At 44.7% G+C, this 487,587-nt stretch overlaps 1 protein-coding gene and 1 pseudogene across 1 annotated transcript; one reads left to right on the forward strand and one right to left on the reverse strand.

Moving 5' to 3' along the window:
* Nucleotides 1-154,728: 154,728 nt before the first annotated feature.
* On the forward strand, nucleotides 154,729-487,095 carry SLC71A1 (solute carrier family 71 member 1). Its single transcript, XM_085601886.1, has 12 exons — nucleotides 154,729-154,962; nucleotides 272,074-272,169; nucleotides 297,902-297,964; nucleotides 302,539-302,666; nucleotides 315,644-315,758; nucleotides 316,087-316,305; nucleotides 341,203-341,316; nucleotides 344,655-344,726; nucleotides 357,904-358,016; nucleotides 372,798-372,895; nucleotides 469,867-470,030; nucleotides 485,384-487,095. Exons 1-12 carry the CDS (start codon nucleotides 154,882-154,884, stop codon nucleotides 485,588-485,590), a joined length of 1,470 nt encoding a protein of 489 aa, XP_085458012.1. The 5' UTR covers nucleotides 154,729-154,881; the 3' UTR covers nucleotides 485,591-487,095.
* On the reverse strand, nucleotides 283,059-283,500 carry LOC146834495 (S-phase kinase-associated protein 1 pseudogene; annotated as a pseudogene).
* Nucleotides 487,096-487,587: the final 492 nt, after the last annotated feature.

Here is a 487,587-nt window from a genome sequence, read left to right on the forward strand (position 1 = left end):
AAGCAGCAGGGGTGAAAACTTGTGCCTGGAGTGGGGTCCATAAACCCACCCTTGATACTTGTCCCTACTGATGGATCCCAGCCTATAGCCCTGTGTGGGAAGAAGACAGAAGAAACTTATCCTAAGGACCTGGACAGCAGGAACAGGCCTTAGAACCAAGAAAACAGCAAGATTCTGACCTGAGAACTGGTTTCCCTGGAGTCCGGCGTCGAGTAGCCTGAAGACCTGGAGCCCGAGGTGGAGAAGCGGCGCTGACCGAAGTAGCAGACGTCGTACCCGGAGCCGCCTGAGGTCGTGAGAGGGCGCCGACGGAGGTCGTGAGGAATACCAGAGGTCGAGGAGGAAGTGAACCGAGGTCGAGCGAGCGGCGTCATCGGAGGAGTGAAGTCCGCCCTCCGGAGTCGTCGGAGACCGAGGTAGAGGAGCACCGGAGGTCGGGAGTGAGGATCGCACTCCGGAGTCGCCCGGAGCCTGTGAGGAGGAGCACCGGAGGTCGGGGGTGAGGATCGCACCCCGGAGTCGCCGGAAGTCGGCATCGAGGCCAGGCCGGCCGACGTCATCGGAGCCGAGAGCGCCATCGGACCGGAGCCGCCCGAAGTCGACATCGTGAAGAGACTGCCCGACGCCGTCGAATCGGAGGTCGAGATCGAACCGAGGCCACCGACATCGGACCGGAACCGCCTGCCGTCGTCGTCAAAGAACTGACATTGTGCCGAGGCCGCCGAGACCGAACCGGAACCGCCTCACGGCGTCGACACGACTCCAGCGGCGTCGGAACATCAGAAAAAGGGCAGTAAGTGGAGTAGAGGGCGCCTAAGGCCCTGTGGAGACCTGAGAGACTGCTCTAAGGGGCTAGGGAGGTGCTGAAACCCACCTGACTGTGCCTGGGGTGAACTGGGACTAACCTAGAGAGGTTGTGTGGAGAGAGAAAGCCAGGGCACTGGTATACCCCCCTTGGATCTACCTCAGATTAGGCCTCAGCCTTGTCCCAGCCAGGGAGTAGCCCCCCTCAAGCCTTCCACAACCCTACAAGCTGTGCCTGGGCCATATCAGCCCTTAAGAATTGAAGTGTCATCTGATTACATGAGTGTTGCTGTATACTTTTAATTATTTATTGGGGGTACTGTATTTATTGAATTTTTACCTATTTATTGCTGCACTATATTTATAGGTCCACAGGACTTGATGGTGTACAATATTTATTGGTACAGTATTTATTGCCTCAAAGTATTTAATTGTCTGTATATATTGCACTTGTATTTATGCCCTGTTATTTATGATCACCCCTATTTATTTCATCAAACAGCCAATATTTATTTGACCTGCACTAATTGAAACTTGTATATTGTGATTGACCTATTTATTTTTCCAATCAGCAACTAAGAGAAAAAGATAAAGAAAGAATATTTTCATAATTTTTACGGTGTAGAGTCGTTTTTGGAACGGATGCACGCATGGTTCTTGTATGGGTATATTGTATGCTTAGCACTGCGCCTGTTTCCTGACCACTCGAGCCAAGCTACCACAGTGTGTTCGGGGAGTCCACCACCACCCTGCGGAGTGGGAGTGGGCGTTTCCAACACAGGGCACAAATGCAAATAGACTATTGAGATGGGATATTAAGGGTCCTGTTAGACCTGGCACCTTCGCGTGTGTCTCCCTTCCATTTTTTGCTGTTGCCTCATGTGTTTTTGCTGGTTATAGATGCTTTGGGCACTGTGCCACTACTGTCCAGTGCCACAGTGCTCCCTATGGTAAATTGATGCATGGATTAGTGATTCCATGATTGTCTGGTTTGGCTTACTTGTCAGACCCTAGTACAGTGCACTGAGTGTACCCAGGGCTTGTAAACCAAATGCTGCTGGTGGGCTTGCAGCACTGGTTGTGCCACCCACAGAAGCAGCCTGTAAAAGTGTGTCTCAGGTCTGCCATTGCAGAGCCTGTGTGCAGTCTGGTACTGCCATGTTGACTGGGCAAGTGCACCCACTTGCCAGTCCCTAAACCTTCCCTTTTCTTCATATCAGACACCCCTATGCTAGGCCCAAGGGCAGGGTGCATTGTAGGTAAAAGGTAGGACAAGCCCGATGTGTGTGGTACGTCCTAATAGTGAATTACAGCCATTTTCGTTTTTCACTATTACAAGGCTAACTGTTGCCCATAGGCCAGAATGGGCAGTTTGATTATTACATCTTATAATCCTAACTGACACGGGGAACTAGGTAGAAATTCGAGTTTAGTATGCCTGAACCCAGATGATAAAATGCATATTTTAGTGAAGTTGGTTTCAACATTCTGTGTTTGAAAATACCACTTTTAGAAAGTAGGTATTGTCTTGTCTAACCATCCAAGAGTGCCTCTTCTAGGTTGTGTATTTCTTGTCTGGAGTTTGAGTGACAGGGGCAGGGGGATTCCAGGAGACAGGGTGAGTCAGCACAGGGCTGAATAGAGAGATCTGCATGTAGATGGGTGGGAGGAGTTGCACCTGGCACCTGAATAGGGCTGTGCCTTCCCTCCACCATGCTGGCTCCACCTCCTGTGGTGCGTCTGATGTTCCTGGCCTGCACTGTGAAAGGAAAGAAGGAGTCTTGTCAACAAAGTGCTCCAGGACTGACCAGAACTGGTTTGGACTAGGCAAAGACCTCTCTGCCTTCAGAGAACAAAGAGAAACTGTGTATAAAAAGGGGGACCCAGACCCCATACCCCAGAACTTTAGATCACTTTTGGGAAACAAGAAGAAACCTTTGCTCAGGAGAGGAACCAGAGTGACTGAGGAGAGACTATCCCTAAGCGTGAGGGATTGGCCTGCAGTGGTTGCCTGACTGCCAAAGAGAGGAGAAAGGACTTTGTGCTACTTTCATTCAACTTGTGAAGTATCTCCAAGAGCTTGAGCTAGAGCTTGCCTCCTGCTGAAGTCTCAGGGACAACAGACTTCGCCCACCAGCTCCCCAAGAGTTCTTTGGAAGTGCCTGCAGTTGTGTTGGGCTTTCTGAGGGACTGCGTGTCGCAAGGAGCTGGAAGCGTGACGCACGAAGAAGAAGCGTGTCGCCGAACTGCCGCTGTCGCTTCACAACTCGAAAGCGTCTCGCATCGCCGGAGAAGAGGATCGACGTCGCACCAGATGCCACCGCATCATCGGAGAAGCGTGTCACTGAGGCAGCCGCTGTCGTCACATCTCTGGGAAAGCGTGTCGCCGCTGCAGTTGTCGCATCGTTGCTGAAGCGCCTCACATCGCTTCAGAAGAGGGCCGACGCCGCATCAGATGCCGCCGCATCACCGGGAAGTGTGTTGCAGGGCCTGTCGCGGCTCAGAAGAATCGTTGAGTCGCTGCACGGCCGTTGGGCATGCACGCATTGTGTTGCATCAAGGAGAAGACGCCATTTTGTTTCATTGCACCGGATCTTCATCGCATCACGGCGTTGCGGGCCGCATTGCCACGGAAGCGCAGTAAGAAACCGATGCATCACCTCCCCACGCCGAGAAGAACTGACACATCCCCTACGCATCAGTAGGGACCCAACACATCACCGTTCTTGCATGTAAGGAACCGACGCATCACCTTCCCTGCAACACTTTTGTTGTGTAGCGTTACGCATCCAAAGGTACATTGAACTCAAAGTGTCACATTTTAACATCTAAAGAGAACTAAGCTAATTCTACCATTTTTAAAGTACAGTATTGTGGATTTTTGTCATATGTGGTCTTGTGTTAAGTCTATATAAAAATACTTATTTTTTATACTACAACTTGTGTGGTGTACATCTGTGTTGTCACTGGGTTACTGTATGTGTTCACAAATGCTTTACACACTGCCTCTGAGATAAGCCTGTCTGCTCGTACCAAGCTACCAAGGGGGTGAGCAGGGTTTATTTTAGGAGTGCACCCCCTTACCCTGACTAGAAGCAAGGGTCCCTATTTGGTCAAAGGTACCTACCTCTGCCAACTAGACACCCCCAGTTTAAACAGGTCCCTAAACAACTGTACCAGCAATATGGCCTAGGTTACTTTGTAAATTTAATTCCTTTGTGGTGCCTTCTAAAGCATGGGCTCTGTGAGCTTGGAACAACGCCATGCTACTGTTTACAGATGGGCAACAACATACCGCATGAATGCTTGTAATATGATGTCTGTATATTAATCATCCCATGCATACTACCAATAAAAAAATTGGGAAAAGAAAAAAGATATTTTCTGAACAGTTTTCCAAATGTTCAATTTAGGAACCCTTGCAATTTTCCCTAGAATAGAAGCGCCTCACCCAGCCCGTCACTGAACCCACCTAATCTGGACCCACCAATGCCGTATGACACCTCCTGGACCTAATTCTTTATTAATATCAGAGTCAACAAAGCATCATTTGTCACCTGGATAGACCACGCTCTTGTCAGCTTCAACATCAACATCCCATACCTAAAAAGACCTACCCCCTTGGTACCTGCCTGACATTTCTGAAAAAACATCTCAGAGAAGGACTGGGCATCTGTTCTCTTTATGCACTGCCCTAGCAAATCAGCAATCTCACAGAAGACATCAAGAACTTCAATGACTGGATCACCACCTGTGCTAACACTCTGGCCCCCATCAACTGCAGCAAAATAGCAAGAGCACAAACAGAGGCCAGCTGGTACACACTATAACTCAGAATGGCAAAACGGCACTGCAAGCACCTGGAGCGCAATTGGAGACTGAGGGGAAGACATCACCAACAAAGACACCATCAAATCTGCCTTTAGACGCTACTACCAGAAAACCCAGAACACCAAGTGACCAGCTCTCGCAAATTGCATTGACACTGGCACCAACAGCATCATAGAAATCTACTCTACCATCTGAGATTTCACCTTGCCTGAAGCCACCGCCACCAGCATCTGCCCCTCTCCAGACCTATACAATTATCTACCTGGCTTTTTCTGCAGCAGATCACATCCATATATGGCAATTTTGACCCTCAACTTCGCCCCATCAACCTTGCACCAAGTCTCCCAGTTACGGCTAAAGAACGGACCTTGACCACATGGACCTCCATCACCATGAACGGGACTGTTGCAACCATGAAATCCATCCACTCTGGAGTCCCTTTCTAATAGTGCCCCCACCATGCCGTCAATAAAGAACTCACCCTTATCAGCAATGTCTTCACTCCCATCCGCAATGTCTCCATCAACACAGCCAGGAAGCTTGGAAACATGCAGCTGTCACAGCTGTGCTGAAGCCCTTGACCCTGTTAAGCTCACTAACTACTGACCGATCACCTTTTTACTGCACACGGCCAAGGTCCAAAAGAAAGCCATCAACAGACATCTCACAAACCACCTAATCAACTGCCAGCTCCTCGATACCACGCAGTCCAGATTTAGACCCAACCACAGCACGGAAACAGCACTCATTACAGCCACAGACAACATCTGCATCTTGGACAGAAGACAGACAGAGCCTTCATCCTACTGGACGTCTCAGCAGCATATGACATGGTACCATACCCCCATCCTCATCAGTTGCCTACACAAAACTGGTATTCAAATACATGCCCTCCGATGGATCTGCAGGCTCATCCCTTAGCCGGACCCACTTCAATGCATATATGACCCCACTGTCCATTATTATCTATGTCCAAGACATCAACCTCCTCACCTACGCTGATGGCACACAACTTATACATCTCTATCCGAAGAAAAAAACCAACACGAGGAACAAGATCACTGCCTGAATGACTGAAGTAGTCATCCGGGTGAAGCCCAGCTGCATCAATCTTAACACCGACAAGACAGATGTAGTGATCTTCAAAAACAACACCTTTCTGTGGGACTCCACTTGGTAGCCACCCGACCTCGGACCAACTCCCAGACCCTCGGAATCATCACTGAAATATAAGCTTGATATGTCTGCCTCGGTCAACCCTTTCACTACAGCCTGATTTCACAATTTGAGAATGCTGAGGAAGATCTTCAAATGGCTCCCAAACAGCAACAGAAAGATTGTCGCCCATGCCCTCATCCCCAGCAGGTTGGGCTATGGGAATTCTCTGTAGACTAGAATCACCAAATATCTCACCAGAAGACTGCAAACCATCCAGAACTTGGCAGCTAGACTCCTCCTCAAAGCAGCACACATATCACATGGCACTTGAGGGAGCCCCACTGGTTGCCAATACAAAGGCACACACAGTTCAGACTCCCCACCCACACATTCAAAGCAATAAACAACACAGCCCTGGCCTATCTGAAGAGCTGGATTTCCCTCCATCAATCATCCAGGCACCTCTGCATAGCCGGATGTCTAGTCATACGCATACCATGCTAACACAGAAACAAAACTGGAGGTCGAGCCTTCTCATACATCTCTCCAAAAGTGTAAAACATTCTCTCACTACACATCAGCACCTCCTTTTCTCTTCTTCGTTCCGCAAGAATCTGAAGACCTGTCTCTTCAATTACTCCCCCTACTCTGCCATAGAGGCTAAGCTAGCCACCAGGGTGAATGTGCGCTCTACAAATAGTATAGCACAGCATGGCTTTAGGCGATTTGTTTGATTCAGTGATCAATAGCCTGATTACTATTGATTTTCAGGGTATCATCATACCAGCTATGTCCTTTTTTTGCTAAAAGTTTATTCGGGTTAACAAAGACAATTATTTTAATAAATATCTCATGCCTTGACTAGAGATATATGAATTAACTAAGGCACCCTGCTGTCTGTTTTTTACTGATTTCTCCAGATAAATACAAAAAGAAAAACATTTATTTTCCTGTCTGTATGTAGTGATTCTACATGCTGTCAGTCATGACTGCTAGGCCTATAGCTGCGCAGATCGACAGATAAGGGGCTTAATAAAGAAACACATTTTAGTAATGAGGCCGTAAAAGCAATAGATATGCAGAAGGTTAAAACTACATTTTGCATGCTACATATAAGTGTATTAATGTATCATCTGCGCGTGTTCATATCTTTGAAACCTTTCAGGAATTCAGGTAAAAGTTTTCATTTATGGGTTAAATAAATGTGGTAATATACTAGTTGCAGCTTCACTTCTTTTTACAAAATCCAACACAAATATGGGTAAATACATATACAATTAGCAAAATACAAATATGGATAAATACAAACAGAAATGCCCAAAAAAATAAAAAGCACAGGTTGTCATTTAATTCAGACATCAAGGGCACAACGCTGGATTTTCATTTAGCAAACCCTGGCATTCTTGGAGCTCTGGTCCTGGTTCATTTACATCAAGACACGGGAGGACTATAAACTGTAAAACAAAAGTATAGAACTGGTGCACCTGCGTCCATCCTGTAACTTTAACAAGCATGCACACCCACTTCTGGGCCTTGAGAATGCTGGCATCATTTTAAAAACTGAGAAAATGCCAAGAGGCAGGCGGTACAAGGAAAGTACATGTGCAGAACATTGAGTGAAGCCCAGAGAAATGTCGAACTCTATACAGTTGCCTGAGGTTGCAGCCAGTGTTGGTAAATGTTACATAAATATTTACTTTTAAACAAGTTTTTCTGAGACCTGTCTTCTAAAATAGCTGCTTGGTGTTTTGCATGAATTAGGCACCTGTTGTTCCCCATTATAGATTTATTGTTAAAAGTTACTGTTGCCATTTATTTCTTGTATACCTTTCTTTATCTTCCTCGATTTCCTTTGTATTTGTACCTTTCTACTGTACCCATTTAGTTTTTTTAAATTAAATAGGATTGCAAATTTTGATTAGATTATTGGTTCATAAATTGAGTAAATGTGCAGATGTCAGAGACCTTCCAGAAAGTACTGTTGCAACACTGAATGTAATTGTTTAATTTTAATCTGTGCCACGTGGGATAAATTTCAATTGCAAATGTAGGGTAATCAAAAAAAATGTTGTATTGCGGCACCCGCCAACCTTTGGGTTGTAGGCACTGCCGCTGTTGTTTGACACTTTAAAATGGCAGCAAAGAAAATGGATCCATACATTGATCCAATGTGTCATCTGAGAAACAAAGGTTCCGTGAGACAATGCATGCCTTAGGGTCATGTACAAAGGGTAACTTGGAAACTGGATATGGCTGCCATCTTTGTGGTTGATTATGTTTCCTAGGCAGACAGACCGTAATGCCCCTTACTGGTTGCTGGACCAGTATCACTGCTGTTTCCTCTCAAAGTGTGTTCTTACCTAGACAGTCTGTCTCGGTGTTGCATCAATCCTTACTGGCTGCCAATAATGTCCATTGAACGTCGGGCTCTGGGACCTACTGTTTCTTGGTGGCAGTGGGATGTGCTGCAGACCTATATTGGCCCGGCTCCTCCGGGCACAAAGAGCGTACAGGTACCATAAGGTAACATTATTTTTCTAAACATTTTATGCCAAATGTACTTTACACTCTGCTTGCCCAGATAGCCCATTGAATTAGTAAATGCAGTACTTTATCTTGTCTTTTTAAATTAACTGCTGTATATTCAATAATTTTATGATGTTTCTAAAGATACTTTTATGCTTATGATTAACCAAAGTAAAGTTTTCAAACAGCGTTACTTTTCAACTCCCTTAATACCCTCGTTCTTGGTGACTTCTTACACCAATTTTACCATTGCATTTAATGGCAAAAAAAGTTGACCTAAAATATCCATTTATAATTTAATAACACTGCCAATAAAAAATATTTTGTAAGTATTTTAGATCGACTTTTTAAACATATTACAACTTCTTTACAATTTAAAAAGTAAATAGAAAATTAAAAAGCAATTCAAAAGAATAAAACCTAACTACTGTGTTAAAAATGTTGAAAGCGGGAGCTTGGAAATTACATGTATTTGAATGTATGTTTGATTGCATGGGGTATGTGTTTGAAAAATATTTCATTAAAAGATATTTGGAAGCACGATCCTAATGCATAAAACTGAGGGCCTCATTTACAAGAACTGACGAATCACCATAGTAATGCAGTGATGGATCAAAATGTATTGCGCCTGCGGCAGAATCCCTTGCATCACCATGGATGCACCGTATTTACAATACAGAGCTCCATGGCACAAGGTTTCAAGGATGCATCAAAAATTCTGGCGTATCCGTGTAAAGGATGCCACAAGGCATTCAGCGCAAAAGTGGCGCACTGCTGTAGTTGGTCGGAAAACTGATTCAAAAGAGGATTTCTGTTGCTTTATACTGATGAAAGTAGCCTACTGTATGGAGACCAATGTAATAGAGTTTCAAAGGGCGAAAAACTCACCTTGCACTCTATGACATTTGTCTTGTATGTCACGAATACAAGTGGGTAAAGTGTACTTATCTGTACCACTATACCCAAGTATGTGTGACATAAGTCATTGATGTAGTGTAGTGTGAAATGTACTGTGTTACCAACCTTCCGTGTGCACTTACCTGTTAGGGAGATGTGATGTCCTTGCAGATTAAGTCGTTGGAAGTGACTTCAGCTGGTCAGATTCCTCTTCAACAGCCGATGCGTCATTCCTACGCCTGGGTTTTACAGGCGTAGGGATTTTAATGCATTTCAAGCACAGCTGCCTGCTTCCCAAAAATGTGTCACTTTAAAAAAATGGCATGACTCCCACTGCATCACTTTTACAGGGCAGTTTCCAACGGAACACCTACCTTGCATATATTATAAACTACCGCAATTAAGCAAAATACGATGCTAGAAAAACCGACGCATTCAGAGGAAAAGTCAGGGATCGCCAATATTGTAAAAATGGAGCAAATGAAGAACTGACCGTTCACTGATTTAGCAAACAAAAAACACTCTGAAATCACTTGATCCATATAGCACCTTTAAGACCTTTACCAGTTGACCAAACAGCATCACTAATCACACTTTTGCCTCTACCATGAGTTCAGGAACATCATCCTAGAAGGAACTGCTATTTATATAAATTTACCACATCGCTAGCATTGAGGTAGATATAGGTTTGAGATACCCCTGGAGACAATGCACACATGTCAATTGTAATATCGAATCAGCTGTATATGTAATCCTTTACCCTGGCCACTTGCTGTACATTGGTGGGACCATTCCAAAAGTCAAAACTTGCATTATGTAACAAACAAGCATAAAATTAGGAAAACTGACTTCTAAATTTGTGACACTTTATAAAGTCATAGAATCCATCTGAAATGGACAGTGATAGACAGCGTAGATGATGTGACAGAAATGGTAATATAAATGCAAATAATATTATATTAGTTAAAAACGTTTAGGATGGAGAAAGGAATAATATATCATAAATGGAAAGTCTCTCTTATGCCATCCAAAAATAATGAGCACAAACCACACAAGACGAAGGGCCTCATTTACGAGGCCCTTGTGGCACTTTTGCGCCACCGGACCATCACTTTTTTGACACTCCAGTGTCTTAAAAGTGCTGCAGCAGACGTGGTTTTTCATGGCCTTGTAAATATGTGCCCCTGTCACACAGAACACTGCGTGAAAGAAGCGCTCGATGGGTGTTGCTGTGGGTGTTCTGACGCAACACGCATGGAATCTGAAGCATTCCCAGATTCACGAGGAACTGTAAACCTGGGAATGCATCAGATTCTGATGCACCCCAGGGATGGCATTAGGACAGCACAAGGAAGAGAAATATTCTTATTTGTCCTAGGTTTTTCCTCTTTCTATGTGTGATGCATTCTGCACCACACATGGAAGGAGGAAATTACCTCCATTGATACAGCAATGTACAATCAACATTGTTATTTTCTTCTCTCTAAACATCCTAGACTCACACACCATTGTTTTACCCTGAGAGCAAGATATGAGATAAGTTGTAGTGGGGTCTAGTGCTGATGAACGCCCCGGACCAGCATAGGCCACAAAACAAGGGGCAGGAACATGCTGACACCTCATTAAGGCTCTGCATTCTGCAGGGATGTGCCTTTGCTTTTTTTGATGTGATATGAAGTAGTGAATTTACATTTCAAAATCCATTCATCCTTTAAACATTTTTATTGTTCCTTAGGATCCGAGGTACCCTACCAAAAGGGATGTATACCTTCCAACCCTCTTAGAATAACCCCCCATGTTGACCTTCAGACCGTAACAGTGAGGAGGGGCCCGATGATGAAGCATGCCACCTTGTTGGGTGAGGAACTTATTTTTTTTTAAGGGAAATTCTCAAGAAAATCTCCATTTCTCAAGCACCCTTAAGGATATACTTGGGTGGCCCAATTGATCTCTTGTGTCAGGCACTTCTCTACCTTTACTTGTATGCTAACCAGGGAGTATGCTGACACTAAAAACGTTGTTTTGTTTCTCTCCCCTTTTTCTGTGAATAAAAATGTAAAAGTCTTCCATGGATATTATGGAAATAACTTGTTTCTCTTCACTGATAACAGTGTGGTGTGTTCTCGTCTTCCAATTTGTTATATGTTATTCTGTTAACTTCACATATCTGTATTTTAAAAAATATATATTTTTATAGTTCTTCCTATTTTAGCCTGTTTAATGTGATGTTAGTCAATCCTTTCAATTAGAGTGCAAATTTGCATATCTGTGACTTAAAGTTGAAACAAGGTTAAACATGTTTTATTTAATGCAATATTTTATGTATTGTTGCTCTGTTAATGTTATGCAAATCCCAATAAAAAGTGGCTGTAAAAAATGTGACTAATGTAAAGTCTTTCAAAGCTTCTGGCGCAAAGTACCTGCCAAAAATCAGAAAGTTGTGCATTTTCATAGGGGTCTTGCATACTAAAGATAGAGAATACAAAATGCCAGAGGATATTAAGTACACGATGTAACAGAAATGGTAATGGCAAGTAACATCATATTAGTTCAAAACGTTTAGGATTGAGAAAAGAATGATATTTCATAAATAGAAAGTCTCTCTTATGCCATGTCACACGATGAAACAATAATGAGCACTAGCCACACAAGACTAAGCGAAAATACTTCACATACCCATACAACAGACTAAATCTCCCTCAAAGACTGGGAGTGCTTATTCTCACGTCTGGTCAGACTTCTGCTGGTATTCACAGTGATGAAGGATTTCGAATTCACTCAGATTGTGATGTATTTTTCGGATGTCGTTTTTTCAATTGTCCAGTAGATGGCAGCATAGCAACATTTACAAAGGTGGTTTTCCTAAATTATTTTTAGCTGTTGAGTATGTATATATTTTTATGTCTCACTTGACAGCTCAGTTGCATTATACCTAATGCAATTAACACATCAAGAGCTCTAAGAAGCACTGCCAAAAGAGGGGTTTGGACTCCACTCCACATGTTCATCTGTCTCCCTATTGGACTTGACCGGGCAGAAGTTGTGCGCTTCAGATGAAAACGAGTATTTGCATTGGACAGAAAATGCTCAATGCGTGGGTTTGGGTTGGTTATGGTGACAAGCCAATGATCAAGGCTGTAAGCCTCACTGGGTCACTGCGGACTGTTATGTCAGATGCCACAGGTAAGGCCTACTTATTATGAAAAAGGTATGACAGATACAGTCGGCCTATATTATTTATTGTGAAAAGCATATGTTGCCAAAAAATATACAAAGTGGCTCTGCAATGTGAATTGTGTAACCAATGCAATAGAAAGATAATGTATATTATGAACTCTAACAAATGTAATACAAAAGTGTTTTCCACTGTGAACTCCATGACAAACACTACAAGAAGAGAACTTGTACTTTGAACTATTTCACAAATACAATAGGAATGGATTTTACATTGTCAATGCTCTAACAAATGCAATAGGAAAGGATTTAAACATATATCCCTTTTTACGTCCGGCAAAGCTAAAATGCTTGGTGCCTCCAGAAGTAGACTTAATGTTCATGTAATGTATTCTTTGGGCCTGTCTAAATTGTTTGATGGGTCTTTCTTGGCAAATGACACACTGTCATGCTTATATTCAACTTATAGCCAAAAGGTTTACTCTATTAATTTTTAAATGTGGTCAAAGTCAGCATTGTGAATGAAGTGACAACGTCTGTAGACTTCCCCTTTTTGTATGTGAAGAGTCTCATGTTTTCCAATAGCCCCATATAGAACCATTGCTGGTTTTATGATTAGAGCCTGCTTCTGCTCAAATGATCACATAGCACCTCACAGACAATGGGAGCAGACTACATTAACAGGATTAGTGCCCCGTGAAAGTTCTTGAGGGTACGTGGTTTGCACACTGGTTAATCTTCAAAGTCAATAAAGGAGTTCAAATTAGTAATTCCACCTCAAATCTTGTAAATACGTTTCAGTTGTGTGTGCATTAAATAACTTTCCTGTTTTTAAAAAAAGGCACTAAATGGAGACCAATTTATTGTGTTATTATTTGTGTGCTGCTTTCCTCCATTGTTTCGGCATCGATTCCTTGTTATTTTTGTGTGTTGCTCAGATCTCTGTTTCTAGCCCTAAACACCTCCTGGGGTCAGCCTTGGGCTGCTCTGCCTCAATACCATGAGACACAGGTTTTACATTGTACCGTCTCTGCCAAATGCAAAATCAAAGGGTTTTACATTGAGAACTCTGACAACTACAATAGGAAAAACATCCCTTATGAACTCCTTAACATATAAAATAGGGAAAGGCTATTCATTGTTTAACACTAAGATCATTTTATAAACAGATCTCTGGTTCAGTTTGTGCTAGAGAGGTCTCGATTTTGTTGGGTACATTTGTACTGTTGTGTTTAATATATGGTTGTCCTTGAATTACAGGACTTTTTCTTTCACATGTAGAAATACTGGACACTGGCATACCCATTCACAGACCAATACCAGTATTTACACTTCCACTCACTACTCCATAGAGCCACCACCACACCCACTAACTCACTCGTACAGCCACTCACACAACCATTCACTCAGCCATACAGCCACTCATACAACCAGTTACTCACCCATACAGCCAGTCACATAGCCACACACTCACCCATACAGCTACTCACATACTCATTTATTTACCTACACAGTCACTCACACACACACTCACCAGCCCATGCAGCCTCTCATACAAAGCACTCATACTCTCACTTACACCCACACAATCACTTACATACCCATTCACACATCTATAAAAATGCTCACAACTCTGCTCACTCACCCATGCAGCCATTCACACAGGCACTTACTCTCCAATACAGCCACTCACTCACCAACTCATTTAACCAAAGACCCAAACAGCCACTCACTCACCCATACAGCCACTTACACACCAAATCAGTCAGTCAGTCAGTCAAACCACTTTATTCGGCTAACAAAAGCCATAAAAGTACACCACAAACAGCAATTATCATACAAAGCATACATACAGTCATTTAAATACATTTTGGGTTCAGTAGAATATGCCAAATACAAACAATAAAAAATACTGATAAAAAGTGTCTTATAAATCATTGATCAAGGAATAAAAACAGTTATATCAATATATAAAATCAAACAACATTTTAAGGTTTTAAGCACCCTTTCTTCCTATGTCTAACTGCCGCAACCAAGAAATTCGTCACATTAAAAATCTCCCATGGGTTATTTAACAACTGCAAATATAATAATGCAGGTCTAACTTGCACAAAACCCCTCGCCTTTAAAATAGGACTTAAAAATGTTCTCCTCATGGAGCTAAAATGCTCGCAAAACATAATAAAATGAATGGTGTTCTGTGTTGAAAAATTGTCACATGTACAGGGGCTTAAGTCATTTACCCTACTCCACCCTTGTACATCTGTTAGAAGACAGTGAATAAGATTAAAACGAAACCTGGTTAAAAGAAATTGGTGAAAAGGCTTTGTAACAATTGTCAAGTACAATTCTATACATGGGACTGTTTTTAATATGAAATGAGCTTTCACTGTAGGTTTCACAATCTCCAGTGCCTCTCTCTCCGCAGATCTCATGTTAAACAATTGTACTTTATCCCATTCCAGGTCCTCCTTCACTATCTTTTCTGGGGTGGAAAAAAGTTCAGGTCGTCCCAATTTACCTAACACTGACTTGACATATTGTATCCATTGTATTTTACTTACATTGTCCAGCGCTACACAGTCCCTGACAATTTCTCTGTTCAGCGTCAGTTCTGCATTAATCCATGTCTTGAGCCAACAACCCATAGGACCCAAACCAATTAGGTCCTTGACAAAACCACTACCCAACTCTTGATGAATAGCATAGGTAGCGGTAGATTGGGGAACTGCCGGTAATATCTCATAAATTTATTTTCAACTTGCTGAAGTTCTACTATTGATTTATATCCCCAAATCGCAGATCCATACCTTGCTATAGCAATACTTTTAGATCTATAGATTTTGAGCAGAGCTTCAAGGGGGCTTCGCACCTAGTCGAGATACAAAACCTTGTATAGCAGTTATGGACCTAGACATTGTTTTTTCGCCCTTAATTAGGGATTCCAGGAGCCTGTCTCATCGAAAAAAACTCCCAAATAAAGTAAGAGGAAACCCTTGACAACTCAGCCCCTTCACAAAAAAAGGATTTGAATCTTTTCGGCTTTTTCCCCATTATCATTGTGTGTGATTTGGTTTTATTAACAATTAGGTCCAAAGATTGCATAAAAGACCCAAATGAATCCAAAAGTCTCTGCAAACCAACTGTAGTGCGGGCCAAAAGAACCACATCATCAGCATATAGGAGAGCATGAATATCCCTGTCTCCTATCTGTGTAATATCTAAAGTGGCAGTGCTAAGGGAGGTATTTAAATTATTCATATATAATGTAAAAAGCTGAGGGGCTAAAATACACCTGCTGTACACCTTTATTAAGTTTAAAGTGCTTAGTGCATTTACCATCTTGGGTAACTCTAACCCTTGCATAAAGATCCTTATGAAGATCTGCTAAGAAATAGACTAAGCAATGGTCCATCCCCATACCTATCAATATTGTCCATAACTTTGATCTATTTACCAGATCAAAGACAGAGGATAGATTCATGAAGGCCAGCTGTAACGTACCTTGTTTTTCCACTGTGTATTTCTCAGCCAAAGGGGGGAAGTTTAGACTCTGATCAATAGTGCTTCTACCTTTTCTAAAACCATATTGACAATCCGATAAAATTCCAGTATCATCCAACCAATCAGAAAGTTTATTTAAAATGACTCTACCTAAAACCTTAACCACAGAATCAATCATGGAGATAGGTCTATAACACCCTGGATCACCTCTCTGCCCCTTTTTAAAAACTGAAATAATGATAGAGAGAGAACAAGATCACGGAAATCCCTGTGTACTGGCTGTATTTAAGAGTTTGGTAATCATTTTTGCCCAGAGATGCGGTGTTTGTTTATATAAATCGACCGGAACACAATCAGGACCAGGGGCCTTATTACTAGTCGTTTGAGAGATAGCCTTCTCCACTTCAGTTTCTGTCAAATTCAATGAAGTGTTGCCCCAATTTCGACCCGGGAGAACAGGAGGGCTCCTCCTGACCTCAGATATTCCATAAATAGTATTAAAATGAGAGTACCACTGATCCTCCATAATATTACATTCTAAGGGCGTATAATTTAGTCCTGTAAAAAAGGTTTATTAACTATAGCCCAAAATCTAGCACTATCCGTATGAACCTCAACCGAAAGCAGGTCGTTCCAGGCCTTATCTTTGATTTCCTGTTTCCGGTGATTGATCGTACATTTATAGGACTGCCTCGGTTGGGTTATAAGAACTCGATATCTTGGGACCTGCTTCAGGGCAGAAATAAACTTTTGGTGAGCTTTTGAGCAATCCTTATCAAACCATTTCTCATCCACTTTAGTATAGCTTCTACTAGGAGTTATTAAACCAGACGCCACCTGCGCACAAATCTCTTCAAATGCCAATAAAACCTCTACTCTCTCATTTGCACAACTAAGACATATGTTAAAACTCTTTTCAGCTTTATGCATTAAATCTTGAAGGAAAACTTCTGGAATTACACTAGTCCATTTTAACATTCGTCCCTGATCTGTGGTCTTTACACATATGCAGGTGGGATGTTGTCCCTGGCTCTCTTTAAGGCCGATTGCCTGGCTTAACTCAAGAGTAACAGGATTATGATCACTATATACAGACCATAGGGCACCATAATTGATCACTTGAGAAAGTAATACCGAGGAGATAAAAATATAATCAATTGTAGATTCCTGCCCTCTTGCCTTAAAAGTAGGGATCCTCCTCCCCACAATATTAGTATTGGGCTGGCATAGATCAGCTACAATACAGAAAATGAGTAGCGAGATGCACTGCTTATTTATATCCTTGAAAATTGCTCTGAAACTTGACAATATTATTCATTGTAGGCATGCATGCCAGGTAAGCGCTCCGCCCAATTGCGCCGCAATATGAACAAAAACTCTGGACCTTATTTCAGTTCCAATACCGGCAGCACAACCACTTCATTCAATGAGTCCAATCAATTAAATCTTTGATTCCTTATTCTTCTTATACTCTATATTTTAATCCTTTGCTTTGTTCTGCCATTTTTACATTATCTTCAATTCATTTTACTCCTTGTGAATTCAATAAACACTCGATCACCCAGACACAGGAGGCGAGATGATTTCGGAATGCCACGTATTTTATTAAATTACCCAATGCATTTTGGGACGAATCCCTTCGTCAGGGCTATCTAGAATACAAAAATTAATAAATATTTACATCATTGCTGAATGTCAACCTCAAACATACACTTCATGTATTTCTGTGTAATCGTGGTATCAATAGGGCATGCTAAGTTCATCACCAAGCTTACTAAAACCAGTCGTTTTCTAAACAAGCAACAAAACATCTGCAACATACCCTCCAAAAAACCTCCCAATTCCTGCTGTCCTTCGCCTGTCCTCACACTGAACCACCTCCGCTCAACTAACAACTTTTTCCCTATTTAAGCAAGGATTACTTAAAAATGCCTCGCATGATACTGCCTTACTACGCTTACCGTGACACAGATAATGAATCCTTCCCGATGAGAAAGCTACATGACTTCACTCGCTGCCGGCTGAAGTTTACGCGAGCATGTTCATTATCATTCACATTCTAGAAGTGCTAGAGCGCATATCTTTCTCCTTGTGATGATGAAATCCCCTCTTCTCAAATGGCCCTTGTACTAATCACGGCACTGAAATTACCTCCAGGTGCTCAAACTATTGCAACTCACGCGAGTTTTACGAGATGCTGAATAGGCTACCGATTTTAAAAAAAAAAGAATTTTCAACAGTCCTTCCCTCTACCATTGAGAACTACATTGCCCAGAGTCCTTTGCAATAAATCTTTAGTGTACTTCTCCTCCAGACCCCCGTTGCTCGTGCTTTGTGCCAATAATTCAAACCATAGAATGTAAACCAACAAAACACAACAATATCAGAAGTACAAATGCTAAAACTGAATGAATGTTCGTGTAAACTCAAGTATTTTAAAAAAAGGTTGAAATCCATAATGACAGTCTTGACTACTTAGCAGCAGTTCAATCAAACGTGACAAAAACACTCCTGTGTGTATCATCTCTGTTTCTGTCCATCTTCTTGAATCAATGAATCGCTCTCTTTTGCTTGATTATCCGAGTTTATTCCAGGGTGTAAACTCGCAGTGAGGACGGTGAGTAATACAATACAGAAAATGAGTAGCGAGATGCACACCTTATTTATATCCTTGAAAATTGCTCTGAAACTTGATGATATTATTCATTGTAGGCGTGCATGCCAGGTAAGCGCTCCGCCCATTTGCGCCGCAATATGAACAAAAAATACGTGGCATTCCGAAATCATCTCACCTCCTGTGTCTGGGTGATCGAGTGTTTATTGAATTCACAATGAGTAAAATGAATTGAAGATAATGTAAAAATGGCAGAACAAAGCAATGGATTAAAATAAAGAGTATAAGAAGAATAAGGAATCAAAGATTTAATTGATTGGTCTCATTGAATCAAGTGGTTGTGCTGCCGGTATTGGAGCTGAAATAGGGTCCAGAGTTTTTATAGATCAGCTACAGCCAGAAGGTCCTCCAGGCGTTCTCCTTGAAGGCTGTGCTCAAAGTGGCAATTAAGGGAATCCTCTGGGCCTAGATAATCTACAACATGGCAATCCTTCATACACAAATGAGCATTAAAATCTCCCAAAATGATAATGGAATAAGAGGTGGTTTGCTTAAGTCTATAATCATTTAAAAAACCTTTCATAGAATTGACGTTGTTAATTTCTACAGCTAAACAATTGGTAGAGCCTGTATTCACAGTGCAGTGTTTTCCCAACAATTTTAAAGATATTAAAATTAAAAGTCCCCCCTTTGCTCTCCCTGAGGCCGAGGGCCACGCCGGCTCAAAATATGATTTACAGCCATCCAACTAGTAATTTTCTTCTCTATCCCACGTCTCTTGTAATCCCACTATATCATGGGTTTTAAGGAAATTAATCCATCTGGGTTCCACACTTTTTGCTCTAAGCCCTGTTATATTCCAGCTTAAGATCTTACAATTCAAGTTATTCTCCACCTTTTCCATAAGGACCCCTTCTCCCCCCTCCCCTCCCACTTAAACAGGGGACTTCAGTCAGTCATTTTCATCCAAACAGCTTAATGGTAAAAACCTGTTAGAACACACTAAACCGCTCCCCATTGCCTCCTCCCCAGGGGGATTAAAGAACGATTTCATGGGAAATGGGCCTGAATTTTGAGTCGAACTACCAAACTGGGCCTTCCTAGGGCCTAGCCTCAGCGATTGATCTGCCTTCCTTTTTATAAGTGAGGACTGTCCACCCTCTGGGGGCGGATAAAAGAAACCTAATAGTAGGGCCCTTATGCCCCCTGGGCCTGCAGTAGAACCTCCCTGGAAGAGCATTCCCGCTATCCCTATTTGATCAAAATTTATGACAATACAGTCGCCTTCTCCTTCTTTGGCCCTCTGTCCTACCCAACCAACTCGTCTGGCCATTATGATATTGACTGAGGCCCGCGTCCCATTTGCTGAGTGTTGTTTACACCAAAACTTTGCTTTACCTAGGAGATCCTCAGTGGATTCCACTCCATTCGTTTTAAGTGGGGATACTCCTGTAAGGACTGCAACAAGGGGGGTGGCCTCAGGTGGAAGATTGAGTCTACAACTATTATAAATATGACGATCCCCTCTGGTCTCATGACACTCACCTAAGTCCTTAGGATGTTTATTCACAGGCGGGCAATAATCATGTTGCCTACCCTCATCACCCTCCCTTGAATTCTGGGTGAAAGTTCCCCGGATTGTATACCCACCCGAAATGGCATCAGAGTGTGAGATTACATTACTGCCACTTGAATTGTCCACAACAACATCCGCACATTTTAGCTTTTCCCGAAGCAAAGAAAAATTCCTCTCTATTAGTTTTTTAATGTGGGCTAATACAGTTCCCAGGACAGATTCCACAACAATGGCAAGAACAGCGTCCCCAGTGGTATCATGACTAGGTGGAGGAGAAGAAAAGATAGCGTCAGTGTGTGTACTAACAGAGTTGGTAGTCAAAACTACATTATCAATTATGTTCTTGGCGGGTTGAGATCCCTTTGTGGTTTTAGCTTTTTGAGCACCGTCACCCCGCTTCCGTTTTACTGGAGGTTCTTGCACCTTAATCTCATCCAGTGGCGGCTCCTCCATAGGGGCGTTTGGGCGTCGCCCTACTGCTTTCTCGCAGGCGAGAAGCAGAATCATAAAATGGTAAAAACTACCATTTTATGTTTCTGCTTCTCGCACTGCGAGAAAGCAGAAGTGCCTGGTTGGGGGCAGGAGGGTGGGCGGTCGTGCTCGAGGACAGGGGGGAGTGGCTTACCCACTGTTGTGGGTACTGACTGTTTGGTCGGCCCCTGGAGCCGACCAAACAGTCAGTACCCACAACAGTGGGTAAGCCACTCCCCCCCTGCCCTCGAGCACGACCGCCTACTCTCCCTTTTAATCTATGTAGGAGAAAATGGCGCGGCTGGGGCGCTCTCCCCTGCACCTCAGCAGTCACAACGCTGCCATTGCAGCGTTGTGATTGGCAGAGGGGAGGGAGGGAGGCTGTCTTTCCAGATAACGAGGAGACTGGAGAGCCGCAGGAATTGGCGCAGGACGGCGGGAGTCGACTCTGGAGTCAGAACCATCCAGAAGGCAAGCTGAGTAAGTTACTTTTAATTTTATATATTATTTTTAATTAAACCCCTCCAGCCTCCCCCATCCCTCCCGCGATTACCCCATTTTCCAACCCCCCATCCCCCCCTCCGTAATGCCGTCCGCGACTGCCCCGTAATCGCACACAGTACTGCTGCTGCACACAACGGGCCTCTGCAGGTAGTCTATGTGTGGCTGGCCCATGTGTGTATTTGGAATTGGAGGCACATGATCACACACAGCTTCTGGCCAATCACCCCCGTAATCGCACTCAGTACTGCAGGTGCACACAACGGGCCTCTGCAGGTAGTCGATGTGTGGCTGGTCCATGTGTGTATTTGGAATTGGACCACAAGTTTAGTCTGCCCAGACGTTGGCTATCTATAAAATCACAGACATTTTGCATAACCTCGTTAGCAGCTGGGTCTCTGTTATATTTTTGTATTTTATTTTAGCCTCGATAACTTCAATAATGGTGCAGAAAAAGGAGTCTGCACTGTTTGCCTTTTTGGGTCATCCTCAGGCATTTGACCACGCATGGTCACTGAATAGCTTTTTGCTCAAAATCAGTTCATAGGGAAGACGGCAAGGCTGTGAGTAATATCATATAAATATTGCGAATAAAACAAACACAGCTGAGCGTATGCAGAAAGTGTGGGCCAGTGTGTGGACGGGAAACAAGTTAATTTTGAAGAGGTCCCTTGCTTTAAATGTGCCTCCGCTGCTGCGTGAAGGGGGCTCGGGACAATATAGTTTTAGTAATGGTGGTGCTGCATGCGGCTGAACAGACAACAGATCGCCTGCTACCAGAGAGATAAAGTGAAGCTCGTCATAATGAGGTTATTAGCCAGCCACGTGGGTGACACCAAACTCCCTCTTGCCTACTTTGGTTCAAGACCATTTAAAATAACTGTGGTTAAAACTTCACCTCTTGCACTGGTGTGATGCCTACTGCATTTCATATCGTCACAAGCCCATTACATCCATGTTGGTCCTGGCAGTTTATTCTGATAGTTCAACTGTCCTAAGAGATTTATGGAGATGTTGGGGCATTTTTGTGCGTCTCCTCTAACAAATACTCTTACGTGTGGTAAAACTATGTTTTGCTGTGTAAGCAGCTGAAGGGGAAAGTGGAGTTATGAGTTGACTATTTCACATTGTTGCATAAATTCGTTTTACACCACGTTTAGGTAGACCTCAGTTCCATTTTAGTGGATGGGAAACGTGAAGAGGTGTTACCGGCCTAGGGGTATAATCAGACCATGAAGTTGACAGACACCTCGCACACCTCATCTACAGTCTTAACACCCCTGCGGTGACTTCCAGGATTCAAGGGCGGTTTTAGGAAATGCTATTGGGCCCTCAAGTCACACAAACAATAGGGGTGAGGCCATTTCCTTAACTTTTGCACCCTATCACTTCATTAACCTTCTTGCTTGCTCAAATATGCTTGAAAATGCGCCATTTGCCCACTCTTTTTTCTAAATTTTCTCGGTGGAGAACCCCCTAAACCCCCCTTAGGCTTGCCACGGTGCTCTCCAATGCACATTTTACGCCCCACTACTTTCAAATGTCACCAGCTGCCACTGATCTCATCCCATGGTTTGGGGGCCCGTGTTCTGGTAGCTATACTTGACCCTTCAGGGGCAACTGTAGGAGGTACATCCAATAATGATAGGGGGGAGTTGATGGCACATTGTGAAGCATGATGGGCGGACACAGTTGTGAAAAGTCCCCCGCATCGGAGAAACTAATGACAATCGTCTCTGTAGTGATGAAGAATCTAAAGAGAGTCGGCATTCTGTCATTGTGATCTCATGGGACAATAAAGATTCCACCCTGACGATAAAAGCATCTATGGTGCCTGCTACACCACTGCGCTTGCTCATATTGAGACCGCAAGTCTTAAACAATCAGTGGCTCACAGGAGGTAATGTTATTCAGCACAGGTACTAATGTCAAGGATGGAAATACGTGCAGCAATACCTAGGAACTGGAAGGTGCGGTTGAATGCTGGTACCCAAATATCAGAGGGGAAGCCCAGCTCAGCCTCTTCCTGGCTCTGACGGGCGCAGACAGGCCCGCCCTTGGCTGGGCACGGCCCGGGTACGCCCACGCACGTCCTTCGCTGCGGGAGTCCGGCAGGGCTCTTATCTCGCCTCCAGGCTTGTGAAACAGTGTCACTCACTCATACAGCCATTCAGACCCCAACTGACTCACTGAGGCAGTCACTACACACCCTCTTACCCACCCATAGAACCACTCTCACTGCCACTCACTCACCCAAACAGCCACAAACACACCCATTCACACACCAATACAGCTACTCACACAGCATCACATTCACCCGCCCAGCCACTCAAACACCCATACAGACAAGGATACATACAGTCACATAGCAACTCACATAATATATGTTAGAAGTAGTATCTCACAGTAGTAGTATGCCTAGTTTACTAATTTAACTTTTGTAGCAGGTTAGTTTATATGTTAACACCCATAAACTCTTAAAAACACACTCACTTGATGATATCATCAGTGATGTCATCAGTGATGTCACTGACCAGGTCATGAGGGATGTAATATGTGAGGTCATAAGCAGTGCATTGCAGGGGTGTAAGTCATTGTTAACTCAGGTAACTATAACTGCTGAATTTCTATGGTTTTGTATGAGCAAAATCTGAGCCTAACTAGAACGTCCCTGTAACCATTGTTATTTTCTGTAAATTTATAAGGTTTTTCAAATTGTATTTTCTAACCATAACATCCCTGTAACCTTTGGTGTTTTTAAGTGAATTTTGATGTTTTTTTAACTAGTAGTCAAGTTTGCAGAGTTGTGGAGTAAGGGGGCGGGGCCTCCAACCAGCTCTCAGGAATCCTGCTGTGTTGAACGTACTGGAGGTAACAGGAGGGTTTCTTGGCCTCCAAGAATCACCAGCATCCAAGAGGACTTCATCCTCCAACCAGTATTGCTCCAGGAGGCGCATTTGCAGAGTGGCAGAGAAATGTGGCGGGGTCTCTGACCATCTCTCAGCAATCGCATTGTGCGGGACTTACTAGAGGTAACAGGTGGGGCTTTTGGCCCCCAAAGACCGTCAGCATCCACAGGGACTTCATACCCAACCAGTAGTGCACCAGGAGGTGCCTTTGTAGAGTGGTGGAGAAAGGGAGTGGGCCTCTGAGCACCTCTCAGCAATCCCACTGATTGGGACTTACGGGAGATAACAGGAGGGCTTGTTGGCCCCCAAGGACCCTCAGTATCCAAGGGGAATTCATCCTCCAACCAGTAGTGCACCAGGAGGCACATTTACATGGTAACGGAGAAAGGGGGTGGGTCTCTGATTACCTCTCAGTAATCCTGCTGTGTGGAACTTACTGGAGGTAACAGGAGGAGTAGTTAGCCCCCAAGGACCCTCCGGAGGCAAGAGGACTTCATCCCCCAACCAGTAGTATACCAGAAGGCATAATTGCAGAGTGGTGGTGAAAAAGAACGGGCCTTCCGCACCTTGCTTGTCCGGCTTTTAAAAAACAATTCTAGGGGAGGGGGCCACGTGGTTCCCCTTCTCTGGGCTGATTTCAGCGGGGCCAGGCCTTTTTGGAATGGGGAGAAGGGTTGTGTGCCCGCTCCCAGGCCGATTTCGGCCCCGGGAACCTCATCCCCATTTATTTAGAGGAGGGTGTGAAAGTGTCTGAATGGGTATGCGAGTGGGTGTGTGAATGTATTGGTGGAAGTGTGGGTATGAGAGGCACAGTATGGGCTTGTAAATGGGTGTGACAATGTCTGTAGAGGGTCTGAATGGGTGTGACAGTGTTTATATGAGTTTGTGAATGGGTGTAGCAGTGCTGTATGTGGGTCTAAATGGGTGTGACAGTGTCCATATGGGCTTGTGAATGGGTGTGACAGGGTCTGTTTGGATGTATGAGTGAGTGTATGGGTATGTGAGTGGGTGTGAGATTATCTGTACGGGTGGAAGTGTAGGTGTGACAATCTCTGTATGAGTATACCTGTGATCAAGATCTCTGCGAGACCAAAACGCAGAGGGGCCATTGTGACCTACTTTTTCACCAGAAAATGAAATACAGAATTTCCAAATACCCATGGTAAATTGGGTTCCACACTGCCTAGAGAGTGCTGTGTGTGTGTGTGTGTGTGTGTGTGTGTGTGTGTGTGTGTGTATATATATATATATATATATATATATATATATATATATATATATATATATATATATATATATATATATTCACTGAAAAAACCATAGGTTTCAGGGATGTTATAGTTAGTTGGACATTTCACTCATAGAAAACCATAGAAATTCCCCTGTTATAGTTAGTTGAGCTAACTATAACTCGCGCCCCCGCAATGCACTGCTGATGACGTCACATATTACATCATCCATGACATGGTCAGTGACATCACTGATGACATCACTGATGACATCTCAAATGACATCACTGATGACATCACTGATGACATCATCCAGTGAATGTGTATTTCTATAAAATTTAAATATGTTTTATATATATATGCCAAGGTGTATTGAAGAATGAATGGGTGTAAAAGAGTCAGTAGGTGTGTGACTGACTGTATAATTGAGCGATTAATTGTGTCTTGCTTAATTCATGTGTTAGCGACTGATACAGACATTCACACAGTTTAGGTTGTCAGTTGGTGTGTAAGCAGTTCCATGGTTTGGTTAGCAACTAAATGAGGATCTATATGAGCTATTGATTGCTTGTCCGAGTACCTGTATGGGTGCCCGAGTGTCTGTGTAGGTGGGTGGGGTGTGTGACTGTGTGCATAGATGTGTGAGTGGATTATTCACTGGGTATATGTGTTCAAGTCTGTATCTGTGAAGGGCTGTATGGCTTGGTGAGTGTGTGTGTGAGTGTCTTGGTGAGTAAATGGATGCCTCAGTGGTACATGTGTGAGTAACTCCGTATGTGAAAGGCAGTATATATGAGTGTTGGACTGTATAAATGACTATATGTGAGAGTGAGTGATTGTGAGAGTGCCTTTATGGATCAGTGTGTGCTTGTATTAGTTATTGTATTAGAGTGCATGTATGTTTTAGTATATGTTTAAATAAGTGATGTGGTATGTGTATAACTGTACAGGTGAGTAAATGAAAGTGTGATTGATTATTTCCATTACTGACTAGGTGTGTGAATAACTCTATGAATGAGAGGCGGTGTGTGAGTGTCTGTATAGATATGTGACTGGATATGATAATGCTGTATTGATGGCTGAATGTATGTATGAGTGACTGCATGGGTGAATGAATGGATGTGTGTGTAGACCTAGGAATTAGTTAATGGATATGTACTAACTGGTATTGGTGTGTTCATGGTTTTGAATATTATAGTCTGTATTTTAAAGTGGGTGTATCAAGTGTTATATTAGGGTCTGATAAGGTGCATCAGATTTTGACTTGGATGATGCCATCAGTGATGTCATCAGTGATGTCATTTGAGATGTCACCAGTGATGTCACTGACCATGTCATGAATGATGTAATATGTGACATCATCAGCAGTGCATTGTGGGAGCGCGAGTTATAGTTAGCTCAACATCCCTGAAACCTATGGTTTTTTCAGTGAATTTCAAAGGTTTTTTAAATGCTAATTTCTAACTATAACGTGCCTGAAACCTATGGTTTTTTCAGTGAATTTCTAAGGTTTTTTAAATGCTAGTTTCTAACTATAACGTGCCTGAAACCTATGTTTTTTTCTGTGAATTTCAAAGGTTTTTTAAATGCTAATTTCTAATTATAATGTTCATTAAACCAATCTTTTTCTGTGTTTTTTAATTATCAACCCATTCTCAACTTGGTGAAAACTGCAAATCTCACCACTCTTCCATCGATACCTTACACCAACAAAATCGCCACAAACGAGAGCCACAACTAACGCTAATGAAATGCAAAGTAGGCGTTCCAGTGCAAAAAAAACACAAAAACACCACTTCCCCATATTTTCAATGACCAGCCAAATCTACAATGCCATCCAAAAAGCAGGCGATAAGCCGAGTTAGCAGTAACAAATTAACATCAACCTTTAACTGGTGTAAGGAGGTCGACTATCTACTCCGTGAATTGGACCCAACTCACAGCCACATCTAAAGACCAACACGTGATAGAGCTACTGAGCATGCAGGTCCGACACGCAACAAGACCACAACACCCAGCGTCATCACCACCAGAAGACCGACGACACGTGGTGCCAACTAACCCTGTTCAACACAAGCCGATCCCACATGTGTAAGTGTGTCCTGAGTCCTGAATTGCAGCGACCACAGCACCAGACTCCCTTTGATCAGTGAGGGGTATTTCCATATGGAAGACCGGCGACACGTGGTGCCACTGAACCTGCACTAAGCAGGCCGGTGGGGCCACCAATGTACGCACGTGGCTGTGGGCCCTTGCTCACTGCTACCTCTGGCCTACACTGTGGAAGACCGGCGACAAATGGTGCCACTAACCGTCTTCAACACAAGCCAATCCCACATGTGGAACTGTGTCCTAAGTCCTGAATGGTAGTGACCCTAACTCTGTGAGGCAACCACAGCAACAGACTCCCTTCGATCAGTGAGGCATATTTCCATATGCAACGGCGGCGACACGTGGTGCCAATAACTCTGTTCAACACAAGCCGATCCCACATGTGTAACTGTGTCCTGAGTCCTGAATGGCAGTCACCCCAAGTCCGTGGCAGCGACCACAGCACCACACTCCCTTCGATCAGTGAGGCATTGTTAGATCTGGGGTCACCAATTCCGACGTGGTAGCTTGGCGCGAGGTAGGAAGGCACCCGAAGGCAATGTGTAAGGCAGTTGTGCAGCACTCACTCACCCGGACTCAGTCATGCGCACACAATGAAGGACACCACACCAGGTTGTTTGGTAAAAACAAGATTCTTTATCTATTCCAAATCGGGGTGAAACAGTTCATTTCAAGAATAATGCAGGTAACTTCAAAGCAACAATACATTCATTCAGGTCAATAGATCAGTGCTTCTCAAGGTAACAATAGATTCATTCAGGGATAATGAAGGTCCTTCAAAATAACGGTCAATTCATTCAAGTAGCTAAACAGATATTCGCAGGGCAACCATTAATTCATTCAGTCAAATGCGGTAGCGCATTTCAGTATAACAATCAATGCATTCCAGTAAATAAAACAGTGAATTTCAGGGTAACAATCAATTCCTTCCCATCAATGGATTCTCAAGGCTCAGACTAGCAATTAATTCCCCTAGGTGCCCAAATTCCTTGCGGCCCAAAACAGGCATCACCTCTTTACTACGCCTTCAGGCCCCGGGCAACAAGGTTCCTTGAAGTGGGGCGTTATGGGGACAACATTGGCGAATCAGGGCCAACTCATGGGACTAGTCATCCACACTGGGTATAGTCACCGGCCCAGCCCAGCCGTTCTACCCTCCGGGTTCAGAGGGGCCGTCCGGGCCCGGTTGCAATTCCCAGAGGGGAGGGGCGGATGCGGGCTGCCTCGCCAGACGATGGAAACTCCTGGACAGCCCCTGCGATTCCGCAGTCACTCCGCCCTCCCCCCAGGGGCTTTTACCTCTCAGTGGGGGGCTCCAGTCCAGGTGGGAGCCCGCATAGACAAAGTGGGCACCCCGCGACTCTTGCTCGTGGCGGGGGCGAGGCCAGGGGTTTCGGAGCCGGACTCGGCCCGCAGCGTCTTCTTCGTCCCAGGATCACCCCGAGCGCAGGCCTCAAAGGCCGCACCTGCAGCAGCCAATCCCTGCGCGGCTCGCTGGGGGGTGCGGCGGCCTCGTCCAATGGCTACGCGGCACTGGCGGGGGCATGGCTGGTGACGTGGCCGGCGTCACCGTCACGTGATACGAGCCGCGCTGGCTTCGCCGATCGGCTGCAGGCTTCCTCAATACCATGGCGGCCCGTTCGACCTGTAGCCTTGTCTAAATTTTCCAATGGAAATTAACATTGAAAAAACACATTTTGGGAGCCCCCTTTTTTCTCGGCCCCCCCTTGACGAATCAACCCCAAACTTTCAACATAGGAGCTGATCTCAACATAAAATTAGTTTTGAAAATTTCACGAAGATTCATCAATCGGCGCCAACCTTATTGCGAATAGAATGTTGCCATTTTCCTATAGTAACTAGGTCCAGTAGGTAGTTATAGTTAGGACCAAGTTTCCATAGGAATAGCATTTTTTGTTTTGTCTATAACTTTGGCATCGTTTGATGAATCTTCATGAACTTTTCCAAACTAATTCTGTGTTCATATCAGCTCCTATGTAGGAAGTTTGGGGGTGATTTGTCAAGTGGGGGCCAAAAAAAAGGGGGTGTCCCAAAACGTTTTCTCCATGTTAATTTCCATAGGAAACTTTAGACAAGGCTCCAGGTCGAACGGGTAAACGGAATTACCCCAAATTTGTCAGGGAGAAGGGTCTTGGTCTAGTAAGCACACTTTCGTTTATTTGGTTTAAATCCGTTCAGTAGTATTTGAGAAATATCGAAATTTACAGATATCGATATTTGGGAATTCTGCCATCTGATTGGCTGAGGCGTTACGAGCACGAGCTTGCTGCTTATTGGTTGTGAGCGCTGCGAGCAGTTGCAACTAGGAAGTGTTGGCCACCATTTTGTGATTCCGTTGAAGCGAGTAAGGGGAAAAAAGGGCAAAAAGAGTAGGAAAGAGGTGGGTAGGAGCGCTGTGAGGTCAGTAGGGTGGTTAGGGTGTGCTTTACAGGGAGTGTGAAGCAATGTATTCACCCCTAAAGTGCTGTTTTGCCCAGAGTGAGATGGTGCTGAGGTGAGGTGCCGGTACACTCGGGATGAAACCGTGAGCTGATTGCTGTAAACTGATGTGCTCTGGATGCTGTAGGATACTGGCTGCTGTAGCACTGCTGTGCAAGTGGTGTTAGTATGGGTTTAGAGTATAGCGGTGTGAGCTCTGTGGGGTGGTTAGGGTGTGCTATACAGGGAGTGTGAAGTGAAGTATTCACCCCTAACGGTGTGAAAGTGCTGTTTTGACCAGAGTGAGATGTTGCTGAGGTGAGGTGCCAGTACACTCGGAAATGAAACCATGAGGTGATTGCTATAAACTGATGTGCTCCTGGCGCTGTAGCATACTGGCCGCTGTAGCATAGCTGTGCAAGTGGTGTTAGTATGGGTTTAGACTATAGCGGGAGTGGGAAGCAAACTACTCACCCCTACCGGTCTGAAGACTCAAATGGAGTGTTTTAGCAAGCAGGAATAAGGAAATAATCGTGAAGAATATAATGCTGAATATTGCAATGCCACAGAAGACAAATGGTGAAATCAGGTGTGTTTAGAAAAGTGGCTGTGTGGGATAAGGCGATGGAGTCTGCAAGTTATATAAAAAGTTTCTTTATGTAAGTGCCATAAATGGAACCACTGGTGCAAGAGCTAAGTCATCCAGCTGAGGCAAACTCCAACCGCTTCTGCTGTATTCAAACCTAAGCTCCTGCATCAGTCAATTCCACATTAAGTGTTAGTTCCATGTGACATAAACAATACCTATTAGACATGAATGACTGTAAATTGTAGAATGAAAATAAAGGTAGTATACGATTACCACACTGTGCCAACCAGTTCCTAAACAATGCCGTGTTTTTTGCTCTTGATCGCCAGTTCGTGAGCAGAGGCTGAGGATGAGCTAATTTGTGTGAAAGGGCTTCGTGGATAAGAGGCAGGCAGAGAGAGGTGTGTACAAAGGATAGATATGGTTTCAAAATGGATGTCGGGTTTAGGCTAATTTAGTTACTGGTTAGTGTGGAGAGGTAAGGGCCAATATGAAAACAGAGTTCAAATGCCTAAGCATACTTAGAAAGTTATTATATGAAAATAGTTCAATTGAAGTGTATTAAAAAATGTAATAGGAAAAAGTCAAAAAAGTTGGAAAAAATCAATCCAAGCCTAAAGTGAATTTCTTACAAGTCTTGGAGATGCAGTCCGGAAGTTCTTCAGTGGCTTGAGATGCGTAATGTTCCAAGAGGCGATTGTTGCCATCGTGTGAGAAAAGCGAAGCGATTCAATTCATATCCTCGAATGGACAGTAATGTTCCTCGAATGTTGGAGTGGCAATTTGAATTGGCAGGCAATCTGCGATGTTGTCAAAGGTCGCACGTTTCAGGAGACCTTTCGCGGCTGCGCAGAAATCCCATTCCGCTAGGATACCTTTTTGCATTGCATCCGCCATTGCTCCACTGCCCAAACAATCAAGTTCATGGTTTTCAAGATACTCCATTACCTGCTGGATATTGGGAGCGTTTGCTGGGATGTTGGCAAGGCATAGATCCATTCGCCAGTCAATTTGGCAAGTTTTGCAATAAAAAGATGGTTGCACGCAGATTGTATTTTTGTAAATAAATGTCTTGTTGTAGCTGGCTCCGATAATAAATAGAGGCAGGCAGACGAAAAGTTGTTCCATTTTTTTCCCGGTATTGATGTAGCTTCGCATAGAGGCGTATTCTGTCAGACATGCTTGTTACCACAGGGAGCGTAGCCATTTTTAACAAGCTAAAATAGTAGCAGGATGGCCACAGAGCGAGAATTATGGGCACTATTGCTGGTTATTCCAGAGATGATTAACATTTCTGAAGTCTGGTATTAGACTAAAAACAGTTTGAAAGCCTGTGAGAAGGCCGGAGGAGACAATGTTAAAAAACGTGTGCCAGACCTTACATGTCAGATGTGTTGAAAATTGTGTAACAATTCACAAAGTGTAATGGGAGGTTCGTATTTAAAAGGGAGTGTATTTTACTTGAAGTTCATGCTATCTGCAGTTGATAAATTACTTTTGGAGAAGTGAGGGACACTTCTGTTTGAAACAAAAGCGCTTTCAGTTTGCTCCGTTTAATAAAATTTGTTTTCAAAGTAGGTATTGAAGGCCAAGTTGAACTTTGGGAGTTACTTTGTGTGAGTGGGAATAGAGATTGCCAGAGAAAGTTATCCGGTTTGAAACAGTAAGGACATACGGTATGCCAGCTCACATTGCGTAGCAGTCCATGTTATTAAGAAGCAGATAACTGCCGTTAGAAAGCTGTGTGAATGTTGATCTGATTGTGGGAGTTGGTGTGCTTTTAAGAAAGCACGCAAGATTGGGGGCTGTAAGCTTAGAAGCGTCGTGCAGTTGGACATTCTAGCATAGTAATGAATAACTGCCATTGTGGTCGCACTTTTCACCTGTGAGAAAAACTTCTGTATCCTCTTTAAGACAGCGATATGTAAATGGGAGAAACCACTGCTCGTAAATAAACGCGCTACCTTATATAATCACAAACAACATGACAAACAACATGTAAACCTAGCAGACACAACGACACTACGTAATGTGGGAACCGTGGCTAGCCATGTACACAAACCAAACATGGCATGGCACCTCTGCTACACAATGCAGAATGCGTGGAGAGATGGGATCAAAGTATGTGCGAAGGTGGCAAGTGATTCTCGATTATAAAAGTATACAATGCAAAGTGTTGAGGGGAAGTGCCGGAGAGACTTGAGTATGCAGAGCACAGACATTTACATTTCAACATTCACTGATGATCTATTGAGTGAACTCGACAGTGGACGCAACCATGATAGTACAGTCACTAGGGAAGATTATGAAAACAGAGCGCGTACGTGCCCCCTCCGCCCCCAAATCTTTAGCGTAGTGGGCTGGCTCAGTGTACACAAGGCTAGCGTAGGGGTGTGAATAAAAGGCACGTTTCTCTGGGTCTGGTTCTCTTCCGGAATGGCGAACATGTCTGTCAGGTCTGCGCAGCTTACACTGCCACGAGGCTGACGCCGTGAGCGAGGGTAGCTGCGGGAATAATGCTCTCAGCCTGCTGCTACCCAGAAACCGTCATGGCCGCTGCGACGAACATATGCCCCACAGTTCACCTTTCGACACCGCCATATGTGAAAGAGGGCCCACCACGTGCTGGGGGAAGCTCCTGGGCCGAGGTCTGCGAGCTGGGAAGGTTTCTGAGATCAACGCTGGCTACCGCGACACAGGCACACAGCGCCCAGCCTGAGGCCTAGCACCGTGAAGTGCTCTGTATACTACTAACACAGTAGTCAAAGAGGTACCAACAGTGGAACGGTGTCTTGATCCCACAATGGACGATGTTAGAACTGCATCTGAGAGTGCAGATGAAGGTACTCGCTTCGACCAGGTGCAAGCAACTCTAGGTCCCAACAGTGGAACGGTGTCTTGATCCCACAATGGAGGATGTCCAATATTAGCTGCTGCTTGTGAATTTTCACAGAAGTCCCTGCGTTGACGTGCATCAAACTCTGTTCTTCCTTAGCTATTGATGCACATGATTATTGGGGTTGGGTGACTGCAGTCGGTGGAGTACACCGCGGTACAGCAGGTCCGAACAGTGGAACGGTGTCTTGATCCCACAATAGACGATGTTAGAACTGTATCTGAGAGTGGAGATGAAGGTACTCCCTTCGACCAGGTGCAAGCAACTCTAGGTTCCAACAGTGGAACGGTGTCGTGATCCCAAAATGGACGATGTCCGATATTACTTGCTGCTTGCTTTTGACAGAACTCCCTCCGTTGAGGTTCATCAGACTCTGTGCTTCCGTAGCTAACTGCTGCACATGATTATTGGGCTTGGTTGACTGCAGTCTGTGGAGTGCACTGTCGTACAGCAGGTAGGAACAGTGAAACGGGGTCTTGATTCAGTGATTGAGGTTGTCAGAAGTTAAAGTTTGTGATAATTTCTGTGAACCCACTCCGATCAGGTGCAGCCAACTGCGTGCTTCCGAATCCAACGGCACTTGGCTGTGAGGCGTTAATGACAACTGCCACTGGCCTACAGTGCGGTCAGCAGGGCTCACAATTCAGATGGAGTGGTGATTGTTTAACCCCTTGTGTGCCCCGCCCTTTCCCCGCCCTGTGCCGGGCGTTGAATTAGCGGGCGGGGTTTATGACGAGATAGTCTCGTCATGGGCACAGCGCAACCGTGCTCCATGACAAAACTATCTCATCATGGGCACTGAAGGGGTTAATTACAGAATCCAGTAGGCAACTAACTACAACGTCTATTGAAATATACACAATAGCCTTTTAGTATACTTGCTTGAAGAAGTTTTTCAAGATGACTTATAGGTCTAATACAATGACCAAATTCTTCTTGGTTGTGGTAAAGAACACTGAACAACAGTGTACACAGTGGACAGCAGAGATCGCAATTCGAATTGTTTTGATTTATTTATTGCAGAGTTTTGTGTAATTTATGTTGTTGTATTTTGTGAAGAGGACGTGAGAAAAAGTATTCATGGAAGACTGTGCTCACTACTGCCTTCAATTTACACTACAGACACCAGTTTTTTCACAACTCAGATCGAGTCGCTATTGTAGATTACACAGTCCTGTAGGCAAAAGACATTGCTCCTGTGCGCTCTGTCCGCACCACGCATACGCATCATCACAGGGTCCGCACACGGTTTTTGTTGCTTCGCGTACGGCAAACTGGGCAGCTCAAGTCAATGCCACGTGGCTGTGGGCCCTTGTTAACCGCTCTCTGGCCTACACTGCAGACAGCAGTGTTTACAATTCAGATCGAGTCGCTATTGCAGATGATGTAGTGTTGTAGGCAACAGACATTGCTCCTAGTTCGGCCCGCCCGCAGCACGCATCATCGCTGGCTGTGCACATGCTGAATGCTTTTGATGTGGCTATCTAAGTGCACTAGACCTGATGGACCCTTTATGATACAATCTTTTTGTGTATTATTTCAGATCTACTGCCTGTATCTTAGTATACCACAAGTTATGGTTGTTTTACAATACTGTATTATTTTGCTGTATTATTTCACATCTAGTGTCCCTACCTTACTGCAGCACAAACTATTGACCCTTTTATTATTGAATCTCTGTGTGTGATCCAATGATTACTGTTGTAGTTGATAGTAGCAGCAACGATTCCCTGAGGGCTGCTTTACACTCACCCCACACGCATCCAGCACATACGTCACTGGATATGTGACCCTGGTAATAAAAAGGAGTCGAGCGCACATGCCCTTACCCACTCCCACTATCTGTGTCCGTGTGTTCATTATGTATGCATGATACTGCCCCTGGGCCGTACCACATTACATTGTGCTGTGGACAGCGTATGCAACCATGTTACCTCTGGCAGTGAGGAAAAGTTCTGTTATGTCGCTTTTAGATGCATGGCTATCACAGGTGGAGGGCTAATCTACAGAGCATGAATACTGATGAAGATGATGGTTGCATGTTGTGTGTAGTGTCAAATATGTGTACATAGCAAAAAGATTTCAATAAAGCTCTGTAAGCAGAAGAGGAGTCTCTCATCAAACGCTGTAGAGAGAATGGCAAAAATGGGTGGGGTCCTCCAACTGTTACAATGGGAAATGTTATGAACCAATCAAATGCTTCTCTTTAACGTCACATGGCAATCGCGCAGTGAGGGCGCAAGGAGGTCGCACCCGGCGCAATTTTGAGAAAATATTACCATAATATAAGTTTATTACAGTTAGAAATATATAAATGTTTAAAATATTTTAGATTATTGCTCGTTCTCATATACACTTTAAACTTATTTAGATATAGTTTTGAGACCCAAAAAAATGAGGGAATTGCGTTCCCGGTGAGACACCATACGTCTATGATGTAACACAGTGCCTGGCAGCGTGCACTGGTAGCACACGCAACACGCAGTGGGCGTGACCCAATACGTACATGACGTAAGGCGCGGCTTGGTACTGCGTACCCGTCGCATACCAAAGTAGCAGCTGGCGTGACCACATACATATATGATGTTACGCGGGACGCAGTGCCACGAACCCGTCGGATACGAAATGCGCATCCTTTACGAGTTTAGCAATATAACGGATAGGATTGGCATGCTGATGGAGCTTGGTACACTACTGGTACGGGACTTCAGTTTTCTCAACAACAAAAAACCACGATATACATGCTTTTTTTGAAGATATAAAACATTACATATTTTTCAAATTAAAAACATAAAAAGATAATAGAGTTCCAAAATATTTTTTTTTTAAATAGAAAAAATATAGGTTTTATAAATATTAAAATATAAAATTAACATTTAAAAAACCTTCGAAATTCACAGAAAAAACATAGGTTTTACAGATGTTATAGTTAGGCATTAGCATTTAAAAAACCTTCGAAATTCACTGAAAAAAACATAGGTTTTACACACGTTATAGTTAGGAATTAGCATTTAAAAAACCTTAGAAATTGACTGAAAAAACAGAGGTTTCAGGGATGTTATAGTTAGTTGGACATTTGACTCATATAAAACCAGAGAAATTCGCCTGTTATAGTTAGTTGAGCTAACTATAACTCTCGCGCCCGCAATGCACTGGTGATGACGTCACATATTACATCACTCATGACATGGTCAGTGACATCACTGATGACATCACTGATGACATCTCAAATGACATCACTGATGACATCATCCACCTGATAATGTGATGCACATACTGATGGCCTAATATAAACTTTGATAGACGCACTCTAAAATACAGACTACTATTTTTGAAACCATATACACAACCATACTACATACCACCCACTATGTCCTAGGTCTACACTCACATCCACTTACTTATACATGCAGTTACTCATCAATACAGTACTATACTATGCACTCATACACCTATACATACAGTCACAGTCTGCCACTCATTATAGAGTTACTCACACACCTAGTCCGTCATGCAAAGAATCAATCACATACCCATTTACTCATGTATACAGTTATACCCACCAACTGTGTTATTTATACACACACCACATCACTTATTTATGCAGATACTAACACATACTTACTGTCTTATACAATCACTGATAAAAGCAGACACTTTTATACACCCATTCCCTCAAATAACTTACTCTCACGTATAGTCATTTATATACTCCAACACTCACATATATTGCCTTAAAACATATGTAGTTACTCACACATATACCAGTGAGACATTCATTCACTCACCAACACACCCACACACACACTAACTCACCCATAGAGCCCTTCCCAGATGTACTTTTGAATCCATACAACCAGTGAATCACCCACTCAGACATGTATGCACAAAGTCACACCCCCCCACCCAGACACTCACGCACTCATACAGATACTCAGACAACAAATCAATAACCCATATAGACACTCATGTAGCAGCTTATACACCAACTGAGACACTAATACAGACTTTCACACAGTTTAGTCACTAACCCATACATTCAATAACACATGTTCAATCACTCAGTTATACGGTCAGTCACACACCTGCTAAATAATCCATTCAGGGACTTGTAAATTCACTCTATCTTCAATACACCTTGGCATAGATATATATGAAAAATATTTAAATTTTACAGAAACACACATTCACTGGATGATGTCATCAGTGATGTCATCAGTGATGTCATTTGAGATGTCATGAGTGATGTCACTGACCATGTCATGAGTGATGTAATATGTGACGTTATCACCAGTGCATTGCGGGCACGTGAGTTATAGTTAGCTCAACTAACTATAACGGGCGAATTTCTCTGGTTTTATATGAGTCAAATGTCCAACTAACTATAGCGTCCCTGAAACCTATGGTTTTTTCAGTGGATTTCTAAGGTTTTTTAAATGCTAATTCTTAACTATAACATCTGTAAAACCTATGGTTTTTTCAGTGAATATATACATATATATAATTTTTCTTTTTTTTTCTTTCGCAGTCGTGCCGGCTCCGCCTATCCACCGCAGACTTACATGGAGGGTTACACTGAGCCCGGCAAAAAGATATGCAGAGTTCAAAAGCAGTTTTTAAAAAACGTTTTTCAGCATTTTGCTGCCCAATATTCATTGTTCACCTGACTCTATATCACCAACATAAGGTCAGACAGTTGATTTTAGTAACTACTTTTAACCCCTGGGGACCATTTCCCGGCAAACAAAATGGGGGTCGCAACTTTTCTGTGAAGCTGCAGCCAGTCAATCAGAACCCTCCGCAAATCTCGCGCGGGTGAATCTGCGGCGGATACGCATCCCTATATATACAAACTTTAAAAAAAATAATATCTCTAAAACTACTGGATAGATTTACACCAAATAAGTGAAAGCACAATCTGCAAAACAAAATCTACCTTTCTGCCAAATTTGGTGCACTTCCGTCCAGCGGTTAGGGCTGTAGTCGTATTCAAAGAGTCTATGGAAATTAACATGGGAAAACGTGCTTTGGGACCCCCTTTTTTCTCAGCTCCACTTGACGAATCACCCCAAAACTTTCCAGACACCAGCTGAAGTGAGCGTTGTATTAGTTTTGAAAATTTCATGAAGATTCATCAACTATGCCAAAGATATGGGCAAGTCAAAAAACGCTTTTCCTATGGAAACTAGGTCCTAACTATAACTACCTATTGGAGACACATATATATATATATATATATATATATATATATATATATATATATATATATATATATATATATATATATATATATATATATATATATATATATATATACTCATACATACATATATATGCTTTTCATTTGCCTTCTAAATACTTACATTTTTGTTGTAAAGGCATAAGTGGTAAAGGCATATGCGTGGTAAAGGCATTTTCTTGGTAATGGATGTTTTGTAAGGATATGTGCGGTAACTTCATGCGCGTTTCCGTCATACAACCGTCCACAAGGTCTCGGATACCATGTTACTCCCTCTTGAAGAGATTAAAAAAAAGTCTACATTGCTCTTATTTCAATACTGAAATTCAGAGATCCTGTCAGCTATCCATTTGGATTATAGCAATGCAGTCTTGCTTGGCTTACCTAACTATGTTATCTGTCGCCTTCACTTTGTGCAAAATGCAGCAGTCACCTCTTTTAATTAATCTACCCCAGAGCACCTCTGTTAAATCCCAGTTGGACTCCCTCCACTGATTACCAGTAAATAAAACTCTTTTTTAAGACACCATGCATGGTTCACAAGGAACTTGCTCGCCCTTATCCTGAGTAGATCAGCTCACAACGTCAGCTTTATTTCTCTTCTCATGCACTTTTGGTTGTTAGCCATGTTACACTGTACCAGAGCAGGCAGCCTTCATGGTTCCTGCTTCTAATCACAGGACACCAGAGGTAAAAGACCCTGCCCTATGACAGCATGGTTTGCCAGTGAGAGTGCACAGTGCAGCACATCAAAGATAGACCTAGTGGCATTTTCCAATTATTTTTTACATGTAACAAATATTTTAATTAACAGAGAGAGAGAGAGAGAGACTCTTATTACCTCCCCTCTCAAAGTATTTCCTACTGTTAATTATATTTACTTTCTATATGCCTAACTCCTCTCCCTTATAGATGATTGTGTTTCATGTTTTTGTATACTTTGTGGATTCTCAGAGCAAATGCTCCAAGGGTTTTTTGCATGTCATGATAAGTAAGCCAAGATACACATATCACTTGTCAGAGAACATATTGAGCTTAACCTCCTCCCAATTGAACCAAATCCCAGATTCTCCCTGGTGTGGCGGCTGGTGGAATTTGAAAGTGGAGAGGCATTCAAAGAATGATCAATGAATGCTAGCCAGCTAGTGAAATGAGTTTGGGGTGGTTCTCCCCTGAGAGTTAAAAAAGCTGGTATATTTTGGTGCATTGCAGCACTATTTCTGTGATAAATTAACTAAAAATACAGTTCTTATAGCAATCATGAAGGAAAACTCGTAAAATATTTCTGGGTTACCAAGCAAGTCTGACCTTCGAAGACGGCTAGGGAACCAGGCAAGACTGCTTGGCTGTACTGAGAGGCCTCACAGCTAGATGCAAATACAAGGGAGTGGAAAGAAAGGCTTACAGCTCACAGGTACTTAAGAGATGCATGCTTTTGACTTTGTGCAGTCCCTGTATATAAGACATATGCATGCACTATAATAATGTCAGATGTGCTGGTTTGTCACATTATTTACATAAATAAAAATGTAAATACCACAATTTTTGTATTTCTTTTATAGTGCTACTCATCCATATGGAGGGTGCCAGAGTGCTTTAGATTACATGTACACATTAGATATTGACAATAAATCATGTGTATGTAAATCAATGTATATGGGATGTGTTACATAAGTCAGTGAGGGTTACAAGGTGTAAAAGTCACATGTCCCTCATAGCTCACTGTGTGCTTTATTAGAAGAATTACAGGTTATAAACTGCAAACAACAAAAGGATCTCTGTGTTAAAAGCAGTAACCCACTTACCTAGCTACATAAAATAAAAATATGTCATCTGCTTATTACATGATGTTCATTATAGGAGACATATTAAACTTCTATGTTACTTTGATTCAAAACTGGGACTAGATAAAACAGAGATCTCTCAAGAAAATGTGTTAACCCCCAGAGCTATCTTTCCATTATTATTATTCACTGATGTATTCTTGGCACAAAAAGATCTCTACAACAGGTACCTTAACCCCATAAGATATCTTAAAATGCAGATTTTGCAAACAATTGAGCAGAGCAGATTTGATGCCACGTTTCTCCTTGCTGCCAATTTCCTTATGGCAGAGCGCTAAAAAATAAATGTATAAGTTGAGGTCCAGATTTTGCATCAGGGTTGAATTACTTTTCGGGGCACAACCCCAACGCAAAATGGCACTTGTTAAATCTCGTAAAGCGGTCAAATTTAATCATGACAGACTTGCTAAACATATGTGTGGCAACGCAATATGCTTAAATACTAAAGTAACATTTTTAATTTAAACTTATCTGGCAGCTTCTGTCCCAATTAGTCCTGCAGGTTGATGAGTCGAGGCCAGTGTTGGTGACGTGCTGCCTGTTGCTGTTGTGGCAGTCTCAAGCCACAGTTCACAGAGGAGTTAAAAAAAACTGAAAGCTCTACTTTGATTCCAGCTGAAATGCTGTCAACAGAAATACACTTAGCAGAAGCATACACAGTGTATTCTGTTTACAGCATGCAGCATGTGACTCGACCTCACAGGGTCATGAGTTGAGTCTCATGACTCTGTGACGTGAGGTCAAATAAGAATGAAAGCAGTTTTCTTTAAATAAAAAGCAGCGTAACTACATTAATCACAACACAACAAAAGTACAGTGATTATTGTAGTAACGTTTCAGATATTATAAAAAAAAATAAACCCTTCCTTCTCCATCTCCTCACAGAGATGGGTGGGGTCAGTTATGCTTGATGACTCCAGCCCATCCAGTGACGACTTGGGAAAGGGTAGGGTCGTCATGCTGCAGTTTTAGAAATTATCAGCCTCTGGAGATACAGGGCATATACTGTACCCGCCCGGGGCTGCCTGGGAATATGACACTGTCTGGCGTCATTTGTGGGTGTTTTCAACGGGCCCCAAACAGTGAATACAGGGCTGGCACTATGTCAGCCCTGTTTGCAGAGCTTTTAGCTGACACATGCGCAATAACGCATGTGTCACAAGAAACCTGCCTGTCTGCCTGCTCTGTCTGATGCCTGTGTCTGACTCGGAGCGCCATCCATCAGGCAAGCATGTGGCAACAGGAGTGGTGCAAGGCTTCCACATTTGTTTTAAAATGCTAAGTAACATTGCCACTGGTATTACTTAGCATTTTACAAAAAATGTGGATGCTGGAAATAGGGTGAGTGCAGCCCCAGCGCCAAGGAAAAGAAACCGCCGCTGCGGAAGTTCCTGATCTTTACCACCAGTGATTTGATTCCCATGGCAAACAACAGAGGCATCTAGTGGCATGCCTGCGTTGTTCATCATTTCAGAGTTCAAAGCATTCAAATTAATTATTGCTGATAGTGAGCGATAGTTTGACTTCACCAGATGTCTGAATTTCTTCTCCCCTGCTCCTATAGATGCCAACACTTATCAATGTGAAACGTGGCTGATGCCATTGGTGTGCGTGTTGACTGTTGTTACTGCTATGATCGCGTGATTTGCACAAATATCCATTCCTACGAGCTGCCTTGTTATAGCGTTTTTGCACATTTTTTTAAAGTAATGAATTATGAGCTGTGAACTACAAGGAAACTCTGTTTAGTAATTTTAAAATCTGAAGCCTGATTTTAATTGTCAAGTGTATTTTAAAAACGGGACTGATTTGTATTGAATTTTACCGGTTCTAATAAAACGCACTGACTTGAACTGAATCAAAGTATAGACATTGAATCGCGACCTACGGTGCCGCCCATCAGAACGAGCCCGTACTTTTGAGGCCAGCGGTCTAGTCTCTCACGTTCCCAGCACGTTAAATTGCCCGCTGGAGAGTCCGCGCAGCCTGTGAAACGTGGCTGATGCCATTGGTGTGCGTGTTGACTGTTGTTGCTGCTATGATCGCGTGATTTGCACAAATATCCATTCCTACGAGCTGCCTTGTTATAGCGTTTTTGCACATTTTTTTAAGTAATGAATTATGAGCTGTGAACTACAAGGAAACTCTGTTTAGTAATTTTAAAATCTGAAGCCTGATTTTAATTGTCAAGTGTATTTTAAAAACGGGACTGATTTGTATTGAATTTTACCGGTTCTAATAACACGCACTGACTTGAACTGAATCAAAGTATAGACATTGAATCGCGACCTACGGTGCCGCCCGTCAGAACGAGCCCGTACTTTTGAGGTCAGCGGTCTAGTCTCTCACGTTCCCAGCACGTTAAATTGCGCGCTGGAGCGTCCACGCAGCCTGTGAAACGTGGCTGATGCCATTGGTGTGCGTGCTGACTGTTGTTGCTGCTATGATCGCGTGATTTGCACAAATATCCATTCCTACGAGCTGCCTTGTTATAGCGTTTTTGCACATTTTTTTAAGTAATGAATTATGAGCTGTGAACTACAAGGAAACTCTGTTTAGTAATTTTAAAATCTGAAGCCTGATTTTAATTGTCAAGTGTATTTTAAAAACGGGACTGATTTGTATTGAATTTTACCGGTTCCAATAACACGCACTGACTTGAACTGAATGAAAGTATAGACATTGAATCGCGACCTATGGTGGAGCCCGTACTTTTGAGGTCAGCGGTCTAGTCTCTCACGTTCCCAGCACGTTAAATTGTGCGCTGCAGCGTCCGCACAGCGGGCGCGCGCAGCGTGCGCGCCGGAGGTGCGCCGAAGGCGCGCCAAAGGCAAGCCCGTCTGTGCCCGTCGGCGCCCGGAGCGCGCCCAGCGCCAGGACCCCTGGTTCAGTCCCCATCCATAAATATAACTATAAACAACTGATGGACCTACAGCCTGGTGAGTGCATGATTTGTAGTGCCTGGGAGGAGGGCATGAACATAAATACATATCTATGTATGGGTTGTGGGTACCATTTTAACCAATCCATAGGGAACAAAAGGAAAGTCCTTGCCAAACTAGCATCAGGTCATAAATACCGACACGGAGTCAAAAGATGCCAAGATGTGCAACAACATCACCCTCAGAGGCTAGAAGGTAAAGACAATCGGAGGCAAGACAAAATAAGCAGGAAGGCAACACTAACGGTGTCCTGCATGCTATTAAACACTCGATCGCTTGTAAAACACAAATACCAAGTAGAGTGTTTACTTCAAACAGAAAACCCTGACATCACTTTTCTAACCGAGACATGGACCGACGCTAGCTCGGATCCAGACTGGAATATAGCCCTCCCCCCGGTTACTTAATGGTACAACACGATAGAACAGAAGGCAGAGGTGGTGGGGTAGCAATAATATACAAAAATAATCTAAAGTTGCGATATGAAATCATAACTACACTTCCATCTGAGACACTAATGTTTTCTTTTAAATTTAGTGACTCCTTCTCATTTAAAGGTCTACTGCTATATAGGCCACCAGGACCAAGAAAGGTGTTCTCACAGGCTATCCTACATTTTTTGGAATCAAGCCTGGACGATGAGTACCTTAACATTATAGGAGACTTCAACTATCATCTTGAGTCGGACACTAACCCAGACACAGTAAGTCTGGTAGATAATCTGACAGCATATGGATTCTCCCAAATCGTGCTGGAACCCACACATCGGGCTGGCCATACCCTAGATGGGATTTTTACAAATCAAGCAGGTGTAAAACTAATGAAAACACTACCACTGCCTTGGACGGATCACAGAGCTGTATTTTTCCAGACAACAAATAAAGATTACATACTGCCTCAGCCCCTTCCTATTTGGAACTCGCAGGTTCGGCCATGGAACAAGATAGAAAAGGCCGACCTGGAACAGGCATTAAGTTCAGACCCACTTATCCTAAGTAAGGATAATAATATAGCAGCCAGCCAATTTGATAATTGGATCAGAACAGCTGTAGATAAAACGGCCCCAATAATCAACAAAATTAATAGAAGAGAAACGCCAACGGCACCATGTATAGTCCAGAGGTAAAAATAATAAAAATGAAATGCAGACGAACAGAAAGAGCCTGGCGCAAAGAATATAGCCAAGAGCACAAATTACTATATAATCAGTGCCTGGAGGAATACAAACTGGCTATTATTAAAGCCAAAAGGACCTATTTCACGGCTAAAATAAAAGATGCAACACACTCATCAAAAGAGCTGTTTAAAACGGTACAGACATTGGCTACTCCCCAACATTCAGGAAAATTTATGCCTGACCAAGCCCTCTGTAACACAATGGCTGTCTTCTTTCAAAATAAGGTACAAATAATATATGACGACTTATTAAAGTCAGTGAACAGCAGGCTAGATGATAATCTTTCAAACATAAAGGCCTGGCCAACTAACAGCAGATTGGGCTGCTTTACGACACTCAACAATGAGGAAGTTAACGATCTCCTAACATCCATTAAATCTGGCTCTCCAAACGATCCCTGCCCCCCAGCAGTTTTCCATCTGGCCGCTAAGGCTATTAGCAAATATCTTACTCCCCTCCTGAATCAAGTGATAACAACAGGAAAGTATCCTGAGGTTTGGAAAAAAGCCTGTATAAGACCGATCTTAAAAAAACCGACCGCAGATCCACTTGAACCAAAAAACTATCGACCAATCTCCCGATTGCCACTACCAGCAAAGATCCTGGAAAAGGCCATAAATAAGGAGCTAATCCAGTACTTAGAAGACAACTCTCTACTGGATTGTACTCAGCATGGATTTAGGCCTTGTCACTCAACAGAGACAGCATTGGTACTGGCAACCGAAGAGATCCGGAAGACAGTAGATGGGGGCAGCAGAGCAATCTTGGTTCTGCTAGACCTCTCGGCGGCGTTTGACACCGTGAACCATCTGGTACTGGTGCAACGGCTGAAACAAATTGGGGTAGAGGACATTGCATTAAATTTACTTGCCTCCTTTTTAGAGGCTAGACAGCAGAACATACACTGGGAGAATATGCAATCAAGAGCGTTTCTTCTCCCATGTGGGGTTCCACAGGGGTCTGCTCTGTCTCCAACTCTTTTTAATATATATGTTGCACCGTTAGCCAACCTGGTCAAGAAACATGGACTTTCCATAATCATGTATGCTGATGATTCACAGCTCATTGTCTCAGTCACTGAACCGTCTGAAATGGCAGCCAGCGGCTTTCATGCATGCTTGATGAACATTATGGAGTGGATGAGCGTAAATTTCTTGAAAATAAATACTGAAAAAACCGAGGTCCTTGAATTCGGTAAAGGGCCATCGGTCTGGAGTACTAGCTGGTGGCCCAAGGAGGCGGGGGCATGTCCCACCCCCGTGGCTAAGGCCAAAAGTCTAGGGATAACACTAGACAATCAATTAAAACTATCCGCCCATATTAATCAACTAACGTCCTCCTGCTTTTTCCTCTTAAAAACTCTGAGGAAAATATTCCCATTTCTAGCAATTGAACTCCAAAAAACAATAGTAGTCGCACTATTTTTATCAAAATTAGATTATTGCAATGCTCTTTTTGTAGGGATTGATAAAGCACAGGAAAGGAAGCTTCAATCACTGCAGAATATGGCAGCTAGACTGCTTATGAATATTCCTAAGGGTCATCCTACCTCAGAGGCTGTCAAAACCCTTCACTGGCTTCCAGTCCGTCAAAGGGCCAATTTCAAGGCTCTATGCTTGGTACATAAAGCCCTCTATGGGGGTATATCCAGGGATTTTAGGAAACTCTTCACAAGATATCTCCCCGCGAGACTGCTTAGATCGTCCTCGGAAGGATTTGTCAGTGTTCCAAAAACACGGAAGGCTAGATGGGGAGGACGTACTCTATCCTTCTGTGCAGCAAAACTATGGAACCAGATGCCAAACCCTCTGCGCTGTCAACCAAACCGGATGCGATTTAGGAAGGATCTAAAAACATGGCTTTTTGGGCAAAACTAAGACACACTTCACATGGCATTTACCCAGATTTCACAATTCTAGCGCCAAGACGCCACGGCATTCGCGCGCTTTACAAATAACAATTCAAATGTGACTGGCTCCTTCTTCCTCATGCTATCTTGAAAAGGTGGTGTGTCACGTGGGTGCTGTCCAGTGTAGGGTGACATTCAACAAATCCTGACTGACAAATGGTTGTGGCACGTGCTCCATCTTCAGTGTTTTCATTGATTGTAATTATCTTCTCTACATACGTGACTGTCCAAGCCTGCTCTCTCCTTAACAACGTTTGTCAGGTTTATGTTTCAGAGCTAGCACGCCTATCGCTTTGCATTGTCATCTCTTACAATATATAGATTGGGAAAAATTCAGGAAATCTTGTGGGTTTTTAACTCCTTTGGAATAGGCTTCTGAACAGATCTTTGATTTTTCTCCCATACATGCTCCTGGGAAAAACGTTACCCGTAGTCATTTTAAGACAGTTTTATTTGTGGTTTTTTGTGGTTTTTTGAAGTTTTTTATAGCGCAAACTCGACCCGAAGCTATCAGAGTGCTTTACATGAGCACCAGTTGCATTACAGACAGATACATACATTTTGTTAGGCATGGGGAGATTAAGTGATTTGCCCAAAATCACAGGATGTTGAGCATCGCTACCAAGACTCGAACCGGTTTCCCGGCTTTGAGGTCGACCTCTCTAACCGTTAGCTGCCCAGGGACCCCATCTTCCAAGGGGATACCTGGTAAAGTGTTCAAGACAGACCTGAACAAACCTGTGCATAAAAACAGATTATTTTTTAATTTAACAGAAGGGCATTCAATTTTACAGAAGCTCCATGTGCATGCCTTGCTTGCCCAATCGAAGCATTCGAGCTCTTAGGCAACTGATGACAATTCAATTAATATTTTTTTTCTAATGTCGCTCTCCGAATTTCACCTCACCTCTTCCAGCTCCCCCACTCTTTACGTCTCTCTCTCAAACTATATCTACCACTCTTAGCACCTACCCTCGCTGTATCAATCCATCGACCTCACCTATGTCTACCTCACCTTTCTCTCAAACACTTTTCTCTACCCCTCCATTCTCTCTGCCTAACCCTCTAGAAATGTAGTAGAAAAGCACATGATGGAAGTTAGCAGTCATGTCTAAGCTTCCACAGGCCCCTTATCCAGCACCTCCATGCCAGTTGCTTGACGAGATTCCTGACAGCAGGTATACCACCACAATGTCAGATCCATAATTTCACCCTACATTATTTCCAAAGCTATACATTAAATTTACAACAATTTGAGTTTATCATTATTTCGGATGTCAAAAACTCAGAAGTTTAAGTATACCATTGGATTGGTGTGATATTTATATATCGTTTACATATAATTTCCAAAAAATGTTACTTCAGCCCACAAGAATGAACAGCACTCTTACAGATTCAAATAAAAGCACTCTCTAGTTTTTTTTAATTACTTGGCTATTTGGTCCAGCCGTTCCAAGCTAAAGAGAATTGGTCTTTCTCAAAATTATAAAGTAAATGGTCCAGGGGCGGCTGCTCTGCTATGGCTGAGGAGTGTCGCTCTGCACCCCCCCCACCCCCCCCCCGCCGCCCTCCAAAATATAAAAAAGTAAACAATGATAAAACGGGTTTAAAAGCCGTTTTATTATCGTTTTATTTTCCTTGTTCCGAGACTTGGGGGCGGGGCCACATTGACGACAAGCAGTAAGGGGAGTGATGTGCACTCCCTTCACTGCACATGATGGCTTGGCCAGTCGTCTCAAGCCGGCCAAACCGCCATGCGCAGTGAAAGCTCTCTTCAACTCAGCAACGCAGTTGGGTAGGAGACAGCAGGCACAGACTCCCAGTCTGTCCTGGAGTGCAGATCGAGGTGCTTCGGCCACTCCTGAAGCTCCTCTCATGCTTGGTAGCAGCTTCAGGGTTGGCAGCAGGGTAGGCTGGGAGCCTGTGTTTTCGATAGAGGAGAGAAGCAGATGAGTGTAACACGATGATGGAGGGCAGCAGGTAAGTTCTTTTTTTTTTTTTACATTTGTCTCCCTCATCCCCCTTTCCAGTCCATCCCCCTGACCCCGCCACACCTCTTTTCCCTGACAGGAGGCGCCCCTGAAAAGGTCTGCATTCACTACCTGATATAGTGTGTCATCGACAGCAGAAGATATCCGATAAACACATAAAATATAGCATCAAGAAAGAAACAAATATCATTAAAGGGTAAAAGAAATCTCACAAACATATACAGTGGAGACCTTCCCACATTTGATATATGATGTGCTAGTTTTCTATAATAGCCGGTAACAGGAATTGAACAGGATTCTCTGAGTCAATATTCATATGAGCACTTCTATGCCAAGTATTGTGATAGGTTGCTTGTGAATGAGGATGCCCGGGGGAGCAAAAGGTGAAACCCGTGACCCCAAAGTATCTTTGTGCAGATGGCGCAGGCCACAGGGACAAGGGGCATGGGATTTGGTTAAGGATGAGGAGGGCGATATTTAGGTGATAGGGCTATTTAGGGTGTCCCGTGGTCAGATACGGCAAGTTTAAAGATGAGAAGGTCAGTCTAGGCAATAGAGTTAGGAACCAAACAAGGATACAATAAGCAGGACAGTAGGCAAGGAAAAGGTTGGAGACATCAAGAACAGTGATGTAAGTGCTGCACGGTCTGTGCGTTGCAAGCAGGGCCTGGGGTTTTTGGACAGGCATTGGTAAGGATGGGAAGAACACAGAGGTAAGCATTGGAGGTGGGGTAGTGGTGGCAACTGCTGCATTCTCACCCCACAGGGAAGAAGTAGGGATATTGGTGGAAGTAGGTATTACAAACAAAAAAATACACCACCTGTAGTGACCCCAAATGTGGTATGTTCTTACCTAGGGTAACGAGCAGCATAGCTGGTTGGGGAATGGCTCGAGGTAGGAGGCGGGACACCAGTGTTGATTGGGAGGATGGCATGTCTTCCAGCTTTGATGGTCCAAGTGTTGCAATACAGGAGCAGAGGCAGGCATGACGCAGATGGTGGAGGCTGGAGGTTGGAGGCATGACACAGGAGAGCACTTCAGCGCCACCTAGTAGGCCTGTAAGCGCTGTGACAGGAGCAGGTCACCAAGGAGCGCAGGATTTGAAACGCCAGGTGGCCCAAGAGAAAATTGACAACGGATTGAGGGGCACAATGGGAAATGTAGTTCTATCGCCTCCGAATACACAAATGCAGCACGGTATCAGAGGGATGGGGATAGTACAGAAACAACATAAACGAGGGAAAAACAAGGCAGAGTCAAAGGAAGACAACCTGAACTGGGAAAGAGACTAAATGATGAAGGCAAAAGGTAACAGGCATGGGATAAGTTGCTAGAAGGCAAGAATACAAAGGAATCAGAATAGGACATGAAACAGCACCTAAGCTAAGTAGAGAAGGGAAGGGACTATGGAAGGAGGGAAAAGAACAGCAAACACTGGAAGAAGCAAATATATATATGTGGAGAAGGGGTCAGGTAGATGGGTGTGGGTGCAAGATAAAGAAGAGATGATGACGGAATAGAGGAGCTAGAGCAATTCATGGTGCCTACATGGGACACCAGAGAATCCTGACAGACGAGGTCAGGTAAGTAGAGGAGATACCGGCTAAGTTTACAGTGGTTCAAGGACACAGGTCTGTAGGGAAAAGGGGTTTACAATGGCCTATTTGACAAGGAGGGACTGAGATGTGTCATCAGAAAAGCTAACGTTATCAGAATCAGAATGGAAAAAGTATGATGGGTGCTAGAGATGGTGAGCAACTGGGTATGAGTGGTTAGACTGGTGTATGTGATGAGGAAGGATTAGTGCCAGATTATGTTAAAATAAGGAGAGTGGTGAATGGGAGGAAGGTAAAGTACGTGAAGGTATTGGGGTAAGTCTTGAAACACAACCGGTCAAGGCTGAATGTGGTGAAACAAGGGGAGTGCTAATTAAAGAGAGAGGCATTGGTGCTTTTCAGGTGTCACGTGCGGACACGGCAAAGAACACCAAGGATCAAAGTGCTTACAGTGCTGCATTGCTGAAGGGCAAAGTCTGCGGCAAAGTGGGAACAAGTGGTAGTCGGTTTGGGATATGGATTTAGAGGGCAGCACACATAGAAGTTACAATTCACGATTAGTGATTATTTATGTGCAGAATGGGACACTTTCCTCCACATAAACAATCATTCCCTCAATGCAGGCACCCTTGCACTTTGCTGCAAGAGTGCCGGCATTGGTGCTAGAGAGCTGAGTTTAGCACCAATGCTAGGGAAAGCGCAGGGATATGCCTTGCCAGTGTAAATACGGCACATCCTTGCGTTTTCAGAAAGGCAGAGCATGGCATTAGTAATTTTTGCTTAAAGCCATGCTTCACCATTCACTTATAAAAGTGCCCCCCAGTATTTTCCATATAGGAGGGGTAGGGCTTGCATGAGTGAAAAATAAATTTAGGAGTTTTTCACTCCCAGGACATTTAAAACTTAGACATACATGTCCAACTTTTTAAATACACTGCACTGTGTCCTCTGCGCTGTGTAGGGCCTACCCTAGGGGTGACTTATGTGTACTTAAAAGGAAGGTCTGGGCCTGGCAAAAGGTTTTTTTACCAGGTCATAATGGAAGTTTAAAACTGCACAAACAGGCTGCAATGGCAGGCCTGAGATGTTTCAAGGGCTACTTAAGTGGGTGACACAAACAGTGATGCAGGTCCACCAGTAGCATGTATTTTACAGGCCCTGGGCACATGGATTACCACATTACTAGAGACTTACAAGTACATTAAGGAGGACTATTGGGTGTCAACCAATGCTGGCATGTTTTAAAGAGAGTGCAGGCATGTTTTAAATGGAGCACTGGTTAGCAGTAGTAAAGGCTGCAGTGTCCTAAAATTTAACAAAAGCTGTTACTGAAAACCAGTGGGTGAAGGCAAAAAGGTTTGTGGATGACCCTGCAGAAAGAGCCAAGTCCAACAGTATGATTGACAGAGGTCTTTCACAAATGACTAGTGCAGGCAAACTGACTGGAGTATACTTTTATGGAACATTGTGGTGGGCATATAATCCAGCAGAGGGTGAATTGGTAAAGTGGGTGTTGGGAGGTTGGAGTGGGTAGAAAGGTGCAAAAAGGATCCGGTTATGTTAGACTTGTACAAAAAGTAACAAGGGTATTACCTAATTATAATTTTGATGTGAGTATTTTCAGATTATGTATGTTATGGATGTTTTATTGGGCATTTCGCGTGCCAGAGAAGTTGAATTGAAAAATGAATGCAGGATTCAGAAACGAAAACACGCAAATGGAAGGAGATAGGCTGCGGATTTGGCTGAGGCAATCAAAAACAGATCAAGTAGGTAGAGGAAAGTGAGTGCAATTGAACAGTAAATGGACTAACATATTTTGGTATGGTTAGGAACACGATTTGAGGAGATTTTCTGTTCTGCAGAGGGTGGTGTATAGCTTTTAATTTACTGGGAATTTTCAGGAAAGCACTAAATATGCTGGGGTTACAAATGCAAAAGTATGTGACAAATTCCTTCAGAACTGGGGGAGCAAGAGAAGCAGCTAGGTTGGGCGTCTGTTCAAGAGAAATTAGGCAATTAGGAGATGGAAGATTTTTTTTAATGAAAAAACTGCAGAAAATAATATGGTTTGACTGTTACTGCAAGATTATTTAAAAAAAAATGTTTTAACTGTAGGCTGCGTTAAGGACCCACTGGCAAGTGAAATTGTTACATGGAGTGTTGGACACTGGTGCACTGCGCAGCAAAATATGCGGTGGGCTGGATATTTGGTCGATCTTTGGGACTGCATAGCAGCTGGCACGAGGTGATATGGTTGGGGGAAAGCAGAATGCAATGGGGCAAATTGTTGCCTTTTTTATCAGAGCTTTTTGTAGGCAGGGGGTTCTGAACATGGTGGTCATGCTCCTAGGAGAAATGGACCTAATACAACTTTCATAGTTGACATTGATTTAGCAGATGAAAGAGGATTTAATGTTGCTTAAAAAAAATGAGCAGGGACATGTTTGGTGTGGACGAAATTTGTTCAGGGTAGAACATGGAGAGGGGCACATACGCATTAAGCTATGAGCAATGCAAGGAGGAGGCTGAACAAGGCAATGAGAGAGCACTCTGCAAGACGGCTGGTATCAAAGTGTCAGTCCATGGGAACATCAAGGAAGAGGATGCTTTTTTATATTGGTCACAAAAGGTACATCTATCCAGATTTGGCACTGCTTATTATATGTTTGAGTTGAGGTGATTGTTGGCCAGGGTATATGGAATGAGATGTTGCAGTGTTTTGGTGATTACAAGCATTGAAGAGTAGTTTCAATAGGTTGGAACAGGAAAACACCTCCAAGATATTTCTGGATGGCAGGCGTTTGTTGGGCTGATGGGTCAGGTGCATATCCACCTCTTGCAGGGGATACAGGAATGGAGACTAGACAAGTTTGGGACTTTGGAGCAGGCGAAGGAGAATTGACTTAGAGATGTTTGGTGCGGCATGAGCTAAAGAATTGTTTTTGGAAAGTGTATTTGCACAGATTAATGTGCTAACACCAATATTAGCACTTTGCATAGCTCACAATAAAGTGTCACTCAAAGTGTCACAAATGATATAGGATGTCACACATATGTGCACTGTACACCTGGAAATGTCACCAAAAATTAAGCTGAACCCTTGGCAGTCAAGTAAGTTATTATATGTGTAATTGTAAAGCGCACGATCACAAGGGTATTGTGGTGTTGAATATGTATGTGTGCCTAGCCCTTTATTGAAAAGCCAAATCTTCCGCTTCTTGCGAAATTCAAGGAGAGGAGAAGGCTGTCATGTGGAGTAAGAGACTGTTCCCCGCTTTAGGAGCAATGTAAGAGATCGTCTGTCCTCCTGATCTGGTTCTGTGTCTGGGTGGGATGCGTGTGAGCAGGAGTCCTGCGGAGGTGTCTAGGTGGTTGGTGGAAGGAGATGAAATGGTTCAGGTAGATGGGTCCTAAGTTGAGTAGACCTTTGAATGTTTATGTGAGGAGTTTGAAATGAGCAAGTTTTTGTATTGGGAGCCAATGGAGCTCCCTGAGCTGTGATATGATGTCCTTTCTGTGAGGAAGTTCAGGGTGAGTTTGGCTGCCATGTTCTGGATAGTTTATGGTCTTCTAGTGAGTTGCTTGGTGATTCCGGCATAGAGGGTGATCTCGTAGTACAACTTACTTGTGAAGCAGTAATGTGTCACGAAGATGTACTATTATCATACATACAAACTCTCTACTCAGCCGCCGCCTTACCTGCTAGGCGAAGTACATATGGACGAAATATGCCGGCCATGATATTCATGTACTGTCTGTAGAAAGGAAAACAAAACGGCATACAATTGCAGGTAAATTTATTTTACGTAAACTTCAATACGAAAAGTCCCGCAAGCCCCCATTGCACCTGAATCTTCAACACCACAACAAAATGTGTTTTTGTTTCAAAAATCAACATTTTCTCCTCCACATATTCCACTAGCACATTCCAGCATAACACTCTGTGCTATGCACACGGTGCAGCATAGGCAGCCAGCAATACCCATCTTCTCCCTTAATAATAAAATTACAAAACAATATAACAAAACAAAAGGAATAACAATAAACAATATGAAAAATTGAGACATATGAGAAGATTAAAAAAATCAAGCTGTAGACAAATACGTTTTTTATAAGATAAAAAATAACACTAATGAAATGAGGAACAACTAGTTGCACAAGAAAAAATTTCACAGAAACCACCAGGAGGAAAAGAATGAGTCATGACATTACAAAATCATTGAATCTTTTAGCTCTCGTACTCCGTTCACCCAAATAGAGAGGCATGTACAGCGCTCTGATACCCTGACGGGCAGTGCTTTAAATGGGCCGGTACTCACCGGTACTGAGTACCGGCACTTCTTACTTTTTTCACCCTGAGTACCGGCTCTTCTCTACGGCCGTGGAGAGTACCGGTACTCATGGAAGGTAAGCGCATTGGCCTCTAGTGGTAGTGGCCTGTCTATTTAACTGCCAAATCAATTTTATAGCCCTGAGCTGAGCCCCCCGCTGAACTATTCAGCGTGGGCTCATTTGCATGATATCGGGCGTTCGCCCTCATGCTGTGTTGCAAGGAATCGAGGCAGCCCAGTGGGAGCACAATGAAGAAAACCATGGGAGGTTAAAAGGGCATTAATCCCACCGGATTCTTTTGTGTGAATGTCTGTTTATGTGTGTCTGCCTGCCTGCTTGTGTGTGCGTGTTTTTGTGAGAGAAATATTACAAAATAAGGATGTGTTAATATATCACTGTTTGACTTTCAATTTGTATAACTAATTAACCTGATTGGTTTATAGAAAGACATTTCTCGTATGTGCTACAACTAGTATATAAGCCAATAAACTTCACGTCTTGCCTTTAACCCCGCCCCTAGCCCCGCCCACTCGCCACATTTAAATGAATACCTGCACTATTTTTTCCCATTTAAAGCACTGCTGACGGGTCAGGTTCGCGCTACATAGAACCTTTCACATTAATTAATTAATTAAAGAGGCTGCTTCCTGAAGTCATGCTCACGTCTCCCCTTTCATTGACCAACGCAGTTTCTTTCATCGACTACTGACTGGTGGCGTACCACCTTCCAATATACACCAGCACTGTTTGAACACACTCCTCCTTTCGCGGGGGTGGCCTGACTGTGGACAGCTGCCTGCCCTGTGCCTTAAATCGGGGATACTTGATAATGTCATTTCCGTCCCGTCATCAGCGGCCACTTTGGCATTCAGAGAACAGCGCAGGTTCGTCCGTGACGCTCACAGACAGACATTCCGTCACCCGCACGCCAACAACAACGTGCAGTCATGCTACAACACGCTCTGGGTAACAAACAGAAAGGCCGATTTCTCTCCAGTGGGACCAGTAGCAATATATATCATAACGTTGCGAAATATTTTTTAATAAAGCAGTCCTGTCTGTTGTGGCCTTTTGCGGAGGAAACCAAAAAAGTGAACTTGAGACTAAAACTGTTTCCCTATTTGTCATTATTTCTTGCATACAATCTTTCCCGAAGCAGGCAAAACCATCGAAAATCATTGCTGAAGTTCTGTTCAACATCCTTTTCAATATAAAATTTCTGGGTTCGAGTATTATTGTGAACCAATTTTGTGCCCTACGGTCAAAAACTATCTTTAAGTGTAACTGATCTAATTTTTCGTAAGAATGAAAGGATTCGGTAATCGCTTCCTTCCGTGTGTACTAACAGGCAGGAAGTTCCAGACACCCCGGATGTGGTTGCATAACACTGCAGGTATTTTGGACTCATGCAGCTCATGTTTTAGAGGCAGAGCTGACGAAAGTTAACGAAGTGGGAGTATGTGTCCGAAAAGCGCTTGGGTGACTTGAACCTGGAAAACACATGAATTTCCATGACAGCTTATGTTCTGCCAGTACAAATGCATTATGTTTTTTAAAAACTGTCTCCGTGCAAACAGACATGGAAAAACAGTTGTTCTACCTTACTTCTTTGATCATATTCAGTGTACATTGTAAGGTAATTTCTGCGGGACCCCATCAAGTCTTAAGCCATATATTATTGGTAAAGTAACTCAGGGGGTTAAGGCACTTTCTGTTGGTTTCTGTATAACCTGCCTAAAAACTTAGTGGGTTAATATGGCAGTTGCAGAGCATTGCTGGTTAGGTAGCTCAGACGGTAAGTGTGTTTGTTGTAGAATTCATTGTGTATTCTGCAAGTCATAAACCACTGCTCCAGCGGAAAAGGGCAAATTTACATATCCTCCCTATGTCACTGACTCATCACCACATTAACTCATTCATACATTCATTCATTGGTGGGGCCCATAACACCAACACCCATACGTCTCACTCTAGTCTGCACACAGGAGGAAAAGAAGCGCTGGACATGTGGGGGTACTAGGGTGACCAACCGTCCGTAAATTTCACGGACAGTCCGTAATTTCGGCTGTCTGTCCGTTGTCCGTGAAGGATTCTTTAACGGACGCCATTTGTCCGTAATTTTAACCGGGCACCGGTCGCACCACCCTAAAGCCGGCACAGCTTCCACCTACCTCCCTGCTTGACTCGAATGCTGTCGAGGTCGGGTGTAACAGACTCGGATGCAGTACCAAAGCTCAGATATCACACCTTCAGCCCTTGATGAGCTGTTAAGAGGTGCTTGAAGGTGACTGAGAGGGAGGGGCTGCAGCTTCAGGTGCAGGGGCATCTATTCAGATGCAAACAGCCCTGAATGCGTTATGTCTCTGCAATTTAGAGGGGCCTCACACATTCCCTTTCTGCCCAGGGCCCCAAAAATCGTAGAACCGGCCATGATTACACCGAGGCAGCACGTGGTTCTCTTCACAGAGCTTAATTACTGTTACTAAATTGTAAGCAAACCTCGATTCTTCAAACATGCAGTCCCGAATTTGTCTTATTCCGCCGTGTGGCATGTGAGCGCCATGTTGGAATGGTCAATCCGGCAGGTAAATGAGCAGCAAGCGCTAGTTTACGATAAAAAGACACCACCGTGTCTAGCTTCGAGTCGGACGACTATGGGAAAAGACCGCGCTGCTTTGCAATTTTAAGGTAACCATCCTTTTGTGCGCGCGTTCCACTTTGGATCTAGTAGCTCTATCTCATTGTGACCCTCATTGGGCGTTGCGGATTTTAAAGGATTAGATGCATCTTTTGCAGTTACTATACTCTTCACACACCTCTAGGCTACGTATATCCTTCTGTGGGTGAGCCTTTTTCGTACCCCGTACATTACCAATCACGAGTAGATCACTGGTTTTCGGTCCAGTATATTCGCGAACTGAGGCAGTTACCGATCAAATGACATTAACACTCACTAACTGAAGACGCTTTTCCGGTAGTACTTCATTACATTAACAGTAGATCGTTTTTCTGGTATGGGTCGTGGTGTTAAATCCGTCTATTTGCAAAATAGATACACTCAGCGGCTCATACATACGGCTGGCAATTTATATATTCTTAGCCTTTAATATCGATAATACTTTAGACATCCCTAGCAGCCCACACAGATATTAACGATATTAGACATTCTTAACCTCAATAGTGACAAAAATCAGACTGAGAATTAAACATCTAATTGGGCGCAAATCAGATTGGACGGTCAATACCAAACATAAAAACACACTTAAATTACTAGTTCAATTTAGATTGTGCAGTCGACATACGTTATATTACGTGTTATTGATTGTGATTTTGATCTATACTACTTTTGATTAAACTCTTAAAAAGAATCAAGTCCGCCTAATTATACGATATATAATGTGAACGCCTTTTGATCTACCCTCAGAATCACTTAAAACTTAAAAGACTTTGGATTGGACTGTGGTACATGCCATTACTCCCCAAGCAACCTGGAGATTAGGACTATAAAATATTTTCCTCTCTCCTCATTTTATTCGAAGGTAAGATTCATTCAGCTCATAATCACAACACAGTCAGCAATGCATGTTCCCCTCTTCTTTGAATAAATACATAGGATATCTCTTTCATCGCAGGTATACCTCCATTACGGAGTAACCCGATTTGGAGATACTCCATAAAGGCTAGTCAACGCTTTTTGACCTTGACAATTCAAAAATTTGTTTAGGGTAAGAGTTTAGGATTTATTTTCAGAAATGACCTAGAGGTCATCACTAGTCTAATAACTTTTTTATACTTTTTTGTGAACTGTCCAATTGATTTTGTAATTTTTCTCTGTTAATTAACAGATATGTCCAACAGAAGATCCACTTCCATTACAATACTACATTTGAGGAAACTGATAGTAGCCTAACAACTTGATAACACGATTCATTTTATCTTTAGTAGGTACCTTTCAGTTATACCTGTCTTTTTGAGCTCAGATCTATCTAGTCTTCCTAAAACCGGGCTTTTGAATATATAGAAAGACTTTGTCACACATTATGAATTGATATGAAAAGTTCTTTCTCACATTATGGTGTGATTTTAAGTTTTCAAGCCTTCAGTCTCCTTCTCTTAGGAGGTTACTCTTTTCTTTCTTTGGTTTTCTTGTTTTCCTTTCTTTTCTTCCTCTTCTTTTTCTTTTTCATTCTCTGAGACGGGCATGTTTAGGCCAAATTTAAAGTAACTTTTAACAAAAGCTCTAAGAAGTAGTAAAGATACACATCATTGAGACCTATACCTTATATACAATGTATTTACAATTTCAGAATACAGTCCCCTCGTTCGTGCACAGAAAAATTTTGTTTCTTCAGTGGTCCTGATGAAGGTGACTTTAATTTGTCTCTCACCGAAACGTACGTAGACCAGCTTCTCCACAACTGGACAACAAATTGTACCTGGACCAACTTAGATCAAATAATAAGAAGAAATCAAGTCTGTTACCATAACCTCTACAGTTAAACTCTGAGAGAATATCTGAACATTCAAAGATAACTGACTCTTCCAGTTGTGTACTTTTATTGATTTCTTTCACTATATTGATTTGTGCGTGGTATGACTGTCAGTATGCAAGATTAGTATGCAAGATGTGAATGTAGAGATTTAATTGGCCTACCGAGGGGCTAAATTATTTGTCTTAGCACTGTGATTTGTATTAATGTTTTTGATATGTTTTATATTTTTGTCTGATTGTAAATATTTGTCTTTATCATATTTGTGAATCATAACAAATGACAATACTGAAATGAAATACTTATAATCACTTTTGATACAAAAATTCTTTGCCTATTAAATAAAAAAAACGAAGATGGAAAAAAAGAAATAACTGTGTGTAGACATTGTATTCATGGGTTATCACTGTTTGTTTGCGTGTTTATCATAATTTTTTGAGAGTGTTCACCATAGAATAAAAGAAATATAGGTCGGTAAAGAGGTAGCATCCCTTTAGATTTGTTTTTCTTCCCCCCTCTTGGGCCTAAAAGTTATTTGGGGAAAACCTTTTCTTATACGCACATTCCTAAAAGGCCTTCATAATATTTCTTGACAACAAAGTATCATTTATTTTACAACCATTTCAACAGCCGCATTAATAATAAGTAAAAAAACAACACAGCACTAGCTTTTCAGTGCATCTTTGCAGACCCGGTAAATGGGCTGATCTGATTAAAGTACAACCCTGACACAACAGTAACAAAAAAAACAAGTGGCACTGAAAGCGATCGCGAAAGCGATCGCTATTGCAAAAAAAAAAAACAGGCTCGCGAGTGGTACGCGCACGCGCACCACTGCGAAACATGTGTTTTTAATTATCGCGCCTGTGTCTGGGCACGATAATTGAAACCACATGGCCTTTGATGCGCGAAATAGACACCAATAGGCCATGGGCGGAGCAATGCACCCGCCTTTGGCCTAGGCCAACGGCCAATCGCCGAAGCCAAAAGGAAAAGCACACGCACAAGCGTGTGCGATTCCAGGCTTCGTTTTGAAACCCCATACAAAAGGGCACTTGCTGCGCGGGCCCTAAAAAGATTATTTTTATTTTCCCACCTCTTACAAATGTTTATTGTGCCACACTGACCATGCCATGCCCATGTTGGTAAGCGCTGCATGGCAGGGGTCAAAGGTCCACCATATATTCTGGACGCCTTTCCTTCTCCCCCTGACCTCCCACCCACACCCGCCCAACCCGTGCACATATAGGTCCGAACCCAGTCCTGCCAAGTGTATGCCTGGGTGACGTGCTGTACGCCTCAAGCAACTGCCCGGCAGGCCTATTCGAGGAGATCACAACAGGCCAGATGGGCCGGGACAGAGCCAGTGATGTGGCCTGAGGTTCTCTCAAGTAGTCTATCACCTCCTTCGATAAAAGATCAGACTCTAGTTATCACTCCTTGGGTCTAGCGCCTTAGTTGACTAATGGGTCCACTCTAGGGCCTGTGTTTGACCTCATGGTCACAGGTTCAAATCCTGGTGGTTCTACTCAGCCTCTCAGCCATCTGAGGTCGATAAAATGAGTACCATTTAGTTGTGAAGAATAATCATCTGTTATTCAGGCAAAGATACACTTCGTGGCGAATGTGCGCTTTAGAAATGCACGTTATGACATCCCAACTATTTGTGTACAAATTAACCTACCACCCCCCCCCCCCCCACCCCCAACCCTGCTCGGGCAGAATCAGAGCTGGGTAGTACCTCACTTTGGCCACTGGAATATCTCTGTAGCCAGCTGCTCCGAGATCCCAATGTTAGTCACACAGCTCCCCCAGAAAGTAATCTCCTGCAGGGATCTTTTTTAAACCTGCAGGTTTCCACGTCATTCCCAGGAATGACGTGGTATGATATTGTTTTATAAAGCACACTAAAACCCCCAGGTACCAAAGCGCTATTGCGAGACAGACTATTCTACAGAGTCAAACCAACCAAGAAGTAAGGGAACTATAGTGAGAAAACCAAGTTTACAAATGCTTTTAAGGGAGTCTGCTTCAGAACTGTAAGTGGGCTCTGCCTTTCATCCTTCTGAAGTAGATAAAGCAAGCAGCATGCATTAGAGTCACACCTCCATCATTTACAGATCTGATTGGTCCCAAACCAGGTTTCTTTCGGTTTGCCAACACGCGCCACAATGTTTGGAGCAGGGCTTCGAATCGCACAAACAGAAGACCCCTCTCCCATCTAGCGGTTACCAACCCCAGCTTTATTCTAGGCACACGCTTCCATAAGGGCGTCCAGGAACCGATAAAATGTATAGTGCTTCATTGCTCTCCTGGAGTATGAAGCGCTGTGCACGTGCACCAGTACAATGATTAACTATTGTCTCCACTGGCACAATGCAAAGAAAGGGGGTCACATAGAACATGTGGAGGGGCTCAGGGTCCTTCCAACACTCAAGGCAAGAATGTAAGCAGGGCATGAGATCCCCCACGCCCCGGGAATACTCCCAGAAGGGATTTGATGTGATGCCATTGCCTGGAGTCTGGCTGAGGGAGGGGGTACAGGATGCCTCCTGCACAGGTGGCAGCAGGGTGTGTAAGATTTAAAGCAGGGTCATGAAAGAGCAGAGGGTGTGAGACAGCTCCGAGGAGCTGTGACCAGAGAGAGACGCGACTACATGAAACACTGCGCCTCTGTCCTCGTCTGGTGGGGAGGGGGCAGAGTCCCTCTTTGTCAGCAGAGATCTGTGTACGTAGGTGAATCATGTATCCAATCAGATGGCAGGACGCGCAGTACGTAAGGCACAGGCGTGTAGTAAAGGGGAAACACTTAATAAGGGTATTGAAAGACACACTGAAGAGAGTTGGATAGCTCTCTGGGTTCACTACTTGCTGCTGAGATCTTTGTGACTCCAGTCAAATTTCATTTTATCACGTTTATAACACGTCTATAGGTTGTTATTTGCAGTACTGTGAAACTACGCGTCTATGGTAGAAAAGAAAGCGCTGCATATGCCACAAGTATTACAGAAAGGCCTCAAGGTGCACGGAGGAGGACACCTACCTCCGCCGTTCTTGTAGCACAGGTACGGGAAGCGCCACACGTTACCCAGGTCCACGTCGAAGCCCACGCAGGACATGGTGAAGTCTATCTGTCGGGTCCAGGTGGCGTGCTCGGTCGTGGGCTCCGGCAGCCCCGGCGGGGGGTACCCTCCGGGCAGCTTGGCAGACCCATTGGCACACATGTCGGCATCATGCCCCCTTCCGTTGGGAATAAGTTGCCCTTTTTTCTCCTCCAGCGAGCTGTGACATGTCCCGTTGGATAGCGACCCCCGACACTTCTCCATTCGGAAGTCAGCTTTCAAGTTTTTGTAGCTTTTTTTTCCTCTGGGAGGCGTTTCAGACGGGTCGTCCTGCCCTCCACAGGGGGCACCCCTTTAGTTTGTTGCTGACTCGAGAAGGCAGGTAGGCAAACAGGGGTCCCAAAACAATGTAAAAACAATGATGAAATATCTCATGTCTATGCATTCCTAATAGGTGTATGTGCTGTGAGTAACCATTAACTCCGTTGGGTCCCAGCAGCTCATGGTGCGCGCGCACCACAGAGGAGCGGGGGAGGGAGCGCGGAAGTGGCAGCGAGGCGGACGCGCGCTGCTGCGCGTGCTAGACACGGATGGGAATGGGCGCTGTAAAGGCAGGACACGCGCCCGCCTTTGCCCAATCGCGTGCGTTTTTTTTAAAAACAACACGCAAAAGCTAATGCCTGACGGCGAAAGCATGATCACACGCACGAGCGTGTGGTCAGCTTTCAAAACCCCATACAAAAGGGCTCACTGCAATGCAGGCGCGAGCCCTAAAAACCCTTCAGATGGAATTGTCCTCTTGTAATCAAAGAAAACCCAGGTAAATCCAGGAAATCTCCTTTAGCTCGACGCAGTCCCCACGAATCAGCCAAATGACCGGGCGATCGAACCAACAACCCAGCAAATCAACCCCTTAACCCCCCTCTTCCAAATCCCCGACCTTTTATACTCTTTTTCTCCTTACTTTTAGGTCAATCTGCATCAATTTAGGGGTAGAAAGTGTTCTGATTGGCTAAACGCTCTGCAATTTGTAAGTCTCCTGAATGTTCCCAGGTTTGCCTGTTTTCCCATGAGACCGGGCATGACATTTCTCAATTGTGTTCTTTTTGGTAATTTCACAGGCAAAAGTTCCAAAGTAACAACATGCAAGCCTTCTTGTACAGGTCCTTCATTGTCCCCTCGGCCATTCACACCAGTCTTCATCTTGGCATTCCTCCATGTTCCTATCCTTGACAAGGAACACTTCGGTTCTTGTGGGAGGTCGCTTGGAGAGCTCCAGAGCCATCCGAGTCTGCGCAGTAGACATCGCGCTCACGTGACAGTGGCCACTTCAGAACTCCATCTTAAGTACTTCGGCCTAGTAGGCCCGAATGCCAACTTTAGCAAAAACAAACATAACAATAATTAATATATAGAAATGAAGATTCTAATGTTTAAACCCACTCTAATCCTAATATATATTAGTATTTTCCTAGCTGGTAGCAACATTTAAAGCAATAATACTCACCATTCTGCAGCACTGGAAGCACAAACCATCACAAAAGCAACATGAATCATGCAATTCTCTATTTCACCACATTCTAAAGTTTAATTTGCGTACCACAGTTAATCATTTAATTATTTGCCATGCAATTAGCATTTTAGTCCCACGTGTATCTCGTGTTTATTAAGGTGCAAATGTTGATTAGTCATGCCACTTTACACAAATTAGTACAATTTAATATTTAGAATGATTACGTAATTAAATTTCATGCAAAAATAGAGAAGGTACACAAAATTTTGTTTTACCTGCTCCATCACTACAATCCAGATAAAATAGCTTAGTGGTGTGTGTGCCTGCCGCAAATGGCAACATCTATCCTGCTTAACATACGTTAGAATCCTTACATGTTCTAACTCTGTCGTTTGTTCTGCTCAACCTGGTAAAATTGGCATTTCTCAGTTGAGCAATAATTCATATTAATTATTATATGATAAAGGTGTAATTGCTATATAAATGGCTATGTAAATTCAAGACTGCAATTCATAACTTTTAAAAACTCTTAAGCGTGAGTAGTAGCTACCAGAGTGAGTGATAACATCCTAGGAAGTCTAGACACGCAGCCGTTGTAATCAATAACATTACAGAAAATAAAATCTATTATATAATCAAAATACTGAAAGTAAATTTGATACAATAACATCAAACCTTGTTAAAATAGACATGTGATCGTCGACTGTAGGTATTATATATGTAAGTTCTAGGTTAGATGTAGAAATATATTGTCCCAGAGAAAAATGGTTCTGTTACGTCCAGAGGAGCTGCGCTTGTCATCTATTGGGATTGCAGGAGGACGGTCTACTTCAATTACAAAGACTTAGGGCCTCATGTAGGTGGCATACACTTTACCGATTCTAAAATACCGAATCATACCGATTCGGTATTTAAGAATCGGTAAAGTGTATGTAGGTAAAAATTCGGAAAATGTTACCGAATCGGAGTGAGTCGGTAATTACCGAATCGGTATTTACCGATTCGGTAATGAGGCATACCTTCCCATTGATGGGAAGGTATGCCTCATTACCGAATCGGTAAATACCGATTTGGTAATGGGGGAGCACATGCAAGGGTGGCAGGGTGTCACATTGACACCCTGTTGCACCCCTGATTCGGCCATGTGTGCACATGTGGCACACATACATGCCCTAAGGGCATGTATGTCTGCCACATTGCACACTTCTAAGTGCTATATCATGCGTTTACACATCCATACTTTATTTACCACCAACTATTAGTTGGTGGTAAATACCGACTCCAAACAACACCCACACACTCCCCCTACATCTCATTTCTGTATTCGGAATTTACCGAATCGGTAAAATTACCGATTCGGTAATTTTACCGATTCGGTAAATTACCGAATACAGAAATGAGCCCCCTACATGTCACAAGCCTAAATACCAGTCGGTAACGGTATAATTACCGAAAATCGGCCGTTACCGACCGGTATTCGGCTACGTACATGAGGCCCTAACTCTACAAACTAAACTTTGATCAAAGTCACATATGGAAGTTATATTGAAGATCTTTTCATTATCCATGAGTTTCAGTCTGTTGTGGAGCTTACCTCACATCAGACTGATGAGTGTGGTGGTCGAAGACATTTTAAAATGTTGACTATGCTACTCAACAGTCTCAAGACAAAGAGCAGCCCCTGTCCTGCCATGTGAACAAAGTTGAACATCATGGACATCTATTAAAAGATAAAATGCTCAATATACTATATTTTAATGCTCCTCCATACATTTATTTTCTTTGCAGCAGTGACTAGAGAGGAAACCCAAGGTGATGCTCCCTTCAACCTTTCTATCACATTTACCACCAGTTTTTTCTTGACACTGTGATGCAATATACAGTCTGTATTGTTGTTTACTTGTTCATTGAGGAAGCACCTTACTTCTTTGATCAACGATTTAATGTCATCCATTATGTTGTTTATCAGAGATGTGTGTACAAAATCACAAATGGCACAGTGGAAGAATAAGGTGACAGTTGGCTGCTAGTGATCTAGTTAAAGGCCAGACAGAAATTATAACTGTGTTGGACTCCAGCCTAATAAAATTGGAGAAGTTAGTCAAAAGAAATGGAGACAAAAGAGGTAGGGAACAAAAAGGAGGGTAAGCTGTTGGATGGAAATATTCCATGACTTGAGAGTAAATGAACTAAGTTGATGCGAGAAACAGAAGCATAAGGAGTTGCACAGCTCATTATCAAATGGAATTCTCACCCTCAAAAATAATTGTGAGGTGTTGGAGAACAAAGATAGGGTGTCAAACATCCGCACCCTGGGCCTAACTCCAATGGTTCTGACGCTTCCATTATGTGGCAGTGCAATCTTTTCTCAAGGTCCAACTGTCAGCTCCTCCCCTTGGTGGAAGGGTCAACCTGGCAAAGAGGGATTAAGACTTCTCTTTAGAGCCTTTGGCTCCTCTCCTGCATCAGACAATAAGATCTTCATCACATTGCCCAATATTTCTGATATTCGGGTCCACATCCAACACCGGACTGCTTCACTTCGCAAACTGCTGTGCAAAGAGTTACTCTGAGATGCTGGATCTTCAACTGAAGCCTATTTGACAAATCCAAAATTCCCACGTAATCAGTATTTATAAAAATCCGCAGCACTTCTGACAACAAATAGAAGACAGTTAGTACCACAAACCTGGTAATTTTTGCTTCTATTGAAATGAACGTCTACAGTGTGAACTGGAGCTTTGTCACTCAGGTGTTCTCCAAGTTTGGCTTTCATCCTCTCTTTCATGCTAAATAATTAACAGGATCAAAGAACTCAATCAATCAATGAGGTCACTTGTAAAGCACGACTACTCACCAGTAAGGGTTTCAAGATGCTGGGGGGGGGGGGGGAGGGGGACTGCTGATCCGTAGAAAGGCATTGTGGTTCAGTCGAAGAGCCAGGTCTTGAGGTCCTTCCTGAATTGAGGCAGTGACTGTGATTGCCTAAGGTGGAGAGGCCGGGTGTTTCAGGTCCTTGCTGCGAGGTAGGAGAAGGATCTTTTTTTTGCCGTGGACTTGAGGATATGTGGGACGGTGGCCAGGGCTAGTTGGGCGGAGCAGAGGTCTCTGGAAGGTGTGTGGAATGCGAGGCGGTGGTTGAGGTGCACAGGTTCTGCGTTGTGTAGGGCTTTGTAGGCGTATGTGAGGAGCTGAAGTTGATTCTATTGTTCACTGGGAGCCAGATGAGGTCTCTTGGGTGGCCAGCGATGTGGCTGCGGAGGGGGATATTAAGGATGAGTATAGGGGAGGAAATCTGAATGTTCTGCAGTTTCTGGGTGATGCCGGTGTAGAGTGTGTTGCCATAGTCGAGCCTGCTGTTGATGAACGCTTGGGTGACCGTCTTTCTGGACCCGGTGGGCTTCAACTTGAAGATCTTTCGGAGCAGGTGTAGAACTGGCCTAGCATATCAGGATTAATAAGGGTCTCATGATTTGAAGCTGTCACAGGGTACCAGGCAAGGTTGCCTGATTTCTTCCTTTTTATTTATAATCTTGATTGAACTCTACAAACAAAGAGCCTATAGATTAGACACAATGGGCAATCTTAACTGGCAAGAAATGTTATCCAGCCCGGGCTATTCACCACACCGTCGGTTCCTGGAAACATCCTTAGACACCTTCCAGGCGGGTGATTTACAGAACCAGGAGGTGTTGCAGGCAACGTTTAAAAAAATGTGTCTCCAACAGCGCTTACAAGGTTAGCAAATTAGAGGATAAGAACGCACCAGCACAACAAACGCACGCCTGGATGGTGCTAAATATATACAATTTGAAAAACCACCAGCCATTTTTAAGCACAAACTGCTTGAAGTACATAAAACCGAAGTTTATGCATTATCGATTTGGGGCGTTTCCAAAATCGGACTTGACGGACTTCTTACCCAATTGGCTTCCACAACCCACAGACTCCGCCTGTCAGCTGTGCACGACCGCAAAAGAAACGCTTACGCATATAATTTGTTTGTGCCCAGCTGTTCTCCGAAAGTGCAGAGACATCCTGTGCAGAGCCTTCAACTCCCTTAATGTGCGGGCTTGCAGACAGGATGTTATGGCGGTGAGGAACCAAGTGAACACCCAATTGAACATCAGGCTGGTAAAGTTTTTATCTAAGTTCAGTGAAATGCTCATACATGATGGACATTTGTCTTAAATCACTTTTATGGTCCAAATTGAATTATACATTGAATTTTTAATGAGACCCAGTTATATAACTCGTTACAACACGCACTTTATGGGGAACTGTGACTTTAGATTTTCAAAGTCATAGAGATTTTTTAAGTAATGCATGATAATTATATTCTGCCAGGATCAAGCACCTTATCAATTTTAACAGCTCCCAGTTTTATAGCCGCTATAACAACCACTTTCCGGTGCAGCGAACTGCCATTTTACACTCTCAATAAGAGAACTTTTTACATTGTCTGATAAACATGTTCTGCAAGGATTCGCATTCCTGGACGCATTGTGATTTTAAGTGTGTAGTAGCCCTAGAGAAGTTTTTATGTATTATGTTTTTGCAAAAATGTTAATTAATCATGCAAATAAAGATTATGAATTCATTCATTATTCAACAAAAAATGGTGGCCTTAATATCGACCATGGTTAGGGGCCATCCAATCATCTCCTATCTTCAGGTGAGAGGAGGGGCAGCTGCGCCTCAGCTGGGAAGTCTGCAACATCTTACGGAGACTGAGTGGGTTTCAGTGTCATAAAACAGCGTAAAGTAGTCCCTCCCTGAAGATGTTGTTAATTGCACTTTGCATGCATCTAGTCTTCCTATCTCGTTCTCTCATAAATGCCATTGGAGATCTCTCATTCTTGTTCTTATTTGTTTGCATTAATAGTTTGCCTGTCTTGTCCCCTTCAGCGTGTACCTCTTCTGTGTATGCTCTATGCTTCAAGCACTGCCGTCTCTCTAGCGCAGAAATGTATTTTTTTATTTACTGGCAAAAACAGGTCATTTTGTGACTTATCCAAGAGCATCTGTTTCTCCTGTTCCTTCGTTATGTGTTATAATGCCTGCCGTTCATTATTCAGAACTGGCCTGATCCATCATATCATATTTATACACATGCCCCTCACTTCCCATAACGCTCGTCAATTGTCCACTCGCCATTCAAATAATCTATTATAACATACCTCATCATTTAAATGATGTGGGGAGGGTTCGATGAGAGCATGGGACTCTAACTTCTAAGTCGATATACCCAATAAGGCTTTGCCCCTGGCCTATGTTTACAGTAAAGGGAAATGGTTGGATAATGTTTCACATAAATAGTCAATAGTAGCTGTTACCCTATCAAATACGGTGGTATTAAACATGTTCAACCTAGTGTGGTTTGTGTAAGGGTGAGCAATATGAATATTCTCTTTTGGTCTGGTGTGTGTCTCTGCAGGGATCTCTTAGGTGCCTTTAATCTTTCCAGGCCTTGAACTCCTTTGCCGCTCTAATTCTTGGTGCCCCTGGGGAAGGAGGAAATGACTCGTCCAATATAATGGCATCAAAACAAGTAATGCCTCCACCACACATTAGTGAACATTGTGCTTCCAAGGGAAGCCTGGGCTAGGTTCTGTGTAAGAAGGGTGCGGGTGCAACACTGGGGGCATAGAGACTCATAAGGTTCACAGGTTCCCCATCTAACCTACCCTTAAGCCACATCTACCTGCCCTCTGTGTCTGTCATATGATTGATGCATAAGAAAGAGACCTTTAGCCGAATCCAGATAAAGATTCGGCTTGCAAGAGCGGAGTAGCTTGTGCTGGCAACATGGGGTTCCTGCCAAATAGCTATGTGGATCCCTGTGTTTCAAGTATACATGAATTTTGTGTCTCTTGGGCGGGGCGACCAAGCCTCTAACATTCCAAGTCCGGAACATACACCTGGTGCCCCAGGGCATGAACAATATATACAGAGGCCTCCATCACAATAGAGGCGCCTAGTGTGCAGGTCACTATCCCTTGAGCTTCTGACATCTGCCCATAAAGCTATGTGCATCTCTCAAAAGGTGTGAGACATCATTGTCGCCCTGGGATGGGTGAAACAGGTCCCTTGGGCATCTTATCCCAACCTGTCATTATTCTTGGAACTTAAACTCAGCATAACACAATAACAAGCAGATCAAATATACCCAAACTTAAGTAGAATAAAAAGATGAAAATAGCCAAATCCTACAACCTCTTGTCCCCAGCTGACTAGCTCTGGCCTAATGAGGAAACAATGTCAGAGTTACCTTCATCACACTCATCTAGGGCCACATGGCACCTCGTACTGCTTTGGAACTGCAAAAAGGTGCAGACTCGGCGTTCTTCCGAGCGACTAGCTCCCAAACACCAGAGCATGTCATCTACAATCTACTGGGTCACCCCTGTCCCCCTGAGATGCAGACAACTGACAAGTCTGGCACAGATTCATTGTTCTAAGTGGGGCTCTTCGTCTTACTCCCCTTGTCTTCGCCTTGTTTTGTTTCCTTTATACATTCCAAAACCGCTGCTCTCTCCACTGCCATCGGAGTCAGGGTTGGTCTGTTGGGTCTCGCAGGGTGGTTGCTCTTTTGGTGTACCTTCCAATGGTCTCTGCGGTGATTTAGTCTGTCATGAGCTTTGGTGTTCTCAGTCACCCACTCATTTGTCACTGAAGCGTAGGTAAAGAAATGTGAACAACCACCAGCCAGTATCCTCAGTTTAGTGGGAAACAGAAGCTTGTACCTCAGACCAATTATCTACAGTCTCGTTTTCATTTCCAAAAGGTCACTGCGAGCATGTTGGCCTGCAGGAGTGTTATCCATGCATATATGGATGGTGGTATTCTCATGAGTGACAGTTCACATCTGCCTAGCTCTCTGCAGCTTGATGTTGTTGGTCCCAACAGGTTAGTAGTCTTACAAATACTGGGCATGGTCTGGCTCTTGGATGAATCGAAGGAACCCGGGCTTGATGTGTCTATTCAAACGCAGAAAGTTTGAATGCCATCTGCCTCGAGTACTCGCACAACAAAGTCTTCCATGAATTGCTCCATCGAATAACCCTCGGTATTCTCTGACATCTCCACAATCCAGATGTTGTTCCTCCTGGAGTACCTTTCAGTGGAGCTACATTTTAAAAATCATGCTCTGTCCTGCAAATCTTGGACTTGCTACGTAATTCATCCACCACAGGGGTGACCTGGGACATGTTGGCCCCAGTTTCCATGCCTCTGTTTACCAGCTTGTGCTGGTCTCTGTGCAGCAGATGGGCTGTAACTACAACTGCATCGCTGTTCAGTTCCACTGATGTTCTGGCTTCCTAGAATATAATTGTGTATGGTCGGGACTCAGCTTGCACTTCCAGAAATAGGGCTGAACATCCATCAGGGACTTTGAGTGGCCTGCTAACTGTGTATTAGTTTCAATTTTGATCGATCTAGATTTTCCCATTGTGATGAGAGGCTAGAGTCGGCTGCCAAGTCCCCTTGTGTTATAATGTGATGTACTCATTGGGCAGCCAAGGCAACCCCAGGATTCCGTCACCCTGGTCTGTTATACCATATGGAGCATAAATCATGCAGAGTACTGGAGTCTTTTTGTGCTGTTAGTGAAGATTTGTGTATCCTGTTTTGATGCTGGAAGCATATTTTATTAGTTTGGGTTTTTGATTTTCTCCATTTTCCCTGTAAGACACCTAGGGCCACATGTACGACCATTTCAGTTTGCGACTCGCAAATCGCCTAAGAAAATGTACTAATGTGTCTCAGACACATTTAGTGATTCCCAATGGAGTCCCAAATTACCTGCCTCATCAATATTCACGAGGCAGGTCGCAATTTGCGACCCGTTGGGAATGGGAAATAGCACAGAGATGGTGGCCTGCTGGGGACAGCAGACCCCCATGGCTGTGTTTGCTTTTTAAATAAAGCAACTTAAATGCCGCCCGTTTTCCTTGAAGGAAAACGGGATCCGTTTCAAAAAGTAAAGTGAAATGTTTCAGTTTCATTTTTTAAAAGTAGGCAGAGGTCCATGGGACCACTGCCTACTCTTAAAAAACGTTATCGCTGCCAATCACAAAGCGGATGGGGTCCCTGGGGACCTTCCAGTTTGCGACTGGCTTACCACCTACTTGAAGTAGAAGGTAAATTGCGAATGTTTTGCGGCCTCTTTCCCATTGCAAAACAATCATACATGGCCTTGCGACTCGCTGTTAGGAAGGGGCAGCGTTGGCACGCCCCTTCCTAATAGTGACTCGCAAACCCTTTTTTGCAAGCTGGTAACAGGATATCGAGTCGCAAAATAGGGTTGATACATACTACAACCCTTTTTAGCAGTCACAAACGGCACAAATCTCCGTTTGCAAATGCTAAAAACGGTCGTACATGTAGCCCCTATGGCCTGATTACTAATGCGTCAGTTAATTCTGACCCGTGCGTAAACTCCTGTTTACACGCACGTCGGAATTACGAGCTGTTTTATTCTGAGCATCCCATAATTACTGGATGAGTTAAATAGCTCAAGGCTCGTTACATTTCAGGTCAAGCCTTCTGAACGTTAACAGGGGAATAGTACACCGTATTTACCATATCATGCAGATTTTGGTGCGTTAAACACACTCTTTATCCCACCTGATAAAAAAGGTACTGCGTGGTATTGTTATTTATCAGGTGCACTAAATAGCTCCTACACTCGAAATCAGGGCCCTAGACCAACTTTTTCTATTTTTAGTTTTTTTATTCATCTTACGGGTTCTCCTTCTGTGCTTAGTACACTTTGATTACTTTTCGGGTATTAATATATTGAAGCCTTTGGAGAGATATTTGTAGAGTTGCTTAACTTTTGCTAATTGATTACTGGGAAAGGTATTCATAAGGTAGGTGTCCAACAGTCAGAGGTCAAACGACTTTCACAGTCTGAAGGTAGTTTTGGTTAATTCCATTCTTGTGGTAACTTTTCTAGTTAGGAGACTGGCATTAAAGGGTTGTTGAGGTTATATAATATGTGAGACAGAATCAATTCATTCGTCGGTGAAAGCTACATTGCTGATTGAGGGTCTATATATCGGTAAGAACCAGAACGGCCATTCAGGCAGTCATGATAGTCTTTAAAGTTGATACTATTTAATGTGTTTATGAGAAGTAATGCAATGTCAGCAATAGTCTTCTTTGGGTTGTTGTGTATCAGGATTCTGTATCAAGGTGGTATAACGTCATGGCAGGTCAGTAGGGAATCATCATCTAGCCAGGGTTCCATAATAAATAGGAAGGTTGGAAAGGAGGCCGAGATCAGGTCATAAATGTTTAATCAGTTTTAATTCATACCTGGAAAAGGGTAGGGGAGTATGAGTAGAAGAGAAAAGGAATGAGATAGAGGTGGAAGGTGGAAGGTACATATTCTTGCTTAAAGAAGGACAGGCGAGCAAGTGGGAAGATGATGCTCACTGATGTCACATAATGGAGAAATATCCAGAATTAGGCAGGATGAGTATTGCGCATGGGGTGTGAGAAAAGTTGAAGGCAGAGGATAATGAGAAGGAGAGAGAGGTAAATTATTTTTTTATAGGTTGGGAAATAAGGAGGTATAGGAGATTTAGATAAAATGAAGGGCCCGAAACAATACATTACAGTTAATCCATAAAGCATGATGGGAAACATGAAAGGTGGAAAAGGTAGGAAGGCTTTTAGGTTAGGTAGGAGAGGAGAAGTTTGGTGAGGGAAGGAGGTAGAGTGGAGGGGGGGTTAGGCAGGGTAAGCGAGGGTGGGTGGGTTTCAGCTATTTTAGAGTGGGGGCAGGGCTGGGATGAGGAAGGAAGGTTTGGGGGAGTCAGTTGGAGGTGGATGTTGGTAGTAAGCAGGCAGGACAAAGAAAGAATATTTAAGGTGGTGAGGAGGCCCATTAGAGTGAGATAGGCAGTGTGTTAGGAGTGGAGGAAAGTGCTGCAAGGATAGTGGTTGCAATGATGAGATGAGAGCTAAGAAAGGGAATTATTGTTCTAAATTTGCTTTTTCTTTATAGTCACTCCAGATTTTTGGCCCTTTTCTGGATCCTCCTTTACTAACTTTAGGACACTGTACACTTTACCACTGCTAGACAGTAGTAAGGTGCCTATGCTACCTTTTTAAATTATGCTGTAAATGGTAACTTCCCTTCTGATCTATTTAAATTCCCTATAGGTCTATAGAAAATGGTGCCTTGTGTGCACCTATCACCAAGAAAGGGTTTGGCCCCTAGCATGGAAAGTTAACATTGCTTGTGGGCAGCAGTGTATATTTAGAAGGGGGGTTGGGAGCACACTGTCTCACATTCCAGCACAATTGACCCATTTGCATCCTGGTAAATGCAGTACACAAGAAGCGCTTACTTCTAGTGTAGAAATTGCGGAGGTGTTTGCTTCATATTATGAGGATATTTATTCACCAGTGGGCAAGAGATCTGAAAGTGACTGTAATGAGTTACTGAGAGATTTCTCATTGCCAGTAGTGTCGGCTGAGACCTGTGAGGCCTTAGAGGCTGAGATAACAGAGGAAGAGTTGTCAACGGCATTGGGATCCTTAAAAGTAGGAAAGGTCTCCCAGTTGAGCTGTTTAAGGGTCTAGCTTCCAGAATAGTGCCACCGCTACGTAATATTTACCACCGCTATTTAATATTACGGGATACTCAGGGAGAGGCACAATTGCCAGCCGATCAGCGGGTTGCCACTATTGTGGTGATACACAAGTCAGGAAGGCCCCCAGATCAATGGAACTCATACAGGCCAATTCCCCTCCTCAATGTCGAGGTAAAGGTGTTAGCTAAAACCTTGGCAAAAAAGTTGATATCGGTTATCACCAAACTAATTCATAGGGATCAATCTTGCTTCATGCCTAGCAGAAGCACCCGACATAAGCTGCGTAGATTGTATTGCGTGCTGTACGTGACAAGAGACTCCTTATGTCAGCAAACAGCTCTGATGGCGATGGACGCCGCCATGGCCTTTGATAGTATTGAATGGCCCTATCTGTTTGCAGTGCTGACTAGGCTGGGCTTGGGCCCAAATTTTTGTAAATGAGTAAGATAGCTCTATCAAAACCCGCTGGCTCAAGTGAGAGTTAACAGTGTGCTGTCACGGCAATTCCCCTTGCGGAGGGGCACGAGGCAGGGCTGCCCTCTGTCTCCCTTATTTGCTTTGGCTTTGGAACCGCTGGCGCACTGGATTAAGAAGGACCCTATGATATGGGGCATTAAGTCACGGGGGATGAGAAGACCACTGTATCACTGTATGCGGATTATATTTTGCTGTACCTCGCGAGGCCTTATTATTCTATTGCCAGAGTACTCCATATTTGTGATGTATTTGGGAGTTATTCGGGGTACACTATAAATTGGGAAAAGTCAGTGGTGTTCCGGCTGTCGGTCCCCTCCCCCCGAGATTGCCAGCGAAGTGTGCAGCACCCATAGCCATGGAGGGTTTTAAATACTTGGGTATCCAGATTGTTCGGAACCAACAGTTGTTTCTTGAAAGGAATGTTGCCCTCCAGTTGAAGAGACTCCATATGGATGTGCAAAACTGGCATGCCCTGCCATTGTCCCTGGTGGGCAGAGTGGCTCTTTTCAAGATGATGGCCCTACCACGCCTGCTGTACATTCTGCAAAACACCCCCTGTCCAGTCCCACCGACTGTTTTAAACAGATTTCCCAAGATACCCGGGAATTGCTATGGCAGGCAGGTACACCAAGAATAGCACTCCATAAGCTGTAAAGAGGGGTATATGATGGTGGCCTGGCTGTACCAGATGTGTGGCTCTACTTTTGGGCATCACAATTATTAGTGGTAAACGATTGGGTCTACGCAGGATAGAGATGAGCCAGCATTCATGGTAGATAGGGACGCTATGCCAGCAGGCAATTGTGAGCCGCTGCTGCATGCACAAAAACATGACCCAAACTGGCCCCCACACACAGCGGTGGCTGTAGCATGCTGGAGGGAGGCAAATCGGGCACTGGGGTGGAAGAACAAACAGACAAGCAGGACCCCACTGTGGTCAGGCGATGTGTTAAAAGAGGTGGTCGCACTACACAGTTTTACAGGCTGGAAGAATATAGGAATAGAGCAGCTAGGAGATGTGTGGAGGGTAAGGGCTCCACCCAGAGGTTTCATTACTTGAGGCTTACGCATGTACTACTGACACACTTGCATCGCAGCACATCCCTTCCGGACCATTCCCCCCTAGAGGACAGATTACATATTGATCCCATCCCTGAAAAAGCAATCTCAACAATTTACCGGAAGCTTATGAATAACCTGCCAGATCCGTTGACAACTCTACGCGCCGCTTGGACTGACAACCTGGGTAATATTGAGGATGAGGAGTGGCTGGAGGCGCTCCAGGGCCCAAGGGAGATAGCAATACGGGTACTTGTTCCAACTGGTCCAGCTTAGGATATTACATCACTCCTACTACTCTTCGACACTCTTACATAAGATTGGAAGGGCACCATCACCACAGGGCATTAGGGGTTACCAGGGAGAGGGCACCTTCCTTCACATTCTGAGAATGGCCAAGGATTGCACAGTTTTGGTGCAGTGTCACAGCAATAATGGCCAGAGTAGTGGGAACTGACGTGCCACTAGACGCAAAATGGCTTCTGCTTATTATTAAGGGTGAGGTAGACTGGCCCAGATATGCCAACATCTGGCTCACGCTAGCAGCGGGAGCCGCGAAGTGCATAATTGCCAAGGGATGGGGGGCACCACTCCCTCCTTCAGTCACGGAGTGGGAGAGGGACTTAGACTGGTGTCAGAGGGCAGAGGAAACCATCTATAAAAGCAGAGGGTGTGCCAAGAAATGGGAGAAGGTGTGGGCACAGTGGCGTGCCTATATGGGGACATTGGGGGGGCCATGAAGAGGCTGAAGGGGCTCTGGATGACCATAGTGAAGTGATCGCCTAATCGTAATTCTTTTCCACAGGTGCAGGCCATTAACAGGAATGGGGCTGTGTACCCCTTTGTATACAATGTCTGACACCCTACCAGAGCCCCTGTTCTTCTAAACTACAATGTGTGAATGTCATCATGACTCAGATGTGCATGCCTTTGTACAGATCATTGTATTGTCTATGGAGCTTGTTTAATAAAAATAATTAAAAAACAAAATTACCTGTAGTTTTTCATCAAGGTTAGAGCAGACATTGCTGTATATCTCTAGACACATGTTTCAGGGTTTAGCCCTTTATTAGTAGAGAGCAGAAGAAGTAGAGAGCAAACAAAAGTCATCTGGGGTTGCTGGAAATACAGATTCCTCTCAGGTCACAGTACCACTCACAGGCACAGGCGCATCTCCAAAGCTCATCAGTTTGCTGGCTCAATGGAGCAGTTTAAACAGCGACCCCAGCACGCACCCGCCAAGCACTCACAGAGGCTGAGGACATGCCACGGAAGAACACCCGGGGCTTCGTCACCCTGGGCCAGGCGCTCGAGTGGCTCCGGCAAGAACTGGTGAGTTCTCTGCACCCCCAGATATCATAGGGTCTGGAGCAAATATTACGTGTGCTGCATATTAGAGTTTTGTCTGTTTTGTGTATCTAGATGCATGCATTTGCGGAACATATATAGATGTCACACAGTGCTAATTTGCATTAATGGTCTCTCTCTGGCGGCACCTTCTAGCAACATGAATAGGCTGTGCTGAGTGCGCGTTGTGCTGAGCGTGCGCGCCGTAAGCGTGCACATTGCCTGTCCTGTCTAATGCGTTGTGCTAAACGCGCGAGCCGTACACGTGCACATGTCCTGTCCCTCGTCGGCCAAGAAACCGACAACAATAGATATCGCCAAGGCGAGCAACACATGCACTGCATCGCTAGGCGAGACCTAACAAAAATCTATGTCAGTGACACATGGCAGGGAAAATGTCCTTTGCTGTGTAGGAAAAGCTTATTTCTATATACTAAGTCATCCCTGAAAGTGTGCCTTGTAAGACCACGGGGCAGGGTGCTAATATATAAAAATATGGCACACTACATATTGGGGTTAGTGTGCTCTCACACTAAGCCAAAAGCTATTTCACATTCTCAGTTTGGTCTGACCGTTTTCTAATTGGACTAGGTGGAATTAAAATCGTTATTCTTCACCTCTGCGTACAAATGTGCTAGAAAAATGCTTCAAAGCTATTCCCACTTAGTTTGTAAAATCTGACTTAACAATGAAATTCAGATTTTTTTATAACGTAAGCAGAAAATAACTTTATAAAAATTTACTTTAGGTTGCCTGAGCCAGACCTGGCTTAAAACCAGTTCTGCCACTCATCACACCACCAGCTCTGGAGTACACATTCTTGGCTGGGGGAGTTTACATCTCTGACTCAGAGGATAATGGCTTGTCTCTGCGCCTAAGAAAGGGCCTATGGGTATTAACAGCTGACCACTTACCGGGGATTCGCTATCTGAGAGTGGACAAGAACAGTTGGCAGAACAACAGGTGCCTTTCGCTTTAGAAATACATCTTTCCACTTGCAGATGCCAAGGAGGACTTCCCCTATTTATTTCCAGGATGCTCCTAGACAACCTGCTCCCCAGTAACAGTGGGAGGGAAAATCAGTTCTGCTACCTACCACATTACCTGAGCCAGAAATCATATCTTTGAATGGGAGAGGTAACAGCTCTGGTGAAGAGGACAACTCCTTGACTTTGAGCAAAATGAAAGACTATAACTGCTGACCACTTAGAAGAGGGGAGCTTCATAGGCCAGCCATCTTTGTAATGCGACCTCCAGGCTCTGCTGCTAGCAGCAGATGGCAGCCCCTAGTTTACACCCCCACTTTGGACTGGAAAACCGGTGGGAAAAATGTAAAAGAATAGGAGGTGTGCCCACCTCTGCCAACCCAACCCCTAGGTGGGAGAGGCAAGGTGAAGCCCAACTTTCAGTCCCCGATATGATGCCACAGGAGGGTGGCATAATAGAGGGTGTAGTCACCCTCAATGGGGTGTCCATTAGCCCTACCTGCTACTCCCCTTAAAAGACTCCTAAATTTAGTATTTAGGTGGCTCCCCAGACCTATATCTCCGATCTGCGACGACCTAAGAAGAAAGAAGACGACCCTGCGGAGAAGACTGAAGATGAAAACTGCCTTGGCCCCAGCTCTATCGGCCTGTCTCTAGCTTCTGCAAACCTACAACCTGTCTTTCAGCCAGCAAACTTTGAAATCCTTGGGAGGACTGCTGCCTTCGAAAAAGACTTCAGTCTCCCATGAACAGCAGACCTGTCCCACAGCAACTGACTCCGGATCCAAGTGGATCCAAGTCTTCTGCCAACTCTGCACCCGACGCCTATGGACCGAATCCGAGTGGCTCACCTGTTCAGTGAAGTCTCCCTGGTGATCCTGACCTAGTGTCCAGCATTGGTTGCCCTCTCCTGACCTCCACGACAACACCTGCAGTGTGAATCCAGAGGTCACCCCGACCGCAACCAGCTCCTGTAAGAAGACTCTGACGTTGAAAGCCATTCCTGCACCCGAAGCGCCTGGGCCTTGTTGAGCTGAACTGACGGTGCCCCTAAGACCTCCGACATCACAACTTACCTCTACTGTCATTGGTCTTCCTCCTGCAACCTCCGGTGCCATGCCTGCAGCTTCTTTGCCGCAAGAAGAATCCTCATTGAAAAGCATTAGGTGCCCAACATCAAAATTGCACCCTGCACACGGCCTCCCCTGTGCCGCTGGTGGTGTATGTTTGGTGCTGCTTTGTGACCCCCCCTGCGCTTAACCTAACTCACAAAGTCTAGCCCCTGCAACTGATCTACTTACCTGCATACAGTGTGACTCCAAGCACCCTGTCTTAATTGGAAAGTATTGGGTCAACCTCTGATTTTGACCTCTGCACCCGGCCGCCCCTGAGACGCTGGTGGTGCAGTTTGGGTTCCTTACCTAATCCCTGGCCCTTGCTGACTTTTTGCTCTGAAGGTTGTGATTGTAAGTTTAATACTTACCCGTTAAAACGCAATATTGTTTTCCCCATAGGATAACATTGGACTGTGTTGAAAAGTTTCTAAGTGTCGATTTTTTCAAAGTGAAAAGAATTTTGAATTAAAAACGTACTTACCTTATTACTAAGATCTTGGTCTTAAAATAAGATACAAACAAAGTATGTTTTTCTAAAATTGGTCTGGATCTCCTTCTTGAGTAGTGTGTCCATTATTGATCACTGTTGTGCAATAAATGTCATACACTCCTCTGTGTTTTGCCTAAGGCTGCTCGCCCACACTACCACTAATAGAGAACTTTGGGTTTTACATTGAGCCTTGTACACTTTTGGTGAACCCCTGGACTCTGTGCATAGTATTACCACCTAGTGGTAATATCATATACAGAGCCAGCTTCCTACAAGTGACATCTACAAAAGTACTTGTGTCTATCATCATTATGGGGCATTTGGTTCCATTTCTAAATCTTCTCAATATCGGAAGATCCCTCCACCGCAAAAGCTAATTTCCACAGATGCAGGATGAAAGTCACAGACTGGATGAACGACAATTGTCTCAAACACAACACGGACAAGACAGATGTCCTCATCTTTGGGAACATTACCTCGTCATGAAACGACATATGGTAGCCCGTGGGACTCGGCACCCCCCCCACCTGCCCCAACAGATCACGCCTGCAACCTAAGCATCATCCTGGATAGCACGCTATCCATGAAGAATCAAGTCAACACAGTCTCATCTGCCTGCTTCCACACCCTTTGCATGTTCCGCAAAATCTTCAGGTCGCTCCCAGTGAACACCAGAAGGACCGTCATGCAGTCCCTCAACACCAACAGACTGGATTATGGAAACACTCTCTACATAGGAATCACCGCATGCTTATTGGAGAGACACCAAACAATACAAAACTCGTTGGCAAGGCTCATACTCGACCTCCCCAGAAGGACCTGCATCACACCCCATCTCAAGAAACTACACTAGCTCCCAATGCAGAAGAGATGCCAGTTCAAAATGCTGACCCATGTTTACAAGGCCCTTGTTAGAAATGGGGGACTCTAGTTGGCAGAGGCTTGCACCTTGTCCAAGTAGGGACCTTTGCTTCTAGCCAGGATAAGGGAGTTACACACTTTAGATAACTCCTGCTCACCCCATTGGTAGCTTGGCACAAGCAGACAGGCTTATCCAAAACGCAATTTGTGAAGTATTTGTACCCAGACACACAGTAACACAGTGAAAACACTACAAATGGACACCACACCAGTTTACATGAATGAAGTATCTTTATCTAAACCATACAAGACCAAAACGACAAAAATGCAACATACACCATTCAAAATATAATTTTTAAAAGGTTTCAAGCAACTCTGTCCATAGAAATCGATGGATGCGTGATTTTACACAATGTACCTTTAGGTACGTCAAGATTCACAAGGCCAAACAGCCGCAGAGAAGGGAAGCGTTGAAAAACACAGTGATGCGTCAGTTCCGGAGTCCTTGGGGAGGGTATGCAACAGTTCTGTTGCACGCAGGAGAAGTGTTGCGTCAAATCCAGACCTTTGGGTGGAAGTGATGCATCGATTCCAAGATGATTCAGGCCTGCCGGCGATGCTCGGAAAACTTGATGCAGAGGTGCGATAAGTGGAAATCCGGGATAAGCTAGAGGTCGATGCAGCAGCAGCATTCAGACGCTGCGTCGATTTCTTCAGCTGCGGTCCCACAATACATCGATTCTTTCAGCCGCACAGCAGGGCCTGCGCCGAATTCTGTGCAGTGATCTCGTACATCAGAGATCGTGCACTGGACTCGGCGTGTGGCAGATTTTTAAGCCGCTGACAGACACTGCATTGATTCTTTGGCCGCACAGCGGCGGTGCGTGGAAATTCTTCCTGCTAGGTGGTGCCGCTTCAGAAAAACAGGCACTGGAAGGGCAATAGGTTGATTTTCTTGGTTTGCTCAAGCTTGGAGATCCTTCACAAGCAGGTTCACAGCAAAGTTCCAGTCTTTGTCCTCTCGGCAGAAGCAGCAACTGCAGGTCAACCCAGCAAAGCAACATACAGCAAAGGGGCAATACTCCTCCTCACAGCTCATCTCCTTGGCAGAGGTTCCTCTTGATTCCAGAAGTAATCTAAAGTTCAAGGGTTTTAGGTCTACTATTTATACCCCATTTTCTCTTTGTAGTCTTTGTTTCAAAAGTCCCTGAGCTCAGTAAAACCAGTTCTGTCATCCCTGGTCCAGCTTCAGGAGACACAGCTATTCAGCAGCGGTGCTGCTCCATTAGAGCGGAGGAGAGCCCCCACCACTCCCCCCCACAAACACCAGCAAATAAACGGGTTTTAAACTTGTTTTATTATTGTTTTATTTTGATCCCCTGGACCCGCCCCCAGGACTCTGACGAGTCTTGGGGGTGGGTCCAGGGGATGAGACTGCTCGTGGCAGAGTGGTGGTCACTCCCTTCACTGGGCATTAGGGTTTGACCGGCCGTCTCAGGCTGGCCAAACCCTCATGCGCAGTGAAGCTCCTTCCAGCCCCAGATGCGTTGCTGCTAGTTTGTAATGCTATGTGATTTAAAAATGTTATTTAATTGCTAATAGTAATGTATAGTGTTGTAGCAGGTTGTTGGGTTTGTAGGGGATAGAGTGGGAAGGTAATTAAGTAATAATTAAATAACTATTATTTTTAATTGAAAAATGATTATTACATTGTTTATGAATTATGTAAACTGGTGAACTGCTTTTTATTTTTTTAACACACCCATATATATATTTATATATAGTGAAGTAATGAGGTTTATTATATATTACAAGTGTTAGATTTTTTTCAAAATGAATAGGGTTATTCAAATATGTAATATGTTTAAAGTGAAGTTGTTTATCTATTGTTGCTTAGACTGGAGTGGGAATAGTACATTTAACCTGTCTGACGTATAATGTTTTCCCTAGTGTTGCACAAACTGGAGTATGAATAGTAAATGTTACCCTTCCGAAGTCCAACACTTTCCATACACTGAGCTGTTTGGGGTGGGAATAGTAAATTGAACCCCTCCGAAGTCCAACACTTCTCCTACTGTTGCACTGTTTGGAGTGGGAATAGTAAATGCAACCTCCTTCGAAGTCCAAAGCTTTCCCTGCTGTTGCACAGACTGGAGTGGGGATAGTAAATTTGGACCCTCTGAAGTCCAATGTTTTCTCTACTGTTGCACAGACTGGAGTGGGAATAGTAAATATTATTTTCGAAGTCCAACACTTTCCCTACTATTGCACTGTTTGCAGTGGGAATAGTAAATCTAACCCCTCCAAAGTTCAACCCTTACCCTACTGTTGTGCTGTTTTGAGTGGGAATAATAAATTGAACCCCTCCAAAGTCCTATACTTTCCCTACTGTTACCCTGTTTGCAGTGGGAATAAATCTAATCCCTCTGAAATCAAACACTTTCCCAACTGTTAAATTGTTTGGAGTGAGAATAATATATTTAATCCCGCCGAAGTCCTACACTTTCTTTACTGTTCCATAAACTGGAGTGGGAATAGTATATCTTTTATTCCCAGACTTCAATACTTTTCCTAATATTGGTAAAATATATGTATTATTTATTTGTGTAGTATTTTAATGTTGTATTATGTTTATATTTGTATTTGTTTTTAAATTTGTATAATGCATTTTTTTATAAATGTCTTCTATTTTTTTAATTTTTCATATTTTGTTTGGCAATTTATACAATGTTTTGGAATTAAATTGTTACTATTGTGTATATATCATATAAATTTATATATATGTATATATATATATATATATATATATGTTCACTGAAAAAAACATAGGTTTCACACATGTTATAGTTAGCAGGACATTTCACTCGTGAAAAACCAATGAAATTCCCCCGTTATAGTTAGTGCAGGCAACTATAACTCACGCGACCGCAATCCTCTGCTGATGATGTCAGATATTACATCACTGTATTTAGACACTTATTTACCCATGTCTTCTTCCATTAATTTTTAGCTATACATATATTACAAATATTTTTTTTTCAGAAAAACACATATGTCATCAGTGATGTAATATCTGACATCAATATTAATTGAGCATTAACATCCATGTTTCAACTCTAATGAACAACACTATTTGGTGTTAAGGACTTCTGATTTTAGAATTCTCAAATTTCGAGGCAATAGATTTCTGTTGTTAATATTATTACCCATAATGTTCAACTAAAAACTTTATTTGTTAACAAAAACTTTATTTGTTAGGGAATACTGCTCCAAGATGGCCGCCAATTCTTTGAGCCTAATCCTTAAGATGACAGTCCGTTATTTATGTTGGTATTGTTATACGTAACGTTGTGTTTAAAAATAACCACTTGGTCAATGTCTTGTTTACCCGTGACCAAGGCGAGTGTATCGCTGAAACGCGTAGGGTATTTTCTGGCTTGAAGCTGAGGAAAGAATAAACGATTAATTTAACTGAATGACGTATGGACCCTGTGCGGTGATTATTTCCTGACGGGAGTGCAACGGTACTTGTGAGTACTTGGTGAAAACATATATATATATATATATATATATATATATATATATATATATATATATATAAACAAACCCAAAAAGTGCTCAGATACGAAGCCGCACTCCACTGCCAGGTAGGTTCACAACCTCTTTATTCACAAAACATGCAGCTTTCCATCTCGTTACGTAATCTCCCGGCCTTACGCGTTTCAAAGCCTTTATGCTTTTCATCAGAGGCCAGCATCAGGAAAGAGTTCGTTACCACCACATCCTCACTGCATGGCTTTAATTACTTCTAATTGGCCTCCGGTGTGCCCTTGTGACCAAGTTCGTATTTCTCAATGCATGCTGGGGTATGTAGTAAAATTAGCATTTCTTTCTACCCTCCAGTGGGTTTCTTTCTCCCATGCTCAATTCGAGATAAGTTTCACAGCCCTCCGGTGGGCCCCAGATGGAACTCCGCATGCTTTTAAATTTGGTACCTGCAGCGCTGTTACCAAGGGGATTTTGCCCCTCTGCCAGACCTTCGATTGCTGTCCAGGCGGTGCGTCGCTTCCACGGCCGGAGCCACCGTGATAATATGCAAACCCAAAAAGTGCTCAGATACGAAGCCGCACTCCACTGCCAGGTAGGTTCACAACCTCTTTATTCACAAAACATGCAGCTTTCCATCTCGTTACGTAATCTCCCGGCCTTACGCGTTTCAAAGCCTTTATGCTTTTCATCCGAGGCCAGCATCAGGAAAGAGTTCGTTACCACCACATCCTCACTGCATGGCTTTAATTACTTCTAATTGGCCTCCGGTGTGCCCTTGTGACCAAGTTCGTTTTTCTCAATGCATGCTGGGGTATGTAGTAAAATTAGCATTTCTTTCTACCCTCCAGTGGGTTTCTTTCTCCCATGCTCAATTCGAGATAAGTTTCACAGCCCTCCGGTGGGCCCCAGATGGAACTCCGCATGCTTTTAAATTTGGTACCTGCAGCGCTGTTACCAAGGGGATTTTGCCCCTCTGCCAGACCTTCGATTGCTGTCCAGGCGGTGCGTCGCTTCCACGGCCGGAGCCACCGTGATAATATGCAAACCCAAAAAGTGCTCAGATACGAAGCCGCACTCCACTGCCAGGTAGGTTCACAACCTCTTTATTCACAAAACATGCAGCTTTCCATCTCGTTACGTAATCTCCCGGCCTTACGCGTTTCAAAGCCTTTATGCTTTTCATCAGAGGCCAGCATCAGGAAAGAGTTCGTTACCACCACATCCTCACTGCATGGCTTTAATTACTTCTAATTGGCCTCCGGTGTGCCCTTGTGACCAAGTTCGTTTTTCTCAATGCATGCTGGGGTATGTAGTAAAATTAGCATTTCTTTCTACCCTCCAGTGGGTTTCTTTCTCCCATGCTCAATTCGAGATAAGTTTCACAGCCCTCCGGTGGGCCCCAGATGGAACTCCGCATGCTTTTAAATTTGGTACCTGCAGCGCTGTTACCAAGGGGATTTTGCCCCTCTGCCAGACCTTCGATTGCTGTCCAGGCGGTGCGTCGCTTCCACGGCCGGAGCCACCGTGATAATATGCAAACCCAAAAAGTGCTCAGATACGAAGCCGCACTCCACTGCCAGGTAGGTTCACAACCTCTTTATTCACAAAACATGCAGCTTTCCATCTCGTTACGTAATCTCCCGGCCTTACGCGTTTCAAAGCCTTTATGCTTTTCATCAGAGGCCAGCATCAGGAAAGAGTTCGTTACCACCACATCCTCACTGCATGGCTTTAATTACTTCTAATTGGCCTCCGGTGTGCCCTTGTGACCAAGTTCGTTTTTCTCAATGCATGCTGGGGTATGTAGTAAAATTAGCATTTCTTTCTACCCTCCAGTGGGTTTCTTTCTCCCATGCTCAATTCGAGATAAGTTTCACAGCCCTCCGGTGGGCCCCAGATGGAACTCCGCATGCTTTTAAATTTGGTACCTGCAGCGCTGTTACCAAGGGGATTTTGCCCCTCTGCCAGACCTTCGATTGCTGTCCAGGCGGTGCGTCGATTCCACGGCCGGAGCCACCGTGATAATATGCAAACCCAAAAAGTGCTCAGATACGAAGCCGCACTCCACTGCCAGGTAGGTTCACAACCTCTTTATTCACAAAACATGCAGCTTTCCATCTCGTTACGTAATCTCCCGGCCTTACGCGTTTCAAAGCCTTTATGCTTTTCATCAGAGGCCAGCATCAGGAAAGAGTTCCTTACCACCACATCCTCACTGCATGGCTTTAATTACTTCTAATTGGCCTCCGGTGTGCCCTTGTGACCAAGTTCGTTTTTCTCAATGCATGCTGGGGTATGTAGTAAAATTAGCATTTCTTTCTACCCTCCAGTGGGTTTCTTTCTCCCATGCTCAATTCGAGATAAGTTTCACAGCCCTCCGGTGGGCCCCAGATGGAACTCCGCATGCTTTTAAATTTGGTACCTGCAGCGCTGTTACCAAGGGGATTTTGCCCCTCTGCCAGACCTTCGATTGCTGTCCAGGCGGTGCGTCGCTTCCACGGCCGGAGCCACCGTGATAATATGCAAACCCAAAAAGTGCTCAGATACGAAGCCGCACTCCACTGCCAGGTAGGTTCACAACCTCTTTATTCACAAAACATGCAGCTTTCCATCTCGTTACGTAATCTCCCGGCCTTACGCGTTTCAAAGCCTTTATGCTTTTCATCAGAGGCCAGCATCAGGAAAGAGTTTGTTACCACCACATCCTCACTGCATGGCTTTAATTACTTCTAATTGGCCTCCGGTGTGCCCTTGTGACCAAGTTCGTTTTTCTCAATGCATGCTGGAGTATGTAGTAAAATTAGCATTTCTTTCTACCCTCCAGTGGGTTTCTTTCTCCCATGCTCAATTCGAGATAAGTTTCACAGCCCTCCGGTGGGCCCCAGATGGAACTCCGCATGCTTTTAAATTTGGTACCTGCAGCGCTGTTACCAAGGGGATTTTGCCCCTCTGCCAGACCTTCGATTGCTGTCCAGGCGGTGCGTCGCTTCCACGGCCGGAGCCACCGTGATAATATGCAAACCCAAAAAGTGCTCAGATACGAAGCCGCACTCCACTGCCAGGTAGGTTCACAACCTCTTTATTCACAAAACATGCAGCTTTCCATCTCGTTACGTAATCTCCCGGCCTTACGCGTTTCAAAGCCTTTATGCTTTTCATCAGAGGCCAGCATCAGGAAAGAGTTTGTTACCACCACATCCTCACTGCATGGCTTTAATTACTTCTAATTGGCCTCTGGTGTGCCCTTGTGACCAAGTTCGTTTTTCTCAATGCATGCTGGGGTATGTAGTAAAATTAGCATTTCTTTCTACCCTCCAGTGGGTTTCTTTCTCCCATGCTCAATTCGAGATAAGTTTCACAGCCCTCCGGTGGGCCCCAGATGGAACTCCGCATGCTTTTAAATTTGGTACCTGCAGCGCTGTTACCAAGGGGATTTTGCCCCTCTGCCAGACCTTCGATTGCTGTCCAGGCGGTGCGTCGCTTCCACGGCCGGAGCCACCGTGATAATATGCAAACCCAAAAAGTGCTCAGATACGAAGCCGCACTCCACTGCCAGGTAGGTTCACAACCTCTTTATTCACAAAACATGCAGCTTTCCATCTCGTTACGTAATCTCCCGGCCTTACGCGTTTCAAAGCCTTTATGCTTTTCATCAGAGGCCAGCATCAGGAAAGAGTTCGTTACCACCACATCCTCACTGCATGGCTTTAATTACTTCTAATTGGCCTCCGGTGTGCCCTTGTGACCAAGTTCGTTTTTCTCAATGCATGCTGGGGTATGTAGTAAAATTAGCATTTCTTTCTACCCTCCAGTGGGTTTCTTTCTCCCATGCTCAATTCGAGATAAGTTTCACAGCCCTCCGGTGGGCCCCAGCTGGAACTCCGCATGCTTTTAAAATTGGTACCTGCAGCGCTGTTACCAAGGGGATTTTGCCCCTCTGCCAGACCTTCGATTGCTGTCCAGGCGGTGCGTCGCTTCCACGGCCGGAGCCACCGTGATAATATGCAAACCCAAAAAGTGCTCAGATACGAAGCCGCACTCCACTGCCAGGTAGGTTCACAACCTCTTTATTCACAAAACATGCAGCTTTCCATCTCGTTACGTAATCTCCCGGCCTTACGCGTTTCAAAGCCTTTATGCTTTTCATCAGAGGCCAGCATCAGGAAAGAGTTCGTTACCACCACATCCTCACTGCATGGCTTTAATTACTTCTAATTGGCCTCCGGTGTGCCCTTGTGACCAAGTTCGTTTTTCTCAATGCATGCTGGGGTATGTAGTAAAATTAGCATTTCTTTCTACCCTCCAGTGGGTTTCTTTCTCCCATGCTCAATTCGAGATAAGTTTCACAGCCCTCCGGTGGGCCCCAGCTGGAACTCCGCATGCTTTTAAAATTGGTACCTGCAGCGCTGTTACCAAGGGGATTTTGCCCCTCTGCCAGACCTTCGATTGCTGTCCAGGCGGTGCGTCGCTTCCACGGCCGGAGCCACCGTGATAATATGCAAACCCAAAAAGTGCTCAGATACGAAGCCGCACTCCACTGCCAGGTAGGTTCACAACCTCTTTATTCACAAAACATGCAGCTTTCCATCTCGTTACGTAATCTCCCGGCCTTACGCGTTTCAAAGCCTTTATGCTTTTCATCAGAGGCCAGCATCAGGAAAGAGTTTGTTACCACCACATCCTCACTGCATGGCTTTAATTACTTCTAATTGGCCTCCGGTGTGCCCTTGTGACCAAGTTCGTTTTTCTCAATGCATGCTGGGGTATGTAGTAAAATTAGCATTTCTTTCTACCCTCCAGTGGGTTTCTTTCTCCCATGCTCAATTCGAGATAAGTTTCACAGCCCTCCGGTGGGCCCCAGATGGAACTCCGCATGCTTTTAAATTTGGTACCTGCAGCGCTGTTACCAAGGGGATTTTGCCCCTCTGCCAGACCTTCGATTGCTGTCCAGGCGGTGCGTCGCTTCCACGGCCGGAGCCACCGTGATAATATGCAAACCCAAAAAGTGCTCAGATACGAAGCCGCACTCCACTGCCAGGTAGGTTCACAACCTCTTTATTCACAAAACATGCAGCATTCCATCTCGTTACGTAATCTCCCACTGGAGGGTAGAAAGAAATGCTAATTTTACTACATACCCCAGCATGCATTGAGAAAAACGAACTTGGTCACAAGGGCACACCGGAGGCCAATTAGAAGTAATTAAAGCCATGCAGTGAGGATGTGGTGGTAACGAACTCTTTCCTGATGCTGGCCTCTGATGAAAAGCATAAAGGCTTTGAAACGCGTAAGGCCGGGAGATTACGTAACGAGATGGAAAGCTGCAGTTTTTGTGAATAAAGAGGTTGTGAACCTACCTGGCAGTGGAGTGCGGCTTCATATCTGAGCACTTTTTGGGTTTGCATATTATCACGGTGGCTCCGGCCGTGGAAGCGACGCACCGCCTGTACAGCAATCGAAGGTCTGGCAGAGGGGCAAAATCCCCTTGGTAACAGCGCTGCAGGTACCAAATTTAAAAGCATGCAGAGTTCCATCTGGGGCCCACCGGAGGGCTGTGAAACTTATCTTGAATTGAGCATGGGAGAAAGAAACCCACTGGAGGGTAGAAAGAAATGCTAATTTTACTACATACCCCAGCATGCATTGAGAAAAACGAACTTGGTCACAAGGGCACACCGGAGGCCAATTAGAAGTAATTAAAGCCATGCAGTGAGGATGTGGTGGTAACGAACTCTTTCCTGATGCTGGCCTCTGATGAAAAGCATAAAGGCTTTGAAACGCGTAAGGCAGGGAGATTACGTAACGAGATGGAAAGCTGCAGTTTTTGTGAATAAAGAGGTTGTGAACCTACCTGGCAGTGGAGTGCGGCTTCGTATCTGAGCACTTTTTGGGTTTGCATATTATCACGGTGGCTCCGGCCGTGGAAGCGACGCACCGCCTGTACAGCAATCGAAGGTCTGGCAGAGGGGCAAAATCCCCTTGGTAACAGCGCTACAGGTACCAAATTTAAAAGCATGCAGAGTTCCATCTGGGGCCCACCGGAGGGCTGTGAAACTTATCTTGAATTGAGCATGGGAGAAAGAAACCCACTGGAGGGTAGAAAGAAATGCTAATTTTACTACATACCCCAGCATGCATTGAGAAAAACGAACTTGGTCACAAGGGCACACCGGAGGCTAATTAGAAGTAATTAAAGCCATGCAGTGAGGATGTGGTGGTAACAAACTCTTTCCTGATGCTGGCCTCTGATGAAAAGCATAAAGGCTTTGAAACGCGTAAGGCCGGGAGATTACGTAACGAGATGGAAAGCTGCAGTTTTTGTGAATAAAGAGGTTGTGAACCTACCTGGCAGTGGAGTGCGGCTTCGTATCTGAGCACTTTTTGGGTTTGCATATTATCACGGTGGCTCCGGCCGTGGAAGCGACGCACCGCCTGTACAGCAATCGAAGGTCTGGCAGAGGGGCAAAATCCCCTTGGTAACAGCGCTGCAGGTACCAAATTTAAAAGCATGCGGAGTTCCATCTAGGGCCCACCGGAGGGCTGTGAAACTTATCTCGAATTGAGCATGGGAGAAAGAAACCCACTGGAGGGTAGAAAGAAATGCAAATTTTACTACATACCCCAGCATGCATTGAGAAAAACGAACTTGGTCACAAGGGCACACCGGAGGCCAATTAGAAGTAATTAAAGCCATGCAGTGAGGATGTGGTGGTAACAAACTCTTTCCTGATGCTGGCCTCTGATGAAAAGCATAAAGGCTTTGAAACGCGTAAGGCCGGGAGATTACGTAACGAGATGGAAAGCTGCAGTTTTTGTGAATAAAGAGGTTGTGAACCTACCTGGCAGTGAAGTGCGGCTTCGTATCTGAGCACTTTTTGGGTTTGCATATTATCACGGTGGCTCCGGCCGTGGAAGCGACGCACCGCCTGTACAGCAATCGAAGGTCTGGCAGAGGGGCAAAACCCCCTTGGTAACAGCGCTGCAGGTACCAAATTTAAAAGCATGCAGAGTTCCATCTGGGGCCCACCGGAGGGCTGTGAAACTTATCTTGAATTGAGCATGGGAGAAAGAAACCCACTGGAGGGTAGAAAGAAATGCTAATTTTACTACATACCCCAGCATGCATTGAGAAAAACGAACTTGGTCACAAGGGCACACCGGAGGCCAATTAGAAGTAATTAAAGCCATGCAGTGAGGATGTGGTGGTAACGAACTCTTTCCTGATGCTGGCCTCTGATGAAAAGCATAAAGGCTTTGAAACGCGTAAGGCCGGGAGATTACGTAACGAGATGGAAAGCTGCAGTTTTTGTGAATAAAGAGGTTGTGAACCTACCTGGCAGTGGAGTGCGGCATCGTATCTGAGCACTTTTTGGGTTTATATCTATATATATTCACTGAAAAAACCATAGGTTTCACACACGTTATAGTTAGCTGGACATTTTACTGATAAAAAACCAATGAAATTCCCCCGTTATAGTTACTGTAGGCAACTATAACTCACGCGACCGCAATCCTCTGCTGATGCTAATACTGTATTTAGACACTTATTTGCCCATGTCTTCTTCCATTAAATTTTAGCTATACATATATTACAAATATTTTTTTTTCATAAAGACACATATGTCATCAGCAGAGGATTACGGTCGCGTGAGTTATAGTTGCCTACAGTAACTATAACGGGGGAATTTCATTGGTTTTTTATCAGTAAAATGTCCAGCTAACTATAACATGTGTGAAACCTATGGTTTTTTCTGTGAATTTACAAGGTTTTTTAAATGCTAATTCCTAACTATAACGTGTGTGAAACCTATGGTTGTTTCAGTGAATTTGTACGGTTTTTTAAATGCTAAGTTACTTTACGCCATTTGTGGCGTGCGCGCCCACTTAACGCAGTTCGTTCCGTGCGCGCACGGTGCGCTTCGTGCACCGTGCGCGCACAGTGAGCACGCGGTGCGCTTCGCGCACCGCGTGCCCACGTTACGCTAGATGGGCCATGAACGCACGATGCGCTTCGCGCACCGTGCGCACATGGAGGACATATGATGAGCATCGTTGTGACAGGTAAAATATATGTTTTGTTTAGCTCTAATAAGCCATGCACAAAAGGTGCCCTTCAGGCACCTTTTGCACACGGGGTGGGGAGAATGTGGATATTTTTTTTTTATTATTATTATTTCTTACCGTACGCGTACGGTAAGCGTAATCGGCGAAATTTTCGAAAAAATTAAAATTGCCTTTTTTCACTTGGGGGATCGTTGGGGACTCCCTCGACATGGCTAGGTGCTTGGGAGCTGTGTAAACAGCCCCTTTACATGTGTTTGCACTTGGTTTTTCAACCCCCTGTCAGAGTGCGAGAGAGAAAATGGCGGCCGCCGCTTCCTGGTTTCGACCGATTCGAATGTTTACTAAGATCTAAGGGCCAATCAGAATCGCGCTCGCGCACGCCACCGTACGCGTACGGTAAGCGCACCGTAAGCGCACCGTACGCTGGCTCAGATATATATATTGATTTAAAGGCTATTTTCTCAGAATCTACTGAACAGATTTACACCAAACCTACAAAAGGCACTTCCTTGACCTGAGGACTACCTCTCTGCTAAATTTCAAGTAATTCTGTTCAGCCGTTCGGGCTGTAGCTGTGTCTAAAGGTCCTATGGAAAAATGCATGGGAAAAACGCGTTTTGGGACCCCCCTTTTATCTCAGCCCCCGCTTGACGAATCCCCCCGAGACTTTCAGGGTAGGAGCGGAGCGTAGCACCCCACCTATTTTGAAAAATTCGCGAGGATTCGTCAACCGGCGCCAAAGTTATTCAAAATAGAATGTTGCGGATTTCCTATGGAAACGTGGTCCTAACTATAACTACCTACTGGCGACCGCCAGTAGGTAATATATATATATATATATATATAATATTGCTTTTATAGTAGTAAATTTAAAGAATTAAAGATAAAAGCAAAATGTAAATATATATTTTCAATAATTGTGTATGTGTGCTGAGATAAGTATATGTTTATATACAGTACTAAATATTAGTTAGATTCAATAAATTTACATTAAATTTATAGCATATGTTGAAATATGTAGGATTTACTAATTTAAACTATATATATATATATTCACTGAAAAAACCATAGGTTTCACACACGTTATAGTTAGGAATTAGCATTTAAAAAACCTTGCAAATTCACTGAAAAAAGCATAGGTTTCACACATGTTATAGTTAGCTGGTCATTTTACTCATAAAAAAACAATGAACTTCCCCCGTTATAGTTAGTTCAGCTAACTATAACTCGCGCGCCCGCAATCCACTGCTGATGACGTCACATATTACATCACTCATGACATGGTCAGTGACATCACTCATAACATCACTGATGACATCTCAAATGACATCACTGATGACATCACTGATGACGTCATCCAGTGAGTATGTGTTTCTCAAGAATTTCAATATGTTTTATATATATAGGGAAAGGCCTGTTGAAGAATGAGTGGGTGTACAAGTGTGTAAATGGATGATTTTCTGTGGTGCCTAACATGATTCTTTAAGTAAGTCATTAAATGTATCTTACTGCAGACTAGTGACTAAACTGTGTAAATGTGTGTATGTGTCTGTATGTTGGTGTATAAGTGGCTGCATGGTTTTGAGAACAGCTATATGAGTCTCTATATGGGTAATTGATTGGTTGTCTGAGTATCTGTATGGGTTCGTGAGTGTCTGTGTGGGTAGGGTGTGTGTCACTCTATGCATAGATGTGTGAGTGGGAGATTCTATGGGTGAATGGTTTTAGGAGTGCATCTGTGATGGACTGTATGGTTGAGTGAGTGTATGTATGGGTGTGTTAGGGATTGAATGTATATCTCACTAGTACATTTGTGACTAACTACATATGTGAAAGGCAGTATATGTGCGTGTAAGAGTATATAAGTGAGTAGATATGAGAGTGTGTGATTGTGAAAGTGACTGTATGGATAAGTGTGTGCTTGTATCAATGATTCTATAAGAGTGTAAGAATGTGATACTATTCTTATGAGTAAGTGAACTTGAGTGTGGTTTACTGCATAGGTGAGAAAATGGGAGTGTGATTATTTGCATGACTGAGTTGGTGTAACAGCAGCTGTATGGATACTTGTTAGTGTGTGAGTGTCTATATAAGTGTTTAAATGTATATTATAGTTTGTACCATTAAAATTACATACTGTCCATATTTCTTTAAAAATAACGTTGACAACATTTCAGAATTACATTTAGAACATTCCATGTTGTGATTAGCATCTTTAACTAATTTACTAAAAGTCACTGTTTTACTTTCTGGTAATGGTAAATATATGAACCTTTCAGAATCTACATTACTACTGCTTGTGTTCATACAGTTATCACAACAATGTTCCCATGTATAAGAGACACCAAACAAATTTTCTACTTCTACACCTTCATCTTCCAGTACCATCAGGATATACATCAAGAATTCCTGTGCATCTTGCTGGACATTTTGTGTAAACTGTGTACATCCAGAACATACATCTAAAAGATTTCTAACATCACAAGCACTTTCTATTTTATTTTTATCATTACTCAGCTTCTCATAAAGGAGACTCAGCAAAGAACAGAATCTTTGCTCATGATTTAGTATTATCTGCTCTTGCAAAGTTTCAAAATAAAATACAACATTCAGCACTACATTTGCGTAGCAGTTGACACCAGAGCTATTTTCAAAATGACAACCAACAACCTCTTCCACACTGTCCTTTTTCTTTTTGCTTGCAGTCCCATCACTGTCTTTTTGTTTTCTTTTCTGTACATCCTCATTACAGATATTCTCAAATCTCCTTTTCCGACAAACAACACGTTTTTCAAACACAGGATACTGACCTAAATGAGGAGCATAGCTTTTTCTTAATCTATTATACTCCTTTACACAGTTTGCATCAGCACTTACTTTTGAGTCATCAAAGTCTATCATGAATAAACCAGAACATTTTTTCACTCGTGACAAAGCAACATATGCTATACCTTCTTTGAACACAGTAGACCCAATGTTTACAAAAGCACTATCAACAGTTAATCCTTGAGACTTGTGAATAGTTACAGCATATGCTAGAGAAATCGGAAACTGCTTCCTACGTACATACAAGTCTTTCACTAGCAAAAAACGAACTGAACAACGACTAATCACTTTAACCTCTTCAATCTGATCAAATTTTATTTTTAAGAATTCAATTCCATCTTTTTTCTGGTACTTTACAAAACCCACAACTTTACCCATAGCTCCATTCACTAAACCTTTTTCTACATCCAAATTGCGTCTTAAAATAACTCTACAGTTCATACACACATAAAGATTCTTTTCCAAACCAGCTGTTTTTGAAATGTTTTTCTCCAGAGAATCCAATTTAGTAGCCAATTTGCCTGTCAATATAATAGTTATTCGTTCATGTTGAATTTTATCCACAGCTTCCAGTTTTATGATCTCTTCATTTTCCAATTTCAAAAGTTCTTGATTGAATACAGAGCATTCATGTAGTGTTGGCATTAAGCAGATTACAGTATTTTTTTCAGCAATTTTCTTGTATATTTTCTCAGGAACTATTTCTTCTGTTGTAAACAAATTACTCAGCAATCGACTTGCTTTTCTGCCATGTTCTGTGAGTAGTCCAATTCTTATATCTTTCAGAATACTTGCATAGTCCTCATCATTGGCTTGCCTCATATTGGTAATGAGTTCCTTATACTCAAAATATGTCCAAATATTTACATTGCCTATACTTCCTAACGACTTTTTCGTGTCTTCATGTGTAAGAGTATGGAATACCGGTTGTCCTTTAACTGGAGTAAGTTGCAAAAGATCCCCAAAAACTATGACGTGTTTTCCTCCAAATAACACGTCATACTCTGTCTTCAGAATTTGCTGCATTCTTAAATGCACAAAGGCAAGCATTAAGTTTGATACCATGCTTACCTCATCAATAATGAGTACTTTCAATTTCTTCAATACTCTTGAAACTTCCAAGCATGCTTCTCCTGCTAGTTTGTGGTACTGTATTTTGTTCTCATGCTCTACTGGTAACATTAGCAAACGATGTAAGGTAACTCCTTTTATGTTATACGCTGCTAACCCAGTTGGAGCAGTAACAACACAAGACAAAATGGAATCCATTTTCTTCTGTAGGTAGCTTCTAATTACATTAATTAAGAAACTTTTTCCAGTTCCAGCTTGTCCACTCACATACATCCTGATTGGTTCAAATGATGTGCATGAGCACTCTTTTTTTTCATGTAGTAATCCGTGATCAATTTTTTTCCTGACTTCTTCATGAATTTGTTTTTGTTCTTCATTCAGTTGCTGCTCCAAATATGTTAAGTCTACTAATTCTTCCTGAGCTTGATGCATAGCTGTTTCCACTTCATTCATGGCTATGGCTGCTTCATTTTCTATGATTGGTTGTCCTAGAGGATCTTGACTGAATGTCCCAGAACTTTGACTGTCTTGAGAACTGTCTCTAGCTACTTCAGCTGCAATTGTTTCTTCTTGTTCAATTTCTTCATTTAACATTTGAACATAAGTTGTGAAAGTACTGCACTCTATGCTGTCTTTGCTAGCACTGAAGGAATCTTCATAACTCTGGAATTCTCCAAGTAGTTCGTCCTCTGAACGCCATGGTTTAAACAGCTGCAAAAGTGCCAAGTAGTAAAATTCCTTTTTGTCAGGAGTGTCGCAACTCAGCTTCCGGTGATTTATCAAACTTCCTTTTGTTTGCTTCACCAAACATCCCTCCTCACCACTGACTTTATATTTTCCATTGTTGATATCTTCTGTGGCATTCCGTTTAAAAATGAAGTTCTGCAGCACTTCATAAAGACACATGTTCTCAAGGTGATGACTTCTTTGTGGGTAATATGTGTCCAACATGTTTGTTCTTAAAATGTCTGTACTTTCTGGTTCGAACTCTGCTAAATACTCAATTTCTCAAATAGATTTCAGTACCCGATTTCGCATTCCTGCAAGGCCTAAACTTACCCAAATTATTCTTCTGGATTTCGAGTACAGGCTTGCAGATGATAACCTATCTGAGCAGTCGTAGGATCCAATTTCTCGATGCGATAACATCTTTAAACTGAAACTGTATAGCTTCTTACTGACAGTCTTCTCGTGAGAAATCTCTTCCCACATTTCCTTCAATTCCGTTTTCTCAGATTTAGTGATGTAAGACGTGACATACCGAGCAACAGCAATAGAATTGTCAGCCACTTACTATATATCCATGTTAGCATTCCACATGGATAAAATGACTGGGTTGTAGTCATTTATATATTTTGACTCTTCTTTTCTTCTTAGGTTGTAGGTATTCTTAGGCGATTTTCTTGTAATAGTATGTCGCACAGCTGACATAAAACTGTTTACTCTTCCTTTTGAAAGAACAGGTCGTGGAAATCCAAATCGACATTTTGTGTAGAATTTATCTTTACTCTTGTACTTTCGTCGACAGTATTTTCCACACCGATGACTTTGGAAACGTAAAACTTTCTCTTTTAAGTTTTTCTCTTCTGTGCTTTTAGGTATAGCACATGTTGCATATCCTTCAATGAAAGACAAAACTGCTTCATCAGCATCTGTGCCAAATTTTGGGGCATCCTTGATCCACAACAGCATATGAATATGTGGAGCACCTCTTGCTTGGTACTCTTTTCTCCAAAAGAAATCCACAACTTCTCCAAGAGGTGGATTTTTTTTTATTGCAGATGAAGGACATCATAGCCTCAAATCTGTGATTGAAATATCTGCAAACATTAACCGGATCTAATGAGCACAATTCTCCTGCTGTCTTGTATTGGATGTTTTCAATGTTTGAATTTGCCTCTCGCAGAAAATCCAGTAAATCATCCCAAGCGTACTCAGCACAGCTCAGGGTAAGGAACCATGTAGGAGTTCCTAAATTCCGTAACATACACTTCAATTCTCCATGGCGTCGGTACCAATATTCATTAGTTCCACGCTGACAAGCCATCAGATCGATCAATTGAGATTCCAAATGATCATCTCGCTGTTGCACTTTGTTCATAAAATCCTTTGCAGACACATTGTGTAGATGTACTCCAGCTTTTAAAATGTAATTTAATGCATAAGATAGTGCAGACAAGTCACTTTCAAATAAAAGATGGAACAAATAAGGAATACTTTGACGAAATCTTGGATCTTCTGCATATAATCTTGTAGTCCGATACTCCGAAGCAGGAATCTGTACTGGACGTTCATCATATCGTCCACCTTCTCCTGTAGGAAACAGTTGGGGAAAACAACGAGCTTCCAAGCTCTCCTCCCATACACTCACAGGAGTTCCTTTTGCTTTCTTCATCTGAAACAGATCAATAGCGTTTCCCATAAGTTCTTTAGAATGAGGAGGATGTATGCTGAAATGTTCATGAATTTCTTCTTCTTTTGACTTATCCACTTTTTCTATTTGCCCAGTTGGTATTCCTGTGTCTTCTAGTATTTCTTCTTCATCTTTATCCATATAAATGGCTTCATACCATTTATTATTTTTTTTCAAATACAAATTTGCTCTTTGTACTTTTCGTACATCCACCAGCTCCTGCCAAATTTTCTTATTCTTCGTAGGTACACCATTAACCAGAATAACTAATGGTTCAGTTTCCAAAGTATCTGCATCGATTGTTTCCATATTTTTTTTCAAATCCAATGGCAAATAGACAACTCTTCCTTTTAAACCTCTTTGTAAATCCGAAGGTGGTAATTTACCAGTTTTTGGCTCCATACGCACTATGGTCTGAAACGGATGGACACATTGAATAAGTATAGACTCATACGTATTTAAATCCGAAAGCTCTGGAGGAATTTCAACCAATTCTAATTTATTATGTACAGCTCTTGCTGGCATTCTATTTTCTTCTAACTTGTTATAACAGTATTTACAAATACGCTGATCTTCACCCAATTCAAAACAATTTTCAAGAAATATATATGTTGCAAAATCTTTCCACTTATAATTATCTTCATTTTCACTTTTTTTATACAGATCAACATTCCTTGTTTGAATTTTGTAATGGCTTCTCCGGCAGCATATACAAGTAATATTTGGTCTTTCATTAGAGATGATAGCAAATTTTGTCCTTTCATCATCAAAATTTTTACTAACAGTAAGTTCTACATTCTCTTCTACATTTTCATCAATAACTGTGTCATTTTCTGCACTTTCTTGTTCTGGACCAAAGTAACAAAACTGAATCTCATCAATAACCTTCACTACATCTTATACAGATCCACGGAACAGAGCATTATTCAACTCATTCAACTTTAGTGCTGGACTTTTAGCAAAATACAATGTTCTCACAAACTTTCTCATTTCAGTATGATGAACAGCGAGCATCCTAAAATGGTGAAAAACACTTTGACACACTTTCCTAGATAGACAAGCCAGAGAATGTCCTTGCAAACCAGTATTCTCTCTCACTCTGCATGGATCTAGTCTTTGAAGCACCTTAATTTTCTGTTTAATACTCTTTTTACTATATTCTCTTAGAAAGTCACGTAATTTATCAATAGATTCCTGACGCAGAGTACAAATACTACTACAATTCCAAGTGTACACTGGGGCTTTAGGACGTCTCCCCATAACCTCATCAGCCATCACTTCTTCCTCATTTCTTGGAACCATTTTCTCCTTTTCCATTACACAACCATCCTTAACTTCATATGCTCTTCCATTGGTGTCAACTGCATGCAACAAACTATTACTTTGAAGATAACTCTCTTCATTAAAAAATGGTTCAGTACTTGAACTATGCTTCCATTCTCCTAAGAACACTTTACAAAAGTTATTTTTTTTTTACTTCTCTTTTCCTTTTGCTTTGTGACTTCATTGCATTGACTAATTTATCTAATCTACGCATCCTGTTCAAAATTAAAATGAATAGTTTTTTTTTTATTTCTAATGCCTTGGTAACAATATTTTCTATTAATTTCTTTTTCTTATAAAATTTGGTTTTTTTCTTATACTTTTTCACATCCTTTAGCAAATTTAACATCACTCTTCTCTGAAACATTTTTCGACTAATGTTTTTAAAATCTATTTTCCGTGTTAAGTTACTCTTTCTTACTTCTGAGTGTACATTAGCATTTTCTTTTTGCTGTCGACTCTGTTGTTGTTTTGTACTTGAAACACTGTTTGAATTTATGTTTCGATCATTTTTTTTTTTTTGGAAGATATTTTTTAAAAATTCTTTAGTTTGCTTACCAGAAGACTTTTTCTGTTTTCCAACACACGCTTCGCCTCCTATTTTTTTTTACCAGTCGTCTTCAAATATAATTGTTGTTTCTTTTCTTTTCTCTTTCTTGACTTTATAGGCATCTTTATATTTTTTCAGTGTTGCTCAGCAATACCTGGAAAAAACTAAAAAAAAAATACCTTAATGTAATTTTAATTCATTACAAATTTTTTTTTCAACTTTTCAAATCCTGTCACATGAGCTGATCCTTTCCTACGAGTCCAAGTCTTACAAAACAAGAGAAACATGAATTAAATCTCTGACAACAATTCCTGTGTGCACACAGACTCATGGTGTGATTCTAGGCAGAAATCGATATTTGCTTGGCAATTTGAAAGCACATTTACTTCTGTTGAGGAGCAAATGATAATTACTGTGACAGCCTGACACATTTCCCTTATATTTTAGAGAGGCAAAAAAGAGCACATGTCCTAATAGCTACTTGAGACCATCAGCATGTGTTACAGGGTGAGTGATTAGAGTAGAGCAAAGGAAATGAGCCTTGGTGACGTTGAATGTGTTTGCGTTACACACTGCTATCTGAAATACAACACAGAGCTGAGTATTATGCATGGGAGTGTAGGAGAAGCTGCTGCATGTGTGCAAACAATGTGTTTCTGGAGACTGTGTATTGTCAGTTGCAAGAGAGATCTGCATGGAGACTTTTACAAGTGCATGAAGACTGCAGATATGTGTGTAAGAGTACATGTTTGGTAAAGGTTAATTGGAGTTTTGTACATGTAGGAACTACCTCACCCATTGCAGGAGTGGAAGGACAATCTACCCTGTTAATTTGAAATGTGTTACCATTTGCCTCTCATTTTTCTGATAGTGATTTCTGCTGAGTACTAACCAACACATTTGAACAAAACAAGCTCGCCCTTTCCTGAAAGTGCAAGTTTTACAGAACAACAGCATCACAAATAAAATTTCTGACAACAATTCCTCTGTCCACTCAGACTCATGCTGTGATTCTAGGCAGAAAACGATATTTCCTTTGGCAATTTGAAAGCACATTTAGTACTGTGGATGGAGCAAGTGATAATTACTGAGACAGCCTGACACATTTCCCTTATATTTTAGAGAGGAAAAAAAGAGCACATGTCCTAATAGCTACTTGAGACCATCAGCATGTGTTACAGGGTGAGTGATTAGAGTAGAGCAAAGGAAATGAGCCTTGGTGACGTTCATTCTGTTTGCGTTACACACTGCTATTTGAAACACAACACAGAGCTGAGTATTATGCATGGGACTGTAGGAGAAGCTGCTGCATGTGTGCAAAGAGTGTGTTTCTGGAGACTGTGCATTGTCAGTTGCAAGAGAGATCTGCATGGAGACTTTTACAAGTGCATGAAGACTGCAGATATGTGTGTAAGAGTACATCTTTGCTAAAGGTTAATTCGAGTTTTGTACATGTAGGAACTACCTCACCCATTGCAGGAGTGTAAGGACAATCTACCCTGTTGATTTGAAATGTGTTACCATTAGCCTCTCATTTTTCTCATAGTGATTTCTGCTGACTGCTAACCGTCACATTTGAACAAAAAAAACTGGCCCTTTCCTGAAAGTGCAAGTTTTACAGAACAACAGCAACACAAATAAAATCCCTGACAACAATTCCTCTGTCCACTCAGACTCATGCTGTGATTCTAGGCAGAAAACGATATTTCCTTTGGCAATTTGAAAGCACATTTAGTACTGCGGATGGAGCAAGTGATAGTTACTGACACAGCCTGACACATTTCCCTTATATTTTAGAGAGGCAAAAAAAAGCACATGTCCTAACAGCTACTTGAGACCATCAGCATGTGTTACAGGGTGAGTGATTAGAGTAGAGCAAAGGAAATGAGCCTTGGTGACGTTCATTCTGTTTGTGTTACACACTGCTATCTGAAACACAACACAGAGCTGAGTATTATGCATGAGAGTGTAGGAGAAGCTGCTGCATTTGTGCAAACAGTGTGTTTCTGGAGACTGTGTATTGTCAGTTGCATGAGAGATCTGCATGGAGACTTTTACAAGTGCATGAACACTGCAGATATGTGTGTAAGAGTACATCTTTGGTAAAGGTTAATTGGAGTTGTGTACATGTAGGAACTACCTCACCCATTGCAGGAGTGGATGGACAATCTACCCTGTTGATTTGAAATGTGTTACCATTTGCCTCTCATTTTTCTGATAGTGATTTCTGCTGAGTGCTAACCATCACATTTGAACAAAAGAAGCTGGCCCTTTCCTGAAAGTACAAGTTTTACAGAACAACAGCAACACAAATAAAATCTCTGACAACAATTCCTCTGTCCACACAGACTCATGCTGTGATTCTAGGCAGAAAACGATAGCTGAGTACTAACCAACACATTTGAACAAAACAAGCTGGCCCTTTCCTGAAAGTGCAAGTTTTACAGAACAACAGCAACACAAATAAAATCTCTGACAACAATTCCTCTGTCCACACAGACTCATGCTGTGATTCTAGGCAGACAACGATATTTCATTTTGCAATTTGAAAGCACATTTAGTACTGTGGATGGAGCAAGTGATAATTACTGAGACAGCCTGACACATTTCCCTTATATTTTAGAGAGGGAAAAAAGAGCACATGTCCTAATAGCTACTTGAGACCATCAGCATGTGTTACAGGGTGAGTGATTAGAGTAGAGCAAAGGAAATGAGCCTTGATGACGTTGAATGTGTTTGCGTTACACACTGCTATCTGAAATACAACACAGAGCTGAGTATTATGCATGGGAGCATAGGAGAAGCTGCTGCATGTGTGCAAACAGTGTGTTTCTGGTGACTGTGTATTGTCAGTTGCAAGAGAAATCTGCATGGAGACTTTTTACAAGTGCATGAAGACTGCAGATATGTGTGTAAGAGTACATCTTTGGCGAAGGTCAATTAGAGTTTTTTACATGTAGGAACTACCTCACAGATTACAAGATTGAAAGGAAAATCTACCCTGTTGATTTCTAATGTGTTAACATTTGCCTCTCATTTGTGAGATAGTGATTTTTGCTGAGTGCTAACCATCACATTTGAACAAAACAAGCTGGCCCTTTCCTGAAAGTGCAAGTTTTACAGAACAACAGCAACACAAATAAAATCTCTGACAACAATTCCTGTGTCCACACAGACTCATGCTGTGATTCTAGGCAGAAAACGATATTTCCTTTGGCAATTTGAAAGCACATTTAGTACTGTGGATGGAGCAAGTGATAGTTACTGAGACAGCCTGACACATTTCCCTTATATTTTAGAGAGGAAAAAAAGAGCACATGTCCTAACAGCTACTTGAGACCATCAGCATGTATTACAGGGTGAGTGATTAGAGTAGAGCAAAGGAAATGAGCCTTGGTGACGTACATTCTGTTTGTGTTACACACTGCTATCTGAAACACAACACAGAGCTGAGTATTATGCATGGGAGTGTAGGAGAAGCTGCTGCATGTGTGCAAACAGTGTGTTTCTGGTGACTGTGTATTGTCAGTTGCAAGAGAGATCTGCATGGAGACTTTTACAAGTGCATGAAGACTGCAGATATGTGTGTAAGAGTACATCTTTGGTAAAGGTTAATTAGAGTTTTGTACATGTAGGAACTACCTCACCCATTGCAGGAGTGGAAGGACAATCTACCCTGTTGATTTGAAATGTGTTACCATTTGCCTCTCATTTTTCTGATAGTGATTTCTGCTGAGTGCTAACCATCACATTTGAACAAAATTAATAGAATTAATTCATGGGCTGAGGATAACAAGGTCCTGCATCCGTCCCATTTGGGTTTTAGGAGTAAGGTCGGCACTGTCGAACAATGCCTGAATCTTCATCTGATTGTCAGTAAATGCACCGTAGCCAAGAAAACACCAATGTATCTGGCATTCATGGACCTTACCTCAGCCTTTGATTTTGTTAACAGATCCCAGCTGTGGCATACCCTTTTAACTCTCGGCCTTGATGACTCATTAGTCTCCTTTTTAGCATATATACACAGAGACCTGAAAGCCAGGGTTCGCATTGGAAGGAACGGTGAGGTCTCTAAGCCAATTGAAATTGGCAGGGGGGTCAGACAGGGTTGTGTCTTGGCCCCCCTCCTATTCATTTTATACATCAACGACTTATCTAAATCTCTACTGCCCCTAACTGAGGACGTCCCTAGCATCGACGGGAATAAAATCCCTGCGCTGCTTTATGCAGACGATGCTGTGCTAATGGGGCGTACCCCTAATGCCCTGAGAGCTTTGGTCAATGGTTTTGTGGAATTTATGGCAACATTAGATCTGTGTACTAATTTTAAGAAATCATTTTTAATGTCATGTGGGACTAAGAAGTATTTTAACCTTTCCATCGTATCTAACTCTACCAGATTGTCTAGCACCAGCACTTTTCCGTATCTGTGCCAGGTTTTTGCATCTAACGGTTTATGGAATGATCACAATGCCCACTGTAATAGGAAATTTATTAATTCCATTAATACAATTCTCAGGCTACCCAAACCCAAAAACACAGAGGTAGTGCCTGCCATTGTCAAAATTTACAGACAACAATGTATTCCAACCGTTACGTACGGTGCAGAGGTATGGGGGAACACTGCCAGCTCACCTATCCAACGAGAAGAGAACAGGTTTTGTCGCAAAATATTGGGTGCCCCATTTTCCTCATCTACATATGCTTGCCATAGCGAGCTCCATTTATCTTATATAGAGGACTTTATTAAGGCACGCCCGACATTATTCTGGCTTAGGATCTGGAAGAACCCGGCTGCACAACTGACTAGGGAAATTATCTTGGATTGTTTAAAATGTGACAGAGGGCTGGTCATATCATGGTTGGCCGGAGTCCACAAAAGCCTAATTAGCCTGAACTTGGAACACCTTTTTATAAACCCTTTAGCCCACAACCCTCTAAGCATTAAAACTGTGGAAAAACTACTCTATGCATCCTATCAAGAAACTAGGCTAGCAGCTGAATGTAATAAAACCTCCGTTGCTAGATATATGCGAATAGAGCATGTATCCACAGTTATGCCTAAATATCTTTTAAAACCTGTTGGCTGTTGGGAACTGGGTTTATTCTTCAGGCTAAGGACCGACACCATGAAATATTTACTGTCTTTTCCAACTGGCTATTCTTTGAACCTTGATCATACCCCCTGTCCATGTACCCACAATCTGAAACAATCAATGTTACATTTCTCATTCTTTTGTTCCTTTTATTTACCGCTCACGAAAACATTTCTGATTCCGTATTTTAAATCCCGATGCGTAACTGAAAGTGCAAGTTTTACAGAACAACAGCAACACAAATAAAATCTCTGACAACAATTCCTCTGTCCACACAGACTCATGCTGTGATTCTAGGCAGAAAACTATATTTCATATGGCAATTTGAAAGCACATTTAGTACTGTGGATGGAGCAAGTGATAATTACTGAGACAGCCTGACACATTTCCCTTATATTTTAGAGAGACAAAAAAGAGCACATCTCCTAATAGCTACTTGAGACCATCAGCATGTGTTACAGGGTTAGTGATTAGAGTAAAGCAAAGGAAATGAGCCTTGATGACGTTGAATGTGTTTACGTTACACACTGCTATCTGAAATACAACACAGAGCTGAGTATTATGCATGAGAGTATAGGAGAAGCTGCTGCATGTGTGCAAACAGTGTGTTTCTGGTGACTTTGTATTGTCAGTTGCAAGAGAAATCTGCATGGAGACTTTTACAAGTGCATGAAGACTGCAGATATGTGTGTAAGAGTACATCTTTGGTAAAGGTCAATTAGAGTTTTTTACATGTAGGAACTACCTCACAGATTACAAGATTGAAAGGAAAATCTACCCTGTTGATTTCTAATGTGTTAACATTTGCCTCTCATTTGTGAGATAGTGATTTTTGCTGAGTACTAACCAACACATTTGAACAAAACAAGCTGGCCCTTTCCTGAAAGTGCAAGTTTTACAGAACAACAGCATCACAAATAAAATCTCTGACAACAATTCCTCTGTCCACTCAGACTCATGCTGTGATTCTAGGCAGAAAACGATATTTCCTTTGGCAATTTGAAAGCACATTTAGTACTGTGGATGGAGCAAGTGATAGTTACTGAGACAGCCTGACACATTTCCCTTATATTTTAGAGAGGCAAAAAAGAGCACATGTCCTAACAGCTACTTGAGACCATCAGCATGTGTTACAAAAAACAAGCTGCCCCTTTCCTACAAGTGCAAGGGTAATAGAGCAAGACCAACACAAATTAAATCTCTGATAACAATTCCTGTGTGCACACTGTGTCATGGTGTGATTCTAGGCAGAAAACAGTATTCCTGGGTGATAGCAGTACACCTTAACTTATAGTGAAGACATACTCCATAATATCTAACATGTTCAAGGCACTTAAATATCTTCCTTAACATAAAATGTAAAACACCACTTTTAAAGTGGTAGGAAAATGTACCATGCAATTTTCAAATGTGTTTGCATTTGCCTCTTTTTTGTGAGTAACTAATTTCTGCTGAATGCTAACCATCACACTTTAAGCAAACAAACTGCCACTTTTCTACAAGTGCAAGGCTAACAGAACAACAGCAACGCAAATTAAATCTCTGACAACAAATCCTGTGTGCAGACACACTCATGATGTGATTCTAGGCACAAAACAGTATTCCTCAGTGATACCACTACACCTTAACTTACAGTGAAAACATACTCCATAATATCTTACTAGTTCAAGACAGTTTAATTTCTCCTAAATCACAAAATGTAAAACACAACTTTAAAACAAGAATGACAATTCTATTATTTATATCAAAATACACCACATACTTCCCCTCTCAAACTCATAACTCACCATTAAAATTAATTAGTTGAGAAAGAAATGTGGCACTCAAACAGCAGATTATCAGAGCCAGAATCTCAGAGCTGTACACCTCTCTCCTCTCTCCACAACCAGTAAATGGCAATTGTTCCCTCTCTTTTTTCCCACATATACATGTTAATGTAAAATCACAGTCCTTTCCACATTTTTTCAAATGGAATCACACATTTCTATTGGTTGCAACTTTCAACCCCTTTCCAAATCATCCCTTCCCCCAACATGACTTCTGCCTGCTACCATAGCAACAGCTCATTGAACACAGGTGTGAGCAGAGAGGTCAGAAGTTCAGCACACAATGTTTCAAATCCAAAGAGCAAGAATGCTTGACTTTTCAAACCTAACAGCAAATCCAAAGTAATGTTCAGTGAGAACACATTTTTCTGTACCAATCCAAAACATGCTTTTAAAAATTTAAACATACAGCCTAGTTTTAACTGTAAAATGGTTTGAATCAGCCAATGAGTTCTTTTTATTAAAAAAAAGTATGTATGCCTCCATTTTTCAACTGTCTTTCTTTTAATATTGCCATTCTACTGAAAGACACCTCCTGAGTGCATCCTGTTCTCCTTGGAAGATGTTTACAGTGTGGATTGTAGGTCATAGCTATGTCTTCTGGAGTGAAAAGTATGCAGAAAAAAGAGGTATTTTCAAAGACCTTGCTTTGCCAAATGTAGACATTAAATGGATTGGTCAGAGAGGGTTAAAGTGGCACCAATTAATGCCTTTGGTGAAAACCTTTCTACATCTCCCACAGCCTAACCTTATTATTGTGCACTGTGGTGGAAATGACCTAGGCACTTTAACTGGGGTAGGTCTGGAAATGCTTATTAAGGACACCTTTCTGCAATTGATGTCACTTTTTCCACAAACTGCCTTTGTATATTCTAATATATGCCAAAGGCAAAAGTGGAACTGGTCCAACCATTATTGTCCACAGATTGACAAAGCAAGAAAGCATGTCAATAAGTCTGTTTCTGCTTTCCTCAGAGACTATGGTATGGGTTCTATATACCACAACAACTTGCGTTACAACATGCAAGACATTTATAGAGGAGACGGTGTACATTTCAATGATGAAGGGAACAGAGTCTTCCTCTTGAACTTTAGACTCTGCATCGGTACTTACTTGTAGGTACCGAAAAACACTCAATAAACACAAGGGCTCTTTTTAGAGCCACCTAATATCTAAACACTTAAACGTGATTTTTAATTCTATTTTTTTTAATGTTTTTTTTCGGGTGCGCGCACCTCGCGATGTTTTTGAAAAAAATTAAAATATTTTTTTTTTGCCCTTCGTGGTCCTACTGTGACCCCCTTACAATGGCTAGGAGGTCAAGAACTCCCTACCCTGCCCCCTATTCATGGTCTCCACCTTTCCTTTTCAGTGCGACAGACAAAATGGCAGCCGACACTTCCTGATTTCGACCGATTCGAATGTTTACTGACATCTAACAACCAATCAGAATTACGCTCGCGCACGGCAGGGTGCGCGCACAGGGCTTGCTCAGTGTGTGCACGGTGCGAGCGTATAGATATTGATATGCTTTTAAATGCTATTTTCTCAGGAAATACTGAACAGATTTACACCAGACCTGCGAAAGGCACTTACTTGACCTTATGGCTACCTCTCTGCCAAATTTCAAGTAATTCTGTTCAGCCGTTCGGGCTGTAGCGGTGTCTAAAGGTCCTATGGGAAAATGCATGGGGAAAACGCGTTTTGGGACCCCCCCTTTTTCTCGGCCCCCGCTTGACAAATCACCCCGAGACTTTCAGGGTAGGAGCTGAACGGAGCGCCCCATTAGTTTCGAAAATTTCGCGAGGATTCGTCAACCGGCGCCAAAGTTCTTCAAAATAGAATTTTGAGATTTCCTATGGAAACACGGTCCTAACTATAACTATCTACTGGCGACCGCCAGTAGATAATATATATATACATATATATATACATATATATATATATATATATACATATATATATATATATATATATATATATATATATATATATATATATATATATATATATATATATATATATATATATTAAGAAAATATTTTTGCATGTTTTTATAACAATATTAGTGTGAAACGATATATATATATATTTATTTTTTAAATTATTTTTGTACTTGTACTTACCATTATAAGTATAGGGACAAGATTTTTGGTTTACATGATATTATTGATTTCGATATTGTGTCAGTGAACCGTTCACTTCCTGGACTTGCGGAAGGACTCTCAGAGGACTGCCTGCTGCTGTAGCCTGCTGTGTACTCCACAAGGCTGCTTTGCTGCACCTGGAAGGACTACTATGCTGCCTGGAGAATGCCTGCTGCTTGAGCCCTGTTCATCACCTGCACCCAGGACTACCAGTGAGATAAGTTTGCTGGGCTCCTCTTTGAAGCCTTGGGGACCCAAAAGGCACCCTCCATCTTTAACCCACACCTGGACCCAGCCTGAGTGAGTCCTTAACCGCAAGTGGAGCCCCTCCAGTCCAGGATCCTTGGTGGTGGTGCTAAATGTGTCAAGATAGCTAAAATCCAAAACTTGAAACGTGGATTTTTTTTGCTAAAAACTGCTCTGAGAATCCAGGGAAGACTGATTCTTGTGGGAAGGAAGATAGCGGAATAACGCCACCGCGTCCTGCAGCCCCGCAGAGCTCCCGGCTGGTTAACCTGACATGGCGTGTGAGGCAATGTGAGGGACAAGACAAATAGAAGAAAAGAAGATTTACTTACACGTATTACCGGCGAGGATATAACTTCGTGTACGCGTCCCAGTCGCTGCTATAGACGCCGCTGATTCTCGGATTTGGTTGCGGTCTTTGGTGGCACTGGCAGACACCGAGGAGAGTCTCCTGGCGGGTCTGCTCATTGTCTAACTCCCGCGGATCGGGGATCTACTGCCTGCGCCTTCGCCTTCCTGAGCAGGAGATAGCACTAAGGGGAGATATGGCGCCACCGAAAAACACGGCGCAAACTGCCCGTGCTGCTCGGCTACAAGCCCCCATGCAAGGAGAAGACAACTTGAAGAATGGGACTAAAGCTGCTTTAGCAAGGTGGGACGCCGATTTGCAGTCATTACCGAGGCTGCGAGGAGGGCTTGGTGCTCTGTGCCAAGATGAAGAAGGAAGGTCCGTTAGTCCGTGCCGGTCCCCGTTAGTGTGAAGATTTATGTCTCCCTAATGAAGTTGGCACCACATAGTTTATTTGAGGTCCTGGAGGTGTGCCTGTGATTGGGATAAAAGAGTTGCTCCTCCCCTCTGCCGCAGTTGGATTTATTTCTTCTGGATTAGTGCTGACAGATGGAATTCTGGTCACTTTTCTTCACCCCTGTCCTGAGGAGGCCGTGATGTTTCATTTGGCCGAAACGCGCCCATGTGTCAACAGACTTTGTTTCCAGGAGTCTGATGAGAAAATTATATGATTTATTCTAAGAAGAATTCATGCACAATTTTTTTATTGAGGCTCTGTAGTGATCCTAGAGCCAATTGTGTTTATAAGACTTCCTCCTAGTGTATTACCTATAGGTTATAGGTGAACACTTCCTTTCCAATAATTTGGGTGCTAGGAACTTGATTTTGTTGCTATTATTTCGTACTACTATTCTAAACATTCTGTGTTTTCCCTTTTGCCATTTTGTACATAAGTGTTATATATGTGTGTAAAACATGTCTTTTGTATATGTATGTAAATATGTCCGTTGCATAGGGAAAACAAACCTGTAATCTGGATGAAGTAATCCCTAGATTACACTAATTAAATTATGTGATCTTTGGTATGTGATTGTTTCTTTTGTTGAATTGCTTGCGTATGAAGACCAGGACTATGTACTACCAATAGAGGAATATATCGCCCTCTATTGAGAATTTATTTTCCCTATATATTTTTTCCTCCTGGCCACTTGCTTAATTTTGCCATTGCTTTAGCAAGAGCCGGCAGACCTGCTTTGAGGCTCCTAGAAGCAGGCAAGGCGGCCAAGCTGATCTCGGAGGGGGAGCTCCGCATCCAAACAGCGGATGCTATTGAAATAGCATCCTTACTTTCTAGACTGTTTGCTAAAGATATTCTGGAGATTGATCAGGAGAGCAAGCTATCGCTGGAGGACTCTGGGGAGGATCTAGAAGAGCTTGAAGTGGGAGGCGAGGTATCTGCAAGGCCGGATCAAGGGCTCAGAGTGGACTGGGGAGACCTGGGAGAATCTCTGATTACTCAAGAGGATGACATTATAGAAATGCCTGTTACTAGGAGCAATTGTGCTGAGGGGGACGAACAGCAGATTAGTGGTGAGACTAATGGAGAGAGCCCCGGTAGTATCTCCCAGAACTGTGATGTGTTTAGTCCGGAGGTGAAGGTGCCTAAGGGTACTCAAATGAGTCACATGAGTCAAGGCAATCTTTCTGGGCAATCTGAGTCAAGGGCCAAACTTAAAACAAAGAATAAATGCTCAAACACACCTGGCGCAGTGGCGGAGATGGTGGCTGCAATCTCAGGGAGGAATCAAGAGGGTTTACATAAATCCCCGAATACTTCAGGGGGGAATCAAAAAAAGAATAATAGCAGAAAAAACATTAAAGTTACTAAACCCCGAAAGAAATCTATGGACCCGCAAGGGGCTTGCTGCCAAAATAGCTCTGGCATTCGCCGCGGAAGAGGCTTAGAGAACAGTCCACTCAGGAAATGGGTTCGGGCAAAGGGAGAGGTCGAGGCACTGATTTCTCGTTTGTCTGGCTCCAGCTCTGGCCTGGTAAGAGGTCAAGGTATGGGGAGTACCGCCAGTAATGAAAATAATGTGGTTACTGGCGAGCAAATGATATCCCCGACCTATCCCCTAGTTAATTCTGCAGGATTCTTTACTCAGGGCAGCCTGGACAGTCTTCCTGGGACCAGTGAAGAACTAGCCAATAAAATCTTTACAGTCTCACCGGGGCCTGAATGCGAGACAGAAGGAGAACAGCTGATCGCGAAAGAGCCATCATTAGCAGTAATATTGCAGGCCCTGCAAGAACAACGACGCGAAGCCCAGGATCACCATGCGCAGATTAGGGCGGACTACCTCAGTATTAAGCTTTCATTGGATGAAGTGATGGGCACGATGGTTAGCATCACGAAGGATGTGACCGAGCTACAAAGTAGAGTAGCAGAGACAGAGGAATTGGTCACCTCTATTGCACAAACCATCCAGTCACATGAAGTACAGCGTCAGGCTTGCCAAGCTAAAATTGATGACCTGGAAAACCGGCAAAGGCGGAATAATCTAAGACTATTTGGGGTGCCGGAGGGTAAGGAGGGTGCTGACCCTCTAGCATTTGTGGTCCAACTACTTCAAAGGGCATTTCCGGACTTATCGGACTGGGACTGGGATTGTCAAGTCCAAAGAGCACACAGGCCCCCCTTAACTGTACAGAGGCCTAATGCCTGGTACCCTCGCCCCATTTTGATTTTTTGGGGGAACTTTCTGCTGAGACAAGCATTGTCCTTTAAGGCTCGCCCCAACTCACCAGTAGCAGTAGACTCTTTATCAATTTTTTTTTAGATCTGATTTAAGTCATGCCACCATGGAAAAAAGATGGAAAATGAGACAACTCATTGATCCACTCAAAGCGACAGGGGCTCAAGTGTTCCTGCAGGAACCTGCCAGACTGGAAGTTATTAAAGATGGACAGCCACTATTTTTTGTTTCGGATGTGGAGGCTAAGCTGGCATTAACTAAATGGCAGACGGCTTGAACATTTGCTATGAACAGTTGGCGGGACTGCTTGGGATAGGTTGAAACCCTAAATATTGTATTTTTTTCTTCTCTCATTTTTTTTGATACCTTGTTTTTTGGTCCGGCATAAGCAAGAGTAGATTAGAACTATATAGTGACTGGGCGTGGGCGGGTTTGTCGGTAGTAGGGGCTTAACTCTGCTCATTTCCTTTTTTCTTTTTATTGTTATTGCCGTGAGGCGCCAGCTGGGGATGGGCTCTGTGAGGCTTGCGGATGCAAGCTGCCATATCCAGCGGCAGCAGTTGGGGGAGGGTGATTCCTTCTTTAAGAAACGGGGTGGGGATGGATAGGTCGGCTTTGAGGGGGGGTGGGAAGGGTATCTTAGGGCGGGAGTGGGGTGTAAAAAAAGGAAAAAGTCAAAAAGAAGATTTGCACTTTTATTCTCGGTGGTGGGAAGTCAGCGGGTATCTATATTTTGGTTTTGAGGTTGGTAATTTAATTAAACGGGTAAGGCATTGATTAAGTGCCTATCTTGGAAGGTATCTGGACTGAATAGGGGGCCTAAAAGACAATTAGTCCGAGAGGAGCTTAGGGCATATAAACCTCATTTAGTACTTCTAATGGAAACTTATTTAGCATTTAAAGATAGGGGTCTCCTCGAACAGCTGGGATTTCAGAATATAATATGTACCTCACAAAGTGTGTCAATCAGAGGGACTGCCATCTTAGTGTCTAAAACATTAGACTGTCAGGTCCATAAGGTGTTAGCAGATCAAAGAGGGAGGTGGGCTATTGCTCAAATTGAGATTAATACTGTGGGATATGTTTTTTGTGTTTTAAATGGACACAACGTTGACGATCTGACAATATTTGATTATATCAGCTTAGAATTAGTGGGATGGCAGGGGTCATGGCTTTGATGGGTGATTTTAACTGTGTTATTAACTATGACACGGATTCTACGAGCCGGCCACTTGCCCTAAGAATGACGAAGGTGAGAGCTTCCATCTTAGAACTTGGGCGATTACACTCACTGCAGGATGTATGGCGTTTTTTGTATCCAACTACACCAGGATATACGTACTACTCTGCGCCACACTGGCAGTACTCTAGGATTGATATGGCCTGGGCTTCAGAGGGTACTTTGGTAGGGGCAGACATGGAGATCTGTCTCAGGATTACATCTGACCACAACTCCATAATTTTTTCTTTTCGGGCTAACCATACTCCTAAAGCTGTTTGTCTATTTACCTTTTCACGGTATTTGGTTACAGATTCTGAGTTTTTGGTTTTATTTCTAAAAAAATCTCGGAATATCTTACTGATAATGTAGGGTCTGCCCCGCTATGGGTGATATGGGATGCTATGAATGCATTTATAAGGGGAGTCACGATGCTTATCAAAAGGTAATTAGCTGTTAGCATCAGCATGCTGAGGTCGTTCGTCTACAAAAGATAGACCAAGATTCTCTATATGTTTCCCCTCTAGAGCAGAGGTCAATGATAAACAGGGTTTTGAAGGTAAAGGTAGCGGCTTGCTTTACGAAGCATAAGACACTACAATATGAATATGGGGATAGGATAGGGTAAGTTTTAGCTCATCAACTTATGGACAATCGCCTTAAAACCAAGATTAAGGCTATTAAGGTAGAGGATAGCACTATTTAGAGATGCCCCCAGGAGATAGCTAACCAGTTTTCTATTTTTTATCAGCAATTGTATTCCCCAGATCCATCGCAAGATTTAACTGATATGCAGAGCTACTTACAAGATAGCAATCTGCCAATCCTGACAGAGGAAGATTCTTTTTTTACTAGAACAGGAGATTACGGTCGAGGAGGTAGCCGAAGCGATTGCGGGGCTATCATCAGGGAAGGCGACTGGGGAGGATGCCCTCCCGGCAGAGCTCTATAAGAGCTGAAAAGCCTCCTGGCTCCGGTGCTTCGAGTTGTAATCTCTCAAGTTGGGATCACTGGACGGGTTCCAGATTCATGGAATATGGCCAATATAATCTTCTTCTTAAAGAAAGATAAAGCTCCAGAGGAACGGGTTTCGTACCGCCCAATTTCTTTAATAAATGCAGACGCAAAGGTGTTTGCTAAGATATTGGCCACCCGGTTAGCTCCAATGATGGCCAGCCTGGTTTCTTCCCAGCAACATGGGTTTATTCATGGGAGAGATACTACTGCCCATGTTAACACGGCAATAGCAGCTTTTGATGCTGCGGGGAAGTCAAAAACTGAGCTGGGCATGGTATTATTGGATGCAGAAAAGGCATTCGACCGGGTGGCCTGGGAATATCTTTGGGCAACACTCACTGCATGGAATTCAGGAAAATTTTCGGAAACTGGTCAGGGCTATGTATCATAATCCCAGTGGTGGCTGGTGAAATTTTAAACTGGTAGGGCGTAAATGTCTGTCTTGAATGCCACGTGGCGAGTGAGCCCAATCCTTAAAATTCTAGAGACCAAACAATGATTCTTGCAGCAGGGACTGTAACCCACTGAACTACCTTAACAAAAATAATAAGGTTCCAATCCAAACATTTCTTAAAGTAACAAGCTGCAGGTATTTTAACATGGATGACAAAAAAAAAATGAGAAGACTTGCTGTCATCCATCAACTAATAAGAGTGGTGGGCAGCGCAAAAAAACGATTCAAACTTTAAAAGTAGCTTTTTTTATTAAATCTAACACAAAAAAAATCTCAGAAAATTCCAGACATCTGAAAGAGAGCTGAATGTCATTGAGCTTAATGAAGTTATGAAGAAATAAAAAAATGGGTGCAGCGTGTTTTCTCGTTTATGAGGTAGTGATGCAAAAACCTGATTGGTTTCAAAATTAACCGAGGCCTTCTGGAAACAGACATGCACGCAGATGTATACATATGCACGTCAGGACTTATGCTTCAAAACTAAACGGAAACACAGTACAATATTTCAAAGTTGATTACATTTTTGTTTCTAGCAGAGCGGCTCCGCAGCGCAGCCTGTTGCTAACTGTTACCATTCATCTAGTTCAGAATCGTAACTGGCTCTTTGCATTTTCAGCCATCCTATGCTCTACTACTCACCCAGGTCCTCCTGCAATGCCCACTCAGAGGAGCTTACACTCTGGCATGCTCGGGAGCAGCCCCTTCTCAGAGTCGCATGTTATTCCAGCGGCCTCGAGCTGCATGTCATTCAGTGCAGTGGAGTTTGCTTTCAGTCGTGAACTTAACATCATGGGAGCCAATCACAACGCTGCAATAGCAGCGTTGTGATTGGTGAGGCGCAGGGGAGAGCGCCCCAGTCCCGCCATTTTCTCCTTCATAGAGAAAAAGGGAGAGTGGGTGGTCCTGCTCGAGGGCGGGGGGGAGTGGCTTACCAACTGTTGTGGGTAATGACTGTTTGGTCGGCTCCAGGGGCCGACCAAACAGTCAGTACCCACAACAGTGGGAAAAGCCACTCCACCCCGCCCTCGAACAGGACTGCCCACCCTTCTACCCCCAACCAGGCACTTCTGCGTTCTCGCAGTGCGAGAAGCAGAAACATAAAATGGTAGTTTTTACCATTTTATGTTTCTGCTTCTCGCACTGCGAGAAAGCAGTGGGGTGACGCCCAAATGCCCCTATGGAGGAGCCGCCACTGCATAATCCGATGGCTAGGCTACAGTATTTAATGTTAAAACTATTCCTTTTTCTATTCGGCGCGGTACGAGGCAGGGCTGTCCCCTTTCTCCTCTTTTATTTGCTCTTTATATAGAGCCATTCATTCGGGCACTGCTAGGTAACAATCTGATTTGCCCGCTGAATATTGGACAGCGTCCGCTTAAACTTACGGCATATGCCGATGATATAGCCATTTTTACGGAAAAGCCAAAGAGGCTATAGAAAATATTAATAGAGAGGCTAAGCAGTTTGGATGTTTTTCCGGCTATAAGCTGAATAGCAATAAAACTCAACTCCTTCTTAACTTCCAGCCGGAAGCCCCGATCGAAGGGGTGTGCCCAGGGCTACATATGTCGGGGTACAAATTTTGTCTAAAATTGAGCTTATTTTCTCATTAAATTATGATTTTTTATTAGCCACAGTTACTAACCAACTGAAGCTGTTGCACAAGCTTCCCTTAAATATCCTAGGCAGATGTAATGTGGTAAAAATGAAGATACCTCCCAAGTTTCTTTATCTTTTTAGGTCCATCCCACTAGGAATTCCTAATGGGTTTTTTAAGAAGCTAGATGGAGTTTTGAGTAGCTTCATTTGGGGCTATAAGAAGTCAAGGCGTGCTATGGGAGAGATGAAGCTCCCTTATAATCAGGGTGGCTTAGACCTCCCTGATTTTAAACTTTATTTCTGGGCCGCTTTTGTTGGCCGTTCACGTAGTCTCTTGTACCCCTAGCAAACAGATTTTTGGCATTGGTTGCTTCTTGGGGGTGAGAGTCAGATGTTCTTATATCGAAGTAACAACCCTAACTATTTTCAACGTGTACGGTTCAAGACTATTAGAGATTGTGAACATATTTGGCAGGGCATTAAAAACAGTCTTTCCCCATCTCTTATACACAGCAGACTTCCTCTTTGGGGCAATCCAATGCTGCCCGGAATATTACAGGATGGTACTGCTAGTCAGTGGGCTAGATATGGGGTGCATTCTTTGGGACAATTATAGGACTGTAATAGTTTTAAGACATTTGAGAATCTTCAGCTGATGTTCGAAATCCCTCAACGCCGGTTTTTCAAATACTTACAGATTAGGGATTACTTTGCTAGAAACTTGGCAATTCGGAGTGTCTCTGGATCAGATATGTGGGAATGTATGTATGCTCAGACCCGGCAGACCATCATCAGCAAGGCGTATCAAATTCTTTGCCAGAGCAGAGCAGGGGGTTGCGAGAAATTGGCTTCCAAGTGGAGTGAGATTCTGGGGGAAAATATTGGTATTGAAAATATGAAGATAGCTTTGGATACTATTGCTCATTCCGTACACTCTGTGAACTTACGGCTGCAGCAATTTCGGACGCTCTGCTTACTTTATTATACCCCGGAAAGGATTGCCAGATGGTCTCAAGGGGGGGCGGGATGGGGAGGGATCCATGGAGGGTCAAGGCTGAACTGCCCTAAATGCGGGCTTTATGCGGCTGGTATTGTTCACATGTTTGTTTTGTGTCCTGCCTTAAAGTTGTTTTGGGATAAGATAACAGTAACAATCAAAGGTAGACTTGGCGGAGATTTCATCCTTTCGATAACTGAAAAAATGTTAGGGTATAAGGAAGATAGCAGTCAGAATAGGCCTATTTTGACAATTATGCTAGTAGCGGCCCGGCTGGCGATAGCTAGAGCCTGGATCTCTCCTAACCCCCCTACCGAGATGGAATGGTGGTTAATTCTTAAAGAAACAGGGAAAAGGGGAAAAGCCCTGGCTAAAGTAAGGGGTATTCAGGCTCTAAGAAAGTATAGGACCATATGGGGCTACTTAGAAGCGCCATAAAGCATATGCTAAAAGATTATTGATTGCCATAGGAATACAGGGATGTGTAATACTGCAAGAGAGCTACCAACGCTGGGTTTTCCTATTCCTTTGTTTTTGCTTTATATATTATATACTATGTATTTTTCTTATTTTCTGTCAAGTGTATGACTATACTTCTTTTTGACAATAAAATAAATGGAAAAAAAAAAGAGAATCCAGGGAAGACCAGGACCAACCAGCTAGTCTATACGCCCAAGGTGAATCGCCGGTCGACTTGACTGAGCGGCAGCTCCCGCTGCGTTCTTCTCCGTAGCCGCAAACCCTGTTTAGCAGTCCTTTGCCACAGGGGTATCCGGCTACAGTCTTCTGCCTCGTTCTACTGGAGATTTTTGAGCTCCGAAAAAGTGACCAAGCGCGAACATAGTAATCTTCACTGTGACTTTGTCCAGCAGCTCACGGCGACTAAAGACCACCTGCACCCTTGGCCCACTAATCTTTACCTCCTCAGAATTTTTTTAATGAAAATTCTTCTATGTCTAAAGGTTTTCGATGACTGGGCCAAAACCACTCTTTGTATTAGACCCACACTCCTTTGCAGTCAGCCATATGTTTCGACTCTGACACAGTCTCGAGTGACTGGATATCCGCAGTTGGTACTTTAATATTTAAGGCACTAGTTTTTATTAAAAACTTTACAAATTCATAACTCCTGTTCTACAGATTGGATATTTTTGCTGTTTGGTGTCAAACAATTTTTTCAAATTTACTCTATTTTTCTAAATTGGAGTGTGATTCTTTTGTGGTGTGTTTTCACTTTATTACTTTATTACTGTTTGTGTGCTGCAAAAATACTTTACACATTGCCTCTAAGTTTGAGCTTTGAGCTACCAAACAGTTAAGCACAGGTTCATTTTGTGACTTTTCGTGGTTCACCGTGACAGGGATTTTGGCTGTTGCTTGACCAGGGCTAACACCCCTATCAACTGACAACTATCATTTAGGAAAAAGAGACTTTCAGTTAGACAATTGTCTCTAACACTGGCTCCCAGTCTACCTGGGAGCGCAAGTTCCCAGTGCTCAGGCCAATCCCAACGCTGCTTTCGAGCTGCATCAGGATTAGCCGCAGTGCAGTCTGAGAGCCTATGCCCAGAAGCAGTAAGAGCGCAATGCGGCGGGAGACGGCGGCGGCATTAAGGAGTTATTATTTATTTTATTTTTTATTATTTGGTCCCCCAAACCATCCCTCTTCCCTCCTCCGACCCGGCCTGACACGCCACTTTGGCAAGGGACAGGTGCTACTGCTATTTAGGTGCTAGTATAAACTCCTCCCACCACTCTAAATGCAGAAAGATATATTCAGCCTGGCTATGAGTCACCCAGGAAGGGCAGGACACACCTAAACCCCCCCCTTGTGACTGTCTAGTGTGAATACACATCCCCAGCTCCTGTCACTGCAAAACCAGACAGTGAACACACAAACAGGCAGAGGCACACAGGATGGTCAGACAAGAAAATGCCCACTTTCTAAAAGTCACCTACAACAGAGGCTGAGCCCTTCCTGTCAGCAAGGTTGGGTCCCTGAAAATTCAAACCAACACTCCAATGCCAATACTGACTTTTCTTCTACATCCACGTAGTTTCTTTCATGATCACGACTTTCAATAGCAGTGATCGCCATTTATTTTTTATTTAATTAGTCATGTAACTTCTTTTAGAAATTCGTCATACACAGAAGCACAAAAGAACATTTCACAAATTAACAACACATAAAAGCCCCCCGTAATACATGATATACAAATATATCCAATGCAAACGCCATTTCGTGAACATAAAACAAACAAAAACACAAAAAAATCAAAACAAATATATCATTTCTGAATTTTGATTTCCCAAACAGGAGCTGTGAATACACAACAATACAATTAGTTTATTTGCTCCTTTATCAATGGGCAATGCAACCAAACACTGCTGGGCTACTGTGACCAGGAAAAGCATAACATCATTGTTCGATCCTTCTGCCCTGATTTCCCTTGCCACCATATAACGCTTGTTGGTTGCACAGATGTCAACGCTTTTCAAACCTGTAACTTTATTTCTGGGTTCTACTCAGGACTCAGAACGGTTAACCACTCATATTCACTTGGTTTGTATGTACAAGTACTGGAAAAGCACAATGTCCTCACTCTTCTGGTGATGAATATGTACACAGGTCGATAGGAGCCACTCCTTATTTAGCAGTCCTTGCCACAGCGTAATTATATTACTTGCTTCGACCAACATTCAATTTAAATTTGCCACGTTTAGTTCTTCAATGAAGACGGGCTTCCCTCTTCCGGCTTCTTGTCCACAGTGTGTGGCTCCACACCATGTATAAACTGTATGTCTGGGACTTTTATGTATTGTTAATTTGTGATATGTTCTTTTTGTGCTTCTGTGCACGACAAATTTGTAAAAGAAGTTATATGACTAATGAAATACAAAATAAATGGTGATAACTGCGGTTTAATATATTGATCATGAAAGAATCTAAGTGTGTGTAGAAGAAAAGTCAGTATTGGCATTGGTGTGCTGGTTTGAACTTTCTAAAAGGGGCATTTTCAAACCCATAATTTAAAAACCACCTTTACTAAAACGTGTGTCATTAAGTTTAGAGAGCCTAAACTCAATTTCTCTATCTTGTTCCAATGGAAAGTTACACTTGTAAGATGTCACAAGGCAGCCCCCATGTTAACCTATTGGACAGACAGCCTTTCAAAAGTGAAAAACGAAATATACAGTTTTTCACTATCAGATACACTGCACCCTGCCCAGGGAGTACCTTGGGCCTACCTTAGGGTTACCTTACATGTAGGAAAATGGAGGTTTATGGCCTGACAAGTAGGTGCACTTGCCAGGTTGCCAATGCAGTTTACAACTGCACATGTAGACACTGCAATGGGTGGCACAACCAGTGCTGCAAGCCCATTAGTAGCATTTGATTTACAGGCCCTAGCACATTCAGTCCACTTTACTAGGGACTTACCAGTAAATCAAATATGACAATCATGGATAACCAATCATAATCACAATTTACACAGAGAGCATATTCAATTTAGCACTGATCAGTAGTGGTAAAGTGCCCAGAGTCCTAACGTTAACAAAAACAGGGTCAGAAAAATAGGAGGCAAGAGGCAAAAAGTTTGGGGATAAACCTGCAAAAAGGAACATTTCTATCAGCCCTGCACACTGAAAGACGTGCACACATCAACAAACTCCTGACCCTACACCAACCAACCAGACATCTCCAATCTGCTCCCCTCACCCTCACAGACACCCCATGGATCCCCTGAGCCAACAGCGGAGGACACTCCTTCTCCCACCTGGCAGCCAAGGTTTGAAAAACCTCCCTCTGCACCTCAGGACCGCACTGAGCTCTAGCACTTTATTTTACCCATAATCATCAGTTTTCAGCCTTAAATCAAGGGAAACTGTTTTAGCAAAGTATTCCACTTTGAAATAGACATGTTTAAACTGTCTGACGGTGTTTGTTTGCTATATTCTCCTTTGTGGTAACATTCTGGAGCATAGGTTAAGCCAAGTAGTTAGGCAAAATCATCAGCTGCCATTTATGTTTCAAATCACAAGTCTGCATGCAACATAAAAGAAGTATATAAAGACATGTAAGTCACGTTATCCACATTTCAATGTAAAGTAGAAAATATGTGGTGCTGCTGATAAGAAAGACCATGTTTACAACACACCCTCTTTCGAAACTAAGCTGTATAGAGACACTGGAATGTACATACCTAGTTAATTGCTTAGTGTACGTATGCAAGCTGCTCAGAGACAGAGGGACAGTTCCATTGAGGCATACTGAGGCCGTACAGAGACACTGCAACACACATGTTTTCAGATTGAAGCTGAACAGAGACAGCAGAGCATACTTAGCTAGACAAACACTGTACATGGTAAAATGGACAGTAATACATGAACACTGTGTCGAGACAAAGGAATATGAAGGAGGCATTGTACAGAGACACAGAAAAGCCATACTGCACAGTGATATCCAAAATGTACAGAAACATTCAGATGGACCAGAACTATTCAGAGACACCAGGACAGACCCTATTAGATCGACGAAAACTGTTCAGAGGCACAAGAAAAAAACAAGTTAGAAATACCCCAGCAGCACAGACACACAAACAGACCTAGACAGATAGAAAACATTTAAAGACACTAGAACAGGCCCAACCAAACATATCACAGTAAAAGAAACATGAATAATCAAACAGAAACTCCAAAGAGACACAGGAATATCAATGGATACATGAAGACGCTGCAAAGCATGCTGAACTGAGAGGCCTATGCCAAAGGACACGTCATGAGACAGAAATATGATCAGCAACAAATGCACCCAAGAGAAACAAGCATTGGCATAGCCAATAGGTCTCGCCTTTGGGACCTTATAAGTGTTTAGCCATGCAGCACATTATCACCCACCGGGCAGATTTCTGTAATGGAACTAGTACTTATGTAAAGTGCTTTAATACCTTCATTTGCGCTACATAATGTAAAAAATAAGAAGGAATGCAAGGAGAAGTGCTTGCAGATGTCTGAGGTGGGGGGAGCGAAAAGATGCACTCTGTAGAGTTATGCTGTGCCTACCTGCAAGACCACCCTTCAGCGAAAGGTCCACTGAGACCATGAGGGGTGGCCTTCGTTTATGTGCGTCACCAGGGTATGCTTTTCACCCAGCAAAGCAAGGGGTCACAAGAGGGCAGTAAACATTGCTTACATCTCCCCAGAACCAGGTCACATTAGTCAGACTACGTGCCAGGGCATTCTACAAACAGTTGCAGGCGGGAGTGAGCAAAGAAACATGGCAGCTGACTCAATATTAACAGAGGGGTGTTTTTTTCCCAACCTATAACTCCCCAACATGTGTGTGCGGGACAGACACCCATTTGCCCGCATAATCTCGAATGTGGGCTAACTGGCAGAGAATGACTCATGTTCTACTTTGCTTCAGCACCAATCTGAGGCAATTAATGAACCATCACAATACATGGCGTGAGCTAGTGTACCTCAATATAACGAGCAACTCTACAGACGAAGCCACGCATTTGTGTCCGAGGCCATCAGTGAAACAAAAGGTTCCATTTAATGAGAAATTACTTTCCTATAATTACATTACAATCACTGTAAGTACACCAGGCCAAATGTGTTTAAATTCCATTTATATAGCGCGTACTACCCCTGGCGTTGTACTGTACGTAAACCATCAGATTTCTGATTGTATTAAGGAACAGCACATTCTAAGTAAACGAAGTTAGCCTTCTAACTAAGGCGCCTTTAAAACAGCTTTGTAAACAAATGCACTCTTTTGGAAGGAGTACACAATTTAGATTGTGGTGTTTGAGACACCGCCACGCTTGCAAAAGTAATCGAGTACTATTCAATTCCAGATGAACCCTACTGGAAGACCCTCGCAGCACCCTGCAATACCCTCTCACAAGCATGTCCCCTTCTGATGGTGCAGGGGCTCAGCACACAGCGCTCCGATTCCTAGACTATGTTTAATGAACAGGCCCACTGGCATGAGTGTTACCGTTCACTCTAGACAACTTATCACCTGATCAGTGTCTGATAACAGAGGTACAATGCCGTGCGTTAGGCGAACCAGTAAAACTGCAATCTTAGTGGTCATTCGTTTGTCTTCCTTTCCAAAACACGGGCCAAAAATAAACCTCACAATCTCCTACCCTCAGGCTGTGTACTTTAAGTGCATTTACACAGCGAGATCACGCGAATCCCGGCGCACTGCTTAAGCACCTTTACTCAAGTATCAGCGACGCTACCGGGGCGGGCTAAAGGCAGAAGGCCACTCACTCGCCTCAGAGTCACGCAGAACACGCACATATCCCCATTACAACATGCACTGCCCCGACTGTACTCATCTGGAACGTGGCACAAAATGTGTGACAGAAGCCAACACCTGCATTTTGTGTGGACTCAACTTTCCATTGTCCAACGTAAATGCAGATGCCCCAAAATGAACAGCCCAATGCAATCACTTAGCAACTATAACACAGAAACCAGCTACTCTGATGTACGTACAAACTGATACATTAGCACGATGTGTCCTAGTAAACCATACCCACGTATTTACTGCAGCAGTAATGGGGCTGAGGGGTGTTTTGCAAGTAGTATCATGGGTAAGAGTGAAACAACACTGAACCTGTTCAGACCGCTCACAACAGTCATTCAAAAATGTAAATCTTCGGCCCCAAAACTTCAGAGATTCGCAAGTGTGAATAAATTCCTTTCAGTGGTTAACAGGTCTTCGAACCGAACTTCGCATAAGTGAAGTGTTAAGTGAGAGGCAGCGATCTCACTGACAGATGCTAGATTTAATTTAGGGTGCTACTGAGAATGGACTGTTCTCATTTGACGAGGAAAAACCACGTGACTGCACAATCAGCTGAAACAAGCCTCTGAAAATGTTAGATCATCCGTGCAGCAGCATTCCATCAGGGGAATAGTTGATCATGTTATACGTATATTAATACAATTCTGTAACATGAAAACAAACACCTACCGGCTTCATAAAAATAACAAGAAGAGGGCCGCCATGAGGGACGAAGCACAGAGATGAGGTTTCAAACGAGGGCGAGACTCGCACAGCGTTTCCCTTGCGGGAGTGAGCAAGGTGGCAATCTGTTTCCCGATAATTGCAAACAGATGGCGCCGCTGCTCGCTCCTGCAAGGGGAATGCCAAATGTGCACGAGTGCCAATAGAGAGCAGTGCAAAACATACACGAGTTTTAACAAAAGTCCTGAGCGATTCCAAGAGGTCCCTCTAAGCAACGCTTGTGCGCTGCATAGGCGAGACCTAAAAAGGGACAAATTATTGGTCACTGCAAGGTAAAACCCTTAACAGACAGCAATTAAAGGTGTAATCAGACAAAGTCACAGTTCAGACACACATTAGAGTAGTGAAACACCCCAAGAAAACCCCCAGGAACATTAACACACTGTACAGAGACACAAGGACATCCTCAAACACACTGCAGACTAGAGAGAGAGAAAGGGAAACAATGACACACTCAAGCGCTCTAATATGAATGATAAGCAAGATTTCCTGCTATTGTTGAGCTGGGACTTGGCGTTTGCATTGGGTAAGTATTGTGTAATTTTAAAAAGTTGTTTATGAAAAAATGTTTTCTCACAAGTGGAAAACATATCACAATTTTAATGTACGCACCCTAAAGGTACATGAATAATTTCTTGGAGCTGTGATGGGATGCATCAGGGTTCTCTCTAAACCTCTGTCACATGCAGCCACTGACCTGGGATTCCCAACCTTCCACTGCACATACTGGCATAGCAGGAGTGTGCATTTTGTCTGGGGTCCAGTGTGTCCTAGGGATTCGTTTAAATGCCGAAGCTTGCAGCTCTAAAGACCCAGCGACCTCTGCTGGATATTGACAACGATTCCCGTTAATTTCTACTCTGTGATCTCAGTGCTCAACTCTGGAACACACTTTTTATATGATTATTCAATTTGTTTAGGCTTTCTGGTCATACATTTGGATTTGATCGGGCCAGACGTGGGCAGGCTCTGCTCTAAACATTGCTTGGTAACACGCGATCCAAAAAGCATTGGCTCTCTATGTCATCAGCAACATGAACTGATCTTTTTTGCATTTCAGTAGATACACTGATAAATACACGAAGGAGAACACAGGCCAGACGAAGCAGCTATTACGGCTGTATGGCGTACGTAGTGATGTGTATGAGTACGGCCAATAAGAAGTCACCATTTTTTCCCTGTCCTTCGGGAAACCTTTCTTTGCGGCAAAAATAGTAATTATATTGTTTGTCGTGCTCCTGAACTGAATTTGCGATTATTTCACAAATCGCGAACAGCTGGAGGGTCTGATAACTGTTTTATTGCCTGATTGATTATTAGTCTCAGTACTGTGGCACTCACGCCTTGGTGTCTAATAGTTCTTCTGGTGGTTGGTGGGACTCTTCAACATCTAGTGGGGAAGAACTAGGTTTTCACTGCCTTCCTAAAGTCAATAGGTTGTCGGGAGTTCCTGCTTGGAGGGATTTCCTAAGTTTTGTTGCCTGCACAAAGTATGTTCCATGCACGTCTTTCTTCTTGATGGCAGGAAACAACAAAAGTGCCAGTCCAGAGTGGAGGTCTTGTTTCTCTATCTTTGCATTCGTTTGGCCAAGGATAACAACATGCCGTAGACAGCCCTATGGGCTACTGTGAGTGCCCTGAAAGCAGAGAGCCTTGATCTCCATAGTCAGTGAGTAGGCAGGTGTGCTGGAAGTAGAGTTGCCACCTGGACGGTTTTAAATTGGTATGACCGGTATTTTTTGGTCCCTGCTGGTACACAAATCGTAAAAATCCCCATAAGCAGGTATTTTTCATATTATCAGTACAGCCTTTAAACAGCAAAAGTTAGAAGAAAACACTTTAAAATGGGCTCTACAGTTGTCCTAATGATTCCTGCCTGGTAATTAAAGTAAACAAAGACAGTAAGGGTATGTTCAAAACAAATTCAAACGATTTAATTAAGAATCAGATTCGGGCCTTTGCATAATCATAAAATGTAAACAAATAGCCGGTATTGTTCTTTGGGAAAGATGGCAACCCTAGCAGGAAAAGTTGAATTATTTGATTAGCACGCCTTGGTCTGATCTCCTAGTGTTTGAACGAGTTTTATGATTTTGGCCAAATTCAAAGTGAGGGACTAGTTTCTCACACCACACATATCTCGTGAGCAATATAAGCTAACGTTATTTTATTTCAGCTGAAGATTCAAATACATTTTTTCATCTAGTGATGTAAACTATTGTTAGAAATTGGGTAACTGGCTGTGAGCCCTGATCAAGCATCAACCACAATCCTCGTCAGGGTGATGTACAAGCAAACCCCAAATTAACCTGTGCTCAACCCCCTGGGAGCTTTGCACAGAGCAGTCAAGCTTAACTTAGAAGCAATATGTAAAGTATTTGTACAACACTTAAAACAGTGCCAACACCATGCAAAAAGACCCCACACTAGGTTAGAAAAATAACACTTAATTTAATAAATAAAACAAGACCAAAAAGACAAATATCCAATTAGTGGAACCTGATTTATGAATTTTTGAAGAATAAACAGCAAAATAGAACTTAAAAGCATAAAGAGCAAACGGGGATATCTGGTCGACCTGGACTGGGTCAAAGTCAAAATTTCAGGCTGAACGTGATGGAGCGTGGGTCGGATATAGTCCCAGATTAGACTCGCTGACATTTTACCTTCTCAAGTTTTGTGCCAAGAGTCCTGTTAGGGTTAGACAGGGGTGCAGGGAGCGAGAAGAGAGTAAGTGGCGGTGGTCTGTGTGCGCAAGGAGCAGGTTTACCTGCGGCTGGGTGGAGACAGATGATAGGTGCTCCTGCAAGGTATACCTCTTGATGACGTGAGTACTTGGGAAATTACTCCAGAACTAGGAGTTAGTCTTGCTGTGCATTGCTGCCCTCCTTTTACCACATATGGTTACCTTAACCTTTTTTTACCTCCCATAGTGGACATCTACTTTTGGCATTATGAGGTATATTTTATGTAGGGGCAGCACTCCACTGCAGTTTGGTAGACTGTGACTTTACCTTTTTTCCTATTTTTGAAACCCAATGCTCCAGTGTAGCTTTATATTTGACCTATGAAATTGCAAGCTGAGATATACACGTAAGAGAGTATTGGTTGATAAGATCTGTTGATTGTCTCATATTAAATAAGTGTGTGACTACAGAGGATATTGTCCCTCCCCAGACTGGATGGCGGGTATCCCCTTAGTGAGGGTAAGATTTGGGACGAATCAAGCTATTGTGCATGTTTGTTTATCACCGGGTAGGATTCACTCTAGTCCTTCTAGTGCATGGTTTTAACTTTTTCCTATTGACTATTTATTAGTCTATGTATTTAGGGATCCTTAGCCCTGATGAATTCCCCCGACTGATATAGGCGACTTAGAATTAGGGCATAAGCATGCTGGTGTTAAGACCATGGTCTGAGCCATTGAGCTCTCATTCCATCGCGTAGTTTGTTTTAGATCCACCAGATGTCACCACTAATAAATGTGAAAACTAGTTACCTCTAGGTACTTTTTTTTTTTTTTAAATGTCTTTGGTGCACATGCATCAAAATTCGGAAAAGCAAGTCCTTATTAGCGATAAATGAGGAATCGCAAATAAGGATTCGTTTTTCGGAATGCATGTACAGATTCAGTAAAATTTTGCGATTCCTTAAAAATCACTAAAACAAACCGAATACACGATAGCGATTCCTTAAAATAAAGAATAGCAAATTCCGAATTCGGTATTATCAATTTCGGTAATAGCGATTTCGGAAATAGCGAATTCGCTAAAAACGGGTCGCACTGGAGGCAGGCTGATGACATCACAACCAGGAAGTCATCCAGCCCATGCTTCATTCAGTGCCCTGAGGAGCTCAGAGGAGGAGGCAGAGCATAGAAGCTGAGCTGAGAGACTTCACCCTCACAACCCAGCCACACTACAGCTTTCAAGGATGGACAAGAATGCATCAAATCCATCAGCCACGCCCAGGAAGAGGAAGAGAAAGCTCTCTGATAGGGAACTGTAACATTTGATAGAGGGGGTGAGCAGCATGCATGACAAGCTTTTTGGAAAGCTGTCACTCAAGGTGCCAGAAGCCGAGAAGCGCAAGATATGGCTGCGCATTAGGGAGAGGGTGAATGCTGTTTGAGTCACGCACCGCAGCATAGACGACCTGAAGAAGAGGTGGTATGACCTCAGGAAAAGGGCAAATGAGCGCATTGCAGAAAGGGTGAAGGAAGCAGCTGGCACAAGAGGGGGTCCATCCAGAGTACCTGCCAAAACAGCCCTGGAGGACCTCGTTGAGGGGACTATTGAGCCAGAGGCAGTCGTCGGAGTCACCCAAATGGACACTTCCGGCGCAGCAACCATAGAACAAGGTACGATGCATGCATGCGCTGATACGCTGCGTATTGTATACCCATGCCCATCCCCCCCAGGCTAATCACAGTGTGGAGGGAGAAGTGCATAACACATATACCCTCACATAAGTATTGCATCATGGGAGTTGTAGTCATGTTAGCCAAGTGTGCATGTATGATCACCAATGCACAAGAAATGAGACCAGTAGTACAGGTCCAACAGTGTGTCTAAATATGTCATTTATTATGTTAAAAGTATGCGAAATGATAAACAGATATAGTTACAAAATAAAATAACAATGCACTGTTTCACACACAGATGCATCTCCGGTGGACTCTGATGACACCAGCTGAGACCGATGGAGAGATTCCGCAGGAACGTCAATCTACACCAGCACCACCACCGACATCACCACCACCACCACCGACATCACCACCACCACCGACAACACCACCACCACCACCGACAACACCACCAAGACGCAGTGCACATGTCTCCTCCCTGCAGGTAATGGGTACAGAACCGAGCCCAGCACCCACAAGTGTTCCCAGTCAGACACGAGTCACTCCGCAAGCTCCAACACCAGCACGTGGCCGAGTCAGACAGCGGCGCAGGTCCATGCGCAGTATTGCTGAGGTATCCAAACAGCCTACAAACGTCTATGGTGGGGTAGAGTCCCAGATGCTGCGTGTTCAGCGCCTGCAGGGGAGACATATGGGAACAATGAACGTCAACCTCTCAAAACTGGCTAAACACATGTGCACAATGCCAGACGCTGTGCGTCTCCTGACCACAGTTGTAGCAGAGGGGAATCCTGACATCAACAAGACCCTACAGGAGATCACCCGTGCCGTCCTAGCAGGACAACACAGCGAGCGCAGGAGGCATCGGCAGAACTTGCTTCGTTCTACTGCATCTACTAGGGCCATCCACAAGCTCTGCAACAGCACTGCTGTTTTGTCACACCGCTCCGTGCCACTGCAGGTAGACCTAGGTCATTACTGCGGGGATGTAGCAAAGGCCTTAGGCCAGGTGACCACTGCAGTTAAACATCTACAGTCTGGCGCATTTAGTGCCAGCAACTTGGGAGGGGAGGAGGGCAGTGAGGCGGCATCGAGCGTGAGTAGCGTGTCCGTGCCAGAGACCAGTAACAGGAGGCGCAGTTCGTGCAGCTCTACAGCCACAGAAACACATTGTGGTGATGTAGAGGAGCCATGCGACCGGAGACTGGGGGTACGTGGGAAGCGGCACTAGACATGCAGTTCTGCCTATTCGTCCATGGTGGTGTAACCATGGGCTACTTGCATATCGTGATTGTACCCCCGTGATGCCAACGGATATGTTTTTTTTCACAATGTGTATAATCACTGTCATGTTTTCAAATTATGTATATTCACTTTGACAAGTGCTCATGTGAAGTAAACATTTGCACTCCACAATATATTGTGATGGCTAAATCTTACCTGGCTCGGAAGTGATGTTGTGTGATGTATGTCCGCCTCCTTCGACCTTCAGCTGTGTTTGGCACGTGTGCCTGTCGGTGTTGTGCGGGGGGTTGGTCATCCCGGAAGTTGTCATCTCCGTTCATCTCTATTCGTATCCCCCTTCTTGTCGCAATGTTGTGCAGCATGGCACACACTGCTATTATCCTGCAGCAGGTTTCAGGGTTATACTGCAATGCACCTCCCGTCTTATGTAAGATCCTGAAGCGACTTTTAAGGATACCAAATGTTCGCTCAACCACATTTCTGGTACTGATATGTGCTGCATTGTAGCGCTGCTCCAGAGGTGTTGCTGGGTTGAGGTAGGGAGTGAGGAGATATTCACTCAAGGCGTATGCGCTGTCACCTACAGGGTAAGAAGCAAAGGGTTAGCGGCAGAAATACAATTACATATGTGATGAAGATGTAACAAATAGGTATATGTATGTACCAAGTAGGTGTCCTTCTCCAAATTCACCATTGAGCAGACGCCTGCGGATGCCGCTGTGTCTGAATATGTAGGAGTCGTGTGCGCTCCCGGGAAATTGCGGGCAATGTCCGGCATGATGTGCTTGGCATTGCACACGACCTGCACGTTTATCGACTTCCTGTTACGGAATAAGTACTCCTTGGCTGAGGGGGGACAGATGGGGACATGCGTGCAGTCAATGCATCCTATGACATGGCGAAATTGTGCCACCTGGTAGAAGTCCTGTTTGGTCCGGGTCAACTGCTGTGTGGTAGTGGGGAAGGTGATGTGGGTGTGTATCATTGTCAGCATGGCATCAATGAATTTACGGAAGAAGCGTGAAAGGGCGCTTTGTGATACGCCCCCGGCAACCACTACGACCCCCTGGAAACTTCCAGACGCCAGCAGGTGCAGGCTGCATAGGACCTGGACATGCGCAGGAATGGCATTAGTCCTATGGGTCTGGTGCTGCAGTAGTGGTTCCAGGTCAGCAATTAGGCGCATAATCATGGCACGATTCAGTTGATACTTGTCATAGATTTCGTCGTCATTTTGGCCCAGCAATGTGATGCGCACCCTGAATACCCTCTCCTGAATCCTCCTCCTGCGCTGTGCTGCTGCATTTATTCTCCTCCTCCTTGCAAGCACGTAGAGGGTAGCCATTTTGGATAAAATACGGGATCTCCTGTGCCATTTTTGAAGGGTTTGTGATTGTTTCCACCTGTTTAAAAAAATGTAACTTTTTTTTTTTTTTTGCGTTTCTTCAACTTTACCTCCTGGTTGAGATTCTCCTTATTCTGCTCTTGCTAAATAGCGATTTTGGTGATTTTCGCTATCTGCGATTTTTGATGCATTCCATTGTGATTATTTATTTGCGACTCGCTATATCCGGGAGCAATTGAATATATCGCTATTTTCAAATCGCTATTTTGCGATTCGGTAATTTACCGCGTGGGTTATTTTGTGATTATTGGGTTTTTTAGTTATTGGGGTTGATGCATTGGGATATGACGTTTTGCGCTCGGTAACGGCCTGTTTTACCGAATCGCTATTATACCGAGGGGAATTTGGCTTGATGCATGTGCTAGTTTATTGGTAATTCAAAAACATCAACAGTATTCATATACAAGCATATATCCCATATGGAACACAATGGATGCATTGTCTCAATCCAAAGGTAGGAATATTTTGTTATAGGGTCTCCTTCCGGAGATTCATTTCTTATCTTAAGTCTATTAACCAACAGCTTTTCAACCCCCGCAACTCTCCCTCCCTCCCCCCCTACCGGGTCCTGTCAGAGTGATATCCGAAATTTACCTCTAAGTCGATCTTGGGTATTCCCCTGTCCTGTGCCCTGACTGTGGGTAACAATACTAATGTGCTGTGCCCTTTCCTGCGATTCCCACGGGGAATGCGGGCCAAACTCTTCTATCGCCTGTACCATCGCCCCCCATGCCATCAACTCCTCCGGGAGCTTATCATCTTTTCTAGTATTCCTCATATGTGCTTCCTCGGCCCGTGCCCATTCCTTTAAATTCTTTTCCCATTTGTCTATCTGCAGCTTCTGTTGGGCCAACCAATGAATCGCTTTGCGCCTCTTAGCTATTGTAAGCCCCAGGATCAGGAATCCCCTGCTAGTCTTGCATTTAGGGTTCATGGGGATCAGACCAAGGAGACAGGTTCTTATCTCCAGGGCTATCTTCCACCCCGTTACTCTGTTCAATTGCCTCAGTACGGCAGTCCAATAAGTTTGTATTATTTGGCAATTCCATACCATATGTACAAAATCTGCCTGTATATGTTGGCTTCGGGGCACTTCGGGTTTCTCGATCTGTTAATGGCATGTAGGCGCCTGGGTAAAACTATGTTATACTGAATTTGTTTGAACCTATTACATACCGCCACTTTGCGGACTCCTTCATGAATTCTTTCCCAGTCTCGTGTCATTATCCCATACCTCTAGGTACTTATACCTTTATCTGAATCCCCCTGTTTTGTCCAGGAAATTATCTTATTTATGAACTCCCTCTATCGGGTTTACTAGGAGGTTGAGTCTGCCCTGGTGGTATTGCCCTAGCACGGTGGGAGGGGTTGCCTATGATAAAGCATGGCACATTATGTGAGTGAGGCTTCCTCTTCCAATAAGATTGGTCTTTCCCCTATCCATGCCAGATTCTTGGTATTTTAGGTATCTGTGATTTGTACCATAACACTAATAAAAATAGTGGAGTAGAAGCCACCATACCTTTATGAGTTTTAAGAGGTTTAACTTGCTAGGTTGACATGGCAGTTTAAAACTGCACTCACAGGCTCTGTAATGAAAGACCTGAGACACGATTAAGGTGCTACTTAAGTGAGAAGCAAACTCGGTGCTGCAAGCCCACTGGTAGCATTTTATTCACAGGCCCTGGGCACATGTAGTGCACTTTACTAGGGAGTTATAAGTAAACAAAATATGACAGTTGGGTATAAGCCAATGTTACCATGTTTTCGGGAAGGAACACAAGCACTCTGGCACTGGTTAGCAGTGGTAAAGTGTGCAGGGTCCTAATACCAGCAAAAACAAAGTCAGCAAAAACAGGAGGTCTGAAGGCAAACATTTAAGGGGAAACCACTCCAAGGATGCCAGGTCTAACACATGTCCCCCTCAAGTTGACAGTGGAGGGAACTATCCAACCACTTGGGTGTTCTCTTCACTAAGGCGGAAGAACCGGAAGAGACCATCAGCATTGGCATGGTCTGTTCCAGGACGGTGTTCCACTGTAAAGTCCATTCCCTGTAGGTAGATGGACCACCTCAACAGTTTGAGATTCTCACCCCTCATCTCCATTAACCCATCTGAGGGGTCTGTGGTCTGTGGTCTGTCTAAATCTGGAAGTTAACACCAAACACGTATGGTCTCAGCTTCTTCAATGCCCAAACCACAGCAAAGGCTTCCCTCTCTACTGCACTCTACCTCTGTTGCCAGGGAAGTAACCTCCTACTGATGAAGGCTACAGGTTGATCCAGACCCTCTTCGTTTAGCTGTGAAAGCACAGCCCCTATGCCATGCTCTAAGGTGTGTCTGCATAATGAATTCATGTGAGAATTTAGGGGCCTTGTGGCCTCCTTCAGGGTGTAATAAGCTTTCTGGTATATATCTGTCCACATTAGCTGAAGTGGCTGCTTCTTAGAAGTTAGCTCTGTCGAAGTTGCAACAATGGTATCTTACCCCTTGCTAAATTTACTGTAATAGCGGGTGAGGCCTCAGAAGACTTTCACCTCTATCTAGGGAGTTCCCAAGTTATAATGGTTTCAATTTTGGCCTGGAGGGGCTGCACCTTGCCTCCTCCCACTTGGTGACCCAAGTAGACCACTGAACCCTGCCCTATCTGGCACTTGCTGGCCTTGATAGTCAGGGATGCCCTCTGCAGAGCCTGAAGCACGTCTCTGAGGTGGCACAGGTGATCCTCCCAGTTAGAACTGAAGACCGCAATGTCATACAGATAGGCGGCACCGAAGTTCTCCATTCCAGCCAGGACCTGGTTGACCAACCTCTGGAAGGTGGCAAATGCGTTTTACAACCCAAAGGGTATTACCCGGAACTGGAAGGGCCCTTCAATGCAAAAAATGCAGAGCTCTCTTTAGCCCTGTTGGTCAAGGCAATCTGCCAGTACCCAGACGTTAAATCAATCGTGCTGAGGAACTTGGCAGCTTCTAGCATATCTATGAGCTCATCTGCTCTGGGGATGGGGTGTGTGTCAGCCTTGGTGACTGAACTGAGCCCACGGTAGTCTGCACAGAACCTATGTACAAAAGTGACACCTGGCGGTGCAACCTTGGTGACCAACATGACTGGGCTGGAACCATGGCTATTTGAGATCTCAAGAACCCCTAACCCCAGCATCTTGGAGACCTCCTTAATGCTGGCTCTCACCTTATCAGACAACCTCTAGAGTTTACGCTTCACAGACAGGTTGCCCCTAGTATCAATATCATGGGTACAGCATGTAGTATGTCCTGGGGTATGAGAGAATAAAGAGACAATCTGCTCCAGGAACTGGCAGCAGTCTCTATGTTGTTATAGGGCCAGTGAAGGGGAGATGTTCACTCTCCTCCTCCACCCCATCGTCCGTGACTAAGAGCATGATCAACTCAGATCTCTCAAAGTGGGTCTTGAGGCGATTTACATGCAGGACCCTTAAAGGTTTCCTAGGAGTTTTGAGGTCCACCACGTCTGTGACATCACTCTTTCACCTCAATAAGGCTCAAAGGGCCTAGGGATCTACAGGCTCCATGACGCACACTTTTTGGCCAGGCTGAAACTTGACCATAGTGGCATTTTGGTCATACCACCATATCATGTCCTCCTGGACGGCTTTGAGCTTTTCTTGCACTTGCTTCCAGAAGCACTTCATCTGGTATGTAGCTGACCACATACTGGGTAGCCTTACTGTCAGCTTTCTCCCAGCCCTCCTTCACCAGACTGAGAGGTCATCTCACAGGGTGTCTGTATAGAAGTTCAAAGGGGCTGAGGCCAACCCCTTTCTGTGGTACCTCCCTGTAGGCAAACAAAAGGCATGGCAGGAAGATGTCCCACTTCCACCTCATAGGAGCTGATAGGCCCATTATTATGCCTTTTAAAGTCCTGTTTGACATCTCAATAAGTCCATTAGTTTGAGGATTGTAAGGAGTGGAAGTAGGCACGCTCCTTCCACATGGCCTTCAAATACCAAAACTTGAAGTTGGTATCCTGGTCTGACACCACCTCCTTGGGGAACCCCACATGGGTAAGGATCCCTATCAGTGCCCTGGCCACCGCCGGCGCAGGCACTGTTCTCAGGGGGATAGCCTCCAGGTAACGGGTGGCATGGTCCAACAAGACCAGGATAAACCTATTGCCCTAGCTCTCTTGCGGTCCAGAGGCCCATTGATGTTTGGTGCCCACCCTTTCAAAGGAGGTCCCAGTGATAGGAAAAGACTACAGGGTTGCCTTGCACTTCACTCCTGACTTTCCACTGGCTTGGCAGGTGGGACAAGAACAGCAGAACACATCTAAGGCCAATAAAGTGTGTGGCAAACCGATATAAGATCTTGTTCTGCCCCAACTGACCTGCCAGGGGTACATCATGAGCCAAGTCCAGCGGGAAAGCCCTGTAGCACTGGGGGACCACCAACACATGGGTTGCAGCAGTCTCACTATACAGGAGACCATTCTCCCAGTAAATCAGGTGCTCACCAGAGGTGTTGCCAGCTGTCTGGGCCTCGCCTTGCTGCCATAGACCCTCAAGAGTAGGGAATTCCCTATGTGCAGAACTCCTCCCTGGTGGAACCCCATGCCTTCTGCCAGTTGGTCAGGTAAGTTCCCCAGGGCGGCAACATTCTACCCAAAGGCTCCGGGGCATCTGACTCAAGTTCAGACGCCTCCCGGAGGGTGGGAGTTTCAGGAGTGGGTTCCCCGCGCCCTTTGCCATTCTTTCAGGCTCTAGATCCTCCTCACTACCCTCTTGGGTGACCATGGACTGTGTGATCAGGCACACCCACTCAGGCAACCCTAACATCCCCAAGTGGGACCTAAGCTTCATCTCCTTCCAGATGGAGTGCTCCAGGTCATTGCCAAGAAGACAATCCACAGGCATGGAAGGACTCACAGCTACCATCAAGGAACCTGAGACCCCCCCATTCCATACTCAAAGGGAACCAAAGTCACTGGATTGTGACTCTCCTGGTTGTCAGCTGCAACAAATTGGTGAAATGCTTTAGGGACTACATGTTCTGTGGTCACCAGATGACATCTGACAGTTGTCATGCTGGCTCCAGTGTCTCTTAGAGCCGCTACCCATTGATGGTGACCCACTGCCTGTATTTCCTAGTATTACTAAGCATGTGGGTTCTCTGCACCACCTCTACGACACCCAGAGACACTAGGGTAACTTGAACTCTGTCCCCCACACTGTCTGGGACAATCTCCTCCCTGCGCACTATACTAGCCAACCCCAGTGACTACCCACCAGTGGGGGGCTCTGCCTGCTTGGGACACATGGTGTCCCCTTTGAAGGGCCCTTTGGGAGTGCCTTCCATGAAGACTTACTGTCAAGGAAGCATCCTTTCTTTTTTTGTTGGGGGATGGAAGTCCTGAGTAATGGAAACAATTTGGGGCCCTTTAAAGAACTCATTGTTTTTATGTTTGCCCCCCTTCCTTCTTCAGATGAGGACCCTGCCCACCCTTGTGGGGATTCCCCCAGATACCTTCTTGTGGACCCTGGTACTGACCCAGCGGTCCCCCTCCTTAGCAAGCACCCTGGTGTTAGGCAGCTTACTGTCAATCAGGTATTAGTGCAGACCTGCAAAACAAAGACCGAGTATGTGCTCTTTTGCAATCAAAGTGTACAGCCCCTGATAATCCTTTACTTTATTGTCCTTCACTCCAATCATCCAGTGCCTTGCAAAAAGAATCCACACAATACATCCAGGAATGTTGGGCCAACTTCTGACTGTCCCTAAACTTCCGTCTGTACTTCTCTGGGGACAGGCCGTACTTTTTGACAAGGGCTTCTTTCATGGGGGGATACCTCATTCTGTATCCTTTCACTAGGGCCAGTAGGGTGGCCCTCCCTCCGCTAGGGCTATGCCTCTATAGAATAGCACACTAATCCTCCTCAGGGATCTTGTGCATCCCAATCGCATAGGCCTCTGACCTCTTGTCAATATCATACCCCACAACAAAGTCAGGCACCAGACCTTTAGGAATATAGACCCTCTTCTCTCCAGAAGGCACAGAAGAAATGCTGCCACCATCACTGCTGGACTCTGCCTGTCTGAACTTAATGTCTAGTTCCTTAAGGCCCCTCTTGGGAGCCAAATGCTCCAAGGTAATTCTCTCCTCTATGGCCAATTTCCTTTATTCTGCCTCTATGGCCAGTCTCTTTTCCTCCATCTTGAGTCTAGCCATCTCTAGCCTTTACTCCCTCTCCGCCTTCATCTCTGACAGCTCCTCTGAGGACAGGGTGTGGGAGGACACACTGCTCAAGGCATGGGATGGGATTCTCCATCCTGGGAGGAGGTTACCCCATGCCTCAACATGCTGTATTCCAAGACCCTCCTGAGGGGCCTGCTCTGATCCCACCTCATCCTCCTCTTTCTCCTAGTTATCTGTTGTGACTGATGGGCCTCTGCCTAGGCTCTCAAGGGCTTTTGGGGCTTCATCTTCTTGATGCTACTTTTAGCAGGCAGGCCCCTTTCCTGGTAAAACCCCTTGAGCTGAGCCACAGTGCAGCTCTTCAGGTTGATGAGCTCAAATTATATCTTTGCAGGTGAGATCACAGACTAAAGCAGTCAGGAAGAATAGGAATGAATTTAGTACAAAAAGGACAATCAGGGAGAAATTAAAACTCAAATTGGTCCTAGATATGGGATGGTAGTGCACACCAAATCACTGTGTGGCACTGAAATAATACAAGTCCTATTCTCATCGCTGAACACCAATGTTAGAAAACGGGTTACTACTTAACTGGAGTGTGAGCCCTGGTCAAGCAGCAACCACAGTCCTAGTCAGGGTAAGCCATAAGCACACCCCAAATTAACCTGTGCTAAACCCCCTTGTAGCTTGGCACAGAGCAGTCCGGCTTAACTTAGAAGTAATGTGTAAAGTGTTTGAGCAACACTTCAAACAGTAAAACAGTGAACACACCACACAAAAAGATCTCACACCAGGTTACAAAAATAGTGCTTAATTGAATAAATCAAGCGTATACATATATATGGGGTACACCCAAATCACCCTCCTGTACCTGGGCATAAAACACTATCAATACAAAAAACAGTAGGTATGGAGGAACATTCAATTACCCTATCTTCAATCTTTAATCTTACAAAAATATATTATCTGATTAGCTCCGAGCACATTAGTTAAAGAGATGTTTTTTCTGAATGTTCCACTTATGATTTTTTCGGGTGTGCACATTTCGTTTTCATAGCGCTAGGTGCGACTGAATAGGGCGTGTAGTATATGCAACCCTGAAAAGATTTCGTCATGTGAGTGTTTCTTTTTAACTTTTTCCATGCACCATTTGGTTGATAGCACTTCTAATTTGGTGTTAATGGGTGCATGGGTCGGGCCACTCACATTGGATGGACACATTTTGCAACCTCTAGTCCTTTTTAGTTACAGCGTTTGGGTCAACTCTGAAACGACATGGTACACTTGTTGAACCATGTGCGATTCCACTGGCACTTTTCTTTGCAGTCATTGCATTTCTTAACAGTGGGTGGCACAGTGGTCATGCATTGTGTAGTAAATAGTCTGGGTAGCCAGCATGCTTTGTACAATAAACAGGCGAGATGTTTTGCGCTAATGTACACATATATTTGTATGGATTTTTTTTAGTATTGTTCCATTGCTCTTGTCCTGAGGTTGCCAAGAAGAAACCTAAGGCTGAAACGCGTCCGCGTCGACAAGTCTTGGAGGAGTCTCCATACAAATAACAAACTAGTGTATTTGATAAAAAAAATGTTGTGACACTATTGAGCTAAGGGAAAAGAGGTGCCTTTGCCGAAAGTGCGCATCTTGACTACCTCTGTGTGTATCACTCAGAATTAATGTGTGAACTCTTATAGAAACATTTGTTTGGGTATTGGCAACGAAAAGTTGAATTCATTGTGTTTTGTGTGTATATATATATATATTATTTTTCACATGTATTTGTGTATGTTTTTGTGTAATATATTGTCATTGGGTGTTGTCCAAAGATTGGTCCCATTGTGTATGTGTGTCCTTAATTAATCAGATAATATATTTTTGTAAGACTAAAGATTGAAAATAGGGTAATTGAATGCTCCCTATGCTAAAATAAAAGTTGTATGAATTCCTCCATACCTACTCTTTTTTGTATTGATAATTGAATAAATCAAACAAAACCAAAACGAAAAAATCCAATCAGAAGAATAGGAGTTATGAATTTTTAAAGCATAAACTGTAAAATAGTGCATAAAAGCATAAAGCGCCAACCGGGGATTTCTGGTGTTGCTGGATAGGGCCAAAGCCAAACGCTCAGTCTGACCGCGATCGAGCGTGGGTTGGATACAGTCCAGTGCTTAGTTTGTATAAAACTTTTTTTTTAAAAAAGGAGTGCCAGGGCCCTCGTTATTAGTCCTCCGCAATTTACAATACCCATTGCCCCTGTCATCTCTGCCAATGACAGTACCAACTCATCTACTAAACATCACTCTCCTACAAATGTGACAATTCAGAGTAATCCAGGCCCCCAAGCTATAAGAATGGCTTGGGCAGCAGGTATAAGCCAATTTTAATGTACATTGAATTAATGAACAACTGTTGTGCTCATCTGTAAATTAGACAGACAGCGCCATCATGTGGCAGACTGGTATAAGTGCCAGTTCTGACAATTAAGTGCCAGTGCAGAGCACCAGAAACCACAGGCTCAAATTAAGCATTGATACAGTCCCAGATTAGTGCGGCTGAAATTTGACATTCTCACATTTTCTGCTAAGAGTCCCGTTTGTATTGGAGAGGGCTGCAGGCTGCAAGAAGAGCGTTGCAGGCGGTGGTCGGCTTGAAGTGAGGAGCAGGCCGGGTGTCATGGATGGGCAGGCTTGAGCCTTGTGTTGGCGATCCTCCCCAGCAATCGATGCTTGCTGTTCGAAGAGATAGGATAGCAGTGGCTTGTGCTTATTTTCGGTGCGAGAGAGTGGTTCTGGTGCAAACCGGCCCATTCATGGTCGTGAAGAGCCCAAAAGCTTTAATTAGGAGCCCACTGAGCCACACCAATGGTCCAGGACTTGAGGGGCACCACTTGGGGGTCAGGATCTTGCTGAATACAGGTTCAGGAGCTATAGGGGAGACTTTTAGGTCCCTGAGGCTCGGATTAGGAGGCCGGCAGACTCTGCCCTTTCGGTCACTCTGGGGTCCTAGCTTCAAGATGGGTTAAAGGTCCAGTTGTTGCTGCCCAGGCTAAAGGGCAGCAAGTCAGCAGCTCTTTCAGAATAGCAGTCCAGCAGAGTGGCAGTCTTTTCAGCAGCGCAGCAATCCTTCTTCCTGGCATAATATCTACAGGTCCAGAAGGATACTGAAGTGGTGGTGTTTTATAAACAGCTGTGCCTTTGAAGTGGGGGAGAAGCTTCTATAGTCGTGCCTTTCAAGTCCACAGATGCCCTGCCTCCCCTTCCCTGGCTCCAAGCTGGCTGAAGTGACAATGCAGGGCTGCTAGGCCCTTTGTGAGGAGACAGGATACAGCCTATTCAGGTGTAAGTGAGGCGGGGACCAGCTACTCCCTCCCATCCTGTCGGTGATGACTGATCCAGCTACAACTAAGCACCCATTGTATAAAGCTGTCTAGGGGGCATACACAAAGCCTGACTGTCATCCACACTCAGTCATGTGGCCAGAAACAGGCTGCAGGCACCAAGCGACTAAGGCAAGAAAATGCCAACTTTCTAAAAGTAGCATTATCAGAATTGTAATTTAAAATCCAACTTCCCCATAAATTAGGATTCCAGAGACATCAAACATGGACCAGTTATCTCTTTCCAATTGGAAATTACACTTATAAAATATAATTAGGCAATTGCAAGGTTATCTTCTTGGAGAGATAGGCCTTGCAGTAGTGAAAAACAAATGTAAGAGTTTTTCACTCCCAGGACATGTGAAGCTTAAAAAGTAAATGTCCAACTTTTTAAATACACTGCACGTTGCCCTTGATACTGTCCAGGGCCTACCTTAAGGGTCACATATGTATTAACAAGCATTGGCTTAGCCAATAGGTCTCACCTTTGGGACCTTATAAGTTTAGCCATGCAGCAGATGATCCCCTATTAGCATGCCCACACACTCAACATTTTGGCAATATTGCAGGGGAGAAGCAAAAGGGTGAGTGGGGAAAATATGTAATTAAGGGCTTGGCTTAAATATAAGCAGGCTACAAATCTGTACTTAGCATAGTGTGCCGCCCAACTAGTATTTTGCTGCTTCTGTCTTTGCATACAGATTTATAATACTGATACCACAAGTAACATTACACGTACAACAAGCTAGGGCTATTGGCTTTGCTTATTTACTTTTGTTTATATTTAAAGTAACATGCATATGCGTAACTTATCACAGTTTAAGGTACTCTTCGCAATAGAAACATTGCAACAAATGGAGATGAATGTTTGATAGTCAAGTCCATATTTTAAGTCCTTAGAATATGTCTATCCTGCAACTAGACCGCTGTTTGTCCCATGCAATTCCGACGGACATCTTGCACATTTTGCCACTCTTGCTAAAACATATTGGAGAAGCGGCGTCTCAAAGTTGCGAGCTAGGGAGTTTCGATCTTCAGACGCACAAATCTATTAACGTCAACTAAACCATAAATTAATATTAGCTAAAAGTATTACTGTGATCAGTCTTCAACAAACGACACTGGATCCTCCAGTAAGGAAGACGTACAAAAGAAAAACACTTATTGTTTCAACTTTCCAATGCATTTAATGGTATCAGATAATATTATGCAACGTCACCTAGCCAGCTTGTCATATGTTTGTCACATTTCTAGGCGAATCAGCTCCCACGCGCCGGTAACAACAGGAGAGGGTTTAGGTCTCAGGTAAGTCCTTCCTCTATGTGCGTAAGCACAGATCTTCCCTTTCCTCTGGACTACAGGTCCCATGGTGCCGTCTGCCTGTGTCTATGTAAGTGAAAATAAACGTTCCTGTTTGTGTTTCCCTGATCAGCACGTGTCTCCTCCCAACCTCCGGCCTGTCCTCGTTCTAGGCAGCTGCGGGCAGTGTCTGCGCTTCTGTGGGTTCATAAATCCCGGTTCCTGAGGGTACTTCAGGATATGAGGCAAGGAGTAGCTCAGGGCTGGGCAGCCTCGTTACCACCGGGGTACTCATGTAACTAATTGCAGTGCGCAGACGGTGCGAAACGGGGAGAACGGCGCCCTAGCACCGGTAGACCATGGGAGGCTGTATGCAGGTCTAGTAGTGTGTGCGCCTCTGTACGTCCATGCGAGCGGCAGTCTGTGAAGCCCAAGGCACAGATGGTGGTGACCGGTGAGGCTAGCCGGGAGATCACTGGAGGGGGAAAGGAGCAGCTGACGGGGGAGGCTTTGATGGACCAGTACCTGGCTTCCCATGGGCTCTACCGGAAGAAAGTTTCAAAGGATGGTTACTGCCTCTTTAGAGCTGTGGCTGAGCAGGTAAAAAAACAAGACTGCGTTTGGTGCGTGTGCACTGCAAGGAATGTAAGGTATGCAGCTGGCACCCGGCCGCCCTGCTGCTCGCTCCCGAGACCCCTATGCCATGGGAATCAACGTTTAGAGAGAATGCGGGACATGCACCCGCCTTTGGCCAATTGCTGGCTTTACATTTTTGAAAGCCACATGCAAAGGCCAATAGAATGTGCGGCAAAACTAAAGCCACACGCACAAGTTTTATGAGAGTCAGGAGAGATTCCAAGAGGCCCTTTCCTAGAGCAGCGCATGCACGCTGCGCGAGGCTTAACCTAAAAAGGAAGTTTGGTCCTGGCAAAAGGTTTACGTTGCCAGGTTGAAATGGCAATTTAAAACTGCAAGCATAGGCTCGCCAATGGCAGGTTGGAAACATATTTGGAGGACTACTTAAGTGGGTGGCACAATCAGAGCTGCAGGCCCACTAGTAGCATTTATTTTATAGGCCCTAGGTATATGTAGTACACTTAACTAGGGACTTGAAAGTAAATTAAGTATGCCAATTTGGTATGAGCCACAGCTACAATGATTTTGGGAAAGAGCACGAGCACTCATTGGTTAGCTGTGGTAGAGTGGCGTAACACAGGCTCCTGCAGCCCCCATGCTGCAGGGGGGCCCCGAGCTCCAGGAGCCCCCTCGGCACACAGTACATTTGCAGACAGCAGGCTCTGTCTGGAACGTACTTTTAAAATAACTCCTGCCGCACCTCATAAATAAACCGGCGCGTACGTGATGAAATTTTGCGTGGTTTTTCTTCAGGGTGAGGCATAGAGTGGGGCAAGGCTGGGCCAGTATTTTCATGCGCAGCGTAACCTGCATGTCAGGCGGCCGGTGGGTCCCAGGCAGTGAGACGGAGACCATAATTTAAGAATTGCTGCCCGTGGTTTTCTGCAGCCCGCCCCTGCCAGCCACCGAAGCTGCAGGCCTCAGGTGTGCCAGTCGAAAACAACTAGCTGGGACCACGGGGCAGTGTTTATGCTAATGAGGTGACTGGCCTCTGTATAGAATAATGTCTCTGTGCTCTGAAACCCTCCCATGCCCAACGTAGCCCCAGCAAAAGGGGTGGGGGGGAGGGGGGGGCACTACATCAGGACGGACATTACTCTGCTTAATCAAACTTATCTCATGGAGATAAACATCCTATTTTATTTTATTTTCACTATAAGCCTAACAACTAATTGTTTCAATTAAATCTCCATGCCTTCAGGAAATCCCCACAGTGTTTCTATCAGTAGCTTCGATGGTTCTTTGAGGAGTCCGGTGGGCACGAGGCTGTAGTGTATATAAAAACTAATGTACAATTGGGCTACTGCGGTGCGTGAGGGCCAATCGATAATAGCGCCCACGGATTCCAGAGTCGAATAGAAACACTATCTGTTGCGAACCTTGGGGCTCCACCCTGAGACAGTCAGTAATCCCGCTTCTGAAAACCCCAGGGATTAGCACGTCTGCAACGCTCATTGTGCTCATGTGTTTATGATAACAAGAGGAGCATATCCCTACAGCAGACATCCTTCAACATCCTGCCTGGCCATCTGGCCCTTCAAGAGCCCTCCAATGCCTCCTCTGTCAGTGTGTGAGGGGATAAAACCTGCAAAATGTCAGCCCAGGAACCTGCCAGCGTCACGGCACATGGACTGATTTGCATGTGGTTGGTTCTTGTCTGTAATGGATCATCTAAAAACGATGCCAAGATACGTCATCAGTGGTTAGTATTAATTTAAACATTTCAACCCACCATATTTTTGATAAGTGAATCTCCTTCAGCGGGGTTCCGTGTCCAGGGATAGCGCTGAATCTGGTCTGGGGTTGCTTGTGTTCCTGTTCAGAGAGGGCGTGACATTGATGTTTTGGGGCGAGTGTCTCCTTTGGCTGGGTCTGGCTGGCGGGGTGCCAATTCCCCTAGTGACTACCCACACACAGCTCCTTGTGAGGAGGCTTCCTTCTTGATGGAAGTTTATTACTTCTAGGGTTCACAGAGATGCTTTGAAGGATCACGATGACACCTCATTCCATCCCGAACCCACCCAGGGATATCTGTCCACTTTTAGGAGCACTGCACTTAAGAGTTAAAGTGAAAGCGCCACTCACAAGTGTACCACTGATGCCACTGTGTAAGAGCCAAGTTCATTTGTGACATGCCTGTGTAACAGATAGATAGATAGATAGATAGATAGATAGATAGATAGATAGATAGATAGATAGATAGATAGATAGATAGATAGATAGATAGATAGATAGATAGATAGATAGATAGATAGATAGATAGATAGATAGATAGATAGATAGATAGATAGATAGATACAAAATACCGCATTCTGATTTTGCTCTAGCTTGCTTGTGCATCATGTTGCCTTGGTGATGAATCATTGGTTCTGTGCAACAGTTATGTCTTAAAAAAATAGATAAGCCACCTGTGAATCAGTGTATCAACAATGTATACGTTCAGAAGCAAAGCCTGGTACAGCAGAGAAGCCCCGGTGCAACAGCAAAACATCATTAACAGCAAAACATCAGTGCATCAGCAAAACATCAGTTTAGTAACAAGGACTGGTACAGAAGTAAAATCATTGTCCAACATCAGTGCACCAGCGATGCATCAATTCAGTAAAACCCTGATGCAACATCAGTGCACCAGTGATGCATCAGTTCAGTAAAACCCTGGTCCAACATCAGTGCATGAGCAATGCATCAGTTCAGTAACAAGGACTTGTGCAGCAGTGAAACCCTTGTCCAATAGCAAAACATCACTGCATCAGTGATGCATCAGTTCAATAGAAAGGCCTGGTACATCAGTGGCACTCTGGTCCAACTAAAATGCATCTGTGCATGAGCGATGCATCAGTTCAGTAGCAAGGCCTGGTACAACAGTGAAACCCTGGTCCAACTGCAACGCACCTGCGATGCATCAGTTCAGTAGTGAGGTCTGGTACAGCGGAAAAACCCTGGTCCAACAGCAACGCACCAGCGATGCAGCAGTTCAGTATCAAGGACTGGTACAGCAGTAAAACCCTGGTATAACATGGGTGCACCAGCGATGCATGAGTCCAGTAAAACCCTGGTCCAATATCAGTGCATGAGCGATGCATCAATTCAGTAGCAAGGTCTGGTACAGCAGTAAAACCTTGGTCCAACAGCAACATACCAGTGATGAATCAGTTCAGTGGTGAGGTCTAGTACAGCAGTAAAACCCTGTTCCAACAGCAACGCACCAGCGATGCATCAGAGGTCTGATACAGCAGTAAAGCCCAGGTCCAGCAGCAGAAGCCCAGTGATAGCAATGACAAGATGCAGCAGCACAGGTTTGCATCAGTGATGCACTGGTGCAGCAGGCATTCACAAATGCAACAGCGATGCTCTGGTGCAACAGTGATGCATAGGTGCAGCACTGGTGCGCAGGGACAGCAGTTATGTCCCAGTTCACGGTAGCATTGCTTCAGGACCTACAGGTCCTGCAGGGATAAGAAGGTTCTACAGTAATGTGAAAGTGCAGCAACGATATGCAGATTAGTAAGAATTCACAGGTGCAGCGATGATGCTGATCTACAACACTAATGTCCAAGTTTAGCAGTGCAGTTCAGTTGTAGATATGACATACAACTGCAGCGGTAACAGCCTGGTGCACATTTGCAGCTGTGATGTCCAGGTACATGAGCCATTCCCCGGAGAAGCAGCAATGTGAAGATGCAGCCGTAGTGCCCAGTGCACCAGTCGCACACTGATGCAGCAGTCACGCCTGGTGCAGTAGCGATGCTTCAGTGGCGCACTTGTGCACAGTTGCTGCGAAAAATCCTCATACTTCCAGGATCACGAGGCAGGTCATTTTTGTTTTGGTAAAACAGTAGTACCTCAAAGATGCGGCAATTCTTTGACATAGACGCAGTGCCCTGATGCACCATTGATGGTGCAGGCATGGTAGTGAAGCTTAATGCAGCAGTGGCCCACAGGTGAAGCAGTACTACAAAGGTGCAGGACTGACACACAGGAAGATGTGATCCCTGCATGCAGTACTGGTGTCCTGGTGCAGCAGTGACGCACAGATGAATCAGTGGCGCCATGGTGCATGAAGGACATAGAGGTGAATCTTTGATACCCTTGTGCAGCAGGAACCCTCAGTCGAAGCAGTGATGTCCTTTTGTGGCAGTGGCACACAGGTGAAAAAGTGATGCCCTGGTGTACCATTGACAGAAAGATGTGAAGCAGTGACACCCTGGTGCAGCAGTGACACAGGTGATGCGGCGATAGTCTGTGCAACAGAAACACACTGGTAAAACAGTGATGCCCTGGTGCAGCAGCAGGAGAAAGGTGGGAAGCAGTGATGCCCTGGTGCAGCAACAGTATACAGGTGAGAAGCAGCGATGCCCTGGTGGAGCACTGAGGCACAGGTGAAGCGGCGATGCCCTGGGCCACACAGGTAAACAGGTGAGAAGCAGCACTGTGGTTCAGCAGCAGTGTACAATTGAGAAGCAGCGATGCTCTGGGCAGCAGTCCAGTCATGTACAGGTGAGAAACAGTAATTCCCTAGTGCAGCAGTGGTGTATAGGTGAGAAGCAGTAATTCCCTAGTGCAGCAGTGGTGTACAGGTGAGAAGCCGTGATGCCTTGTTGCAGCTGTGTTATTGAGGCGAGAAGGTGGTGCCCTCATGCAGCAGCTGTCAGGATTCAGGCCAGCGGCGCCTACCTCGCGGATTCCGAGGTGAAACTACACTTCCCATGATGCAATGCGGAAGTGTGCATAAAAGCGCGCTGCCTGAAGGAGCTGACGCGCGTAATTCTGCAGTCACTTCCGCCCAGGACTGTGTGGACGAAAGGGCTGTTTCCTCAAGACTCCTGTTTGGGCCGCTCAGCGAAACCGGCGAGACTCTCACGGCCTGAGTAGAGAAGCGGCGGAATCGTGAGTACTAAGAAGGAGAGCGGCAGACGCTCTCGGGGTGCGAGACATTGTTCATCAGCGCCATTGCTTAGCCTCACCCGAGCCGTCTCAGGATTAGAACGGGTAAACGGATAAAGGTCCCTTATCCCCGTTGTTCCTTCTGTGGTCTTGACAGCGGAGCGTCGCGGTGAGAGGAACTGCACGCTTCCGTTGTTCCTTGGTGTGTTTATAAGCAGCGGAGCGTCGCGGTGAGAGGAACTGCACGCTTCCGTTGCTCGTGTTGTGTTTGTGACAGCGGAGCGCCGCGGTGATAGGAACTGCACGCTTCCGTGTGTCAGAGTGGTGCAGGACTGTGAGAGACACCACTTCGGTTTTAAGACTAATAACACTTCGAGAATCCTCAAGGGGTGCCGCGGTGAGGGAACCGTGGCAGAACCCATACGGGGGAGGAAGGAGCGCTTGGAATAAAAACTCACTTCCTCTGGACTATTGATTCATGTGGTGCACATGCACTTCCCCTACTTTGATGCAGAGGAGATACAGGCAGGGTACGTGTGTGTCATGATCGCTGGTGCAGAGAGTAAGAAGAAGGGGGAGGGGAGAGCAGTGCCATTAATGTTGTATTGTGTTGTTACAGAACCGATTACTCCCACAGACTGTTGAGGAATGCGTGGAGGTTTACGTCAGTTCCCCATTCCAGGTATAGCAGATGCTTCCTTAGCGAGAATACATGAGAGTAGAATCATATGCAAAGTCTTATGCACGTGTTCCTTTTTATTACAGGTCCTATCTCCCCTGCTGTTCCCTTCCCTATCCTTTCCCTCGCCTGATCCCTCGAATACCCTGTCTTATTTTACCGGGGTGTTGGTGATATCAGGAGGTGGACCTTTCTCTGCTACTGCTGGATCCCGTGGAGCGTATCCTGACAGCAGCAGCATACAGGTGAGAATCAGTGATTTCTTGGTGAGCAGCAGCGTACAGTTGAAAAGCAGCGAAGCCTCGTTGCAGCAATGAGACAAAGGTGAGGCAGTGATACCCTGGGCAGCAGCAATTTACAGATGAGAAGCAGGGATGTCCTGGTGCAGCAGCGGTGTAAAGGTGAGAAGCAATTTTTCCTGGTGCAGCAGCGGTATACAGATGGAAAGCAGTAATGTCTTGGTGCAGCAGTGGTATACAGGTGAGAAGCAGAGATATCCTTGTGCAGCTGCGGTGTAAAGGTGAGAAGCAGTGATGCCCTGGAGCAGCTGCAGTTTAAAGGTGAGCAGCAGTAAAGCCTTGGTGCAGCATCAGTTTAAACGTCAGAAGCAGTGATGCCCTGGTTCAGCAGCTGTGTAAAAGTAAGAAGCAGTGATGCCCTGGTGCAGCGGTGGTTTAAAGGTGAGAAACAGTGATGCCCTGCTGCAGCGGTGGTTTAAAGGTGAGAAGCAGTGATGGCCTGGTGCAGCAGCGGTATATAGGTGAGAAGTAGTGATGCCATGGTGCAGCAGCGGTGTAAAAGTGAGAAGCAGTGATGCCCTGGTGCAGCAGCGGTATATAGGTGAGAGGTAGTGATGCCCTGGTGCAGCAGCGGTGTAAAGTTGAGAAGCAGTGATGCACCGGTACAGCAGTGGCTTAAAGGTGAGAAGCAGTGATGCTCTGGTGAAGCAGTGGTTTAAAGGTGAGAAGCAGTGATGCCCTGGTGCAGCAGCGGTTAAAGGTGAGAATCAGTGATGCTGTGGTGAAGCAGCAGTTTAAAGCTGAGAAACAGTGATGCGCTGATGCAGCAGTGGTTTAAAGGAGAGAAACAATGATGTCTAGTTGCAGCAGCAGTGTAAAGGTAAGAAGTAGTGATGCCCCGGGAGACTCCCCACTAAAAGCTGGCCCAGTGCCGCTGAGGGTGCATCTTTTGTGCTGGACTAAACCCCCATTTGCCCTGAGCTTAATTACAGGAGCTTTGCTCCCACACCCAGTGGCCTTCTGATCAGCAGCCACCAACCGGAGGTCCCCTAGCCCCAATTGGATAACATTGGGCCTCAGCACTCTGCACCCAGCCGCCCTAGTACTGCTGAGGGTGCAACAAGAGTGCATCCTTGACCCTGGGGGACCAGAGTCTAACCCCAGAATACCAACTCCCACAACAAAGTACTTACCTTTGAACTGTTAACACTATTTTCCTCCATAGGATAACATTGACTGTTTTTCTATGAAAAGTTTCTAAGTGTGGAGATGGGAAATCTAAAGAAAATCTTTAAAATTGTGTGAACTAACAAAAAAGATTTTACTTACCTGTTTTCAAGAAATGTCCCAGTGTAGTATCCAGGTATACTACAATGTGTAAGAAAAGTAATCTCAAAAGTAACTTACCTGTAATTTTACTAAAAAGACCATTCAAAGTATATGTACTGTATTCCACGCATTGCATTTCTCAGTGACAATACTGTAAGTCAAAACAAAGTGCATATACAATTTCAATTCAAACTGTTTACAAACTGCATTACTACTGTCAAGTATGTATTGCTTACCTGTGCCAGGCTTGCTTGGTTCTAGAAAATAAAATAACTAAAAAGAATATTTTTAAACAAAACTTTCTTTGATAACTTTATTTTGGTCGGAGACCATAAAAGCACAAATAAAATATGTACATACAGGATAAAATAGATAAATAATTAAGCACCAAGGTAAGAAGGTATTAAACAGGAGTTATCAAGAAAAACATAATAAACAATTCAATTCATCAATATTAAGAACAATTAATCAGGGCAGACCTCCTCCGCCACATGCCATATAAAAAACGAGAGACAGAAAACACAATGGGGGATGAGGTGTCATATCTTAGGATCCTGCAGGCTTGAGCACATTGTTTTAGGCCCAAATTTCTACACAATGGCACCAGCCAGGATCTACGTATTGCGTTATAGGCAGGGCAGAAGAATAAAACATGAACCACATCTTCTTTGCTTTTGTTACAAACTGGGCAGATCCCCTCACCTCGTCCAACCCATTTGCAAGTCAACGCCCCGATCGGGAGGCAACCATGCCTTAGTTGTGTGTATAGCTTTTTTGCCATAGGGGGTTGAATCAAATCTAGAAACTCCTCCCTCCTGGGTACCAATTTTATTTGTAGAAATTCTGTGGTCAACCTACCCATAGATGGCGAGCGGTACAACAGAGTTAAATTGTGCTGTCTAAATAAAACCAACAGCTCCATTCTCCGTACCGCTGTGCAACTTTCCTCGGGGGTCTCCCATAGTTGGGGCTGGCCTATCTGATATAGTGCAGCTTTAATATGGGATAACCAGGGTATATTTCTGCTCTTCAGCTGGTCCCAAATTGCAGAGAACTCAGCTCTATAGTCACCGAGTTCAGGTGCTGTCCACAGCCTTCTCCAATACAGGAGAGGTCGGCTCGATAAGAGTTCAGAGATGGGTTCTAGGCCTAAGTATAGTCTCAAAGGTATAGGCGGAGCGCTCTGGGGGAGCCCTAACAGGTTCCTAATAAATGTATGTTCAACCTTAGTAAGGGTCGATATACGAGTATGACCCCAGAGCTCTGCGCCATACATTGCAGCAGGTCTAGCTTGGGCACCATACATTTCAAGACCTGGTGAGACTGGTTTGAATTGGGTTTTCCTCTGAAACTTATTGATGCCTCCCACTATCTGTGTAAGCCTCAGGGCAGATTTGGTTACCTGGGGGCCCCAGCTGAAGTCTTCAGTCAGGGTAACACCCAGATATACAAAAGTTCTAACCCTTTCATGTGGGATGCCATTTAGAACTGGGCAGGGGCAGGTGCGCTTCGGGGGACCGAAGATCATAAATTTCGTCTTTTCTAGGTTGATCTCAAGTCCCCGCGAAGCGCAGAATGATACAAAACCGTCCAATACCCTCTGGATGCCTGTAGATGTTCGAGACAACAATAGAGTGTCATCTGCGAACATCAAAGCAGGCACCCGTCCAGATGACAGCCGAGGGGCATCGCTATCCCTAACAGTATCTAGCTCACCCACCAGACCATTTATATAGAGGCTAAAAAGCGTGGGAGCCAGGGCGCAGCCCTGGCGTACTCCTCTAGTGACAGGAAAGCGGTCCGATAGTTCCCCATTCTTCCCACAACGTACCTGGGCATAGTTCCCTTCGTGGAAGCGCTTCAGGACATCTAATAGGTAGGGCGGGAGATTTAGCCCTTTCAAGACCCTCCATAGATTTTCCCTGGGCACAAGGTCAAAAGCGGCCCGTAAATCTACGAAAACCAAGTAGAGGCTACCACCCTCAATACTTACAGTCTTCCAAAAGAGGACCTGTAGCCTAAAAAGCTGGTCCAGGGTCGAAATCCCAGATCTAAACCCAGCCTGGAGGGTAGTTATTATTTCATTCTCATCCGCCCACCTAAGTATTCTATCCAGAACGATCCGTCCCATGAGTTTCTGGGTAGTGTCCAGAAGGCTTATCGGCCGATAGTTTGAGGGAACCAAGGGGCAGCCCTTTTTAAAAATGGGAACAATCTCAGCCCCGGCCCAGGTATCTGGCAGTTTGGCTCCTAACAAAACTGCATTAAACAATACGGCTAGGTACGGTGCCCAGATTTTGGGTTGGGAGCGAAAAAGATCTCCTGGCACCTTATCGAGGCCTGGTGCTTTATTAGGAGGCTGTCTAGCGATTGCCGATTCAACTTCCTTAATTGAAATGCTCTCGACGCTTTCAGGAGCCAGCCTCACCCTGGTATCCAGGTGACCTGTCTGACCTCCACAGTCCGAGGCCCCCCGCAGTCGGCACTCGTGCGGGAGGTCTAGGTCCAGCGGAGTACAGAGAAGGTCATCTAATTGCATAGTCATATCCCTGTTCGGATGTTCAGATATGACAGCCGAAGGGGAAGTATACAATGCGGTGAAGTGTGTCTCCCACACTGAGGAAGCAATATTTGGTAGAAACGATTCCCCACTATCTCTCGTGGCGGAATTTACCAATGCCCAAAAAAGTTTAGCGTCCTTTGACACTAGGGCGTCCCTCAATTTTTCCCATCTCTCTTCTTCCCATTCCATCCTGCCCCTAGACAATTCCTTCTTATATACCTGCCTAGCGGCCCTGATATTCAATTTATTTTTTGATTTAATTGCTGCAAGAAGCTCCTTTTTTGATTTCCTGCAGGCACCATTATACCAGGGGTGGGTTTTCGGCACACACCTCTTGGCTCTGCCTACAGGGTAAAAGACATCTACCAGCACTGTAACTAGTTGTTTATGTGTTTCCAATACCTGTAGATGTCCGGTTGCAGCGGCCATCTGGGATATAAAGGGTATTACAGTTTGGTAGATTTTTGCAAGCTGTGGAGGTGACCCTGCCAGGTGGGGCCATTTCACCCTCATTCTATTATTAGTTAATACAAAGGGGGGCATTGCCATAGCAGATTTGGGCTCACAATTATTTAGTCCGAAGGACCCTGGCTTGAAAGTTAAGACCAGGGCATTATGAATATTTTTAAACAAAACAATTGATCTTAAGTTCATCCTTTGAGTGCGTGAAATCACATGCTGACTGGATGTGTACAACAAATGCTTAACACTGTCCTCTGATAAACCCTTACTGCTCGACCACACTACCACAAATAGAGAATAAGGTGCTATCTAACTTTACCTCTGCCTACCTTGGGGGTTCCACTGGACTCTATGTACACTATAACTCACTTTGGTATAGTATATACAGAGCTAGCTTCCTACATGGCCTCTCCGTCCAAATCAGCTGTAGCTTAGAGTGTAAGAAAACAGCAGTGAAGGGCCTGCATTGTGCCAGCAGAAGCATTTAGAAATGCCTGGGCTCCTGCTGGAAGTATAGTGTCACAAGAAGAGACGAGGTAAGCAGGGGCAACTGGAATGAGGCCATGTCTGGCTCCAAGGGCAGAGACCAAGCAGTAGCGACCCTAAAGGACAAGGCAGCAGGAGCACCAGCCAGTGGCGTAATATAGGCACCTGTAGCACCCGCGGTGTGTATGGGGGGGACTCCAAGGGCCCCATCAGCACAATACCCTGGCTGGAGAGCTCCTGATTGAGTCCGGAGGGGGCCCCTTCCACGTATCCGGCAGGGGGCCCCTCAAGTTTCGTTCCGCCACTGCTGTGGTAAAGTGCTCAGAGTCCAAAGGCCAGGAAAAATGAAGTCTGCAAAAACAGGTGGACTGAAGGCAAAAAGTTCGGAAGGGGGGTGTGGACCACCACAAGGATGGCAGGTCTAAAAAATAGGATTATAAATAACTATACGAATGGGGGCGTGGGAGGGTACGTACGAGAAATACAAATGCTACACTACAAATAAATATACTTTATGCGAAAAATACATGCTTGTGGACGTAAAGTCTGAGTAAGAAAGCTAAATTATCCCCCTAGTTGAAGTCACTCACTTCTACTATTTAAGCCCTCCCTCCTTCTGGAGCAAATCTTGGAGTGGTGTAAAATGTAGTACAAAGGCTCCCATTCCTAGGCGCGCTTTTATTCAGCTGGCCCTAAGTCGAGAGAGGCTGATTTGTGATTGTCACGTTTATTTCTTTGCCGCCTTCATTCAAGCCAGGACGAGACTGCAGCACACAGCCGGGAAAGACCTGTTTCCAAAGCGCACATCGCCAAAGGCGCCGGCCCGTCAGAATGCAGCACGCGTCACTTCCTCGCCAGGGTCACGTGGCCACAACAGCAGCAAGTTTGCCTGACGCTGCTAGTTGACGTCGGTCGGTGCTGGGACTCCGGGTTCAAGATGGCGGCGACGAGTGAATGAGCTGCGGGTGGCGGCTAGGGGGGTGGGGCGGAGGATGGTACAATGACCCAGGGCAAGAAGAAGAAGCGCGGCAACCGCAGCGTCATGCTGGCGAAGAAAATCATCATCAAAGATGGGGGCACGGTCAGTACGGGGACGAAAGAAATGGCACTGTCGTTCATGGTGGGTGGGTGGATGGATGTCGGGGAATGAAACAGGGATAATTAGCATTGACCTGGGGAGAAGGATGGGAGCAAAGAAGATTGAACTGAAACTTCTTACCTCTTTCCCTCTCTCCGAAGTGATCACATCATCTGAGCTTCCCGCTGTTAGAGCCGGCAGCTGTTGATAGGAACCAGCTGTCAAAGTACTGATACTGTAGTGGTGTGTCCATTCCAGGGCTGTGTTCGTACCCTGTAAAATAGCGTTTGAACTTTTGAGTCCAATGGCTGATTTGTAGTGTAATAAACGGAGCAGTTCTGATTACATTGAATCAGTTATGCCTCAAAGTGCTTGGTAAAAGGGCTTTATTCTTATAACATACGCACAGCGTTCAGCATAGGAGATATGCCCAGTGATACATCACTGGATACATTGACAGCACTCTGTGCGAGACTTTAACACTGATATGGTGCTCGTAGGTAGCTCGCTTTTAGCTGTTCCAGTTGTTAAAACCTATGTGCGTGCATATCGGGCCTACAACGAGAGCGATCACCTTTAACAGCTGGCATTGCCCCAGGCAGAATGGCTATAAGGTTGTTAAAACGTTCCATCTAATGGGGGCAGAATGCTCTAAGTTAAAAGGGTAGAAACAGACTAACAGTGGCTTCTTGGAGCAGAAGGTTTATACCAGCCTAATGGTCCATTGTCTTAAATGGCGCACTCAACATTGCAATGGTGTATTATACGTTATATAGCAGTTTGTGTATGTAATGCACATTAATGCAGTTGGCAGTACCGAAGATGGACGTCTGTATACATTTTCTTCGCTGAGTACATACATGGGCTTGCTCTGTAAAGTAAAAAGCTCTCAAGTTTACCAGTTCCGTGTGTATTATCTAGTCCTAGTTTTTTCTTTGTACTTTGAAGTTTATAGTCTTATTGACCATGTTACAAAATCATGAGAAGTTTGAGTGCAAAGAAAAATCCTGAACTGAATGAGCTTTTCACTTATGGAACTGGAAGAGTTTAACCCTCTGATGCAGAGTATATGCGATGTACTCTAACTTAATATACACAGAGTGCATGGTCTGCGAACGTGTTGTACTTTGTAACTGTACAGTTGTGAATACACTGCTATTGCGGTACATCTATGTAGGGTGCACAGGTTCCACTTAGCCAAATCTTAATTGGTTATAAAACGTCTTTGAATGTGTATATATTATCGTATCAAAGGAAGGATTCAAATAGGGGCCCAGTTTCCCTCGTGTGTGCGCTGTATAGTTTGTAAAGGCTAAGTTATGCAGACATTTTGGGTGCCTTATGCTCCGTGAGATTCTTTAGCATTTTCTGCTACTTCTCTGTTTTAATTTAGCAGATTTGGAAACTGTTTAATCGTTAATCTTTCTGACACCTGGGCTTCCTTTTCTAATGGTCTTTTAATAGCATTTCCTTTTCATTTCATATCTGGTACAATGGAGAATAAAACACGTTTAATATCTATAAATTCTGCGTCTCTTGGCTTACTGATAGTCTTCTTACTATTTTCGTGTCAGCCTGTATCTGCCTGTTCCATTTCCAGTGTGGACAATAGTAGATGCCCTGTTATATGTTCCTAACTTTATGGTGGTTTACCTTGCTTTTACTTTCGCTTAGGACAATCCTGAAAGTTGTGTATTGTTTTTCTTTTTGCTCTAAAGATGTTTAATATTGGTTTACAAAATAATAAAGGCATCTATTCTGTCGAGAATTACTTACGACTTTAAAGTCTGGTTCAGAGAATGTCACTTGACTTCACTACCATAACTGTATGTACAGTACTAAATAAAGATACTGACTGCACCGTAAATAGTTCAATTGCTTTATTACGTATATGCTGTATAACACACAAACGCTACATCTCTAAATGCCTGGCCTACATTTTTAACATGTTGTGAGTACACAGGCCGTGATCTGAAACAGTGCACCTTGCCTAGTACATAGACTGCATTGTTTAGTGCCCCGCCGCATGCTACTCTCGGATAGTTAGCGACTACGATAATACATTTCAGTTTTAAGCACCAATAATGATGAGTACTAGGGATCTGCCCAGTAATACACATTATGTGGCAAGTACACATGCTTAGTACACGTGTTGTGATCCGCATAGTATACTACGTTGTATAAAACACAGTTCACGATGCTGCCTGTAAGATGATGTACAGTATAAAGGAAAAGGACTGAACTCTAATTCACATGCTGTACTTTGTAATACATTGTACAATGTGAGCCACAAACATGCGTCATAAAACTCTGTTCTCAATACGTTGACGATGATTTAGTACACAGCTATACCACACAATACATATGGGCATCGCGCTAATACGGTGTACATTTGTGAGACCATGACCCATCTTCGTTAACACCCCCACAGTGCTGAGTGTTTGTCTGTTTCTTTAAGGGATTTCAGAGCCGGATGAGTTTGGTTGTCTTTGTGCTCTGTAGCCCTGCCTACATGTGCGTTACGTTGTATTATGCTGTATGGCACTAGATACATGCGGTACATTATACTTTACTACAGGAAGTGTGCAATTCTAGTTTGAACCTACATTTGCTATTCTCTGCAAAACGTTGTGCTATGCATTACTCCATTCAACGCTGACTAGATTGCTTGTAAACTGAACAGTGCTGAATATGTAATTCTCTCGGCGAAGTGTATAATGTTGGGTACAAGGGGGTTCCTGAGATTCTTGCTACACAGTGCAGTGCTACCAGTAGTATCTTTAACATGATTAATTATATAAAGTTTAATCTTAGATTAACTTTACTGCGCTGAATAAACGGCTCCCTTTACAGTACGCTGTACAGCGCCGAGTACCTGTGTGTTGCAAACAGGAACTAGGGGTGGTTATCTTCTGGGTGTCAGACATCATACTTGAGCTACTACAGCGTGTTCGAATCCAAATTTCACGAGATATGCGCATGTGAGTCGTAACATTTCGAGATCGGCACGTGCTGTCACACAGCTTATGATACATTGTGTTTTTAATATCTTCTTTGACTCTCAGTGCCGTAGTGTATCCAGGAATGGCCTTAAGCCGTGGCTGTCTATAATTATATGTGGTAGTAGCTCGGTTCTAGGGTGATAGACTGCTCTGTCATCATCCTACTTTTTAACATCTCCTCTCGGTGTTCTGAGGACCAAGTTGCTGTGACGCTATTGAAGTGCTTGTGCTCCTTTTTTTTTCTTGTGTTTTTTCTCTTGTTTCTTTCTCTGGTTTTGAAAGTCGAAACCTTGGAAGTTGTAAATACGGTTGAGATTAACCTTCAAGGGAATTCCATACAGCCATTAGAGGTGTAATTAAAGTAGTTGGAGAGTGAATTTAATTTTATGGCAACCGTTGCCTCGGAAATACGAAGGGGGAGTTCTTGGTAGCAGCTTTTAATAACCAGACTTATTCATGCTGTATGCAGGAGCTAAAAAGCTTTCACTTATGGATGTTAGCTGTGAGCTGTTGTATTCAATACAGTGCTGAGTATTGTATTGTATTACTGCATATATAAATATATTTATTTTTAGTAATTTGCAAAGCGCATGGTTACACCTCATTGGTGTCCCTGCGCTGAACCTGGGAGCTCGGAAGAAATATCAATTAGGTCTTTTCATCCCCTTATTTGCCTATCTTAAAATTGGATCGAGTTAAGAAACAGCCATGTTTATGGTTCTGTAGCTCTTTATATAGCTATGTAGGGGGCTGAAACGCTTGCCTACTACGAGTAGCATGCTACATCATATAGCGTGTGTGGTTGGAAGGATGCTGTCTTTGTGCGGTTATCATGTCCTGGGATGCAGCACGTAGCAGTCTGTTGGATGATGAAGTGTAAAAGACAGATGGGCAGTTTTATGGTTTCAGTTTGCTAGTAGTTTAGAACAGCTCTACGGGTCACTTTATGATATTTCTGTGCTTATCTTGTTACAGCGTTCGGTTGTCCAATCTGAGATTTTGTGTATAGTTGTGGTCCTGAGCTGACATGGTTGGAGAAAAAGAGAAGTGGAGAGATCTGTTTGGATGGACTTTTGTTATTTTTTTTTATCATCCCATATGAGTGTCTACGTGAGTTGTATGGAAGTGGTCCGATTATGTAACGATTTGGGACCTGCAGTGAGTGAACTATATTAAAGTCCTCCACAATCGTCGTGTAATTTGTGACAGATCTGTTCAATTATTCCATGCCTTTTAATTTGGTTATGTTTTGCTGTACAGTACTGGTGATGGACAACCCTCATAGCAGATATTTCTTACATGAATTTAATAGGTATAAGTTACAATTTATGGTAACCGCTGTAAATTGTGGTTTAAGTATTATTGTGGGCCATAACTGTTTTATATATGGAAGTACATAGATATATTTAAGGCCACAGCGAACCGTGGGTCTGCCATTTTTGCTTACCTGCATAGTGAAAGCAGTTCGCTGTTTGAGTTGTTTACAATTCGTGGGCTGTAAGATGAGGATTATGCTTGTGTACACAACTATATTCTTGGAGTACACACGCTACGCTCTGTGATACAACACATCAGAGTGCTTAAGCCTTCCAGTATACAAAGTAAGTCTGTTGGTACTATAATATAACTTGTTTCTCTAATCTAATATTAGAGCATCTTGCTCGTATTAGGCTTTACTGTACAGCACGGCTGTCCTTTATATAGTGCTTAGTGAAACTGCTTTATAATAGAAAATAGATCGGTTGAGGAATAAACAGTTTTCTGCAGTACACTGCGCACCTTTGAATATTTGCCTTATGCTATGTAATATTTTCCAGCACTAAGTGATCTGCCAAGTACTCCTACGCAAATCTGTCTTATTATAAGCGTAGCGCTAGGAATTGTACCCTTTCCTCCCACAACTTTTTCCTTGCCCACAGAAAGTAGATTTACTTTGTAAATAACTCTACTTAATGAGCAAATTCGCTTACTCTGTAATGTTATGCAGCTTTATATTTATACTGGTCTCTGTTATACAAAGAGATGGGTGAGTTAACAAATTAACAGTGAGAGCAGAGCCAGAGCTTAGCCAAGGGTCTTGCATGGATCTTACAGCCCATGCACCATCCGAGCTCTGACTATATCTGCTCTATAAATCCTACAACAAACATCTCGTAAAATATGGTTGTCTCATCAAAATTCAAAAAAGTGTATTTCTCTAACATGTGGAAGTTTTTACATGAATAAAGCACATTATAGCACTTCACTGAGAAGTATTTATAAAAATTGATAGTTTTGTATAACTGGTAGTGTGAACTTACATATTTGAAAGTGGTTTCATACGTGATAATAAAGAATTTTTTTTGATAAAATAGAGTATTTGCTTAAGATCGCACACATTTAAGCGAGAACCAGTGATTTATCCAGGGTTTCAAGTTTTTTTTTTTTACAAGTCATCCAGGAAATATGTCTCAATTTGTCTTTCCTTATACTAAGGCTATGTTTTGACCTCTTAGTTCATTTTCTGCAGTTTTTAGGTCTTGCCTGCGAATGCAGTGCATGCGCTGCATCGCCTCGGCGAGATCTATTGTCGTTGATTCTGTGTCCGGGGCCTGTGGAAGCAGGGTTGGTGTCCGCCCTGTCGGCATTAGGCCCCGCCCACCCTGCCTGCATATCTTGCGAGCGTTGCTGCTCGTTTACCGTTTGTCTATGGTCGCTTTCAGTTTCATGGCGAGCGAGGCTTTCTATGTATGCGGCTCGCTGTATTTACCTTAAAGTATTTTTTTTATACATGTAAAGCGCCCCAAGCTGTGCTGTCACTTAAATATGCTCCCCTTCCCCCGCTGCACACACGACGCGCAAAGCAGGCGCCGTGTTATTTTAAGAAATCTGCCGGCGCCATCGTTATTGTCCCAGGATCTGTGTCTGAAGGACAGAGCAGCCTGTGTGTGTTCGGAGGTGGTGGGACCGTGCATTCACAGCGTGTCTCGTTGCGGTGAGGACTTTTCACAAAGCTGGCAAGCATATGAAGACATTCTTTCACACTAAAAGTGGAATCATCATTCAGTCTTTCTTATGGATGGATTTGAACTCTCGGACATTTAAGTTAAATAACACTTTTCCAAGAACAAGAAGCCAGGTTTCACGCACATTCTCTTCAAATGCATCAGAAAAAAATTGACTTTCTTCATTTAGTTCCTCTTTGCAGCTTTAACTCGTCCATACCCTAACCGTGCTGCACATGCATTGATTCTTTTTGTTTGTGTGTATAGGCTTTCCTGTGTGTTTTTTGCAATGTGATTCAATGCCAGTCTTCCACCCGCCCAGAGCGCTGGTTCATTCCTCAAGCCACTCTGCAACGAATCTCAGGGGGCGGCAATTCACGAACTACCAAATAAGGGTTGCTACTTTATTTATTAAAAAAAAACTAAGCATTGTCAAGTACGTATTTATAGATGAATGGCACTCTACGCTGACAGCATAGAAATACGTCAGTGGCGAAGCAGTATGCTTCTCTGCAGGTGTTCCGAGGGATGTTCTAAAATGTCGGCAGAATTTCCAATTTAGTTTTGTATTTTTTATATCTGTCAAGAGGAAGTAGAGTTGCTCAGAGGGCCAAAAAAAAAAAACGAAACCCAAAATTGTTACTTTTAAAAGCACAGTGATGAGGCAGTGGGCGCTATACCTACCTTTATGCTAATTCCATTAAAGTAGCGATATTGCCTGGGCGCTGGCAGTGCACTTGAAGCTGCTTTACCAGCAAGGTAGTCTGTGTGTAGTGCTTCGCTGCAGTGTCCTCCTGGCACTGCAGTTTAGCTGGCAGTTGCCACACACTAGTTCTCCTGCTGAAGAACTTGCTTTCACACATTGTCAGGAGCCAGCCACTATAATCAACTTATTGCAATTACCACTAAGGTCGTATGTTGTTAGGCCCCTGGTAGTGCTGGATACAGCACAAATATTCATTACTTTGAGTTCCTCACTGTGCAGGATGAGAAATATGTTCCTGCTGAGTATCTACCTGCACTCTTCCTGTGAAAAACCAAAGAAACCGGCGAGCTGGACTGGGGAACCAAAACACAGCCCTGGGAAAACTCCCTTCCCTTCCTCTATGGATGTTGATTCACATATATGCTTGGGTAGGGACAGTAACATCACGTGCCCTTTTCACCCCGGCAGATGACATGACAGGAACTGACATCAAATTAACTTTGCCCCTGTTGACATCACAGAAGATTATCTTTGGCTCTTGGCATTACTGGAAGCAAAGTAAATGAAGTTAAAAGATCTGCAATAAGTGAGCATAAGAAAAGGGATACTGAAGTAGATACATGTGAATTTTATTTTAGTAATCAGAGGCTGTTTTCATAATATGCCAGGGCACAGTCCAATAAAGCCAGGAAAAAGAAACTTCATCGACCATAGGAACAGCCATCATAGGACATCATGTTCCTAAGTATTGCTTCAAACGCTCAGGCACATCCTCTCATATCCACCTATAACCATCATTTCCTAATCACAACAATGGTATGCCTAGCCACAATCATAATATGCAAAGCATGGCCTCATATGAAGATATACAGCCCCAAAGGCCAAGGCAGAACTACCATATAGTAAGGCAAACCAAGCCAATATATGCCCATGGCTAACCCCACATGCTTGTCTCGTAAGAGCATCGTCACAATTCAACAGAAGCTCTCTATGGGCAGTACACAAGTGCAGTCTCTCCTGATCAGAAGCAATCTATACACAGACTGAACAAACCCTGCATCACAAATTCAGACATATACACAGATTCCAATATTTTGCGCTTTTTCTGTCACAATTGCCCAGACATTTCTTCTGAGAAGAAGTTTAGTTGTTAAATAATTCATGTGACATATACCTAGCTAATGAATGATAACCATAATGGTTGTGTTTGATATACAGTAAACAAATTCCATATAGTCCCTGGAGTGTTTGATCTATTTCAGATTTTATAGGACAACCTCTGACCTTGTAACGGAATTATGTTATGTTATGTTATGTTATTTATTCATTTCTATAGCGCACGGCTACTCAAAAAGAGTGTCCCGGCGCTTTAATGGAGAAAGAGATAATACTGCAACATAAAAAACATAACACCGACTAAAACTAACAGAAGAATGGGCCAGAGATTCACGAAGAACCAGCTACTGAGTAAACAACCAAGTTTTAAGGCCTTTCCTAAAAGCTAATAGGCTGCTGGCTCCCCGCAGGGCCAGTGGTAAAGAGTTCCACAGCTGAGAAGCCAGCAATCCAAACGAGCGGCCTCCGAGGCGCGCTTTCTTTACCCGGGGGACAACAGCAAAATGCAGGGCTTCCGACCTCAGAGACCTGGTTGGATGGTAAAAAACCAGTCTCTTTTGGAGGTACTTGGCTCCCTCCTTATGAAGAGCTTTATAGGCCAAGGTCAGCGCCTTAAAAGCGATCCTCTTGCGAATAGGAAGCCAGTGTAAAGTTGCCAGCAGGCCCGAGGCCCTGGATCGCCTGCTAAGGCCAAAAATTGCCCTTGCAGCGGCATTCTGTACCACTTGAAGCCGCTGCAACAAGTACTCCGGGAGGCCCAGGTAGAGAGCGTTGGAATAATCCAACCTGGACCCGATCAGAGCCTGGACAGTCAGCGTCCTGTGTTCCACGGATAACAGAGGAAGAAACCTCCGCAGCATCCTGAGGATGCCAAAGCAAATGCCCGACACCCCCAGGATCTGGGATTTCAAGGTAAGCCTGTTATCCATCTTCACCCCCAGATTCTTAGCAACCTGAGAGGAACAGGACGGAGGGAACATATCCCGTGGCCACCAGGTCTGCCAGTCTGGTTCTGTATCACACCCAAAGAAAAGTACTTCGGACTTGTCGGAATTGCACTTAAGGCTGTTTAGATGGAACCAATGAAAAACAGCCCCAAGGCAATCCCGAATGCTCTCCCCATCAAAGTCGCCTCCTCTCTTACAAGAGAAGAGGAGCTGGGTGTCGTCCGCATAGGATACGATCTGGGCACCATGCGACTCCACCAACGCCGCCAATGGGGTCATAATGATGTTAAAGAGGGTCGGGCTTAAAATAGAGCCCTGAGGGACCCCGACTCCCAGAGGCGGCATCACGGCGGAGTCCGGCGGGGCCCAGATCGACTGCCGGCGGCCGGCTAGACTAGCGAGAAGACCAACATGGGGAACGGTGTCGAATGCCGCCGACAGATCTAACATCACCAGCATGACTTTGCCCCCGGAGTCCAGAACCCCTTTAATGGTTTCCGAGACCTCCAGGAGCGCAGTCTCAGTACTGTGATGGGGACGAAAGCCCGATTGGGTGGCGTGCAGGATCCCATTAGATTCAAGAAAGTTGGAAAGCACGCCTTGGACGTGCTTTTCCAGAATCTTCGTAAGGGCCGGCAGCAAAGAGATAGGCCTATAATTAACCGGGGCCTTCGGATCCAAACCAGATTTTTTAAGCAATGGAATCACCATCGCCTGCTTCCAGGACTGCGGGACCACACCAAGCCTCAGCGAAAGATTTAAAAGCGGATTAGCCAACGGGTTGATCACCTCCGCCACTTTCGCCAAAAATTTGGCAGGGCATGGGTCAAGAGGAGAACCCGATTTTAAATTGCCCATAAGAGCCAGGGAGTCCGGAGCAGAGATGGAGGGAAACACACTCAACGTCGCCCCTGGCCCGGCCTGTGGCAGTATGGTGATGTCAGATTCAGTCTGGCCGGCAGACACTGGTGCCAGGAATGACTCCTGAATGCGTAGGATCTTGCTCGTAAAAAAATCAGCAAGGTCCGTGGCCCAGGTGCCAGATGGTTTTTGGTCCGAGGCGTTAGACCAAGATGAGGTGAATTCTCTCACAATAGAGAAAATCTCTTTGCAAGAGTTTGAAGCCGCATCGATTCTCCTGGCTAAATAAGCTTTTATATTATATTTAGATTAACATTGTAGTGTTTGTAGTTATCATAAAAACATGGGCCCAATGTGGCCTGCCTGGAGCTGTGTTGGACACATCCATCTGTACCAAATATGTTAGCCAAGGTTGCAGCACATACCACAAACCAAGTTACTTCTTGGAACTTTATTAATCGGTGTTATTCAAAGAACACATTTAATTATTTTTAAAATCTGTGCGTACTTGGATGCTACTTGCTTGTTTGAACCTTGTGCACGTAACACCACTGTCACCTGCACGAACGTTGCTTCATTCACTATTGTACCCCTAACCTGTCAAAATACAACAACGTTTTTGACATTTTCTTGAAGAAAGCTGGAACAGTACTACCAGGCAATTGCCACACATGTTTAATGCATCGTTCCTTTCAGACTATTTAAAAAAAAAAAGTATTTATTAATTTTTAAACATCATATCCAAATGGTGTACAAGAGTCCTGAATAGGCACTGTAGCATTTCATGTAACTTCAGCAGTCCAGTTCATACAAGAACTACGACAATGTAAGCGAGGGATAACAAAGTAAAAGCATACAAAAGAATGGCGCGAGTCGTAGCAGCGAAATGCAGGGACATTTTAAGTCGCTGCTATGTGCCCTGCCCACCAGAAGAGTAGATAGGAAAGTATAACGATAAAACCAATACTACAACTAAAGTAACTACTGATTGGAGGTAACATGGGGTGGAGTGTATCCGAGGTGAGAGTGTGTAGGAGAATTGTAGTTTGTATCGGTGACATGTGGTCATCGGGGTGAGCGGGCGGTGGGGTGAAGAAAAGAAGGGTAAGGCGCAAGGGCCTTGCGATGACATGTAGGGGTGTTGCGTTGGTAGCATGTTGTTAAATCAGGAGTGTTGTTTGCTATCTGCACCACTCACCATGTCTCCACATCTAGTAGCGCTCTAGGAAGGATGTGGCCTAATGGCGAGAGCGGTCGACCTCAAAGCTGTGGAACCGGGTTCAAGTCTGGCGGGACGCTCAACATCCTGTGATTCTGGGCAAATCACTTAATCTCCCCCGCCTAAGAAAATGAATGTGTCCTTCTGCAACACAACTGGTGCTCACGTAAAGCGCTCTGATGCCTTCAGGTCGAGTTCTCGCTATATAAAAACTTCAACAACAACAAGCATTTGCAATGCAATAGGTCTCGCATTTATGCAAGTTTAAGCTATTGGCATTGTAAATAACAATGCCTTTTTATTTATGTTTCAAAAACCAAAAGATAAATAAAAGCCATCGTCATTTACAATGCCAATAGCTGAAACTCGCGTAAATGCGAGACCTGTTGCATTGCAAATGCTTGTTAAATACAGCACTAACTCGACCCGAAGGATGAGCACTTTATGAGCACCGGTCAAATGCATTGTTTATAGGTGTTGGGGAATTTAGTGATCTTCCCAGAATCACAGGCTATTGAGCCAACGCTGAGACTCAAACTGGTTCCCCAGTCGACAGCTCTTACAGTAATGCACATCTTGGGCAGACGGAGGAAGGAAGGCTGAAGTCATAAGAAAGCTCGGCTCGATATGGGTTCAAGGATCCAACAATACCTGGAGCTGAACCTGCCTTCCGTATTGAACCTGGCTCAAGCTTTCAGTGGCTCTCCCACCTCTAGTTATACACTATTGCACAGAATGAAGCTGGGTAGGGTGACCACCTGGTATGCAGGCAAATTCTAGGCATAGACTATAAAAATTCAGGGCAAAGGATCAAAATACAGGTCTAAGGGCCAATTTTACAGACACATTTTATGAATTTACACCATAATGTAAAAGCAGGTAAATAGGCATTGTTTTTTTTTTTTTTTTTTTTTTTTTGAAAACCTTTATTGACAGTTCAATAAGAACAAGTATGGGCCTACAACCCCCCGGGGCCGGCCGCTAAGCAATCAGAGCAATAACGACAAGTATAAACACAGGCAGCACTTCAGGGAGCAAAATCGTACTGCTAATACTGTGAACAGCGTAAGTAGGGCACCAGGAGAAAAAGGTTTTCATTTTATGATGAAACAAGGCAGAAGGATCAGGTGACAAGCAATTTTGAAACAACGATCACGGATATGCAGAGTAATGAACGTTAGCGATTTACAGCAATCTATTCGGTCAATGGCGCAAACACAAGAACATCAGGATGGAGAAAAACATAGTCTACAGCTGCGCCCACAGTCCCCCGCCAGAACTCCCCCAGAACACCCCGGAAGTTGTGAACACATGGAACGGCAACGAGGCATAGCCAAGGGAGGTGTATCACGCTGATCCCAGAAAAAGAAAGACAAAAAGAATCAGAGAAGAAAAAGGAGGCCATGGAAAAAGACGAAGGAATACAGAGTCCCCTCCCCCAACCCCCCACCCTGCACCTCTGCAGATGAGTACGGCCCCCCCCCCCCCCAGCAGTGTGCCTGTCGCCCTGGAACCAGACCCGAAATGTAGGAGAATAGGGAAAAAGAAGTAGGAAAGGACCCCCACCAGACGGGGGGGTAGAGAGAGTATTTATAAACTGGAGGAGGGCCTTCATAACAGACCCCCGGCTTCTCCCTCCCTCACGGTAAGGTTCCCCTAAAGTGAACAAGGAACAGCACAAAAACAATCTTCTCAAACCACGATGGGGAGCATTATGCGTCTATTGTGCCAGTAGCCATGTCAGGAGAGCACACCACCCCAAGCCCGCCCGTCCACTAGGCGACCACCCCCGAGGGGCCAGCCTCATCCCTGACCACTCAGTGGAATTCTGCCCATGCCAACCCCTCGACCCAGCACCATACCCAATGTTCCTAGGCAGAAGAATGTCCAACAACGACAGAGAAGCGACGCACACAGGTGGGGTGGAAGTCTCTGAGCATCAACACAGTCCGCCGCGTGAGGAAACAGGCTTCCAAGTGCTGCCCTAGGATCTGCACAGCACGCAAGGTTCAGGAAGGCAGAATCAGCCAAAAGAGACATTAGTTGCTGGAGTTGTCTCTGGGTCGCAGGAGGGCATGCACGGGATGAGGCCACCACATCCCACTCAGGTCCAACGCCTCCGGGACAGATCAGGCCCTCAGAAGGTCGAACACACTGTAGCATACTGGCCGGGGCGTCCAGTCGTGTACTAACCTCAGGGGGGGCCGCCACAGCGTCCTCCTGCGCGCAGTGGGGGTAGACTCTGTGTTCGTGCGGACAGGCGGGCCGCCACTGCCCCAACTCCGACGCCACACCATCGAGCTTACTCCCCAAGATCACGAAACCATGAACCAAGGAGGAGTGAAGAGTACCAAGAGCCTCGAGGAGGTCGCCGTACCCCAGCTCAGCTCTCTGTGATCTCGCCGCCACACTCCCAAGAATCGTACGCTCACAGGCCCGCTGCGGCCCAGCGGACAGGATGGTAGGCTTCATCGACCCAAGATGGCCGCCAAGTATGCCCGACCCTCACCGGGGTCGGGACCCCCGGACAAGCGTCGCGATGTCCACGTCGCGGGTAACCGGATTCCGGGGGCAGGCAAAAAACTATCCGTGGTCACGGGCAACAGTCGTCCCCACCACGGACCAGCTCCCGTAGAAATCCGGGGGCGGCCCGCAATGATCGGGGCAGGATACGGACGGCGGCCGGGCAGCTCACCAGCAAGGCAGGGGCAGTCACCGGAGGATCTAAGATTTGCACCCCCGGTCATGCACTCGGTCAGCTACACTGGGCAGTAGAAGTGACCACGCCGAAATGTAGGCCGAGTTTGGCACCGCTCCGGTGGGCCGACTCCACCCAGTCACCACCGGCCGCTGTTGTCGCACTGCCACCCGGCCACGACGTCCACTCGATGTCCCGGCTCCAGGGCCGCACAGGCCGCAAAGTTCAGATACAGTTTTCTCCGGCGATAGCACGGCTAGAAACCTCGGAGTCACACAGTCGGGAGCCCCTCTCCTTCAGAAACACGACCACGTAGCACAAGTTGAGGATCTCAGGCAGGATATCCGTGCGGGATGCGGAGGCTCACGGAGCCGGGGGTCTACGCTGCCGTCCCGGTCGCCATCTTGGCTCCTCCGTAAATAGGCATTGTTATTTGGTTTGTATAATGCATAGCAGTAGCGCGCAGACATTCACATGTAACCAGACTTATTTAAGGGTTAAAATAAACTTGCAAACATACGTATTAAACAACATTTATCAGCCGACTTCTGGGAAAATTTCATATACGTTACCTAAAAGAGATCATGTCATTGTAGAGGGGGAAGTGAGGCCAACCTTATCAGACACGCTGGCATTTCCGATGGGAGCTAGGGCGAACACAGCTGCTTTTGGGTATGTGTAGGGTGTACGATCAAGCCTTGAAATAAAACATGCCTCCTTGTTGGTTTCTGTTAGGCACAGTTTTCAGTGGGCCAGATTCCACTTTAAAAATAAAGTTCTGTCCATAGTATGAGGGATTGCTAATTTTCTTGCATTCATTTAAGGCAATTAAAATCATCTGATCGTATATAAGTAGATGTTTTAAGGTAAAGGTCAGTGTAGACAATATGTTGTTGATTATGCTATCACTGGTATGCAAATGCAATTTTTTTTTTCTCAAACCACATTAAATCTAAGGAGTTTTGAATGCCAACACTTTTTTTTGCTTTCACAGATAACCGTGCCATCATAATTCACTCTTCACTGGGTCATTATTTAATCTTCTCAGACTGGGACAAACTTTTATATTCGGTGTACAAGGGGAACACAGAAGTCACTAGGGATCGGGGGATAACATTTTATTAGAGGACAGTGGTCCCTAATAACAATCCGTTCATAAAACTATATACAAATGGTATTTCAAAGTCTAACGAAATGGAAAAAATTAAAAGCGACTCAATGGATGCTTGGTGCAGAAACATGCTTGGTGCTCTCATATGGAAAAGTAAAATGAATAGGGTTATACACATTGTGAGGTCAAGGATGCAAAGTACCTGATAATTAGGCTCACCTTGGAGGGCGGACCGGAGGGCCCAGTGCCGAAGGTGCCAGAAAGAAATAGTTGGAGATCTCTTACTCGTTAGTAAGTGTGTGCAAATCACCCTAACAAAGAAAAAGCAGAAAAGCACAATAAATAAGAACGTTTACATAGTGGGGTCGAGAGAAGTGATTGCCCGGTAAATTGGCTTATTTTGGACGGCGGACCTGAAGACCCGGAGGAAATGGTGCCAGGAAGTATAACCAAGGGAGCAGCCTGTAATGAAATGGGCCCCTAAAACAATTACGTTAGTTACATGTAACATATAAAAAGAAGGCCGTTGGTGTAAAGGTTGCATACCTGTATAATGACTGCTGAGCATGCAGGCAGGAACAATGCAAAGCCCAGAATTGCAGTGGCTGGTTGGATAATAGATGGCTTGCTTGACAAGACACGTGTGTTCTTGAATCCGAATCAAGAGAGTCTGGTGAGAGGGAGCTCCATATAAAAAGAGGAAGGGCTTGAGCTAATGCATGGAAGGTGTCTTTAGGGATTAAAAACAGAAGAAGACTGGGGTCAGGACAGCCATCTTAAATTAAAAGTTATACAAGTATGAAACAAATGAGGCAGTCATCTTTGAAGGATAATGAGATTGAAAGTTGTCAAAAAGTTTCAAGCAACCAAATCAAGAGGAGCTGAAAGCGACCATATTTGAGCATATGGTCATAGAAGAAATAGCCAGGTGGGAAAATTGGACAGAGCATTAATGAAAACCTTTTTGCAGAAGGGGGAGAGAGGAAAAAGAAAGGGGAGAAAATGACCAGTTGAAATCCAGTTCAGACAAACTCAACCACGGCTGAATAGCACATGCGTAACTGGAAGGACACGAGAGGTACTCCAATGGTATTATCCTGTTGGTAATTGGTCTTGATACAAAGTGGCATTGTAATCGGTGACATTAAGCTAGCAAAGTCCAGAAATGTATACACAGAGGCAGACATGTTTTATAGCCATGGGGGAGTGGCCACACAATTCCTTATACAAGTGACATCCAGTTCTCTCAGCGGTTCAGTCCTGAGTTCATAGTGTCCATTCTTCTTGTCTACCTCAGTTCTTCTTCATTCAGTTGCTGTTACGCACTGTTGTCTCGTTCAGGAATTGTAACGGTGTAGATACCCTGCCGTTTTTACCATTCTCAGAGTGTCCATGCTCCAAGAACTGTGCAGCTAATAGGGCAGTGGGGACATTTCATCTGAGTCTGCTCCTATGCTTACAAATCCGTATGTTGATTTTCAGAGTTTTTTTTTACCAATGTACAGTAATTTGCAGGGGCAGAATATGGCATAAATGATGTTGCAGGAATTACAATTGGTAAACTATGTAGTATAGTTTTGTGCTAATATCTAAATTCCTTAGTTTCAATGTAAAATGGGCACACACTAACCTGTCCAAATTTGTAATGATCCACTATGAGGGGGTGGGGGGTTGGGGGGGGGGGGACACCTCAGTGGTCATAAAATGTGAGCAGTGATTTATGTGCTAAAAGAACACCTAATTTGTGCTGATTTTTAATACTTGCCCCGTTTAGAGACTAACATAGGAGTCTCATATGCAAAGACCAGAGTTGCTGAGACGTTGGTGTTTCCTGATATTCTTTGAAATTAAATTTGAGCTAGGAGAGAGAAGAGAAGGTTGTTACACATAACAGACTTCCAGGTAGGTACACAGGATGGTGATAACAGGGTCTCACAGGGCCAATACCAGGCCCTTTTAGCTGATCATCTGGTCGTGTCTTCGGTGGACATGGTGTAGTAATTTCTGGGTGAGAACCTCAGCTTCTTCAAAGACATTTGTTTTGTGTTTGCAATTGCATCTTAACCTGAGAAATTGACTATAGGACAGGGAATCCCTCAGAGTATGTGGGTGGTAACTATCATATGCCAAGAGGGAATTTCCTTCAGTGGACTTTCTATCTAAAGTAGTATACAGGTGACCATCCTCAACTCTCGCATTTATGTCTAAGAACACAATATCAGGTTGGGGGAAATGCATAGTAAAGTTTAATCTATGGCAGGTCTGATTCAACCAAACTTGGAGTAATGTGAGCTAGGATGAGTTGCCCTCCCAGATCAGGAATATATTGTCAAAATATTGTTTCCATATGATTACATTTTCTCTTACCCCCTTCGCTGCTAGGTCTCCTCACCCCGTGCTAAGCCTTTTTTTTGCTATTTGGGGAAGTTCGTGCTTAGGCCCCTGTAACCTTTTGACCACATAAGGTATCCACGCCAAATTTGCGTCCTTTTCTTCCAACATCACTGGGATTCTAAAGGTACCCAGGGTTTGTGGATTCCCCTGGAGGGGACCCAGAAATTAGCCTGAATACAGCTAAATATATATATATATTTTTTAAATGGGAAACTAAAGGGCTACAGATGAAAGCGTCTGGTTTTTTACCTGCAAATGGTATCAACAAAGGGGTTGTGGTGCTGAAATCACCATCTTCCCAGTTTTCAGGGACAAGCAAACTCTTGTCAGAAAACCACATTTTGGTTTTTTTACATAGTTTTGACATTTTTCTGGGACATAGCCTATTTGTGCTATTTTTTGTGCTTTCAAACTCCTTCCAGATGGGTATGAAAGCAATGATGGATCCTGGATAGCTATACATTTCTGAAAAGTAGACAACATTCTGAATTCAGCAAGGGGTCATTTGTGTAGATCCTTCACGGTTTTCGTATAGAAACTAACAGTTGAAAATAGAAAAATTTGAAAATGAGTTAAAAAAAACCCCTAAAACATCCATTTGTGCCTATGTTTTCACCTGTAACTTCAACTAAGTATGACAGATGTTGGAAAGCAATATACCGTTACATCCGCTTGATACTTCTGGTTGTGGGGATATATAGGACATGTAGGTTCACCAAGAACCCGAGGAACCCAGAGCCAATAACTGAGCAGCGTCTTGCAATCATTTTTTTTTATTGTGTACCGGGTATAAAGAAATTCATTTCGAGAAATATAAACAGGGAAAAATCGGTATGAAAGTCACCTATGTTTTTCTGAAGTGGCAACAAAATATAGAGTTTAGAAACAGTAGCTATTTGCACATCTCAGAAATTGTGGGTACCCATACCAGCATATGAATTATAGGTCATTTTTCATAGTGGCTTCTTTTTTAGGTCTCGCTAGCTTAGACTGCGCACACGCGCAGTCTTGCTGGCGAGATTTAATGTTTTGGGGATTTTTCAGTAAAGGGCTTTAAGTCCCACCCCTCTTTCCCATTGGCCGGCATCATCGTTTATGCTAAACGGCGGCCAGCCATTGGGAAAGAGCTGTTGGTGACGTTTTCGCTCGGCTTTTCCTGCCGTCCCACTTGGACGGCCTCGCCTGCTTTCCTTCTGGAGTAAAAGGTTTCTTATCTTTATGGGGCCAAACACATGACCCCATAAAGAAAAGAAACCTTTTAGCAGGCGAGGCCATCCAAGTGGGACGGCAGAAAAAGGCAAACGAAAACGTCATGGCGAGCACTTGTTTTTAAGCATTCGTAAGTATTTCATAGTTGCACCTTAACCATTTTCAAAATGTAAAGTTATGTTTAGAGAAATTCCAGAGATCACTTTTGCACTTCTAACTTGCTGATGCAGCATTATAGATATTTTAAAAATTGTGGGTTCGCCTACGTCATCCAGATAAAATTACCCAACATGGGAATACCGGGCCTGCATGACCTGCTGGTAAAGATACGCAAAATAGACGTGCATCTGCCTGGAAAACCAAACGGTTGCAATATATCACGTACATTGTGTTTTTGTGTACTTAATTGTTTTTTTTTTTTTTTTTAAAGCAACTTTTGTATGACTTAATCCTTCACCCCAGATGCATAATTGTTTCACTTGACTCATTCGCTTTAACATTGAAGCCGTTCGACATTCCCTGCCCTCGAGCCCATTTTTGAAAGCGCCCCATCTACTTTGCAATGTGCCCCAAACCCACTGAACGGCCTCAGAGACTGGAGAGGGGGCGGCGCTTTGGCCAGCAGAGCAGTCTTTTGATGCTGGTTGTCCCTGAGGGTCATGACCTTGCTCTGAAGTTTAGCTTGGCGCGATTGAAATTGAAAACCTCACATTCCTCAGTTTGTTTTACCAACTCCTGCTGCTGTTCTTTGGCGCTGGGTGAAGGCGACAGAATTGGCATGCTTTTATTCTTTCACGCAGCTTAAATTAAAACAAAAAAAAATCTGCCTCTTGTCTTCCTGTATGATATAGTAATCACAATCATTTTGATTAATGCACCTCCCCACATTTTTACCCAATGCATTGTGGGCGTTTCTTGGCATCCCTCTAAAATGAAACCAAGACTAGGTTGATAGGAACCCACCCGTTATTGATTCAGACACACTTGGGGATATGTGTAAGGAGGTTAATCTTGGCAGAAGCTTCAATGTATGCACGTAGCATTTTTTTGTGAACAGCCCTAAGAATAGGTGTTAAGGAGAAGTGAGTAATTGTTTGCCTGATTGGCTTTTCCCATACCAGTATCCTCCAGGAAGTGCACTGCTTTATTTTGCAATTAACCTTTAAAAAGGAGGATTTTGTTTTGCTGACAGTAAATTTTGAATGCTGAGGTAACACTGTTGCGGAATTTGAAAACTGTTTTAAGATGTACATGGATTTCAAGGAATTATTGGCAAAAATATTTTTGGTGAAATTTTGGAATGGAGGGATGCAACCTCACCCTATTAGCGGCTTGTGTGCATCACAGATTTGACTGTTTAAAGGTGATGAGCAGTAACAAGCGCACAACCCCAGATACTTCTGGGGGAGAAGAAGGGTGTGCAACAGCAGGCCCTATGCCAAGCAGTCAGACATACATTCTAGGAGTGGAGGGTACATGGGGGGTGAAGCAGCAGGCTCCAAGCTCAATAACCCCACATATATTCTGTGAGGGATGAGAAAAGGTGAAAAGAGGAAGGAGGGACGTGAAGGTGCTATCCAGCCTGGCACTCCCATAACAGCTTATCTTGGGGTGAAAGGAATGACTGGGGAGGTAGGATGGGTAGAGCCGCTATGGATCAATGACTGCAAAGTGATTTGTCTGTATGTAGGAAATTGGGGCAAAGCACCTCCACAAATACCCATTTTATGTCTTGTCAGAGGGTCACTTCCACAACCTAAAGCTTGGTGTCCCCTCGAGGGGGAAATGTTAATCTTTTTAATTTCACTGGGAAGTGAGGGGCAAAGGACACGCTTTTCTCATTTAAAGTGCCACTTGAACTCGTCTTGGCATTGCCCCTTACCTGATATGAAAGAGTTTCTTTACTCTGGTTTGGGGTGAGTTCTGCGAGTGTCATCCTGTGAGAAAGTGGCTCTGTATATACTGTTCCCAACTAGGTACAGTGTGTACAGAGTCCACAGTCCCCAGAGGTTTGTCAGAGGTTAAAATTAGATATAACCTTACTCTCTAAAGTGGTAGCTTGGTCGAGCAGTAAGGCAGTATCAGAGGACAGTGTAAAGCATTTGTTGTACACACTCAGTCAGCAAATGGTCTCACACACTCAAGAACTGAACTCTAGGCCAATGGTTTATATAAAAAATGTATGGTTGTTTTATTTTAGAACCAACAATAGGTATCCAAATATACTTTCTCAGAATGAGATGCTTTAGTTAAATACTTTTGCAATATGCAATTGACTTTTGTAGGTAATAGTTACAGGTTCTTGCAATAGGCAACACAATTTCAAACACAATAATACATTGAGCTCAATGGGAATTTTAAGTTATGTGCTCTTGATTACTTTCAGGATTACTTTTCTAACTCCAGGACTGGATCCTAGATTCAGTTCTGGGACAGTTCTTGGAAACAAGTGAGTATATTCGGTTAAGTTACTGATGTGATTTTTAAACAATATTTTGCTATTTTAAAAGTTGACACTTAAAAACTTTTTCGGATCAAATTACCAATGTTGTCCTATAGAAGGAAATTCACTTAGCAGGTAAGTGGGGTTATGGGTACTTTTTCTAGGTCAGTGTTGGATCCTGGATCCAGCACTAGTGTATCACCTGTAAGCAGTTGAGAAACTGCGTATAAGTTATACAGGCGATTTTTAAGGAATATGTATAAGTTTGCAAAATCGACACTTGGAAGAAATTTCATAGAAAAACAGTCAATGGTTTCCTAGGGGAGAAAATTCAAGTTACGGGTAAAGTATGTTCTCGTTACTTTTGTAATCCAGTGCTGGGCTCCTAGGCTCAGCACTGGGGCATCTACCTAAAACAGGTAAGTAATTACGTTTTCACAGTTGGTACGATTTTTAAAGAATATTTGTAGTTTGCAAAAATCGACACTTAGAAGAAATTTCACAGAAAAACAGTCAATGGTTTCCTATGGGAGAAAATTGAGTTAGTGGTAAGTACGGTTGTAAGTACTTTTCAGGGTCAGTGCTGGGCACCAAGATCCAGCACTTGGATCTCTCCTAATAGCAGGTGAGTATTTTCGTTTTCGTTACTCTGTTGATTTTAGGTGAATATTTTAAAGTTTAGAAACTCCCCCCTTAGAAGAAATTTCAAAACAAGCCAGTCAATGTTACCCTATGGAAGAAAAGTGAGTTATCGGCTTTTGGATAAGTACTCGACTGGCAGAGTTAAGGTTCTGGGCATAGACTCTGATGTCTCCCAGGGTCAGGTAAGTACAGTTGGTACACCCTCAGCGGCACAGGGCAGCAGGGTGTAGAGTGAGTTAGGCCCAATGTTATCCTATGAGAGGCAGGGGGGCCTTGGTTGGTGGCTGCTGACTAACTGGCCACGCGGCTGTGGGAGCTGAGCTCCTGGTCACTTGCTCAGGACAAACGGGGAAGTATGTAGGAGTAGAAGTTGCACTGCCAGGGCCACTCGGGCAGCTGGGTGCAGGGTGCTTTTGAGCCTTCGGGCGCTCAATGGATTTCAATGGGAAAGCTCAAGGACGAACAAAGGCTGCAAGCTCGGGGACGAAGACTCTTCAGGTGCCACCACCACTTCGAGAGGTAAGTTGGGTAGTTGGAGGATAGGTAGGTACCCAGGAGTCAGGCACAGGGGGCCGCAGGGCGCCGGGGTGCCTTTTGATCTCGGGAAATCTTACCCTCTGTTGATCGCGGTTGGGGGGGGGGTCCCTGGTTCTGAGGCTGCAGGCGTCGTCAGGAGCGTCGAGGTGGGTCCTTGTGTGCCGGATTTGGGGTCAAAGTCGCCAGGGGGACGTCCTCGGGGTCTTTGTCCACTCCGGCACAGGCTAGGCTTGACTGGTGCAGAGTGTGCAGGGTTCGCGGTTCCGGGCGGATGCCAGGGGTTAGAAACTTGCTTTGAGCAGAGCCACTGCTCATGGGAGTCCCAGATGCTAAGAGTCCCAAGGTAGCCAGGTCCTCCGGGGTTTGTGAGGTTGCTGGCCACAGGAGGTGCCGGGATTTAGCAGGAGCAGGTTTGAGGGTCGACAGGTGTTCTGCTTGGGTCTTCGGATCAGATAGAACCCGCTCAACAGAGCCTCCCTGACCCAAACCAGAACGTTACCCCCTCCCTAGGGCCTATTTACACCTAAATAACCACATATATGTGTACCACCTAAGGACAGGGAATTCCTATTATTTATATATATATCAAGACCTCTTATAATACAAGTGGCAGCCTCGCGGTTCTAAGTGGACCCAGGACTTCCTGCCCAGACGGCAGCCTCAGACAAGTGGCGGCCTCGCGGTCTCAAACAGACCCAGGACTTCCTACCCAGACGGCAGCTCCGGCCTCGCGGTCCCAAACGGACCCAGGACTTCCTGCCCAGACGGCAGCCTCAGACAAGTAGCAGCCTCGCGGTCCCAAACGGACCCAGGACTTCCTGCCCAGACGGCAGCCTCAGACAAGTAGCAGCCTCGCGGTCCCAAACGGACCCAGGACTTCCTGCCCAGACGGCAGCCTCAGACAAGTGGCAGCCTCGCGGTCTCAAACAGACCCAGGACTTCCTGCCCAGACGGCAGCTCCAGCCTCGCGGTCCCAAACGGACCCAGGACTTCCTGCCCAGACGGCAGCCTCAGACAAGTGGCAGCCTCGCGGTCTCAAACAGACCCAGGACTTCCTGCCCAGACGGCAGCTCCAGCCTCGCGGTCCCAAACGGACCCAGGACTTCCTGCCCAGACGGCAGCTCCAGCCTCGCGGTCCCAAACGGACCCAGGACTTCCTGCCCAGACGGCAGCCTCAGACAAGTGGCAGCCTCGCGGTCTCAAACAGACCCAGGACTTCCTGCCCAGCCGGCAGCCTTAGCACGAGCTCATCCTATTATTACCATGACATACGACAGGGGAATCAGTGTTACTATATATCAGATCACACAAAGACCGCTAGTTGAGCACAACCTGTTCTCCAGTTCGAGGGACTCCCTTCTCCCTTATCCAGTTACCACTTACCTGATCAGGGTTAGCATCTGTTCATTTCAAGTCACAACTGATTAGAAGAATAGGCTACCCTCTTGTACAAGAACACGCAGCAAATGTTGATTCACTACAAACTATATACTTTATTTAGTTACTACATACACACTCATAGAACATAGTATATATATATATATATCATAACCTGCAAAGAAAAGCGAAAGATTAAGTTGTACACTCTAGTAAAAAGGGGTCGACATCACCTTGGTCGTATGTAGCCTGCACTCAATGGTCATCTAGGTTCCCTTCTCGTCTGTGCCTCGGCTTCGCCTGGAAGTCACACCTCCGCAGTCACGGATCTACTCCCTTCTCTCTCTCCGAGTCACTGGGACCTCTTCCTCATCGGCTACTCTCTTCTCTTTGGAATATCTATTTCTTGGTCTTTCTTCACCTTCCAGTTCGTCATCTGTCTTCCCTGAAATAAGTAGTAGCTTTTCTGCTAACGGCCAGGTGCCGCTTACGGACTACAAGCAAGTGCCAGTATCTGCCTCAGACTTTCACTAATATGGAGGTGCATTCTCTCATGGAAAATTCCAGCCCGTAACCTACCGCCCACCGAATTCTTGTACCTCCCCGTGCCAAGGACACGTTCCCAGCCGGCCGGCCTGATGTAGTGTCTTCGGCATGAAGAAAAATACAATCCTTCGATAAGGGCCGGCCTGAACCGGTTCTCTCCAAGCGAATAACACCTCATAACTAAAACATCACCCTCGACCTAGAAGCTTCCCAAGCTGCCGGAGCAGAAAGAAAGATGGAGTCTCTCCCGTTTGAGGCCTACCAGGCCTGAATTTAGCACGGCTCCATGAAATACCCTCACTACAGGACAGGTTATCCCTAATACTAACGAATCTATCCCCTAGGCTATGTGTGTAAGCCCTGATCTATGGGGAAGAGCACCGGATCATGTCAAAGTGCCTAGTAAATAGGCTCCATTCACTACTCTAACCCTTAGACTTGGATGGAAAGAGACTGAAGTCACACTAGTCACCCGTTAACACAAGGAAAGGCCGGGAAAATCGAGCAGTACAACAGGCCGGTAGGGCTGGGGCCAAAGCAGTTGGTGTCTTCCTCTTCTTAGCAGCTTCACGGCAGGTCTTCTTTCTTCTTTGCTTTTTTGGAATCTGAGGAGGGAAGGTTCAGGGTGCCCCATAAAACTAGATTTAGGAGCGTTACAGGTAGGTAAAGGGCAGAGACCAATGGGTCCCTGCCCTGGGGTGGGTACACCCCCTATCCTGCCACTCTCCTGTGGGAGGGGGGCAGTAGCCTAGTCCTGATTGGGCAGGGCTTCCCATCTTCAAGATGGCGAGAGCCCGGAGATGTGCTTCACCTCGCCTCCCCCACCTGAGGGGTGGGGTTGACAGAGGCTGGCACATCCCCTGTCCTTACTTGGGGTTTTCGGCCAGTCTTCCCGCCAGAGTGGGGATCAGAACCGGTGGGGGCCAGTTGCTGGGTACAGCAAATGGCCTGGAGAAGCTCACAAAGGCGGCATGCCTTTGAAGCTTCCCTCTGCCCATCCTGGGGTAGGAGACCTAGCACCTCGCCCAGGATGTGCCTTGTTGCAGGCCCAGGAGAGCGGGGGCTCTCCACCCAGGGATCCAGCAACATGTCTGCTGTGTGGCAGCCTAGGCAGCCTTTCAGACCAGACGTGGATTGTAGGTTTGGTTTCAGGGGGCGTCTCTAGGATGCCCTCTGTAGTGCTTTGTACATTAAATCCCACACTGGCACCAGTGCGGGTTTAATGTGCTGAGAAGTTTGATACCAAACTTCTCAGTCTTCAGTGTTGCCATTATGGTGCTGTGGAGTTCGTGTTTGATGAGCTCCCAGCACCATATACTCTAAAATGGCAGCACTGCACTTACAGTGCCCAGGAATGGACCCGGGTACTGTAGGGGCACAGGGCTCATGCTCCTGTGCCCACACCACTGGCATAGGGCACCCAGCTAGAGGGGTGGCTGATGTATGCCAGGGCAGTGTAGGTTGTGGGCATGGCACACAGGGATGTGTGCCATGTCGACTCTTTGTTTTGTCTTGTACCCAGACACTCAGCCTGCAAGGGCTGGGTGTTTGTGTCACGGTACAGGGCCTCTAAGGGTGGCACAATAAGTGCTGCAGCCCTTAGAGGCCTTCCCTGGTCACAAGGCCCTGGGTACCTAGGGTACCATTTACCAGGGGCTGATATGTGGCCAGGGTTTGACAATTTGGGTTTTAGGGAAGGAACATAGGCCCTGGGCACCTGATTGGCAGGAGCCCAGGGCACACTCAGTCAAAGTACAGTCAGCAATTCAGCAAAAAGTGTGGGCATACCATGCAAGACAGATGGCACTTTCTTACACCTCCCCCATTTAACTTGGATCTGTGGTGTTCTCCAGCATCTTGTAGCTTTGGCCAAATTTAATTTGTGGGTGTCTTATTTCTCTCGTTTGCCAATGCTGAACTTTGTGATTGAGTATGACCCCTTAGTTTAATACTGAGACGGGTGTTACCAACCAGTAACCCTCTTCACTCGTGGTTCAACTATTCCTCATCCCAATAGGTTTAGTGCCAGCCCCCGCCCCCCATTATGCCAAAAACTGCTCTCCTTCTGGATTTTTGGCTCATTGCTATGGTTAAGCATGTAGATTAAAACTTTGGCTTGTTCGACTTGCATTCAGTTCCAGGTTTTGCATACAGTGTAGGCCCTTGTGCGCTTTTAATACCTCCAGGAGCTATAATTGACTCCCTCAGTATGGTTTTGAACACTAATAACTAGCCTTGTATATTTGTAGAGTGCACCACCACCGGGGTGTTTCTTGGCACCACCTACGCATAAAGAATGTTTGTTGCCCCGCTCGATGGTACTGATTTTATGGACCTCAGAAGGAGAAAGGCTAAGCGAACCAGCCAGGATTCGAGCACGTGCCCATGCTTTTAACATAGATGCCTGCAGTAGACAATTGAGTGGCTTTATACATACAGATACTTTTTAGGTCTCACCTGGCGAAAGCAGCGCATGCGTTGCTCTTCGCCATGGAGAGGACCTTTTGTAATAGATTCAGCCAAAGCTGAATGCACGAGCTTCCAGGTGGACAAACATGGCTGCTCTCGCCATCCGCAAAGCTAAACATGCACGCGTAGGGACAAAAAAATGCACGCGCATGTAGACAGCCCAACACCATCTTTGTGCGCGCGCATTTTTTTTTGTCCCTACGCGTGCATAGCGGTGTGCTCGCGCGCAGCCACCGCTCGACCCCAGGAGCTGGCGCGAGGCTTCCTGCGAGCATTGCTTGTTTTCCTTCTGTCGCCATTCCTGTATCTTTTAATCTGCACTTTCTTTTCTCACCAACTGTCTTTGTCTATCTCCCCTATCTCAGTCTCTCTCGCCATCGCTCCCTTCCCCTCTGTCTCCCTCGACCGCCCCCCCCCCCCGATTATCTTCCCTCACTCTCTAGACTTCCTTATACATAATGCATGGGGCTCTGGGGGGGGGAGTCCGCGCGCTCAAAACCAGCTGAGCCCTGCAACCTTTCCTCTCCGCCACTGGAAGTCAAACCAAAAATAACCCGCGAGAAGAACCTGCCAAATAAGCTCCGCTCCAGAGCAGGAAATCCATATTCATGAGGCCACAGACTCCACGCTGTGCCTCTGACCCGTGGAAGCGCCGTAGCCCATGCCCGCCGAACATACGGGTCCTGTGCTTCTGCCCTCGCACCGTCACACCCAATGCCAACACGCGACCCTGTGTAGCGCTTCTGTCAGAACGGCCCCGCCCGCAGCCTAATATGTTTGTAGGTGAGAACTCAGGCATCCTCTTACATACGCGACCCAGTGTAGCGCTTCTTTCAGAATGGCCCCGCCCGCAGCCTAATATGTTTGTAGGTGAGAACTCAGGCATCCTCTTACATGCGTGTATGTGGACTGGTGACACTACGCACGTGTCATTCATTATACGCTGTTGACACACTGGTCTTCCCTAGGGACCCCCACGAGCCGACTCCCAACCTACTGCATCAACTACAAAGGTTCGCCTCTGTGTCGGATCTTGTCACAAGCTGGCAAAAACCTGAGCTGTTCCCATCGCGTGAGCTGGTGGGAGAAGTCAGGGAAATGAGACCTGATATAGAGTTGTCATGGCAATTGGATGTTCTAAAATATCTAGGAGTCGGGGGCACATAGTGATCAAAATGTGCTCACATTTAACATAGGTAGTGTGAAGGGCGGATGGAGATTGAATGAGAAACTGTGCAACAGGTCGCCACTCAAGTTTGGCTTTAGTCAAGATGCCAATACTGCCCAGAGTGGTTATGTGTCCACCAGAGGATGATGGTGAAGGTCACATACAGATTTTTTTTCTGCTGATTCGGGTTATGTTTCATTCCTTCTGACAGTTTTGCTTTCCTTTGTTCTGGCCCCTGGGGTGGTGTTAAAGGGTCTGAGGCCCCGAGATGCGTGACTGAGCCGGTCATGTGCCCAGGGACTGTAGTCCGGGGAAAGCAGCCCCTCTTACCTGCCCCCTCAAGGCCACGACCTCCCACACGTGACGTGTTGTTACAGGCTTCAAAGGCTCTCATCCACCGGCGCAGCGCTTAACCGGCCCCCCCTGCAGCTTCCAGGCACTGGGAGGACGGGTCCCTTCTCCCAGCAGCTCTTGCAAGGAGTCTCCCAGACCCCCGTCTCTGCACTCGGTGCCGAATCACTTGCTTTGGAATCAGGTAACAGGTGGCTTCTGCGGAGTAGCTCTCTACTCTGGCACCTGGTGTTGGTGGTTAATTCACTGGTTATTGGTTTTAGTCTTGAGATCTTCATGTGTGCTGGCCAAGCTGAGGGAGGTGATGTTGCCTAACGGCCAGAGCTGCCGGCCTTGGCGCTGGGGAACAGATTTGAGTCTCGGCGTCGGCTCAGCACCCTGTGATTCTGGGCAAATCACTTCATGTCCCCGCATATACCAAATACGAATGTGTCCTTGTGTAACGTAACTGATGCTCGTGTAAAGCGCTCTGATACCTTCGGGTCGAGTTTGCGCTATATAATGTGCAAAAAAAACAAGCATTAAAAATGCAATCGGTCTCGCCTTTCATTAAGTTAAAGCCATTTGTTGTGATATACAATACCATTAGCAAAGCAAATGGCTTTAACTTAATCAAAGGCGAGACCTATTGCATTTTCAATGCTTGTTACACATTGTCTTATATTTGGAAGGCAGAAATGGATTGAAAGCCAATAAGTAATAACAGTTGGTCCTCAATTTTGTGTTCCCCTAAGTCTCTCGATAAAAATGATACCTTACTTGTGTGGGTAGGTGTAGTGGCCGCAACAGGAAACGTCCCAAAACGCAACGTGGACACACCACATTTTCACAGTGAAAACGCACCCTTTTTTTGCAAAGTGCCTAGCTGTACATTTTAAACCCTAGCTCTGCCGGCACCCAGGGAAACCTAGCCAACCTATACATTTTTGAAAACTAGACACCCAGGGGAATCCAGGATGGGGTGACTTGTCTGGCTCTCACCAGATTTTTTTTACCCAGAATCCCTTGCAAACCTCAATCTGTCAAAGAACCCACATTTTCCTCGCATTTCTATGGTGGAAAGTTCTGGAATCTAGGTGGATTCACAAAATTCCACCCACCACGCATTCCCCCAAAGTTTTCAGAGAAAAATGGTACCTCACTTGTGTGAGTAGGCCTAGTGACCACAGTAGGAAACGGCCCAAAATGCAACGTGGACCCACCTAATTTTCACAGTGAAAACGAACCCTTGTTTTGCCGAGTGCCTAGCTGTAGCTTTTGAACCCTAGCTCTGCCGGCACCTAGGGAAACCTAGAAAACCTATACATTTTTTAAAACTAGACACCCAGGGAAATCCAGGATGGGGTGACCTGTCTGGCTCTCGCCAGGTTCTGTTACCCAGAATCCCTTGCAAACCTCAAAATTTGTCCAAAAAAACACATTTTCCTCACATTTCTGTGGTGGAAAGTTCTGGAATCGGAGTGGATCCTCAAATTTCCTACCATCCAGCGTTCCTCCAGGTCTCCCGATAAAAATGGTACCTCACTTGCGTGGGTGGGTCAAGTACCCGCGACAGTCAAGGGCTCAAAACATATTGAGCAGACTTCAAAATGACCCAGCACAAAACAACCTGGTTTTCCAAGGGGGTCACCTGGGTTTTTGGCTCCGGGCTCGTCGGCCATCTTGAGAAACCTACCAAACTCTCATATTTCTGAAAACTACACACCCTGGGGCGTCCAATGAGGTATGGCTTGCGTGGATTCTCTAAGCCCATGCAAACCTCATTTTGAGGAAAAAAATATTTTTTTTCCAAATTTCTGTGTGGGAAAGTTGTAGAATCACCGGACTGACACAAATTTCCTCCCACCCAGCGTTCCCCCCCCCCCCCAGGTCTACCGATACAAATGGTCCCTCCCTTGTGTGGGTAGGCGTAGTGGCTGCAGCAGGAAATGGCCCTAATCGCACTGTGGAGACTTCCAAATTACCTATCACAAATTTAGCGGGGTGCACCTGTTTATTTGGCCCCGGGCTCGCGGCCATCTAGGGAAACCTACCAAACCCACACATTTCTGAAAACTAGACCCCCTGGGAAGTCCAATGGGATCCACAAGAGAGACATCACCAAATACTCCGATGGGTGTTTAGTTTACGACAATATCTACAGTTGGTAGGTTTTTCTTAAATGGAATGTACACCTTGGCAGAGAAACAAAAAAAACAAATATTACTGTACAACCATCTATTCCTCAAGCGCACACACATACTGGTTTGATTAGACACGAGGGCGAGTGATGGTTCAGTATATAAAATTTTATTAGTGACTCGCTGCTCGTGAGCTGTAAAGCTGCGTCAAGGCCCCAACCGCTTTACAGGTCATTCACGCACCTTTCGTACATGATACACACAAGACCATTCACACTGCTTGAGAAAGACAGACAAGACAAATATTACTGCACAACCATCTGTTCCTCAAGCACACATACATACCGGTTGGATTTAGCACGAGGGTGAGTGATGGTTCAGTGTATATACAGTTGTATTAACAAGAGATTACACAAAAATGAAATGCACTGTTAATAATTGAAAGGACGAGAAAGTGAACCATTGACTCACAGCTCGTGAGCTGTAAAGCCACGACAAGGCACCAACCTCTTTACAGGCCATTCATACACCTATCATACATGTGACACATACAAAACCATTCACACTACCAGCCGTGGGCCCATCACATTACAATAATCGCACTAGCAGACAGCGCCATTCAAGGGCCCATCACTTTCACATGCCCACATTCCTGACACAGCACCCACACCAGCTGACGGATTGCGGGGAGTGGCGTTTGGCTAGCAGTGTGTGTAGTGACCAGCAGCAAGTCAATACTCACACACCGCCAGCCGAGCGCCAGTCCATGCACACCGCCAGCCGAGCACCAGTCCACGCACACTGCCAGCCAAGCGCCAGCTTACACACACAGCCATCACATTTAGGATTTTTTTTATACAAAAAAGAAAACACAAACAAATTGCAAATAGATACAAATCTACTAACACAAAATCTGAAATTAAATACATTGCACAAATGCCAACCTTGAAACTGAACAAAAAATATAAAACAATAGAGACCATGCAGTTCGTTTTACCACTCACGGATACTCCCAAAAATTATTTTGCGTGTGGTACATTCTAAAACAAGCAGGCGCACACAGCGCAGGTTTAGAAGGATACTCGTGGCAGTACATACGAGTCTCCCTCCGTGTACCTCTTCGCCAACAGACTCTACATCTCCTACTGGGAAAGTCTTTTGAGTGTGTGGGAGGAATGTGATCAGGAAAGTGGCGCTCTTTTATTCTAGCCACATCCTCCACCACTCCAACTCTAGGAACACTTGCCTGTTCCACTACAACAAGGCTGCCTATTACAGACTCTTGAAACTTAGCAAAAGTCATCTTTGACTCCGGACAACAATCCTTGAATACAACAAAAGCATTAAAGGTTGGCAAGTGGAAAAGATGGGATACCCAACTTCTTATACCAAATGTAAGCCTTACAGAGAGCAGTGTAAAGTTGCAACCTATGATCTACTGTCAACACCACCCATGTGCCTATTATAGTCTAAAATGCACACAGGTTTGTGCTCTTCAGCAACCTGACCCCACAGTCGTAGGTGAAATGCTTTCACCATGGATGGTAGTCAGCATGTAGACATCTCTCCTGGCTGAAAACTTCACAGCTAGATATTCCTCGCAGCGCACTGCACTGTCCCCGCACAAGCTTTTGACAAACAAGTTCATTTGGGAAACCTTTACGATTATAGCGGATTGTGCCACAAGCCTCCGTGTCCACTTTAGCCAATTCCCTAAACAACTGCACACCAGTGTATAAGTTATCTACATATAAATGGTGACCTTTGTTAAAAAGTCCTCTACCAAGTTCTTACACAATTTTCTCAGTCACTCCAAAAGTGGACGGACAACGAGGGGGGGGGGGGGGGGGTTAATCCTGGAATCCTTACCTGTGTACACCCTGAAATTATTATTTATTTATTTACCGAACTTATACAGCGCACTATCACCTTACAGGCATCCTGGCGCTAAGCAACAAAGACTGTATCATGTGAGCAAAAGCAGCAAAGGGAAAAGACAACATTATTTAGGGGCTCGGAAAAAGCCAGGTCTTTAGTCTCCTCCTAAATGGCAGGAGATCACTCATCATTCTTAGCTCCAACGGAAGCGTGTTCCAAAGTCTGGCCGCTTTCACACTAAAAGCTGTACCTCCAGATCTAGATTTCTTAAATCTGGGTACTGTGACCAGTCTAGCAGATTCAGAGCGCAAACATCTCCCTGGGATATACCAGACAAATTTCCTCTGCAGGGCGGCAGGGCCAGTCTCGTGCAAGGCCCTGAACACCAAGCAGAGAGATTTGAACTGGATTCTCTGCCTAATAGGGAGCCAATGCAGCTCCGCCAGAGCCCGGGACGAGGAAGCAGACCTCTGCCAGCCTAACACCAGCTTAGCTGCTGTAGACTGGATGCGCTGCAGTCTATCTAATAGGTAGTTTGAAGCACCCAGCAGCAGCGCATTACAGTAGTCCAGTCTACTTAATATAATGCCCTGAACTACTAGAACTCGAGCCTGAGAAGGCATTAACGGCAGAATTTTCCGCAAAGTACGGATCATGGCGAAGCAGCTGCCTACCAATTGTTTGACCTGTGCTTCAAGCGTTAATTTGTTGTTAAATATAACACCCAAGTTCCGCACCTTCTCCACTGGACGTAAAGTCTTAGGGAGATCCAAGGGCCAGAAATTCTCCGGCAGCGACTGAGGGGCCTTTCCTACAGAGAAATAAAGAACCTCCGTTTTACCAGCATTGAATTGTAGGGAGTTAGATTTCAACCAGTGCGACATCGCTCTTAAACAATCATGAAATGCTTCTAATGAGGTCGCGTCATCACCCTTCATAGACAGAATTAACTGCGTGTCGTCAGCATAGTTTACAGATATAATATTATAAGCCCTAATGATGGTCATCAAAGGGAGCATATAAATATTAAAAAGGATCGGACTAATTGCCGAGCCCTGGGGTACGCCATGGGTGATCTTAAAAAAGGAGGATTGATAAGGAGGCAGGGCCACTGCTTGACTCCTCCCAGTAAGAAAGGATTGAAACCAGCAGAGGGCACACCCAGAAACCCCAACCTCTTCCAACCTCCGCAGTAGAATCGCATGGCTGACCGTATCAAATGCGGCAGACAGGTCAAGCAAGACAAGAGCTACTGACCGGCCCCTGTCTGCCTGCATTCGAAGCTCGTCCAATACGGTCACCAATGCCGTCTCCGTACCGTGCTCTGGCCGAAACCCAAATTGTACCTCCTCCAGAATATTATTCTTCTGAAGATGTTGTGAGAGGTGATTACCCACCACTCTTTCAACAATTTTAGCCGGAAACGGCAAGAGAGAGATGGGTCTATAGTTACTAGGGCTCGCTGGGTCCAGCGTGGACTTCTTCAATAGGGGTGTCACAACTGCATGCTTCCACTGCGAGGGGACCACACCACTAAGAAGTGACTGATTACTAATCAGCCTAAGAGTGGGAATTCTTTCCAGACTCTCGGAGGCAGAGGGTCCAGCGGTGAGCCTGACATAACCCGTAAAGAGACCTTACCAAAATCCTCTGAGAGGCCTGGGAATTTGGTTAAGAATTTCCCACCAGGCAGGCTCTCAGGGTGGGAGAATGTACTTGCATCCCCCACCCATGACCCACTTACATCACAGGAAGGTGCCAAACTCACAGCATCCTGACAACGAGGAGTTTCCCCCAAATCCGCAATAATTGTAGTAATTGTGTCCTAAAAATAGCTTGCCAGGCTATCGCATAACTCTTGTGAGGGGGGAATCTGATTCTTACCACATTCGGGGCTGATCAGGGAGTTTCAAATTTTAAAAATGCACCTTGGACGGTTCTGAGCCTTTAATATGGTGCTAGAATAGTAGTTGGCTTTAGTCCTCCTCCACTTCCTTTCCGCCTCCTTACAGTCCAATTTCAACTTTTTTAGATTGTCATTAAACCACGGTGCAGAGGCTTTTCCTACCTTCTTATGCACTTTCAACGGGACCATAGAATCTAGGACAGAAGAAATCTGTCCACAAAAGGAGGCGTAATTCTCCTCTACTAGCCTACCTTGTAAGAAACATTCTTTCAAATCAAAGACCGGGACTTGACCTTTATTTCTTAGAAGGGTCTTCCAGTCTCTACTAAATAATTAGTAGCAGAACTCCCAGTCTTGGCATTATCACAGGTCATAGTAACCAAAAATTTTACCAAGAAGTGATCTGTCCAAATCATTGGCAGAATGCCCACAACATTCAAAACCTGGTCCCCCGAGAAAATGAGATCAAGTAGATGCCCATCCCTGTGAGTAGCCTCATTCACCCGCTGGTGAAGGCCCAAACCTATACATGACTGAATGTCGTTGTTATAACTGGAGTCCAAGGACCCATTCATCCACAAGTTAAAATCACCCAGCAGCACTACCCTAGCGTGGGTAGCGGCCAAGTTGGTAATGGCCTCCAACAATAACTGCTGCTGCCGCAGACATAATGCCCCTGGAGGTCTGTAACAGACCACCCCAGTTACAATGTAGCCATGTGCGTCTTTAATAGAAATTCCAAAAAGCACAAATCCCTCAATAGTATCAATATCTAATACCACACAGTTCCAGGAGTCTTTGTAGATCACACCGACTCCTCCTGCTCTCCCCCGCAGTCTAGGTTTATGTAAGATTTTAAATCCAGGAGGGCAAGCCCAACCTGGCTCAACCTCACACGCCGGGTTGATCCAGGTTTCAGTCATGAATAATACATCCAATTCTTGGAGCTCAAGTAACAGCTGAATTTCAATGTAGTGTTTTGGAAGTGATCTCACATTGAGCAGTCCACAAATAAGTTTTCCCTGTCTCAAAAAGTCAGAGACTGGAAGGGCAGTCTGTTCCAGCATAAAAGTGCCACGCCCCTCTGTCCCCACTCCCAGCCTACGCAGTTCCAAACTAGGGTAACAAACAAGGTTATTACCGCCATCCGGGCCCACCTTGCCCTCGGCACTTGCAGCATCACTGGCGCTGTGCGCGACCATAGCGCGGACGGGCGCAGACGGGCTTGCCTTAGGCGCGCCCGTCATATACAGTCCTACTGTCACACAGGATATACATCTTAATTCCATAGCATGCCCTCTTACTAGGAATATATTGCCTAAAATCGAAGCGGCCCTTGAACAAGACTAAAGACTCATCCACTGCTATTTTTTTCCCTGGAGCATAGATCTCAGAAAATCGATCTACAAAGTGATCAATGACAGGCCGAATTTTAAAAAGACGGTCGCAATCGGGGTGATCTTGTGGCAACGCTAAACCATTATCGACAAAATGCAGCATCCGAAGCAAATACCTATCACGACTCAAGACTGCCGGAAATGTAGCCGTTGCCATCAAGGGACTAGTAGACCAATATGAAGATATTGATGGCTTCTTAGCAAGCCCATCAAAAAAATGAAACCCAAGAACTTCATCTGTTCCAGATTTGTGGAAGTCCAGTGGGTAGCTATTGAGTGGGGCCTAAGGCTGGCACTGTTGTCCCTCAAAAACTGTTCGGCATACAAATTGGTCTGCTCAACACTCTCTGCCAAACCAGAGGTCAGCACTTCCAACGGGAAGCTTCATCATCTGATTATTCCTGGTGGACAGAAAACTTACTGCCTGAATCTTCCACTCCCGCCTCCTCCTCCTCAGATGCAGAGTCAGTCTCTGAACCATGGTCAGAGGAAGACTCAAAAAGCATAACAACAACCTGCTGAGCAGTATTTCTGCGGCGGGTAGCCATTATCCATACTAAGAAAGGAGACTGCACAAACAAGTCAACTACAACCAACACTGTGCAAAATAAGTAAGTAAGTAAAAAGTGTGCCTTTGCCACAAAGATCTATATACTCAAAAACTATACGATTCACTTGCAAGTGACAGCTACACTCACCAGCACCTACTCTGCAGAGACACAGCAAAAACCAATGATATTCCACTAGAAAGAAAAAACCAAAACCAATTACTCACAAGACAACAAAATGCACAAATGCAAAAAGTTTTAGACACTCAAGAAACACCATAGCAAGGAAACTTACCTGTTTCATGCTGGAAGCAAATGGCTTCCAGTGCATCCGGCTGCTCCTGATGACGTCGGTGCGCGCTGACATCATGGGATTGCCTGGTGGGTGGAGGGGTCGGGATGTAAACTCTTCCGCTGCCATCCCCCTTTGTGGGGCTGGATGAGCTGCCCATGGGGGGAGCGCCAGCGCTTCTCCCATGGGTGGGTGCCATGACGGAGCGGTTCCGTCATGAGCACACGTCCACCGTTGTTCGTGACGGAACCGCTCCGTCATGAGTCTAGAAAGGATTAAAACTCCCATACAAACAAGGGGAGATCCTAACTACTACAAATGGGTCAGATTTTGAATTATTAGTGACATTGTCTGTATCTGGAGGGAAATATGCTCTTGATACTCTTTGGCCACTTTGCATGCAGATACGCCACTTTGGGATAATCCAGCATTTCCCGAAAGTCCTGGGCAAGGTTATGGCTGAACACTGTAGGGCAGCTGCATGATCTTAATGGATTCTGCTCATTTGCCTCTCTTCAAACTTCATATATTCTTCCTCATCGGTTTTTCTTCAAATATTGACAGCTGTGGGATTACTTCCTGTGGGGTTGCAGTAGAGCTCGAAGTATCAGACGTTTTGTCTTACTTTTATAGGGCACATAGAAAAGATTTGATCAGTGAACTATATCAGAGGTTTTGTTTGGAAAGCACTGATGATAGTTTACTACTCGCTCCTAAGAGGAGCAGGATGCTTACCTCTCAGATCTCAGCGGTAGAGAGTGCTTTGGAGATTGTTGACCAGTCTGCTCTCTCTGTAAGTTTAAAGCTGCAACAGTTTAACACTATCTGTATGCCTTATTATGCACCTGAACGGATGTCAAAATGGATTGCCAACTGTGGTTCGGATAAGACCCAATCTCCGAAGTGTGGCTGCCATGCAACAGATATTGTACATATGTTTTCCAGCTGCTCTGTCCTTCAAGAATTTTGGGCAGGTGTGGCCTAACTAGTAATGCCATGCTTTGACTGCGACTTTCAGTTGTCTACTAGGGAGATCATGTTGGAGTATAAAACAGATAATAATTATAATTGAGATCAGTATTCTATAGGTAAAATTGTTCCCTCCTAGTTATGCATAGCCAGGTCATGGGTATCCCCTGTCCCCCTGAAGGCTGTTGAGTGGTGGACAATCATCAGTCAAATATATGAACGTGAGCTAGCAATTGCTAAGGGTAGAGGCCCTCTAGTCATAAAACGTTTTGAAAGAGTTTGGGCTGGTCTCAGTTGAAATTAGAAATCAAAGTCTATAATCCAACTCTTGGTATGAGAACTGCATATGATGTCTCCATCCCAAGTGTTGGGCAATAGGTTTATATATATATATTATTTACGTGTTTTTTTTTTTTTTTTTTAATAATTAAATCTGTAATACAATTACTGTGATCATGTCTGACTCGAAATAATAAAAGATTTTTTAAAAAACGATTATATTTTGCCTGCGACACTCCACAGTATTGCTTCAAAAACAACTTCAGCTGAACATATGGAATGAAATTTACTTTGCATTTCTTTGTGCTATCTGAAAAAACACCTTCAGCTAGTTTCGCCAATTTCAGTGCTGCTTCCTGCAGTTTTGCTGAATATTTGTGTGAATAATCACCAATCGTGTATTACTTCAAATGGAGATTTAATAACGTTAATTCAATTTAATAGTAACTTTGCATTTCACATCTGTTAAGGGAACATGATTTTTAAAAATAGATTTTAATCTGTTTTAGCATTTCTATGACAGCAAGATAACATATATAATATGACAGCCACAAAGCACTGTTTAAGAGAATACGATTGTTTTACTTTTTTTAAATTAAGCCTGTTGGGTTCCTGGTTATTGGTTAGTTTGTCCTGAAGTGGGTATCCTAGACAAGTGATCTAAATGTTGATAACAAATAAAACATTTTAAACAGATGACACTTCTCTCAATTTTCATTTGTAACAATTTCAAGTGAGCTTTTTTAGGCCACTCAAATTTAGAACTGCCATTTTTATGGGCCGACAGTTTTTTCATTCAGTAATTCGAATGCAGCAACAACCGTCTTTAAAAAGAAAGACATTTTAATATATAAAGTGCAGTCAGTAAAGAATATACACAGATTACAGAGGCATTTAAGCTCTTTATTCATTTATTCCATTATAGATTCACAATGAAATGCATTAATTTAATAATTTTCAATATAGACCCATACATAATATTTTCTGTTAAAAGGCATTTTGTAATATTAATTCTGGCCTTGGGCACCTTGTGTTAAGAAAAATGTGTTATGTATGGCTCTTGTTGAAAGTTAACAGCAATCTGGTTATGCTGTAACATACCAACAGTGGAAAGCACACTGGTGAAAATGCAACACAGCCTTTAAGAATCAAAGCTCAAACTTTGTTGGCAGCAAAGACCAAATACTTAGTGGAGGTCGGAAATGGAAAAAGGTGGGGATTAAGTCCCATTTCCCAAAGTGAAAAGCATAGAAACCTGTGCTAGTTATTTAAATAAAGTAGATCGTGAGACAGAAAACAAGATCAGCCTCCCACCCAGAGTGCATCCCTCTGGATGGTTCCAAAAACTTTTGCCAGTGATGTGCTGGTAAAATTGCATGCCCAATATTTGAAAAGAATTGTAAGAGCAACCAGAAAACCACGTAGCATACTCTTACTGAGCGTTAAAGCGCACATCCACCAAAACCTCTCATTGCTTGCCCTCGTAAGGGTAGGGAAATGTGGCTCATGAATAGACCTCCATAAGAAAACCGTTTGGTACAAGCTAACCTTTCCTTTTGGGGCACAATTTAATCACCGGCACAAAAATACTAGTCATCTCACTTCTGAACTTTACTAGGTTCGAAAATGCAGCGGGAAAGCCACCCATAGAAATGATAGTACAATCATCAAACTAGAAACAGAAAGCCAAGTAGCCTTCATTGTCAGAATTGTTCAAAATTAATCTGATAAACAGATTTTAGCATTGTGTGGGAATTGTCAACAGGCTCCTTTAACGAACCTACTCAATTTTCTTTGGAAGGGGAGTGCCGTTAATAGTTATCTGCAAGCATATGGGAGAAGTCCATTATCATGATACCATGTAACCACATAAGCAATCCTAGAAAGCCCACAGTCTTAAAATAAAATTTGAATATTTTCCTATTTGGCTCAAATCCAGTGGTTCAGGGTCGTCTAGGAGCGCTACAGAGAATCCTTCATTGAGAAAGAGAGTGAATACAAAACATTAAATGATACTACTGTTGCTGTACTTTACTTGAATTGGTTGGCAGGAACAATTAATAAAGGAGACAATTATTAGCTATTAAATGGAACTGAGGAAAATGGCATTAAGGAGGACAACAGTCGAGCATTAATTTCATAGAATTCCACAGTTTTTTTTTTTTGTATTATGATATTTCTTTCACAATTCAAGGTCATCTTCCTGCAAGGGGTGGGATCAGTTCCTCCACTTATGTATGAGAATTGCTATTACTTTCAAGTGACTGCAATTATTTCTGTCAAAGGCATTTTGAAATGAGGAGTTTCCACAGATTTTGTAAATTCACTGAGCTGGACAGGCTGACTTTTGGATTTTCTCTGATCTTTGTTTCTTTTTACCTAGTAGTGTTAATGTAGACTTCACAGCTGAATGCAGCCATAATCTGATGCTAATCAGCTGCTGTTTGCCTCTTTTAAGATCGCATGATTGACGGTTTTGCCTTGAACGGTCTTAAATCACTGTAACATGCTTGAAGAACTGAACCTGAACGATGGGGACATTTTTGTTGGTAACTTTATAGCACCCTGTATAGCTGTAACCATTCAAAATGAAACCTCTTAGGATTACTATGGGGCTAGGCTGATTCCATCACACAAATTCCCAGAAACAAGCAAGGGGCTCCAGAGGAATCTGCATTATGGAACTGCTTACTGTGAGGCCTGCAATTACTTAGTGGTAAATTACCAGGTGACATCCCTGTAAGTTCACCAGGTCCCAGGTGTCAGTAGCCCTTTGTTTTCTGGAATATATTGTGGCTCTTGCCTTGAGGGTGACTGTAGTTCTCAGTGTATTGCTATTGACTTCTCTTCATTGTCCTTTATCCATGAGGGCAATGGCCGGGCCTTGTGTATAGGTTTGGATGATAACTGAGACATAAAAATCATGAGCCTGGTTTTTGTGATGAGATCTTTGAATCAAATTAATATATGCTTGAGCAAACTATGAGAGTTACGCAATAATTATAATTTGTAAACATACACATTCAGAAATAGTGTTCTATCTTCTCTGTATATTAGGATGACATAGATTCAGATAAGTATTATGGGTGATTAAGCTTGGCAACCCACAGAACCCTGATTAAGTTGTGACGACACCTTTTGGAACATTAAGTATATTCAATAAATACTACTTGTAAATGATTCCCTTGTTGGCCCTTTAATATCAAAATAGCAAGGTTAAGGAGGGCGTGGCTACGGAGCCGAACAAGATGGCAGCTTGCTAGCGGAGCTCCAGTCCTCGTTTGCCGAGACACCCCAATATCCGTCTTAATCTCAGTTTCTGCTGATGCCAAAACAGTGGTGAAGCGCACGGGCAAGTTTGGGGCCAACGGTGAGCCGCAAAACCGTTACAGAGCACTGTCGAGACGCCCGCACAGACGGTAGAAGGCCTACTAGACACCGGCCATTGTGGAGTAATCCGCCCTAAACGGAGAAGACGCTCAGGGCGGCAGCGACAGACCGCCTTCTTCCCTGAAGAGAGGCAGTGAGTAAAACGAGGTCCACAGGCTGCAGGCACCCCACCCCCCCCCCCCGCGCATTGCCCCCCATTGCCAAATTCAGAAGGAGTGAGGCTCACAGCGAGAGCCACTGCAGCGAACCCTGGGGGAGGTGCTGGGAGTCGGGAGCGTCAAAGGAACGCGTGGGGCCTGTGGAAAATAGAAGCCTGCTGTGCGGAAGGGACCGCGCCAGCGTCCTGGGGCAGGGCAGTAGAGGAGGAAGAAATACTGCACCGCTAAGAGGTCCGCTCACGGAGCCAGGCGAAGACGGAGAAGATCCTTGGCTGGGGAGGTGACCCCGCCTGCCGGTAAGAAGGGTGATTGGCGTGAGGAGGCCGCAATATGTAGGAGGCATTAGATATTCAGAAAGGGGAAAAACCTTGTGGCCCCCCCAGCTGCTTCACTTATGGGGCCGAACTGGAGCTGAGCCCCGGCGACAAAGGTGCGTGCAATCAGGACTATACAGCCCAGACAAACTGAAACTCCCTCCCCCAAGAGTAGAAGACTGAATCACAACCCCTACCAGACACTATTGATAGAGGGATCCGATACACGATGCTGGTGGAAAAGCTCTCACTGGCCAAGATCAATACGCCCTGACATCCACTGCCTGCAATACTGCACCGGTCCCGGGCCGATTTGTCTGCAAAGTTGGACCTGGAGGGAGCGGCTTCAGTTGGCTGTGGGAACGACCCAAAAGAGCAAAGCCCTAGCGCGGACCCAAGGCAAGTGCTTACCTAATATAAGGAGTACACTGAGGACTGGACAGAACGGACTGCCCTACTGGGACCGCCAAAGATATCACGAATCTGCCGGTGCAGTAAGACAAAGGCAGAAAAAGCACACCTGGCCCGAGGCAGAAGAACACTAAGGGCTACTATGGTGCAGTGTTCCCGGATGAGACCCAAAAGGCAGGCAGGGACCCAAACTAATAAAATGTACAAATATGCTGTCCCAAAACAAGCAGTGAGTACCCAGGAACAACAGACAGAAGAACCCACAGAACCCTCCCTAAGTGCAGTAATGGCATCGATTGCAGACCTGAAAGGGTCGATTGAACCCAAGCTTGATGCAGCGAACTTGGATGTGAATCTTCTGCGGGCGGATCTGCATAAAATCTCTGATAAAGTCGTTGCGGCAGAGACAGAGGTAAACAGTACGAAGTGCCTCGAGAAGCAGGTATTGACCCTCCGGAAACAACAAGAAGTCATCAACAAATAAATGATATGCCCCTAGACCTCTATTCCTTTATCATATGGCTTATAAAGAGCTCAAACCTGGGGCACAGGAAAACATACAACTGCAAACAGAGCCATTTCTTTCTTTTTTTCACATTTTTATTGTATCATTTTTGAGTCATTCATCTTATATATTTCCTTTTTTTGAAATTTATATCATTTGACATTTATCAGTGATTACATACAACTTCATAACCAATCCATACAGTTTTTTTTATAAATACAAATATTTTTCCCCAATTTTTTTTTTTTTGGTATATATGCAGCAATATTACTCGAGGAAAATTACCTTTCCTTATCAATAAAACACAACACAGAAATGATCACAACCGTTAGAAAAACAGGAGTAAACAAACTCACCATCCCCCAAATTCATACACGCCTCTTCTCATACCTCATGCACCTCTCTTGCACTCAATACAAACATACCATCAGCCCCATACCCAGACTGCATACACAGCTGAAACCATCGCGGTGAGAAACGCGGCCCTCAGATGCTGTACTGTGTGTTGGGGGTAATACCTCTCTTGCCCCGCTCTCTGTCGGCAGACAGAGCGGGGCAAGAGAGGTATTCCGGCAGTGCTAGCACTTTGACAAAAAGAAAAATAATAATTTTCTGAACAGTCTTCATGAAAATCGGAGTGCTAAGGTACGATATGGCCAATCAGGAGAACTTTCGGATACCTTTCCCCTAGCCAGGGGCGTGCATCAAGGGTGCTGTTTCTCTGTTTTTCGCCTGTGTTGTATAACTCGTCTGGAATATTTCCCACCTCGTGGTTCCCTCCGGAGTCTTATGACTGGCCGTTCTGTCTTCTTTTTGAGGCCTCAACACCCTCCATTCATTTTTTAGTCTTTGACAAATCAGCCAAGAAGAACATACGGGACATCTTTATGGTTGTCTTTGCTTCTCAAATGTATTAAAGGAAAATATATGCATTTCAGCAACATCCCCTTTATTAGAGTTGAAATAATCATATTTTATATGACAAAGTGGGCCCACCATATTGGAAACAAACATCATAAATGAATGCTACATATCACTCACTGGATTCCAGTCAGATTATGGACAATCACAATAAAGGAGAGAGTTTTTTTGCAGTAATATTGAAAGGGGACAAACTGCATCTACTACCAGATGGGGTCAATGCATCAAATAACTACAGGCGCAACATCTGTTGATATATATTAAGCACAAGAGCGGAGAAACAAACTCTTGTATTCCCCCCTTCATCCTGCCCGTTATAACATTATAAAATAGCAGGCCCTGAAGAAGATGGCAAGAAAAGGAATATAGGCCATCGAAACAAGCGTTGACCGAGGTTGTGTGTGACGCCCCAACACACAGTACAGCACCTGAGGGCCGAGTTTCTCACCCCGATGGTTTCAGCTGTGTATGCAGTCTGGGTATGGGGCTGATGGTATGTTTGTATTGAGTGCAAGAGAGGTGCATGAGGTATGAGAAGATGTGTGTATGAATATGGGGGATGGTCAGTTTGTTTACTCCTGTTTTTCTAACGGTTGTGATCATTTCTTTGTTGTGTTTTATTGATAAGGAAAGGTAATTTTCCTCTTTAGTAATATTGTTGCATATATTCTAAAACTATTTTTAGGAAAAATTTGTATTTATAAAAAAACTGTATGGATTGGTTATGAAGTTGTATGTAATCACTGATAAATGTCACAAATGATATAAATTGCAAAAAAAAGGAAATGTATAAGATGAATGACTCAAAAATGATACAAATAAAATAAATGTGAAAAAAAGAAATAAATGGCTCTGTTTGCAGTTGTATGTTTTCCTGTGCCTCAGGTTTGAGCTCTTTATAAGCCATATGATAAAGAAATAGAGGTCTAGAGGGATATCATTTATTTGTTGTTGTTTTTTTCCCCCTGTTCCCTGACCTGTAGTCATTTGCTTTTTAGGAGGTTGCCTTCATTTCTCTGAACAACAACAAGAAGTCATGGCAGCGAGGCTGGAGGACCAGGAAGGAAGGGCATAGAGAAATAACATTCAAGTGGTGGGGATCCCGGAAGGCGCAGAAGGGCCAAGTGTTGTTTTATTTTTGGAAGACCTAATACTCAGCCATCTAAAACTAAAGAAACTCTCCAACTATTTTCCAATGGAACGGGCACACAGAACCCCACTCCCTAATCCAAAAGCCGGTGCGCCACCCAGAACTATAATAGCACAAATCCTTAATTTTCGAAATTGGGACGCTATACTGCAAGCAGCACATGCACACGGCGACCTCCACTGCGACAATGTGATAATTCAATTCTTTCCAGACTTCACATTACTGGTCTAACGGCAAAGGCGGACTTTCGAGGCAGTCAAGCGGGAACTAGGTGGCAAAGAGATCAAATACATGATGTTGCTCCCAGCAAAACTTAGGGTCATTGCAGAGGGGAAAACTTGGCACTTAAATATGGTGGAGGAGACATGGGAGTGGCTAGAGGGCTGGCGTACGGTGGGACACAACTCCCAGAGCGACAGAAGACCAGGAAGGCAGAAAGATCAGCCACTTGGCCCAGCGGAGGACAGAATGCACACAGACGACTGGGGAGAGATTTCGAAAGAAAGACTCGAGCGACAAGAACGGCACATGGACAAAACTACTGCTTGTGAACAAGAGTCAGTCGATGAGTTCGAACTCTACTGGCAGTCGAATCCTTTATGAACATGGGTAAAGGTCGAACACTTGGGGGGGTGAACTGTATCTAGGGGGAGGGGAAATATTTAATAGAGCATATTGTTATCAGCAGGATCAACAATGAGTTCAAAAGACTGAGGTGGTGGGTGTAAGCGAGGATGTTACTCTACACTGTCTGGCACCAACCTACCCCATTTTAGTTAAAAATTTAAAAGGGCGACAGGTGCTCTGCAAGTTTGAGAGGTGGGTGGTTAGTTAAGCCCGCCTAGCAGGGTAACAGGGAGGGGGGAGTTGCACAGTTGGGGAATGCGGCATTATCTCCATCCATATGAAACTGTTTGTTTGTCTTTTGCAGAAATGTCAGGTTGCCAGGCAATTACAGTGTTCACAACATGAGTTGGTGTCTATGCCAGCTAACTGGCTAACACAGATGTTATCTACCTCCACAAGGAAGTTGCCACCCTAGGGGCACAGAGTCTGGGGGGAGCCAGGGGGATAATAAGTTGAAAGTCCAGACCTGGAATGTCAACGGGTTGGGTAACCAAATCAAGCGCACAATAGTCCTACAATACCTACATAGACACTCCCCTAACCCAGTTTTACTGCAATAAGCACATCTGAAGGGCAACAGGTATAAAGCACTGGATGGGTATGGATACACACCGGTAGCCCATGCTGGTTACACACTGGGGTCGAGAGGGGTGGGAATATTGATGAAGTCCGCCCTTCCCTTGGCAATAAAGGAAATTAAGCACGACCCACTGGGGAGATACGTGGCACTCACAGGGACATGGGAGGGTAGTGTCTTGAACATTGTCTCGATCTATGTATCACCTGCTATGCACACAGATGCGCTGTCAGTATTGGGTGCCCTGCTCGTTGAGCTCCCGCGGGAGATCTTAATATTGGGTGGAGACATGAACTCGACCATGGAACCAGAGACCGGCAGGGAATCAAAAGTAACTAGGGGGAGGGGTGGAACCGCTGCAAGCGTTTGCAGATGCCATGGGGCTGACAACCAATGGCGCCTACACAACCACTGAGCAAGGCATTATACCTTTTACTCAGCGGCACATGGAAAATACTCCTGCCTAGGCTATATCCTGACACACACACAGAACGCGGGGTTATTTCGGAATGCGTGTATCAAAGCAAGAGGTATTTCAGACCGGCTAGATCCCTAGGTTGTACGACCTCGGAGATAAAGGCAACAAAATGATCGTGTGGCTGGAAAAGAGGGATAGAGAAAGTAACTGTGTAGTGGAAATACGGGACTCCAAGGGGGTAACACAGACGACCGGGGACGGAATAGCAAAGGCCTTTGCTGATTACTATGAGGGAATATACACCTCCAAACCCGAGAACTTCTTGTGGACGTCCGGCTCCCTACGCTGCCAGAAGGGGACAGGGAAGACTTGGAAAAAGACATTACAGTTGAAGAAATTGAAGGGGCCATACAAGATTTACAGGTTGGGAAGGCATTGGGGCCTAACGGTCTGTCAGCCGAATTGTGCAAGAACGCTGCAGGGGTGGAGGCTCCTCACTTGTCGAAGATGTTTGTAGAAGCAAGGGAAATGGGATGCCTACCAGTAGACCAGCGAATAGCCACGATAGTGGTGATCCCAAAGTCGGGCAAACACCCGAAAGAGTGCAGCTCGTGTAGGCCCATATCCTTGCTAAACTCTGAGGCAAAAATCCTTGCCAAGGCTTTGGTGAATTGCATCTTAGAAGTTGTCACGACCGTGGTACATCCTGATCAGTCGGGCTTTGTCACATAGGAATACTAGACTAAACCGTAGGTGTCTGTATAAGGTAATACACTTGAGCAAGTCCCACCCGGAAGACGAAGCGGTGCTGCTTTCACTAGACGCGCGTATGGCGTTTGACTGCATCGAATGGCGCTATTTGTTTGCAGGCTTGGAGAGATTCGGACTTGGCCCCCGATATCAATCATGGATCAAATTACTATATACGAAACCAATGGCCAGGGTTCAGGTAAACAGATCGGTTTCCCGCTCTTTTGCCCTGCATAGAGGGACAAGGCGGGGGTGCCCACTATCCCCTGTCCTGTTTGCGCTGGCTCTGGAGCCACTTGCTGCTTGGATAAGAGGAGACCCAGTTATAACTGGGATAAAGGGGGATGGGAACTGGGAGGAGCGTATTTCACTATACACTGATGATATATTGCTGTACGACACCTGGCCCCGTTTCACAGTAAGCAGACTGCTGCAAATATTCCAACTATTCGGTAGTTACTCAGGGTACCAAACTAATTGGGACAAGTTTCTCCTGTTCATGCTAACGAGAGGGCCATTGCCCTTTATGATGGGGGATGTCAAACTTCAAATCAAGGACAAATTCAAGTATTTAGGCATTATGATTGGGAAATTGGAGTCGGAGTTCCTGGAAGACAATCTAATACCCCAACTGGGACGTCTGAAAAGAGACATGGAGCACTGGAGGGCCCTGCCGATCTCGTTGATTGGGAGAGCGGTGCTATTTAAAATGATAACATTACTGCGCATGCTATATGTCCTACAAAACACCCCATATAATAAAATATCACACAAGTTGTTTAGAGACGTAGACAGCAAACTGAGGAAGCTCCTATGGGACAGGGGCGGTGCTAGGATAGCACTATCCAAACTCCAGAGAGGTGTCTATGAGGGAGGCCTCGCCACTCCAGATATTAAAAATACTATTAGGCGTCACAGTTGGTTCCAATCAATGAGTGGATCTATACAGACCGGGATGACCCAACGTACAGAGTGGACCATCTGGGAATGAGACAGAGGGGTTACCCCGGGGCATTGTGCCGTAAAGCTGCAAATAAGCAAATGCCCCTACATACAACAGCGGTGCTGAACGCTTGGCAAAGGGCCACTAACTTCCTTGGGTGGGAAAACAAATTAACACAACCCAGCTGTGGGACAGCGACTTGCTGCAGGAAGTAGTTAAACTACAGGGATTCAATAAATGGAAACTAATTGATATAGCCTATCTGGGTGATGTATGGAGAGGCTCGGCAATAATCCCATTTGAAGACCTACAGAAAGAACCAGTTAGCAGACTCCGAAAGATATAGATATATGTAGTTGGATCATGCACTCAGAGGACACATCAGAGAGGAGAACAGCTTCCAGAATATAGCCCCCTGGAAGATCGGCTTCTGCTAGATCCGATCCTGGAAAGAGCTACATCCTCAATATATAGAAGGATACTCAATAACGCGCCCGATCCACTGAGGGCTTTGCGAGAAGCCTGGGAAATAGATATTGGGTTGTTGGAAGATGATGACTGGACTGAAGCAATACAAAGCCAGAGGGAGGTAGCAGTCAGAGTGAGATTTTGGCTGGTTCAATTACGGATCCTGCACAGATCTTACTCTACAGGAGTGCTGATGTGTAAGTTAGGACGTACCCCCACAGACCTGTATGCAAGAGGCTGCAACCAAAGGAGCACATTCTTTCATACCATTTGGGGATGCCCGGTCATACAGCAATACTGGGGAAAAGTGAACACGAGTTATGTCAGATGTCCTGGGGCAAGAAATCCCCATGGAGCCCAGATGGCACATTCTGTGTGTGGTGGGCGACCGGGCCTGGTAAAAGTATTAAAACAAAAATTGGTTAATGGTGGCAGCGATGGTAGCTAAAAGAAATATCGCCAGAGCGTGGCTGGCAAGCCTCCCCCGAGAATAGAGCAATGGAAGTCCTATTTGGACTGGTGGAGTGCTGCCGACAAGGTTGTCTACGAGAAATGGGTAAAAATATGGAACCCCTGGGTGGAATACAGTGGCCTCGGGAACATGATAAGGGGGAGGGGGGGAGGGGGACCAATGGCAACAAGTGAAATGAGATGAATACCACCCAACTGGCATCTCACCAGGGTGGGACCTGGAATAAATGTTGAAATATTTGAAAGTAGACTTGAAATATAATGATGTTTGTATAATACAAATGCTCCTGTGATTGGAACACTGTATGTTGCAACTAACAAAGTTTAATAAAAAGATTTCTAAAAAAATTAAATAGCAAGCTTAAGAGACACCTAACAGTATAATGAACTTGATACCCTGATCCACAATGATAGGCAGGGGTACAAAAAGCTCACAAAATACAAGATATGTACAGAATTAATTGTTCCAAGATGTTGAACATAATCGGAAAGGTCAAAGTAGTGGCTAAAGGAAAGTGCCAAATTATTGTGAAATGTCCTGATGCAGGTATTCCTATCATAACATGAGTCCAGTACATTGAATCCTTTTTCCGCTTTCAACATGATGAACCAACTCTAAGGACAGCTCTTTGTAAACTTTCCCCAAGAGCCCTAAAATCTGATATTATCCGCTCCATCATTATTAGATGGATACCAAGTCGTTGGACCCAATGGTCTATGTACTAGTGGTCACCAGAGGCACCTTGAAATTGGCAGTGTTTATTCAATATGGAACAATGCCATATTGGTGCATGTCCACTAAAAATAAATTATGTAAATGTGCCTCCAAATGATCACTTATTATCAAGGTTTTGCCCCCACATGACAGTGTTTTTCAAAATCTTGATCAACATACAGGAATGGATTGAGAGCGGTTGAGCTGTCTCCAAGGTTCATACCTGGTTCCATGATGGGACTCGACAATGCACAAGGCTATTGCACTAGCAGTATTTATTTCGGATTTATTTGAGTTATAATAGGAGTATTCTATGGAAGAAAATGCTTGAGTGTATGTGACCCTGGCTGGTTAGTCCATATTACAAGCAAAATATGATCTGAACTTTCTGGCAGGCCATACAAAAACCAACAGTCATCGAGTCAATCTAGATAAGATTCTGGGTTTCAGATGCCACTCCATCATTGGGCACAAATGGAGATTCGAAAGGTAAAAGGAAATTATTTTAGTTTCCAGAGTACAAGTTTCAACTGAATGCAATTAATGCTGCAATCTGGAGGAAGGTGTTTGTCTGTGGAGTTCAGTTTCCTCTGAGGCTATACAATTGTAGCTTGCACTTATATCAGCCCGAAACTCTGCCCTGACAGGATATCTAAGATAGTAGTAAGATGCGTGGACCCTGACACTTTTACTGTCCCTAATTAAGGTGGAACAATTAACTTCAAATAAAGTCAATAATATTTAAGAGATTTACTACGTTTTGGAAACGCAGGGTTTGAGTTAGACATTTTGTGAACAGCCTCAAACTAGGTCTGAATTTAAAAACCTAGTACTATCACTTGTTAACAAATATGCAAGGTATGCAGATGTAGCACTGTTAACAAAATCAACATATTTATAGTATGTATGCCTTTTGTACTTACTGTGCTGCCATTCATCCATTCTTAACATTTTGACTTCTAAGTGTATGTGTATACATTGTTTTGGATGGGAATTCTGCTGCTTATGAAAGTCTCTGGCACTTGGTCAGATATTGATAGGGATAGAAGAAATTGTAGGTTGTGTAAGGGAAGAGAGTAGTCTCCTCCTCATATTACCTTGGACTGCACTTTCTTGGCAGGACCGAAAAAGTAGTGTATTCGCCCGCTTTTGGAAAAGGGTTACTTGAAAGTTGGTGGTATCTGGTATATGAGCTTTGGCGTGCTATCTTACCTGAGAACAAGTGCAGATTGCCCCAGCGCAGTTAAATACTTATCAATGGTGCTGTAGGCATACAGTTATCCTCCTGGTCAACGTGTCTTCTTTGTGAAATAAACCGCTTCAAAGAGTCGATGCGTCATGGAGGGGGTGCCACTGTAATTTCTTTAGTCGGAAGGATGCAGAATCATGATATTGTCCAAAAGGAAAAATTGCTAAGGAATCATGAATGTTAAAATGGTTATACAAGGAATAATTTTTAGTGGACGTAGTTTTTACATCTTAAACTAGTTTATAATTATTTTCTTTGTATACAATTCTATGATTTAAATAACTTGCTGGCAAACATCATTAATACAGCAGAAACGTTTACAAAAAAAAGAAATAAGGAAGGGGTGTTTCCTATAATTCAAATCTGAGTATTGGCAGTCTCGCAAGAAGAAAGCGGTTTAAAAATTAGACCTTTTGTTAAGTAGGTAATACATATTTCTTTACCATTCAGTATAGTTTATTTGGGCTATGTTTGGAATATGTAACTTTAGCTTGCACCATTAGTACACTATTTACACATCTGTTTACGCAGGGGGTCGCAATTATAATTGAGGCGATGTTTATCCTGCTTGTTACCTGGTGCAATTAATTTCGCACACTTTCAAATTTTGTAAATCAAACTTGACAGAATTTATCAGGGAGCAACAATGTGTATAATCGCATATTAAGTACCTCTAGCTGAAGTGTGGTACTATGTCACCACACGTACATAAAGGACGCTGATAAATATGTTACATTTTATTGGGGAGGGTCAGCTTATGTCGATGACCGAATGGAAACCTCCATAGAGTGCCATGGTTTGATGTTATAGTTACTGCTAAGTACCTTGTTCTGAGAGTTTGTCCCTGTGAGTAAGTTTCGTGTTGTTAATGGTAGAAAACACTTGGCTCCTCTTTAAGTCTCTGCATTATGTTCAGAGTTCTTATACGCTGCTTCTCTAACGCTTTACCGCTTACCCATTCCGTAGAGGGATGCAGCTTCTTTAACAATGGGAATCAGGGCATCCATTCTAGTGTGCTTTAGGTCAGGCTAATTTGTATCTTTGTGTCTTTTCAGAATTACACTTGGTGTCCTTGTCAATACATGGTGTGCAACAAGTATCTATTTTCAGTGTAGCTGTAACTTGCTTGAGATCATAGGGGTGTGGAGTAGGGATCCTGCCAACGCCTACTGTCAAACATGAAGAAGTTTTATCTTGTCACAAAACTCTGTTGGAAGGAATTACACAAGTTTAAACCTTTACCTAAGGAAGAATATTCTGCCAAATCGTTTTGTACACTGCAAGCCAAAAGAACAGTCTGGCAAACGTGGTTGACTGGAGGCATTTGGAAGGCTGTTCATTAATAGAATAGTTTAGAAAAGCATTTACGAGCATCCCCCGTTCTACTTTGTAGGAGGCATACAACTTTGAAGTCAGATCACTCATGAACTGTCGAAGTTAATTAAGAGCTGGTTGTTGTGGACGGATTGCTTTACGCTGAAAAATAGATAGGTTGCATGGCCTCTGGCTTTCTGCAGCTCATGCTTGAGTACCTACCTCAGCAGGTAGGCAAATGAGTCTACGTTATATACTATTACTATAGTTTAGCTTGGGACATATTACCACAGTGCAGCCTAAGGAATGAGATGTTGGTTCCGCTACACTAAGCAACAACCAGTAGTCTATTGCATATTCCCCCGCAGACTCGTTAGTTCATTAATCTGGTTGAGCAGCAGGCAGTGAGCAATATGATGATGTTCCCACAAGTTCCTCCTATTGAGTGAGCAGCTGAGAAATTCACAAGTCCACACTGGATCACTGAACACGAAAGGCTAATGAACTTGGTTGTTCGAGTGAAGTTGTAGGTTGCATATTCAAAAAAAACTCTTATTAACATACGAAAATTGCATTAAACTGAAAAATGTATTTACTAAATTTAAAGAAAAATATTAAACGTTGAGATGTTTAGCTAGCGTCTGCTGTTGGAGGCAGTATTTTACTGTAGTTTTATTTTAAATACTCTTAAGGAGGCGTGAATGCACCATTGTGGGCGAGTCTTATGCTCTTCTGTGGGAGTGCTTTGAATGGAAAAATGTGTTTGTCAGTCAGGACACGGATATGCGCCGTGTTGCAGTTTCGTCTGTGAGGACCTGACTTTTATTCTTATTCCTGAACCTGCACCTGAATTTGAAGTGTACTGTGAGATACCCCCATGTTAGTCTCTTGAGCCCAAAATACCACATCCATGGCCCTCCGCAGTCGTGAAGGCTTAACAGTCCCTTAAACAATGACCCATGTACTTGTGTACTTGAAGGATCTTGCACTTCATGAATTTGTAAGAACAGTCAGATTGGTATTGTTGAGGAGCTATTACCCAAATATTTGGAGCATATTCTTCACCAGACCGATTTCCCTTGTTGTAGCTTGTTGGCAGACAGAGTTCACAATAAACATGCACTTTGAAAACGAAGACCCGAGAGTAATGATAATGATGTTTGAGAAGGCTTAAATATTTGTATTCCCTAATGGATTAAGCGAAGATACATTGCTGTGTTCCAGCTGCTTGCAGCTCAGTGATTTGGATACTACATATTGTATTGCTTGAGTGTTTTGTCTGGTTTTCCTAGGGTTATCATAGATGGTCAGCCTTTTTAGAGCACATTTTTGCCACTCAGTAGGATTAGACATGCAATTACTTTTATTCTAAAGAAAGCAATTCCAAGAACACACCGAGTCTCCTTTGTATAGTTGCAAATATGTAGTCACTAATATTTCCTTGCAGCACAACAAAGACCTTGTGTTGCAAAGTCCTAGTAATCTGTAAAAGCAGTTATGGTCCTTTATATATAATCTCAAACCTTTCCAGTTCTTTTGCAAAATATGCCTATGTACATCAATTATCGCAACAGAAGGCCCATTAGGATTTCAAAAGTGAATCTTTCATCCACTGAAAGGTGGTTGTATTGGGAGCATTGACGCAGGTGAAATGAACTCTGGCATTGGCAGGGAGTGGCTGCATAGTGTGGAAAGCTATGGGTTTAGTTTCCAGCTCAACCCTGACTTCTTCTACACTAAAAGCTCTATGTCACTAGATAAAAGAAAAGTAACTTTGCAGAATTAAACAGTCATTGAACTGATAAGGAAGAGAACCTTAGAGTGATGATGGAGAGAAGCCAGTTTCGATGTGGTGAAATTAAAAATAGGATTCAATCCATTGTCAGGGTACATGACTCTAAACAGAATGCATACTCCATTGTCTCGTAATTCTGGATTAAGCCAACAATTAGACTTGTTCAGAATAGCAAAGGATGCGTAGAACCCTGCATCTTTACTGTTCAATGTAATGCTTTCTCTCGATCTGGAAAGTTGGCTGTTTTTCTGTATGACATAAAGAGGATTATAGCAGGCAGTGCCACTAAATCTTCAACTCCATACCGCTCCTGTGGCTTTCAGACATGATAAACGTGTTTCAAAATCAAAGGCTTTGTCTTCTCTAGACCCTCTGTTAGCTCGCTGGACTTTGGTGGGATAGAAGAGTATTTACCAGACTGAATTGTTCCAAGAAGGTCATTGTAGTCTCAAAACAGTGAACGTTTGAAGCTGCAGGTAATAGCTTTTGAAGAAGTCCTTCATTAGCCTACAATAATTTGCCAACATTTTTGTAGTGTTAATCACTGTCTTCTGCTGCATTTATAAAACAGTGGAACCTTGGCAATGTTAAATCAAGATTCTGATCAAGTAGTTGAACCGAGACAACCCCGGATAATTTTCAGGCTTGTCTAGATGCATTTGGGGATCAGAGTAGATAAAAGTAGTTGACTAAATGGAGAACTTGGGTGTTTACTGTCATATACCACTTTTGCTCCAGCTGGTCACTATTAACCCCCCCAAAGCTTTTGTTCTTTAGTTAGTATACTGGTTTGTTTACATGTATCTCACTTTGTCATAGATATTGACTATACTTGGGTAGGTAAGACGCTCTAGCATCTGATGACAGTACCTATACATGTGTGACTGGACCTAGTTTATGATAACTTTTATCTGGTCATTTTTGGCAGTGTCTTTGTGAATTGTTGTAAGGTAACTGTGCCTTGGAAAATGCATGTCCATCAGGAATGCACGATCAGAGCTCGTGTAGTTTTATGTCAGAGTATGAGGCTAAAGGATGGCAGTAAATGATACATTAGGGCACAATCCTGTCTAGTGAAGATGCCACAGGATGTCTAGTGTGTTACCCCAAAAAGAGCTCTAACCCACTATATGCAAGGATGAAGACCGTATTAAGAGAAGGAAGGCCTTTAAATTTGAAAGGGATAAGGCGGATTACCAAAATGGGCAGGTTTTCACGTTCGCCCGAAGGTATGATGCAGTTAAGGCAAGAGGCAACCGACCCTTTCAAAGGAAAACAAGCGAGGCAACTGCAGCATCCAACTCGGTCTCAGATTTGAGTTCAGCTGCTGAAAGCGAACCAGAAGGTGAAACAAGGGCGCATGGATTGGGGTTTACCAAACTGTCCCTGGCTCACGAAATAGACTGCCTGTGTCAAGAGCGAAGGGACACACACAGACCCCGGGGACTGCCTGGCAGCAAAACCAAAGATAAACTTCAAACGCAGCCAAAGAAGAAAATGCCACAAAAGAAGGCAAATCAGGTGGCAAAAATTCCATAAGGGGCAGATGGAATCTATTCCAGAATAGGAATCCAGTACAAGCACAAGCATCGACGCAGTAGTGAATTTGACCAATCTGCAATTGACATTGAGAAAAAAATGGATTCTGGGGTTAGGACTATCCTATAGTCCACCATGTAACTTCAACTATGCGGATGTGCGTATGGGCACATTTAGGTTTGTGAGGAAATTGAAACTTAACAAATTTCACATGTTGCAACCTAAAAGGAAGAAAATATCCAGCACTGTTGGAGCCAATACTAGCCCCTCATTGTTGACGGCTGGAGATTATAGTTTGTTCCAAGATGCTTGGGCTCTCCAGAATGAACACCAGAGCGGTATGCCTGTCCTGGATCAAGAGCCTTTGGAAAACAGAGGGACAAGTTTAACACCTTTTAAACCCAAATCTGTGTTCCAATCATGCTGCACGACAACCTAGATGTATACCATGATCTAGTCAACAGGGATTTGAAAAAACTGTATACAGTAACCAACAAAGTCTGTCATGGGATTGACAAACAAAACCTGTGTTATAAACAGTTAATGAAAAAACTACAGTCTGATAACCACATAATCGTAAGACCAGCGGACAAGGGCGGCAATGTTGTCCTATGGCCGCGCCAACTCTACATGTAGGAAGCTGGACAACAATTGGATGACCCTGCATGTTACAGAAAGAGCAATATCCACGTAGTGAAAGCAGCAGGGAATGATCACTACCACAAATTACTGGCCTGGAAGAGTGGGGGGTTGATTACGGATGATGAATATCGATTCCTAAAAAAGGAACATCCGGTCATCCCCACCCTATATCTCATCCCCAAGATTCACAAATGTAACAGTAAACCGCCTGGAAGACCAATAATTTTTGCCATTGACAGTATAATGGAGAACACCTCTAAATACGGGGATTATGTTTTGCAGGATTGGGTGAAGGGGCTGGCATCCTATGTGCAGGACACATCAGACTTTTTGCGCAAAATTGAACATGTGGTGTGGAGTTCGGATATTTTTCTAATAACTCTTGATGTAACATCACTCTACACCTCGTATCGGCACTGTGATGGTCTAAAAGCTGCGGAGCATTATCTGAATCTTCGTCCAATGAATCTCTCCATGCACAACAAAATGGTAATCTCAATGATATCGGCATGTTTGGAACAAAAAAATGTTTTAATCATCAACCAGATCTACCAGCAGATCAGGGGAGTCGCGATGGGGGCCTGCTTCTCCCCCAGCTATGCGTGTTTGCATATGGGGCTGTGGGAGGAGCAGGTCCTGATGGGACAACACAAAGCGACTATGAAACAACATGCAATCTTATATCTACGATACATTGATGATTTTTTTTTAATTAGGAGGGGTACTGAGTTGAGTGCTAATAAATTTGTGGACACACTTAATAACAATTGTCTTAACCTCCAATTCACATCGACCATAAGTGTAATGTCTGTTTGTTTTTTAGATGTAGAGGTCTATGTGGACAAGGATCTCTTAGCTACCAAATTGTTTAGAAAGCCTACTGCAGGCAACACGGTCCTGCACGCAACGAGCCATCATCCACCTCACCTGATACGCAGCATCCCATATGGTGAGATGCTGCGTATCAGGCGGATCTGCAGTACGGATCTTGAATGTGAGGCTGCACAGGAGGCTAGCAAGTTAAGATTTTTGGCTAGAGGTTATGCTCCTAGTGTCATAGACGGAGCTATCAGAAAAACCAGGAGCTTGTCTGGAAGGGAGGCACTCACACCCAGACTTAAGCAGACAGCAGAGAGCATGATTACCATAGGAATTCAACCTAGGGTTATATTAACGTTTAACAGTGAACATCAGGAACTTATAAAAAGCTTTTACCGTAATTGGAATCTGGTACAAGGAGATCCGGTTATTGGTATGTTTGTTCCAGCAAAGCCAGCACTGACATTTAGAAAATTGACGTCAATGAGCAATGCCCTAGTGAGCAGTAGCCCGGAAGTGCTTGCTCCAACTTCTTGGATGGCTCTATGCAAGGGGTTCAGAAAGTGTCCAAACTGCAAGGCTTGCAAATTTGGATGCAATAAAACACATTATAGTTGCCCCTTCAAATCAGACCCGGTCATGATCATCAAGAAATTGACCTGTAAAACTGAGTTTGCAGTATATGTGCTGGAGTGTCCTTGTGGGTTGAGGTACATTGGCAGTACCAAACTGCCAGCCCATAAACGGATACTCCAGCACATAAGGGCAATCGGTGGCAAGGATCAAGCTAGGCATTTTGAAGAAAAGCATTAAAGTAACCCTATATAGCTCCAATATTTTGTAATGGACACGGTTCTACCGCTTAAACGAGGTGGTAATGGGGAGGCAAAGTTACGCCTCCCTAGAAACTCGTTAAATATTGCAGCTCGACACGAAGTTTCCATCAGGGTTAAACGCCAGCGAGGATTTTTACACTTGTCTCTGAGTATTACAAATCTCTGATTGAAATATAAAAAGTGGGACTTGCTTAGTCTTGTCTAGGAAAATCAGCTGTTATGTATATATTTTAGATATCAAATGAAATGAATTATATAGCTGTATCTTTTCAAACATATATGAAATTCAGATAATTATTGTTTATACAATCTTTTTTTAAATCTTCACTTGTTTTATAATATATTTCTATTTTGCACTAATATATAAATGTAAATTCGTCTCTAATGCTGCTGCCTTGGTTAGACGAAAGAACGGACCCAAAACTTCGGTGCCAATCACTGAGTTTTTATTTCATATCACTCTGTACCAGTCCGCCATGACGCGTTTCAGCCCCCACTCGGGCCTTGATCACATGACACGTTGTAGTGGGGAATAGCAGTTTTTAAAGGGAAACCACACCGGAAATGACCTTATCATGAACATTAAAGAGTTGCTACATATCCATAGTTTCAATCTTATTGTATAAAATACAGGCATAATCGTGCGCAAATGTGGATGATTCACAATTCATACTCGTATTTACAAATAAATAATTATATGAATATACTATGTACATATATACAACATAGAAAAATATTTATATACAATTTCATATCAAAAATAAATTCATGACATAAATACTATATGCATAAAAAAGTTTTTCTCTAATACATCCACTGCTACTGTTTAGATGTCCTAGTAGCGTAAAATAAATCTGTGCTTCCAACAAGGTTTAATTAGATACTTCCTTGCGCACTACGATAGTTTGTAATCTCTTAACATGATTGCGCCCCAGTGGGCCAATTAGTCTTAGATTTCATTTCTATCTTGGTGACCTCCTCTCAGTTCGTCCCCTAAAATCATGCTGGCAAATCAAACGGATGTTAATGTGTAAATACTTGTATTTCCATTTTATCACTAAAGGACAGGTAATTTCTACCCTATCCAATCATTTGCCCCCCACTTTACACTTTTGTAGAGACTGTCAGTTAATACCTTAACATTTAAGATTGGGAATTTTTTGTTACATAATTTTACAGTTTTTTCTGCATACTTATATTAATACGCCTTCTTAAAAAGATATACCTCTAATTATTTTCTATATTTACATCATACTAATTTCATTGATTTCTCCTTTTCCCCTATTGGGATTATACCTCTATCTACTGTTCTCCATCTCCACATGGGAATGGAAAAACAAAGGGAAAAGCAAGAAAATAACAAAAAAACGCCTGTTAAAAACATATTGTTGCAAGCTTCCTGCGGGTACACACTATGAGCCCATACTGTGTCCCATCATGGAGTACAAAATAGGAGAGATTCACAGTGGAAAATCGATAATATGGAGGCTGTAGAAGGTATAGATACATACATTGTTCTTGTGGAGACTAAAGGCATGTAAAAAAGTCCTCACTAGAGTTAAGACCGTTCGGATTCTTCGTATCTAACTCTAAAATGTATCTAGTTTCGAGTAGCCTAAGCTTGGCCTCCCGGTTGCCACCTCGTTTCAGTGGTAAGACTGTATCAATAACATAGTATTGGAGGAGGCCTGGATTACTGTTGTGCTTCCCTTCAAAATGCCTCGCCACGGGATAGGCCTGATCTTTATTGGAAATTGCCCTGATATGCTGTAAAATCCTTTTGTGGACTGGTAGCTTTGTGCTACCGACATATTTAAGTCCACAGGGGCCTTCCAGAATATAGATTGCAAATTCTGTTTTGCATGAAAGTCTTTTGCCAATTTCCATGGGTATAGTTTTAAAAGGACTTAGAAAATGCGTTTTGCTGCATCCAAATTTACATGCTTTGCAGTTTGCACATTTCTTAAAACCTTTCACCTGTGACAACCACGTATTTGCTGGGGCCGATTCTGGACTGCTACTTACCAAGCCATCCTTTAAGGAAAATGCTTTCCTAAAAGTTATGGCCGGTTTGGGGTTGATGGTACTACCAATAACTGGATCGCCCTGTATTAAATTCCAGTTACGCCTAAAGATTCTCCTCAATTCCTGATGTTGTCTATTGTAGGTAAGGATAATTCTCGACTGAAATGTGGGTGATTTCTCCACTAATTTCTCACTTCTCGATTTCGGTAGCAGTGCATTTGATCTAGGTATGGCTCGTGTTTTCTGAATGGCATCCTTAATCAGTTTGAGGGGGTAGCCTCTGGCTAGGAACCTCTGTTTACTAGCCTCCTGTGCACTTTCACAATCAGAGTCGGAGCTGCATATGCGCCTAATGCGAAGCATCTCCCCATAGGGGATGCTCCGAATAAGGTGTGCAGGATGGTGGCTTGAGGCATGCAGAATGGTGTTACCTGCAGTCAGCTTTCTAAAAAGTTTAGTGGAAAGTATATTATTGTTGTTATTAATTTCCACATCTAAAAAGCAAACTGTCTTATCACTGATTGATGATGTGAATTCAAGATTGAGACAATTAACATTTAATGTCTCCACAAAATCCTTTGCGCTTTGCTCAGTTCCCCTCCAAACAAAAAATAAATCATCAATATACCTTAGATATAGTACAACATGCTCTTTTGTGATGGCCATGTGTTCACCATAGAGGACCTGCTCCTCCCATAAGCCCATATGCAGACATGCATAGCTAGGAGAGAAGCAGGCCCCCATTGCGACACCCCTGATCTGTTGATATATTTGGTTATCAAACAAAAATAAATTTTGCTCCAAACATACAGAAATCATCATCTTGAGCATTTTGTTGTGCGCTGCAAATGTCATAGGCCTCAAATTCAAATAATGCTCTATTGCCTTAAGACCATCACAATGCCTTATCGAGGTGTATAAGGACTTCACATCCATAGTCATCAATAACATATCCTCACCCCAAGATACAGTCTCAATTTTGCGTAGAAAGTCTGAGGTGTCCTGTACATATGATGGCAGACTGCGGACCCACTCCTGTAGAAAAAAATCTATGTACTTGGAGGTGTTTTCCATAAGGCTATTGATTGCGGAAATTATCGGTCTCCCTGGTGGAGTCGTTGTACTTTTGTGCACCTTTGGGATTAAATAAAAAGTTGGAATAACAGGAAATTCCTTCTTCATAAACCGATATTCTGCCTCCGTAATTAAACCCCCACTCTTCCAAGCCAACAGTTTCAGATAATGCTCTTGCCAGGATGATTTCACCACGTTGATATTACTTTTACGGTAACACGCTATATCATCCAGTTGAGATTTTGCCTCATCCATATATAGTTGACGTGGCCATAGGACTATATTCCCACCCTTGTCTGCCTGTCTCACAATAATATTCTTGTCAGCTCCCAATTTATTAATGAGGTTCCAGTAGACAAGGTTCTGTTTATTCCTATTGCGGAATGTCCTATTAGTTATGGTGTATAGCTTTTTTAAGTCTTGGGTTACCAACTCGTGGTATACATCCAGATTATCATGTAAGAAAATTGGCTGGAAGTTTGATTTCGGTTTAAATGGAGTTTCACAGGTTCCTCTGTCATCAATAAGTGCTGGCTCACCAGTTGTATTGCCCTCTGCTTGTTCTATAATGAGGGACCACGCATCCTGAAATAGGGATGCATCCCCCGCTGTGAGTAGTGGAGGGTTAGTTGATTCCGAGATGTTTGGGATTGTGGCTTTTTTGGGTTGCAGGAGGTGAAATTTATGTAGTTTCAGTTTCCTAATGAAGCGGTAAGTATCCAATCTGGTATCTACGAAGTTAAAATCACAGGGTGGGCAAAATGACAAGCCCAATCCCAGAATCTTCTCTTCAGTTGGGGACAGTTGCATATCAGTCAAATTGATTACCGCATTCGGATAGATGCTGCCACTCAGTTCTTGTTCTGAAAACGGTTCCATCTTCCCCTCGGCGCTTTCCTGCCTGCGTTTTTGTTTTTGGTTTCTTTTAACGCATTTCCTTCTCTGGCTTCGCTTGAAATTGCGTCTTTGTTCTTTGCTGCTTGAGGTCCACGGGGGCGTAAAGTTTCCCGTCTGTCCTGGCAGAGGCAGTCTACCTCCTCCGCAAGGGAGAATTTTGTAAACCCCAATGGCTGACTTCTGTTTTCTCCTTCCAGATCACTCTCTGCAGCCGAACTTAATTCAGAGGTCGATGTAGATGGCACCGTTATCTCACCTCCATTCCTCCTGGTTAGTTTTTTGCCCCTTGCTTTGACTACATCGTATTTGCGAGCATACGTAAAGATTTGACCATTTTGGTAGTCCACACGATCCCTTTCAAATTTATACGTTTTTCTACGTTTAATCACCTCTTCATCCTTGTTTAGGCGAGCCAACATATCATCCCTCATTTTCTTTGTGTGTTCACCTTTTTCCATCTTGTCTATCTCTCCTTCCAAAATGTCAATTTGCGCTTGTAGCTTGGCTCTATCACTCTCCGCATACTTAATTAGTATCATCATTAATTTGCTCGAGGATGCCAAGTTAGTTTCCGCCCATTCAGCTAACATCGCTGGGTCCGGATTCTCATAGCTGGGCGCTAGGGTAATTCTCAGACCCCTAGGAACTCTTCCTACGTCCAAGTAGCGGGAAAGAGATCTATGTTCCCACCACTTGGACTGCTCTGCCCGCATTAATTTTTCAAGTTTTTTGTACTGTTCTCTGATGGGAGCACCCTCCGGTTGGCTCACAGAGCTTTCACCCCGTACCGGCACACCAGCCGGTGTGTCTAGGAACATAGAGCTCGCAGCCTCCTCTCGGTGTCTCAACGTGTCAGCGGACATTTTGGTTATCGAGTTTAATCTTGGTATTTCAGTGATTGCGGTCGTGGATTCTTGGTGTAGTACCTCAATCCCACGCCGTGCACTCCCCCCACTGGGAATTCTGTCGTCTCCTACCTTCGCTCAACACCAGGTACACTCCACCGGTCAGCCGACCTCGGACGTCCCGGCTTCCGTAGCAGAGGTAGGTAATGGATGCAGTTCCCAGGGGCTATGGTGGCTTCCTCCTCTTCGGAGTATCCAAAAAAGATTCCGGAAACCGGAATCAGCTGCTTCTTGCCGCTCTGCCCTGGAAAACGGGGAGGGGTTCCGTTCGTACCGTTGAAGCTGTTCGGTAAATTAGATGAATGTAAATTCGTCTCTAATGCTGCTGCCTTGGTTAGACGAAAGAACGGACCCAAAACTTCGGTGCCAATCACTGAGTTTTTATTTCATATCACTCTGTACCAGTCCGCCATGACGCGTTTCAGCCCCCACTCGGGCCTTGATCACATGACACGTTGTAGTGGGGAATAGCAGTTTTTAAAGGGAAACAACACCGGAAATGACCTTATCATGAACATTTTATATATATATATATATATATATATATATATATATATATATGTAGACATATAATCAGCTTTCAAAACCGCATTGAAAAATGTAAATTTAACAAAAGTTGATGCTCACAGAGTGCACTTTTTACCGTAGCAAAAGCGAATGTAAGCTACAAATGTGAAACCTGTGAGTAATTTAGCTTAACATTTGTGCTGTAAATCTAAATGTCTAGAAACGTAAATACCGTACATTGTACATGTCCATATAGTTTCCATTCTAGCTCAGCTGTCAAGGGCATCAACTAGTCCGGTGTTGTGTTGCTGTGCTATAGATCAGAAAATCTCTTTTGATTGCGTCGAGCAAAGTTTAAAAGGAGTTAATCTTCCGCATCAGAAAAATTAAGTGATTTGTCAGCAGGGTACTGACAATGGAACAATGTGGTGAGTTCGTGCACCAGATACCGAATCGGAATCCTTTCAGAATACCTTTTTAGGAGCCAGAACATCTTTTCAGTCTCCTAAAACGGGATTAGAACAGAAGAAAAATCATTTTAATTGTTATAACTAACATTATAATGCTTAATACATCTGGCCCTATAACATGGAATGAGCCCTGACACTCAATAGAAACCTATTATTAGCGATTTAGTTATATAAGAATGATTACAATGTGTCACGTTCTTTCATGCTGTCATGGACTTTGCACCTGAATCTCGTGCATATTTACTCTGGAGTTCCATCTATATGGAAATTAAATGATGTTTCATTTATGAGATGCTTCACATTATTAGAGTCATTGAAATACGTACGTTTACTACGGTTATCGTGCTTTTTGTTACCTCGTTTTTTTGCCATATATGAAAAAGTATTTACATGAATAGTTGTGGGACTAGATTAGTAATCTGGATCGGTCGTAAAATCACCAAGTAGTCTGACAAATATGGCTCTTTCACGTGGTAGTAAAGAACTCTTTATTAATAATAGGGTTGGCAAACTTCTGAAAGTAAGGAGAACAGTGCAGTTACGCAGTTCATGCTCAGTGTGTATGGCTCGGAGGACATTACGTGAATGAGGAAATGCAGAGGTCATGCAGAGTGACTAACTGTGAATCTTTATTACATGTCTATAATTGGTTGCCAAATTATTTACTGTAGCTAAATAAATGTATATCCTGCCCCGTCATGGCCACCCTTATCTGTTGACTCTTTTTTCCGTATTATTTTGCAGCCCTTAGAGCTGTGCACTCTTTAAGACTACCAGGAGTTAAAGGCACAGTTACATTGTATTAGATTGTATCTTGCGCCTGGTTTAGCAGAGGCATTGTAAGAACGACAGTTGGCTAAGGTGTTTATTTTACTACTTTCCATTGAACGATAAAGGATCATAGTATTTAACGCCTTCGTTTTTTGCAATTACATTATTTTGCGGCTTCTTAAAAATTTTTTTCTTTAATCCTACTACACCCCACCCGTGCCGCCCATCCCCCGGTAGATCTCCCTATTACCCAGTACAGAATTTACCTTGAAGTGTTTTGTGTAGTCATTCCTCTTTTTTGCAGCGTTCCAGCCTAGTCGAACAATCTCAGCACTTGGAATCTAGATGGGTACGTCTGTTCCCCATGCATCAATGTACTGGGGTACATACTGCTAAATGTTCTCTATCTTTAACCAGGTGTCAATTCTGAACTCAAGTTCATGTTTTAACCAATCTAGATTGAATTAACACACTACATACTCCTTATGTGTCAGCAACCTCACACTGTTGTTTATCTAGTAAGTTGTGGGACCAGCATAATATTTTATTTTGTGTAGGTAACTTGGAAGGATGAACGGCTCAGTATGACCTGCTAAGGTTTTAACTTGTAACGTTAAAGCAGTACACACATCTTTGGAGAGGATGCATTAAGCCACCCTGCTCCCTACTGTATTGTATGGCTGAGAGTTTGCATTGGAAGAACCTCTGGATGTTCAAGGACATTTTATCTTTGTGCTTTTTACAGCATTGACGAACCCTTGTCTCTTCTTTTTACTCAAAGTGAACTTGACAGTGCTTTAATCCAAAATATGGCAAAACCAAAGGGGATGATGGACGGGGTGTTGAACATTGCAAGCACTTGCCCCCAGTCAACTGATCTGGGTTTAATCCATCATCATTCTTTAGCTCACTCCGCCACCCCAGTTCAGACATGGCCATATGCAAATCAATCTGACCCTGTGCCTCATGGGAACAGTCCATCCATTGAGTGTCCTTTGCTTCCTCGCCCTAAGTGCGCCAGGTATGCCCAGACGTGGGTCCTGGGCGCACTGTGCCACTGGAATCAAGCTATCCTTCCTGGCTGAAGAGGGGTCAAAGCCCGAAACTGGTCCTAGGATGCTTGTTTCCGGTCCAGGGAGGACCTGGCTTGGCAGTTCGGGCTGGACTGTTCCCCGGAGGCACAGGGTCAAGACTGATTTGCATATGGCCAGGTCTAAACTGGGGTGGCATGGTGAGCAAAAGGATGATGGATTTAACCCAGATCTCTTGACTGGGGGTGAATGTTTTGATTTGTTCTGCATTCCGTCCATCAATGGTGTGTCTTTTGCTTAATCCGAAATATGGCACTACTTTTTTTTATTGTTGTTATTAATAACATTGATTAATTCATATTTTAAGGAGCCTAGAAGAGTGCACCTGTCTTGCAGTGGATTTACCTTGAAGATAATGTTTAGTTGAAAGGCCAGATTATTTTGCTTAGAGGTAGCTTAATCTGTTTATGCCACTGTATTTTAGAGGTCACTGGATATTAACAATTCCTCAAATTAAAGATTAGGGCTCTTCAGAGACAGTCCTAGAGCTATCCATATGTTTATTTGTATTGTGAGATTACCTGCTGGAAACTATATCAATCAAGAGTGAAATGATCTAAAATTCTGCTTTGTGTGTGGCAAACATTATTCTGTTAAATGTTTTGAGACACTCCAATGTGTTTTCTTTCTAGTAAAAGCTCTGCAATCTGCCCTAAATCCTGATTCATCTGCGACAAATAGTGTGAAGAGGTAAATAAGTTGTTCACACCAGCCCAACTGCTGTTAATTGATGGTCTGGAGTTTGTGCTCACCTACGCAAGCAGTGTCACACTCTGCTTTGAAACGCTACTTCCTGATTTGGAACATTAGCTCTTGTGATCTTTATGCCAGGACGTTTAAGAACTTGCTTAACACTTTAGGCAAGCTCTTAAATCGTCCTGGCGTCTTCTGCAGAGTGTGGCAGTGATGCACGTAGACAGCACATGCCTTTCACAACAGCTATTAAGGCTAATCTGGTGGTGACAGAGTATGGGAGACTGTTCTACTTTTTCTGTGCCTTTCTGCCTCACTGTACAGGAGGGTCTGTAGGGCACAGTCTTAAAAATGGCTGTTAGGAGCTATGTCTTTGTCCTTTCTGCACTCTGAATTGTATCAGAGGTGCGCTGTCTGGTTTGTTAAAGACCTCTTGGGGATATTCAGAAAGCTTCCCTGGGGATGCATTCCTCCCATTGCTTACCACTGGCTTTGTGGTTCGTAGCTCACATTTGCTTGCTTTCTATTTGCTGGCTTTATTTGTTTTAGGCTGTCCAGCTTGAGTTCGTCCCTTCTGTTGAGCATAACCTGTTTTCAAGGGTCTCTTGTATTCTTCTACCAGTGCTCCTTCCTGTAAACAGGCCTTTAAATCTTGTCACATTTGCTGAGTACTAAGGATGTGCTGGAGGAGGGCTTTACGATGTTATTTTTTTCCTACCACACAACAACATTTAAATGAACTGTGCATATATATTTCAGAATATATCTGAATTGGGAAAGCCCAAATGAAGCCTTTTTTTTGGTACTTCTGAAGTGGGGTGGAAACAAATATTTTAATATGATCAAGACAAATCAATACACTAGGGATGACATTTCCACACATTATCATTTGTTTGTAACTCACATTTGCTTGCTTTCTATTTGCTGGCTTTATTTGTTTTAGGCTGTCCAGCTTGAGTCCATCCCTCGTGAATAGCATATCCTATTTACTGTATCCTTCCAAGTGCGCCCTATCTGCAAACAGGCCTTTAAATCTTGTTCTAATCTTGTCTCATTTACTGTGCATTCAGACAGAGAACAGATGTCAGGCGTAGGCTTCCAAGGGAGCTTGGTGTTTACTTTTCTTTCTCGGTCTTCAAAGTGAGAGGCTTTATGTGACAATTGTGCTGTGAAAGGCTTTTTTTCCAAGCGCACTACAAAGTTTTTAGGGCTCTCCTGCCTTGCAGCGCAGCTGCTCGCTTGCGAGATCTATAGTCGTTGGTTTTCTGTCTGGCTTCTTTGGAAGTGGGGTTGGTGCACGCCCTGTCTCCCTTAGGCCCCGCCCACCCATCTGTTGCTCGTCATGTGCGCTGCGTCTCTAGCGTCCTCGCCCTCCCTGCTCCAGCCACTCTAAACAAGCATTTACAATGGTCTCGGCATTGTTGAAGTTAGAGCTATTGGCATTGCTCATAACCCCCACCACAAATCTTCAACGCAACACTTAACCATCACTCTTAACCCCCTTTATTCTCTCGATGTAGGCAGCAGTAGAACGAAAGCACCAGCTGGCAGAGTTATATATTTATATGGCGCGAACTCGCCCGGAAGTTATTGGAGCACTTTACATAACCCCGTATTTACATTACACATTCAGGCACGGGGAGATTTGGAGCGCCCCGCATGAGTGCCGGCTACGTTACACATTCAAGCACGGGGAAGGATGTGGACGCGACCCCGAGGGACGAACTCTTGCTTCCAGCACAAAAGTCGGCAGTGTAGCCGACGGACAAAGTAATGATATAGCGTGAACTCGCTCGGAAGGTATTGGAGCGCTTTACATAGCACCGTATTTAACTTACACATTTCGGCATGGGGAGATTTGTAGCGCTTTACATGAGCGCCGGTTACGTTACACATTCAGGCACGGGGAAGGATGTGGACGCTACCCCGAGGGACGAACTCCTGTCTCCAGCACAAAAGTCGGCAGTCTAGCCGACGGACAAAGCAATGATATAGCGTGAACTCGACCGGAAGGTGTTGGAGCGTGCCACATAGCACAGTTTTTTCATTACACATCTCGGCACGGGGAGATTAGTAGCGCCTTACATGAGCGCCGGTTACGTCACCCATTCAGGCATGGGGAAGGATGTGGACGCGACCCCGAGGGACGAACTCTGGATTCTAGCACACGGCGAGGCAGAAAACAGGCAGCATCTGAATACAGAGAGGCTTACTCCCAGAAGAAAACAAGCACACCACTGCCTTTCTCCGAGGTGAAAGCAGAAATGCCTCGGAGAAAGGCAGCGGCATTTTCGGATTCGGGGGCGTGTTTTTCTCGAACAACACGCCCAGAGAAAAATCGACAAAAAACACGCCCCCGAATTGCAAAACGACGAGGCTTGTTTGGAGAGACAAGCCTCTTCTCTAATGCCTGACCAGCATTTTAGAGGCCAGCCAATGGAGAAGAGGAGAGAAGAGGGGCGGGTTCAAGCCCCTCTTCTCCAAGTCATTAAATCTCGCGAGCGAGACTGCGCAAACGCAGCCTTCGCTAGCCGAGACCTAAAAAAGGCCCCCCTGCACTCGCTCCTTGGCTCTACCCAACCTCACCCCCGGGCTCGCTCTCTCCCGGTGCAGGGTTAAACAAGTTTGACGGATCCGCATGCTGCCACCCCTACAGCCATTCGCTGCCTCCTTTGTTTCCTCACAAAGACCTATTTTCTGCCTGGAGAGGCCATTTCTTGCCTTTCAGGCCGCCCATCAGCGTGGCGGCTGTCTGTTCACTCTGCCTCTCGCCTTCACATCAGAGATGGCTAAGCCACCTCGCCCCCTCCCGTGTAGCGCAGCGCCGCTTTAAGGACACTGCGCTCGGTTTCTTTATATATTTTTTAACTTTAATACTAAGCGCAGCTCCCGCTTCAAGGACACCGCGCTCAGTGTTAAAGTTAAAAAAAAAAATAAACAGAGTGCGGGCCTCCCTGGTTCCGCTACAGAAGGTTCGTAGCATGGCCCTCTTGCAACCCGGTACATGCTCCATCTGTGTCAGCTTGGTAGGTGTCCCCACCCCGGAGCCAGGCTAGAGCCCTGCCCCCTCCACTGGCTGCCGAAGAAAGATCCCTGCTGACGTCAGCGGCCCCACAACCTCTCCGATGGCTAGTAAGTGGTAGGAAATGCCAGGGTGACATCGCCCAAGTTCAGAAGGCGCTATGCTGACTCCTGAACAATGAGAAATGTCAATTCAAGACTCTGTGATGAGCGCACAAGGCACCTCATGGAGTCTCCCTTACCCCACGCAGCCCGCCCGGCCTGGCACAGGAGGTTCAGCATGATAAGATGCCGACATTTAAGGTTCAGCACCTTGGAATGCCCCGGCGGTCAAACTCCGACTCGCAGGAGGCCTCCCGAGCTGCTGGAGTTGACTGAAGGCCAACCTCTTCCTCTCTGCCTGCAAGCTTGAAGCCCATTGGTTGAACTTTAACTGTGCCAACGGCCAAAACTCACTGCTTGAGGGTCAGGCGCTGAGGGCATCTGTTCTCAGCACCCAGCAGATGCCAGGGGTACTCGGGGAGTCCCCACTACCAACTTTCCCCATCTTTCTATCACATCTTCAGTTCCTTGACTGGAACCAGTGCTTGGCGAGACACTGCGGCAACCATGGAAAACTGTGCTAATCTGCGATCGTAATTAGCTGATTTTCTTTTTGATTTTCTTTTTTACAATAAATGTTTTTTAGTCTAAGACTCTCCTTTTCTTGCAGCTTTATTTAGCACAAACCTGGCCCAAGGACAGAAGAGCACTTTAAACGAGCACCAGAACATGTTACCTATTTCATTATGCACGGACAGATTGTGTGATATGACCAGGATCACAGGATGTGGAGCGGAGGCCAGGATTCGACCCGGTTCCCTAGTGCCAAAGTCAGTGGCCTTAGCAGCAAGGCCACGCCTCCTCCCATATCCCTCCTCTCTTCTAGCTCCTTGCTTCTCATCTTTAAAGGGCTATGGTAATCCGTTCCACTATGCTCAGTGAAAGTCCTTCCTAGTGCTTTGCAGGAGCGCTGACCTCCTCTACTTTGCCTTGGGGTAGCTGGACTGGGTCCAGATTGTTTCGGCAAGTTTCTGTGTTCCAGCCAAGAGTTACCCACAGCGGAATGTCCGTCCTCCGCTCTTTGATACAACGCTTGCACCCTGGCGTGGTTGGGGTTCTTGTAAGTGCTACTTGCTTATATATTATTCTAAACAGTGAAAATCGGCCATGTATTTTACCTATTTTGGACGTTTAACACAGACCTCTGCAGTGGGTGTTTACCCGATTGATCTATCCGAGTTCGACTGAATCCTTTACATTGAATTCGTTCAGTCAGACAAGGTACTTCGAGCTATCAGTCACCATAACCTTGTGAGCAGGTGTATGTTTCCAAACCGAGATGCTTAGTCTGGGGAAACCTGATTTTATCATGAAACTAGTTAGTAGCTGCTTCCTGCTTTAGGGAACAGCCCAGCTCTGGACTTTATCTTGACGTGTTTCTTTGTAGATATGTGCACCTGCGGGGGAAACAAAAGCATTTGCAATGCAATAGGTCTCGCATATATGCAAGTTTAAGCTATTGGCATGGTAAATGACAATGACTTTTATTTACGTTTTAAAAACAAAAACATGAGTCATTGTCATTTACAATGCCAATAGCTCAAACTTGCTAAAATGCGAGACCTATTGCATTGCAAATGCTTGTCAAATGTCTGTAATGAACTATTAAGACATTTCAGAATATATCCGTATTTTATTTTTGTTGAGTTTTATATTGCGCAAACTAGACACAAAGGTATCAGAGGGCTTTACAAGAGCACCAGTTGCTTTACAGACTGGATGGATGCTTTCTTCTGCGGAGACTGAGCGGCCATGTCCGATGCCCGGTGGAGCTGCCCAGACAGCTATAGGGGAGAATGGCTCCGGTTTCTCGCCGCGGCCGTCGCCTACCCAGCCGAACATCGGGCACAGCTCTCCTCGCCTCTCTGCTGTGTCTCCCTCTTCCCCTGCCTTCCTGGCGAGGCACCGATGAGTGTTTCCTTCATCCTGGGTGGTTGCTGGGTACTTGAGGGGAATCTACCTCCCTCGCTCCCCCCCCCCCCCCCCCCTCCGCCATTGCCTGCCTTCCGGACCGGAGACGTGGTTGCCCGACATCCCGCTGCATGGGTTCGAGCTGCAACGAGAGCGCAACAGGGAGATCTGCATGATGCTTCTGCCCTGCACCACTGAGCTTGCTTTACTTTTTTTCATAGTTGCTCACCCTCCTGACTCCGCAGCTACCTTCCTCTTCCTGGGACTGCTTCCTGGGTGACTGCGCTGACTCCCCTGCTCGCCCTCCTGATCCCTGCTGCTGCCTACCTTCTCGGGCGCTACTGCCTGGGCACCCGATCGAACTTTGCGGCTTGCCGAACTATGACTCTGCTGCCCCTGCAGCCCCTAGCGTTTGCTCGCTTAAATGACTCGATTGTGTTCGGCGATCCCAAACCCCCTCCCGCCTTGCTCCAGTGACGGCCCCTCCCCCACCTCAACGCTGCTCCGTGTAGCCAGCGCCCTTGTTATTTTCGGATTGGCCCGATCTTCTTTCCTCCCCTTTTTAGGCCTCGCCTACCAAGCGCGCATGCGCTGCATAGGAGACCTTTAGCCGTCGTGCAGCTCTTTTTCAAAGCACATACTCGTGCTTGTGGTGGCATACAGCTTGCAGGAGTGCGCAGCGGCTCGCCACAAGCAAAAGATCTCTCCCCAGCGCGCGCACCACTCGTGGGTGCACCCCTCTCTCTCCCGCTGCAGCCTGCCAGTGGCTTTGCGCGTGTGCACCACTCGCGGGTGCACCCCTCCTCCTCTCTCTCCCGCTGCAGCCTGCCAGTGGCTTTTTCTGATGTTTGTTTTGGAAGTCAGACTAAGTAGTAAGTGTATTTGTTCAGTGCCTTGATCTAATGCAGCAGTCTGATGGTAAGCACAGAGCTTTAGGTCAGGTTTTTGGATTAAGAGATGTTGCATGTATGAATAAATCAAGCGCTTGTCTTTCTTAATTGGGTGTTCTCATTGTAACGTGATTGAGAGTCACTCCTGTGACACTTATTGTGTCCTACACTGTGCTTGCTGAGACGTATTTTATTACTGGAGTAACCTGTTTTTTTTGTTGATGTTTTCATATGTATTTTTAGAGAGCAATGTACAATAGGTCCGTTGCTCGTGTACAGACTTGACCATGCATTTCAGGAAAAATCGTTTTCACATTTAAGGCTTTATATAAGAAATCCAGAAGAGATTCGTAGAAAGGGCAGTTAGTTGTGCAAATTTCCCAGTGTACAAATGTGTCTCAGTAGAACACTTTATTTGTACTTCATCCAACTGCAAGTTATCATTGAGTGAAATTATTACAATGTAGGTAGTAGCTTAAAAACCGAAATAGGTTGAATCCAAATTTTGTGTAACAGGTTCACTCCTATGTGATAATCATAATATCGCCCTGTTTTGCAGCTTCCGATGTTATACATCAGCAGCACGCAGTGTTTCTGGCTGAAGAGAGTAGCTGTTGGATGTCTGTAGTGCCTTTACATACCCTTCCACGGCCTCTTGAGTTGTAGCGACATGACAAAACTCTCTATCTCACTTCGAGTCATATAAAAATGTATAGTTCCATTTTGTCCTCTAAGAAGTAAACCTGTTGCATCAGCAACTTGAACAGCTGCCTTACTTTTTTTTGACAGCTTACTATGCAAGTTGAACTCTGAAGTCTAGATAATGGAGTTTTTAGTATTGTTGCTTTCTCATAACTTGGGGCATTGTTGGGCGGGAATTACCGAAGTAGAACACAGTGCAGGAAGTTGCTGCCTCCACAAAAGGTTGTGTCACTTGCTGTGCATCCTGCTGCAGTTCGCATTTGTCTTAAGTGTTGTGGACAGTTTTTTAGATTCCAAAGTTTTTGCAGGTTTATATAGCGCGAACTCGACCCGGAGGTATCAAAGCGCTTTACATGAGCACCAGTTGCCTTACAGACGGACACAATGTTTTTTTGTTTAGGCACAGAGAGATTAAGTGATTTGCTCAGAATCACAGGATGTTGACTGTCCCAGTCAAGATTCAAACTAGTTTCTCCAGCTCCGAGGTCGGCCGCTCTAGCCGCTAGGTCACATCCTCTCTTCTAAAGTTAGCCGCTTGTGAAGTGTGTAAAGATCTTAGGGGAAGACATACATCAGAACTGGATGTGTACACATTACACCTAATCTATCACGTGGGCCCTACACTGACACCTACATGTGCAACACACCAGCACCTACATTCTGCGCGCGCAAGCAATTACACCTTGCATCATACACGGTAACCCGTGCACATAAAATACTCAGTCTGTATCGTCCTACTTTCAGTGTCATTAACCTGCCATTAAAATTCTTTGAGTCCACACTAATGTACATAATATGCTTTGCGTTGCACTCTTTTTCATCCCTCCGGCTCTACCTGCCTCTCTACTTTGTTTACCTGACCTGTCATTCTGTGCTTCACCTTTCTTCTTCTGGCCTCAGGAACCCCTCCCGCCCTCTCCTCGTGAAGCTGCATTGGCTCCCTATCCGCCAACTGGTCAAATTTCAAATCTGTTGCACCATTCATAAAGCACTGTTGAACCTGGCCCCATCCTACCTCTGAGAAATTCTTGCCCTATGTACCATCAAGATCCCTCCGCTCGAGTGCTAAATATCTCCTGGTGGTACCTCGGGTAAGAAAAGCAAGAGTAGGAGGAAGAGCACTTTCCCATCTCGGCTCCCGCTATTGGAACGAGCTCCCCTTGTCTTTGAGACAGTGTCTAGATCACCTACAATTTAGGAAGCTGCTTAAGACCACCCTTTTCTGCGCTTTTTGATATATGCTAGAATTGCCACATACCCTCACAGTCCGCTCTAAGCTCAGAGATACCCCTTCGGGGGTAGATTCTAGCGCTATATAAACAAATAAAATAAATATTTGTGCGATCTCATAACTCGCCTCTTATCTTATTTCTCTCTAGACCTTGCCCCTCGGGTTGGCACCTTTCATACCAGCCTACATTTAAAACCTACATGCCAGGCCTCTAAAAACAAGCATTGGCATAGCCAATAGGTCTCGCCTTTGGGACCTTATGAGTTTTTAGCTATGCAACAGTTGATGTTATTGCACCAAGGATGTTGTGCTGCTTAACTAAATACTTATAAGGTCCCAAAAGCGAGACCTATTGGCTATGCCAATGCTTGTTCCTTTTCCCCCTCTACCTTCCATACCCCTTTGGACATGTCTATATTTTATGCTATGTTATTGTAACTGATGTTATTGTGCAACACTTTTTTTTCCTATGTCAAGACTAGGGTCCTGCAACTGGGTCAATTGTGTAACTCGCTGATCCTTATGTAAAGCGCTCTGATACCTCCGGGTCTAGCCAGTGCTATATAAAACTCTGCAAATACATTTGGACACATTCATTTTTGCATGGGGAGATTAAGTGATTTGCCCAGAATCACATGATATTGAGCGTCCCTGCTGAGACTCGAACCCGGTTCCCCAGCTTCGAGGTCGACCGCCCTAGCCGTTGGGCCTCATCCTTTTACCAATACTCCCCAGTATTAGGAAAACAGAAATAAAGCACACTTTTGTAATGCCACTGCACTCTACTCTTCCCCACTCCAATCTACGCTACTCTACTCTGCACCTCTCTATGCTGCTTCACTTTACACCTCTCTACTGTGCAGCATTCTACTTTATGGCAATACAATATAAGCCCCTCTGCCCCACTGTACTTTGCTCTGCCCCACTGCACTCTGCCCTGCCCCACTGCACTCTGCGCTCTATACAGTGTACTCTATGCTTCTCGACTCCACTCTGCACCTCTCTCCTCTACGCCGCTCCACTCAAAACCAATGCACTCTATGCCACGCAACTCAAAACAAATGCATTCTACGCTAGTGTACTTTACTCCACTCTACATCATTGCACTCTGTGACACTCTACTCTGCAACACTTCACTCTCGGCCACTGCACTCTTCTCTGTGCCACTGCACTCCATGTCTCCCTAGTCTAGTCTGCACCACTCTAATGTACGCTGCATTCTGCGACACTCCATTCTACGAGACACTATGATAATCCACGCCACTCTCCTCCATGCTATAAACTTTTTGCTGAACTGCAGCTACTTTGGTATACAGCATGGCTAAAAAACCCTTTGGCAAAGCCAAGACCTCTTGCATAGGCAAGACTTACTGGCTTTTCCAATGCTCCTTCAAGTCCTGCTTGAGCTGGGATTACCGAGAAATGAAGAGAGGACACATCAAGGTCCCGAATCTAGAATACAGCAACAACGTCAAGCATATCTATGAGAGGAGATGCACATATTTTGAAGAGAAGTCAATACAACTGCCAGACGGATTGATATTGCACCAAACAAATTCCTTTCGGAAGGATTATGACAGAGTATTTATTTACTACTATGCGATTGAAAATACGGAAATTAACTCAAATCCAAGCCTTGAGAAAGCCCAGGGAGGCGAAACATACGTCGGCTGCTTCTGTCTTCCATGTATAAGGAAATGAAATAAAACAAGTGAAAGTACCTGATTCAAGATTCTTTGTGGATTTCTACAAAAGGACATTTGTTTATCGCGGGTTGAACCACACGTTGTGAAGTTTTTTGGGATAATAGTTACAACCACTTGGTGTGCTTTGGTGTATTTTGGTTAAATATTGTTCTAGGCTGTCTTCAGTCCTAGTGGAAGCATACCCTGGTGGATGGGTATTGTGACACTATGAGAGCACCCTAAAATATTGTTATTTCAAGGATATGGCTGAAAGCAATTAAATATCATTGTTAATAGATGTGCAGAGCATACCCACAATCTTTGGAAATAGTATAGAAATAGAGTTATGAATGCCCTGCGAAAGCAAGAATGACATTTCATTAGAATTTTACCTGAAAAGTTGAAAATGTCATTTACTTCTCTCTTGAGGAGGCACTAGTGGAAATTAATTGCTTTTTCATCTTAGCGAAGGTTCTTAAATACAGTCTTTGCTGATTATCCTTCAACGAAGCACCCTATCGTATATTTATGTGCTTGTCAAGTCTTTGAGTGCCTTAGTTCAAATAGTTACTCCTGATTTTTTTTTTTATTATTATTTCTTCTTTGTAGGATATGATCTCAGAATAGAGAGCTCATTATTTCTTTTCCCAGGTGTTATGATGATAGTTTCCCGCATGAAATACTGGGGCAACATATTTATTTAGGGAATTGCTGTCTTAGTTTGGCTAGTACGTCTTGTTTGTGTGATGCTGTTCCACTATTTTATGCTTTTCTGCATTCTGCTCTACCAAATGCCTTCTGGCTTTGTGATAAAAAGGGAGTCATCTTCTACCAGTTGTTTTTCCCCAGGTTGAAAATACTTAATTCAGAGTTTCAGTACAATATGTCCTACTTTCATGTTTGGCTTTGCAACCTTCAATCTACATAGCTTTTGCTGATGCCAAGAATAGATGGTTTCAGCAGTGGCCAATAAAAAGTTGTGTTTTATTTCATCTAGGGCTCGACTCCCCATCATTTAGTAATGTGTTCTGCTTTGCTGTATACCAGTGGATATTTTGGTCCTGTTGTAGGATTTGCTCTGGGATGGCCAGGTTGTTACTAGCTGTTCCTTGAAGAATTTTAGGTCTTGCTATGGAGGAGGAATGGTGGTGTCTGTGTTGATGTCGATTTTTGTTTAGGGACCTATCATTAGAAACTGTTGAACACGTCTTTTTCTGAATGTCAATCATTTAACTCCTATCTCCTCTGTACTTGGATATTAACCCTCATTTACAGAGGAGACTGATGATCTATGACTTGAGTAGGGTCACTTCACTAAAACAAAAAAACACAATCATGCCTGGGTAGTAAAGGTTAAAATGAGCAAGCTGTAGATTTCATTTGGGAAGAGGATGTGGCCTAACGGCTAGAGCGGTCGACCTCAAATCTGGGGAACCGGGTTTCAGCAACGACGCTCAACATCCTGTGATTCTGGGCAAATCACTTAATCGCCCCGTGCCTAAAAACGCAACTGGTGCTCATGTAAAGCGCTCTGATATCTGATACCTTCGAGTCAAGTTTGCGCTATATAAAACTCTGGGGGGAAAAAATTCTGATCTGTAATGTGGTATGCTGTCTCTAGGGATGTATATATTGTACTGTAATGCACATCTGTTAGAGAAAGTACCTTCTTTTCCTATTTGGTTGTTTGCTTTGATAACACAAGCAACTGGGCCAGCCTTCTACATCTTAGGAGGTTGCAGTTTATACAACCCATGCAAGTTTTTTGTGATTTTGTATGTAAGATAGGTAACAGACCTCTAGAATAGATTAAAACTTCCATATTAGCAAATGTATTTCTTTTACGTATTATAATTTGGGTGGCGGGGTGGGGGGGATTGATGTAAACATTGTTGTAGAAGATTGATGTTTCTCCCTCAAACTGCTTTTGAATGTATGTGCCATAAGTTGGAGGACCTGGCTTGGCAGTTCAGACTGGACTCATTGGTGCAGGGTCAAGACTGATTCTACCTCTTTCAACTATCCCCTACCTCCACTCTGACTCATCCCTAACCTCTCTCACTACAATGTACTCCTAATAACCCTTTGTAAACGTTTCCCTCAGTTAACCAACTAAAAGGCTCACCTTTTCAGAACTCCCAGTAACAATTTATATTTCCCTCTACTAATCCACCTTGGGTTCCGGAGTAGCATGCTACTCACAGAAAAGCAATTCAACGCCTTGTCAGGGGTAGTAATTGCTATTTAACCACAATTACAGAAGGATGAAACACAGCCCTTGTTGAGCCCTTTAAGGCCAAAATACAACTAGACCCAAAGAGTAGAGAACACCAAGTCAAGCAAAAAAGCAAGTTCAAATATGTGCCACGGAAATTAAAGTTTACCAGTCATTTGAACTGAAGAAAGTAGACCTCTTAGACCTTTCACAAAGAAGTTGTCTCAGTGAAAAAAAGATATCCTATCGCCATTTCAGGCGTCCATATCGGATCCATAACACATTCCCCACTTACCAGGATTGAGATGAGGGGATGAGGGAGGAAGGAAGGAAGAATAGAGCAGTAATTTGTACTTTAACCGATGTAAATCCCGTTGTCCGCCTTCTGCCTGCTAATTTTCTTTGCCTCAGCGGGACCGGAGGGGGCACTACAACTTCCAGGACTCCTTGCGGCTCGCAGCTGCCTGCATCACTGCCCAGTGCCAGGAGGCACTTTAAAATCTGGTGCGGGCTCCCGCCACGTGGGACAAGGGCGGGCCCGTATGTGCCTGTCCAAAACCGGAAGAGGCCGGGCTGGTCCACCCCTTTAACATCTGCACCCTGGGCCAAATGAGCACCATTGTATGAGGTACTGTGCAATTCACTTTTATTGTCATCACTACTAGGGGGTGCCAAAATGAGCAAACGTAAGACTGTCAAAGACCAGCGGGGCCCGGGAGTTGTGGGGACACTTGACGCTTTTCTTGTGAGGGCTGAGTCAGCCCTCTTTCACGAGATTGAATTAACAGAGCTGGCTCTCGCTGGAGCCTCACGCTTCCCAGAAAAGGTCCGCACCCGCAGAGCACTCTTCGCAAAATAATTCTCAAGATCCTCCCCCTCAAGCAATACAATTACAACACACTGGGTCAGACCTTGTAATTTCTACACCCCTGAGCTAACAAGCAGGCCAAATATAACTACTAGGGGCCAGAAGGCCAAACCAAGACGAGAAAGTAATAGTGAGCCGCTACCCAAAAAGCGAAAGGGTCGGGGTCCTCAGAAACAGAAACAAAAATCCCCAAAGGCAACGAGAAGTGAAACTATAATTGATGACAAAGACTGTGAACAGGGGCATAGTTTAACGTTGAAGACCAATGAAACCGCCAGACTACCTCCAGCATCAAACGAGGAGGACTTTTGGAAAAGACTTGAGACTATGGTATCTGTTTTAATTGATCCACTGTCACAGAAACTATCTCAAATTGAAGAGCAACTCACTAAATTGTTGGGGATGGTTATAAATATTTGCCCAGTCTACCAGGACACATATACTGGTAGAGGTTCTGGCATTTTGGTAAATCGAGGGCCGGAAATTGGAGTGAATCCAACTGTAACTAACTCTGAGAGTGGACAAGTACACTACGGAAGTACTCACAGCAGCCATCCCGAAGCGTCCGCTCTAGCTGGACCCCCAAACAATTCATAGCATCTTCGTCCTCAGAATATACAGGGCATTTGCTTGGCACAGTAGGTCCAAGCTCTACACGTATACAGGCTGCTAATACCTTTAATGGGTCCTCAACAGCTATAGGGATACCTTTGTTGGGTGACGCAGGGAGAGACATTAACACACAGAACCCTCGAAGGTATAACCCGATGCACGTTACAAACCCAAATCAGAACCTGCATCTTCCGCCAGAAGTAATCCCTTATACGATTGTGCTGGCAAATGTCCCCCACCCCACCACACCCCTGAACACTGGACAACCTTGAGGAATAAGTCATTACATCTATTGAGCACTAGAACTGGTATAACCAATATTCTCTTCTCGGAATTTAAAATCACTAGAAGAATAAGATGGGTGGGCAAAATGAACACGCTTTTAGCTGGTGATTGTGTGTTTTTAACCGTTAGGTCCCCGAACCGGGAGCAGTCCATTCTTGGCAGGGCTGGCAACCAGTCCATTATGACCCATGGAATTACTATTTTACCATTAGGGTATTTTTACCTTCCACCAAAGGTGTTGTGGAACAAACCTGTGGAGGAGAGCCATCTAGGTAACATGCAGTATAGGTATAGGGTCTCAGTAATCGTTTTGATACTTTTAACACCCTAGAAGATATAGACTGATTAATTCATCATAGAGACCCTTACCCTACTCACAAGTATGATTATAGCGATCATAGAACCGATAAACTACCCAAAAAGAAAACCACTTTAGACTATGCGCAAAAAGAAATAAATAACTACCCTTAATCACCGGCTTTTATTGAGCAGAGAGAAGAGTTATTGGGTACCAGTAATCTGAATCTCAATGCATGCCCCAAACTCATTAAACCCACAAGCTCAAACCAGATACCAGTTAACAGCTGCGAATCATCGCCTAGTAATATTGCATTAATAAGGCCTTCAGGTAACATCGATAGTGTCTCCTGTAACCTTGTTTTCTGGAACATCTCAGGTTTACGTTCTAAGCTCACAAACCCTATATGGTGTGACTTTATATTAAATTTTGATATGTGTTTTCAGGAAACCTGGGGAAAGGACACAATGGATTTAAAACCTTTCGCACCCCAGCCGTTGAGGTGGTTTGTGAAAGGGCAAAGGGAGGGCTTTACACTTATATTTCCAACAGGTTGAATGTAAAAGAAATAGAGATGCACACAGAAGAGATTTATTACCAAATGATCAAAATCTACATGGGTAGGAAGCACTGTATTGCGTTGAAAAATGTTTACAATAATATTCCCCCGGACCAAATGGAGTAGTTGTGAAAAAACTAGCCAATGATTTAAAATCATTGTACAGCGACAATGCCAAGGACATACTTTTAATTCTAGGAGGGGATTTTAATTGTGCTTTATGATCAAATACTAATGGTAAACTATGTCGATTTATAAACTAAGAAGGGATTAGTAATACTCATTTTCGACACTCAAAATTGGGGGAATTGTATAACTAACTGTTGTTTGGCCTTGACTTGAGGTTTGCGAATGAGTTATGTGTTACGCCTGCTCCGATGAGCTACACTTTTAATGGTAGAGGTTTCCTCACCACTGTAGAATACATATGCAAGTAGACTTCAGTCATTTTCCACACATGACAACTCAATGAGTGACCACTTTCCATTGAGCATTTCTGTCTTATTGCCGAAAAGACCATCTGGTAAACGGAATGAAACTGACCAGGTCTCACAAAATTTAACAATTAATAGGACAAATGGTTACTCTCTGCGCTGGTCGATGGTGGACCCCCTAGAAATCACTAGAAAAGGTGATAACTAATTGTAAATTAGCTTTTGATGTCTGTCTGAGTGAAATAGCTTCACGTGATAGTGTTCTTTTCTCATTTCAAAAAATATCGGGAGCCATTAGGGAGGCATTATTCCTACAGAACTGCAAAAAAGGGAAACGACAGGGGTGGTTTGACTTGAAGTGCACTCCAGCATATGTCAATTTAAAGCATGAAATACACAAGACTCCAAGAAACCCAAGTGATGTCATATAGGCTAGAGGGGCTTATAGGCTAGCTCTTAAGGAACGAAAAGCATGCCTGAGAAGCGAAGACTGGGTATCCCTGCATGAGGTCTCCTTATCGAAAGATAGCTCTGCTTTTTGGAAAGTAGTGAAAGCTCCCTTTCTGACTCCTGGAGATGGTCCGACAATTGAAATAGCCATAACAGAAGAACAATGGATCGATCATTTCTCCATGGTGTATAATGGTGAGGGGAGAGCTGATACGCCAGATACCCAACTCCATGGGGATGTTGCTCTGGCACCTTTGACCCACCATTCCGATCTCCAGTTCACACTGTATGAAGTAAACCGGGCTATTTCCGCAAGCTTGGGTGGTAAGGCTCCTGGGACGGATGGGGTCCCTGTAGACTTATAGAAGTCAAATGTGACACTATGGGGCCCGCTTATAACCCAGGTAACCACTACAAGCTGTTTTTCCCCTTTTTTAACAACTTGGGCGGAATCGATCATAGTGCCAATTTTTAAAAAGGCCAGTATACTGCCTGTTATAGGCCAATTTAATTGTTGGACTCCTTGATAAAAGTGGTTGGTCGAATTATCCTAGAACGACTACAGAAAGGGCCAAGGACAACAGGGTTTTATCTGACATCCAATAGGGTTTCCGTGAGGGCCTAGGGACCGTCGAACAGAGCTTAAACGTAACTATTATTATAGGGAAGTATACACAGGTGAAGAAGGGCAGCTGTTTTTAGCTTTCGTGGATCTCACCGCAGCTTTTGACTGTGTTAGGCACCACAAGCTCTGGGAGATCCTCGAGGGCATGGGAGTGGAAATGCAAATTATCCACTATCCCCGATGGATATACAGTGACAAAAATGCAAGTGTGCGGTATGGTATTAACGGTGAGTGCTCTGCCCCGTTTCCAATAAGGGGGAGGGGGGGGTAGGCAAGGTCGCGTGCTAGCCCCCTTTCTTTTTAATTTTTACATTTAATGGCCTGAGCGAAGCACTGATTAAAGACTGCCAAGACTTCCCTCAAATAGCTGGACGTCCAATACCTGCTCTTATATATGCGAATGACGCAGTTCTGATGTCACGCACTCAAGTGGGACTGCAGAAGGTTTTAAATAGCTTTTCAGCCTTTATGCACAATCTTGGCCTTAGGGTAAACACCTAGAAAACCTTTATAATGAGGTGTGGTCCTGGCAGTCAGAAGAGTAGGGATATGTATATAGATGACCAGAAGATAGGGTTCACTAAGAGATTTTCATATCTCGGTATACTTTTCGATCAGAATGACCTATGGGCCCACGCAGTGCTAGCAAAAACATTGGCGTTTTTAAAGACCACAGCAGCCCTTGCTAATTTCTCAAAGTTGGGTAGGAGGCCGCCGGCAGAGCTCATTCAGATTTATAAGGCAAATGTACCTCCACGGCCATGTATGGGACAGGGGTCTGGGGCTTTCTTGATGTGTACACCTTACAAATAGTGGAAAACGCGGTTTTACGATATATCCTGTCAGTACCGAGCAGTATATCATTGTATGTCTGCCATTCCGAGCTGGGTATACCATACATTGCTGACCTCATAAAAATGGAGCCTATTCTTTAATTGCATAGGATCTGGACATCGATAAAAACTATGCTTAATCAGGATATTTTACTGGACAGTTTTAAACTTGAAGGGGCTCTAACTATCCCTTGTTTAAGGTATGTCTGAGATTTTATGCGTGATCTAGGCCATGTAGAATATTTTACCGAGCCTAGTACTATGTTGGCGATCACAAGAAAAGAGCTAAAAAAGAGGGCCTCCTGCTACTAGACACACTCAGAATATCGGCAGAGATCATAAAGCCCACTGTGCGGTACAATCAAATGATTTTAGTAACTTAGTATACAGCCTTCTATAATAATGATACCTGGTGGCTATGACAGGTTTTTATTGACCAGACTTGGGATCTTCCATAAACTTGTAAGTTTCCCAAAAAATGAATGACTGGGCACGAGAAATGCTGTGATAACCATTCAGAACAATCCACCATACATTGTTTTATTTTGTAGATTTTTTACTGAATTAACGAAAACGTGGATTGTTACAATTTTAAAATGTTTGGGGATTAGACAATGTTGCCCCGTGCTTACTGTACAACAGTTCTTGGAAAATTAACACATAGTCTGGAGGGTAGCAATGTTTTTAATTTCACAGGACATGCATTGCTAAATTGCAAAATCAGCGTTTTCAAAAACACAAAAAGCTTTTAGAACTTACCAAGGCGATCCTGTTCCGAGCTACTATTTACTCACCGACGCCAGATGGTCTCCAGGTTTAATTAGTGCTTACGAGCTTTGGGGACTGGTGCAAGCAATGACGTGGGGGAGGTTGCTCTGGCTGCAAGGAACTACGCAGAAGGGGTGCATTGGAGAGGGAGACTGTCCTAAACCACTTCCAATCTTATGGTGTGCTCAAACCTTAATAATAAAAAACAAGGCCTGCACGCCATTTCCATTACACAACAAGTGGTCTTCAACATGGACAGGGACAGAGTGGGTGCGCGGCTGCAAAAGTGAAAACAGCTGCGGCGGCCACACGCTTTGTGTGCCCGCGAGCGATGCGCTGAGCGCATGAGGAGAGAGGCGGTTTAGACATGGACAGGGCAGAGCGAGTGGGTGCGCGGCTGCGAAAGTGAAAGCAGCGGCATCGTCCACACGCTTAATGACCCGTGAAAGAAAGATGGTGGCTGCGCGCGTGCACGCTTGCGTGAACGCAAGCGCTAGGCCAGCCAAAGTGTGGGGTAGCACTTTGAAAACCCACCTACTAAATGTCTCGCAGAGCAGCGCATGCGCTGGCTCAGCGAGACCTAAAAATTGCTATTTTGTTTGCCATAAAGTCAAACCTGGCAGTAGCTTCAATAAATGACATAGGATATTTAGCAAGTAAACCCACACAGCATGGTTAGCTACAAAGTCTGGCCTCGGCGAAGGTGTCATGAATGACACAGGCCATTGGGTTGCTGTTGAATTTATAGTCCCTGTCGGGGAGAAAGTTCCAAAATCCCCTTCCAGAGTATCGGCCAGCCAACGGTTTTCTTTACCCACCTTAACTCACATTGGGTTTGAATACGTTCCTGCTTGTTTTGGGAAGTGTGATCCATAACACCGCTTGGTTGTTTACTTTGCTGCTTGTGTTCCAAACTTGCCACCCTCATTCAAATCGCACAAAGGCACATATATTTAGCAGTCAGTGGTTAATTTGTAAAAAAATAAAAAGTGCCGGGGCTCTCGTCAGGAGGCAGCTTGCACGAGTCCATTTCTCCTGTTAGCACCACCTAAAACAGAACCAAATACTCACCATGAAAGTGGGGAGAGGATGTCGTAAAGGACCGAGCTGTTGATTTTGTAGCTTGGGAACCAGGTTAGAGTCGCAACGTCAGCAGTGATTCTGGACAAATCACTTAATCTCCCCGTGAATATGTCCTTAACTGGTGCTCATGATATAGATATAGAAAAAAAGGAAAAAACATGCATTTGATTTACATTCCCAAACAAGGCCCGCATGTTGTGTAGAAGAGCGATAGCAATCTTTATAGCTATGCGCCTGTTTTCAGTTTGTAACCAGAGACTATTTAGCTCTTCCTCCTTGTTGCACCCTTTTCACTGCCAAGTCAATAAGGTGCCAGCGCTTACCAAACAGCAAGCCTGCGAATGCGACAATTACAGTACAAGTATATAGCAACAAAGTCACAAGCACGCTCTGCACAAGCATGTTACTGAGCAGCATAACAAAAAAAAAACGTTTGCAATGCAATAGGTCTCGCATTTACGAGAGTTTGAGCTATTGGGATTGTAAATGACCATGCCTTTTATTTATGTTTTGGTTTTTGAAACATAAATAAAAGCCAATAGCTCAAACTCACGTAAATGTGACACCTATTGCATTGTAAATGCTTGTTGAGATGTGTTCTCCAGGTGTAACAGGAATGTCATTTAGGAAGGCAGGCTTCAAGCCCTCGGTCTTGCACTTTGTTTGCCTCTGGTGCCTCGAGCACGAAAACGACATTAAGACCTGCGCCCACTGTCGCTCAGTGAATCCAAAGGCCTTGAGTGAGCGGTCCCTCTAGTACTGGCAGCTCAACATGCGACGCTGTGATGCTCTCGATCCTGGTCGAGCGTAAATCCTGGGATTGATTGTGGAGCCCAAGATCTTCGTCGCACTCTAAAGTCATCTGACAAGATTTGTGAGTGTTGCCATTCATGGCCTGGCTGTGGTTGAGCCAGTGCCTGGGAGATTCCTCGCTTCTCTGACTTTTCAGGTGCCGCAGCAACCCTTGCTCATTCCAAGAGTTTTGAGGCCATGTGCCTCATACTTGAGCAGCCTATTCCTGCCGACTTGCCTTCGGCCCCACGGTTTTGGCAGGGCCCCTACTGGTTCCACATGGGTGGCTCCAGCACCAGTCGGGCCTCTTGGATCCACGGATGGATCTGGAATCACCTTGATCTTCCTCTGCACCGGCCCCGATGTTCCCGGCCGCCCCATTGTGTTTCCTCGACTCCATCATGCATTCATGCCTTCCAGGCAAGAGCCTAAGCAGTATTCTTATGGCTAGGACTCGGGGAGGATTGGGAGGGGTTGCTGGACCCTGATGAATACCAACCCCTAGACTCTAACATGGACTGGTGTGTGGACTTGTAGAAGGCAAGTCTACTGGATGCTTCTACAGACACTGGCATGCTTTCTCCACCTAGTGTGGCTATGGAGGTGGGAGCACTATTTGCTGTTGTAGTGAGGAGGGCGGCCGAGGTCCTGGACCTTAGCCTACCCTCAGTGGCAGTCAAGACATACATCTTGACTGAGGTGCTTCCAAAGGGAGTGACACCCTCGGAAGCTCTTCTCCCGTTTAATTAAGCTCTGCTTGGGTTCTGGTCCTAGCACAGTGGCTCATGTGAACAGGATGATTGCCCACTGCCACTACCTCACCCCAGGGTACCCCAATTTCCTCACACAACACCCTACGTCGGGTAGCTTGGTAGTGAAAGCTTCTACCCGCCATGTAAGTCCTGGTGCATTTCCTACCGGCCCACTGGATAGGGAATCTAAGAGGTTGGACACCTTAGGCAAGATGTTTTCTTACACCAGCCTGGCACTGCAGTCCATGAACACTGCATGTCTTTTGGGCCATTATTCCCATGCTCTATGGTATTCGGTTGGGCAGAGGCTGCCCATGGTTCTGGAGGTGGCCTGGGCTATGCTCCCAATCTGTTGCCAATGGGAGAGATGCAGAAAAGTCCACTTCAGATATAGACTAGATACCACTGACTCTATGGGCAGAACGGTTTCCTCAATGGTGGCCTTCCAGTGCCACGCTTGGCTGAGACCTGACTTTTCAGGGGCTGTTCAAGCCTTGCCTATGGACATGCCTTTTGATGGCTCCCATCTCTTCGGAGACCAGGTGGATTCAGCACTAGAGCACTTTAAGGACAGCAGGGCTACGTCCAGGTCCTTGCGCCTTTCCGTAACCCCTCGCCATCCTCAATCTGCCTTTCGCGGCCAGTGAAGAGGCTTCCAGCCATGTCTATACCCTCCCAACCACAGTGGTGCACAAGCTTCCCAGCTCCTGTGTGGCCAGGGACCCGGTACCCACAGACTCCGTAGGTCAGGCAGTCAGCGGTCGGGCAAGTCCACCACCCCCCTGGAGCCTCCAAACCCTTATAGTCTGTCTCTTTCCTATCATGGGCACCCAGTGGATGGCAGATGCAATCACCTAACCACTAGAGGTATATGACATCAGACCAATGGGTTCTCCATAGTGTCCAGAGGGGATACTCCCTCCCCTTAATGACTACTCCTCCACGCATGCCACCTGCTTGCGACATGCTGGCAGAGGACCATTTCTCTTTGTTCTGCCAGGAAGTGACAGCTCTCTTGGCCAAGGGAGCCATAGAGCGTGTGAGGACACAAGAAGTAAGTCGCGGTTGCTATTCCCGCTACTTCCTGGTGCCCAAGAAGTACAGAGGCCTTCATGCTATACTAGACCTGCGCTCACCCAATTTCCTCCTCAAGAAGAAGTTCAAAATGCTCATGCTCACTTAATTCCTCTCTGCCCTGGACCCGGGAGACTGAACGGTGGTGTTGGACCTCCAGGATGCATATTTTCACATTCCCATTCTACCTGCCCACAGACCTTACCTGCGGTTCACGGTGGGCTACGAGCACTTCTACTGTGCTCCCTTTTGGCCTTACCGGTGCCCCTAGGGTGTTCACCAAAGTGATGGTGGTTACAGCTCATCTGTGGAGACCCGGGGTGCCAGTCTCCTCCTAACTTAAGGACTGGTTGTTGAAGGTGGACTTTCCCCAGGCTGTTGTCTCTCACCATCAGACTACAGCAGACCTCCTGCATTTGCTAGGGTTTGCAACTTGCCAAAGTCACACCTGACTCCCTTTCAGATGCTCCCTTTCATCTGAGCTGTTCTGGACACCGTGCAGTTTCGTGTGTATCCTCCTGAATGGCAAGTCCAGGATATTCAGGCTATGATACCGATGTTTCAGCTTCTATCCTGGATTTCGGTGAGACTGGCTGCTGGGTCTCATGGCATCCTGCAGCCTGCTTGTGACACATGCCCGCTGACATATGCAGGCTCTGCAGTGGGACCTGAAGTACCAGTGGAATCTCTCTGACATGACCCAATTGCGGTTCGGTAGCCACAACTGCAGATCTTCTGCAGGTCCCTCCGAGAACTGGGTCAGTGGCAGACCCCTCTGTGTTACCTTTCTAGATATGACTGTGATGACAGATGAGATGGGGCGACCATCTGGGAGAGGTGGAGATCAGAGGCCTCTGGTCTCTGGCGGAATACGGACTCCACATCAACCTTCTGGAGCTCCAGGTGACCCAGCTGGCATTTTGAAAGCCTTTCTACCCTCCATCAAGTGAAGGCTTTTGCAGGTGTGCACGGACAACACCGCTGACATGTGGTACTGCAACAAACAGAGCGGAGTGGGGTCTGGGATACTTTGTCAAGAGGCCCTGCTTCTCTGGACATGCCTGGAACATCAGGGCATACCTCTGATCATTGAAAACCTGACTGGCTCTCTGAATGCCCAGGTGGACAAACTCAGCCGAAGATGCCTAGCATTTCATGAATCCACCACCTTCAGATGGAGACGCCAAAGTCTCTTTCAGCATTGGAGAGCGCTTGGTTAGATCTGTTCGCCATTGCTGAGAACACGCAATGTCTATAGTTCTTCGCACTAGAGTCTCCCAGATGGCCCTTTCGGAGACACTTTTATTCTCAAGTGGAGCTCAGGCCTTAAGTGTGGCTTTCCGCACATATCACTCCTCCTTCCTAGAGTTCTCAAGAAGATAAGGAACGATCTGACGCAAGTCATCCTTGTGACTCTGGACTGTACTCGGAGAGTTTGGTATCCCGAGCTGTTGAGTAGGGCCACTGGTCCTTCAATCAGGCTGCCCCTTCGGGAGGTTGTTCTGTTGCAGTAGCAGGGGAGGGTTTTCCACCCGATCCTGTCAACACTCCGCCTTCTTGCGTGGAAATTGAGCGGCAACAGTTGACCGCTTTCGTTCTTCTGCCTAAAGTCTGATCTGTTACTTTGGCAGCCAGGAGTCCTCCACCTAAACAGTACATACTTGCTGTTTGGGATATTGTGTGGCAAGGAGTGCAGAAAAGGTTGACCCCTTTTCTGATCCTCGCTGCTCTATTTATTCTTTCCCTTTCCCAGCAGGGCTCTCCTCTGGGCATCTTAAAAGGCTACATAAATTATATAGCAGCCTTTCTGTGGTTGCCTTACCAGCCATTCCTCTTAAATCCCCTATTGTACACAGGTTCATGATGTCGATCGGGAGCTCGTTCCAGGTCTTGGCTGCGATGTAGGAGAAGGCTCTTCCACCTGTTCTGGCTCTACGGATGCGCGTGGTTTCGACGAAGGCGGCGATCGGAGGTTTCTCTTGGGTACGTGGAAGGAGATTCTTTCGTTGAGGTATTGGGGTCTGGTGTTGTGGAGGCATTTGTAGGCGTGGGTGAGTATCTTGAAGGTAACTCTTTTCTTGACGGGGATCTAGTGGAGGTTGCGTAGGTTTTGTGTGATGTGTTCATGTCGAGGGATGCAGAGGACGAGTCTGGCTGCAGTGTTCTGTATGGTCTGGAGTTTGTGGGGCAGAGAATTGTTGATCCCGGCATAGAGGGCGTTTCTGTAGTCCAGTCTGCTTGTTATGAGTGCGTGACGGTCTTCCTTGATTCAGGGGTGATCAATTTGAAGGTCATCGGAGGATGCGGAGGGTGTTGTAGCAGCTGTAGGCGACAGCGTTGACCTGTCTGGTCATGGAGAGGGAGGAGTTGAGTACGATGCCAAGGTTTTGGGCGTGGTCCGTGGGGGTGGGTGGGCTGCTGAGGGCGGTGGGCCACCAGGTGCTGTCCCATGCAGAGGGGAAAGGTCCGAGGACGAGGACCTCTGTCTTCTCCGAGTTGAGCTTCGGGCAGCTGCTACTCATCCAGGATGCGTCGTCCTTCATTTCTTCCTGGAAGTGGAGTCTGTTGGTGACGGGGTCCTAGGTGAGGGAGAGGATGAGTTTGGTGTTGTCGGCGTAGGATACAATGCTCAGTCCGTGCTATCTGACGACAGTTAGAAACTAACAGTTGAAATAAAAAAAAATTTAAATTGAGTTGAAAAAAAACCTGCCGTTTGTGCCAATGTTTTCACTTGTAATTTCTTCTAACTATGGCAGATTTTTTAGAGCTATATACTGTTGCGTCCGCTGCACCTTTCTGGTTGTGATGATATATAGGACTTGTAGGTTCACCAAGAACCCAAGATACCCAGAGCCAATAAATGAGCTGCGCCTTGCAATGGGTTTTCGTTGTATACTGGGTATATAGCAATTCATTTGGTAAAATATACAGAGTGAAAAATAGGTATCAAGGACACCTATGTATTTCCAAAATGGCAACAAAATATAAAGTTCAGAAGCAGTAGTTATTTGCACATCTCTGAAATTATGGCTACCCATACTAGCATGGGAATTAGAGGACATGTTGCAAAGTGACTTCTTTTTTTACACATGGTCGTACATTTGGAAGGCAGTAATGTATAGAAAGTCAATAGGTTATAACAAATGATACCTCACTTGTGTAAGTGTCCAATGCAGAACCAGCCTAAAACATATATTAAAAAATTATAGCACTTAGAGCTCTCTGTGCTATCCCCTCAATCTCTACATTTTTGGCCCGTCTTAGTTGCAGGTTCTTGGCTCACCCACACAAGTGAGATATCATTTTACTCGGGAGACTGAGTGGAACTCTGAGTGGTAGAAAAGTTATGCTGGCGAGGTAATCCCACACAGAAATGTGAGAAAAATGTGATGGTCTTTTTTTAGCTAAATTTGAGATTTTCAGCGGATTCTGGGTAGGAAAATGTTGGGAGATCCACACAAACTACACCTCCCTGGACTCCCCTAGGTGTCTAGTTATCAGAAATATCTGGGTCTGGTAGGTTTCCCTAGATGGCTGCTGAGCCCGGGACCAAAAACGCTGGTGACTCCCTCGCAAAACCAAGTAGTTTTGCAATTGATAATTTTGAAGTCTCCACAGTACGTTTTGGGCCATTTCCTGTTGTGGGTACTAGACCTACCCACACAAGTGAGGTACCATTTTTATTGGTAGACCTGGGGGACTTCTAGGTTGCTGGGAAATTTGTGGGGGCCCGGTGATCCTATAACTATCTCAGACAGAAAATTGAGGGAGGTTTCCACAGATGGCCGCTGAGTCCGGGACCAAAAAAACAGGTGACCCCCTTGAAAAACCAGGTTGTTTTGTGATCGATAGGTGGGCCCCTGTGTTTTTGGTCCCAGGCTTGCAGCCATCAAGGGAAACCTAAAAAAAAAAAAAGACATTTCTGAAAACTAGACACCTGGGGGAGTCCAGGGAGGCGTGGCCTGCGTTGATCCTTCAACATTTTCCTTCCCAGAATCTGCTGCAGACCTCAAATGTAGCTAAAAAGTTACATTTTCCTCTAATATCTGTATGGGAAAGTTGTGGTATCACTACACAGCACAAATGTCCTACCAATCTGCATTCCCCTCAGTCTCCCGATTAAAAATGATACCTTACTTGTGTGGAAGGGCCAAGTGCCTATGACATGGAATGGCCAAATATGTGTAGAGATTGAGGGGGACCCAAAGCGGGTCCAAAAGGCCAATTTGTGCATACGTCTTTAGGCTGACGCTACTTTGGGCACCCACACAAGTGAGGTATCATTTTTCTTGGGAGACCAAGGGGAATGCTGGGTGGTAGGAGATTTGTGCCTGCGCTGTGCTCCTACAACTTACCAACAGAGAAATGGGATGAAAATGTGACTTTACAATTAAATTGGAGGTTTGCGGAGGATTCTGGGTAAGAAAACACTAGTGGATCAATGTAAGCCACACCGCCAGCTAAGTCAGTACATGCACACCACCATCCACACACGCGGCCAGCCAAGCGCCACGCGTGCACGCGGCCAGCCAAGCGCCACGCGTGCACGCGGCCAGCCAAGCGCCACGCGTGCACGCGGCCAGCCAAGCGCCACGCGTGCACGCGGCCAGCCAAGCGCCACGCGTGCACGCGGCCAGCCAAGCGCCACGCGTGCACGCGGCCAGCCAAGCGCCACGCGTGCACGCGGCCAGCCAAGCGCCACGCGTGCACGCGGCCAGCCAAGCGCCACGCGTGCACGCGGCCAGCCAAGCGCCACGCGTGCACGCGGCCAGCCAAGCGCCACGCGTGCACGCGGCCAGCCAAGCGCCACGCGTGCACGCGGCCAAGCAGATGGCCGCGCGTGCACGCGGCCAAGCAGATGGCCGCGCGTGCACGCGGCCAAGCAGATGGCCGCGCGTGCACGCGGCCAAGCAGATGGCCGCGCGTGCACGCGGCCAAGCAGATGGCCGCGCGTGCACGCGGCCAAGCAGATGGCCGCGCGTGCACGCGGCCAAGCAGATGGCCGCGCGTGCACGCGGCCAAGCAGATGGCCGCGCGTGCACGCGGCCAAGCAGATGGCCGCGCGTGCACGCGGCCAAGCAGATGGCCGCGCGTGCACGCGGCCAAGCAGATGGCCGCGCGTGCACGCGGCCAAGCAGATGGCCGCGCGTGCACGCGGCCAAGCAGATGGCCGCGCGTGCACGCGGCCAAGCAGATGGCCGCGCGTGCACGCGGCCAAGCAGATGGCCGCGCGTGCACGCGGCCAAGCAGATGGCCGCGCGCGCACGCACGCGCGCATGCAGCCGGACGCGCGCGCGCACGCGCGCATGCAGCCGGACGCGCGCGCGCACGCGCGCATGCAGCCGGACGCGCGCGCGCACGCGCGCATGCAGCCGGACGCGCGCGCGCACGCGCGCATGCAGCCGGACGCGCGCGCGCACGCGCGCATGCAGCCGGACGCGCGCGCGCACGCGCGCATGCAGCCGGACGCGCGCGCGCACACGCGCATGCAGCCGGACGCGCGCGCGCACACGCGCATGCAGCCGGACGCGCGCGCGCACACGCGCAGACGGCCGCGCGCGCGCACACACGCGGACGGCCGCGCGCGCGCACACACGCGGCCGGCCGCGCGCGCACACGCGGCCGGCCGCGCGCGCACACGCGGCCGGCCGCGCGCGCACACGCGGCCGGCCGCGCGCGCACACGCGGCCGGCCGCGCGCGCACACGCGGCCGGCCGCGCGCGCACACGCGGCCGGCCGCGCGCGCACACGCGGCCGGCCGCGCGCGCACACGCGGCCATCCAAGCGCGCACACGCGGCCATCCAAGCGCGCCTCCACGCAGAAGAGCGGCCATGCGCCAGTCCATGCAGAAGAGCAGCCATGCGCCAGTCCATGCAGAAGAGCAGCCATGCGCCAGTCCATGCAGAAGAGCAGCCATGCGCCAGTCCACGCACACGGCCAGCCAAGTGCCAATCTACAGTAATTTTAAGAGGGTCCGGTTATTTGGGTTGGATGCCCCTGCCTGGTTGCAGGTGTGCAGCTGTACACAAACTATTTCTGCTATCCGCATCTTTGTTTATTGTCCAGCTGCAATGTAGATGGGAAGTCTATGCTACCTTCACCCCGATGCATCTAGTTTAATCCACATTTATTTTCATGAAGCCTGCACTAATGGGGGGGACATAAGTTCCTAGTTGTGTACTTCGTTTCTTTTCATGAGGGCTACGTTCACACATTCATGACCTGCTTTTCCTCCCTATTATTAGGACTTCTGTGGCTTCTAAAAGAAACAGATTGGCTTTGAAGTTTGTGGCTCTTAATATGGTGTGTTTAAGTAATGTAAACGCAGGCAGAATTTGTTGTCCTAGAGAGTAAGAATAAGCATTGGCATAGCCAATGGGTCTCCCCTTTGGGACCTTATAAGTGTTTAGCCAGAGCTATTGGCTTTGCCAATGTCTTTAGGCTATGTTGTAGAGCGACGTGGCTGCTAGGCAGCATGTTGAAAAGTTATAATAAGTGTTTTAAGTAGTTTTGTTACCTTATATATCCCAGAAGACATTATGAACAACTGAATGACCCTATAAAAAAAAAAAAATAATAATTTAATAATATGTATTATAGTCTTTTTGTCCTTGCAATGCTGCAAGTTCTTCCTACAAGGTCAGATATTTGTTTAATAACTGTTGTTTGTTATTGTATGGCTGATATAAACAACGGGAGGGTGGGGTTGGTAAATAGTACCTGAATTTCAACATGATCAGTGGATGGACACTAGGGGAGAATCAACAGATGCCAGATTCTGAGGGCAGACTGAGAGGGTGGTGATGCTGAGGTAGTGCTTAGTCATTCTGAGGTTGCGGTGCTGTGCTTGTGCTCAGGTGATGCTGAGATGATGCTGCGCCGTTGCTGAGGTGGGGCTGCCCTAGTGGTGGTGCAATAATGCGAGGTAGTGCTGGACTGGTGCTGAGACTGTGATGGACTGGTGCGGAGATGGTGGTGGACTGGTGTGGCTCTGGTCGTGCGGCTCTGGTGCTGAGGTGGTGCTGCACTGGTGGTGGTGCACTGATGCGCCAACACCCTCGCCCCGCTCAAGAAGCCCCCCAACACCCACACCAGCTAGAGAGCCAGCTGGTTCACCGAAGACCTCCAGGCCTCCAAGCAAACCTGCCGAAAACTAGAAAAAAAACTGGACCCGCGAACGAACACCGGAAAGCTACACAGCCATGCCACCCGCCGACACCACCACCACCTCATCAGATCTGCCAAAAGGACCTCCTTCAAAGACCGCCTAGACCACAACGCACACAACAGCAAAGAGCTCTTCAGCATTGTGAAGCAACTCTCCAACCCCAGCTCCAACACCAACGACATCCCACCGTCACAAGACCTGTGCGACTCGCTGGCCACCTTCTTCTATCGCAAGATCGCAGACATCCACGACCGCTTCGACGCCGTCACCACCCCGGAAACCGCCGATACCCCAGCTCCCACGACCACCACCCGCACCAACCGCCTGCTCGCCTGGACCAACATCAACGACGACACCACCAAGATCATGAACACTGTCAACTCCGGATCCCAGGAAGACCCCTGCCCACACCACATCTTCAACAAAGCAAGAAGTACCATCGCACCCCACCTCCAAAAACCATCAACATCTCCTTCGAGACAGCAACCTTCCCGGAGAGCTGGAAGCACGCAGAGATCAACGCCTTACTCAAGAAACACAAGGCGGACCCCAAGGACCTCAAGAACTTCCGACCCATCTCCCTGCTCCCGTTCCCAGCGAAAGTCATCGAAAAAGCCGTCAACAAACAACTGACCAGCTTCCTCGAAGAGAACAACATCCTGGACCCGTCCCAGTCCGGGTTCCGCAGCAACCACAGCACCGAAACTGCCCTCATCGCCGCCACCGATGACATCAGGACCCTGCTCGACAACGGAGAAACCGCGGCCTTCCTCCTTCTGGTCCTGTCAGCCGCCTTCGACACTGTCTGCCACCGCACACTAAGAGCACGCCTCCACGACGCCGGAATCCAAGAGAAGGCCCTGGACTGGACCACGTCCTTCCTCTCCGGCAGAACTCAGAGCGTCCGCCTCCCCCCTCTTCCGCTCCGAAGCCACCAAGCTCATCTGTGGCGTACCCCAAGGGTCATCCCTCTGCCCAACGTTTTCCAGCGTCTACATGGCACCGCTCGCCAACGTCCCCCGACGGCACGACCTCAACATGATCTCCTACGCCGACGACACCCAGCTGATCCTCTCCCTGTCCAATGACCCCCACACCGCCAAAACCAACCTCCACAAAGGAATGAAGGCCGTCACCGACTGGATGAGAAACAGCCGACTGAAGCTGAACTCGGACAAGACGGAGGTCCTCCTCCTCGGATCCACCCCCTCGGCCTGGGATGACTCCTGGTGACCGACTGCACTAGGAGCACCCCTTACACCCACCGACCACGCACGCAACCTAGGGGTAAACCATAGACTCCACCCTCTCCATGACTAAGCAGGTCAATGCCGTCTCCTCCTCCTGCTTCAACACCCTCCGCATGCTTCGCAGGATCTTCAAGTGGATCCCCACCGAAACTAGAAGGATGGTCACCCAGGCCCTCGTCAGCAGTAGACTGGACTACGGCAACGCACTCTTCGCAGGAGCCCCGGCCAAACTCCTGAAACGGCTCCAACGCATCCAGAATGCCTCCACACGCCTGATCCTCGACATCCCTCGCCGCAGCCACATCACACCCCACCTGAGAGACCTGTACTGGCTCCCCATCAACAAGAGGATAACCTTCAAGCTCCTCACCCACGCACACAAGGCACTCCACGACACCGGACCAGCATACCTCAACAGCCGACTCTGCCTCTACACCCCCACCTGCCAGCACTGCTCCGCAGACCTCGCCTCCATCCCCCGCATCCGTAGAGTGACCGCCGGCAGCAGATCATTCTCCCACCTCGCCGCCAAGATGTGGAACACCCTCCCCATCCAGCTACGGCAGACCGAAGACGACCTAACCTTCAGGAGACTCCTCAAGACCTGGCTCTTCTAACAGTAGCAGCGTTATTATGAAAAAGCTTCCGCATGTTAAAGAAATACAGTTGTTTGACTTTTAAAGAGACTTTGCCATATTTTACATGATCATATTGCATAATTTTCAGGGCTCCGCTCTGTGTATCTGCGTTTGTAAAACTCTCACTTGACCGAAACGGACAAAAGCTCAACATTCATTTAATCCTGCAGGAAGAGCGAGTGCCAGGAGGCATAGCGTGAAGGGGAGACAGCCATGGGAGTGACAATAAGGAAAAGGCTGGAGTGATGGGAAGAGGGGCGAGAGAGACAGAGAAGGAAACTAGCACAGGCAAAGCTAATAGGTTTCACTTATGTTCCAATCTATTGGCGGCGGCAATTATTTTTTGACATGTTGCACTGCACCGCAACGCGGGCTGCTGTGCTTCTTGGCTTAAAGACGAAAAGCGCTATGACACTGTCAATGCTGGCCCGCGTAATAGCGTTTTTTTGTTTTTTCTTACTTTAAGCTTTTTTTTTATTTGCAAAAGATTTTGCCCTCTGAGGAAAACAAACATGTTCCCTGTACACTGTTGCTCCTTGTGTAAGAGTTCTCAATCACTACAGTGCTCAGCGAAGCATCAGATTCTGTGCCTGCTTGCATGCCTCTCAGAGGATGTGGTGGTGTATGTCAGGTGCGTTGTCATGAAATGTATTGTGGGTGAAGAGCATGGGCTTAGGCCCGCACCTCTCGAGTTTATGCTTGGGTGGACAGGCACAGCACTATTGTACTCTGGGTACCAGCGCGGATGTGTACATGAGATTAAATATTGGCAGTGCTCTGATATAAGTACATGGAAACAAAACCGGTTTTACATTAATTAACAAGTGCCTGAGGACGCGTAGCTAACGGTACAAGCCATATTAACAGAACTATACAGGACATCTGTACTCTATGTACAGGACATGCTACTCTCATGCTGTTAGTACATGTGCACCTGCATATATGAGGGCACGGAAGAGTACCCTGCATCACTCTCAACCCGTATCGCATCATAAAGTGCACAATCTATGCACGATGCGCAATTTTCTTAAATGTACATTTTTATGTAAGTGTGTTTTTAAAATGAATGCCAAATAAAGAATATACAACATAATTGTGTGTAGCGCATCGTAACACATTCAGCCAAAATAAGCGTCCAAATTACAGGAGTAATGATACTTTTACGTCTGAATTAGTCTTGCCAAACTTGTTTTTTTTTTTTTAGCTTAAAGAGCTTTATTGCAAATTGTAAACAAAGTAAAACATCATTACAGAATAAATAATTTACAATGAAAAAAAACAGCAGTATTACATTATAATGTTATCAAAATGAGTCCCATAACTGGGAGATAAAACTATACTTCGAGAAAAGAGCTTTTTAAATTTTAATAGGAAAGAGAAGAAGAAAGAAGAGAGAAAGAAAAAGGAAGAAAACGGGGAGGAGAGATATGGAGTAACAAAAAGGAAGAATATCAAACCAATATTTATAACGTCTGCAAGAATAAAAAGTAGACAGATGGTAGGGAAAGAAGAAGGTACTTTAAAGGAAAACAGAAACAATCAGGGTACATGCTTAGAAAGGTATGCAGTAATAGGTGACCATAATAAATCCCTTTTAATTAATAAAGGCACAGAAGTGGCAAATGCACGGTCCAGCCGGTGGTGATGACATAACAAGTTCCACCAAGCTTGATATGAAATTTTGGAAGTATCTTTCCAATTGGTTGTGATAATTTGGAGGGAGATAGCAATAAATAAATCTATGAATTTTCGTGCATTACAATAAGCCTCCCAAATTGGTGAGGAGCCTCCTAGAAATGTGTATAATGTCAAAAGTAAAATTTGTGGAAAAAATGTCATTTAATTTGGACCAAATACAAAGCCATAGGGATTTAATCAATGGACAGTGAAAAAACATATGGAGACGATCACGGTCTTCACAAGAACATGACCAGCCTTTTTTAGATTCAAGTAATTTAAATTTGTATAAGTCGGAAGTAAAAAAAAGTCGGTTGTAGAAAAAAATTGTTTGTGTAGTACTAGCAGAGCGGGAGGAGGTATGTATTTTGGACCAAACAGATTCCCAAAGCTGCAGTGAAAATTCTTGTGTTAAGTCTTGTTCCCATAATAGTTCTATTGGCGACTTTGATCTATAAGCTAAAGGTTTGGAGAGCAATTTAAAGATGGCAGCAGCTCTAAGAGGGTTAGAAAAATCAATTAGAGAGGAAGCAGTCTGAACAGGAGTAGCTGGAGAACATGATTGAGAAAAAATATTAATGAGAGATACTGTCAGGTGGGAGTAATGAGAAGAATGAGCGTTGGAGATGCCAAAAGATTCCTGAATGTCTGAGAATTCCCTCGGCAAATTGTCCTTCATTAATTGATCAAGAGTAATGATACCTTTATGTATCCATTCCTTCCAGAAGAGCGCTCTATTATTAATCTTTAAAAATGTATTATACCATATTGGGGTTTGGGAGAGAAAGTCCCTAGGAGACAGATGAGATCGAAGCAGAGAAAGAGCAAGGGCTTTGGAATGGTTAAAAATGGGAGTGGAAAGACGTTTCGGAGGTTGCGATAAACGAGTAACTGAAAAAAATGTAAATGGTAGGAGCTGAGCGAGCTCAAGTGTACTCTTTTTTTTGTTGTTTTTTTTTAACGATTTTTTATTGATGCAGTTGGATATTACATGATACAATAGACAGAAACAAATATTAACAGCATTTACACTTATGCTACATCTTTAGAAAACTGAACCTAAAAAGAAAAAGTAAATCAAAGCAGAAAGGCAGTATATATATACATTCCACAGTACAATATACATCACTCTCTCGGTCTTGCAGCAATCCATTCAGAAATGGGAGACCACATCATTTTACCAAAATCCTGAGTTTTCTTCCCTTTCTGAGCATAGAGAGATATCTCTATATTATATATGCCCAATAATCTGGATAGCCATATCTGAAAAGAGGGGGCATTTGTATCCTTCCAACCTGAGGTGATTAATATCCGAAGCACTGCTACAGATATAAAGACCAGGGCTTCCTCAGCTTTCCCAAGATTTAATCTATTATCTTTGCCAAGTAGCATCAAAGAGGAGGACAATTCTATCCTCTGGCCTAATAGCTCCCCCCAGAATTTAGCTATCTCTCCCTGGATAGCTGATAACGAACCACAATTATAAAACATATGCAGCAGATCTGCTTGAGCCATGTTACATCTGGGGCATCTATCATCATCTCTAACCCCCCCATGAAAAGAGCTTTGCGGGGGTATAATACAGATCGAACAAGGTCTTATAATGCTGAGCCCTCAAGTTCGTAGAGCAAAATACTTTTTTATTCAAATAAAGAGCCATGTCCAAATCAACATCGGGGTTCCCTAATTTTCGTGCAAGAGTATTCTCCATTTTCTCTATCACTTTTGATTTCACCCAGCAAAAACTTATAGATTATTTTGATTCTCAAGCCCCCTTTTACCAGCATATCAATCAAAGGGACTTCTGACACAATTGGCAGCCTGAGTCTTAAAGCCTTGAATACACTGACCAGTTGAACATAAAAAAGCCAATGACTTGAAGGGATACCAGCTCTACTCTGGAGAGCATCAAAACCCTTTATCCCATCTTCACCCACCAGATCTCCTAGTGTCATAATTCCATGCTCCTGCCAAATCCGAAGATTCCTATCTAAACCCCTCCCCAAAAATAAACTAGAATTACTGAGGTGGAGATACGCATGTATTTTGGGGATTTTAAAGAGCCTAGTTTTTGCACCGCTGTTTGGCGGGTCCTGTCCTCGGGGGGAAGCGTGGGGGATTTATGGACGCCATCTTGGCTTGGGGAATTGCTGGGCCATTGTCGGGCGCCATATTGGGGGAGTAGGCGTGAGCCTATGCGCGGACGGTGCATTTAACCCAGCCATTTGAACGCGCAGCGGTGACGCGCAGCGGTTGGCGCCTTCCCTGCGCCTGAGTCGCGCCAGAGTCCTGCCCGTCTGCGCTCGTCAGCGCTACGGCAGGGTTAGGGCAGGCCACTCAGGAGGCTGACCATGCTTGCAGCGAACTATCTATGTAGTTTCAGGAACAGGGTGAGTGGATGTGTGCATGGGGCCCTTGACCCTCTCTGCGGCCCTGTGCAGTGCGCCGGGTGTAGGTTTGAGCTCCCATTGTCTTTGCCTATTAAGGCCTTACAGCCCCCACCAAGTGCTATTAATGTTGTAGACCGTTCTGCGGTCTCTCGCCGGCAAACTACTTTTAAAATATTTCATCTAAATGTGAGATCGTTGGTCTGTCATTATTTAGATGTTTTTACTTTACTTACAGATGAAAGACCGGATATATTTTTTTTAACGGAAACTTGGTTACATGACAACGCTACGGCGGCGATAAATCTTGCCTTACCTACGGATTATACTATGCACACCCTACACCGTAATTCGAGAGGTGGCGGGATTGCGGCCGTGGTTAGGACATGTTATCCTTGTTCATTGAATGCTGTAGATATAGCGGGTTGCGAAAGTGCTCACTTCGCAATCTCGATGACCCCTCAATTCACCTTTTCTGGTCTGGTTATTTACAGACCCCCTGGCCCTGATGCTGCCTTTCGAACGGCTCTTCCAGAGGTGGTCTCTTCTTTAGCCCTTAGATCAGCAAATTTCAGCATAATAGGTGATCTTAACCTCCACATGGATGCTCCTCAATCCTCTGCGGTGAGCAGTTTTCTCGCATATCTTGAGGCGTTACGACTATATCAGCAAATTAGCTGTCAGACTCATGTAGGGGGTCACATTTTGGACCCCTTCCTGACGAATCTGGATAAAGCGAAGGCACTGCCGCCTAAGCCGATAATCTGGACAGACCACTACTTGATTGAAATCCGGATTACTTCGAACGTCTCTCCCTTTAAAAGTACTACACCCGCCGTCTTTAAACGCCCTTGGAGGAATTTGAATCTGCAGGATTTTCACCAGCTTTTGATACAACATCTACCAGAACATCCTACTGATGTTACCTCCGGGTATGACCACTTTTGTAAATGGTTGACCCACGCTTTAGACACCTTAATTCCAGCAGGTTGGAGTAAGACCAGGCCTGGCCATTCTAGCCCATGGTATGATGAATCCCTTAGGCTCCTTAAGGTTGCCTGTAAAAGGGCAGAAAGAGCCTGGCGTAAGGCATACGACCCCATTCTTAAACAGGGATATCAGGCCAGCATTAAGTTACATCATCGAGCTATTTGTAAAGCACGGGCTTCTTTCTACTCCTCAGAATTTAAGAACTGTGCTAACCCAACCAAATTAATCTTTAAGGTTTTTAAAGATTTAACAAACATGAAAACCGCAGTGTCGGGGAATGGCTCTCTGGCTCACTGTGAAGAGCTAGCATCTTTTTTTTGTGGAAAAAGTGGATGCGATTTACAGATCTTTTCCCTCTTCTACTACATCCACTAACAATGTAGAATCTATGCATGCAATCTCTAGTCCATTGTTAGTGCTTCCTGTGCCATCCCAGGAAGAGTTTGATTCCTTAGTTGTGAAAGTTAAGGTTCCGGTGGACCCTTTGAGACCTGCACAATTTAGGGAATCTGCTGAGATCTGTCTCCCTTTTCTTCACAATCTCATCAGGCTATCTTTTATTTCTGGGACGGTACCCATAAAATGGAAGCAAGCTATGGTTATGCCGATACTGAAAAAGTCTACTTTAGACCCAACAAAACCAGAACATTACCGGCCCATTTCTTTACTTCCATGGATTTCTAAGATTGCTGAGGCTCATGCTAATAATATTCTATCTGGTCATCTTCTAAAAACAGGCATTCTTCACCCTTCCCAGAACGGCTTTAGAGCAGGCCATAGCACAGAGACAGCTCTGTTGGCTATGGTTGAGCACCTACGGAGGATGTTAGACTCTGGACAGACGGCGGCACTGATCCTTTTGGATCTTAGTGCCACTTTCGACACTGTTTCTCACCCGATTTTGCTTCAGAGATTAAGAGAAGCCGGAGTGGAGGGTACTGCTTTAGACTGGTTTCGTTCATTTTTGGCTGAGCGTACTTTTAAAGTGTTCACACCTCCCTATGAGTCTACTCCTCGCCACATCTCCCAAGGAGTTCCGCAGGGTTCGGCACTTAGTCAGACCCTGTTCAACCTGTATGTGCGACCACTGATGGGGGTTGCCAATAAATGGGGCCTATCTATGGTGTCATACGCTGATGACACCCAATTAGCGGTCGCACTAAATGGGAATACTGCGTTGGATGCCTCTAATTTTCAGAGAGCCCTTAAGGAGGTGGCAAGCTGGATGACGGATAACCGTCTCCAACTTAATGCTACCAAAACTGAAGTCTTGGTATTGGGCAAAGAAGCTCACCTTTGGGGAGACGATTGGTGGCCATCAGAGCTTGGCCAAGCCCCTATCCCGGTGACCCAGGTGAAGAATCTTGGGGTTTGGCTTGATGCCAATTTATCATTTACCCCTCATCCAAAAAAAAGTTGCGGGTACCTGTTTTGGTGTCCTTCAGAGTCTTAGGCCCATTTTTAAATTTTTTGATGCCTCTGCTAGGCAACTCATAGTCCAGGCTATGATTCTTTCTAGATTAGATTATGCCAGTGCACTTTTATTGGGCACCAACCAAGCAGAGCTTACACGCCTTCAGCGTGTGCAAAATGCGGCTGCCAGAATGTTGGTTGGTCTGCCTAAGTTTTGTTCAGTTAGGCGCTCCATTTCTGATCTTCATTGGTTGCCCGTTAGGCAGAGGATAAAGTTTAAAGCATTGTGCCTGGTTTTCAAAATTTTGAAGTTTGCCTCTCCTCCTGTTTTAGCTCAGACCATTTCTTATTACATCCCTGCTAGAGCATTACGATCAACGGGTCAATTTCTGGCTAAGGTTCCCCGTTTTAAAAAAGCCAGAGTGGGTGGCCGTTCATTTGGTGTCTTGGCAGCCAGCCTTTGGAACACACTGCCTGTTAGTATTCATTCTATTTCTGACTTGCTGCCTTTCAGAAAGGCTGTGAAAACATTTTTGTTCCCTTTGGCTTAATGGTCGTGGTTGGTTACTATGTGCTTGGTGTTATGTTGCTCATTCTTTTATAGCGCCGGGACGCCGCTTGGCTGTGGCATCTGTGCACTTTATAAATATAAATAACATAACATAGATATAGCTCTCCAGACTCCCCATACTCCTTCCAAGATCTTAAAACGAGGTCTTTTATAATATCTACGATCGACTTCACACATCAAGAGACCTTGTGCTTTTCTTCCAACTAATAACTCGTAAATAGATGGTGGCATCTGTAGATCTCTGTCCTCTAGATTATAATATTGTGTAGACTGAAAGAGGATGGACATTTCAGCTAACAAACAGGACCAATGATAAAGTCTTAAATTAGGTAAGGTAAGCCCACCCCTATCCCTCGGGAGTGACAATAAATTTGTGGAGCGTCTGATTTTCCCATACTGCCAAATAAACCTTATAAAAATTGATTCTAGCTGTTTGATAATTTTTTCCTCAACTAACAGAGGTATAGCACGGAAAAGATATAAGATTTTGGGGAACATTGTCATTTTGAGAACATTCACCCTCCCAATCAATGATAAATGTAGAACATCAATTCTTTTCAGATAGGTTTCAATCAATTTTCCAAGTGGGATAAAATTCTCCTCCACAATCCTATCAACTGATGCATTAATTCTAACTCCCAAGTAAATTGCTGAGTCCATATATCTGGAGTCAGATTTGACAATATTTGCCGTACATATAATTTGTGTTTTCGATTCATTTAACAAATAACCAGATTTATGACCAAATATTTTGGCCAAATGGGCCAGAACACCAAGTGCCTGTTGAGGGTTAGTAGTGATCACTGCCAAGTCATCTGCATACGCCATAATCTTATTTTCATAGCCATTACATATCACAGGTCTTATCATAGGGCTCGCTAAGATCTCCCGAATAAGAGGGTCGATATAAAGAGCGAAGAGGATAGGGGAACAGGGGCAGCCTTGACGCGTACCTCTGCTTATAAAGATTTTTTCCGAACACTCACCCATAACCACAATCCGCGCGACTGGATCGACATACATTGCTCTCAATGCTTTAATACAGTTCCTGCCGAAACCCCTACCAATTAAAATCTTCCAAAGAAAGTTCCACCCAACACGATCAAAGGCTTTCTCGGCATCGAGCAGGATCATGGCCATCTCTCCCCCCACCGCAGACTGAACATCAAACAGAGCTATTGTCCTCCTAATGTGGTCCGTAGTACCACGCCCAGGTACAAATCCATGCTGCCATGGGGAGACGAGATCGCCTATGATCCTGCCCAGCCTCTTAGCCCAAATTTTAGAATATAGCTTTGTGTCTGTATTGATTAACGAAATTGGGCGATAAGAGCCCGGTTTCTCACTAGGTTTCCCCTTCTTATGAAATACCACTATATTGGTTTCCTTCCATGATTCCGGAACCACTCCTGTGCCAATTATCCCATTAAAAAGATCGATGAGAAGCGGGGTGATCTCTGCCTCAAAACATTTATAGACCTCCAAGGGAATTCCGTCGGGGCCTGCTGCCTTGCCAAGGGCTGACTCATGCAAGGCAGCCGCTATTTCACTCCCACAGATATCCCTCTCTAACTCTTCCCTTGCTGAGTCCCCTAAACGGGGGCCATCATCAACAACCTCTTCACTCTGAGAATCATTTGGTTTTGCCTCTAGATAAAGATTTTGATAACAATTCTTAAAAACCTGGAGGATATCCGTGGGATCTGAATATTCTACACCATTTTCTTCAATCTTAGAGATGATGTTTTTTGCCTTCCCCTGCCGGATTTGTAAAGCTAGAATTCTACCTGCCTGTTCGCTCGTTTCATATCGTTTAGCCCTAGATGATTGGTATTCAGACGTTGCTCTCAGTGTAACCAACTTCTGTAATTCAGCTCTAGTTACCAGTACTCACCTATAACTCTCGTTGCTAACCCGACCTTGAGCAATATCAGAGGTATGTTGTTCCTCTGCAGCAGACAATTTCCTGACACAATTTTCAACCTTACTCCTATCCTCATTTCTAAGCCTTGCTGCACAGCTTATCGTTTCGCCTCTAAAAGCTGCCTTGAATGCCTCCCAGACACCATTTCGTGATGTGCTATATCTATTGGCATCAAAGAAATCAACCACCCATTTCCTAATATGGCTAACAAAACGATTATCCGATAATAACCTCCTTTCGAACGTCCATCTTGACCGAGTTTTTCCTACCTCTACCATCTGTACTGTTAATACCAACGGATTATGATCCGACAAGAACTTCGGAAGTTTAATAATTCCTACCCTATTAATTTCTGAGGAGGATATAAAAAAATAATCTAATTTTGAATATTTTTGAAAGGGGTTTGAAAAATATGTAAAACCAGATTTTAGAGGTTCCTTGGCACCCCACACATCTACCAACCCATGTGAGCTAATGAGGGCTTTTATAGCTCTAAAGACTCTCGGTTTTCGTCCAGAATAAGCTATATTACTGGCCCAATCAGCCGAGATATTCAAATCCTCACAGAATATTATAGGGGTTAGCCAGTTTACCAACTCCATTTCCAAAAAATCGAAGATATCAGGATCATCACAATTTGAACCATTAACAACACACAGTGTGAAGCCTTTTCCCAGCTCCACCAAAAGCCATCTCCCGCTACCATCGGTTTTGATCCGCCTACCACCGCCCATAGAAGTCCTAGCTAGGACAGCGACCCCTCTAGTTGTTGATGATTGAGTTGTACATGCTAGCAACTCAAAGCCATTTAAATCCATAAGACTCCTTCGAGCCCAGGGAAGATGGGTTTCTTGCAAACATAAAACGTCGAAATTATTATGCTTCACATACTGTGCCAATTTATTACGCTTCCTCCAATCATTCAGCCCACCTATATTAAATGAACAAATGTTAATGCCTGCCATCCCTAAAATGTACATATATATATCAGAAACCATCTGAACATTTAGCAAATTGGCTAATACTTTAATCATCATGATCTGCCTACAAAAATATCCAACTTCTTCTACAAATACCATACTACATCTTATTTTTCTGTTTTTTATTGACCCACCGCCCTTTCCCACCCCACCCACCCTCCCCCCTCGCCACCCCCCTTCCTGAGAAGCGCTCAGACCTAGTCTGTGCTTAGGATGGAATGCAGAGATTACAGTGACGACTACCTATAAAAGCCAAAGAATAATTCTATACAATGTCGAGGCCCGACCCATATTCTAACCAATATAATATTTGTGGCCTGTTCCCCATCACCTAATTCTGACCGGGGCCAACACTAGAACACAGACTGGGATAAATACCCCCCACCAGCTACTTAACAGATGATTCTGTTTAGCCAAGGGAGTCCAGGTACTCTTTTGCCTTGATTTCTGAGGCAAAAAATACCGTCTTCCCTGCGTTAATTATTTTCAGCTGAGCAGGATTTATCAAAAAGGCTTGAATCTTCTTGTCCTGGAATAGTTGTATCATCCCTCTCAATCTCCACCTACGCTCCACTGTCGCGTGGCAAAAATCAGGGCGGACAAAGAAAGAGACCCCTTCGCTGCTTCTTTTAGAATCTGGTCTCGCTTTTTCTGCGATAGATTGTCTCAAGATGTAATTGCCAAAGAAGATCAGCACGGCCCTGGGTTTATCTCCCTCCTTGGGTTTTTTGCGCATATTATAGGGGGTACGGTGAACCCGGTTTATCTCGGTAGACCAGTTCCAATTAGAGAGCTCTGGAAAGCTTGCTCGAAAAGTTTGATCATGTACACTTTGATATCAGAGCCCTCGACTCCTTCAGGGATTCCCAGCACCCTCAAATTATTCCGGCGCAGCCTGTTCTCCATCTCCTCCATTTTCCACTGCATATCCACCACCTGTGCCGAATGGGAATTCACCTGACTAATCGCCACTGCTACCTCTGTCTCCGTTGACACAATTCTCTCCTCCAAATTAGATACCCGATCCCCTATATTTGTACAGGCTTTAGATAATTTCCTGACCACACCCTGAATCTTCCTCATGGCAGCCTGGGCTTTGCGATTATCCTGGCGGGTCTCCTCTCGGTGTGAAATTATCTCTTTATGGATAGCTTCTAACATTGTTATATGAGCAGTATCCATATTAGGGGAACCCTGCAAAGCCAGAGCAGAAGAATGATCCCAACTAAGTTCACATTGAGGATTAGCCTGGACCTGAGCCTGAGCTGGTTTCCTCCTAGTTAGACCCGCCGGAGGACTAGATGTAATTATCGGAGGATCTAATTCTGAATCATTTTCTGAGTCCAAAAAGGAGCTGCACTCATCGTCCTCAGACCATTCTACCCCCTCAGAAACAGAAAAAAAAACATTCACTGGAGTCCTTGTCCTTTTCCTTTTCATTGGAATGGGCCCCAGAGCCAGCGTCCAAGCCGAGGCCGAGACCCAAGCCCACATCAGGACCAGCCTCCGTATTCAGATAGTCTGACCGCCCCAGTTCCTGTGGACATAGCTCATTATCGGACTTATCCGAGCCCTGCAGAGAAAGGGCTCCTTTATCTATCACCACTTCCTGGGATACCAGATCCTTAATCAGCTCACCCCCAATAGTCACACCATCTGGGTTTTTCTTTTTGGTCGAGCTTAGTGCAGTAGATAGTGTCTGCTCACTGAGGGAGAATCCACCCTTAACATTTTCAGTCTCGGTGATATCTACCACCTCTGAAGACACACTGCCCCTCCTTGATTTTCCTGTTTCTTTCGCCTTCAGACCCTCTTGCTCCTTACCCGTTTTTGAGAAGATGTCGGCTATTGAGGCTGTCGAAGAGGTAGTCTGTCTGGTTCTCCCATGATTTTGCAGACTTTTTTTGTTGAGCCAGACGGGCAGACTTTTCCACTCATCTCGTCATTGCCTGATGCCATATTATCAACACCGTCTCGTAGAGTTTTTTTCCTTTGGGTGGCCGTTTTCCCCACGGCCGCCACTTTAGGAGCCATTATTCCTCCTCTCCCCTTTCTCCTGGGGAACCAATTCACTAGAGCCGGGACACCACGGCAAACACCCTCCGGTCTGAAGCAAACCTCCGCTTCACTCCGCCTGGTTCGCCGGCCCGAACGCGAGCTCCGCCCTCCTGTGCGCCCAGCACAGCAATCAGACGTGAGAGCCGCGAACGCCCGGGTGATCCGCCTCACGGAGCCGCAAAGGATCAGGCAAGTCACTGCTAACGCCCTAGGCATCCCAAAATACGCATGTAGTCGGGCTATTCAAACCGGGAAACAGATCAAGACGTTCTGACTAGAATCGGCCTCGACCATCCGAGTCGTCACTGCTCCTCCGCTACGGCTAAGGTTTAGCCGCCATCTTGCTTCTGTCTCTAATTTCCTTATTACAGGTCGAGCTCAAGTGTACTCAAAGATATATTATATGAAATTAAAGCAGGGCACTGGCGAAGAGGGAATGCATATCTGATTCTCCTTGCCCTCCTGTAACGGCTTTGAGTACACTTGAGCTCAACAACAACAGCAGGGCACAAGTCTGAATACAAGAAAGCTCAAAAGATATTGGAATACACGAACATCCGTACTCCATCCCCACCGATTGCTCTTCTCACCCTCAAAGAAGGGACTCCTGGAGTTGGAGGCTCACTGCTCCCACTGGGCGGCTGCAGCTCTTACGGCTGCCTGGGAGAGACAGCGGCCACCATGCACTCCGAAAGAAGCCTGTTGTTTAATTCTCCTGCTCGAGACTCCGACGTCGCAGGTAGTTTCAGGTGGGTGACCGCAAAAATAAAGCGACTGCTAAAATTAAGCAATTTTTGGCTAAAACAGGGTTCTCCAAAGTCTGTCAGGGGGAGTCTGGATCCATGCCAGATTTTTAAGATGACTACATTTATCTAAATAGGGATATGCTAAAAATCTGGCATGGATCCGGCGTCCAGAACCGACTTTGGAGAATCCAGGCTTAAAGTATTTGGAGTCTCCAGCCTGAATTCGGGTTTATTGGCCCCGATAGTATAAATTATAGTGTATGAATTAAATATAACCAACAATGCAATACAGATCGTATTTGCAGATATGCATTCCCTCTTCGCCAGTACCCTGCTTTAATTTCATATAATATATCTTTCCCCAACACAGAATACATTCCTCCTTACTTTAGCAAAACATAATTTTAGGAATTTCAAATGTGACTCCATTTTGTGGCACATAGAATAACAGTTTCTTACCCATGAACAAATCCAATCCTTTATTTCATACAAAAAAAAAAAATCAACTCTGTCCCTGGTTGGGCTCGAACCACCAACCTTTTGGTTAAGATCCGATTGTGCTAACCAATTGCACCACGGAAACCGTTATGTCACGTTTCTCCTGAAACGTGGACAACAATGCGGAGAGGCTTAGTGTGGTCACAATTCATTGAAGGGGTATTGTGAACACAATTCATGCTAGAAATATGAAGAATGCACGTGGCATGCTTGACATCCCAATCAAAAGGTACATCGACCGTTCCTACTGTGGAAGATATTGCTGTTACTGTGCTTGAAGAAACGTAGCACAACTGCACTAGTACGTTGGTTAGTCGTGCTCATGGACCGTTTGGGTTCTTAATGCTGTCGCGGTCCTGGGGTGAGGAGTGCCACAGGAGAGGAATGAAAGGATGGGTATTTCTTGTGGACAGCAGACCTGCCAACTAAAAATTATCATGAACTAGAGTTCGTAAAAACAAGACCACAATAAGCTCAGCCCAGGACAAGACACCCAAAACAAGCCCATCCCCAAAACGACGTTATTATGGCATTAAAGGCAATCTTTCATTAAATCAAAACATGGATACTTTTCAAGTTAGTGGCCTGAGAGGATGTGGCATAACATACAGAGGTGCTGAATTAGGTGCTGGGTAACCAGGCTCGAGTAGAGCAGTGCCTACAAAAAAAAAAAAATGAATGTACCAATAAAATTAAATAATGGACTTGAAATACAGACTGAAGCCGGCTATGGTAAACTCCCTTTAAATACTAAACAAGATGGTCGTAAAGCGAATGCGATCGTAATAATAAAAGTAAACCATGACACTCGAAATAGGGACGGAAACTGGCTATGGTTGAACTCCCTTATATAATTTTAAAAGCGCCACGGACTAAACATTATAATTGTGAATGGAGTTTATAATGCAAATGGATAAATCATTGGACTGTGATAAATTACAAATTTTGCATTCAGACTCGTAACTAATGCGTGAAATCTGTTTGTGGTGCATTCTGGGCAATTGAGGACCCTGGAACTACGATCAGCGTGAGCCCATCAGTAACTGCTGCAGTGCTGCTCTTTGATTAAGACATTTTGTCGAAAAGCGTCAGAGAATGAACAAATTGTTGCTGCCCTGTGACAAATCAAGCACGTTGAAATTCTAGCTGTGCTTTAGCAGTTTTCCCTTTGTGATTGCAAGTTGGCAGGATGCTCCATTCCTGCTGTAGCTGAAGCTTCCCTGCAGTGTCGGGGGCTCCCTACACGGAGATGTTTTGTGTGCATTAATTTTTGGGAGCATGAACCTCTCTCCCTGAAGGATCTTACCTGGAAACTAATTGAACAAGCATTGAAAATGCAATAGGTCTCGCCTTTGATTAAGTTAAAGCCATTTGTTAATGGTATTGTATAGCAAAGCAAATGGCTTTAACTTAATCAAAGGCGAGACCTATTGCATTTTTAACGATTGTTCCCGACTGCAGTGACAGCAGGCACATCGATGTGCGCGTGCTCACACTTCTCACTAGTGGAGAAGTTACAGCATGATGTCATGCCAGTTGAGCGCTGTAGGGGAAGGGAAATCCTTTCAAGAGTAATTTTCTCTCTGGATTTCCCTTCTGTTTTTGAAATTCAGGAGCAGCAACATTGTCGTTGTGTCACCAGGTCTTTAAGTGGGAGCTTCTTTAATAATAAATACAAGCCATAGTTGCTGCTTATTTTTTTTTTATGCAACTAACAACCATTGACAAAGCCAATAGTCCTGACTTCTTGTAGGTATGATGTTACTTGTTGTAGGTAAGATGTTGTTTCATATATATGGATGCAATCACAGAAACAGCAAAATACAAGTCGGGCGGGACACTGCTAAGTATAGATTTCTAGCATACGTGATTTTAAGCGACGCCCTTAATTATATTGGCCACGCCCTTTGAGAGACCCTTCAGTTTTTTCATCCCACTTAAAGCCCTGCCTGAATGGGACCCCGGGGGCGAATGGAGGGTTACCTGCCCCTCCCCAGCGCTGCTGGGGTCTACGTTACGACTCTTCAGTGTGCCCATATGTATATCGAGTGAGTGACCCGTCCCCGAAAGGGTCTTGAGATCTGTGCAACACTGTGTGGTGTTATAGGCGTGTTCTATCTTACATAACGCGCACCTTCAAATGACCCTGCAGGAAAATTGCTTGAGAGCTGGCAGGACAGTGGAGAAGTGTACAGTGAAGACCATTGGCCAGAGACGACGGAGGGGAAGAAAGAACAGCTTATTCCCCCTGTCACTCAATTGTCAGATTTTTTGCTTATCGAATGATCTGTTTGAATAGCGAACGCTGCCTTGGGCGTTGCTCATCCTCAATGGGGCGCGCCACGGACGAGCATATTGTGCAAGAGTGAGCATATTTTCACCGCAGCTATCTCTGTGCCTGAAGTTTTATTTATTTTCATTTTTTTCAATTTTTTTTTTGGTACGGCGGTGCAAGATATCCATCGGTGCACGAGATCTAATTGTTTCTGACCACAAGACTGCTGTTGGTTCAGGATACTGAGTGGTTGGCCTGTGGTCACGAGAGGCTTCGGAGACGCTGGTTCCACTTTCTCCGTGCATCTAGAAAGAAGTGTCAGCCGGATGCAAGATGCCATTCAATCGTCCTCTTCCAAACGTATAATGCGCTATAATCACCCACAAAAATAAATAATCACTAAAGCATCTCGGGCAGGGTAGCATTTAAGACCGGTCAGGAAAGGCATGTTTTCAAAACTTTTTCGAACAGCAGTAATTCCGGTTTCAGTTTCCGAGCCTCTGGGAGGTGGTTGGCCGTGAAAGCGATCGCGCGAAGGCCGCGCTAATTAAAAGCACAGGCGAAGCGGCATTTTCGTTGCTATGGCAACAAAATGGCGTGGGACTGTCCACAGTCGCTATGGACAAATGGCGAGAGCAGCCATCTTTGTCCATGCAGACGCGTGCATGAAAGCCCTCTGTAGAATTGATTCCAAAAGGTACTCGCAATGGTGAGAGCAGCGCATGCGCTGCTTTCGCCAGCCGAGACCTAAAAAACGGGAGAGCAAGGAAAGTTAGAGGAGTAGTGAGACCACCTCTTGCATACTGGAAATTAAGGTGCATACCCGGTTTAAGGATTGCAGCAACAATGAGCATGAAAAATATACCATTTTGAAAGTGCCATGGACAAAAAATTATAATAGTGAATGGAGTTTATAATGCAAATAGATAAAGCATTGGACTGTGATAAATTACCAATTTGCATTCAAACTCGTAACTAATGCGTGAAATCTGTTTGTAGTTAATTCTGGTCAATTGAGTACCCTGGGACTACGATCAGCGTGAGCCCATCAGTAACAGCTGCAGTGCTTCTCTTTGATTAAGACATTTTGTTGAAAAGCGTCAAAGAATGAACTAAATGTTGCTCCCCTGTGACAAAACAAGCACGTTGAAATTCTAGCTGTGCTTCAGCTATAGAGATAGAGAGAGATGGATAGAGAGAGAGATGGATGGATAGAGAGAGAGATGGATAGAGAGAGAGATGGATAGATTTATTTTGGTAAGCTATCGGGAGTAATTGGTTGTATCCAGTTATTATTTTTTTGTTCCATCTGGGGCCTTTATCTTGTTTCCTGAGTGCGAATAGGGCAATTGCTCTCTTTGCAACTGGATTCAAGTTAGCCTGGCTGATGAGGGCTGTTAAACCTGAAACCGGTCCCAGGATGCTTGTTTCCGGTCGAGGGAAGGCATGGCTTGGCAGTTCGTGCTGGACTGTCCCCATGAGGCACAGGGTCAAGACTGATTTGCATATAGCTATGTCTGAACTGGGGTGGCAAAGTGAGCTAAAGAGCGATGATGGATTCAACCCAGATCTGTGACTGGGGTGAGTGTCTGAAAAGTTTCAGTGCTCCATCCATCATGTCCTTGTGTTTGCAATGAGAGACGCCCCCATCTAGGCTCATTTCATCTTTTGAACCATCAAGGGCCGCTAAACCTGAAGAGCTTAGCTTCTGACTGCTTGTATTATCAACACTTTTGTTTTCGAATTGTCACCAAATGGTGATTGAGGGCAGAATCCAGAGTAAATGTGCTGACATAACCAAGATGTAATCATACTTAACCATTGTAAAGGGCCACAGGAAAGACTTCAGAGGTCTAAAAAGAAAAAAAAGGATTCGACGACAAATAAACAAAATCTACAGGCACCTGAGGAAATAAAACACTCGTGAAGTAAAATATCTAAAGGCATTCAAACTGCCGAATCCATATAAAAGGTACTTAACAGTTTTATCTAGACCCTCTTTGTAGCATGCCCTTTCTCCCTCCGAGATGCCTCCTGCCAGTAATTAAAAAGAAAAGCATGACCCTCTCAGCTCCTCAAAAACAAAACAAAAAACAAGTTTAGCTTTGCTGCACTGCTGTGTAACATTAATTAAGATCGGTTTGCCTTGCCAATGCTTTCTTTGTTTAAGCTCTACAGTAGGTCACGAGCTTCTCGTTTGAGACCCCTGCTCTAGAGCATTGGTACTCGCAAGCATTTTCCGTGGGGCAGAAAAGTTTGGTCTTTGGTCTGATCTAGGGCTGCACTGTTGCCAGCAGGGTGGGGTGGGGGGTGATTGCTGCTGTTACTTTCTGGGTCCTAAACTGGTAAGATAACACACTGGGCTAATGCACTTGTTTCTACTATCTGTGACTTAAAGTTTAAATGTTTCTACTCCGCCTTCAATTTGTGGAAAGAAAGGGAGATACACTGTACGGAGTCAGCTTTTTCTGCATGATTCCTGTTGACTTAATCTCTGCTAAGCAGTAAAGTGCCAGTGCTTCCCCTTTACACATGGTCAAATTAGCGTATTCCTAATTGACACATTTAACTTGCTCATAAGTCCTTGCTATATGATCTAGAAAATGCACCTACGGCCTGAAATTTAGATGTCACTTGTGGACTTTCAGTATCTATTGTGCGAGTCAGAGTGTGCCTGTAAAACATGGCTTCTGGCCTACCTTTGTAAACCGTCTCCTGCATTGTAAAACCTGCATGCTACCTTTAAAAATACCCTTTTTTGCCAGGCAAAGACCTTACCTTTAAAAGTAAAAAAAGTCACCCCTAGGTAGACCTTGTACCACAAAGGGGTGTTAGTTAAGCACATAGAAAATTAATATTACCATGTCCCTTTGTCTGCTCCAACTGCTTCCTCACTTATTTAGTTAAAATACGCATAACCCCATGTCTTTGTAGATTTCGTGTGTGTTCATGAATATGCGCTATTTAAGTCAGGCCTTCGTTGCTGCCACTGTTTACAACTCGGAGAGGTACCGGTAAAGAACAGATGCAGAGAGGTGCCAGGCCCATACACGCTCACCTATATACCAACACAAGCACATATGCACACCCCTCATTCCTTTACATACACACAATCATTACCCTATGGGCAGCAGCAGTGGAGGTGAGGCTGACAGAAGAGGGTGAGGTAGCCAGTCCAGAGTGAGTTGTATAGAGAGTGTGAGTGAGAATGGTGAGGCAAAGGGAGGTCAAGGTAAAGCAGAGAGAAGGAGGCTGAGTCAGGAGGGAGAATAGTGAGAAAAAAGGAGGATGGCGAGGGGGATAGAAGAAGGCGGCGAGGAGGGTGAGCAAGAGGTGAGAGAAGGGCAAGGAACAGAGAGAAAGGTGAGGAAGAAAGACTGGCGAGGAAGAGAGTGAAAGGTGAGGTGGAAATAGAAGGGTGAAATGCAGTGAAATTTAGTTGATGCATAGTGAGATAATGGGGAGGGCTGGAGGGAGTGAAAGTTGGATAAAGCAGAAAGAGAGGAGGGTGAGCTGAGAGAAATAGTCCACCCATACTCTTGCTCATCACCCATAGGATAGTACAGCTGTTAATAACATATTTCACTTGATAGATAACCATGATGATGTTGTCCTGCGTCTTTCTCAACATTGAGATATTCCTGGAAAAGAATACTTTAATCATCATTCAGTTACACCCCATTGTCTTCTACAGGTTGTATTCACAGTTCAAACACCATCTTGTTCTTTTGCCCCTGAATGGACCTCCCAATCTGTCTACTTTGCCTTTGAGTGAAGTACAGGCAATATCCCATCAGGTTTGTGTAAACTTCTAGTCTCTTCCCAACTCTCCTCGCCTGTGGCCACCCATCTATACAAGGCTACTATCTCCGATAGCATCCATGGACATCCACTGCCTCCTGTCTTCTAGCTCTCCCTTAATCTATATTACCCTCTCAGACATGTTTGGACAACCCTAATCTCGCCAAGCATCTGACTCAATAGCTCTCAACACTGCAATATTCCAATCTGTTGCATCAGGCCTATTTTAGGTCTTGTCTTGGGGCAGACCTATTGTCTACAATCGGATACTGAGTGAGCTTTGAATTAGCTTCTTCCTCATAATTGAATGTCTTTGTCTGTGTCAGCTTCCTACTCCTTCCTTGATAGTTTCTTTCAGTTATGTTTGAATGTAGATGCCATGCGTATGTTTCTCAGTCACAGATGAATCTCGGGAAGTGGTGCCAAAATTGTGGGTTTCCAACCAAGGGTATTTCCCATGACCATTTACTTTCAGAGATGCTTAACTACAGGATTCTTTAACAAATCGAAGCCTTGGAATTTGACTCCCTTATGCAATACAGAACTGACTTCAGCCAGAAACAATATAGGATACCAATCTGCCCTCCTTAAACAGTCCATTTATACAAACTAAACAAGTAATGGAGAACATGCAAATTATAGGGGCAGATGCATGTGCCACCTTACCTTGGAGTGTATTCACCGGTTTCTGGGGTGGAGCAATATGTGAGTACGACTGATGTTGAGGGTGGACAAGATATATCCAGAAGAAAATTATTCGATTACTAATGTGCATGTGGGAAGCGCACTGAATAAGATGTTTGTTGAATTGGTTGAACTAAAAAATGTCGTTGACCACACCAGGAGCAGAACCAGTACCTGTTAAACCTGGTCAGTCAAGTTTTACCATTTTATCTTTTGCACTATCAACTTAGTACTTCACACTTGTAAGACTGGGATAGTGATAGGTAGACTACGAAGGTCTCCTAAGTCCTGAAGAATGCCCCAGGAGCGTTAGGCTGGGGATATCTGGGTAGAAACATGTTGACCAGTAGAAAAGTGCTAAGGAAGTTATCATAACTGACCACACATTCATCACACCAGTTTTTAGTCTTGTACATGTGAACTACAATACCTATACAATTGGAGGATATTTTCACCCGATGCAATTTTATTCAAAAAAGCAACTAGACCAGGACAAACTACCTCAACCTTGCTGTGAACAATAAACACCAGAGTTCTGGATGAGTCCGCTAAGCAACTTGTTTGCTTGTGAGGCGTGACCCCCAATGATTAATCATGCCACCTAATGTGTTTAATGGGTCTGCTTACTTTGAAGTAAAACCTGTAGTTCAAAAAGGTCTGACAATCCAGCTGGTAGTGGAAAGTGAAATTCATTTATAGACGCTGTCCAGTGACAGATGTAGGCCCTTTAAAATTTAGGAGGAAGAACTGTATTGTTCCTTTGATCAAAACAACCTCCCGCTCCCTTGTCATGTAATGATGTTTAAATGTTTGCCATGTAGAGTTACCTCTGTGATCCCCCCAGCATGTGGATTTCAACAACGCACCTGAAAATAGTAACTTTCGTTTGATTACGACTGCCAGTCAGAGACGTGGCGAAGCCAATTGAGTTCAGTCGAGCTGAGACACACTGAGTTTGCAAATGCTTGTTTTAACTTGCAATGGTTTAGCATTAAGAGACTAAAACATATGCCCTGGTAAATTAATACTTACTAATTTGGGGTATTTTTATTCTCATAGCAAAGGACGGTCTAGGAGAAGAGTTAACACTGTAACTCAGCACTCATGTAATATTTCTATATTTATTTCACACTTTAATGTGTAGATTAAATGCTGCAATGAAAAACTTTACTTTAAAAATTGTATTGTGTGTTTATGGTTTCTTTTCGATGATCACTCTGTAATGTTAAATTTGCTTTGTGCCTTTCAGCCTCAAGGAATCGGTTCTCCCAGTGTCTATCATGCCGTGATAGTAATATTTTTGGAGTTTTTCGCTTGGGGACTTTTAACGGCACCAACGTTGGTGGTAAGGATTTCCTTTTTTTTTCCTCCAAAATTTGTAGTAATTTGTGTGATATATAAACATGAAACAGTTTACATATTTCATCTGCGTGTTTCGTTAACTGTATTTGTCTTCTGGTAAAAGAGTATTTTGAAGGGCATTTTTTTTCCAAGTTTCGACAGTGGTGTATTAACTTGCGCGGTATACACAATATACTACTTTGCCACCCTTTTAAAAGGTGGCTAATAAGTGGCAAATAAAAGCTAGAAAAGTTGAACTGGAAGCGCTTTACACACTCTACAAAGCTAAAAAAATGATTTAAAATGTTATTGCAAGGTCATCAGGTTCACTGAAAATAAATGAGGGGGTGTATTTGTTGTTTGTGTTTTCCTGCGCAACACTGCTTGGTAACACTTTTAAATGGTATATAACATGTTCGTAGATTAACGCATATGGTCATGGGCTAGCGACTAGCCTGTGATTCATTTCTTCCACTAAGCTGTGCTTAAACAGACAACAGTGAGAAAACAGAGCGCAGAGCAAACAATCTCTGTAAACAACTTCTTACAGCAAATCAATCCTACTTCCCACCACCACTCAAACCGGATATGGGGACCTGTAAAATAGAACCTCTTCCTCTTTTCAGGTTTCCGGTCATAAATTAGAGAAGTCTTCGTCATTTGCATTCTTTTAGCTTTTGGTATGGTTATACATTCCCACCCTATAGAACCGCAAAGACGAACTCTTTTGTTTGAAACCAAAACCCCACTGTGTGTGTCTTTGGCAAGATGGAACCTGATGAGTTTCAAGGTTTACTCCCTCCTTCTGTCTTAGTATGAAAATGAACAAGAAATCACATTTTAGAATAGGAGTGAAAACAATTTAGAAAGACATCGAGGAGGTGATAATTAGAACCAAAAGTAGGTAATAATGTGGGACAGACTAAAATATTAGAAGTTATTTTAGTCGTATATGGCAGTCTTGGTTGTTATGTTAGAGTAGTGGGACTGAGTGTGATTGATCTTTTTCTTCTTCTGAGCGAAGTGTTTCTGATGGGGGTTCAGGGATTTTGGCAGAGGATACAATACGGAGATGGACTAAATCTGTAAAAACGGGGCCATTGTCAGTACTGGGAAGGCCTTAAAATGCAGGAAGTAGGAGTATTCTAGGAGGTGCCACGATCCATCTGAGCTGCAGGGCTGTTTTAAGGGAAGTTTGCAAAACCTCACGGTAGGAAGCGGCTGCTAAGAACCCAGGAAAGACCATTGAATAGGTCTTGGTTTAGTAGGCCACTATTGAAGGATTTTGTCTCTGTGCTTTTTTAACACTCCTGTATTACAGGCTCATCAGATCACATTTCCATATGGTGGTGTTAACCATGTGAGCTATTAAAGTAATTTTATGTCCTGGTGCTCTGTCCTTCAAAACCGGTTTGATACAAGTGCCACCTTCTAGTCAAGCTGGAAAATTGCTTCTACTGCTTTTTAGGTCTCGTGCCTAGCGATGCAGTGCGCAGCGAGAATCCTTTTGTCTGGGGTTTGAAAACGGAGCCTGGAATCGCACACGCTCGTGTGTGTGCTTTTCCTTCTGCCTTCCGCGATTGGCCTTTGCATGCGTGTTTTTCATAAAGACGGAACACAATAGGCCAAAGACGTGCGCATTGCTCCGCCCATGGCCTATTGGTGTCTATTACGTGCACCAAAGGCCATGTGGTTTCAATTATCATGCCCCGACACGGGCGCGATAATTGAAACCACATGTTTCGCCGTGGCGCGCGCGCACCGCTCGCGGGCGTGTTTCTTTTTTTTTTTTTACAATAGCGATCGCTTTCACTGCCGCTTGTTGTTGTAAGTAAGGAGTGTTCACGAGTCTGCGTTGGTTTGCACAATATCCGTGCATCTTTGAACACTGACGGGAAATATTGTGTGGTGAAATACATGACGTCAAACTGAATATTAATTATTCTCTGTTGTCAGGGGCTGGGTGTGTTGCCAGGCAATGGCATGTGTGGTGTGTCATGGGGCCTAGTGTAGGGAGAAGAAAATGCTCCCGACCTCCCCCCAAGCCCCCCCCCAGCTGTTTTAGCTGTAAAATAAGCCCCGTACATGCCTCACGCTAAGGGGCACCCAGAGGTAAACCTCTCGCTGGACTGGGCGTAGCGCCGCACATGTACTACAAGCCACGGGTTCTCACCAGCTACAGGCCCTCAACAGGTCGACACTCGTACACGTGGGAGTCTAGAGAGGGCAAGTTCTGCATTCAATGTGACAGCGAAAGACCAGCACTCGGACAAGAAATGGACTAAAAGAAAAATTGTATCTCTCTAAAGAGTGTCACTCAACACACGCCTGCCGTTTCTAAGCGCTATAATTATCAGGTGCTATTACCCAATTGTCCTGCTGAGATTCAACCCCGCGCCGTACTGATAACGGGAGATGTCAAAGCGCTAGCATTTAGCTGTCCTCTTGTGCTTGGCCTGAGAGTTCACGTGTGGAAAGTTCTGAGTTGTTGCTGGTGCACTCAGTTTCGCATTAGTCCATTGCTTTTGATGTGAACAAAATGGATTTGGCCTGTTAGTTTTTAGAAGTATCTTTTGCATATTTGCACATTGACTTTGCACTTTTGTATAAGAATGTATGAAACAATTTGTATGTACTTTTATGGATGTTTTAAATATATCCGAATAAAGATCATTTGATTTGATTGATTAGTCCATTGCGTTTACAAGGTCTCGGTGATGGCAACAATATAACCCGAGCAGCTCTGACCCCTCGACCCCCACCTGTGAAAGATGAGCAGATGTTGTAACTCAAAGCATTTGGTTTCACTGTCAGCCCGCATGCTTGTAGGCCACAGCCTGTAGTAGGGGTTAGCGTGCTAGGTGCTACTGCTGTGCACACTCGGTTCATTACCTTGCATCAGGAGGAGCAGTGAGTGATATAGAGTGCTGAGAAGCTACAATCCGGCTTGGATCCGTGCATTCCCTCAAAATGCAGTAGAAGGCAGGGTGACCGTGACTGCTATAAGTAGCGCTGAGACGCATAGCTCCTGCGGGCAGCCCTGAGCTGTGCATATGATTTTGTGTGTTGTGTGTGTTATTTACCAGTGATTTGAATAACTGAAGAAGGGTGGGGACAGGTGGAGCGGGAAGCAGCCCTCTTCCACGCAGGAGGGTGAGGGGAGAGTCTCCTTGCCCCCGGCTCTCAGGCCCTGAGTTATCAGTTGTCTGGGGCCTGCCGAGTGCCCCTTGTCATACATTAGCGCCCTCCCCCTGTCCCCTTTTCTCTCGGGGCCTCCATGCTGCCAGAAGTCTGAACAGCTCTGAGCCGCGCCTCTGTTTCAAAATACGTTTTGTGGCGCTACTTTCACAACACCTCAATATTTGAGAGCCTGTCAGGGGTGATTGGAGTAACTGACATGCGCAGATAACAGCACTCCACCCCCAGGGCTGCGTGGGGCCGGGAGGGCTGGAGAGCAGCCAGTTGCACGCCAGTAGAGCCCGGCTGCCACAGACTGCTCTGGTAGCATTGGATGTTTTATTATTTTGTATCTCGTTTTCAGATCTGGTACTCTGTGACAGTCATTCGTTCAAACTTAGCTTTCTCTGGCGATCAGTCTGTCATTTAGACCTGGTGCTTGCAGACGGTGAATCATTCAGACCTGATTCTCAATGACACATTAGTTATTCAGCTATGGTGCTTATTGATTATCAGTCATTCACACCTGGTGATTGACGGCGAGTCATTCAGACCTGATTCTCAATGACACATTAGTTATTCAGCTATGGTGTTTATGGATGATCAGCCATTCATCTATGGTGCTTTTTAATGATCAGTCATTCAGACCTAGTGCTCTTTGATTGTCAGACATTTAGACCTGTCAGCCAATCAAGGCTATGTGGTTCAAGTCCGCAACATTATTCTGGTGCATGTGGCTTCCACAGACGCCACCTTAGAAGATAAAGGCTTATGGCTGATGACAATGTGACACAAGTTGTCAATAAATTGGTTATGCTCTGGCTTGATGTCACAGCGCCTGCACCGCCACCTCTGGCCCCAAAGAGCCCACGGCACGTGTGAGAAAGACAGCACTGCTGCCAGTACCTTCAGCCAGGCCCAGGAACCTGTTTAGGGAAGGGAGGAGGGCCAATACAGAACATCAGACCCCAGGCCCCCCCCCCCCCCCCCCGCATAAAAAAAAAACCTAAATCATTGGGGGGCCCCCAGATTTTTTCACAGTTAATCTATTACATTTACTATTTTTAAATGTCTAGTCTTACATAACAGTACAGTTATGTTAAACCTTTAAATTAACAAGCTTTTGCAATGCAATAGGTCTCACATTTATACGAGTTTGAGCTTTTATTTAAGTTTTAAAAAAAAGGCACTGTCATTTACAATGCTAACAGCTCAAACTCTCGCAAATGCAAGACCTACTGCATTGCAAATGCTTGTTAATTGTTCTTTCTATGTTTGTGCATGTACCATTTCTGCGAAATGTTGGTCATAAATTGGCATGCTCCCATTACCTCGCCAGTGCTTACTACAGCAATTTACCACTGTGGATTGGAACCGAATTTCCTCATATTCATCAACTTCATATGTGTGGCCAGTTCCAGACCCTTGCATGTTATGCTCTTTTCTCACCCACCTTCCTCATGCTTAACTCCAGTAACTTATGCAACAACTCTCTGGTTTTATACTGTTGGTCTGAAAGAAACAGTTAGTTATAGATTCCTTACCTTAGAATTACCCACAGGCGTCAGACTGGATCCGGAAAGATTTTTGTCAGCAGTACCTCTGCGCATCGGAAGGCGGCGTCGGTCGGCTCCGCGTCAGTCATTGGAGTCGTATTCGCCGGAATGACGTCGCGGTAGCTACTTAGACGCCGCCCTAGCGCGCTGACGTCAGTTCTTTCTTTTTCCGCGCCAGCCAGCGCAGATCCGGAGAGAGCGGTACCTCCAGTCACTTTTTGCTGGAACTTTTTGAGTGACTTTTGTCGACGTCTTTTGGAGTCCTTCCGACTCCTGGTGCAAGTAAGGATGCCCGGTTTGAAGGCCTGCGGTTCCTGTTCCCAAATGATGTCGGTGATGGATCCGCACCGCGTTTTGCCTCTTTTGCCTGGAGCATGACCATGACCCCAAGTCGTGCTCCGACAGCTGGACCATGGCTCCCAAGTCTTTGCGGGAGCGGTCCCGAAAGCTTCTAGAGCGCCGGCAGTCTGCTCCGTGCCGTTCGAGGTCCCAGTCACGAGGGAGGTCGAGGGACCGGTCGCGGAGCCATTACCACTCTTCATCCAAGTCTTCACACTCTGGGTCAGGTAAGTCAAAGTACAAGAAGAAGTCGAAGAAGCATCATCGCTCTTCGACTTCTCCCCGCCGGTTGGCCGACGCGATGAGGGATGCGGGCGGTGCCAATCCCGCGGCTCCGCGTGTGGAACCTGAAGGGCCGATTCAGAGTTTCCCTCCCTTCCCAGGACCCGGACTGACCCCTGCCCGTTAGTTTTACGAAGCCATGCATGCCATCTTTGGGCAGGCTAACTCCGGTGGCACGCCTTTGGGCCCCGTGAACTCTGTTGGGGTCCCTAGGCCTTCCCTGCCGGCAGCTCCGGTGCCGCAGGGCCCTCATGGATCCGAGGCCTGAATCCGGACCGGTGCCGGTCGACCTTGTGACACCTCCACCATCGCCAACCCCACTGGCACCACGTCTGCTACGACACCTCCTGGCCCCCCAGTCGGCGTCGACCCCAGCTTCCAACCCGACGTGGACACGGAGCCGAATCGGTGCCTGCTGACGCCGGATCCGGTGCCGATGGGTACTTTTGCCCCTGTGTTCCACCCTGGCCATTTTCAGCCAACCTGGCAGCCAGAGGAGGGTGAGGAAGACTGTGAGGGGTCTGGGGACACTTTTGTCAGACTAGTTGGAGTACGAACAGGATTGGAGAGAGGACTTGGAGGATGCCAGCGGACTGGATACCTCACCAGGCCGTGGCATGTTGTCTCTTCCTACCGTGGCTACGGAGGAGGGAGGGTCTTACGCAGTGGTGTTGTGTAGGGCGACTGAGGCTCTCAACCTCGAGCTTCCTACTGTGGCAGTCAGGACTAACCTCCTGACAGAGGTGCTTTAGCCAGCAGCGAGTGCTTTGGAGCCCCTGCTGCCGTTCAATGAAGCCCTGACCGACATCCTTTTGGGCACTTGGTCCAGGGGCTACTGTGGTTAGGATGGTTGCTCGACGCCACCGCCTGGCCCCAGCAACCCCACTTTCCTCTCCAAACACCCCACCCCTGAGAGCTTGGTGGTCCAAGCCTCTACTTCCAAGAACGCATTCCCTAACGCTCCACCAGATAGGGAATCCAAGAAGCTAGATCATCTTGGGAAGATGATGTTTTTCTTCTGCCAGCTTGGGGCTGCGGTCGGTAAATACCGCATGTCTATTGGGCCGTTATTCGCACTCTGTGTGGGACACGGTTGCGCAAGTAGTACCCCAGTGTCCAGGGGAGGCCCAGACAGTACTCTCCCAGGCTGTTGCCACCGGGAGGGATGCAGCAAAGTTTACCATTCGTTGTGGGCTGGATACCGCCGAGACTATAGGCAGGACGATTTCCACGTCGGTAGCCCTTCGCTGCTACGCCTAGATGAGATCGACGGGCTTTTCTGGTGAGGTCCAGAACACCCTGATGGACATGCCCTTTGATGGCCGCGCCTTTTTGGAGACAAAGCAGACCACGGTCTAGAGCGTTTCAAGGACTCACAGGCTACAGCAAAGTCCATGGGCCTCTCCACTCGCCCTGCGCAGTCTGCTTTTCGCCCCTTTCGTGGTTACGGAAGGGGTGACCCACTAAGTCCTGCCCAGGCCCACAGGCCGGCGCAAGCTGCACAACCTTAGTGCGGCCGGGGACGTGGTAACTACCGACGCGGTTCTGGGGGCCAACGAGCGGGCAGTCCACCAACCCCCCTCTGCTTCCGCCTCCAAACCTTCCTAGTCTTGACCTTTCAGGCCCATCATTTGCCAGTGGGCAGCAGGATCCGCCATCACCTACCCCACCGGCGCACCATCACGTCGGACAGGTGGGTTTTGCAAATAGTCCGAGACTTCGAGACTACCCCTCCAGCCATGCCACCTCGGTACCATTGCATGTTGGAGGATCACCTGGACCCTCTCCAACAGGAAGTTTCGGCTCTCTTGGCCAAGGGAGCCATCGAGCGTGTTCCTGTCCCAGAAGTAGGTCATGGTTGCTATTCCCACTACTTTCTGGTACCCAAGAAGAACAAGGGCCTGCATCCTATCTTGGACCTCCAGAGCGTCAATCGCTTCCTCCGGAAGGAGAAGTTCAAAATGTTGACGTTAGCTCAGGTCTTGTCTGCCCTCGACCCTGGAGACTGGATGGTAGCGTTGGACCTGCATGACGCCTATTTTTACATCCCCGTCCTGCCGGCCCACTGGCGCTGCTTGCGGTTCATGGTAGGCCACGAGCATTTTCAGTTTACCGTGCTCCCCTTCGGCCTTACCAGAGCCCCTCGTGTGTTCACGAAAGTGATGGCGGTGGTCACTGCTCATCTGCGCAGATCAGGGGTTCGAGTCTTCCCCTATCTCGATGACTGGTTGTTAAAGGCGGGCTCGTCCCAGGGAGTCGTCTCCCACCTCCAGAATACGGCTGACCTCCTGCATTCGCTGGGGTTCTCCATCAACTTGCCGAAGTCACACCTGATTCCCTCTCAGAAGCTCCTCTTAATCTGAGCGGTTCTGAACACAACGCAGTTTCAGGTCTATCCTGCCGAGCAGCGAGTCTGGGATATTCGGGCTATGATTTCGATCTTTCAGCCCTTATCCCGGGTTTCGGTCAGGATGACCCTCCGGCTGCTGGGCCTGATGGCCTCCTTCATCCTGCTGGCGGATCATGCCAGGTGGCATATGCGGCCTCTGCAGTGGGATCTGAAGTTCCAGTGGGTGCAATATCAGGGGAATCTGGCCGATTGCGTCCAGATCATAGGGCACTGCACACCAATAGCAGTGGTGGCTCATGAACCAGCATTGGGTCAACGGCAGATCCCTCTCCCTTCCTCAGCCAGAGTTCACAGTGGTGACCGATGCATCACTACTGGAATGGGGCGGTCACATGGGAGAGGCGGAGATCAGAGGCCTCTGGTCTCCGGCGTAGTCCGGGCTCCACATCAACCTTCTGGAGCTGCGGGCGATCCTGCTTGCACTGAAAGCATTCCTTCCCTCTGTCCGGGGAAGAGTAGTGCAGGTGTTCACGGACAACACCACCGCCATGTGGCACTGCAACGAACAAGGCAGGGTGGGGTCATGGACTCTGTCAGGAGGCCCTCCGCCTCTGGACATGGCTGGAACATCAGGGCATATCCCTGGTGGTTCAACACCTGGCTGATTCCGTGAACGCCAGGGCGGACGAACACAGCCGCAGGTGCATGATGGATCACAAATGGCGTCTTCACTCGGTGGTGGTGCAAGGTCTCTTTCAACAGTGGGGAGAGCCTTGGTTAGATCTAGTCGCCACCGAAGAGAATGCGCAATGTCAGCAATTCTGTGCGTTGCAATTTCCAAGGCGGTACTCGCTAGGCGACACTTTTCATCGCGAGTGGAGTTGTGGTCTGTTGTCCGCCTTTCCGCCTATACCACTTTTGCCCAGAGTGCTGAAGAAGATCAAGCGCGACCGGGCCCAAGTCATCCTTGTGGCTCCGGATTGGGCACGAAGAGTCTGGTATCCTGAGCTACTCAACATGGCCATGGATCCTCCGATTTGAATGCCTCTTCGGGAGGGTCTTCTGTCTCAGCAGCAGGGGACGGTCCTCCACTCGAACCTGTCCAGCCTCCATCTCCTTGCGTGGAGATTGAGCGGCGGCAGATGACGTAGTTTGCCTCCCGAAGTCTGTGACGTCATCTTGGCAGCGAGGCATCCCTCCAGTAAGACTGTATACGCCTGTCGATGGAATGAATTTGTGGCATGGTGCGCAGCAAAGGCTGTGGATCCCTTTTTTGCACCTCTTTCTGAGGTTCTCTTGTTGCTACTTTCTTTGGCCCAGCAGGGCTCTGCTCTGGGCACTATCAAGGGCTATCTCTCGGCCATTTCCGCCTTTCTAAGACTTCCTGATCAACCTTCTCTCCATGTCCCCAGTTGTAAATCGTTTCTTAAAAGGCATTACCCATCTCTTTCCTCCTATCCCCTTCTTAATGCCTCAGTGGGACTTGAATTTGGTCTTGACCTATCTGATGAGCGCTCCCTTTGAGCCACTTCACAACTGTCCTTTACGACTTTTAATTCTGAAGACTGCATTCCTGGTAGCTATCACATCTGCCAGAAGTGTGAGTGAGATCCAGGCTCTTTTGTCCAAACCTCCTTTTCTGGCTGTACATCCGGACAAGGTTGTCCTAAGATCTCGTCCATCCTTTCTTCTCAAGGTGGTCACCTCCTTTCACATCGGGCAGACCATCACTTTGCCCACCTTCTTTCTGTCTCCGCATCCTTCGAAAGAGGAAGAGAGGCTCCACCGTCTGGACCCAAAACGTGCGCTTTCCTTCTATCTGGATCGCACAAAACAGTCCCGGGTGGACAACTAGCTTTTTGTTGGTTGCGTGGGTGACGAGAAAGGTCGGGCCGTACTCAAGCAGACCATCTCTAGATGGGCTAATTTGTGTATTAAAGCCTGCTATTCTCTAGCTAAAAAGGAGCCTCCAGTGGGGCTACGCGCCCATTCCACCAGGGCAACGGCAGCCACTACTGCTTTGGGTCGAGGCGTTGCTAAGAATGACATCTGTCAGGCAGCTACGTGGGCATCGCTGCACACGTTTTTGAAACGCTACTGCCTGGACAGTCCAGTCCGGAGAGATGGCTTCTTTGACCTTTCTGTTCTCCAGGATTTTCTGGTGTGATCTTGGTTTGCAGACTCACCTCCGGGGTTGGTATTGCTGGGGTATCTATTCTAAGGTAAGGAATCTATAACTAACTGTTTCTTTCAGATGGACAAGTTACTTACAGATATATATCGTTACCGAAGGTAATGTAACTTGTTTGTTCTGTCACCAGGCGTTTGCAACAACTTACCCTCATAACCTTTCTGCTATTTGGAGACAGTCGTTTTTGTTTCAAATGTTTATTTGTAGCTGGAAAATGAAGCACATATCTGCATGTTTTATCAGCCAAATGAGAACGTTTTTACTGCGTTGATGAAACACAGGGTATTTGCTTTTAAAAAAAAAAAAAAAAAACTGCTTAATGCAAAAACCATGGTTCACATTGGATGTACTTTACTAGCTGTCAACTACTTTGATAAACCTCAGGATGCTAGCCACTGTAGCAGGGTAGCGTTTTTATATGACCTTTCTTGCTTAGAATATATGCTTTAAAATACATTGATCCTTGCTCAGAGTACCCCATTATATTATCACCATGTGGCACTAGGAAGAGTTGTAATCAGAACTCATAACAAAATGTTGGGTTATAGATTCCAACTTTAAGTCTTTGATACACTGGAAAGGAATCGAATCAACGTCAAGAACCCTAACAAACCGTTATAATTCCGCTTTCACATTACAAGCCTCTTTCAAAACAGTTGCAGGGAAATAAGTATTTTTGGGTAAACAATTAGTTATTTTTAGACTGTATGCCTGTTAATCATATGTAACCACCAGTAGAAAGTTCTGAAATGAAATTACTGAACAAGAAATATCTCCTACTTAATCTCATCTGTAATAATCTGGACAGCAAAAGAGCCCTTAGTTTTGGTTTGTTTCAGCCTACATAGATACGGTGCAGTCGCCCACCTCCATTGCACCATCCTGCCTCTGGACATGCTACCATGTCTTATGTTCACAATTGTTAAAAGAGCAGGGCATCTAGTATTATAGCAATTGTTTAGTGTGTTTATCAGTGTCAGTGACTGAGTTTCAATTTCTTAATACCAGTAGTTCTCTTTGCTTGCCTGTTCCCCCTCCTCTTCAGTAAGTATTCTTCAGATTCAATGTTTATCGAATCTCTTGTGAGGATTATCCAATTATCACATTTCCCCCTCATTTTACATGTGACATAAAGTAATCCCTTTTATTTCCATATTATTTGCGGCCAAGATAAGTTGGAACAGTTTCCCTTAGTGTACTCCAAGTAATTCCTGAGCATACTCAAGGATATCATCTTCTGGCGAAGAAGGCTCTTCCTTATGGGTGGATACACCAATGAATCATTTTAAGTATAGATACATTAACTATTGGAAGGGCTACAAAATCATCATTACCTTCATCACCCATTTCCAGATATTTCAACATGGTTTGGATTGTTACTGATAGCTTGGCAACCTCAAAAATGTCTCCGTCAGAACTCTAAAGGTTTATAGCTGGCATGATGTCCTTAGTCTGGAGGCAGCCCTGCTCTGCTTCTGGTCTCCACACACACTAAGCAGTAATGTGGTGCAGGTTTGTTCTCTGTAGCGACATATTAACCTTGTCTCTTCGTAACCATTTGGTGTACATGCAGAGTAATTGTCTCCATTTGTCACACAACATTGGGAAGAGGCATCGAGAGGCAAGTGAGGTGGGTGCTTAGAAATAATCTAGAGATTTCGTTTCACTATCCTGTTGAGTCTAAATCCTTGTTGGGGCATGGATGTCCCAACCGTTTATTTGTAACATGGGATTGATCCAGATGGTCTTGGGCCAGGGTACAGTCTCATTGCAACAAGAAGTTGAGCATGCCTCTTAATGGGGTGTGGGTGGGAGTGTCATCCAGCCCTCTATGCTGACTTGGTTGCATATGGGAGGAAAGTCTGATTCCTGTTGGTGCTCTCTTATCTAGTCCCAGCTTAATGAGGCCCGTACAGTTCTCAACTGCTCCCCAGCAATTCAGCCTTGCTTCCATTCCACTTAGGTGGCTGCTGGAAAGGAGCAGCTGCCCAATGGGTTACAAGGACCCCTATAGTAAGAGAATGACAAGTCGTCGTGCTCCACCAGTTCTTTTGCACAGTTATTTCCATAGCCACTCTCTCCAGGAGACTTACAATGTACAAATGTACAAAACGTAGCACAGGTACAGGGTACAGCTGATCAGCAGGCAAGTCTTGTTGAGATGTCTCTTCGACCATAGGATAGCACCCAAGGCAGATGGCCATGTTGGATCCTCTACTATTGGCTTCTGATGTCTCCGGTGGCAGTGCTCATGTATTGTTAAATTTCACAGCTTCATTGACTAAACCATCCTGTTAGACAGCCTTTTCATGGTTACTGTCTAAATGGCAATATTGGATTCTGCTCCTAATGGCGTCTTCCCTGGTAATCTCCTTTTGCCTCTGCTTTTATTTTGTAAAGTTCTCTTAGGGTGCATATATTCGTCTTGGCCATTCTGACATCTAAAGTGAGCTAGTGTCTCGTTGGTAGTCGAAGCCTGACTTTTCTTACACTACTCTGATATGTTTTCAGGCACTTCCCTTAATTTAGTGACTAGGGGCCAGATGTACTAACATTAGGAAAACAGTTTCCTAAATGTGATTACCTCCGAGTCTCAATTAGGAAATCGGTATTCCTAGTGTATGAACCTTTTAATTTCCAAATAGTGATTCCTAGTAGGTCGCGAATTGATCTACCAATGTTAATGGGGTAGGTCGCAATTTGCGACTCGTTAGGAATCCCGGCCATCACAGGGATGGTGGCTTGCTGGGCTTAGCAGACCACAGTGTCTGTGATTGCTTTGAAATATAGCAATTTATTTTTCTTTTGAAATGAAGCCAATTTTTATTAAAGGAAAACAATAAGTGCTTGAAAAAATAAAATAAAAAATGAAACTTAAACATTTCAAGAGCAGGCGGTTGTCCATTGGACGAATGCCCCCCCATGTGATACCCTTTCCCATTTATGAATGGGTTACTCTCAACTTGAAATTGGTTGTTTAGTATTACTCTTTTACGACCGGAATTGAGTCTCATAACAATACATACCATTCGAATTCAGTGTTTGAAAGGGGTGCCCTAAACGCGCCCCTTCAAATACCAAATCGGTATGCATTCTCAATTCCAAATAGAGAATCTGTAACATGGTACCAAATTGCAATTTGGGATACTTCTGTACAAAATGCCTTTTTGCATTTGCAAACTGCCTGATTTTGCGAATTAAAGTTACTTTCAGGTCCTGTTCTCGTCATTTTCCTGATCGCAAGTTCTACTGTGCAAATACTTCCATTGGTTTTTGTCCATGTGTGGTCCATCATTGTTTAGAACAGTCAAGTTGTGTGTTTATGACTGCGTTGAAATCCCTTTTGAAAACAGCTGTTCTTACCAGAGGTCACCAGTGAACCTCCACAATGAGACTTTGGAGGAATTTAAGAAATTGTGTGGCTGCAGAAGACTTGAGATGGTAAACATTTTATAGCATTAATCTGTTCTAGAGTTATATACTGCATATTATGCTGCCTATCTAGTGCTTAGGCATTACTTTCACAAAAGTATAAAAATCTGAGTGTTGACTGGAGGAGTAGTCCAAGTCACTTATCGTGACATTTTACTCAAACTCCTAATGTGCCACATTTTGGACACCAATTTCGGAGTGTTACTGGGAAGAAAATAAAAAAGAAATGTATTATTCACTGACCTGAATAGAGCATTTGCCCATTTGTTCTGGACCGCATAACCTTTTGGTACAGATTGTATGAAAAAGAATTATGGAAATAACTTAAGTCTACCCTTTCTGCATCAGGATGAAGAAAAACCCTGAAACTGTTCACGCTGTCTTTAGTTAAATTCTACTCTAAAACATGTAGTTTTTCTTGTTCAGTATCCTGATGACTCATTGTCTGGCTTTTCTGAGTTGTCATTCGAAAAACGGAGCGAATGATGCTGGCTTGCAGTTTCTTTCAACTACCATACTCAATCCAGCTACTAATTCCAAGGCCCAACAATTGGATAAGTAGGAAGGCAGTACAACATCACAAAAAGTTTGCAACAGTAGATTATGGACATGAAATCCAGGATCTCCCACTGAAGATACACTGAAAAAAAAATTGGTGTCCCTCTTTGAAGTTTCCTGAAGCCTACCCTCAGTCTGAATATTTTTGCGGGCACCATGTTGCATTAAAAGTGGCTGAAAAAGTAAACATGGTTTCAGCACTCTTAACTGCAATGCATAAGATCTCATTGTACCTTCAGGTCCGAAAGAGAAGTTTATTAGAGCTTGAGACTGATAATGATGCTGTGCTGGACAGTGAATCTCGCGTCCAAATGACAACAAACCATTCTGTGAAAATGATTTCTCAAGCTCATGTGGAGGTGGTGAAGTGAAGCAGGGGGTGACAGAAAGAGGGTGGGGGTTTGGGAAAGCAGCAAGGAGAGTGTGGGGATGGAAGCAACCCTGAGGGTGGGGCTGGGGATTAGAAGCAAAGGGCAATGGAGAAGAACGGCATGTGTTGAAGAGAAGCAACAGCAGGGCAGAGAGATTGAAATAGCAAAGAGATCTGGGATGGGGAGGATAAGCAAATGGTCAAAAGAGCAAAACAGAGTGCAGGGCAGGAGACTGCTGGAAAGCACAATCTGATAGAGATATCTAGCTGCAAATTCCTTACCTTTTGAATTTCCCACGCGTCGGACTAGATCTGGCGACAACAGCCCCATTTTCATCCTGATGACCCGGAGCCCGTACGGTGTTGCTCGACGTAGATGCCAGAGCCAACAGGGCCTCCAGGTCCTAGATCATTTCCCGAGCCTTATTCTGAAGGGCTCGGAGTGGGAGAAGATTAGTAGGGGTCGCTCGACCTTTTAGAAGCCCAGCCAGAAGAGGAAATGGGCTGATATGAGTAATTGGGTGAAGCCAGTGGACTAGATACTTCTCCAGATACTGGCATGCTTTTTCCCCCTACCGTGACTATGGCGGAGGGAGTGTCTTATGCTATGGTGGTGTGACGGACAGGTGAGGTCCTTGGCCTTAAACCTCCTTTGGTGGCGATCAAGGCTATCTTGATGGAGGTGCTACAGATGGAAGCTTCCTTCTCGGAACCCTTACTCCTGTTTAATGACGCCCTCATGGACGTCCTACAGGGATCCTGGTCCAAGCCCCTTTGAATAGGACAATTGCCCAACGCCACCGCCCTGATCTAGGTGACCCAAATGTTCTCCACCCTACCCCAGAGCGCTTGGTTGTCCAGACATCTACATCCCATGGTGTGCTCCTTTCTGCTCCCCTGGATAGGGAATCGAAGAAAAATAATTCTTCTGCCAGTCTTGCATTGCAGTCAGTGATGTCAGTGAACACTGCATGCTTGTTGGCTGTTATTCCCACACTTTATGGGGAATGGTTGTGCAAGTGCTGCCACAGGGCCTGAAGGAGTCCCGGCCGTCCTCTCCCAAGCAGTGTCAGATGGGAGAGATGCAGCAGAGGTCGCCATCCAGTGTAATCTCAACACCACTGACTCGCTGGGCATTTCAATTTTATAGACGATGGCTGTCAGATACCATTCCTGGCTAAGAACATCTGGCTTTTCGCAGGATGTCTAGTTTTCTCTCATGGACATGCCCTTTGATGGCACCCATCTCTTCGGAGACCAGGCAGACACGGTGCCAGAGCGGTTTAAGGACTCGTGGGTTATGACCAAGTCCTTGGACCTTTCAGTGACTGCATGTCCCCGGTCTGCCTTTCGCCCCTTTCATAGCTATGGAAAAGGCTTTCAGCTGCGTCGGCCATGCCCAAGTCACTGAGCCGCGCATGTTCAGCAACCCAGCCACAGGCACGGTTTGTTCCGAACGCGTGGGTTGGAAGGCCAGAGGTCTGGTCAGTTCACTGCCACCCCCGGCAGCTTCAGCCTTCAAACCCTCCTAGTCTTGCCCTTCCAGACCATGTCTGTCCAGATGGTGGCAGGATCAGCCTATACCTCCACCACTGGCAGACCATCAGATTGGACAGGTGGGTCCTCCAGATAGTCCGAAGGGGGCTACTCCCTCTCCTTCAAGACCACCCCTCCCTCCATCCTATGACTTGCTGACGGAGGATCAATTGATTTTACTCCAGGAGGAAGTCATGGCTCTCTTGGCCAAGGAAGCCATAGAGAGGATTCTGGAGCCAGCAGTAAGCTGTGGTTGCTATTCCTGCTACCTTCTGGTCTTGAAAAAGGACAAGGACCTTAGTCCTATCCTAGACCTACAAGCCCTCAACTACTTCCACAAAAAGGAAAAATTAAAGATGCTCACTCTGGCTCAGTTCCTGTCTAACCTGGAACCAGGAGACTGGATGGTAGCATCGGACGTGCAGGACGCCTACTTCCACATTACCGTCCTGCCTGCCCATCTGCGCTACCTGCGGTTTAGTGTACGTCATGAGCATTCTCAGTTCACTATGCTCCCTTTTGACATACCAAGCACCCCTCCGGTTTTCACCGAGGGGATGGCGGTGTTCGTAGCTCATCTGCGCAGATCAGGGGTACCAGTCTTCCCCCTATCTCGAAGACTGGCTGCTGAAGGCGGGCTCGCCCCAGGCTGTCGTCTCCCACATCCAGGCTATGGCAAACTTCCTGCATTCGCTGGGGTTCACTATTAATGTGCAGAAGTATTACCCGACTCCCTCTCCAATGCTCCCCTTCATGGAAGCCTTTCTGGATACAGTGCAGTTTCGGGTTTATCCTCCCGAATGCAAGTCCAGGATATTCAGGCTATTATACCGAGGTTTCAGCCTCTATCCCGGATTTCAGAGAAGATGACTCTGAGGCTGCTGGTCCTCCTGCATCCTGCTAGTGACACATGCCAGGTAGCATATGCAGGCTCGGCAGTAGGACCTTAACTTCCAGTAGGCGCAGCATGAGGGGAATCTCTCCGACATGGTCCAGATCTCGAAGGGAACTTCACGAGACCTGCAATGGTGGCTGACAAACCGTGATTGAGTCGGAGCACTCTCCCTTCCCCAACTAGATCTCACAGTTGTGATAGATGTGTCACTCCTGGGATGATGCGTCTATCTGGGAGAAGTGGAGATCAGAGAACTCTGGTCCCTGGCGGAATCCGGACTCCACATCAACATGCTGGAGCTCTGTGCGATACGACTTTCATTGAAAGCCTTTCTGTCCTCCATCAAGGGAAGGCCAGTCCAAATGTTAACGGACAACACCACTGCCATGTGGTACTGCAACAAACAGGACGGAGTCAGGACGGAGTAGGGTCGTGGACTGTTTGTCAAGGGGCTCTTCGTCTCTGGACATGGCTGGAACAGCAGTGCATATCCCTGGTGGTTCAAAACCTGGCAGGTTCCCTGAATGCCAGGACGGACAAACTCCGCCATCGATGACTAGCGGATCACAAATGGCGTCTCCATCTGGAGGTGGCGCAGGGTCATCTTCAACAGTGGAGAGAGTCTTGGTTAGATCTAGTCGCCTCAGCAGAGCACGTGCAAGGTCAGCAGTTTTGCGCTGGAGTTTCCAAGGCGTCTCTCACTCAGACGCTTTTCGTCTCAAGTGGAGCTCAGGCCTCCTGTACATCTTTCCGCCCATACCACTCCTGCCCAGAGTTCTCAAGAAGATCTGGAATGACCGGGCCCAAGTCATCGCTGTGGATCGGGGCTGGGCACGGAGAGTCTGGTATTCCGAGCTTCTCAGCATGACCATCGATCCTCCGATCAGGGTGCCCTTTCGGGAGGATTTTCTGTCGCACATGTCAACTCAGCGACACCTTGCAGGAGATTGAGCGGCGGCAGTTGATGGATTTCGACCTTCCTCCCAAAGTCTACAATGTTATTCTGGCAGCCAGGTGTCTCTCCACGAAGACTGTATACGTATTTGTAAAATATTGTACAAAAAAGTATATTGACTCTCTTTTTGCTTTCCATTCTGATATTTTGCTTTTTGCTTTGTCCCTTGCTGTGGGGTACCTTGAAAGAGTATCTTCGGCTTTGCCTGCCTTCCTGAGGCTGCCAGACCAACCCTCCCTATATAAATCACCTTTTTTACATAGATTCCTGAAAGGCTTTGTACATGTGTTCCCTCCTGCCCGTTTCATTATGCCTCTGTGGGACCTTAATCTCTGACTTTCCTAATGTGTGGGCCTTTCGAGCCTCTGCATATTTGCCCCCTCCTGCAGCTCAACATCAAAACAGCCTTTTTAGTGGCAATTATATCTTTCAGGTGGGTGAGTGAGGTGCAGGTTCTATTGTCCAAACCTCCCTTTGTCATGATATTGCCTGACAAATTGATGCTTCGCACTAGGGTCCCTTTCCTTCAGAAAGTGGTAACTCCATTTCACGTGGTTCAGTCCGTCACCTTGCACACTTTCTATGCTCCTCCGCATCCCTCCAAAGAAAAGGAGTGACTCCACTGCCTGGACCCAAAAAGAGCATTGTCATTCTACCTTGACTGCACAAAAGAATTCCGGGTGAATGACCAACTCTTCATAGGGTATGTTGGAGTGAAGAAAGGTCTTGCGGTGCAGAAGAGGACCATTCCTAGTGGGCCGTCCTCTGCATCAAACTTTGCTAGGCTCTGGCCAAGAAGGAAGCAGCCTCCTGAAGGTTTAAGGGCTCATTCCACTAAAGTTAAGGCTGCTGCCCCTGCTTTGCAACGTGGAGTCCAAGTCCTGGACATCTGTCAGGAAACAACTTGGGCATCCATGCACATGTTTACCAAACATTACTACCCACCCTCCTCCAAGGCCCCCCCCCTCCGCCACGACCGACGCCAACTGCGCAGCCTAAGAACTTCACCGATGAATCTCCAACTGCGCCGACAAGCTCTCACCCCTCTGCCACCCCACCAAACCATGCCCCTGAAGGCCGCCTGGTTCACCACCCAACTCCAAGAAGCCAGGCACGCCAGCAGACTCCTCGAGAAAACCTGGTGGAACGGGAAAACCACGGAAGACCTTAACAGCCACAGGAGCGCCCTGAAGGAATACCACCAGCACATAAGAGACACCAAGCAGTCCTTCATCAAGAGCAGAATCCACACCAACGCAACCAACGCCAAAGAACTTTTCAACATCATACAGCAATTCACCAAACCCCCCGACGTCGCACCATCCCAGGAACTCTGCAACAAGCTCAGCTCCTACTTCCATCTGAAAATCAAGACCCTCTACGACAACTTCAGTGAACAGACGCCGGACACCACCCCCCTCCCCACCACCGACAACAAGCCTACCCTCACGACCTGGAACCCCGCCACCTTCTAACACATCACCACGACCATGAATAACACCCACTCTGGAGCCCCCACGGACCCCTGCCCACCGCACATCTACCACAGGGCCACCGCCGCCATCGCACCCTAACTAGGACGGACCATCAGCGCCTCCTTCAAATCTGGCATTTTTCCAGACGACTGAAAGCGGGCAGAGGTCAAACCCCTCCACAAGAAACCCACAGCCAACCCGACGGACCGGAAAAACTACCGGCCCATCTCTCTCCTCCCCTTCGCTGCCAAAGTCTCTGAGAGACTCGTAAACGCTCAGCTGACCGCCTTCATCGAAGAGAACTCCATCCTAGACTCCTCACAGTCCGGATTCCGAAGCAACCACAGCACCGAGACCGCCCTCCTCGCCGCCACTGATGACATCCGCATGCTACTCGACTAGGGACACACTGCGGCCCTCATCGTACTAGACCTCTCCGCAGCTTTCGACACCGTCTCACATCGCACTCTCGCAGCCAGACTTCGCAACGCAGGGATACGAAGAACCACCCGCAACTGGATCCAATCCTTTCTCTGCGGCATAACCCAGAGGGTCAGACAACCTCTCTTCCTCTCCGAACCCACGGATACCAACTGCGGAGTACTCCAAGGATCATCGCTCAGCCCCACGCCCTTCAACATCTACATGGCCCCCCCTCGCCACCATCGTCAGACAGCATGGGCTCAGCATAGTGTCTTACGCCGACGACACCCAGCTCATTCTTTCCCTCATGAAGACGCCAGATGCTGCTTCCAGGATGGAATAAAGTACGTCGCGGCCTGGCTGAAAGATAGCTGCCTGAAGCTCAACTCGGAGAAGACTGAGGTCCTCATCCTTGGACCCCCCACCTCAGCCTGGGACAACACCTGGTGGCCCTCCACCCCTACAGACAACACACGGAACCTCCGATTCATCCGTGACTCCTCCCTCCCTATGACTCGCCAGATCAACTCCGTCGCCTCCACCAGTTTCAACTGCCTTCGCATTCTACGTAAAACCTTCAAATGGATACCCCCCGAATGCAGAAGGACTGTCACCCACGCACTCATTACCAGCAGACTCGACTACGGCAACGTCGTCTGCGCCGGAATCAACAGAACTCTTCTACACAAGCTCCAAACCTTCCAGAACGCCGCAGCCAGACTCTTCCTCGGAACCCCACGGCGCGAACACATGACCCAACACCTACGAGACCTCCACTGCCTCCCCGTCGAGAAGAGAGTAACCGTCCCCCACGCCTACAAATCCCCCACAACATCGGACCCAAATACCTCAACGAGAGAGTCTCCTTCCACGTACCCAAAAGGAACCTCCGCTCCACCGACCTTGCACTGGCAGAGACCCCTCACATCCGCAGAAATAGAGCAGGTGGAAGAGCTTTCTCCTATATCGCAGCCAAGACCTGGAACAAGCTCCCAGCTAACATCAGATGCTCCCCGACCCAGCACACCTTCAGGAAGAACCTCAAGACCTGGCTCTTCGACTAAACTGGAGCTGCAACCCCTTACCCCTCCCCCCCCCCCCTCCCAGCACTCAAGACCCTCACGGGTGAGTAGCGTGCTTTATAAACCCCTGATTGATTGATTGAGGATAGTCAAGTGCGCAGGGTAGGACATTTTGGCTCATCAGTCTTGCAAGACTTCCTAGTGTAAATTTGCCCGCAGTCTGTTATGTTCCATGTAGGCACCCCAATATAGGCTCAGGTAGTCACCTAACCTCTCACCTATATTCTCCGTACCATTACACTACATACCGGTTCTTAGTACTGACCTTTTACCTAGTTGCGGTTTTGTCCAGGAATGACATGGGGTTTTCTCCGAAAAGTTTAAACCTCATTCATTATGCATGAGGATTCTTGGAATCACAGCAGGACAGCAGGCCTACCATCTCCTATATAATAACGATGTATAAGGATCATTCCTTCCATCATCCTAGTCCGACATGACCCAGCAAGGTATATCCCCACAGGGTACCACTTTGGGTATATATACACCATATCTTGCTGAGGGATTCGGAGGAGAAAAGGATTTCCATACCAAAAGACTGACGTGAGACGCTGAGGCTTCTGCACGCAGGCACACCAGCTCGCAGTGGTCTGACCTCCCTTGCGGGGTGTCCACCTCGAGACCAAGACGGGGTCCCACAGTCTCTCACTTCAGGTAATGGGGTTGACTTTATTCTAGAGGGATTCTTGGCTTTACACCCACATACATTCTAGGTACACTTGGGTACATCTAGTTAAGGATGCATCGTAGGAGTGCGCATTTATTACTGTCATGTTTTTTATATACTTGCATGTATTCATTGTTTTAGCATGATGGTATAAATCTACCATCCTTTTACTCTGGTGCTAATAATCATTTATATCTGTTACTTTCTAATGGTTATTTCAGCACACTTATTTTACACTAGAATGACGCTGGTTCAATAAATGCTTATTGAAAAACGTCCCCACTGTTTATTCTGTGTATCTCTCTGAGACAAGGTGAGCACGAGTGAATGAGCGACAAGTATCACTGTTTCCACGATTCTGAGGGGTCAGGGTTGTCATTTTCGATAGTTGCCAAGAACTATTCTCTCCTTGGTAAGAGGGGTTTCTAGTGGCACTGTGAGCCAGCTGGTATACAGGCAAACATACCCGGTAGGGGTGTCTAGAATTAGTCTGCACACCAATCCTACAGTGTATGTTGTCTAAATGGGCAGATCCTATATAGGTTTATAGGAACTAGATGACAAGTCCTTCCGGGGATGGCATTGCATGGGTATGTATTCAGAGGTAAGGAATCTGTGGCTAGATGCCACTATCAGATTGGCAAATTACTTACCTTTGGTATCTCCTTATCTGGTTGAGGCATGATATAGCTGCAGATTCTTTACAGACCCACCCATCCTCCCCGCACTGCGGACAAGTTTCTAGTGTCAGGGCTGTTCCCTTTCAGAGCCCTAGTTTCTTGAAAACACACCAATGTCTACTCTTCCTGACTCCACGTTTCTGGCGTGGATAGTCATGAAAAGTAACGGACTTCAGCGCACCGAAGTGGCGCCTATATAAGTGACGCGGATGTCACTTCCGGCACGGAAGACTCCAACGACATCACGCGGAGCAGACTGATGCCACCCACCGGCGCTCAGGGATATTGCTTGAAGATTAATCTTCCAGATCCAGTCTGATGCCTGGGAAATTCAAAGGTAAGAAATCTGCGGCTAGATCATGTCTCAGCCAGATAAGGCGTTACTGAAGGTAAGTAACTTGTCCTTCACTCTCGTGGCGTGCATAACCAAATAGAACAAAGTAGTTCTTAAAAAGCCGGCATTGGAAGCCAGCCAATCAAAAGAGATGGTGAAGCGTCTATGCTCAATGGGAGGCACAAACACAAGATTAAAAAGCTGGAACATGAATAACCGACAAATAAGACTGACAGCAAAGCTAGCCAGTGGTAAGCAATAGACAGGCTCCAAGTACTGGTATGTTCTTGGTAAGCCCTAAATAGGTCTTTTGCAGCCAGTTAGTTCCGCTGTCTCATAGTCTCAACCTTAAAATGTAACTGTTTGGTGACAGAGAATTGCTTTGGGTTCCCCTCACATTTCTGGGAAACCTGCCCAGAATATACTCTAGGAGGAGCTTAGCTTCACTTAATAGGAGCCTGCATCCCCATAACTCCAGTCTATAAATGGCCGCGGGAATACTTCGTCCCAAACCCATATGATATTGTGGAGCAGTAAGAGAAAATATGGAACCAGTATCAGTCTGACTCTCCATCCAAGGACTTTTACTCCTACCCCATTAGACATCACCCCCATTTGAGGTTTCCACTTCTGTATGATATAGATGCCAAAGAAGAGAAAGAGGCCTCCTGCTTCTTAGTTGAGATACTCCTACCAAAATACTTCTACAGAGGATTTACCAGTTTGTTGCCTAAACTCCAGTCTTTAAAAAAATATTTGGATAAAGATATTTTCCTGTGTACCTGCCTATTTGAGTTAAGTGACATGCAGGATAGAGGGAACATAAATACTAATGATTTCCATATAAATTTGTTCTCCCGGCCTACGAGGCACTGCTGTACCATAACTACTGCATAGAAGTGCACAGAAGATTTCTTTAATCAGAGGTTTACTACTGCCTCTCCCATGCTGTCCTGCTGGTGAGAAAAGCAAGAAGATGGCTGTAACAGAGAAGAATGTAAGAGTTGTGGACAGCCATGGTGTGGCATTTTACATATTTCACGGTTTTAATCAACACGTATGGTCACCAGCAGTGGCAGAATATTGATTGATTACCTTTTGCAGTATATAGTTAGAAACTCAAGAAATGGGCATTTGCCATTGTGCAGGGGAGCACATTGGTGGCAAACACTAGCATTGTATCATCTCTCAGTGCAGCAGACTCAGCTAGTAGGTAACTGACAGGGCTTAAAGTGACATGCATGGCTGCAGGCTTCTGAACAAAGGTGCAAGATGTCCTTGAGTGCAGAAAAAAGTAAATGAAACAGCGAAGTCTGTTTAGTCCTTTCATCAAAGGACACACTTTCTTATAAGTGGGCCACCAGGGTGCTGAATGTTGCACAGCAAATGTTTTCCATACAAACTTATTGACAACTATACCAGCATAGCCTGCCTACTTTAAGGACACGGTAACCGTGTGGCAACTGACAACTCCACAGAGAGCTTATCTTGTGAGATGTCAATGAAAAAGCCACGCCTCTACAAGTGTCGCTCCTCAAAGCATTGAACAGTGTCATTGTATCACTAATAGACCATCTCAGCTAGGGAACTTCGAGATACTGATATTATTCCATTAGTGATAGAAGATCATAACCTCTCACAAATAAGACTGTATTCTGTTGGATAGGACTAGAGCATGGATGCTCTACTGAAACCAAAAAACGCAAACCAAAACGTGAAATATCAGGTAAGATCCCATACCTCTCTCGTCGGAGGTCAAGGATCTACTACGGAATAGGCATTCTAAGAATTACCTTTACTAAAGGTGCGCTGCTCCATGTAGTTCCTTCTACCCAAGACAGTGAGCCACTACCCTCTGCTCCATTCCTCATCCTCGCCCTTACATATGAAGAGACATCACATTCTAGACTGCCACTTCAATAGTTTGAATGATATATAGTGGCATCCCAATAAATCACTAAAAAGAAATACATTTTGTGATCCTAATATTGGCTCATCTCCAAACGTGAGCCCTAGTCACCTTTGCAGTGCCGGCCTCTGAGTAGCCGTTCTACTCCGTCTGTGACAAAATTTATTTTTGAGGAGGCAGAACATGTACACCAGCTAGTCACATTTCTGTAAAAATGCCTGAACAACTGGCTGGTGAAACAAGCCTTCTTTTTAGCCATGTCAAAATACTAAACTGAAAGATCCATTTTAAATGGCTGACTTGAGTCACCTTACAGAAATTAGTACATTACGTAGCCAAATAAAATGTATATATTTTTTTTTTTTAGACACCGCCGTTACAACTGTAGTGTGGCATTCGGTATAATCAGACACAAACCGTGATGGGAGGAGTGCTTGCAAATAGTCTAACCTAGTGGTCCTTAACCTGTTGTCTGGGGATCCCTGATGGGCCGTGACATCTACTCAGGGGGTCTGCAACTGCTTAGAAGATTAAATATTAAGAGATTATTAAAGTTTATGTAAATAAGGAAGAAAAAAATAAAATTGAAAAAATTAAACTGTTAAGTAAATATGAAGGAATTTGCAATTGGAGGCTAACAATTAAGGGGCCGATTCACAAAGACGATAAACTTAGACGCCGGAGTCTAGAGGTTAGACGCCGGAGTCTAGAGTTTACCTTTGTGAATCAGGCCCCGAGTTGGGTCCCTCAGATTTATTTGTGGGAGCAGTTCAAATGCATCAAAAATAATGTAGTATGGATGATGTGTAGCCTCAGTTAAATCTAGAAACGCCTCAACCCTCCCGTTAAAAAAAGATTTTTTAAAATATATATATTTAAATTAAGTAACATATTTTTTCTTTTGTGTACTTGATGAATGCTGTATTTTTGTGTATTGTTTTGAGGTTTATATCATCGAAATGTCTAAAGCTGAGATCACCAGCTTCCAGTAATGACTTGGTGGGGGGTCCCCGGATTTTAACTAATGATTGAGTGGGGGGGTCCACCAAAGTAAAAAGGTTAAGAGCCACTGGCTGTCACTTTGGCTAGCATTCCAACTCATTGTTTTTTGTCCACCATGCCATTTCAGATTAGCCCATTCATATGCAAATCAGGTTTGGTCCTACCCCAATAGGAACATTGCTGCTCGAGCTACCAAAGCAGATCCTCTCTAAACGGGTTAGTAAGTAATTTTTTAGATTTGCTCTAAATATATATTTTTGGACACCTGACAAACTGTTCATTATCATGACATGTGGAAACAAAAACACTTTTTTCCGGGTTACAGTGAAACAAACCAACTTATTATAATTGTATTGCATGTTATGTGCTATCATCATGTGGTTCTGCTGAATATTTTGGTTTCTTTGGAGAGAAGCTGGTAAAGGGCAATCAAAATGCAATACTTTTTTGTCTTGAGGAATTATCCCCTCTGCTTGTGTAGCTGTAGCCCCCTTGACTGACAGTCTTCTTTCTTCTCTCCTAGGTCTTGCATGAAACCTTCCCAAAACACACATTTCTAATGAATGGCTTGATCCAAGGCGTAAAGGTAAGCTGTTGGTCACATGCATCTGATGTTTGCAGATGAAGGAAAGAACTTGTAAAATGAAGTATATGGTCTCATTGATCAGAAATAGATTTGCCTCACCTTAGTTACTGTTGAGACTTAACACCTAGTAATGATTCAGCATAAACAGACCTGAATCTTCATGACTTTGTTTTCTGTTGAATTTTTGCCCCCAAAAATATAAGTGGTAAAAAGTGATTATATTTAAGAAAAATGTGACTTTGGCACGACATTTGGCTCAACTGCAGTTTTAGAACAAAAGTTAATTTGATAGGGATTGAACAGTGTACATAGTACACATATTGCATAGTGATTCTGAAACTCTAAAACACTCAGAATCTCAGTGGCAGGGTATATACTGCCACACAACTACTGGTATTATCCAAAAAGTAATAACAAGTAAACCCTAATAAGGTTTCCTATACAATCTCTCACAAATTGCCCACCTCCAAAGACCAGCCACCGTTATTGGTCGAGAGACGTACTTCTTCCACGTATAATTTTAAAAGACGAAATTATACGTGGAAGAAGTACATCTCTCGGCCGTATACAATTCGGCGATATAGCGCTACACTTGATGCGCTTGGGTTCGCAAGGTTACCGTTCGTGAACTATTACTAGCGACAACTTTTTTACTTGTGATTGCTGGTGTGGTTTACATTGTATGTATATTGAAGACTTGTTGCTAGGACTCTGCAATAGCTTCTTCGACCAACCCGGGCGATTTTCGCTTGTTGGGCTACTTTTTTTTGCCCTGAAGAAGCCCGCATGGGTGAAACGCGTTGGCTGTGTTACATATACATTACGAATAAAAGATCTGTTACAACAAACCTAACTTGTTCCTGTCATCGTCACTCGTCCGTGTGTAGTGGACTGTTTCCAAGGATTGTTGTGCAATTGTCTGTTTACATGTGCCTCTCTTATTTTTGTTTATATATGAAACTCATGGACTGATTAGGTAAGTGCACTCATCATGCAACCCTAGATGTCTGAACTGGTATTTTAAGATGCCTGCCAGCGTTTTTATGTCCAAGTAACACAGTAGCCATGGCGCCCTCCACCGTGGACACTTGAATTCTATAAAAGCTTATGATGACAGTGTGCCGAAGGTGTATCATGATTGCATAGCATCACTGGTCAGAGAAGAAACACAGCAAACCTGAAACAGATGTGAGAAAAGTACAACCTGCAAGTGGAGTTGCGACTTTAAATGTAGGCTGTAGTTCCCCATTCTGTAGGTCAGTGTCTCAACGGAAAATCATACCAATTACATTTTTTTGTAAATTGCATAATGTAGTGTTACTGCAGAATCTCAGATTGCTACATTCGCTTCAGTATGTCACTGTGTTAGACCTGTCAGCCCTTTGGGTGGTCCCTCCTCATCATTATTTATTTTGTCCCACTTTTGCCTCAAACCCTGTTAGTATTTTTCCTTTTTGGGAACCACCAGACTTTTTAGTGTTGATGCAGGGTCAGGGAGCCATTTTCCCTACCCCTGGAACTTCTGTCTGAGGGCCTGAAACACAAAATGGTGGCCACCCATTGTCACCTGTGACATCACTGGAACCTACTAGTACCTTCCAGAACATTCTAGAACCCTGTGACAGTGTGAGGCAGGTTTAGAATGTTGGGAAGCCAGCTCAGAGTTGGCAGTTGGCACCTGACTGGTGAAGGGAGAGCAGCACAACACTGAAGGACGAAGGAGTGAGGCAGCAGGGGTGGAAACTTGTGCCTGGAGTGGGGTCCAGAAACCCACCCTTGATACTAGTCCCTACTGACTGAGCCCAGCCTAGAGCCCTGTGTGGGATAAAGTCAAGAAGAACCAACTCAAGGACCTGAACAGCCGGAACAGGCCTTGAAAGTAAAGAACAGCAAGTTCCTGACCTGTCTATTGGTATCTTCCTGGAGTCCGACGCCGAGAAGCCTAGAGACCTGGGGCCGGAGGTGAAGAAGCGGCGCTGACTGGAAAGCAGACGTCGTACCCGGAGCCGCCAGAGGTCGAGAGAGGGCGCCGACGGAGGTCGTGGAGACACCAGAGGTCGAGGAGGAAGTCACCTGAGGTAGAGTGTGCGGCGTCGACGGGGGAGTGAAGTCCGCCCTCCGGAGTCGCCGGAGACCGAGGTGAATCGTGCCGGAGGTCGGGAGTGGAGATCGCACTCCGGAGTCGCCGGAACCTGAGGAAAGGAGCACCGGAGGTCGGGAGTGGAGATCGCACTCCGGAGTCGCCGGAACCTGAAGGGAAGAGCACCGGAGGTCGGGAGTGGAGGTCGCACTCCGGAGACACCCGGAAGTAGGGAGATCGTGTCCCTGTGACGCCGGAGACCGACATCGAATCGAGGCTGCCCAGCGACATCGAGCCGAGGCCGCCCGCCGACATCGATCCGGAACCACCTCACGGCGTCTACAAGAACTGACATCGAGTCGAGGCCGTCCGCCGACATCGATCCGGAACCGCCTCACGGCGTCTACAAGAACTGACATCGAGCCGAGGCTGGCTAGCGACATCGAACCGGAACCGCTTCACGGCGTCGACGCGACTCCGGCGGAGTCAGAAGTTCATAAAGAGGGCAGTAAGTGGAATAGAGGGCGCCTAAGGCCCTGTGGAGCCCTAAGAGACCATCCTAGGGGCTAGAGAGGTGTTAGGACCAGCCTGGGAGTGCCAGGGGTGGACTGAGACTGATACAGTGACCTGTGTGAGGGGTTGTGTAGTTTGGGAGAGCCAGATTCCTAGATTACCCTTGATCTACCTCAGTTTTAGCCTCAGCCTTATCCAAGCTAGGTGAGACACCCTCAGGCCATCCACATAACCACAAGCTGTGATTGGGCCAAATCAACCCATAGTACCACACAAATGTGACCTGATTTGAAAGTGTACTGATGGCTTATATTTATTGAGAGTATTGTATTCTTTGTATTTATCCTATTTATTGTCTCACAGTATTTGTCTCACAGTATTTATTCCCTCGCAGTATTTATTTGCCTATGTATTTTATGCACATCTATTTATTCATTGATTATTTATGATCTGAGCTTATTTATTTGACCTACTCTTTTTACAGAAGAAGCTTTGTGTACTGTAAGTGTTATTATTTATTTAACCTGCAACTAAGAGAAAACAAGATAAACAGATATATTTTCATAAATTTTTACGGTGTAGAGTCGTTTTTGGAACGGATGAACGCATGGTTATTGTGAGGGTGTGACGTACGCTTAACACGGTGCCTGACCCCCGACCGCTCGAGCCAAGCTACCCCTTGTGTTGGGAAAAACCGGGTGACTGCTAACCCGGTTGCCCGGGGTTTTCTAACACACTGGCTTTCTGATTAAAAAGAAAAGTGTACATTAACTCACTATAGATTAAAACTCTTCACTGCACCAATCCCCCCCATGCCCCAAAAGTATTCAGACATGTGGCTTGATATACAAAGGTATTTTGCGGTTGCAAAGCCTGTGATTTGTAACATCAGTTTTTAATGACCGCAAAAAAGTGTATATATATGTTTTGCAATTTACAAATGCCATTTTATGAGTTGGAAGAGTCGTTTCCTACTTGTTAAATGGCTTCTGCAACAATCTCCAATTTACAAATTGCGATCTGTGATTCGATAGGAATGTGTGAAAGATTTGTGACTACAATTGTGGTTTCCAACCATTGATCAAATACAGGCACCTCAAAGGGGATGTTAGTTGATTCGCAAGAGAAAGCATCGTGTATTATGATTTTTTTTAAGCAGCTTCAGTCACTTGACTGGTCTTTAAAAGAAAAAATATATTTTGGGAATGGAAATCGGGCAGGTGGGGTGGGGGAGGGTGGCAGGGGGATAGGCTGCTGTACCTTGCAGGCCTCCATCCATGCATTTCTTGCAATCACAGAGAAACAACAAATTGAGACATGCCCGATTATTAATCATTATGCAGGTCGACTCCTAACCACCTCCCCGCAAAATTCTTTTTTTTAAATTTGCAATGTGTCCTATCAGTACAACAGTAGCATCACGTCGGAGTGAAAATTGCATATTCCTCATTTGTAAGTGGGAATAGTACAACAGGCCAATGGCCTATAAAGCATTTCAGGCATAAATACGTCTGTTGCTACAGTACTGAAGTGGTTAATGGAATTTGATGGGGTTTGGTTGAAAGAAAGACTCACATAAATCGCATATCAAGAACATTGCAAAAATATAAACAAGACCAGCTTTATTTACCTATTAAAACGAAACGGTGTATCTCTTGTTGAGACATCTACACAAGTTCAGTTGAAGTGCTTTTGGGGTTTGATGGTGGTAACATCCAACTAATTGACTTACTGGTCCAACTTTATCAAACACATTTCTGATTGTTGTTCCTATGATTACAGGAGTGAAAACATTATCATATTTTTCTGGTTTTCTTGCAAGGACATCTACACTTAAGCCATAGCGTAATCAAAATAATTTGCAATGTATTCAAGCTGTCTTCCTGAAACAGCTGACCTTTAGATAACCATATAACCTTTCCTGGTAGGTTTCAGGTAGGAAATTACATGAGATTCTTACATGTTCTATTGTGTCTTTCAGGGTTTGCTATCGTTCCTCAGTGCTCCTCTCATAGGTGCCCTTTCAGATGTTTGGGGGCGAAAATCCTTCTTGCTGCTAACAGTCTTTTTTACTTGCGCTCCAATTCCATTAATGAAGATCAGTCCATGGTGAGTACAAAATTAGAATTTATATGTATTTTTTATTTGATACACATAACATGTCGATGCAAAACGTAGGTTATAATAGCAGTTTGTCTCTCACTTGGCGGCCCTCCACATTTTGAACAGGTGCAGAACCAAAGCAAGGATTGCAGAGCATGTGCTGCGCACATTCAAAACCTTTTAAAATAGGTAGAGTGCTGTTTGCCTATGTAGAGTTTATTTACTTAAGCTTTTGCTGAGATGCTCCAAATAACAATGGCCTTTTAGGTTCAGGCTACTCCTCAGTACGTGAAAAACCAAGCAATCGACACAAACAGCAATCTGTGACTGTAGCAGGAACATCAGTATTCGGATGTGGAATATGACATGAGAGAATGGTATCAGAACTCACATATTCACACACATCCACCTATGAATTCCCCTTAGTGACTTAAACACCCAGTCCATATATCTGTCTGTAAGCTACCTGTCACGCATCCCTAACTTTACATGTTCTGCAAGCGTTGAAAGCTTGTTCTAGTATGGCCTCCTGAATTTGGTCTACAGGGAATAGACTATTGAAACCGCTGCCTTCTTGGATCCTGCTCTGAACCCTGATTCTAACTTCAGCCAGGCCTTGTTTTCTTTTCGAGATCCTCCTAGGGTCTAAGTCATAGGGACCTAAGACTTTAGGTATAGTAGTTTTCTTCACCTGCTGAATGCAGGGGCGCAACACCCATTGGGCTAAGGGCTTCAGCCTCCCTTTCAGTGGCCGTGAGAGGGGCTGAATGGGTTGCAGCAGACAGACCAAGGGTCGTTCTCACCTGCTTGAAGCCGGAGAGCCATTTCTAGTTTTACTGGTCTTGGTTCAGTTTATTTTTGTGGTTGCTTCTTGTGATTTCGCTTTTATAATGATAAACAGTCACCTGGCTTACATAAGGCGTCCTAGGGGTAGGTTTAAAATAGCAGTGACACCACATATCAAACCGCAGGTGTAGCCATCCAGGGACTGACCTGTGTATCGTGCCTTGCATGCTCCCATTACAACTAAAGTAGAAAATGGAAGCTACTAGTATCGGTATGAAATTATGGGAAAGCGAGCAATGATAATCTGAAAAGAGGTCTGCTTTCCAAAGACAACTTAAAATGCATGTCGCATTAGAAAAGAAATCTTAACAGTAGTCTAAATGGGGGGTTTTGTAAGGCAAGGGCAATTATAATATGTGGCACTAATTTGACTTGAACTGTACAAAATATATTTTACAATCTATCTCTGGGTTGTATTTTGTATGTGTAGTATGTTACTAGTGGGTTAGGAGTGGCCGCAATTGCATTTTTTCCAAAATGCAAGTAATGTTTACATATCGTTGGCCCTGTATCTTGAGTAAAAATTGGATGTGATGGCATGCCTTGTGTTCAAGATCCACACAGGAATCCAGTTGGATATTGGTTTGAAGAAAAATGTACCTCTACTGTGGTTTTGCTGTCCCCCTAAGACATGTTATGGTCAAACTAGTGTCCTGTGGGCAACATTTAAGAAAACATTTGCACTCATAAAATGGCAAGACATTTTGCAAAATTTGCTTAAGCACAAAATTTGTGATTTTCACAAGAGTTTGTCTATAACCGAAATTTCGTCATGGCCTAATGTGGGCAAATGATCCACTATTGTGACTTTTGCAGAAATGTGTGCCTATCATATAGGGAACAATTATTACTTTCAGTAGGGGCTACATAGCCTTTCACACATTTATAAAATGTGTATTAACAAACGTTCTGCTGACATCTGTTGTAACAAGTGCTACATCAAGCACAGGTCACCATAATTGTGGAATCAAGAAACATGATACTGTGGAACTTGAGGTTGCAACAGGAATAGAGTATAACACATAACAATCATTAGCAAAGCAAATAGGTCTTGCATTGTCCACCATCCTTTAGACTTTATCAATGTATTTTTGCTTTGTCATTCTTTTTTTTTTCCGCACAATGTATTTATTTTTATACTTCTTGTCAGTAGATAAACGGATATCATTTTCACTTGTACTGTCAATATTTGGGCCGTTGTCAAATCATACAAGAGTAGGTCAGCAGAGTACATGAGATTCTGCTGTCTCTGCATTGACATTACATCAGTTGGTCCCTGTAGAACCAATTGGACACACACATGCCCACTGTATACATTCGTATTAATAACGGATGAATAGACTTGACCATATTTTCAGTACTCGTTTTGTCGTTCTTTTGGTAACTTTTTTTGGGAAAGATGCTGGACTGAGCAAAAATTGGTTAACAGCTAATATTTTTAGTCTCAAATGCACAGATTGCTGTAGCAATCCCTGGCACTGAATGGAACTACTGTCAAAGAGGCAATGCCGATGCTCACAGTGAAGTTAGCCAATGGCTAAAATGGGTTGACCCATTGTCCGATGCTCCTAATGAGCAGAAGAAATGAGAATGAAACAATAGACCAATAGATGGAGAGATGTCTGAAAGCCCATATAAGTAAGTGTATTATATATACATTTAGTACAATCAAAAGGTTTTGGCGAACGCTGGACCTTGGGGTGAAAAACTAAGAAGAAAAAAAAAGAATGTTTAATATGCATTGAAATATTGAAAATTAGGGCTTCGGGAGAGCACTATTATGAGGTATATTCAAAATAATTAGCCTAGAAATGGTGATGATTGAAAGAAAAGAGGTTGAGAAACAGGGAACAGAGGAGAAAGGAAAAGAAGGAAGTGAGACAGAAAAGGGTGACAACAAAGAGTTAAAGATGCATAGAAAAGATAGAAAGAGGGAGAGAAAGATGGAAAAAATGAGGAAAGTGATGGGATGTGAAGAAATCAGGGCCGCGAGGGAAAGAAATAAGAGGAGGCATGCATAAAAGAGCAGACAAGACAAGGAGAGATCACAGAATATGTTGGAGATAGGAGAAAATGAGGGTAATAACAAAATTGTAAGTGAAAGAAAGCGAGGATACAGGAACAAAGGGATAGAAATATGAAGGACATACAGAAAGTGCAAGCGGGAGCAAAGGAGAGCGAAAAGGTGAGAAGGAAGGGGCAGAGAAAAGAAAAAAATATAGAGATGCAGACAAGAATGTTGGGGAGAAAGAGAAGAATGATGAGAATGGCAGCCCTAGGAAGAGGGATGAAAGAGGGAAGAGAAAATGAAAGAGGAAGAGAAGAGGTGTTGGGGAGAAGCAATAGTAAAAACAGAAAGTAAATAAAGGGGAGGGAGAAAATGAAGGAAAACATTGATACAGAAACAGTTTTAGCAAGACTGACTGGATAGAGAAGGCACGCAATAGTGAGAAAGGAGGCACAAAGAAGATAAGGGACTCAGAACAGAGAGAGGATCACATGAAGAGAGATAGATAATTAAGAGGCAGAGCTAGAGAAGGGAGAAAGAGAAGAAAGAGAGAATGTTAATGAGATATAGCCTGTCCAGCTGATGAGAAAGGGACAGTCTTTTTACCAAGTGGGACTGCAAACAATACACATTTGGAGCTATAATGGATCAGTATTTATTACATGCAAAAAGTAAATATCTTGAAGCTCTGTCAGTTTTATACTAACGAGGTATGCTAAAAGTACTGTAAAATCAATAATTTTGTACCAACTATGAAACAGTTTGCTGGGGAAGATCCTCTAATCCCTTCTGTGTATTCTTTAAGATCTTACACTATGATTACAAATCAGTATCGCTTGCCAAAGTTGCATTAAAGGGATAATCTTGTACTCTAGTTTGGGTAATTTTCTTGGATGATAAACATTACCTCACTTGTAAATTCTAAGGTCTGTTATTTTTTTTTTTAGAAAGCGCATACTATCACTCACACAACACCAGGGGCACACTTTTGGCTAAGCATTGCCACCTTAGTACGACATCCACATTGGTACCAGTATACCTTGCCCCACAACAAAGGAACACATTAGAGACACTCCCTGAAGTCATCACACCCAACAAGGCACCAAAGCCTAAGAGTTGGCTCCTCAACAGCATGTTCTCTCATCAACACTCATTAGCATCATTCTCAATAAGGCTAGCAATGGATAACGTTGTACCTCTGCATAAGAAAACAAAGGACACGGTCTACATCTATACTCAGGAGGCTGGCCAAATGAAGTCAGATGAGGGGAGGAGGGAGGGCTTTGGGGGTGTAGGGTGAGCAGCTCTGCCCACCCCACAGGCACATAATCCTATTCTTCCCTCCGCTCTTCTTTTTCGATCACTCCTCATCTCTTACCCCTCTCCACCCTCTTACTGTCTACTTTACTTTCGTATCTTCAGACAAATAGCCCTTCCTCACACTCTTCCCCTTAGACCTTTATTTCCTCTAATCTATTGGTCCTCATCTCTTCCCCTACCTATCCATGACCTTTTAGCACTTCCCAAAACAAACCTAGTGTGACCCAGAGAGATCAAAGTAGACTGAGAAACCCAGACAAACAGAGAGTGAGAGACTCTGAGTCAGAGAAGGGTGAGAAAAATAGATGGAGAGGAACGAGGGAAATGGGAGTGTAAAAGGGGAAATTGTGCTGATGGAGTGGGGAGGAAACAGGAGAACCAGAAAACAGGTACCAGATAGAGGAAATGAAAATGGGACATTGTGAATCAAGTGGTCATCCCTCAACACTCTGGTTTCTCACTGGACAGAAAAAATATTCATTAGGTGCATAGCCAACACGGAAGGAAGAAAAATAATATAAAGAGATGCAGGAGAGGGCAGGTCAAAATGCGACAGTGAAGGAGCTAGACCTATATTGTGACTGAGGGGAATCGGGGCTCGACAGAGAGGCACATTGAGCTTTTCAAGTAATTCTAGGGCAGACTCTAGCAAGCCACCCAGGCAATAAAGACATGCCGCACACAATGAGCCTCCTAACTGACATATTCATTTGAGGGACAGTCAACTTGGTTTCTGGAAGGACAGATACCATGAGGTTTAGGGAAGTCAAATCTTTTACAAGGATTAACAGTGGTTGGAGGGAAAGGATTAGATTATCAGGCAGTGCTTGAAATGGATGATGATGACAAATGCATTGAATTACTTTTTTGGAGTACTTGCTACCTTACTCTACTTCTGAAATGCACATCTTTATGACCCACTCTTTTCCTCACACTGATTGCTCTCATTTTTCCGAAAACTTTTTTGGGTTTCGTATCTGATTTTCCCCACCATTCCTTCTGCAAAGCTTGTTATGCTACTGGTAAGCATTTCTCCAAGAGGCCCTATGTCGCGATCCCTTTGCCTCACAAAATGATTTGTCAGAAAACGGTCAATGCTGTCTGTAAAACAATATGTAAAAATTTCACAACAGTTGTAGCTGGTAGCCAAATTATACTTTATGCACTGCAGCCACTTATTTTCACAGAGAGTACTATTTATTTTTCTTCCTTAACCATTGTTCATGGGTATGTTGTAAATATGAGTACTGGATGGAAGGTGTAACTCTTAGTTATCAGGTAGAGCCATTGAACGCGTATTCCACTTTCTATCCGTTCTGTTGCATGCATTTGGGGAATCCTTCCCTCTGAACAGCAAGAAAGATTTCTCCTTTACCAACACCCCATCCTGAAAATAATGTAAAGGTATTAGATGCATGTATGTGCCATAAAAAAAGAAAATAAACAAAGCAATTTTTGCTTAAGCTGCGCTACATGTCACCACTTTTCTAAAACTCCTTCGGGGTACAGATGCTCAGATATTCTGCAATTACTTTTACATTTCTATCCAACTGGCCTTGTGTGTTTTTAGAATAAAAAAATAAATCACTGATAATGTGACAAACTAGAAAATAGGTTCGAAGTATGTGAGCTGTAGATCACATGCTGTGCATAGCTCGCCATCAAGTGTTGGGTCCGGATGTTTGCACTTTGTTATTCTTCAAAGAAGTCTTTCCAGTCACGAGGTAGGTGACTCCTCCTTTCGATGATAGTGTGCATGGGCATCAACTCCATTGTTAGATTGATATTTCCCGCCATCGGGTTCGGACGTCTAACGCTGTGCTTCGGTTCGACACCGTTCTTTCGGTTTCCCTCGGTGCGCAAGATTCTCACTCTCGACGGTATTGTTTTTGATCGCGTTTTCTCTTTTATCGCGTATTGTAGTTACTTGCAAAAAACTTTCGATTGGAAAGCTTCTGGAAGGCTGTCGAGCCTACCCGTGTCGGGCCGACCCGCAGTCGATGGAACAAACTCCCTTTAAATTCTGCCCTCTATGTCACACGAAATACCCAAGCACCGACTCACACAAAGTGTGTAATCAGTGTTTGTCCCCCGAACACAGAGAACATGACTGCGACGCGTGACAGGCTTTCCACTCCAAGAAGACACTTCGAGACCGTTATGCTCGACGTCGCAACATGCAGAGTTAACACACAAGCTCCATTCCGGACATCTTCTGTCACCTATCGGACGAAGAGGCCATGGGAAGTGAGGAGGAGCCGGAGCCGATCAACGTCCTAGGGCTCGACTCCGACCAAGAGGACGACATCCCACATGGACATCGTACCGTGAGTACAGCTTCCCCCTCGTCCCAAGATCCAACTCCACAAAACAAGAAGGCTCCGTTCCAACCCGCGCCCTCGGGCAACGGTCGGCACCGAGACCATGCTTCCGACGTCCCGCTTTCTGGCTGGGCACCGAAGCTTACCAAAAAGCCTTCCGGCTCTGAAAAGACTCCCTCCAGCTCGAGGCCGAGACCTTGGGGTTCGAAACACAAGCCCGGCACCGACCCCCACCATTCGTCAACGAAACACACTTCGGATCCGAAAACAGCAACACCCAAGACTTCAGTGCCGAAACAGTCAGATGTGCTGAAATCACCAAAAACACAGTTTTGACGCTCCGATCGACAAACCGGATGCGAAACAAAAAGTGCTGTAGATTCATCCTCAAACTGGACATATCGCCACTAAAGTGACTTTAAAAAGGACGACTGATACAGTAGAAGAATACCACATTCCTTTAAAAAAGAGAACGGTTGGAACAAACCCTTCCCCTCCTCCTCTTCCTCTTCCTCTTCCTCTTCCTCTTCCTTCACCTCAGATTCAGCCTATTTCACCTGAACATTCACCACCACATACACCTGACAACCAGGATGATGAGGATGACAATGGAGATGATAATCAACCAATTTGCCCACCGGCAATGATCCTGATTTAGATCCTAACAAACCCTCTCCACCAGATGACCGTGTAGGCTACAGAGTTACTGGGTAGAGCTGCCACTACCATGGAGTGCAGCTACATAAGGAGTCCTTAGAAGAGAATTTCCTCTTTGAAATCCTCAGTACCACACAGAGGTGATCATATACACTACCTATGCTCAAATAGATGATCAGGCATATAGATGACATTTTTAACGACCTGGTCAGAGCTCGCATTCTTACCCCTAGAGTAGACAAAAAATACAAGCCAGCACTATCGGGCAAACTATATATAATAGACTCCCTAGTTGTGCCCAATGCAAGGAAAAGGGCCAACTCCCAGACAACAGGAGATGCTCCACCCCCGGATAAAGAATCCAAACTTATTGATGCTTCTGGGAAAAGGGTGGCCTCTCAGGCGGCCAATTTCTGGTGTCTCTCCAACACTCAGGCATTGCTAGCACAATATGACCGTGGGCACTGGGACGAGATGGAGCAATTAATACAATATTTGCCCCAGGAACACAGATCGAAGGTACAAGGCCTGGTGCGTGAAGGGCAACTTATTTCCAATAACGCTAGAAGATGTTCCCTAGATGCTGCAGACAAGGCTGCTAGAGCGGTAAACACCAGTGTCCTCTTGAGAAGACATGCTTGGCTTTGCATTTCAGGGTACAAACCAGAGGTGCAAACCTCCATTTTAAACACTCCCTTTGATAAAGAGCATCTATTTGGCCCAGTGGTACATTCTTCACTAGAGAAAATGAAGGAGGATACTGTAGTGGCCAAATCCATGGGAGCCCTTCAGTCAGCACAAAGCCATGGTTCCTTTCGGCACTCCTTTTAGTGCAGCGGCTCTAAAAATTCCTTCTCAGAGACCACCTCCACCTATAAGGGCAATGACCAACCCTCTCCATCTAGGGGTTACTTCAGAGTGGGTTACAGAGGTAACAACGGCAAAGGCAGTGGCAGGGGTTGAAACACACACACCTCCCCCTCCAATACAAAGCAGTGACTTGCCTCCACTTCCCCCGACCTCTTAACACCTGTTGGGGGAAGACTGTCAGATTTCCTACCAATCTGGCAGTCAATAACCACACACAATTGGGTACTACAAATTAACTGTTCTGGTTACTGCCTGAAGTTCATCAACACTCCTCCATACATTCCACCAAAGTCACACACACTTTCACCAGATCACCTACAAAAACAAGAGGTTCAGTCTCTACTACTAAAAGGAGCTAAAGAACCCGTACCACCGCAACATCACGGGTCGGGCGTATACTCTTTTTACTTCCTAATACCCAAAAAAAGATGTTTCTCTCAGACCAATGTTAGATCTCGGAGAACTAAATCTTTACATTCAGTCAAATCATTTCCACATGGTGACACTGCAAAGTATTACCTCTGCTGCAAAAAGGTGACTTTCTGTCTATTTCAGATCTAACAGATGCCAATTTTCACATTCCAATCCACCCGCTCATCGCAAATTCCTCAGGTTTGTAGTAGTGGGTCAACACTTCCAGTTCAAGATACTTCCATTGGGAGTCACCACTGCCCCCAGAGTCTTCACAAAGTGCCTGGCGGTAGTAGCTGCTCACCTGAGAAGACAAAGCATCCATGTCTTCCCATACTTGGAAGACTGGCTCATCAAAACCAGCACGTACCAGGAATGCCTTCAGCACACTTTAAGAATAATCCAGTTACTATATCAACTAGGGTTCACAATCAATGCGCCAAAAATGACATCTCCAACCAGCCAATACTCAGGACTACCTACGAGCCACGCTAAATACTCAAAAAGCCCTGGCGGTTCCCAGTGCAGCCAGAATTCGAAATCTTCAGGCTTTAGTTCTCCAATTTCAGCCCAATCATTGTATTCCAGCTCAGGTTTATATGAAATTGCTGTGAATGATGGCATCTTGCATCAGAATAGTCCCCCATACCAGACTGCACATGCATCCACTTCAAGAATGCTTAGCCAGTCAGTGGAACCAGTCACTGGGTCTATTCACCGATCTAGTGTTGGTAAGCGGGCGTACTCATTGCTCTCTGCAGTGGTGGAACACACAACATTTGTCAAAAGGATGGCCTTTCAGTAGACCCGGTTCCACAGATAGTATTGACAGCGGACGTGTCCCTCACTGGCTGGGGCGCTCATCTACAACAACACGCAGTGCAAGGCCTGTGGAGTCAACAGCAGAAGTTGCTTCACATCAATCATCTAGAGTTGCTTGCAATCTTTCTAGCCCTCAGTGTTTGACTCACCTGGAAGGCAAAGCTGTCTTGGTTCCTACAGACAACATGACCGCTTTGAATTGCATACAAAAACAGCGGGGGGGGGGCACTCTCTCCAACTGTCACACTTGGCCCAAGACATCTGGAGGTGGGCCATTCACCACAAACTTTATCTCCTAGCGGAACCCCTCCCAGGAGTGAACACCCAGATTGCAGATCTCCTCAGCAGACAGAGACAGCATATACACGAATGGGAACTCCACCCTCAGGTTCTCCTCCCACACTTTCAAAGTTGAGTAGTCCCTCACATAGACTTGTTCGCCACACACCAAAACGCAGAATGCCAAAGCTTCGCCTCCAGGTACCCACACCCGCAATCCAAGGGCAATGCACTATGGATGAACTGGTCAGGGATATTTCCCTACCCTTTTCCGCCTCTCCCACTCATTCCATTAGTGGTTCAGAAGCTCAGGCAAACCTCTTACTAATCCTAGTAGCTCCCACATGGGCATGTCAACCATGGTTCACAACCCTGTTAGAGCGATCTCTAGTCCCGTATCAAAAGCTACATTTAACCTCCAGTCTCCTCACACAGAGCCATGGATAAATCAGACCCCCACATCCCAAGCAACTGAACCTCTCAATCTGGCTCCTGAAGTCTTAGAGTTTGGTTACTTAAACCTTCCTCCAGAATGTATGAATATCATTTGGAAGACTAGAAGACCTACTACAAGGGCCTGCTACGCATCTAAGTGGAAGAGATTTGTTATTTACTGTGGTAACAATCAACCCTCTTGATGCTTCCAAACAGAACATCATATGCTATCTGTAACACTTGCAACTGTCCGCGTTGGCTTATACCTCTATCAGACTACATCTAGCGGCAATTGTTGCATATCTACAAAATAGACCACATTTGTCGTTATTTAGAGTACCTGTGATCAAAGCTTTCATGGAAGGACTAAAAAGAGTCAACCCACCAAAACATCCACCAGCTTCAGTGTGGAATCTTAATATAGTCCTCACAAGGTTGATGGGCCCACCTTTTGGGCCCATGCACGAATGCTAACTACAGTTCCTCTCTTAGAAAACAGCTTTCCTAATTGCAATTACATCATTAAGGAGAGTAAATTACAGGCACATACAAGAACCATTTTTCCAACTACACAAAGTACCAATCCTAAATTTTTACCTAAGGTCGTATCTGCATTTCACATAAATCAGTCGGTAGAATTACCCGTATTCTTTCCTCAACCTGATTCCGTTGCAAAAAGAGCTCTACACACCTTAGATGTTAGAAGAGCTCTCTTGTACTACATTGAAAGGACAAAATCTTTTCGTAAAACGAAACGCCTCTTTGTTGCTTCTTCGCCACCACACCAGGGCAATGCTAACTCCAAATCAGGTATGGAAAGGTGGATTATTAAGTGCATTCAAACCTGCTGTGCTAAAGCAAAGGGAACTCTAACTGTACACCCTAGGGCACATTCCACTCGTAAGCTAGGGGCCACTATGGCTTTTTTAGGAAACATTCCTATTGTTGACATTTGCAAAGCTGCAACATGGTCTACACCGCACACATTCACTAAACATAATTGTGTAGATGTGTCAGCAAGACAACATGCCAATGTGGGTCCAGCAGTATTTAAACCCTATTTCAGACAACTACAACAGCTACAGGTTAGCCACCGCTTTGGGAGGATACTGCTATATAATCTATGCACAGCATGTGATGTACAGCTCACATGCCTCGAACGGATAATGTTACTTACCCAGTAAGAATCTGTTCTTGGCATGTAGAGCTGTAGATTCACATGCGCCCACCCACCTCCCCGGATACCTGTCGATGCTGCAGTTCTCTATTTAATTTACATACATGCGCATCTCTATTCTTTACTACTGCTCCATTCTCAACCTCTGCGGCAAACAATCTAACAATGGAGTTGATGCCCATGCGCACTATCATCAAAAGGAGGAGTCACCTTTCTCGTGTCTGTAAAGACTTCTTCGAAGAAAAACAAAGTGCAAACATCCGGAACCCAACACTAGATGGCGAGCTATGCACAGGATGTGAATCTACAGCTCTACATGCCAAGAACAGATGCTTACTGGGTAAGTAACATAATCCTTCCACATCCTGCTGGGTCTACTGGCCCCAATATGCTTTAAAATGCAGCGTTTTCCATATAGCTTCCTACAGTTCCTTAATAGACAGCCCAGCAACTCCTGTAAAGGTTATTAAGTACTGCTTTGCTCCCTACTGGCCCCGTGTGTTTTAAAATACACAGTTAACCACATCTTGTCATTGCCAGCTTGTTGTATTTTATAATTATTATTATTTCTATTTTTGTCATTTTTTATTGGAGATTAGAGATGTACAATTTCACAAAATACAAAACAAGATCATAAACCAGTATGGGACAAATATTATACACCTACAGCCTAGAATGGAAGAGGGGAAAAAAGGGGGGGGGGGGGGGAGAATAAAAAATAAAAAAGGAAAGAAGAGAAAAGGAGAATACAAGTTAAAGGAATCTCAAAGAAAAGTGGTCCACACCTGCTGGAATATTTGTTCTTGATCTTGCATCTTATATATTACATGTTCATATGATGCTGTCTGCACCATTGCAATCATCCAATCCTCTTTGGAGGGAGGGTTAGGCGATTGCCACAGTCTTAAAACACATAGTTTAGCAGTAAAGCGTGCAGTGTGTAAGAGTAGACTCTGAGGTCGTGAAATAGTAGGGAAACTTCTAAGGTCATGCAATTAACTAATGACGGATATAAGAGGAAGTGTAAGAGGAATTGTTTCCAATAGTGCAGCTCCTATCTCTGACCAAAATTGTTTTATAAGGGGAAATTCACAGATTATATGTAGAAGGTCACAGTTCTCTCCAGAGCATCTCCAACACCTAGAATGCGATGATAATCCAACCTTAAGGGAGTTCAATGCCAATCGTATAAAGTTTTAAAAAGACAAAACTTCATACGCGCTTCACAAGTGCCCTTGTCTAGGGCTTCCAATATGTCTGAGCAAGTATCTTCGTCTATAGTGATATGCAAACATTCCTGCCATTTATCACGGAGAGTAGTAAGAAGCGGCTGAGAGTATAAATGGTTAATCAGAGTTCTATATAAACCTGACATGACACCTTTATGCCGACCCCAACTACAAAGAAAAGTCAATATCGGCAAGGTTTGTAATGACCAAGGGGGAAGGCCAAGACATCTCTTCAGACAATGCTGAAGTTGTAAGTATCCTGAGGCCTGGTGTATAGGAAGATCAAATTCTTCACTAAGAAGCTCAAAAGATTTCAATTCACCATATATTATAAGTTGATCTAAGATTAAGATTCTTCTTGAACTCCAATCAGGCTAGGAAAGTGCACATCCATTAATACGAATACTTTCATTCTTCCAATTTGGAGCTTTAGAATGTAAACAATGGGAAGTCCTCAATAGACGATGTGCACATTGCCATGTTTGGTATTTTATAATCAATAATGGAGTGATCCAATCACCCTTTCCTACAGGACCCATGTTTTGCCATCACTAATGTATTACCAAAACATTTTCGATGTTAACCTGCTTATTTCTTTCTATTTAAAGGTGGTACTTTGCAGTTATCTCTGTTTCTGGAGTTTTTGCAGTGACGTTCTCTGTGGTTTTTGCATATGTAGCAGATATAACTCAAGAACATGAAAGAAGCATGGCCTATGGTTTGGTATGTTACCCTTAATCACTGTTCTTTTAAATGTGTAACTATTTAGTACCTGGTAGGTACTCAAGCACATGTTTATTGACCTATTTATAATCGTCTGTTTTGAGAAATATTATTGTAAGTGATGTATGCACTAGAGCTAAGTGGAATGTAAGAGAGCCACTGAAGAGCAAATTAATATAATTAATAACCGTGGTAACCTGTAGCAGTTTGTCATCTGTAGCATTCAATTTTTTATGTATGACACATGGAAGAGAAATAAGTTATTCTTTTACTAGAGACCTGTCCATTTTTAAATGTAAGACTTTACACTGTTTTTATTTTATTTTAGGTTTCTGCAACGTTTGCAGCAAGTTTGGTTACTAGTCCCGCGATTGGAGCATATCTTGGTCATGTCTATGGCGACAACTTTGTGGTAGTCCTCGCAACTGCTATAGCTTTGTTGGATATCTGTTTTATACTTGTAGCTGTCCCAGAATCTCTGCCAGAGAAGATGCGACCTGCATCTTGGGGTGCTCCAATTTCATGGGAGCAGGCGGACCCATTTGCTGTAAGTAAATATTTGAAGGAGCTTCTCACGTTTTCTTGCCTTTTACTCACACTTCCACACTAGGGAAGTTCAACCTCTGATTGGCATGAGAATGTAAGAGTCTATTTCTGCTTGCAAAGCGAAAAATTCTTCATTGCATTCAATTACAACTCTGGAGCTTTTTCTTTTGTTCACAACAAATGTTTTTATTTGTTTTCATTCTTAGTTTGATAATACTTTGAGTTGTTTTGAATTGCAAGTGTTTCTTTTGTTCCATCCAATTAGGTTTGAATATGTATATAGATAGGTGCTTGAATTACTGTAGGTGGGTGATTGTTGCAATTATTCTTTTTAGAAAGGAGGGTTTGCAGAGATTAATGAAATGATAGACAAATGTGATGGTGTTAGCCTTTTTATTGTTGATTTGTATTGCTACAGCAGTATTGCTTTATGAAACATTTACCTTATGAGCAGTGAAAATTTATTTTGCGCTATTGCTTTCCACCCCATTACAACTTTGATTGTGGCTTATTGAGGCTTCTATTTTTTTTTTACCAAAGTAGGCCTATAGGGATGCATAGTGATTTCTATATTAAATACCGAGAATTTTCCATGAACACATTTTTTCTTTAGATTTGAGAATACTGGAAGGCAAAACCAGCTTAGCATGGGAATGGATGGTTGCCAGGAATGTCCAGCCTTGTAAATTAAACAATCTTACTTTCCTTGAATAGACCACTCAAGGGGCTCGTAGCGTAGGACTTTCTACATTGGTGTGAAGTGCGCATGCTTCCTCATAACTACTATACAGCCATACAATGGGAAGCCCATTTTAATGCTTGTTAAGTGCACCGTGGCAGTCCTGTGCAGCTTTAGCTGCTATCAACATTCAACAGCACATATAATATGGCAACTTTAAGAAGATTATCTGATGGGGAGGGTAGGTTTTGCATAATAGAGCACATAATTCGATACTAGGCAAGTTTACTTTTCCGGGGCTGTGAGCTGGTAACTTGAAATCTATTACAAATGTAAGCTCTCAGACTGAATTTACCAGTGCAGTCTACTATTATCACAGAAAAGTATCAAGCTCCTCTTCTGTGCCACCCTCGTCTACAGACTGCCAGGACCCCGAGCACAATTCTGCGACTCCATCACCGACCTCATCAGCACGCGTGCGCTGACCTCCACCGACTACATCCTACTCGGAGACCTTAACTATTTGGAGAACAACAACGACAACAACTCCTCCACCCTGATCGATAACCTCGGACTAAAACAGCTCGTCACGACGCCGACCCACATCGCCGGTCACACGCCTGATGCCATCTTCTCCTCAAGCCCCCACATCACCTTCAACCACGCCTTCGAACTCACCTGGACAGACCACCACTGCATCCACTTCTCCTTCCGAAAACCCCTCACACACCAACGCACCCTACAGATCCCCCGCTGCTGCTGGGGCAAAGTCACTGAAGAACAATTACAGACAAGCCTCGCACTCAACCCACCGACCTACCCCACCAACCCCGACGATGGTGCACTCACCCTCAGGCGCTGGATGGACGACTGCGCCAACACCGTAGCCCCGTTGAAAAAGCCCACCAACAGAGACACCAGCAAAAGAGCCAGCTGGTTCACCCCGGAACTCCTCGCTTCTAAGCGCACCTGCCGAAAATTTGAGATCCTATGGCACAGCAGCAAGACGCCGGACAGCGGCGCTGCCCACAAAGACGCCATCCGCAACCACCACCACCTCATCAGGACCGCCAAAAGGACCTCCTTCACAGACCACCTTGACAACCACGCACAAAACAGCAAGGAGCTCCTCAACATCGTGAAGGAACTCTCCAACTCAAGCGCCAACGACATCCCGCCATCGCAAGCCCTGTGCGACACCGTTGCCACCTTCTTTCACCAGAAAATCACCAACATCCATGACAGTTTCAACACCCGGACGAACCCTACAGGCCTCGACACCCCAGACCCACCGCACCCTCCCGACCACAACTCCCTGACAACCTGGCCCAACATGATCATCGAGGACACAATCAAGACCATGGGCACAATCCATTCCGGATCCCTTTCCGACCCTCTCCCACACCACATCTTCAACAAAGCCGGCAGCACCATCGCACCCCACCTGCGCAACATCATCAACCTCTCCTTCGAGACCGCTACCTTCCCTGAGGACTGGAAGCACGCAGAGATCAACGCCCTACTGAAAAAACCCAAGGAAGATCCGAGCGACCTCAAGAACTTCCGGCCCATCTCCCTGCTTCCGTTCCCGGCAAAGGTCATCGAGGCGATAGTTAACATCCAGCTCACCCGTCACCTCGAAGACAACAACATCCTGGTCCCCTCCCAATCAGGATTCCGCAGCAACCACAGCACCGAGACCGCCCTCATCGCCGCCACAGACGACATCAGGATCCTTCTAGACAACGGCGAGACGGCGGCCCTCATCCTCCTGGATCTCTCCGCCACCTTCGACACCATCTGCCACCGCACACTACGCACGCGCCTCCACGACGCAGGGATCCGAGAGAAGGCCTTGGACTGGACCACCTCCTTCCTCACCGGCAGAACTCAGAGTCCGCCTCCCCCCGTTCCGAGCCGAAGCCTCAGAGTTCATCTGCGGCGTCCCACAGGGATCCTCCCTCAGCCTGACACTGTTCAACGTCTACATGGCACCACTCGCACGCATAGCCCGACAGCACAACCTCAACATAATCTCCTACGCCGATGACACGCAGCTGATCCTCTACCTCACCAAGGACCCTTCCACCGCCAAATCCAACCTCCACCAGGGAATGAAGGCCGTCGCCAACTGGATAAAGAAAAGCCGACTTAAGCTGAACTCAGACAAGACGAAGATCCTCATCCTCGGGCCCAACCCCTCAGCATGGGACGACTCCTGGTGGCCCGCTTCACTGGGGACCCCCCCGGCCCCTACCAACCACGCACGCAACCTGGGAGTCATCCTCGACTCGAAACTCACCATGACCAAACAAGTCAACGCAGTCTCCTCCACCTGCTTCAACACCCTCCGCATGCTCCGCAAGATCTACAGATCGATCCCGATTAACACGAGGAAAACAGTCACCCAGACCCTAGTCAGCAGCAGACTCGACTACGGAAATGCCCTCTACGCCGGAGCCTTGTCGAAGCTCATCAACAAACTACAAAGAATCCAGAACGCCTCTGCACGCCTAATCCTCGACGTCCCGCGCCGCGTCCACATCACCCCCCATCTGAGGAACCTGCACTGGCTCCCAGTCGACAGAAGAATCTCCTTCAAGCTCCTGGTCCACGCACACAAGGCACCCCACAAAACCGGCCCAGCCTATCTCAACAGTCGACCCTCCTTCTACGTACCCAACAGGAAACTCCGCTCCGCTGACCATGCCCTGGCCACGGTCCTGCGCATCCGCAGAACCACTTCCGGAGGCAGGTCCTTCTCCCACCGCGCCACCAAGACCTGGAACACTCTCCCCCCTCAACCTACGACAAACCGAAGACCTGCTGACCTTCAGGAGACGACTCAAGACTGGGCTCTTCGACCAGTAGCAACAGACCCCTCCCACCCCCCCCCCCCCCCCCCCCCCAGCACCTTGAAACCCTGACGGGTATGTAGTGCGCTGTACAAATGATTGATTGATTGATTGAACATCTAAAATTGAATAATAGAACTATCTCCTCACTGGGGATAAAAAAAGTAAGGTTCAGGATTTAATTTCTTAGAGGATGATACCATCCACATCTCTTCTCACCAGGATGAGTGGACTGTGGCCATCTACTACATGTGAATCCTTAAGCTACACGTAGGTTCAGAATTCTCGTAAGTTGAGGCAACCACTCCTTGAAACCACGTCTCACATTAGACGCATAAACGGGTTAATCATCACTGGAGCCCAAATGGACCTTTAGTCATTCGGCAAATCGCAGGTGTTGTATGAGGTTACAACGCATGCTTTTACCCTGCATGCCGTTACAACTCAATTTTTTACCCCAGCTTGCTGTCGAGGGTGCGCTCTGGAGTTTGGAATAGTATAATGTTCGAGGCATATGAGCTGCAGATTGTACACTTTTGCATAGATCGCCATCTGGTGTTGGGCCCGGATGTTTGCAGTTTGTTTTTGTTCTTGGACAATCTTTGGAAGTCACAAGTTCGGTGACTCCTCCTTCGGTCCGTACTGCGCATGGGCTTCGGCTCCATCCTCAGATTGTTTTTTTCCGCCATCGGGCTCGGATGTGATACTTCGTGCTCCGGCTTCGAACTATGCCAGTTCCAGCCTCGACGGAAAATCCTCGTCCATCGAGATTCTTCATCAATCATCTTCTTCATCTCTCTTAGAGGCACTTTCTCGATTCCACACATCGGCACCGGCCTTCGGGCCCTTCTCGACTCCGGTCCCGGCCGATGGAAAGGACTCCGTTCAAAAAGTGCCCAAAATGTGGGTCTAAATTTCCCCACACCAACCTCCATCAGGTGTGTAACCTTTGCCTCTCTCCCGAACACGAGGCCCGAGACTGCCCCGCCTGCAAGTCTTTTCGATCGAAAAAGACCATCCGGGATCGAAGAGCTCGACGCACCATGGCGCACTCATCGACCTCGGCTCCACCGGACATCTTCGGAGACGACACCGGAGCTTCGGGGCAACAACACACCGAGCAGGAGGAAGATATCGTCAGCGCTTCCGAGGCCCACGACTCCGACCTGGAGGACATCACACCGGCGCAGAGGGTCGTGAGTACTCTACCCCCTCCCACCCCCGTGCCCATATCCAAAGAGACTCCAGTTACACCTTCGCCTCCGGGCCTAGGGAAAACCAAACATACAGCTTCTATCACCCCACCTTCGGGCCCGGTGTCGAAGCATCACAAGTCTCACGGCGGCTCGGGCTCGAGCCAGCCTACTCCTGGTGCCGACAAACACCATTCGGCACCGAAGAAAGTGACACCCAGTTCGGCTCCGAAGCCACCGGTGCCGAAGCCTGGACTCTCGGTGCCGACAAAACACAAGCATAAATCCCTTGGCACCGACGCTCCCGCGCCGAAGCCTACCTCGACACCGAAAAAAACGGAGGTTCCAAAAAAGCATGGCGCAGAGAAACCACCCAAGTCCTCGGCTCCGAAAACATCGGCGCCAGCAGACAATTCGGTGCCAGCGGAACTATTTACACCTGATCCTTCTCAAAAAACCTTAACAAAGGATCCAAAGACTGGGCTCTTGATTTTGTCTATCAAGAAAAGACGTCTTGACAAACCAGCTCCTCCTCCACCGCCAAAACGGAAGGACTCTGCCACATCTCCTCTCAGAGTGCCCTCCCCACCACCTCCTACATCTCCTCCACCTCTCCCACCTCCTCTCCCTCCCAGGTCTCCACCACCCTTGCCTCATCACTCCCCAACCCCGTCTCCAGAACCTGATTACGGGGATCCAGATTATGATCCAGCGGACGCCCCGCTGGACCCCACACCCCCAGGAACCCCAGACCCATGGGAGGATTACCAAAACCCTGACATACCAGATGTGCCTCAGGATGACCTCTATCCATCCAGGCCATCTCCCCCGGAGGACTCACTAGGGTTTCACCACTTAGTGCAGCGAGCAGCACACTATCATGGGGTAGAACTACATAGCGAACCAGTTGAGGAAGATTTCTTACTGTATACGTTTGATATTCAGGATAAATCTACAGCCATCTTGCCCATGCTTAAGGGTGTTACCAAACATGCAGCAGAGGTGTTCAAGGACCCAGTCAGGGCCAGGGTCTTAAACCCAGAATAGAAAGAAAGTACAAGGCAGCCCCCACAGATCCTGCATACATTAAAGGACCTGCTCCTTTAGATTCACTAGTTGTGTCCACAGCTAGAAAGCGGTCCAACTCCCAGTCATCAGGTGAGGCTCCACCACCAGATAAGGAGTCAAAACTCTTAGATGCGTCTGGTAAACGCACTGCCTCGCAAGCCGCAAACATTTGGCGTATTGCGAATACACAGGCGCTGCTTGCGCGCTATGACAGAGCACACTACGATGAGCTAGAGGCTCTTATGCAACACCTCCCAGAGAAACACAAACGTAGAGCTCATGACCTAATACAGGAGGGTAAGCTCATTACTAACACCTCCATTAAATGTGCCCTCGACGCAGCGGACACTGCTTCTAGAGCTATAAATACTAGTGTCCTGCTTCGCCGTCATGCCTGGCTCAGGATCTCAGGGTTTAAGCCAGAAGTCCAGGCATCCATACTAAATCACCCCTTTGACCAACAACACCTATTTGGGCCAAAGGTGGACGAAGCATTAGAAAAAATGAAAAAGGACACGGACACAGCAAAGTCTATGGGGGCAATACAATCCCAAACCCCTAGACGCTCCTTTCGGCGTTCGTCCTTTCGTAGCACAGGCAGAGGTTACTCCACCGATAGTGCCTCTACCTCCTACAAGTCCCCTCCTCAAACTACCTTCTCAAAGGGCTACCAAAGAGGTGGATACAGGGGCAACAACACTAAGGGCAGGGGCAAAACCAACACCACCCGTTCTGCCACACCGCCCACACAATGACTTCCCCTTGCTCCCCCAAGACCATCCCACTCCGGTCGGGGCCAGACTACAAAACTTTATTCACACCTGGGAGTCCATAACATCGGACAAATGGATGACCCAAATTATTCGGTCAGGGTACTGTCTCGAACTAACATCTACCCCACCCAATATTCCACCAAGGCACCGTACAATGTCACAGGAACATTCCACACTGCTCAAACAGGAGGTGATCTCCCTCCTCCAAAAACACGCTATAGAGCAAGTCCCCGTCAATCAGCAAAATTCAGGGGTCTACTCTCTGTATTTTCTAATACCAAAGAAAGACGGGACCCTGCGGCCCATTCTGGACCTCCGGCCTCTAAATGCATACATACATTCGGACCATTTCCACATGGTCACCCTCCAACAAGTCCTCCCACTCCTCTGTCAGGGAGACTTTCTCACTACATTGGACTTGAAAGACGCATACTTTCATATTCCAATACACCCTTCTCACAGGAAGTACCTCAGGTTTGTGGCGGACGGTCAGCATTACCAATTCACGGTTCTCCCCTTCGGGGTCACAACCGCACCACGGGTGTTTACCAAATGCCTAGCGGTAGTAGCAGCACACCTCAGACGCCAACACATTCACGTCTTCCCTTACTTAGACGACTGGCTGATAAAAGCCGCGTTCTACGACCAATGTGTGCAACATACAAACAGCACCATCCAACTGCTCCACCAGCTAGGCTTCACGGTGAACTATCAAAAGTCCCACCTCATACCATCTCGCACAAAGCAATATCTTGGGGCCACTATAGACACCTCCAAGGGTATAGCCTATCCCAATTCAGCCAGAATCACAAGCATACAAGCCTTGCGCCAAACATTCATTGCTCAGCACTCTCTCCCAGCAAGAGTGTTCATGAAGCTAATAGGGATGATGGCATCTTGCATCTTCATAGTGCCCCATGCAAGACTCCACATGCGTCCACTCCAAGAGTGCCTAGCACGGCAGTGGAACCAGGCCCAGGGACAGCTGACGGATCTGGTGTTGGTGGACGGCCGCACCCATCACTCTCTGCAGTGGTGGAACACCACAAACCTTTCCAAAGGGCGGCCGTTCCTGGACCCGGTTCCTCAGGTGATTCTAACAGCGGACGCATCGCTCTCCGGCTGGGGAGCGCACCTCCTACACCTCACAATGCAAGGTCTATGGACGCCACAGCAAAAGTCGCTCCACATCAACCATCTGGAGCTATTGGCGATCTTTCTAGCCCTAAAATCCTTTCAGAAACAAATTTCAGCCAAAGCAGTCCTCATTCGCACAGACAATATGACTGCAATGTATTATATTCAAAAACAGGGGGGGACACACTCTCCCCAGCTCTCCCGCTTAGCACAGAGCATATGGAGATGGGCAATTCCACAAAAAATCTTTCTCCTGGCACAACACGTCCCAGGCATACAAAACACCATGGCAGATCTGCTCAGCAGACAAACGCAACAAATACACGCATGGGAACTGCATCCACGAGTTCTTCGCCCATTCTTCCGCAAGTGCGGGCATCCTCAGATAGACCTCTTCGCCACCCACGAAAACAAAAAATGCCCAAGCTTCGCCGCCAGATACCCACACCCATTGTCCAAAGGCAATGCGATATGGATGAACTGGTCAGGCAAATTTGCATACGCCTTTCCACCTCTCCCACTAATTCCATTAGTGGTCAAGAAGCTACAACAGCACTCCCTCACACTCATTCTGGTAGCCCCAACATGGGCCAGGCAGCCGTGGTACACCACACTATTACAGCTATCGGTGGTACCACATCAAAAACAGCACCTGTCCCCATGCCTCCTAACTCAGAACCATGGAGAAATCAGGCACCCGGACCCAGCTCAGCTCAACCTTGCGATCTGGCTCCTAAAATCTTAGAATTTGGGTACCTTAACCTTCCCCCTGATTGCATGAACATTATCAAGGAAGCCAGACGTCCTACCACTCGAGCATGCTATGCCGCAAAGTGGAAGAGATTTGTTGTTTACTGCCGTAACAATTCAATCAACCCTTTAGATGCATCCATACAGCACATCATATGCTATCTACTCCATCTTCAAAGGTGTAACCTGGCATATTCATCCATACGCCTACACCTAGCAGCGATTGCTGCTTACCTGCAAAACAGACAGCATTTATCATTGTTCAGAGTGCCCGCTATTAAAGCCTTTATGGAAGGCCTTAAACGAGTAATTCCGCCCAGGGCACCACCTTCCCCTGTATGGAATCTAAATGTAGTTCTTACAAGGCTAATGGGTCCGCCCTTCGAACCAATGCATAAATGTGAGCTACAGTTCCTCACCTGGAAAACAGCTTTCCTCGTAGCTATCACTTCCCTTGGAAGGGTTAGTGAAATACAAGCGTTCACTATACAAGAACCCTTTTTACAAATACATCACAGCAAGGTGATACTTCGTACAAATCCAAAATTTCTGCCCAAGGTCATTTCCCCCTTCCATCTTAATCAATCGGTGGAATTACAGGTCTTTTTCTCGCAACCTCAATCTGTTGCGGAAAGGGCTCTACATACACTTGATGTTAAGAGGGCTTTACTGCACTACATACAAAGAACGCAACCTTTCAGGAAGACTAAACAATTGTTTGTCTCTTTCTCTCCACCGCATAAAGGCAACCCCATCTCTAAATCAGGGATAGCTAGGTGGATTGTAAAGTGCATACAAATTTGCTATCACAAGGCAAAAAGAACATTATCTGTTCCACGTAAAGCCCACTCTACAAGAAAGATAGGGGCTTCTATGGCTTTTCTAGGGAACATACCCTTAGATGACATCTGCAAAGCAGCCACATGGTCAACACCGCACACCTGCACAAAACATTACTGTGTAGACGTGCATTCCAAGCAACAAGCTAGTGTGGGCCAGGCTGTACTAAAGACACTATTTCAAACTGCTGCAACGGATACCGGTGGTCGCCGCTAGGGCTGGGTACTGCTATGTAATCTATGCAAAAGTGTACAATCTGCAGCTCCTATGCCTCGAACGGAATATGCTACTTACCAGTATGCATCTGTTCTTGGCATGTAGAGCTGCAGAGTTGTACACGCCCACCTGCCTCCCTGGCTACCTGTATCCGTTCCAGTCTATCTTATTTAGATACAACACACATGGGTTTCTTACTGTTATCACTACGCTCCATTTTTTCCCTGCTGGCGAAAAACAATCGGAGGATGGAGCTGAAGCCCATGCGCAGTACGGACCGAACTCGTGACTTCCAAAGACTGTCCAAGAACAAAAACAAACTGCAAACATCCTGGCCCAACACCAGATGGCGATCTATGCAAAAGTGTACAACTCTGCAGCTCTACATGCCAAGAACAGATGCATACTGGTAAGTAGCATATTCCTTACTATTCCAACTCCAGTCTGTGCAACAGCAGGGAAAGTGTTGGAGTTAAATCCAACACCTTATACCCCCTACAGCCAGCCATTTTTGTTGTAATGGCATGCAGGGTAAAAGCATGTGTTATGCATGCGTTGTAACTGCTGTGTTCGAGGCATATGAGCTGCAGATTACACACTGTGCATAGATCGTCAGGCCCGGATGTTTGCAGTGGTTTTTCCTCTTGGAAAGTCTTTGGAAGTCACGAGGTATGGGACTCCTCCTTTGGATCGTATTGCGCATGGGCTTCGGCTCCATCCTCAGATTGTTTTTTTCCGCCATCGGGCTCGGATGTGATCTTCGCGCTCCGGTTCCGAACCGTTTTCAGTTCTCCTGATCGGCGCGCAATCCTTCCCTTTCCGCTGTATTGTTTCGATCGCGATCTCGACGCGAATCTCATAGTGCGAAGTCTTCGATTCCGGTCGTCGACGAAGGCCTTTCGGGCCTACCTGAGCTCCGATCCTGACTGATGGAAAGGACTCCATTTAAGAAGTGTCCTCGATGTGGGTCAAAGTTTCCCCACACCGATCTCCATGAGGTGTGCAACCTCTGCCTCTCCCCAGAACACGAGGCACGAGACTGTCCGGCTTGCAAATCCTTCTGGTCGAAAAAGACCATTCAGGACCGAAGGGCGAGGAGAACCATGGCACACTCGTCGACTGCAATCCCCGATGACCTCTTCGGAGAAGGCATCCATGTTCCCGAAGACCAGCACATCGAAGAGGGCCTCTTCAACGCCTCCAAAGCAGACGACTCAGATGTCGAGGACATCACTCCGACACAGAGGGGCACGAGTACTAACATCGATCCCCACTCCCCACCCTCGACGGCATCGAAAAAGGCTTTCGGTCACGCCTTTGCTCTCGGGCCTAGGCACGACCAAAGACACTGCTTCACATACCTCACTTTCGGGCCCGGTAAAGAAGCCCATCAAGCCTTCTGGCAGCTCGGGCTCGAGCCAGCCTGCTGTCAGTGCCGAGAAACACTCCTCCGCACCGGCACCGAAAAAGAAGATGGCCTCCTCCACGCCGAGCTCCACACTGAAGCACTCTGCGTCGAAAACGAGCACTAGCTCCTCGGTACCGACACCATCCTCGGAAATGAGCAAAAAATCGAAAGCCCTCGACACCCACACCTCGAAGCCAAAAGTCATCTCGGAACCAAGGAAACAAACGGACATTTCTAAGCCACACAGTTCAAAACATCGAACCGATGCCGACTCCAAGACTAAAAAACCGACGGCTCCGGCACCTTCGACGCCGACGGATCGACCCCCTCACAGAGCAACTATTTCGGCCTGATCCACTACAAAAAACACTTGTCAAAGACTCTAAAACTGGACATTTGATGCTTAGCATCAAAAAGACACTGCTGGACAAGCCTGCCCCAGCTCCACCTCCAACGAGAAGAGACTTTGCTACCTCTCCTTTGAGACTACCTTCACCCCCCCCTCCTCCAACCCCTCCTCCAACCCCTCCTCCAACCCCTCCTCCAACCCCTCCTCCAACCCCTCCTCCAACCCCTCCTCCAACCCCTCCTCCAACCCCTCCTCCAACCCCTCCTCCAACCCCTCCTCCAACCCCTCCTCCACCCCCTCCTCCACCCCCTCCTCCCTCTCCTCCGCCTCCCCCACCTCATCATTTCCCCATACCCTCTCCGGATGAGGATGATGACGATGTCTATGACGACACAGGGGACGGACCCCATGACCAACCCACTGGGGACCCCACTCCTACAGGCTCCCCTGACCCATGGGACGATTACAACATCCCAGATGTCCCTAACATCCTGCAGGACGACCTTTACCCTTCAAGACCGCTTCCCCCCCCCCCCCCCCCCCCCCCGAAGACACTATGGGGTTTAACCAACTGCTCCATAGGGCTGCACACTACCACCGAGTTTCTCCATACAGACCCCGTGGAGGAGGACTTCCTCCTAGATACCTTTGGCACTACACAGGGCCACTTCCATTCTGCCCATGCTAAAAGGGGTTATAAAGCACGCGCCAGAGGTCTTTAAAGACCCAGCCAGGGTCATCAACCCTTGCATCGAGAAGAAGTATAAGGCCGCCCCTACAGACCCCACCTACATCAGAGGACCCGCACCACTAGACTCTCTAGTAGTCTCCACTGCAAGGAAGCGTGCAAACTCCCAGGCATCAGGCGAGGCACCACCACCTGACAAGGAGTCCAAACTCCTAGACGCCTCTGGCAAGCGAACGGCATCCCAGCCTGCCACCATATGGAGCATTGCAAACACCCAAGCGCTTTTGGCGAGATACGACAGGGCACATTATGACGAGCTAGAAGCCATAATGCAACACCTCCCTGACAAATACAAAAATAGTGCCAACGAACTAATCCAAGAGGGAAAAACCATCACCAACACCTCCATACGCTGCGCCCTCGATGTAGCTGACACCGCCTCTAGGGCAATTAACACCAGCGTCCTCCTCTGTAGGCATGCCTGGCTACGAATTTCAGGTTTCAAACCCGAGGTGCAGGCTTCCATCCTCAACCACCCCTTTGACCAGGAACATCTGTTTGGTCCAAACGTTGATGTTGCCCTGGAAAAAATAAAAAAAGGACACAGATACTGCAGAGTCTATGGGAGCCCTACAGTCGCACCCTCCCAGGCGCTCCTTTCGCCGCTCTTCCTTTCAAAGCACCTCCAGAGGCTACTCCTCCGACAGGGCCTCTACTTCCTATACAGCCCCTACCCAATCCACCTTCACTAGGGGTTACCAGAGAGGCGGCTACAGGGGTAACCACAATAAAGGCAGAGGCAAAACTAACACCTCCCGCTCTACCTCCACCCCTGCCCAATGACTTCCCTCCACTTCCCCCAGACCATCCCACTCCAGTCGGGTGCAGACTCCACAATTTCCTTCCTGTCTGGACTACTATCACCTCAGACAAATGGGTAACACAGATAATTCGGTCAGGCTACTGCCTCGAACTAACATCTACCCCCCCAAACATTCCACCCAAACAACGCCCAATGTCACAGGGACATTTGTCATTTCTAAAACAGGAGGTAAGCTCCCTCCTACAAAAGAGTGCGATAAAACTAGTTCCTGCCCACCAACAAAATATGGGAGTTTACTCCCTATATTTTCTCATACCAAAAAGGGACGACACAAGGCCCATCCTGAACCTCAGACCCCTAAATCACTATATACACTCAGACCATTTCCACATGGTCACACTCCAGCAGGTACTTCCCCTGCTCTCCCAAAACGACTTCCTTGCCACCCTAGACCTCAAGGACGCCTATTTCCACATTCCTGTTCACAAGGCTCCCAGGAGTTTCCTCAGATTTGTAGTGGACGGTCAACACTATCAATTCAAAGTACTCCCATTCGGAGTCACCACAGCACCACGGGTGTTTACCAAGTGCCTAGCGGTAGTGGCAGCACAACTGCTAAGAAAACTATTTCTGATGGATACATCTGCCAGTGGATTCCTCACCTTGTGAATATCCCCTGCGCTAGCAACATTCGGAAACTTTTGTAGCAGTCCACGCCGATGTGGTCGAAGACGACGTCACAGAGACACGGCTCCGCTCGCGACTCCGCTGACGTCACCGGCTCCATAAGAAGACCTCATCGGCGTGATGACGTCAGTTCCCTTTTTTCCGCGCCGACGACGCCAACGGATTTCGGGAATCGTTACTAGTAGCTTTACCTGTTACTTTGTGTTTATTCTGAGAATTCTCTGTCTTTCTTCGAAAATGTCGACAAGGAAGTCTGGTTTTAAGCCTTGCTGTGAATGTGGCAAACATATGTCTATCACCGACCCGCACGACGATTGTGTTTGGTGTTTGTCCTCGGACCACGATGTAGAAGGTTGTTCGAGTTGCAGGAAGATGAGCTCGAAGGCTCTTAAAGAAAGAGAAGCAAAGCTCTTTATCGCCCGGATGAAGAAAAAGGAGAAAAGAGGAAGAAGAAGGTCTGTTTCCAGGTCGAGGTCGGCTTCCAAGTCGACTTCGGGTCATGCTTCAAAGAGCAAGAAGCATAAGAAAAAGAGGAGGCACTCTTCACATCACCATTCCGATAAAGGAGCGACTTCGAAGACGAGGTCGTCTTCTCGACGTCGTAGGGAGTCAGTGTCTCCTTCTCCAGTCCCGACTTCGCCTCCGGCGCCTTCTTCTCCGGTGACTTCGCCGGCTCCGGCTGGTTCTCCGGTGCCAGTGTCATCTCCGACGCCGGTTCCGGCTCCAGCTAGTCCTCGGGCTCCGTCTCCGACCCCGGGCCAGGATGAGGATCGTCAGGCTCCGGGTGAGTCTGTGACGCCGCAAGTTCCACCGTCTGCGCCGGCAGGCCCGAGTCCGGTGTTGCCTGACCAGTATCCGGCTTTCCCTACTCCAGGTCAGGACCCCTCGCATTATCTCAATGCAATGTATGGGGTGTTTTCACGGGCCATGTATACCTCGGGTGCACCTATGGGTCCAATGGGTCCGATGGCTTTCAATTTGGGAGTGCCGCAGGTTTACCCTCAAGCACCGTTTATGCCATTCTTCCCAGCGACGCCGTCTTGGCAGCTGCCGGCGCCGAGAACATCGACGCCGCTTACCTCTTCACCGGCGCCGACTCGACTTCGTTCGACGCCGGCTGCTCCAGCTGATCCGCATTCGACGCCGCTGCCGGCGCCGTCGGATTCGAACACGGCGCCGCCGACGCCGCAGGTGCGGATCCGTTCAAGAAGGGAAGCGCAGAGAGTGCTAGAGGAGAGACGCTTTCTGATGAAAGAGGCTGAAGAGGGGGAATTAGTCGAATCCGATGAGGTGTTCGAGTTGAAGGAGGCAAGTGGACTAGATTTGTCTCCAGAGTGGAAGATCACTCCACCATCAGACGAACCCTCTAAAGACGCAGCACCCTATCATGCGGTAATTAGAAAGGCTGCTGAGTTGTTGGACCTTCAATTGCCATCCACCGAATTCAAGTCCAATATTTTAACTGAAGTGTTGCACTCCCCGACTGCGGTCTCAGAGCCTCTGTTGCCTTTCAACTAAGCAATTTTGGAACCTGTGCTGGATGTATGGCGCAAGCCTTTCTCAACTCCTGCGGTCTCCAAGGTAGTCGCAAGAAGGTATAGGGTGGCTCCAGGGGATCCTGAGTTTTTGTCATCACACCCTTCACCTGAAAGCCTAGTAGTTCAGGCGGCTTGTTCGGGATGGTCGAAAGGGGCATTTCCTCAAGTCCCAGGAGACAGGGAGGCAAAAAAGGTGGACCAATCGGCCAAAAAGGTCTTTTCATCAGCCAGTATGGCGTTAAAGTCTTCAAATGCGACTTGTCTGTTGGGGCGCTATATTCATGCGCTTATGGACTCGGCTAAAAAGTTGGTGCCAAAACTATCAGAGGAGGATAGAGGGGGCTTCAATGAAGTTCTTTCGGATGCCCAGGCGGCTGCTCGCCAGGTTATTCAGAGTGGCCTGGATACAGCAGACTCAGTTGCCAGGGTCATGGGGTCTTCAGTTGCTACCAGGAGGGGTGCATGGCTTAAGTCCTCCGAATTCTCTTCTGATGTACAGTCAACTTTATTGGACTTACCTTTTGATGGGTCTGGGTTGTTTGGCAAGAAGGCTGATGCGGCTCTCGAACGCTTCAAAGAGAGTAAGGCTACGGCTAGGTCGTTGGGCCTTCAATCCCAGCCGCGAGGTACTTTCAAAAGATACAGAGGCTTTGGAAGGGCGAGTTTTCGTTCCTACAGACCAACCCAGCAGCAAGGCTCTCTGTCCAAGGGATATAGAGGACGACTTAGAGGTCGCTCACGTGGCCGTCAACTCTCCTCCTCCTCCTCTTCCTCTGCCCCTCCCACCACCGCAAAACAGCCCTAGATTCGACATTCCGGATCATGCTGGTCCTGTGGGGGGCCGGCTTACCCATTTTCTACAAGATTGGGAATCTGTAACTACAGATCTCTGGGTTCTGGATCTTGTAGAAAATGGGTACGCCCTTCCCTTTCGGGAATTTCCTCCCAATTATCCTCCTTGCCAAGCGGCTTGCTCGGAGGACCACCGTCTTCTCCTGCAGGAGGAAGTCCTGAAGTTGTTTCAGAAAGGTGCGATAGAGGTGGTTCCGGAGCAGGAGAGGGGTCAGGGATGCTACTCCCGGTATTTTCTGATTCCGAAAAAGGACGGCAGATTGCGTCCGATATTGGACCTCAGAATCCTGAACTTTTACCTGAAACAGGAAAAGTTCAAGATGCTCACCCTTGCGCAGGTTCTTCAGGCGCTGAATCAGGAGGACTGGATGGTGTCGCTCGACTTGCAGGATGCGTATTTTCACATCCCCATTCTGAAGTCGCACAGGAAGTATCTCCGGTTTACGGTAGGGTCGCAACATTATCAGTTTGCGGTCCTCCCGTTTGGTCTTACTTCGGCACCTCGAGTCTTCACAAAGGTGATGGCGGTGGTGGCAGCCCATCTCAGAAGGTCAGGGATTTCGGTTTTCCCTTATTTAGACGACTGGCTGATCAAGGCGGAGTCGTCGGAGAAGGTGCTGTTCCATCTGCAGGATACAACTCTGCTGTTGTACAGATTGGGTTTTTCGATCAATGTGCCCAAATCTCACCTGGTGCCCTCTCAGCGCAACCTGTTCATAGGTGCGGTACTGGACACTACTGTGTGTCGGGCATTCCCTCCTCCTCAAAGGATTCTCGACATTCAGGAGATGATTCCTTTATTTTTCAACGGAGCGGTCGTTCCAGTTCTGAAGGTCCTTCGCCTGCTCGGTCTGTTCGCCTCCTGCATTCTGTTGGTCAACCATGCACGCTGGCACATGAGGGCGCTCCAGTGGTGCCTCCGCAAGCAGTGGTATCAGCACAAGGGAGATCTCAGGGAGTCTGTGAAGATCTCCAGAGAAGCTGCAGCGGATCTGTCTTGGTGGAGCGTGGAGGGCAATCTGTCTCAAGGAAAGTCCTTTCATCTACCTCCATCGGTGACCACAGTGATTACGGATGCATCCACTCTAGGGTGGGGTGCTCATCTGGGGGATCTGGAGATCAAGGGCCTTTGGTCTCCGGAAGAAAGGTTGCTGCACATCAACCTTCTGGAATTACGGGCGATACGTTTGGCGCTCAAGGCCTTCCTCCCTTCCCTTCGCGGTCAGTCTGTTCAAGTCCTGACGGACAACACTACCGCGATGTGGTATATAAACAAACAGGGAGGTGTGGGGTCTCTTTGTCTCTGCAGAGAGGCCCTGCGTCTATGGTCTTGGGCTCAGGACCATCGGATTTGTCTGATGGCAAATCATCTGGCCGGAGTTCTGAACGTGCGTGCGGACAGTCTCAGTCGGCAGTTCTCCGCCGACCACGAGTGGAGGCTTCATCCAGAGGTAGTTCGTCTCGTCTTTCGGATGTGGGGAACTCCTCGGGTGGACCTGTTTGCCACTCACGAGAATGCTCACTGCCCGTCATTCTGCAGTATCCGTTGCAGGGAGCGTTAGGGGACGCGTTCCAGTTGAGTTGGGGCTCACGACTCCTTTACGCGTTTCCTCCCATACCCTTGATTCCTCTGGTTCTGAGGAAGGTTCGCCAAGACCGGGCCCAAGTTATATTGATCGCCCTGGATTGGCCAAGAAGGGTGTGGTACACAGATCTTCTCCACCTCTCCTCGTGCCCTCCGCTCCGTCTCCCTCTGAGGGCAGACCTCCTCTCGCAATCGGAGGGGCAGGTTCTACACCCCCACCTCCAGAGCTTACACCATCATGCCTGGAGATTGAACGGGGCAACCTGAATTCTTTCTCTCTCTCGCCGGATGTGGTGGATGTTATTTTATCGGCCAGGCGACACTCCACCAAATCCATATACTCCTATAGATGGTCTAAATTCGTTCTCTGGTGTGGAGAGAGGTCAATTGATCCCTTGAAGGCTCGTTTGTCTAACATTTTGCAGTTTGCCCTTTCTCTTGCTCAGCAAGGCTTTGCTGTGGCTACAGTTAAAGGATATTTATCGGCTTTGTCGGCTTTCCTATGCCTGCCGGATCAGCCGTCCTTGTTTAAATCACCTATTGTGCTTAGGTTTCTCAAGGGCCTCACAAATAAATTTCCTCCTACTCCTTTTATTGTACCTCAATGGGACTTAAACCTTGTACTGACTTATCTTATGGGTTCTCCCTTCGAGCCCTTACATAAGTGTCCCTTGAGGCTGTTGTCTTTTAAAACGGTTTTCCTCATTGCAATCACCTCGGCAAGGAGGGTAAGTGAGCTTCAAGCTCTTAGTTCAAAACCCCCGTTCTTGACTGTGCATGCTGAACGAATGGTGCTCTGGACCAGGGCTGCGTTTTTGCCTAAAGTGGTAACTTCCTTTCATCTGGGGCAATCCATTACCCTTCCTTCCTTTTATCCTCCCCCCACACCCTTCCAAGGAGGAGGAGGAGAGACTTCACCGCTTGGATCCTAAGAGGGCGGTGAGCTTTTACCTGGACAGGACAAAAGACTACAGGATTGATGACCAGCTCTTTGTGGGCTTTGCTGGCTGCAGAAAGGGTCGTGCGGTGCACAAGCGCACCCTTTCCAGATGGATTGTACTATGCATCAAGATCTGCTACTCCCTAGCTGGTAAGGAGCCTCCGGAGGGTTTGAGGGCTCATTCTACCAGGGCAAAGTCTTCTACGTCTGCTTTATCTAGGGGTGTTCCTGTGGAGGACATTTGTAGGGCGGCAACTTGGGCCTCCCTCCACACCTTCGCAAAACATTATTGCTTGGACACCGAGGTGAGGAGGGACGGACATTTTGCTCGTTCCGTCCTTCAGGATTTTCTGGTATAGGGGGATGGACTCCCTCCTCCGGGAGTGGGGACTGCTGTGGAATCTATTCACAAGGTGAGGAATCCACTGGCAGATGTATCCATCAGAAGAACAAGTTACTTACCTTCGGTAACGCTTTTTCTGGTGGATACAGTATCTGCCTGTGGATTCCTCACTGACCCACCCGCCTCCCCGTTGTCCATCCTTCTATACCAGTGATTCTGTAACTGTAATTCTATTGATGGTTTCAAATGTGTTATGACTGTCAAGGGCATTATGTTATTTCTAGTGCTTTGATGTTTCTTCTCCACACTGTGTGTTGATATGCATATTGTGTACTGTGTATACTGTTTATGTACATATTGCTGTCAGTCCGTCCGTGTGCCTCGAAGGCACGGAAAAAAGGGGCGGAACTGACGTCATCACGCCGATGAGGTCTTCTTATGGAGCCGGTGACGTCAGCGGAGTCGCGAGCGGAGCCGTGTCTCTGTGACGTCGTCTTCGACCACATCGGCGTGGACTGCTACAAAAGTTTCCGAATGTTGCTGGCACAGGGGATATTCACAAGGTGAGGAATCCACAGGCAGATACTGTATCCACCAGAAAAAGCGTTACCGAAGGTAAGTAACTTGTTCTTCACGTCTTCCCATACCTAGACGACTGGCTCATAAAAGCCAGCTCATACAACCAGTGTGTACAACACACTCGCGCCACTATCCAACTACTTCACAAACTGGGCTTCACAGTAAACCATGCGAAGTCCCATCTGCAACCGTCCCACGTAAAACAATACCTCGGTGCCACCATAGACACCTCAAAAGCGCTAGCCTATCCCAGTCCTGCCAGGATAGCAAGCATTCAGGCTCTACGTGCCAAATTTCAACCAGAACACTCTCTTCCAGCTCGAGTGTTCATGCAACTTATAGGAATGATGGCCTCTTGCATACTCATAGTACCTCACGCAAGATTCCAGATGCGTCCTCTCCAAGAGTGCTTAGCACGCCAATGGAACCAGGCCCAATTGACAGATCTGGTGTTGGTAGACGGTCGTGCCCATCGCTCTCTGCAGTGGTGGACCACCAAAAACCTTTCAAAAGGGCGACCGTTCCTGGACCCGATTCCTCAGATAGTACTGACAGCGGACGCATCGCTCTCCGGCTGGGGAGCTCACCTACTACATCACACCATGCAGGGCAGGTGGACACCTCAACAAAAGTTACTCCACATCAACCATCTGGAGTTGCTAGCCATATTCTTAGCCCTAAAGGCTTTTCAAACACATGTCTCAGGCAAGGCCGTCCTAGTCCGCATGGACAACATGACAGCCATGTACTATATACAAAAACAAGGCGGCACACACTCTCCGCAGCTCTCTCTGCTAGAACAGAGCATATGGAGATGGGCCATACCCCAAAACATCTTTCTCCTGGCCCAACATGTCCCAGGAGTCCAAAACACTATGGCCGATCTGCTGAGCAGACAAACACAACCGATCCACGAGTGGGAACTCCATCCACAAGTTCTTCACCCCTACTTTCAAATGTGGGGGCATCCACAGATAGACCTCTTCGCCAACCACGAAAACGCCAAATGCCCAAACTTCGCCGCCAGGTATCCACACCCATTGTCTAAAGGCAATGCGACGTGGATGAACTAGTCAGGCAGATTTGCGTACACCTTTCCACCTCTCCCACTCATTCCACTAGTGGTGCGCAAACTACAGCAACACTCCCTCACTCTCATTCTAGTAGCTCCAACTTGGGCCAGACAACCGTGGTACACCACACTGCTGGAACTATCTGTAGTACCACACCAAAAGTTACACCTCTCTCCACGCCTCTTAACCCAGAACCATGGAGAGATCAGGCACCCGGACCCAGCTCAGCTGAACCTAACATGGAAAACTGCCTTTCTTGTAGCCATTACTTCCCTCAGAAGGGTCAGTGAGATACAAGCACTCACCATTCAAGAACCCTTTCTGCAAATTCACCATAACAAGGTTGTTCTCCACAGTAATCCTAAATTCCTAACTAAAGTCATTTCTCCCTTTCACCTAAACCAATCTGTGGAACTGCCCGTATTCTTCTCGCAGCCACAGACCATCGCAGAAAGAGCTCTCCACACACTAGATGTAAAACGAGCCTTACTCTAGTACATCGAGAGAACACAACCCTTTCGTAGGAGCAAACAGCTGTTCGTGTCTTTCTCACCACCACACACAGGCAACCCCATCTCTAAATCTGGGATAGCTAGGTGGATTGTTAAATGCATACAGATTTGCTACCAGAAAGCAAAACGAATGCTATCTGTTCCCCCTAAAGCCTACACGTAAGATAGGGGCTTCCATGGCATTTTTAGGGAACATCCCCTTAGATGATATCTGCAAAGCAGCTACATGGTCTACACCACACACTTTCACTAAACACTATTGTGTAGATGTGAAAACTAAGCAACAAGCTAGTGTGGGCCAGGCTGTACTCAAACATTGTTTCAAACCACTGCAACAGATACTGGCGGTCGCCGCTAGAAGCGAGTACTGCTATATAATCTATGCACAGTGTGTATCTGCAGCCCATATGCCTCGAACGGCAAATGATACTTACCAGTATGCATCTGTTCTTGGCAGGTAGAGCGGCAGATCTACACACGCCCACCCGCCTCCCCGGCTACCTTTATCTGTCCCAGTTTATCTTCTTTAGATACAACACACATGGGCATCTTCACTGCTTATTACTACGCTCCATCATTTCCCTGCTGGCGAAAAACAATCTGAGGATGGAGCCGAAGCCCATGCGCAATACAATCCAAAGGAGGAGTCACATACCTCATGACTTCCAAAGACTTTCCAAGAGGAAAAACAACTGCAAACATCCGGGCCCAACACCAAATGGCGATCTATGCACAGTGTGTAGATCTGCAGCTCCACATGCCAAGAACAGATGCATACTGGTAAGTAGCATTTGCCTTCCCAATCACAGGCATTGACAATAGGGGAGGCATGTGGCCGTACTGAGAATGGCCATAAAAGAATATGGGAAACAATATAGGAATCTCCTCTCCGTCCCGATGCTTTTCACTAAGATGGAAATTCGATTGAAGGTAGTAACCTATACTATACCATGTGAAAAACCACAGAGAGGTGCAGGGGCACAAGTAATCTGATGCTCATTTCATCACTTGATTGAAGGGTTTGTTCAATAGGTTCCATTTTCTGCTGGATGGAAACACTATCTAAGATAATAACAAATTAACAATGGCAGATGATATTTCAGTGCTTCCTGACTTGAAGGTTTAATACGTTTTTGGGGATGTAACCATTGCAGCAAATAGGTGTTACAACCCTATCTGGGAAGAGAACTTCCATAAAATGTACAAATGTGACTGCAAATTGTCATAGCGAGAAGGGGCTAATGGAGCAGTAAAGGCTGAGACTTGATAACCTTCTGACCTAATAATGGACTCAGTGAGAGATCAGTAAAAAAGGTTAATGTAGGTCCATAAAAGATGTAGGAGAAACTCACAAAAGGTATGTGGTTAATGTCAGACATTTGGTCCTTTACAGCCTTACCATGGAATCAATTTCAAACATTTAGGCAATTTTCTGAGATTTGTGAGAATACTCTTGTAAAAATTACAACAGTTCAACTTCAGTGCCCTGTCACTTTTCATGAGAACCAGAAGAAGAGTGAAAGGGGCATTACCTTTCAGAGGGAAGCTTAAAATTGAACCTCTTCCTTAGTGGTTGTTGGAACCTAAAAAGACTAGACTATTTACTATTGTAGCGGCGACACCGGCTTTCCAGATCTCGCCATCTAATATTTATATGTTTTAATGAGGTTAAGCAATAAACTGCTTAGTACTATTTATTGCTCACCAACACTGAGGAGACCAAGAACCTCTCAACATTGATGAACCTCTCAACATTGATGAACCTCATGCTAGTTGAGTTTGTTTGTGCAACCATTGTTGATGCTTTCCTAAAAGCTGCTGTGGCACTGCCTTCTGCCCTTTCTCCAGCAATTTATGGAAACCTGAATATAAATTAGCTTCTGGTAACTGGTCGTTAGAGGATACTTCCTTTGGATGAAAGGTTTGCATTCTTTATTTTAGCAGCTACAAGTGCTGTGCATTTTGCCTCGTGCTGTGCATTGCAAGAGATCAGAAGAGAGCCTAAGAAAAATATACTCTACAGTTACCCAGCTTTTGAGGAAATAAAGTCTGCTGCTGTTTTCAACAGCTATGCCAGAGACCAATACTAATATTTAACCAATACATTTCCGTAGATGTAATTTTAAACACTTCGCCTTTTACAAGAAGGTAAACGTTCTAAAAAAAAAAAAAAAAAAGAGTACACTTTGAGAGCTGCAACTTGAGTCCAAGTAATTTGTTATTGGAGCCTATTGGTGTTGTTTGATGCCACCATACTCATGATGTTTCTGTAAGATCCTGTCTTAAGACATGGGCAGCAAACTTTCTGTGCAGTAGGTTGATACAGAACCAGAAGAACTCTAAACCAAGAGGGATAATACTTTTTAATTTGTTTTTTATAAATGATTTCAGGTCTGAATTTCTGCTAGTCCTGTGGCTTGAGAGATAGAGGTCATGCTTTTTCAAAACTACCCTAGGGATTGGCAAAAGGGATCCAAGCATAGCATGGGAAAACACAAGATCTTATTAACCAACTAACCAACTTGTGTAGTTTTAAAAAACGAGATTTGCTGTGCACATTAGATCAAATCGCATTTATTTTTATACCTTCATTTAATATCAACCTGTTAGAAGTCCTGACAACACCTAATTTCGAGTTTATTGGAAACGTGCGGAGCAATGACATTTCAAGTGTCATTTTATTGCCACAAGAGTCAGTGAGTCTTTTCAACTGACCTTTATTATACCAAGTACGAGGCTAATGCAGTTCTCAGAACAGGCCATAAAAGTGCTGCTGCTTTCCACCCTTGGAATTCAGTGTCCCAGCGTTGGTCCTGTTTATGATGGGACTGAAGTTAACTTACTTGTTTATTTGTACGTCTTTGGCAAATCATCTTTGCGATATTGTTACTAAGGAGTCTATATCCTGGGGGTTGTGCTGCTCGTGGTTCTTTCAGAGCAGGCCAAGGAGCCTATAATGTTAGGCCTCTTGGCTCGTTATCTGAGAACAAAATAAACTGTTGCTTCTAACCACATGTTTGTTATTTTAATGATATTTTATGTGGGCTTCTCTGCTTAGTTTTATGAAGTACTACTCTGTGGACTCATGCAGGTGCTAATGCAAGGTTTTCAGAGCAGCCTAGTGCCATTAATTGCTGTAGAAATTCTGACCCTGCATGCTTGCTAGTTGGGGGCTGCCATTAAAGTAGATACAAAAAGCAGTAAACAATGTGGTAAATGTTGATGAAAAAAGTTACAAGTGACTTTGAATCACTGACTCTTTTGTTGTACACGGATTGACACTCTGTCCAACAAGATCCCCATATAGCTTTCAAAATACTTTACTTGATCATTGGTTTTTGTGGTTTAGAACTCACTGTTGGAAAGATTCATTCTGGACCCGGGTAGTATTGCAGTAAATGCTAAAACAAGGGAATGAGTGGTACAGTTAAGTGTGGTGTTTATAGTGTAGTGATTTCATAGTTTACCCTCTGATGTTTCACCTTAATACTCTCAGAGTTTCCTAAAGTGCTAATCTGCATGTACCACAGCAGTTGGCGCTTTATGCAAGAAACAAATTTAACATTTTAATACTACACTTGCCCCATCCCTTGTGCGCCACGTTGCACCTCTATTCCCTTAGTTTTGTACTTTGTTCGGTAATCTGTTTTGGAGATGTGACATTGAAGTATATCATTCTGGAGGAGAAAATGATTGCATGCCTCACTGACTTGATGTGCCTTGTGGAGTTCCAGATGACCTGCCACACAAGCCTCATTGTCTTGCCTAAACAAGGATTTGCTGTGCTGTACAACTTACCTGCATTCTGTAAAAGGTCCATTTAGAGATGTACTAAAGTCGATCAACTTGTTCTCCAGCAATTAGGACATAAGTGTGAATTATTTTAAACAAAACAATAATAGAATTGTATATGCCCTAAAATGTCTTGGGCACATTTCAGATAAGAAATTAGTGATGTTTAGTTAACATTCTGCATTGCGATTTTTGAACTTTCTGTATTTCTTTTTCAGTCTTTAAAGAAAGTTGGCCAAGATCCTATTGTGCTTCTTATTTGCATAACGGTTTTCCTCTCCTACCTTCCTGAGGCGGGACAGTATTCCAGCTTCTTCCTGTATCTCAGACAGGTAACCTTCTGTGTTACTGCTTCTGTATGTATTTAATCAATGAAGAAATTATCAGTTAGTAGAGTTCTCCAGTGTGTTGGTATTTGCACTATATCTGGAGTGTCCATCAAGAGGTTCGGATCCATGCCAGAGTTTCAGGATATAGTAATAACATACATTTACATACTGTGAATTTAGATAGAACTCCAACATTTACATATTTTACATAGGAGGCTTATAGCTAAAAGGGTTATAGTCATGGGTTCTTATACAAAAAGGTTTTAAGTAACTGAAGCAAGAATAGTTGGTTTAGGCAGAAAGGGACCCATTCTAAATTTCCTTTGGAATGTCGCATGATGACTTTATAAATATAGAAAATCTATAAGGGTTAGGAAATGTATCCACCTGCACTCCAGAGACCTGTCTTTCCCAAAGATGTGAGAATTTGGAAGGTTTTCAAAGGCTAACCATAATACAGTAGGCACATAACATTTTACATGTGTAACTAAGTAGGCTGACTGTGGGCTCAACAAACCCTTAATTAACACAGTTGCCTTCAATTTGAATTGTTGCATGGGTATCATGTGCTACGGTTTATCTCGGTTGTCAGCAATTCATGATGATTCATTTTTAAGATGTTGCGGACTGTTCATCTGAATTTGTGCAGCCAAAGTAGGAAGCTATCGCAGTAGTGCAGTCTAGTGGAGATAACAGTACCTGGCACTATGCTGCACTAAGCTGGGGGCAATATTGGCAGCACCTACCACAGAATGCTGAAATTGTATTGTCAAGCCTTGACACCTTCATTGACCTGGGTAGATTTTCATCTGTTGGATTTGAAAGATCTTTGACTACCTGGGAAGGAGATTGGACTGGACTAACGTCCCCAGGCCAAACCAACTCCAAGTCCATAGGTGAAAATAAATTCTGCTGCATCCACCACTAATGTCTTAGAAGACAGATCTCCATGATGGTTGCATAAGGAGAGTTGTAAGCATCAGTTTTTAAAAAAATGCTTATCTTTCTCATATGTAAAAAATCAAATGCCTTCATTCTACAGTCTGGTTAGCAGGTAGGTTTAGACATTGATGAGTGTCCTGAGGGGCATCACACGTTAACCACTGTTCAAATGACATGAAGACGGCAGACAGAGTTAAGAGGTTGCACACTTTTAGCACCATTGTGTTCACTCCCAGTCAGCTCATAAGAATGACAGTCTAAATTACCCACAGTGTCAAATGCTACCAAAGATTGAGACGTATTATGGCAAGGTTACAAGTGTCATCTGATATCTGGCAATGTACTTGAAATAGATATTGCACAACTCATAATGTCCTTTGATCTGATCTAAAACCCTCTTAGTCTGAAAGAATATACACAGTGAGTGAGAACATCCATGTTCTGCATAGTTACTCCCCAACAACTTGGCAGCCGACACAGAGTGTAGATAGGGCAGTAGTTGATTAGTTCCTTAGTATACGTTACCAATCCAATTATTTAGCTTAGTAGAAATCTGTTTGCTTAATTGTAGGTGCCATTGAATTCTGACCATGTTTGGAGCTGCCTCCATTCACACAGTAACAAATAACATCAGAGCTTCTGATATCAAGTGCTTATTGTTCTCAAGTACCATTAAAACTTAAAGCAAGCAAGGACTTCCATGTGGGCAGATTTCTGCCATCTGTATTTTACAAGTATTTAGCATACATTGAGAACTTTGAATAGTCTTGAATTTCTACTTGCCAATCAGTGTCTCTCCTCTCAAGACCGCTTTTCGTGTTGGAGAACCAGTCTAGCTCTTCTCCATTTAGCAGGCGGAAATTGTTCGAGACTTTCTTGGACATAGACTGGAAATTAATCTGCAACCTTTCAGCAAAACTTATGTCAACCCAAAGGAGGGGGTTTTCTGAAATCCCAATCTTTGGAGGGCAAGATAGGACTGTGGGAAGGCAAGTCAGAATAGTCATAAAAGGATTTCAACCACTGCGATTTACTACTAGATTTTCTCTTTAATAGTTAGAACTTGCAGTAGATTGGTTTGTTCTGCTAATCAGGCATGACCCAGGTGGATCTTGTTGCTTGAATTCCCAGCCTATGTGACTTTGCGGTTTGCTACTCAACCCATGTTTTCTGTTGGACCACTCATATGGACACAGAGTATTTTTTGTAGTATGAGTTGTTCCTAATCTCTGGCATTTATCCTAGATTGGACACCTCTGCATAATAAATATGATCAATGGTTTAATAACGCTATTACCTATGGAAGAGCAGACTAAAGATGTGTGGCTGTTAAATTGGCAAACACACAGAGGAGCTGGTGTTGAAAATCAGCAAAATGCTATTCCCCAATTTGTAGCTAAGAAGTTATCTTCTGCTGGTTGATTATTTGATTCCCATATGATATAACCAATTGCCTTTACACTTCATGTGTGCAAGAGATGTAGTTTTGACCAGTGTTTTAATTAACTAGTTATCAGAAGGCCAAGCATTCTAAAAAGGTGCAGATTCAAGCAGTGCTTCCCAAGCAATTACAAAGTAAATATTATTAGTTTTTAAAGCAGTAAATAACTGCTGCCATCTGGCATGTTGCCTTTATCTTTAAATCCTACTACATACAAGGTCTCTTAATCTCTCCCTTTTCTCCACTTATACTTCTGTTTTTCAGCATTTCTGATCTCTCCTGTTACTTTTTCGACATTTCTCCCATTTTCACTCTCCTCTTCTTTTGCACTCATTCTATTTCTTTTCCATCTCTTATCCTCCTTTACTTCTTTCTTCTACTTCTTTTCCTGTCCATCTTCCCCTCCCACTCCCTCCTCTCTCTTCCTCTTGGTTCCTCTTCATCTTGGTCCCTCCTCTTTTGTATTTCTTTTACCTCATTCTAAGTTTCTCTTTTTCGTCTGTGTTCTATCTTTCCATGGCATCTCTCTACTCTCTCTTTTCTATGTATCTCCATCCTCTGTGTATTACTTCCTTCAGGACTAAAGCAGAATTGGTGCTTTTCAGTAGATGTAACAATAATTAAATCATAAACCTATCTGTATGGTCTAGGTTTGACTTGTGTTGCATACAGCCACCAGTCTTTTCCCTTCTGTGTGATTTTCAATCGATCTGTGTAAGTAAGAACTACATGTAGTAGACTGGCAAAAGCTTCTCACAACCATCTATCCACTCATCTGTGTGGCATGTTTTCCTATAATCTGACCTGCAGACTTGAGGACGGGGGGGGGGGGGGGGAGGGGGGTGCGTGTGTGTGTGTTCTTTTCAGCATTTCTAAATCATTGTGTCCCTGTTTATAGGATTGTAACAATGTTGAAATAGTATTTTTGCGACATAATGTGCTTTCTTTCTTCTTTTAGATTATGGGCTTTTCACCTGAAAGCGTTGCAGCATTTATAGCAGTTCTGGGGATTCTGTCAATCATTGCACAGGTATGTATATGTGACTAGATGCGGTCCAAAACCCAAGGTCCAAACAAGGTGTTTCTTCCTCTTATCCTTAAACTTAGTATTTAATTTGATCTTGGGACAAGAAAAAGTATACTTAATAATTGTAAAATATAGCACTGTATTGTTAAATTACTTGCCATTATCTTATTTTTAAATCTGCTCCATTACCCAATTTAACTTCCTTTCTCTTTTCTTTTTTCGTGTAATATAAAGACCATATTACTGTATGGCTAAAACTCCCCTGTAGTTGTTGTTCAACCGATTCCTAGGATCTGCACTTGCCTCATTCCTTAGTTAAGCACTATAGAAAAACACATTTTTACCACTGAATATTTTGAGTTGATGGACCTTGATAGCTGATGTTTGCAACCTTTAGGCAGTTCGAGGCTGCTAAACGGTGTCTTATTGCATGTACCTTTCCCTACATGTAGCAATTTTATTTGAAATAATTGACGTGTGACATTTATGAAGTGGAATTTGATCATTTTTTGCCACTTCACTACTAATTTTGCCATTATGCAGGTCAGCTGTATTCATATCTTGTAACAGCAGGGCCCAGCTTCATAGCTATTAGTCTTTTTGCTTTACACTGAAAATACCAGATTATTACCTACTAAAGTAGACATGGCATTTTCAGTTTAACCTGTAACCCTCCTTATTCTCTCTAAGCATCTGACCAATCTAAGTTGGCCCTTCCATCTGCTAACTTTTACGAGTGCTGTTGTTAGCAGGGGCAGTGTCATGGGGCTGGCTGCTCTTGGCCATGAGCGTTTTATTCCCCCTTGCTTCTTTTTGTCAGGGGAGGGATATGAACCCAGAGCAGGGAGGAGTAGCTGCTGAAGGGAGCAGTGGGTGGGGTACTTTCCTGACTCCGTATCAGTCAGCATACAGATCAATGCAGAAATGGCCCCACAATGCAAGAACCCCAAGCTAAACCACCTCCTTGTCTCCTGCAACCCCAACCTATACCCTACACTCTGCTGCCAAACCAGGTGATTTTCAGCCTCACAGGAAGCTGTTTACTTCCACAGCGAAGCACACTGCAGGTGATCAGCCACATCACTAATCTTCACACCAGCGCTCAAGTTACTGGCCTTGGTAGAGGTAAAAGAAGTTATTTACCTTTGATAACACTCTTTCTAGTTGAGACTCTATCTATTCGCAGATTTCTCACCTTTTGAATATTCCCTAGCTGTCAGACAGGATCCAAAAACTTTTCAGCTATATCTTTGTGTGCCCGTAGGTGGCACAGTGCGACTCTGCACTGATGCCATGCATCTATGAAAATTTGATGCAGAGCCTATATTGCGTCCACTCCCACACGCTGTCATCAGTTGCTTTCGAGGGTGTCTGTGCCCACAGACACCAAACGGAAATTGGTGTGACAAGTGAGCAGATTCCTAGACTTGGGATCTTAATAATGGATAGAGTGCAGCCAAAGAAAGGAGAGGGTTGGTGAGGGATCTGTGACTAGATAGTCTCTACCATAAAGAGCGTTGCGAATAGTAAGCAACTTGTTCTTCTGCGACTTCTAGCCACAGATTCCTCACTTTTAAATAGATACCAAAGCAGTACCAATACAGAGGTGGGTCTGTGACTGGACTCCAGCCTGACAGTCCTGAAGGACAGACCACTCAGAGGAACCCCACAAGAACTGATAGTCCACCTGATGATGTTCTTTGGTACGATGTATGTAAAAGCTCAGTGCTCTCTTGGGGTCCAAGCTATGGAACATAGAATGTCAGCAGGGGTGTTATGACTGACGTGGAACAGCGTCACAACCTTAGGCCAGAAAAATGCTTGCAGCCATAATAGCAGCTTGCCTGGGAAAAAGGCGACGCCAATGTAATGGTGACGAGGAACACTGCCTTGAGGGTGAGAAGCCACAAGGAGCAGCTGTGAAGCGGCTTGAATGGAGTACACATGAGAAATATAATGACCAAGTTAAGGTGCCACTGAGGCATGACAAAGGGAGAGGGGGGAAACAAATGTAACCCTTTTCAAAATTATAAAAACAACTGGAGACTTAAACAATGAAGGCTGATCTGGGAACCGCAAAAAAGCTGAAATAGCTACAAGGTACCCCTTAACTGTGCCCAGAACAAAGCCATACCAGGCTATGGCCAAAAAAAAAAAATGTCAGATAACTTCACCTGGAGGGGGTATATCTGCGAAGTTTTGCACCAAGCCACAAATTTGTCCCAATGACAGGCGTACACAGATATGTTTTCGAGAGGTGCCTGGCTGCCATCAGTCAGGGGTTGGTAAGGCACAGCTACTCACCCATTAGGGTCTCTAGACGCTGGGGGGGGAAGGGGGGGGGGGGGGCGGAGGGGGGAGTAGGTGGCTCCATTGATTGCAGGGGTCAACCGAAGAGGTCTTTTGGTCCTTCCTGAACTGGAGCAGTGTGGGGACTTGCTGGGGGTGGAGGTCATTCCAGGACTTGGCTGCAAGGTAACAGAAGGACTTTGCAAAGATGACATTACCAGCACTGGAGGATAGTCTTGAGGGCAGGGGGGACATTGGTGTAAAGGCTTACAAGAGTCCAGAGTTCCAGTTGAGGCAGAACGCATCTCAAAGCGAGAGTCTCCTTGGACACTCCAGCGCGCAGAATTGCTGACATTGTTCATCAATGGTGGCGAAGAGATTGGGCCAAGGTTCTCTCCATTTGCATAAGATTTCTTACTCCACCTCTGTATTTAATTGCCACTCAACAGCTGAGTTTGTCGGCCCTGACATTCAAAGCGCCTCACAAGTGGTTAAACACCAGGAAAATTCCTAGGTGTTCCATGGCTCCACCTCACCCTGTTTCTTGCAGTAGAACATGGTGGTGTTGTCTGTGAGCGCCTGGACCAGCCTCCCTTTGTTGGAGGAAGGAAGGGTCTCAATGCAGAGCGGATGGCCCTCTGCTCCAGAAGGTTGAGATGGAGTCGGAACGACGCTGGACATCAGAGACCTCGGATCTTCATCTTTCCCGGATAGCTAGCCCACAACCCAGAAGCGTGCATCAATCACCACTGTCAGCTCTGGGTGAGGAAGGGAGTGGGGTCTGCCAATGACCCAGTTGTGGTCCAGTAGCCACCACTGCAATTATTTTGCTGTCTCCTTCTAAATCTGAATGTGCTCGGAAAGTTCCCTTTGATGTTGGTCCCACTGAGACTTCAGATCCCACTGCAGTGCCCATACATGGCCCCTGGCGTGCTCGACCAGCAAGATGCAGGAGGCCATCAGTGAGGTCGACCTCGTAGTCAACCTTACTGAAATTCAGGACCGATGTGGAAAGATCAGGATCATAGCTTAAATGTCCTGGACTCCCTTCTCTGGGGAAAAGGCATGACATGGAACCATGTCAGAAGGGCTCATATGAAGGGGAGCATCTGAGAAGGAGTCAGGTGTGACTTTTTGCATGTTGATAGTAAACTCAAAGATGACTGGAGGTTCACCATAGTCTAGAGGTGGTTGAGGACTTCCTGGGGTGAGCCTCCCTTCATCAGCCAGTCGTGGAGGTATGTTAGCAATCCTGTCCTCCGCAGGTGAACTGCTACCACTCAATTCCAACAAAGGGTAACTGTTCCAAGTGTGGGCGCAATAGTCATCCACATCAAAGAAAAAAAGAAAAGAAGTGGAAACAAGAGAAACCTAGGTCTAAACCCCACAGACTAGAGGCAAGCGCAAGTCTGGTATCTTTATGCCCTCACACATCCCAAGGGATGTCATGCTTCATCATGCTCTTCCTGCTGAAAAATGGAGAGATGGTCCTCTGTCTGCTGCTGCGGGAACGATGGAAGGTAAGAACGTCGAGAGAATGAAGGCTGTCCTCCCCTAACGATTTGCATGACCCACCTGTCTATCATTATGGCCTGCCACCTCAGCAAGAATCCTTGCATCCTGCGTTCCACAGTGTGGCTGTGTTCCATTAAGGCAACACCAATGGGGTTTGGCAGGTGGAGGGCAGCCCAGTCACCTTCACTATGAGGAGCTGGGCATCATGGCCTCGACTGCAAAACAGCTCGGTGCCTTGTGGGGCTTGGATTGAATGATTGTGTGGGGTACTTCTGCCAAAACCATGAAAGTAGCGGTAGGGCTGATGCGGCTGGCAAGGTGGTTCAGCAAAGCCCATGGAGTGTGCCTTGGCCCTGCTCTGCTTTGTCTCGGACAGGTAAGTCCCATTGAATGGCATGTCCATGAAGGGACGACTGGGCATCGCCCAAAACAACTGTGGACCGCAGCCAAGCGTGGAGGTGAATGGCTACACTTGTGCTAATTGCCTGCCCAATGAAATCGATAGCACCAAGCCACAACGGCTTGTGAACTGACAACTGTTCTGCATTGTCTGGGCGAGAAAAGGTCCGGGATCACAAGGAACACCTGGGAGAACTTGAGCCACTGAATCCCAATGGGCATGACAGTATTCCCCCAGCAGGCAGTTGCTATTTACTAGAACCAAGTCCCGGGCACACGTTCAGAGTAATTGTGTGTTAGAGTAACAACACAGTTATGGTACTTCCTGTGAAAAGAATACGAGGGTCGACATCAGTAGGTTCTTTATGTTGATTTTTTTTTTTTTAAATCTAGTTCTTGAAATAGGTAAGGAATGAAAAACCAGCCAATTACTGACTGAAGCTCCAGACTGGTGAGCTAAAAGACTTGTTTCCCAAATGTCTCCAGCCGTTTTGACTCTATTGGGTGGGGTAGTTGGGAACAATTGGGTTTAGTCTTGCTCTCCGATGCCTGCACCATCACTCTTTCAAGGGGAATGGTGCTGAGATAGAAATGCTACGTCACCCAGGGTGGCGTTGTGCAATCTGGCGGTTGACCGTGGTAAAAAAGGCTTGGCCCATGCCCCCAACAAAGTATCTTTAAGGGCCTCATTAAAAGGTAACAGGGACATTTTTTGATGCTGAATGACTTCCATAAAAGATTTTGTTTTGACCTCCACGGTGGGGAGCTGAAGGTCAAGGACCTTTAGCTGCTCTGTTCATAAACATGGCGTAAGAAGCACTGGCCTCAGTGGCCGGCCCATGCAAGGACACTACCCTCCTGCAGCCCATCATACCAATTCTCCTCATGATATGGTTGGCCAGTCTGTCGCTGTCCTACTCTGTGCCGAACAAGGAATGCATGGTGTGTGTTTGTCATTGTGAATTTAGATCAAGTGGAGGAAGCATGGCCTCAATGGTGGCGGAGCGTAGCCTCAGTCGTGGTCGGACGGGTGCAAGACTCCGCATTAGAAAGGACAATTGAAGCCTCATCTTCCTCATGAGGAAGGAGTTAGAATACAGCCTTCCTCAAGACCAGTCCGATATTGTTACACAAAGCTTGCCATCATCACCTATGACTTAGGCAACTACTTCTCATCCCATACCTCCCATTTCCTTGTGTTCCTCAACGCTTATGCAGCAATTAAAAGGATCAGCTATCAAGACTTCCCGAAAAGCTTCCCATCACAAAATGGCTTTGATAACCTATTCCTGCCGTGCTTCACATCCCACATGACCAACAGTTAATGGTACCTGAAGATCAGAACATATTCCCATCTTGCCTCTGGGCTTCTTTATCTTGTACATCACCTTTTAGGAGTACTTCTGTCTTGCAAGAAATTAATGATCTATCAGTGCGTACTGCTTGAAAAGTCTTATGTGGTAGTGATTGAGACCACGTGAACCCTGGATGTCAAAAGACCAGAGCTACTAGACGCCATGCCAGCTTAAGCAAGGTCAAGTGGAAGAGTAACTCATGAAAACAAACTTTGACTGATTTGCACCTTAACTATCAAACAGTAACACATTTCTCGGGTCTTGCCCTTTGCTTTTAAACACAAATCACTACGAAAGCTCTGAGACCTTATTTAAAACTTTTCATTCTGCATAAACACATGGAGCTTTCCTAATTTCAGATTTTTCATTCAGCCATTTCGCCATTGTTTATTGCTTCTGTTCGAAATGGACAAAGGACACACTGTCCATGGTGGTGTCTGAACAGCCACTAGGCATCCCTGAGACAATTTTGCACATGGCTGCATAGCTCTTTATGGGACTTAAATAAACTGGACATAATCACAAGTCCCTTTCAGGAACAGCATTGACACTGCCTGCCCACTTGCATTATATTTAAGGTTTGCTGCAACTCCCAAGTGAATCAATGCCATCAGACCTAGTAGTTCTGATCAAGATCTCTGATGGTTAATACGACCCGCACATTAACCCCTTCGACGCGCATGACGGAACGGTTCCGTCATGCACGTCGGTTGCGCTGTGCGCATGACGGAACCGTTCCGTCATGGCCCCGCCCGCGCACGGAATCTTCAGCGTGGCGCGGAAATCCGCGCCGCGCTGAAGAGGTTAATGATAGCACCAGATTTGAAAAAGAAACACAAGAAGGATAATAGCAGTAGACAAGCTTTGCACACACGTTCTGAAACTACATCAACTCCACTTCCGTCACCCTGCATTCTAAAAAAGTATTAGCCTCGATGACCCATTCGATTTTTACAATTTAGCGAATTAAGTTCAGGCTATAATAAACAGTGCATTTTCCTGATTTGCTGTGGTTCCACAGATTTTTTTTTTTAAATTATTCTAATCATGTTGACAGGCAGCTTGATACAAGCCAGACGTGTATATTCTTTCATTCTGTTGCCTTTTACATGAGCTGTGGTTCTTGTTCATCAAAAGCAGTGGCTCAGCTTCGACCACTGTGATCCTTAACTTGTTCAGGGCGGAAACATGATCCCAAAAGCTTTGCATATTGATCTCTACTACAAAAATCCAGATATTCGGAAAACACTACATGTTGTGATAAAATAGTCAAACTGGAAACTTTAAGGGCTGTCCCCAGACTTGAAAGAGAACCACTGGCTGCAGTGGGTCAACTAATGTCAAAAGTAAGAAGAGTTGGGGGAAAAAAGAAATAAAAATACATGTTCAAGGCATGTGTAATGGAGATACACATGCTTTGTATACTCCTGCCTTCTAGTGTTGGGTCCGGATGTTTGCAAGTTGTTTTTCTTCGAAGAAGTCTTTCCTAGTCACGAGGTAAGGTGACTCCTCCTTTCAGTGATAGTGTGCATGGTCATCAACTCGATTTGTTTTTTTTCCACCATCGGGTTCTAACGTGTATTGGTGCGATCTGGTTTGAAACAGTTCTTCGGGTTCCCTTCGATGCGCAATCCTCTCTACCCTCAATGGTATTGTTTCCGTATGAGTTTCCCACTTCTCTGCGTTTCGTTTCATCATCAGAATCGACTTTCAATCGGAAAGCTTCGTGGATGGCCTTCCGGTCAGCTCTCCATCAATGGATTGGACTCAGTTTAAATTCTGTCCTCAGTGCCACGCGAAGTATCTGAGCACTGACTCTCACAAGGTGTGCAGCTTGTGCTTGTCTGTGGAGTACAAGGAAGAAGAATGCGGCGCTTGCAGATCGTTCTCATCGAAAAAGACTGTTCGTGATCGTATGGCTTGACTTCGGGAGATGCAGCGTCAAAGCATCGAAGACACGCCGGACATGTTCGGTGAAGATTCCGGCCAAGAAGACATTGAGTCATCAGCGGCAGAGGAGGAGGAAGCCTTCTCCGAAAAAGACTCAGACTCTTAGCTCGAGATGGACCGCGACACCGAAGAAATGCCGCAGGGACAAGGTGACAAGCGTACCAAAGACCCCTTGCCCCCACAAACTCTGAAAAAACACAAGGCTTCAGCACAACTTCTGCCTCCTGGCCAAGTTCAGCACTGAGACGACGTTTCTGACGCCCCGCCTCCGGGCCCGGCACCGAGACTACCAGTCAAGCCTTACGGCTCGGTACTGAGTGGACAAAAGTCCTCTTCGGGGGCGAAAGCCTTCAGTTCCAGGCACAAGTCTGGCTCAGAGCCGAAATTCTCCACGCCAAAAGCTAAGCAGCCTTCAGAGCAAAAACCTTCCGTGCCAAAAGGTCAGCCTCTGTCATCTGCACCGAAGAATTCGGCACCGAAACACAAAGAGACCCCTTTGGATCCGAAATTGGACACTATTCCATTACCACACGATCCGAAGCAAAAGAAGTCGCATATTAACCCCGACACTGGCCATATTCACATAAAGCCAACTCAGAAATGCAATCTTCAAGAAGAGGACACTTACAAAATCCCCTTGAAGAGAAAGTCTATAGCCACAAGTCCTTTTCATATACCATTGCCTCTACCTCCAGCACCTCCGTCACCACCTGAGAATCCTTTGCAAATTACACCTCAGGGTTCTCCTCAATCTCATAATGACGACGATGATGGGGGGGATGACTACTCCAACAGATCCATGGACAGATTACACAGTGGATCCCCCGGGTGATACTGATCCAGACCTTTACCCCACCAAACCATCTCCTCCAGATGATAATGCATCACACTAGTAACTCATCGCCAGGGCTGCACATTACCATGGGGTAGAGCTCCACAAAGAATCACTAGAAGAACATTTTTTGTTTGAGACATTAGCAACTATACACAGGTCATCACAATCACATCCAATTTTTAAAGGCATGATGTGACATGCTGATGAGATTTTCAAAGATCCAGTCACAGCCCGAATCTTAACGCCAAGAGTGGCCAAAAAGTATAAGGCCTCTCCTACAGACCCCATTTTTATCAAGGGACAAGTGCCATTAGATTCCCTAGTCCTATCGAATGCTTGTAAGAGAGCAAATTCTCAAACATCCGGGAATGCTCCTCCCCCAAATAAAGTAATTGACGTTTCTGGCACGCGCTTAGCCGCTCAGGCAGCAAATCTGTAACGCATTGCAAATACCCAAGGCCTTTTAGCCAGATATGACAGAGCACACTGGGACGAAATGGAGCAATTGCTCCAAGATCTCCCAAATGAGCATAAGACTAAAGCACAAGACTTGGTGAATTAGGGTAAGCACATTTCTAATTCCTCTATTCGTTGTGCTCTAGATGCCGCAGACACCTCTGCTACAAGAGATTAACACCAGTATCCTGCTCAGGTGACAAGCTTGGTTAAGGATTTCAGGTTTTAAATCTGAGGTACAACAATCCATCCTTAACACACCATTTGATAACGAACACCTATTTGGGCCTAACGTTGACCAGACATTAGAAAAGATGAAAAGGGACACTGAAGTCCCTAAATCTAGGGGAGCACTCCAGACTGTATCCAACAGAGGTTCCTTTCGTCGCTCCTCTTACAGAGGAGGATCAAAAACCACATGCCCAGATCAAAATACCTCCGCTTACAACCAGTCCTCTCCCTCCAGAGGTTTTTTCTGATGAGGTTATAGAGGCAATAACTTCAAGGGTAGGGGTAAGGGTAACACACCCAATAACTCTCCCTCCCCCAACAAACAGTGACTTGCCCACGCTTCCCCCTGATTATACCACACCTGTCGGGGTAGACTTCCGCAATTACTCCCTATTTGGCAGTCTAGAACATCAGACAAAATGGTTGCTTGGAATTATCCAACATGGTTATTGCCTTGAGCTTACCAGCAATCCCCCAAACATTCCACCACAACCTCACAAGTTATCTCCAGAACACATACACTTGCTAAAACAAGAGGTCCAGTCCATTTTACTAAAAGGATCAATAGAGCCAGTTCCAATACAGTACCATGGCTCAGAGGTTTACCCTCTGTACTTTCTCATCCCCAAAAAGGACAGTTCCCTAAGACCTATTCTAGATATGAGATAGCTAAACCATTACATACTGCAAAAGAGCATTTTTATATGGTGACACTTCAACAGGTATTCCCACTTTTACAAACAGCAGATTTTGTCTACTTTAGATTTAAAAGACCCATATTTTCATGTTCCAATTCATCGCAAATACTTGAGATTTGTGATAGCAGGCTAGCACTACCAGTTCAAGGTACTCCCCTTTGGAGTGACTACAGCGCCCAGAGTTTTTACCAAATGCCTGGCAGTAGTCGCTGCTCATTTCAGATAACAATGTATGTCTTCCCCTACCTAGACGACTGGCTCATCAAAGCAAGCACTCACCAAAACGGTCTGCAGCACACACAAATCACAATAGATTTACTTCATCGACTGGGCTTCACCATCAATGCACAAAAGTCTCACCTGCATCCCTCACAGAAGCCACTCAAGATACAGTCAAGGCTCTAGCCTCTCCCAATGTAGCCAGAATACACAATATTCAGGCTACCATTCAACAGTTTCAGCCCAACCAAGCATTACAAGCCAGAGTGTTCACGCAACTAACGGGAATGATGGTGCCTTGCATAGCAATTGTACCCCATGGAAAGCTTCACATGCACCCCCTACAAGGAGTGCTTAGCACGTTAGTGGAATCAATCACAGGGTCTATTATCCGATCTAGTGTTGGTAGACGGCCATACACATCGCTTTCTGCAGTGGTGGAACCCACAAAACTTATAAGCAGGTCGACCTTTCATCAACCCTGTTCCACAGATCGTGCTCACAGCAGAAGCATTTCTAACAGGCTGGGGAGCTCATCTCAAAGCTTACACAATACAAGGCATGTGCAGCAACAAGCATAACCCTCTTCTCATCAGCTATCTAGAGCTCTTAGCTGTCTTCCTAGCACTAAAATCTTTTCAAACTCATCTCATAGCCAAACCTGTCCTAGTCCGGACGGACAACATGACAACAATGTATTATGTGCAGAAGCAGGGGGGGGGGGGGACACTCTCTCCAACTGTTAACACTCGCTCAAGCTATTTGGAATTGAGCGATCCGTCACAAGATTTATCTCCTGGCAGTTCTCCTTCCATACTTCCAACAGTGGGGATTTCCACAAATAGACCTATTCTCTACGGCCAAAAACAAAAAAGGCACAAACTTCGGCTCCAGGTACCCACTCCTGCAATCAAAGGTCAATGCCCTATGGATGCACTGGTCAGGGATATTTGCCTACGCTTTTCCGCATCTCCAAGTCATCCACGGGTGGTTCGAAAGCTCAGGCAAACATCCCTCACACTAATTCTGGTAGCTCCCACATGGGCTTTTCAACAATGGTACACCACCCTGTTGGAGCTGTCACTAGTTCCACATCAAAAACTACACCTCAACTCCAGTATCCTCAAACAGAACCATGGAGAAATCAGACATCCAAATCCCAAAGAACTGAATTTAGCGATCTGGCTCCTGAAGTCATAGTTTGGTTTCTTAAATTTACCACCAGACTGTATGAATATTCTAAAAGAAGCAAGAAAGCCTACCACCAGAGCTTGCTATTCTGCAAAATGGAAAAGATTTGCTGTATATTGCAACAACAAAATCAATCCTTTAGATGCTCCCATACAAAACATTATTTGTTACATTTACAATGAGCAGGACTGGCTTACATGTCTATTCATTTGCACCTTGCAGCTGTAGCTGCATACTTACAAAATAAGCAACATCTGTCACTATTCAGAGTTTCAGTAATCCAGGTCTTCATGGAAGGTTTAAAAAGGGTAATACCATGAAGGATTCCTCCTGCCCCAGTGTGGAATCTCAACATTGTCCTCACAAGGTCATTACACAAATGCCCTTTACAGTTACTCTCATGTAAAGTTGCTTTCCTCGTTATCACATCACTGAGGAGAGTTGGTGAGCTACAGGTATTAACGCTAGAAGAACCTTTCTTTCAGCTACACAGTCAGGATAGTTCTCCGTACCTACCCCAAATTCACTCCCAAAATAGTTTCTGCTTTTTGTATAAACCAACCGGTTGAGTTACCAGTTTTCTTTCCTCAACCTGATTCCGTAGCAGGACGCGCTCATCACACGCTTGACGTTAAGAGATTTATTGTACTACATAGATAGAACAAAGGACTTCCACAAAACAACTGTTTGTAGCATTTGCTCCACCTCATAAAGGCAATCCTATCTCTAAATCTGGTATTGTGAGATGGATTGTTAAATGCATTCAAACATGCTATGCTAAAGCCGAAAGGACATTGACTATCTCCCCTAGAGCACATTTCACTCTCAAAATAGGAGCTTCTGTGGCCTTTTTAGGTAACATCCCTCTAGCAGACATACGTAAAGCAGCTACATGGTCTACACCTTGCACATTTACCAAACACTATTGTGTAGATGTGTTAGCACGACAACAGGCTAATGTAGACCAAGCAGCACTTAAAACACTGTTCCAAACAACTACAACATCTACAGGTTATCCACCGCTTTGGTGGTATACTGCTTTATAGTCTATGCAAAGCATGTGTATCTACAGCACACATGCCTCGAACTGATAATGTTACTTACCCAGTAAGCATCTGTTCCTGTCATGTAGAGCTGTAGATTCACATGCGCCCACCCACCACACCGGGTACTTGTAATTGTTGCAGCTCTTCACTATACATTTATACGCATGGTCATCTCCCTACTACACTTACTCCATTCTCACCCTCTTGCGGGAAAACAATGACCATGCGCGCTATCACCGAAGGGAGGAGTCACCTTACCTCGTGTCTAGGTACTACTTCTTCGAAGAAAAATAACTTTCAAACATCCGGACCCAGCATTAGATGGCAGGAGTATGCAAAGCATGTGAATCTACAGCTCTACATGCCAAGAACAGATGCTTACTGGGTAAGTAACATTATCCTTCCTCTGTCAGCCACTACTTTGCTGTAGTAGTGTCCAGGTCAGACAGTGAGGTTTCCACTTCCATTCCGTTTCCATTTGTGCCACGGTTCATATTTCTGAACCATTCTTTATACACAAAAGAAAAACTGGACATTTACTAAGACATCTTGGGGGTTTTATGTTGGAAGAAGTACGAGGTTTCTTAATTTAGCATCATATTCCCTTCCTTGAAAGATATTTGGAACTGTAAAGATTTTGAAGCTAGAGATTGTCTCTTTGAGGTAATGCAAGACCATAGTTGTGGCAAGGACAGTTCTAATCAGCCATGTGTTTGGGAAAGAGGGCCACCCACCAGTCTTTGTTCTAGCTCTTGTCTTAAACGTATAGCCTTAACTCTGGCATGAGGCAGAAACCACCTGAGAGCTCTCCTGGTAAACAAAGCATCCAGGGCTCAGCTGGGTACCTAGGTTGAGTCTTTCGGTATTATAGTATGTAGAGACAATGCAGTGGGCCTAATGTTTGTTTTCTCATTGTATGTTTGTGTAAATAAATTGTCAAAGCAATTTAATGATGTCTGTTGCTTTAAATCTTGCTTCCCAATTGTGTTTTAACAGACCGTAGTCTTGAGTTTGTTGATGAGATCCATTGGAAATAAAAATACTATCTTGTTGGGTCTGGGATTTCAAATATTACAGCTTGCCTGGTATGGCTTCGGCTCTGAACCTTGGTAAGTCAATTTAACCAATTACGAGTAGCTTGTGTGTTTGTAAACTTCTGCATGTCCAGAAAAGTCTTGTCGGGGTGTTTGAATCAGAAAAAGCAGTGGTTCTCCAGTATTGGGGTGTCCTTCATAGATTCACATGCTTGAATATTCCCCGTCGTCGGAGTGGGAGTCCCACGGTAAATAATATAGCAATATATATAGTCCTAATATATATATATATATATATATATATATATATATATATATATATATATATATATATATATAAGTAATCATATAAAAACAGAGATATAAGTAAGTGATAAACATCAAGAATGTCCCTATATGAAATCTCCATAGAGATGCATGGAAAGAGAAAAAAGACATTTGCAGTCTATCTCTGTCATTATGTTAGTCCAAACTACGGCCAATCAGGCGCCAGCTCCTCTCTAGAACCTTCTCCTCCGAGCTCCTCACCTCAGATTTTCTACCGCACGTCGTGTGTAAGGGAGTCTCCCTGAGCTCTGCTCAGTTTTGTTCTCTTCAGCATGTCTTCAAGTAAGAAGTCTTTGTTTAGACCTTGTTCTTCTTGTGGAAAGCTACGTTTATTCTCAGAAGATCCACACAGTAAGTGTATTTACTGTCTTTACCCAGACCATGAAGTGGCTAAATGTAAATTCTGTAGATCTTTTTCTACAAAAACTCTGAAAGACAGGGAAGGCCGTCTCTTGCTGTGGCTCCAGAGACTTAAAGATAAGATGAAGTGGTTTCTGAAGTAGAAAGCCTTACTTCTGGCCGTTCCCACACAGCCTCAAAGCGCAGTAGTGTACAAGATTTACCTTCTCCTTTTCTGAAAAAGAAGAAAATGTCTGACTGTGACATCTGCCACTTCTTCTTCTTTGACTACTGCTTTGTCGCCCACGAGACATAGTTCTCAGGCTGCTGAGGCTTCCACTTCCCAGTTTTCAGACGAAGGTCCCGTCGACAAAGGTCCCGTCGACGAAGGAGGTCCCGTCGACGAAGGAGGTCCCGTCGACGAAGGAGGTCCCGTCGACGAAGGAGGTCCCGTCGACGAAGGAGGTCCCGTCGACGAAGGAGGTCCCGTCGACGAAGGAGGTCCCGTCGACGAAGGAGGTCCCGTCGACGAAGGAGGTCCCGTCGACGAAGGAGGTCCCGTCGACGAAGGAGGTCCCGTCGACGAAGGAGGTCCCGTCGACGAAGGAGGTCCCGTCGACGATGGTTTCCGTCGACGATGGTTTCCGTCGACGATGGTTCTGTTGACAAGTCCGTCTACAAAGATGTTGTCAGTACCTTCTATGTCTCCGATCCCGTCGACTGCAGCCTACTTCGTCTTTTGCCGCTGTTCCTTTGTTACCATTGCCAGGAAGAAATTCCTACAGAAAGGCAAACTGCGACGCTACCACTGTCTCTGATAACAAATCTTCAACTCATGTTGGAGGATTATTAAAACGCCGGTTTCCTTTTATCACCACAAGATTCTGTGGTTCCGCCTCCTCCAGTGGTGCCAACAACTATATCGGAACCGGTGCTGGCTCCAATTCCATCTGTGGTAACACCTTCACTACCGCTGCGACATTCTTCAACTCGGACAGTACCTTCTCATGCTACTGAAGAAGAAGAAGAAATTCCTCAAGACAGGGAGGATGGTGACATTCTCGATTATGGTGGCGATGATAATGATGAGGATGATGGTATGGCGGAGTGGGATGATTATCATGCTCAAACACCATCTCCCTCTCCAGTGATACCTGGTGACTCACCACCTGTTGATATTGCAAGTTTTCACCAGTTAATGGATGGGGCAGCACAAGGATTCATATTAACAACGGAACATAAGGAAGAGGATTGTTTCCTTTACGATTTCAAAAATCAACCTTTTAAACAAACACATACAATCCCTATAATCAAATTTATTTGGGAGGAAGGCAAAAAGATTATGAAGACCCCAAATAGCCTTCCGGCACAGGTGCCCAGATTGGAAATTTTTTTTTAAAAAGTACAAGTCACCGTTAGGAGCGCCAGCGTGTCTTACTGGTCAAGCAAAGCCAGATTCTGTGGTCACACAGGCAGCGCAACGTCGGGCTAGAAACACTGCGTCAACGATCACTGCACCACCTGATCGTGATGGACGTCGTTTGGATGCCATAGGGCGAAAATTTTCTTCAATGGCTTCCACCACTGTGAGAGCGGCTAATGCTTTAGCCATCTTAGGCCGTTACGACCGTCAAGTATGGGCGGATATAGCAACGCTAGTTGAACAACTGCCGAAACCGTCCAAGAGTGAAGCCCTAAAGGTACTCCAGGAGGGAGAGAGTACATCTACAGAGATGATAGACTGTGCAGTTGATATCGCCTGTATGGGATTCCGTCAACTTGCTGGAGCAGCGGTATTGCGCAGGCAAGGTTGGTTGCGCTCAACATCCTTTCGTCAGGAAGTACAGGCAAGAATATTGGACATGGCTTATGACGGAGAGGCTTTATTTGGAAATCATGTGGATGAAGCTCTCCAATCGATAAAGAAGGATATGGAGACTGCTCGCTCTCTGGGCACATTACAATTTCGGAAACAGCCCTTTCGGGGTGCACGCGGACGCGGCACCTCCTCTAATTTTCGAATAGGAAACAACCAGTATCGACTATATAACCAGGTTTCCAACCGTTATTCCTATAACCAACAGCAAACCTCTCGACAGCAGTCTTCCAAGACTTACAGAGGAAAATCCTCTTATAGGGGTTCCACCCCTAAGAGACAATGACTTGTATCGGTCCCAGAAAATTGGAGGTCGAATCTCTCTGTACTCTTCTCGAAGGTCCTCCATAACAAGGGACCGTTGGGTACGGACCTTGTAGAAAGAGGTCACACTTTAGAGTTCATCGAATTCCCTCCACCCACACCACCTACCGGACCACCACCGACTCATTTCAAGAAACTGTTACATCAAGTTCAACTTCTAATAAACAAAGGAGCTATAGAGGTAGTACCAAGATCTCTAAGAGGAAAAGGATTTTGTTTCCCGTTTTCTTTTTTTTTTTTTTTTTCTTATCACCAAAAAGACCGGGGAATGGAGACCCATTCTAGATCTGAGGGCTCTCAACAGGTTTCTAAAGAAACAATCCTTTCGCATGTTAACGCTTGTAGAGATCTTGCGATTACTCTCACAAGGAGATTTCATGGCAACAATCGATCTCCAAGATGCATATTTTCATATCCCCATACTACGACAACATCGGGAAATTCTTTGTTTTCGAGTGGGTCGGAACGATTTCCAGTTCAAGGTACTACCGTTCGGGCTTCGCTCGGCCCCTCGAGTGTTTACAAGGGTGCTAGCCCCTGTGGTAGCGTTCCTACGTCTCCAGGGTGTCCAGATCTTCCCATATCTGGACGACTGTCTCCTAAAATCACAATCGGAAGTGCAACTTCGACAGCACACACGTCTTTTCAAGGAGGTGTTTCGCACCTTAGGGCTCTCCATAAATACCACGAAGTCCCATCTACAGCCTTCTCATCACAAGGATTTTCTGGGAGCAACTTTGCAGACAGTGTCAGCAAGGGCACTTCTCTCCCAAGACTGTCTTCAAAGGATTCTCCGACTGGTAACCCTTATCAGATCAAACAGATCCGTTTCTGTAAGACTGTTAGTCATTTCTGGGAATGGCGTCATCATGCATTGCATTGATCCCTCATTGCAGATTACGGTCACGCCCCATCCAAGAAGAACTGGATGTTCAATGGCGTCAGGTTACGGGTTCTTTCAACGATCTCGTAACCGTCACAGATCGGATGAAGTCGGCGCTGAAGTGGTGGACTCAACCGTTAAATCTAACGGAAGGCATTTCATTTCTGTCAATAGTACCAGACATGACAATAACAGACGCCTCTCTAGAAGGATGGGGTGCTCATTTGGAGGATCTATCAATCAAGGGAAAATGGACAGTATGCCAAAAAGCCTGGCACATCAACAGGTTGGAGCTCATGGCTATATTTCTGGCTCTCAAATCCTTTCTCCCTTTTTAATCCAAGGAGAATCAGTCCTAATACAGACAGACAACACAACCTGCATGCACTATATAAACAAGCAGGGCTGAACAAAATCTCCTAAACTGTCTCGACTAGCTCAGTCGATCTGGGATTGGGCTCTCGACCATCACATCACGATTGCAGCAGTTCATCTACCGGGGGTATCCAATATTCTAGCGGATTCCCTGAGCAGGCCCTCCTCATCGACCCACGAATGGGAGTTGCATCTGCCAACTCTGGAGAAAATATTTCAACGGTGGGGTCGCCCACAACTGGATCTCTTTGCCACACCAGAGAACCGGAAATGCCGAGATTATGCAAGCTGGCATCCCCACCAAGGATCACGGGGCAATGCCCTTTTGATGAACTGGTACAATCTGTTTGCCTATGCTTTTCCTCCAATCCCACTCATACCTCGTGTCCTGTGGAAGATGCGGAGGCAACCTTGCCATCTATTTCTATTAGCCCCCGTGGGCCTCGGCAGGCATGGTTCTCAGAGTTACTCCTACTGTCTCAATGCGAACTAATCCTTCTACATCCTTGTACAGATCTACTTACAATGAGCAAGGGGAAAATTTGTCATCCGAATCCCTCCTCACTGAGCTTATCAGCTTGGAACCTGAGCACTGTGAATTTGCCCATTTAGACACTCCACAGGACTGTAGAGACATCTTGGCTCAGGCGAGGGCTCCTTCTACGGTAAAAACGTACAAATTACAGTGGAAAAGATTCTGCCACTGGTGTGCAGCTAATGGGGTTCACCCGTTCCACTCCACGCCACAACAATTGTTACCGTTTTTCTTGCATTTAGCTAACTCCGGATTGTCTCATGCAACCTTGAGGGTTTTTCTGGCGGCAATTTCCCGTTTCCGTCAGGATGGTTCGACTTCCCTTTGTTCTTCAACGATTATCCATCAATTCTTCAAGGGGTTATTTCGCAAATTTCCTCCTGTTAGACGCCCGCCTCCATTGTGGCATCTAAACATCGTATTGGCATAACTAATGAGGCCACCGTTTGAACCTATTCACAAGGTCGAGTTGAAGTATCTAACATGGAAGGTGGCTCTTCTTCTGGCACTAACGTCTTCACGTCGCGTCAGTGACATTCATGCATTTACCATAAATCCACCTTTCCTACAGTTCAAACCAGATTCTGTAGTATTGCGTACAAATCCAACTTTCTTGCCAAAGGTGCCTTCAGACTTTCATATTAACGAACCAGTGATTCTGAAAACCTTTGCTAATCCTCAAACTCCTGCGGAGCAAAGATTACATTCCCTGGATGTGAAACGATGTTTAAAGTTCTACATCAGCAGAACAGCTTCTTTACGAAAGACTGATCAACTCTTCATAGCTTATGGACGCTATCACAAGGGACATCCAGTTACTAAACCAACTATTGCACGTTAGGTTTCAGCAGCCATCGTCTTCTGCATCGAAAGGCAAACAAGCCATTGCAATCACCAGTGAGGGCTCACTCCACTAGAGCGATGTCTTCTTCAACCGCATTATTTGTTGGAGTGCCTTTACATTAGATCTGCAGAGCAGCTACGTGGTCAAGCAGACATACGTTTACAAGGCATTACTGCTTGGCAACTTTAAACGAGGAGGATGCTGCAGTTGGGCAGGCAGTGCTTCGCAATCTTTTTTAAATAAGCTGAGCCTCTTCCTTCCCTCCTCCATATTGTTTCCATGTACCGTTGAAATAATGGTTCATTTACACTTATATAGATATTCAGTAATATCATATATATAAGGATATTGATTGGCATTACAATTTTTTAGTGCTGTTATGACTATGGAAACAATGATAATTGTTACTGCTGGCTATTCTATATTCAAGCATGTGAATCTATGAAAGACACCCCAATACTGGAGAAGAACAATTGTTACTTACCTGTAAACAGGTGGTTCTCCAGTATTGGTGTCTTTCATAGATTCACATGCGACCCTCCCTCCTCCCTTCAGAGGCTCTCTTCTCCTCATACACTCTAAAGTCACTTTGGTGCTACGAAAATCTGAGGTGAGGAGCTCTGAGGAGAAGGTTCTAGAGAGGAGCTGGCACCTGATTGGCCGTAGTTTGGACTAACATAATGACAGAGATAGACTGCAAATGTCTTTTTTCTCTTTCCATGTATCTCTATGGAGATTTCATATAGGTACATTCTTGATGTTTATCACTTACTTATATCTCTGTTTTTATATGATTACTTGTGTGTGTGTGTGTGTGTATATATATATATATATATATATATATATATATATATATATATATATATATATATATATATATATATATATGGAGAACCACCTGTTTACAGGTAAGTAACAATTGTTCTTATATCCCACATGTTTAGACTGAAATGCATGCAGTCGGAATGAGAAAACATGCCACAGATTGTATATTTTCTTGAAACATGTTATGGTCGGTACTGTCAGGCACACATGACTAGTCCATGAGCACCTGTGCAACAAAGTTACCCTGACTTTGAGCACACAATGGATTATCTTGAACTCAAAGGATGACATCTGTGACAGTGTGACTGTAATAGTTCTGCTGTGTAAACCCGAGCAGGTCAGGCTCACTTTCGCTCTGAAGCAAAGGGCAAAACTGAACAACTGCACACCCCACCACCTTCCAAGTGGTGCTGTTATGAAAGTAATGGTCCCAAATTTGTAACGGACCACGTTGAAAACTAACTTGGACACAACCTGTGAGTGTTATTATATTTCTGATGGATACTTCAAGCATACATTTTTCACCTTCGAATACTCCTCGGGTGCCAGACTGAATCCAGAAAAATTATCTCCAAGTAGTGCTCCCACTCGGACCTAATTCCACACCACCCCGGAAGTGACAGAGTAGAGCTGCATATAAGCGCCAGCTTGCATGCTGATGTCAGTTACTTTTTTTCTGTGCCTTCCGACGCAGATCTGTAGCTCCACTCCCAACTTTGTAGGTTTATCTGACGATTTCTAAACCGTTTCACAGTATACTATTGAATGTTGTCTTTACCCAAAACAACATGTTTTAAGACATGCCCAACTGCAGGAAGCAGGTTCCAGTTACTGCTCTGCAGGAGGTGTCTTGGGTGTCTGGGCTCGGTCCACAAATCAGTCATGCCAGAAATGCACCCCTTATGTGATCAGGCGATCCTGGAACAGGAGGTGAATTTGTATGACACCAAATACAAGTAGTAGTCACAACGTTCGTGTTTGACCCACACATGTTCCAAGACGTGCATTTAGATCTGGTCCGGAGGCCGTTCCAGTGACTTCTCAACTTCACGTTCATAATCCTAAGTCTAAAAGCAAGCAAAATCACACTCAACCTCATACTTCCACTCTGATCCCAAATAGAAGGCGCGAGGACATCATGGTGTTTGTTGTACCCCTTCAAGGTCTCTGGCCACAGTACTGATTCCTCAGCTAGTCCTGTAGTGCTCCAAATTTCTGTGGCCGCCAGCAATTCCTGAAGCAGACCGAGGCCTTCAAAGAGGCCATGCTGCACATTTTTAGTGTGCTTCCAGGTCCTCTTGCTGCACCTTCAGGCCCCTCAGAACCACGTGGGCCCACCGTCTGGTTACTGCCAGTGGTTCTATTCCTGGTTCTATCTGATACCCAGGGTCCCATTACTGGATCCATATAGACTACTACTTCCACCCTGAGTTTCACACCAGTCCCTGCTACACTGATGTCACCTCAGCCAATGTCCCATCGTGAACCAACTCCATCCCTACTGATGTCGCCAGCAAAAGCTTCATTATATTTTTGGGTTGGACTCTGATCTAATGCCAGAGTAAGGGGCGCCCCAAGATGTTAATGGTGGGCATGGCCTACTCACCGCATACTGTATTTATAATACCTTATACATTGATTTACAGCATTCCAGAGGACTTGACAGCCTTGCCTTGGTATGGTCCTTGGCTTCATGCAGAATTGCAGCAAAAAAGAAAACAAATGTCTTTACAGATATCGTACAGCTACTTCTGAGCCCTTGCTTCCTTTTAACAATGCTGTCACTGATTTATTGATGGCTACTTGGTCAAAGCTTTGTTCTTGTCCGCCTGTGAATAGGCAAGTAACCAGACACCAGCACCTGGTGACCTGTATTTTCTCACAAAGCATCCCACCCCAGTAAGCCTTATCGTGCGGCCTCGACCAGTAAGCTGAATCTTAAGTCATTTCCAACCCCTTCTCCAAACCAAGTATTCAATAGGATGGAGGCTTTTTACAAGAGCATGCTTTCTTCTTCCATGCTAGCCTTACTGTTGTGAATGCTGTTTGTTTGCTGGGTTATTGCACACATCCCCTGTGGGACATGGCTAGGGGGGGATCTTGGGTCTCTTTGGCTCAGACAATTCATGATAGTCAAGACACTGCCAGATCTGTTATCCGTGGAAGTCTGGATTCCATGGATTGCCAGGGAAGGTCAGTAGGTAAGTGTTTTACTTCCTCAACATTCATGGATGTGTTGCACAATGTTTTCTGACCATGTACAAGCCTCTCTCATGCACAGGCCTTTGATGCATATCACCTTTTCGTTTAGAAGGCTGACTGTATTACCGTGCTTAAAGGGCAGTAGAGATATGGCGCACTCTTAGAGGCGGTTCGTCCCTGCTAAACAGTTTCCGCAACAATTCAGAAAGTTTTGAGGTTATGTCAGAGGGCTGGCACATAGACTGTGTAGTAGGCATCCCAGTCTGTTTGAGGCCGTGGGCCTGGCAGTACGCGTGCGGGTCAGCTGGGGCATCAGTCTTCAGTTCCTCTTCCTCCTCTCGCAGTGGCTTCTAAACCACTTTACTTTGCCTTTAGTTGCAAATGCCCAAATGGTGTGGGCGCAGGTTTTGACATTTTCTCCCAAATTGGGTTTCTGTCACGCCTGACCAATTAGTCTTACAATTAGAAACAAGCATTGCCATAGCCAATAGGTCTCGCCTTTGGGACCTTATAAGTGTTTAGCCATGCAACAGTTGCATAACTAAATACTTATAAGGTCCCAAAAGCGAGACTTATTGGCTACGCGATCAAACATCAAAGCGGCCGTGAAAGTGAAATTAATCGCGGAAAAGCACGGCGCGCGCACATGCACTGTAGCTCTAGGCTGGCCTGGTAGCACTTTTTGGAGCCCTCTCAAAAAGTCTCGCCAGACCAGCGCATGCGCTGAGTCAGGCGAGACCTAAAATATTGTTATGGCCTACCTTTTCTTTCAGGCATGGTTTGGACCTCTGGACTCTTAATGCCTTCCTGTGAAAGGACAAATTTGAAATGCCCATGCTGGTCCATATCCTGTATGCTGTAGACCTGGATGACAGGATGATGTTCTTGGACCTGCTGTAGTCTTATTTTCATATACCTGTCCTGCAGACCCACAGACATGTGGTTAAAGATGGGTCAGGAGCATCTTCACACTGCTCTGTGTTCTCTTTCAGCCTCTCCAGCGCCCCTCTGGTGTTCGTGATGTCCGTGGTCGTAGCCCATTGAGGTCTGGGGTATCTGTATTCCTGTACCTCGATCACTGGAATTGAAGGCAGGCTTGATACAGTCAGTCATTGACCACCATTGGACGATGGTGAACCTCTTGACGTCGTTTGGGTTCACCGTCAATGGCTGAAAGTCCCTCCTGACTCCATTGCAGAGGCTTCTGTTTATTGGAGCAATTCTGGACACAGTGGAGTTTAGGGCTATACCCTCTGCTACAATGAGTCTAGGATATTCGGACTGTAGTCCGGATGTTTCAGGTTGACCCTGGATACCATTCAGAGCAGCTCGGAGGCTTCATGGTCTCTGCACTTCCTGCATCTTCCATTGTCTACAATGCCAGGTGCCATATTCGGGCTTTGCCGAATTTGAACTTAGTGTGCCCAGAATCAAGCTAATCTGACTGATGTAATTTGGATATCTGTAGAGATGGATCCAGACCTCCAGTGGTAGCTGCTTGAACACAGTTGGTCCAGAGGCAGTCTTTTCTCCCTTCTGTAGCAGACAGCGGTGACGGATAGCATCCCTGTTGGGCTGGGCCGGTCATCTCCAGTGAAGGGCCAGCTCCACATCCGTCTGCTTGATTTTTTTTTTGTCGTCTTGAATATTGGGGATGCCGCAAGAACACTCGTCAAGAGGCATGTTTTGGCTATTATGGAAAGCAGGACTTCGGTATGCCTTCCCACTAGTGCTTCACCTGTTTCGAGTTCTGGGAAAGATCAAGAATGACCAGGCTCATATCATCCTAGTGGCTCCGATTTGGGTGAGGAGAGCGTGGTGCCCCTACCTTCTGGGCATGAGCATCTGTGTTCCTATCAGCCCCCCACTTTGCAAAGACCTTTTGTTTCCGCTGCAGGACATGGTCCTCCACCCGAATCTACACATTCTACATTTAGATGTATGGAGATCGAATGGCACCAGTTGACTGCATTTAATCTGCCACCTGAAGAGTTGGATGGCATCCTTGCCACCAGATGCCCTTAAAAAAATTAATTAATGCTGTGCGATTGGACAGGTTTGTAGTTTTAGTCTGGTGTGGCGTTCGCAAGACTGATACTCGCAAGCAAAGCTGTTCAATGTCTTTTTGTTTGCTTTATCTTTGGCCTAGAAAGGTCTTGCAGTGGGGACTGTTAAAGGCTTTGCAGCATAAATCAATTTCTGGATTCACATGCTGTGCATTGTTCCAGTTCACCTATTCGTTCTAGAGCTCAATCTACTCATCAAAAAGGAGCTTTAATGGCTTTCCTAGAAAATATACCAATAGCGGACATATGTAAAGCAGATACATGTTCTGCACTGCATGCATTTACAAACAATTACTGTGTAGATGTGCTGGCCCATCAACAAGCCTATGTTGGACAAGCAGTTCTGCGTACATTATTCCAAACAACTGTAACCCCCAAAAGTTAGCCATCGCTTATTGAGGACGACTGCTTTACAATCTGTGCTAGCTATCTACAGCCACACATGCCTCAAATCAAAAATGTTACTTGCCCAGTAAGCATCTTTTCGTGGCATGTATTGCGGTAAATTCACATGCACCCACCCTCCTCACTGGAAACCTATGTTTGTTACAGTTACAATTATGCGTTTTCACAAATTCCCTTAGCATGGACATCACACTATAGTAATCTATACTTCCTATTCCATCCTTCAGCCACCTTGCAGATAAACAATCTAACAATTGAGTCGATGACCATGCACATTACCAGCAAGAGGAGACTCTGTCACACAGTTGTGTATGCTCTATAGCCTGAGAAGTACTAGAGGAATTAGCAAGTGATTGAACCACCGAGAAATGTCCTTTAGTAGTATTTGAGAGCGAGAGAATAGATTGTGCATAATATTTGTCCTTATTGTGCAAATCAGTTGTTTGGTTTTTGTACTGCTTTTAACTCCATTCTGAGGTCAGGAGAAGAGATGCTTGTAAGGGTTTCTGAGCTTTCTTACACTCTAATGTAGCTAGTTTTAAACTATCACTGTACAATCGTTGTGAAGGCCGCACCCGAGAACAGATCTTGTATGAAAGGATAATGCCTAAAGCCGGGATAATCTTATTATGATAGGAGGTAGAGGCATCTCAACTATGCAGTGAATTGGAGGATAGACCTCAGGGTCCTTCATTGCTGTGCCCGAATTTGGGATTTCAGGGATAGTAGAGATAACCACTTATAGAGCCTCATGTGTTAATTTGGTACAAGGCCTAGACAAATAGATTTTTTTATTAAATTTGGAGCAACGTTGTGATAACGCTACTGGCCAAATATGAACAAGAATGCGAGAATAATCAGTCCACATCTGAGAGAATCTGAACAATGGTCACCAAGCTTTCTGGAGCAGAAATGATATGGATAGTGTGGCCATCCTTGAGTAGGTTCTGAGACCAATTGTGGGGTGCCTACTGCTTCCATAGAGTTCAGTCGGTCACTAGTAGAAGAATAATGTGCATTATCCAACAAATATTGATATCACCTAGAATAAAGAATTGAGAATGGAAAAAAGTGAAAGGACACATAAACTCCATTAAACATTTAACAGAATCTGGCCAGGACAGGGATAGCGAATCACCCCAACAATAGACAACACGGAGGATAGATGTAGGCTAAAAACCAAAAGGTTCAGCACAGTGCAGTATGTCCAGGTTTAAAGGCTTTATGTTCCACGTCTCCCTAAAGATTACCACAAGCCCTTCACCTCTGCATAGAGGACGGGGGTGATGCATTAATTTAAAACCTATGTGGCATGCCCAACCCAGAACAAATGCAGAGCCAGAAGTTGTCCAGGTTTTAGTCATTAAAAATAAATCAAAATCCTTACCTTGACTTACATCTTGTGTTCGCTTGGATTTCATGCCTCCTTTATTCGAGATGCATTTGTTACTATAATCTATAGTGTACGAATATCCTAGGAAATCCCAACATGTAGGAAAAGTTAGGTATGATCTTAGTTCTCTATTATGGTTACTTCTCCTGGAAAGTAGGATAATGGAAAGGATAGAGGTACGATCCTTGCCTATTTTGTGAAAGACAAATGTACTGGCTACTGACCGTTTTTGCTATGATTGGACAGTGTAGAATCTAAAATCCTCGAAGGAGGAGCCCACATTTTCTTCCATGTGAAAAACCAAACTAAATTCACAACTATTGCTTGTTTTTGTTAGGCGGAAAGATTTGGGGACTTTTATTTTCACAGTTGGATGTAATTTTCAGTGCTGATTTGCAAATAAAACTTTTTTCAGAGGAAAGACAACACATTGCCTCTTGTTGGGACGTTTTCTTACAAACACATTTTAAATAATATCATTTACAGTTTAAAAAAATATGTTTTCGGCGTCTTGCACATGAGCAGAGATTCTGCCATCTTTAGAGAAAATACCATGATTAAAAGAAATGTCTTTTCCCTACCCAAATCATTCTGCAAGTTGTTTTCAATTGCTTGGTTATACTATCAGTTTTCCTCACAATTGGCCCAATATCTGATTATAAGCAACAGTATTTACTTCCCATGGCTTTCTTGCCTGAGAGAAAGGATAAATACATTTCTTCAGATTGTTTCTGACCATCTGCTAAGTTCTAAAGTAAAACATACAGCACAATAAGTCTCCAAATTTTAAATAAAATTATTATTTGCCAAAAAATATTAAATGCTTGTTGGGAAATATTTATGAATTTGGGCAGTGACATTCTAATTCTTGTGAAGACACCCACAATGGAGGAATATGAGACGTTATTTCGCATGCCATTACTTCGCATGCTATTACTACGCGGTTATTACTTAGCAATAACCGTTACTACGCAAGTTTTTACTTCGCATACCATTACAATGAAAGTGTCAATATATCCAAAGTAAAAACGTACCTAGCAATAAGAATGGTATGCGGAATAACGTGTCATACTACCTTACACCTCTAAAACACTAAAACACTACCAATACACTAAAACACTACACTGCCCTATACTACTGAAACACCACTACACTACCCTAAACCCTAAATCACTACCCCCTGCACGAACATACACATTCCCCTACTCCTGTCCCTACACTCATTCACTACCCATCACAACCCCCCGACACTACACTAAACCCCAAAACACTACCCTACACTTCACTAACCCCACAACACTACTCTAAACCCTAAAACACTAGCCCCAGCACGACCCTGCCCCTACCCCAGTCCGTTCCCTACTCCCAAACACTACAATTTCCGACCCCATATACACTACACCTAAATACACTACTTTACACTACACCTACACAACCTTACACACAGCTTCACTTACCTCTCTCTCCTCGTGGATCACCTTCCACTTCTCCAGCTTCCTGCGTCCTCATAGCTGTACTACGTTTTTAGAAACAGAAGCGCCTAAATAAACACAACGATGTTGATATCCTGTGGAGTAACGTCATGCGCAGTAAAACCATGCGAAGTAATGGTTTCTGCGCACTAACGATCCGAAGTAAAGGCAATCCGAAGTAGTGGCAGCGTAGAAAAGGTCACCCACCACAATGGAGAGCTAGGATTACAAGTAAGTAGCTTTTTTTTCTCCTTAAACAGTTTATGGAAATCTAGGGCCTATAGCTAAGCCCATTTTGCAACGTAGCCGATTAGTGCATCATTAATGTTGGAATTGAAGCAATGAGGCATTTTGCAAACCCTGCAGATGTAGTGAATAGAAGCCTACTAGGGACATGCACGTGTTTGTATTTTCACCCTCTGAACACCCTTTTTTCACAAGCTCTGTCCCCTAACCAGGCAGTGGCTGCTCCTAAAAATAAACTATTTACACACAAGCAGGAAATGTCCTCTGGTCTGTCCCCTCCTTGAGGCTGCCAACCACCATTCACAGACCTCTTGCACAGGAACAGCTTTTACTTTGTGATTCTAATTTACCAAAAACCCCACCCCTCCCTTCCCCGCCCGCCGAAGTATCAAGTTTTGGTATACGTTCAGTGATTTGCAACCACAATTAAAGTTGCACACCATATATAAATGTCATTCTACAGCACAAAGAGGAGGAGGGACTCCCTCTTACATGCCCCTCCTCCTCTTTGCAAGTCTGAATGGGTGGCAAAAAGCACTTGGCGCAGAGTTCCTTTAGGACGTTGCAGATCCCAGGGAGTGCATCTGCATTCATAGGTCATATATGGGGCCACTAATCTTGTAATATTGGGGATTCTCATATTTTTAAGGCCCACTATAAATAACATTTGCAAAGGTGAATATTGAGTGTCTCAGAAGAATCTATTTCGGATCTTGACAGCCTTTGTTTACTTTTCTTACACAGGATGATGTGGGCTGCTGGAGCTGTTGCAGCCATGTCAAGTATCACTTTCCCTGCTATAAGTGCATTAGTCTCTCGAACTGCTGAAGCTGATCAACAAGGTAAACCTTTTTATGACCAGGGATGGATTACATTTTATCTGGGTGAAACACAGAAATAGCTCGTTTAAGACTCTATGGTGAAACTTGATAAACCTATTCCAATACAAGACACTGAGTGATTCAAATAGCAAACATATCAAGTAGAAAGAATACCTTTTGTCAAAGTTACAATATAAGTAGAGTATACTGGTCGCTTGTACTCGCAGAAACTCTAAACATATGGTATAGATATTATGCAAAGTCTGCCAACCCTGACAGCAGCCAATATAAGTGATTATCTCCAAGGCCACATACAAAAGTATTTTCAGACCCATCCAGCACAGAACTCTCAATTCACATCTAACATAGCAAACTATGCCATTAAATGGCTATTTGGACACCCACAAGCCCTCACTGCCACCATAGCTGTGCACTCTTTCAGTGGGCATGCCTACCACCAAAGAAGATAGTGAGCAGTTAGCTGCAGCCACTATTACCCATTGTAATTCTGCACAGAACTAATTCTCATGTATCAAACAGAACATGATATATTCACATAGCATAAGAACGTATCCGTTCACATTACTGATGCCACATCTTCACAAGACAAATCAGAATCTGGAGCCCACTTTGATGAAAGCGCTAAAACGTCATAACAATGACAGATTTTGTGCTACAAAAAAGTCAAATTGTAAAGAAGGGGGAATAAATTCAGAACATTTTCTGCAAACTACCAATTCCGATGTCTGTGCGATATGCTAAAGAAGATCTAGTGTCAACTGTTTGCTCTGTTATGAACTTGCTGCTTCGCTTCTGAAGAGGTCATGGGGATCAGTGAAAGACATTGCAGACACGCCACTTGGTGCAGGGGAATAGGGCATTGCTGAAAACATTCTTGATCAGCCTGAGGACTGGGAAGAACTCAGAGTGGGCAATCTGCAGAAAGGACCCTCTTTTAGAAGTACATTTTACTCAGTGTCGATGTCTGCAGGATTGGAGAGAAATGAACCAGGGCAGCAAATATAATTTAGCTAAATGATTTATGAGTATACAAATTTGGGATGCTGCCATCTTATGTATTATGCAGTACAACAGATAGTGCTATGAATTTCTACACACTTCGCAGCTCAAAGTAGGATTTGAGAGAGTTCATTTAAAAAAACTCCTTTTGTACTAGTCGGAGGTTTTGACTTGCATGCTCTGGAGGCTAAGTCCATCTCAACAAAGCAGCTTACCTCAAACTGCCTGTCAACACGACAGTTATGAAGTATGTATTTCTTCCTGCTGGCTTGTTCTAAAGCTTTGGCCTAGCTGTAGATATTGTCCAGGAGTGCTTATTTTGTTTTGTTTCAATGTGGTCTTTATTTTTGATTTTTGCTGATGGGCTATAACAGTGTAAGGGAAAAGAGAAGCTTATCTTAAACTCAGCAGACCTCCATGGCACTTGAAAATGAACAGAAGGTGTGAGAAAGTCTCTTATGCAAGGTTAGCCCCCCCAATTGTGCCTGGTCTTGATGTGGTTTCAAATGTAGTGCACAGGGTCCCTGCCAACCAGGTGCCCTGTGCCAGTGCCCCTGCCCTAAAAAAAACTCCCAATTGGTACTTCTGCCCCCTGTAAGACCCTAGTAACTGGTACCCATGGTACCTAGGGCCTGAATGCTAGGACTCCCCTCACTGGGACCCTGCCACTTCACTTGCAACCTGCATGCCCCTGTGAGGGTGAAAATGACAGTCAACATGACGCCCTTTCTGGGTGCCATGCCAGCTAACACTGCCAGGCAGCATAGGTAAGTTACCCCTCTAGCAGGCCTCACAGCCATAAGGCAGGGTGCACTATACTACAGGTGAGGGCATATCTGCTTTAGCAGATATACCCCTACAATATTGGGCACCATTTCCTAATATTGTAAGTGCCAGTGAAGTCCGAGCGAGAACATGGGCTGAGAACTCGACAACTCGAGTTCCACATCGTCATGATGGCTTCACTGAATACAGGAGTGATTGGTACCAAACTACTCCTTTCAGTAAACCCACACTGATGCCAGTGTGCAATATATTGTATCTCCCTGAATCCCTACCAGCCCTGGTGTGGTCTCTGACCAGTTGTAAGGATCCAGCCACCACCAGACATGTTTCTGGATCCCTAGGTAGAGAGCTCCTGCTCTCTGGGACCAGAAACAATGCACATCCTGGGCAGAGGTGTCATGCCTCCTCGAAGTACAGAAGCTTCAAAGGCCTGTCACCTTTGTAATGCGACCCTCAGCCCCTGCTGCTAGCCAGCCCCCCACCTTGGGTGGGAAAACCGGCAGAAAAATAAAAAAAAGATAGGTTTGCTCGCCTCTGCCAACCCCACCCCTAAGGTGGGAGGAAGCGAGGTGAACCCCATTTTCAGTCCCTGCCATCAAGTCAAGGCTGTCTATACCCCCATCCACAGGAGGGTGGCATACTAGTGGGTGTAGTCATCCAGGTAAGGTGCACATTGGCACTACCTGCCTGCTAAAAACACCTCCTAAATTTAGTATTTAGGTGGCTCCCCAGGCCTGGACCCCAGATCTGCAATGACCTAAGAAGCAAGAAGCCACCCTGCAGCAGAAACCCGAAGACTACAATGCCTTGGCCCCAGCCCTACTGGCCTGTCTCCAGCTTCAACAACCCTTCGACCTGTTTTGCAACAACGACTTACAAACTCCTGGGAAGACTATTGCCTTCAATAAAGACTTCAATCTCTCGACCTGTCCAGAAGAAAGAGACTCCAAAGACTCTGGATCCAGGCGGATCCGCGTCTCCTGCCCACTCTACGTCTGACACCCGTGGCCAGAGTCTGAGTGGCTTACCTGTGCAGTGAAGGCTCCACGGCGAGCCTGACCTTGTGTGCAGCTTTGGCTGACCTCTCCTGCCCTCCATGACGGCGCCTGCAGTGTAAAATCCAGAACCCACCCCCACCCCGACCGCGAGCAGCTCTGGTAAGAAGATTCTGACTTCCAAAAGCACCCCTGCACCTGATGCCCCTGTCCTTGATGAGCTGGGCTGAACTGACGGTGCCTCTGCAACCCCTACATCCCATCTGCCATTGTTGGTCTTCCTCCTGCAGACTCCGGTGGCACACCTGCAGCCTCTTTGCCGACCAAAGAATCCTAATTGAAATGCATTGAGCGCCTGACATCGAATTTGAACACTGCACCTGGCCGCCCCTGTGCCGCTGGTGCTGAATGCTTGGTGCTGCTTTGTTGCTCTGTCCCCTCCTGTGCTTAATGTAATCCCCAAAGCCTAGCCTCTGCAACCGATTTACCTACCTGCAAGCAGTGTGGCCCTAGGCACCCCCTGTCTCCATTGGAAGGCATTGGGTTGAACTCCTATTTTGACCTCTACACCAGCCTGCCCCTGTGCTGTGGGTGGTGCAGTTTTGGTACTTACCTGGCCCTTGCTTACCTTTGACTCTGAAGGGTGAAATTGTCAGTTCGATACTCACCTGTTTAACCGCGATACTGTTTCCCCAGAAGATTAAATTGGACAGTGTGAAAAGTGTTGTTGGTTTTTTTTAAGTAAAAAATATTTTCAATTAACGTACTTACCTTATTACAAAGACCTAGGTCTTAAAATAAAATACAAAGTATAATTTTACAAAAATTGGTCTGGATCTCCTTTTTAGGTCTTGTGACGTAAGCAGCGCATGCGCTGCTCTCATCTTACGAGGCTTCTTGGAATCAATACGATTCCAGAAGCCTCGTCCTAGCTCTGCCTTCAGCTTTGATTCGTGCGCGTCGTTTGACGTCACAAATTATGCTAAAGACAGTGCAATGATTGCACTGAAGGCATGGCAATCATTGCTTGTTGCCTCCCTGTCTCCTTTTAGCCACGCCCAGCGGGATTGGATCTCTTACCTGCGGTGTGACACAGTAGGTATATTATCAGCTTGCCGCACTTTTTTTGGGAAATTTGTTTTTCAAGCAGACCTCTTGCCAGAGGTAATGGCTCTGTGGCGTAACATAGGCTCCCGCAGTGCGCGCGTGTGTGTGTGTGTGTGTGTGTGTGCGCGTGTGTGTGTGGGTTTGTGTTACTATCCTTGTGGGGACTTGAGTGTGATAACACACTCACGCTGTGGGGACTTGATTGCACTGTGGGGACCTGAACCCAAGTCCCCACAAGGCAATGTCCTCTAAATGATAAAAAATGGCTTCAGGAACATCTGTGTCAATTTTTACAACTTTTTAAAAAATTGCCTTGTGGGGACCTGTGTTTCATAAAGTGTGTTTATTTTTTTGCTCAGCTCTGCCCCTGTAGACAGGAGGCGGTACTGCAGTCTTAAACACACTTTGCATTTAAACACACTTTGTTCACCAGGAACACAAGTTAGCAGCAGAAAGCACAGATATTTCAAAGGAAAAGCTGCAAAACCCTGTGTTAAAAAATATTTTAACTGCAAAGTAACATTTTCCCCATTTAATAAAGAGAAACTTTATTTACATGAAAATTTTAAATTCAGAATATTTGAGTTTAAAAATTGTTAGTGGCTTTATAAACATTGCTAAAAGCAATTTGGGGATGCTTTGAATCCCAGATTACATCACTATTGCCGTTTGATCCTTATCTGCAATTGAAGAATGATGGTGCATTAAAACATGATACAATATAAACTGATCTGATAGTTTTTTACAAATTTGATTACATATTAATATGAACTTTGGAATACGTTCTTAAGATGATAGCACAATGCAACTCTAGGCACTCACTCATCTAGCTAACAGCTTTGCTCTCTTAAACGCCGAACTGCAGTAATGTCATGCCCACAGCATGGGTAAGTTTAATTTTAACAGAAAAAGCATGTTCTTAGAATATTGACATTCGTAGATAATATTTTGAAATATTGCCGTAAGATGACATCACATGTAAATCCTTTGTATTGCTTAATTTCCAAACTGTTCCCAATGCTTTACAAATTAAAGCAGCTTTATTCCCATAGATGGGTGAAGAACAGTCATATAACAAGCATTGGCAAAGCCAACTGGTGTCACCTATGAGACAGCTACTGGCTTTGACAGAGTTTTTTTGCCCTGATGTGCAGCAGCGTTCCTGCTCTGCCGCATGGATGAAATTGAAATTAAAGTTTTAAAAAGCAATATGATGCAGCCAAAACAGACCACATCATGACACTTATTTTTATTGCTGGCAGGAGGGTGAGGGCGTGTGAGGGATCAACACTATCAATGGAGGGGGTGGGTAAAAGAAAAATCACTGACGCTGCCACTGCCACTACTGATCACAGTATATGAAGAAGTTGTCAGAGCCTCCTTGGACTTATTCAATTATAAAATGCAGACTTTGATATATATCAACCTTAGTGAAGTAGGTGCAGAGGCACAGGGTCCTGGTTCACCTTAATTAGTGGCTATGTTTTAAAAGACGAAAAAGGGGAGGTGAATGGGTGACCAAATCCCTATATTGCATTAGGGCTCACAGTGCCCTTACTACTGCATTGGCACCCACACGTATTACAGTTTGGACTTAGTGCTTCAGCTAAGGTGAAAAGTTCTGCTGTAAAAATTGGCCACCTCATGTTGGTGTCCACTTCAATTTGCCCTTCCTGTGTATTTAAATATAGTTTGCCTTCCAAGATCCTACCAGTTTAACTACAACATACTGCAGTAGCATAGGCTGTGCTCAACCACCTGCCTTATGAGTAAGAAGGTCTTCCAGCCGGAAGTGTGGAAACGATGTGGCGTTATGCTAGAGCTACAAACTTGGAACTCAATTCTTGATGTTGGCTTGACAATGTGTGATTCTGGTCAAATTACTTAATCTCCCCGTGCCTAAAGAAATTGTACGCAACTTAACTGGTGCACATGTAAAGTGCTTCAAAGTGGAGTGACCCAAGCACATCACTAGTAGGAATGAGGCATTTACAGAAGTATGTGAGAAGTGGCTTCTGTTGCTTCACCATGAGAACTTTTGTGTGGGTCAAGTCTACTAATGCTACCACAGCCATAGGCAGGGATGAGATAGACTACTGCTCAGGTCTCGAGATCTGCCATGAGGTAGCTGCAGCCTGTCCAACATCAGTACTAGACCTCCTTCAATTGGGAAAGTTAATATCTGCCTTGAGGAGAAACTCAGTCAGGGCTTCAGGGCAATGACCCTCGCACATAACAAATTTCCCATTAACAAGCGAATAGGCCGGTACACCTGAACATCCTCAAGTTGATTCCACTCCCATAGTGGGAGATGGGCCCTGCTGGTAAGAGCACACCTTTGAAAGAGAAGCAGAAAGGGCTGTGCCTGACCTAAGACCTTGAAAGCAACTAGGCAGAGAATGAAGCATCTAAAAGGCCTCACCGATCAAAAACATTTGCTCACGGCATAACAAACATCAATATCAAAATGTCCAGAGCACATATTTGCTGTACACAGCTGAAATATTTTAGCTACTACTCAAAGCCCCTACTATGACTATACACTTATTCTGTATAAAAACGACTCAATCCTGGAGAGCCTCATACTCCACCCAAGAGAAGAAGGGCTTTCACCTCAGATAGAGTGCATAAAGAATGGACCAGTATATCACACTTAGGGGTTGAAAAATGTCTTGTTTAGAAGTGAAATATTCCTTTGGACTAATATGTTGTTTATGATCATATTGGTCAGCAGTTGGGAGCAGAGATTGTGGGATTCGCTTAAGTGCAGACTATTAAGAGTGTTTATAAGTTTTGAAGGCCTACCTTTAGCAAGGAATCTACGATACGTGTATTGGAATTGAAGCATGAATTTTGCTGTAATTAGACTGTCATTTAAGGAGGGCAGTACTTTTTAAAATAAGGCACTACACTTAATATTTTGGGTAAGCTTAGAAAATTATTGGTATACATCTAAGAAGAAAGAGCCATAGCATAAAACAGTAGATGTGTGTCTGTTTTGGAATGTAATTGCACTACATTACCTACAGCTCATACCCTAGCATGGAAATAGTCTAAGTTAGTGGCTAAGCTGTAGACAGTATATTATATAAATACATCCATGATTTACTCACATTTTGATCATGTACTCGTGTGGCAATGAAGGGAATTCAACTTTGCCACACAAAATGCTTTTTGTGTCAAACGTTGATGTGAGTGCAGCACCAAATTCTCTGCTCTGTGGTGCACAACCCACTATCAGGGTGGCAACAGTTCAAAGACAACTATAATCCACACAAAGCCAGATCTACTTAACTAATGTGTCCTGCCTTTGCATGAAGCTATACCACCAAATGAAACCAGGAGCAAACAATGGGTATATGGAAAAGCCTAGGATATTTCCTGATGTAATTTCTTCAAAAATATCCACTGGACACAGCTTACCCTTAGCCTCTTGACATTGTCTTGAAGTTTGTACTGGAGAGCTTCATCGTATATACATTTCACAAAAGACACTACTAGCTTGGCTTAGCACTGCCGTGCAATGCTTAGAATCACACAAAAAGGCATCATTGGCATGCAACTCTTTGTAAATATGGTGCTGTACTATTTTTACTATTTGTCCAAGGGAGTGCAATGGAATATTCCAAATGTTTATATAGCACTGCCCCATGTTTAGTTTATTTAGATCACAGGGTGGCACCACAGCTCCATGTTTCTGAACAAGAGAGTAGCCAGAAAATGAACATACTCCCCGATTTTGAACTCAAGCTCTGACGGCACCAAGTAAGCGAGCCCAACCCGCCCTAGAAGAGCTCCCTTGTCTCTTCCATCCAGGCATCATTTCACCCTATCGGTTGATATCCACTTTTTCACCTTTACATTGTATCAGTCATTTATTCTTTCATCCGTCATTCATTCTTCACCATTACATCCATAAAGCCATACATCTATCCAGCCTGCCATCCATCCATCCACTTTGTCATTCATCCACTCTGCCATGCATCCATCCATCCTTCCACCCACTCTGTCATCCCTCTCTCCATTCTGCCATTCATCCGTCATCCACATTGCCATCCATCTGTTATCCAATCTAGCATCCATCCATTCACTCTTCCATTTATCCTCTCTGACACCCACCCATCCACTCTACCATCTATCTACTCACTCAGCCATCCATCATCATCCATCCATCCACTGTGTCATTTATCTACCCACTCAGCCTTCCATCTAGCCATCCATCCATCCACTCTGCCATCCATCCACTTTGCCATCCATTCAGCAATCCATCTACTCTGTCATCCATTTACTCATTCATCCAGTCTGCCATACATTAACTCATTTCATCCACTCATCCATCACTTTAATCTGCCATCCTTCCACCCGCCCATCCACATAGCCATTCATTCATTTATACATACATACAGCAATACCTTTACTCTTCCATCATTTCACCTGTCCATTCACCTATCTATCCAGCTTTACTCTGCCTTCTATCCATGTCTTACCTCTGCCACCCTTTCACATGTTCATCCACCTATTCATTCCCTCTGTCATCCATCTAGCCATTTACTATCCATTCATTTCATGCATCCTTTCACCCACTCATCCATCCACCCACCCACCTACTCATACACCCATCTTTCTTTCTTTCACCCATCCTTCCTTTAAATATTCCTTCTTTCTTTCCTTTTTCTCTTTACCCATCTTTTGTTCTTCCTTTCTCCTGTTTGCTTTTCTATTGAGGCAGTATTCCTTTATTGCATTAATTACGACATTTTGTCCGCCCAGGTGAAGACAGAATAGGAACACAAAGAACTATAGCCCCCCTGTAGCTGCTGAAGCAACACGACACCCCTGTTTCTGAGCTGTGCTAGCTCCAGTTTATTCACTAACTTGTACTTCAAGTTATTTCATGCCCACATAGGCATTCTGGGTTAATTCAAAACAGGTACACTGCTCCCTTCAGCATGGCATGCCTTCCAGACTCTTTAAGCATGTAACTTGAGTAAGAAGAGTCTTAGTCTGCCCACTGAACTGTGATCATCCACAACAGGTGTTTTTGTAGATTTGCAGCCAGCCAGGGAAGACTTCTCAAGAGTGGCTGAACATCCCAATAACTACACAGTATCTCTGTTGGGACTTGAACATGTTAGTAACCACACATTATTTATGAGGAGATTTTAACATTAAATTCACACACTATCTTTGTGGGGACTTGAATAAGATTAATTTCACACACATTCTGTGTGAGCTCTTGAACAGTCCTATCATCACACACTATTTGTGTGGGCACTTGAACATCATAATCTTCACACACAATTGTTGAGGAGACTCGAACATGACTGCCTTCACACTCAATCTCTTTGAGATCTTAAACATTCCTATAATCACACTATCTCGGTGGGTACCTGAACATCATTTACTTCACAAACAATCTTTTTAAGACTTGAACATTCCTATAATCTTCATTATGAGGTAGTTCGGAAAGCATCTGACCGGCAGTCGGATTCCCCTAGACCGTGTTGGAACCCATCCGCCCGACTCAGTAAGAAACAATTCCGACTGACCGATTATGATGCTCACGGTCGGAAGGTGAATTCCGAATCGGAACTGATTCGTACAGCTCAACTGCCAGCATTTCTGCCTGACTGATTACGATGTCTGATTCCAACATCCTTTCTGACTTGGTCTGTCTGACACGAAAATGCTGTTGGAAATTGACTATGGGGCCCCTAGAAGGCCCCCCTTCATCCTGAGTCTTCTGGTTTGGGCTCAGGGGAATATCCAGGGGACCCCCCCTATGTAACCATGCACAGTGTGGCAGGCACCATGGGGAGCCAACAACAGGGAGCAAGGTTTTCCGCAGCCACCCATTTTTTTCCAATAGGAGCCTGTGTTGTCGGTCGGAACAGAGGCTCCTATTGAAGTCAATGGGAGTCCTTCCGAACGGTGTTTGGAAGCATCGTTATTGGTCGGGCAAGAACCACCGGCCACAAGTCAGTCAGAACCGAATCCGACAAGGAGTCGGGCGGTGTAGTTTCTGACCAACATCGTAATGAGGCCCTAAGTAAGTGCAGGGTTGAATATGCCTATAATGCATGTTTGAACGTGAACAATTGTACGTTCACATGCTATCTGTGTATGGACATGATGATTATCTTTAAACACTTTCACTGTAGGGACTTGAAGACTACAATAGTTGCACACTATCTCTGTGGGGACTTGAACATAATAATTAACACACACTATCTTTGTGGCTGCTTGAACACCCCAGCAACCACCTACTATGTCTGTGGGGAGATTTGACTATTATATTCACACACTATCTTTGTGGGGACTTGAACATGATTAACTTCACACACAATCTGTGGGAGGTCTTGAACATTCCCATAATCACAAATTTCCTGATTCACAGGTAAACTTACACTTCTGTGTATGTGGAGTCTCTGCCACGGGTTTAGAGGCTCTGCAGCCATAAAGATACTACTCGTAAAATGCCTTTGTGAATTGCAAAAATTTGTAAGCTTAAACAAAAGTTTAATTTTACCTTTATGAATCAGGACCACAGTATCTCCGTGACACTAGAACAGCATTTTTGTGAAGACTTTAGCATGATCATCAACCACTATATTTGTGGTGACTTGATTACCTTCACACACAATGGCTGTGAGGTCTTGAACTTTCCTGTAATCGTTTCATTTCTTTGGGGACTTAAACATCATTATCTACACACAGTGTCTTTGTGGAGCCTTGAACATCATCTTCATGCTCTATCTTTGTGGGAACTTGATCAATCATTATCTTCTCACACCATCTAATTGAGGTCTTGATCATACCTAAAAACCCACACAATCTTTGGAAAACTTGAACATCCCTATAATCACACACTATTTATATGCAGATTTAAACATACCTATAATCAGATAGTATTCCTTTTTAAATGTGAACATCATTACCTTCTCAGACTATCTGTGAGGAGACTTAAAGATCATATTTAAACTCTACCACTATACGGACTTAGGGTCTGATTTAGATTTCGGCAGACGGGTTACTCCATCACCAACAGTGATGGATATCCCATCCACTAAAATATAAATCTCATAATATCCTATGGGATTTATATTTTGGCGGACGCGATACCTGTCACTGTTGTGACAGAGTAACCCTTCCACCGAAATCTAAATCAGGCCCTTAAACACTTTTATCTTTGCACACTATCTTTGTGGGGACTTGAACATCCTAATAAACACACACACTATCTTTGTGGTAGCTTGAACATCCCATTAACCATACACTATCACTGCTGTGACTTGAACATCCCTGTAACCACACGCTATCTTTGTGGGGACTTGAAAATCCTAATAAACACACACTATCTTTGAGGCAGCTTGAACATCTCAGTAACCACACACTATCACTGTGGGGACTTGAGCATCCCTGTAACTACACACTATCTTTGTGGGGACTTGAAAATCCTAATAAACATACACTCTCTTTGTGGGAGCTTAAACATCCCAGTAACCACACACTATCACCGTTGGGACTTGAGCATCCCTGTAACTACACACTATCTTTGTGGGGACTTGAAAATCCTAATAAACATACACTCTGTGGGAGCTTAAACATCCCAGTAACCACACACTATCACCGTTGGGACTTGAGCATCCCTGTAACTACACACTATCTTTGTGGGGACTTGAACAAGATTAATTTCACACACAATCTGTGTGAGTTCTAGAACAGTCCTACAATCATGCACTATCTGTGTGGGGACCTGAACATCATTTACTACACACGCAATCTTTTTGAAACTTGAACATCACTATAATAACGCTATGTATGTGCAGGGTTGACCATGCCTATAATCCCTGATTGAATGTGAACAATCTTACTGTTATATACTATCTGTGTAAGGACATGAATATTATTTAAACACTATCACTGTTGGGACTTGAACACTACTATAGTTGCACACTATCTCTAGGGGTACTTGAACATCATAATAAACACACACTATCTTTGTGGCAGCTTGAACATCCTAATAACCACATGCTGTCTCTGTGGGGACTCAAACTCATCACTAACCACACACTATTTGTAGGGATATTTGACCAATATATTCACACACTATGTTTGTGGGGACTTGAATATGATCAACTTCACACACTATCTGTGAAAGGTCTTGAAAATTACCATTATCACACGGGCCTGATTCACAAAGGTGAACTTAAATATTTGTGTATGTTTATGACATTTTGCAATTCACAAATCAATTTTACGAGCGATATTTTTACGACTCTATATCTTTTTATGTGTGGAGTCTTTGCCCCGATTGCAGAGACGCATCAGTCATAAAGATACTACTCATAAAATGCCTTTGCGAATTGCAAAAAATTCATTTTACCTTTGTGAATCAGGACCACAGTATCTCTGTGATATTAGAACAGCATTTTAATCACACACTAGCTTTGTGGAGACTTGAACATGATCATCAACCACCATCTTTGTGGTGACTTGAACATGATCACCTTCACATACAATCGTTGTGAGGTCTTGAACTTTCCTGAAATCGCTTAATTTCTTTGGGGACTTAAACATCATTATCTACACACACTATACTTGTGAAGAGTTGAACATCATCTTTATGCTCTATCTTTGTGGAAAATTGATCATCATTACCTTCTCACACCATCTCTGCGAGGCCTTTATTGCACCTAAAAACATACACAATCTTGGGAAAACTTGAACATACCTATAATCACACACTATGTATATGCAGATTGGAACATGTCTATAATCATATACTATCTCTGTTTAAATGTGAACATCATTATCTTCACACACTATCTGTGTGGGGACTTAAAGATTATCTTTAAACACTACAATTGCAGGGACTTAGGGCCTGATCTAGATTTCGGTAGATGGGATATTCTGTCAAAACAGTGACAAGTATCCTGTCCACCAAAATATAAATCCCATAATATCCTATGGGATTTATATTTAGGCAGGTGGGATCTTTGTCACTGATGTTGACAGAGTAATTCTTCTGCCAAAATCTAGATCGGGCCCTTGAACATTATTATCTTTGCACACTATCTTTGTGGGGACTTGAACAGCCTGATAAACACACTCTATCTTTGTGGCAGCTTGAACGTCTCAGTAACCACACACTATCACTGCGGGGACTTGAGCATCCCTGTAACTACACACTATGTTTGTGAGGACTTGAAAATCCTAATAAACATACACTCTATTTGTGGCAGCTTAAACATCCCAGTAACCACACACTATCACTGTTGGGACTTGAGCATCCCTATAACCACACACTATCTTTGTGGGGACTTGAACATGTTGATAGTCACACAATTTTTATGGGGAGATTTCAAAATCATATTCACACACTATCTTTGTGGGGACTTGAACAAGATTAATTTCACACACAATCTGTGTGAATTCTAGAACAGTCCTATAATCATGCACTATCTGTGTGGGGACCTGAACATCATTTTCTTCACACGCAATCTTTTTGAAACTTGAACATCACTATAATAACGCTATGTATGTGCAGGGTTAAACATATCTGTAATGCCTGTTTGGATGTGAACAATCCTACCTTTACATGCTATCTGTGTAAGAACATGAAGATTATTTAAACACTGTCACTGTTGGGACTTGAACACTACTACATCTTAAAACCTGGCTTTTTAAAAAACGAATCCTTCTCTGCAGTATGTGGTCCGCAATCTGCCATAGACACCTACGGGTAGTAGTTAGCAATATAAATGGTTATAACATAACATAGTTGCATACTATCTCTGGGGGTATTTGAACATCATAATAAACACACACTATCTTTGTGGCAGCTTGAACATCCTAATGCCCACATGCTGTCTCAGTTGCGACTCAAACTGATCACTAACCACACACTATCTGTGGGGAGATTTGACTATTATATCCACACACTGTCTTTGTGGGGAATTGAATATGATTAACTTCACACATATTCTGTGGAAGGTCTTGAACATTCCCATAATCACACAGGGCCTGATTCACAAAGGTAAACCTAAACATTTGTGTAAGTTTATGACATTTTGCAATTAACAAAGCAATTTTATGAGCGTTATTTGTAAGACTCCCTACCTTTTTATGAGTGGAGTCTCTGCCCCAAGTGCAGAGACTCCCCAGTCATAAAGATACTACTCTTAAAATTCCACGGGAAATTCGAAAAATCGTAAACAAGTGTAAGTTTACCTTTGTGAATCAGGACCACAGTATGTCTCTGATACTAAAACAGCATTACAGTCACACACTCTTTAAGGAGACTTGTACATTATTATCAACCACTATCTTGAAATGGAAAGGCACTATTCTACTGCAGCTTTGAAAGCTGATCATGCTGTAAAACAATTGTGTAGCCACACTCCAGTCGCACCCTACATGAGATTACACCTGTTCTGACCATTGCACTTGCTTTCAGAAGCTCAGACAAATTATATCATTTGAAATTTGCCAGACCATGTTTGGCTATGGAAACCCTTATTGCAACTTAGATTTGCAAACCATCTCTTTTTTTATTTTAAACAGTACCATATTATGTGATCTCTCTGTAAACACAAAAATCACTGAACTCTGTAGTGCCTGCCCCGCCTGTAACAGGCAACACTGCTGGAAAAATGCTGCCTTGGGCTGACGCTGTTCTAGTAGTTTGTTAGCTGGGCTGTGGTGTTATAAGTATACAATTTCAGTGATGGAATCATCCACGCCTTCCCTTTACAACAATATTTTAACTCTGCACCTATATACTTATTTCTTCAAAATTACCATTTTACTTGAAGCTGTTTATTTAATGTTAATTGGCGAGAAAGCAACGTCTGATGCGAACCTGTTCACTACCTCGACTGCACAGTGCGAGCACCACATAAATGCAAGAAGCCATGCAGCGCCTCGAAGTCCACCTTTTAATTTCATTAGTAGAATAGAAGCAGTGATTAATCCAGTGGACTACAGAGTGGGCAATAATCGGCACACTGAAGCCCAACAAGAGCCCAGAGTACAGAGAGTGATTGCACTTACTCACTACTTCCTGTCCTATGTTTTCCATCACACTCCAAGTGCACGCACACAGGGACATCTTAAAGATTTCGGAGGCCCTGAGCAAAATGTAATTTGGGGGCCCCTGTTAGGAACAGCTTTGGGATCATGATCTAATTTCAGCTCTTTTCTGCTCTCGTTGACCAGGTCACTCAACGTGCACAGGCTCACTGGTCCATATTCCATGTGTGTTTACATTTGATACTCAAGGATGCTGACCTGTTTTCAATATTAGAATGTACAGCGCCAGCTCACTAATATTATTGCAAATAGTCTTTGTAACTCCCAGTTTTGGCTACCTTGATGTTTTTGCATATGAAATATCAGATATCACTTAAAGATAACCTACGATGACACGAATGGTTAACTGTGTGCATGCTGGAAATCCTGCCATTCCCTTAGAAAGAACTTTAGTAAGAAACAAACATTATTTGAGAGTTATGACTAAACAAAGTAAATAACATCACTCTTGTAACCCCAGTACAAAGTGTTTTTAAATCGGTTTTTTATCTTGATATACTTTTATTCTGTTTTACTAAGTGTTGTGCACAACCATTGGTCCTCACCCATCTCAGAGCTGACATTTGCAATCATGTATTTTTGAGATATTATCCTGACAAATACATTCATGCATTGTAATACTTTGCAAACATATATTCATTTGACAGCAACAATTTGATAACTAACCATCTCCCTAGCATAAATAGCTAACAAAACAAAAATCCTTTTGGCAGTCCTTTATAGTTTGGCGGAGCAAGAGTGCAGCTATAAATTAGCAACACTTCTCCACTGCCAAACAAGTAGTGCGATCGCTGGGTTTCTGTCAGTTGAGCTTCAACCAACTCCAGTGGAAACCATTGCCCCAGTGGTCTCTCCACCAGACAACCACCAGCTAAAACTGGCACTTGCCCTAGGTTGTAGTTACCATAACTGAAATTGTCTTTCTGGAGCTGCCATGTGAAGCATGCCAGTCCTAGGAAGGAACATTTTTAAACAGCCCTGATGCACAAGAAGAAAACATCCTGTGACCTTTGTTTGTTGCTTGAAGTGTTTTATATTGCTGCAAGGAAAAGAGAATAATGCCATTAGGGCCACTACAACATAGAGGCCTGATCAGCATTAAGGGTAATGAAAGTTTAACCGTGGCCACATTTTCATTACAGTGATCAACACTGAATAGTAAATCATAGCAGCCAATTAATGTAAACTGTGCAGACTATTTCTCTCCTCTCACTGATAAGCTCTACTGTCCAGGACAGGATAAGAACACTTCTGGTCACTCATGCACAGCACCAAAATGCTTTCCACATAGCTCTCACTGCAAAACACCATCATTTAAGCTAAGCCTGTAGCATGCTAACCTTCTGATAATGCACTTCTGTACTCCTCAATGGGGTTTGAAGCATTATATGAAAACTATTACAATCATCCAGTTTAATGGTACTACATTCACCCACCCCAGAACGATGGAAGGCTGAAACATATTTAACTCAGATTCAAACTTGTGAGCATGCAGCTCACACAGACATCATACCACCTGGCAATCCACTAGACAGAAACTAGATGTACTTTGGATGAATATCTGTACAAAAAGTGATATTATTAACTAAGTGTTAAAGGTGTATTTTAAAATGCAATTATTACTTATCAACATTGCCTGCTCTTGTGTTCAATGCAAACTGAGCAGTTGTCCTTCTAGCATTAACATCCAATCCCATATTGAACACTCACTTTCAACATAAGAAAACACATTGATATATCCAAAAGTAAAATGTACTTTCTATAAGGGATTTGTTGTGGTTTATTGAAACTAATGGACTGTTGCTTAGCGTTAATACTGAGGCTTGCCCTTTTTAGTTATTAATTTCTCTAGCCCTGTCAAACGTTTCTAACCACATTTGAGAAATGGCTTGTCACCCGAACCTCTGACAAGAAGCTCATTTCTGATCTTTACAAGCACCTCCTGGCTACTACTACACTCACATATAATGCAGGTCGGGCACACAGGGAACGGGAGCTAGGCCGGTCCCTCACCCATAAGGAATGGGACAATATCTACTACAGGGCTCGACACTCAGCATACCACACAGGCCTTACTGAGACATTGACTAAGGTAGTTACCTACTGGTATTACACGCTGGAGCGCCTCCATCACTTTGACTCCCGTCAGAGCGCTCTGTGTTGGAGGGGTTGTGGGGAGGTGGGTACCCTAGAACACCTTTTGTGGAGCTGTGGCCGCATTCAGCCATATTGGTCCCCAATCCTTGACCAAATAGACACTCACTTGGATACACAGCTCCCACGCTTCCTAGCCTACATCCTCTTGGGCCTTCCCAATCCGTTGATGTATCCCGTAAAATCCCAAGAGGTTGCCTGATCGCAGTCGCCCTCGGAGCGGCCATTCAGAATATACTGGCGCTCCCCCCTGCCTCCACCTCACTCTGGATGGCTGCAGAGACTCTGGCTGGCACTGGGGATGGAGAAGCTCACTCTCACTCTGGCAGGCAGAGGGTCCAAGTTCCCGGAGTTGTGGGGTCCCTTTCTCACTCTGCTCATAACTGAATTCAGGGAACTGACTTGCCCCCGCTACTTAAGACTTCTACGCCTTGCTGACACACAAATCCCACAGAAGGGCTCCTCACGTAGAGTTACCAGGCTAAGATGATTCTCTGCACGTTTCATAATCCCTTCCCTTCCTTTCCTGTGGGGCTTTAGTTGGTGGACGAGAGTGGGGGAAGGAGGGTGGATATGTTGGGGGTTTTCTTTGGTGCGCTGCCTTTTGTTGTTCTTTTTATATGTTCCCTTTTGTAGACCCGCTCCATGCCTTTTACCTGGGTAATGCTACTAGTCGCGACACTTGTGTCTGTAATACATTGTATCTGGGAGCTGGGGGTCTGGTTCCTTCTTCCTTTATTTGTCTTGAAAATCAATAAAAGATTTAAACCATAAAAGCTGCGGGGACCAAGAGACGAAGGCAAAACCCGCAGTCCACTAGTGCCTGAACAGCCATGTAGGTACCCTGGAGAGCATCGGGCCATTGAAAAGAGGCAAAAGAGGCTGTGCTTTGAGGCGGCACAGCTTGAGCAGCCTTAAGCCCTAGAAAGCAAAGTATGGAAGAAAAGCAAGGTGAGTCTAATTGGCCCATTAAAACACATACCCAGGCCGCCACTTAACTTAAGGGTTGTGATCAGAAGTTTTGTAAGCAGGCTGATGGGAAGAGCAAATCCTATCTGGTCACATGACTACCTTCTCCTGCCACTAAATGTTTGGGCCTTGGAGGTCTGCAACCAGCACCCTTCTACAGTGCCATAGACATATAGCGTCCATTGATTACTTATATGTACAACTACCATATCTGAATACAGTATCTTTGTTTATCAAATACTCTCCAGAACACCTGCACAATCTGATGAATTACGACTTCACCAGCCCTGAAATTCCTATACTCTTCCTAAAAAATCAAGGGATCCAAAACTCTCATCATTTCTCTACCAATTGTCAGTGTAACACAAAATGTGCGCAAAACGTATATAATGTAAGGTATTGCCTTATTAATGCTAGGCATGCCACCAGACATTCCGAGAACTTCACAGACCTGAGTATCAGCCTGGCTTCAGACTATCCCATTGTCACTCAAACCTTAGTCACAGCCTTCTCTCTCCTGACATTTTACCACATTAGCCCACAGATTACTCCCTCAAACTCACCAACAGACCTAAAGGTAGAGTGCATGTCTCACTCATTATCCATAAGAGTAATGTTCACATTCTGAAGCTTACCATCTGTGACAGAAACTCTTTTGAATCCTTGGAAAGACTCTCCTAACCTTTCCATCAAAATCTGTACTTGCTCTCACCCACCTAGTCCTGCACAAATCTTCTTTGAAGACTTCTCTTTTCTCTTAATCAACTTATTCCTCATATCCAATCACCTCCTATTCATAGGGGATTTAACTTCAGGCCAAGGACCAAACTATCCCACCCTTCAAAGAGTTACTTGGCAAATGCCATAGCAGCAGCCTAGAAATAGCAATCACTGCATTCCTTTAAATCAAAAGCCATTGTTTGACACTATAGTTCACCATGCACATAATATCACCCCTGCCATTTGGTATGACCATCACACCATCTTTGATAACCACATTCTTCAATATAGTTCTCTCTGTAACCAGTGCAATCATTAATAAACACTACACCTCCTACTTCTGCTCCAAGAAAAAAATCAAGTCCTATTCATTCAAATACTTTCTGGGGATACATTTCTTGCTAGTGATCACCGCTAATTCCCCTCAATGTATCATGAACCGGATACACTCCACAATTTCCCTTACTGCTGATTCATGTTACCACACCTAAAATTATCTAAAAGAAATATACACAATATGTGGTACTCAAAAGTGCTGAAACTGCTTAAAAAGAAAATCCATCAACTGGAATCTGTCTGTTTTCCTGCACTTCCGTCAAACATGCCAGAACCACTTATCTTCAAAACCAAACAAGGCTTTTATTCAGAGCAAATTTAAAATGCATTGAACTGCCCCTGAGATTTCTTCAAGATGTTTAAGAACGTTTCCTTACCTTCAAATGCAAAAATGGTTCATCTGCCTCTAACAGTTCAGAATGCAAAAGTATGCCCCAGCCAGACCATTGCATTTCATCAACTTCAACTTCCTCCAAACTCCCAAATCCAATTGCAGTTCACATGAGACAGATACTTCTCAGTTGTAAGGCCCCTCCTGTGGAATAGCCTTCTCATTCATGCATGGCAATCAGCCAATGACACTCAATGGACCTGCCTGACAAGTCAGTATGTGAGCCTGTTTTATGGCAAGGTGGGCTGGTTTTATTGTTAATTTCCCTGATATTACTGCAAGCTTGGCTGCAGCGAACACAAATGCATGCAGTCTCCCATATCTTGCAAAGTATCCATATAGCGTGATTTTGCAAGTTCAACACTGGTCTGATTTGCAAGAGTGGGGGTCACTTTTCAGCTGACTGGTTTGGTAGTAGGGGACACTTATTTTGGTGCACAGACCAATTTTTCGTTCCCGTCGAAACCTGGCTCAGGACCACAACTACTACAAACCCTGCATTGTGTAAACCATTTCCCACCAATCAAACTCTGCTAACAAAGCCACAGCCCTCCATTCGACTTAGAACCACCATTCCCAGCAAACGCCATCTTTTGACCTGCTTCTAGTAAATTGGACAAAGCCAAGCATTGCTTTAAATCACTCCCTGGGTTGCCCTCTACCTCGGATCATGGTGGACCCTAGTTCCAAATCCTCTTCTTCCATCTGAACAGCACCATGCACCTGCAGGGTAATGCTGCCTCTTGTCAATCTACAGTTTGAACATATCTCTGGGCATCAAAACCTAACCCCCCAGCTTCCAACATTAATACCCTTCTTTCAAACTTCACTACATTCCGAGAAAACTATGCAGTCTTTCATGGACACATGAATGCACATAAGTATATAACTAAATTATAAGCAGCCTTGTACTCCACGTAACTCGACGTCAACCAACATTAATTGACTAGAAAAAAATGGAAGAAAAGCTTGCCTACCAATTAACTCGCTCTACTAAAATCTACACATTCGCATCAATACCATCAAAGATGCAGCAAACAAAAGTGGAATGCCCTTCAAGACAATTAATCATTTCACCAAACCCTTACCAGACAGATAAATACCATGTTCAACAGAGAAGTGCAATGCTATCATCCTCTTCTTCATGGAAAAAGGTATAAAGAATTGCCAGCACGTGGACTATACTTCAAATTAATGGCTTGGAAAGGGGGAACAACCTTTACAACGCAACTTTTACAATGCACTACACTTACAACGCATTTTTTACAACGCAAAATCCATTACAACGCATTCCATTACAACGCATGACACTACAACGCATTTTTAAAAACTACCTTTACAACGCATTCCATTACAACGCATACTACCTTTACAACGCATACAATTACAACGCATAATATTACACTACACTATCCAACACTTACTCTACTGTTGCACCCCCTGGAGTTAGAATAGTAATTTTTACCCCTATACTATCCAACACTTACCCTACTGTTGCACCCCCTGGAGTTAGAATAGTAATTTTTACCCCTATACTATCCAACACTTACCCTACTGTTGCACCCCCTGGAGTTAGAATAGTAATTTTTACCCCTATACTATCCAACACTTACCCTACTGGTGCACCCCCTGGAGTTAGAATAGTAATTTTTACCCCTATACTATCCAACACTTACCCTACTGTTGCACCCCCTGGAGTTAGAATAGTAATTTTTACCCCTATACTATCCAACACTTACGCTACTGTTGCACCCCCTGGAGTTAGAATAGTAAATTTTACCCCTATACTATCCAACACTTACCCTACTGTTGCACCCTCTGGAGTTAGAATAGTAATTTTTACCCCTATACTATCCAACACTTACCCTACTGTTGCACCCCCTGGAGTTAGAATAGTAATTTTTACCCCTATACTATCCAACACTTTCCCTACTGTTGCACCCCCTGGAGTTAGAATAGTAATTTTTACCCCTATACTATCCAACACTTACCCTACTGTTGCACCCCCTGGAGTTAGAATAGTAATTTTTACCCCTATACTATCCAACACTTACCCTACTGTTGCACCCCCTGGAGTTAGAATAGTAATTTTTACCCCTATACTATCCAACACTTACCCTACTGTTGCACCCCCTGGAGTTAGAATAGTAATTTTTACCCCTATACTATCCAACACTTACCCTACTGTTGCACCCCCTGGAGTTAGAAAAGTAATTTTTACCCCTATACTATCTAATACTTACCTTAAATGCAATTTAATATTATGCGTTGTAATGGTATGCGTTGTAAAGGTAGTATGCGTTGTAATGGAATGCGTTGTAAAGGTAGTTTTTAAAAATGCGTTGTAGTGTCATGCGTTGTAATGCAATGCGTTGTAATGGATTTTGCGTTGTAAAAAATGCGTTGTAAGTGCATGCGTTGTAAAAGTGTGCGTTGTAACGACATACATCCCTTGGAAAGTCCCCTTCCCCTCTCTATGCACTGCAGCCCACCCTAAAACCATAGAAATAATCTCTGCCTATACTCTGTTTTTGGCCTTTCATATTTTGCCGTTACCTCTGGCTAGGTTTGGGCTACATACATACATACATACATACATATATATGTATATATATATACATATATATATATATATATATATATATATATATATATTCACTGAAAAAACCATAGCTTTTACACACGTTATAGTTAGGAATTAGCATTAAAAAACCTTGCAAATTCACTTAAAAAACCATAGGTTTCACACATGTTATAGTTAGCTGGACATTTCACTCGTGAAAAACCATTGAAATTCCCCCGTTATAGTTAGTGCAGGCAACTATAACTCACGCGACCGCAATACTCTGCTGATGACGTCAGATATTACATCACTGTATTTAGACACTTATTTACCCATGTCTTCTTCCATTAATCTTTAGCTATACATATATTACAAATATTTATTTTTCAGAAAGGCACATATGTCTTCGCGCACCGTGCGCGCGCTGTGGGCGCGCAGTGCGCTTCGCGCACTGCGCTCCGACGTTACGCAGTTCGCAGAATTTTTCCGTTTCTACCGTACACGCATGCTACGTGTACTCCGTGATTTTTCCCCAAAAATTTAAGGAAATTTTGGCCCTTGGGGGTCCTTCTGGGACCCCCCTGACAAAGGCTAGGGGGTCAGGAACTATCCACCATGCCCCCTTTTCACGTTCTCCACCTTTGTTTTTCACCCCCTCAGACTGCGAGAGACAAAATGGCGGCCGACACTTCCTGGTTTCGACCGATTCGAATGTTTACTAAGATCTAACAACCAATCAGAATCGCGCTCGCACACGGCAGCGTGCGTGTACGGTAAGTTTTACCGTACGCGCGCGGTGCGCGCTTTTAGATATATATATTGATTTAAATGCTATTTTCTCAGGAAATACTGAACATATTTACAACAGACCTGCAAAAGGCACATCCCTGACCCGAGGACTACCTCTCTGCCAAATTTCAAGTAATTCTGTTCAGCCGTTCGGGCTGTAGCTTGGACTAAAGGTCCTATGGAAAAATGCATGGGGAAAACGCGTTTTGGGACCCCCCCTTTTTCTCAGCCCCCGCTTGACGAATCCACCCGAGACTTTCAGGGAAGGAGCGGAGCGCCCCACCTATTTTGAAAATTTCGCAAGGATTCGTCAATCGGCGCCAAAGTTATTCCAAATAGAATGTTGCGGATTTCCTATGGAAACACGGTCCTAACTATAACTATCTACTGGCGACCGCCAGTAGATGATATATATATATATATATACATACAAGGCTTTCAGTGTGATGGAAAAACTGGGGTCTCTCTCAAAGGGGCGTGGTTAATGCAATTAAAGGCGTGGCTTAAAAACACGCAAGCTAAAAATCTGTGTTTAGCACAGTGTGCTGCCCGACTTGTATTTTACTGTTCCTGTCATTGCATCCAGATATATGATACAACAAGTCACATCATACCTAAAAGTCAGGACTATTGGCTTTGTCAGTGGTTGCTAATTGCACAAGATAAATTAGCAGCAACTATGGTGTGTATATAATATTGAAAACATTTCCACTTTAAGCCCTGGTGACACCACGACAATGTTGCTGCTCCTGAGTTTCAAAAAGAGAAGGGAAATCCAGAGAGAAAATGACTCTCTTTAAAGGATTTCCCTTCCTCTACAACACTGAACACAAGCACATCGATGTGTCTGCTGTCACTGCAGTCAGGGGAAAAATTGGACCGCATGTGCCAGGGCACAATACAGAGCCCGATAGGGCCGGTGCTCAGACCCGGTGAGACCCGGGCCACTTAAAGCCCTGCATACATACATACATGTATACACACATAGACACATACATACAAATACATACATGCATAGATACATACAAACATACATACAGTTATCAAGTTATTCTTCATTCAGGACTTGACCCATCTGCTTCTCTCATTGTGGTGCTGGTAGTACTATATCTCAGGGTAAAAAGAAAACTACAAGTATCAGAATGCAAAAAATAAAACAATGAATACAATGCTGAGAACCAATGCCAACACCACATAATAAAAAAATATTTATAGACATTGGACCTATAAAATTGATAATACGGAAAAAGCACACACTAGTTCACGTTTCAAAAATTCCCTCTCGCTAATACCTATAGACAATGTATTATTCTAAATGAGATTCGAAATTAAATTTATTACATTTACTAGGAGTGTGAATATAGTTTAGCGATTTGAATTTCATAGTATTCTTAAAAGCACCTTAGAGTTACTACTGGATTTTCACAATCGATTCCCTAGTCAAAATATCAAGGCTCCAATGCACGCTTTTAAGAACCAGGAAATGAAAGTTCCCGTGCCCCTGTCCCTGCCCTTTCTGCTGACTAGAGAACACACAATGTGTATGAATCCTGACTGAGGAGGACAGGCGCGTTAATCTGATGTACTCTGTTGCTAAACTCGCCCTCCTTCCGAAGTGCTCATCCTTTGTGGAACCCTCCCCCACAGTCAGGTTGATGCAGGGGAGAGAGCCTCTTCTGTCAGGTCTTTGTTGTCATGACTATGGCCGTGAATCAGGTGTGAATGGGCGCTCTCCCAGGTTCAGCATAACAAAGGGCTGGAAACTTGACGCTCTCAGCTTCATTCTGACCTGGCCATTTCACACCCTGAGCCAGGGCGTGCACAGCAGCAAGACATCCCGGGGCACCTTGCATCCCAGATTGTAGTCATGTGGGAGGGGATTCAATGGGCTCAACATAAACACCCAAGCTGAAAAATGAACTTTACACGCATCTCTGCCTTTTCAACCTTTCATTGTGGGAACGGAAGGCAGCTGTCCAACAAAAGGTTATCAAGTGCATCTTCTTACATATGCTAAGACTATTTTCTCTCTCATGACAAAAAAGATATTTCTCAGGCTAGGACCTTTTTCGCTACATGTGAAATGCTGCCATGCTGCTAGCTAGCATCATTTTTATTTTACACTAATTAATTTTAAATTGTAAAATACTTGAGGACCCTAATCAATTGTCATAGGAATGTTGAGATTGCTATTTTGTTTTGCTTCTGGAAACATGGGTTCTATTCCGGAGTTCTGCACAAGGCAAAACGATTTTTCAGTTTTGCGCAGTTCCTTTATCTCCCTTCTTAACTGTTCTGCTACTCTCAGTCCCTATCACATCATGCTTTCTATAATAAAACGTTACTGATAATGCAGACATATTTTCTGCAAACAGCATCTCATTTTAAAATAAACTAATACAATAAAATCATTCTTTATACACCTTAAAACTATTCGTTGAATTATATGTCAGAGGTTCAGCAAATGCAAAACATTACATGGCAACAGGATAAGGGGAGAGGAAAGTATACGGAGATTGGACTTAGAGATCTCGGCATCGGCTCAACATCTTTTGATTCTGGGCAAATAACCTAATCTTCCCGTGCCTGAAAAGTGAACGTGACCTTGTGTAATGTAATTGGGGCTCAAATAAACCACTTTAATACCTTTGAGTATAGATTGTGCTCTATGCAACTACAAATTTAAATAAAAGCAACAGAACTTCATTTCGCTGATTAGTTCAATTCAAACCCTGGAAAAAAAAAACATGAGGAGTCATGGCAAGGAGATGATGGAAGGTTGAAATGGAGAGACATATGTGGGAAGACAAAGACAATACAAACCAAGCATTGGCAAAGTCAATGGATCTCGCCTATGCAAGAGTCATTGGTTTTGCCAATGTGTTTTAACCATGTTGTACACCAGCGTGGCTACTGTTCAGCATGGCTAAAAGTTAGTGATGTAGAGGAGAGCAGAGTGAAGTGTCAGAGTCGAATGGTGAAGAGTGGAGAAGAGTTTTGTGACATAGAGTGTCCTGAATTGGAGCGGCGGAGTGGAGTCACATAGAGTCTTGTTCACTGGAGGATTGTAGCGTAGAGTGAGCTGGTGTGGAATGCATTGGCATAGAGTGTTGCAGAGTACAGCGGCATAGAGTGCAGTGGCATAGAGTACAGAGGCATGGAATTCAGCAGCATTCAAAACAGTGTTGTATAATGAAGTGGCATAGATTAGAGTGTTGAACAGTAGAGTGCAGTAGTGCAGGGTGAAGCGGTGCAGAGTAGAGTGGTGTAGAGTGCAGTGGTGCAGGTTAGAATAGAGTCGCAGAGCGTAGTGGCATAGAGTGGTGCAGAATAGAGTGGCATAGAGTGGCGCACAATAGAAGACAGGGCTGTAGTGTGCAGTGGCATAGAGTGCAGTGGCATAGAGTGAAGTGCTGCAGAGTGCAGTAGCGTAGAGTGGAGTAGAATGGAGTGGCCGGGTCTGGTGACTTAGTGGACTGATGCGTCTACTGTAGGGGCCTGTGTTTGACAACATGGTCACAGGTTCAAATAATGGTTTAGAGTGCAGTGGCATAGAGTGCATTGGCATAGAGCGGAAAGGCGCAGAGTGGAATAAAATTACATAGATTGCAGTGGCATAGAGTGCAGTGGCATAGAGTAGATTGTTTCAGAGTAGAGTGAAGTGACAGAGTGGAGTGGTGCAGGGTAGAGTGTCAGAGTGCAGTGGTGTAGAGTGGCATAGAGTAGAATGGCAACGGGTACAATCGGGCAGAGTAGAGTGCATTGGCATAGAGTGCAGTTGTTTCGAGTAGAGTGACAGAGTGCAGTGGCGCCAAGTGGATAGAGTGATATAGAGTGCAGTGGCATAGAGTAAAGTGACATAAACTAGATTGTTTCAGAGTAAAGTGAAGTGCCATATAGTGTAGTGGCACAGAGTGACGTTGAGTGGCATAGAGTGCAGTTGAATATAGTGCAGTGGCATGGAGTAAAGTGTTTCAGAGCAGAGTGAAGTGTAGAGTGGAGTTGTTTAGGTAGAGTGCAGTGGCATAGAGTGCGACAGCATAGAATTCAGCGGCGTGCAATGCAGTGTCATAGCATGCAGTGGCGTAAATTAGAGTGGTGCATAGTAGAGCAGTGGTGCGGAGTGGAGTGTGCTGAGTAGAGTGGCATAGAGTGCAGTGGCATAGAATGCAGTGGTGAAGAGTAGAGTGGCAGAGAGTGCAGTCGCATAGAGTGGTGCAGAGTGGAATGGTGCAGAGTGCAGTGGCATAGAGTGGAGTGATGCAGATTGCTGTCATGCAAAGTAAAGTGTCATAGAGTTCATTGGTATAGAGTGCAGTAGTGCAGAGCAGAGTGTCGTAGGGCCCGATTCACAGAACTAACTTAAGACAAAATCCTAAGCTTACTACCATTTTCGTATTCACAGAAGGTACTTACTCATTTTGGTATTCACAGAAGACACTTACTCACTTCGGTATTCACAGAAGTTAGGAGTCCTAACTTTAGGACTCCTAAATGCCTTCTGTGAATACCGAAAGTCTTAAAATTAGGATTTTTCTCAGTTTAGGAGTCCTAAAGTTAGGACTCCTAACTTTACTACCACTAAACTGAGAAAAATCCTAATTTTAAGGCTTTCGGTATTCACAGAAGGCATTTAGGAGTCCTAAAGTTAGGAGTCCTAACTTCTGTGAATACCAAAATGAGTAAGTGCCTTCTGTGAATACCAAAATGAGTAAGTGCCTTCTGTGAATACCGAAATGGTAGTAAGTTTAGGATTTTGTCTTAAATTAGTTCGGTGAATCGGGCCCGTAGAGGGCAGTGGTGTAGTGTGGTGTAGAGTGCATTGGTGTAAAGTACAGTGGCATGGAGTACAGTGGTGCAGAGTGGAGTGCATTGGCATAGAGTGCATTGGCATATAGTGCAGTGGTGTAGAGTGCAATGGGTTTGGGTAGAGTGGCATGGAGTGGAGTAGCATAATAGAGTGCAGTGGCATAGAATAGATTGTTTCCGAGTAAAGAGAAGTTGCGTAGAGTGGAGTGGTGCAGGGTTAAGTGCAGCAGCGTAGAGTGGAGTGGAGTGGATTGGTGTAGAATGAATAGGGCAAAGAGTTGAGTGTTACATAGTAAAATGCATTGGCATGAAGTCTATTAGCATTATGTGCAGTGGTGCAGAGTGGTGTAGAGTGGAGTGGCATAGAGTGGAGTTGTTCAGAGTAGATTGGCGTGAGCTAGATTGGAGTGATGTAGAGGGCAGTGGTGAAGAGTGCAGTGGTGTAGAGTAGAGTGGCATACAGTTCATTTGTACAGAGTGGAGTGCTGCAGAATGGAGTAGAGAAGCGTAGAGTGAAGTGGCATAGAGTGTAGTTGGGTGGAGTGCAGTGGCATACATTGATGGGGTGCAGAGTGGAGTAGAGTGCAGTGGCATGGAGTGGTGTAAAGTGGAGTGGTGCAGAGTAGAGTGCATTGAAATGGAATGGTGAAGAGCAGAGTGGAGTATGCATGGTATGGTAGGACACTGCCATTACAGACAACACATTTTTAATTGAAATGTCCATTACATTTGCACAGACATTCCATTTTACAAATAAAGCTATACAGTACACAAACAATATTGTGTGAAAATTCCATCACCTAGTGCATTGATTTGTTTTGATCATATTAAAGAATTTGTTTCCAAAACACTTCAGAGTTAACAAAAAATGTGTTTCTCCTGTATGTTGCTATTTTACAATATTCAGAAATACTTGCACAGTTATTTTAAATGTTGTATGCTAGAAAAAAACCTTTCTTACATCTAGTATCCAGCAAGAGTGTCACATAATTCCTCTCACTTTTATGTCGGAAAAAGAAATGTAAACACCAAGCTCCCTCAGAAGACAAAGCCTGACATTTGACCTCTGTCTTTGAACACAGAGCAAATGTGACAAGATACGACAAGATGTGCCGTAAGTTTCCCTAGACATTCTCTGATGACATTTTATTCAGGAGATGTTCATTCGCAATTGTTTGATTTGCCTTTTGATGAGCAAAGATTGTTCAGCAAGTTTAGACTCTCATCTCCTATCTTTTTGGTACCTGGACATCCCTATAATTAGACAGCTTTCTTTGTGGGGGCCTAGCATCTCTATAATCACACACTATCTCTGGAGGGATCTGGGCATCCCTATAATCCCATACTATCTCTGTGAGACCTGGGCATCAATATAATCACACACTATCTTTGTGGGGACTTGAACATGGCTATTATCGTGCACTAATTCTATAATCGCACACATTCTCTTTGGCAACCGTGGTAATACTATAGTCACACACCATCTCTGTGGGGACTTGAGCATTCCTGTAACTACACACAAGCTCTGTTTTGGCTTGAGCATCATCAGCTTCTCATTCTCTGTATGGGGCTTTGTGAATAGTGATAAGTATTAAAGTTAGACTTTTGGTCTAAGTTTACATTGTTGAAACTGAAAAGTAGAAAAGTTAGATTTTTTGTCTAAGTTTACCATTGTGAATCGGGCCCTATTTTAATGAGGACTTAAACACAATCATCTTCATGCACTATATCTGTGGGGAATTAAACATCGCTTTAATAGCACTCTATCTTTGTGGTGGCTTGAAAAAAACTATAATAAAGCACTATCTTTGTGGGGACTTGAACATCACTATAAAAACATATCATCTCTGTGGGGACTTGAGCATTCCTGTAATTAAACGCAAGCTCTGTTTTGACTTGAAGCACCAGGGGGTGCCATGACTGAGGCACAGGGTTAAGACTGATATGCATTTAACTGGTCTGAAATGGGGTGGCAAAGGGAGCTAAAGAACTATGATGGATTCAACTCAGATCTGTGACTGGGGGTGAGTGACTGAAAAGTTTCAGCACTCGGTCCATAATTTCTTGTTTTTGCTTTGTTCGCCCTAATTTGGCAGGGTATGCCCAGACGTGGGTCCCTTGCTCACTGTGCCACAGGATTCGAGCTAGCCTGGCTGATGAGGAGGTGTTACCCGAAATTGGTCCCAGGATGCTTGTTTCCGGTCCAGGGAAGACCTGGCCTGGAAGTTCTGGCTGGAATGTTCCCATGAGGTACAGTGTCAAGACTGATTTGCGTATAGTGGGTCTGAACTGGGGTGGCGAAGTGAGCTAAAGAACAATGATGGATTCAACCCAGATCTGTGACTGGGGGTGAGTGACTGAAAAGTTTCAGCACTCCGTCCATCATCTCCTTGTGTTTGCTTCGACTTGAACATCATCAGCTTTACATTCACTGAATGGGGCTTTGTGAATATTGAAAAGTAGTAAAGTTAGACTTTTGGTCTAAATTTACCTTTGTGAATACTGAAAAAAGTAGTAAAGTTAGACTTTTTGTCGAAGTTTACCTTTGTGAATCAGGCGCTATTATAATGAGGACTTAAACACAACCACCTTCATGCACTATCTCTGTGGGGACTTAAACATCGCTATAATAACACAACATCTTTGTAGGGACTTGAGCAACACTGTAATAACACACTATCTTTGCGGGGACTTCAACATCACTATAATAACACACCATCTCTGTGGGGACTTGATCATCACTTTGATAACACACTATCTCTGTGGGGACTTGAACACCGCTATGATAACACACTATCTTTGTGGGGACATCATTGTTTTCACACTCTTTATAATGGGATTTAACCTTTGAATGTACACTATTTCTATGGAGACTTAAACAAAATCTTCACCCACTATCTCTGTAGGGACCTGAACATCTATTTTGGCAAACATTTAAGCAGTTAATCAAGCTTTGGATTCCACTTGACCATATTCCTTGGTTCCATATGTTAATTTCTTTATGTGTTAGTTCCCTTATCTCCTCAGATTTAAAGAACTAATAAATAGGTTAACTACAGCTTAAGTCTCTTTCTTTAACCATGATATGATATTTTCTGGCACATTCACATAATTTGTCTTTAATGTATACCCCTAGTACAGCAATTCACTTATGAAGAGATTATGATGTTGTTTGTGTACATTGTTGATAAAATAAACATTTAGCCATGTGCCCTCGACTGAATTCAATCACAAATAGTGTTACGGACTAGGTCCCCACAAGGATGGTAGCACTTGTTCAAGTCCCCACAAGGATGGTGCTGTGCGTACGATTAAATAACAATATATTTGCAAATTTGAAGCAGGATCCTGTATCATGAATTTTTTCTTAACATTTTTCTGTTATTTGTCTGTTGTAAAAACATTCAGAAAGGTTAGTCCCCACAAGGCAGGTGTTCACACATAGTCCCCACAAGGATGGTAACACGTGTATGTGTGTGTGTGTGTGTGTGTGGGGGGGGGGGGGGGGGGATGGAGGAGTCAAGGGGCAGGGGTGGACCTCTAGTTTGTTACACCTCTCATTTCAATATTGGGCTTTTGACTGTGAAACCGAGAAAAGCTATCAAACGCAAATACGGAAGCAGCCTTCTTGGTTTTCTGCCTCATACAGCCAGAAACGTTGCAAACACTTAAGGCCACAGAGCGACCGGACTTAGTATACGCCACACCTTTAATGCAATGTCCCCTTTCAATGGCTTACATACCGCCCATGCATTATTATTTGGTAATCTAGAAAAACATTTTGTTTCTAAAAGTGAGAATATGTAATCTCATTTTCCGCTATCAATGGGCTTTGGATCCCATCATTGGGCTTTGGATCAAGCTTCATGGCTTACATTCGCGCTCTATACACTGGCCTGCGAGCTGGGGTTAGAGCGGGGGAGAGGGCTATTTATTTATATGAAGAGAGGGATGCAACAGGGGTGACCCCTCACACCTCTCATTCGCTATAGCAAATGAGCCCTTAGCTTGCATGATAAGACTCTCAGGAGTCACAGGGTTCCACTGGCCAGAGAGATAAAACCACATTTTACGCAGATGACATCCTTATTTGCAGTGACAACCAGAGACATCTGGCTTCGCAGCAATGGTTCTCCTACTGACATTTTTTTCGGCCCTTAGGGCAAACTGGAGTAGATCACACCTCGACTCCTTGGGCAGACGGAGACCTGGGAAGTTGGTCAAAGACAGTGATCCAAATTTCCCCACATGCCTGGGTAAACAACTGTCCCCCATAGAGGAGACTATTCATTCTAATATTATACCCATGGGCTACTCCGTACAAAGAGATACCCAGAAGTTATGATGAGGTGAGCGGCATGTGCAAAAACCTCAAACATTTCCTGTTCCTCGTGCTCACATGAAACCTGAAGGCCTCAGCTCACCGGTGCCTGTTGCAGGAGTGCACAGGGCTGGTGCTTGTGGGCAAGTGGGGGGGGGGGGGGGATGTAGGGATGTTACAGTGTTCTGTTAATTAAGTGCATAGAGAAAGGACTTCAAAATATGAATAGATCTGCAAGGAAGCCTCCCAGCTCTTCAGATCTGTGTAACCTGTATGTCACGGTGTCTAGCTTACTAAACATTCTCAATAACAGTGCTTTAAATGGGTAGGTACTCAAGGGTACTCAGTGCATGCACTTCTATAGATTGAAAGGTAGAGTACTTGCACTTTTTAGTACCTGCACCTAGGGCTTTAAGCGGGTCAGGGTCTCCATTTCGGTCCTCACCCTCAAGGGGATTTTTAGGTCTCGGCCTGAGCAAGAATGTACCCCTCAACAGCTGGCAAGGGTCCCGTGCCAAGTGTGACACAAGAGCCGTGTCTGGCCATGTGCAAGCTGGGCCCCGGCACATGGCGCCTTGCTTCAGAGGGGCGCATTGAGCTTTAAGAGAAAATAGTTTGCGAGATGTCACTGGATTGTTGACTTCACCACCTGGCTGGACCTTTAACATGCTTCCGGGTCATAGCTAAATTGCATCATGCCTCAGCTTGCATTGTAACTTTCTTGTTGCGCAATCTGTCCCCGTTTACTTTGCTCCCTCCCGTTATCCGTGTACACTTTGCTCCGGCCCCCTCCCCGTGGTAGTTTGTGGTGCCTTTCCAGACACCCACCTTCCATTGTCCCTGTTCAATTTCTTCCCGCACCCTCCTGTTTGTGTTGTCTTTACTCATGTACCCCTCGCGTTTTCAGTGTTGTCTTTACTCCCTCTTCCTCCCGTTTTTTTTCTGTTTCCTCCCGAATAGCGTCATTTAAACCCCAGCCAAGGCACAGTTGTGATCAGTGAAAGAATAGCCCCCCCCCCCCCATCTCCTCCCCGATCCATTAAGCAGCTGTTGGCCTTGCTGTGCTTTCACTTCCGCTCTTTTCTTTTAGAGCTGCTGCCCTGGGGCAGAGACACAGATGTCCCTCGGAGACAGAGGCGTGGTTTCATCTTCAGAGCCTGTCTCTATCTACCTCTCTACTACTCTCTCTCTCTCTCTCTCTACTACACTCTGCTCTCTACTACTCTCTCTCTCTAATACTCTCTACTGCTCAGCTCACTCTCTACTGCTCAGCTCACTCTCTACTGCTCAGCTCACTCTCTACTGCTCAGCTCACTCTCTACTGCTCAGCTCACTCTCCACTGCTCACTCTCTACTGCTCACTCTCTACTGCTCACTCTCTACTGCTCACTCTCTACTGCTCACTCTCTACTGCTCACTCTCTACTGCTCACTCTCTACTGCTCACTCTCTACTGCTCACTCTCTACTGCTCACTCTCTACTGCTCACTCTCTACTGCTCACTCTCCACTGCTCACTCTCCACTGCTCACTCTCCACTGCTCACTCTCCACTGCTCACTCTCCACTGCTCACTCTCCACTGCTCACTCTCCACTGCTCACTCTCCACTGCTCACTCTCCACTGCTCACTCTCCACTGCTCACTCTCCACTGCTCACTCTCCACTGCTCACTCTCCACTGCTCACTCTCCACTGCTCACTCTCCACTGCTCACTCTCCACTGCTACTCACTCTACTACTACTCACTCTCCACTGCTCACTCTCCACTGCTACTCACTCTACTACTACTCACTCTACTACTACTCACTCTACTACTACTCTTTCTCTACTACTCTTTCTCTACTACTACTCACACTCAGATTCCGGGTCTCGCTGCATCTACTCGGCGCCAAGACACCCATAGCCAATCGCGCGCTTTATATTCACAAATCAAATCAATCAATCAAATCTACTACTCGCTCTCTCCTACTCACTCTCTCCTACTCACTCTCTACTACTCGCTCTCTACTATTCGCTCTCTACTACTCGCTCTCTACTACTCGCTCTCTACTACTCGCTCTCTACTACTCGCTCTCTACTACTCGCTCTCTACTACTCGCTCTCTACTACTCTCTCTGCTACTCTCTCTGCTACTCTCTCTGCTACTCTCTCTGCTACTCTCTCTGCTACTCTCTCTGCTACTCTCTCTGCTACTCTCTCTGCTACTCTCTCTGCTACTCTCTCTGCTACTCTCTCTCTACTACTCGCTCTCTACTACTCGCTCTCTACTACTCGCTCTCTACTACTCGCTCGCTACTACTCGCTCGCTACTACTCGCTCGCTACTACTCGCTCGCTACTACTCGCTCTCTACTACTCCTCGCTCTCTACTACTCCTCGCTCTCTACTACTCCTCGCTCTCTACTACTCCTCTCTGTACTACTCCTCTCTCTACTACTCTACTACTCTCTCTACTACTCTCTACTACTCTCTCTACTACTCTCTCTACCTCGTTCTCTACTACTCCTCGCTCTCTACTACTCCTCGCTCTCTACTACTCCTCGCTCTCTACTACTCCTCGCTCTCTACTACTCCTCGCTCTCTACTACTCCTCTCTCTACTACTCCTCTCTCTACTACTCTACTACTCCTATCTCTACTACTCCTCTCTCTACTACTCCTATCTCTACTCCTCTATCTCTACTACTCTATCTCTACTACTCTCTCTACTACTCTCTCTACTATTCTCTCTACTACTCTCTCTACTACTCTCTCTACTACTCTCTCTACTACTCTCTACTACTCACTCTTCACACTTTACTACTCTCTCTGTACTACTCTCCACTACTACTACTCTCTACTACTCACTCTACTACTCTCTACTACTCACTCTCTACTACTCTCTGCTACTCACTCTCTACTACTCACTCTCTACTACTCACTCTCTACTACTCACTCTCTACTACTCACTCTCTACTACTCACTCTCTACAACTCACTCTCTACAACTCACTCTCCACAACTCACTCTCCACAACTCACTCTCTACAACACTACTCGCACTCTACTACTCACTCTCTACTACTCACTCTACTACTCACTCTCTACTACTCTATCTCTACTACTCTCTCTACTACTCTCTCTACTACCCTCTACTACTCACTCCCTACTACTCCCTACTACTCTACTACTCACTCGCTACTCTTCTTCCTCTCTCTACCTCTCTCTATCTCTACTACTCTCTACCTCTCTCTATGCGCAAACATATGCACATATATATGTATATATATTATCTACTGGCGGTCGCCAGTAGATAGTTATAGTTAGGACCGAGTTCCCACAGGAAATCTGAAAATTCTGTTTTGAATAACTTTGGCGCCGGTTGACTTATCTTCGTGAAATTTTCAAAACTAATGGGGCGCTCCGCTCAGCTCCTACCCTGAAAGTCTCGGGGTGATTCGTCAAGCGGGGGCTGAGAAAAAAGGGGGGTCCCAAAACGCGTTTTCCCCATGCATTTTCCCATAGGACCTTTAGTCGAAGGTACAGCCCGAACGGCTAAACAGAATTACTTGAAATTTGGCAAAGAGGTAGTCCTCAGGTCAGGCATGTGCCTTTTGCTTAAATGGTGTAAATCCGTTCAGTAGTTCCTGAGAGAATCAAAAGTAAAATCACATATATATCTGGGCGGAACCTAACCACACATCTCATCGTGAGATCTGATTGGCTGTCAGCACTTCATCCAAGAAGTGTTGACAGCCATCTTGGGACCAATATACATGATAGCACCTCATTAAAAAGCATTGCAGTTAATAGAGGGTTTTAAGACTTTAGTTACGTTATAAATCATTTGTTGATGGTACCCTACTCATTTTAGGAATTGTGGTGTGTTCTAAGGTGATTTTACCATGTGAAAAAGCCTTCTGCTGTGATATCATGAATCATGTTTGAGAGAACTATTTTCTCATGCTTTTCCCACAGAGGTTTGGAAGGTGATCTATAAGCTAACTGAGAGCATATTTTCTGTAAATTCACATTATCTTTCTCAGTCATGTGAGAATGAAGTCTGACATTCTCAGTAAAACATGTACATCCAACAAGGGCAGAGACTGTCAGTTGATTCCTTTGTGTTCTACACACCTGAAGCCATATTGGTTGGAATAAAGTGGTAATTCTTAAAACATTTAATTTAAAAAGGAACAAAATGAGGGGGTTCATTTTGCCATAGAAAGTATGATTAGTGCTGCAGAAAGAAAAATTAGGGCACATTTTGAGTGACTTCTCAAATCCTCTTCTATTTCATTAAAAAATTCTGACATGCAGACTGAAACATGCACTTTGAATACCAGCAGCAGACTTCCCTGGTGAGCAGTAGCTTTACTACAGTGATCTAATGAGCAACTAGAGTGCTAACAGTCTTATTGTCTTGTAGTAAATGAGGAAATTAGGAAACATCATAACAAATAAGTCTCCCAAAATGGCCTCCAGAGACAAAAGGGCCCAAATGTAGCCCAAATATCAACCAGATGTAGCCCAAGTACAGCCCAATGACAGAATGTCCCAGAGTGTTCTAACGAACAACTAGAGCGCTAACAGTCTTACTTATGACAAAAGTATGGCACACATGAAGCCATCTTGAATGGAATAAAGTGGTAACACTTAAAACATTTAATTTACAAAGGAACACAATGAGGGGATTCATTTTGCCATAGAAATTATTAGTGCTTCAAATCCTCTTCTATGTCATAAAAAAAATTCTGACATACAGACTGAAACATGCACTTTGAATACCAGCAGCAGACTTCCCTGGTGAGCAGTAGCTTTACTACAGTGATCTAATGAGCAACTAGAGTGCTAAAATTCAGAATTTATGGCAAATGTGTGACAGATCTGAATGCCTTCTTGATGGAACCAAGTAAAAAACTGAAAGCATTTCCTACTGAGGAGACTGCAGTAAATGAGGAAATTAGGAAACTTCATAACAAATAAGTCTCCCAAGATGGCCACCAGAGACAAAAGAGCCCAAATGTAGCCCAAATATCACCCAGATGTAGCCCAAGTATAGCCCAATGACAGAAGTGTGCAAAACACTTATTCTTTGTGTATTTGCAGTTTTATATAGTGCAGACTTGTCAGGTATTGGAATGCTTTACATGAGCATTGGTTACATCACACAAGATAAAATTCATTTTGGTTGTAGACATGGGGAGATTAAGTGATTTGACCACAATCACAGAATGTTGAGCTGAAGCAGAAACTCCACCCTGGTTCCCCAGTTGCAAAGTCTGCAGCTCTGGAAGTAACACCACATCCTCTCGCCAAGGTGCAACATTTAATCAAGTGGTCAACTGGATAAAAAAACATAAAGATTACAAATAATTTAAAAGTTCTTTGTCGCTATTTGAAAACTCAGAAAATATGTCCTCATTTTAGTTTTTTAGAGCACTAACCATAATTTTGATGCAAATAAGACCCTCTCATATATGTAATTTCTAAAGGAAATACTCTAGGTATTACAGTTTTGATTACATCAAGATGACGTCAGGCGTTCCACACTTTTGTAATAAATATAGAATGTTAGCAATCTAGTTGTTCATTGGGATACTGTTTAGAGGCAGAGGCCAGGGGCACGGACTCTGAAAATTTAAGGCAGGTAGGAGAGTGCAGAGGCAACAATTTGACCACACTGGGCAGGCAGGAAGGGCAGTGGCAGCACAACAGACTATGGAGGTCAGTGGAAAGGGGGGCAGGGGCAACAAACCAACAATACAGGACTGGCAAGAGAGGCTGTGGCAATATAATAGACCATTGTGGGCAGAAGGAAGAGGCAGTGGTAGTACAACCATACATGCCAACAGACCCGTTTCAGCCAGGAAACGTCCAATGTTTTTAAGCTCAAATGGGCTTTATTTGATCTGTCTCCTGTCTACAATCTCCTCTTTTTCAATGTAACACAAAGGAGAAAATCAATACCCCAGTTGTTTTTCAAAATCTCCCTCTTACCAAGTTCAAAATGTTCGCAAGTATGGTACATTGAATCATGGTAGGCAGGAGGAATTGGGGTAGGGACATGGACTCAGATAACAGAGGACAGGAGGGACATGGAGAGGTGCACCAAACTGACCCTAGAGGGCAGGCATCAGGGTTTGCAGCAGCACAATACACCACACAGCACATGCGGGACGGGAGTGCAGCACAACAATCCATAGAAAGCAATAGGGAGGGCACAGGACCATGCACATGGACAACAGAGAACAGATGGGAAAGAGGCAATGGTAGCTAGCTGACCATAATGGACAGACAGGAGAGAAAGCTGCAGCATAACAGACCATAAAGGGCAGGCGGAACGGATCAGGGGCATTACAATGGAACAGACAAGCCAAGAGGGAGGGAATAGGGGGTCTGCACATGGTAACAGAGGGCTGGGGGCAAGGTGGCAGGGCAGGAGCAGCAAGATGACCATGAAGGTCAGGCAGGATGGGCACTAGAAACAAGACACACCATGGAGAGCAACAATGAGACTATGGTGGCATACACACAGACCATGGAGGGAAGGTGGGACGGGGTCAGGGGCAGCTAGCTGACCACACAGGGAAGGTGGGAGGGGCCATGGCAGCACAGAAGACCATGCATGGCAAGCGGGAGGGTTAGTGGCAGCACAATGGCTATGATGGGCAAGAAGGAGGGTGCAGGGGCATGCACAAAGGACCATGGAGGATAGAAGGGAGGGTCAGGACCTGGGCACAGACAAGAGAGTTCAGGGGAAGGGACCTCACAACAGACAGCGCGGGGCAGGCAGGAGGAGCAGTTGCAGCACAACAGATCAGGGAGGGCAGAAGGGTGTGGCAGTAAAATGGACCATGGAGGACAGGAGGAAGGGGATAGGGGCCTGGCATGTGGACAGGCAGGGTGGAGGTGGCAGGGACAGGTTTCAGTCATCTGACAATGCTAGGCAGGTGGGAGGGGAGTGGCAGCTCAACAGAACACTCAGAGTAGATAGGAGTGGCAGGTCCATGGAACATAGTGGGCAAAAAGGATGGAGCAGGGGCATGCACAAAGACATCGGAGGGCAGGGGGAAGGAGAATAGGGGCAGCAAGCTAAGCACAGAGGCTGAACAGGAGGTCAATGATGGGCCATATAATTGGGCAATGGAGGGCAGGAGGAGTGGACTGGTACATCATGCTAAATGGAGGGCAGTGGCAGCACATCAGACCATGCATGGCAGGAGGGAGGAGGCTAGTCCATGGATTCAGACAACAGAGGATAGGGAGGAGGTGGATGGGGCAGCAAGCTAACTGTTCAGAGAAGGTAGGTATTAGGAACTTTATGGTTTTTAAAATGTGTGTCTGTGCGAACTACTTAAAATATGAACAAGTATGCAGCATAATCTCACTTCTATTCAGGAAGAAGAGGACGTTTGTGACTGTGACTCCGGGCTCACTTGGCAGAAACACCCCCTGACCCTCCACCCCCATCGCAAAATGTAATGCCCGTGAAAAGGGTAGGTGGACGCAGTGTTATATAGAACATAGTCCTGAGAGCACGATTGAAAATGAAAACTATATGTAGTATATGGTATAAACTATGCACCAAAAAGTGTGATACAAGATGAACCGGGCGTGAAATATAATATGCAATACATTGTGCGCAATGACGGATTCATTGGAGAGCGTGAGATAGCACAGGCACTAGCGCGTGCTATGCGATATGCGCCTTGGAGGCTAATATGCACAGGGCAGTGTTGTGTAACATAACTAGTCTCTAAAGTTGTAATATAAAATATGTGCTGGGGAGTGTAACGTTGCATATGCACTGTGACAAAGATATGGATCCCAGATTGTAATATGTATGGCATAGCGCTGTGCGTTATAACCTACACATCGAGGAAGGCATGACATATTCACGGGGTGGTGTTACAGTGCACATGGGCTAGAGAGTGTCATAGCATACGCACTAGCTGGTGGAATACACAGAGGTGTGAGGCAATCGGCGGGCACTGGTGGGTGTAACACAGCATTGGGCTCAGCCAGGAGCACGCTGTGACTCTCAAGTTAGGTTTGTCTCCTTTCCAGAGAGTAAAATAAAAAGTATTACACATCCGGCGGTGGATGTGTTTTTTATTAACCGTGAGGGGGGTTTCTTGCATAGTTTGGTCGAATTTTTGTCGAATCCCCTTTTATTGGCTTGGTGTGCGTGTATATTAAATGTGCCCGTCAATAGCTGCCCATGTTTGTATAAGTAAACGACAAGGGTGTCTACTTGGAGAGTACCCACCGGCGGGGGTGCCTGGATTAGGCACGGTAGGGCGTCAGACACGTCAGAGCTTCACTAGCGGTGTAAATACATTCCATGAGGATTTATTCTATGCATAGTCGCCTTTTAATGAATATCACGCAAATAGTCATGGTGATAGGTACATACGGTTTGTCCAGCATGTCCTAGGTGTTTCTATAAATATATATATTTTTAAAATAATAAAAAACAAAGGCCGGCCCTGGGGGATGGGGTCCCCGGAGCCATAAGTGGCCTGAGGAGGGGGGCAACGCAGCCCCCTCCTAAAGAATTTAAATTAAAAAAAAGGCCATGACCCGGGGGTTGGGGTCCCCGGGGCCGATTAAGGCCTTGGGAGGGCCAAATTAATTTTTTTCAACAAAAAAAATTAGGGTGCAGGCCCTGGGGGATGGGGTCCCTAGGGCCAGTAAATTAGAAAAAGAAGGGGGGCCACACAGCCCTCCTGCTTAAAAAAATAAATAAAAGACCCGCATCGCGCTGGAGGCCACGCCCCCTCCTTGCAGCACTCTGCAAACGCGCCCCCTGGCCAGTTGTAAGTTGGGGAATTAATTCCCCTTTAATACTGAGGGTCCATGAGGGCCAACTAGTCCAACAGGTATCTCGTGTGCGCCAGGGAGCTGCGTTGCAGACAGGTGTTCTGAGGCCACGCCCCTTTTTACACCTCTATGCAACGCAGCTCTGTGGCGCTTACTGGAGGTACCTAGTGGGCTAGTTTGACCCTAGGGACCCTTAGGATTCAAGGGGACTTAATCTCTCAACTTAGAACGGCCACAGGGCGCGTTTACACAGTGGGGAAGGAAGGGGACGGGGCCTGAGGTGACATGTGCAAACAAGCCCTGTGGCGCGTTTTAAGTTGGGGAAATAATTCCCCTTCAATCGTGAGGGACCCTGGGGGCCAACTAGCCCACCAGGTGCTTCCAGTAAGCACTACTCCGCTGCGTTGCAGAAAGGTGGTCTAGGCCGTGCCCCTTTTTACATCTCTCTGCAACGCAGCTCTGTGGCGCTTACTGGAGGTACCTAGTGGTCTAGTTGGACCCTAGGGAACCTCAGGATTCAAGGGGACTTAATCTCCCAACTTAAAACGGCCACAGGGCGTGTTTACACAGTGGGGAAGTGAGGGGACGGGGCCTGAGGTGACGTGTGCAAACACGCCCTGTGGCTCGTTTTAAGAGGTAGCTTTAATCCCCTGTCCTAATATATACTAGGGGCTTACAGAGGAGGTCATGCTGATCACAGGGGGACCCCAACACATAGTGTTCCCTAGTGTATGTAGGTGTTTTCACTGTATTGTGAGTGTCTTTTAACATAGCACTGGCTCTAGGACTGGTTAGTCAGACTCAGTTACCACCAGTATCCGTCTGAAAAAGTTGAGGGTACAGGATGATTTTGCAACAAGGCTTCTTTCTGCTCTTCTGTTTGTTCTTTCTGCACGTTATCCTTCTTCCTCCACTTTTCTTCGTCTTTGAGGACTTTTGTTGCTTCTTTCTGAATTTCTTTTTTTTCTTTCTGTGCGTTTTTTCTTCTTTCTTCACATGTCCTATGTCTGTAGGCATAGTTAGAAATTAGCATTTAAAAAACCTTTGAAATTCACTGAAAAAACCATAGGTTTCAGGCACGTTATAGTTAGGAATTAGCATTTAAAAAACCTTAGAAATTCACTGAAACAACCATAGGTTTCAGGGGCGTTATAGTTAGCTGGACTTTTCACTCGTACAAAACCATTGAAATTCCCCCGTTATAGTTAGTTCAGCTAACTATAACTCGCGCGCCCGCAATGCACTGCTGATGACGTCACATATTACATCACTCATGACATGGTCAGTGACATCACTGATGACATCTCAAATGACATCACTAATGACATCACTGATGACATCATCCTTGTGATAGTGGCAGACCTCCTCTCCCCCTAATATAACCTTTGATACACACATTCAAAAATAGAACTACAATGTTCAAAACAATGGACATACCAATACCAGTTACAACAACCTATTCAGTAATTCTAAGATCCACATACACATCCATTCATTCACCAACAGTCCTATACAGTCACTCATACATGTACTCACTCATCATATGTACTCATACACCTATACATCCTGTTACACAACACCACTCATCCATAGAGTTACTCACACACAGTCACTCATGTTAATAAAGAATCAAACATCCATTTACTTGCATATACAGTTATACACACACCACCACACTTACTTCTACAGAAACTTACACATACTTAGTCTTTTAAACAATCACTTATAGAAACACATACTTATTCATACAGGAACTCTTTCAATCTCTCACTCTCGCATATACTCACTTATACACACCAATAGTCACATATACTAGTTTAAAACATGTAGTTACTCATAAAGACACTATTGAGACAGTCTATCACTCACTAACACACCTATGCACACACTCATCCACCCATACAGTCCTGCACACATGCTGTCTTCAACACATACAAACAGTGAGTCACTCATACATGCACCTATGCACTACGTAATACCCCCCACCGAACCATACAGACACTCAGACACTCATACTGATACTCAAAACCAACTAATAACCTATATAGACACTCATGTAGCTACTCACCAACCCATGCAGCCACTTATACACAAAGTGAGAGACTGATACAGATATTTACACATTTAAACATTACTCACTAAGCCATGTATTCACTAAGATACACTTAATCAGTCAGTTATTCAATCAATTTTTCAAAAACAAATCATCCATTTAGACACTTATATACCCATTTATTCTTCCATCGACCTTGAGATATACATATATAAAACATATGTAATTTTCAGAAAAACACACATTCACTGGATGATGTCATCAGTGATGTCATTTGAGATGTCATCAGTGATGTCATGAGTGATGTCACTGACCATGTCATGAGTGATGTAATATGTGACGTCATCAGCAGTGCATTGCGGGCGCGCGAGTTATAGTTAGCTGAACTAACTATAACGGGGGAATTTCAATGGTTTTGTACGAGTGAAAAGTCCAGCTAACTAGAACGCCCCTGAAACCTATGGTTGTTTCAGTGCATTTCTAAGGTTTTTTAAATGCTAATTCCTAACTATAACTTACCTGAAACCTATGGTTTTTTCAGTGAATATATATATTTATTTTATCTACTGGCGGTCGCCAGTAGATAGTTATAGTTAGGACCGTGTTTCCATAGGAAATCCGCAACATTCTATTTGGAATAACTTTGGCGCCGGTTGACGAAACCTCGCAACAATTTCAAAATAGGTGGGGCGCTCCGCTCCTACCCTGAAAGTCTCGGGGTGATTCGTCAAGCGGGGACCGAGGAAAAAAGGGGGTCCCAAAACGAGTTTTCCCCATGCATTTTTCCATAGGACCTTTAATCGAAGGTACAGCCCGAACTGCTGAACAGAATTACTTGAAATTTGGCAGAGAGGTAGTCCTCAGGTCAGGGAAGTGCCTTTTGCAGGTCTGGTGTCAATCTGTTCAGTAGTTCCTGAGAAAATAGCATTTAAAAGCATATACATATCTATAAGCGCGCACCCGAACGTGCACGAGCGTAATTCTGATTGGTGGTTACATGTTAGTCAACGTTCGAATCGGTCGAAATCAGGAAGTGTCGGCCGCCATTTGTTTGTTTTCAGTGCGAGAGTGAAAAAGGAAGGTGGCGAACGTGAAAAGGGGGCAGGGTAGAGAGTTCCTGACCCCCTAGCCTTTGTCAGGGGGTCCCTGAAGGACCCCGAAGGCAGAATCTTTTTTTTTAATTCCCCCGTTATAGTTAGTTCAGATAACTATAACTCGCGCAACCGCCACTCTATCACAAGGATGATGTCATCAGTGATTATATGAGTGATGCCACTGACCATGTCATGAGTGATGTAATATGTGACGTCATGAGCAGTGGATTGCGGGTGCGCGAGTTATAGTTATCTGAACTAACTATAACGGGGGAATTTCATTGGTTTTTTACGAGTGAAATATCCACCTAACTATAACATGTTGAAACCTATGGTTTTTTAAGTGAGAATATATATATATATATATATATATATATATATATATATATATATATAATGTATTACCTACTGGTGGTCGCCAGTAGGTAGTTATAGTTAGGACCACGTTTCCATAGGAAATCCGCAACATTCTATTTTGAATAACTTTGGCGCCGGTCGACGAATCCTCGCGAATTTTTCAAAATAGGTGGGGCGCTACGCTCCTACCCTGAAAGTCTCGGGGGGATTCGTCAAGCGGGGGCTGAGATAAAAGGGGGTCCCAAAACGCGTTTTTCCCATACATTTTTCCATAGGACCTTTAGACACAGCTACAGCCCGAACGGCTGAACAGAATTACTAGAAATTTGGCAGAGAGGTAGTCCTCAGGTCAAGGAAGTGCCTTTTGTAGGTTTGGTGTAAATCTGTTCAGTAGATTCTGAGAAAATAGCCTTTAAATCAATATATATATATGAGCCAGCTTACGGTGCGCTTACGGTACGCTTACCGTACGCGTACGGTGGCGTGCACGAGCGCGATTCTGATTGGCTCTTAGATCTTAGTAAACATTCGAATCGGCCGAAACCAGGAAGCGGCGGCCGCCATTTTCTCTCTCGCACTGAGAGTGATGATTAAAATACAAAGACCAAAAACATGTAAAGGGGCTGTTTGGACAGCTCCAAAACACCTAGCCATGTTGAGGGAGTCCCCAAAGATCCCCCAAGGCCAAAAACGGAATATTTATTTTTTCGCTAATTTTGCCGATTACGCTTACCGTACGCGTACGGTAAAAAAGTATAAAAAAAATAAAAATATCCACACTCTCCCCACCCCGTGTGCAAATGGTGCCCGAAGTGCACCATTTGTGCATGGCTTATAATTTCAGCGAAAAATTAAAATATTACCTTTCAAAACGAAGTGCATCATATGTCCTCCATGTGCGCACGGTGCGCGAAGCGCATCGTGCGTACATGGCCCATCTAGCGTAACGTGGGTGCGCGTAGCGCACCGCGTGCCCACCGTGCGTGCACGGCACTAACTGCGTAAAGTGGGCGCGCGGTGCGCGAAGCGCACCGCGTGCTCACTGTGCGCGCACGGTGCGCGAAGCGCACCGTGCGCGCACGGAACGAACTGCGTTAAGTGGGCGCGCACGCCACGAATGGCGTAAAGTAACTTAGCATTTAAAAAACCGTACAAATTCACTGAAAAAACCATAGGTTTCACACACGTTATAGTTAGGAATTAGCATTTAAAAATCCTTGCAAATTCACTGAAAAAACCATAGGTTTCACACATGTTATAGTTAGCGGAAATTTTACTGATAAAAAACCAATGAAATTCCCCCGTTATAGTTAGTGCAGGCAACTATAACTCACGCGACCGCAATCTTCTGCTGATGACATATGTGTCTTTATGAAAAAAAAATATTTGTAATATATGTATAGCTAAAAATGTATGGAAGAAGACATGGGCAAATAAGTGTCTAAATACAGTATTAGCATCAGCAGAGGATTGCGGTCGCGTGAGTTATAGTTGCCTGCACTAACTATAACGGGGGAATTTCATTGGTTTTTTATCAGTAAAATTTCCGCTAACTATAACATGTGTGAAACCTATGGTTTTTTCAGTGAATTTGCAAGGTTTTTTAAATCAGAATTCCTAACTATAACGTGTGTGAAACCTATGGTTTTTTCAGTGAATATATATATATATATATATATATATATATATATATATATATATATATATATATTCACTGAAAAAACCATAGGTTTCACACATGTTATAGTTAGCGGAAATTTTACTGATAAAAAACCAGTGAAATTCCCCCGTTATAGTTAGCGCAGGCAACTATAACTCACGCGACCGCAATCCTCTGCTGATGCTAATACTGTATTTAGACACTTATTTGCCCATGTCTTCTTCCATACATTTTTAGCTATACATATATTACAAATATTTTTTTTTCATAAAGACACATATGTCATCAGCAGAAGATTGCAGTCGCGTGAGTTATAGTTGCCTGCGCTAACTATAACGGGGGAATTTCACTGGTTTTTTATCAGTAAAATTTCCGCTAACTATAACATGTGTGAAACCTATGGTTTTTTCAGTGAATTTGCAAGGTTTTTTAAATGCTAATTCCTAACTATAACGTGTGTGAAACCTATGTTTTTTTCAGTGAATTAGTACGGTTTTTTAAATGCTAAGTTTTTTTCCCTTATAATAAGCCCTGTACATTTGGTGGCCTTCGGCCACCAAAAGCACAGGGGGTGGGGTAAGTGTGGATAGTGTTTTTTGCCCTTAACATAAGCCCTGTGCTTTTGGTGGCCTACGGCCACCAAAAGCACAGGGGGTGGGGTAAGTGTGGATAGTGTTTTTTTTATTTTTATTTTTTTACCGTACGCTTACGGTAAGCGTACGGTAAGCGTACCCCGCGAAATTGCCGAAAAAAAAATAAAACCGTTTTTGCACTTGGGGGATGTTTGGGGACTCCCTCAACATGACTATGTGGGAGGGAGTTGTCAAAACAGCCCCTTTACATGTTTTTGGGCTTGATATTTTAAAAATCACTCTCAGTGCGAGAGACAAAATGGCGGCCGCCGCTTCCTGGTTTCGGCCGATTCGAATGTTTACTAAGATCTAAGAGCCAATCAGAATCGCGCTCGCGCACGCCACCGTACGCTTACCGTAAGCGTACGGTAAGCGTACCGTAAGCTGGCTCAGATATATATATATTGATTTAAAGGCTATTTTCTCAGAATCTACTGAACAGATTTACACCAAACCTACAAAAGGCACTTCCTTGACCTAGGGACTACCTCTCTGCCAAATTTTGAGTAATTCTGTTCAGCCGTTCGGGCTGTAGCTCGTTCTAAAGGTCCTATGGAAAAATGCATGGGAAAAACGCGTTTTGGGACCCCCCTTTTATCTCAGCCCCCGCTTGACGGATCCCCCCGAGACTTTCAGGGTAGGAGCGGAGCGTAGCGCCCCACCTATTTTGAAAAATTTGCGAGGATTCGTCGACCGGCGCCAAAGTTATTCAAAATAGAATGTTGAGGTTTTCCTATGGAAACGTGGTCCTAACTATAACTACCTACTGGCTATCGCCAGTAGGTAATATATATATATATATATATATATATATATATATATATATATATATATATATATATATATATATATATATATATATATATATATATATATATATATATATTCACTGAAAAAACCATAGGTTTCAGGGGTGTTATAGTTAGCTGGACTTTTCACTTGTACAAAACCATTGAAATTCCCCCGTTATAGTTAGTTCAGCTAACTATAACTCTCGCGCCCGCAATGCACTGCTGATGACGTCACATATTACATCACTCATGACATGGGCAGTGACATCACTCATGACATCACTCATGACATCACTCATGACATCACTCATGACATCACTCATGACATCACTCATGACATCACTCATGACATCACTCATGACATCACTCATGACATCACTCATGACATCTCAAATGACATCTCAAATGACATCTCAAATGACATCACTGATGACATCACTCATGACATCATCCAGTGAATGTCTGTTTGTCAGAAAATTAAATATGTTTTATATATGTATATCTAAACAATGATGGAAGAATAAATGGGTATATAAGTGTCTAAATGGATGATTTGTTTTTGAAAGATTGATTGTGTAACTGACTGATTAAGTGTATCATAGTGAATACATGGCTTAGTGAGTAATGTTTAAATATGTAAATATCTGTATCAGTCTCTCACTTTGTGTATAAGTGGCTGCATGGGTTGGTGAGTAGCTACATGGGTGTCTATATAGGTTATTAGTTGTTTTTTTGAGTATCAGTCTGAGTGTCTGCATGGTTCGGTGGGGGGTATTACGTAGTGCATAGGTGCATGAATGAGTGACTCACTGTATGTGTTGAAGACAGCATGTGTGCAGGACTGTATGGGTGGATGAGTGTGTGTATGGGTGTGTTAGTGAGTGAATGACTGTCTCAATAGTGTCTTTATGAGTAACTACATATGTTTTAAACTAGTATATGTGACTATTGGTGTATATAAGTGAGTATATGTGAGAGTGTGAGATTGAAAGAGTTCCTGTATGAATAAGTATGTGTTTCTATAAGTGATTGTTTAAAAGACTAAGTATGTGTAAGTTTCCGTAGAAGTAAGTGTGGTGGTGTGTGTATAACTGTATATGCAAGTAAATGTATGTTTGATTCTTTATTAGCATGAGTGACTATGTGTGTGAGTAACTCTATGGATGAGTGGCATTGTGTAACAGGATGTATAGGTGTATGAGTACATATGATGAGTGAGTACATGTATGAGTGACTGTATAGGACTGTTGGTGAATGAGTGGATGTGTATGTGGATCTTAGAATTACTGAAGAGGTTGTTGTAACTGGTATTGGTATGTCCATTGTTTTGAACATTTTAGTCTCTATTTTTGAATGTGTGTATCAAAGGTTCTGTAGTAGGGGATCTCTGTGTATAGTCATAATCTATGAATAGTCCCGCCCATGTGCGGGGACCCCGGAGCAATCAAAATATCTCTTAAGCTGTCCTGCATTTGCAAACCTGCAAAGACACTTAAGAGACAGACAAAATAATACAGCCTAATAACAATATGGCTGCACTGGCCATCACTATAGTAAATTATCTCTAAAAGAGTGGGGGTCCAAGGGATGTAGTTTAACGACTCAAACAGTTCTCAATCCCTAATCCAGCACATGTGTACAAAAAAGAAGAACTTGGAGTCCAAAGAAAGTTTAGTAACAGTAACGTAACCACTCTAAAAATATCGATCAAGGTGTTTGCTAGTGTCAACTAAGTACACAGTGTGTCCATGAGTGTATGTATGCGTACACAAAGTTCCCATCACCCACATCAAGTGGCTCGCTTCATCATTTGGGAACCGGGGAACTTCACCAAAGAACCATCTTCTACCAGATTGATGTAGATATTGGTTCGGTGGATGTCCCAAATGTGTATCTGAGTCGAGGGGGCCACAATCGTGATAGTGGTGGGTGATGTATGCAGTGCAATGATAAAGAAATAGTGATTTAAAATTGGTTGTCAAGGTACAAATATATGTTTATTCTGGTGCTACCTTGATACCAAATTAAAACTAAACAGTGCTATACAGTTCAAACAAATAACTGTGTTCTTAAAGACTGGTCTACATGTTTCAGCTCTTGGATATACTCTACCCCAGCTTTCGTCAGGACCAGAAAGCTACTGCATATTAACGGTGTAGTGAATACAAAAAAACTCAAAAACATACAACCTGGACCATGATCTTGGTACAGGTAGATACCTGTAAAAGCAACAACAGTGATCAAATACAAACAGAGTGGTGACATGTTACAGTAAAACCGCGAGCACATTAGAAATGTCGATTTTAGTTCAAAGTTACCAGATAGTGTACTAGATAATTCTACGTCCATCACCGTAAGTGAAACGTTAGAATTAAAACTCACCCGAATTAAACTGGGTATGTGCCTCACCCCACCCGGCAACTGCTCAGGTATAGGAGGCACCGCTCTAAGGAAAAAGTACAAGCGTAAAACATTACATAACAAATGCTTTTGAAACGTTTAAACATTTGTACATTGCGCGCAACCATTAAAAACAAACAAGGCAGAAAGTTCACGGTCGACTGAGCGTCGAGAAAAGATTGTCAACAATCGTGTCTCTGTTATGAACAAACGGAGTGCCTGTGCAGTAGACTAAAGCAATATCATTTCTCTCTCCAAAGTCTACTGCTATACTGCGTGATTAAAAGCCAGTGACTGATGTACATGATGCCAGAGAGTGAGTAATCCCAATACGGCGTTTCCTTAAAAAAGTAGCCGATTCGGTATTCTACAAAAGAACCTCAGAACAAAACTAGTGCCCTAAGTCTCATAACATCGTTCTTATTTAAACAGATGCACATTAATAGCGTTACGGATACTGCACCGAGTTCAGTTCGTTTCTACCTGTCCACCTTACCTCTCCGTCGGTACCTCTCGCGGTGTGTGAGCGAGAAGGGGAGGTGTACTACAGCGGTAGGGAATCCTATTTGAGGAGTCACCGCGCGTCACTGCTGACCTGCGCGGTCTGCGGCTCCAAACTGTCCCTCGCTAATGACGACACGGCATTTAGGCATGAACGCAATGCGCATCGGGAATTGTAGTTTATTTGTAAATTGCCTTTCAAAACATTGACATATGCTCAAGGACAGTTGTACTTTCTAGTCTATCTACAGAGACTATGTTGTTAGCATGTGTTGCATCTAGATGATGTGCGGTAAATTTTATCATATTCCGCAAATAAATCTCGCGGTCAGATTGCAAATGATGGCATTCTTAGTGTGTAACTCAAGATCTCATACCGGGTATTGAAGCAAAATCTTACAAACGACCCGTCATTTCAAAGCGAGGTCCATGGTATTTGGTCATTCAGACCTACACAGTCGCTACGCATTTTGAACACCCATTTTTGTTCCTTCAAGAAGAGGAACTTGTGAATATCTGTGACATGGGGTGGAATAAAGGGTTGTTCTAAAATTACCCAGCGCAGATCTTCTGGTCTGTGATTTTGGGACAAGAAATGGCTAGTTAGTCTGGTAGCTTGTTTTTTACACCTGATGGTGCTTTTGTGTTCACTGATACGGACCTTGATCTTACGTGTGGTCATCCCTATGTATCTAAGTGAACAGGGGCACGTGATTTGGTAAATTACCCGTTCAGAGTTACAATTAGTGTGCCGCCGTAGGATCCAGGGTTTATCTAGCCCTAAGTCAACAGATTTGGTTGGCTGTGTCTGTGGGCAAGCTGTGCAAGAGCCACATGGGTAGTGGCCTTGTACTGGTGGTAAGTCCCACAATGTAGGTGTTTTCCCTTTATCTTTGGCCCTCGGTCTTGTGTGTACAAGATTATCGCGCAGATTTGTACCTCTCTTAAAAGAGAACAAAGGTAGTGGGATCTCTGCATTCCCCACATTGAGGATGCGCCAGTGTTTCCGCACCGACTTCTGGACACTATTTGATAGTGTGCTAAAGGTGGTGACAAAAGTCATTCTTGTTAATGGTGCCTTAACTACCGGGGGCTCTAAAAGAGCATCCCTGTTGTTGTTTGACGCCCGTTTCCAGGCTTGTTTCACTAAATGTGTGGGGTATTTCCTGACTTGCAGTTGCCTTGAGAGTGCCTCAGCATGATGTTGGAAGTTATCCAAATCTGAACAGTTCCTACGAATCCGTAGGAACTGACCTACTGGGAGATTGTGTCGAAGGGACTTAGGGTGATGACTTTGGAAACTAAGCAATGAGTTTTTTGTCTGAGGTTTTTTATATAGTTCACTTCCCAACACTCCTGACGTCGGATAGATCATAATATCCAAGAAGGGGAGTCTGGCTTTGTCATGGGTCACAGTGAATCTCAAGAAATTATTTTGAGCATTAAGCCAAGAGTGGAAGTCTAGCAAAGTGGCTACTGACCCATGCCATACCACTAGGATATCATCTATGTATCTCTTCCAGCATGCAATCTGTGCCTGAAAGGGATTCTGACTGGTTAACACACAATTCTGTTCAAAAAGATGGACATAGAGATTGGCCAGACTGGGAGCGAAAATACTCCCCATAGATGTTCCGGAGATTTGAAGGAACACAGTCTCTTCAAATTGAAAAAAGTTCTCCATCATCGCCAGTCTGGCGCATTCCATGATGAAGTGTGTGGGTGTAGTGGTGTCCCGATCTCTATTGTCTAGAAGGATCCTAATCGCTTCGAGTGTCTCTTCTTGTGGAATGCAGGTATAAAGGGATTCCACATCAAAGCTGACCAGAAGGTCAGTCTCGGTGTTAAATGCAATCTCTGGCAAGAGGCGCAAGACATCTTTCGTGTCTTGGAGGAAAGTAGGCATTTCTCTGACCATCGGCCGTAGGAAAAAGTCAACAAACGTGGACAATGGTTCTAGAAGAGACCCGATCCCTGATATGATAGGGCGGCCAGGAGGAGGTCTTGTTGGTTTATGTATTTTTGGCAAAATATAGAAATACGGCATGACCGGAAACTTAGTAATCAGGAATTCTGATTCCTGTGTACTAATCCATCCTGACTCCCTTGCTTCACTGACCAGATCGTGAATCTCAACAGATAATCTGGGAGTTGGGTCTACTGGAAGAGGTCGGTATGACTTAGTGTCAGTGAGTTGTCTGAGGCATTCCTGTCGGTAAGCGGAGGTGTCCATAATGACTATGGCACCGCCTTTATCGGCGGGCTTGATGGTGATCTGTTAATCATTCTGTAATTCTTTCAGAGCCCGTTTCTCGGCACCTGAAAGGTTTCGATAAGTCCTGTTGTTTTTTGAGTCAAGCGAGTCAATATCGTGTATGACAGCTTTTTCAAACACCTTCACCTGGTCTGGTGTCAGGTGAGCAGGTGGATTGAAGGTCGAGGGAGGTTTTAAGCCCGTATTGTAACTCACTGACACTAAGTCATACCGACCTCTTCCAGTAGACCCAACTCCCAGATTATCTGTTGAGATTCACGATCTGGTCAGTGAAGCAAGGGAGTCAGGATGGATCAGTACACAGGAATCAGAATTCCTGATTACTAAGTTTCCGGTCATGCCGTATTTCTATATTTTGCCAAAAATACATAAACCAACAAGACCTCCTCCTGGCCGCCCTATCATATCAGGGATCGGGTCTCTTCTAGAACCATTGTCCACGTTTGTTGACTTTTTCCTACGGCCGATGGTCAGAGAAATGCCTACTTTCCTCCAAGACACGAAAGATGTCTTGCGCCTCTTGCCAGAGATTGCATTTAACACCGAGACTGACCTTCTGGTCAGCTTTGATGTGGAATCCCTTTATACCTGCATTCCACAAGAAGAGACACTCGAAGCGATTAGGATCCTTCTAGACAATAGAGATCGGGACACCACTACACCCACACACTTCATCATGGAATGCGCCAGACTGGCGATGATGGAGAACTTTTTTCAATTTGAAGAGACTGTGTTCCTTCAAATCTCCGGAACATCTATGGGGAGTATTTTCGCTCCCAGTCTGGCCAATCTCTATGTCCATCTTTTTGAACAGAATTGTGTGTTAACCAGTCAGAATCCCTTTCAGGCACAGATTGCATGCTGGAAGAGATACATAGATGATATCCTAGTGGTATGGCATGGGTCAGTAGCCACTTTGCTAGACTTCCACTCTTGGCTTAATGCTCAAAATAATTTCTTGAGATTCACTGTGACCCATGACAAAGCCAGACTCCCCTTCTTGGATATTATGATCTATCCGACGTCAGGAGTGTTGGGAAGTGAACTATATAAAAAACCTCAGACAAAAAACTCATTGCTTAGTTTCCAAAGTCATCACCCTAAGTCCCTTCGACACAATCTCCCAGTAGGTCAGTTCCTACGGATTCGTAGGAACTGTTCAGATTTGGATAACTTCCAACATCATGCTGAGGCACTCTCAAGGCAACTGCAAGTCAGGAAATACCCCACACATTTAGTGAAACAAGCCTGGAAACGGGCGTCAAACAACAACAGGGATGCTCTTTTAGAGCCCCCGGTAGTTAAGGCACCATTAACAAGAATGACTTTTGTCACCACCTTTAGCACACTATCAAATAGTGTCCAGAAGTCGGTGCGGAAACACTGGCGCATCCTCAATGTGGGGAATGCAGAGATCCCACTACCTTTGTTCTCTTTTAAGAGAGGTACAAATCTGCGCGATAATCTTGTACACACAAGACCGAGGGCCAAAGATAAAGGGAAAACACCTACATTGTGGGACTTACCACCAGTACAAGGCCACTACCCATGTGGCTCTTGCACAGCTTGCCCACAGACACAGCCAACCAAATCTGTTGACTTAGGGCTAGATAAACCCTGGATCCTACGGCGGCACACTAATTGTAACTCTGAACGGGTAATTTACCAAATCACGTGCCCCTGTTCACTTAGATACATAGGGATGACCACACGTAAGATCAAGGTCCGTATCAGTGAACACAAAAGCACCATCAGGTGTAAAAAACAAGCTACCAGACTAACTAGCCATTTCTTGTCCCAAAATCACAGACCAGAAGATCTGCGCTGGGTAATTTTAGAACAACCCTTTATTCCACCCCATGTCACAGATATTCACAAGTTCCTCTTCTTGAAGGAACAAAAATGGGTGTTCAAAATGCGTAGCGACTGTGTAGGTCTGAATGACCAAATACCATGGACCTCGCTTTGAAATGACGGGTCGTTTGTAAGATTTTGCTTCAATACCCGGTATGAGATCTTGAGTTACACACTAAGAATGCCATCATTTGCAATCTGACCGCGAGATTTATTTGCGGAATATGATAAAATTTACCGCACATCATCTAGATGCAACACATGCTAACAACATAGTCTCTGTAGATAGACTAGAAAGTACAACTGTCCTTGAGCATATGTCAATGTTTTGAAAGGCAATTTACAAATAAACTACAATTCCCGATGCGCATTGCGTTCATGCCTAAATGCCGTGTCGTCATTAGCGAGGGACAGTTTGGAGCCGCAGACCGCGCATGTCAGCAGTGACGCGCGGTGACTCCTCAAATAGGATTTCCTACCGCTGTAGTACACCTCCCCTTCTCGCTCACACACCGCGAGAGGTACCGACGGAGAGGTAAGGTGGACAGGTAGAAACGAACTGAACTCGGTGCAGTATCCGTAACGCTATTAATGTGCATCTGTTTAAATAAGAACGATGTTATGAGACTTAGGGCACTAGTTTTGTTCTGAGGTTCTTTTGTAGAATACCGAATCGGCTACTTTTTTAAGGAAACGCCGTATTGGGATTACTCACTCTCTGGCATCATGTACATCAGTCACTGGCTTTTAATCACGCAGTATAGCAGTAGACTTTGGAGAGAGAAATGATATTGCTTTAGTCTACTGCACAGGCACTCCGTTTGTTCATAACAGAGACACGATTGTTGACAATCTTTTCTCGACGCTCAGTCGACCGTGAACTTTCTGCCTTGTTTGTTTTTAATGGTTGCGCGCAATGTACAAATGTTTAAACGTTTCAAAAGCATTTGTTATGTAATGTTTTACGCTTGTACTTTTTCCTTAGAGCGGTGCCTCCTATACCTGAGCAGTTGCCGGGTGGGGTGAGGCACATACCCAGTTTAATTCGGGTGAGTTTTAATTCTAACGTTTCACTTACGGTGATGGACGTAGAATTATCTAGTACACTATCTGGTAACTTTGAACTAAAATCGACATTTCTAATGTGCTCGCGGTTTTACTGTAACATGTCACCACTCTGTTTGTATTTGATCACTGTTGTTGCTTTTACAGGTATCTACCTGTACCAAGATCATGGTCCAGGTTGTATGTTTTTGAGTTTTTTTGTATTCACTACACCGTTAATATGCAGTAGCTTTCTGGTCCTGACGAAAGCTGGGGTAGAGTATATCCAAGAGCTGAAACATGTAGACCAGTCTTTAAGAACACAGTTATTTGTTTGAACTGTATAGCACTGTTTAGTTTTAATTTGGTATCAAGGTAGCACCAGAATAAACATATATTTGTACCTTGACAACCAATTTTAAATCACTATTTCTTTATCATTGCACTGCATACATCACCCACCACTATCACGATTGTGGCCCCCTCGACTCAGATACACATTTGGGACATCCACCGAACCAATATCTACATCAATCTGGAAGAAGATGGTTCTTTGGTCAAGTTCCCCGGTTCCCAAATGATGAAGCGAGCCACTTGATGTGGGTGATGGGAACTTTGTGTACGCATACATACACTCATGGACACACTGTGTACTTAGTTGACACTAGCAAACACCTTGATCGATATTTTTAGAGTGGTTACGTTACTGTTACTAAACTTTCTTTGGACTCCCAGTTCTTCTTTTTTGTACACATGCACTGGCCATCACTTCATCTGAAGTGAACACAAAAGCCAAAATAAAGTTTAAATGTCATTTTTATTCACATCTGACATGTTCCTTCATTGTATCACACTCCCTTCACCAAAATCCCTTTAAACAATAGAGAGGAAGAGTGGACAGACAAGCCCTATAGGCTGTCATTATGTGTCTGCTAAAAGGATACCGTGCCTTTAAGGAACTCTCCAGAGACCCCCGGTATCCCAGGATGCACAGCCAAAGCAAGTTACTTTCAGTTCTTTTTTCCGGCTCCTGCTAGCAGGACCCTGGAGCATTGAGCTCTACCCTTTTGGGTGGATATTTTGGATAAAAATTGTTTTTTTTGATGAAAAAGTTTGTTCATTTGACGTCTAGAGCCTTTCTCTGCTGCATCCTGCAATTTGGTGTAGTTTGACCCACTCTTAGCATGGCTTTATTTGATAAATAGAAAACTGCTGATGTATATTCGCCAGTATACTGAGTGCACTGCTGGATGAATATGTTACATAATTAAGACATATTAGTTACTGAAAAGACAAAACTTGACCAAAGAAATAAACGATCTAAATAATGTGACAATTTAACAGTCCGTTGAATCACGGTGATTTATAATAAAAGTGTATTTATCATTCAATCACATAAATGACATAGAAATGTACAAGACAATAATTGAAAAGTAGCTCCAAACGAAATCCACATGAATGAAATCAAAATATCTGCACTCAGGCAGAGAACTTAGTCGTCAGTTCACAAGAAAACCCAATGCATTTCGGGATGTTATACATCCCTTCTTCAGGGGCAGCTGTTGAAAAAATACAAGAATACATTTCATGACCTTGAAATTCAAAACGTAACTGATTGTAACATAAACGGACAGCGGTATAATACAGGGTGCAGCAGGCTGGAGCCCAAGGGAAAACAATGCTGGTCTATTTCAAACTAGAGCAATGCGAAAAATAAACCCAGTGTCATGGAAGTTGTGCTAGTAAAACTGCCAAAGAAGTGAAAAGAGATTAAAACGGAACAGAAGTAATTCGGATAGTCAAATAGCTAATTGCCAAAGGCCACCACCAAGTGCATAAGTAGAAAGGAAACGATGTGCCAGAGTGAATAATGACGTAAATGAGCTGATGGTAACCTGGAAAGTTCTGGCCAAATGAATTGACAACTGTATCAGAATCGGAATGTACAGGATGAGGAGAATAAACTGGGGCTTTATGCCTGGAACGGAAAAGCACAGAAAAAACTGTAGAACACAACAGTAAAACTGAAACTTGTATTGGAAACAAGTATAACGGTAAAGAAAGAAGCTTACTGAAAATGCAGCAAGAACCAGCCACTGGGCTGGATGTGTACTGTGTCCCGAATGTTCAGAGTGCTGGCAAAGGATTCAGTGGCTTGCAGGGAAAGACGTCGTGTGACGGCAAGCTGCGCAAACTCTACAATCAAAGTGGGGAGAACTATTTGAAGAAACGGATCCGAAATAATTTCAAAGAACTGCGTGCAGGGAACTATGTGTGCTGCTTACCCCGTGTACTGTGCACGCGAAGAAACCGGCAACCGATCGTGGCTCCTGTGTACATCCGTAAAGGTGTATGTCCGTGGCGCGTTCTACTCGGAAGATGAATGCGCGCCCGTGATCACGTGATGAGTGAGAATGGTGCTCATAGAAATGGGACTGCTAAAGGCTGAAATAATGTAAACAGATGGGTGTAAATAAAAATACACAAAGCAAATGAAAATTAGAGAGAAAACGTGTGACAGGAGTGGGGAACGAGTGAAAATAAAAATAAGAAATAAAAATTAAAAAACGACCAGGTGGAAATCGACCAATGGTGTGCACCAAAATATTAGTCAGACTCATGTATGTGGACTCATGTATGTGGGGAAAACCTCTCAAAGTGAAAGTGAGAATTTCAGAACATAAAAGTTCCATTCGAACCAAAAGTCTCAAATCTCCTCTCACATCACACTGGTTAGAACACCGCCACACCATCGCACAACTTAGATTCACTATACTTGAGATGATGCCCCGAAACACACAGTTGAATATAGACAGACTTTTATCACAAAGAGAAGTCTGGTGGACCAAGTTTTTGCACACCTTGCTACCATTTGGGTTGAATGATAAAATTGAAATGCAGTGCTTTTTATAATAACATGTCGAACTTTGCCATTTGACCTCTAGACTGTCTGTCTGCACTTGCCAATGCCCATTTGTCTCTCATTGTGTCCATGTTTCCACAGACTTTTTCCCTCCAGCCACCTGTTTAGATTGTACGGTCTCTTCAATTTGAGCAATATTATTTCTCTACATTTTGGGATCTTCCATTTTATTTCGTTCATTTTAAATTTTGCATTTGTTTTTTTACAGTTTGTTTCCTCTATTTTACCAGCACACTCCAGCTGTTTTCAGTGAACAGTGTTTCACCACTTTTCAGAACCTGAACATCTGACTAATATTTTGGTGCACACCATTGGTCGATTTCCACCTGGTCGTTTTTTAATTTTTATTTCTTATTTTTATTTTCACTCGTTCCCCACTCCTGTCACACGTTTTCTCTCTAATTTTCATTTTCTTTGTGTATTTTTATTTACACCCATCTGTTTACATTATTTCAGCTTGCGCCCCGCGTGACCCCGCAGCACCACTTGGCGTATTTATTTTCACAGCCTTTAGCAGTCCCATTTCTATGAGCACCATTCTCACTCATCACGTGATCACGGGCGCGCATTCATCTTCCGAGTAGAACGCGCCACGGACATACACCTTTACGGATGTACACAGGAGCCACGATCGGTTGCCGGTTTCTTCGCGTGCACAGTACACGGGGTAAGCAGCACACATAGTTCCCTGCACGCAGTTCTTTGAAATTATTTCGGATCCGTTTCTTCAAATAGTTCTCCCCACTTTGATTGTAGAGTTTGCGCAGCTTGCCGTCACACGACGTCTTTCCCTGCAAGCCACTGAATCCTTTGCCAGCACTCTGAACATTCGGGACACAGTACACATCCAGCCCAGTGGCTGGTTCTTGCTGCATTTTCAGTAAGCTTCTTTCTTTACCGTTATACTTGTTTCCAATACAAGTTTCAGTTTTACTGTTGTGTTCTACAGTTTTTTCTGTGCTTTTCCGTTCCAGGCATAAAGCCCCAGTTTATTCTCCTCATCCTGTACATTCCGATTCTGATACAGTTGTCAATTCATTTGGCCAGAACTTTCCAGGTTACCATCAGCTCATTTACGTCATTATTCACTCTGGCACATCGTTTCCTTTCTACTTATGCACTTGGTGGTGGCCTTTGGCAATTAGCTATTTGACTATCCGAATTACTTCTGTTCCTTTTTAATCTCTTTTCACTTCTTTGGCAGTTTTACTAGCACAACTTCCATGACACTGGGTTTATTTTTCGCATTGCTCTAGTTTGGAATAGACCAGCATTGTTTTCCCTTGGGCTCCAGCCTGCTGCACCCTGTATTATACCGCTGTCCGTTTATGTTACAATCAGTTACGTTTTGAATTTCAAGGTCATGAAATGTATTCTTGTATTTTTTCAACAGCTGCCCCTGAAGAAGGGATGTATAACATCCCGAAATGCATTGGGTTTTCTTGTGAACTGACGACTAAGTTCTCTGCCTGAGTGCAGATATTTTGATTTCATTCATGTGGATTTCGTTTGGAGCTACTTTTCAATTATTGTCTTGTACATTTCTATGTCATTTATGTGATTGAATGATAAATATACTTTTATTATAAATCACCGTGATTCAACGGACTGTTAAATTGTCACATTATTTAGATCGTTTATTTCTTTGGTCAAGTTTTGTCTTTTCAGTAACTAATATGTCTTAATTATGTAACATATTCATCCAGCAGTGCACTCAGTATACTGGCGTATATACATCAGCAGTTTTCTATTGAGTTACGAGGAGGGCTACCTCGTGTCTGAGTTGCACGCTTCATTTATTGAGATTCAACCATATAGACTACAATTTTTTGAAATTTGGAGTGCGCTATCTTACACAGAATCTGATATTTATTTGATAAATGCCCTGAGTGTGGGAGGAAAATGGCCAAGACGGACCCACATGATGTCTGTATTCTCTGCTTATCACGTTCACATGTCCCTGCTACATGTGACCTCTGCAAGACCTTCTCCAAGAGGACCCTGAGGGACAGAGAGAAGATTCGCCTTCAGGGACAGGAGCAGCAGAGAACAGGTGGGACTTCTGGGCATGGAGGATCTCCTTCCCCATCCTCTGCCCATGCTTCAGCCACTGGAGGGACCTCCGGGCAGAAAAAGGAGCAGAAACGACGCCTACCGGCTGGAAGATCCCGTTGGACGTCGAGGACTACGGCGTCGACAGCGAAAGGTACAGCACCGGTGTGTTCGCCGTCGATCCAGGGCTCTGGATCTCGGCGTCCTCGCCGTTCGCCGTCGAAAGAGGGGCCGGCGAGACCTCGGGCTAGGTCGCCGTCGAAGGCTTCACGGTCGACGTCGACAGAACATCGACGTCGTACTGAGCCCCGCAGCCAGCGCCGCTCGCCGTCGAGGTGAGCCCGCTCGCCTCCTTCGCCGTTGACTCATGGATCGACGTCGACGACATCGACGTGAAGCCACCGGCGACGGACGGACGTCGAGTCGTGGGAAATCGCCGTCGAGGCGAAGGAGATTGCCGTCGAGGCGAAGGAGATTGCCGTCGAGGCGAAGGAGATTGCCGTCGAGGCGAAGGAGATTGCCGTCGAGGCGAAGGAGATTGCCGTCGAGGCGAAGGAGATTGCCGTCGAGGCGAAGGAGATTGCCGTCGAGGCGAAGGAGATTGCCGTCGAGGCGAAGGAGATTGCCGTCGAGGCGAAGGAGATTGCCGTCGAGGCGAAGGAGTTCGCCGTCGAGGCGAAGGAGATCGCCGTCGAGACGAAGGCACTCGCCGTCGAGAAGACGCCGTTCGACGTCGAGGGGACGCAGTTTGCGCTCAACGGCGAGGAGAAGCCGTACGAAGTCCACGCACGGCTCGACGTCGAGGACGAGATCGCCCGGTAACACTTCTTCAGTGATTACGATCTCCAGTCGTGGATCTAGGAGAGCGGGACGCTCCCCCTCGTTCACTTCGGCCTCTTCACGGAGTAGACCCGCAAAGAAGAGAAGGGTGGACGGAAGTCCGGACAGGGCTAGTCCGGGTTCTCCCGCAAGGAGTGATGGGAGAGAGTCTCCAATGGACTCCCTGCCGCAGCCTCAGCCGCGGCCTCAGACGTCTCCCGCACCTCCTCCTCCTCCTCCTCCTCCTCCACCTGACCCCCGGCTCCCAGTGGCGCCTCCTAAGCGGCCTACGCCACCTCCGCCACCACTGCCTCCGGTGCCACAGCTCCCGCCTTCTCCTCGGCAGCCAGTGGCTCCTAAGAGACTGAGATCACGATCTAGATCGCGCCGGAGGTCACGGAGCAGACACAGATCGTCCACTTACACAAGGCATGGACGACGGAGGTATAGATCTCGATCCAGAGGCACGAGGTATTCGGACTCTTCTGGCACTGGACGGCTTTCCCCCACGTTATCGGAAACGCCGCCTACTAGAATCTCGCCAGTGGATGATATTGCCACTTTCCAAGATGTTCTGATGAGAGGGGCGGCAAAATTGGGAATCTCAGTGACTGTACCAGTTCCCCCTACCTCTGTGATATTCGAGACTTTACACAAGGCGCATCTATCACGCCCCCTCCTCCCTTTGGTTCCAGGTCTGGAGGAACCAGCCTTGGAGGTCTTCTTGACACCGGCCGTGGTGAAGTCTGCCCCCTCAAGGTTGCAAAAGAAATACAGGGCCCCTGATTCGGACCCGGCGTTCCTCAGGGTGGACCCTCCCCCGGACTTTGTCATTGTGGTCGCGGCTAGGAAGCAACATGCCACGTCGCCCTCTTCCACAGCTCCTCCGGATAAGGAGAGTCGCAAGATGGACTCCTTGGGGAGGAGGATGTGCTCTACGTCGGCCTCGACTATGAAGGCTGCTAGCGCCTCCGCTCTGCTGGGTCGCTATGACCGATCGTTATGGGACTCCCTGCAACAGTTTGCTGACTCCCTGCCTAGGGATAAACGGGAAGACTTCCAGGAGGTGTTGAATGAGGGCATGATGGTCTCCAACCAGATCATCAGTGCAGCGGGGGATGTGTCATTGCTGGCGGCCCATGGGTACTGTCATGGAGTACACATGAGACATTCCTGGCTGAGACTTACCTCTCTAAAGACTGAAGCGCAGCAAAAGATTGCTAACTTGCCTTTCTCTGGCACGACGTTGTTCGGGTCTCATGCGGATGACGAAATGGCCCGTATGAAGGCCGAAGCAGAAACCCTGAAGGCCGTGGGGTTGGAAAAACCCAAGGAACAGAAGAGATCATTCCGTTCCTATGGCAGGCGTTATTCTAAACAACGCGGCCAAGGGCGTCAGTCTGGTCAACAACAACAACACCAGCAACAACAACAGTTCCCGAGGCAGTCCTTTCAAAACCGCCAGAGGGGCAGAGGCCAGCATCAATCCTCGTCGGGGAACAAAGGCCCGGCCGGGTCGAAGCCCTGAAAGGTCACTTCCCCCTCATCCGTTACCCGCTCCGGTGGGGGGAAGTATTCAATACTACCTGGCAGAGTGGAGAACAATAACTCAGGACAAGTGGGTGCTGAATATTGTTTGCAATGGGTACAGTCTTCGTTTCACCAGCCCGCCTCCACAGATTCCACCAGTGCGCTCTCCCTTCATGGTGCGGGAGCTCCAGTGGGAGGCGGACGTTCTGTTAAAGAAGAAGGCGATAGAAACTGTTCCTTTGAGGCAAAAAGGAAAAGGTCTTTACTCAAGGTTCTTTCTCGTCAGAAAAAAGGACAAGAACGAGTTCAGGCCTATTCTAGATCTGCGTCAAGCAAACAAGTGGATCCGCAGAGAAAAGTTCCGTATGTTGTCCCTGCATCAGATTTATCCTCAGTTGCATCGAGGAGACTGGCTGTGCGCCATAGATCTGCAGGACGCTTACTTTCATGTGCCGATCGCACAAAAGCATCGCAAGTTCCTGAGGTTTCTGGTAGGCAACAACCATTACCAGTATATGGTACTCCTGTTTGGTCTGAAGTCTGCACCAAGGACGTTCTCCAAGTGCATGGCAGTGGTGGCAGCACACTTGCGGCAGAACAAAGTGTTTGTGTATCCATACCTGGACGATTGGCTGATCAAAGCTTCCACGTACCAGGAAGCCCAGTGTCATTTCAACAGGACAGCTGCCTTGCTTCATGGCCTGGGACTGCACATCAACATGTCGAAGTCAGTGCCGATCCCTGTGCAGTGTCTCCAGTACTTGGGGGCCTCAGTCAATACTTTGAACGCAAGCGTGTGTCCTTCGGAGGAGAGACGCTTATCTATCCGTTGGAAGGCCCTGCACCTCCTCTCAGCCCACTCTCCTACAGTGAGGACGGTGTCCTCTTTACTGGGGTCGATGGCTTCCTGCATCTTTCTCACCCCCAATGCACGTCTGCATATGAGGCCTCTGCAGGAATGTCTGGAGGATCAATGGGACCAGAGGAGGGGCGTTGGGAGGACACGATTCATCTGTCCCAACACACTCTACAGTCTCTGAAATGGTGGTGCTCCTCAGAGAATGTCTGCAAGGGGACTCCCTTTCACAAGGATATTCCGGTCCAGACCATAGTGACCGATGCGTCTCTCCAGAGCTGGGGAGCGCATTCGGGCCCTCTTCAGATTCAGGGGATATGGTCACAGAAGGAGATGACTTACCACATCAACTTTTTGGAACTCAGAGCAGTACACTTGGCCCTGAAGGCGTTCCATCCCTCCTTCAAGACGAACTCCCTGCTAGTTCAGACGGACAATACTACTACCATGTATTACCTCAACAAGCAGGGGGGCTCCCGTTCACGCACGCTGTCTCGGGAGGCACAGACGATCTGGAATTGGCTGGTGGCCAGGAACCTAACGATCACGGTGACCCATCTGCCGGGAGTGCAGAATGCCCAAGCCGATGCGCTTAGCAGGCTCGTTCAAGAAAATCACGAGTGGGTGCTAAACGACGACGTGCTACGAGACGTCTTCGCAGAGTGGGGCACTCCGGATATCGATCTGTTCGCTACGGCAGAAAACCGCAAATGCCGCGACTTCGCGTCCAGGTACTACCAACCAGGGACACTGGGGAATGCCCTATGGATCAGCTGGTCCAACAGCTTTCTCTACGCCTTTCCACCCATTCCCCTGATTCCGGCGGTGCTGATCAAGCTGTCGCAATCCAGAGCCAGGATGATCCTGATTGCTCCGGAGTGGCCGAGGCAATGGTGGTTCACTGACCTTCTTCACCGGTCTGTTCTGCCTCACCGGCGCCTGCCGTGTCGGCCAGACCTTCTCACGAAATTCGGAGGACAGATGGTTCACCCCAATCTCTCGTCCTTGAGTTTGGCAGCATGGCTCCTGAGCTAGTACAGTATGGACACTTGAACCTACCTCAGGACTGTATGGAGATCTTGAAAGAAGCAAAGAGACCGTCTACGAGGACTTCTTACGCCTATAAGTGGAAGAGATTCTGCTTATGGTGCACGGCAAAGGACATTGACCCTACCTCCTGTAAAGATGTTATTTTGCCTTATCTGCTGCAGTTAGCTCAATCTGGGCTTAATTTTCAGTCTATTAAAGTTCATCTCGCAGCTTTGACTGCGTATAGAAAGGGCCCTTCCCAAACCTCATTTTTTCAAATCCCTGTGATTAAAGATTTTTTGGAGGGTTTGCGTAAGGTGTTTCCCCCTGTTAGACGACCTTCTCCACCATGGGAATTGAACGTGGTGTTGTCCAGATTAATGAGGGAGCCTTTTGAGCCTATTCATAAGGCTTCTCTGCAGCATTTGTCCTGGAAGGCTGCCTTCCTTGTGGCCATTACATCGGCCAGGAGAGTAAGTGAGATTCAGGCTCTGTGTTGTCAAGAGCCGTATACTGTGTATTCCATGCTTCTAAAGTGGTAATGCGTACTCATCCTAAGTTTTTGCCTAAAGTGATATCTGATTTCCATGTAAATCAAATGATAACTTTGCCTACATTTTTTCAGCATCCCTCCTCTCCAGCGGAGAGGTCTCTGCATTCGCTAGATGTGCGTAGAGTGTTGAAGTTCTATCTAGATGAGACAAAAGACATCCGCAGGTCGGATCAACTGTTTGTAAATTATGGTTCAGTAAGAACTGGTGTAGCTACCTCGAAACAGTCCATCTCCAGATGGATTGTGTCCTGTATTCAGCTCTGTTATCAGAAAGCTAATAAGACGTTAGGGGGTAAGCCTACAGCACATTCGACTAGGGGCAAAGCAGCGACTACAGCTTTGCTTAGGAATGTTCCAATTGCTGACATTTGTAAGGCTGCCACCTGGAAGTCGGTCCATACGTTTACAAAGCATTACTGCCTGCACTCTGATGCTAGGGCAGATGCGCAGGTTGGACAGGCTTCGCTGAGGCATTTGTTTGAACAGTGATTTGTTGGTGTTCGGTTTTTACTCCACCGCTGTTTGTTGGTTGGGATGGGCTTGCCATTCTATTCATAGATTATGACTATACACAGAGATCCCCTACTACAGAAGGAGTAGTTTCTTACCTGTAACTCCAGTTCTGTAGTAGGGGTATCTCTGTTATAGTCCTAAGCGACCCTCCCTCCTCCCCGGTGGAGTAACCTGACAGTATCAGGCCTGTTGTTATACACCTTCAAAAAGAACTGAAAGTAACTTGCTTTGGCTGTGCATCCTGGGATACCGGGGGTCTCTGGAGAGTTCCTTAAAGGCACGGTATCCTTTTAGCAGACACATAATGACAGCCTATAGGGCTTGTCTGTCCACCCCTTCCTCTCTATTGTTTAAAGGGATTTTGGTGAAGGGAGTGTGATACAATAAAGGAACATGTCAGATGTGAATAAAAATGACATTTAAACTTTATTTTGGCTTTTGTGTTCACTTCAGATGAAGTGCTGGCCAGTGCAGCCATATTGTTATTAGGCTGTATTATTTTGTCTGTCTCTTAAGTGTCTTTGCAGGTTTGCAAATGCAGGACAGCTTAAGAGATATTTTGATTGCTCCGGGGTCCCCGCACATGGGCGGGACTATTCATAGATTGACTATAACAGAGATACCCCTACTACAGAACTGGAGTTACAGGTAAGAAACTACTCCTTATATTAGGGTGAGAGGAGGTCTGCCACTCTATCACAAGGATGATGTCATCAGTGATGTCATTTGAGATGTCATCAGTGATGTCATGAATGATGTCACTGACCATGTCATGAGTGATGTAATATGTGACGTCATCAGCAGTGCATTGCGGGCGCGCGAGTTATAGTTAGCTGAACTAACTATAACGGGGGAATTTCAATGGTTTTGTACAAGTGAAAAGTCCAGCTAACTATAACACCCCTGAAACCTATGGTTTTTTCAGTGAATTTCTGAGGTTTTTTAAATGCTAATTCCGAACTATAACGTGCCTGAAACCTATGGTTTTTTCTGTGAATTTCAAAGGTTTTTTAAATGCTAATTTATAACTATGCCTACAGAGATATGACATGTGAAGAAAGAAGAAAAAATGCACAGAAAGAAAAAACAGAAGTGCAGAAAGAAGCAACAGAAGTCCTCAAAGACGAAGAAAAGTGCAGGAAGAATGATAACGTGCAGAAAGAACAAAAAGAAGAGCAGAAAGAATCCTTGTTGCAAAATCATCCTGTACCCTCAACTTTTTCAGACGGATACTGGTGGTAACCGAGTCTGACTAACCAGTCCTAGAGCCAGTGCTATGTTAAAAGACACTTAGAATACAGTGAAAACACCTACATACACTAGGGAACATTATGCGTTGGGGTCCCCCTGTGATTAGCATGACCTCCTCTGTAAGCCCCTAGTATATAATAGGGCAGGGGGGTTAAAACTACCTTTTAAAACAGGCCACAGGGCGTTTTTGCACACGTTAACTCAGGCCCTGTCCCCTCCCTTCACCACTGTGTAAACACGCCCTGTGTCCGTTTTTAGTTGGGAGATTAAGTTCATTTGAATCCTGAGGGTCCCTAGGGTCCAACTAGCCCACTAGGTAACCTCCAGTAAGTGCCACAGAGCTGCGTTGTAGAGAGGTGTAAAAAGTGGCACGGCCTGGACCACCTCGCTGCAATGCAGCTCAGTGGCGCTTACTGGAAGCACTTGGTGGGCTAGTTAGCCCTCAGTATTGAAGGGAAATTATATCCCCAATTTAAAACGTGCCATAGTGCGTGTTTGCACACGTCACCTCAGGCCCCGTCCCCTCCCTTCACCACGGTGTAAACGCGCCCTGTGGCTGTTCTAAGTTGAGAGATTAAGTCCCCTTGAATCCTAAGGGTCCCTAGGGTCAAACTAGACCACTAGGTACCTCCAGTAAGCGCCACAGAGCTGCGTTGCAGAGAGGTGTGAAAAGGGGCTTGCCCTCAGAACACCTCTCTGCAGCGCAGCTCCCTGGCGCATACTGGAGATGCCTGTTGGGCTAGTTGGCCCTCAGGGGCCCTCAGTATTGAAGAGGAATTAATTCCCCCAACTTACAACTCGCCAGGGGGCGCGTTTGCAGAGTGCTGCAAGGAAGGGGCTTGGCCTCCGGCACGATGCCAGTCTTTTATTTATTTTAATTTTTTAAGAAGGGGGGCTGTGTGGTTCCCCTTCTTATTCTAATTTATTGGCCCTGATGACCCCATCCCCCAGGGCCTGTCTCCTAATTATATTTTTTCGACCCCAATCCCCAGGGCCGGCCACTGTTTTTTATTATTTTAAAAATATATATATTTATAGACACACCTAGGACATGCTGGACAAACCGTACATACCTATCACCATGACGATTTGCGTGATATTCATTAAAAGGCGACTATGCATACAATGAATCCACGTGGAATGTATTTACACCACTAGTGAAGCTCTGACATGTCTGATGCCCTACCGTGCCTAATCCCGGTAGACACCCTTGTCGTTTATTTATACAAACATGGGTAGCTATTGACGGGCACATTTAATACACATGCACACCAAGCCATTCAAAGGGGATTCGACAAGAATTCGACCAAAACTATGCAAGAAACCCCCCTCACGGTTAATAAAACACACATCCACTGCCGGATGTGTAATACTTTTTATTTTACTCTCTGGAAAGGGGACGAACATCACTTGAGTCACAGCGCGCTCCTGGCAGAGCCCAATGCTGTGTTACACCCACCATTGCCTGCCGAGTGCCACACACCTCTGTGTTGTATTCCACCAGCTAGTGCATATGCTATGACACTCTCTAGCCCATGTGCACTGTAACACCACCCCGTGAATATGTCATGCCACACTTGTCTTCGCACGGGTTATATTGCCCCATCTAACGTGCCTTCCTCGATGCCTATGTTATAACGTGCAGTGCTATGCCATACATATTACAATCTGGGATCCATATCTTTGTCACAGTGCATATGCAACGTTACACTCCCCAGCACATATTTTATATTACAACTTTAGAGACTAGTTAGGTTACACAACACTGCCATGTTCATATTACACTCCAAGGCGCATATCGCATAGCACACGCTAGTGCCTGTGCTATCCCGCGCTCTCCAATGAATCTGTCATTGCGCACAATGTATTGCATATTATATTTCACGCCCGGTTCATCTTATATCACACTTTTTGGTGCATAGTTTATACCATACACTATATCTAGTTTTAATTTTCAATCGTGCTCTCAGGACTATGTTCTATATAACACTGTGTTCACCTACCCTTTTCACGGGCATTACATTTTGCGATAGGGGGTGGAGGGTCAGGGGGTGTTTCTGCCAAGTGAGCCCGGAGTCACAGTCACAAACACCCTCTTCTTCCTGAATAAAAGTGAGATTATGCTGCCTACTTGTTCATATTTTAAGTAGTTCGCACAGACACACGTTTTAAAAACAATAAAGTTCCTAATACCCGCCTTCTCTGAACAGTTAGCTTGCTGCCCCATCCCCCTCCTCCCTATCCTCTGTTGTGTGAATCCATGGACTAGCCTCCTCCCTCCTGCCATGCATGGTCTGCTGTGCTGCCACTGCCCTCAATTTAGTATGATGTACCAGTCCACTCCTCCTGCCCTCCATTGCCCAATTCTATGCCCCATCATTGACCTCCTGCTTAAACTCTGTGCTTAGCTTGCTGACCCTATTCTCCTTCCCCCTGCCCTCAGATGTCTTTGTGCATGCCCCTGCTCCATCCTTTTTGCCCACCATGTTCCATGGACCTGCCACTCCTATCTACTCTGAGTGTTCTGTTGAGCTGCCACTCCCCTCCCACCTGCCTAGCATTGTCAGATGACTGTAACCTGTCCCTGCCACCTCCACCCTGCCTGTCCACATGCCATGCCCCTATCCTCTTCCTCCTGTCCTACATGGTCCATTGTACTGCCACACCCTTCTGCCCTCCCTGGTCTGTTGTGCTGCAACTGCTCCTCCTGCCTGCCCTGTGCGGTCTGTTGTGAGGCCCCTTCCCCTGAACTTTCTTGTCTGTGCACAGGTCCTGACCCTCCCTTCTATCCTCCATCGTCCTTTGTGCATGCCCCTGCACCCTCCTTCTTGCCCATCATAGCCATTGTGCTGCCACTAACCCTCCCACTTGCCATGCATGGTCTTCTGTGCTGCCATGGCCCCTCCCACCTTCCCTGTGTGGTCAGTTAGCTGCCCCTGACCCCCTCCCACCTTCCCTCCATGGTCTGTGTGTATGCCATCACAGTCTCACTGTTGCTCTTCATGGTGTGTCTTGCTTCTAGTGCCCATCCTGCCTGACCTCCATGGCTATCTTGCTGCTCCTGCCCTGCCCCCTTGCCCCCAGCCCTCTGTTTACATGTGAAACCCCTACTCCCTCCCTCCTGGCTTGTCTGTTCCATTGTAATGCCCCTGATCCGTCCCTCCTGCCCTTTATGGTCTGTTATGCTGCAGCTTTCTCTCCTGTCTGTCCATTATGGTCAGCTAGCTACCATTGCCTCTTGCCCCTCTGTTCTCTGTTGTCCATGTGCATGGTCCTGTCCCCTCCCTCTTGCTTTCTATGAATTGTTGTGCTGCACTCCCGTCCCGCATGCCCTGTGTGGTGTATTGTGCTGCTGCAAACCCTGATGCCTGCCCTGCAGGGTCAGTTTGGTGCACCTCTCCACACAAGAACCAAAATGAATTTGTTCTTGTGTGATGTAACCAATGCTCATGTAAAGCACTCCAATACCTGACAAGTCTGCACTATATAACACTGCAAAAACACAAAATAATAAGTGTTTTGCACACTTCTGTCATTGGGCTATATTTGGGCTACATCTGGGTGATTTTGGGCTACATTTGAGCTCTTTTGTCTCCGGTGGCCATCTTGGGAGATTTATTTGCTATGAAGTTTCCTAATTTCCTCATGTACTGCAGTCTCCTCAGTAGGAAATGCTTTCAGTTTTTTACTTTCATTCCATCATGAAGGTATTCAGATATGTCACACATTTGCCCTAAATTCTGAAAGTTAGCACTCTAGTTGCTCATTACATCACTGTAGTAAAACTACTGTTCACCATGGAAGTCTGCTCCTGGTATTAAAAGTGCATGTTTCAGTCTGCATGTCAGAATTTTTTAATGAAATAGAAGAGGATTTGAGAAGTCAGTCAAAATGTGCCCTCATTTTCTTTCTTCAGCATTAATCATAATTTCTATGGCAAAATGAACCCCCTCATTGTGTTCCTTTTTAAATTCAATGTTTTAAGTGTTACCAGTTTATTCCAATCAAGATGGCTTCAGGTGTTCCATACTTTTGTCATAATGAAGACAGTTAGCGCTCTAGTTGTTTTTAAGCACACACTGGGACATTCTGTCATTGGGCTATACTTGGGCTACATCTGGGTGATATTTGGGCTACATTTGGGCTTTTTTGTCTCTGGTGGCCATCTTGGGAGACTTATTTATTATGAAGTTTCCTAATTTCCTCATTTACTGCACTCTCCTCAGTAGGAAATACTTTCAGTTTTTACTTTGATTCCATCAAGAAGGCATTCAGATGTGTCACACATTTGCCATAAATTCAGAATGTTAGCACTCTTTTTGCTCATTAGATCACTGTAGTAAAGCTACTGCTCACCAGGGAAAACTGCTGCTGGTATTGAAAGTGCACGTTTCAGTCTGCATGTCAGAATTGTTTAATGAAATAGAAGAGGATTTGAGAAGTCACTCAAAATGTGCCCTAATTTTTCTTTCTGCAGCACTTTTAATTAAATGTTTTAAGAGTTACCACTTTAATCCAAGCAAGATGGCATTAGGTGTGCCATACGTTTATCATAAATAGGACTGTTAGCGCTTTAGTTGTTCTTTGGAACACTCTGGGAAGCTGCAGTAGAACACAAAGGAATCAACTGACAGTCTCTGCCCTTGTTGGATGTACATGTTTTACTGAGAATGTCAGACTTCATTCTCACATGACTGAGAAAGATAATGTGAATTTACAGAAAACAAGCTCTCAGTATAGCTTATAGATCACCTTCCAAACCTCTGTGGGAAAAGCATGAGAAAATATTTTTCTCTCAATCATGATATCCCAGCAGAAGGCTTTTTCACATGGTGAAATCACCTTAGAACATACCACAATTCCTAAAATGAGTATGGTACCATCAACAAATGATTTATAATGTAACTAAAGTCTTAAAACCTTCTATTAACTGCAATGCTTTTTAATGAGGTGCTATCATTTATATTGGTCCCAAGATGGCTGCCAACACTTCTTGGATGAAGTGCTGACAGCCAATCAGATCTCAGGATGAGATGTGTGGTTAGGCTCTGCCCACATATATATATGATTTTACTTTTCTCAGGAACTACTGAACAGATTTACACCAGACCTGCAAAAGACACATCCCTGACCTGAGGACTACCTCTTTGCCAAATTTAAAGTTATTCTGTTCAGCCGTTCAGGCTGTACCTTGGACTAAATGTCCCTATGGAAAATTGCATGGGGAAAACGCGTTTTGGGACCCTCCTTTTTTCCCAGCCCCCGCTTGACGAATCCCCCTGAGACTTTCAGGGTAGGAGCGGAGCGCCCCACCTATTTTGAAAATTTCGTGAGGATTCGTCAACCGGCGCCAAAGTTATTCCAAATAGAATGTTGCGGATTTCCTATGGAAACACGGTCCTAACTATAACTATCTACTGGCGACCGCCAGTAGATAATATATATATATATATATATGTATGTATATATATATATATATATATATATGTGTGTATATATATATATGTGTGTATATATATATATATATATATATTCACTTAAAAAACCATATGTTTCACACGTTATAGTTAGCTGTACATTTCACTCGTAAAAAACCAATGAAATTCCACGTTATAGTTAGATCAGGTAACTATAACTTGCGCGCCCACAATAAACTGCTGATGACGTCACATATTACATCACTCATGACATGGTCAGTGACATCACTCATCACATCAATGATGACATCTGAAATGACACATTGTGGATTGCGGTCGCGCAAGTTATAGTTACCTGATCTAACTATAACGTGGAATTTCATTGGTTTTTTACGAGTGAAATGTACAGCTAACTATAACATGTGTGAAACCTATGGTTTTTTAAGTGAATTTGCAAGGTTTTTTAAATGCTAATTCCTAACTATAACGTGTGTGAAACCTATGGTTTTTTCAGTGAATTTGTACGGTTTTTTAAATGCTAAGTTATGTCTTTATTTTTTATTTTTTTTTCTGGTTTTTCACCGTGCGCACACCCTGCGCGCACGGTGCGCTTCGCGCACCGTGCGCGCGCTGTGGGCACCCACGTTGCGCAGTTCATACCGTGCGCGCCTCTCCTTTTTTTTACACAGTAACAATTTTTCTTTTTCCCTTGCGGGTCCTTCAATTTATTTAATAAATGTGATTGTTATTTCGTTTTTTTTTTTTTCTTTTTTTTTTTTGCCGTGCGCGTACGGTAAGCTTACCGTGCGCGCACTCCGCGATTTTTAAAAAAAATTATTAGATGTATTTTTCGTACTTTTTGGTCCGTCGTGGACGCCCTGACAAACGCTAGGGGGTCTGCAACTCTCTCCGTTGCCCCCTTTTCACGTTATCCACCTTTGTTTTTCAGTGCGAGAGACAGAAAATGGCGGCCGACACTTTCTGATTTCGACCGATTCGAATGTTTAGTCATGTAACCACCAATCAGAATTGAGCTCGCGCACGGCACCGTACGCGTACGGTAAGCTTACCGTAAGCGCACGGAGCGCGCTTACAGATATATATATTGATTTAAATGCTATTTTCTCAGGACCTACTGAACAGATTTACACCAGACCTGCAAAAGGCACATCTCTGACCTGAGGACTACCTCTCTGCCAAATTTCAAGTAATTCTGTTCAGCCGTTCGGGCTGTAGCTCAGACTAAAGGTCCTATGGGAAAATGCATGGGGAAAACGCGTTTTGGGACCCCCCTTTTTTCTCAGCCCCCGCTTGACGAATCCCCCCGAGACTTTCAGGGTAGGAGCGGAGCGGAGCGCCCCACCTATTTTGACAATTTTGCGAGGATTCGTCAACCGGCGCCAAAGTTATTCCAAATAGAATGTTGCGGATTTCCTATGGAAACACGGTCCTAACTATAACTATCTACTGGCGACCGCCAGTAGATAATATATATATATGTGTGTATATTTATAAACATACATACATATATAAACATATATACATCTGCATATCTATATAAATATAAATGCATGCATACATAAACATATATGCATACATATGCATGTTATGTACATGACATTTTGAAAAACACTAATAAAAGCAAAGCTAAAAAGCCATCTAATTACAAACAGAATTGCTTTAACTTAAACGAGGGCGAGACCTATTGCATTTTCAATGCTCGTTTTTAAGCTGGAAGGCATACATGACAGGAAGCACTCGTCTTTTATTTTAACCACCACTGGTGTGAATTTAAGAGGCGCAGCGATTCTTGTGCACTGGAAGGAAGCCCTGGCGGTAAGTGTGTACTTTCCCTATGCCTATTAGGAACTAGTAAGGAAGAGGGTTGCGAATTGTTTGCTTATAACGTGACTTCCCAGTCACTGGGCCTGCACATTCTTGAAAAAACACGTTTTCCTAACTTGAAAAAGACAGCTGCTTGCTTTAGTTGTGTGAGAAGTGACCTAGCAGATTCCTCCAAGGCACCCATGTAAACAGGTGTCCTTCTGAGCTTTGTGGGATGAGTGAAACTGTTTTTTTCTTTTTAACACGTGAACTTTAGCAGTCTGCGTTAATTTTAATTTTTGTTTTAGTGCCGCCTGACTTTGGTTGTCAGGAATGTGTTCAGTAGCCTACGCTATTTTCCAAACACCAAGCCACTGATATAATGTAGGATTGCTCACTGTTACAGGAAGCTGAAGCGTGTCATGGACGTCAAATGGGGTAGCAGCTGATGCCCCAAACCTGCTATTTATTTTGTCTTGTTACCCATGATCTGAAGGTGCCGTGAGGCAGAGGAAGGAAAAGAAAGATTACTTGGAACCAAATGAACCATGTTTACTGTGAGTGTGTAGATTGCACACCAGCCCTTCGCTTGGCATCGCAGCAGCAAGAGGCTTTTGATGGGCAAATGGCGGGACAAGAGCCATTCTGTGATGTCATCCATAGGAAGAGGCTGGTTTGGGTGAATTGAGTTTCATGAATTATTAGTGCATATTTTGATTCAGTAAGATTGAGTGTAAAGTGGTGTCAACATTTTAAGTAGTGTACAATAGTTGTCTTCTCTTTCTCACAAACAGGATATTAACTTTTATGACAGAGTTGTCATTTCCTATGAGGTCCATGTACCCTCATTGCTTTTGTAATGGTCCGATGCGGGCACATCCCAACCTAATGGGGTATCTAAGGCTGGAACTTTTTTGATTTAATATAAGGTTGATTTTGTCCAGGGCGAGACACAGGGAAGGGTTACGTTTCATTGTATTCCTGTTTGGTTGCCCTAGTCAGAAGCCCACCTTTCTCGCTCTCTTGCCACTCTTTGTTGCATGTGAGGTGGTAAGTGGGGAGAGGATGTGGTCCGTCGGCTACGCTGCCGACTTTGGTGCTAGAAACCAGAGTTCGAGCCTTGAGATAGCGTCCACATCCTGTCATTCTGGGCAAATCACTCAATCTCCCCGTGCCTGAATGTGTAAGGTAAATACGGTGCTCATGTAAAGCGCTCCAATACCTTCGGGTCGAGTTTGCGCTATATAAATATGCAACAAAAAAAGTTTGAAATTAGATCCTCCTATTTTGTTTTTAGAGACTTTAGCATAATAGTTGACTAGCTCTTCCTTTAAATACAGCGGACATTCACCAAAGTCAACAAAGTTTCTATTTAAGAAAGAGGATCTTTTGGTGACTGACCTTTACCAACTCTCCAGGACCAGTGGAACACGTGTAGCTTTGATCACCAAGGCCCAGTTTTTGCCTGGTGCGAAGACTTCCCATGTAGGCATAAATGTGAATACCCCTCTGGTAGCACTCATCACGCACGTGATTTCCGTTCTTCATGTAAATGTTTCCAGTGGGGATGACTGCAGCTGTGCTGATGTTGCTGGGCCATCAGCTGTAAACCATTTGGGTCGCTCCTCAGATCATCTATTGGTATATTGTAAACACCGTAGATGACTATTGGGAAAACATTTTATTTCCCATCTCTCATTGACACTAGGCTGCTCTTGAACAGTGGAAATTAGCCACAGATGAGTTGTGGCTTTCATCAGTTTATTCTCTTGACCCTGGTCTTATGATTGTCTTAGATAATTCAGTGCTAAATTTACACATTATAATATTCAGAGGACCACAGATAACAGAAGCCCTCCTCCAACCCTGTGCCCTTTTTCCACTCATGTCCCTTTTTCAGCCCATATCCCATTTATAAGCCGCTTCTGTTGAAATGCATACCTGTTCGCTCTGATCACTGTGACTCAAACTGATCTGTTTGTGCCTTTACCTGTTTGTTACCCAAGTATTTACTTCTGACTCGGATTTTGTTTTGTTGCGCATTTAAATAACTTTCAAGTTGTCCTTTCCTGACTCTTCGCTGAACATGCACTTTGGCTTTAAAATATTGTGATTTACGTGATGCTGGCAGGTGATCTATTTTAAAAGGGACCGACTCTGAGTGTTAATTTTATATTTCCATTAATATCCAGTGTTTACCTGTACGTAAAATTCTATGCTAATTAGTTAAATATTTTCAAATATGTTTGCATATATTTTTTGTGTTTAATGTTCTCACTATACATTAGTTTAGATGGACACGTTTCCCTACCTTTATGCAAAACATATTTCTAATGTGGATAGATGGGTATCATTAGAGAAATTCTGAGATGCACAAATCTGAGACCTACTCAATTTGCTAATATTAAGGGTGTACAAGCGGGCCTATTGAGGGTGAAACATATTTGTGGACACTGGTCTTTAGACTTTCTCCTTAGAGCCTATGTTGCTAAAGTGATCCTAGTTAAAATGTAGGGGCTCCTTTGTGGGCCAGAGGATCAATTAAAAAATATTGGGAGTTACTGGAAGATCATTTAGTTTGCAAGAGAGCAGGCTTTGAAAGCGATATGTAATTGTTGATCCTTCGTGTTTTGTTGGGACTTTAGCCTATCAAATATTTAATAGTTTGCCGTTGAATATTTAGCAAGAGTTTGAAAATGGGACACATTTACCTAAGCATATTCTCCTCAACTAGAAAAATGCGAATGAACCATTTAAATATGTGCTGCAGGCATCATTTCGGTTTTGATATACCAGTTGAAATTGTGCTAATTACCAATAATATTAATATTTTTGATGATGCTATGAATTGCACATGTTTAATAATATAATTGAAATAGCTGGATGTAGGTCTAGAGTGTGAGGAGGAAATTGAGGAGATTGTGGCGAGAGTTATGTGGGATCATTCACTCGGGACTTTGTCCAATATTTTTGCAATTATGGATAACCAGTATTAGTTAAACTTCCCAGTTCCACTGGCACAAAAATATGGTCTACTTAATCTTAGATCAATCAATCAATCACTTAATCTTAGATCAATCTACTAACTGTACATTAGAGTGTGAGGTAAATAGAACCTACTTCCAAAACCATCTGGTCTATGTATTTGTAATAGGAATGTCTCTGAAATGTTAAAACATTAAGGGGCGTATTTACAAGCCCCTTTGTACATCAGAACATCACTTTTTTTGACGCTCCGGTGGCATTGCTCCATTCCCCATATTTTCAAGGTGGTGCAACACCCAAAGTGTCCCTTCCTGCACATAAACAATTGCCCCTGCAATTCAGACACCCTAGCAACATGGTGGCAGGGTGCCTGCTCTGGTGCTAGGCAGCTTTTTTTTTGCACCAGAGCTAGGGGAAACAGAGGTGCACTGTATTTTCGTAAATACAGTGCATCCCTGTGCTTAGAAAATGTTAAGCGCAGCTCTGCCAAATTTTGCATAGCTCCGCCTCTGGCATTTCCTTATTTTCCGAAAACTGCTCAAGAATTGGCTCTTCCCCACATAACCACCAAACACAAACAGAAATATACAGCATATCCCTCTATATATAAGCATTTATTTGTACTATAAATATGCACCTATATATGTGTATTGCTTTGTATAAACGTGTAGAATGTTTCTAAAAAATGTAGATATCCATTGTTCTGCTTAACAAATGTAATATTACTGATAGATACATGTTAAAAACATAGAATAATGTAACTAAGTGACTGCATGAATAAGTACATCTTTTTATCATAACTATTTATCTACAATTGCTTCACTATTGAATTACAAAACAAAATATCAAGAATATTAATTGAAAGTACAACACTTAAAAGCCGGAGTTTATTTAATTCATCTTTAATCTACATATACTACCTTTCTTTATGCATCTATATACCTTCCATGCACTTATGGATCTATATATTTATTACTTTTCTTCTAATTCAGCATATCCAATGGACTATGCTATTTCTCACCCTATGCCGCTCTCAATATATCCTCTGCCTCAACTCTCTGACTGATCTCAAACCTCTTCCTACTACTCTTTCCAGTGCACTACCCTATTTCTCCCCCTATACCTCTATCAATATATCTCTACTTCCACTCTCTTTCATCCCAAACCCCATGCCACTACTATGGTCCCCAAAATAACCCTTCTAGACTTCCGTACTCTACCCCTCCTTGCATCATCTCCTACCTCTTTTACTATTATCTCCCCAAAACAAGACTTTCTTAACCCTTCCCTATGACTGTCCTCTCCCCCTCCCATTTACTCATCCTAAGCCTCCTCCTACTGCTATGAGCTCCACTACAAAAAAATTATCTAATTCCTTCCCTCTTCTATCCCTCCACTATCCTTTTCAATCCAAATAACGAACTAACATAACCTTCACTCAAATTAATTTCATATTTCACTATAATAATTTTGCCACTAATCTTTTATGGGTTCTGGAGTAGCGTGCTACTCGACGAAAAAACGCTTCAAAAGCCCTTCAGGGGTAGTAAGCGCTATATAAATGCAAACCTTTTCCCCTCTTCTGTCCCTCCATGATCCGTCTCAATCCAAATAAATGACTAACATATCCACCACTCAAATTACTTTCATATTTCACTATACTAATCCACAACTAATCCTTTATGGGTTCCGGAATAGCTTGCTACACACCGAAAAAGCACTTAGACACCTCGTCAGGGGCAGTAAGCTCTATATAAGAGCATTTACAATACAATGCATATGCCCCTAAGTGATTTAATTTTATGAAAGGTTGTAGAGCTACCTCTGTAATCTACTACCTGGTCTTTTATAGCTCAGTAGTTGACAAATAGTTTTCAAATTGGTTTCTCAGAGCAGTGCTCTGTAAATGTTTACATTAATGTCCTATCGAGCTTAATAAATTACACATAAAGATACGACATAGCAATACGTTTGAGGAATGTGTAAGCTGAAAGTGCTAATTATTTAGTGTACCATAAAAATAAATATAATATTTTATAATTTTTACTTCTTAATTTAAGCATCACGTCTAGTGGAAAGTAAAAAGCCCCAAAAAAAATTGAACTTGTCACACCTGTGTTGCTTCTTGGTGCTTGAACTTGTACTGAAAAAGAATCACCACTAAGATGCGATCTGGAAGAAAAGTTTAAGAACCCAAGCATCAATGAGTGTCAAAAGGAAAAATCGTTCTTAAATCACCCTTCTTTGGGAACCCATCCTGCTCATCAAGCAAAAACACTAGTACAAGTTTAATCTTTGTTCCAGAGACGTCTAAAGGCAGTCAGAGCAGATGACAGGGCAGCAAAGGACAAAGAGCGATGAATAGTAATGATCAATGGGCTCACCTCCTCGGAGGTGCGTTCAACAGACCAGAGTGATGAGGACACAGATGACTGACGACCACTCTTAATGATCACGGACGACCAGAGGTTCAATGGGAGACGGGCATCTGGGGTGAGTGGGAACGGGAAGAGCCAGGTAGAGCCGGACCAGACTGGCAGCAGATGTGGAGGAAAGGAGAGGGAATAATTGGGTTTGGAAGGCATGTCCCTTACTCAACGCATGAACTGTCAGAGGAGGAAAAAATTACCCATGTGTGGCACATTTTCGTATATTTGCTGATCCCATATGCTGTACGTGTATCTGTTTTTGGCTGGATAAGTGTACTGCTAATATTTTGTATGTTAATTTTGTTCACTATCTCTGTATTCGGCTGATTGCCAGCCCTACAGCCCTTAAAGGGAAAACGTTTATAAAAACAAAGAAAAGTTTTGTTCAGCAACTTTGCTCATTGAAGTGCCTGTGGGGAAATGTGTGCAAAATTTAACAGACATGGAAGAAAAATCAGTACGTTAGCTTCCAGCTAAGCGGATGTAAAAAAAAAACGAAATAGTTTGAGCTTTGTTTCGGTATGTGAATCCACTGATAATGAGACTATTTTGACAGGTTCAGCACTTGGAACAAACAATACGTGAAATTATGTTCACCTCTTAAATCAGTTGTGGCAATAACTAAATGCCACCCCCATTCTCAGACAACCTTATAGTGCTTAGTAATATCATAGATATGGTTTTCCTAGTTCTTTGCCTACTTCTGGGAATCTAATCCTAGTTACTTTAAGAAGTCATTTGTCAGACCCAACACACTCTGAATAATCATGTTCTGTTATTGATGTTAGACAAGGAGGAATCTGCAGGTTGGTGGCTCCCAGCCAAGCACCAACTATCTGCGTTAAACAGAGTTGACATTACTGCAGCAGTGGCAGCAACCTCTTGGGGATACGGGACACCATGAGATAGTTAGAAGGATACGTTCTCGTGAATCAATGTAGCGAGGTAAGGAACATGAGTGCATGTGAAATCATGGCAATCGGGTCCTAATAGCAAAATTTGGAGTGTGTATGCTAAAAACCTACACTAGGGCCCAAATATTCCACACAAAAATGTATACCAGTAGTTCTGGGTGCAAGACCTACATTACTGCTACACAGTAACTAGGATCGCAACGTAACACGAAGGCCCTTCTTAGCTTTTACCCTCTTGATGCCTTACTTAATCTTTCTTTCTTCATACAAATCAGGCCAACAAACTGGTGTAGCAGTTGCAAGCAGGCACACTGATGCTCAAAATGAGTTTGAAAGCAAGCCCTTTTTTCCAGTTTCATGCTTCTCTTATTCTGCTAGGAGGCAATGATTGTCACAATCAACTCCCTTTCTTTTCTGTAGCTAAACGGAAACATACCACAGTAGCGTGGTTCTTGTGAAGCACACTATAAAAATGTCATTGTGTCTTCAAGTCAGTTAGACCATTAACATCCCTGATTTTCCTAAACACAGTCCAAGAGCCTCTCTGCCTGTTCAGTGGTATTTGGATTGACCTGAGTTGCAATAAGCCAAGGTGACTTTTCTGTCATGCCAGTACTTTACCAAGCTCTCACATGCATTACATTTGGCATGGTACTACTCCATACCAACGGGTACTCTCTTAAACCAGCACATCACCCGCAACTTATTTTTATTTTTCAGTTTTCTGTTGTGCGACTTAAGGCCTGAAAGAAAGACGGAGCGCTTTATAAGTGAATAGTTACGATCTAAAATCCCTTCAGATTTGTAATATTACTTAGTTATGATCAGTTTGAGGAAGAAACAAACAATCAAGCAAAAAGACAGTTCATGAGATACTCGCTCAGAGAGCAAGACGATAGCAGTAGGCTGGCGGCGTCCAGGTATATCGCTACGTGGAAACCACCTTTTGCCATGGAGCAATCGAGGTCCAGTGAATTCACTTCCCCCATTGGTAAACATTTATGGTTGTGGTTTTTCACAGCACATCTGTCAAATAGACATATTGCTAACAATATTCAATCAGTGGGATTTGGGTTCATCTGTTTCCAGCATTGTTGTTTGTTGAAAAAGCCCCTCTCAGCCATTGGCTTGAGACTTTGGCTCTCACATCTTGGCTCAGCCCAGTGAAGTATTCATTTCACCTATTGCTTTTGGCTGTTTGGGTGCATCCGTCTTCATCCACTCAAATGCTTGCATTGTACTGCACAAGGGACTACTGTACAACTATAGCTTTCTCGGTATGCTTGTGCTGCCTCCCAGCCATGTGTCTCTCTCTAATGTGCTAATGCAGAATGCATCAGCATGCACTAGGCTTATTGGCTTTTCCTGAGCTTGTCATATTGTTAGTTGGGATCCTGGGATAGCCTGTAAGGCATAGTTTTAAAATCTAAGTTCTGTAAAAAAATGTAGGTACTGTACAATCGTCACGGTCTTCATCTGCATAGACATGAGTTCCGTCCCTCTGTGACATACCGTTTCCCTTGGGGACTGACTTACCTATAAGAAGTTCCACATTAAGGCTCTGGTGTAGGGACAGTCACAATTTATAGGTACTTTCGCTCAGTAAGTTGATTCCCAGGAACAGTATGAGTGTGAAGAGGACCAAAACATGTCACCCCTGCCCTCTAAGGTAGCCCGACCACCAGTAGTATGCCAGGAGCAATCACATCTTTCCATCTGATTTCCTGCTACTTGTTATTTCAAGTTGTGGTGGCACAATGTATCCACTAATGCTCAAGTGACGCCTAGGAAGGTAAGCAGTCCCTCTCTCCGTTATGTTTCAAATTCACAGATATTAGGACTCTGATATGTCAACTATGTTTGAACACACTCTGTCAATGAAGTATATCTAATCACCTAGTAAACTTTGCCAAAGCCCTTGGATGGTTCTATAATGTACACTATCTTCCCTTGTAGATTTCAAAGTCTCATAGTTTGCATAGGCTTTGAAAACGTGCTGTGGCATCCAATGTTAGACGAGGCCTGCTCAGAAGTTCCTCTCCTCAGAACCTCCTACTCCCTCTAACTCATGTACACGTTCTAGGCCTGCATCTAAAGTCTCCACCAGCTCAAACCACCTCAAGCAAGATAGCCCGCCCCATCTTTTGATTAGCTCATTCATTCTTTTTTTCCTGCAGTGCCACTGTTTTAATTTTTATTGTATTATTTTAGTGTTTAGAGCCTGATGTGATAAGTTATCTTTTGATGTGAGCACAGGGCATTTTCTAGTTTTATAAGTTCCGGTCTTCTCCTGTTAATGCGGTTGTCAATTCCTTTTGGAGTGGTCACTATCGGATTGGTGCTATTTCACACTGTACCAAAATGTGCCCATTTGAAAACGTTCATTATAAAATTATCCTCTTTTTAGTATGCACATAATGAAGGCCATTTATAACTACACTCGCCTTACCTGAGTCAAATACTGGTCACGCCGTGAGGGTAACAGCTGGTGATTTCTATTCCCGCTGTGGGCCTTTCATGTTCCGCATCTTGCCAGCGCCGTGAGTGGAACGGCTTGCCTGCCAACAGTAACTACACTACCCAGGGGCGACCGCGACCACGAGGCGCACGGAGAGCGTCATCAACGGGCGCCAAAGGCCATAAACGCGAAGAGCGCCTCCCGCTGCGCGGGATACGCCTTACCTGAGTCAAATACTGGTCACGCCGTGAGGGGAACGGCTGGTGATTTCTATTCCCGCTGTGGGCCTTTCATGTTCCGCATCTTGCCAGCGCCGTGAGAGGAACGGCTTGCCTGCCAACAGTAACTACACTACCCAGGGGCGACCACGAGGCGCACGGAGAGCGTCATCAACGGGCGCCAAAGCCCATAAACGCGAAGAGCGCCTCCCGCTGCGCGGGACGCGCCTTACCTGAGTCAAATACTGGTCACGCCGTGAGAGGAACGGCTGGTGATTTCTATTCCCACTGTGGGCCTTTCATGTTCCGCATCTTGCCAGCGCCGTGAGGGGAACGGCTTGCCTGCCAACAGTAACTACACTACCCAGGGGCGACCGCGACCACGAGGCGCATGGAGAGCGTCATAAACGGGCGCCAAAGCCCATAAACGCGAAGAGCGCCTCCCGCTGCGCGGAACGCGCACGGGCTCGCCCGGGCCAATGGCGGGCCCGTCCTTGCCCGTCACTGACAGGAGCAGTCTGGACTGGGCTACCCCCCTAAGGTCGTATTCCTAGCTTAAGCCTTCATGTATCGTTCATACTGTTCATAACGTCCTGTATGTTGGAGAGTGTTGTGATAAGGATATAGTGTGGTAACTAAACGGTTTATTGGCCTTATACTTCCTGTATACTCTGGATTGACCTGTGAAGCCCATAGCGCCATAATTTGCTATCGTGACCTTTTGCTATCACCATGCCATCTAAAGATACGAAAGGGAAAGCGTCTAACGCCAAATTTAATGGAACTATGGACCAATTTATCACTAAGGTCAACTGTGTAATCGACCAGGAAATTACGCTGCTGGAACGCCGCGTATCGCAGGACTTCGCGGCGGCCAGGAGGTCCTCGATGGGCCACATTGCTAATGTTTGTACCCCTGTCCAACAAACTACTAATAGTCTTGACACCCCATGCCCTGACATTGACATTTCGACTTTGGACTTGTTACCGAGTGGAATAGTTGCTGTATCAATGGGTGAACAGTCCATGGTCTCTGATTCATTATTGAGCTCACCTTGCCCATTACCACCTACACATAACATAATCTTAGAGCCATGCACTAGACAACTGCGTGACAGGCATCCTGGGGCTGTCCCTAAAAACAAACCAGGACGTATCCCCACAAATGGTGGGAAGGTCAAGAAAGGCAGTAAAAAAACAAAGCCTGTGAATCGTCAGAGAAATCCCAGAATGTTTAATGCCCATTTGGAGCAGCCCCCCACGACTGCACCTGTAAATAAAGATGCACCTTTAGCCCCTCCATCACCTGCTAAAATGGCACGTCAGGATGCAAGCGGGGGGACAAATGCCATAGTTAGGGACGAGGGAATGTCCCCCGATCTGTAACATTTATGACGTTATTAGATCTCTCCTCCGTCCCATAGAGGACAGAATATATAAGATTGAACATCACTTATCTAGGATCGAACAAGGGCTCCGGGGTTATACTGATTCTAGAAGCAACATCGATCAATCTGGGGTTCCTAAACCGCTAGACAGCATTAGAGCAGAAACTGTATTGGCTGCTTCCCAAAACCTGCCAATACTGTCCCCAACCCACCAGGACTTAACTGTAATTAATAAGTCTATAGTTGTGCCCGACTGCGAGCAATCTGCCCAATGTAATGTACTTCAACATAAACATGATGCTAGGCCTTTTGGATCCGAGATACCTAGGGGAGAAAATATTCCAAATTTACCTCCTGAAGTTGCCCCGTTTGTTGTTATCCTAACAGGGGTTCCCGTATTGGGTAAACATGAGGTTGAATCCCCCATAACTCTGAGAAACAGGGTTGTGCACTGGCTCAATAAAAACAGACTACTTCCATCGCACAAAGCCTGTAAGATACTCATGGTTAGGAGGGTGTCATGGGTAGGCCATTTGGCGAAAAACATAAGGGGGGATTGTATTTTAATCAACTTTGATGACCCAAATATAGTTGATTATATTTGCAATTGGAATGATTCTAAAATAGGTGTATCTATTAATGCCCTTCCTTTGACTTATTTCTATCCTCCTGGCCATTTTGCCACAAAATCGGATGGATGGAAAATTGTGCATAGGAATGGGAGGGGCCTACCACAAGGGCGTTGGCTTAGACCCCCCTTTCCCCTAGACCCTATTCTTTTGCAAAATCGGTTTAGTAGTCTAGAGTCTGTTGACTGACTGAGGGGCAGAGGAGTGACATCAAGTAATTCCCTGCTCTCCCTAGGCTGCAGTATACCCGATAATACATCCATCTCTTTGAGGGCAAATGATGCCCAAAATAGTCATACCACTAATTGGAAAGTATTATCGGGGGTTAAACCGAGCGCCATATCTAGTAAATCATATGTGGTGATGTCAACTGCAGTACCCTCGAGGACATTAGTTGAAGAACAAAATATCTCTGAGGAAGGTGTTGTCAAACTAACAACTAGCCGAACAACACCAAATAATGCTATATTACCAGAGGCAGGACTTAATATCATGACCTGGAATATAGCTGGCCTTAGTGGAAAGTTAAATACCCCTTTTTGGAATGATTTTATTGCACAAGGGTTTGACATTATATGTCTCCAAGAAACCTGGTATAAAGAACCTATATATGTGGAAGGTTATACATCACACTGGGTATTGGCAGTGAACTCGGCAGTTGGAAGGGCGAAAGGTGGCCTCCTAACTCTAATAGCAACTAAGCTAATTAAGTTTAAGCCTAGTACTTATTACGAGGTGGCTCCTTACGCTCAGTTATTACGTTTGGAGCACGCCACTGGCAAGGATTTAATTATTATTAATTATTACAATAATACCTTTGATGCACGTAGGGGTCCCATTGTGCGTGAAATAGGGAGAGAGATTGATAAGATGCTGGCCTGTTCTAGGAACCAACCGATTCTTTTAAGGGTCGGAGATTTTAATATACAGGCTTGTCCATATGCAAACCAAAGGACATGTGGCTTCTTGGGGGAAAGAGACGATAATGCTAGTCTTCTACATATCCACTTCCCCCACGACGATTATGGAATCGCACTCAATAATTTGATAGCCAAATTGGACCTAGAACTACTTGATTGCTCCCGGAAAAAGGGCAATATTAAATGCCCAACTTTCAAAGGTAGGGGTACCCACTCTAACATTGACCACATTCTTGTCTCCTGCAATACTGCGTACTCCGATCTATGGATAATAGAGCAAGCAGTAAGCGATCATAACAGTATCTCTAACATTATTGACGTGGGGAAACGTACATTCAGACCCCATTAGTCTTGTCAGAGATATAGTTGCAGAGAGACCAAATGGGGTAAGATTTAAGTGGGCCAATGTTAATTCTGTTAATCTCCTGGGAGAAGTTATAACTAAATGTTTAACAGAAATTGACTACTGCCTAAGTAGCGAGATAGTACCCGCCATACTGCTCTCTAAATTTTATAAAATTAATATCGTTATTGAAGGCTTATTGACAGGCAGGAGCAGGCCACTGAAAACCAGTTCAGTTGGCTGGTTTGACAAGAATTGTATACAGGCCCTGTCGAAATTAAAAACTGCCCTGGCCACTAAACCTAGAGATAACACTCTTGTCAAAGCTGAACGTCATACTTATAAGAACTCTTTGGAAGCCCGGAAAAAAGAAATACAGGAGGAGTTATGGCACAAACTCAATTTAGCTGCTAACACAAATAACAATGGATTATTTTGGTAGACAATTAACTGCCCTTTCCTTAAGAATGATACCATTCCTGAATTAACGTCACATGTAAACTGCAACGCATGGATTGACCATTTCACTAATATTTTTAATCCAGATAGGTTGGTTTTAGACTTTTTAGCAAATCACAACTCTGAATGGCTATCGTCACCTTTATCCATTAGATTGGATGAGGTCTATTTGGGGCTGTTAAAAAGTAGAGGGGGTAAAGCCCCGGGCGGTGTCCCTGTGGACTTGTACAAACAGGAGATGAATTTATGGGCACCAATTTTAACCCGCATTTTTAATGCTGCTACAGAAGGCAACCTTCCTTTGACCTGGGGACAATCTATTATTGTCCCCTTATTTAAAAAGGGATCCAGGTCCGAGGCACGGAACTATCGTCATATCTCATCAATTAAAATTCTGAGCAGAATCCTTCTTAACAGACTGGAGATATGGGCAGAGGAAAATACCATTTTATCCCCAGTCCAGTATGGGTTCAGGAGGGGAATAGGTACGATGGAGCAGTGCTTTGAACCTCGACCTTATCATAAACAAATATGTTACGGTCAAAAAAGGGAACTTGTTTTTATGTTTCGCTGATCTTAGCAGCGCTTTTGATCTGGTCGAACATTCTATTGTATGGCCCATACTCTTGGAGATGGGTGCTCCAAAAGATATTGTACATTTCCTGGCCAGATTATATGAAAGGCTTTCTTGTAAAGTGCGTTTTGGGTCCGATAGGGAATGTACTCCTTTTTTCAGAGTGACTAGAGGCATCAGGCAGGGATGTGTTTTGGCTCCTTTGCTTTTTTCTTTATTTGTTAATCAAATCGACACAACCCTTAGACAGGTTCCTGCGGATGCCCCCCGAGTAGATGGCGATCCCATTCCAATACTGCTATATGCGGATGATGCCGTCCTCCTGTCACGTACCCAAATCGGCCTCCAACGCTTAATTGGCAGTTTCCTGAGGTTTATTGACAGCAGGAAACTGCTAATCAATGAAGAAAAAACATATGTTATGACTTGTGGGAAGAAGAAAGGGGTTAAAAGGACTTTTTTCCTGGATGAGGCAAAAATTCAATCTGTTAATAACTTTTGTTATCTTGGTGTCACATTCTCTGGTGATGGGAGATGGGATAACGAATGTGAAAATGTCTGTCTCAAAATGGCAAAGAATACTAATGGCGTATTTAGATTTGCTTCTAAGCTAGGGAATAGTAGAATAAGGGATATGATTTCGATTTATAAAGCCAGATGTTTATCATCCGCTTTGTATGGGGCTGGCGTGTGGGGTCACAATACCCTTTGTGGTAGTCGTATCCAACTTGACAAACTCATTCCTGAGGCGTCTTTTGAGTGCCCCCGCATCAGCCTCTACAGAGCTAATCCATAGAGAGGTGGGTCTAGATTACATCAAAGATCTTGTAGCTCTTCGTCCATTGGCTTTATGGCGATCCATCTGGTCTAAAACCTAAACCATATTCACCCAAAAAGTAACAAGAGACTGTTTAAGGCTGGACCATTGCTTGTATATACCCTGGCTCAGACATATTCACCACTGGTATAAGCTCCTTTTTAATTTGGATCCTTTTTTAATGCCGGAGGAAGCTGCCAGTATATCTAAATTAGAACTTAAGGTGTCTTTTTTTATGCCATACAAGACAATCTAGAGATCTTGTCTGCGCCAAACAATGTACCACTGTTTTTTATTGTGAAAATAACATGAGTGCAGGTCTCCAGCTATACTTAACAGAAGTCACAAGAAGATCTCACCGTTTCGTTCTTACTCGCCTAAGGCTTGGTATAGTACACCATCTTGTGTCCTTCCCCATCATTAGGCAGCACAGTAATACTCGATGCCCCTGTGACGACTCATCCAAACAGAGTTGTCATTTTATGCTGTTTTGTAAATTTTATACGTTTTTAAGAAGATATTTTTTAAAGCCTATCTTTTTAAAATACAATGTATGGTCTACCAGGAATGCAATGCAGCTAATGTTTAACTTGGAAAGCGCAGATATATGTTTTTATGTAGCTACTTATATCCTAAAATGTATGAGCGCCAGAAAATCCATTGTTATCTAATTTTCTCGGATTTTAGCAAGTTGCACTTGTCACTTTATTGTGCATCGTAGAGGTTTCTCTTGCAATGCCCTGTATATGTCCCGATATGGGAATTGCACTTTATATTGCATATTTTGCGCATTACTTGGCACTTTAGCAACTAGGATATGTAAAATTATCGAGTTTATTAGAACCCTCTTCACCGGTATTTATACCGAATATCTTATTATGAATTGGTTCTTTTATGGGGACTGTATTGTAGTTAACATGCCCTGTACATACCCATGCAATTGGTCTATACATTTTGACTTTTAATAGTTTCATTGTATGATTGCTGTATGTTTTATATTTTATGTCTGCTATATGGTTGTATATACAAGCCGAATAAAGCATTTTTGAACTGAACTGAACTACACTCCTGTATGTCATACTGGTATGTAATTTAACTGTAGGTTACAGTTCTACTTGTAAAGAAGTTTGCCTATATATCCTCTCTGTCTATCTATCATTTTTTATGTCTGTCTAGGCAACCTTCCTATGCAAAAAGAACTGTTGATGGACAGAATGTAGAACAATGTCATACATTCACCCCAGTACAGAGATCTGGGCCTAAATCCATCGTTTTTTTGCTCACCATGCCATTCCAGTTTGGACCCAGCCATATGCAAATCAGTCTTAACCCTGTGCCCCATGGGAACAGTCCAGCCCAAACTGCCAGGCCAGGTCCTCCCTGAACTGGAAACAAGCATACTAGGACCGGTTTCGGGGTTTCACCCCTCTTCAGCCAGGATAGCTTGATTCCAGTGGTATGGAGAGCACGGGACTCACATCTGAGCAACCATCCTAATCTATCAATCTATGTAACCTTCTCTTTGTATGCAACCTTCTCTAATTAGATATCGGTCTGTGCAACCATATCGATCTATCTAACATTTAAATTGTATATATTTGTAATAAAGATACACGGAAACATTTCAAAACAAGCATTAGCAAATGAAAGAAACTAGCAGCCAATACTAGATTGATTCTAGGTCTGTTAGCCTAGACCTTTTTATTTTAATTAACATTTGTGTATAACATAGTTATAGGGGTTTTCAGCCAGACTTCATCCAATAGTCTGTTGTGTCATTCACATTTTTATTCAACCCACTGCGCTATCCATCATTGCACAGTGGGTCAACCACCATCAGTCATTGGTTATTTTCACTGTGAGTTACGGCATGTTGCCTTTTCACAAAGAGCACACCCAGACACAAAGTTGTTCTGTGCCAGGGACTACTATGGTAATATGGGATAATTAAATATTTTTTTGCCTATGCTATTGTTTTTAGGCATTGCCTGCAGGCAGAGTGCATGCGCTTTCACTTAGTGATGATCTATCGCGTAAAGAAAATAAAACCACCCATTGCTTATTATTCATTGGCATCATTACCACGCTTCTTTGCTGCCTTTAAATTTGGCAGTACGTGCTGGGCGTCACATCTTTTTCTTTTTGTGGAGCATGGATCGCGTACAGATTGATTTATTTTAAATGCTGTCTGACCAGTGCTCACTTGTTAGCATTTTTATATAGCGTAAACTTGATCCGACCGAAGGTATTTGAGCCCTTCACATTACACAAGTTTTTCTAAACCACGCTCTTTCTTTATGTTACATTATTTGTTTTCAGAAGAGCAAACTGTGTAACCCAAATATGCCTGCAACTGTACGTGGAATGGTTATTACCAGCCACCCAATTTAACTAAATCATTTACAGCTTGTGACATTTTAGTGGAGAAGGGGTAATGGCAGGGAATAGCTCTCTTCAGCATCCTCATTTTTATTTAATAAGCATTGGTATATCCAATTGTTCTCTCCTATGTGATATCTATTGTTTTTGTCAAAGATTTTTAACTACATTGCACAGCAACATGGCTAACGTAAAGAAAATAAATGAGCTAATATGTGGTCCATGATGGCGGCATCCTAGGGCTTTAAAAAAGATTTCAGCTGCTGTGAAATGGCTGAAAGTTTAAAAAAAAAAAAAAAACGCTGTGACGCGGAGCACTGCTGTCATTGCTTTTTTAAAAAGTTAACTTTCAGATATGTTGCACATCTGTTACTGTGTAATTTCTTGGTTGGCTATGCTATCCACAAGTTCCTTTTTGCACGTTACACCCTTGTAAGAAATTGTGCGACCCTGATAGGTGATCTGTTCCTGTCTAAACCTACATTTGTCCACCTTTAAAATGAAGCCAGCTCTCGCAAACTGCTCCATCACCTAGTGCACTTTGTTGTTGTCTTCATCCCATGTCTTCTGATAGATCAGAAAGTCACCTTACTCCTATTTGATCATTAATCAGATTATGCATAACTCTCTGAAAAACAGACACTGTGAAGACAAGCCCAAATAGAATCCTGAGAAACGTAGAACAACTCATTGGGCAAGTTCACTTACAATTTTATTTAATAGTATGCAGATGCCAGGTCTAAGGTGGCAAACAACCCTGCATCTGCTACAGTTGAAAACACCAGAATCAGGTTTGGACGAGGACATTTATCCACAAGGACTGCTATGATTGAGCACCCTGAGGGAGAAAAACAGCCTGATGTCGCCTCTGCCATTCGGACCAGCTATTCAGTGACTTCAACAGATACAATGATTTTTTAATACTCAATCTTACCAATCCCTCTTTCACAGCCTCTTGAACATTTAAAAGGACACAATAAGCTGATGGACGGAGAGCAGAAACGTTTGAGACCCTCACCCCCAGTCACTATTAGATCTGGGTTAAATCTGTCTGGGTCCAAACTGGGGTGGCAAAGTGAGCAAAAGAGCGATGATGGATTCAACCAGATCTAATAGTGAATAGTGATAGGGGTGAGTGTGTGAAAAGGTTGTGCTCTGTCCATCATCCTATTGTGTTTGCATTGTTCGCCCTAAGTTGGCAGGGTATTACCAGACTTGGCTCCCCTGCTCACTTTGCCACTGGAGTCAAGCCAGCCTTGCTGATGAGGGGTGTACCCCAAAACCGGTCCCAGGATGCTTGTTTCTGGTCCATGAAAGACCTGGCTTGGCAGTACAGGCTAGACTGTTCCCATGAGGAACAGAGGCAAGACTGATTTACATATGGCTGGGTCTGAACTGGGGTAGTGAAGGGAGCAAAAGAACAATGATGGATTCAACCTAGATCTAATAGTGACTGGGGGTGAGTGTCTGAAAAGTTTCAGCGATCCGTCCATCTTATTGTGTTTGCTTTATTCTCCCTAAATTGGCAGTGTATGCCCAGACGTGGGTCCCTTGTTTATTTTGCCACTGGATTCAAGCTAGCCTGGTTGATGAGGGGTGTTACCCTGAAACTGGTCCCAGGATGTTTGTTTCCGGTTCAGGGAAGACCTGGCTTGGCAGCTTGGCCTGGACTGTTCCTATGAGGAACAGGATCAAGACTGATTTGCATATGGCTGTGTCTGAACTGTGGAGGCGAAGTGAGCATAAGAACAATGAAGGATTCAACCCAGTTCTAATAGTGCCTGGGGGCGAGTGCCTGAAAAGTTTAAGCGCTTTGCCCGTCTTCTTGTGTTTGGGAGTTAATAGTAGTCAGAAAGGTTTGGGATGTGTCCGAGAGGAGGGATGGGATAAAGTTTGAACTCTTAGAGGTAGCAATCCGCGCCAGAATACCCCCAGTAACCGGTGCGCTTTAGAAATTCATATAACATAACCTTTTACATTTCTTTTACCAAACAACTGAAATTATTAAAATTGACTTGTTCATGTGTCAAGACATACCCACATATCTAAATATCTACCGAAATGCTTGCATACAGATACATGTATTTATATACATGCACACAACACTTAATGAAGTTTAAGTACCAGGCATAAGCTCTTCTATACATACACCTATATTTAAATATCTATCTATCATTTCTTGGAAAAACAAAATAAAGGCCAAAGTGGCACTACAGCTAGGTTAAAATGTCAGAAAGGCAATACTTTAAAAACAAAAAAACTCCACCAATCCTATTTATCTTGTGCATAATTGGTTTAATTCGTATGCCAATATTCTGACATACAACCTTAAGTTATTCATATTATCTTGGTTTTGGTTGGGAATCTTTCCTTTGTACAGTTCAGATTTCCATACTGTATCTCCTGTAATTGGAGACTTGATTAGTTAATTCGGGAGAACTTGAACATTTGCTGGGACAAAACCATTCTGCATCGTCTTTGGTGCTGCTAACTCCAGTAATACTCAACTCAGTTGCCTGGTGTCCATTCAAGAACAAATATTTTGACATCACATCAAGTCCTCTTCGTTATTTTCAGTCAGAGAGTACGCAGAGTACTCGCTGACTGACTTGGCGGATTGGGTACGGGGACAAGCAGTCTCCATAATTGGAGCACCCTATTGAGAAGAACAATTCGGATGCAATTTGCATAACACTGGTTTTGGAACAAACAATTGTGGGTGACTTTCAGGTTGGGATTAAAACCGGAGATAAGGAATTTTGAAGGAGAAGATTAGCCCTGAAAAAGTTGCGGGATTGCTTCCCATTAAGGCGACGAAACACGTGTTGGCTAGAAAATGATATAATTTGCCAGATCACTGGATAAAAGAATCAATAAAGAACGTAAAATAAGAAGACAACTGTTTGTTTAAATTGATGTCATTTGAATACATACTTTAAGCATGTGCTGGAGGTTGATTTGTGCATTTTTATTTTGTCTATGACCAAATGTTAAGGAATAAGGTGGTTCTCCCTACCTCATTAGCACTGCATTCGTTTTGAATTTGCTAATGTTTTGTGTAGATTTCTTTGGAGCGTCATTTTCCTACAATACTCAACTCAAACTATAGTCACTGCTTCTAATTAAAGGAATGTTCTTTTCAAAATGCAGCAATCAATATATAGCTGACATTATTTAAGAGTAGGCAGTAGTCTAAGGACCACTACCAACTCTCAAAAATATTTTTTCACCATTGTGTAAAAGGAAGGGATCCCTTGGGGGCTCCGTCCTGTTTGGAAATGGCTTACCACAACATGCTTGTAGCTGGTAAAACATTCATGCTTTGCGTCCGGATTTCAGTCACAAAACAATACCTCTCCACTGTGTGTGCCATTTCCTAAAACATGGAAACCATTTTAATACTCAATTGGCGAGTTTGACATTTCTATAGGTAGATGGTAAAATGCGCGCACACATGGCTCGGCTGCTTAAATGTCAAATTCCAAATGGGAGCCTGCAAGGGAAGTTTTTCTGACACATTTGAAAAATACTCTGTGACATGAGCGCAAGGACAGACATATAGTCCTCCAGGCTAGGCCTGAATGCTAGAAATAGAACATAACCAGTGTTATGGTTAAGCTATTGATGTATGCAAGACCAGGTGTAGGAGGTTCCAGAATGTGTCAAGGGACATAAGTCATGGAATCTTGGGGTATGAGCAGTTGAGCGCTGCTGTTGGCTTTGTAGATTGTGTGGTCCTGTATTTCCTAAGCTGATGCTAAATGAATACTTCAAAGCACTATGGTGTTCTACACTGATTTCTAAGGCACACCGCAATAACCAGTTTTTACATTTCTAATACCAGATTTAACATCACGCAAGTCAGCTGTATTTGTGCCTGCAAAGTTAGGTCCATCTTCATAGAGCTTAAATCTGAATTGTTAGTTGTGACCACACTTAAATATAACAAGAAGTAATATGAGCTTTTTTGTATTGTTACAAGTAAGAAACTGCAGCCAGGCTACAGCCTTTTAAACTGCACCTTATACTAAAACCTATTTTAGCTAACTCGAGTTTGAAGACCGGTTAAAAAGCCAATCTTGCAGTAAATACAACTAGTTAAGAAACCTAAAACTATGAGTCAAAGTCAATTGTGCAGTATATGTGAATAATTAAGAAACAAAACTATTAGTTTGAGAATTTTCATCTTAAATGCTGCTGACGTGATAAAGTTGTCAAAAATCTGTCCTTAATTGACTAGTTTGTGCTGGTCAGCCTTGCCTGTGGCAGAGTCTCATCTAAGTTACAGTTAATTGCAGTCATTTACACCACCCCCTCCAGGAAACGAGGAAACCAAATTACACTGATGAAAACCTTCTCTGAACAAAGCTGTTCATTGATAGTTACCTGACAGATGAGACTCATGGCGCTTGTCTTCTTCAATAGAAGTAGGGCCTCTTACCACATGGGTTCGGAGCAGATGCCCCCACGAGACATGTGATCTAACTCTGATCCTGTGAAAGCTGGACCTTGTTGGGTTTGGGAGGAGTTACTAGAGACAAAGGGATTTGTAATCCAATGTCAATTCTATCAAGACAGTGTTATCTGGAACAGAAAATTGAAGATGCTCCAGTTTTCCCACTGAAAGACTATGAAAAGTTGTCATATTTTGCCTTGAATTCCTGCAATTGGAAAGTTACTCTGGACATCAGAGAAACAGTTGTGCTGCTCACCTCCTAGGAGAAGATGGTCCACATTCATTGTGTAATGTTTTTTTACTGTGCTTTGTAAAGTTTGGTGGGTCCAAGAGAGAGAATGTGTTTTCCAGAAAGCAAACCCGTATTAAGTAGACTTTTGGTTGTGGGCCTCAGGTATGTGGGGATAACTGTTGATTACACAAAATGCAGCCTGGTCTCCAGGAAGCCCTTCCTGAAATTTTGAGGACATTTGGAACACTGGGTAAGATCTTATAGAACACATTTTTGATATTTTTATTAGCTACTTTTAAAGATTTAGATTGAAAACTAGATTTTAAAGGACAGCAGCATTTTTCTCAGCATATTCTCTTAAAGTCAATTTTCCTGGGAAAATGTCTTTATTTCAGTGCTAAAACAACTACGCCGATACCCCCTACTGGCTGTTTTTGAGAATCACAGTAGGTCCTTGGTGTGCATCATTAGGTCGAGCATTCAAGACCTCTTGTATATACTTATATGTGTATGTACTTTGTGGGCTCTGGAGATCAGTCCTAGGACTTGTCTGCTTCCGCTTGGAGGCTTTTTTTCTCTTCAGCTGCCTCTATTTAACTGTCTTGATAGAAAACGACCAGTAGAGGTCAATAAAATACCAGAATTGCTTTCTGCTGAGGGACTTTCTTTTTTAAATTTTTCTTGCAACTTCCAGTCCATATAAATGGTCTTCCACGAGCACCCGTAGACAATAATATTTTTTCAAATCTTATATTGTCAGTGATATGACCACCGAAGGCCCTGATTTTATATTAAAAACAGAGCTTTGGACTATACCATTTCCTGCTGAAAGGCAATATTTCTCTCCATGTGTTTGCATTCCAGATGTGTCACCAGTTTGGTGCTTACTTTTCCTCCATGTTAAAGACAGTGGATGTTTCAGCACCCAGGCTAATGTCCTGCATAGCTAAATACATATAAGGTCCCAAAGGTGAGACCGATTGCATTGCAAATGCTTGTTGAGTCATGTGTCCATTATTGATCATGTGTGTGCAATAAATGTCTTACATTCCTCTGTTAGGCCTAAGGCTGATCGCCCACACTACCAGTAATAGAGCACTTTGGGTTTTCATTAAGTTCTGTACACTTTTGTGGAACCCCTGAACTCTATGCACGGTATAACCACCTACTGATGTCATATACAGAGCCAGCTTCCTACATAAGGTGATGAGTACAATGCCTTACTAAGCACATGAAAACTTGCACAGCATTTTTCAGGTTATCTAGTATAATAATAATAATAATCCGCATTTGTAAAGCGCGAACAATCACCCTCAAGGGTCTCTAGGCACTGGGGGCCGTCGGGAAGATTAAGCAAGCTATTGCCCAGAGTCACATGGTGCTGGAGCCTTTGATAAGCGTTTTTAGTATAACCTTCAGTTTTTGTTTCTAACCCAGATACCATATGTTACATACATTTTTTTCTGTTTCTGAATTATAGCAGTTAATATGTTGATTCCTCCTTTTTCAGGTGTTGGGCAGGGAATGATAACTGGCATTCGAGGGCTGTGTAATGGCTTGGGGCCAGCACTCTACGGATTTATATTCTATATTTTTCATGTGGAACTAACAGAGCCAACAATAACTGAAAATGAACCTGGAGAAAATAGAGTCGCACAACATCATTCTCAACAGGTATTCTCATTTTGGTTTGAATATTTATGCAAGATTTAAATGTTGAACATTAGTTTTACGCTTTTTGTTTTTAAAGATCTGATATGAAAATTGCTTTTGTATATCTTTATGTATAAATATCGAGTGCACATACTTTGCTCAGAATTTGGACCAGTAAATGCACACTTTGGCGTTTAAGGTGTTTCATGCTTGCTTTGTTATTATGCTGAACACTATGGGATATAATCTCACACTGTCTTCTCACCTTTCAATTACCATAGACTCTTGATGAAACAAATAAAAATAAGTCTTATATCTATATACTGTTTCAAATGGGGGCATTTTGGATTTGATCTCACACCCAAAAAATCATTCTTCATTGATTTAGTTATAATTTCTCTGTGGGCTGCTATGTTGTATCTAATGAACCATTTTAGTGTTGAGACTCTGGACACAGTCAACAAAATACACAATCTGAAGGAAACAGTTAGTTATAGATTCCTTACCTTAGAATTACCCATCAGGCTTCAGGAAAGTTTTTCGTCAACAGTCCCCCTGAGCATCGGAAGTTGGCGTCGGTCGACTCCGCGTTCGTTGTCTGCTTCGTGGTCGCCGGGATGACGTTGCAGTAGCTACATAGACACCGCCCTCGCGCGCATCAGTTCTTTCTTTTTCCACACCAGCAAGCGCAGATCTAGAGATAGCTGTACCCCCAGTAATTTTTTGACTGAACTTTTTCTCGACTTTTGTCGACTTAGTTGTTTTTTAAGTCCATCGACTCCTGGTACACCAGGGATGCCCGGCCTTAAGGCTTGCGATTCCTGTGACCGACTGATGTCGGTGACTGATCCGCTCCGCGTGTGCCTCTACTGCCTGGAGCATGACCACTACCCCAAGTCATGGTCGACTGCTGGACCATGGCCCCGAAGTCTTTGTGGGAGCAGTCCCGAAGGCTACTCGAGGCCCGGCAGTCGACTCCGTGCCGCTCAAGGTCCCGGTCGTGTAGGAGGTTGAGGGACCGGTCGCGGAGCTAACACCATTCTTTCTCTAAGTCTTCGCACTCAGGGTAAGTCGAAGCGCAAAAAGAAGTTGAAGAAGCATCATCGCTCTTTGACTTCTCCCTGTCTGTCGGCCGACGCAACGAGGGATGCGCGTGGTGACCCTCCCTCGGCTCTTTGGGACCAGATTGGCAGCCAGAGGAGGGTGAGGAGGACTGGGAGGGATCTGGGGACCCTTTAACTGACCAGTTGGTGTATGAACAGGACTGGAGAGAGGAACTGGGACAAGCCAGTGGTCTGGATACCGCACCAGACCTTGGCATGTTGTCTCCTCCTACCGTGGCTACAGAGGAGGGAGCGTCGTCATACGCAGTGGTGTTGCGCAGGGCAGCCGAGGCTCTCCACCTTGAGCTACCTACGGTGGCAGACCGGACTAACATCCTGACAGAGGTCCTTCAACAGGTGGCGAGCTCCTCTGAGCCCCTGCTGCCGTTTAATGAAGCCCTCACGGACATCCTTTTGGGCACCTGGTCCAGGCCCAACTCAGGGGCTCCTGTGGGCAGGATGATTGCCCAACGCCACCACCTGGCTCCGGGCGACCCCACTTTCCTCTCCCAACACCCCACCCCTGAGATCTTGGTGGTCCAAGCCTCCACTGCTTTAGGCGCATTCCCTAATGCACCACCAGATAGGGAATCCAAAAAGCTAGACCACCCTGGGAAGAAAATGTTTTCTTCCGTCAGCTTGGGTTTTTGTCGCTAAACACCGCATGTCTATTGGGCCATTACACCAACTCTCTTCGGGATATGGTAGCGCAGGTGCTGCCTCAGTGCCCAGAGGGGGCCTGGGCCGTGCTCTCCTGTGCAGTGGCCGAGGGAAGAGACGCAGCGAAGTTTACCATCCGATGTGGGCTGGATACCGCGGATGCACTTTGTAGGACACGTTCCACGTCAGTAGCCCTACGATGTTACGCCTGGTTGCGTTCTACTGGTTTTTCCGGGGTTGTCCAATCCACCCTTATGGACATGCCCTTTGATGCCCGTCGCCTTTTCGGCGACAAGGCAGACAACGCGCTATGGCGCTTTAAGGGCTCGCAGGCTACGGCCAGGTCCTTGGGCCTCTCAACCACCCGCCGTGCGCAGTCTGCCTTTCGCCCCTTTCGTGGCTACGGAAGGGGTGCCCGGCTATGTCCCGCCCAGAGCCACACGCCGGCGCAGGCTGTTCAGCCCCAGCGTGGCCGAGGACGTGGGAACCACCGCTGTGGTTCTGGGGGCCAGCAGGCAGGCCAGTCCACCACAGCCCCCTCTGCAGCAGCCTCCAAACCCTCCTAGTCTGACCTTTCAGGGCCACCAAACGCCAGTGGGCAGCAGGATCTGCCATCACCTCCCCCACTGGCGCACCATCACGTCGGACGGGTGGGTTTCGCAAATAGTCTGAAGGGGCTACTCCCTCTCCTTTACGACTACCCCTCCATCCATGCCACCTCAGTACCATCGCATGTCGGAAGATCACCTGGCACTTCTCCAATAGGAATTTTCGGCACTCTTGGCCAAGGGTGCCATCGAGCACGGTCTTGCCCCAAAAGTAGGTCATGGTTGCTATTCCCACTACTTTCTGGTGCCCAAGAAGCACAAAGGCCTGCGTCCTATCTTGGATCTCAGGAACGTCAACCGCTTCCTCCGATAGGAGAAGTTCAAGATGTTAAGGCTCGCTCAGGTCTTGTGTGCCCTCGACCCTGGAGACTGGATGGTAGGGTTGGACTTGCAGGACGCTTACTTTCACATCCCCGTCCTGCCGGCCCACTAACGTTACCTGCGGTTCACGGTAGACCACAAGCACTTTCAGTTTACCGTACTCCCCTTTGGCCTTATCAGCGCCCCTCGGGTGTTTCTCGAAAGTGATGGTGGTGGTCGCAGCTCATCTGCGCAGATCAGGTGTTCCAGTCTTCCCCTACCTCCACGACTGGCTGTTATAGGCGGGCTCACTCACCCCATGCTGTCGTCTCCCACCTCCAGACTACGGCCGCCCTCTTGCATTCGCTGGGGTTCTCCAAATTGCCGAAGTCACATCTGACCCCCTTTCAGAAGCTCCTCTTCACCGGAGCGGTTCTGGATACGACGCAATTTCTGGTTTATCCTCCCGAACAGCGAGTCCGGGATATTCGGGCTATGATTAAGATCTTTCAGCCTCTATCCCGGGTTTCAGTCAGGATGACCCTCAGGCTGCTGGGTCTGATGGCCTCCTCTATCCTGCTGGTTGACCATGCCAGATGACATATGCGGGCTCTGCAGTGGGACCTGAAGTTTCTGTGGGCACAACATCAGGGCAATCTGTCCGATTGCATCCAGATCTCGGAGGGCACTGCAAACCAATTGCAGTGGTGGCTCACAAACCAGGATTGGGTCCGGGACTGATCTCTCTCCCTTCCCCTACCAGAGTTCACAGTGGTGACCGATGCATCACTTCGGGGATGGGTTGGCCACATGGGGGAGGCGAAGATCAGAGGCCTCTGGTCTCCGGCGGAGTCCAGGCTCCACATCAACCTTCTGGAGCAACGGGCGATTCGTCTTGCACTCAAAGCATGCCTTCCCTCTGTCCGGGGAAGAGTAGTGCAGGTGTTCAGACAACACCACCGCCATGTGATAATGCAACAAACAAGGCGGGTGGTATCATGGACCCTATGTCAGGAGGACCTCCGCCTCTGGACATGGCTGGAACATCAGGGCATATCCCTGGTGGTTCAACACATGGCAGGTTCCCTGAACGCCAGGGCGGACAAACTCCGCCTCAGGTGCATGATGGATCCCGAATGGCGTCTTCTCTTGGAGGTGGTGCAAGGTCTCTTTCAGCAGTGGGGAGAGCCTTGGTTAGATCTATTCGCCACCGAAGAGAACACGCAATGTCAGCAGTTCTGCACGTTGGAATTTCCAAGGCGGCACTCGCTAGGCGACGCTTTTCGTCGCGAGTGTAGTTGCGGTCTGATGTACTCCTTTCCGCCTATATCACGTCTGCCCAGAGTGCTGAAGAAGACCAAGCGCGATTGGGCCCAAGTAATTCTTGTGGCTCCGGATTCGGCGAGAAGAGTCTGGTATCCCGAGATGCTCAACATGGCCATCGGGCCTCCGATCCGACTGCCTCTTCGGGAGGATCTTCTGTTGCAGCAGCTGGGGAAGGTCGTCCATCCGAACCTGTCCAGCCTCCACCTCCGTGCGTGGAGATTGAGCAGCGGCAGTTGATGTCTTTTGACCTGCCTCCCGAAGTCTGCGATGTTATCTTGGCAGCCAGGTGCCCCTCCACTAAGACTGTATACGCCTGCTGATAGAATACATTTGTGGCATGGTGCACAGCAAAGTCTGTGTATCCCCTTTCCGACCCTCTTTCTGGGATTCTCTTGTTCCTTCTTTCTTTGGTCCAGCAGGGCTCTGCTCTGGGCACTCTAAAGGGCTACTTTTCAGCCATTTCAGCCTTCCTCAGGCTTCCTGATCAGCCTTCTCTTTTCAAGTCCCCTGTTGTAAATAGATTCCATAAGGACATTACTCATCTTTTTCCTCCTGTCCCCTTCGTAATGACCCAGTGGGATTTGAACATGGTTCTTAACTATCTTATGTGCGCTCCCTTTGAGCCACTACATAACTGTCCTCTCAGGCTTCTCACTTTGAAAACTGCCTCTCTGGTGGCCATCACCTCTGCATGCAGGGCGAGTGAGCTACAAGCTCTTTCTTCCAAGCCTCCCTTTCTGGCTGTCCATCCGGACAAGGTCATCCTATGAACTAGACCTTCCTTTCTTCCAAAAGTAGTTACTACTTTTCACATTGGCCAAACCATCACTTTGCCCACCTTCTTTCCGCCTCCGCATCCTTCAAAAGAGGAAGAGAAGCTCCACCATCTGGATCCAAAACGTGCGCTTTCCTTCTACTTGAAATGCACCAAACAATTCCGGGTGGACGACCAGCTCTTTGTTGGTTACGTGGGCTCTAAGAAAGGTCGGGACATCTCCAGGTGGGTCGTTCTGTGCATCAAAGCCTGCTATTCTTTGGCAAAGAAGGAGCCTCCAGTGGGACTACGAGCCCATTCCACCAGGGCGACGGCCGCTACCACTTCTTTGGGACGAGGAGTCCCCTAAATGACATCTGTCGGGCAGCGACGTGGGCATCGTTGCACACGTTTACTAAACATTACTGCCTGGACAGCCAAGTCTGGAGAGACTCCTACTTTGGGCGTTCTGTTCTCCAGGTCTTTCTGGTGTGAACATAGTTTGCAGACCCACCTCCCGGGTTGGTATTGTTGGGGTATCTATTCTAAGGTAAGGAATCTATAACTAACTGTTGCTTTCAGATGAACAAGTTACTTACCTTCGGTAACGATATAACTGTAAGAAACGTAGGTTAGTTATAGATTCCTTAGCCCCCCACCCATCCTCCCCGTTCTGCGAACTGACTTCTATGGTTAAGGACATCCTGTCACGGCCCTAGTTTTGTGCACCAGTGGTCAGTGTCTTGCATGTCTCTGTGCTTCTGGTGTGGAAAATCGTGTACAGAACTGACAGTGCGCAAGGGCGACGTCTATGTAGCTACCGTGACGTCATCCCGGCGACCACGGCACCGATGATGAACGCAGAGTCGACCAACGCCACCTTCCGACACGCAGGGGTACTGCTGATGAAAAACGTTCCGGATCCAGTCTGACGCCTGGGGGTAATTCTAAGGTAAGGAATCTATAACTAACCTATGTTTCTCACATATATATATTATTACCGAAGGTAAGTAACTTGTTCAATAGTTTCATTTGTTTTATAGCAACAAATTTGCACATTTCTAATCGTACTATGCTTGATAATGCTCATCATGCAGACTTCAATCTAGTGGACTGGGCCTTAGTTTTACTAACTCATACTAGAAACAGACCAATTAGAAATAGTGGAATGAGTGCCCCTTCTCAAACCACACACTGATGTCCAGGCAGAGGGATGAACTTACCAAAGATTTATATGAAATGTTGGGTATTGATTTCAAACAGAACAGTGGGGTACTTTGTCCTACAGTGGCCCCAACTAAACCCTTTTTTGTCAAACGTGATGAGGGAATGGCCAGCAGAAAGACTTTGGGGAGGGGGGGGCGGCACCTAGTCGAATTGTGCATATGCTACAGAAGAAATTGTGGCTGACTTGTCAACTTAGTTTTACATATGGTCTGTTACCACAGTTTTCATAGATTAAGGTTTAAAAAAATCTGTCTGCCAAAGATGATCATTTTTGGTGAAAAGGTGTAGTGGCAACTGGTGAAATTTGAAACTGGCGGGGGTGTAAATCTTTGTCTAAAGTTGGACTGTGTGAGCAAGTGTAGCAAACAAGCCTGACTTTCTCCCGGAGTGTTCATAGGGTAAGGGTCTCCCCTGAGAAAAGTTTGGAAAAAAGAGACCAACTGGTTCATTTTAAAGCACAATTTTTACTTAAATGGACTTCAAACAGAGAAACTAATAGGGCATTATTGACACATTATAAATACTTTTATGTGTGCCAGGCAAGCATTACTTGCCTTAAAAATGTCTGCAGTCACAAAAACCAAGACAACGTCAGAAAATGATGGCACAATTTGTCTAAAATTGGCTAAAGTGCTATACGAATGCAGACTCAAATCTGGGTATGCAATTTCACAATCCTTATATAGTCCAAAGTGTTTATCCTAAAAAAAAAAAAAACTATTTCTTGACTTTTCATCCTGCATCTTTTAGATAGATTTCTAGGATGTAAAAACTGAGAAGGGGGCAGGATGAAAAACTAAGTTATACTAGTCTCCGATTCATAGGCTTTCGACTGAAGAAATAGATCAATATAGGCTTATACAGCAGTGCTAAAGCTCAATCTACAGAGATCTTATAAAATCAGGCAGAAGTTAGATTACATCAGTCTTGCATGCACAGTTCTTCAAAATCTGTAGTAATACCACTTATTAAGAGAATTTCCTATGCAGATGATACTCTGCTTCTCCTTTCATATGACAACAGCTCTTTGGCTACACAAAGAATCTTTTTCAGCCTGTGTGGGAGCAGTAATGAGTTGCATGTGGGCCAATAATCTGCAATGTAATCCGTATAAAACAGAAGTCCTTATGTTTCGCTCAGCCTCTAACTATTGGTGGGATAACTGTCGGCCAGTTGTACTGCCTCCACCTGTTCCCCCTGCTGAGGTGGCCAGGAATCTGGGAGTTAAATTTGATTAGTCTTTCTTTTCAATCTCCGCTATCGGCGGAGGTGGGATCTTGTTTCGTGATCATGAGGGCACATAAGAAATGTATTTATCTGCAGTCCTTTGGGCCAAAGGAACGGTGATTCATTCCTATCTTACGTCTAGGTTGGACTACACCAGTGCTAGTCACTGAGGCCTCCTGGATTGTCTCCTTGAACATCTACAAGTTGTCCAGAATGCAGATGCCCACTTCTTATCTAAACTACATTGTCATGCTTTTATCTCCACCTGTCTAGCATAGCTAGCTCCACTTGCTGCCGATTAAGGGAATTATGTTTAAGTCTCTGATACTGGCCCGTCGTTCCTTTTTACGGGTCGGGCTCCCAGTACCTAAGAGAGGCTGTGGTCTATCGTCTGGCAAGAGCACTTCGCTCCTCTAAGGCTCTTCAGATACTAGTCCCTTGATTCAAACGCTCAAGGAAAGGGGGCTCCTCTTTTTCTTTTCGCGCCGCGCAAGCTTGGAATTTTCTACCCACTTTCCAAGCACCGGGACACTCATCAAGTAGTCATGTGCTATAGAGATTCTTTCTTCCTACAGAGTACTGTTAACTAATCTCATTGTGTACTGCCTTCTGGCACCAGCAGGGTTTTTCTCCTGCAGCTGAAACAGGGAAAGAGGTGCAGACACACAGGAAGAGATTAAGCAAATGCCCCCGGGGCCCTGGTGCCAGTCTCGATGGGGACCGTGCTGCTCCTATACTGCACTGCAAATCTTCTGTAGGCCATGGGGTTCCTGACCAATTTTAAGCTTCTGTCTCTGAATGTCAGAGGACTCAATTCCCCTAGCAAGCGAAAACAAATATGGCACTACCTCTTCCAGCAAGACTGTGATATTATTTTCCTGCAGGAGACGCACCTGCTTAGGCAAGACTGTCACTCCATGGCCCACCCCGATACTCTTGCCAACACTGGGCATACACCAATTCTAAAACATCGGAGCTTGCCATCCTCTTCAAGAAGTGATTATAATTCAAGCTGCTAAAGGTTTCCAGAGACGTAGGAGGGTGGTTTTTGACCCTGACATTTTAAAGGGTGAAACCCGTCTTGACGCTCTTCAACCTGTATGTCCCGAATCAAGCGCAAGACACATTCCTACGAAGGGTGCTCAAAGATCAGCTGGCCACTGTCAGATGGGACCTCATAGTGGGAAGGGACTTCAACCTAGTCAAGGCTTCTGAATAGATAGGAGCACAACACGCTTCCAGGGCCCGGGATCCATGTCTGGGCAACTCCGGAGTTAGCTTGCAGAAGCAGGCCAAGTCGACACATGGCACTACTTGCATGCAGATGCGAAAGATTACTCATTCTACTCACACGTACACCTGTCTTACTCCTGCATGGACTAAATAATCCTTACACACTCTTCTGAGGGGCCTCAGTTAAGCCCAGCTATCGGATATCTCCATCTCCGACCATGGTGAACTCACATGGACCCCACGTAAGGCCTATACACGGAGCCCCCAAAGTTGGCACGTATACCCCCCAGCTCTTGTGCAACCTGGTAGACTCTGCTGCTATTAAGGAGCCAATAACTGTTTACTTCGAGCCCAACGACCTGTGAGACACTCCCCTTTACCCCTCCCAACCAAGCGACCCCCCCCCTCCCTCCATATGATTTGGGATGGTTTTAAGGCGACTATCAGGTGTCATATCCTCCATATCCATAGTTAGGACATGGGTGGCCTGCCTGTACTAACCTCAGTGAGAAGATCTGCTCCTTAGAACACTCGGACAAACAGCACCCCCAGGCGCGGTGCTGAGAGCTACAGCTGCGGGCGACTGGGTCAACAAGGCAGAAAGGTCCCTACTGGCACTTAAACAAAAATATTGTGAACGAGGTGATAAGGTGGGCCCTCTCTTGACTTGTAGGCTATGACTGCAATATGCCCACTCCCACATCTCTAAGCTAATGAACGAGAACTCCACTGGGGCTATTCCAAAGTCAGACAAGCAGGAGAACTTTAGGGCCTTTTTTACTAGAGCCTTTATTCTCACGAAGGGAAGCATCCAGCTTCCATTGGCTCCTATCTTCATGATGCCCCTTTCACGGCATCGAGCTATGTAGAGCCCTCAAGGGGCTCCTGGTCAGAAAGAATCCTGGTCCAGATGGCTTTCCGGTCTCTTTCTATAAATGTTTCCTCCTCCACCTGAAGGACCACCTGCTCTGGCTATACAACTCCTTAACGCATGTTCCTGGCCTCGCGCCAACAGTGCCTGCGGCTGAGATCCGAGTAAATGGCTAGGCCACCCACTCTTTTGCTCCCCACCGAGGCACCTGGCAGGGTTGTCCCCTTTGCTTTTCACCCTTGTGGAGGAAGCCTTGGCAATCTGCCTAAGGCAAGATCTACTATCACTGGCATTCCTCTCGGGGGCAACAACACAAAGTCCTACACTTCCCTGACTGTCTGTTGCTAGCATTGATCAAGCTGGTAGCCTCTCTTCCTGCAGGGGTCCAGAGCTTGCACGCCTTAGAAACGGTTTCTGGTCAGAAGATCAACATGGCCAAATACTTGACTTGACCATCCTGCAGCAACAGACTCAACATCAGAAGGAGCTAGCCCCCTTCCAGTGGGCGACCCAATCCATACAATACCATACCATTCTCTTCCCTGCAGACATGGTCCTGTGCTACCTGGCCGCTGCTTGGCAAGGCCATCCTGGAGGACCTTCAGAGATGGTTAGGTCGCATTAATGTGTTGGAAATGAATGTCCTCCTCCCACAATCCTATACGTGTTCAAGTCACTCCCTATGTCCCTGCTGATATCATGCGCTTGCAAAGGGATCACTGATCCCTTATCTGGAAGGGAAGGGAAGCAACCCAGCATTTCAAATAACCTTCAGATGCTGCCCAGGAACCATGGGAGCCTCGCCTGTCCTAATCTTTAGATTATTACTGGGTGGCTGATTTGCACTACATCTCCAAATGGATGGTCAGAGAAAGTGAAAAGCTTTGGCGGCATATGGACCCCGCATTAGGCTGTAGGCTTCTGTGGGACCTGGTCTCGATCCCAGGTTAGCCTCTTCCCCCACAGTGCATACTTAGCGACCCGGACATCCTCGAGATATGGGACAGACTGGTGATTGAAAGAGGTTTAACCTCATTTCCCTCCCTTAACACCCTGATAGCCAGCAATCCAGACTGCACCCTTTCTTTCTCTCTCCGGGTTACTTCCTGAAATGGGAAAGGAGTGAGTGTAGGATCTTGTAGGAGCTACGGTGGAGCTACGGTCTGACTATCAATCCCTTTGTGCAGGGCAAAATCGAATTTGATATTCCTGACAAACTTTGACATCAGTATTTCCAGCTCTGCCACTGGGCCCTATTTCCCCCCGAACACTACTACTCTCGAGGTCTCATCTCCAAAACATAGTGCCCTACAGTGGTCACGCCTACACCCCACCATACTTATCAAACAAAATGGGAGATCAGTAGTACTCTGGGCATTTCCTAGAAACAGTGGGAACTTCTGTGGCACGAAATCCCCAAAACTCATGGGAGCATTCCCCAATGAGAAACCACGTATAAACTCATGCTACAGTGGTATTACACCCCTGCACGTTTACATGTCATGTTTCCCACGACTACTGATAGCTGTTGGAGATGTCACGCAGGTCGGTGAATTTCAACACATATGGGGGTCGTGTCCTCCCATCACTATTTTGGGCGGAACCCCAGGGCCAAATCAAGAACGTACTCTTGTTCCCCATACCAGCAGACTACTGCACAATCATCCTAGGTATACGCCCAGTTACGCTGGATCCAAAGACCCATTCTGGTTGGTACCTTGTCCATCACATAACTGGAGCAGCGAAGCAGCTCATAGCTCTGACCTGGAAAAACACGGCTGCCCCTTCTTGGCTTGGTTCACACAGCTATGGCACACCTTACTCATGGAGCAAATGTCCCAAAAGATCTTGTTTTCCGAGAAGAAATGCACTGGCCTCTAGCAGCGCTTGATCAACTATATGTCCTGAACGGAATACCTTTGCTTCTGACCACCAAGACTCTGACCCCTTCACTTGTTTGACTAACGGCTTCCTGTGGCAGCACGGTGGCGCCCCTGACACTGATGGCAGCAGCGGGTGGTGGGGTGACTCACTCCTCACAGTCCCCTCCCCTATTTACTTTCCCTCTTACTGATATCTAGTACATGCTAGCGCCGTCCCTCTCCACACTCTGCTGGATGCTTATTTCTTTGGTTTTGATGTTGTTTCTGCATTGTTGGGCTCAGTGGCTTCTTGGTCCACTTGTCATGGTTCTGCCGAGCAGGAACCTGTCGCCCTCCCACCTTCACTCCCTCACAGCTATAGAAAACTAACTTTAGGGGGTGGGGAGGCACATTCTAGCAGGCCCTGCCCCAGTGTTTTCATGGCAGACAGCTCAGACACAGATGGTTTGGTTCATTTGCCTTTCATTGTTTTTTCTGTACCTTTGCAATGACAGTTCAGACCTTTGGTGTTTGCTGAAGTTTCTTACATCTACACGACAGTCGATTAGGTCAAATGTCACCTTTTATGGTCTCGGACACAAACCCTGATGATGAAGCCAAAGGATGTCTTTGTCTGATCTCCACAGCCTCTGTGGTGTGTGGGGTCTAGCTGCAGCCCTTTGGCTTGTAACTCCTACACCTCTATACACCTAAAAGATATTAATGGGGAAGTTAAACGGTTTCTCGCTCTCTGGCCCTTCGACACCCTAGAATGGTCCCTCTCCTCTGGCAAGTCGCCTGACAGAACGAGTCAGCTAGGTGTCTCTTGGGGGGGAAGGGGGGGCACCTCTTCCACAGATCCTGAAAAGTCGGGATTTAAGCTCTGTTGAGTTCTCAGCTATACCAGCTCTGACATATTACTCTGGGAATCATTTCAGGACTAAATAGTTGTGGCAGATGTACTATTACGAAGGTAGTAATTATAAATTGTTGCAAATCTTCGAGATGTATACGGCAGTATGAAGAATCAATAGGAATAACAAAAATGTATTTAATGCACAAGAATAAGGTTCTGTGACAATTTAAAAATACCTTGCTACCTGATCTGTTATATACCTAATTATAGTGGGCCCTCAGCACGAGTTGAGCCCATAAAAAAGAAAGATTGGAGCGTGTCCCCTAAATTCAAAAGTGGTGACACAAGTTAATACATAGGTCTTCTTTGGCTTGCCAGTAAATTCAAGAATTGCGATGAAACAGTTGTCAATATGGTGTTACATGTAAGCAAATGAGCAATCAAAAAAGAGGAGCAGCTTACACATGTTGTGTTCAAATCAGACGTTATCTAGGCTGAAAAAGCTGGCTTTGCCTAATGAAAATGCAGAAACTTAATGTCAACCACTGACTTGTACCAAATGTATTCCTTATTAAGATTAAAGTCCTTGTAAGAGTAGGTAAAGTATGTAATAGCGGGAGCTAGACTTCGAAATTGGGATGAAAGTGTTGTGGGCTAATTCAGTCCCATTGAGCTTCCAGCAGTATAGGTATTTTATTTTTAATTTTTTTTGCAGATTTATATAGCGCAAACTCGACCTAAAGGTATTGGAGTACTTTACATGAGCACCAGTTACATTACACAAGGACACATTCGTTTTTTGGTAGGCACGGGGAGATTAAGGGATTTTCCCAGAATCACAGGATGTTGATCTGTCTCAGACTCGAACTTGGTTCCCTAGTTCCAAAGTCGGCCACTCTGGCCATCAGGTCACATCCTCTCCTCTAAACTACGTTAGGTATTGAGTGTATACAGCAGAACTCCAGTAGACAACTTGCTTGAGTAGACTGATCAATCGTTATATGTGAAGGCCTTTATAAGCCGTCCAGTATAGAGGAAACCACAGTGTTTCAAACACACACTATCTTATTTATGAGGTTCCAGAACAAGTCTTCTGTTGACAGAACGGTTTGGTTGTTTTCATTGAATAAAATCAACTCTTTTTCAGCCATGATAAGGTCCGCTTTGGACGAAGCACGTTTCGACTGCTCATCTTCCTCATTGCTCAACTGCCTACATGCAACTCTTTATTATCAACTTTATCATCGTCGCAACCTTTGGGCATAAATAAATGTGAATCGTGGACTTCTTCACAAGTCCAAGATGGACGCTGTATTAACTAGTGTCATCCCTTTTTGAATTTCATTGAGGGGGTGCCCCAATCTTCCTTGTATGCTTAGTTGTGGCAGTTATGTCAGTGAGTGCTTCTCCTTGAATGCCTGTGTGATGAGCACAAATGATAGAATCAGTGAGTTAAGTTGCAAATCAATTTAAGTTGTAAGCATTAAGGCTTGCATGTTTTTCTTGCAGCCCAGTAGCACATGGCAAAGCCATTCTACAGTAGATAGATAATCCTAATACAGCTTTTATTGCTTTTTGAAGCAAGGGAAGACAGCACACATCTTTACACTAATTACCAAATGCTTTGGAACATTATGAAGGATATAGTTATCTTATGGTGATTTAACTCCCATCTACAAGGTCTTTCCCCCTTCCCAACCTTTGGATATCCCTAACCAAGAGCGCTGGAAATGTCTGATAGCAACTTTAAATACAGAGCATTGTGTACCCACATCCTGTAAATATGTGCAAGTCATATGTGGCCCACACCATCAGTTTCCTTCCAGTTTGAAAAAGGAGCTAATTGGTGTGCGTTTTCTGTCCAATTGCGTGTGGGTCGTCAGAAGAATGTTGATAATGGGAAAGGGCTTTAGAACTAGGAGTTACATGTTTGCTAAAAAGGTAACATTAACACAACTTCTTTAGGGGGAAATTTGGAAGATTTTAGACTGGAGTATATTGTTGGCAGAATGTTTGGGGAGGGTAGCCACCTAACATTTTCTTCCAGGTGAATGCCACTTGACGATTAGTTAAGGTAGAATTTGCACCAACATTAAATGTAGCAATGATGATTCATGTTATCATTCTTTAAGATCTTCAGCAATAGATCTTTTATAGATTCGCAGAGGGTGGTAGCTGGTCCATGAGGAAGTCACTGGGACTTACTAGTCTCTGCTGAAGGTAGTGCAGTGTGCTTGTTGTCCACCTGCCTTCTTCTCAAGTATATACATCTAGAATCTTGGGGTAAACAGACTCCCTTGCTTTTAAAGACTTGGAGGTCTTCAATGGCTTGAAAAGAAAGTCTATCTGGTACCCCTTAGACGGTACTCAGTGATTTGTCCATAACTGTCCTAAATTTAAACTGCTGGAAGAACTCCGACATTGTGGATATTAGCAAATGGGCCAAGGTTTCTCCAGTCCTATGGCTTTAACCTCCGTGAAATCCACATCACCAGAAACATTATTCATTGTCCTGGCGGTGCCAATGAGATCACTGGATATCAGAAGTTTCTGCTCCAAAGCTTCCTTGAGCAGCCTGAGTATGTCCTCTTAGGCATAGTTCAGGGACAAATTAGCATAGCGTTCAAAATTGTGACAGGGTTTGGCCATGATGGTGCTGGCATTATTCTGTTCATGGTAAAAAGAGGGAGACTTGCTCACTTTGGTTCTTTGCCTATTAAGGGTTTATTACGCTTCATATAAAGGCTACTTGTATATTCTGAAAAGTAATTCGCATCCATGAATGATTCTTAGTTCACATTCTCTTGTATACTTATTATAGTTTTGAGTTCCATTTGAAACAGGTGCATATAAGCATTGTGTTCACAACATATCTGTTTTTAATATCATCCATTAGATATTATTGAAAATGCTTTGCTTCATGGTAAAGACCAGTTGGAAATGTTAAATGATTTTAGTGGCACTTACTTGATCAGTAAATTAAATTGAAAGCTTATAAATATTATTCTTTAGCGGCAAAGTAGAAATCATAACCTTGTGTGATCCGTCTTGTCGGATGACTTTGGAAGGCATCTTAACAAAAATAGCTATATAAAAAAGACTTGCCTACTAACTGTAGACAGTGAGCGATAGGATACTAATATAGACTATTTAGCTTTTTTCCAAAATATGGATTCTATTTATAGTGATGTTGGTGTATGCAGTAGCATAGTGTATGTATAGCCCACATAAAGTTTTTGTTAGAAAATCTGGGTGTTTCTGGTGGAGAGAATTTAAGTAAGGAAATTAAATTTGAAGAACCAAAATGTTTGTAAAAATGCATAACCACATATTTTTTCCCCCTCCAGAATTCCATCATTCCTGGACCACCATTTCTATTTGGTGCATGCTCCGTGCTGTTAGCTCTGCTTGTTGCCTTGTTTATTCCTGAACACACGAATCTGAATGCACGTTCTGGCAGTTGGAAAAAGCACTGTGGTAGCCATGGTCACCAGCACAGTCCTCAGGCCCCTGGAGAGGCCAAAGAACCCTTATTGCAGGATACAAATGTATGACAGCAATCTGTTTGTAATGACTTAATTTTATTCTTTACATCTGCAGTTTCTGGATGTATAACCAATTCAGATGGAAGTTTTCTAAGGTGGTCCAAAATTTATTTAAGCCTGGAATTTTTGTAAAAACTGAAAAAAGCTAAAATATCTCCAAAGATGTTATGACTAACTCATGTTTTGTCACGGTTTTTGTTAAAAATGCACTTGCCATTGTAGCTTTAGTCTCATGCTGTTATATCGCTGCATATTACAAAACAGACTTCTACGTCAGTCTAGGGGGGTGTAAAAAAGATTCTAGTATTCAGCATGTGTTCCTGCTTTAATTTCTTACAGCATAAGTACTACATATATGCTTTGTTTAGTGCAATATCATACATCTTAGTAGTGTATGAGACGTAAATCCAGTTCTTTCCTCGTGCATCTCTATTCCTCCCCTGTATGTTGTTGTCTTTGTACCCAAGAGCATAAATGAACTTTATTGATCTACTCATGCTCACTGCCACAACCAACAACAAAATCCTGTTTGTTTGATTAAAAATAATTTGCTATTAGAATAGGCACTCTAAAAGTGCCACTGTCCCTTGGTTTGAAAATTATTAAAATGCACAAGAGTTTTCAGATCCAAGAAAACTGCCACATGAAGTAACTACAGCAGGACATTTTCTATGGGGCAATATTTAGTATTGCTACTCTAACGTATACGACTTTGAATCTACCTACGGTGTCTCAGTGAAATATGTCTACATGCCTTCAGTTCATGGTGAAAATAGCCAGTTGAAAGCCTTAATGTCGAATGCACTCTTAAAATAAGGAGGAAACTAATCTCTTGGTTTTTACTGTTTCTTAGAATCACTTTGGCTGTTTTTCTTTAATTTGAATCTCATGAAATCATGTTTTGAGCACTTGCAGAACAGTATGTCAAATTTATAGGTGCATTACAAAGCTAATTTATCATATTTTGAGTAGCATGTATGCAGTCTTGAACACTTTCAGTTGTATTTGAAGTTAGCGGGATGGTATTGAAAGATGAACAATTGGACTTCTGCGGTTGGCTCCTCCAGTTCTGCTTTCTTAATTCCAGTTTAATACACAAGTTACCACTATGTTTTCGTATAATAGTACGAATCTTAAAACTTGAAACTAAAATAACTGAAATTGAAGTGTATAGCCTTGAAAATGTCAGTGGCCTTTCAGGATTGTCATAGCCTCACATATAGTTTTCAGAGTTAATATTATAGTCCTACATTTTAGGACCTTAGTAAAGACAGCTTTATACAGTTACTGATGTGAATTTCTCTAAAGGTGTATATTTTTGTGTCCAGGTATATTATTTAAAAAAAAAAGGTGTTGCTTTGTATAAATTGTGTATAAAGTATTGTATAGTTTAAAATGGTTTCATTTTGTTTTGTGGTTAATGCTCAATACTTTTTTAACTTTAAAACATATATCATAGATGAAAAGGAGCAGTATAATGTGTAAATATATTGTTAATAAAACTGACTTTTAAACAAGACTCAATCATTGAAATGGTAATGCCACAATGTGGTTTGTATCCTATTTGAATTAATCCATTCTAATTGAATGGGAAAACAGTTCCCGCTCATTGCTCTTTGAATTTTAAATGCTCATCTTCTTTTTGGATGCAGTAAAATATGGCACCTTGCGACCACTGTAATACATTGATAATTTTACGTTTTTACTCTTTAAAAAAAAAAAAAAATGTAATGCACTATTTTCAGACTCCGCCTTCTGTTACCAGTGACGACGAATTTCCTACCCATTTAAAGTTTGAAAACATTTGTCCAGTGGTGGCTTCTGTCCACTTTTAATGGGCAGTTTAATGTCTGCATCTAGGCATTTACAAAGGTGAAGAGGCATGGATGCTCTATTATACTCCCAACTAATGTTTTAAATCGAATAGTATTGAAGTTCATTTGTGGAGCTGTTTGAGCAATGCTCTACTGCTCCTATGCTAGTTCTGAAAAGACAGTCATTTAAAG

Source organism: Triturus cristatus, chromosome 4_2 (genome assembly GCF_964204655.1).
Source record: "Triturus cristatus chromosome 4_2, aTriCri1.1, whole genome shotgun sequence".
Taxonomy (NCBI): domain Eukaryota; kingdom Metazoa; phylum Chordata; class Amphibia; order Caudata; family Salamandridae; genus Triturus; species Triturus cristatus.

Coding starts and splice junctions, on each gene's coding strand:
- SLC71A1 (XM_085601886.1), top strand. CDS start 154,882: ATGACCCAGGGCAAGAAGAAGAAGCGCGGCAACCGCAGCGTCATGCTG. Junction 302,667..315,643: donor TTAATGAAGATCAGTCCATG/GTGAGTACAAAA, acceptor TTCTATTTAAAG/GTGGTACTTTGCAGTTATCT. Junction 315,759..316,086: donor GAAGCATGGCCTATGGTTTG/GTATGTTACCCT, acceptor ATTTTATTTTAG/GTTTCTGCAACGTTTGCAGC.